The sequence below is a fragment of the Wyeomyia smithii genome, chromosome 2, assembly GCF_029784165.1.
Source record: "Wyeomyia smithii strain HCP4-BCI-WySm-NY-G18 chromosome 2, ASM2978416v1, whole genome shotgun sequence".
Lineage (NCBI taxonomy): Eukaryota > Metazoa > Arthropoda > Insecta > Diptera > Culicidae > Wyeomyia > Wyeomyia smithii.
In genome coordinates, this window is record NC_073695.1 from 231,556,465 (window position 1) to 232,131,159 (window position 574,695).

Genomic DNA, 574,695 nt, shown 5'->3' on the forward strand with positions numbered 1-574,695 from the left:
TGGAGAAAGACGAAGTCCTACGTTAAAACCGTTGCAATTTTTGGGCAAACGAGCGTCTCTTTTTCTGAACTTTCTTAACAATCATTAGTATTTATTATTATCAGTATTCGCAACGTTTATCGAGTAACGTAACATATCTTGCAGTTCACGTATTTGGTCGCTTCTTTAGTTATTTTGCGGTTGGGATACCCTTAAACCAAAATATTGGAAATTGTTCCGCCTACTTTACGCCTGTGGTGATAGCAGCCACCATATGTATATTTTTTTAACCTCAACGTATTTTTCGCAGTAATTTTTTCACAGACATCAAAATAATCTGAAACCGAAATCTTCTTTACAGATGGGAAACAATAGTGGACCGATGTTAGTTACTTCTCTCCTTATCTGTTCTTATAACATAAACTGTTACTATAATTGTTGCTGAGGGTTCGATAGTTGAAATGTTAAGTGCGTCGGTGCTATTTTCGGCTAAGCAGCTTCAAAAAAGTAGTTTTTTTATGCTGTTACTGATCAGTGACATCAATAAAATTTCCTCTGAAGATGTCTCAGATTAGTGATAAAACGTCGGTCAGTATAAATGAGAGTTGTTGTACTTTCATGTCTTTTGTGAGATTGTTTAGTCGAAAACACACCTAAAACAGATGATCTATAAGATTAGAAATCAGATATTTTTCTAAAAGCTTTTGCCAATAAATTTTGAATAACAACTGGGTAGATATAAAGCAGATTATAACGGCTGTATTATTTGGTGGCAGTATCGCAAAGCACCACAAAACTACACCCGAACGAACACCGAAAGGTCGTTAAATATGTAGCTGATACACTAGTTATAAAAAAAGTGTTTAATTACATCCGATAGAGTTCCGCAACAATACAATGAGTAACAATGCTATGTACCATTTGCTTTGGCAACAGAAAAAAAGTAAACAGTTAACAGTTTCATTCTGCACCATAAATATTTTGTTTTGTGTTTTGTTACCAATAAAAGAATTTTTTTAATTTCAATTTTAATCACGCTCTATTAAACAGCGGTGGAACACAATTCCGGTCAAACAAAATCATTGCGTCCACACAAAGTGAAAATCTGCTACCATAACGAGGAAAAATCACAAATTTTTTCCCCATTGAAATTTTCGCGTCTAAAAATTGAGCGTTATTGCGGCCATAATTTCATTTATTTGTCAGCGTTATGAATTCTGTATGAACCTTCGCTCGTTTGAAAGTATGCCGGGTTGGAGTGGGCACCCGATGTCGACATGAATTTCGTGTGAGATACTTTGCTTCTTAACGCGCGCTCTCGATATCGACAGCTGAAATTGGGTTCGTTTGCTTCTTGGCGTGTGTAAGCTCGTGATTTTAGCGCGTTTCACAATAAACTTAATGATAAATGTGTGTCAAAACGATGTATGGGATGATTATATTTATTCGTGATATGCTTGCCCTTTGTGATGCTATGGAACGACAAGTCACCAGATTCATTATTCATGGCTTCAGTTACCAACCATAGCGGAGAAATGAGACATTTAAGAAAACGACTGAACCGGGAGACATTGGTTGGTACCATCAGTATCATTTTGGCTTTTGCTCAGTTTAGCTTCAATCTAACCTAGTTCGGCACCGATCGACCTTCTTAGTTTCATCGTTGTCCAAGCACAGGAACCTTCTTTTCTGTCGTCATTCTCGGCAGCTGCAATTTATCACAGCTGACACTAAGCTGCCACACGTTAGAACTTTTGTCCCTGCTTTCACACCGCCCGTACGTGGGTCATCAGCTGTCAGCCATGGTAAAAATATCACTCCTCTATTAATACATGGCCAGAATTGCAGTCGACAGCACTTATTTCTGCCATCGTTGGTAGTGTCTATAGACCGTATCCCGGGGTGTGATAAGAACCCAATCATAATCGGGCATACTTGGGAATGTCACTACAAAACACTTTCCCTCCCGTTGTCAGCCCGGAAAGAGTTTGTAACCGAGTGGAAAAGCTGTCCTGAGCTGAGGATGGCTTGAAACAGATGAGGCAAACAGCTATCAGGCGAACCAATTGGCCTCTGGAGAGACGTTACAAACTATTTTCAGGTTTCTTCCGGTGGTGTTATGATTGGTTGTTAAAGCTGTGTCTCTTATCTTATTGATTGAAAAACAAGTTCAGTCGATCCACAGAAGGTAGAATCACAGATCGCAGAATTTTGAACGATGGAATCAAGGAAAGTAGAACCAAGACCTGCATAGGATCTAATGAGAAAACTCACTAGCAGGAGCTGCGAAAGGAAAAAATTCGCTTTAAGTATAACTCCCCGACATTTTAGTAATCGCGTGAGAGTTGAAGAGTGGAACTTTGAACACGATTGTCTCTCAGTGGGGTTTAAAAAAATACAGTACCGTGATTTGCCCTATGTGATTTCTCCTTTTTTCCTGCTTCCCTGGGAGACCCTCATAAACCCATTTTAAAGTTTTTTTTTAAATTGATAACTTATGATCCTATTACAGTCCAATTGTGCTATAACTAAAAGCAAATTGAATTCATGAATGATTTCGGTATGCAAAAACAAAGAAAAACCACAAAGAACCCTACCAAGAATAAGCATAACTTTGGTAGAAAGGAAAACTTTCCTAGCCAAGGTGGAGTACATTTCACCATTCACGTTACTTTTCTCGGTTAGTCTCTAGTAACTCTGAGAAAACACAACTGAGTAAGTTCCAAGTAACCTAACACACACAAACACACTCACGAACCACCTGTTTCTGCGTCGTGCGAGGGTGAGGAACTTTTCCGATCGGAAAAGTTTCAATCTTTATAACAATATGGAAATCATCTCGCCGTCGTACTACGTAGTGGGACGTGGGAAAGCAGAGTGGAAAAGTTTTCCCAACCCGTATTTGTCGATTTTGTTTCGCAATCGTTAGTCCGATTGCAATGGAAGGTCAACCCATAAATACGTAAGGGTAGCTGCTCTAGGAGCAATAATTCTGACTGTTGGACTACTTTTCTTCGGAGTATTGGCATAACGTTTTCAGCTAGAAAACTTATCATATGACAAGGTCGAATTTATGACTTTATTCTCCTCACTCACCCGACTTGGAAGATCGCCCGCATGAGCACTACCAGCATTGGAAGGATAAAATTGAAAGTGACTTTGTGTTTCCCCTAGGATAGTGATTATCCTTTGGGAGCGTGCCAGGATGGCGGCGACAATTTGTCTTGCTAGTGTCACATGTGTAGGGAAAACTTTCTGTCAACCCCCTTTCAAGGAAAGGAGGTGCCAATTCTATGTTCTGCTCGAATTAATTCACCAAAGTGGATATTTATATGTGCTGCTGCTACTGGAAATAACTGTCACACCCGTTCGATTGATGTGTTGAGCAAACATAACGTCAATCGATTATTTCCCCTCCATGGTTCTATTGTATTTTAATCGCAATAAAAAAGCTTTCATTGCCAGCACCGAAAGTTATGTTCGTGAACCTCTATCCACACAAAGAAATAATGGCCCTGAGACGATGGCTCGAAGAATCTTCAGACTCGCTTGGAGTAGCAAGTCGACCAGGATGATTTCCGGAAAACAATAGAAAAAGTAATTTCCTTCATTTTGTCTCTACTCCGAACGGGCAGATTTTCCATATGCCATGTAGCAGTATCTATACTGCAGGATGTCCTCTGGCTAGTCCGGAGAAGCAAGACAACACACAGGACACTTTTACAACTTTCCGTTATGAGAAACGAATTGCAAACCTAATGTACGGTGGAAGTAAATTCCGAACGAGAGAATGTAACAAACAGTATGGCAGTGCCTTCGTGCAGTTCTGGAATAAGTTAGTATTTTAGTGTACCGTAAATGTAACTAACTTTTTTTAATGTGGGTAACATTGATAGCACATAACTACCGATCAGATTTGTCTCTGGAGCGTCCTTCTCAAGACGACCCAGGAAATTTTCATTCAAATCTTGGGACCCCGGTAATATTTTCTGCTGTGAATTTTTTTTTGTTGTACCTGCATTCTAGTATAAAATCAATTAAAGAGTCATGTATTTTAAAAACACTTAGAAAAGCTATCAAAATTAGCCGCTTTTACGGTACACTTCTTCATTCGGAAAGTGCTATAGAACGTCATTTCCGAATGAATTCAAGAACGGGTATTTATGGGTCATTTTGGCAGCTTCCAAGCAACCATATTTGTCGAATGACGAAGTACATACACAAAACTATCCACTAGAGGCGGAACGGAGAAACGAATCGTTAAATGAAGAATAACACAACGGTTTGGTTTTCAATAACGGGTTGTGAATTGGATACAAAAAAAAAGAGAGGAAATGGATTGACATCTGTGCTGCATTAAGGGCTCCGTGTCGGTCAAGACGATAGAGTACTTCTTTTATGGTCAGTATATCTTCAGTTTATGGTTATATTCGAGAGCTTTTAGGTATATTGCACAATTTCCCCAGTTTGAGATGTGTGGCAAATTGAGAGGGAATGTAGTTTTTTATTTTGCACCGAAATGGAACGTTGAAAATAATTATAGTTTATCGTCAAAACATGAGATGTAGTTAATTTTTATAAACGTTTCGGTTGACTCGTTTTTATGAAAAAACTTAAAAAAGCCTTGATGGTTATCTGATCATGTAGAAGTAAGGAAAAAAGTTGAAATTTTCTAAAGTTGGTTCATTTCCCTGACATTGCGGATTGCCAACTGCAGACCAAGCGGAATTATTCTTCTTTTGTCATCTCAAGTAGCGCTAATTCCAATATGTTACTCCAATACAGCTGCCTCACTGTCACACGCATAATGCCAAATACGCAACAGACGATAATTCGATTTATCGGGAATAGAACTTCAACACGAGATGAACGGAAAGAAATTGCGATGTTACGTTGAATAAACGGCTTAATGTATGTTGAAAACTGTTTCGTGGGAAATTCGGTGGTCGTAAAAGTAAAAAAATCAGTGGACTGTAATTTTCACATCCGTACTCTACTACGATCTTTATTCAAGTGAAGCTCACGTTTTTCCCGCTTATTCTATTTTTGTCCAAACCGAAAACATCTTTCAAGAAAATCGAACTGTCAAAATTCATCGAAACAGGTCTGTGCTACACGGTTAATCATGAATAGTCAATATCAAATAATACACTGTTATCTGGTTTAACATTCTCCCCCCAGAGCCGGATGGCTCTACAATTAATCGCTCTTCAAGACTTCATCATCAATCGGCAACACGGCTATCTTCGTCGTCGCTCGTTCATAGGTTCCGCTGCTGGTTCGCACGGTCACTACGCGAACTATTCCGTCCTTGCCAGGATGCGTTTGAACAATGCACCCTAGCTTCCATGTCTGAGGTGGTATGTTGTCCTCTTTCAATACCACTAACAATCCATCGCGTAGCAAAGTGGATTCCTTGAACCACTTACCACGCTTCTGGAGCTCCGTCACGTATTCTGCGGACCAGCGACGGCAAAACGCTTGCTTTCTTCGCTGAATCAATTGGTAACGAGACAATGTCGACTCCTTCAAGTCACAATACAACAGCTCTGCAATCGCTGTTAACTCGCGCCCAAACAGAAAATGTCCTGGGCTTAAAGCCTGGTAGTCCTTAGGGTCATCACTCTGCTGAACGATTGGGCGCGAATTGAGAATTGCTTCTATCTGATACAGCAAAGTACACAACTCTTCATACGTAAAATGCGATTTATTTAATACTTTACTTAGATGATTCTTCACAGACTTGACTCCCGCTTCCCAGAGTCCTCCTTGATGCGGGGCCCGTGGTGGAATAAATTTCCAAGTAATACCACGCGACTGACAGAACTCCGAAATCTTGCTCTCTAGCATTTGCGACATTAACAAGGTCTTCAATTCTGTAAGCTGTCGCTCAGCCCCGACAAAGTTTGTGCCGTTATCTGACCTTATTTCCGCTACGTTGCCTCTGCGACTCACGAAACGATGCAGCGCTCCCAAAAATCCATCCGTAGATAGAGAGCCCACAAACGAAGACGCACACGAAGACCTTCTTCTGTGCTTTAAATCGTCCCTCTTTTCCGAAAAACGGCCCCGCGTAGTCTACACCGACTCGCGAGAACGGCTCCGCAGCCGTAACACGTACACTCGGTAAGTCACCCATATACTGTACGACGTCTCTCGGTTTAACGCGGAAACACTTAATACATTTTCTTAAAACTCGATTTATCGTGCGTTTCGCATTCACTGGCCAAAATTGTTGTCGAACCTTTGCAAGCAATCCATTTAACCCAACGTACAATTGCTCTCGGTGAATTGTTTCAATCACCAAATCAGTAAACAGATTTCTTTCCGGCAGGATTATGGGATGCTTTTGGTCCATGGGCAAGTCAGAATACCTAATCCGGCCCCCAACTCGGAGTAACTTCTCCTGTTTGTCGTACATTGGGTTAAGATTTCGGAGTTTCCCCTTCACAAGCTTACCCTTTTCAATATCTTTGATCTCTTCTTCGTACACTACATGCTGAACAATCTTGACCATTGCCAATAGCGAATCACGATGGTCGCGACCAGCTAGACTGCCACTTCTACGCACGACACATAAGCGCTTCGCTCTGCAATTATGAATGAACCTGACAACATACCCGAAAACTCTTTGCAATCCCCGGAAGTTACTGCAGTTCTGGATCAAATTATACAATCGACACTCTTGAGCCACTAAAGCTACTGTCTCTTCGGTATTATTCACATCATCACGTTCTTCTTTTTCTTCGAGGTGCTGTATCTCGACTTCTTCCTCCAAGGAACTCAGAAATACTGGCACGTTCCACCACAGTTCACTCTTCATAAGCTCTACTGGTTGGACGCCTCTAGATACGAGATCTGCAGGGTTGTCCTTCTTGCCTATATACAACCATTTAGCATCTGGAGTTAATTTCTGAATCTTCACTATTCGATTACACACAAATACCGGGAAATCAGAGTCCTTTTTTTTCAACCAACATAACACTATTTTTGAGTCAGACCTCAAAACTATATGGTTGAATTCTAGTTCTAAGGCTTCGCGCACTGTTTTCAACTGCTCAGCCAGCAAAGCTGCTGCACACAGCTCCAACCTTGGGATCGTCATTTCACATGGCGATGCTCCTTCATACTCCGGTCGTTTCAACTCCTTCAACGGCGCAACTCTAGATTTACCGCAGATCAGCTTGACGTCAACCATTCCGTTCACACTTATAAGATATATACAACATCCGTAAGCCCGTTGGGGGGCATCCGAAAAACCGTGCAACTCGAATGTAACAGGATCATCAATTACGACGCATTTCGGAATCCTCATGTTGTTGATTTCACATAATTCAGCCCTCAGCTTACACCAGACCTCATGTTCCGTGTTAGGGATTGCGTCGTTGTTGCATCACTAGCTTTGCAAGTACCACGATCGGACTTAAGATGCCAAGAGGGTCGAATAATTTCGCTATATCACTCAACACTTGACGCTTCGTAGCTGGACCTGAAATACGTGCTGTCTTCGCAACCCGGAGTAGAAAATCGTCATTCTTTGGATCCCATAAGAGTCCTAGTGTTTTAATTACTCCGTTTACGTTAATGTCTTCGAAAGAAATTTCCATCGCCCGGTTTTCTGCTGGTACTCCTTCCAAAATATTCAGATCGTTTGCACACCATTTGTGCAGTTTGAATTCACCTTTTTCCAGTAATCTTTAAAGATCCTTGCGAAGACTTTTCGCTTGCTTTAAAGTATTTGCACCCACGAGTGCATCATCAACGTAGAAGCACTTCAATACAGCATCACTTGCTTCTGGGAAGCTGCTCCGCTCATCATGGGCCAGCTGAATCAGAGGCCTAGTCGCTAAATATGCAGAAGGACCTATACCATACGTAACACGTAGTAATTCCCAATCCATCAGTGGCTGCGATCGTTCATCCCTCCACACACATCGTTGATATTTAGTGTGTGCGTCATTTATCTTCACTTGCTCGTACATACGCTGCGCATTAGTTGAAAAGACATATTTGTACAAACGGACTTTGTACGGTGGGTGCCTCCATTAACACGTCGTTCAAAGACAAATTTGTCGTAGTTTTAGCCGATGCGTCAAACACTACGCGCAGTTTTGTCGTCGAACTGTCGGGTTTCAATACACAGTGATGTGGCTAGTAGTAGGCTCCGTCAGTGGCCTTCTCGTCTTCTTTCAAAATCCTCGCGTGTCCGAGGCTAATGAACTCGTGAATGAAGTCCTTATATTTTTGCTTTGTATCAGGGTATTTCTCCAACCTAGCTTCCAAAGCTTTGAAACGCTTCTCGGCTTGGGTTCGTGAATCTTCGAGCTCACCTGCGTCCTTGCGAAACGGCAGCTTGATGACGTATCTTCCATCTTCTCCTCGGAAATACGTGGATATAAAATGACTTTCACATTCGTCACCTTCAAGTTGATCCTTTATTTGCTCGTCAATTATCCAAAAACGTTTCATTAGATCATTCAACTGTTCGTTATAATGATTACTAGATGGCAGTTTTGAACGCCCGTAACACTTCGAACATTACAAATAGGCCCGGAAACCAGCCACCCTGGACGGCTCTCTTGTAGTATCGGTAATTCAGTATACATTCGAATCTTGCCTACTTGCAGCAGATCGAAAAACACCTCTGCTCCCAACAGAATATCAATTCGACTGGGAGTAAAGCATTTTGGATCGGCCAATTGCAGCTCAGTAGGAATCGGCCAATTCTTAGAAATGAGCTTGAGGGAAGGCAGTGCACCAGTCACGCGAGGTACGACGAGATAGTCGATGTAAAACTCATAATCTGTCGTTTTTGATTTCTCTGTAGCATTAATTTTGAACTTTGCATTCATCTTTGTGCCATTTACTCCGACAACCGGCACGTTCGCACAACTCTTGGGAAGACTCAAAATATCACACATACTCTCGGAAATAAAATTCGCCATTGCTCCGGAATCGAGTAAGGCGCGGCAGTTGTGCTTCACGCCACCAGCACCAACCATTTCAACAATCGCGGTTGCCAGCAATACCTGTTTCGAGGCCACGATTGGAGTACTTGGAACTTCACATTTCGCTACCGTGCGTGGCTCTTCACTTCTCTTCGAACTGCCAGCAATTGCTTGGTCAGTTGTAGTTTTATGAGCTGCTTCTTCCGTGTTGTTTTCTTTGCTTTCCTTGTCCTTCGAATGCATCAGAGGGTGGTGTTTGCCTTTGCATTCGCACCACTTGCTACTATCACTCTTGCAATTAGTCGTACGATGCCCACGTTTCAAGCATAGAAAGCACAATCCTAGCTGCTTAGCCTTAGCATATCGGCTATTCACAGTCATTTTTTTTTGAACGTATCACAAATATCGATTGAATGTTCGTTGCTACATAAAGAACAACAATCCGTTCTCTGTATGGTGGCCGCATGCACCTTACTAATCGCGCTTGGAGTACCACTTCGTTGGTTCATTTGGTTCCTAGGCTTCGTTTGGTTTACAGATAACTCACATCTTTCTAGCATGTAACAACGTTCCCGAAGTAACGCTATTGTCTCAGTATACACAGGTAACTGCCCATGTTCTACAGTTGCTTCCCAAGCTCTTCGAGTATCGACGTCTAGTCTTGAAATAATCAAGTTCACAAGAATAGCCTTAGATAATTTGTCCTCCATCTTTAAATTGTGGAATGCGAGAGACTCTAGACGTTTTTCTACGACATCAAGTAAGGCTTTCAACTCTGCATGACTCTCCCTTACCATTGGTTTCAACGCCAACAACTGTGTGATATGGCCTTGCACCACCATGCGAAGATTTTCAAACTTTTTGCTTAATATTCTCCATGCTCCTTCATAATTGTTGTCGTTTAGTGTCTGTTGATCTATTGCGCCTTGCGCTTTCCCTACCAACGCTCTATCAAGATAATGCAGTTTGGTAGCAGGTGAATCTGCAGTACATTTAGCAACAATATCCTTGAATCTATCCTTAAATTTGTGCCAATTCACATAGCGGCCATCAAAAGTTGGTAGCAGCATTTGTTGTAAAAGAAGCGATGGCACAATTGGTGGTATTCGCTGTACGCCTTGTTGGTGAACAGGCTGTAACTCAACTAGCTCATGCTGTCTTTCGACATTTTTCTCCCGAGCATCCTCATGCGCTTGAATCATTTCGGCAAGAGAAATCCTGACGAACTCGTAAATTTCTTCGAAATCGATAAAACTCTTCTCAAAGTCAACTCGCTTTGTAGGGGCAACTCGCTTTGTAGGGCAGCGTTGTATTCATTATACGCAGCGGTCGCAGTTTCAACATATAGTTTTAGGCCATGATAGGAAAACTAACCATAGTCTTGGTTAGCAGCTTCAATTGCTCGTCGAATGCGTTCAACCTTACCTCTGGTTGCAACCAAACACTGCTCCAACGCAGCAACGGACTCCGCCATTTCGAGCTGTTGCTGGCGTGCTTGCTGTTCTTCCTTTTGTGCTCGCACGCTAGTCGTTAGTGGTGGGGCAGGATCACGAGTAACCTTGTCAGCTATTTCAGTTTTAGGAGTCACCACTACTCTGGGAGAGTGAACCACAGAAGAAGCGCGAGTGACAGCCACCGGCGTCGAAAACACTATCTTTCGTTTCGGGTTACCGGATCTTAACAACATATCACTATCACTACTTCTCCTGCTCTTTTTACTTGTTATCAGCAGACCGTACACTTTTAAACTACGCTCGACTCATCTCACTGAGCGCGTCGCTTCGATATGGCCTTTCAAAATGGCGATCGCGTAACACAGTATTGCGAAATTTGCTTCTGGCTCCCCCGTCACAGTATGTTGTCACCTACACGACGTTTATCAGCATCAATTTTTCACACGAAAACTTAAAAGTGCTTCCGGTACTTTGCCAACACTCTTTTTTCAATTGCCGTGCGTCAAAATTCCAATTTTCCAATCAACTTTCTTCTATACCACTTACCGGAATAAACCAGAAGCTAAAAGCACATTTTAGCTGCTAAACCTCGGTTTCACTCCACCGACACGCGATAAAAACTCATTTTGTTTAAAACACCAACTTATCCCGCGCGAAATTCACTATCCGGATCGATCGGACCAAATGTTTCGTGGGAAATTCGGTGGTCGTAAAAGTAAAAAAATCAGTGGACTGTAATTTTCACATCCGTACTCTACTAAGATCTTTATTCAAGAGAAGCTCACGTTTTTCCCGCTTATTCTCTTTTTGTCAAAACCGGAAACAGCTTTCAAGAAAATCAAGAAAATCGAACTGTCAAAATACATCGAAACAGGTCTGTGCTACACGGTTAATCATGAATAGTCAATATCAAATAATACACTGTTATATGGTTTAACAAAAACCTTGTGCCGTTTGTCTTAAATACCTACGAAGAGGACTAACGAAAAAAACCATGCGATGTAGCTGATGGAATGACGGAATGTAAACAATGGACGGACTGCGGATTGCACAATGTTTGTAGATGAACAGACGAACAACGTACGCGAAGTACATTAGTTTTTCGTTAATCGCCAACAAGCATATCTTTAAAATGACGATGAAACACCGGATTAAATCGCTGTTGTGACAACAGCAATGGCACTTATTAGCACCACAAGATCATTTATTTGAAGTTGTTAAGCAGAATTAGGTTTTGAAAGAGAAACTGTTTCTAAAATAATCTTCTTGGAGATGGAAGAAACGATAACACAATCCTGTGGCCCGCTAACCTGTTAGCACAGCGTGTAAAGTAATAATCTCAATTCTTGGTGATGGTAGCAGTGGAATGACACGAAATCTGAGTTAAAACGCTTGTATACCCATTAATTTTGTTTCCTCAACACAAACACTACTCAATATGGATATTTCCGGAATTGGGATGACACCCAGAAGGCCGGAAATCGAGTCCAGATGCAATTTTTGATCCAAGCTTTAAGCCAAAAATTGACAGGTACCATCCGACAACATAACACCAGACGCCATTCTGAAATCCACGCTACTTCCAGTTTTTTGGAAAACAGTCCGAAGAGATGTTACTGTGGTACGTTACCGGAAGGGTCACGTATAACTTCCCCAAGTCCCTGGTCGTTCCTCTGGGGACTAGCGGGGTGGGCTCTCACGACCTCTTTTGCCAAGGCTAGCTCGATCTCGAGGGAGAAACTCTCCTTCTCGAGGGCGGCTTTGTGACACCGATCAGGGATGCAGACGGCTCTATTAAAACCACTCTAAGTAAGGTTAAGTTTTTATTACTTACTATCTTACAATGTGTGGGTGTGTGTAGGGGGCCGGCCGGCTGCTGAATCTGCCTCGGATGATGACTCGGGATGCTTGTTCTGACGGGTGATCTACTTCGGGTGACTCGGGTGACTGGATGGGCTGAATCTATCGGGTGAACGGTGGGTGAAGTTCACTCGTTTGCTCTCGCCGCACAGCTACTGTGTTGCTTGTCGGTACTCTTGGGGGTGGAACGGCTGCTGCTTTCGGGGTAGGCTACGGTGGCTGTCGTTCCCGGGATATGCTGTTTTCGGGAAGGTAACGGTAGATGTTACTCGTGCACTACCATGTGGTTCCTTCGTCTTTCGATGATGCTGCCCACGTGTGGTTGGTTGCTGGTCCCCGTGGGAATTCCGGACAGTTAACGTGAGTCTGCCGTTCTATATCTGGCACCGCGTGCTATCCGCTTCTTTCGAGCCAATACTGAATGGGTCTAACTGCCGCTGGTAAGCGCAAGATGCGCTGTACTTTTTTTTTAATTTTTTTACTAATGCACAGGTTATATTCACAGGTTTTAACTTTACTATACTCGTCCGCTTGCTGGATTAGAATGGAGTGATCGAGCCTTCTCTCCTTTTAGTCGCTCCAGCCCTCCTCTCAAGCCAACTTTTCTTATTTCTCTTTACATTTTGTCCTCCCGTATTCTTTATCCCCTTTTTCCGGCAGATCTATACGGTGTAAGTGTTTTGTGTGAACCCTGATTCTAAGTGTTATGTTGGTACAATTTTCAATTTGACCGTTAGCCGCCAATCATTCTCTTAATCCTATTGTAATCTATTCTCCTAACTCTACTAACTTATTCATTTCTAAATTATTATTTATATCTTTAATTCTATATTCATTGTGGTGAATCGTTTACTCCGGTGTGAGGGGGGGAATTCTTTTAATAATTCTCCTTCCCCTGAATTATAGCACGTATCTCATGGTGATTCATCACGATCTCTAGTATGCCGTAATCTCTCTGCTTTGGCTCTGCACGCTCTTAGCAATGTTAATAGGGCAAAGTATTTGAACTGTAACAGAGATCGAAGGCTAAGAACCCAGGAACCAACCCTAGGTATTTTGAAATTTGTTTCTGGTGTCAATTAAATACCCTTAAATGGTCTAGTACCACCAAACATGCGTAATCTAAGAGCCATAACGATTCCCACAAACCAGAAATCAATCGAAATCCAAGATGGTGACTTTTGGTTTATAGAATATAGGCTAAAACAGCCAAATACCATCGAATATGGGTAATTCTGAAATCTGCAGGATACTAATTAATTCCAGATATAACTTTGGAATCCAATTTGGCGATAAAATCACCAAATACATTCAAAATATATACTATTTCCGCTTCGTTCTAAGAATATTGATGTTGTATTTGAAGTGATAAATGAAGCATGTGAAATGTGACGTATTATTTGAAAATGAGTTATGCTATAGAGACAGTGACAAAAAAAAAACGATTTTTAATAGTTAATAATATAATTCAATAAAAATAAAGAAAATGTTGTTTGGCAACTGCATTTTTCTATCCAGAAAGTCGCACAAGGACATGATGCTAGATAAAAGTCATTGTAATGTAGAAAAAACAGTTTTATGTCACATTTATGTCTCACAATTTTACTCGTCACTTAACCCAATTCCATACCACCCCAAGAGAAATAGATTTTTACACTCGCTTAGTGTTACTACACTATCTAATCCAATATGCAGTAAAACACACTGCCCTCTTCCCCTGCCATCAGTGAGAAAACTGCTTTGTCACGGATGGTGGAAAGCTCATTTACGATTGTGTCCTTCCGCCAGTGACAACCGGGTAAAGATCGGATCGGGATGCACCATGCAGCAAAGAACGCGCTATTACCCGAATTGACATCTGCTGTGCGGCAAACTATTAAACGCTACCACAGCAAGAGAATGGTTAAACTATTCTGCACTGGTTAGAATGAAAATCTGCTGACCGGGACGACGCTCGAATGGGGACAGAACCTTCATAAGGTTGAAGTGTGATTCGTTTTAATTTACATCCAATTCAGACTGAATTGAAGTTCCTTTGCGAGGAAGCAATCTTTAAATTCTTTAATTATTGTTGCTTCTTCTGGGTGTTTATTATTCCAACTGAGTTTCTTCAAATGCTCGCACTGAAAATCTAATAAACTTGTCACTAGTTCACTCGTGGATAATAGGATAAAAATTGAAAATAAAATTTATTTTGTATTTCATCTTACCCCAAGTGCTGGATTACCGTTTGCCACCGAACGGTAAACATTTGCCGGTCTCCACCAGAGACCGGCAGGCTTCAGCACCGTCGACCGGTCCGGTTTCGTTCGAAAAGACATGAAGCCAATTTTCAAACCACACATCAACTGGAGGGTACTGTTTTTCTTTTTTCTTCTCGGATCCGGTTTTAACGCACGGGAAGCGGCCTCTTTAGGCCTTCTCCCACATGAAACCGGGTGTATTGTGAATGCAAACAATAATTTTACGAACGCCGGTCTTTCGTCAATGCAAACAAGCGAGCCTCAAGCGAATTTTGGGTTGCGTATTGTGTATGCATTGATTGAAGGTTTAAAAATTCATGAGGTGACTCGCGCGCCTGGAAGAAGTAAAACTCCGGGGCCTCTCTTTTGGCTGCGCTTGTTTTTGTAGCGCTGTATGGTTTTATTTTTCGCTTTGTTATTTTTACTCGTGTTGTGAGTTATAAGCCTTGCTTATTTTCGGGTATCGAAGATTTATATCCAGATCAAACTTCGGCTGGAGTGTATTTGTATTCTGAGTTTTGTTCGATAATTTACCTTCAAATTGGATGAATTATTCATAATGCACTTACCTGTGTTCGTTGGAATGAATTATATGAAGCCAAGAACATGTAGAAAATCATTCTCTTCTGTAGCACAAAATAGATGGATTGAGAAAATCAATTGTCCTTTTTCTTATTTGAAAACCTGCAAATGTTCATGGTTTTTTTTTTTTTTCATTTTTATTCAATACTAGTTGAACGTTCCCGGCGATGCTCGGGATCAAAGGTTTTAAATTAAGGAATCATTTTTTATAATTCATTACTGCTTTAGCACAACTTACTTAAAAAATATTTCACATCTTATACGTTCTTCATCACTTTAAATACTTAAATATTTTGAGAACAGAACACACATAAACTGGAAGTCGCCATATCGGATTTCCAAACGACGTATGGAGTTCCACTTTCGAAATTATTGAAATGGTTGGCCAAATACCACTTTAGGTTATTTTTCTGAAGCCGGAAGCCGCCGTTTTGGAAAATTTTGTGTGGAGTCATCCCAGTTTCGAATATACCTATACTGGGTGATATTCGGGCTATTTGACAACCGTTTACAGTAAAACCTCTTTTTAGGAAATTAAACTAAGTAAGAAGAATTGAGCATGACCATTCATGCTTATTTCTCCTCTATGATGGAATCTAAAGAGATGCTTGTGATTTTTTTTTTCAAAACGAAAATGTTTGTTGGTGTCCAAGGAACACGTCTGAGAAAAAGTGAAGGTTTTCCGATAACTAACAATTGTGCTTTAATCCACAAAATTATGTAGAAAATAAAAAATGACTTTCTATGCTTAAGCCGCCTCTTAATCTATGTTCAAACCAATGAAATGGGACCTTTCCTCCAGCTAAATGTTCCAAGATCTAGTTTGGGTAAAGGTAAAAAAGTAAATCGAATCCCGTAATGTGTTATTATTCACAAATCTACGAATACATCAGAAACTTAAATTTTTTATGCTCGACTCGCACTGATTCAAAACATGGATTTTTCTGCAAAAAACATATTTGGAAATGTTAAAGAAACAACGAACATTTTATTGAAAGAAAAATCACATGTCATCGTTTTGATTTTTGATTTAGATGCGATTTGTGCTTATGCTTGAAAAGTCAAAGTTTTGCATGTATTATATGTTTTGCAAAAAAAAATCAAAGAGAGTATTTTAAGGTGTTTCTTTGTATGCAGAAAATCATCTTCGAAAATGCTTCGGACATACGTAGTTTTTTGAGTAATATGTCAACTTTTAGAAATAAGATAAGCGTTATTTTTTCTCAAATGTCTTTCCTAAACATTAACTAACATTTTATTGGAAAACAATCACATATCATAGCTTTGAATTTTGATTTGCAGACAAATTGAGCCTAAACATTCATGATTTTGCACGTTTTACCTAGTTTTGTGAATAATATCTACATTTTCAGTAATCAGATACCTAGCATTTCTTCTCAAATGTCATTCCTGAACATGAACGAACATTTCATTGAAAAAAATCACATGTCATCGCTTTGAATTATGATTTAGAGACAAATTAAGCCTAAAAATCCAGGTTTTGCATTTTTCACGTAGTTTTATTAAAATTATTTTAATTTCAAATGATCAGGTACTTATTATTTTCCCTTAATTTCATCTTTAAAAGAATCACAGATAATAGATTCGAATTTTGATTTAGAGGCAAATTCAGTATGAAAAGTCATGACTTCGCATGTTTCACGTAGTTTTGTGATTATTATCTCGAGTTTTAGTGATCAAGTACCTGTTATTTTTACTCGAATGTCTTTCTTGAACATCAACGAACTTTTTAATGAAAAAAAAAATTCACATGTCATCTCTTTGAGTTTTGATTTGGAGACGAATTGAGTATAAAAAGTCATAATTTTACATGTCTTACGTAGTTTTGTGAATTATATTTCAAGTTTTAGTAATAAGCTATTAATTATTTTTCCTCAAAGGTCTTTTCTGAACATTTACAAACATTTTAATGAAAAAACTATCCCATGTCATCGCTTTGAGTTTTAGTTTAGTGGTAAATTTAGCACAAAAAGTCACAATTTTGCATGTTTTACGTAGTTTTGTGAATAATATCTCAAGTTTTAGTAATGCGATACTAATTTTTTTCTCGAATGTCTTTCCTTAACATTACAAACATTTTATTGAATAAAGAATCACATGTCATTGCCCAACAAACAATTTTGTTGGATAACGGCTTGTTAAACTATAGTTCAACCGAAATCCACTGAATAATAGCTTATTAAGCTGTAAATCAACAAAATTGCTTGTTGGGTGCGTTGATTTTGATTTAGACGCAAATTCAGCTTAAAAAGTCATAATTTTGCTTTTTTTCAAGTAGTTTTGTGAATAATATCTCAAATTTTAGTAATCTTCCTTAAATGTCTTTCCTGAACATTAACAAATATTTTAATGAAGAAAGAATCACATGTCATCCCTTTGAATTTTGATTTAGAGGCAAATTTAGCTTGAAAAGTCATCATTTTGCATGTTTTACGTAGTTTTGTGAATAATATCTCAAGTTTTAGTAATCAGATACTAATTATTTTTCCTCAAATGTCTTTCCTGAACCTTAACAAACATTTTAATGAAAAAAGAATCACATGTCATCGCTTTGAATTTTGATTTAGAGGCAAATTCAGCTTGAAAAGTCATAGATTTACATGTTTTACGTAGTTTTGTGAACAATATCTCAAATTGTAGTAATGAGATACTAATGATTTTTCTCCAAATATCTTTCCTGAACATCAGCGAACATTTTCCAGTTAAAAAACCTTTATGTCACCGCTTGTTTTTCTGATTTAGAACGATTTTAAATGATAATGAATACTGTACACCACAGAGACGGAGGGAATAATATCAATAGGATCAAGCGTTACGTTTAATTCCATTTTTATATAGTAGATCAGGAAAAATTGTCATATTCAAAAATGAAATTCCTGCTTCCTCAAGAAACAGGAATTTTGCTGAGAGTATTTCCACTTAAGCTCAAGTTAGAAGCAAAATGAAAAGCCTAGATTCCACCGATGCAAAACTACGCTTAAAAAATAACCTTAAGTGGTAACCTTTTCGAACAGTAACTAGAGCATAGAATGTCGAAAAGGGATGTCGTCCTTCCTCTCAAGCTGATGCTTCAGCAATCTCCATCCCTCGAGCATCATCACCAACATTTCAATTGAAAAGCCATTTGCTTTGTTGGCCCGAATAATTCCAAAAGAACCTTTCGAAAGTTTAGTTCTGAAAAGCACTCCTCTGACCGTGGGAATTGAAATTTCATTGCACTTCAAAACGAAAAATACGTTACCCAATTCATAGCGAACATGCTCTCCATTGAAGCAGTCCAACTCGAACTCCTCACTAGAAAGGCAGTCAGTGACCAATTGAATCGGTCAATTCATTCAGGACAATTTCAACTCAACCGAAACGGGATACGGGATCGCGCGGAAGAAAAGCTTTTAGCAGAGCAGAAAAACCTGGACTTCCTTCGGGGCGTCGCGTCATTGTCCTGACCCGCTTGGATGTTTACGATGCAGCTAAAAAAACTCGAAAAAAAATTTCTTTATCACTTGTCTGTTTTTGCTCTGGTTCCAAGATAGCATCTTGTTTCGAATTCCAGCGAAACATTCCGCGTCTGCCATGAGCAAACTTTTGCTAAATCTAAGTAAAGGAATTGTTTGCGATTGTTTATTGTGAGTTGAACAATGCGAATTGCCTTTATTGGATTGTGTTCATAATGTACTCGGAAAACTTTTTCATCGTCTTAAATGATAGCACTAGAGAGCGGTCGCGTGTCGATTTTCATTGCTCTGCTACGGTGGCAAAATAAGGATTGTTCTTCGATTATCTAAGCTTGAAGTTTGTATAGAATTTACGATGCGAATATTAGCCCCAAATCCAAACAGACGTTGAATTATTCATACGCTCTTCGCAGCTTGACAGAGCAAATTAATCATCGCTGGTTGACCGGGTGTACTAATTTCCACGCTTGGCAATTTGTCGGTTGTAGAGTGGTAAAGGGTGTAAGGGTGGTTGCGGTTAGAGGGTCAATAAATCGTTCCAACCGTATCGGTGTGCCTACCGAGTGAACAGTACACAAGCTGTGGGGCTGCCAGAACTTTGCCCAGAGTGACTTTCCGGTGGTGGTTTTCGCACAAATAGTCGGGCAATCAAAACGATGACATTTCATGACAGTAATGGCCACCGTCAGCGGGGCAGCCTAGAGCGTGACAGAGTTAAACGCTTCCCAAATGCCGCTGGTTGTGATTGTTGGCAATTAATGCTGATTAGCTATTTCAAGTTTGCGGGGATGTTTGACAAATGTGGCAGTATTTTTTCTTGCTCATTTTTAATGTTTCATTTGAATAACTGTTATTTTTGTCTAACATGTTTTTGAGATTCCATAAGTTGCAGAAATTCAGTTACCTAATTTCAAACCCACTAGTTCACTTCCACAAAGTTCACTTTGAAAAGTTATTAAATAGTTCGAGTACGTGCAACGCCTTCAGTATAAACAAATTGAGTTGCATAAAAAAATATCATGAAAGGCACAGGCACAGCAACAAAACATTCCAGTTGTTACGAATGTCTTCTAGTTTAGTTATAGGTAATGTAAAAAAGCTCTTTCCTAATTTATTTGATTTTCCAACAGAGCACAAAGTTGTTGTGAATTGTGAATCGAATAGAATCCCCAATTAATAGAAAAGAGTAATCGGTTGCGTACATTTAAAATTGTACTATTTTTAAAATCAGTACTCTTGCAGCTTCATATTGTACAAAATTTTGTCGATTATCGTTCATGCTTTCACTTCATTTGCCCTAACTAAATTACAAAATGCTACAACTCCAAGCCCGATTTTTCACGGTTGAAGAGAAACGCAGCATAAATACGCAGGAATGAATACAGTTTATTTTACAGTTTACAGATTTTAAAAATCTGGATGTTGTTCAAAAATTGCTAAATGACCGACGGAAAATAGGCGAGAATTAAAAAAAATTATAACTTCACAATTTTTATTGAAAAGACTCATCATACTATTAACTGGCCCGGCCATGGCATATTCTGTTCTATAAGAATTTAATACAAAAATTTTTCGCGTTCTCAATGAGCGTGTAGGAGCATAAAAGTTGAGTTTCCCAAGCAAATTTCCCGAACTTATGCGTTGTGAAACTAAATCGGTGACAAAAGTTACCGAAGCAATTTCTCTTCTTTTTTCAAGCGTTTCTATATTAATAAGCATGCAACGCGATTCATAACAAGGGAGAGGAAATGAATTCCAACCCAGTTTTCTTAGTGCATATAACAAAAACTGTTTTTGTACGGACTCGATTCTATTGGAATGGACGTCTTGATAAGGCGACCAAACAACACTACAGTATTCTAAAATAGATCTAACATATGTAACAAAGAGAGTTTTTATAGTGTACCGGTCTACGAAATGATACCTGAACCTTTTTATAAAACTTTGCATACTGTTGGCTCTATTGATGATCGTATTGTAGTGATCAATGAATGTTAACTTAGAATCCATAATTACTCCTGTTAATTTAGAATCCATAATTATTCCTACATTTTTTTACATTGAGATCAAGAAGACTTTTTTTACACCAAATGTAGAAAATGTCAACCTCTTGTTGGAATTGTTGGATGACTGATTTGTGTTTTATTTCCATGTACAATTTCATGTAATCGGCATATATCAATACTTTGAGATGATTCAACACAAGGGTAACGTCATTAACAAATAAAATGAATAGCAAAGGGCCTAAATGGGAGCCTTGTGGAACTCCAGATGTCACTTTTACTGGTACAGAAAGGTGTTCCTTAAACCTGACCGTTTGTGTCCTATTTGTCAGATAAGATTCAATCCATTTATGCAGGCCTGACTCAAATCCCAGTTTTTTTAATTTGAACATAAGCATGGAAATATCTACTTTGTCAAAAACTTTACTAAAATCCGTGTATAGAGTTTCCACGAAGTTGCCTCTGTCCATAGATGCGAGAGAGGAATCTACAAATTCAAGTAAGTTGGTAAGCCGTAGAACTTCCTTTGTAAAAACCATGTTGGTTACACGTTATGCGGTTCTTTACCTGATTAAATATTTTTTGATTTATGATAGCTTCAAAAAGTTTGGGGATACACGATATTATTGCAATGCCACGATAATTTTTGATGTCAGATCTCTTACCTGACTTGAAAATCGGTATAAGTAAAGATTTTTTCCAGACTGATGGAAATTATCCGGACGTAAGGGATAAGTTGAAAAGCCAAAACAAGGGTTTTACGAAGGCAGAAGCAAGATTTTTCATAAGTGAGGGTGGAATTCCATCTGGACCTTTTGAAGCGTCCAGTTCTTTTAGTGTTGCGAGGATTTCTTGAACAGTTATTTGCTTAATAGATACATTATTCATTTGGTCATGCAAGTGCGACTTCGTCGCTATTTTGTACGCAAACTTGTTGCAGATTTGCTTTGAGTCAGTACTGGCAAAGTCTTCATATTGCATGCGAGATGGGAAGTTATTAGACTTCATTTTATCGTTTGCAAATTTAAAAAACTGTTTTTAGTCTGATTTAATGTTATTTTCCACCCTTGTGTTACAGAGTCCGCTTTGTCATTCGGGTGGTCGAGGGCTCTAACCTTAGTTAAATCAAACCATTCGATGAATTTGATAATGCCTTTGTGTATTGCGACTTTTACGCCAAATTGGACTACCCCGAAATACACGATTATCACAGTTGAATCATCGATACTAGCGTTATCGAAACGCTTGACAGAAATATTTAATTATATAGATAGAAAAAATCTCTATCACGACTGCTACCTTGGTAGGTTAATAATAAATCACTCCAGCAATGGTCAGTGCTTGATACCTATATATATTAATAAAGCATACTTGAAACCGTGAGGTCTGGTATCGATACAATGACAATCGAGAAAGTATCGATACTCAGTATCATCCAATCAATCATGTAACACTTAGTTTTGTTTTGATATTCAACCTAATTTTCAACTAAAGCTGCTCAAAAGTATATACTTAATGTTGCAAATGAAAAACAAAACGAACAATGAACCCAAAAAAACTGCCACTGCGCTACTGAGGAGTCAATTTGATAGAGCGAAATAATAAATTGGGCAATGGATGATTATCACAGAAGTCCAAATAGTCAAGGGGCAGTAAATTTATCTTAACAAAATAAGTTCCTCTTATACTGAAACTGCCCAAAACGACGTCCAACAAAACTTCTTCAGGGAATTATAACTGGCGAGGAAACAAGGCTCGGTATAGTAGAACAGTCAGCGTGTCACAAAAAGGGTTTAAATTTTGTATGTTCATCTTATTTTTAAAACCTTCTGATAACAAGGTTCGCCGGTGAGTTACGCATATTCAATTTCAACAGGGCCAGTGTGAAAATGTTCGATTATAGTACAAAAACAGCGCGTTGGATTGGTGTCATGCTCTTAGTGTTAGATTTCAACATTGTTATTTGTAATTTGTAATTTGTATCGATTAGTCACCATTTTGGATAAGCCCTTTTTTTTATTCTCGCTTATTTTCCGTCGGTCTATTTCCGCCACTGTTGTGGCCAATTACCGACGCCCAGGGAGGTGACTCCACACCCAGGTCCCTAACTCACGACCCGTTTATTAACGGACCGGCGCCAACGGCTTTACTTCCTCATGCGATGGAAGGCGTGATCCCAGAGATTTCTCGCCTCAGAAAATCTCCCGGTGTCGGCTAGGATTGAATCTAGACCAGTTGGGTTGGTTGTGAGTGGATCACGCCACCCACAACCATCGACACCTATGTCGGCGGTGGGATTCGAACCCAGGCGTCGAGCGTGGTTGGCGGAGACGTTACCAACCACACTAGGCCCCCGCTTTGGATAAGCCCTTTCGAAACAGCAGTCGCGAGTCTACATAAAGAACTGATATCATAAAAAGACCTTTCAATAAAACCCAAAATTAATCCACCTAGCGGTGAGACTCAGCCTTTCTCTTTCGAATATATAATTTGTTTGAATAGATTTGCATGAAACCTCCAATAATTAGAAAAAAAAAACACCTTAAAAATTTCTGCAGGAATTATTTTTCATTCTAAATAACGAATTTCTGGTAGCCAAAAGCATAACTATACCGAACATTTTGGAAGTAACATGAAATAAATATGTTTGAAATATATGATGCGATTTTTTTTTTGTTCCTGGTATAGTCGAAACGTCACTGTACTCATATAAAGGTCGGATTATATATCATTTTAGATTCAACTTTTTGTAGTAGGAAAATTTTCCCCGATTAACAACAGCCTAAACAGACCAAATATCATTCAATATAAAAATTACTGGAACAGTATGATACCCAGAGGCCAAAAATCAACTTCAGACGCCATTTTAAATTTTTGGATAGTAGCTCACAGTTTCATTACCCAATGTGACTTTTTCATGAACCGAGATAAAGCTTAGAGGCCGGGAATCAACTCCATACTTCATTATGAAATCCGATTTTGCGACTTCTGGTTTCTGCAGAACTACCTTAAATTACCAAATTCAATCCAATAAAGGTTTATTATTGATATTGTATCTGAAATAATAATTGAAGTATAAAATGTGAAGTTTGATTTGTAATCACGACCAATACCAGGAACGTTCAAATATGTAGTACAATATATTTTGATCGATCAATTTCGTTTGTTTTCATAACTTTTGAACCACGTATCGAATTGTTATGAAATTTGTTATTTGTACGTTTGAGAGACAGTCCGTAAATATGTTCAAATAAGTCGGGTAATCTTTGAGTTAATAGACTTTCGTTGTTTTCAGAATAAAATCCATATTGGTAGAAATATAAGTCCGATTATAATTAAATGAAATAGCAACCAAACCTTTCATTTGACACTGAGATTGTTGTTCAGCCATCGTTAATTTGATACCAATATTGTTTGAATCGGTTGTGTGGTTAGTGAGATAATGAAGTTTCGTGATTTTCATATTTCGATACATTACAGACAACGTCACAGTCCGATTGCAATGAAATTCAATAGAATGTTATTAGGCAGCTAGATCTTTTATTTGACACTAATTTTGTGAAAATCGGTTCAGCCATCTCTGAGTAAAATTTAAGTATTATAAGTGAGTGAGATTAAGTATTCTTCAGAATATCAGAATCTTTTCATTGCTAAATTTCACATTTTTAAACATAACAGGCATAGAAAGAGTCCGGTTGCAAAACAAATTTATTAAGTCTTATGGGGCAACTAGACCTTCCAATTGACACTGATTTTATGAAAATCGGTCCAGCCATCTCTGAGAAAGATGAGTAAGATTAAACAATCTCCAAAACACGTTTCTTCCCATAACTTTTGAACCACAACTTCAATCTTTATAAATTTCAAAAGTTAAAGGTACTTCAGGCAGCCCGTTCATTTGAAATCAATTTTGTTCAAATCGGTTGAGTAGTTTTCGAGATAATGATGTTTCATGATTTTTACATTTTGTGTGTGAAAAATTTTGTGAAAAGTGAATGAGAATAAAAATCTGCACACACACACACACACACACACACACACACACACACACACACACACACACACACACACACACACACACACACACATACAGAAAATACAGCTCGTCGAACTGAGTCGAGTGATATATGCCATTCGGCCCTTCGGAGGCTTTTTATACTTTCGGTTTGGAAGTGATTGCTATACCTTTCTAGGAGAAAGGCAAAAATACATATTGAAAAATTGGGCTTTTAAACACATTTGCGCGAAACGCTCCCCTCTCTACGGAATGGAAGGGAAGGGGTACTTGGCAGATTTTTTTGTACCTAACATTACCAGCTATCAAATACAGAAAACGGAATATGTTTATCGCATCTCGGTTATGCGTGAAATTTTTTTAAAGTACTGTTGGATAAATCGAACAACTGGGCCATAATGGGATAAACTCCATAGGCCATGACTGATACATTTCTAGGTATTGCCATAACTGTAACTCCTCCCCTATTGAGAAAATTAATTTTACCGGGCATTCTATGGAAAACTCCAAGTCCTACTTATAATGACTGACCGAAGGTATAGCATTAGGAACCTCTTCGGGGAATTGTGAATGTGACGCGGTGTTGGTAGGAGGAACGAGGTTTCGATAAGACTGCTTCCTCTTGACATAATTAGTTCCTCTTAGGATAAACTTGGCTAGAGAAGAACGTTAGGTGAGTCTCACTCCAGGGAATTGCAATTTGGTGATATTGATAGGACAGAAAGAGGCTCGGTATAGTAGAATAGTAAGCTTGAAAAGGAAGGGCAAAACCTCACACACAAGCACGGATATGAATGCTAAACGTATCACTTACTTCAATAGTGATACTGCCAATAATATAAAGTGCGGAGTACAGGAAACACCTGGGCAATATCACAATAGATCAACTTGTCTCTGGTCGCAGCGATGAGTCCATACAGAGAAAAAATGGAAAACTCCATGAAAATCCATTTGAATTCGCTGCTAGTATCGTTTCTTCGACAAAGTTGTTTCTTATAATTTTTTTTCCGGGTTAAAGCAATTTTGATCACGATTTCACAGCTTTGAAAACAGTGTGCAGTGCACGCTGATAATGCTGTAGTTAAAAAAAAGGCATTTAGTTCTCAACAAACACATCCTCTCGCTAACTGTAATCGCCTCCCAGTTGATCACTCGATTCTGTATTCTGCCCATCAGAATCGCTCCATTACTCAGGTAAAACTAAGCTTCAAGAATCAATGACGAATTTTCTATTTTTTAATTGTTCATAGAGGTTGCTTTGCTATGACCACGCTACCTAATTTCATGATGGGGCTTGGATATAGGGTGGGGACAACACGAGTCAAGAATTTTGCCACCCTGGAAAACAGATGCTCAGAAGGGTAAGGCTTTTCTCTACTGAAGTCCACATTGTAATTAATTGTAAGCCTGCAAGTAACCGCAATGCTTATACCACAATATATCTTACTAATGGTAGCAGTGGTCATAGACTCCTACAATGGAGAAGAAAAAAAAACGCAATGCCTAGAAATTTACTAGCTTTTACTGTTATCATTATTCAAAAAAGTCATTTGCCTACCATGATCGACACACAACTTTTAGAACAACGTGGTTTTTTTCGTAGATATTCTTAGAATTTTAACGACTTGGTTGAAATGCAATTTAGTTTATCAATAGTTCAAATGCGAACATTTCACAAATTGAAGCAAACATTTGAAATATGAAATTAGGGGTCATCGATTAATGATGTCACGCGTTTAGGGGGGAAGGGGGTTACGATTATTGTGACATTTTGTAACATATTGGAGAAGGGGGGGGGGGTTAGCTTAAGTGTGACATCACATTTTAACTAACAAAAAAAAATCACATACCTAACCACAGAGTTTAACTCAAAACTGTTTATGATATTTGCATCATTCATTTTTCTCTCAGTTGGTCTCGGGGTACGATGCTGGCCTAACAAGCCAGTCGTCGTAGGTTCGAGTCTTGACTCGAGAGAGACTGTTAGTGTCAGTAGGATCGTAGCGCTAGCCCCGCAATTGTCCTGTACTCAAAACAGTTGGCTGCGAAGTCTGTGTAGAATGAACAGAAGGTCAAGTTCCGAATCGGAATGTAGCACCAAGGTTTTGCTTTGCTTTTTGCATCATTCATTCATAGTTGTATGATTCCTGTTTTTGCTTAAGATTTGTTTGAGATAAAATAAATGACAATTTTTTTTCGTTAAAAAAGCATAATGTTCGTTAATTCTGTTTTACCATGCATGTTCGTTTATGAATGACAGCGCAATACCATTATTTTTTAGTCTTTCGAAAACTGTGACAAAACGTATATAAGAATGCTTGGCTATTGTAACATGTGCAGAAGATTTGGATTGCGAATTGATTGAATCAAAAATCAGCAATGATGCTGCAGTTACTGCCTCGGCTTTCTTTGTCATCGATATGCGACTCCATCAACGACATACTGAGACTAAGGATTAAACGCCATCTCTAGTTATTTCCTATAATCATCTTATCCTATTAGTTTCAGTTTTTCTTTCAGTAAAATCGTTCTTATTTAAAAAAATGCATTTTCAACAAATTTTTCAATTTTCAATCATTTATTACCAAAAAAGGGGAAAGGGGAGAATAGAAGAGAGAAGTTGTGACAGTTTGTGAAAAAGGCGAGGGGGGGGAGTTAATTTTTTCCAAATTTTGCGTGACATCATTAATTGATGGCCCTCAGTATATTTTACAGGAGAATTATCTATCCTAGATATTGTGTACAAAAAAGTTGTAACATTGATTGCAATATTTGATATTTTTCTATAAAAAAAATGCACAATTTGTATGAAAAAATCATTTATCTTTATTCCAAAAAAAATAATCGGTTTATTTGCAGACTCTAAGGCAGCAGTTTTGACCTTTTGCACCTCACGGCTGCCGACACAAAATAAGGTTGGATTTTTCGCACGTTTTGTCATGTAGTGAATGGAATGTCATTACGTTGCGTCTACCTTTTAGATGTCTGCGTTAGGGAAATAATCATATCGTAGGAAACTACTCAATTAAAACATTAGTGTTCGAAATACGTTCAAAAATTTATAGAAATCATTTACCTACCAAAATATTAATAACATTAAGCATATAGAGTAAGAAAGGGAATTTTCGATAGTAAATAGAAAGAATCTCAAAGGTTAGAAAAAACCTTCGAAGCTAATTTCTTGCATGATGCTTCTTCACATCTCATTTTACCCTACTGCAGAAAATAGTTTAATAGGTTAATCTCTGAGATTCTTTTTTAATCATCGCCGAAAATACCCTCCCTTACCTTATATCTTGGTGAATCATCAGAGCCTTCAACTAACGAACTTAAAGTAATGTTTTAAATCTTTAGAAAACAAAAGCGCAATCTAAAAGAGCCCAACTAAACTAAAAATTAATTTGAAATCACGGGTGCAGGCAAAAATAAAAATAAAAACATAGCACAACAAACATTTTAGTTTCCATACCACTGATGGTAATAACGACAAAAAACTGATTGTAAAAAGCGCCAATAGACAAAAATTAGTTTCATATTGTTATGAGGGCAATTCATAGAAGTGTGTGTTTTTCTCGAAATATTTCAAACTTCCCAGGGCACGCAACTGGTAACGACAGAGTGCGGTATTAACTTCAATTCGTTTCGTTTTACTCTTTTCTTCTGTTCGTACTCCCGTAGTTACTGTGCAGCCTTTGCAGGTTGCATTGTGCACGGAAAGCAGACCGATGTCTGATACTGAAATACAGAGGCGAAAAAAAAATACCTCACCCAAGGAAGAAGGCGGAATATCCCACTTTCCAGTCAGACTAGAAGGAACTTTTACTGCCTTACCAGGCAGTCGGGTTTCGCTTCTTCGTCGTCAAAAGCGCGTCTTTCCCGGCAGTTTGTTAGAAAGTAACTTTGGCTCTTGGTGAATTTCAATTTATATCGTTTCTTTCTAAATATAACCGAACGGCACGGAAGACGAACGAGTTTCTTCCATCTGCCCGCTGCATTGCATGTGCCTTCCGGCTGAAAAATAATTTATTGTGCCGTTTTCGTGCTTCTGCAAGATGAATAGCGGGAAGTGTGATTCTATAAAACATTATCTTCCCCCTGCTGGCAGGAAGACGCAGCGATGGTTGCGACTGGAAACTTAATTATTTAAATTGACTTTCGAAAATTGCAGCAATGAAAAGGTCACACTGAATGGAACTTACGTTCGCTTGCTTAATTTTAAGGGTTTCAGTTTGAAAAAGTAATCACAATACCGGACTAAGTAATTAATCGCCAAAAATGGTTCGCTGTCTGTCGCCCTTCAAATCCCGACACGCGAAACACGAGTAGGCAGTGGCAGCACATTAATAACACCACGCTAAGCCGTTAGCCAGCAAGTGGCAAATAAATTAAAAATATCGATTAAACATTGGCTGGATCAGAGGAACCGCTGACACCCACGTGAATCAACCGCTCCGAACGCCGATGGGTTCATCAGGAGGGCTCAGTCATTAGGTCAAGTCAATTACGGGGGGGATAATAAATATTTTAATAAAATTCCACTCAATTTCGCCCACCTTTGGATCACTGAGGGGTGCTTCTGGTTGAATGTTCACCAACGTAAACCATCGCTTCTCGTGTATCTTTCTGGGTTGTTCGAAACTGGTTAATCCAAACGAGGGCACTCTTGGCAACGGCGTCATTTCAGGTGTAGCTGAATAATTTGAGATTCCGCTCGAGAGAATGTTTGCATGGATTTACTGGCGAAAAAAAATAAAAAAAAACACTTCTCTGTCCCGAACGGGTTTTGTGCTTTTCCGAAAGTTGCAGAAAAACCCGAGTACCGCCTCAAGTAGCTGAAAATGAAATTGTTTCATAAATTCAATTAAAACTTATTTCTGGTACGGGTAGCAGGTTTTATCACGAAAAAAAAATACGAAAAAAAAAATACAAACAAACACAGGCCGCTTTGGAAAATTATCTGGAGTGAGGGGTAAAGTAAATTGTTACAGTTTACAAACTTTTGCGCTCTCGTGACCTGCCGGAATAAGGTTTTGCGGCCTTTTCCACGTTTGGCTAAGCACTCCCAGCTTAATAAGTGTCATTGAATGATGTAGAAGTGCGAGTCTATAATTCCTTTCAATGGATCGGCAGTGATAATGGCGTTTAATGACTATGTCTTGGGGAAAACTTTGAATATTTATTTAATTTTTCTTTATAAACAGGAAAAGGTAAAAATAATTTCAATTTTGTAGAATGGCTACCTATTATACAAAATTCTAATCCCGAAAATATGAAATCTACACATGAAAGGTGTTACTAAAACCAAACATTGCTTCTGACCTGCTAATTTAATCAATTTAACTCCTACTGTTCAACATTTCCACCAGTTGTGTCATCACCTCGACAGTGATGCGTCCCAGTAGGAGACTATTAATAACTTAATGGCTCGAAATGTCAACCCTAAATCGGACACCGCGCCGCTGGAATTATCCTTTTTTACGGTTTCGTGCAGTTTACTCAACCAACCACTACAAACAGGGTTAGTTGCACCGGTTGAGTAAAAATTTTCATGGCTGATGATTCTACTGCACCGTGAAAGCAGACGCCGACACGAAACACGGCAAATACGGACGGGGGCGGTTAAAATATGCTTCGAAGCTTTAAAATGGCAAGGCGTATCCGAGGCCAGAGCTGAGCTCGTGATGACAGAGAATTTTTCATGATTTATTACCACGCTATTTGCTATGGTTTATCAATCGCTTTTCGCCACGCGAATGAAAGTTGTGCATCACAAACGGGAATGGGTTTTTTCCGTTCTCGATTTCCCATAGCCGCGTTTGCATATCTCTATTACCAGCGCTCGAACAGTGGGTGATTTTAGAAGCATAATTTTTAAATGTACAGGCAGACAGCTTCACAGCAACGTCCCATTGTGTTTGAAAATACGTACGACTAAAGTAAAGCCATTTATCACAGCCGCATTTCTGCGGGTGGGAATTTTTATCGATGTTCCGCTGCCCCTAGATTCTCAGGCTACGAATATTCAATGCAGGCGATTATTTCGGGCGCAACAGCAGTACTGGAAGTGATAAATCTTCGTTTGAGCCAAACAATGGATGATTTGACATTGTGTTCGGCTATTATGACGGAAGTAAAGTGGATCGATCCAGCCCATCTCATAATAGCTCGTGTGCATCGTACACTCAAAGAAATCGACACGATATTATAAAGTGTTTTGCACTTGATTTCGCCCTACTGGTCAAAACATATAGAATTCATATGCAAAACACTTTAGAATTATTTATCATGCAACACCTCATTTTCAAAAGGAAAACACTTTCAATTCTCGTGTTATGACATATAAACATGAAGTGCCTGGATTTTGAATCTTAAATAAATGTTTACCGAGCTTCGAATGATTTTTATTCGATTTTAAAATGAAAACAGTTTTACATGAAGTGTTTGCAAATATTGTAATCTTTGTTTCATTTATAAAATTTAAAATTAAATTTTCACTATAACAATTAATCACCAAATATAAACATTAGTTCTCTGTTGTAGAAACCTGTAAAGCAAATAAAGAATTTAATTAATTTAATTTAATTAACTGATGTTTTAGTAAACAAATACTTGCCTCTAGCGTAGAGATGCTTTCTTCAGAATCTCTGTGATTTTGTCCTGAAAGAACGAAATAGAATTAGAATTCGATTCTTTCACGTGACGTAAATCACTTACCTTGCAAAAACTTACAGATGTTGTCCGGAAAATCGTCGAACTTTAAAACTGTATGACACTCTCTGACTCTCCATCTGTCGCCATACTTCTACTTTTCAACACAAACGGCACTTCATTTGACATATAAAAACAAAACAAATCAACTAAAAGTTTTTCGCACATGATAATCACTGTGATGAAACAGTGAGGCAGATTCAAGTGCAATCCACTTGAAAGGGATGTTGAAATCATGCGTAAATGAAGTGCGGCTAATGGATTTAAGTTGATGTGTGCGACAACTTGAAACGAAAGTGAAAAATGATTGAATTCGATAAAAAAATTTCTTCTAATAACAATGCGGAGTCATTTTCATTTCCAATTGATGAAACACTTGGATGGAGCGTGCGTAGTTTTTTCAGTGTACCGTTTATGCACAGTAGGGAATTGATTAAGCATAATTGAACATTCACGCTACCGGCCGGCTGGACAATAATGGGCATTTGATGAAAAGATTAAATCTATAATCCTATCGATAAGCGCCCTCCGTCCGCCTCTGTTCAGGAAAACTGTATGCATGGTTCAGACTCTTGATTGAAAAATAATTCGATGAAATAGAGAGAATCTCGGCTGCAATACAGAAGAACGACAGATATTTCACTCGTAATTAAGCTGAACAAACCCTAAACGATGCGACCAACTAGAACTTCATTATCCCACATTCAAGTAATTCATGTTAAATTTAGCCAAAATAAATTTACTAATAATTTATTTTCAATTTCATTCAACAGCACAACCGTTTGCCATTCAAAAGTCACCCTAACATGCCCACTGAACAGCCCATCATTGTTTTAGGACAATGGAAACATAATATCGTTACCCTTGTTTTACGTCAATGGCTGTAGGATTGATATCCTTACTCCCACCACTGTTTTGTGACCTAAGTTTTATTGTGTTTACATTTTTGGCCCTGCACGCTCATTATTTGTTACTCTAAAGTGAGTTAGATATGACCCATTTTTGAAAAAAGTGGAGGTACCCTAATTTGAGTACTTTTACGGTTACTCACTTCTGAGTAAGGGCGTCATACGTCAAAAACTGATTAGAATCTACTCTGTTTATGCAAACCAGGAATTAACGAAAATGAGTACAAGTTACCCTGTTTGCCCAAATTTGGAAATTTGATGATTTCTGGTTTTTGTAAATCTGACTCAATAAATAAAATAAATTCAGAACAATCAAAATCATAGATTTATTTTTTATCGAAACATCATAAAAGTTTTAAATCATTCACGTGTCTTTATATAATGCGGCAACCAACCGGTTCACAGTTGCCCGTGAACTGTGGCTCATGTTTTTGTACAGTACGCACACCAGAAAATCCGTCATCAACCGTCACCAAACACTGCGAAGGATTTAAATTGTATCGATTGCATGTATTGGGCACTGTACATCGATACAAATGTTTCCGTTGATTATCACGAATAAAAGCCCGACCTAGAACGGCATCGCAGGACACACAACATGCGGTTGTTCATTTTGAAGAGATGTTTTTTATGTTTTCAAATCCTCTGCAATAATGATGTTGGGCTGAAATTGTTATGGAATATTGTTACATGTTGTTTGTAATGTAATTGATTAGGAAATTATTGATTTGATGAAAGATCAAATACTTACTGCTAGCAAACGAATGAAAAGCGACAATTGTTCTTCGGAAACAGATAATATCGCTGTTGAAAGCTTTTGACATATACATATTCTCAGGGGTGATTAAACATCATGGATAATAACTCAAAACTGAGTAAACATGGTAGTTATGCAAATTTGGGTAAATGTTACTCAATTATCCAGTACCCGATAACTCACTTTTTGACATTTTGCATAAGAATACCAAACTGAGTAGATCCTAATCAAATTAGAGTTAAAATAAAGCAGCGTGTGCTGTGGGCATCCTGGTAGCATTGAGAGGTAAAGGGCATAAGACAAACAACTCAGAATGGAAAACTTTAGTTTGGTTTTCAATATGAAACACAAAAATAGTTTAGTTTACTTTTCCAAATCATTGCCATCCGAACGCATGGAGAACGCCTGATGATTGACAACCTCTATGGCGTTCTTAAAAACGTTACAAACGTTTACTCAGCCGATTTTTGATACTGTTTCACTTGAGCGTTTTTCTGAACGTTCCTTCAGAACACAATATTTCTTATTTAATATTTCCCATAAAAGTTGTTTGTTTTAGGGTATGTGAACAAGAACTGAACCTCTGGACCTCTGCTCTGGCTTCTGGACTCAGGTCTCGCGACATTTTCGTTCGGGTATTGGGTTATGTATTCAGAACTTTGAACATTGAATTTTAATATTTGACTTACGGTCGTCTCAGACTCTGGAGTCTGAACTCTAGATCACAAGCACTATACTCTGAACTGTAGATTCTAGATAGGTTCTGAATTATAGGCTCTCTACATTCATGCGTTAACTCTAGATTGTGGATTGAAAATTCTGAATTCTGGAGCCTCTGAGCCTCCGGTCTCTGAATTCTCTACTCTAGTTTATGGATTCAGAGCTCCGGACTTCGGACTCCACCTTAAACATTGTACTCTGAGCTCTGAAGCTGTATTTGGGATTATGAATTTTGGACTCAGGGTTATGGACAGGAGACTGTCGATTCTGGATACTGGAATCTGTACTCTGGACGTTGAACCAAACCAAACTTTAGTATTTGGACTCAGGTCCCTAGCCTTTGATCTTTCAACCCAAGAATTTGGACTCTGAATTCTAGAATCGAACCACTCAACTCTGCATAATGGGCTTTGCCCTTTCTTTACTATTCCGTTTTACACCCTCAATTTAAACTCTGGTCTCTGGAATCTAGACTTTGAACTCTGGACCCTGGACCCACGGAACTGAATTATATGCTTTGGGCGTTGATACCAGTCTTCGGTCATTAAGTTTATAACACTCGATGCAGAATTGAAGGCTGTAGACGTTGTGGACTTTGGATTCTAAACACTGCTTTCTGTAGTTTGAACGATAAATCAAGACTCTGGACTTGAACCTTTGGATTCTTGACCCGAGATGGTGATTTTTTATATTTTGGTTTATGGACTCAAAATTTCATTTTTCGGACTTTCAACTCTGAGTTCTGGGTTTTGTTCTTCAAACGCTGGGCACTGGTTCAAGAACCTGAACTTTTAAATTCTAAACTTTTAACATTAGATTTTGAACCATAGACTCAAAATCCTGAGCTCAGGACTCTTGATTTTGGACACTGTACTCCGGTAGCAAGTTATGAACTCAAGATACTCGATGCTAAACTAAGTGATCTTTGGTCTTTGATACCTTTTTGTGGTCTAATCTCTAATTCAAGCCTCTAGACAGAACTCTTTATTCTGCAATGTAGACTCCCAACTGCGAACTTTGAACATTGAACGTCGGACTAAGAGTTTTTTGGTACTGACACCTCTGGCCTTTGAATTCTGAACACTAAACTTCGGATTTTGTCCAGATTCTAAATTCCAAAGCCTTAGATGCTAAGTTCTGAATTCTTGGCTTTTATCTTTGAGATCTAGACTCTGGTTTCTGAAAACTGAACCCTAAATCTTGTACTCTAAGCTCTTTATCTGGACCCTATATTAGGGGCCATCTACATTCGTCGTGAATAGATAAGGGGGATTGTAAAATGAACACGATACATACATTTTTTTCAATTCAATCGGTAGATTGTTCGCGGAGGGTAGGACGACGTGGAATGTGGATAGCACCTAATGGATTTTAGACTATAGACTTTAGATTCTGAACATGAAACTTGCACTGACTTCAAATTCTGGACTCGATATGTTAGATACTGAACACTGAATTCTGGACTCTAGAGATACTGGTCTGTAGATTCTAAACTCTGAAATCTTAGCCTTTCAACTTGGAATTTTCGATTCTATTTTCTAGAGTCGGGACTGTAAGCTTTGGGCTTCTTATTTACTTATATTTGGACTCTACGCTGAAACTGAAACTTCTTGAATGCATATGTTGGGCCCTTAACTCCCGACTCTAGTATAGGGATTGTGGAATCTAAACTCCTAATTCTAACACTGGGCTCTGGATTCTAGATTCTGCTCACTATACTTTAGACTTTAGACACTAGACTCCGTTCTCCGGTTATGAATCCTTGACGCTAGTGTTTAGATAATGCAAACTTTGGACACTGCATTGGACTCTCAACCCTTGACTCTAGCCTTTGGACACATGACGCTGGATTCTAGATCCTAGACTAAAAAAACAAAGGACTCTGTATTAGGGATGTTGCGGATACTAGCATCCGCATCCGCATCCGTAAATGCGGAAAATTCGCATGAAAATTGACATCCGCATCCGCAGAATGTATAACGAATAATCATGAGGATAAAAAAAATAAAAATTTTGTAGCAAAATTTTTTTTGGTTTATTTGCTGCTCGCTTCAATACTGCCGTAATCTCGCAGACTGACGTAAGCGCCAAAGTGGCCGATTTGTCTTTTTTGCGATTAAACGATAGAACACACCAAACCGGACCTATAGCAAAAGAAATTTTATCAAAAGTACAAAAAATAGCGTCATTAATTCACGAAAACGCAATGAAGTAACCGCCATTTCTACTCATCGTGACGTAAATCCAACCCAACTTTGTTTGTGATGCTCTTATCGCATTCAACGACTCGCAAATTAAACCAAATTTGGCATGTAGATGCTTTTGGGAGCATGAAATATTCCTATGGTGGTACTACACCTCTCTCTTCTCTGCAAGAGAAGGGTTCTGTCCAAGTAAAACACATATTTGAAACAATTTTCCCGGAAAATAGCTTGAAATGATCGAAATGATGCCCAGGAGCCAAAAATTGCCCCAGAGACTAGGAATCAGAATGATACCCAGAGGCCAGAAATTATGCCTTTTTTAAATCTAAGATGACGACTTCTGCTCTCTGGAAAACATCCCAAAACTATCGAATACCACTCAATATGGATATTTTATTAAATGGGAATAGAAGCTTACAATTGACCCCAGAGAAGACCGTGTTAATCTCCGACCACGGATTCAGCCTAGCGGGGATGAAATCGAGGTAGTTGGCAATTGCGTGCACCTAGGCTAACTGGTGATTACCGAGAACGACATTAGCAGAGAAATTCTCCGAGGTCCTATGGCGGAAAATCGTGCCTTTTTTGGACCCCGGAGGACGCACTGCTCGAATAAAATTCGACGCGGAACGAAGTTGACTATCTACAAAATTTTGATCATACTGTAGCCCTCTAAGGCCACGAAGTTTGGTCCATGCTCGTGGACAACTAAAGCACACTTGCTTTTTGTACGAAGGAAGTGCAGATGTAAGATGGCCACGAATGCTGTTATATTCCAAACCAAATTCATTTCCAAATAAGTATTCTTGAAACGCGACTATTTGCCTGATTATGAAAAAAAAAATGTTGAGCGACTTGTCGCATACTACGATGGATGTACGTCAATCGGTTGTAGAAACAGTGAAATAAAAATCGCTGTTTCTACAACAAAATGACGTTGGTAACATAAATACAGTTAATAAACCTTTTGAAATTCGTCACCACTCATTATAAAAACGTTTTTGGAAAAAGCTTCGTACTGAAAGATTTACTCGCTGTCGCATACGTCAGTCTGCGAGATTTCGGCAGAATTGCTTTTGCACTGAATGGTATTTGTTATGCGAAATAAGCGAAATAAAACACCTGAGATGTTACGGATATCCGCACTCGCAATGGTGAATATTCGCATGCAAATTGGCATTCGCATCCACACCTGCATCCGTAATCACACATCTGCATCCACATACGCATCCGTAACATCCCTGCTCTACACTTTGTTCCTTTGATTCTAGATTCTGAGTTCCGTTCTTTGTACTTCAAACTCTAGAGCAAGACTCTAGACTCAAAAATTGGAATTCTTGGTTCTGGACTGTAGATTTTAAAAATTCAGTCCCCGCAATCTCATCTCTCGACTCTGACTTGTGACCCTGAACTAGACTCTGAAATGTGGACTTCAAACTTTGTACTGAGGACAAGAAGTCTTGACAATGAAAGCTGGATTCTACATTCTGAATTCTTGACTCTTAACTTTGATACCTAGACTCGGGTCTCTGAACATTGAACTCTCAATCTTGTACTCTAAACTTTTTTTTATGGATTATGGAATCTAGACTTTAGATTCTGAAAACTTGGAAACAGGGATCCTGGGCTTTGGGTTTTAGTTACTGAACACTGAAGTTTGGCATTTAAAATCCTGACCCTAACGCTTTAGACTGAGTAAACTTAAAACTTTGCATTTTCACAAATGTTGACTCCATATTGCGAACTTTTGACTGCGTACTTTGGGTCGTAAACTCTAGAATAGGGATTCTGGAATCTAAACTATTCATTATAAACTGTTGATCCTGGATTCTTGATTCTTGCCTCTAGATTTTGAGTACTAGACTACAGATACCGGTTATGCTGGTTCAAGCTACTTCACGCTGGGTCTAGAGTCTAGAGACTCTGTATTCTGGACTTTGAACGCTAGACTCCGGTCTCTGGTTATGAACATATGATGGCTTTCTCATTCCATGGCTCAAGAATATGTGAATTTTCGACTCTGAACTCTGTTTCAAACTCCAAGCTCTAAATAAAGACACTGGATTCAAAACTTCGGGATACCGGAATCTAGAGTCTAGATTTTGAACGTTCTATCTCCAGACTCTCATCTCTGGGGTCAGTATTGTAAGCTCCGTGCTATGTTTTTAGAATCTGATCTTTAACTTCAGACTTTAAACCCTGAATTTTTAATTCTGAACTCACTAGACTTCGAATAGCAATTATGAATTTGAAATACTATATTCTGGACTCTAGACTCTAGACTGTGTGGACATGTAACTCTGAACTCTGAAATCTTCGATCACTGAATCTGGACTTTGGATGATGCTAGATTTTGAAATTTGTACAGGACTCCAAACTCTGGACACTGCACACAGAACTAAAGATTCTGGAATCTGGACTTGAGCATCTAAATTTTTAACTCTAATTCGAGACTCTGGACTCAGGACTCTGGATTTTGGCTTTTAAGTTCTAAATTTAAGTCATTAGACTTGCGACTTAAGGCTTCAGTCACCGAACTATAAACTTTGAACCAGACTTCTGAACTTTGGACTCTGGAATTTATACTTTCAACTGTAGATTCTAAACTCTGGACCCTAGACTCCAGATTCTAGATTCTTGACGCTGTAAACCGCGCAGATTTCAAACTTAGATCTTTGAATTTTAGATTCTGTACTCTAAGCTGAGCATTTTGAGCATTGGACTTCGGACTGTTCCTCTACTTTAGACTTCAGACTCTGTATTCACTTTATTCTAAAATATAGGTTCTGAACTTTGTAATCTAGAGTTTTTTTTTCTTGACCCTCTGAACACTAAAATTTATATTCTGGACACTGTTCTTTGGACTCTAGGCGCAGTATTTCAGATACTAAACAGTGAACTTTAGACTCTGAACACAGAACTGTAGATTCTTGGTTCAGAATAACTGGGCTCTGGTCTTTAGAATGTAGGCTCCAATCTTTAGTTTCTGAACTCAGGACTCATACATTGAACTTTCAACCAAGGATTTTGGATTTTGGACCATAAAATCTAATTTTGGGACTTAGAATTTAGGGTGCTGCACTCTTAAAAATCTGGACCTGCATTCTGCACTCTAAACTCTCGACTCTAGACTCTGAATTCTGAAATCTGAACTTTTACCTCCAAACTCTGGTCTCAAAACCCTAGACTCCGAACACTAGACTCCGGTCTCCGGTTATAAACTCTTAGTACTTGACGCTAGGTTTTAGGCCGTTGATTTTGGGCTCTTAACACCGATCTTTGTACTGGTCTTTAAATAAATACTCTTAGAACTTAAGTTTTTGGGTTCTAGACTCTAAACTCTAGATTTCGGACTATAAACTTAGAACTGATTACTGGTTAGTTTTAAACTCTGACCTATACAATTTAGGCCCTGGACTCTGCAATCTAGACTTTGAACTATAGAAAAAATTCACATTGGACATCAGATTCCAGACTATTAGGACTCTTAGAATATTTGGACTCTGCATTCTGGACTGTTGATTCTGGATTCTAATCTCCAATCTTTGAACTCTAAATTCTTAATAAAGACTTAATAAAGACTCTGGATTCGGCACTATAAACTCTGGAGTCTAGTGTCTGGACTCTAGGTTTTGGACTGAGTACTTTAGTTTCCGGGTACTCATCCCTGGAGTCTGCATTCTGAACTCTGAACGCTTGACTCTGTATTTTGGATCCTGAGCTCAAGACCTAGCTTGTGCTTGAACGACCACACATTTTATAGATAGTGAAGTTGCACAATGAACCATGGCTAATTTGGGATTCATGTATCATCTTCAATGTACAACAATTCAGTAGTTTCCGCTTTGTATGAGATCGATAACGACACGGCAGTTTTCATAAGAACTCGTACTTTAGTGAATTTAAACGCGTTTTTCTCTAAATCTGTGCATGCTAGAATAAATCTTTCAGCATCTTTGGATTCAGAAGACGTTACTCTAGAAATATAGAGCTTAAAAATTGAATAGCCAAGTTGAAACCTACTGTGGGAGACTGAGAAAATCAGATTCCATGTAAATACGTACTTTAGTGAATTTAAACTCGTTTTTCTCAAAATATTTGCATGCTAAAATAAATATTTCATCGCGTATTGATTCAGGAGACCTTACTTCAAATATGTAGAGCTTAAAATTTGAAGAACGATTTTCTTATTTGATTTTTTATGAAAATACGTAGTTTTGTGATTTTGTACTGAAATGATTTAGAAACTCCAAAATTCACTTTTGCATACCATATTTTATCTACCTGACATGATTTGATACATGGAGCAATTGAGCAATTGAATTGAAGATTTCCAGTGTTTGCTCAATCTGTTTGAAAAATTAGAAAAAAAAAACAGACATATTTGCATCTCACGAAAACGGGTAGGGGTTCAGAGGGGTGGCATCTTCACCAAAACTTAGAGCAACTATTCCCCTTGAATAAAATTCCCAGTTTTCCGAAATCGACCGTTCCAGTGCTGAGAACGAGCATTTTCAAAATACAAGTTCCGTCGCGGGTCTTTACGGGTTAATGCACAACGGTCTCTATAGGAAGGCAACCCGGACGAACACATACGATTCGCATAGATTCTCTAGGATTCTTCACATTAGATTCGTGAGCGTCCTTGAAAAGGATTCCTGAAAAAAGAATCCTCAGGAATGCCCTGTATATGGCTTTAGGATTCTTGAATAATAATCGTGATTGGGAATCCTCTGGATCGTGTTTGCGATTCCTTTCACGATTCCGTCACCGTGCTAATCGGTATCCTGGGGATTCTTACTCAGGATTCTCTGCGTGTTAGTAAGGGAAGTCATGCGGGTGCGTCCAGGGAAGATTACGTAACGCATATTGGACAAACTTATGCTGAACTGATTCAATTCTAGAAATCCACAACTCTTCATAAGGCGACCATACACTCGGAGCGAATTCGAGAATAGATCTGACTAGAGAACAGTACAAAGCGCGTAGGCACAATGGATCGGTGAAATCGGCTGCGACTTTCGAAATAAAGCCCAGTTAGGGGTTGGCCTTCTCTATGATAGATGAATAGTGCATTTTGAAGGTCAGCTGGTGATCTAAGAGAACACCTAGATCTCTAATATGGTCGACACGATTCAGAACAATTCCGTCGATTGAATAGCTGAACAGAATGGGATTCTTCAAACGCCGATATGAGATAACATAGCATTTCGCTATACTATTTACAAGGTGGTTCAGTAGGCACCATTTAGTGAGGCTATCGAGCATATCTTGTAGAAGGTTACAGTCGTCTAGCTTACGGTTCGCGAGCTAAATTTTCAAATCATCCGCATAGATCAGCACACTCTCAATAAGGCAGTGAACTTTATAATAATAAATAAGTAATAATAATACCTTATTGGGACGATGCCTATGTTCAGCAAGTTGAAACCATTCAACCTAATAGTGGTACGACACCCTGATGAGGCTTACATCAAATAGGGGCCCGCCACAAAAGATCAAATCTGTGGTCGCAGTGGAAAATGTACCCAACAGGAAATAAAATAGATCAGCACACACCCGATTGGAACAAATCAAGGAGACATCGTTGAAGAACAGAGCGAATAAAATTGGCCCTAAATTGCTTTCTTGAGGAACACCACACTGCGGACTGAATGTTGTCGATTTAGCTGACCCTATCTTAACGTATGACTTTCGGTTAGTCAGGTAAGACTTAAACTAATCACAGAGTCTACCCGAGAAGGCGAGGCGTCGAAGCTTGGCATCCAATATTTCATGGTCCACCGTGTCGAAAGCAGCTTTGATGTCCGTATATATCGTGTCAATTTGGACACCACTGTCCATATTACTGATACAGAAGGAAGTGAACTCACACAGGTTGGACTCAACAGAACGCTTGGGAATGAATCCATGTTGAGATGGCGCGATATAGCATTTACATGCTTCGAGAATCACCTTGTTAAGAATGATCTTAAAACATTTCGATCCCGCAGACAGTGAAGTTATTCCACGATAGTCATTGACATCCGTTTTGTCTCCTTTTTTGTATACTGGCGTCATACACGAGCTCTTCCAGATTGTAGGGAATGTCCGACTTTGCAGTGAGAGATTGAAAATTGCTCGCAAGGGTTCTATCAGAATACCAGCGAATTTTTTTAGCACACATGATGGAATACCGTCTGGACCAGCAATAGGTTAAATCTTCAACTTCGCGAGAGCAGTCATTACCATCTCCGCACTTTTATTTAACACATCTATGTCGACAGCGTCTACGGGAACATAGCGAGTGGCGTTGCTAATATCACGATCGAAGAGGTGTCGAACGGTGTCGTTTCAAATTCCTCAATCGCGCGTTTGACCAAGGTTGTTTTTTGGGAGGTCTAAACGGAAGTACCACTTTTTTTTTTGTTCACACAACATTTATTTGACACGGCACAATACAAATTAATGTTTTAAGGAGCCAATTAAATCTAATGCCTTATGGTCTAAAATATCTCATAAGCTAAAGGCAAATTCTTTACCCTCGCTGCCGACTACGAGCTGCAAGTAAATCTAATACTAAAATTAACATGTTTTTTTTTTGTTTCGCTGTTAAATTGGCACCTTGATGCTCTTCAAGTAGCTATAAATAGTAGCATGTATGGCAAGTTTCGCTGAGCGAGAATATCACGAACTGGCAGGCACATAGGGCTGTATTCCTCGGGCCCTGAGGGTATCCAAAAGTAGAGATCTGGCGCCGCAGAATTCAGCACACACCCAAACCACGTGTTCAATGTCTTGATACCCCAATCCACAAACGCAATGATTACTGCTCGCCAGCCCAATACGCAAGAGATGTGCATCTAGTCCGTAGTGGTTGGACATAATCCGAGACATCATGCGAATGAAATCTCGTCCTACATCCAACCCCCGAAACCAAGGTTTGGTGGAAACCTTGGGGATGATGCTGTGTAGCCACCTCCCCAGTTCTACCTTATCCAACGAGGCCTGCCAGTTGACAAGTGTACTCTGACGTGAAAATTTTAAAAATTCATTGTAGGCAATCGGTCTGTTATAAATATCACCGTTTGTTGCGCCCACCTTAGCCAAAGTGTCCGCTTTCTCATTGCCTGGAATGGAACAATGAGAAGAGACCCACACTAAGGTAACCTGAGAAGATTTTTCGGATAAAGCACTCAGATGTTCCCGTATTTTCCCCAGGAAATACGGAGAGTGCCTTACATCCTTCATTGATCGGAGAGCCTCAATAGAACTGAGACTGAGACTGTGAAGATGAAGCAATGGTCCGTGGGCATTGTTTCAATAATCCCTAAGGTATACTGAATTGCAGCCAATTCTGCGACGTAAACAGAAGCAGGATTATCGAGCTTGTAGGAGGCGGTAAAATTATTGTTGAAGATACCGAAGCCAGTGGACCCGTTGAGAAGTGATCCATCAGTATCAAACGCATTGTCGCAGTTGATGTTTTTATATTTGTTATAAAATATTTTAGGGATCTGTTACACGCGTAAATGATCCGGGATTCCACGAGTTTCTTCCATCATGGATGTATCGAAAAACACAGTAGAAACAGAAGTATCTAATAAGTTGACACGATTGGAGGTGTATGAGGAAGGATTTATACTTTGAGACATGTGATTGAAATACACAGTCATGAAACGGGTTTGTGAATTAAGTTCAACTAGCCTATTGAAATTTTCAATTACCAAGGGGTTCAAAACCTCACATTTGATGAGAATACGTGTAGTCAGATCCCAAAAGCGGTCTTTTAATGGGAGAACGCCCGCCAAAACTTCCAAACTCATCGTATGGGTCGAATGCATGCAACCTAAGGCAATACGCAAACAACGATACTGCAATCGTTCCAGCTTGATTAAATGGGTGTTTGCAGCGGAGCGGAAGCAGAAACACCCGTACTCAAGCACCGACAATATCGTTGTTTGGTAAAGCCTTATGAGGTCTCCTGGGTGGGCGCCCCACCATGATCCAGTAATTGTCCGGAGAAAATTCACTCTTTGTTGACATTTTTTCATCAGATACCTCACGTGACAACCCCAGGTGCCTTTAGAGTCGAAACAGACACCAAGATATTTGTGTACCAAAACCTGAGAAATCGTTTTACCCATTAATTGTGTTTGTAGCTGAGCAGGTTCATGCTTCCTAGAAAAAACTACTATCTCAGTCTTCTCCGGAGAGAATTCGAAACCTAGCTGTAAAGCCCAAGCAGACAAATTGTCCAAGGTATCTTGCAATGGTCCTTGCAAATCGGCAGCTTTGGCTCCTGTAGCAGAGACCACGCTGTCGTCTGCAAGTTGTCTTATCGTGCATAAATTTGCCAGACATGCGTCAATGTCATTCACATGAAAATTGTAAAGAAGGGGGCTTAAGCATGAGCCCTGGGGAAGACCCATGTAGCTAATACGAAAAGTTGCCAAATCGCCATGCGTAAAATGCATATGCTTTTCGGACAACAAATTATGCAAAAAATTGTTCAAAATTGGTGAAAATCCTTGTCGGTGAAGTTTGCCCGAAAGAATGTCATTAGAAACGGAATCAAAAGCCCCCTTAATGTCCAAGAACACAGATGCCATTTGTTCTTTGCGAGCATAGGCTAGCTGAATATCTGTAGAAAGCAACACAAGACAGTCATTCGTTCCTTTGGCTCGGCGGAAGCCAAATTGAGTATCTGATAGTAGACCGTTTGATTCGACCCAATGGTCTAAACGACGGAGTATCATTTTTTCCATCAATTTCCGGATACAGGATAGCATTGCAATCGGCCTATAAGAGTTGTGATCAGAAGCTGGTTTTCCCGGTTTTTGGATGGCGATCACCTTCACTTGCTTCCAATCCTGCGGTACAAGGTTTTGCTCCAGGAACTTATTGAACAAGTTCAACAAGCGCCTCTTGGCATTGCCGGGTAGATTCTTCAACAAGTTGAATTTGATTCTATCTAACCCAGGCGCGTTATTGTTACAGGACAGGAGGGCAACTGAAATTTCTGCCATCGTAAAAGGTGATTCTATCGCATCGTGGCCCGGAGACGTATCGCGAACAAAGTTTTGCGCAGGAACAGAGTCCGGACATACTTTCCTGGCAAAATCAAATATCCACCGACTTGAAGACTCCTCGCTTTCGTTGACCGTTATACGATTTCGCATTCTTCGGGCTATGTTCCAAAGAGTGCTCATCGATGTCTCCCTCGACGTTTCGTTTACGAACCGGCGCCAATATCCACGTTTCTTTGCTCGGACCAAGCTTTTGAACTTGGTCTCAAGCTCCAAATACCGCTTAAAGTCGTCGGGTTGACCTTTCACCTAAAAGAAGGCCTTAAACGCGTCGGATTTTTCCGTGTAGACATCGGAGCACTCTTTGTCCCACCACGGAGTGGGAGGCCGTTCTTTGATCGTCACGCCAGGATATTTCTTCGTTTGGGCTTGCAACGCGGCGTCGAGAATCAAGCCCGCGAGGAGGTTGTATTCTTCAAGTGGTGGGTGATGTTGAATCGACTCGACAGCTTCTGATATCATTTCCTCGTATAATTTCCAATCGATATTCCGTGTGAGGTCATACGGAATATCAACTGCTCGCGTGCGAGTTGAACCATTATCAATTGAAATTTGAATAGGCAAATGATCGCTACCGTGGGGATCAAGGACTACCTTCCATATGCAATCCAACCGTAGCGATGTTGAACATAAAGATAAATCTAAAGCACTGGGGCGCGCTGGAGGTTTCGAAACGCGTGTCATATCCCCGTTGTTTAATATTGTCATGTCGAAGTCGTCGCAGAGGTTATAGATCAAAGAGGAACGGTTATCATTAGAAGGGGAACCCCAAGTCACGCCGTGAGAGTTAAAATCACCCAAAATCAAACGTGGCGAGGGAAGAAGTTCTATTAAATCAAAGAGCAGCCGTTGCCCAACCTGTGCTCTGGGAGGAATATATATTGAGGCAATACAAAGCTCTTCACCTTGTATTGTCATTTGACATGCGACAGCATCGACGCCTGGGACCGTGGGGAGGTTAATACGATAGAAGGAATAGCACTTCTTAATCCCTAGAAGTACTCCTCCGTAAGGGGTGTCTCGGTCGAGGCGAATTATATTAAAATCATGGAAGCTAAGATCTACATTTGAAGTGAGCCAAGTTTCACAGAGGGAAAATGCATCGCATTTATGCTTATTAATCAAAACTTTAAATGAATCAATTTTGGGGATGATACTTCTACAATTCCACTGTAAAATAGAGATAGAATCCTTCATCTCAGCCGATGAATTAGCCATCGAAGGATACGATCGCTGCAAGGAGGGGCCATTTAGCAGTCAACTGCTTCAAAAACGTTTTAACTGTTGGTAGAAATGCCAGCAGAAGACTTTTAAGAGGATCAGTTATGTTGAAATTTTCAAAAATCCAGTCCACAATATCTGAAAACTTCAGCAGTCCAGATTCTGGCAGAATCTTGGACGAAAAAGAAGGAACAGTTGGGTTTTTTGATGTTCCTGGAAGTACCGGAAACTCCTTACTTGAATACAATTTTGCCAATCCCGGAGGAGTTTACTTCGGATTTTCTACAGCACTTTTTTGTTTCTTAGTATCAGTCACTTCAGATGGAGACCTTCTCTGTCCTTTCCTAGGAAGTCTAGGGGAAGAGAGGTTTTTCCTCTTCCTAGACTTCCCGGATTCAACGAAAGAAGGTTCCCCAACTGAAGACAAGACCTCAAAAAGATTCGGGGAAACCAGTTTGGTAGCAGCGGCCTCTTTGAGCATTTCTGCGAAAGTGCGCTTAGAGCGCTCTTTCAGAGACCGCTTGATCTTTTCTTGGCGCTGTTTGTACGCGGGACATGCAGACAGCTCATGCGGAGTCTGCCCACAATAAAGGCACTTTTCAGCACCCTTATTACAGGCGTCATCCGCATGTTGCTCTCCGCACTTGCCACAACGTGCTTTATTGCCACAGTGGGAGGCCGTATGGCCCAACTGTTTGCACTTGAGGCAATTCATTACCCGCAACAAGCGCACGGGCAGACGCACCTTGTCCACGAGCACATAGCTCGGCAGAGCAGACCCGGCGAAAGTCACGCGAAAAGAGTCGGTAGGGGTGTAAGGTTTTACACCCTTGTCGAGCGATACTGAGTGTAATTGCTTACATTCAAGTATCTTGGCAGGTTCAAGGCTAGAATCCTTGAAAAGGCCTTTTCCAGCCTTCAACAGGTCCTCTACAGTCAGACTCGATTCGCTGACCACACCGTCAATCTCAACTACGCGAGCTGGAATGTACACGTGGTACTCCCGCGTGAAGAGCTCACAAGCAGCAATCTCGTTTGCTTGCTTGAGGTCGGACACCAAAACACGCAGCTTATTCGGGCGTACTTTGGTAATTTCAGTCACGGCTGTAAACCGTGCCAGATCTTTACATATTTGCATTGTGTTCAATGCTTTCACTTTCGGCCGGAAAAATACAGCCCCAATACCATATTTGCCCTCCGGATACTGCTTAAGCCGATGGGTAGCTTCCTGCGGGGTTCCATTCTTAACCCTTGGAACTTTGTATCCGGGAGGGCTAGGCGGTAGAACGAGCGGGTTTTCATCCCCGCGTTCGTCGTCCATGTTGGACGCGTAAGCCACACACGCAAAATGCCAATCAACAAATAATATTGTAGAAAAAAACCAAGAAAAAAACTACTTATCTTCTGCAGCCGCTCTCCACCGCAATCAACGCACGGGCGATGCCAATCTCCAGTCCTTCACACAAGAGTCCGGTAGCAAAAGCTGCAGCCGCTCCAGCCACACAGCAGCACCAGTACAACCAAACAACAGTACGCTGGGTACTGGATCTCTCGCAGTAGCGACACAACGTACAGTCTGTGGCGTACGGTAGCAATAGGCGATGATGCGTTCCTTTGTCTTCAATAGACGACGGCAACGAGCAGCAGTGCACACGCAATACAATGCAGGGTGACCTTGAAGGCGATTAACTGGTCGGCACTATCGAGATCGAAATGAAATTGTGACCGAACACGACAAGAGCACAACTCGGAATGAGGTACCACTTATGAAAAACAGTTATGCAATATGACAGTAAAAGCACTAACAGCATCATCAATATTCACGCTTGTGTATATGTCGGACCAATCCATTTGGGCAAGTAATCTATTAAGGGCATCGAAATCAGTTCTACGGAAATCCAGCTCGAATGTGACGACGTCGTCGTATTGAGCAGCACCAGGGGGACACTCGATGATTAACGAGAGAGCCGGATGATCGGAATCTAGCCGAACAACTGGTTCAGGAGCCTCTTCAGCTGTACTAATAGCAGTAACTGAATCGGAAGTTTAAATGAGGTCGAGAATTCGATTTCTGGAGTTGCGAACTGCATTTCGTTGACGTAAACGGCAAAACGACAAACCATCGAGTAATGTGCGACAAGCTGGTGTAAAATCCGATAGAAGTGGATCACCGAATAGGAAACCACCTGGAGCTGTATTCCATTCGACGCGAGGTTGGTTAAAGTCACCAAGGAGGATAATATCATCACGATCAGATCGGCTCGTGATTTCATCAACGGTAGCTAGATGCCGTCGAATATAGTCACAGTCTTTGCTACAGTCCGGTGGAATATACACAACACCGAGGAAAATAACCTTATCCTTGATAGTGATTTTCACCCATAAATTTTCGACAGTGTGTCCACTGGAGAGATTGACAGAGGCAGCATTGATGTCACTTGATACGGCTATAAAAACTCCACCACCACGTTGCCGAGAACTAAAAACGGAAAACATTGTAATCGTTACTGAATAATTGACCGGAGGCAATGCGGTCATCGAGCCATGTTTCAGTAAAAACGTACGCATCATACGAGAGCTCTGATGTACTTAGGAAAACTTCGGAACTTTTGGACTTTAGTCCACGGACATTTTGGTAGAAGATTCGGAAGAACTCAATGGTGGTGTATAGTTGGTCCATTGCCAAAGCAGCAGTGTTTAACACAGCGTCCGGGGCTTCGGGTTGAATTATACTAGATTGCAGTCCATCGGTTTCGATCGCATGGGTAGGACGTATAATGTTGTGCGTTGCGGGTCTTAATCTTTATAAACTCAAAACACTTTGAGTTTACATTAGAGAATATGAACTTTGGACTCTGCTGCTTTTACTGATGCTGAGCAAGCTTAAGCTGGACAGCTAAAGCCCTTAGTCTCCCTGGGACCGCCGTTAGGCATTACTTCAGGGAGAGAACTTTGGACTCTGAGTTTCAGTCTTTGCACTCTTGTCTCTTTACTCTTTATTCAGAATGAGCCTATTAAATATGATGCTGCAGCTTGTACCGGTTGAATTACGCTAGTCAACACAGGTTTTACCCTAGATCTCAAACAGAAAAAGAAAGATTGTAGCATATCAACAGTTTCAGTGAATTTTACTGCCTTTGGCCGCCTCAAAAGTACTTTAAAAAACAGCAGAGTAATTATTCGCAGGTTCGTCGTTACTTCGTTTGCTTAGCTTCAGAAGGGAAAACTTCAATGAACCCTCATAAGATTTGACACAGTTTGGAGGCGGCTAGTGCCATTAAAGTTTCTGAAAACGGTTGAAAAGCTATAAACTTCTATTTCATATTTCAGTTTTCTCATGAGTCACGGTAGGCATAGTCTCTGGTACAAAGTGTTCCGAATAGTTCAGAACCCACATTGAAGCGTCTTGAGCATCTTGAGAAAATTGAAAGTATTAAAGATTTCTGAAGAAAGACCGAAAATATCAAGTGTGCATCAGCGATGTTTTTAAAGTGATAAAATTTCCAAAAACTGAAATGATTTATTATGCCTCATTTTACGATTCCAACTATAAATATAGAATATAGCAGAGCATTACGTTGTTATCGAACATTCAAGAGGATACAATCACACAATCGATCTCGCATTAACAAGCAACTTTCTCGATTGTCTGCTCTATTTCAACTCCAGACAAACATTTGTTCGTCAATTCCTAAAACGACAATTTCATTGAATCACACCAAAGTCACCAACAACCTTGGCTCTGTAATCCGGAGAAAATTCCGACCATGTCATTCTCCGAACACGAAACGTTTCCCAGTACCATTTCCAGCATCACTCGTCAACGGTTATCGTTGCGGTCCTATCCCCCTTTCGAAAATCACGTAAATCCTCCTCCCCCGTAAGTGGCAACAAATCCCTATCTATCCGGCAGCATCGATGCCTCCCGTCAACGGAGGCACAATTTTATCTATTAAAACGATTTTGATGGGGAAAACTTTTTCCGAGCCTGTTTTTTCCGGGAAACATGATAGATTACCACCGGTTACGGGCGCGCGCGCATACTTGTGGTGACATCGATGCCAACAATCTATGATGACGGTGATGATGATCCGTGGGAAAACTTGCCACTCGATTGCCGCCAGCTGACAGCAAACCGGCGACGCGACGATTCGACGAAGGCTGACGGTAGATTGGGTCTGCTGTTTTTTTTTTCTCCGAAGCGAACTCTTAAATCGGTTTCAATCATAACAGTTAGTGGCGCACTGGAAGGCACTGGAAGATGATTTCCTGCGATGAATTAGATTAACAGCCTCTTGGCCTGGGGTGAATCACAGTCACAACCAGACACAGTCGCTTGTTTGATATTGAATAACAATTGAGTTTTTCTCAACTAGGAGAAGTTAACGTCAGCTTTAACATAAGAATGTCAGAAAGAAAGAAAGATATCTCCATTCAAATTCGTGGTATTAATATGTTGTTGGCTTAATCCTTACGGGTTTAGATGCAACGTTATCAATAAGACTCAATTTATTCTTCGAAAAAAAAAACTGCTATAATTGAAATTATTCCACCCAAGACAAATGACTAAGACGATCAACCGCTTCGTCCCTTGTATGATGTTGACAAGGGTGACAGCGAACGGAAAAAACGAAGGAAAACGAAAAAAAAAGTGGATAATAAAAATCCATCAGGCGCAACATTTAATTTGGTTAACATTTTTCTAATTATCTCGTAAAACAGGTTTCTCTCAACCGCAGGCTGTCAGGCCCTTTGGGTGCCTCGTCTAAAAGTAATTACCACCAGCGACGACCGAGGCAGTGCTGGAGCGATGAGGACATTAATGGCAGTGTGAGGCGAGAAAAAAAAACGCGAGTGCTTCAATTTAATGAAAGCTAAACAGAGCGCGATTTCTCGACAGGAAAGAAAAGTCGATGAAACACAATGTTGACAGTGCTGTTATTGGTTTGGTGGCGAAATTGGCACAATTTTTCCAGTGACGAAGCTGCTGCCCAAGTAATGTTGTGTCCTGTCCAGTGCAGTAATCCGGTAAAAGTGTATCGGGTGAAGAAAAAGTGTTTCGACAATCGGGACGGTTTCCTTGGTAGATGTAGTGTAGATGGTAGTGACAGTAGTGCAACCGTAGAGCAATAGATAGATCATAAAACGGACAGTGTGTGTGTGTGAGTGGGTTGGTGCAAACGGGAGCAACGAGCGGACGAAGTTGCCGCCAAATGTTGTCGGTTGTGCTCAGTACGGCCACGATAACAATGAACAGAGGCGAGCAGGAGAATCTCTTTCGGCAGTCACGAAATCTAAGGCTGCAGCAAGAGGAGAAACATCAGCTTCAGTTTCAGCAACAGCAGCAATATCTGAACAAACCACGTCACTTTTCGTACGGTAACATCCACCAGGTCAGTAATCTTCATATGCAAGCCTCTAACTCGCGATCGTTTGGCGATGATCGCGGCAGCGGTAGCCACCAGTTTGCGGGGGTTGCATGCGATGACCTGGTGCTTAGTGTGCTCAAATCTCCCGTCAAGGAGACAACAAATCTGCTCAGTAGTAGCAGTATCTGCGGTCAGATTATATCGGCAAGTCCGAGTGCCGGTAGCAATGGCTTGGGGACCGGGGCAAACACCGGAACGGGAACGGCGACCACGCAAACGCCGAGTCCCTGCGCCGGATATCAGGCTTTGCACGGTTCCGAGGATGAAATGATTGATGATATCGAGTCGGCAATGGAAACGACCGAGCTGAATGCCGTCAAAATGACGGCGGAACCGTCTTCCTCCCCACGGGCACTAAAGTTCCTGCGTCGATTTCGGACGGGTAAAATGGGTCGCTTCGAGCCGCACCATAGACGCGTTCCGACGCCCATCCGGCGTAAAAATCGTAGCCGCTCGAGGTCCCGTTCGAACGCGGACATTCTGGACGGAGTCACGACCGGCGATGATCCGTGCGACGTTCTGCCGGGGGACGATCCCTGTGACGACGGCGGTGAAGCACCCATCACGCAGAAAATCGGTGTTTCCGATCCGTACTATCCTATTGCACTGCCGATTGATCAAGCGTTCAAAGCCAAATATGTTTTCCATCACCGTCGAGGCAAAACGGTACAGGAGCGGTTCTATGTATTCCTGGAGCACCCGGTCGGTTGGCTGTGCTTTATATACCATTTCTCCGTGTAAGTATCCTTGTTTTAAAACATGTTAAATCACTCTCCCCATTTGCGTTCTGAAACAATGACACAGTCCCGTGCTAATGGCTTCCGACACGAAAAAGGTGGCAAAAGCAAATCAATTTTCTCCACCCCGTTTCAATTTACTGCACCGTGATTGGTCACGGCATGGCACCATTCGAGGCCAGTCTCTGCTGGCTGGGGCCAGCCAGAAACATGAATAAATAAGAAGCTGCCTCTTTCTGCGCGTCAAAATCAATCGGCCGTTTCCTGGCTGGCTCCCACAAACACACGGCGGCAAACATCAATATTGACAGTTTGCATCTAATGGTACACGAAAACACGATTGATCGTCGGTCGAGTGAGGGAAAGACGGGTAGGTTGAGGGGAAGTTTTCAATCATGTCAGAAATAACACGTTATACTTGCGGCCTTCGAAACAATGATGGCTGTTACAACTCAATCTGTCTGCCCGCAGGCGGGCGGGCGGGTGACCAGCAGCCCATGGATGTCAGCATTAATGGTTGCTCGATTCGATCGCTTGTTCTCGGCTATTTACAGCATTGCTCTTTACTACCCGGGGAGCCTTATGCTCTGGATGGATATGACAGGTAAATGGCTAGAGTAACGTGTATGCATTGCATTGGCTCTAAGGCTATCGTTTTTGAAATTTAATGCATCACAATGCACAGTGGTTCGTCCATAGGTCAAAAATAGAAATTTTTTTTTGTTTTCTGATTATTATTGTTTTAATGTATAAACGGTTTAGGTTTAGGTTATAAACCTGAGAATGCAGAAAAGTTGTTTTTGATGGCCTATTTTATGATCAGTCTACTTTTGAGCACGAGATAAGGGAAGGTGTTTGACACTTGCAAAATCAATTTAAACAGACGTGTTTTTTTACATTGAGTACATATCCGCTGTAGAACGAATTCAATTGCTTCATCTGTTTATTTTCATCATGAGCCGCCAGAAAACTGGTTTGTTTCGCTATGGCGGTGTTGTTTGGATAGGTATGTGCTAAACTGTATTCATAATTAGTCGTAAGATGGAACGTAGGTATACAGTCAGGGAGCAACACCCATACATAACTTCATGTAAACTTTTAAATGTGTTCCGCGCGAGATACTGTCACCAAATTACCACCAAACGAAAGATTTAGAACCTAAGGGCATCTTCAGCGGTGGTCTATTTTTTAAACAACTTTATACTAGATTTACACCAGCGAAACCTGAATAAAACCAGCTAATATAGACCAACTTTACGTTTTCCGCACCGGTGTTGTATATCTCGTTGTTTTAGAATCGCTGACATCTGTCACACTGTCAACAATACCATACCCTATGTTATCAGTTTATGAAACTTGTTATAATGAAAAGCACTCAATATATAACAAACGGAAATTGGATCTTTTTAACGCACATTAAACGATTACTTTGGCAAGACACTTTATATCCTCAAGACTTTATATATTTGACGGTTTAACCCAAGCGTCAGTGACATTTCTCAGGATGGATTGTTATGATCGAAAAATTTCTGCTACAAGTAGGGCTTCGGAGGATAGCGAAAATTATTTGATCGCGAAGATGCTCATCTTCCGTTTTCGTCTCATCAATCTTTCAAAATCTTGCAGTTCTCAAAACTTGGATTTGGTTTTGAGGATATTGAAACAAGTCCGCATTGTGAACGTTTTCAGTTCAGAGTCTTAGAGGAACATTTTTCTGGCCTCTTGAGGTCTCCAATTAAGGCGATTAACGAATGGCCAACATATTTGTCATCCTGGTGGCTGATGGTTGCAAACCAAGTAGTTAAACCTGCGGTTATGGTCTTCCAGAATTCCCCCTTTTGCTAGTCGGTTTCCTTGAAGCCAAAAACGACAAACCTGTTCTTTTTCTTCTTCAAAAAAACCACAAAAACATATTGTGAATTGTCATGAAAAATCTTTGTTTTGTTTATTTCCCAACACTCGCAAAACGTTTATATGGAAATAGCTAAAAATGAGTTATTCAATTAAAATATGACATTTGACCCACCTATTGGTAGCGTACAAAGGGTTTTAGAACGATCTATTTCTTGTTCCAAAAAGTGACAAATATAGACCAAAACGTATACCCGTTTCAAATTTTTTCAATTTAGATCTGGTATAAAACAAAATTTACACCACCGGTGCAGTAGTGAATTTGAGTTTGTTCCAAAAAAAAATAGAACAAAACAACGATTTGGACTACCGCTGAAGATGCCCTAAAAAAGATTTGTTAAAGGTTCCAGCTGCATATATTTGCATTAGTCGATGACAAGCGGTTAAAGATGGTTACTTTTCGTTTGAATTTTAGACTTTTTACATAGTTTCTTAGACGGATTGTGGTACATTCAGCTCAAATTTGCAAATTTGTTCATAAACATTTGTCTTCATTCGAATTTTGATATTTGATGTTGAAACACGAGTGGTTCCTGAACAAATATCAAATTTTTTCGAAGTTATTCCAGAAAAATAACGTAGGGTAGAGCGGGGCTAGTTGGTTACGGGGCAAGTTGGTCAATGAGAATATCTTCGAATCTACGTATCTAAAAAATCGTATTATATGGGTGATACGTAGTAGATAACCAGAGAAACTAAATGACAAAATGAAGTATTTGCTGCCAAATTGGCCATCAATTCTACTCGGTTTTCATGTTGAAATTTTTTGTCTAAACAAAGCTAGCCAAATTGAAATGAACATGGCTTAACGTATTATGAAAGTCATTTTCGTTAGTTTTAAGTTGTGTAAAGCAAACTTTCGCCAAAATTTTATTTTCATATATTTCGAGTAATTTACATATTTAATACATGAGGGGCTAGTTGGTCACATACTAGCGGGGCTGGTTGGTCATATGCACATCATAAATGAATGCAAGTAACCAAATGAATGCAATTCCAGGAACAGTGCATTTCGTGACACAAACTTAATCCAAGCGAAAACAGCGTTTGCTTTGTTTAGAAAAACCAATTATTTGAAGCGATAAACTATTTGGTAAAAGTTATCTCCATTTCATCGTCATTTTGATGAATATTTTTTTGTGCAATATAAATGCTTAGTCATTGATCTAAAATAACTATAACGTACACTAATGCATCGACAAATGCTTTCTATCTGATGAAAATTTCGGCGTAAGCAAGCTTTCAACGAAAAAAAAAGCTAATGTAGCTATAGTTTTGTGCTTGTGATTGCAGATGCAAATCTAGAACTTGGCCCCTGTTCTCAATTTAATCCTTATTGTTTTTGATTTAGTTCCCAACTAAACTATTAGGGAAATTTCAACATATACTTCTTGTCAGGTATGAAAGAGTAACACGATTTTTTTCATGCAATTTTGAGTTACTTCTCTGATGGTTTGGGATTTTGGAAAGCGAACGTATAAACAAAAAACCCGAATGCGGTTTGACCTCCGCTGAGATGCTACAGGCTGCCGCTAATGCAGTGAGGAATAAAAACTGAATTGTCCTTCCGAAATATGAACGATCAATTTACCCCACACCCTGACCAACTTACCCCAGCTGAGGGGCTAGTTGGCCAACTTGACATCCACTCAAAAAACATAGAATATCCGCAAAATCATAAACTATTCTGTACAGTTTATATTTTTTCTAGATGCTATAGACTTAACACAACATTTCCATGTAATGAGTTTTTGCCATAATGTTTCCTACAAAAAGTTACAGAACACTTTGACCAAAAATGACTAACTAGCCCCGCTCTACCCTAAAACAAGAATACTAAAACTTTAATCGCTTTGAGAGTTCACTTAACGAAACCAGATTGTGCTTAAATTTAGCATAAGGACTTTTTTCGAGAGAGAAAAACTTTTAAAAACTGCTGCATTTCGAAATTCAATGGTCAAACTTTTCCCTATATTCGATTAGCACCCTATTATGCATGTATAATAATGGCAATGCCAGAAAATTGAAACAAGTTGGGTGATGGCAGTCCCGGAAAGTATGTTTTAGTCGAAAAACACTTATTTCTGTCGATTTCAGTAGTTTTCAAGACCAATATTGCACAAAAATTATTTATGACCGCCCTCGCCATACAATTCGAACCACTGTGCAATGGTAGAGGCCTGGGAGGGAGAAAAGAATACTACACTCAAAACAGAGAACACGCACATGCGTCGTTTTCTGATAGCGTGTAACTATCTTCTTGCTGTAACGCATGCATGACTCAAACGAAGAATACTGAATGTGCAAATATTACAGACTAATTTTTCGAGTCTGTGTTTCCTTCAATGTGCCGTTGTATAAAAGTTTTTTCAAAGTTTCGAGTTCGACCGTGATGAAGTGTGTTCGAAATTGTAACCAAAGCCTTAAATCAGCAAGCACAAGTTTGATAATCAAAGTACGCTAGCATGATTACTACTTAAAGCTTATGAAATTTATTATTTTACGTAAAAACAAACCAAATTTTTTTGTAAAACGAATACAAAAACTGTTTGCGATGAATATTTTTTCGGGCAACGCGATACCTTTCAGTTGTAACAATACTCATCGCAAAAAAATGCTTATTTTTCCTTGGTTCAAATTGACAGTCAATGACAGCTCATTCTGGTTCATTTTGACACTCACACCGCTTCGTATCCGTTTCTCCCTCCCAGGTAGAGACTTCTCTTTCGACTGCGTTGATTTTAGTTAAAAGAAAAATAAATTGACTGAGCATTTTAGTTTACTGTCGTACAATACGTAATAAAATTGGCAAAAAATAGTCAACAAATTTTACTGACCTACTGGAACATCACCTATTTCAAATATCATAATTCATAAATTGTATAGAATCTGTTAGTTGTTTGCACCTAAAATACGCATGATTCCAGTGGTAATTTCGAACCACAAAACTCAAATAAAAAAAATTCATCCAAAACCAAGACTTGCATGTAATCAATATGAGCAAGAGCGCGCCAAATGACCTATGGTCGAATAACGAACATTTTTGATTTGAATGAAACTTTGCACACGTATTTGGCTTAGCAAACTGAGCATTTTTCACAGGTGGAGAGATTTTTTACACCCATGAGTTACATTCTAAAAGGGCGTATGCCTTTTGGCACAGGTTTTATTCGAAGCATTGTAGCCCAGAAACCGTTGGTTGTATAGAAAAACTGTCTGAGAATGAGTTGTAGGGAATTAAAAATGCACCATAAAAAAAATATACACTGTAAAAAAAAATTTTTTTTTGACCAAAAAAAATTAAAAATAAATATTAAATTTCAATTTAAAAAAAAAGAGTTGAATTTTTGTTTTGTTTTTTTTTTTTATAAGAAACTTGACATTAATACGCAACTTTTAAAAAAAAGTCCAGGGTGGAGAAATGAAAAACAATTTTTTTATGGTAGATTATTTTTTTTATGAAAATTCTAATTCAAAAATTTTTCAAAACATTTGTTCTCTGATGATTTTAAAAGATACGGAGAGTCATTTTGAATCAAAAAGCTCTTGGTAGTAAACATTCTAGAGGCATTGGTTTTCGAGTTATTTCTAATTTAAGCTCGAAAAATTATAATTATTTAGGAAAGTACACGTTTTTCTTAATTTGTCCATGGTTCTCCAGCGAAAACCTAACGTTTATTGGAATGCATGATCAAAAATATACAATTCATTCTTTGACAACAAAACGAAGAAAAGAGTTAATTGTTCTAAGTGATATGAATATATATAAGAATTAAATATTTATTTTCGAGTTATATTATCTTAGGAACATATTTTTTATGACATAGATACTTTACAGAACTAGTTTCACCTTATATTTTATATACATCATAAGTAAATGATTCGTCATCTTTTGGAAACAGCTTCGTTTGTATCTTATTTTCTGAAATCGGAACAAAAGAGTAATACTTTTGTGTGGCAGCTATTATTATAGATTTTTTGAAAATATTGCTCCATTCTGTTACTTCTTGTTCATATTCTTCATATGATACCCAACTAAATGACATTTTTGATGAATTTTTATAATTTTGCTGATTAGACCAATCATACAATTCTTTTGCGCTTGTAATGGGATGTTCATGTTCTTTAGCTGAACTTGCATTTCCTGCCATTCGTTTTAATATGCAACCAATTGCATCGCATAGGCCTTTACCATGAGAAGTCGCAAAAAAATGCCACTCTGCATCGACGTTATATTTTGTTTTGAACTTGCAAAGACTTGCAAAGTTTTTTCTATTTTTATTTTGTGAGGCAGCTCCATCAGACATTAATATCGCTTTTTTCATCTCTATTGTTGTTTTCAAAAAACTCATCAATTTGGCAATGAACGCCTGAACCGCAACAGTATCATGATGGAGTACTTCCGATATTATGAAAAAACTGATATTCTTAAGTGTTCCAGATTTGAATAGTAAACAACGAAGGGATGAATGGTGGCTTGACTATCATTCCAATAACTACACGAATCACAAATTGATAAGAACGTATTAAAATGAGCTTGACTGTTCAATATTTTTAATTTTGCAATAACGTTTTTTTTTAATTTGCGTAAGCTTGATGAGCACCGATGATCAGGAAAGGGTTTACAGCATTTGGGCTTGGTGTATTCCATTTTCACTTTATTCATCTTCACAAAATGCAAACTATTACTAACACATCTGGAGTAGTGCAATCGTATTTAAATACGGAAACAGATATTATAGGTAACCCAGTAGTTATTGGTTGCGTACTTTACAAACAGTTATTATTAGTAAACTAGTGATAGTGTTGCACGACAAACATATTTTTTGCCTTTCACTTAGAAAGGTATAGCAATCACTTGCAAAACCGAAGATATAAAAGTGCTCCAAAGGGCCGAATGGCATATATCACTCGACTCAGCTCGAAGAGCTGTGTGTGTGTATGTGTGTGTGTGTGTGTATGTGCAGATTTTTTTTCTCACTCACTTTTCTCAGAGATGGCTGGCCCGATTTCAATGAAATTAATTGCAAATGAAAGGTCTAGTTGCCCCATAAGACCCTATTGAATTTTATTGTAATCGGATTTTTAGTTTAGAGGTTATGTATCAAAATGTAAAAATCATGAAACATCATTATCTCTAAAACCACACAACTGATTTGAACGAAATTGGTTTTAAATAAATGGGCTACCTCAAAAACCCTTAACTTTATTCTTTATTCTTTATTTATACTTAATTTTATGAAGATTGAACTTGTGATTCAAAAGTTATGAAATGAAACGTGCTATGAAGAGTGTTTAATCTCACTCATGTTTCTCAGAGATGGCTGGACCGATTTTCATGAAATCATTGTCAAATGGAAGGTCTAGTTGCCCCATGAGACCCTATTGATTTGTTTTGCAATCGGACTATTACTTTGCCTGTTATGTTTAAAAATGTGAAATCCAGCTATGAAAAGGAACATATTCCGAAAACTACTTGAACTCACTCACTTTTCTCAGAGATGGCTGACCCGATTTCCACAAAATTAGGGTCAAATGAAAAGTCTAGCTGCCTCATAACACCCTATTGAATGTTACAGTAATCGAACAGGAACTTCGTCTGTAATGTACCGAAATGTGAAAATCACGAAACTTCATTATCTCAGAAACTACACAACCGAATAGATCAATATTATTATCAGATGAGCGAGCTAGTCAAGGGTTAACTGATGAATTATGATTGAACACGTGGTTTCAAAGTTTGACTGCCCTATACGTTCTCATTTCGTTTGATTATAATCGAACCTAAGCAACCGTTATGTATTACATTGTTAATAAAACAACGAAAGTCTATTATCTCAAAGATAACTGACTTATTTGAACATAACTAGTGTCATACGAACGAATCATCTCTCAAACTTACAAATAACAAACTTCATAACAATTTGATATGTGGCTCAAATGTTACAGAAAGAAAAGAAACTCAAAGACTATTTGAAGCTATACCTGCTTTGATCGATATGTGGCCTAAACATAATTTAAATGTGGTGTCGTACTATTTGAACGTTCCAAATACATTGATTCCTTGCGATGTGTTTAAAATCTACAAACGCACGACGAATCGGCCATAGGATATGATCAAAGTCAAATAACAATTGTTTGAAATGATTGGTGGTATTTGATAATTTTCAGCAGATTTCATATTGGGAGGTATTTAGTTATTTTCCAGAAACTAAAAATGGTCGTCTTTAAATTCAAAATGGTGTCCAGAGTCAATGTTTGGTTTCTATGCATCATCTCAAGACGGAAATATCCATATTGAGTATTATTCGTTCATTTTCGACTGTTTCCTTGAAGTTGCCATTGAGCAATTTAAAATGGTGCCTGCGGTCAATTGTTAGCTCATTGCATCATTCTGGTTCCAGAGATACTCATATTGGATGGTATTTGGTTATTTTAGGCTGTTTTTCACAAACCGGAAGTCGCCATCTTGGATTTTAAAATGGTATTTAAGATAATTTCTGGCCTCTGAGCGTCATTCTGGTTGAAGAAACACCCATCGATCATTTTCGACTGTTTCCCAGGAACCGAAAATCGCCAACCTAGAATCCAAAATGGGCCATCTTAGAATTCAAAATGGTATCTGTGGTCCATTTGAGCCCCTGTGTATCATTCTAGATCCGGATATTATTATATTGGGTGGAAATCGGCCATTTTTGGCTGTTTTCCAGAAACCGGATGTTGCCATCTTACAATCCAAAATGTTGCCTGAGGTCGATTATGGAACATATTTGTTACCACTAAAAACATTTACCTGCCAAATTTTGTTCCATTTGGTTGATTAGTTCTCGAGATGTGCACAAATTTGTGTTTCATCCAACTATTATGGACATATTAGTTACCCCTTAAAACATCCACATGCCAAATTCGGTTTCATTTGCTTGAGTTGTGCAGAAATTTATGTTTCATTTGTTTGGGACCCCTCCCTTCCAGAAGAGGGAGGGATCTCAAACTATCATAGGAACCTTTGTTGGTACCAAAAACCCCTACAAAAAAAATTCACGTCGATCGGTTCGGTAGTTTTCGGGCCTATATGGATCAGACAGACAGACTTGACTGCATTTTTATATGTTAAGATTACAAGATCAATATTTTAGAACCTAAAGAGTGAATATACATTTATTGGATTGAAGCGTTCATGTAAATCTATTTTTACAAATAAAAAATTGGACGAGAAAGGCTGGGCATGACCGCTAGGTGGATTAATTTAGGTTGTTTTTAAATTGAAAATTAATGTTTATTTTTAATTTTTTTTGGTCAAAAAAAATTTTTTTTTGTACAGTGTATATTTTTTTATGGTGCATTTTTAATTCTCTACAACGCATTTTCAGACAGTTTTTCTATACAACCAACGGTTTCTGGGCTACAATGCTTCGAATAAAACCCGTGCCAAAAGGCATACGCCCTTTTAGAATGTAATTCATGGATGTAAAAAATCTCTCCACCTGTGAAAAATGCTCAGTTTGCTAAGCCAAATACGTGTGCAAAGTTTCATTCAAATCGAAAATGGTCGATATTCGACCATCGGTCATTTCGCGCGATTTGTCTCTTGTCCTTACCTCACAGGTCAAAGCGAATAACTTGCTTCGGTTAATCGTCATCATGCAGTTGACGATAAATTTCAAATCGTCAAATGAAGCAAAATTCGCTCGAATCTGCTTTTTTCGTTACTGCCTTGAAGCCTCAGTTCTAGCAGTACAATCTGAACCAACGATACAAATACGCCGAAAAAGAAACGACGAAACAAAATGAACCGAGTGAAAGACGTTTGTTTTGTGCTTCGGGTTGAAGACGAAGTTGAGTTGCGTCATCGTCGCTTGACGATGCACTTATGAAGGTGAAGATTAAAGGGCCTGCACACAACACAGTGAGCAAGAGGAAAGAAAACAAGAATTACCACATCTTTGATTTTTACATGCTCAAGTCATTGATTTCAATTTCTTCACCGCTCTATTTTCATTAGATTTCATTTCAACGACATATCCAGCACAAAGCTTCTCCCTACCCTCACCCAGCGAATAGCAATACTGGCTCGTTCTTGTCTCGTTAAAAAATATAACTCTTCATTGAAAACAGTGGTGGCGCTGAAAAAGGCCGTTTAAATTTATGATGTGGTTCTGAAAAGAACCATTTGAGTAGCTGAAAGTCCAGTAGGGTCGTTTTTGGTTATTTTCTTCCTCCAAACCGATGATTATAGTTATGCACTACGAATAGAAAAGAGAATTGGTTTCTTTAAATGTAAAATTACAATTCTTACCTACATGTTGCTCAGATTTATCATTTGTTGTCACCGCTAGTGGTTTCAAGTGGAGCGAAACAGTTCAGAAACACGTTTGGGGTTCCATTTACTACATTTTAATATCACATCATGGTAGTCAAGTATTGCAAACGATTTACGTGAGGGTACGCAATAGCGGAAACATTTTCTAAAATACAGCAAATAGTCTTAGAGCGGGATTAGACCTCGAAAGAGTCGGCAGAAACCCTAGCCTTTAAAATGCCAGGTTTTGTTACTGAATAAGATTTTTGAACAATGATTTGTTGCAGCAGGTAACGAAAATAATTGATTGTGTTATACTTCCTTACAACCTTCACAAGATATTTGAACCCAGAACTGAACGTTTCAGCGCTCATATGCAGCCAGCTGTTGCAACCCAAAGGCATTTCCGTGCATTCGATGAGTTATATATACTTTGATGATCATCTATAAATCCTGCGTTTTGGGCTTTCCCGAGTTACGGTTGCGTTTATTATTCAAACATTTCAAGTTTATAAAACAATTTCATTTGTCTTACAACTATAACTTCTATTGCTGTCTATTTCAGGAAAAATGTGAGCTGAATTGAGTCCTAATATTTTTGATATCTATGTTTAATTGTTGAATTGTTGTTTTGCCTCTGGCCCGCGCCCGATATCTCATGGTCGGCGTTTGTAAAATAGAATGAGAGCATTAGATTAAGGAATACTGCGAACACTTCGACTTCGACTGGGTCCAGAAAACGACCAAGAGAATGTGAGAAAATATGTTTCAATAACAAACAAGTTTGCTAGTTTTAATATATATTACATATCGTAATGCTATCGGAGCAATTTTCATTTTCATTTCAACACCAAACATTTGTTCGTTTCCGTGATTTATAATTTAGTAAATAATTTGGGTTTGAATTTAGAAATTACAAATCGAAGATCACGTCAAGCTACCTGCGAATGATTCAACACATGCACATGCTAAAACATGCAGCTAAGAAAATGAAAGAAAAATCAAACAGGGCGAAGCTTACTAGTTGCCAATGAATGTGCGAGTATAAAAAGAAAAAAATCGTCCGCTCATTTTGAGCTAGACCTGTGCGCGTCGCAGCATTTCTGTTTGCAGTCGAAAGGCTACTTGTAGTAAACAAATTTGCTGTAGCGAAGGTATCTGCTGCAGCCCAGCACACAACTTTATCACGCAGTTCAGAATCAGTCTTTTTTCAAGACTTTTGAAAAATGTATAAGAATAGTTAATTTAATTTCATCCAACGAAGGATATTCATACTTTTTCGAAGCTGTATTTCAAATGGAATGGTTGTTTAAAATGTCTCGAAAGCGTAACAAAAAATCAATCACGACGTGGCATTCCAAGAATCAATTTTACATTTACATGCAATGTAAATGGTCGGTGCTTATATGAAATGCATATGTGAACGAAAGCAAGATTCGAGCTAGTGAAAATTGTTTTACACTCATCCAGCAGCTGATCAACTGCAGCCCTCTCGAGAAGAGATAATGGGTACACTGAAGTCAATCGCTTTTCCGTGCGTTCATTTCGATGTCCTTAGTTTAATGCATTTTGTGGGTTTTGCCTCGCAACACCGCCATGATTTGTGTCTACTCATGAAGTCTGTGCCAGGTATGCTCGCACGTGATTGGTTCATTGTAGGGGAAATTCGATCTTGAAAGTTTTTCTCTAATTTTCACTGTTGAACAATTATGTAATAATGATCACTGAAGTATCACAAAATGTCCATCATTTTATCAATCCAACGACATATTGATCATTGTAATCCATCATGTGGTTACACAATATGAAAGATTTCGACGATTCCGACGTTACACCTTGGTTTTTAGTTTTCTCAAAATGTATTTCGATATGATGCGGTTAGACGTAGTCCTACGTCAAAAACGAAGTATTGTGTTTGCTTGAGAATGAGGAAACTGGAGCCAAGACGGGGAGTGGATTAACGCATTGGATTTTGACGCAGGAGAGACAACTGATATAATTGAGTTTCCTGAAGGTTTGGACGATGCTGAGATCCATCCAGCGCATGTGTGGGCGAAAAATGAGTTTACCGTCAAAGTAATATTCATACTAATCTTTACTGATTTTAAAATGTTACTGTTTTGTCTCATTCTAGAATGTTATGTTATGTTTGCTTCTTCCAAACCATTGCTTCAATAAAAGCCTGTCATTCACTGCAGATGGTTTGTGTCGATGGTTGGAGTCGTCTGGTGGGAGGTTGTGATGTAGTATGCTGACGGATAAAAATCTATTTATGCTGGTAGAAAGATCTTACTAGGGGGGAGGAAAGGGGGGTCCCAAAAAGTCTTACGATGTCTTACAAGTGGGGAGGGGGCTTTTGAAAAAATGAAAAGATATGCTCACGTAATTATTGAAGGGGCCCCTAAAGTTCCGTTCCATTCGTGCGATGCGATGCGATTGAAAAATTCTCCGTTATTTGTCGCTGTTGTTAACAGGCAAAAAAAGACACTTAACGCCCTTTGGCTTCAAATCATGGCTTGGCAGGAAATTCCAAATACCGAAGTAAGCTGTTTCTGCGTGTGACATAGATCTTCATTGAACAATTCCTCCGATCCAGCGTTTTCGAAAGTTTTCAGGCTTCCTTCACGCAGATAGTCGTCAATGTTATAATTACCGTCCTAAAAGCAGCTCTAACATCAACTCTCTTTGACAGAATATTCTTTCACAATTGTTAACCAATATGCAAAATGAACACCAAGCGAGTGCAATAAGTTTTGTCATTGATCAAATAAGTTGATTCTACGTACCATTTATTTCACTGTAAAATCCGTAAAAAATTCTATGAAATAACGATGCGTAAATATTATGGATAAATGCTTAATGTTTCAGATAAACCAAACTTTCGATTACTCATCACAGTTCTTATTTTTTACCAAAAAAACGAAATTACCAATTGAAAAACAAAAAAATCGTTGGGTGCTCATAGTAGAAAATGCTTAACTTAGAACTATGCAACATTTAATTGACACGAAACAATACATTTTTGAGTTTCGGGAAAAAAGTTTTTTTCCTAAAACAAATGTAACAATCAATTTTCAAATAAACATAACATAACAAAACGAATACGATAGAACAAAAACTCAACATTGAGAAATAAAAAAAAGTCGGAGAGCGGAGAATAGAAAACGATTAAGAGCAGGGTTGATAAGAGTAAAAAATAAAAAAGGAATCATAATACTAGAACGTAGAAAACACCCTCCCTTCCAGCTGGTGTCGAGGTACGATGCTGACCTAACAATCCACCTGTCGTAGATTCGAGTCTCTGCTTTTGTGAAACAAACCATTCTTGGTGTAGTGAGTGATTTTGTTTAGTGATTAAAATAAAAAGTGTTCCACTAGTGACGAAAAAAACTTTGGTTGGCTGCTGAACGAGTCCCGTTGTAGCCGTATAGAAAAATGCGCGGATTTTGTTTGCTGAGGCAGGTGATTGAATTAAATGAGTTTTCGAGTGCGGATGCCCGACTATAATATCAAATTTATTGCTTTTAAGTGAGTTATTGAGGATTATACTTTATGAGGAATCTAAAGTGAACTAAGAAGAATCCATTACATGGATTAGCAGATTGGTTTAAGAAGAAAATATGCGTTTTTTCCTGTTTCCAATTGTGTTTTCATGTTTTATGGGATGAATATATGGGCTGAGACGAATAATAGAGCAGTTCCCCTATAAGTAAAGTAGAAATTTCGAACGAAACTATACGAGCCGCTGACGAAATATCTACTACCAGCTGCCATAACATAGGTTTTCCAGAGCTCTGATGCTGAAAAATCTGTGTCTAGGAAGGCAAAAATAATTATATAAATGTTTGATAGTTTTAAAGCACTCGTAATAAATCGATTTGGAGTTAACTAATTTGAAATGAATGTGGATCGTGCTCAAGACTCATGACTTCTATTGTGATCTCTTTGTACACAGAATTCACAAATAAATCGCCTAATGACATACATTTTATTAAAACAAAATATTTTTTTTTTAAATTATTCAATTTTAAATTTTGGAATTTAAATCGAATGTCGCGACTTAAACGACACTGTTGTCAGCTAATCTTTAAACAGCAGTTGAATGAACACTACACTTGAGTATCAATTTTGTGACGCTCGAGCGATTGTATCCTCATTAGCAATAAACAACTCCCGAGACCCATGTTTTTGCATATCTTTTGCGATCGGTAAATAAGAATAATAACTGCCCTACAGCTCTTCGACACTCCACGTTATGGGCACATTAAATTTTACCATCGACACGCTAATTACTCCTCAGAATAATCCCATTTCTAGTGGTGAGCTGTAGATAAAATAACCAACCCCAAGTTATTAAGTTTATTTGGTTTAGCCGTTTGTTTTACGATTAGTAAATTCGCCCAGGGCTCTGGTTTCACTATTCTATAATTTTCCACAGCATCCACAACTTTCGACTCTTTAGTTGATTGATTGAGAGCATATTAAATTAAGCTTTCGTCGTTCAAATTTCAATTTCTATCAATGATCCACATATTCTACATAATTTGTAATTAGTAGTAATTAGTAATTAGTAATAAGCAGAAAAATATTTTATATCTTTTCATCTTGTCATTACTCCTCAAGCAGTAACCTGTTGATCCATCTTCATACATTCACACTTCTAATGCTGTTTTATATTCTACCTCAATCAAAATTATTCCCCTGCTAAAATTAGACCAAGTTTGTCTGGAGGTGGAATGGGAAAACAAGGGACTGAATTATTCATGTGCTCTGATTTTTAGGTATTCAGTTTACAAGTTCACAAAGCCTATTTTTACTGTGGTTTATTGTGGCCGCATCTCCGTCGGCCTTCGTTTTGTGTCGTCAGCAAAATCCAATTATAAATTTCAATCTTAGGAGTTAAGCTTCGAGTCAAAAAGTATAAGGCCAAAAGTCCTTTCTAGGAAGCAGGATAAACCTGTGAATTCCGGAACAAACAATTTACTCCAACTCAAACTGCGGCTTTAATGTGACCGATAAACGTTGCTTAGAAATTCCTAATTTCTTCCCTTCAATTTAGCGTTAAACGAACAAGAAAACAAATCCGACCGGAAGGCATTCGTACGAAAACAGCTGCCACCCGGTAAGCGTGCCGGCGCGGAGGAAAAGAAGGAGGTTACTAATTCGCTCAGATTACAGTCATCATGAATGTCTTCCATCCTAACGCGGATTTGCCGTGCTTCGCTACCAAGCCCTCATTCATTATTTGAACGACCGGAAGTGGCTCGCGGCTGACAGACGAGATGCTAAATTTAAACCATCCTTCATGTGCAAAACAGCAGCAGTGAAGGTACCAGCGATATTAGCAAATCACATGCCCATGTGCGTGTGTACGTGTGTGTGCATGATCCCTCACCTATTAACTTATGCTTAACCATCATTTTCACCATCTTAAAGAGGAAGTTTATCCTCTAGGAATAAATCCTGCAGATTTTCCACTCCAGCGATATTCAATTTCCCGCGAGCTGCTCGGAAGCGTCCAAGTCGCGCTCAAGTGAGATCCGTGGCTCACAAGAAGATATGCGAGCAGGATTTCCGCACTGGTGCATGATGCACTGGTTTTGGGAAAACTTGTTGCGCTTCACGTTGGTTGCTGCACCAGGTGGGATATAGATTATTTAATGATCGAGACTGGTGTGCTTGAAGAAAGTAGTAATTATGGTATGCTAACAAGGTTAACAATTATGTATTTAGCAGTCTTCTGACAGATGAAACAAAATACGCACATTTTCAGTTTCATTTTTACAACTTTCCAATTTTAATAACGGAAGAAGTTACAGATTCAATTCGAATTCGAACAATTCATTTTTAAACTATTGTTTATCTTAGGATTTTCTGCTCTAGATGCAGAAACAATGATCTACAGATTCATCGAAGAGGTTGCATATTCCAATGCTACCAAAGCTGATTCTAGATTAACTTTATTTTAAAATCTAGCTAAATTTTAAAATTATTCTCAATACAAGTTTTAGATCTTTTCCAATTGGCTTTGTGATTGTTAGAAACAGTGCACATAGGGGCCAAAACTGATTCATGTTGTATAGAAAAAGTTGTTGGAAGATGACCAGAATCAAAATCAGTGTGTTTGATCAATTCATTACACACATGACTTTATTATGTTAGTAGGTACCAAATCGATCGTAGATGGATTTTATACAAAAGCGCGATGTTTAATTCGATGATGGTTTATAACTGCGACTTCACTGCCAGAACCTTGAATTCTATCGAATCTATGAACTACGTGATTGAATGTAAATTTCAGTTTCTCTTTGGTTCGAGAAAATTTTCTACAATATGCACTTTGTTGACTGTTGAAAAACTTAAAAACTCATTCTCATTAGTTATTCATTGGGGTTTTTGTCACCGTATAATTTTATTCTCTTTGGATGGTTGATAATTTTACCGAGAATAATGAACCATCCAAAGAGAATATCATTCTCATTAGCTTTCAATGACCGAGCCTTTAAACATTGATTCAAACATGGAATTTGCCTGCCGCATGACTTTCACAAGATCGAATATTGCCCATTGCAGAATTTACCACCATTACCTACTAAAACGTCAGCATATGAGTTTGTTAGGCGTGCAGGAATAGGACTAGAAACTGTAGACGAAACAATGGTCTAAAAAGTATTAGAGGAAGATTTGGATATTGAATATCGTTCACCTTGCCTTGCTTTAGCAATATCTATGCGATTGGAAAAAATGCTTTCCGTTATAGTAGACACAAAAAACCCTTATTTTCTTTCACTGGACATGCGTCCTTTTTGTGAAAAGTATTTCCACATATGTCTTAAACATATTGGACCCATGTGACAAAATTCATTGATCGATATGCTGTTTACCTCCACCAAATTTCCCATAGAGCTCCAACTGTAATCACATATTGTTCATAGCATGTGCTTTCTTTCTAAAATGTTTAAATTGTTAAACTAACAGCGGTTGAACTGAAATAAATATTTCACAAGGTTCGCCTTGTTTTCGCCTTGTGATTTTGAAAAGAACTTACTTAGGCAGGAGCTATGTCAAGTAATTCTGTCAATGTAGTTTTGATCTAAGGTTACTAATTCGCTCAGATTACAGTCATCATGAATGTCTTCCATCCTATCGCGGATTTGCCGTGCTTCGCTACCAAGCCCTCATTCATTATTTGAACGACCGGAAATGGCTCGCGGCTGACAGACGAAATGCTAAATTTAAACCATCCTTCATGTGCAAAACAGCAGCAGCGAAGGTACCAGCGATATTAGCAAATCACATGCCCATGTGCGTGTGTAAAAATGCTTTCCGTTATAGTAGTCACAAAAAAACCTTTATTTTCTTTCACTGGACATGCGTCCTTTTTGTGAAAAGTATTTCCACATATGTCTTAAACATATTGGACCCATGTGACAAAATTCATTGATCGATATGCTGTTTACCTCCACCAAATTTCCCATAGAGCTCCAACTGTAATCACATATTGTTCATAGCATGTGCTTTCTTTCTAAAATGTTTAAATTGTTAAACTAACAGCGGTTGAACTGAAATAAATATTTCACAAGGTTTCGCCTTGTGATTTTGAAAAGAACTTACTTAGGCAGGAGCTATGTCAAGTAATTCTGTCAATGTAGTTTTGATCTCATCAACGCAACGGTTTGATTCTTTGTGTGAATTGATATTAAATTTTACTCAAATAAAAATTTGGATAGGTTATTTTAAAATAGACTGATGTAAACTAACCTACAGGAAACCTACAGAAAATGCACTGTCAAAAACCATAACTTTGAAGGTTTCGATCAATCCACAGCTCGAAAATTAAAATTGGGATTATAATGAAAATCGGAATGTTAGTTTAGGTTTGAATTGATGATGAAACTGATACAATTATAGAAATTATGAATAGAAATAGGATTACGATTCGGGTGTTGCTGACGGATTTTACATTGGGGAGATTGGGATCGAAGTGAAATTGGAAATAGAATTGAAATTAATTAGATTAGAAAAATTGTGTGAAACTAAACTTTCGAGTGAAAATTTGTTGTACATTGATTCATTTTGGACTTGTAATCAATAGTTTTGGAACAATGTCAAGTTTCAACAACAACAAAAATCTGAATAGAAATTTTATTTCTTTCTTTAATCTACAAAGGGTATCCAACGTCTTCGGCAGTGGTTTTCTTTGGTAGGGTTTTGCATGAGACTGCTGCAAAAAATCTGCCAAAAAAAACCTCTACCGAGGACGTTCGACACCCTAAGGGGCCATCCACATACCACGTGGACAGATTTTTAACGATGTTGACCCCTCCCCCTCCGTGGACAACTGCCCATATAAATTCTTAAAAAATTGTATGGACCGTGGACATTAGCCAACCCCCCCCCCCCAAAGCTCCACGTGGTATGTGGATGGCCCCTAATAGAATAATCGCCCTTGTTGTGCCGCGATTCGGGGGTTGAATATGTCAGTAAAAATAAAATAAAAACTTGTTCACGTTACGCGTCACAATAATAGAATGTAGATCTTTATTCAACTTCGTTTATTGCACTCGGAAACTTATTTTTCGATATTGATACATAGCACTGTTGGGCGATGGCTGCCTTTATTGAATCGTTATCGTATGACTACTGACTTCTCTGCCTTAACATTACAAGTGTATCCTCGGAGTTGGCTCGGGATCAACTTATTTGTATCTGTGAGATGTAAGTTTAGATTGAGTATGAGGCATCCATCAACTGCAAATGCCTGAAACCTAGCTCAATTCTTTCTTCTATCCTATATTTATTCATCTCATCACTCTCATTGGCTTATTTCAACGACAAATCTCCCCAAACTTTCGAGGTAAATGATTTTACCTCTTTATTTAGTCTAGTTGTCGAAAGTTTCACTTAGAGTATGTATATGGGAAATTTTTACGATGAATTGGACAACCCTAAACCCTATACATGCATTTACGAAGACAACACTGGTGGACAAAACGGAAAAAGTGCATTCCAAAAGCTCAAACCGGAAATCCTAAATGGAAGATTTCAACCTTTCCTATAAGTTTCGGAGCCCCTAGCCATTACCAAAAGGCGTCAACTTACGTGAAAGTTCGCATAATAATTGTTCGCCAAGTTCGTCGCTTCTACGTCATGTTTACGACAAAACTCAATTAAGTCTCTAAAAACCCAAATTAATCCACCCAGCCTTGAAATACTCATTCCAAATAAGGAATTTCGGATAGCTAACAGCACAACTATACCGAACATTCAAAACCTAACATTCACACACATATAAGCATACATTAAAACATACCTATGCAATAGGGTGGGGAAAAGTGATCGATTTTCCAGAACCAAGTTTTTTTGATTCCTTCTGGGGTCCCGAACAACCCTAAACTTACCTGAAATCGATTGGTTTTGTCTCCGCTTGTCGCATTGCATTTCAAATTTGTATGAAAATTCATATGGGAAAATCTACTTTTTTACATTTACCTTTCTGTAGAGCTCAATAATGCTCTAATAATGCACTACATTATGTTAAAGTATAGTATTTTAGATGCTTAACTGCTTTGCAGAAGACACTGAAGAGCTAGAATGTCCCTAAGAAGAGCAAGGGCTCTTCAAAGTTGAGTATGTCGATTTAAATGCAGAAAATCTTGTTTTCTGCCAACATTACCAATGTAGGCGTAAACAGAATCGAAAACGTGTTTCAGATGTTACTTCTGATGGAAATCTGACTGACGCCGGTACACTGGCAGTGTTGGCAGAAAAAATGATTTGTAACATAAATTTAGACATACTCAACTGTGAACAGCTCTAGTATTTTTTTGGTACACCCTAGCTCTTTAGAGACTTCGGCCAAGTTGTTAGGCATCAAAAAACCTACCATTTAAAGTAATGAAACCCATGATTTGAGCCATTTTGAGCTCTTTAGAATGGAAAATGCAAAAAAGCTGGTTTTTCCATACAAATCTCGATATAAATTTAAAATGCAATGCGCCAAGCAGAGACAAAACCAATCGACTTCCAATAAATTCAGGATTGTTTGGGGCCCCAAATAGATAAAAAAAACTTGGTTCTGGCTTTCTGCTATTAAGTTTCGTTTTTTCCATGTAACGATTCCCCACCCTAATATGCAAATACCATGAAATAAATATGTTTCAAATACATCACGCGAAAAATCCAGATGACTTCTACTGGTTGCCGGAATACATCCTAAACTGGCCAAATTTTGCCTAATCTGGGTATTTCGGAGGCGAAGATGCCGACTTTCAGTTTCTGGAAAACAACTTAACCCTCTAGTGCTCAAATTAATTTTCAGATGGACTTCGAAAAAATCATTTTGAAACTTTATATACAATTTTTAAGGATCGATTTAAGCTTTTAAGACGTTCAGTTGAAGACCGTCTTAAGGTGGCACTGGGTACTAGAGGGTTAAGATGACCAAATATCATCCATTATGAGTATTGCGGACGCGTTACACCCAGAACCCAGGAATCAACTTAGGACGCCATTTTAAATTTTTAGATACATAGTAGCTTCCGGTTTCTGGGAAACAACCTCAAACATTACCCAATGTTTTTCAGGAACATTTTCCCGGGCTCGCAAGCCGGGAGTAAACTCCCTATTTCATTTAGAAACCCGATTTTGCAGCTTCCGGTTTTTGGAAAACATCCTTAAATTGTCAAATACAATACAATGAAGATGAGTGAGAAAAGAAAGTTGCACATACACACACATACACACACACACACACACACACACACACACACACACACATACATACATACATACAGAAAATACTCAGTTCATCGAAAGGGGTCGAGTGGTATATGACATTCGGCCCTTTGGAGCACTTTTATACTTTCGGTTTTGCAAGTGATTGCTATACCTTTCTAGGAGAAAGGCAAAAAGTTAATGGCAAGGGACACCAAAATTCACAGGAATGGTGGAATAGCTATAATCTTTCTTTTTTCAATGTGATACCTTAGAGTGCACCTGTGTTGACTAGCGTAATCATCAAAAAGTATACTTTTTGATTTAAATTAATTGCACCAATCATCAACCATAATTGAAGTGCAACCATTTTTCAATCTGGCAGAATTGAAAAAAAATGCTCTAAAATCTAACCTTAAATTAAAAAAAAATAAAACTTTGACTCCATTCTGTACTTTTTACCAGAATTTTTGTTACCACTTTAAGTTTCTTTGAAAAAAATATTAAGGAAAACAGCAAGCAACCAAGACATAACAATCAAACACACACGCACAACTGGCCAAATGGCTGAAAGCAAACTCGATGCTACAGATTTGGACAAAATTACTAACATGTCCGAACATGTTCAGTACTACTGTGCAGAACTGCGTTTCGTCGGTTGGTCCGTCCACTGTGGAATGCTGCGATCGAATGAGTCCACTACTGCTCTGCCGGTTGCTGGTTTAACCAGTTTCCAATAGGAGCCAACCAGAGATGCCGGATGTTTTTGAAGGTTGTCTGCAGCTGCTCAAAAAACCGGAAAAATATTCTTTGAATTTGAGAAAAAATCTATTCGTGATTCGAAAAGAAATGTGCAGGATAAAATCGGTAACCATCTGAACACATTTTGAGAAAGTCTACGCAAACATAAGGAGACTCTGACAAAAATCTGCAGGAACTATGAGAAAACTGCAAACATCTGTGAATCACAAAAAACTGCACTGTCAAATCTCCTGGAGTATTCCTGGAGTCAACCGTCATGACTGATGCGTCAGTCAGTCATCCAAAAATGCATTTGTTTTTGGAACATTGTTATTTTTAATTTCACAAAATAAAAAAAAATTGACATATTCATAAAAATGTTTAGTTTTCCATCATATAAAACCTAAATTAATCCACCTAGCGGTCACACTCAGCCTTTCTCATTCAAACTTATTATTTGTAAAAATAGATTTACATAAATGCTTAAATACAATAAATGTTTATCCACTCTTTGGGTTCTAAAATATTGATGTTGTAATTAAAGTATAAAATATGAAATTTGACGTAATGTTAGTACTTAAGAAATAGCGAAATAAAAGCAATGACTCTTAATTTCGAACAATTTAATCACGAGCGATGCCGTGAACGTTCAGATAGTACGATACCACATTTAAATCATGTTGAGGCCATATATATTGATCGAAGCAGGTAAAGTGTTGAATAGTCTTTGAATTTCTGTTCTTTCTAAAACTTTCAAACAGCTTATCAAATTGTTATGAAGTTTGTTATTTGTAAGTTTGAGAGATGACTCATTTGTATGACACTAGTTATGTTCAAATAAGTCGTGTAGTACTTGAGATAATAGACTTTCGTTGTTTTACAAATTAAAACATAACGCTTGCTTAAGCTTGATTACAATCAAATGAAAAGGTAACGTATGGGGCAGCCAACTTTGAAACCACGTGTTCAATCATAATTCATCAGTTAACCTTTAACTAGCCCGTTCATCTGATATCAATATTGTTCGAATCGGTTGTGTAGTTTCTAAGATAATGAAGTTTCGTGATTTTCACATTTCGATACATTACAGACGAAGTTACAGACCGATTACTGCAAAATTCAATAGGGTGTTATGAGGTAGGTAGACCTTTTATTTGATACTAATTCTGTGGAAATCGGGTCAACCATCTCTGAGAAATATGAGTGAGTCCAAGTAAGTTGTCTTGGAATATGTTTCTTTTCATAGCTGGATTTCACATTTTTAAACATAACAGGCAAAGTAATAATCCGTTTGAAAAAAAAATCATTAGGGTCTTATGGGGCAACAAGACCTTTCATATGACACTAATTTTATAAAAATCGGGCCAGCCATCTCTGAGAAACATGAGTGAGATTAAATAGTCTCCAGAACACGTTTCTTTCCATAACTCCTGAACCACATGTTCAATCTTCATAAAATTCAAAAGTTAAGGGTTTTTATGGTAGCCCGTTCATTTGAAACTAATTTTAATCAAATCAGATGTGTGGTTTCTGAGATATTGATGTTTCGTGATTTTTACACTTTGATACATACCTCTAAACTAGAAATCAGATTACAATAAAATTCAATAGGGTCTTATGGGGCAACTAGACCTTTCATTTGCAATTAATTCCATTAAAATCTGTTCGGTCAGACCATCTCTGTGAATAGTGAGTGCGAAAAAAGGTGCACATACACACGTACACACCCACACACAAACATATACACCTATACATGCTTATATGCAGAAAATGCTCGATTCGTCTAACTGAGTCGAGTAGTATATGACATTCGGCCATTTGGATCACTTTTCTACCTTTTAATTAGCCAGTGATCGTTAGGAGATAGTCAATATTTTTACTTTTGTTTTTTGATTTCACATTTTTATGAACAACGGACAAAGTTACAATCCGATTGCAATGAAATTCAATAGCAACCTATGGGGCAACTAGACCTTTCATTTGACACTAATTTTGTGAAAATCGGTTCAGCCATCTCTGAGAGAAATGAGTGAGAAAAAAAAGTTGCACATACATACACACACACACACACACACACACACACACACACACACACACACACACACACACACACACACACACACACACATACACACATACATACATACATACAGAAAATGCTCAGTTCGTCGAAAGAAGTCGAGTGGTATATGACATTCGGCCATTGGGACCACTTTTATACCTTTGGTTTTTCCAGTGATTGCTATACCTTTCTAGGAGAAAGGCAAAAATGCCAATGTGTCAGCCCCCGATAAGATAACAAGTTTCTTTTTTTGATGCACATTTTTGCCATAAATCTTACTGTGCAGTAATAATTCAATTCTCGACAGAATTTTTTTATATGTGTTTTGGAGGGATTTATCTTAAAATGATGCATATAATTTACGTATTTGCGATATTGATTGGGCTCTGTAAGTTAAATGACTGAATGCAATGCTGAACTAACTATGCGAAAGATTCAAAACTAACCCCATAAAAACAAAAAAATATACGGAAAAATGTGGGAACCGAACAGATTTTCAAAAATATACATAAAAAAGTTTTTAAGCTTGAAAAATAATTTTCTCAGAAATCACGATTGGGCAACCTGTAAACATTTTCTTAGAGAGAGGAAATGTTTTAGAAAAATAATATAATAACATTATCTTCCAATTTAGGGTTGACCGTCTTGATTTTTGGAACAACGGGTTTTTCGGGGCACCCTATTACATATGTTGCCGTAAGGTGTGATTCAACTTCATCGAAAAATATTACAAATAATAAAATTCTGTACATCATAAATTAAATTTAATTAGATTTATATTGAATATGAATTTAAAATGTGAATGAAAAATAAACCAAAATTGTAATTTGACTTAAAAATAAAGTTGGAATTTGAATGATGGATTGGCATTAGGATTGAGATTGGTATTGGTATTGGGGTTGGGATTGGGATTGAGATTGAGATTAAGATTGAAATTAAGGATTGCAATGGAGATTGAAAGGAAAATTGAGATTTGCATTTGGATTTAGATTAGGATAAGAATTGATACTTAGGTGTGCATTGGGATTTGAATTGGGATTAGGATTTGGTTTTGGTTCGGGCCTTGAATTGAAATTAAGCATGGGATTGGGTTTTAAATTAACATTAGATTGGGGCTGATATCTAGATATAGATTAGAATTAAGATTAGACTAGGAATTTAGATTGGAATTAAGATTTGGATTAGAATTGGAATTGCGATTTGATTTGGATTTCAGGTTGGGATTGGAAATGGGGTGAAATTTGGATTCGGATTTGAATTGAGACTGAAATTGAGATTAGGATTGGTAATTGGGATTAGGATTTAGATTAAGATTGAGACTAGGATTAGGATTGGAGTGAAAATTGAGATGAAGATCGAAATTTATATTTGAATTGAAACTAATATTTATACCTGGATTTAAAATGGAGTTTGAGATAGAGATAAGCGTGGTGGTTTCTATTAAAATTGGAAGTAGATTTGAGATTGCCATTATAAGTAGGTTTGGAATCCGGATTCATGCTGCGATTTTGATTAGGATTGAGTTTGGGATCGTATTTAAAATTGCAATTGAGACTGGGATAGGAATAAAGAATTAGATATTGATTGGAATTGGGATCATAATTTTAATTCGCGTTGGGAATTGAATTATGACCGGAATCCGGAATGAAAAAAGGACTGTAATTGTGACTAGAACTGGGACAGGAAGAAAAATAAGTATACACCCACCAAGGTTTGAACTGGACAGATTATCCATAGATAATTAATGAAATCACAATTAAAACCAGTCATTTACGTAATTAACGAACTGGTTTTATATCCAGTCCTAAAGTTCTTCAAAACTCTGTACTTGCTTCACATCGACAAAAAAATGTAAAAATCTTTTAAGGTCCAATCTATAAAACCAGCACACGGTTTTACCTTTAGCTAGACAACCCACTGCTACTTCATAATTTTTCTCTAAGCATATAAATAACATTTTTATTTCAACTATAAGAGAATTTATTTATTTCTAGACTCCGCGCGCGGGGCTCAAATCTCCAATTTGAGATAAGGATGGGAATTGAGATTTATACTAACGTTGGAATTGAAACTGGAATGAAAACTGAAATTGAAATACTATTGGATTTGAGTACAGATTGAAACTGAAATTTATATCAAAATTCTAATTTAAATTAAAAATGGAGTTGTAATAAGAATGAAAGCAGAATTGGAATAAGAATTTAGATTGGAAATAAAATTGAGGTCAAAATTTGGATTAGAATAGGAGTTGGGATTGGAATTCAGATAAATAATGAAATGTAGATTGAAATCAGTAATGAGATTGAGATTAAAATGATTTTGGGATTAGGTTATTCAATATTCCCGGGAATCGATTTCCCGGGAAACGGGAATGAAAATTCTCATTTCCCGGGAGTTTCCGAGAACCCGGGAATGGAAAAAAATCAAATAAAGTTCAAAATAAAAGTTAACAAAAAATCGGTTAAAATTTCATTACAAATTCGAATGAAGAACGAATTAAAAGAAAAACAAAAGATATTTAAGTTTACATCAGCAATTCGCGATCGATTTTTGCTGCAAATATTTGCTGAATCGGACGTTTCAAGGTCTTCATGTCGTTGAACAATCCCTTCAGACCAGTGGACAATTTTCTGTTAAGCCCAAATAATTTAATTTCCTTCTGTAAAACTTTGCTTAATCACCGCAGGTGTTTGATTTCCAGAATATTTTTTAATCATCAATTCCAGCTACATTTCATTAGAAACCTGAGTATCCAATGCTTTTAGTTTGTTGTAAAGAAAACTGAGTGTTCGGCAGGCATTAGACGATTTTTAAATTAGATTTGTAATATTTGATACGGACTTTTTTTCGGGGTAATATATATGCTATACTATTACACTATAGCAAATATTTGCTCAAAACTTTGTTTGCGTAAACGTAGCAAAGCCCTCATTTTGATAAAATATATTTGCTATGCCATGACGATGCGAGTTATTGTCCAAAAAAAAACTTCGTAGAAAATTTAGTTGTCGTTGGCAGAACAATAAAATTTTGGTCAATAAACAAAGAAAAAATACAGTTAGCTGTTCGTTCAGTTGTGAACTAACCAGCAGAGAACAACATTAGACTAGGCAAATATTTGCTTAAATTTTTAAACTATTGTACTATTGAAAATAGTCAAACCTTGTCAAAACGAAAATTTCGGCCTCTGATTGGTCGTTATATGATTGCTTCCCAAGCACGGTCGACAGAATCATAGACCTTGCCATTTGAAATGTACTATTTGGTCTATATAAGAGCCTGTTTCACCAGAAGCTGCTCTTTATAATTCTAGACTGCAACAACAGCAGTCCTCCCTTAACAGCAGCAGTAGCAGTGCAGCGGACAACGGCCACAGCCGTGGTATGGCAACGGATAGCGGAGCGCGTCTCAACATCGATAGCAGGACCAGGTGATGCAGGGCAGCGGATACCAATGGCAACGGAAGCGTCCACAACTGTAGCAAGGGGGATAGCGCAGCGGTTGACGTTGGTCTCAGCATCTATATAAATAGGGCCAGCTGATGCAGTGTAGCATTTGAGTGAAATGCTGTCTCTGAGCGATAGCAGGCAAACTAGCAAATGCATCCAATGAAAAGAACGTTCTGGAAAACTTCAGTGTTTATTTCCCCCAAGGAATACTTTATTCACACTGACAGTGATAACGCAAAGATGTTATCGCATCTTATCAAACAATGAATTAAACAACAAATTGTCCTTTTCAGGATGAAATAAAAACCTAATTGAAGAGTTAATATTTTCTCTTAAATCAATTAACACTTTCAAAAAATTTGGAACAGATACATATTTGGCTTCATCTCCGTGGCTCAGAACGTACTGAATTATCTTTTCCTTCAGTCATGAGCACAACATCCGAAAAGCTTTCATTATCAGCATAAAAATTAATTTTTCGCATAATCAAAATTCAAAAGTTATCCAGCCCAAATCATGACAAGCAACTATATTATTGAGAATGGTCAATCCTTGTTGAAGCGCGAAATTTGACTGATCTGATTAGTCGTTAATATGATTGCTTCCCAAGCACGGTCAACGGAATCATAGACCTTGTCATTTTAAATTTGCTATTTGTCTGTATAAGAGTAAGGATGGGAAATATCGACTGAAATGGCTATCGATAGTTATCGATGATTTCCTTCTATTATCGATAGGTTCTTCATCCCTATATAAGAACCTGTTTCAGTCGAAGCCACTCATAATAGTTCTAGACAGCGACAACAGCAGTCTTCCCTTAGCAGCAGCAGTAGCAGTGCAGTGGATACCAGGCGGACAGCGGCCACAGCTGTGGCATGGCAATGGATAGTGCACTAGTTGCAGAGGATCTCAGCATCGATAGCAGCTGGGCCAGCTGATGCAGGGACAGCGGATACCAATAGCATCGTATAACGGCCAAAACATTAGCATGGCTACGGATAGCGTAGCAGTTGTAGGGGGTTTAGCATCGATAGCAGCTGATGCAGTGAGGCACTTTAGTGAAATGCAGTCTCTGTGCGATAGCGGGCACTAGTAAATGCATTCAATGAAAAGTTGACTCATTTTGACAACACATGAGCCGTCTAGCTTTGAGTGTTAAATCAGCTTTTCACTGTTTATTTTATCACAAGGAATACTTTATTCGTCAGTGATAACGCCAAGATATGATCGATATCTCATTCGATATTGAATTGAACAACAAATTAAAAAATGACTGACACGCAAGCAGCCGGGTTTTCTTGTAAAAGTATTCTATTTCATCCTTGCGTTCGTGGCTTTGCACACAAACCTCCTGTGATTTTTTGACAAATAACATAGTGCAACAAAAATTGATTTTTTTTTCTGGCTTGGTTTCAATATATAATTTTTCTGTGTATTTTGATGCAAAACCAAATTTCCTTGAGTTTGAACATATTCCAACTTAAGAGGTAACAATGGCGCCATTTTGAATTTTTGGGAAATCGGAAATTTTCGATGTTTTTTCGACGCCATTTTGTTTTAAGATCAAATATCAAAATTCTAAGAGTTTGTCCATATATTAGCATCTTCTTACCCATCTTAAAAAAAAAACAGATCTTAAATCGGACAAAAACTGGGCTCAAAACGGTGAATCTACGAAACCGATTTTGGCATGTTTTTAGTATATTTCACAAAGCAAAATAATAACGAGTTAGTCAGAGCATTACCGATAATGCGTTAATATCTAAAAGTGGTAGTCAAATTATATCTTATATTGAGTACAAAAGTCCCAGAAATCGATTGGTTGGTGTCTGATCCACGTAAAATGTCAGCAACATACCAATTTTTCCCCGATTCGTGCTTTGATAGGGTATTTAGTTTTATTGCACTATTGTATAAAAAACTATAAGTTTTGCGATTTTTTTTTCTAGGTACTCGGGAATCCCGGGATCCCGGGAATCAAAATTTCTGTTCCCGGGAATCGGGAACCCCGGGAAATGGTATTTCCCGGGAAATCGTTCCCGGGATTGCAAACCCTAGTAAATATACAGATATACACAAACGCGACAAAAAGACAATGGCGATAATGACCAAAACAAAACAAACAAAACCTCTGGTATTACGCACACCATTGCAACTGCTCGGAAAGTGTTTTTTTTTCAGCTGCAAAGTGTATTCCGGGACGGTATAGTCCTGTCGTAAAAACGAACTCGACATAAGAATAATTCTCACGTAACTTTTGAAAATGACCTAAGTAATTTTGAGAGTCTCTTTGATCACTTTCTCTATGATTACTATGATTATGATTACTATGTTATTTTAGCATATTTCATAATACTCTTTGCATAGTAAGCTAGGGTCTGACGAAGTTTAAACAACCGATTTATTTTGGATGATATTTATTTTTGGAACCTTTCTATTTATTTATTGTTTTATTGAAGAATGTAACTGACGAAGTTTTTACGAACGGATCTGATTGTGTTGTAAAATTTTATTCATATTTTATATTAGATCTTTTTTTAATATGTAATGTAATAACAAAAACTACTGTGTTCGTCACGGTGGTGATGATGGATTTTTTCCTTCATGTTGCTTAAAAAAATAATAAAAAATAGCTCTTCACATTTCTACCGATGTTAATCAAGTAAACAGTGTTTAAAGAAGTTTATATCTGGAAGTAAAGTCAGTTCGTTTTTTTTTTGTATAACTAATTTAAATGTAACTACATTAATTACACTGTGCTACAGCGATTTAGAACTCCTAATGGGACCTAGTTTAGGTTGTAGGTCTTGCTGAGTGTAACATTCGCTCATACTAGGAATTTTCCAAACACCCTCAAAATCTGAAGTTATGGTCAAAATACGATTTTTTTGACTTCAGCGCCTAGAACTTTTTTTTACTCGTCATTTTCCGATTTTCAATATTTTAGCAGTTTTGGAAAGAAGTTGAATATATAACATTGGAACCTCTCATGATAACGATAGTTACATTCATCGCTTGATATGTGGCTGCGTATAACTAATAAAATAAATAAAGCCTGAAAAATCGATACCTTCTCTAAAGAACGGTCGGAAGCATTACTTCCCACCGCTATGCGGGGGGAACAATTTCCCATCTGTTAGCTATATACGCAACGTGTAAAACTGCAAAAATCATCATTTTTCATGCAACCCATCAACTCCCACCTAGAGCATCCACCATTCTTCCAGTTCATTTACACTTAACCTCACTTCACCTCGCACCGGATCGTAAAACTTAGGGCAAGACAAAACGCACGGTAGCAAATAGCATCATTTTTCTGAAAAAGAGGGTAAACTTATATGTGTGTGCCAGAAGAGAACAACGAAAACCATTGACGTTTATCTTCACAGCTATCACTCGTCAGGTTCTTTGTTATGTTTCGCACTTCCCCCTGACAACATCATCGTTCACAGTTCATCGATTTAACGCGCGAGAGTGTGTAAAAACGCTATAATTCTAGCTAGCCCCCGACTCCTCCTCCGACTGGCATTCCGGCTGGCTCGAAATCGGTTGGAATGTACACCTTCTGAACGAACTGTCAGATGTGAGGAATTGTTTTTAACGACTGCCTCGCACACCTTTTTACGAGCAGCATTCTCGTGTCGGTCTATTTCCGGCCTGAAGCTTCCGAATAACCTCCGCCAGTAGTATAAATCTTGAGAAACAAAGAAAGGGCTTTGTCTGGATTGGCGTAAACGCGTTAAGTCAGGGTTGTTTTTATTCATTGAATCACTGCATTCATGTTGTGTGATTCTTCTCTTCTCGGCACATACCACAAAAATAACAGCATTAGTGAAAGTATTTTCTATTTTCCTACAGCTGCCAATCGCTGGTAACATGCATAGAACATTTCTCTGTCATTCCAACCACTGGATTGACTATCAAGTTGCCGATGACGAGGACAGACAGCCAGTGGCGGGTGTCTTTGGGGTTGGCAGGCACACGAGTAATGGCACACGCATTACTGTCGCAAAGCTACTTATGTTGTCAGGCTGCTGCTTGGAAAAAAGCTGAACGCCGCCGTAGACGAACGTATTTGATGTCCGTTTGCTGTCGACTTCTAGATAGACTGGAAACGAGACTTGAGAAGGAAAGTTCATCCTAGAGAGGAACGAATATTTTGTGTGCTGGTTTTCGTGCGAAATTCATTTGGAATTTTGTCTGAAATGGACCAGCCTAGAGGGGGGAAATTGCATTGTTGTAAAACATTTACAATCAACGTAATTCAACAAATGCGGGAGATTTTAATACCTTGTGGTATTATATCAGACCGACAGATCTGGACTCTCGAGATTGATGCTTATGAAAATGACTTTTTTAATGACTTATAAAGAACACGTCAACGTAAAACCACATTTTAATGACGGAAACATTTAAAATGTAAAACAAATATTGAGTAGGTTCTACAAAAAGATGTCGAATAAGGTCGGTCGAGAAAATTGAAGAAAGAGCAGGAGAGAAATAATTTCCCAGTCGGAAAGATTTTGTACGAATATTAATATCCGTTCAAGCGTTTCTCTAGCTGTAACATTAAATTGCAATCATCAGTGATTGCTTTCAGATTGTTAAATGCGATTTTTCAGATAATTGCGATTTTATTTTCTTCAAAACAGGGTTGACAGTTGTAGCCATGCTAGCACGTAATAAAATTTGAAAATTTATTAAATCGTTAGCGTTAATATAACTAAACATAAAATTAAACTGCGGAAGATAACGGACATAATTTAGGTTTCCCAGAGTCGATTGAAGAGTAATTTTCGGCAAAAGGGACCGATTAACAACCCCTCGAAGCAGTGTGTCATGATACCGAAACAAACTGTAGTAAACCCTTTAGTCTAACAACTAAAAAGACTATCATCCCGTGTACCAATTTTGATGCAGGTGACTCTGTCCTGTCGGTCCGGTCCTCCGTCGAAAGCAATTCGTTATGCATGGTAGAGGACCGCTTGATGGCGTGTTTGGTGCTTTGTACCTTTACCTCTTTTTCAGTCGTGCTTCAGCACACCGTTATTGTGTAATCGAAATTCCTGCACGACCCCTTTTTCGGAAAACAATTCGGTATTCATTCTATTCGGTGGGGAATTGCTCAGCCAGTCGGGAAACAATGGCAGGGAAATCACAATCCAACTGCGCACGGAGGGAAGTTCCGTGCAGTTTACACTTGATATTGAAAGCGCTATGATATTTAAAGCTATTCCTAGAGTGCAGATGCTAAACGAAATGCTATTTCTACTACGTCGTTGCTTTGTTTCAACAATTTGTAATCGTACGGAATTCACAGTAGCGAAGGTTCATCAGTTATGTAGCAGTTGTGTGATGTGATGTGATTATTATCGTATTGTTTAGCACGTGGGGCGGTACAAGAGAGCATGTCACCCAAACATTTAGCATATCTACCGGTTCTTACTGCCGCACAAAGAACACAGATTATTTCATTACCGCAGAACTCGAGTAATAATAATTACGTATTTCCACCCAACCAGCAGCAAAATTTAATTTCCCGCCACCCAAATGGTGGTACATTTTTCCTACTCACCTCCTTCGGCAGGACAAAGAGACTAATTCTGACAAGAATAACGAGCAACTTGAAGCATAATAGATTACTTCATCGTAATTAGCCAGTTTGGTAATAGAATGCTTTGCTTGAGTTTCAGAGCGTCGAAGAAGGAAAAAACAATCCTAATTACTCGCTTATCGCATCGCTACCAAACCTCGAATCGGCTGCTGTTCGGAACGGAGCGATAAAGCTGTGTGTCTGTATGTGTGCTCATAAAAAATGTGCGAAATCATTCCTGTCTCATAATGAAATTAATACTAACCGCAGTTCCAAACAGCCGTCAAAACTTTGGTGGCTGACATTCAACAGGATCTGAGCCACTTCTCAGGGAGGGGGAAACAAGAAAAACACTGACTGTCAAACGCTTCTCTTGCGGATGGAATATCACAACTTCACCGGAGAGGTTGACTTTTCTCATGATTAAGCTCTGAGTGTTTGGGAAAATAATATGTTTACTTATGTTGTTACTTGTTGCGAGTTGAAGAACCCAATATTTGTCTAGGTATTTTTTCGAAAATTTTAACCACCGCACAATGTTAGGCAGACTGAAAAAACTTAACTCTGTAGGCAAAGTTTATACAAACAAGCCCGTGTTGAATTTCGGCGAAAAACTTTTCGCCCCACGCGAAGCGATGTTTATTTTGTTTTTTTTCCTAGACAATTCAGACTGAGCCGACACGTATCAAGCGCTGAATCATTCCGAGAACATTAGCAGTTGTTGTGTTCAGAATTTCAGGATACAGATATGCACGGTAATGCAATGTTAGTACGTTTCACCTTTTATTTGTGTAAAGCTATTGATGCGATTACGCCACGCTCATTCAGCAGCGTCAGTTTAAATTAGTTAAGCTACACAAGCGAAACTACCTGGGACTCCAAAATCCTTTTTCCCATGCTTTCGTCTGAGTGCCATTCCATCACACCGCCCCGGTACGAATCCATTACCTTAATGCAAGGTTAATGCGTACTCATTCATCAGCTTTCAATATTAGAGCGTACGATTCTGGCAAACTTCACATCCAAAGAACTTTCTCTTTCAGTGAATTTCACTTCAATCGACAATTGAGCTGGCGCTAGTAAGTTTTCTTTCTGTAATGATCGGGAAAATCAATTCACACCGTCTGCTGCAAGCTAAAAGTTTCTTAGAAACTCTGCCTGCGGCGGATTGGTGGAAATGAAAATACATAAAATAAGAGAACTTTTGCTTTGGCATTTCACGATACTGACTGGTTACAAAATGCTAATGAAAACTACATTTTATTTAATGAAAATTAAAAAACTATAAGGAAGTAATTTAAATCTAATTCCAATCGTATATTCGATCCCAATTCTAATCGCAATCTGAACTCCAGTTGAAAACTCAATTTAAATTCCAATAATAATTTCTTTCCCAAATCAAGTCACAGCCCGAACCCCAATTTCGTAACCAATCTAAATCCCAATTCCAATCCCTATCTTTATTCCAATTCCAATTTAAATTCTAATCTAAATTGGAGTCACTCTCAAATCTCATCCTTCATCCCAAACACAGTTCGAATTCCAATCTTAATTCTATTCCATTCCTGATAAAAATTCCCAGTCTCAAATCCCAAACTCAATTTTAATTTCCAGCCCTGTTTCAACCATTATCCGACAACCACAATTTCAATCCCAAAGTTAATTCCTCCCGATTTTTATTGACAACACAATCTCAATCTCACATTCAAGCCCAACTCTAATTTATACCAAATTTCATTTTCAATTCCAACACAAATCCCAGTTCAAATTCCAATCCTAACCCCAATTTCCATCGCATTGCGATTTCTAAAATCAATCCTATAATCCAGCCCTAATATCAATCTCTAACTCTCCGATTCGTATTTCATTCCAGATTTCATTCATAGTTTAATCCCCAAACCCCAATCAAAATTGTGATCTCAATTCCCATTACAGTCCAATTCTTAGTTCAAATCCCAATGTTAATTTCCATTTTAATTACGATTTCTATCTGAATCCTAAACAATATCGCAATATCAATTCAAACTCAATAAAAATCACAATTCCAGTTTTTATTAGGGTTTGCAATATTCCCGAGAATAAGTTTCCCGGGAAACGGGAATGAAAAATCTCATTTCCCGGGAATTCCCGGGAACCGGAAAAGGAAAAAATCCTTAGCAAAATTAAGATTTCAAATAAAGTTTATTTATAAAAAGTTTCAAACAATCGCTTACAATTTAATTATCAATTGAAGAAAAAAATTTATTCAAGTTCACTCCAGAAATTCATGAACAATCGTCTATCAATCGCCTCAGTTCCGCTGACAATTTTTCGTTAGGCCCAAATAATGTAGTTCCCTTTTGTAAAACTTTGCTTAAGATTGCTGAATCACCGCTGGAGTCTGATTTCTAAAATACTTCCAAATCACCGATTTCAGCTCTTGCTACATTTCATTAGAAACTGAAGAGTCCAATACTTTTAGTTTGTTGAGGAGTTTGTTGAAGCTGAGTGTTTGGCAGCCCGATTTTAGAGCATTTGAATGCCTTCGTAATTAATGCGAAATCGCGGCCACGACCCAAGTTACACTGACTGAGTTTTATTAATTTATTTATTTCTGATCGCATTGATTCACGGGTTTCAATTTTCTTTTATCAATTTAAAGCAAAGCAAAGCAAAGCCTTGGTGCTACATTCCAATTCGGAACTTGACCTTCTGTTTTTATTATACGGAAAATTTTCCGAGAAACACTTCAAATTTAAAATAAACTCAGCTACATTTGCCGAAAAATGAAAATTTAGTTTTAAAATAGAAAAATAATCTATCTGGCAACACTTCCGGTCAAAAATAATATTTTTTTCTGGATTCCTTGGTTTATTTTCAAAATTCACTCATCACTATTTTTCGGGTGTCTTACGGCTATAAACTATAAAATAAATTAATTACGAAATTTACAACTATTTTCGTAAAAATGTTATACCTCGAGATTGGCTCATATTACCTCGGGATGATAGTTGTTTCTTACGTGAAATTTTCCAAGGAACACGATTAAATTATTAAAATTAAAAAAAAATGGGTCATTTGCCAAAAAATGTAAATTTAATTTTCAAATACAAAAAAATCTATCTGGCAACACTTCCAGTCAAAAATTTTATTTTTTTTTTGGATTCCTTGGTTTATTTTGTTTAAAAATCATCTATCAGTATTTTGCGGACGTCCTACATCTATGAATTGTAAGAAAAAGAAAAACGGAATTTGAACAAAGATTACCTGACTCTGTCACAAAGAGGGGGGTCCCACAGAGCGGGGGGTGTTCCAATCGACACCAAAATTAGGATTTTTTCATAGTGAACCTAGATGAATAATTCCCCCAGCTTATAATTTTTTGATGAAGTTTGATGCGAAAATAAATTCCCCCGAGTTTGAACATATTTTAACTTAAGGGGCAACAATGGCTCCATTTTGAATTTTTGGGAAATTGGAAATTTTCGACGTTTTTTCGAAGCCATTTTGTTTTAAGCCAAATATCGAAATTCTAAGAGTTTATCTTAAATCGGACAAAAACTGAGCTCAAAACGGTGATTGGCATGGTTTTAGTATATTTCACAAAGCAAAATAATATTGAGTATATCTGAGCATTGATAGTGATGCGCCAATATCTAAAAGTGGTAGTCAAATTATATCTTATATTGAGTAAAAAACTCTCAGAAATTGATTGGTTGGTGTCTGATCTACGTAAAATGTCAGCAACATGTCGATTTTGCCCCAACTCCCCTACATTACTAAAATAGGTTTATTTTATTTTATGAATTGTTTCGCGATATCAGACATGCGATGCTCAGCGAGTTTGACGCGGTTGGCGTCCGATCTCACGCAAAACTCAAACTTGTCACTCATTTAAGCACTTTTGAATATAACTCTCAGTTAAAACGTATAGAAAAACTCAAACAAAAAACGTACACAACGAGAATGGCTGATCGACTAAACAAAGGAAAATTGTAAGTAAACACGTGCTGTAGAGGCGCTATAACGGTGGAGACTTGATGCAGCGACCTTTATACTTTAAATTTGAATCACTAATAACGATCATAGGTAACTTCTGTTAGTTTACAAGCCTCGAAATAAAGAGAAAAACGAGCATCGCCAAAATAAACGAAAAATGTTATTTTGAAGCATAAAAGTTGTTCGGTGAAAATTGGTTTAAACGAATTTTGAGCATATGTTTGTATGTATTAGGGTGGGGAATCGTTATATGGAAAAAACGAAATTTGATAGCAGAAAGCCAGAACCAACTTTTTTTTTGTTCTATTTGGGACCCCAAACAATCCTGAATTTATTGGAAGTCAATTGGTTTTGTCTCCGCTTGGCGCATTGCATTTTAAATTTATATGGAGATTTGTGTGGGAAAACTAACTTTTTTGCATTTTTCATTTCAAAGAGCTCAAAATGGCTCAAATCATAGGTTTCATGACTTCGAATGCTAGGTTTTTCGATGCCTAACAACTTAGCCGAAGACACTAAAGACCTAGGGTGTGCCAAAAAAATACCAGAGCTGTTCAAAGTTGAGTATGTCGAAATTTATGTTACAAATCATTTTTTCTGCCAACACTGCCAATGTACAGGCGTTAGTCAGATTTCCATCGGAAGTGACCTCTGAAACACGTTGTAGATTCTACCTACGCCTAGAATATTGACCTGAATTTGTTTGTTTGATCCAGCTGAGTGTGCAAACTCGTTACGACAGGTTATTTCTGATGGGAATCCTACTGGCGCCGGTACATTGGTAATGTTGGCAGAAAAGAAGATTTTCTGCATTTAAATCGACATACTCAACTTTGAACAGTTATAGCTCTTCTTAAGGACATCCTAGCTCTTTAGTGCCTTCTGCAAAGTTGTTAGTTGTCACATAATATAGTGCATTATTAGATCATTATTGAGCTCTCTAGAAAGGTAAATGCAAAAAAGTAGGTTTTCCCATATAAATTTTCATACAAATTTGAAATGCAATGCGCCAAGCGGAGACAAAACCAATCGACTTCCGATAAGTTTGGGATTGTTTGGGGCCCCAAAAGGAACCAAACCAAAGGGTGGGGTCAATGGGCAGGTGTACCATAAAAAATGCCTCCAGCAGCGTCTACTTTCACTTTTGAAACCTCCTGCCCTTTTTTGGCCGGAGCTCAGTCATTCGAACCCACCGGAACTACAGCCGGTTGAGAAATACTGGGCCAAAATGAAGCAGACGTTTCGAAAGGACGTGAAACTCGAGGATGATATGGAAATTAAGATTTCTGCACGAAAATATGTTGGTCCAAACGTTGTACAAGAATTGTGATCTCGTTCATTAGGAAATACCTCTACTTTGCTCCGGAAAAACACAACCCAAGGTCCCGTCGTTCCTTTTGGATGCAGCTTAACTCGATGGGTTTGCTTCCCCTTTTTTTTTTTTTTTTTTCATTGTTTACTTCATAATTTTGTTTCCGGGAGGATCATACAAGGGAATGAGCTGGATTCCTCTCCCGGAATCGGAAAAGCTATTCTCTTCATTTAAGGTTCCGTCACTTGTTTGTCGTAGTTCGAACACGAAAAATCCACCACGGCTCAAGCAATTAACCAATCATCAAACGGGAGCCGGTCGAATAATCAATTTCCAACTGTTTCGCGATCCACCTATGTGAAGGATTGGCCTAGTTTTCCACGACCATGTCCAGTATTTTTTGTCGACGCACTGAAAAAAATGCGCATATAAATATTTTACTGTATGAGATACCCTTCCAGCAGGTCTTGAGGTACGACGCTGGCCTAACAAGCCAGTCGTCGGATTTTCGAGTCCCGGCTCAAGAGAGACTATCAACGAAGACGTCACACCAATCAAACATACTGTTTTGACCCTAAAAATATTTGTAATCAATAATACCTTCCCGAAATAGCATTCTTCAATAGCTTCTCAAAAATGAGTCGTGTTACAAAAAATTGAAGAAAACTTAATGCAAAGTTTCAGCCAAATCAAAATTGACAATTTGAAAAAATATTGAAACCGAATATAGAAGGATTGTCGATATTATGCCATGGTTTCATTCGTGAATAATTTCACTAGGCAACGAGTTGACTCCTACTTCTCATCGTCAAAATTATTATTTTTTTGCTTATTTATTACAATTGCGCAATTGATGTTTGCTCCTAATTCGCCATAATCGTAAGCGAATCATTATCGATTTGGGCCCATAAACAATGATGAAAAATTCAAACAATAAAAATATTCTAACGAATATTTCGAAACGAAAACTTTACTTCATTCCACACGTCAGTACCTACAGATTGAATTTTCACAGTAGCATCGACGGAACCGAAATAGTGTTCCACATTTGGTGGAAAAATAGAAAACCGCATCGGCTACAAATGAACGAGCGCAAAGGGAAAATCAATAAAACATTAATTCACTGCCGCAAAACTACTACGTTACCTGTATCGGGTTACGATGGGCCCGGAAAAACCAGCGCTACCTTTGAACCGTACACAAAGGATGGATAAGAGGCGCAGCAAAAGCACCACTAGCACCACGTCATCATCGTCGGTTTATTTCAGTTGACTAAAAAAACTGAAAATTGACTCTGTCAGTGGAACGCTCGGGACCGGATTCGTGCTAACATGAGACTCCAAATCGATGCCAAACATGCGTTACAATTGCAAACTTATTCCTAGCTGTATTCGGTATCGAAAATAGATGATTTTGGTTCACTTTAGCTTTCCCATGGCGGGGATAAAATAATACGATATAATGCCACCTTCGAGTGCGACAAAAAGTTGATCTCGCTAAAGCTTCGCCCCGAAAAAAGCGAATGAAGTTTGGTTGACAATCTAAAACTACCGTCTATCTTGAACCCGCACAACAGGATGCAATCTCGGATGCTCTGCCGGAGACACTTGTCACTCGAATATGTCAACCTTAGGGTACCCCCAGTTCAGAGTTTGCAGAGTCCGTCTGTGTGTACTTATGTACAACCGACCGACGAGCGGAAAAGCCCATCGGTTATTGATTCCGACGGTGTCATATCCACGGTTAGATTCGCTTCAATCTTGGCAAAGCAGAAAGGCAAACATCCTGAAACCAATGGGAGCTAATATTTTCCAGAGCTCTACCACCCACAAACCGAAATAACAGGATGTTTGCTGGTAGTGCTGGCAACTGTTCTGCCCCATGCTGGGAACCGTGATATCTGCAGGAAAGTTTGACGTGAAGCGAACTCAAGGGATGATCGAAATAAAATGCTCTCCGGTAGATCCGAATCCGAGTACCATCACGACGCGCGCGGGTGGAAAGAGATTCGGTCTGTCTGAGGATAACAGGCCCGAGGCTAGTTGCTAGCTCCGGTTCGCACTGTGTTCGGTAACATCTGTTTGTTCCCGTAACCGTGGACAGCAGTTAGATGATACCACTTGGCAAGAAGAGTATAGTAGGACTGCGGTGATTGTAAATTTTGGTGTTTCTAAAGTAATACTCACTAACGAGTTATTATTTCACGCCGGTAGCCACATAAACATGTTCAATGCACATGTAATAGCACGACTGATGATGGAGTCCCATTTCGTTCTGCGTCATGTATACTACAGGGAACTTTTCAGTTTTATTCAAACCAGATGAAAAGCGAATAGCTTTTGTCAAGTGATTAAATTTCTAGTCATTACAAGGTGTGCAGGTGCGAGCTATGTTTTAATATCGGTTAAGTTTTCTTTGAAATATCTCAACCGAATAATGTAGCTGGGTACTAGTAATAAAAAGAATATCTCTTTATATTTATTCGACAACAGATGAAATTCTTACCCTCATGACAATTACTAAGCAAAACAACTAAATTAACTAAACTAAACTAAATTAATTTGATATCCAATCTTGCGTGGTACCCCAGGTACCAAGTGGTTTTGGTATTTCCTTTATACTGCTTTTTGAAGAATTCAATCAATTATACCAGTAACAAATTTTTCACATAGAATTTACCTCAATAATAAACAACTAGGTAAATTGCTTAAATTCCAGTTCGCTCTTCAATTCCGGTAAACTATGATTCAATAGAAACGTAACACCTTGCTAAACAATTGTCTATTTAAACCAAACGTAATGGTAGAACAAATAGAAGCTGCATCCATATTCAAACCAGAATCCATGCTGTTGGAGCTAAAGTAAGGGTTAGTGGATGGAGAGCAGTTATTTGTAATTACATTTCTAAATGTTCCTCTGCTTGGTAAAGGTTTATGCTGGCTTGTCAAACTAACTCTAGCGTGTTCCGGACGAATGATGGAAAGCAAAACTTTATCCACCACTAGCAAAGCAAGCATAACATAACCAGCAGGAAGCAACATACTTTACTTTCGGTATCGTCGGTACACGAACGAACGAGTAGAATTGGATCGTAATCCCTAAATTCAACAACATGACTGTCGAAGATGAAGAAGTGTATTAATAATGCACTTGATGATTGCTGCAAGAGTGGGCTTCGCCCGTTGCTCTGAATTATTACATGCTACTGCTGTGTTTGCAGGCTAAAAGGATATGCATTATAATCCTGCTCCATTTACTTTCGTAGCTCCGCAACGGAGAGATCAAACTGGGCGGCAAAAACACTGCACATTCAAAAGCGCGTCAATTGAAAGCATGATTGAAATTTCACTTAAAAGCATTTTATTTCGAGAAAATTTCATTCCAAATCGCATAATCCTTTTTATATTTCCTTTCGCTTTCTCGTTGCAGATTCATGCTCGTGCTGGTGTGTTTGATATTTAGCGTGCTGTCGACGATAGACGAGTACAGTAAGTTCGCGAACGAGACCTTATTCTGGATGGAGATCTGTCTGGTGGTGTTCTTCGGTGTGGAATACCTGGTGCGGCTGTGGTCCGCCGGCTGCCGGTCCAAGTATATGGGCTTCTGCGGCCGGCTGCGGTTCATTCGCAAGCCGATATGTATTATAGGTAAGCACCCTGATAGCTTCGAACAGAAAGCGGAAGAAATTATGAAAGCAGACGGGGTATTTGTATACTGGCGAGGTTTTAATTGAAGTTTAATTTTACGATCATTGCATTGGTTATCAGCGTTTCAGCGAAAAGTATAATTATATGCATTATGAAAATTTGTCCAATTATTAATTCGCATTTTGATCCGAATTATAATTTCATATAGCCGAATCGTATTGCTATCCTCTGTCTGGGGTAATGAATGAAAATCCTGCAAATAGTGATCCCTATCCCGAGCGCTTCCGCTCACTGCGGTGGAATTAAATTTGAACAAGCTAATTTAAAATGCATTACAGGAACCGAACGTACCGATCCGGCACACCGGTTATCATATACCCGGGAATAGGGCTGATTGCGAACATCACGAGAACACCACGTTAAAGTGTCGAGCTAGCGTAAAATTTCCACAGTCCTTTGGCTGCCGGCTAACCAGACGCGGAAATTAGTTTTCAAACGAGCGAATATTTCGGAACCTGCAGCGCATCTAATGATTTCGATAAAAAAAAAACTTACGTTTTGTTATGAAGTCTTATAATCTTATTCGAAAGATATTCACATTTCCTACACGCATATGAAATTAATATTAAATTTTGATATATAACCTTAGACTCGAACCTACGACGACCGGTTTGTTAGGCCAGCATCGTACCTCGAGAACATCTGGGAGGTCAAAAACATTGAATCGGTTATTTATGTGATTTTCAATGCTAGTTATTGATTTGTTTTTAGAATATCAAGATTTGTTTATAATCTTAAAGAATCAATATTTTGGCATTATTTTTGTTATTTTACCAACTATGTTAACTATTTGTGTGGTAGAGATCGACTGTAGGGGGTACCAATGATAGGGTTTCGGCTTAGCAGTCTTTAAACTCTATGTTTAGAACGAATTTGTTGTTATTCGTCCCAACGTTTCAACACTTGATGGTGCCTTCATCAGGGGAAAAATAATTGTATTGTTCCACGTCAGATGAGTTTCATAACTTGAACTATGGTTAGCAATTTTGAAAAACTTACGGTAGATGCTGAGTAACTTATACACTCAAAAAAATAAATCCTATTGGAAATTTTAAAAACTTAAGCATACATTTGTACTCCGACAACATATTAGTGCTGGGACTATCCGGATCAAAATTTCCGGATATCCGACCTCGGGTATCGGAAAAATATCCAAAATCCGGATCAATCGGATATCCGGATATTATCCGACAGGATATCCGGATTTTCGGATAGTCGGATATCCGGATATCCGGATATTGTATCCGAACATAGTTGAATGAGAATTATGTAAATAATTATTTACGAGGGGATGGGGGATTGTGGAAAAAGCCTTTTTTCGCGTTACATTTCATTCGAACGGGCCTAAAAGCTAGAAAAAAAAATCCGGATATCCGAATAGTATTCGTTTACACATCCGTGATTCGAGCTTCGGATAACCGGATCACGAATATATCCGGTTAAAAGTCCCAGCACTACAACATATACAAATTCACCCACCACCAAGTGTACAATGCTCCCTTTCCACCTCAAGTAAAAAAAATCACACACCGTCGCATATGTTGCACAAGTTACAAGTTTCTTCAATCTCCAATTCATTCGGTGTGCGTGTATTAGTTCGCTCGGAGTAGAGAAAAAATATGACAAGAGTTGCCAAGCATAGAGTATGGAAACGTTGATGATTTCAAAGACTTGAAATGCGTCTTGAAATAACATCACGATCTGTAAGCTGCGTTAGAGCAAAACAAAAACATTCGCTTTCTTGCAAGCTATCTAAAACACATACTCATTGGTTCATGGAAACTTATTTGGATCTGTTTGAAAATACAAAACTAGTGCCCATCCAGAACAATATTCGCAACTTCGGCAACTCTGGTCAGACAGTATTACATATTTCCATTTAGAGTAAACACTGGGGGACGGGACGAAAGTGTTTCTAATTAGACATTTGAGGTTGACGGTTGAGATTGTGATTATGTGTGGACGAAGGGGACAGAAATGAACCTGATCGTTGCATCAATACAAATGCAGTGAGTGAAGTCTTGGTAACACATGCATTGCACTGCTTGGCTGTATGTTCTCCTGCAGAAACACAAATAAGCGTGTGGCCGTCATAATTTTTGTTACTTTTTAATTATTACTCTTTGTGTATAATGCGCAGTCATAAGACACAATAAGTAATAAAATTTTGCCCTAAAGTAATAAAATGTTCCTCGTTTGCGTTGGGTGTAGTTATTTACATTACACGGAGAATATTTAATTACTTTTAAACAACATATTATTACTTTTTGTGTCTGCAAACCGTGCATTCGACAAAAAAGTAACAAAATAAATGCTGGTAAGCTTGTATGTGTTTTTGCTAAGGAAAATAATATCAAAAGCCACAACTCACGTGCAAGCAAGACTTCACTAGCTGCATTTGTGTTGATGTAACGATCAAGTTTATTTCTGTCCCCTTCATTCACACATATGCAGAATCTCTCCCGTAGCATCTCAACCCAAAATGTCTAAATGGAAACAACACTGTTTGGTTCTCTAACTCAATTCACTGTCATACCTTGTGACCAGAGTTGCCAAAGATACCAATGCTTCTAGAGTGGCACGAGTTTAGTGTTATAGTCGTTCAAGTAAACTAAATAGCCTAAGACCAATATATTCAAAACTGCACCCTTGAATAACTAAAGCACATTAAAAGCCAGCAACTTTTTAATTTTACAGAAAAAGTCAAAATAAATTATGATCGAAACTTTGCCTAAAAAACATTCAAAAATGCCTCTTAAGAATAATTTAAAATTTGTCCCAGAATATGAAAAAAATCGCTGAAAAAGCGGACGAAGCAAACTAGGCTTTCCTAATGAAGTTAAAACGCTTGACAACGCTTCTGAAATCCAGGAAAAATGAAGAAAATGATCTTAAATTTGGTTCGAATCAATTAAGCAATTTCAACGAGAGGAAGAAACCGAAAAAAAATTATTCAAATTCAGCCTAAAAGGGCAAAACAAAAATTTATTTCAAATCTAGCTAAGAGTTATTTCATATATGGATGAAACTGTGATGAAACATGTCTGAAGAACCTCTCCAAAATACGAAGAGGACAAAAATTCAATGATTTCAAATTTATCTCAAATATATCTGACTATGACTCTAAAACCAGAATATCTTTAGAATTTTTATCATACATATACCAATGTAATTTGTGACAATATTCCATTTTTTGTAAACTATACCATGTTCACGTGGATGTAATCATTACCCCCTCCTCCTCCCGCGGACAAGCGTGGACATATACGTTCTCGAGCTCGAGTTCCAAACAACTCGAAAACCGATGCATTTAGAATTATAATCAACAAAAACTTTTTGATTTTAAATAACTGTCTGAATCTTCTAAAATAATGATTTTACAAAAATTATGAAAAATGTTGAAATTTAAAATTTCACAACAAAATTAATTTGCCTTGAAAAATTGATTTTTATTTTTCCCACTTGGACTTTTTTTGAAGTTGCGTAATAACTTCAAGTTTCTTTAAAAAATATTCAACTCTTTTTCTTATTGAAATTTATTTGTATTTATTTTTAGTCAAAAACATTTTTTTTTACAGTGTATATTTTTTTATGAGGCATTCCTGGGAAAAACTCTTCTGAAGACCGAAAGGCGCTATATGCTTGTAGAAAAAGTTATTCACTTCAAACTGATGGAATGTCTGACTAACGGCTCAGCATTTAGTTTTTCCAGTAACACTGCTGCAGCATGCTGCTATTGTAAATTGCTTAAGGATGAGAGATAATTTCGCGTGAAAATAAGCTTGAAAGTGTGATTTTTGCTCATAGTATCTTCGGAGAAGCCACCAAGATAAAATTTTACGCGATATCATTTCTTATCACATGATTGAATTTGCAATTGTTGGAAATATTTAATGGTGAGCCGTTCGTCAGATATTCAATCAGTTTGTGGAAAATAATTTAATCTACAAGCATCGTAGCGCCTTCTAGTCTTCAGAAGTGTTTTTCCCAGGAAAATTTCCTACAAATATCATGTATCGACATATTTTTAGGAGCCAACTGGACATCTCTAGAGAATAAGTTTTGAAAAAGTGGATTTTCCCATATAAAATTGTATGGAAACTTTAAAAATCGGGCGCAAGAGTATAGTTTCACAGATCGATCTGAAAATTTACACAGTTGTTGTAAGATCTATAAGGAACACGAAAAGTGCATGGGAGCGAAAAAACACTATCGCTTTTTTTCCCCATATAATCGTGTCCCAGTCTACTAGGCATGCGCAGCGTGCATGATTGGTTCATTATATTCGCAAAAAATAATAATGACAACTGGCATGTTACAAATATGTCTATCATTTTATCTATCCAATTGCTATAGTATATAAATCTATCCAATATAAAACCAAACTGAGATTTATGGTGAACAAACCGCTTCGTCACGTTAGTGATTGTTTTGATGCGTGATATACATTTAGTTTTGTGAAAAGTTTGATTTTGTGCCGGATGATCGTTATTTGCGGAAAGTGTTCCTTTATTCATTTCATTCTGAGAAACGGAAGCGCATCGAGAGTTAAAAAAGTGTTCATAAATACTCGTAAATACTGCTCTAATTGAAACAACATATCGTGATTGATTCCGTCTCTTTAGAGACGATAATTTCGATGTTGACGACTTTCCATGTGAAAATAAAACGCTGAATTGTAGGCGATGCTGCAAAGGAGAAGAGAAACCATGCCAAATGCAAGAGCAGGTTACCTTGGTAATAGGAGTTACCCTACAGAACATATGCAAGCGATTGCATGCTTTGGGAATGTTTCAAAAACAAGAAACCTGGGTTCTTTATGATTTGAAGCCAAAATAAAACCACACTAGGGTCTGATCAAGTTAAATATTTAGGGCTAATTTATGATAAAAATCTTACTTTCAAGGAGCAAATTGAGAATATTCAAATAAAGTGCAATAAATATATAAAATGTTTGTATCCTCTTATCAACAGAAATTCTAGACTTTGTCTCAAAAATAAACTGTTAATTTACAAACAAATATCAAGACCAGCAATGTTTTATGCAGTCCCCATCTGGACAAGTTGTTGTACAACCCGAAAGAAGATGCTTCAAAGCATGCTTATCTTTTCTCCTCAGAAAATCTCTAGAGTGCAGGAGAACACACTTGCACTGCGGAAACAACTGCTCTCACACTAGAGAGCAAATCAACGCACATGCTAGAAGAGAACGACGGACGATTTCTGTATGGTGAGCTTCCAGAAAGCACCGCAGTGAAATCTGAAATCTCTCTCTTGCGAGACAATGAACTATCATGTACTTTCTCACACGTATGGACATCACGCACAATTATTACGCAGCAAAGCAGTCTGCGGTGCTTTTTACAGTTTGTTTCTTGAGCATGGGAAAAAAAGAAAAGGGATTGGGAGGAAAAAATAGACTGTGTTGCTCGTGCCGGTCGAGTTTACTCATATCGAATTCGTTTTCGCGGTGTAGCTACACGAGGACTAAACCTTTGCCCGGTAGGTTATTTTTCACTTTTCGGAGTACTCGCCAGAGGACACTGTGGTGTATTTCTGCGTATTCTCTGTAGAGTGATTCACCCATCTTGTTTCTATCAGATGTGGGGTGAGCTGTAAGTGTGTTTGTCTCTCTGTTAGTTGGTTGAGACACTTCGGAGTGGAGAAAGAAGCAGTATGGTGAAAGCATTGCTACACGGAAGTGGGCGGTGAATTTTTCTTCCGCTCTTTCCACATACTGAGAAGAATGACAAGCATGCTTCAAAGGATTCATAATAAACTTCTGAAAATGATATTGAAGCGTCCTCACTGGTTTAGTACGAATGAACTACACAGGCTTACTGATGTGGAAACATTAGAAAATATGTCAGACCAAATAATCAAAAAGTTTCGACGAAAATCGTTGCAATCGTCAAATACAACGATTAACTCACTTTATAGTACGTAAGATAGGTATAAGATTAGATTAAGGTTTAATTTGAAATTCATTTTTTTTTTACTTGACAAGTAGGTGTAAAATTTTCCAACTATTATATTCACTTAACTGCGGAACCAATTACAATCTTTTAATAAACTAAAATTTTAAATATACACCCAACACAAACGGGGAACATTTTATTACTTTGGTGCAACTTTTTATTACTTATCATATATTAGATCGCGCATTATACACAAAGAGTAACAACCAAAAAGTAACAAAAATTATGACGGCCACACGCTTGTATGTGTTTCTGCAGGAGAACATACAGCCAAGAGCCGCAATGCATGTGTTAGCAAAACTTCACTCGTTGCATTTGTATTGATGCAACGCGAAGGTTCATTTCCGTCCGCTCATTCACACATAATAAAAATCTCACCCGTCAACCTCTAATGTTTAATTAGAAACACCACTGTTTCGTTTCCCAGTGTTTACTTGAAATAAAAATATGCAATACCGTGGGCCCAGAGTTGTTGTTGTTCGGGATGGGCACGAGTTTTGTTCTTCAAACTTCAAACAGGCCCGAATGAGTTTCTATGAAGCACACTCATTGCGTGTTTTAGATAGCTTGCATAAAGACAAATGTTTGTGTTTTTCTCTGACGCAGTTTACAAATCGCGATGTGATTCCAAGACGCGTTTGAAGTCTTTGAAATCATCAACGTTTGCATACTGTATGACAGGAAAAAATGCTGCTTGGTAACTCTTGTCATATTATTTCTTCATCCCGTATGCGTACAACAACTAATACACGCACACCGGATGAATTGGAGATAGGAGGAACGGCTTGAGCTGTGATGAGGGTCTGTCTTACCGTGAGTTAATGTACAGCTCTAAGTAGTGCTGTACATTAACCTGCAGCAGGGGGAGTCGCCCTCGCAGCGCATGTATAACACATGCGACGGTGTTGTTATTTGACTGGAGATGGAAAGGGAGCATTTTTCGACAGAGTAAATTTTGCATGTGGTTGAAACGTCCATTATTAGTCGTACTCCCGTAACACGTCTTAAATATGTGACAGTTTGTGTTGTTACTTGACTGGACATGAACTTTATTACTTTTTAAGTAACAGATTTATTACCTAAAGAGTCATTTCACGTTATTGCTAATTATGTAATACGGAAAAATTTTGCGTGTATGTAATAGTGTTGATATGACACCGTTTGTGAAAGAACACACAATAAAATTCTGAATAAATATTAGTAAAAAAATAAATTAATCACAAAACATCCCCCTATTAACCCTCTAGTGCCCAGTGCCGCCTCTAGGCGGTCTTCAGTCGAACCTCTAAAAAGCTTCAATGAGAATTAAAAAAATGTTTATGAGGCTTAATAGTGATTTTTCCGAAGTCCGTCTAAAAATTAATTTGGGTACTAGAGGGTTAAAAAAACACACTGGGGAATGGAATCAACTTCAATTGATGCAATTATGTTAAGAGCCAGTTTGCGAGAAGCGCAACCGTAAACGTGGAGTAAAACGGACCATGAGAATGATATGTACAAAAACGTCCAAATACAAAAAAGTGCAATAATTACTGCTAGACTGGATGGATTTTTCTAAAAATTTGTGGTATAATTCTACAGTAAGAGTACTTTGTTTGATGGTTTTCATTGAAACTTAGTAAAAAAGTCAAGTAAAACTTGAGTCCTTTTTAGTCAATTTCCAAATGATGCATTTGGATTTGATATCAAATCAAAGCTCTTCAGTTGTTCTATGGATACTATCTGAACCTTTTCTGGGAAGAAAACAACACCCCGTAAATCATTAAGTATTTTCCAAGAGAAATAATTATTTTCGTCATGTAAATTTTTCTGTGACTTCTCTCATCTTGCCCTTAAGTTCGTATTTAACTAGAGTAATAATCTAAATTTTCAGTAAATCTATCAAGTCTAACCCGAGTTTTTGCAGTTTTGATGATTTTGACGGCATTTTTCGAAAAAAAATCTTCGATGAACGTTTCACCCCAAATGGCGTATCTTCTGGTAAAGTAGGTAGTTCTGGTAAGGTAGAGTGATCATCCAAATTTTCAGCAAAAACTATTACGTCTAGCAGGAAACTGGCTTATACATGACATTGAAGCTCTTGAGAATCTTTACAAAGCGCCACATTCAGATATTTTTTTAGCGATGTTGAAGAGAGTAGGATGACTCTGAAAATTGGCAATTTGCAAAAGAAAAATGCTTTTTTATTCGTCATGCTACCTTTTTGACATATATTGTGACCATGCGTTTTTAATTACTCTTAGTGTAGAATAATATCACAAATTTTTAGAAAAATCCATCAAGTCTAGCTTTTGGACATATCATTTTTAAAGGCCGTTTTACCCCACTTATTCTTAATGAAAAAAATTGAAAATTTGCAAAACTTCCTTTCTTCCTTGAATAGACAAACAAACACTGAAAATTTCAGCTCAATAGAAGAACATCAAAACAACGTCCTTCAGAAAGGTATTGCGGCTCTCGCGAACTGGCTCTCAAGCACTGCCCAAACAACGGTCGCAATACGAGAAGAGGCACCGATGATTCAAATATCAAACATGCAAATAACTTTTCTGGTAGTTTTTTGAGGAAACAGCGCGATAATTCTACTGTGTGTTGCTATTAATTGAAAACCCGTTAAATATAAATAATGAAACTTTTTTGAGCCTTTTAAGTTATTCTTAATTGAATTGCAATACTTATTAGGAATTAAATCTGGTTGAAACCCATCCCAAGAGAAAAATCTATACATGGCTGTGTCCAGAGCGCTTGAAGGCAATTAAAGACCCTCTAATCGATTTTGGGTAGAATTGATCTTGACAAAAATGTCAAAATCTTTATCCCTTTAAGTATATTAGTTCCATCAATGAGCAAATGGAAACTGTCTTCGCCGGCAGCTCGCTTTGTACATAACCCATTTTTTACCTCCCGAAAAGCATGTGCCTTTTTCACATAATGAGCAGCTGTGGTTGGAAGACGCTCAAAGTAATCATCATCAAAGTCCGATGAAACTTTTCGTCCACTCCCGCTGGCTCTCACCCAGCCAACCTTGCAAACTACCGCCAACAGTTGGATTAAAGTACGTATCGCTTTTGTTGCCTTGATGAGACACAATCACAATCCACGAAATGGCTGGACTTCCACAGCGAAAGGACAGAACTTGGTAATTACATAATAAAAACCTCTTCACTTTCACGGTCTTTAACGATTTCCGACCGAAACCACGTCTAATCGAAAGACACTAATGTCCTGGGCCGAGTTGGACAACAATGGCTACGACCGGTAGCTAAGTAGTAGTAGTAAGAAGGCACTCTTATTCAGCTACGCCTTTGGCGTATAATTATGCGTTTAACCTAACTCGGTTACCTAACACTTTCCATCAGATTACAATCAAGCTGTTTCACTGCGTTTGTGGTAACCCTATTAAGAGGAGAGAAAAAATCCAGTTACATCCGGCATTCGTCTTGTTAATTAATTTCACAGAACGCCGCTACCTTCAAACCATCCAATACCACCACTATTTGCATAATTTGTCGTGCTTTATCGCCACGGTGCTAGCTAAGTAAATTTCATTCAACCGCCCGCCGGTAATAGTATTAACAACAAAATGAATTTCTTCTTAAACCAAAGATCGGTTTAACAGACGCCCGAAGGCAATTGGAGATTTATGGGGTGTCAACCCCCAATCTTGATGCATAGTTGGCGGGCAAAATTTATTATATTAAGGTTCGCTGTAGGATTGGAAATTCATTCACATATTTCGCAAAAAAAATTTACTATTGATGTTTTATATTAGAATGTTCAATATATAGCTTCGAGACCTTACTTTTCTTCTTTTTTGTTCTGAAGAAAAGAAGTAATTAAAAATACTTGAGTTTCCAATAGCATTTCCAAAAAAAAAAAGATCATACACAAACTTTTCATCATTATACACAGACTCGCCATTCTGTAAAAATAAAATTGATTGCAATTAAAGCCTTTCGAAACGCCAGATCCCACGCTCAATTACAAATGTTCGTTGCATGAAGCATAGAAACAGTTGCGAGTTTGTAGACACGAAGCGCTCGACTCGAAGTACCCGCTTCTAAAACACGAGAACTAATTTCATTCGAAGGATGTGTAAAACGCTACATTGTAATGTTGTTTCCTGTTTCTGTTACAATGTTGACCGCGATAAAATAATCCATTGCGAGTTTAGTGGCGGTGAAATTGTCGGGTTCCCTGCTTCACTTACCACCCAAAATTACATTTAAATTTTACAACTGCTCAAGTTCATAGCTCTGCTGGGCAAAAGAGTGCGAACATGTAAAGAAAACCGTCATGGTCGGCGCACAAAATTGCGACTATGTTGGGAATGTAATTCGAGTATTTTCGCACTCCAGCAAACACATGCTTAACTTTAGTGACGACTCGTTCTGCTTATGATTTAAAGTCAATCTTTCCGACAACCACGAAACGAGGTAGCAAAATCCAATTTGAAGCACTTTGTCAGTCACGTCGTAATGCCACAAAAGTAGAGGAACTTGTTTGGCTGCAATAATGTTGTGCCTGCACAGAGCATAGGATACTTAGTCTGGGAAAGTCGTCGTTACAACAACGTAAGTCCCGTGTGATACAAGCCAAGGAAATCAAACGACGGTTTGCGGTGCGGAATATTTACATATGCTTTCCTAACTTTTTCCTCTACGGTTCGTAGTCGTAAAGAAAATTTCGTGTGCTCCCCCTATTTACTAACAACCCTCAGCTAGCAACCCAAAGTTTAAATATTTGATTCTGACTAGTCAACAATTGAGCACTTATCAGGGATCATCTGTTTGGCTTCCATCGAATGATAATATACCGGCTATCGGTGAACGATGAATTCGACGACGGTTCGATTTGGTTCTTCCCCCAAAGTCAATTCAGTAAACCGTCATCTGTTGATCGGTTTATATTAAGGGCGACAATAATCGTTTCAAAAGAAAACCAACTAAATTATTCAGAGAGTGGTTGGATGGGAGTCTGCCCCAGTTTGACACGGAAGGTGTGTGTGGAAATAGCTTTTGGATTGCTTTTGTTGAGTTATTTTCGCATACGGGCAAGCGGTATTTATTTGTCGAGTGATATTGCACCACCGATGCTAACTAATATTGATATGAATATATTTGTTTTTTTTTTTTTTTTGGTCGAAGCCCAACACAATGACTTCGTTCGCTGGGTGTTCATTCGACACTATTGCACTGTAACATATAAATCAAATATATTTTTTATCGTTTATTTACAATCTATCCAAAATGCTACTCACTCCGAAGAAGCATTTATACTGTATCAGAGCAGCTTCACCAGCTTTATTCTAAGTAGAATAAATTCTAAACAGACAGATATTTTCATTTCTACAAAAATTGCATAGGTAGAGAAGCATGAGCTCTGCAACATTTTTAGTTTTGGTTACATAATATTGAAATGTTGAAATTTTGCAAACCATAAATTAGAAATTTGAAAAAAAAAATACTTTTTCGATTAGTTTATCAGTATACAAATCCAATTTTCTTCGATGAGTCAAGTTTGCCATGGGCATTAGGGCGCCAATCATCGTATGGAAAAAAGTGACCAGAAAATTTCAAAAAAAAACCTATACAAAATGTTCACCTGCTCGAAAAAACACCCTGTGCAAAATTTCAGCTCAATCGGACTTAAAATGGGGTGGCGGGCAAAGCGATTGAAATTTGGCTTTTTTGAAAACCGAAAAATCACCCAAGGGGGGGGTACGTGAAATTTCGGTTTTCCAATTTTTTTTTTTTTGATGCCAAATGACTTGAAAATGCATGAAACTTCGAGAGTTGGTGTCATCTGAAAAAAGTTTTTTTTTTGCAAAAATTTACTCTCTGGGACTTGGTCGTTTTTTTAATTGTGGTAGGCGGAGTTCAAAATGTTTAGAATTTATCTTTTGAAATTGATCACTAGTCTCTCGAAATAGCTTGTATAATGATATACACTATAACTAGCATCGAATACATTATGTTTTATTAGGGTGGTTCATTTATTCGACATAGGGTGATTCATAATATTGTGTAAAAATGAGTATAAAATGGAAAAAATCACTTTTCACTGAATACCAATAGAAAAATTCTTGAAAATATAATATTTGTTATATCATTGACGTTAGGGTGACAATGTTGAATTGGAAAAATTATAAGTAAAATGGCAGAATATTACAAAACAAATTTACAAAATGTATCAAACTACTCTGTGCAAAAAAAATTATCTCAACCAAAATTAAGATTGTGTCTCGTGGAAAATGTTGAATGCCTTCATGTCATTTACAAAACCACACACGGGTGGTACATGGAATTTTAATATTTGGAAAATGTTTTCGATTCCAAGTGTCGTAAACTTTTGAATGAAACGGTGGAAACTGATGGAATATGTTATATTACTTTGTTTGAAAAATCTACTCTCTAAGACACTTGCACTCGTCTTTCGAATGTTGTACCAGACAATTTATTCGTTTTATTTACCACAATAATGTCCTTTGCCAACACTTGATTGAACACACAGTGCTCTGGTTTATCTAATCGGACAAAAGACTGTATCGATGTTATTCAGTGATAATGAGAGTATAGGGATCTCAATCAGATAGGCAACACAATTGACTCGTTCTTTCTGGGTTCGCGTCGTTTTGACAGTTCGACCATACATTTTCTGTCAAGTTCACATCATCAGAACGTGAACCGGTGTGCGGTGTGACATCTTCGGCAAAGTTGTAGATAATAGTTTTGTTTTTCAAAACAAATAAACACTCTAAAAACAAATTACTAATTAAAAAAAATAAAAGAAAGTAATAAATTAATTATCTAAAACAGCCCATTTAAAACAACTGATTTTTTTTATAAAAACTACGAAAGTTATCCTGAACAACGAAACCGGCCATGGAGAAATCAGAAAAAAAAGTTATATTTTTTAATTTTTTTTGGAGGAACGAAGTTATTATTTACAACTTTGCCAGATACAAAACAATATCGCACGCTAGCCTGGGTGGCTAATGCGGTCTCGATCAACTAGATTAGTTGAGAGAATTCGTTATCGGTATTGTTTTCGGCACATTTTGCATGTTGTAGGATAAGTACAACGATACACCGTGCCCCAGTGCTGAGTTGAGAAAATTTCCAGCTCGAAAAGATCCTCGACCTGATCGGGAATCGAACCCGATATCACAACCATGTGGGAGAGCTAGCCGACCGACATCGCTAACCACAGAACCACGGGACCACTAAAACTTTGCCAGATACACTATGCCAATCAGATAAACCGTTTTGACTGTAGAAATATTCTTGATTCCTCATAGAGTGCTCTATTGGAAATTAAAAATATGTCTACAGTCGAACGGCATAGTGTCTTCGGCAAAGTTGTAGATAATATTTTGTCCTTCCAAAAAAAAATTTGCCTTTTAAAAAAAATAATTGAAAATAATTTTTTATTTCAAAAAAATTTTTTTTTTTTCAAAAAATGATAACTTATTTTTCTTGATTTCTATATGATCGGACTGGTTTCATTGTTTTGGTAATCTTTTGTATGTTTTATAAAAAAAAATCAAGTTTTTAAAAAATGAGCCCTTTTGAATAATTAATTTTTAATCTTTTTTCTAACTTTTAAACGAATACGAATAAACAGGCTAGATCTGTTGAAGATCGTGCCCCGCATGTTAAAAGCCACACGTTTCTTAGCACCTCCAAGCGCAATTTTGAAAAGGAGGTAGGAAAGACTGTCACCTTTTCGAAGTCCCTCACGTGTTTCAAACGGCCTTAAAATCGACGGTGGAGTGTGGAGACTTGATATTCGCGACACTTTTGGCGGATCTGCCGCAGCGGAAGATTTGGTTCGTTGTTGGTCACCATCCTCAAACCCAGCTTGATAACTTTCCACAAACCTTCTTGTTAGCGGCAAGAGGTATCTTGATTCCGTAGCGGTGCCATCCTTTCCAGCAGATTTGTTGTTCTTGAGCTGCTTGATAACATCCTTAACTTCACTTATCGTGGGGGCAGTATGTCTCCCTCATCCGCTGGGATGACGAAATCGTTACTCCTATCGTCTTGGTCCTCTGCCTCTGCGCCATCCAGGTTTTTCACTGTGATGCTGCTTCTATCTGTCGCTCACTTCACGTTCATACGTCAAGATTCTTCAATATGTATCCCAACACATGCCTGGGATCATAGAACCTACAGGTATGCGTAGAACGATACAGCATACTCCAGCTCTCCTAGGCGGCGCTTCTCGTTCCGGGAAAGATGGTAGGCAGACTTTCTAACAGGTTCTTTGCGGCAGCATCAATGCCCGCACTGCATTCCACTCGTCTAACATCATCTAACACTCGTTGTTTAATCAGCTGTCACGCCGATTCCTCTCGACGAACCCAATAGCACCTTCCGCTGCGCTGTTAATGACCATGCAACGCTGCCTAAAGGCTTTGCACGTACTCAGTTACGACTTCGAGGAGTTTAAGTCGCTCCAGATTATATCGTGGTGGGTGACAGTAGAGAATGTTGTTAACAATCCAAAGTCTTTGACGCATTTTGACCTTCACGCGATGATGGTCAGAATCGATGTTTGCACCAAGCTAGGTTCAGACGTCGACAACATCCGAGAAGTGCCTTCAGTGAATCAAAACGTGATCGATTTATGTTTCCGTCTGTTGTGGTGATCTCCAGGTATACCAATATAGGAGGGTATGCTGGAAGTAGTACTACGTATGGCCATGTTCTAGAAGACGGTGAAGTCATTAAACTTCTCAATAACCGATCTTAATTCCTCCTCCTGCTCGACTTGAAATCTCCGATAACAATTTTGACGTCTTGTTGTCGCTCCAGCTGCACGCAAAAAGTGTTCTTATCGTCATAGTTACTTCCTAGATGAGGGCTGCGCACGTTAGTGATGCTTACGTTGAAGAAACGGCGTCTAATCCTCAACATTCACATTGTGTTGTTGTTGGTCTACCCCCAAACCACGCTCTTCTGCATTTTGTCAATCACAATGAAAACTGTACCCAGCTCGTGTGTAATGTTGCAGCTCTGGTGAATGATTTAACAATTTCTATACGTATGTACCGATACTCACTTCACTTCACTTCCAGTGGAACTCCTTCTGCGCTACAATGTCGAACTTGCGGACACTCAATAGGTCGTAAAGAGTGCGGGTACTTCCCAAAAAATTACGGAACTGGCAGTTCATGATGCCTGGGCCTGTGCCGATTGTTTCGGCCCGTCCTGTACTTTTTTTTTAAAGGGGGGATTTGTTAGTAGCTTAAGTATTTATGATAAATATTAGTAAATAATGAGTATGTGTGTCCAATCACAAATGGTGACTTCTCAACACTGTTAGAAATTTGTAATTTTAATTGTTAGGATTTGTTTGCTTTCGCAACTAGGACCTATCATTCTGAGGGATTTTAACCTACTTGTCAAGAAAGGAAAGTAAACTTACAACTAACTTAAATGCTAACTTATTGGCTATAAAGAAAGCTTATCGTAGCAATTGAGGATTGCGACGATTTTTGTCGAAAATTGTTAATAATCTTATTTGACATAGCTTCTAATGGTTCAACACCAGTAAGTCTATGTAATTCGAGTGTACCAAACCAAGGAGGACGCTTCAAAATCATTTTCAGAATTTTATTCTGAATCCTTTGGAGCGTTTTCTTCCTTGTTGAACAGCAACTTGACCAGATCGGTGCAGCATAAAGCATTGCTGGTCTAAAAATTTGTTTGTAAATCAAAAGTTTGTTCTTTAAACAAAGTTTAGAATTCCTGTTAATGAGAGGATATAAACATTTCGTAAATTTGATGCACTTGGCTTGTATACTCTCAATGTGCTCTTTGAAAATAAGTTTTTTATCATAAATTAGTCTCAAGTACTTAACCTTGTCAGACCAACCTAAAATAACCCCATTCATGTTGACAACGTGATTATTGTTTGGCTTGAGAAAAGAAGCCCTAGGCTTATGCGGAAAAATTATCATTTGAGTTTTAGAAGCATTGGGAGAGATTTTCCACTTTTGCAAGTAGAAAGAAAAAATATCTAAACTTTTCTGCAATCGACTGCATATGACACGAAGACTTTTTCCTTTTACGGAAATGCTTGTGTCATCGCAGAACAATGACTTTGTGCATCCTGGAGGCAAATCAGGAAGATCTGAAGTGAATATGTTGTACAGGACTGGACCCAGGACTGAACCTTGAGGTACACCTGCTCTGACAGGAAATCTATCAGATTTTGAATTCTGATAGACATCCTGCAGAGTTCGATCAGTAAGATAATTTTTTAAAATTTTGATACGGAAAATTGGAAAATTAAAAGTTTGCAATTTCGCAATCAAACCTTTATGCCAAACACTGTCGAATGCTTTTTCTATGTCTAAAAGAGCAGCTCCAGTGGAATAACCTTCTGATTTGTTAGCTCGTATCATATTAGTAACTCTGAGCAATTGATGAGTTGTGGAATGCCCATGGCGAAATCCAAACTGTTCATTTGCAAAAATTGAATTTTCGTTGATGTGTGACATCATTCTGTTAAGAATAATTCTCTCAAACAGTTTACTTATTGAAGAAAGCAAACTGATTGGTCGATAACTTGAAACTTCAGCTGGGTTCTTATCCGGTTTTTAAATTGGAGTAATTTTTGCATTTTTCCATAATTTGGGAAAATATGCAATTTTGAAGCAGCAATTGAAAATTTTCACTAAAAATTCCATTTTGCTCTCAGGGAGATGTTTGATTAGTATATTAAAGATTCCATCGTCACCAGGTGCTTTCATATTTTTGAAATTTTTAATACTTGATTTAATCTCATTCAAGTTAGTTTCAATTATTTCTGCAGGTAAAAAATTCTGGGAAGAAATTAAATCAAATTGACGTGTGACTTCATTTTCAATTGGACTCACAAAATTCAAATTTGAGTTATGAACACTCTCAAACTGCTGAGCAAGTCTTTGAACCTTTTGTTCATTGGATACAAGAAAATGTTCACCATCTTTTAAAACTGGAATAGGCTTTGAAGGTTTCTTAAGAATCTTCGACAGCTTCCAAAAAGGTTTTGAATATGGTTTCAATTTTTCAACTTTAGTCTCAAAATTTTGATTTCTCAGAAGAGTAAATCTATATTCAATCTCTTTCTGTAAATATTTATGAATAGTTTTAAAAACAGGGTCACGAGAACGTTGATTTTGACGTCTGCGGACATTTTTCAAACGAATTAGAAGTTGAGGATTTTCGTCAATTATTGGTGAATCAAATTTCACTTGAGCCTTTGAAACAGAATAATTCCTGACATCAACAATTGCACATTTTAATGCTTCCAAAGCGGAATCAATATTCCTTCGTTTTGCAAATCAAGCTCATTATTGAAATTTCTCTCAATATGAGTTTTGTATCTTTCCCAATTAGCCTTGTTATAATTAAAAACAGAGCTCATAGGGTTTAAAACTGATTCATGTGATAAAGAAAAAGTTATTGGAAGATGGTCAGAATCAAAGTCAGCATGTGTGATCAAATCAAATCAATGTCTTAAAGGCCAACATATCCAATGAAAATGATCAAATACTTCATTTGAGCATTTAATCTACGGTCGTTTATAGAAAATATTGTTCAGTGGGACTCTTATGCCTAGAATAACAGTCCCACTGTGAATTTCGCATCGTACCACCAACTCGTGCAAATGACGTTTCAGTTTGTTTGTTTTGTTTAAGTTGTGTATTGTGTGCGTAGACTTATTTCATTTGTCGGAAGATGCGCTCGAAACCGAGAATGAATGCGTTGGTCATGTTGCAAGTATGCAATTGGTGAGTTCAACGGATTTGATCTCATCAGCGCATCAGATTCCGTCGACGGCAAAAACCTGATTAATGGCAACCTACCAAGAAACAAAAAAAAGTTCACTGATAACAATTTTACACTGTACCAAAACCTTGTATTTCAAAAGTCTCCTCGAGAGATTACCGCAGAACGTAAGCAAGCATTGCTGTCAATGCTTCATACAGTTGTTCCAGCAAATAAATTGAGTTTCTACGAAAGTTTGCCTACAATGAAATGAAGTACCTTCGACTAATTAACTATAGAAGCAATTATCTTTGTTTCTTGGACTTTCAATGTGTTTTTGTTTAACATTTTTTCCGCTTTTATGATTGAATTTCCATAAAATATGTAGTTTGTTCGAAAGATAGCTATTGTATTTTAAAATAATGCCCTCCCCTTTTAGAAAGTAGACCTCCCTCCTCCCCTCCGCCATCTTTAAAAGTTTCCAACTTCTAGTTTTAGGTATTTCTGAACTCTACGCTTCGTAATAATGATACATAATTAACTAATTGTTGAGATTACTCTTGCGGTACAGTCATGCGTGGAAACTCAACAATGGGGACTTGGTATTTTTTGAAACATTTTCAGAACAACAAATTATTGTTGAAGTATTTTTCTGGAAATTTAAGTCAAAAAACAACGTTTGGTGATGGAAAGTAAAAATGACCAAAATGTAACATGTGACAATTATGCGTGGACCGGCAGTAAATCACATCATCATATTTCTAAGCTCTGATACGTTCTCATCAGAAAACAAACACACGTTTCAATTCGAAAAAATCCAACATCTCTTATAGGTAATGAAAGTTACCTATACTGCTTTCAAACAGTATTTTCACAAAAACAAGAAAATAAATATTGCAAACACAAAACACACGCGAATTTTAGACACAGTAATTACCAGACTCAAACACATTGCCTTTGACATTGGCAACAGCCACATTACTGTGAAAAAGTATAGAAATAGTATAGCAGCGCATGTATTTTTCTCACGTTTGCGGCAAGTGACATAACCAATTTCTCAGTACAGAGAGAAACAATGAGTAAAATTGTGCACGATCGTTTCTCTTTTATCGTTCGCCTCATTTCTCTTTGTGCTAGTGGTTTACCCAACGGCTACCAGCCGTTCTCTCAATATGAAAACGCGTTCATATCACTCTTTATGCACCTGAATTGAACAGATAACATCCCTGGTCGACAGTCCGGCTCGTTTTTTATCTCGATTTATTGTTGTAGACGACACTCCCAGCATGCTCGAGGAAGGTTGGGATTCCGCTTGAAACTGCTGGTCACTCTTTCCGTCGTTTTGCGTTGATACTGAAATACGTAAAGTGATTTCTGTTACAAAAAAAGTCACGGTTACCATAGCGCCACGTAGTGAGAAAATTCCAAAGCAGACAGATCTTTATCTGAAAATACTCAATCACTTGACCAACTTTGCTGAAGACATGATTGTTTTATATCCTAAGTTCCTCGACTTACAATTCATCTAACATGCACAGACTTGACATGTACCACTTTTGCTCTCAACGAAATGGTGATTATGTTAATTACCAAAAATTGTGTTGGCTATAACTTTGGTTTAGGTTACCAGATCTCGGTTTTTCTTGAATATTCTAGTACATTATTGCGTTCTGCATCAATTTATGCAAAAAACTTAAAAAGTGTAAAAGTGGCACATGTAGTGTTTAGTTTTTTAGACACGATAAAAATAATATGACAAATTTAAGTTGACCAATTTTTGCCTATAACTCCCTTCAATAGTTCTGAGAAGTCACCATTTATGATTGGTCACAAAAAATGATGATTTGAATATTATAAAATACCTAGGAAAAGTATGTAAATCTAAGTCTACAGAACGTTCAGATAAATTGGGTTTTTAATGGTCTCTGTAATTTTTTTCTCTTGCCTTCACAGCTGAATCGATACTGGTTTCTTAAAAATAGTAAAAATACATACACCCAACACAAACGGGGAACATTTTATTACTTTGCTGCAACTTTTTATTACTATTTGTGTATTAGACCGCGCATTATTCACAAAGAGTAATAACCAAAAAGTAACAAAAATTATGACGGCCACACTAGGGCGCCAATCATCGTATGGAAAAAAGTGACCAGAAAATTTCAAAAAAAAACCCTATACAAAATGTTCACCTGCTCGAAAAAACACACTGTGCAAAATTGCAAAAACGCATGAAACGTCGAGAATTGGTATCATCTGAAAAATTTTTTTTTTGAAAAAATTTAGTCTCTGGGACTCAATTGAAAAAACGACTAAGTCCCATCCATTTGTATTGATGCAACGATTAGGTTCATTTCTGTCCTCTTATTCACAGATAATAAGAATCTCACCCGTCAACCTCAAATGTCTAATTAGAAACACCACTGTTTCGTTCCCCAGTGTTTACTTGATATGAAAACATGCAGTACCGTGATTCCAGAGTTGCGAAAGTTGTTCGGGATGGGCACGAGTTTTGTATCTTCAAACAAGTCCGAATGAGTTTCTCTGAAGCACACTCATTGGGTGTTTTAGATAGTTTGCATATAGGCAAATTTTTGTGTTTTTCTCTGACGCAGTATACAAATCGTGATGTGATTCCAAGACGCATTGAAAGTCTTTGAAATCATCAACGTTCGCATACTGTATGACGGGACGTTTTTCTTTCTTTGATTTTATAATTTGAGGTGTTTCAATTGTTCTCAGATTCTGATTTGCAAATTCATTTATTTTCTGTTTTCCCGACTTTTTATCCTTCCAATTTTCTGTATATTTTTTCAAGTTTCGGTTTCCCAATTTTTCTGTTTTTAATATTCTGATTTTCTTAGTTTCCAGTTTTTCTACTGCGTCTGCAGGTTCTCGATTCCTCATATTTTTTATTTCTATTTAGCTGATAGTTATAGAGAGAAACTGATTATTTTGTAGTATGGTAATTGTATCATGTCTTGACTATTTCTTCAAGAAAATTTTATTATTTGCTACTTCTCAATAGTATTCAGTCTCGCACGACACTTGTTTTATTATCCATTTAAAAAAAAGTAACGCAATAATTTAATCTTTTAATTAATTTCAGTCACACAAACGAGTAGTGATATCACTTAAAGTGTTGAGGTATTTCATTATTCAAAACTGCACAACTTCCTTCCCGTTATCTAACATTATTCTGTCAAAGGAATATGTTATTTAGGGTTCAAATTCAACCTATAGTTTGCTGTAGATTTAATCTGTTTTCTTTACGACTGATAGAAACCTCCGTACCTTCAGTCACAGTGCATTTAACCTGCAACACACTGGGGCGAGAACACACTGTGAAAAGCTGGTTCCATTACTAATCTGCAATCAGTACGATCTAAATGTACTGCTGCAGGAGCACGGTATAACGCCAAGCTACGAGACCAAATAGATATGGAAGTGCCCAAAAGGATTCACTTTCGCTGCAAAACTACAAGTTCACCTTTGCTTTGCAAGAAAGCACATGAATAATTCATGACACGCTGCTGCTTTTTGGACAGTAGTCTAACCTGGTTCATGCCTGAAGGGGGGAATTTTCGGCCCCACGAGAGAGAGAGAGACCTTGTGGAAAATAAAACGCTTTGTTCAAAACGGCCACAAGCCCGGTGTTCTCATTTGCATTTCAATTGGGGTTTGGCGGGGAGTTGTTTCCGGTGCCGTTGCGGCCACTGCGACTGCTGCTGCTGCCGTCCGCTGTTGACCACTAACAAGCAAGCAGCAAGGCCAGGTCGGAGAAGACGGCCTGGTTAGCGCACCCACATGCGAACAGACCGTCTGTTTGGATATGTGTGGGTGGTTTCTGGTTCCTGGCTACTAGCGTGTGTTTTCAGGCGGTAGCGCATCGGTGGTTTGTTTATTGGGTCATTTCAGTGCACTTCATTTTTAATTCCTTCTCTACTGAGAAGCTCTGGTGTGGAAATTCAAATGGTGACATGCATCCTTGTTTCATGACAAATTTGATTTTTATGCAAATGCCAACTGCGAAAGGAAATTTAATAAAGGCAATTTAAATTTTTTAAATCAATTTTCCGCAAATATAATTTGTATAAACAAATAATTTACAAAAAGCAGTTCACCCATCATAACCAGAGTAAAGTATAAAAGTATGGCATACCGGATTGATGAAACAGCCGACCGTTCTATGTAGCACTGCTTCTATGGTTGAAATCAAGTCATTCTTGCTGGTCAATTTATTCGCAAAAATATACACCAATTTCCTCCTTCTGGGTTAATCCCGAGGAAGTCGCAAGCAAAGTTTCCCTTCAAATTCCAGCAGACCGACAAGTTTTCATTTTTATGGTGGCTAATGAAGCTCTCCTACAATTCAGCTCCACATTAGCTGGGGCCATTCTTCTTCCACTCGGTGGCCAAGTGTTTTAGACACGACAACCCTTCCCTTTCACCCTTCAGAAGGGAAACCGGATACCAAAATAAATGTATGTTGATTACAGCAGGTTCGCGTGACACGATCGAGCCTCGAAAAAGAAACCCGGAAAGTGATGCAAACGAGAGAGAGAAAGTTGCTTTGGAATAGTTTCTTTTCTACAGACAGGCGAATGGTTTATTTTTTTCGCTACCCCCGTGATTGCGAAAGCAAGACAAAAACTTTCACTAATTCGATGTGGAAAAAACTACCCAAATTGTTTTAAGCAAGTACTTTTGGCCTGATTTGTCAAATTTATTCAACCGTCTTCGAAGAGACGGTATTTTGTTTATGAATAATTTCGGGTTAATATTATTCGTGTCATATTTATAGCAGAGTGCTTTCAAGCACAGAGTAAAGTCTACAATAAAATGCAGCTAAACATAACACTCAAACTATATTTCTGGGTAACTATATGTAGATTTTGATGCTATTTTTTGTAAGTTTCCTCTATAACGGAAGTATTTTGAAAATTATTCGGTGATATCGTTAGTTTAAAAAATTGTTACTTGCTCAGAAAGTTTCGAATTTCGGTAAAAAGTGGGTAACAAGTTTTAAGCAATTCCGTCGATTGTTATCTTAATACTGGAGTAATCCCCGCAAAATTAATGACCGATGATATCAGATGATTTAACAGAATTAGTATATTGGGCTTTGCTGCAAGAAAAAAAACGCGGATAAGTGTTAACTTTCCGACCATTGCTCAAGTCCTATCTATATAAAAGCTGTCTCTATTTTTTTGTGTGAAGCTGAAATATTAGGAGAGATAATTGGAATTTTGTCCTGAGACTGAGGATTGCTTTTTTTTTTTTCATTTGAATCTTTGTATCATTTTTGATTTGATTGAGTTTTTATGAAATCAAGTATAAGTTTTGTTATGATTTTAATCGCAATCTGAAGCGTCTCTCATTAACCCTTCTTCGGCAAAACACCGATAATACTCTGTTCAATTTTATTAGAACGTTTTTTGCCTTTCTCCTAGAAAGGTATAGCAATCACTCGCAAAACCGAAAGTAAAAAAGTGTTCCAAAGGGCCGAATGGCATATAACACTCGACTCAGCTCGACGAGCAGAGCATTTTCTGTATGTGTGTGTTTGTGTGTGTGTGTGTGTGTGTGTGTGTGTGTGTGTGTGTGTGCTGTGTGTGTGTATATGTGTGTGTGTGTATGTGCAGATTTTTATTCTCACTCACTTTTCTCAGAGATGACTGGACCGATTTTCATGAAATTAATTGCAAATGAAAGGTCCTGTTGTCCCATAAGACCCTATTAAATTTCATTGTAATCGAATTTCTAGTTTAGAGGTTATGTATCAAAATGTAAAAATCATTAAACATTATTAAACATCATGATCTCGACAACTACACAACCGATTTGAACAAAATTGATTTCAAATGAAGGGGCTACCCGAAAAACCCTTAACTTTTGAATTTTATAAATATTGAACATATGGTTCAAATGTTATGAAAAGAAACGTTTTCTGAAGACTGTTCAATCTCACTCATGTTTCTCAGAGATGGCTGAACCGATTTTCATAAAATCAGTGTCAAACGGAAGGTCTAGTAGCCCCATAAGACCCAAATAATTTGTTTTGCAATCGGACTATTACTTTGCCTGTTCTGTTTAAAAATGTGAAAACCAGCTATGAAAAGGAACATATTCCGAAGACTACTTGGACTCACTCACTTTTCTCAGAGATGGCTGACCCGAATTCCACAAAATTAGTGTCAATTAATAAGTCTAGATGCCTCATAACACCCTATTGAATTGTTCTGTAATCGGACTGTAACTTCGTCTGTAATGTACCGAAATGTGAAAATCACGAAACTTCATAATCTCAGAAACTACACAACCGACTTGATCAATATTATTATCATCTGAGCGGGCTATTTAAGGGTTAACTGATGAAATCTGATTGAACACTTGGTTTCAAAGTTTGGCTGCCCTATACGTTCCCATTTCATTTGATTATAATCAAAATTAAGCCACCGTTATATATTAAATTGCTAATCAAACAACGAAAGTCTATTATCTCAAAGATTACATGACTTATTTGAACATAACTAGTGTCATACGAACGAGTCATCTCTCAAACTTACAAATAACAAACTTCATAACAATTTGATATGTGGCTCAAAAGTTATGGAAAGAAAAGAAATCCAATGACTATTAAGAACTATACTTGCTTTGATCGATATATGTGGCCTCAACATAATCTAAATGTGTTATCGTACTATTTGAACGTTCCGAATTCATTGATTCGTTGCGATGTGTTTAAAGTCTGCAAATGCACGACGAATCGGCCATAGGATATGATCAAAGTCAAAAGACAAATCGTTTGCAATGATTGGTTTTATCGAAATAACAACATCCTCGACTTTTGGCTTCTGTACATCGTCTTAATTCTGAATATATTCATATTGAGTGGTATTCGGTCATTTTTAGCAGATTTTCTGGCATCAATCTGACACCGGAAATACCCACATTGGAAGGTGTTTAGTTATTTTGGTTGTTTTCCAGAAACTAAAACTGGTCGTCTTTAAATTCAAAATGGTGTCCAGGGTCAATGTTTGGTTTCTATGCATCATCTCGATTACGGAAATATCCATATTGAGTATTATTCGGTCATTTTAGACTGTTTCCTAGAAGTTGCCATTTAGCAATTCAAAATGGTGCCTGAGGTCAATTGTTAGCTCATTGCATCATTCTACTTCCAGAGATACTCATATTGGATAGTATTTGGTTATTTAGGGCAGTTTTTCACAAACCGGAAGTCGCCATCTTGGATTTCAAAATGGTATTTAAGATAATTCCGGGCCTATGAGGGTCATTCTGGTTGAAAAAATACCCATATTGGGTGTTATTCGATCATTTTCGGCTGTTTCCCAGGAACCGCCAACTTAGAATCCGAAATGGGGTCTGTAGTCGTTTTCAGCTGCTGTGTATCATTCTAGACTCATACTCATGTTAGACGGAAATCGGCCATTTTTGGCTGTTTTCCAGAAACCGTAAGTTGCCATCCTACAATTCATAATGGTGTCTGAGGTCAATTTTTAGCTTCTTGCAACATTCTGGCTCTGGAGATACTCATATTGGGTGGTATTTGGTCACTTTGGACTGTTTTTCAGAAACCGAAAGTCGTCATTTTAGACTTTAAAATTGCCTGTGAAATCAATTTCTGTCATCTGGGCGTAATTCTGGTTCCAAAAACATTCATAATGAATGCTACTTGGTCATTTCCGGCTGTATACTAGACACCGGATGTCACCATCTTAAAATTCAAGATTGTGTCTGTGATCAATTTTTAGCTTCTGTGCATCTTTTTGGCTCCGGAGATACTCATATTTAATGGGAATCGTTCGTTTCAGGCTATTTTCCAGAAACCGGAAGTTGCCATCTTACAATTCAAAATGTTTTCTGAAGTCGATTTGTGGCTCCAGTGCATCATTACGATTCCGGAAATACCCATATTGGGTGGTATTTGGTCGTTTGCCGCTGTTTTTCCGAAACCGGAAGTCACCATTTTGGATTTCATAATGGCATTTGGGAACAATTTCTGGATTTTGAACGTCATACTGGTTGAAGAAACCCTCCCAGCTGGTCTCGAGGTACGATGCTGGCCTAACAAGCCAGTTGTCGTAGGTTCGAGTCTCGGCTCGGGAGAGACTGTTAGTGTTAGTAGGATCGTAGCGCTGGCCCCGCAATTGTCCTGTACACTTAACAGTTGGCTGCGAAGTCTGTGTATAATAAACAGAAGGTCGAGTTCCGAATCGGAATGTAGCACCAAGGCTTTGCTCTTTACTGGTTGAAGAAACACTCATATTGGGTGGTATTTGGTCATTTTCAGCTGTTTTTCAGAAATTGGAAGTCGCCATCTTACAATCTAAAATGTTGCTTGAGGTCGATTATGGAACATATTTGTTACCACTAAAACATTCACCTGCCAAATATGGTTCCATTTAGTTGATTAGTTCGCGAGATGTGCCGAAATTTGTGTTTCATTTGTATGGAACCCCTCCCTTCCAGAAAAGGGAGGGGCGTCCAACTATTTTAGACATATTTGTTACCCCTTAAAACATCCACATGCCGAATTCGGTTTCATTTGCTTAGTTTGTTCTTGATTTGCTCAGAAATTTAGGTTTCATTTGTATGGGACCCCACCCTCCCAGAAGAGGGAGGCGTCTCAAACTATCATATATTCAATATTTTAGAACCCAAAAAGTGAAAATACATTTATTGGATTGAAGCGTTCTTGTATATCTATTTTTACAAATAAAGGTTTGAATGAGAAGGCTGGGTCTGTCCGCTAAGTGGATTAATTTAGGTTTTTTTATATTTTCGTGAATTTCTGCAGCTAGTTTTGAGCTAAACGAAAATCATGTGAGAACTGAGATAGTTTGGATAACAAAGTCTCATATTTTTTTGAACAAACATAATTCTACCTTTACTTATGAGAAGTTCGAATGAAAAACATCGGTAGCTTAGAACAAACAACTTTGACGATGAAACCATATTGGCGATTTAACTCGCTGCAGAAATGGCTTATAGGACGATTTTGCGATTAACTACAAATGAAATGTCAAAAGCATAATACATTTAAAATAAATCATCTTTATCTAAAACGCGAAGATTTCATCCTATAGCTGAAGAGAGATTTTTAAGCGAGTATCATATGAAGACAAATTGTTTTTGTTTATTTGAGTATCGCTGAGGCGTCGTACACAAATTACGTAACGCTAAAGACCTAGATTTCAGACCCCCTTCCCCCCTATGTAACGATAAGTAACGTTCGATATGACTCCCCCCTAAAATTACGTAACGCTGGACAACCGGTCCCCCTCCTCCAAATTTGCAATTTTGAGCAAACATCACAGTTACGTAACAATCTCAACTACCCCCCTCCCCCCTATGTAACAATAAGTAACGCAGACTTAACCTCTCCCCCCCTTTATTCGTTACGTAATTTGTGTATGACGCCTTATACTCTTGATATCACATCAAACAGATTTCAAATAACTAAATTTTACTTCGAGATAAATCTTGTTGAATTTGGGGTAATTGACATTTTATGTGCATCAGACACTTGCCAATCGATTTTTGAGACTTTTTCCTCAATATTAAAAGCATTTCGACTACCACAAAAAATCAACAGATCTTATTACAAGTCTATTAGATTCAAAAAGTCACCAATTGTGATTGATGATTGAATGAGCTGATAATTCATTACACTGGTAAACACAGGTTTGGCCCTGGAGCTCAAACTGAAAAAAAAATAAAGATTTTAGATTTTTACTCTAACGCACTTTGATGCACATATGCATACACTAGGGGCTCCAAAATTCACAAAATTGGTTGAAAAGCAATAATCTTTTTGAGGCAACTATTTTTAACACTAGGGCCACATATTTTCTCTCTTGTCGTCTAAGTAGTAAATTACAAACTTTTTCTATGATTAATGAGATATGAAGAGTGAATCACAAAAAATTGTGCTTGTAATTTTCATCGATTTGAAAAAAAGGGAAACACCTTTGCATCCAATCCATTTCGCATCCAATGTTTGATTTTTTTTGCTGTGCATAAAAAAGCTCTTTACTTATTTTATAAATCAACTTGTAGAAAAATTGATAGTAGAATGATAGCAACTGTTGCCACATTCATATAAAAGTTGAAGGGTATGTGCTTGAGTGCACAAACGTAGGCTTGCCGTGGGACTATGGTAAGTGTAAAGATTCAATTCTGCCATAGCCATAGTATATAACACCAACCAAACGTACAAATACCATATATACCATTTCACAAAAAAAAAACACATACACCTGTCATGAACCACAGCATACAAATACCAATACCCACATGAACTACCCATAAATGCATAACAGTCCAATGTAATTTCTCATCACTTTTTGCTTAAACCTCAAAAACTTCTTCACATACCCGGTGCTCTCGAAAAATCGCAAGAATAAGCTTTTTGTTGCTAAACTGATTAGAAAAATATGAATTTTGGTCAGTCCCATGCTAAAAATAAAAAAATAAAATTATGGTCACTATCATAGAAATACCAATTGAAGTAGGGGAAATAGTGGCATAATGAGCACCCTAACTTGGTTGCTGATTCAAGCATTGAAAATTTTAAGCTGTCTTCAGTGCAAAACTTGAATTAACTATCTATAATTAAAGGTACACTATCCACAAATTGAAAAGTTTATCGTATAATGGTGAAAAACACAAATTAGATTCATGCATCAAAAACTAGCAATCAGTAGATGTGTGGGGCACAATGAGCACCCCACTGGGGCATAATGAGCACCCACGGGGTATAATGAGCACTCTTGTAGAACATATCTTGAAACTATGTAGAAGTACAACTAATGGGCCAACGTTTGTCGCGAGATGCCGTGATACTTGGCGACTTGTTTCGTAAATATTCCGTCGCGCCTTATGGCGGCAAATTCTGCCTGCAGTCTCTTTTTCTGACCGATTCTGTCTCCAAGATTTTCTAATATATGTTCGCACCATCACTGTAAACAAACACTGGCTATGGAAACAGACAAACTCACAAGTCTACTGAGATGAATTTCAGGTAAGTTTTTGTGACGAGGTGTGCTCAATACACCCCACCTAAAGGTGACCATTTCGCCCCTATCGAATTAGTTAAAGTTAACATGAGATTTTAACACTAATTATAACTTAAAATCAAAACTTCAATGATTGTGAAATTTGGGGTACGACCCATACGTCATATTAATGTGTCTACATACTTGATTGAGCCATTTAAACGACCGTAGAAGCTTATTTTGTAGTGCGCAATAATAATAATTTTTCCAACATCCGGGAACCAAGTTGGTTTATTCAATATATTTCCATATTTTAAACAGACAAATCATATTTTTTCTACATAAAGAGATACTGTAGTAATTACGGAAGAGTTCCACATTTCATATTGTATTACAAAATGCGAAGTTTCTCATAAAAGAGGGGTGCCCATTTCGCCCCGTGTGCTCATTATGCCCCTACTAATAGGAAAAATAATTAACTTGTTGCCTATACAAGTATTCAACCATAAATATATTTACCTGAGATAAATGCATTTTTTCAATCACATTTTATACACACATACACACATACATGTAATACACACACACGCTATACACACGAACACACACATACACACACTACTCACACACACACACACACTACTCACACACACACTCTACTCACACACACACACTACTCACACACACACACACACACACTACTCACACACTACTCACACACACTACTTACACACACACTACTCACACACACACACACTCACACAAACACTACTCACACGCACACGCTACTCAGAAACACCCACGCTACTCAGAAACACCCACGCTACTTACACACACACACAGTGACACACACACATAAAAACAAACACATACATACACACAGACACACACATACATACACACAGACACACACATACATACACACAGACACACACACACAAACACAGACACACACACACAAACACACACATACACACAGATACACACAGATACACACATACACACACGACACGCACATACACACGTACACACACGCACATACACACACACGTTACTTACACATACACATATATACACACACACATACACACATACGCACTCACATACACACATACACGCACACACCACTCACACACGCTATTCACACATACACACACACGCTATTCACACACCCACACAGACACACCCACACAGACACACCCACACGCTTCTCAGACACACACGCTTGATACATTATACCTACACTATCGGCAGCACCCAAACGGCTTTTAAGTGTTCCAATGGTCCCCACCCCAGTGCCGATCACGTTCAATTTTGGGCTGTATTCCACCAACGATACCTGAATTAGATTACCATTGGTGGGGTCCAGCTCAGATCGAAGGGAAGCCGAACTGTTCGCCCTGACGGTCGACCAGGGAATGATCCTCTCTCAACACGAATTGTCTTTTTATAGTGTCACTCATGTCGTTTTCGTTTTCGCGGTGTAGCTACACTCAAATGACACTTTTGACACCGTAAATGTTTTATTTGACTTTTCGGACTACCCTTTTTCTGTCTCGGACTACCCTTTTTCTGTCTCTGACTACCCTTTTTCTGTCCCTGACGACACCCGAAAAAAACAGAGTGTACTGTAGGAAGTTACCAACACATTCACACGTATGTGTCAAAACTGGTTTGTTTTGGTTCTCGTTCCACGTGGTAAAGTGTCAGGTAAATTTTTTTTTCAGCACATTTGCGAGAAGAACATATGAAATGGAAACGAGACAAAATGATGAATGGGATAATGACCAAAACAAATCTAATTGACAGCTACCCTATTATTACGCATACCTATGCAACGACACTGAAAATGTTTTATTTGAAGCTGCAAAGTATAGCCCAGAAAAAGTGTAGCTACACCGCGAAAACGAAAACGACATCAGTGTGGGAAACTTGGGTGATTGGGGGAAGAACCAATCATTTGGAAGCATCTCTGCTTTCTTTCTTCGTCGCTTACGTTGGGTGATGAATGCGATGCCATTTGCCTGGCATTGCTAGCCAATGACTGAATGCGTGAAATCATTTCGTCTATGTTTTTGAAGTCTGCGTTAGGAAAATATACCAATCGTATAAAAAATATATGTGGATATTTGACCTTCAAACTTTTCCGCAATTTTCACGGAGTAATAGGAAAATGATAAATAAAATTGTCATGCTATACAAATTTCGTATATTTCAGGTTTTCAACGGTATATTAACTATTGAAATCGGAACAGTTGTTTGAGCACTATTAGCATCTAAAATCTTCCATTCCGCCAACCAAAAACGTTACATGTTCAATCCAGTTTTCACAGAATGTACCTTAGTTTAGGGAAGAAAGACGTACACTCAAAATATTTTTCACATTATTGTTACGTGAAATTTCCTGTACTTATTCATTTTCTGTCATTTTGCATGATTTATGTGACAAACATAACATCTACGTGAAAATCACATGCATACTATCTTTTATCACGTAGTATCTACGTGAACTTGGCAACGTCAAACAGAATGTCATAAAAGAAGTATCGCGTGAACTCTCTATGTGAAAATACACAGGAATCAAAATGGCGAAGCTGTTGTCTAACTCAGTCTCTGACAATAAAATAGAATTTCTCGACGGCTTGCCAATAAGTAAGCTTTCGAAAAACCGTACGAATTTGACATCGAGCCTTGAGCTTACAGGTTTCACACAGATTTAGTTCAAAGGTCGAGGAGTTTCCTATACATAAACAGTTGCAGCTTACAATAGTTATCGCCGGCAAATGTCGTAATATTTGTCCGTTTTTATGTCGTTTGATTCATTTACGAATCGGCTATTTTGCATGGCCGTGCGATTTATCAAGCAACATATTTCTATAATTTCTAAAAACTATTTGCCATCTTTTAATAATTGGGGAAACAAAATTTGGAAATTTTACGTTGTATCAAACGTAGTAGCTAGCAGATAATCTAATGCTTTCCATTTTACCGGTAGTTGAATTCTACGTGAAATTAACATAAAATGCATATGTCTGCTGTATAAGATTCATAGGATGAATCAACTCACCAGATCATGATGAATCTACGTGAAAATGACATAGGAAAATATTCACATAACTTTTCCGGTAATTATGACGTGAAAATTATTTTGAGTGTAGTCTCACGTCAAAAAAATCGCGCTTAAACATAAATGGATCTGTGCTAGTAAAGTTACCTATTAAAAATAATTTACTATCTCCAATATATAACAATTTAGTAGCTTTCGCTTTGTATTGTACACTCAAAATATTTTTCACGTTATAATTACCGGAAAAGTTATGTGAATATTTTCATATTTAGGCCGTTACAAATTTTATTTTCATTTTATGTCACCCCCCTCCCCCCCTTCAAAAATCATGAATATTGGAAGGGGAAGAAAAAAAAAAGCTCAAACCGTTTTGTTCATTTTATTGGTTTTCCGACAGCATGAATGCTTTATTTAGCAACAAACAAGTCCAGTGACAGCGAGAGTGTCGTCAAAAGGCAAGCGGAATAATAATAATAATAATAATAATAATAATAATAATAATAATAATAATAATAGTAATAATAATAATAATAATAATAATAATAATAGTAAAGTGTTATTTTTTTATTTATTTGAGTGCAAGTTACAAACGTCATAACTTGCACACAAACTTTGATCAAAGATATTTCTTTTTTTTTTTCGTCTCGGTGTTATTTATTTTTTGCCACCCCTTTGCTAACCTTATAACCTTGGACATAAAAAGAATTCAAAATTTGTATCAGCCTTATTTATTTATTTACATATTTCCACTGTCATTCTCATGTAGATTGTACGTGATTGTCATTTGAGTTCATCATGAACTGGTGAGATGATTTATCCTGTGAATCTTATTCAGTAGACATATGCATTTCATGTGAGTTTCACGTAGAATTAAACTACCGGTTAGGTGAAAAGCATTTGGTTGTCTGATAGGTTCTACGTTTTATATAACATATAATTTTCAATCGTGGTTTCCCAAATTCTTGAGAGACTAGGAATAGTGCTTGATAAGTCGCACAGGCATGCAAAATCGCCAGTTCGTAAATGAATTAAACGATACACAAAATGGCAAAATGATATTGCGACATTCGCTGGCCATAATCACTGTTAGCTGCATCTGTTTATGTTCAGAAAATTCCTCGCAATTTGAACTGAATCTGTGTGAAATCTCGATGCCGGATTCTTATGGTTTTTCTAAAGCTCACTTATTGGGAAGTCATCGCGGAATTCCTTTCATGTTCAAAGGCAACATCAGACAACAGCTTCGCTATTTCGATTTCTGCGTATTTTCACACGGAGAGTTCACGCGATACTTCATTCTGTTTGACGTTGCCAAGTTGATGTAGACATAGTATGCATGTGATTTTTACGTAGATGTTATGTTTGTCACATAAATCATGCAAAAGGACAGAAAATGAAAAAGTATAGGAAATTTCACGTAACAATAACGTGAAAAATATTTTGAGTGTATCCAGCTTTTTACGCACCGTAATGGCGGTCGCTATAATCCGTGTTCGTGATATGCGATTTCTCTGCTTGCGTCAGATTTGCAGTTTCAGATAAATTGGCAACACAAATGTTGCCAGATATATTTTCCTTTTGATAGAATATATGAAGTGGGTAAGAATATATGAAGTGGGTAATTTATTACGAACTTTGCATTATAGCGTCCGCCATTATGGCGAGTAAAAAGCTGGATAGATCGATAACGTTGCCGGTTTCGTCCCAACGGTGGGTAAGAAAAGGAAGTACAAATGTCACATCTCAGACTTTTGACTAAGCCTGGTGTCGGGTCTAACCTTTTTTGGTGTGAGAGAAGGTCAAAGTGGAAGGTGGGAGGAACAATGAGAAAAAACCGATACGTAAAGGTTCCTCTGACATCCAACAGTCTGATACTACAATGATTTGAACTCATGACCATTCATTTCTCAAAATGAACTCTTGCCTTGAGGCCACAAATTCCCCTAGATATAATCAAAATTTCCTCTTGCTTACAAAGAGCCAAGTTGGCAGCCAAAGATTCAATTTTCAAAAATTTCCAAAAAAAAATATTTGTTCTTCAATTTTTTTGCAGCGCATATTTTTTGGAAGGGTCAAAATTATTATCTACAGGACACAATGTCGATCATATAAACCTGACAATCTCAAAATCTAAAACCTGAATTAATCTACCTAATGGTGCAGAAACCTTTGTTATTCTAACTATTACTTTATACATATTAGGCCAGTCAATTACAAATCGTATACCAACGTAAGTCCAATTTCAATAATGAATGAAATGAATTTAAAAGGTAGTTTTCAGAGAATTAACCAAAGACGATCATTGAATTAAAGCTTGATGTGGTTTTTGCAAATAATATGAATGTTATCACTGGAGTACATGAGTCTTATTTATTCGATCACGAACCAATTTTTAAATGCTGGCTAGAAGCATTTTTTGCCTTTCTCCTAGAAAGGTATAGCAATCCCAATGGCCGAATGTCATATACCACTCGACCCCTTTCGACGAACTGAGCATTTTCTGTATGTATGTATGTATGTATGTATGTGTGTATGTGTGTGTGTGTGTGTATGTATGTGCAACTTTTTTTTCTCACTCAATTTTCTCAGAGATGGCTGGACCGATTTTCATAAAATTGATTGCAAATGAAAGGTCTAGTTGCGCCATAGGTTGCTATTGAATTCCATTGTAATCGGATTATTAGTTTAGAGGTTATGAATCAAAATGTAAAAACCACGAAACATCAATATCTCAGAAACCACACAACCAATTTTAATAAAATTGGATTCAAATGATCGGGCTGTCTCCAGAACCCTTAACTTTGAATTTCGTAGTGATTAAACATATGGTTCAAAAGTTATGTAAAGAAAAGTTATCCTGAAGTTGTTAAAACTCACTCATTTTTCTCAGAGATGGCTGAACCGATTTTCACAAAATTAGTGTCAAATGAAAGGTCTAGTTGCCCCATAGGTTGCTATTGAACTTCATTGCAATCGGATTGTAACTTTGTCCGTTGTTCATGAAAATGTGAAAACACATAATGAAGTAAACATATTGACTTCCTCCTAACGATCACTGGCTTATTAAAAGGTAGAAAAGTGATCCAAAAGGCCGAATGTCATATACTACTCGACTCAGTTAGACGAATCAAGCATTTTCTGCATATAAGCATGTATAGGTGTATATGTTTGTGTGTGGGTTTGTACGTGTGTATATGCACCTTTTTTCGCACTCACTATTCTCAGAGATGGTCTGACCGAACAGATTTCAATGAAATTAATTGCAAATGAAAGGTCTAGTTGCCCTATAAGACCCTATTGAATTTTATTGTAATCTGATTTCTAGTTTAGAGGTTATGTATCAAAGTGTAAAAATCACGAAACATCAATATCTCAGAAACCACACCTCTGATTTGATAAAAATTAGTTTCAAACGAACGGGCTACCTTAAAAACCCTTAACTTTTGAATTTTATGAAGATTGAACATGTGGTTGAGAAGTTATGGAAAGAAACGTGTTCTGGAGACTATTTAATCTCACTCATGTTTCTCAGAGATGGCTGGCCCGATTTTTATAAAATTAGTGTCATATGAAAGGATTTTTATTACAAACGGATTATTACTTTGCCTGTTATGTTTAAAAATGTGAAATCCAGCTATGAAAAGAAACATATTCCAAGACAACTTACTTGGACTTACTCATATTTCTCAGAGATGGTTGACCCGATTTCCACAGAATTAGTATCAAATAAAAGGTCTACCCACCTCATAACACCCTATTGAATTTTGCAGTAATCGGACTGTAACTTCGTCTGTAATGTATCGAAATGTGAAAATCACGAAACTTCATTATCTTAGAAACTACACAACCGATTTGAACAATATTGATATCAGATGAACGGGCTAGTTAAGGGTTAACTGATGAATTATGATTGAACACGTGGTTCCAAAGTTTGGCTGCCCCATACGTTACCTTTTCATTTGATTGTAATCAAACTTAAGCAAGCGTTATGTTTTAATTTGTAAAACAATGAAAGTCTATTATCTCAAGTAATACACGACTTAGTTGAACATAACTAGTTTATACAAATGAGTCACCTCTCAAATTTACAAATAACAAACTTCATAACAATTTAATATGCTGTTTGAAAGTTTTAGAAAGAAAAGAAATTCAAAGACTATTCAACACTTTACCTGCTGCGATCAATATATATGGCCTCCACATGATTTAAATGTGGTATCGTACTATCTGAACGTTCCCGGCATCGCTCGTGATTAAATTGTTCGAAATTAACAGTCATTGCTTTTATTTCGCTAATTTTTTAGTACTAACATTACGTCAAATGTCATATTTTATATTTGAATTACAACATCAATATTTTTGAACCCAAAGAGTGGATAAACATTTATTGGATTTAAGCATTCATGTAAATCTATTTTTACAAATAATAAGTCTGACCGCTAGGTGGATTAATTTAGGTGTTTATTGCATGGTAATACATGTTTGAAATTATGGCACATTCCAGAAATACATAATTGTCGTTACAAACTAAGAGGCGCAGCAACGCGGGCTGGGTATCATCTATTTTATAGATAGAGAAAAAGGAGAAGAAGATTTTTCGCAAGAATTTCGCAAATCAACGTTATGCGATGAAACATTTACATTGGTCATGGTAATGATCTATCGTAGTAGTTTGTGCGAGGTAACCAGCGCAGTTATTAGCTAACGGGTGACAACTGAAATTTTGTTGCTCTCCAGTTGTTTTTGCACACCAAGGAACATGAAATCATACAGAAATCTTCGAAAGGACTGTTCTGAAGCAGATTCGTTGGATTTTCCACTCATTCAACCAATCGCCTTCTAACTTTCAGGTAGTAAAATAAAACAGGATATTTTATATATTTTTTGCCTTTCTCCTAGAAAGGTATAGCAATCACTTGCAAAACCGAAAGTAAAAAAGTGCTCCAAAGGGCCGAATGGCATATATCGCTCGACTCAGCTCGACGAGCTGAGCATTTTCTGTATGTGTGTGTGTATGTGCAGATTTTTATTCTCACTCACTTTTCTCAGAGATGGCTGGACCGATTTTCATGAAATTAATTGCAAATGAAAGGTCTCGTTGTCCCATAAGACCTTATTAAACTTCATTGTAATCTGATTTTTGGTTCAGAGGTTATGTATCAAAATGTAAAAATCATGAAACATCATTATCTCAAAAACTACACAACCGATTTGAACAAAATAAGTTTCAAGTGAACGGGCTACCTAAAATACCCTTAACTTTTGAATTTCATGAAGATTGAACTTGTAGTTCAAAAGTTATGACAAGAAACGTGGCTACTTAATCTCACTCATGTTTCTCAGAGATGACTGAACCGATTTTCATAAAATCAATGTCAAATGGAAGGTCTAGTTGCCCCATAAGACTCTATTGATTTGTTTTGTAATCAGACTATTACTTTGCCAATTATGTTTAAAAATGTGAAATCCAGCTATGAAAAGGAACATATTCCGAAGACTACTTGAACTCACTCACTTTTCTCAGAGATGGCTGACCCGATTTCCACAAAATTAGTGTCAAATGAAAGGTCTAGCTGCCTCATGACACCCTATTGAATTTTGCTGTTATCGAGCTGTAACTTCGTCTGTAATGTACCGGAATGTGGAAATCACGAAACTTCATTATCTCAGAAACTACACAACGGGTTTGATCAATATTTCTATCAGATAAGCGGGCTAGTTTAAGGTTAACTGATGAATTATGATTGAACACGTGGTTTCAAAGTTAGGCTGCCCTGTTTTCATTTGATTATAATCGAACTTAAGCAACCGTTATGTATTAAATTGTTAATAAAACAACGAAAGTCTATTATCTCAAAGATTACATGACTTATTTGAGCATAACTAGTGTCATACGAACGAGTCATCTCTCGAACTAGCTTCATTACAATTTGATGTGGCTCAAAAGTTATGGAAAGAAAAGAAATTAAAATATTTAAAACTACACCTGCTTTGATCGATATATGTGGCCTCAACATATTTTAAATGTGGTATAGTACTATTTGAACGTTCCAAATTCATTGATTCCTTGCGATGTGTTTAAAATCTGAAAATGCACGACGAATCGGTCATATGATATGATCAAAGTCGAATAACAAATCGTTTGAAATGATTGGTTTTATCGAAATGACAACATCCTCGACTTTTGGCTTCTGTACATCGCCTTAATTCTATATATATACTAGAATCACATGTTCCTGGGAAACAGCCGAAGATGATCGAATAACACCCAATACCGGAAGTCGCCATCTTAGAATTCAAAATGGTATCTGTGGTCGATTTCAGCTCCTGTGTATCATGCTAGATCCGGATGTTATATTGGGTGGAAATCGGCCATTTTTGGCTGATTTCCAGAAACCTTTGGGAATCATTTCAGTTCTGAAAATATCAGTTTTGGAAGGTATTTAGTGATTCTACAGTCATACACCTCAGAAACGAAGGGAACAATTTCAATATCAATACACCAACTGCGGTACGGAATTTCAAGATTACATTTAAAATAAAAAGTATAGTATAGATAGCAATTTTTGGCATATTGCCTGACACGTCAAAAATGTCTCATACGACCAATTGTAGATTAACAACTGCCAAAAGAGTACATATTGGAATGCTGATTAAATATATGTAAATGCATAGAATAACTTTAAAATAAAAGTGGCCATAAAGCATCATTAATCTCACTCAGCCAAAGTAAATAGAAATAGGATTCGATGTGTTTATTTCTGATACAAAAGAACAATTGCTTGCATCAATCACGGTACGAACGTGATTGAAAGTTTCTGATAAATATCCAACCAATTTATCATCAGCTTTCCTGTGAGACTCCATGTTAATCGGAACATTCTCCCTGTAACTAAACTGTGGTTTGATTGTTTATTCAACGAAATAAAAAATAAATTCGAGAGCAGCTCCATCTCCACTACCAGTCGAATAAATATACGAAAACGAATCCCATAATGCATAGCAAAATCCCGCTTACACATATATTTTTTGTATATTCTAATGGGCAGCCTCTTTAGTCGAACGCTTCGGAACCGACGAAGCGAAAGAAGCGTTTGCCTCGTATCCTCCCGGATCACTTCGCCAGAACATGACTACGGCTATCGGTGTGTGTTATTATACTAAGGGGATGCATAATGTGGAAAAATCTCCGCTCCTTCCGATCCCTTTAGCACAGAACAGAATCTCGAAAGCTTTCAAAACTTCCGCTTGCATTATTCAATAATGGTCGGTCATGCACTCTCATCTATCTATTTCTTTTCTTTCCATATCGTTCTTTTTTCCGCACATACACAGATTTAATAGTAGTAGTAGCATCAATGGTTGTGCTGTCAGTGGGCTCAAATGGACAAGTGTTCGCAACCAGTGCGATCCGGGGCATCCGATTTCTGCAGATTCTCCGGATGCTGCACGTGGATCGACAGGGCGGCACCTGGCGGCTGCTCGGCTCCGTTGTCTTCATTCATCGGCAGGTGAGCTGATAATCTATGTTTACTTTTCGTTAATTCCATTCTAACTTTATTCCTTTCGTCTTTATTTGCTTGCTGTGCTTTACAGGAATTGATAACGACGCTGTACATTGGTTTCCTGGGGCTAATATTTAGCTCCTACTTTGTGTTTCTGGCGGAGAAGGACATCACCAGTCCGGATGGACGACAACCGTTCGCCAGCTACGCGGATGCCCTCTGGTGGGGAGTCATAACGGTGACTACGATAGGCTACGGTGACACGGTGCCCCAGACGTGGATGGGCAAAATCGTGGCGTCGTGCTTCAGTGTGTTTGCAATCTCATTCTTCGCACTTCCGGCGGTAAGTTTCAGACGACGGGCTCTGCTCTCTCAATATCTGTTATTGTTTCCATCTCCCATCCTCTCTTTCTTTTCAGGGCATCCTCGGGTCTGGTTTCGCACTCAAAGTTCAACAGAAGCAACGCCAGAAGCACTTTAACCGCCAGATTCCGGCGGCAGCAATGCTGATACAGTGCCTCTGGCGCTGCTATGCCGCCGATAAGAGCTTCCACTCGGACGCGACCTGGCAGATATACGTCAAGTCCGACGATCAGAATGCCAACAGCTCAAACATCAGCGCCGCCCTACCCTCGCAGCTGGGCAAAGTGAGTGCGTTGATTAGCGGTGTACGTGTTTGTATGTTTTGTTGTAAAAAACCCCCACCCAACCCTCTCGCGTTTGGAAATTACAAATTTTCCAAACTAGATTTCCCCACTACCAAACAGAACCCCCAACCTTAGGATAATCATAGAGTTAGGAGAGCCCCCCCCCCCTTTTCCTGGACACGATAACACTCCTGCTCTGCAAACGCCCATGCTTGTGAGTTATTCAAACTTTTCCAATGTAAAAATCACTCCTGCTAACGACCAAAGTTCTTGCATGTTTTACCCGCTTCCAAACCGGCTCTGGTTTTCCAACCTTGCGTCCCGTTGCCGACGACACGACAGGGGACGAAATATTGGAGTTTCAGTAGCCGGCTAAGTGATGAATAGAGTTTTTTGATGGTAGCATGTTGTACTGTCGGTTGCTTGTTTGCTTTTTTGTGGTTGTTGTTGTTGCTGTAGATGTTATGTCTCCTGCATCTAAAAAGTGCAACTTTCCCGACGGTGGCACTGCATAGTCCTTGAATCACGCCAGAAGTATCAACGCAGGTGGAAGAGCGGTTAGTTCGAAGCAAATTCTATGTGTAAATCAGATATCCAAGATCAGATCATCAAGTTGTGGTTAGGTTGCTTGTTAGAGCAAAGTTTGAATAGTATTTGTAAAAAGCTTTACAAACTATTTGGATTACTAAAATGGGGACTGGTCTTGAAACTGATCGTAACATCACAACTCAACACTAAACAAAGCCAAAAGTCAAATTACCTGGATTGCCATGTCGTCCACCGGAAGGAGGCATTTTCCTCCCGTGCAACGGTTCGAATCACGGATAGGCTGTGCATTGCTTTGAAATTCCATTTCATTAGAGCAGATGAAAGTGCCTGCGTCCATCGTACTGCGATTCGGTGCGAGGGTCCTTCAGGCTTTACTGCACTTGCCGCAGCTATATGAAACGCGGCCCCATTCTGCCTGCCGATTACGATGTTGTGTGTTTTTTGCTTCCCACGCCAGTTGTCATGCTTTTTCGAAAACAAGCCGAAGAGGGGAGTGGAGCAGAACTTACGGCCATATGCAAAGCCGTACACAAATAGAACTCGAGCTCGTGCTGTGAGAGTTTGTTACCTTTCGGTCGACTAATGGAAACACAAACAGGTAAACCGAAATTTAATTGCAGCAATATGCCGTAGCAATTATCGTGTCAGTACGAGGAGAACTTGGCAAATTATGAGTTGATTGTTGCCGTTGAATTCTGCACGTGTGCCGAAATTTGAAACCGTAACAACGTTTGGGATTTATGCTCGTAATACTAAGAACAACTAATCTAATTATGATTTAGCTGGAAAATAATTATTTTCAGAATGTTACTGAAATTTCTTCACTACCTATCTTTTTCTATTTTCGTCCTATCAGTCTCAATTTCTCTGTCAGGAAATTTATCATATCAGCGAAACGTCACTCGGCGAATATCATTCATAAAAGCTGAAATGCATTCTTCGCTTCAATAGATACTAAAATTTAAACGTAACAAAAAATCAAGAATTTATCCAAGCACGCCTGTGAACCCAAGCAACAAATGAAACATATTAACCTTCATTGCATCCTAAAAAAAAACTTACGTTGTTTACCCTGGTGTGTGGTTTCCACACATACAACATTTTAATTTGTTTTGGACAAGGAACAACTTAATTTTGCCCCAAACTTAGTTTTTTCATTGAGTGCATACATACCTGAAGCTATAGGTACCAAATAATCCTGTTTCGAAAATCGAATGAGGTATGTATGTGTGCGGAAGTATGTGTATGTGTGTATATTTCATTCTTACGACCGTTATATCTCGATTTTCTCAGCATCGGCTGAACCGATTCGATAGTTCTTAGTCGCGTTCGAAAGAGCTAGTTATTTGACGAAGAATATCGTTTTGATCCGAAGGTTCATTCAGAAATGACGAGTTGGAGGGTAGATTTATATTCAAAAATATACTCAATATTAAATGATAATTTCCAAAGGTACGTTGAAAAAAAAAACAAAACTTGTGGAAACGCCTAGTACATTGCAGTAGTTTGGAGGTAACCAATTGAATGATATTATGCGTAGTGTACAAAAACAATCTTGAAAAATACATTTGGATTATCTCAGCAATGGATGTATTGATTTGATATCCTTGGCTGCAATTGGAAGAGCTTGAAGACCATTAGGTCATCATCGGACATTTGTTTGATCCGATGGTTCATGCAAAAGTTACAAAACAAAACGTTTTTACATGATATGAGACCAATTAAACATGCTATGATAGCAATTCAACAAAAAAAATCCTAACATCGGTTTGACCAAATGAAGCAATTTGGTGCTAGGAATGTTCGTAAGAATATTCTGTAATCTATGCTAAGCAAAGTAAGAAAAGCCTAGCGGGGGCCTAGTGTGGTTGGTAACGTCTCCGCCAACCACGCTCGACGCCTGGGTTCGAATCCCACCGCCGACATAGGTGTCGATGGTTGTGAGGTGGCGTGATCCACTCACAACCAACCCAACTGGTCTAGATTCAATCCTAACCGACACCGGGAGATTTTCTGAGGCAAAAAATCTCTGGGATCACGCTTTCCATCGCATGAGGAAGTAAAGTCGTTGGCGCCGGTCCGTTAATAAACGGGTCGTGAGTTAGGGTCCTGGGTGTGGAGTCGCCTCCCTGGGCGTCGGTGATTGGCCACAACAGTGGCGGAACTAGACCGACGGAAAATAAGCGAGAATAAAAAAAAAAAAAGTAAGCAAAGCCTTGGTGCTACATTCCGATTCGTTCATTATACACAGACTTCGCAGTCAAATGTTTAGTGTGAAGAACAATTGCGGGGCTAGCGCTACGATCCTACTAACACTAACAGTTTCTCTCGAGCCGAGACTCGAACCCACGACGACTGGCTTGTTAGACCATCCCGGGATATCCATTCTAAATTTATTTCAATATACCTAAAAGTGCGAGTATACTTGTATTGCAGTAGACATAAAACTGTGTAAATGTTGAACACTGCTCAAGCAGGCTGTGCGAACACTAAATAGGTACTTTTAGCATTAGCGTATTCGTAACCCATATGTGTGAAAATTTTCATACTGGGATGAAACAAATAAACACATACTTTTACACATGTCCCACGTAGCCTTTTGATTGATTTGATTTTGATGCGAATTACAAGAATGTACCTCTATACATTTCTAAAACACAGTCAAACCGTTGAAAAAAAACCAATTAGTTTATCAGTTCCCATGTAAATTGATCACCTCTTGTTACGTCATTTTTGAATGAACCTTCGGATCAAAACGATATTTTTAATCAACAAACTAGACTTTAAGCTCTTTCAAACGCGACTAAGAACTATCGAATCGGTTCAGCCGATGCTGAGAAAATCGAGATATATTGGTCGTAAGAATGAAAATAAACACACATACACATACTTCCGCACACACACACACACCTTATTCGATTTTTGAAACAGAATTAATTGGTACCTATAGTCTCAGGTATGAAAACACTCAATGAAAAAAATATGTTTGGGGCAAAATTAGGTTGTTTCTTGCTCAACATAAATTCGAATGTTGTACGTGTGGAAATCCACACACCAGGGTAAACAACGTAAGTTTTCAAATATCTCATCAACCAAAAATATTTTTCCCTTGGAGAAAATGTATTTTGTGTAAGATTGATGGTTTAGGAATTGTCAAGAAGTTTCATGAAAATCGATCGAGAAGTTTTCGAAAAAAAATCAAAACAAAATTCATTTGTGTGGTTTTCCACACAAGGGTTCAATGAAGGTTTAAAAAACAAATTGTGATCATTTGTTGCACTAGTGAAATTCCGAGGTTATAAGAAACATTTTTTGTTACTACGATGAAATTGTTAAGATAGAAGTAATGACTAAAGTTGCATCGCTGCTTCAAAAAACTTTACACTAACAACGTAATTCGCGAAGTTGGGTTTGTTGTTGAAACGTGTAAACGTCGTTTGAAAACCTAGCCTCCACTGAACAGATCTAGTGGGTGGAGCATATGCGAGATGCACAAAACAAACACACAACAATACTTCTAAAAGTTGCTGTCATGATCTCAAGCTATGTAACAGAAACTTTTGTTCGATCGTTCGCCTTATATTTATTTTTGAGATGAGGTTATTTACTGCGTTGTAACTTTTGGATCATAACTGAATTGATTTCCATCCGAATAATTTTGTTCAAAATCACGACGAAAAGACGAAATCGTGGACAAAAAATCAAGTTCAGGTTTAAAGTACCAAAAGACCTCACAAGGATTAACCATAACATGATCTACTGTTTAGTTCAGTCCTCGAAACCATGGATGACTTTGTTTAACTAGAAGTGCATGGAAACGCTTCCCAGGATAAATGTTGTAGATTCCAAATTGATAATAGTAGTAGGGAGCAATTCTCGCTGAAACTGTCCCACTGCTGACATGAGGTCTTTCAAAAAGGATATTTTTATGTCTAAATGATTGAAAGTAGCGAAAAATGGAGAAAACCACTTTGGTTAGTTCATATTGATGGACCCCTCGATTTGAAAAGTGACCAGAATGACAAGACCTCAATGCTCACCTAATATTTTGAATGTATCTTAAAGCATTTTTTCTCAGCTTTCCAATGGTGATGTCAAATTCAAATTCGGTGGTCGCGAACTTGCTCAAAAACACGTTTTTCTGGTGAAATCCAAGATGGCGGCGAGATCCAAGACAGCGGCCAATTTTTTTCTACTTCAAATGGAGGCTCTATCATTCCTCTTGAAAACGATGTGTTGGTTGAAGGGGGTTCAATGATAAATTCAAGAGAAATAAATCAATAATAAGGTCAAGAATTGCTCAAAAATCAATTTTTGTGAAAACCGTTTAACCGATTTGTGCCCGAGGGGTCCATCAATATGAACTAACCAATGTGGTTTTCTCAGTTTCTCGCTACTTTCAATCATTTAGACATAAAAATATCCTTTTTGAAAAACGGTTTCAGCGAGAATTGCTCTAGGGTGGTATCCAAGACACGACCGCATAGTTGACGTAGGACTACAATAATTTTACATTTTTCTTTTGAAGCTATGTTTGATTTGAGCTCGTTTTACTTTTGTAGTTTGCTTGATTTATTTTAACCAATTTAAACTCAACATCTTCCAAAAGGAAAGTATTTTGGTTCGGGTGGTAATATCAAGTATCTAGGTCGTCAGCCCAAATTCATCGAGCGACACTTCAAACGACTTGTCTAGTCTAGTCTAGTCAAGTCTACACTAACACAGCCAGTACATGAAAGGATCCTGGAAAATGATATCTATCTTTTTTAAAAAATGATTTCCATACATTTTTCTTGTCAACGGCCAGCCCTACTGTGTAGCGCAATATGATACAATATAATCTAAGAACGGGGACAATCCGTACCAACCGCTCCGTATGTAAGAAGTAATATACCTAATTCGTTGGGAGTGATAAAGCTAAGAAAGTACACTCCTCTGTTGACCAATCTCCTGGGATTGAACATAGGCATTTCCTCCTTATGCTCGGGTTTCGAAACCAAGGATATAGCGCCTTTACTCGCTCCAGCATTTAAAGAAAAATATAATGAAATATAAAAGGAACGCTCTCACCTATGTCATCCGGATCAGATTGGGAATAAGTTTAGGTGGTTGATTAGGCGGAAGTTTCACCGATCTCAACTTTTAACAAACACTTGAATTAAGCTGGCTCCTGCCTGCAGCTGAAATTCCAGCGCACTAAACTCGACACCATTACATAACATACACAGTTTTCTTCCTCTTCCCTGGTGCTGATAGACCAGAATTGTCACAGTTAGTTGCTTATTGGTCACTTGAAATCTGAATCCACAATTTCCGGGCTGATTTTTGCTTGACCAGCAACTTTACCTTTGATTTGATCCAGTTTTCGATTACAGTTTTCGATTGTCTTATTGAAGTTGGCTCACTTACCGATCACAAAGCGGCAAAGATGTCACACACACTTTTTTCAGTTACAAGCTCGTGGAAAAAATATCGATAACGAAGTACAGTTTTAGTAAAAAATGAATATTCATGAAAAATTTGAAATTGACATAGAATTTTATGAACATGTTAACATTCATGTTAAACATGTTAAACATGTTTATGTTCAGTATACAGAATCGATCAGAAAAAATTTGATCAGTTTCAAGATAGGTACCTAAGAACAACGAAGATACCATGTTTGAAAGTCATATGTCTGTTATCTTCGAAAATAAACTGAGCTAGAGTGATGCACAACATTAGCCTCAGCAATTATAGTTTGCATGGCGTTGTTCAATAACAAGTAAGGTTATGTAAAGTAATATTTTCTTGCAAATGCTAATTCAACAGCTCGTTTAACTACCTATTCAAAGATCTGTACGGAGCATTTTGGTTGTCTATTTTCTTTTTAATACCCTATTTTCTGTTATTTAAATAAATCTGAAAAGAGCAGAGCGTTGAGTTCAAAAATAACCAACGCATTTTGTTGTCCCCGGCGGCGCAGCGTTTTTTGCGGCACCCGAAAAATCATATTGAATTCTGATATTTGCTGCTATACGAAACAAGAAGAAGAAGTAGACAATTCAAACGGCGATTCGATTGTGTTCCACGCCCCACTGTGCGTCCACAGCGGCAATGTAGTTTTCACTTGGCTTGACTGCACAAAAATGAATATCGAGTTTTTCTGCACTGATAGACGACGAGTAACCAGCGCTCCGTTCATACATTGCTCGGTGCAGTACTGTTGCTTGTGCCATCATATTCTCCTTCAAGACATCAGTTTTATTAACATTAACATATTTATTAACAGCAGAACGTAATTCTGTAAAATGTCTGATAGTGGATGTGGTTACGAACTTTCCGAAAAAGCTTCACCTTCAAGACATCAAAATAGTCTAGGCTCATGAAAGCTAACATTTGTTGACCTATTGGGACGGGGAGATTCTGTCATTTTTTTTTTTTTTGCCACTGCTATACAAGATATCTCTGCAGGCAGTTGGTGTCTATTCATGAAGTCTGTGCCAGGCGTGCTCGCATATGATTGGTACATAGTTGGTGAAAATTCGACCCCGACACTTTTATTCAATTTTCACTGTTTAACAATGAAGTGATAATGAAAATTAATGAATCACAAAATTGTCCATTTTTTTTTTAAGGGGGGATTTGCTAGTAGCTTAAGTATTTATGATAAATATTAGTAAATAATGAGTATGTGTGTCCAATCACAAATGGTGACTTCTCAACACTGTTAGAAATTTGTAATTTTAATTGTTAGGATTTGTTTGCTTTCGCAATTAGGAGTTATCATTCGTAGGGATTTAAACCTACTTGTCAGGAAAGGGGAAGTAAACTTACAACTAACTTAATTGCTAACTTATTGGCTATAAAGAGAGCTTATGGTAGCAATTGAGGATTGCAACGATTTTTGTCGAAAATTGTTAATAATTTTATTTGACATAGCTTCTAATGGTTCAACACCAGTAAGTCTATGTAATTCGAGTGTACCAAACCAAGGAGGACGCTTCAAAATCATTTTCAGAATTTTATTCTGAATCCTTTGGAGCGTTTTCTTCCATGTTGAACAGCAACTTGACCAGATCGGTACAGCATAAAGCATTGCTGGTCTAAAAATTTGTTTGTAAATCAAAAGTTTGTTCTTTAAACAAAGTTTAGAATTCCTGTTAATGAGAGGATATAAACATTTCGTATATTTGATGCACTTGGCTTGAATACTCTCAATGTGCTCTTTGAAAATAAGTTTTGTATCGTAAATTAGTCTCAAGTACTTAACCTTGTCAGACCAACTTAAAATAACCCCATTCATCTTGACAACGTGATTATTGTTTGGCTTGAGGAAAGAAGCCCTAGGCTTATGCGGAAAAATTATCATTTGAGTTTTAGAAGCATTGGGAGAGATTTTCCACTTTTGCAAGTAGGAAGAAAAAATATCTAAACTTTTCTGCAATCGACTGCATATGACACGAAGACTTTTTCCTTTTACGGAAATGCTTGTGTCATCGCAGAACAATGACTTTGTGCATCTTGGAGGCAAATCAGGAAGATCTGAAGTGAATATGTTGTACAGGACTGGACCCAAGACACCTGCTCTGACAGGAAATCTATCAAATTTTGAATTCTGATAGACAACCTGCAGAGTTCGATCAGTAAGATAATTTTTTAAAGTTTTGATTTGGAAAATTGGAAAATTAAAAGTTTGCAATTTCGCAAACACTGTCGAATGCTTTTTCTATGTCTGAAAGAGCAGCTCCGGTTAAATAACCTTCAGATTTGTTAGCTCGTATCATATTAACTCTGAGCAATTGATGAGTAGTGGAATGCCCATGGCGAAATCCAAACTGTTCATCTGCAAAAATTGAATTTTCGTTATTGTGTGACATCATTCTGTTAAGAATAATTCTCTCAAACAGTTTACTTATTGAAGAAAGCAAACTGATTGGTCGATAATTGAAATTTGAGTAATTTTTGCATTTTTCCATAATTTGGGAAAATATGCAATTTTGAAGCAGCAATTGAAAATTTTCACTGAAAATTCCATTGTTCTCTCAGGGATATGTTTGATTGTTAAATTAAAGATTCCATCGTCACCAGGTGCCTTGATATTTTTGAAATTTTTAATAATTGATTTGATCTCATTCAAGTCAGTTTCAATTATTTCTGCAGGTAAAAAATTCTGGGAAGAAATTAAGTCAAATTGACTTGTGACTTCATTTTCAATTGGACTCACAACACATCTTGGTTTTAGTTTTCGCGGAATGTATCTCGATATAGTGCGGTTAGACGTAGTCCTACGTCAAAAAAAGTTCATACGAATACGCTTATGTAGCTCAGAGAAGGTCAAATAAGAAAATAGCCTCATATACCTAGTAATGGTTCAAAATTTCCGAAAACGCTGCTAATGCCTGAAGATTTTTCGAAACATAAGAAGACGAATGGAAAGGGCAGATGTCAGTTAATTTTTTTGCCCGAGTGATTTACGATCTTTTTAATGGTTTCAAAGTCTGAATTTTTTAAAAGTAATTTTCAATAGGTTTACTAAAAGGAGTCCAACAGATATACCAAACATAGGTACAACGGCACTTAAATAATCCTTTTCTCTCATTCAACTCACGTTTTCCACTTATCTCTTGCCGTAATCGATTGAATATCCATTCCGATTATCTCCGACATTTTCCCCGCTAACCTTTGCGCCTTTGGAATGATAAATCGCTAAATAATCAACTCTCACGTCACGGTACCGCACTTGGCGCGTGCAGTGCGAAAAAACCACATACACAAACACACACACAATCTGTCTCTCATCGAACGGCGGAAACGGGATTGAAGTACCCAAACGCAGCACCGCCACAGGCAGGTGATTGATTTCAGCTTATTGGGGCTTTATTGGTTTTTCGATGGCCGTGAAAAAAACGACAAGAGATTTGATACCGATGGCACGTTCATTCAACGCAACCCAAGCAGCTTGCCAGTAGTTATGAATGGAACGGCACAAAGCCGCCATAAGCAATTAATGGGATGCCCCAAAAGGCCAACAGTTCATGCTCCGAAATCCAGTTAGAGTGACCATGCTGTCGAACCGTCTTTATCGCGGCAGCACACCTGTCGAGCGGTTGGTCGGTCGGATGGTCTAGGAGTGACGTTTCATAGCTCATTAGGTAGCAGCAATAAGCCCCCAGGGTAATCAATCACTGCGCTGCCGGTGAAAGTTTTTAATAATTTACAGTCTGACTATAGTATACTGTTTAATTTACAATTTCAAATTTAATATAAACTTACTTTTTCAAACGGTGGTGCATAAAATAAGGAAAGCCTTGCGCTAATATTTTCAACTTTATGACATGATCACAAATCAGATAAGTTTAAATACGTTTACGAGTAGCTACGAGTAACTGAATTCTGATTCAACCGCAGATTAAAGGCCTGCAGACATATCAAACCTAATCTACAGTTTCAGTTACTGACAAGTTCAGCAAATAACATCAATTACAAGCTGAAGTTTGATTGAAATCTGATTCTAAAAGCCACAACAATAACAATAAACAATGGGAAAATTTTTCCAAGCATGCAACCCTACACGAGCTATAGCATCAATCGGATGTCTTTCACAAGCGGATGCTGTCGTACACCACACTTCATCAATCAGCTCATCGCGTCAATCTATCGTCACCGTTGAGTATCACTCTACATCTAATTAAATTGGATCACAAACAGCCACTGCATTAGTTTAAGGTCCATTCAGCGTCTGCAGTGTGCTTGCAGCTAAGGTTTCTAACAGCATAGGCGGGGATAATCCACTCTCAGGTCTTATTATCACCCCAACTAAATGTTCTATCAGTAGGGTAGTATTAAGCAGATCGAGTTAAACGAATCTACGTGACAGGAATTATCGGGTTCACCCTGCTGATTGCATCACCTGTGTTATCCATCTGACAGGATAAATTCATGAACAACGCTCTTCCCTATTGATAACGCTTTTATGGCTTGCATGTTCTCACGCTTATATTTCGTATATATAATCACGTATAGCTTGTTGTTTTTCCAGCATGTTAACTGTTTCGAGAGTTTCAGAAGATACTGCATGCAGCAGCACTGGCAGGATGGTGACTTTTTGCGAACGATGATTGACAGGTGACCCTTGAAGATCGAAATATACTCTCTGCAAAATGTCACCGTCTTCAGCCACGCCACAAGCTGTAAAGTAGCGTTTTTGCTCGAGAAAATGGCAAAACTCCTCCCCGTCCTCTTGCATCCAGTGGCTTATTAAATCGCCTTAAAGAGTGATCGAAAAACAAACTGTCTTCGTCGCTCTGACACTGTTTGCCTATCGAACGACAAACGAATAAACTCGAACGAACACGTTTAATCCTTTTGATACTCGCTTTAGCTTCAAAGAAAATGTCTTTGTTTTTTACTCTAAAATTTCGATTCGGTAGTTATTCTTCTAGAACATTTTTTTTTGATAAATTATATTCGAAGAATCCTAAGTAGACGAAATCCGCATTGGAAAGTTTGATGTGATCCCTTTTTGCTGATTTTCTCTGATCCGACTTGTGGCTGACTTTGTGGCAGTTACAAAAAAACTCATCAACAATTTAAGAATCAATGGTGACTAAGAAAATAAAAGTGCCAATCAACATTTCGAAAATGTCTTACAAAATTAAAGAAGCATGAAAAATGTAAGAAGGGTCAATATTATGGTCAAAATAAGATGACAAAAGCTTCAAAATTTTCGAAACAATGAAAAAGTCAAAAATTTTGACATTATACTTAATGATGAAGTTTTTTAATATTTTAAATATGCAAAAACTATAAAACCTACGAATGTAACAAACGACGAATAAAAACAAATAACTGGTCTAAAAACAATCAAGTTATGACAGAAAATAAAAAAAGAAAAAAATTAACCTCAATGACCAATATAAAATGACACAAATGACATCAACGAAAAAATAAGTTAACTATGACAAATTTGTTAAAATATCAATCCTAATAATAGAAACAAAAAATATAACTAAAACAAAAGCTAGTTATGTAACTAACAAAGAAAAAATGTTTATAATGAATATGATATGAATATGATAAATTATTCTAATATTTTTATATTTTATTGAAAATATTACAATATTCTAGCAAACTAACATAAATCAGAAAAGAAAAGTAGTAAACAGGAATCACAGAAATAACCAGAGCAACAAAAATTACAATGACTACAAATACTACTAAAAACTGCCAAAAAACGCACGTGATATAACAATGATAATGACAAAAAAATAATAGCGACAATGGCATAACTGATACAACAACAGAACTAGTTAAAATGAAAAAAAGAGACCAAGTTACAAAAAAAAAACGACAACAAAAATCTTAATAACAAAAATAGCATAAATAACACACAAAAACCGATAAAATTGACAATAAACAAATATATTACAGCTATGCCATAAAGGACAAAATCATTAAAATATAAGTAAAAATAGTAAAATTAAGAAAAAATACAATTAACAATTAACATAAGCGACGAAAAGAGTGAAAAGTACATAGATGACAAAAAGAATGAATATAGCAAAAATGTCAAAAACGACAAAATGATTCAAATGACAAAAAATAACACAAAAGAAAAAGAAAGCGAGTGAATCATCGAAAAAATCAAAAGAATGTCAGAAATATAAATAAAATATGACACATATGAAGAAATGAAAAACAATTGGTAACATTTAACAAAAATGTCAAATATAACAAAAAAATAAAAAAAAAGATACAAATATCGAACATGTCTGAAATATAAACTAGGTCAATAATTACCAAGAAGACATAAATGGAAAATAGCAAAAGAGACCAACCTAAAGAATATATAATATAGAAAAAATATGACAAAAATTACAGAAATGATAAAGATAACAAAAAATAGTAGGTATAGCCAGAGCTGCGATTAATCTAAGCAACATGCTGACTATGATGAGAGAGAAAATATCATCGCACTCATTTCTTTCTCTCATGAATAGCCAGCAACCATCACAGTAAGCGTGGAGATCCGACAAGTGATTCAATATCTTGTCTCTTTTGTTGCCATTTTCGGGTTCTCATTGTCAATCGGCGTGAATATACAGAGTTCACTCGGAAATATCACTGCAATGCAAATCAATGTGATTTTTGGAATATCAAAAATCGTTTCAGCAGCGTGATTATGTCAGAGCCAGCTTGAAGTTTGTTGCTATCTGGATTTTTTAAATTTGATCTGCTTTGCGGTCCGTGACGATCCCAACTCAAGATATGGCCACCAATGAACTAGGTTTATAATTTCAAACCAGTGGTTATAGGTGTCGCTTGATGGGCTGGCACAACAACCCCGAGTATTCGGAACACAACCGGAACAGGTCCGCATTTTTACATTTTTCAATGAGAGGCACGGTAGGATTTTAAGCACTTCTAAACACTGCTTTGATCATCGTTACCATGTTACTGAAACATATTCCGGCCATATATCCGAAACCAGTCGATTAACTCCGGCCATCCTCTTCGTTAAAAGAAAATATGAATGAAAACTAGGGGAAAGGCAAAACCGTTTCAAACCGAAATTGAACAGTTTCAAAGTTGAGCCGTGCCAAAATTTAACAGGATCTGTATATAAATATACATACCCATACATATTCAAAAGTTTTCTGTTTTGCCACCCGCGATTCATTTTTTGCCGCGAACTAACACTGTCTTTAGTTTAACCTACAACAAGCATGATATTAAAGAATCAAATTAATAAACTAATGCTGTCAAAAAACAAATAAAAATGTAATATTATTTTTCAGATATGAGATCATTTGAAAAATATTAATAAAATCCTTTTTATTACAATTGGTGTTATGAAGAAGCATATTCTCTACTGAGAATAAAAATGGATGATCATACAGATTCAAAATGTACCAAACTAAAATACGCTCAGTTACAAAACGAAGTAATAGTTGTTTATTGACAATGCTTTTAGTCGGTGTGCAGCCAAGCCGAACCGAGCGTCGAAAAACATTTACCGCCGCAATTGCTGTGTATAAGCTGTTACAGAGAATTTTTGTTATAATATCGTTATCAAATGCTCAAACGATTTCGTTACTTCATAACAGATAGATTATTACTTCTCATATCCACTGGGTGTCAATAACTCAATCTGAGAAAACGGCGCTTAGTTCAGTCTGATCGCACGCCGACATATATCAATATCATACATATCAATTGAAGAAAAATCATTGATTTTATGTTTGCTATCCTCATAACATCATGCTGTCAAAATGAACTTGATATTTCTGCTGGTTCAATCTCAGTACAGCCATACCCGAATGATCGAGAAAGATAGCAAGAAAAAAATGAGAGTGAGAGTTGACGCTAAGAGAATCATTGTAACATCGCAAACTCTTTTGTAATGAACCATGCTGTTGGCTGATTCTGGTGTTGCATCATTTTGGCGTAATGTCAGTAGTATGATATTGGCTTTCCGCAGCTCTGGGTATAGCAATAATAACAAAAAATAACTCATAAAACGAAAGTTATAAAAATAACCGATATAATGAATAATACTAAAATAGCAAAAACTCATGACTAATGACTAAGATGACAGAAATGATGAAAAAATATCAAAAACTGATAAAATTAATAAATATTGGAGAAATGACAAAAACGGTAAAAAAACGAAATAAGCAAATAATAATAATGATAAAAATAACAGAAATCACGAGAAGGATTAAAAAATAGAGATGACAAAAGAGAATAGGACAAGCAAAAATGTTTGAAATGACAAAAAACTAGTATGACCCAAATGTCCTAAATAGCTCAAGCACGGATATAAATTTCACTTGTCAGCATGTCACTTAGCCGTCATACATTATTCAGACAACGCTAAAAATCTAGATTCCTGACCCCTCCCGCCTTTGTAACAATAAGTAACGAAGAACAACCCCCTCCATTCTCCCCTTCATTCGTTACGTAATTTGTTTACGATGCCTTACTTCAATAGTGATACTGCCAGTAATATGAAGTGCGGTGTACGAAACAGTCTCAGGTCATAGTGGAGAGGCCATGCAAAGAAACAAAATTTCAGGCCATTTTTGGACAAAATAGCAAAGCAACATTAGGTGTAAAAAATTAGACATAAAAATTAAAAAAATGATGAAAGTTTAAAAAATAACGCCAATGAAACACATATGTCAACAGAAGATAAAACAACAAATATCCCAAGTAACATTTCAGGTCTTAGAGCGTGCAATTACAAAACAAGTTTCCAGAGATCTCAATTTAAAAAAAAAAATTAAAATAATTATATTAATATAAACTTAAAAAAAAACAACAATAGCAAAACTACAAAAACAGAATGACCGAAACAATGATAAACAATGAAATGAAACGGTCAAAAATACTAGAACAACAAATATTATAAAGGACAAAATGTATAAACTAGCCTTAAATAAAAATAAGCAAACATCCTACAATATCAAAATTGTTGAAGATATAAAATAAACTAGTTGACAAAAATGACCAAACTATGGCCAAAAATGTCAAAAATAAAATTAACAAAATGACATAAATGACATGAATGACCAGTATGTCGAAAATAGCAAAATAATAAATGCGAAAAAAACGCCCAAAATAAAAAAAATCGTCAAAAATGACAACAATGGTGAAAAAATCAAAAGAACCAAAATTGTCAAAATAAGAAAATGAAATTGTTGACAAAAAAGAATGGCAATAACGACAAAAATTAATCAGAAATTATCAAAATGTCAGAAATAGTGAAAATAAGAAAAATAACGTTAATAGACGAATTTATATTCTATAAAACGACAATATGATCAAAAAGAATGAAAATAGTAAAAATAAAATAATGATTTGACAAAAATCGATGGCAAAAAAATCAATAAAAATATAAAAATTTCAAAAATGACACAGGGTATCGGCTCTACTATCATCCGGTTTTACCGATTATCGTCCAGAGGGATGTCCTAGAGCATCAATTTCCAGCATGATGGTTCTTCACAATGCAGAGCATCTTCCCGTAAAAGATTAGCTCTCTATGACTTCATTAACCCCCCGGGCGATAATTGGACAAACCTGACCTGATATTAAAGCTGATACACTATATATGTAGAAAATTAAAAACAAAATGACAAAAAATGACAATTATATAAATATACAATACCCACAATATATATGGGAAAGCTTCAGTGAGTATTGCCACCAGGCTTTGGAAAAGTACTGCGGTGCGACACTATACTGACGACTGGGCTCTCTTTTTACTATAACAGCCTCATGAATAAGCTATTCTTGAGAGCTCACATACAGCTAAAGTTTACACAGACAACGAAAATGTCGCATGTATTTCGTTCGTTCGGACATGGCAGCCTAATTTGTTTATTTTGAGGTTGTCCGGTTGGTTTGGCTTACGATGTTGACAGCCTGCTGGTCGACCGTGGCTGTCATCGATGATATTGGAATGATGAATACGAAGCAAATCGTTTACTATATTTTTCTATTGTTGATACGTGAGGAAAAACGTGTTTCGGCTCACCTCGCCTTTATTATAGCATCGGCCACTTGAGCAAACCACCTGATAGCCCGCTCGGATTCATGCCGGAGGATGTGGGGCTGTAAAGGCTGTCATTAGCGACAGCTTGAAAGAATCAACAGATATAAGGAGATGGAAAATAACAAGCCGTTTGGCATTGCATGTGGGCGCTGTCGTTAATGGCCGTCGAGCTGTGTATCGAACGTATGAAAAGCAGGGAGAGCTGTGTGGGAGAGCCGAATTATTTTGAAATTGACTGTCACGGAAAGACAGTACTTTACAGAAGGCTAATTGTAGCACTCGGTTTAAATATTACAACATGCGAAAAAGTTTAGCCTCGTCTAAAATGAGCAGATTTCCGACAACCTAGAAAGTCGTGGCCTTCAACAAAGTTGTTCAGGCGGTCAAGGGCTTTTGCTGTATTGACAGATTGGGAATAAGACCACTAGTTTTGAGTGGTATAAAATGAATATATGTCTCGAAAATCTTACTTCTCACAGAGTTGCGATATTCAACAATTTCGTTCAAAAAGTTTTCACAATTTGTTTCGAAATTCAACCGCCACGTGCGATAGTGTGTTGAATATCTCATTAATCCAACCACTTTAAATGTTGTGGATTTCGCATAGTTGTTTAGAAGGTTAAATGGCTTTAGTTTGGGAGAAATAGTTGGGTTTGATACTTTTCAAACAAGTACCAGATTATTTTCTTCGATTGAAATCCGTACTCGACCCAAACATGAATCTTTTTTTTTTTCACCAAACCCAAACCCGATCTGAGTACAACCACTCAAAAAAAATGCGGTCTTCAACAAAGTTGTTAAAGAGGACGAGGGCATTTTGTTCATTTTGCAAGAATGCTTGAGAATAAGATCACTAGTTTTGAGTGTTATAAACAAAATTTATCTTGAGAATCCAACGACTTCTGGTTGGCCAATAGTTTAGTTCGGAGTTCTGTTACAACGTGGTGTTAGTGTGCTAGTATGCAAGTTTTCTGTGTTTTCTACGTACTCTATCACGCGAGGCCAACCGCTCAGGAAATTGCGGTCTTCAGCAAAGTTGTTCAGGAAGACGGGTGTTTTTGGTTTATTGACAGATTGGTTGGAAATAAAACCACCAGTTTCGATTGCTATGAACTAAATTTATTTCGAGAATCCAACTACTTAGAAAGGTGCAGTATTCAGTAAATTAGCTTTTAAAGCTTTAATTACACTGTTCAACACAGCTGTGCTCCAAAAGCTTAAACCGGGTAATAAAAGAAAGATTACAGATATTCACAGACTGTCTCAAGAAAAATCGATGTTGAAAAAGTCAAGGTGCTCAGCCCTAAATTGAAGGATAATGTTATTTATATCATTTTTGTAAAACATTTCGACTTTCTATAAAATAGGTTTCAAGTTGTCCAAACGTGATTTATGGAAAAAATGGCTTTTTCAAGCTTCAAAACCACTTTTTTGCAATTTTTGCAGCTCTGTTCGATTCCCAAATTTTCCATATATTTTTTTATTTTTGCGGGGTTGTTCTTGAATATTTTCATGGTTTAATTTAACATCGCATTCAGTTTTTGACTCACAGAGCCCATTGAGCATAGCAAAAAAGTGGATTTTTCCCATAATTTTTAGATAAAACCTTTCAAAACATATATAAAAAAAAATTTCAGTCAGAAACTGATTTTTTTACTGCAAAGCGGGATTCTAGACGAAAATTTATATAAAAAATGATCCTTGATATCTTATCAGGGGGCTGAGCTATTGGCATTTTAACATGTGATAGTAAACTATGCATTCTCACAAAAAAGCCACTGAAGCTCAATATCTCCATTGCATAGCGTTTTATTTTGCTGTTTTTGTGCGATTAATTGAATAGTGATTCAAATGTTGATTATAGCCATAACATGTGTGTTCTGAGAAGTTTCAGGATTTTTAAAAATTCATCTTTTGATGTAGAAAGATGGGTGATCAATCCACCAATGAGTGAGATAAAAAATTTACATTTCAATCAGATTGAGATAGACGCAAGGTGTCTTAACAAAATTTTAGGTTATCTCAAAACAAGAAACCTTTTCGAAAACATCATGCTTCTATCTCTCACATATTACAAGCAACATAACGTTTTATATGAGGAGTAGGATGTCCCAAAAAAATCTATGTCGATAAAGTCAAGGTGCGCAGCCCTAAATTTAAAAGATGAGGTTAATTATAGCATTTTTGTAGAACATTTCGACTTTCTAAAAAATTGTTTTCAGGTTGCCCAAACGTGATTTATGAAAAAATGACTTTTTTGGCTACAAACCCACTCTTTTGCACTTTTTTCAAATCTGTTCGATTCCTAAATTTTCCCATATATTTTTTTATTTTTGAGGAGTTGTTTCTGAATATTTTGCATGGTTCAGTTCAGCATTGCATTTAGTTCAGATAAAACCCTTCAAAACACAAATAAAAAAAATTTTTTGATCAAAAACTGAAATTTTCATTACAAAGCGGGATTTATGCCAAAAATTTACATGAGAAAAGATTCTTGATATCTTATCGGAGAGCTGAGATATTGGCATTTTTACATGTGATGGAAAACTATGCATTCTAACAAATATGTTGAATAACTGTTTTACTTTGGGAGATAAAATATAACAATGTTCAAAAATCAAATGCATTTTTGGACGGCTGACAACTTAGTAGAAGGTTCGAAAATTCGGAAAAATCTGCGAAAAAAGTTAGAACGAAAATTGTGGTCTTTAGTGCCCTCTAATAGAAAACTCAATGTTGCTCGTAATATGTAAGAGATAGAAACATGATGTCTTCGGTGAAGTTTCTTGTTTTGAGATAACCTAAAACTTTGTCGAAGACACCTTGTGTCTATCTTATTCTGATTAAAAAGTAAGTTTTTTATCTCACTCATTGGTGGATTGATCATCATTTTTCTACTTTAAAAGATGCATTTTTGAATATCCTGAAACTTCTCCGAACATACCTTATGGCTATAATCAACATTTGAATCACTATTTAGAAAATTATTCGCACAAATGGCAAAATAAAACACTGCGCAATAGAGATAATGAGCTTTAGTGGCATTTTTGTAAAAATGCATAGTTTTCCATCATATGCAAAAACGCCAATGTCTCAGCCCCCAGATAAGATATCAAGGATCTTTTTTCTTGCAAATTTTCGTATTGAATCCCGCAAATCAGTTCTTGATCAAAATTTTTTTTAGTATGTTTTTTGAAGGGTTTTATCTAAAAATAATGAGAAAAATTCACTTTTTTGTGATGTTCAATTGGCTCTATGAGTCAAATAATTGAAGGCGATGCTAAACTAAACCATGCAAAATATTCAAAAACAACCCTAAAAAAATAAAAAAAATTTATGGAAAAATTTAGGAATCAAACAGATTTGAAAAAAGTGCAAAAGAGTGGGTTTGTAGCTTCAAAGAGTCATTTTTTCATAAATCAGTTTTGGGCAACCTGAAAACAATTTTTTAGAAAGTCGAAATGTTTTACAAAAATGCTATAAATAACCTCATCTTTCAATTGAGGGTTGAACATTTTGACTTTTTCAATATTGATTTTTTTTGGGACAACCTAATGAGGAGGCACTAAAATCACAATTTTCGTTCTAACTTTTAACGCAGATTTTTCCGAATTTTTTAACCTTCTTCTAAGTTAATAGCCATCTTATAATGCATTTGTCTTTTGAATATTGTTAATTTTTTATCTCCCAAAACAAAACAGTTATTGGACATATTTGCAAAAATGCATAGTTTTTCATCACATGTAAAAATGCCAATATCTCAGCCCCCTGATAAGATATCAAGAATCACATTTAATGTAAATTTTCGCCTTCAATTTTCGCTTTGCAGTAATAATTTCATTTTCTTGATCAATTTTTTTTTCTCATTTGTGTTTTGAAGGGTTTTATCTAAAAATTATTGGAAAAATAATTTTTCTGTGATGTTGATTTGCTCTATGAGGTCAAATAACTGGATTTGATACTGAACTAAACCACGTAAAATATTCAAAAACAATTCGACAAAAATAAAAAGATATGGAAAAATGTGGGAATCGAACAAAATTGCAAAAAAAAAATACTAAAAGTGGTCTTTTAGCCTGAAAAAGTCATTTTTTCATATATCACAACCTGTGAACAGTTTTTTAAAAAATCTAAATGTTCTACAAAAATGCTATTATTAACATTATCTTTCAATTTAGGGCTGAGCACCTTGACTTTTTCAACATTGATTTTTTTTGGATACCCTAATTCAACCATTCCTATGAATTTTAGTGTCCCTAGTCACTGACTTTTTTTTCAGAGACCTAAATGAGTTTTTTCATAAATATTACCTTGAAGCGACGAACCCGGCGAGCAATTACTGTGCAAACTTTGGCGTAAGTTGACGCGTTTTGGCGATGGCTAGGGGCACTGAATCTCTCATAAGAACGGGTGAATAGCTTTATTATTTTTTTTTTTTCGTTTTAAGCTTTTGGAATGCACTTTTTTATTTTGTCGACCAGACTTTTTTGTGAAATCACGTTTTTCAACGATTGATTCACGATTTTTCATTTTTTCGACGTGATAACAAGTTAACAAGTAATAAGTGTTGATTTCAATTGTGTGATCAATATATAAATCTTCGATTCCTCCATTTGCTTGCATTACTGCTTCGCATAATTTAAAGATGTGTTGAGTACATTTTTCAAGCGTTTTTTCTGTGATGATTCCTCAAGTCTGTTGCAAGCACTATAATAAACTTTCAGGGTTTTGGGATAGAAAATTCTTCACCTGACTTCTCCTGAGCAGTGTTGCGAAATTTCGACACATAAAAAGCAGTTTTACTCTCACTCTCTTTAAACTGATATTGAGTGTCACCCGTGTCAATTAACAGTCAATAATCATGTCAGTGATATAAATGATATATCTTAATTAATATCGAAATTATTTGATCTGAGCCAATCCATTGCTTGAATTCAATGAAGCAGATAGGCATCTTCATCCTACACCGCATAAACATCGCTAGAGCAACATAGCGTGTGCGAAATCATAGAAATGCTGCCAGTTAGCATTACCACTGTCAACTGATTGGAGTTGAAAACAATTATCACTTTCAGCTCGTTCGTGTTGATACTGATATTCGTAGCTCTCAGTGTCAACAGAGAATCTATCACTGACAGTGAAAATTTGCAACCCTGCTCCTGAACTCATCCTAAAGCAACTCGATTAGATTCAAGTTTAGTGAGTTGGTCACTGTATGTTTATCACTTTTCTCGTGATCGTCCAAGTATCCACGATGAAGCTTCGAGGAGAGCAACTCCCAAGAAAATCTTTCCAGATCGTCGAAAACATGAGATAGCTGTTTATTCTTGATGCAATTTTCAAACTGAGTGTGAAGCTTTAAGCGATTCCAAGCATGGCGGATACTGTGAATCAAATATTTATAAAAGAATAAATAAATATCAAATATGACAAAAATGTGAGTTATGGCCAAAAAGTGGAAAAAAATATGGTAAAAATGACAAAAATAATAAAACTGCCGAAAATTCTGTTGCTAATTGAAATGAAAATGGTAAAAGTAACGAAATGAATATAAACGTTCAATATAACAGATATAACCAAAACTACGAAAATGACATATATAAAATTGACAGAAATGACAAAATAATTGCAACTTAAAAGTCATCATTTAGACAAGAATTAAAAAAATAACATATATGAAATTACAAAAATGACATAGAAAGGAAGGACAAAAACGTCGAAAATAAATAAAAAGGCCAAAATACACCAAAATGACAAAAAATTACATCAAAATCATAAAGAACAAATTATATTTAGAAAACAATTAAAATTGAAAGTTCTACTGGTTAATATAAAAGAGTATAGAAAAAGCAATAGAAATTGCGCAGAGTTTTCTATCTACTAAAAGTAAAAATTTGTATGTGACCGAGACCGGTAACACCTTCTCAAAATTCATTGAACATTGTAGGCATTAAGCAACTTCTCATATATTTTTTTCTGAAAAGTTATCTGTACTAACATTTGAAATGGGTTGATGTTTTTTATGAGTGATAATTGAATGAATTTTGAGGAATTGTCTGAACTTTCCTTTATTTTATTTCAGATAGACAATTCAGTACTATAGGGGATAAGGGTAATCTCTCTACAGGGTGACAAAAAAGTCCGGTCACACAGGAAAATCTCAATATTTCAAAGAATAAGAAGAAAATCTGAATCTGGCTTTCATAGCTTTATTCAGTAACTCATAAAGATACTTCACAGACGATATCTTGGAATTACACCACCTTTCTCTGATCGAACCAGCTTCAGACGTCTCGGAAAGTCGTCGCAAGCGGCGTGCACGTGCTCCATTGGCATCTCGTCCCAGATTTTCGTGATAACTCGCTTGAATTGCTCCAAATTTGTTATTTTATAGTCGTTCAACTTCGACATCATGTATTCCCACACGAAACAATCCAGTGGATTCAGATCCGGAGACGACGGAGGCCATTTATTCTTCGAAATGAAATCGGTCAAGTTTTCCTCACACCACGCCTGAACAACCTTTGCGGTGTGGGATGCGGCGCCATCTTGCTGGAAGCAGTAGTAATCGCCTTCAAACAATAGTTCAGCTTGAGGCAGAACATTTTTATTCAAAACCGTGTCCAGGTAGTACGCTGCGTTGATTTTGACCCCTTTATCGATAAAAGTAAGAGGCAGTCCTCTCTTGCAAAAGGCTCCCCAAACCATCGCTGACGTCTTATTTTGGAACCGGGAAACGTTCAGTTTATCCGCAGGAGCTCACACTCCAAACTCGATCATTTTGGCGATTGACTGTTTGCTTCAAAACGAACAGCTTCTCGTCCGAAAAAATAATCTCGTCATCTGCGCGCCAACCGAGCAACTCCCGCGACCGTTGGTACCTCTTGTCCTTTGTAGCTTTGGTAACCCCATGAATCAGCTGTTTTTTGTACGGTGTAAGTTTTAAATCCTTTAAGGTTCCTGGCCTTTAAATCCTTTAAGGTTAAGGTTCCTGGCCAGCTTCCGTGCAGATTGGGCGGGATTCCGGCGAATCCGGTTTCGTATAATCTTTTTCAGCCTTGGAGTTCTCACAGACCTTGGTCGTCCAGATCGTGCCTTGTCGTAGGTGCCTCCGGTCTCTAGGTACCGATTAAGGTCCGGTACACGAATTTCCGGTTGATTCCGAGCGGTTTTAGGTGTTTGAATATGTGTCCGGGTTTGTACCCTTTCACATATTCAGCGATAACAGCTGCTCTTAACTCTACCATGGCTCACAACTCAATGTAAACAAACTGCACAGAAACGAAACTCTGCCACTTTGGGCAGCAAAGTTAACCCTTTCATTTGACATATAGATGGCACCAGAGAGATGCAACGTGTAGGCTACAGGCGACCCCAAAAAAGTGTGACCGGACTTTTTAGTCACCGTGTAGAAGTAAGGGGTTGAGGTGACTAAGAAGTTTATTTTTTTTCGTGCATTATAGGAACTTTAAAATGAACTCAATGATTTTCAGACCATCGTTCTTGTTTGAAAATCGACGTTCAACGCCATTTTTAAATCCAACATATTGATTTACAGGATTGCTGAAAAAATGTGAAAACCTTTCAAAAACCCCTTTAATAATGATACTTACAGAACTAGGATAACGCTTAGAAACCGGATATCGGTGTCCTGTTAAAAAATCTATTATTATTGGTATTTTCGAAACCAGGTTGCCGTCCAGAAACCACGAGTCGACGTGCGATGGCGTTTTGAAATTAAGTGTGGCAACTACCAGCTCTGTAAAATTCGTAAAAATCTATTATATATTCCGCTTTTCAAAACAAGATGACGTTCTACGACCAAATGTCGATACCATTTTGAGTCCAATATTGCGACTCCCGGTTTCTTCAAAGCTGTGTGAATATGAAAATGTTAAATTATTTTCCAATATGGACATTTTGCGGGTTTAAATTGATGCTTTTCGGTGAAACTAAACAACCTTTTTCTTATTTCTTTACGTTTCGACCTACTTGATTTCTTTCGGCCATCTTCAGAAATAGTTCGCTGCCTTGCGTTAATCCATCACAGCGCGCAATTTAAATCGATTTAAATTGCGCGCTGTGATGGATTAACGCAAGGCAGCGAACTATTTCTGAAGATGGCCGAAAGAAATCAAGTAGGTCGAAACGTAAAGAAATAAGAAAAAGGTTGTTTAGTTTCACCGAAAAGCATCAATTTAAACCCGCAAAATAAAACAAACGGTGATGAAAACAAGATTCAAACAATATGGACATTTCTAGAACCGGAAATTGAAAAATACTAATTACCCATTACCAAATAAACGTTTCATTAAGAACAACATGAAACAACATAAGAGCTTCTGAAATTTTTATTAAAAAAAGTGAAAGTGTATTCGATCGTATGTATCATCATCGGTTCGCAATAGTTTGACTTATCACTACCAAACTTACAATATCAAGAGAATGGTTATAGGAGAGTAAACCAACGGTACACTGAAAAGCATTACACCTATTTCTTATTTCTTTCCTATTTCCAAAAGCTTTATCTGAAGAACTGTACGGTGGCAGACACATTTGAAATAAAAGACACAATGAAAAATAAAATCTAACTGAAAACTCTGCTTAAATAAAATAAAATGTCCGTGAAATATGAAACTTTACCGTCGAAATTTATTGCGGGAGGCTAAGAAATTAAAAACACAGTGTAAAAGTTTGGCTTTAACTACCTACATTATTATTCAAATGGTTAAATCAGAATTGAAAAACTAAGTTGTACTCAAAGCAACTCAAAGTTGCACAGATGACCATGCGCCCCCATTTACTCAAATGCTATGAAGCTCGCATAGTTTGAAGTAAATTGACAATCAGCACATAATTTCAAATCTTTTTAAGGGTGTACAAAAGTAACGTCCAATTAGCAGCAAGTGTATTTCAAAACTTAATCGTTCTGAATTTGACTGAAACAGGAAATGTTGAAAGTAGAAAACAACTTTAACCTACAAAAGAGATAACTGCTTCAACCCTCCCTAGTAAAACTTGTGCCGCACTTCTAGCCCACAACGAAACTCGACGGATATAGGTAAATCAGCAAAAAGTGGATACCAGGTAGATTCTTCTCACCGCATTTCAACCCATTTTCCTGTAACTTATTTCAATTTGTCAACTTTCCGGCCGAGAAACTTTCGAGCAACTTGTAGAAGTGTAACTTTTTCTTCAATACATTTCGCTTCGGGCAGTCTGCTAGCCCCAGCTCGGCATGACACCACCCGAATGACAGCAAAAAAAAGTACATTTTGTCCCATCCCATCGATTCCCATCTTGATCCCACGCAGCGAACAAGCCAGCAAGCCACACACAGCCCGCCCAGGAACGTTCTGAATGTTGTCCCGCTCTAGATGTGTATCAATGTTTGTTGTTTGTTGTGTATTTCGAAACATTCGGGTTCAGACCCTAATGGTACAGGTGGCGAGACGCGGTGCATCGGTGCTGAAGCGAAGGAAATCCCGAAACCGGATGGAGGTCCCGGGCCTGAAGAACGCTGCGTTGGCGTCGACGGTCGCAACCTCTGGACAGGGCAACTCCGGCGGTGCAGCATCGGCAACCCCCTCGGGAGTGGCAACCGGTGGTGGTGGTGGCAGCTGTAGTGGACCACCGGGGACTCCCGGGGTGGGCAGTGGTGGTGTCGGTGCCAGTACATCGGCAGCCGGCAGCGAAAATACTCTCGGGACGCCAATCACTCCCGCGGCCGAGTCGCACCTTTCCAAGAGCGAATCCGACGGTGACGTTGTGTTCTACATGGAGGAACCGAGGGCGGCAGGTAAGTACATCAACATATCTAGGTTAGAAGTTGATGATTGCTTTGCTGATTGCGCGTAACGTTGGTTGTGTCAATTTAAAATAATGTGTCCCTTCCCCCATATAAAAAGTCAAATCGATAAAAAAAACGATCATAATGATGACAGTTATATGTGAAGTACAAATTTCAACCACCTGGAAACCCATAAGATAAAAATAACACATTTTGTCAACATGGCAGTTTGTACCAGCTGCAGTCGAGAAGATAAACGAGTCTAACGAGCAACCTTGTATCCGCTTTAGTGCTTGAAGCCCACTGTCGGTTCGGGTTGAGTATCGAATATTTCATTCAGACGGAATGTCAACATACTCGACTGTTCAACAAACAAGTTAGCCTTATTCACCTGAAAATGTACAGCGACCGCACATCCTTCCGAGAAGTCACCGAAAGGTATTCCGATATCTTCCGGCATACTTTCCGAGGCAGAAAACGCAGATAAGCCAGGATATCTTCAACATGGGTAGACCCCTCGTTACTTTTGCGAAGACGATGAATATGAAAAACGGTGCCTCCAAACCGGGTGGATCAAACGTGAAGGTATGTGATACGGTGCTTGATGGTGCATGAGTTAGGAATGCTGGGAAAACCTTCATCAATGGAGATTTGATAAAATATTTACAGGCACTTGAGCGTTCACATGTCAAAGGGATGAAATATTTCTTTTGTGCCAGGATGACATCAATCAAAATAATGGAAAGAAACTTGTACGACTACACCTCAGGGAAAGGGAAAAAAAATGGTTCACAAATATAAAACAGCCAACCATCAAAACGGAGGTGGGATGGCTGTTGGAGTAAGGTGTTGCCTCAAACGGGTAGTAAATTGTGTGAGCTACCGAAGAACGGAAGGAACATAGTTTCCCTCACCTGCCACCTGGTAATCCTTGAACGGAGCGAATCGGAACGTGTCAAAGTTTTTGTTACTTACACCGGGAACAACGACCATTTCCGCCTCCCAATCGTTCCGGTTTTGGCCCCAACAATTTACTGCGCCACGCGATTCTAACAAAAAAAAATGAACTGGGCAACCAAAATCAGCGCTTGAAATCGAGCGTGCAACGATTTTTTCTTTTTTTTTTTGTTATTTCTCCTCATCTAAATATCGCACCTTTATTGGATGTTTGCACGAGCAGAAGTCAGCCGGATGTTAATTTATCAATGCAGCATTCGACTGGATTAGATAGGGTAAAAGACCGCCCCTGTTGGCTTCGGCGACAAAGCGTTCGTATTAGCGCAGATCACTGGCAGACGATAATTTTGAAACCCGAATGACTTGACACGATAGAAGAAAAAGCATCTTTTGTCATGTAAATTAGGCTCCTTTTAGAAAGTGAAATGAAAACGCACGATAGAAGCTTTGGTAATTTATACATGAATAATTAATTGTTTTTACCCTTACCTGCTGTTCGTTCTTGCATTCGGTGCTTTTAAGCAGGAATGATCTTTCTATACGAAATCGAATAATCGGTGATTCATGATTGACGACGTTGTCATTGATATTCATTGAATTTTAATGCTAACGAATCCAAGCATGATTTTTGCAGACTACACATCAGACAAATTATATTGCCCGATCAGCAATCATCAGTGAGTAAATAATCGCATACATATTTTGAAATGTTATGGAGAAATCGAAAAAGACCTGAACAATATTATCAGAATCCAAATTATGATTTTAAGCCAACCGACACAAATTTCCGCTTTCTTTCATATCCCTCAACACATTTTTTTTATTCTGCCGAAGAGTCCGATTACCGTTAACCATTTTACCGCCGGCATCAAATGAAACATTAGCTTCGAACGGCGCAACGAATCGACCGTCAACATCGCATCCATTAGCCCAGTTTCAGCAAAGCAATCAAATATTAATCGAATTACTTCCGCTCGCCCGACTTTGGTATCGTAAAATTAAAATATTTTCCGCTCATCACATAATTGCTTGTCCTTCTGTCCCACCTTCCCCCTCCGGGGTTCTAGGTACACCGTCCCGAACGAGGCGAAACGACCCGAATCGAGGTGCATTCGTGAGCCAAAACAGTTCCGTCACGGAGGCTCCCAGCGACGAAGTCGAAGCAGAGCCGGAACCAGATGACGAACCGGAACCAGCTCGGGTGACACAGTAAGTATTTTTTTGCCTTCACCTTACTCATAGTAGCTAATAGCAGAGGGGAAAGAAAAGGGTGAACGAAACTTTGTCGCTGCTTGCACTAGCTTTACGATATCAAAAGCCATCTGGAATTAGAAACTCGGATGAGTCCAGCCACAGAAGCACACACACACAGCCTTTGATCAGTGATGCGAAATTCGATTGGCAAACCTTCGTCACGGTGGTGGTCCATTGGGGCCACTTGCCATACTAACCGTTTGGCATAATGACCTATCCTTGTTACTTCCTTCCCGTTTTGCCTCTTTGCTTTCTTGCGTTTCCGTTTTCTTTTTCCGTTCCGAAACCTGGCCTATTCGCCATCCTGCTTGCCTTGCCGCCAAGAGCTCAGCGCAACTCGGAGGCATTCGCTGACACTTTCTCTGGGGAACTGACAGCAGACACTGATGATGTTTACAGAAGCTCGGTGGAACTGACGGATGCCGGCGGCTACGCCCAGAAGTTCAATGGCGCTCACGAATATTGTCTGGAGCCCATAACCGATTTCAGGTACAAACTATGTTTGCAAGGTGTAGTTTTGGATTAGATTTTTTTTTACTTTTTATCGACAAGCAAAAACCTCTCGCACTCGGAATGCTTGGCACGTTGGCCTACTCATGGGAGCGTATGGCACACCGGGGAAATTATGTTGATCCCTGTTTTTTGGAACGAAATGCGATGCGAAACATTAACCAGCACAAATGACGCCGCTTGTTTTTATCACTCATCAATTTTCTACCAATTTGGAATCATTCGATAACATCTTTTTTCGTCACTGCCGCTTGGTAATTTGATAGTCAACTTTACGATTCGAATTCGCTGAACTGTGACTGAACCATTTTATTAATTGCCTTGCAATTTTCATGTTTGCTTTTCAATTTAGCACAATTTTTTGTCACACGTTTGAGAGTTTCGATCTGCTGGTTCACAACGCAAGCAAAAAAACAATGCTAGCAACAATTGCATTAGCTAGCAACTTTTGCTGGAGCTGGGAGCACTTATTTGATAACTAGAATATGTATGAAAGCGAGTTTGTAATCGCTGGTTTTTGGTGGTATTTTATTGTTATTATATGGGTTACGATTGGTTGCCTACCGGATCTACTTCCTGTCACATTGAGAAAAAACCGTTTCAGTGACGCACACATTATAATTATTTTCTGTGATGAAAATATAAGCTACTAGGGGGAGGGACACGGTCAATACGCGAAATCAGGAATTTAGCCGACTTCCCTTACCTGGATTACATTGATCGACAAAAGCAAAAAAAAAGTTTTCCCTGAGAGATTATAAATTGTCAACCATTCCTGTGTATTTTGATGCCGTTAGTAAACACAGAACTGGTCAGAAGGCCCCATAGTTTGCTTGCCGGGTTCATCGCTTCAACATTACACTGGTCAACACAGTTACACTTCGAAATCTCAAACCGGAAAAAGTGAAAGGTTATAGCCATTCAACCATTCCTGTGAATTTTGGTGCCCTTAAATGAGTCTTCTCGTAAACATAACTTTGAAGCGACGAACTGAATTTTTAATTTTTTCTAGTTTGAGCTCCTGGGCAAAACCTGTGTTTACCAGTTTTATATCAAGCAATACGGTTTTTGTAAACAGTTGTACGAAATATAATGATGTGAATCGTAACTTTTGGACTAAAAAGTGTGGTGTTGCATCTGAGCTAGAGCTGTGCAAATTATTATTCTTGAAATTTGTGGTGGCTCTGAAAAGGACCGTTTTTATTATTTATGTAAACGAAAATGATAATAATATGCACGACATTTCAATTCGAATTCAACCAAAATTGGTTACATGCTGCTGAAATCCTCCATTCGTAGAACAAAGAAAGCAAGGGTAAAAAATAAACGGTGTAATAAAATTTCAGTTCGGCTGATGTTCGCGTCGAATTCGTTTTCGCGGTGTAACTACACTTTTCCGGACTACACTTTGCAGCTTAAAATAAAACATTTTCAGTGTAGTTGCATTGGTATGCGTAATAATAGGGATAGCTGTCGATTTGTTTTGTTTTGGTCATCATCGCCATCGTCATTTTGTCTCGTTTCCATTTCATATGTCCATCTTGCAATTGTGCAGAAAAAATATTCACAAACCAGTTTTAACACATACGTGTGAATGTGTTGATAATTCCCTACAGTACACTCTGCTTTTTTCGAGTGTAGTCCGGGACAGAAAAAGTGTAATCAGAGACAAAAAAGTGTAGTCCGGAAAGTGAAATAAAGCATGTAGAACAGGTGTCAAAAGTGTAGGCCGAGTGTATCTACACCGCGAAAACGAAAACGACTTAAGCATGATAAATTTATGTCTTAGACAAACCTTTGTTGATGTTTTCAAGACACCACATATGTTCGGAAAATGTTAGTAAAAATTTTATTTTTTTTTAAATCAGCCGTTGAGAGGAACATTTTCTAATAAATCAGCCGTTGACAGCAAAAAAACCCTACGGTCAGCCCCCTTCTCAGACCTTTGTGTGGATGTGGAAAAGGGGTATTTCAAAACCCTATCGTAGGTGAGGATGGTTCTGTACTCGACAAGACCTGACCTGCCTATCACTTCCATTTTTTTCTCGAAACGAACACCACCCCTAAACTCACCTCTAAACGCTGCAATTTACAGAGAAGGAATTTTACGCTACATTACACAGCTGTCGTTGGTGCGGATTTGGTGCACACATAGTTCATCTGTAGCAGTATCAGTCCTGTTATTTAATAGTCACGCCTTGTATTTTCCCGACATTCCTTTGCTGATGCTGAAGTGCTGATGTTGGACACCTTGTTTCCATGGAAAAATAGTATTTTTTTTGAAATTCCTTTGTTGAAATAAATGGCGGATACTTGACACCTAGTTTCCCACGGGAAAGGCGTAGTACAAAAACAACGTAACACTGAAAATGTAGATTGCAGACCCTCCAATTGATAACGTTGCCCCCCACAAAAATTTCAATTTTAGACAAACATCCCGGTTACACAACTGTCATCACTACCCCCACCCTCCTCTCTATGTAACAATGAGCAACGCAGAATCAACCCTCTTTTGAATGATTTCTAATTTACAGTTTCAAGCAAGTTTAATGATTCCTGCACACAAAAGTTGGAGTGTGCGTAACCAGATCATTTATGAGCGAAATTAGCGCATTTACTGATTAAAATTGGAACCAGTACAACGCATGTGCGTAGGGCATAACGCATTTGATGCTCTAGCGTATTTTGAATGTATTGCGCAGCTCCAAACCACTACACTTATAAAGCATCAGCCGATGTTCAGAAGGTTGGCATCGTTAAAACAATGCAACCAGCAATCAGTACTGATAAGTTGGGTACTGACTCCATTAAAGAAATTATTGTCTGCTCGATTTACCTTCATGAATCAGGTCATTTGAAAACATCATTCAATCATTAACAACAAACAAAAACATGAGATTTGTCCAAAACATTTTGCATTTAGGTATGACTCTGATTTTATTCACATGCATTCGGTTCTGCGTTACTGGCACCAGCGTCAATAACTTCCGCGGCAACAAGGCTCGCTATTGGCTGTTTCGGTTGCTGACGATTTTTAGGGATGCACGAGCCGTTGATACGCACCGGCTCGCGAAAATAAAGAACGGTTTTTTGAGCGCCTCGAAACTGATCGTTCGCCCGGAGCCGAAGTTTACCGAGACATTACGATTTTTGTGTATATCATACATATTCTGATTTTGATCTCTGTCAATGTATTCCTTGTACAACTTTTGCGTTATGCGTATCACGCATTGGTTGTGCAAAGTCAGAGCAAATTCTGTGCGAATTGAAAGGACACATTGGATGATTAAAGCTTGAACTTTTGCGTGTGGTAGGAACATATTCTAAAGAAAACTGAGTTCAACCCTGAAAATGCATTGAAGCATACCAAACATAACTCAAAGTTGACTTTTTCGATAGTCTAATCAAGTACCCCGGACCACGTTGACCACACCGATCGCACGATCCGAGTACCTTCCAAACCACTTCACCTAATCACTTAGAGCAAAAAGAAACAAATACTAGTTCTATGGATGTGAAATCATGTACCCCAGACAACGTTTACCTCAATCAGACACGATCCGGATTTACTCATATCCGAATTCGATTCCCATATCACATAGTGGCTCAAAATTTGAATAATAAGAACAGAGAAATGAGGCCAGGTTTTTTTTTTTCAATATGAATAAGCCTGTATGAATTTTATATTTATTTCATGTAATATCCTAACACCCTCCTCAGAAATATTGAAAAATGAAAAAAGTAACAAAATCAAAGCCGTTTTGTTATAAATACTTATTATTTATTTATTTTATTTATTTATTCAATAATTCATCCGACAACAGTCTTAATGAATATATATAAAGTATGTGGCTGGGAAAAGCCGCCTCGAAAGGCCACGAAGGAAACTTTCGAGCCGGCATAAAAACCCAGCATCTTTTAGGAATACAAGTGCAGTATAACATATATCATAAAATAAAATACATCAATGAACAATTCACAATACACAATAAGTTACTAAAAATTAAAATTTTCAAAGTATCGATTGAAGAGCAGAGCCATTTGGCGGATAGGCTCGTTCAGGCCGTAGTTTGTGCGATGCGCATTTGTATGCAATAAACGCTGGTCTCGTCGAGGTCGTAGAGGGCAATGCAACTGTAACAAAGCCAAGATAGTTGGACAATTATACCGGCCTGTCAAAATTTTGTGTGTCATTTTGGTAATTATTTCTTTGCGGCGCTGTTCGAGTGGTGTGATTCCAACTAACAAGCATAGGCTTTCATAGGGTGGCAGGTGATCGGGATCTCTCCATGGTAGTGTGCGACAGATTCTTTTAATAAAGGTTTTCTGAACGCGCTCAATTCGCTGAATCCAGAACTCGTAATGCGGGTTCCATATAGCGCACGCAGTTTCCAAAATTGAGCGAACCAAAGAGCAGTAAAGAGTCCGCAAGGTGCCATAATCAACGAACTCATTTCCGATTCTGAATATTAACCCAAGTTGACGATAAGCCTTAGAGATGATCATCGAAAAATGCTGCCTGAAAGTTAATTGCGTGTCCAACAGAACACCCAAATCAGTGACAATATCGGTACGTTGTAAACAAGTACCAGCAATGTTATAGTTGAACAATAGCGGCTGCTTTTTGCGCTGGAAACTAATCACAGAACATTTCGGAATGCTTAGCATCATATAATTGCGTTGGCACCAGTCATTAAATAAGTCAATCAACGATTGAAGCCTAAGGCAATCTTCAACAGTCTCGATGAGTTTGAAAAATTTTGTATCATCCGCATACAGTAAACGTGTGCCAGGTGGTAAAACTTTCGTAACGTCATTTATGAACAGCGAAAAGAGTAGAGGCCCAAGAATGCTACCCTGGGGTACACCAGAATTGTTACTAAACCAGGCGGATTGCGACTTGCCCAACTTAACAGCGATCTTACGATTACGTAGGTACGAGTCTACCCATTCCACCATTCCAATTGAAGTTCCAAGCTTGTCGCATTTGGCACAAAGTAGTCCATGATCAACGCGATCGAAAGCAGCTTTCAGGTCCGTGTAGACAGCATCGATCTGAAGGCCCCGGTCCATACCTCGAAGGCAAAATGAAGTGAACTCTAGTAAATTGGTGGATACAGATCTACCAGGGAAAAACCCATGCTGTGCAGTAGAGATGTAGTTCTTCACGCTGAACATCAGATGATGATGCATAATAGTTTCGAAAACCTTGGAGCAGGCACACAAACATGAGATACCACGATAATTTTCGACATTTCGTTTGTCACCTTTTTTATATACCGGAAACATTAACGACTCTTTCCATTTACCGGGAAATTGATGTTTTAGCAAGGAAAGATTGAAAATAGCAGCTAGCGGTGACTCTAAACTTCCGGCACATTTTTTCAGGAGTACAGCAGGAATTCCATCTGGTCCAGGGGAGTAGGACTGTTTTAGATCGCAGATGGCTTTGGAAACCTCCCCGATTGTGATCTCGAAGACTTCGGCATTGAAAACGTCGCTCGGCACAGAAGCCATTGCCGCGGGAATGTCGTTAGGTGAAGCGTGCTCCTTGTTGAAAACACTAGCGAAGTGCTCGGCAAACAAATCGCATTTACTGTTGTTAGTAGACGCTTCACTATTCAGCAGGAACACACTAGATGGTAATCCTTCTTCCTTACGCTTCGAGTTAACAAACCTCCAGAAGCTTTTCGGATTTAAGCTTAGGTTGCGTTCCGTTTTACGCACGAACATCGTGTACAGACTTTTATTCAGCGTTTTGTATGATCGACTAGCAGAAGTGAACCGTGTCCGATTGATAGGGTTTCTATTTTTTTGATATGCACGCAAAGCTGACTTACGAAGGCGGTTAAGTTTAATGAGATGTCTATTTCCCCAAATAGGCTTACGACGAGGACGAGCTTTGGGAATATGGCGATGTATAAGTTCCTGAATCAATTCAGTAAATTCAGACACGGCCTCATCCAAATCTGTACTCCGGTTGATAAAAGTCCAGTCGATACCTCTCAATTCTGATTCGATAGCATCATAGTTTCGCGCCGAAAATCAAAACTGGATGAATCAAATTCGTCTATGAATAGAGCCTCAACAGGTCTGTCGAAACTAACCATCAATGGTGGGTGATGTACGTCAATGTTACAGAGAGGGTCGGGTGCTGTAGTGACTGAACATGCTGATAAAGCATGCGAGTTTACGAAAATTAAATCGAGAAACCTGCCATTCTGATTGCAAACAGGATTAATCTGGTGCATGCACTGAAAAGCCATACCGTCCAATAAATGGGTGCTACCTGCATTTACGGATGAGCGCAAAGCATCAACGAAGAGATAATTTCCATCTGTGTGAATCGACCAGGATAAGCCGGCACGATTGTAGTCACCAAAAATAAGAACATCGTCGTTAATACAAGTAGAATTAACAGCTCTTTCCACTGAAGAAATATGCCGATCGATTATCTCGACTTCATTCCGCAAATTAGGAGGAATGTAAATAGCGCCGATTACAACGTTCAGTTTATCAGTTTTAATCGTTACCCAGAGCTGCTCAAGCGAATCATCCATAGCTTGAATTAACAATGCCGATGCCAAAGATCGTCGCACAGCGATAAGAACTCCTCCACCCCTTGCTTTGGTACTATTCATCAAGCATCGATCAGTCCGATACACGGTATAATCCATGCCGAATAATTGAGAAGAAGAAATATCTGAATCTAACCAGGTCTCAGTTAGAATGATGCAGTCGTAAAGCGAGCTGGAAGCTTCCAAAGCAAAATCTGTTACTTTGCTGCGTAGACCGTGCACGTTCTGATAGTAGCAGAGTAGAGATGAAAGAATAGTGTCGCACGGTGTATCGCATTGCTGCCGACCAAATCGCCTGCCGCTATTGTCCGAAAATAAAACAGTACTGGCTGTCTGCTGCTTGCCAACGTCGTCTAGTGGTAGAGTTTGCAGTAAAGGGGGAGCAGTAGCAGGCGTCGAGTGAGGCATAATTTCGCACTGGACAGTGCGGTTGGTCATAGAGCTATGGGGAACAAATTGTGCATAAATTTTTTGAAAATCATGAAATTGCAAAGACTTAACTGGGCTGGGGGCCAGTGGGCCCCCAAGCTCCCTCGGAGGTTGAGAAATCAATTCGATGGTGTCAAATGAGGATTTATTGCGGGCTGTGAGATTAACGTGCGTGGAAACTTCGACGATCTCGGCTTCCAAAAATCCACAGATGAATTGCGTTCCTCAAACAGTCGAAAATAAATTCCCTCCGGCCAGTTAGCAGCATCGAGGGCAACATCTTTCAGTTGCAAGTCGATACCGACTTTAAAGGAAACGAATGCAAATGATTTTATATCGGCATCTTTCTTAATGAGCTTTCTGACAACTGGTTGTGCACCTGGAACGCATTCTCGAACAAGAGCAGAGATTTCATCCTCAGAAACGTGTGGAGCAATGCGCGAAAGGTAGATCCAACATTTTGCAGCAGGTTGCGGAACGGTTTCAACCAATTTAGGGAAGTTTTCAATAGACTTAGTACCACTAACCAAGTCAGCAAATCCTCTTGAGTTTTTAGGAGTCAAATTCGGTGAAATTATTCTCGGACGCTTAGAGCTGCGACTGGCCGTTGAAAAAGCAGGTGTATTGGTAGCAAGGAGCTTTTCAGATATTGACCCAATGACGGCATTGATCTGACCAAGTTCAGCTCTCACTTCGTTCATGCATACGGTAATTGAATCAGCGAATGATGATGTCACGTCAACCGCAGTTTCCGACGATTTTCGCTCCTTTAGATTCTGAACGGAACTCAGGCATTCAGTACAAAACCAAAGCAAGTTGGATTGACCATTAACAAAATCTAAATTCGATCTGGCCCATCCAAAGCATTTCATGTGAGCAACGCACTCGCATAAATAACATTTAATCAAATTCAGATTGGCAATGGGTTGTGAGCATTCGTAGCAATTTTTGTCTAACATAGCGGTAGCTTTTTGTCTCTCTGAAGGCATAAATTAAGGCGTTTTAGTAGACGGCACGAGATTTTAAGATTTGGCGTATACGGCCCTTCCAGCTAGCAAAAAGGCGACGACGTTTGCAGTAATGACTTCCAGATGTCGCTTCAGCAGCAAAAAGAAATGCACGTAGCAGATGAAGCGGAGACAGGTTCAGATTCAACCGAAAATATCAGTAATATACAACGGCTGAATTCACACGATTAGCTGGTAGAAACACTAAGAATCCACTAAATTCACAACGATAGATATCGCGATAGGCGGCACAGTCACTTTCAAGGTATTTTATAACGTAATCAGGTGAAAAATGCGAAATAAAACACGAACTCAAAAATAGTCACTCAATCGTTACACAGGCAAGGTTATATTATATTCTTTTTTTTTCTTTTCGTTGTTATTATTGTTTTTCAAAATCATCATTTTCTTTATTGAGTTTTAAAATGACCGTTTAAACTTAAACTTTTCAGTACACATGTTGATGCTATTCATTAAAATTTGAAACAATATTTCGCTCTTCGTAGAATGGAATTTGATATTGAATATTTCTCGTAAAGTTCGGATGGAGGTATATTCTTGTCATTGATAGGTATAAATTGTTTATTTTTAACTAGTTTTGTATAGATTATTTACGAATTTATCAAAAAAAAAAAACAATATTCTGTACAGAAACAAGACCATTTTCACAAGGTTCAACCGCAGACAGATGTCCAAACTGAGTTCCAAACTTGTGTAATGTTTTTTGTAGTAGCAATTCGTAACCAGATAGCGCTACCAGTGATGCCAGCCTCGTACACCAGCGCAAAAAATGTATTGTAGCGATAAGGTTACCAGGCGGCACTGGTGTACAAGTGATTTATAACGCAATTCTCTTTGAAAATTTACACAGAATTTTCGATCAATGTTGTTCTTGCTTGGACGTCTGTCTGTGGTTCAACTAATACCGTGGCTACAAATCTTGAAACCTGTTACAAAGTTTCTATAGGTAACTCATAACTTTGTTCCGCAGAAAAGATCATTTTCTTCAGCTTCATTTTCTCTCGCTCCCATCCCACTACACTGGGGTCTTTTTTTACGCGGTTGGTTGTCCGCGTTGAAAAAATCCGCGTATAAAAAAACCGCGTAATTTAAAAAAATCGCGTGAAAAAAACTCCATTCAATAGCAAGATCCGATTAAAAATAATGGCACGTAAGTAAATATAAACTTGAAAAATGATATAAAAATGGTAATGAAACACACAAAATGAGTTTATAGTGCTTCTAAAATGAAAATTCATTGAAGAACATGACAATAACTTTTTTATAATAATTTTGCCACATGTTTAAGCTTTCGTTCCTTAAACGGAAGTAAATCGCAACGACCCTGACTCGTATCGTTGCACAATTATTGATGTATTTTTGTTCCTTCTTCCCGAATCAACGGAAATTGCCTATTTTTTTATAATAACAGCAAATATATTAAAAATATGCAGTATTTGGTATAATAAAACAGAATATCTTATTGTCGTGAACCATACGATTGATTTTTACTTTATTGGATTTACTTATTCTAAACTTATTTAATACCGCGTAAAAATAATCTTAGAAATCGCGTAAAAATAATCCGCGTTATTTAAAAAAACCGCATAAAAATAATCCGCGTTATTGTAAAAAATCGCGTAAAAAAAGACGCGTATAAAAAAACCGCAAAAAAAAACCCGCGTAAAATAAGACCTCAGTGTATAGGATTTCAGGCGGACAAAAATCGGAAAAGTGACTGTCGCCGATCTATTTTTCTTTATTTTTTATAGAATTAAGACACTTCAACTAAGAAAAGTTCCAAATTTCAGCACTGTAGCAGGTACTGTAGCTGAGATATCGAGATATGAAAATGAAAAATGGTAAAAAATGCATTTTTTGGAAAAAAATAAAACCATTAAAAAGTTTTTTTTTGACCATGATAACAGAATAACTATTGAGTGTATTATATTGATGGTTATTGATTGGAATTACAAAAAAATGTGTGGTTATGTTGTTTTATGGGTGAAAGAAAGAAGATAAAGCATAACAAAAAGAAGACAATGAGAAAAAAATTTTTTTTTTCAAATTTGTTAGTCAGCATCTTTTTTCTCCCAGGAGCTCCCGGGTTGGGTCCTTGTTTTTTCACAAGTTCCAGGTGTCTACAAACAAATTCAAAAGGTCCTTGTTTATTTTTAAGGTTTGAGAATCTACTAACAAGTTCTGAAGAGTTTTCCTGGATTTTTGGTCTCTCTAGGAAATACAAAAAATCAAAAATATTGTCACCTTATTTTAAGACATATGAACCAGACATATGAAAAAAGTGATGAGTCATTTTTTTTTTGCTGGTGACCAATCTCTTCAATTTTAAGCAAAATTGGAACACTTTAAATTTTTTTGTCTTCGAATCGCTGTGTATACATCTTCTACCATATCTCCGGAACGCTTGACCGATGTTCACCAAACTTGGCATACATGTTCCTTACATATAAGAGATACTCACATGCATAGGGGGGAAGGGGACATAAAAAGGGGGGGAAGGGGATGAATTCCGAATAAGTCAGTTTCAGATTTTTGTACAAAAAATACACACCTCTATCAAAATTTGACCGTGATACAGTCACAAATGATCTTAAGCAACTTGTTTTGATCATAATAAGAAGAAAAACCTCCTAAACCACGTTGTGTCATATTTTTTTACACGAATCCGCTAAGCGTAGCGTAATTTATTGGCGCCCCCAGAACTAATGTACTATCGTGAGAGGTAGACAAGGTAATCAGTATACTGTTTCAAAGCACCATTTTAATAAAACAAATTGTTTTCCTTATATAGAATATTATTTTCATTAAACACATTTTTGGGATAGGCCCCACTTGAAACAACAGTCCTGAGTCAACATGAAGAATTGATAACACAAAAAGACCTCATTATAGAAAAGAAACAAACAGTAAAACTGGAAATGATCATTCAGAATCGTTTTGCGGAGTAGCGTGGGCTGCCTCATTTGGCTTCGAAAACAATTTCTGATCGACAATTTCATGTTTACTGTACATTTTTTATCGATCAAAAAAATTAAAACTCGACCGTTCTGAGTCTCCACTTTCCGAAGCTCGATTAAGATTAAATTCTTAAGGTATTGAGTAGGTGTGGTCCCCGTGGCTCTGTGGTTACCCTTACTAACACGCAGAGAATCCTGAGTAAGAATCCCCAAGATACCGATTCACACAGTGACGGAATCGTGAAGGAATCGCAAACACGATCCGGATGATTCCCACTCACGATTCTTATTCAAGAATCCTAGAGCCATATACAGGGCATTCCTGAGGATTTTTTTTTTTCAGGAATCCTTTTCAAGGACGCTTACGAATCCAATGTAAGGAATCCTAGAGAATCTATGCGAATCGTATGTGTTCGTCCGGGTAGCGATGTCGATCGGCTAGTTGTTTTTTTGTTTATTGGGTTGACATCAGTGATAGAAATGAGACGAATATGATCAAATTGTCATTTTATACTTGAAAACTTGAACCCTTACTTACTTACTTACTTACTTACTTACTTACTTACTTACTTACTTACTTACTTACTTACTTACTTACTTACTTACTTACTTACTTAGATGGCCGTACGTCCTAAGACATGGCCTGCATAACGTGGTTCCGGCAATTTACTCGGTCCATGGCTGCCTCCTCCAGTTCCGTGGGCACCCGGTACTCTGCAGATCGTGCTCCATCTGATCCACCCATCTCGCTCGTTGCGCCCCTCGCCTTCTCGTTCCCGCCGGATTTGAAGCGAACACCAATTTTGCAGGGTAGCAATCCGGCATTCTAGCTACATTCCCTGCCCAGCGTATCCCTCCAGTTTTAGCCACTTTCTGAATACTGGGTTCACCGTAGAGGCGCGCAAGCTCGTGGTTCATCCTACGCCTCCACACTCCGTTCTCCTGCACACCGCCAAAGATGGTTCTTAGCACCCGACGTTCAAAAACTCCGAGTGCTCGCAAGTCCTCCTCGAGCATTGTCCACGTCTCATGCCCGTAGAGAACGGCCGGTCTTATTAGCGTTTTGTACAGGATACACTTGGTGCGAAGACTCAGATTTTGCGACCGTAGTTTTTTATGGAGCCCATAGTAGGCACTACTTCCACTGATATCGGCTGGTATCGTTGTTCTCAGTTACCAGAGAGCCGAGGTACACAAACTCGTCGACTACCTCGAACTCATCCCCGTCGATTGTTACCGTATTGCCTAGGCGTGCCCTGTCGTGCTCGGACCCACCTGCAAGCATAAACTTATTTTTTGACGTATTAATCTTCAGTCCGATGCTATCTGCTTCACGTTTCAGTCGGGTATACTGGTCTGCCACCGTCTCAAATTTTCTGCCGACAATATCCACGTCATCCACAAAGCAAATAAATTGATCTGATCTGTTGAAAATCGTACCCCGCATGTCAACCTTAAACAATAAGCAGGAGAGACCATCACCTTGTCGGAGCCCCCTGTGAGACTCGAATGGGTCCGACGTTCCACCCGAAATTCTCACACAACACTTCATATCCTCCATCGTAGCCTTAATCAGTCTTGTCAGTTTCCCCGGGAAGCCGTTTTCGTCGAGAATTTTCCATAGCTCTTGTCGGTTTATTGTATCGTACGCGGCTTTAAAATCGACGAAAAGATGGTGTGTAGGGACTCTAAACTCACGGCGCTTTTGGAGGATCTGCCGCAGTGTAAAGATTTGGTCAGTTGTAGACCGTCCTTCCATGAAGCCGGCCTGGTAGCTTCCTACAAACCTGCTGGCTAATGGTGACAGACTTTGGAAGATGTCCTGGGAAAACACTTTGTAGGCGGCATTCAGGACTGTGATCGCTCGATAGTTCTCACAGTCTAGTTTGTCGCCTTTCTTGTATATGGGGCAGATAACCCCTTCTTTACACTCCTCCGGTAGCTGTTCTGTTTCCCAGATCTCGGCGATCAGCCGATGCAGCGAGCTAGCCAGTTTTTCGGGGCCCATCTTAATAAGCTCAGCTCCGATGCCGTCTTTTTCGGCCGCTTTGTTGTTCTTGAGCTGCCGGATCGCATCCTTAACTTCGCTTATTGTTGGGGGTGGCACATCTTCGTCGTTCGTTGCACCGACCACGTCTTCTCCGTTCCTGTTGTGGTTTCCTGCTTGCACGCCATTCAGGTGTTCATCGTAGTGCTGCTTCACCTTTCGATCACCTCACGATCATCCGTCAAAATGCCTCCATTCTTATTCCTACACATTTCGGCTCGTGGGAAAAAGCCCCTGCGGGATGCGTTGAGTTTTTGGTAGAACTTTCGTGTTTCGTGTGTGCGGTGCAGCTGCTCGAGTTCTTCACATTCCTCCTCTTCCTGGCGGCGCTTTATTTTCCTTGAAGAGTTGGACTCGCTGCCTCCGTTTCAGTCTATATCGCTCCACATTCTGACGGGTGGCTCTACGCAACATTGTTGCCCGCGCTGCGTTCTTCTCGTCCAAAATCTGCCGACCATCGTTTACTCGATCTGCCGAAAACTTGAACCCTGTTGATCTATATTCAAATGCTGGTTTGGTGTATTGGTCAATCGGGGAAAACAGATGCATGATCGGACTACAAACAGCTCTAAGAAGCGAGCAACTCGCGTCGCTCGTTGTGTTTTCTCTCCATACGTGGTGCGTTGCAAAGGTAAAAACGATAGCAACAGGAGAATAATGCACCTAATATTGATCAAATATGATGCGGTATGGTGAAGGGAAGTACAGCTAAAGGAACACTTGATGCGATTTTTTCATCGCTGGTAGATATATGACTACATCATTGAGTAATACCGAAATTAAATTGTCGGCAGGCCACCTGTGGTTTTCCAGCGCAAAACAATCGAGAAAAGAAGTTAATATTCAAAAGTGGTTGCAGTACTTTCCGTTTTTTCGAAACTAGTCGTGGGTGCTCAACTAGAGGAGGAGAGGGGAATCTGATTTAAGGTGATCACTGATCTGAATATGAGGATAATTTTCGAAGCCACTTCTGTGACGCAATACTGTTATATTACACGGGAAGCTCTAGGACCACTTTTGAATATGGACAACTTTCACATCAGGTCACGATGATTGACGCCCCTCATTAGAATGTGTACAGTCATTCCCGATCAGAAAGAAAAAAAAACAAAAAATGTGACTGAAGCTATTAGTTTGTTATGAGAAAATACTTCCAGTTTTTGTTTTCAATATGATCCCGTTAGATGTTAAAAAAAATTATAACAAAAATGATTCTACTGGTATCAAACCCATATCAAACTTTGTTACTAACGTATCAGCTTTCTACCAATATAAGTTAGCATATAGAACAGTATAATAATAACCATTGCATTGTTCGAAACAACAGCTTACGATAGGAACGAAATATTTGTGAGACATGTTTTATAACAACTTCATTCAATTCAACTTTGTGATCAAAAGCATATGAAAAAAACAAAATTGTATCAAAATATGTTATTTGTAATTTTACAGTTATGCTTTTCTTATCGGGTTTCCGGTAGATTCTTTTAGGTTTTTTTCTGTTTCTCGTCAATTCCCTTATCCTTGGTATTTTCTTCGGTCATTCAAAGTTTGCGATTCAGCACAGCCCAATAGGTTTCGATCGGACCGAGTTCAGGACAATGACACAAAAACCGTGTAATTCATGTAAATTTGGCGGGCACTCATTTTAACAATTTTCCTCTAACGTTTGCAATACTAATCGTTTCATGGCCCTCTGGAAGAAACTTTACACAACATCAGATTTTTTTACCAAGTCCCACAAGCTGCGTAGCCGCAAGGTTACAGAGTCCGCTTTGTCAAGCGGATGGTCACGGGTTCGAATCTTAGTAGAATCAGGCCATCCGATGTCAAAAAGGACTTAAGCATGCGTTTATTCTCAGGCTCCTCACCAGTTACCCTTTCTTTACGCCGAAATCTACAAATACCTTTGCGTGACTTCCTCTTAACAAAAAATAAATCCCTCTTATCAATAAAACTGGCCAGAAGGACGCACGACGAAACTTCTCCAGGGAATTATAATTGGTGATATTTGGCAAGTGGAACGAGTATCGGTATAGTAGAACAGTAAGCGTGTAAGGAGAGTAGCACATTACACACAAGCACTGATGGACAATAATAATAAGCATGCCACTTCTCAATAGAGGTATTGCTATTAACAAAAGTGCGGGATACAGCAGACACCCGGGCATATCTCACAATAGATCTACGATTCTGGTCGCAGTGAGGAAGCCCATACAGGAAAAAAAGTCTTACCTAAAAATGTTCGAATTTCGTTCGAAATGAACGCCGGCTCTTAGTTTTCTGTGTGTTTTTACCGGTTTTTTGTTCAGCTTTTGGCTTGAGGTCCACTGTCAATCGTTCCTGGGGTCTTAAGAAGAGATGGTTGAATAATGTATACATATTTTTGTTTTCTCATGTCACGCTGCGACAACACAAAAGTTTTAATGAGAGAAAAAAAATTCTTTTGCGACCGGTCGAGCTTAAGCTTGACGACCATACATTTCGTAGTTGCTTCTCCGTGACCGATCTGAGCTAGTGAAGTTGCACAGAGAACCATGTGCATGGCAACTTGGGATTAGTTTACCATCTTCAATGTACAACAATTCAGTTGCTTCCGCTTTGTATAGATCGATAACGACGCCGGCGACGTCCTTACGATCGTTAGGGTGTGGAAGGACATTTTAAGGGAGGAGTTGTAGCAGTCGTAGTTGTCGGAAACCGAGTTTACCTCTACATCTCCACGACTGCGACAAAAAGGAGGGGTTACGTCGCCGTGGTTAGTGACGGTATCGAATGATATTGCGCGCGAAGCTAATTCATTACGGAGGCGAACGATGAGTGTCTTTTTGTCAAACCCCGCGAATCTACGCAAGCGGCGAGCGCGAAAAGCGTTCACTGCTTGTAGCTTACAAGTGTTTGAGTATTTGTTTATTATCATTCCCGAGTACCATAGAAATAAAACAAACGCATTAAGGTAGACGCTCTCGGCAAAAGTTATACATTGGGTAGTCTTTAGATTATTCTCGGTATTTATCGAAGGAACGACACCTACTCCGATTTAAACAGACAAATCGAGAACATCGAGATTTACAAAATCCTTTTGCGACCGGTTCGCTTATTTTATCTCGACAGAAATCTCACTAGAAACTGCAAAACTTAGCGGATGCATGAAAGACACTCTGGAGAGCAACTGGCCAAAGTTTGGTAGTTTCGGTCAAGTATTATAAAAGTTACGCAAGTTTGAAAGTGTATCGGTTCACCCTTTATTAGACTTTGCACGGTACCACCGTCTCAGTAGATTAATTGGATGAAACACCATGCTGGAGATTAGCAGATTGTGGTTGTCCCGTCTGAATGTGATATATTTGTTCAAATCTAAGTCACATCTTCCAGTTCGCTTTTTTGGCACAAGCCAGTCAACGTAGATTCAAGACTCGGCTCGGGAGAGACTGTTAGTGTCAGTAGGATTGTAGCGCTAGCCCCGCAATTGGCTGCGAAGTCTGTGTATATTAAACAGAAGGTCGCATTCCGAATCGGAATGTAGCACCAAGGCTTTGCTTTTGCTTTGAAGGACTTGAATGTTGACGGGTAAAAAGTCGTTGTATAGAAATTTGTTCGAAAAACAAAATCACATAAATTACACCCATAGTAAAGTTGAATGGTATAGGAGCCAGAAACGGCCGACTTTGTGTTTTCAAAGGTGGCCATTTTAAGTATCTGCACCGTTTTACCTTTAAATACGGGTTATAGTTCGTGACGGGCTCCACTGACTTAATTGAATGCAATTATTCATCAGTATTTTCATGAATTCTGGAATTTGTTTCACCATTCCGATTTTATGCTGTAATGCGAAACAAACCAACAGTTTTGTTCCGTTTGTTTTTAAAAAGTGTCTCAAATACCTACCAATAAAACACAAAATATACATTTTCAACATACATTACCGAGAAAATCGAGAAGCTGTTTGAATCTAAATTTTGTTTTCGGATATTCTCCACATATTACCAACATGCATCTGTGAAACCAACGATTTATTGTACAATCTAGTCCTAGCAAGAAGTGTACACATGCTCCTGACCCGCAACGGTTTTCAACTTTTTTTGTCTCTATCTTTTAATTTTTTTATTTCTTTCACTACTTCTAACTATTTCTTCTTCTCAAAACATGATTATTCTTAGATAAATTTTCTCGTTCTCACAATTTTCCTTTACTCACTAATACGTTTAAAATTCCGTCTTATGCCTACGGCTTATAGTGAAGTGATTGTCCAGCAACGCAGTTCCCGATCGCCGATGGGGATGGAACCCCAGAGCCGGCGTTCGAAGAAAATTTTTTTTTTCTAAAACAAACACTAAACATTCCTTCCTTTTCCCGCACACAGGTTAACGGAGGCACATCGGAACGCCATCCGGGCAATCCGGAAGATCAAATACTTCGTCGCGCGGCGAAAGTTCCAGCAGGCCCGCAAACCGTACGACGTCCGGGACGTGATCGAGCAGTACTCGCAGGGCCACCTGAACATGATGGTTCGCATCAAGGAGCTCCAGCGCCGGCTGGATCAGACCCTGGGCAAACCGGGCAGCTATCTGGCCGGGATAGACCGGGTCGGTAACATCAAACCGATGACCGTCGGAGCGCGGCTGTACCGCGTCGAACAGCAACTATCTGTGATGGATAAGAAATTAGATCAATTAACCCACGCCATTAACTCAATGACCATGCAGCAGAAGATGATATTACCCCCAATGCAACCGTCTATGTTCCACGCTCCGCCGCAGACCCAGCAGCAGCAGCACCTGCAGCAGATGGCGGTCCTCGGTTGTCTGCCCCCGCTGCAGTTACCCCCGGCACCCTCGCAAGCGAACTCACCAACGCCGACCAAGTGCATCGAAGACGATGTGTAATATTGGATTTAAGCTTTCATCCATAGTTTAGTGCTAGAGCAAAAAAACCTTAGAAGTCTTTTTACCTTCAAATACTAACTTTAAGCATCGTTAAGCAGTTACCCTTAGAACAATGACGGCTAGTCGAGAGAATAATAAGTGAGGGGAGAAAAAGTAGTAGTCTTTAATACAACAGCCAGATAACTTGGAAGTGATTTTTATAAACAAATTCAACTCTAAACTGAGAAGCAAATAAGTAAGAATCTGTAGTGAAAGCGAAGACAAAAAAATGCATTTAATAACAAAGCTACATAAGTATATGAACAATACAAAACCAGAGGAAAAACAAACAAAAACTTTTAGATAAGCGAACTGAAACTAAAGATTGAATAGCACAAGATCGAACCAAAACCACACTAGTTTACTGAAGCTTGACTTGCGAAACTCTTCACTTGAAAAAAAGGAATGAGAGGATGACACACAGAGAAAACGCGCGAGAAAGAGAGGATAAGAGAGTAAAAAAACTGGCAAATCTCATTCATCAATCAGCCTACCATGCCACCATACATAATTATATTGTACATTGTCGATCATACGAACAAGAGAAATTTCAAAATGGCCTACCGAAAGCGCAGCGAATTCAGAAACCCATTTGCTGGGAATACGATGTTCGGTTAGGTTTTTGTTTGCAGCGGCTCTCGTTTTAGTTGTTCGGTTTGTTTTTTGTACTAGGCAAGTTATTTAGTGAAAATCTCTATGCAGTAGGTGATGCATTCGCAATTGTGACTGATGGATCGTATGTATGTGTTGGATTTGCTGGTTGAGATGTTTTGGGGGTTTTCGAAGAGAACTTGCAAGGTTTGGTAATCGTTCGAAGAATTCCTGAAGGACCATCGAAATGACGTTGTTTCTTTCAAAGTGTTAGGCATTTCGCAGTCAACATTGTTTGAAAAATAGTTAATAAACAATGTTATCCTTCAGAGTATTTCTTCCTGGAAATTTTAGACACAAATCTTTATTTTTCGGATAAGTAGCTTTCAAGCTAATTTTTTATTTAATAAATCATAATCTCAACTCTAAAAACAGCTTTTTAAAAAGCGGCTTGTGATGAAAATATCTATGATAAATGTTTATTGCTTTTTTTAACTGGCAATTAAGCTGCTCTAAACACCCCCAAAACCTCTGGCATGACCCGACCGATCCTAAGTTGACAACCGTCGAAAGAAAATAACACCTTCAAAACTCATTAGGATTAAATTTGGTAATTCAAATTGTACTTAAACCAACAACCAGTTAATCCAGTCGATCCTTTAAAATTTTCTAAAAGCAATAAAAATCTGAAAGTGAACTGTATGTGTGTGTGCTAATGTGCTGTACGCAAATTTAGTGAGTGTAGTGATTGTTATCTTCGGAATGTTTTATCCGTTTCGCCGCCGAAGCAAAATTCCTGCCTCCCATAGAAAGCGTCCGGATGGCCATTAGAATGTGGAATCTGTTTTTGTACTATATGATACAAGAAAAAAGCAAAAAAGTTTTCATATTCTTGCGGTCATCCGATGGGGCGCCCTGCAACGAAGGGAAGGTGGCTCTTCGAACTCTCATTTCATTTTTATTCCTTCGTTATTTAAGTATACTAAACGGAGAAAAAAAGGAAAAACGCGGTACGCACAATGAGTTTTTTTCTTTTTCGATCTGTAACTTTTTATTTTTCGCTTGTTAGTAAATGACGAAATGCAGAAACTATTTTAACGTTATTTGTTAAACAAAAAACCGTTAGTTAACGAAAGCTATTCAAGTTTCGTAGATTTACACCAAAAACCTATATTTCACTTAAGTGTTAACTACTCGAACGTTGCCGAATCGTTTTAAGGTAATAATGAAAAGTACTTACTGTGATCACTCAAAACCGTGTAGAAACTCCATCTCTAGTGGATGTTGCGTGCAGTTTCTATTCACCGATCGAATGCAACGCAGAAAGTGGGATCGAAATGCTGATGTAAATATTGACCCAACTCAACCACTTTATTCGATTCCATATTCGATAATATTGTTTGTAGAGAGAAGTTGTACATTTTCTTAACTGACTTAGACAGGTTATAATTCGAGCCTCCATATCGATTTTTGCGAGTATAAATAGCATGTAAGGACTATTTTCGTAAAAGAGAACTTGAAACAAAAACTGTCGCTGAAGCTGGAAACAAAGAATAAAAAAACAGAACGTTAGTATTACTGCGTAGAGTAAGTTGGTCATAAACATACTTACAATAACAAAAAACATAGTAAATGAAGATATAAAAGCTTAAGGGTCCAATCCTGTTTGCCTCTACCGTTCGAAGAATGATCTGATGAAATATAAAAAATAATTTTTAAAACAGTTACTCCATCTTTCCGAGCACGATAATGTTTATGATCAGAGTTTTTCGCTTATACCTACCTTGTAAATAGCCTTTTTCCAAACGTACCCTGTCGGCAGTAGATTCAAACTTTGACCAAAGTAGGTTCATATTTAACTAAATTTGCACCCAGAAAGATTAAACTAGTTCCTTCAATCTCTACAAATAAATATGTACAACCAACAAACAAAACAAGAAATAGACCAACAAAACCAGTTCAGAATTCACATATCCTTCCCCTATACAGTCTCATGCAACAGTTGGGAGCCAATGAAACTACAAGTAATACAATAGCATCTTTGAATCTATCTTCTTCGTCTTTTTCTTCCCTCTTCTGCCCTTAAACAAAACAAAACAAAAACAACTTTTACAACACACAAATCCAAAGGTTTCCGACCGGACCACATATAGCCCCTCATCTCCCGTCATCGCTGAAAACCGGACCGTAAAGGCTCCATGATACAGAACAGAACAGAAACCGTAGACCGTATTGTAGAAGCAACAAATAAGCAAGTTAGCAGATAGAAACTCACTATTTTCGAAACAACGTCTAGGTACTGTACTTCAATACTATACCGTAGGGGCCTCTACTTTTAACAAAACAAAATAAACTATCGAACGAAAGATAATGGTTCAAGAAAAAAAAAACATAATTGAACTAAAAAAAAACCCGTAACCGATCTTCATGCTTGCTGGAAATCATTATCTCAAGGATGATTCCGTTGGATACCGAATTGGTCACACGACGAATTTCAAGTACCTAGTTTTTCATTATTGTTGCCGAACTAGTAAAACTATCTCGAAAAAAGATCTGATGAATCTATACGCTTTAAGACGCTATCATTTACAAATGAAATCCTCATTAATCAGAATAAAAAGAAGCAATCCCAAATGAGATCTTTGAGTGACATGAATTAAATGAGACTCTATGTTGGTTATTTTCGACGAGATTCAGAAAATGAAACGAACAGAGCAAACAGACTTTTTTAGCAGCTCTTCTTTATACATAAACTTTCAACTGAACTAATCCAAAAGATTGTAAAATGCCATGCACATAAAATTGGTTTACCAGATACTCGACGCAAATTGCGCCTTCTGTAAGGCAAGTAATCGCCTTATCGGAAGAAAATAAAGCATGAAAAGAATAGAACAGACTATTTTCCGTTATATTCTCTTGATACTTGAAATCGTTCAACAACAAACGAATCAAAAGATTCGCTGGCGATGTCGATGTCGCGAATCAATGTGATGCATACGATAGCTGGGAGTATCAAAAGCAAGATAAGAGATGCTAGATCTGCAGAAATAGTAGGGGTCTTCACATCGAGCTCGTATACGAATACCCAGCCGTAAACTGTGTATCTTCCATTACTCGTCAATGGAGGTGAGTATTTTTACGGCTGGGTATTTGTATACGAGCTCGACATGAATTCCCATAGTGTATTTCAATGAAAATACGGATCTGTAGACAAAATATTTCTGCAGCATTCAACACAATTTCTGTAGAGTTACACGTTTTTTTTTAAATGAAACCCAACTTTAAAAAAAAAATTCATCGATTTTGGAGAGTGGCATAATGCAGCTTGGCAGTCTGAGAAGATACCGATTTTTGCATGCCTATAGTAATGTTTAAGACATATCTTGGCACAGAAGGGTATATTCCCTATTACCAGGCTTGTTAACTCCGGAACCAATATTGTTTTACACCATAAACAAAGCTCAGCTTCTTTCGTTACACGAAGATCTAGAGACGGCAGGCAAAGCATGGCTTTCAAAGCTGCCACTGGTGTAGTGCGAATGGGGCTGGTAAAGGAGAGACAGGCCAGTCTTAATTCAAAAATTCATGTTTTTTTGATGTTCATACATTACATGTATGAAAGAATTGGTTAGTCCTTTTGCGGCTTCCTTATCACATACTGCATCAGATTTTGACAGTCGATTTATCGACCTTCTTAGCTGCTACATGCCAGTTCACCTTGAATTGCTGCTCGCTCCCGAAGACTTTTTTTTGTCTTCCGTAAGTTTCGCTTTACGATGGCCCAATACTGTTCGATCGGGCGAAACCATGGACTGATGGGAGAGTTCTTATCCTCAGCCACGCATTTGACGTTGTTGGTCGCATACAACTGCAGAGCCTCTTTGCCGTAGTGACATGAGGCCAAAACAGCACGGAACTCGTGTGAAAGAATCATCATTGGAGGCTCTCGGTGACGTAAACTTGCTGGTTGTTCTCTTTACACAGCATATCGCCTGCCAATCCAGACATTCCTTTGCGAATTTCAACAATTTATTGTTTTTAAATATTCCTGCTACCCTGCCTCTTCCCGTCGCCGTGTAGAATTGTTGTCCCGGAAGCTGGTTAAAGTTGGTCTTGACGTATGTCTCGTCATCCATAACGATACAGTCGAATTTGGTCAACATCGTCGTGTACAACTTCCGTGTCCACGTTTTAGCCGATTTGTTTTGCTTTTCTTCGCGGTTTGATGTGGTGTGGGACACTCCGACTTTATCAGCCACATCCCGGATCGATGAGTTTGGATTTCTTGTGTATGTTCTCTTCACCGCTTTGGTTGTCTGTTCGACCGTCGGAATGCGGTTTCCTTTACTTCCAGGCTTCCGAGTAGTGGTTTACCTTTCCCCAAACACTCTAATCACTTAAGACACCGTCGATTGAGCTAAATCGAGCTTTTTCGCTAAAAGATATGCGACAAAAGCGGAAATTCTTGGTGCGCGTGCAAACTTTTTAAACGCCTTTCTCTTGCGTGGAGGCCATTTCGAACACTCAAGAGCGTACGCCGAAAGCAAAGTAGGCACTTTCTACGCAAATAGGGGTTTAAATTTTTTTTTAATTATCGATTATGGGAATAATGCTGAAGTTAAGCACTTATTGGTCGTTCCACCCTTTATCCAGTGCGTATATTCCTAATACTTCAGCGACTTTTCACCAGACTTCTTCCGTTCTCTTGATTTTTGCCCAAATTTCCTTTTCTACCTGCCAAACCTCTTGAAGAACTAGACTTTCTCTCACACAGAGTGAGTAATTATCCACATTTAGGCGAAAAGTATTTCAGTCGCAGAGTTCCTTTTCACTCTTCATCATCACGTGTTAGGGATAAACAATTATTTGCTCTCTCAGTTTAAGAGGGAGTAGTTTTCGCTAGCTTCTCCTTTACTAGAAGAAAAGTTGGCCAAATATCAAAACAAATAGGTTCACATTGAAGCCACATCCTAACCGTTTTCGAATTTAATATTATAGAAAGATTCGCAACTCACTATGGGTGCGTATTCTGCAGAAAGTTCGGTTTTATACTGTTTTTGTCGCACCCCAGAGCGATGAGAACGGTAACGCAATGCTCAGTTGGTCGCCTAGCAATTTATTTCATTTTTCTTGCGTGCGCGGATGAGCAATTTACAAGAGTTTCACTGGATTTCTGCTCTGTCAAATTAGGAGCGTTTTTTCGTCAGAGAAACTATTACTCTGCGCTCTCACTACAGCAGATGGTGTGCGCGTTCCAATGCCATGAAGAGCAATTTCCGTCGATTTACCAAGTTGGTAACCGTACTTACTTACTTCAGCAACTCGTCGTAAATCTAGACGTCTCGACACCCACAGATCCGCTTCAACTTGGTCAAGCCATCGAGCCATATTCCAGGTGCCGGTGGGGTCCTTGTAGAGAACCGATTTTACCGCACGGTCGTCCGGCATCCTCGCGACATACCCGGTCCACCGTAGCCTCCCGACCTTCGTCAGGTTTACAATAGGAATCTCTCCAAATACGAATACACCACTCTCCGCTTTAGGTTTGTACACCTCCAAATATTGTCCGCAACACATTCCGTTTAAATACGGCCAGTGTGCGTATGTCCTTTGTGAGCAGTGTCACGGTTTCGAGTCCATAGAGAACCACGGGTCTAATTAGGGTTTTGTACATCGCACAATGGTCGGAAAATTAAGATTTACGGCCAAAATTATTTTCTCGTTGTCAGATTGTTTGTTTTCTAATGTAGATAATTTTGTCATATGAGAAAGTATTGTAATGACAAGGGGCTGTCCATAAACCACGTGAATTTAAGCATATCTAATTTTTTTTTTCAAAACCAATGAAAAAACTCGTCACTGTATACAAACGAATGATTATACTAATTTTACGAATTCTCAATGTGTTCTGGACCAAATTGGTGTGATATACGAAAAATTTCATTAATAAATCACCCAAAAATTCAAGATATATAGGAAAAATGAATAACTTTTAATCGCCTTTTTTCTACAAAAACGCAAATTTTCCGCAAACTTTTAACCTTGGTTCTTAAAGGGCACAAACAGGGCTCTCAGGCACACTATCAGGAGCTGTGCTTACACGTGCTTACATTTGATGTTTTTGGAGGTCATAATTAAGAAAATTCCGAATATTTTCTACGTGGCCTGCGGCAGACTCTGCAAGGTTAAAATCAAATTCTCTTTCGGTTTTAGGAAGCTAATGTAATAAGCTCTTAAGGTGAAACCTCATTGAATCCAAAAATGGCCGACTTCGAGTCACCACTTCGAATTTTCGAAAGCACAAGACTCGGAAATAGTTAATGCGTTCCCTGTGAAAATGCTATTTTATGTTTGCTGTGGTGAAGCAAACATAAAATAGAATTTTCAAATGGAACGCATTGAGTATTCTCGTATGAGTATTCTGCTGAAAATTCGAAGTGGTGACTCAAAGTCGGCCATTTTTGGATTCAATGAGGTTTCACCTTGTGTGCAAACATACCATAACAGGTTATGTTGGATTTTATATATTCCAAAATATTCTGAAGAATTGTCTTCCCTCATTTTTGAAAGAGGTAACTTTGGTGGCGTTTTTCGACATTAACCGATTTATTTATCAAGATTTCATTGATAAATTATGAAAACATAGATCAAAAACTACAAAATCATGTGCCCCAAACTTCCCAATTATGAAATTCGCATTTTGGTATTTTGGCCACTCCTCTATATGGAGACGGTCTTATGTGCATCGTCAGTTTCGTGCGGCGGCGTATGCTCCTGGCGCGTCCTGTGAAGGGCAAAGTAGGCTCGATTTTCCAGCTTGAATATGGCGTTAGACCTCCTTACTTGTGTTATTGTCAGCGCTTACCAGTGATCTCAAGTATACGAACTCCTCTACCACTTCGAGTTCGTCGCCGTCCATGATCTCCGTCCGTGGGAGGCGAATGTTGGTTTCATCCAGGTCGTCTGTGAAGCCTATGAGTTGACTACCTTTGACTACTCTTTCTCCCAAATCCTAGAGATTACCCAGTGGAGTGCCGTTGCAAGTGCCTCTTTTACATGTTTAAAGAGTTCTTCCGGCAGCCTGTCCTTGCCGGCGGCTCTGTTGTTCTTGAGTGACCCAATTTCCCCTTTGATCTTCAGGATATCGGGAAGTGCGACACTACTGTCGTTTGTAGGCACTCCAAGGATAACTTCCCTTCCGCCTCCTTCCGTTGCTCCGCTGTTGAGATGCTCATCGAAGAACTGCTGCCACCTGTCAAACACCCCGCGATTGTGATCAGGTTTTTCTCCACGTCTCTACACATATCTGGACTCGGTGTCTAGCCTTTACGGGATTGGTCCACCTTCTCAAAAAACTTGCGCGTATCGTTAGCCCGAAACAATTGCTCCAGCTCTTCACGATCTATATCGATCTCTGTCCTCGCGCATAGTTCTAGGCAGCTTGAGGGCTGGTTAACTTCCGGATGTTTGGCCGGAGGGGGCGGTTCTGATGTGTTTGAAATACCGTGGAAAGTTTTGAACGCACATGTACTGCTACTAGGTGGTGACCTGAGTCGATATTCGCACCCCGGAGGAAGCGTATGTTTGTAAAGGGTGAGAAAAATCGGCCATCAATGAGAACGTGATCAATTTGATTTGTTGTTCGGTAGGCAGGTGATCTCCAGGTGGCTTTGTGGATATCTTTGCGTGGAAAGAAAGTGCTTCTAATCACTAGGCCTCGGGAAGCTGCGAAGCCTTTGTCGTTCAGGTCAGCGTGTAGGCTGTGAGGCCCTAGCATCGGTCTATACATCGCTTCCCTACCAATCTGTGCGTTCATATCACCGATGACGACCTTGATGTCCCGTAATGAGCAGCCGTCGTATGTTGCCTCCAACTGCGCGTAGAACGATTCCTTCTCGTTGTCAGGGAGGTAGTGCGGGCAGTGGACGTTGATAATGCTGTAGTTGAAGAAACGACCTTTAGTCATCAACAGACACATCCTCTCGTTGATCGCCTTGCAATTGATCACGTAATCCTGCTTTATGCCCATAACACAAAACCCCGTTGGTTGCTTCACCGATCTGGGAGAACTGGGCCTTGCCTCCACGGACTTTCCACACTTTCCCACCTTTGCAACAGATCTCCTACAGAGTCACGATGCCGAACTTGCGAGATTATAGCTGCTCAAGCAGCACCCTGTGCCCACAAAATATGCAGTTCCAGGTACCGAGTTTTCACTCGTGGTCCGTGTTTTGTTGTTTTGTTGTGTTTTTTGTCCATGCTGAATGTTCCGAGTCATATTTTCTTGATTGTTCATAGTGTAATTGTTTAGGTTGGTTGCCTTACTTGGGCCACGCTACCGAGTCTCGTAATAGGGCTGCCATCTTGGGTATAGCGTTTGAGACAACACGCTCCTTGATGCAGCCGCCCGCTCCAGGTCAGACGCTGTTATGAGCTGCCACTAGCCTGGGAAACAGACGCTCAAAAAGGCTGGGTTTTCCTCCTAGGAGGTCAACCCACATCCCCCTTTTCTGTCAGTATACGGGTTGGTTACCATGAAGACTATTCCATAACAACCAAATTTATATTCTTAATGAAAATAATGTTCTGGCATTAAACTCGCAATGATGGAGGATAAAACTGGAAACAAAACGTTAATTTAATGGCTTGAGTTGCTTTAGATATTCAAATTAAGCCAAAATTGCATCCTCATGAAGATAAGAGAATATGAAGAGAAGAGAGTAGCACAACTTTCCACTGTTGTGTGGATATTCGTCTCGAATGAAGTGGAACAGCACGATGTCAAAAATAGAAAAAAACAGAAACTTTTTTTCCTGAAGAAAAGTATATTTTAGGACGTCAAAGCTCCCGTAAGATCTGATTCCGGTATTCAACCATCACCTTTCCATGTAAATATCACCTCTTTCTTCGTACTAAGTTAGAATCAAACCTTGTCCTGTCAGATTATAATTTAATTTCACGACAGCAAACAATCGGTTTGCGTCAAAAGTACGTTCCTACTATTTTAAGTAGCAAAGAAACAAATCATCATTAATGGCTAGCATAATTGCAACAGCACCGAAACACAAATTTAATTCGAAACTTTCTGTTACTCCATGTCTTGAAGACATAGTTTTTTTGGTGTTCGACAGCTTCTAGAATAATACCAGCCATTTAATTATCGGTTTAATCTATTTGCAATAAGCGACATTGTAAATATACGTACGAAGAATAAACAAAAAACACACACACAGCAAATAAACTGGTATAAAAAAACACACTTACACGGGTTTCTATACTATATATACTATATATAGCGGAAAGCGTTCGAAGCAGAGGGGGAACAGTTCTTGAAAACTGCTTAACAATGTAAATTTGCAAATGAAAAGAAAGGAAATCAATATCAATCAATAGAGAAGAAGGCAAGTGAGTGCACTAAACCGAACTACTACATACACAGAAAAACCGAATGAAATAAGCTTTATCGAGCAAATAGTGAGTAAACCGAACCGAATCAGCAACTAAGTATTTGGCGTTACGTTTGACTATTTTATCGAATCGGACAGTAACGATGCGGAGAATCAAATTACAGTTGGAATTTATACAAAATCTCGTTAAAAAATAAGAGATAATTATAATCCAATCCACACAGAGACATTTTACGACCTTGGTGACAGTTAGAGAAAGCAGAACGAACATAGAGCAAATACCGATGGAAGACAAAGCGCATATTATTACAATTAACGTTAATTAATTAATACCCAATCACAGGAGGATGAATTATCAGTAATTATCGTAAGTCTAATCGTACATTTATATTCAATCTAATTTCACTTTTCAATTTTAAACGATCCAAAGATGAGAATACCAAAACAAGCTAAGCAAAACAAAACAGCAAAGAAAAAAAATTAAAACAAAGAGAAATAAACTAATTCTTTTCTGAGCTGCTGTAGAGTTTTATTTGATAGAGTACTGATGACACTTCTCTCATTGCACAAATAAGGTTTCCTTCACGTTCAATTCAGAATTTCTTTTACCCAAACGGTTTGTTTCTATTTCGCAGAATACTCGTTGTTGACAGATTTTATTTTTGAATATAATTGATGGAAATTATCCCACGCACATCCCTGAAAACCGATGGCATGTCCTTGCCAGCCTAGCAAACTGTTCTCGCCGTCTTCGAGGCAGTTGTCCCCGTGCAGTTCATGGTTTAGTGTGTTTTTTTGTTTCTAGTATTAAATTGTGAGCTCTAGTTTCATTTACAGCTGCAGTGTGCAGCCAAACCGAAATGATTTCGTTTTTTCATGAAAGGTAGGTTATCCATTTTCTCACCCACTGATGTTATTAACTCAATTTTTTTTTTAAATGGTGCATGATTCGGTCTTGTAGCACGCCGACCAATTGACGCAAAAATTAGGCTCTGTTGCTGCGAAATGACACCAAACACTCGCCCACTTGCATCATACAGCTTTTGTTTGTACTGGAGAGAGTACGCCAAAGTCCAGATACTTTTTGCGTGACTTATTTTACTTTTATGCCGATAGATCATAGAGGTCCTAAGACTAATTAAGAATATACCCCCATAAAACTTGGTTGGGCTGCTCCTCTCCAGTTGACCCGTACACCCGCTGTTCAGATATCCTCGTCGACAGCACACGCGTGCGAAGTCTGTCTCGAGGCCGTCGCTTTTATCCGGGTCTCTGCTGAATATCATTATTGCCGGCTTAGCAATATCAGCGTGTTTGTAAACTTCGCACAGCTCGTGATTCATGCGTCTGCGTGAGGCCCTTCATTTTCTTGTTTGCGACCGAATATTGATCGCAGGATTCTACGCTCAAAGACCCCAAACGCTCGGCAATCGACCTCCTTCCACGTTTACAATTCATGTTCGTAGTTCGCCACTTGAAGGATCAGTGTAATGTAGAGCGCACATTTCCTACGGATCTATAAGTTGCGGGACCTAAACTAGCTACGTAATCCATAAAAAACCCGCTCTCTACCAGCCACTAGAAGTATTCTTGGTGAGTCGCAGCTTCTCTTCTAAAAGCTGTAAAGACCTCCTTCGAAGCTCTACGATGAACACCGATGTCGATGTCGCTCGCAAAGCTTTGAAGCATGTGAGACTTTCTTGATGATAAAGCCGTTCATCTGGACACCAGCCCTTTGTTTTTATACCGATTTTTCCGATTTGCATTATTTTCTGGATTGTTCGTAGTAGATTTGTTCTAGCATTTCGCCGTACTACGGCTGCGATGTCTAGTCTCGCGACAGAGCCGCCTCCTCCCAATACCGCGTCACAATCACAATTCTTTGGAGAGATGCTGGGTTCTTTCAACAATCGCAGAATATCTCCTGTAAACGCTACGCGTTTCGTTCTTCGTATTTTGCGTACTGACGATACAATTGGATCTGAGTGGATTGGATGTGAGTTAATTGCCCAAATACGTTATAAAATCGCAATTGTTTACCGAGAACACTTCCTTGCACGATGCTCTCGAAAATTGTTAATATCTTTATTACGGCACTCTTGAGCTTCTTCAGATAGTGCTCCAATTGGCACAATCGAGTCCTTAATTATATCGGGCCCGTGAATAAGTAAACGATAAGGCATCTTATACCACCAGTATACTTCTACATAAAGTGTTGCAGTTTCAATACAGTATTGTTGAAACTTTTTTGCATCTTTCCTAAAACCTGATGAAATGACTGATATGATGTTTGAAAATTTCTCAACTACTTTTCGTCTCAATCCCGTAATAGCTGCTGTCAAGGATGGCTTCTGAAAAAAACCTTCTCTCCGTGTTTCCATAGAAGAACCAGAGCCACGCTTAGGAACATCTATTATCAATCCCAACTGATTCTTTTGCGACGCTTTCATTTCCGTGGGGTTGCCTTGCATTCAATACACCTAACAGATAATAATGTTTAAACAAATAAGTAAAGACATGTAAATAAACATCACACTACCGAAAACAGCAATGCAGAGGGATAGTCCAAACTAAAACATTTCCTTGTTAGGGATTTTCTTAAGTGTATTTTTTAAATCGTTGAGTTCCTTGAGAAATGCACCACATACAAAGCATGATAACTCACATGATAACTCAGACAAAGTACTACACACTTTGCCATCCACCATGCTGCATATCAAGGTGTGTGTGATGTTAATTTCCATTGAAGCGGAATTCTGCAAATGTATCTTACACAAATGAGCGGTTTGGGTGTGAGGGTGTGCTTCTGTCTCATTTTTATCCATAAAGACTTGGAAAAATTTCCTCCAACGTAAAAGCATAATGCTTCCTCTTCCGGTTAGCTTTCGATCCCGTTTGGTAAGTGACAAATTCTGTGCATTCCATGCTGATCTAATGCGTTTTGATCGTGTTGCAGAGGATTGCATGGCTTCCGCAAGAAGCTTGGTAGAATTTTCCTTGTGCTCACTACAAGCATTCATTTGAGCAGCGAATGACGGTTCAGCAGCAGTCTTTCCCTGTCTGAGATCAGCAACCCGCCTTCTCTTGCTCCGATCAGTCAGTCTATCAGAACCTTTTTTTTCTGAGGATAACGTGGTTCATATAATACATTTTTCGCAAGCCAAGCTTCATTGCGATCTACGAACACAGCAAAAGTCCGCTTGGAAAACAGCCATTTTTGTTGCAGATTGTAACATAACCTTACGATAACCTGCTTTGGCTTTGAATCTAATATATCGTAACATTTCCACTTCGCACTCGCGAATCTGACTTGAACCAGACGTCAAACAACTTGGATTTCCTAAAGTTACACATTTCAACATTTCGCTTAAATTTCCAAGCACTTGTCAAATCAACAAACGTCCATGGCTTACTTATTTACGGGCACCGATTGTCCGATTTAAAAAAAAAGCTAATTAAAAAATAATCACATTCCAAAAAAGTTGCAACTTAATTTCCGAAAAATTACTATTAATCCCCTTTGATTCCAGTACGATATATATACACAATTGGAGGGGATAAAATAAAATTAAACTGGAAGTATCTGCTAATAGCTGCCTTTCCGCAAGATATGTTCTCTTGAAAATTGTGTCAAAAAATTGCAAAAACAGACAAAACTCCTCAACATTAAGAGATAGCGATACACTTTCTTCTAACAAAAATGTGACAACTAATCTTAGTTCGAAGTTTGTAAATTGAACCCTTGAACAACGGCAAAATTAAGATAAGAGCGTTATCACGCAAAAACACATTTTAAGGGGGTGCTTTACTTTTATACCTTATAAATTTATTAGGTTAAGAGATAGAATTTTCCAATGCTCTACAAACTTGCTCGAAATAGCTAGTTCTACAATGTGTAGGAAGAAAGTTACCTAGTTTATCAAGAAATTGAAAAGTTAATTATTTCATTTTGGCGTACACCCCCCTTAAACAAAAAATTTTACCATCCCAATAAAGTACTCATAAAACTGAGAAACTTTCGCTAAAACCATGTGTTTCGTCACAAACACCAATGTCCTACTATTTTTGATTTCGTCCCACTGTGCGCTGGTGACAGAGGGACAGGCCCATCGCTGAGCTTTGTTAAGTTTGCATGGGCTGTCCCTTCATTCACCACCACACGACAGCAGCGCAAGTAATTCTTGGTCGTGTGGTTTCAAGCCCCAGGTTTTACTGAAAAGTGTGCTGCAGGCCCATATTGCCGTTGTAGCAGGAAAATGGTCGTTGGAGTACCGCATTATAGCTGTTCCCAAGTTCTTCGAAGCCATTTCCGTGAGTAAAAACCTTTGCTGATTAGTCACTCAATTCCGGAATTCGAATTCGCCATTTGTACCTGCTGAATTCGTATGTCGTTACCTTTAGGCCAAAGTCAGCGTAGCCGGGCCAAATGGTGTCTGACATCTTCGTATGGGTCATGCGAGTCAACAAGCACTGAACAACCTTGCGAAACACGAGATAGATGACCACTGGTTTTGTAAAGAAGCTGAATTCGATTGTACTCTACGATAGGGGTGGGCGAAACGGTTTTTTTGCAAGAGCGGCTCTGAACCGCTCACTCACGGTTCTGAACCGACTCATATGAACGGCTCATGGTTCACAATGATTCACGAGCTTTGGCAGTTCGTGTTGTCTCGGTAAAGTTCGGGTTCGAGCGAACCAAACAGTTCCAGTGCGCTCAAAGAACCGTGGTTCTTTTTCGTGAGCCGCTCGTTCTTCGCTCTTTTTTTAGAACCGGTTCATGTGAACGGCTCGTGAGCCGTTCGTCCATCCCTACTCTGCGATACATGTCGAGCCAGTGCCGAATCCAGAATACGTCGCCATGTCACTTGGCCGTGGGATGCTATCCCCCAGTCACTTCGCGAGCATCCTCGTCTACCCCGCAGTCGACGGCTTCTATCGGGATTTTGCTAAATATAGTAAAGCAGGCAATGTATGTAGTTTGCGAGAATGCGAAAATGAACGGAAATAGAAGGTGTGACTTTACTCTTAGAAAAAATTTCCCTCGTCCAGACGGGACTCGAACCCGCAATCTCCGTTGTCTCCATAAGTTTGTTCTTTGCAGGAGACTAGCCAAAGCAACAAACTTAAGTAATGTAATAAACATCCTTATGTAATTCTACGTCAACCTTGCGGACGTGGCTTTGCACACTCGTATTATTGACTTGTATTATCTACATATTATTTACATACTCTCCTAGCTGGTCTCAAGGTACGATGCTAGCCTAACAAGCCAGTCGTCGTAGGTTCGAGTCTCGGCTCATGAGAGACTGTTAGTGTCAGTAGGATCGTAGCGCTAGCCCCGCAATTGTGTTGTACACTTAACAGTTGGCTGCGAAGTCTGTGTAAGAAGTATGAACTCAGTGGCAAATGGAAGTAACATCAACTTACAAAAGAACTCTCGTAATTGTAATTGTAATTGTAATTCATCGGACCACACCCTGGCAGACAAGCGTCCGCCCATCTACATTTACATGCTAGGTTAGGACCTACAAGCCTATCCGTTATCTCAAGATTTTCAGGTGACTGGAGATATGCGCTAGACCGTATAGCGCATCGGTTTCTTCCACTAGTAGGCGCAGGCTTTTAACCCGTCCCGCTAGTTTAAGATGCTTTACTTAGAGGATAGGAGAAGGCAGAAAGTGAAAGGATAGAAGAGATATATTTAATTTGCTAAAATGGAATGACAAATTGGATAATTTATTATGTTATCAATCATATAAATATATGATTCATGTATATATATTTATATAGATTGCTAGGTTCATTTATATATTTCAACTTACTTCTTATGCTTATGTTGTTCATCATGGAGTTTTTTTTTTTCATATATGGACATCATGGAGTTTGCAAGAGAGACATTTTACTCACTTTGTTTGGATTGTCTGATGCAGGAAGTAGGTGTCATTCTGAGTCGCTCGCGTCATCATAACCTTCGAAGTTGCCGTATGAGTCTTCTTCATCAGGAAAGCTGACGAAATCGGAATCGTAGTCTCCTTCCATTTGTTCTTCTTCGATTCTCGTTTTCATTCTGTCTGCGAAAGCTTGAAACCTTCCTCTATCCTCAGCCAGCTCCCTGAGATAGCTTTCCGAAAGATCGGTGCATTGTGTATCGTGTTTCAGACAGGTTTCCCAGTTGTGACAAGGGCGTCCTAGTTTTTGAGGTCCAGAGATTTTATAATCTTCAGTCAGCTTCAGTATCTCGCTTTCCCCCATTCTAAGCAGGTGAGCCCAGTAGAAAAGCCGTCCAATTCCATAGGGCGTTCGGCGCTGTGTCTCGAAGCTGAATATAGACCAAGTACGATCTTTTGTTCTATGTCGCGTAGCCGATCTCGATTGTGCTTTGATAGTGTTGACACTCTCAAAGCGTACAGCACAATTGGACTCATCACTGCATGGGAAATCCGGAGTGATGTTTCCCATCTAAGTCGGCAGGTTTTCACGAAGCCCGCTACAGCTTGGTACGCTCGAAGCGCTTTTAGAACCCGATCGGATACTGTTTCCCGTCTGTTTAGTGAGCTGGTGATATATGCTCCTAAATATCTCAGCTTGGATACCACTCGCAGCTCAAAGTTTCCAAAACGTTCACTTCTTGGAGCGTCAAGGTTTTGCGTTCGTGATGGGTCCCGGATCAAAACTTCAGTTTTGGTGACATTGAGTTCTAGTCCAAACTCCTTCAGGCAAGGGCCGATGAGATTGAGTAGTCTTGGAATCTGTGCAGGGTCTGTAACGATTGATAATATATCGTCTGCGTACACTCGCAGGCATGGTAATTTTATTCGCTGCGTCTGGCCTAGTTGTAATTCCGGCATCAGTTGTTTTAGTCGTTGGTGTGCTTGGTCAAGAAGGTACACAAATAATTTTGGTGACAGTGGGCATCCTTGCTTTATTCCTGTTACTTTATTGTGTTTCAGTTCTTTGCCAGAACCACTGGAGCGAGGTACGTTCGGTGAGACATGCGGATACGATTCTGTTTATCAAGTATGGGGGCACGCCCAACCTCGATAATGTCTCTGGCACCACGCGTAGATCGATGGTATCGAATGCTTGCCGTAGGTCCAGCGAAACGATATACGTGGTTCTACCTTTGCGCCATCGCTCGTCCAGCATTTGGCGTACGATGAATATTTGGTCCTCGGCGCTCCTGTTGTTGTGATACGCAAACTGGTAGTTGTCAACGTCTCCAAGATATATTTCAAGCTGTTCCAGCAGGAATCTGGCGTATATCTTATAAATAACGGAACAGAAGGTGATGCGTCTATACTCGTCTGCGTTTTTGGGTCGAGGGTTTTTGGGAATAGGTATTTGGAAAGTCTCTAACAGCCGAGGAGGCACTTCATTTTGTTGCCATATTTGCTTCAAAATTTCATGGATGCGTCGATGTAGACTTTCGGGCCCATATCTCAGTAACTCCGGGCGTACCGCGTCCACACCCGTAGCTGTGCCGTTACGTAGGGTTAAGCTGAGGCGTTCTACGTCATGCCACGTTGGGCCTGAGTTAATTGGGGGTGGAGTCGGCTCTGGAAGCAATACCACTTCCTTTTGACTTGCGCTGGATTGTAGTTTCTCCTCCCACCTTTGGATTGGGATATACGTTGATGCACCTTGCGTGATTTTGCGGCGATGACGTTTTAAGTAACGAAATGTTAAACGGAGTCTTTCTAAAACTGGAAAGTTTTCTATGTTTTCGAAGAACAACTTAACTTTTTCTTCCTGGTGGTTTCCGTACGCTTTGCTTTTCCTTTTTCGAGCATCTCGGTACTTTCTTTTGAGTTCTGCATCGTTTCTGTTCGCTAGCAGCTCACGTTGAGCCTTTTCTATGTCGCGACCGCATTTTCTTCTTCTGGGAGTTGATGGGGACGTGGATCCATTCAGCGTGGTTGACGCAGTGTCTAATATGGCAGTTATGGTAGACTCGATAAGCTGGTTTGTGCTGCCTACAGTGCCGTCATTTTGGATATCTAATTTCCTGGTAAGTTCTTTAGAGTAGCGTTCTTTTGCTGCAGGATCGGTTGTCAGAAGAGAGACTCGGGAGTTCGGTTGTCCAATTTTTCCGGCCCTTCCATCCTTGGTGTTAACGTTGAATTCGCTTTCTGTGGCACGAGGGGTTTCCGTTCTTGCATTCGGTTGATGATGACGTACCGTCAGTAGCAGCATGCGGTGGTCAGAGAACCCTGCTGTTCCTTCCACCGCTTTGCACTTTGGCCGCTGGAAACGAGGTATGATTGGCATAACCACATGATCGATCTGTGATTGGTTTGTGCCTCGACTCCATGTGCGCAGGACACTATGGCATGGCCCAAACGAACTGCAAAGTTTATAGTTGTAGGCCTGGAGGATGTCTTTGAGTCCATCCCCGTTTGCGTTACTTCAGGGATGATACAAGAGTTTGCCGACATTTGGTCGTTCAGCTGGTAGCAGGTCACGATCGGAGGAATTCGTGTATTACACTGTATTCGGGGTCAGCTTGTCCTCTTGACGATCTCGCGTAAACAGAGATTATTATAAGTTGTTCACCAAAAATTGGTAGAAATATGGCGCATGAGTTGTCAGATATCCGTTGGAATTTGTATCTTGGCACCAAATCTCGTTGAATCGCGATAGCTGTTCCTCCGCCCATTCTGTTGTTGTTGCCTGGCTTGTTGACATTACCACAGGTACGATGTGGTTTTAATTGTGCAGGTCGCTAATCGCGTTTCATGTAAATTTGCTATCGCAACTCTGTTATTACGCAGAGTCTGATCAACTAGCTCTCTGTCGCTTTCTTGAGAGCATCCGGAGACGTTCCAAGTCGCTATCGTGATGGTTTCCGACACACCAACTGCACATGCTGTTGTGCTCTGAATGTCACTATGTTGTGTCACTTCGTGTGTGTCTGTTGCTGCTGGCCCTCGGCGTTCGGTTAGTAAAACCGGGTGTTGGGTTATGGCGACGTTTGACTCTCGGAGGTTCGTCGTTTTCAATCAATCTTATTACGCTGTCGTAATGATTGTAAGCACCGTATTCGTTGGATCTGTGAACTATGCTCAGGTCTTGTTGGTTTCGCACTCCGGGTTCTCCTATTGTTGTCATGCTTGCGTTTTCTGAGTACACTCTAATGTTATACTCGAAAATGGCAGCCACCGCTCTGATACTCTCTTCTCCGCCCCAGAATCCAGGTGTTGCGAGGTTGCGCATGTAGTGTTTGATGAGTTGGGCTGCTCACATGGTGCCGTGTTGCTCTTCGAGTTCCCCTGCCTTCGAGCGATAATATTCTACAACTAGTGCTCGGAGACTGCGGGCGTGAAGTTGTTGAGCTCTGTTGCCGGGAGTGATTGCCATATTTGGTGTGCTAGCGATGAGAACAGGCAGTTTCCATCGCCAGGGATTGTGCAGACCACCAGCGTTCCTTCTCGCACATTAACCATTTGTGTTTCCATTTCGTTTCATCTCTGTTAGCTATTATTGTTTCGCTTCTAGCTACTAACTTAGAATATTAGAATAGGTTTAGTAAAGTTAAAAATTAAAAAGGTTATATTGGAAACTGTTGAGTATGACATGTCGTACGGTCTCGCCCTCCGGATGTCCCGGTTGACAACCCGACCACACAGTCACGCCCATCTTTTTAGCGCCAGCCGGGGGGGACTTGGTCCAGTACCCATTGCCTTCCTTATCTCTATTCCTCTCACCTTTTCGCAACATTGTGATAAAATGGGCGGAATATATTTTAATATGAGATAATTATTGCAGACGACTTTCACTTGTGACAGATCGACAGGTAATCGGTGGGAGACCACCTGGCTCCTCATAGCATCATGCTTAGAGGCGGGCCGGAAGAGTTGATGAGCTTTCCCCCCCCCCCCCCTCAATTTACAAAACAACTCACGTCATCCGAAAAAACTCAATGCACGAAGAAACATGAAATCGCGATCCTTTATTCACAGTTTTACAACAATTAGTTTGGATTTGCTACTAAGTTTCACGTTCCCTCCAATGGCGACATTCTTCACTAAGGCAAACAATCACGTTTTGCGGACCGAGTCTGATTCAATTTTGGGAACTGCAGTATCGGTTAGGTTTTGCGTCTCTGTTTTCTACTAAAAGCATAGTGAGTTTTAATGAGTGAGTTTTGATACAAACTACTTGTACTATCAGACCAATAAGGTGAATTAAAATTAACAGTATACAATCTCGGCTGCTACGGAAATCAATCGGGTAAAAAAAATCCGGAAATGCATCGACTAAAATTAACTTTGGTACAAAGTGAAAGCGATAGACGCAAATGCATTTAAATAATGATAATGCTGATGGATGACAGACATTTTCCCCCGTTTCCGCTCCCAGGGAGCACCAAGATGTCAACCCTAAATGCTTCACTTTCAATGAAGATTCAATTTTTCTACTTAAAAATAACCCCGCCATTCCGTTCTAGTAAAGTCGTTTTAGCTGCTCGTAGGTGATGAAGAAGATAATGTTCCAGGGACCCATTCGCACCCACGTCGGTATAAAACCCTTGTACAGTGCCCGAAAACCTTCGTTCCGAACAGTTTGAATAGCACAGTCTACGCTGCCGGTATAGATTCTGCGGCTGGGAGATGCGATCGCAGCAGCAGTACCAGCAACACCGGGACCACCTCCGCCACCGACACCGCTTCCACCTCCGGGTCCTAGATTTTGTACCTGCAGCTGAACACGCCGTTGATTCATAAGACGAGTCTAAAATGGAACCTTCCGTCCTTTATACGAACTAATGCAAGTTTGAACCATAAATACATACCCTAATCACATCAATCGGAGTCGAAGCAATGGCACTTCCTAAGCTCGCAATAAAACTAGATCTGGAAGGAATAAGGCTCGATTCATCATAGACCATAACACCGATTTTAAGCCGACTTACATAAAATGATTAGCCACCTGATCGCCAAAGGTCTCCATCAAGTGCAGTTTACAAAAGTCGTAAACTGGCAGTTCTACTGCCGCTATCACAGCCGCTCGTTGTGCCGTCGGGCCAACCCCCTACGGAACAGATAATATGTTTACACTTGTAAAGTAACGATAATCCAACTTACCCGCCACAACCCTCGCACGCCCTCGTGCACATAAATCTCCTTGAAGCACCTCGCCAGACCGGCGTTATTTGTTCCCTTCCCGTGCACCTGCATCCGTACCTTCAGCACATCCGTCGGGTTGGCAATGGCACTGGAAACGGCTCCTGCCACCGTCGCACAAGCAGCGTTGCACCAGACATTCTCGTTGCCGGACTTATCCAGTAGCCAACCCTTCTCGGTGGCAATCTTTTTCAGCGTGTAGTAAGTGCCGAATTTGATCGTTCCGTACGTCGCCTGTCGCAAAACGGCCGGCCAAATGCTGCAAAACATTGATCAAACAAACAAAACTGGTAAATAATTCGTCAGCGTTCCACTTGCTTAGACACCCACCCCGAGTACAGCGCCTTCATCCCTTCCTGTTTGGAAATCTTCACGAATGCATCCGTCATGCCTCGGTATTTGAGCTCCGCAAAAGATTGGTCAATTTTCTGACCTTGAACTTGCAGTCGCGTCTTGGTTGTATCGATGGGGAACGTTCCTGTTGACGTAACAAAACAAAAAAGAACAAAATCAAACAAATATCCATCCCTCCAGGCGGATTTGATTGCATAAGCAGTAAGTTTCCTACGCGTGTACCTCATATAAGGTAATAAACAATAAAAACAAACACGCAAATTGTTTGCTACCAGAACAGATAACGATCAGTGGACTCTTACCAAACTCTGCGGTTATCGATGCAACACCGCCGTAAACAAATGGACGCCAATCGCTGATTTCACCCATTGTTCCGAAGCAATTGGCGTTGCACAAACGAAATAACTGACACCGTATCTAATAAGCCAGTCTTTTTTTGAGATAAACACGACTTTTCGGTGCCCCACTCAATACTGGCACTATCAGCTTATTTCCACTGTTTTTCAGCCTGTTCCAGTGCAAATCAACGAGACTCTGAAGGGACGATGCTTTCCCGTGCACTGAAGGTCGACCGCTGCTTTGCTTTGAAACCCTTTTGTGTTTCGGTCGGTGCTTCGGCGGCGACTGACGTTTCGTTCATTGAATATCAATAAACGTGATTCACTTCCTTCGCCATGCTTAGCTACACGCTCGTGAAAAATAACTAAAAACACACGTGAAATCTACCTTTTTCGTTCTTGAGTAAAGTAATGAAAAAATTCATTTTCATTGGGCATGCAGAGTTTGGGGAGAAAAGCTCGATCAATTTGTGTCGTTACAATGCAAGCAAGCTGAAAACTTAAAAGTGTCCATATAATTCTTTCAATCATTGTTCATTAATTTAAACAGAAGTCGAACGGTAATCTGCCTATTATTTCTTTCACAACCTCAAGTATTCAAAGATTCACAGGCTTTAGGTTTGAAGTTTTCAAACACACATCTAAAACAGTTTTACTTTTTATTCAACACTACTGAATTAACACACAGTTTGCCATAATTCTACGAAAGGTAAAACAATATAAAAGAGCAAGATTTACTCAAAAAGGAAACAGTGCGTTAAAACTTTATGGCGAATTTGGTGTTTCCTCTAATCCACCGCGCTTTGTCTTGTCGCTTGCCAGCGCTCATTCGACGGGTTGTGGGCTTCAAAATTTCCATCAATCATTTATTTTTGCTTAATATACTGTAGGCTCTAAAAGCTCTTCAAGTACGATATCCATCTCTCTTTCTCTCGGATTAATTGCCTCTCTTCTCTAGATATACAAAACTGAAATCAACTAGCTAAACGTAAGGCTTAAATCAGAATAATAACTAACATATTTTCCTCTATCACAGTGAATGTGGTTCATTAAATAACTTACATTTAATTTCAATGGTAGAACTTTTTAGTGCGTTCAATACGTAAAGATTTCTCAAATTTCGAGATAAGTACCCTTGCTGTACGAACACTCTGGATTTTTGTAGATCAAAACATGGACTAATTCTTTTTTTTTTTTGTTTTTCAACTAAAATGATATTTACAGCGAAAATCTTTGCCAGTAAACGTTCAGTGTTCAAATCGCGCTAATTAATTCAAACTATTGTTCTGGTTTCGGTTAACGTCCACTAAGAATATTAGAAACTTGTAACTCACAGTACGTATTTAGTAGATTTTAAATACTAATTCTATTGATAGATTTGTTAAGGGAAACTACTTTTACAGCTATAAAGGTTGGTTTGTTTGTTCAGACATGTGTGTGGGTACACTACTATATGCATGATCCACAATGCAAAAGGCTTATATCGGTTATATACACTGTACTGCTGCCTATTCGGCTAGATAGTGGGAGAGTTAGAAATCCTCAAACAGTTGCATTTCCATCTTGTCCAGTGAACGTGCCGATTTCCAGTCCGTTTCCGGGTAATCGTCGAAGTTGCTGGTGTCACCCTCGTTCACGAACTTGGGCACTAGTGGGGGCTAGAAAAGAAGAAAAATTTTTTTTTGGTAATTACGTAGCAGCTGGATATTAGTAACTATTCTGTATTTGTTGTAGAACTACACGGTGACTAAAAAGTCCGGTCACACTTTCATGGGGTCGCCTGTAGCCTACACGTTGCATCTCTCTGGTGCCATCTATATGTCAAATGAAAGGGTTAACTTTGCTGCCCAAAGTGGCAGAGTTTCGTTTCTGTGCAGTTTGTTTACATTGAGTTGTGAGCCATGGCAGAGTTAAGAGCAGCTGTTATCGCTGAATATGTGAAAGGGTACAAACCCGGACATATATTAAAACACCTAAAACCGCTCGGAATCAACCGGAAATTCGTGTACCGGACCATAAATCGGTACCTAGAGACCGGAGGCACCGAGGACAAGGCACGATCTGGACGACCAAGGTCTGTGAGAACTCCAAGGCTGAAAAAGATTATACGAGACCGGATTCGCCGAAATCCCGCCCAATCTGCACGGAAGCTGGCCAGGAACCTTAAAATGAACCGAGAATCAATCCGCCTGCCTCTGCGCAAGGATTTAAAACTTACACCGTACAAAAGAACAGCTACAAAGGACAAGAGGTACCAACGGTGGCGAGAGTTGCTCGGTTGGCGCGCAGATGACGAGATTATTTTTTCCGACGAGAAGCTGTTCGTTTTGGAGCAAACAGTCAATCGCCAAAATGATCGAGTTTTGAGTGTGAGCCTCCAGCAAGCTCCTGCGGACAAGCTGAACGTTCCCCGGTTCCAAAATAAGACGTCAGTGATCGTTTGGGGAGCCATTTGCAAGAGAGGTAAACTGCCTCTTATTTTTATCGATAAAGGGGTCAAAATCAACGCAGCGTATAACCTGGTCACGGTTTTGGATAAAAATGTTCTGCCTCAAGCTGAACTATTGTTTGAAGACGATTACTACTGCCTCCAGCAAGATGGCGCCCCATCCCACACCGCAAAGGTTGTTCAGGCGTGGTATGACGAAAACTTAACCGATTTCATTTCGAAGAATAAATGGCCTCCGTCGTCTCCGGATCTGAATCCACTGGATTATTTCGTGTGGGGATACATGATGTCGAAGCTGAACGACAATAAAATAACAAATTTGGAGCAATTCAAGCGAGTTATCACGAAAATCTGGGACGAGATGCCCATGGAGCAAGTGCGCGCCGCTTGCGACAACTTTCCGAGACGTCTGAAGCTGGTTCGATCAAAGAAAGGTGGTGTTATTCCGAGATATCGTCTGTGAAGTATCTTTATGAGTTACTGAAAAAGCTATGAAAACCAAATTCAGATTTTCTTCTTATTCATTGAAATATTGAGATTTTCCTGTGTGACCGGACTTTTTTGTCACTGGTTCGTACATTATTTTCGAATGTCTGTTTTGTAAAGTTCTTGACAAAAGCAAAACGTAACTTTGAAAAGTTTGAATTTTATTGGAATTTAAATGTGATATTTCAATAAATTGAAAAATCTATATTGCTTTCATATTTTTCCTGTATGGTTTCATCACTGCGACCAGAAAGGTTGATTTATTTTGATTTTGCCCGGATGCCTGCTGCACTTCTATTATTAACAAAACCTCTATTGAGAATAAGTGATATGCAGCATATGCCATATGCTTATTATTTATCCGAGCTTGTGTGTACGTTTTTCAACGCTTGCTATTACACTAACTGTTCTACTATGGCAAAACCTCGTTGTTCCTGCCAAATTTCGCCAATTCTAATTACCTGGAGAAATTTCAACTATGTGTAAACGTCTGATCAGTTTCAGCAAAAGAGGAACTTATTTTGCCAAGAGTTAGTTACAGTATTATAAAGTTCAACGAGAAGAATGGGTACGTAGAGAGCTTGAGAATAAACCCATACCTACGTCCTTTAACATCTAATGGTCCTGATTCTATTAAGTTTTAAACCCAACCAACAAATTTTCAATAAAATCATGGTTCAGATAAGAGCCTGACAACCGACTTGCTTATACCATCCGTCCTGATTTAGCAGGACATGTCCTGATTTCGGAGTTCTATTTGGGCGTCCGGATTAATTTTTTATATTTTAACATTTGTCCTGATTTTCTTGAGATATTTAATATTGTTGTGTGGTAATGAGCAGAATTTTTGAAAATTGCTCAATAAGTGTTTTCGATTCCAGGTCGCAACGCTCACTGCGATCGAATTTTTTTTCATTCGTTGAATCTCAGCAGAGTAATAAGAAGAATCTTTCACGCGTTGACCGTTACCATTAAGCATCTGGCATTTGTTGAATTAAGTTGAAACAGTTTACGTTTGTTGAATTTTTGAAATATCTACTAATGCGTAACAATTTAAAATGGTTTGATGAAAGTGACTCGTCAGAGATACACGCAGCTTTTTTACTATGTGTTTTTCTACACAGATTTACGAATTATTTTTTCACGCGGATTTTTAAATTGAAGGATTTTTTAATTACCGCGTCTTTCTATGAGGTGCATATCAACGCGTAAAAAACAAAATAAAAAACTAATTTACTCAATGTACAGTAAATAAAAGAGTTTAATATTGTATGTTAAAAGGTAAATCACATATTACGTGTTATATTTGCTCATACACCCAAGAATAGAATGGCTAAGTCAAATTTGTGCCGAGAAAAGGTGTCCTGATTTCTAATTTCGACCAAATGGTATCCCTAGACTTGTTAAAAGCGCCGCTCCGAGCCGCTCGGTGACATCGCCAAATTATTGGCACCCAGCAAAATGAGCGTATTATTTTTCCATGTGACAATTGTAGCAAGCACCAACTCAGTACAAGTGCTAAAGAAGCTACGTATGCAGTGCGGTAACCTTATTATTGGTGCTTATTACGGGAGTCACTTCACGGTGAAATATATTTCACTCTCACGCTCACTTCACTTTTTTAGACCTATTCCCGATTCCACCTCAAGTGAGATGACAAAAATCACCTCCGTGTAGCGAGATTGACAGTTTAGTGAAATTGAGAATAGGACAAGTGAAATGAGATCGTTTCCCAGCTCAAAAATCTCCAAGTCCCAGAAAGTCGGTTTTTCCCGTTTTTTTAGTTAACACCAGATCTTGACGTGTTCTGCATTTCTAAGACATTCGGTATCAAAAAAAAATGTTTTTTTCGGGATCGAAAATTTCCTGAACTAGTTTGCATTTTTTTCATCGGGCAAAAAAATGAAAATTTGACCGCTTTCAGGCACGGATCAAATTCTGATTCGTTTCGTTATTGAAGAATAAATCCAATATTTACCAAAAGCTCACAAATCAATCAACTTTAAGACTTATTGCATCTTCGTGGAATCATTTCACCGTTCAAAATGGTCGTGAAATAATTCCACGCGAAACGTCGCTTCTTCCGTTCTCACTTCACTGATATGACACTCATAATAACCCAGATTCCGCGGCAGATGTCACTTTGCGACGTTTTTCTCACTTACGTGAGTCCCGTAATAGGATTTTGTTAACTTGACTCTGATTTTACCGTGAAGTGACTCCCGTAATAAGCACCATTATCACCGGGAGGCACTTTGAACCTTTGTTTTTGTTTTGACCCGTCTACGCATGGTCCATCACGTCTAATTTGATTGAGCTTTGATGTTTGCTGTGCTACGTGTGGATTGATGGATCGGGATAAAGAAAAATCAGAGTACTTCAAAAAGATGGAGACTCCACAAAGCAAAAATGGGCTAGCAAAATTCAGTAAAGACACTAACAAAAAGATATTCGCTGTGTGGTGCTGTTCTTTATTTGTTGCGTACCGAATCGTCGAACAAAGCATCCAGCTCGAACACATGCTACTTTTTTGTCTCCGCTTCTAGTGCAGTGCGTGCTTTGCCAAGTCTGCCTGACAAAGTCATTTTCAATAGACAGGTTATAATGACGCTGTGTGTGATCCGTCGCTCACAATAGAAAAACATTTCTTTCACTTTCGAACACTTTGTGAGTCAAATAAAAACTAATCGAGGTCTCTTGCTTTGATTTTGACAGTTGAAGGGCTTGAAAAGTAAAGAAATTTCGCGTATTTTTTTAATTCGACCAATCTAACATTCGCATCGAACTGAGAAAATCAACTTTGAAGGTTTTCACTCAACATTTTGAAACCTATTTAAAAACGAAACAATATTTAAATGAATGCTAGAAGTATGTATTTATAGAAATACAACATTGTTGACTAATGTTTTACATTACTGTGTTGAAGACTCTTATTTTGTTTGAAAATGAATAAGTTTTTAGCAAAAAATGTAGTATGCAACACTTTGTTTCAGCCAAACGTAAACACGCCCTTTTCATAAGTCATAATGTCAGCAGGCGTTTGACATACACGCTCCCTAAAATGAATTCAAAAATGATTAGAAAACAATTCATTTCCATAAAAAGTGGAACAACACGAAAATTGAGTAACTCTGTTGGTATTCAAAATTGAGTAACCCATAGTATTCGGGTTATTCGCGTTGAAAGAGATTTCGAAGGCTGTTCGCACCTACGTGAACTCTCATATGCAATTGTCAAAATGTGCGTGATGACAAAAGCAAAAATATTTCCTTCCTTCTTTTTCGCACGCAAAAACCAAACAAGTATCAGCAACACCGTCAACGCGAATAGGCAAATACTGTGTATTTATTTTTCAGAATGATGTATACAATTGAACTCATTTTTTGTGTTTAATAAAACTCATTTAGTTCTTAAAAAATATCAGTTTATGTGTACAAAATTATCCATTTATTGAATTTAAAACTACTCAGTTTTAAAATTAAAACCTACACAGATTTAAATTTTGAAACTATCAAATTTTTGAATAGAAAAATATTCATTTTTGAATTTAAAACTAACCATTTTCAGAATTTGAAAGTACTCAGTTTATGAATTGAAAACCACTCAGTTTTAAATGCGATGTTAGCGTAGAGAGGGAGATTTGTGCCGGTAACAGTCAGAACAAAACAAAACTTAGGTTACATTCTATCTGAACGGTGTCTAATTATATTTATTTTTTAAGTATATTTTGCTCTTTTTTTGTGATGCATAACCACTTGATATTTTACTCTCCCACAATCTTCCTGATGACACGAACAACCTGAAAACTCTTGGTTCTTTAGAATGAATAATGAAAAAAGTTTATATGTGTACCTTAAAGTTTTTTAAAATGTCCGTGACCACCTTCCTAGCGATTCTCATTTTTTGGAATCACTCAAACAGCCACAAGAACAGATAACACGGCCGCAAAGGCTAAATAATGGCGCACAAATGTTGAATCATGGTGCCGCCTTTTCACTCGTGTCAAATAATGGTTTCGTTTTTTCATGCTTGGTACTCAAAATTGAGTTATAGTGGTAAATTCAATAATGGGTTATTCTAGATTAATCTAAAATCAGTGTAAAAATTACACAGAATCACCAAATGCGGTATTCATTTTTTGACGTTTCCATGCAACTTATGAAATTGAATTAAAATTAATTCATTCGCCGTGTTACTTTTCACGAGCGTGTAACGTAGAGTCATGTCATCCAAGGTAACACTGCGAACACTGGTAGCACTCCAAGTATAGATGACAGTTCTACAAGGTATGCTACATTTTTGTCTATCCACGCACACAAACAAATATCGTTATGAAAAATTTCGCGTTTTGTATGGAATTCGGAACATTTTTGGAAATTTCTCGTTTTATGTTAATGTATATTTGTTTTTTTTTTAGTTGGAGAGTGAATCTCCAGTTGAAAAACACTAGAAATTGATATTAATTTAGATTTAGTGTGAAAAATTGCGACAATATGTCGAAATAAAATACATAAAAATGCTATATTTCTAATAGTTGGAGCATTATCTTAGTCATTGTCATAGCTCATGACTTTTGTTACTGTATGAAACATAAGCGACTCTATTTAGAAGCGCTATTAGAGTACAAGAAAAAAAACAAAAAGTGCAAGAAGGTATGATGAAAAACAGCATATTTTACCTAAACCCCAGCATGTTTATGTATTTCTCACAAATAAAACATGTTTCAACATCATTTCTATAACTTTTCAGGAAAGTATGTTTTATAAGTTTAGTTTAAAATGCATAATCATTTCAAATTTCAAACCAAATTCTGAAAAAGTTCATAACGCTCACTAATACTATTGTATTGACGTGAATAGCATACCTTGCACACCAAAATTTCCCTTTATGGTTCAGCAAAAGATATTGCTGAAAGTGTATCAGCAAATCACTTGTTTACTGAATCACAGCATTTTTTTTCAAAAGTTTACTGTAATTCAGTTCTACAATTTACTGAATTTCGTTCAGTATTTTTAATTTTGCTGTAAACCAGTATTTCATTGATAAATTTACTGAAAACCAGTAATCGATTCAGTGATTCGCGAAAATACAGCAAATCGATTTGCTGAACAGAAAACAGTGAATTAATGTTTGCTGGAATCCAGCAAAAGAATTGATATGTCAAAATATCTTACGTCAAGCTGTCATTAGTAAAACGCGCCAAATCGTTGTGCAGCTGGTACGGGATCATCGCTAAGCTCCTGATAGCGGATATGGGACCATAGCTAAGTCACTGCTGGGCTAGATGAACTCAAAGGTTGAAATTATAATCATACATCTCTAGTTCAACAGTAATTTGGCTATGATCCGATGGTCGGATGGAAGCTGGCAGGGCCGGCGTCACATTATTTTCCCGAGTGGGTAGTAAGCAATGGAGGCGGATAATTCTGAGTGGGTAAGTACCCACAGAGACATTTTCCGAGTGGGTACTACTACCCACACTACCCACATGAACCGCCGGCCCTGGAAGCTGGTGCCTGAGGGAAACATGGTTCCCTTGAACTAACTGGTTAACCAGTAAATTGATTTATGCTTTGCTGAATGTACAGCAAATTGTCATAGCTGACAACCAGCATGTTGCATTTTGTTTTACTGAACATGCAGCAAACAATCTGTCACTTTTATGCAATTGAGCATTACTGAATAATCAGCAAATTTCATTTTGCTGAACAGATTGCTGGAAACACAGCACACCAAAAATCAGCAAAATTTCGCTGGTTTCCAGCAATGAAAATTTGCTGTGTGTAGAACTGTCATCTATACTTGTGGTAGCACTGAACATATTTTCTCTTTTCTCCGCACGAGTTTAGTAGATTGTTTGATCGATTGGAATGGACACTGACAGATATTTTTTGTTCCAATGTTGACAGTGTCGCCACTCTGTATACAGGCACTCTAGCGTAACGGTATGCTGTGTGCTGGTGCGTTATAACCGTCAAAATGTTGTGTGAAATTCGTGAGATTGAAAATCGTTAGTTATAAACGTCATTTTGTTTGCGTCGTTTAGTGTCTTTAAAATTCACTTGCGTCGAGTAAAACATAAACAAAATCCAAGTGGTGGTGTTTTCCGCGTCAGTTTCGTCGTTTATGAGAGCGTGTCTGAGATATCAATAGACCATCGAACGGTGACGTCACGCACCTGAGTTTGACAGCTACTGGTAACATTGTTTACCTTCGGGTGATGCAGTTTTGTTCTTAATTACAGCAGATCATTTCAATCGTGATCAAAATGCCCTTTGAATGTTGTGCTGCATTTCCACTACGCGCGCGATTGATCCATTAGAAAAAAAACAAAATTTCAAGAACGTAAACAAAGTTACCACTAACTGTCAGAAAAGTGAGGTTAAAGAGATTCGGTGAGATAGTCTATTCATTTCGCAAATGTGTCGGTTTGCTGGCAAAAGGGTGTAAGTAGAAAAGTGTAAGCAGGATAGTTCGGTCGTTATGTCACAATTGTTTAAAAGTTTCGAAAAGTTAGTTTTCGCAAATTTGAGCAAGTAAACGTATTCATCACAGGTTGCATAATAGCATAACTTCGAAACCTCGTTTGTTAACATTTTTCAACTTACACGGATAGAAAAATTACGCGAGAAATGATTAAGGTACAACTGAACTGTCGGTAACCGCAAGTCAGTTCCATCTGTAATTTTGTCAATTTTGAGTTAGCATCGTACTTTGGTCTATTATTGAGTGTGTTTTTAGATGTACCGATAAAAAATAGTGGTTTGTTCAACAAAAGTGGAAATCAATACCAATGCGAATTGTCCCATTATGAAAAGTAATCGCAAGTCAGTCGCATTGAAAAAATAAAATGGATGGGAAGTGGAGAAGAGAAGTTCGATATGACCGTTTATATGAAAATAAGTTATCTAGTAACAATTTTCAATTACAGCAACTGTTCGCTAACTGGGCGACGAGCACTTCCCAGTTATTGAAATCAGCTCGCTAACTGGGATATCATCTCAACGCCGAGGGGGAGTTCGATGGATAACGCTGCTTCGCGACAACTTCATAAAAGGCTTTCGTTCTCAAGTTGATCACAAAATAGAGAAGCCACAACTACAAACTTATCTCTCAAAAAAAGCTTCCAAACTTTGGTAGCGAGTACATTTATCAGCTATATTATTGTTTTTGTATTTTAAATATGCTCGATTAGAAAAACTTTAATTTTTCAGTTTTCGTTCCCAATCCACATGCCCCCCGTTCGTTTAGATATTTGACGTTTGTTGTCTTTTTAATTGGGAATCCTCCCAGTTAGCGAGCGCCCAGTTAAAAAGAAGCCCAGTTAAAGCGTGCCCAGTTAGCGAATAGTTACTGTACTGGGATTATTTTTTCGTTTGAAATGGTGATGAATTTATGTGCAGCAATTTTCTGTTAATACGAGTTCAAGTCCATTTTTTTTCTTGGTTCGCTTCTTCATGGATCTATCCGGAAAATCTTCAGTACCGAAAAAAACTTCCATCAGAATCCAGGAAATCGTTCCACGATATCACCTAAGGTGGTGCTCGAACCTCAAACGAATTTTAATCACCTTGACATTTCTTGTCGGATGAACCAACTGCGGTCCCGGCTGCAGTTTCTTCGTCCGAAACCTTTCCGGATGAGCTTTCATCCGTTCCGTACATCATGAGATTTTTCAACACCGACATTTTTTAAAACTGTTCTCATGAACATACACTGCCGAACTGCGAAGAATTGGCGGATTTTCACGGCAACGAATACTTTTATAGAGTTTTTTGTGGAACACCCCTCCTTAAAATCAGTTTTTTCTCTATAAATTTTCTGTGATTATCAAAACAATAAATTTTACAAAGTCTAGAGGAAAGCTTAGTTGAATGCATAAATTTTCAGATCATTTTGCATTGTTTTAACCATTACAGACGAAATTATAGACAAAAAACTAATTTTAAGAAAGGGTGTTCCACAAAAAAACTCTATTTTGTCGTGTTCAAATAGGACATCGCAGTATTCAGCAATTGTTTTTCTTTTAAAATTTTCCACAACTTTGCTGAAAGAAGCAATCCGGTATATTGCAAATTAGAAAAAATATTTTGAAGACATTGAGTACATAACATCAATTTTTCATAGTCAAATCTAGAACGATCACGATTTTTCGAATTTAGACCACTGTGCACTGTGGGATTTTCAAATAAATCTTTCCACCAATTGTAAATGTCTTGAATATAATACTTGAAATGTGTAGAAACTATTTCGGAAGTTGTTTCATAAAATTGTGGTTGAAAAACGTGCTTTACATTGAGTATTTTGTCGTTTTAATATCACTTTTTTGTACTTTACGACCTTCAAAATGGCATTACTCAAAAATGTACGTTGATTTTGAAATTTTGACCTGAGATTCTGGACGTCATAACGAATCGAATGGTGTACTCAAATTTTTTGGTGCATTTTTTTATAATAACGGACTGTGGGAGCACCGTGGGGTCTTACAGAGCGGAGGGTATTTCAATTGACACGAGAATTGGATTTTTACAAATTGAACCTGGATGGATAATTCCCCCAAATTTGAGCTAAAGTCGTGTGAACAACCCATGCACCAAAATATATGCTGAAATGTTGTCTAAAATGTGTCAAAAGCTGTGAAAAATTTGCAGAAATTTTGAACCATTTGTAATAATAATAAATCAAAGATATTATAAATATGTATCTGAAATGTTTCAAAAATACGTGAAAAATAATCATATCAGAAATGTCTCGAAAATTTACTGAAAATCTTTCGGAAATGTATAAACATGATTGAAAACGTGAAATTCATTAAAAGAATGTAAAAATGTTGAAAAAATGTAAAACGTGTGAAATGAGCAAGGATCTTCAACAATTTGTACCATCAAACCATGTGATTAAAGACACATACAGTTCACGCACATTTTCAATAATAATAAATCAAAATTCTTAGAAATGATTGAAGTGAAAGAAACAGAGATTTCACTCTAAAAAGTAAAATGATTCTTATTATTATTTCAAACAAAAACATTAAAATGACCATTACACTTTTTGCAGCCTACGAAGTTTGCTGCTGATGTTCCAATCAATCTCATTTCAATGGAAATAGTTGTTTCTATTCGAAAATTATGTTACCCAATTAGCGACCAAAATCAGTTCGACCATAGTTTCATGCCGTACCGAGAAAAGCTTACCTTCAGCTGTCTCTTGATTACGATATCCCAGTCGAGATGCTTAAACCATCGGTGCCGCTTAATGTCATCTGCTCCGTTCTAAAATAAAAAAAAAACTCATGATTTAAATCATTCAACCGAGCGGACACACAGTAAACGCTCACCTTCATATTGCCCAACCGTTTGGTTCGGTCCAGCACCAGCAGCTTTTTGATCAAGTCCTTCGCGATCGGCTCGATGTGCCGGGACCACTCGATTTTGCCGCTGAGAATTTTCTCGTAAATTCCAAACGGATTGTCATCGTAGAAAGGTGGATAACCGACGAGCATCTCGTAGATCAGAACACCTACAAAAGACGGGCAGAGGAAATTAAGAACCGTCAGCTTGCTCAGTTTTACGTATCACGGCTACAGTTATTAATCAATTACACATTCGGGGGAAGCATTTTAACTACTTGGCCGAAATGGTGCCAGTGCAAAAATAGTAGATTAGTATCTCACAGAGTACGCGAATGGAACACTCTCCACTCGTGTTATGACTGGTGGAATTGAACAGGTTAGTGCAGATCACGGAAGCTGCAAAATCTGTGAATTAATGTATGCTCATATCGTGCGCATCGGCGGGTGTCATCTAAAGTTCGGGTACATAAATCATCGTCGGTAGTAGGACTTTTCCCACTCATTGTTGGCACGCTCCCGGGCGGCCGCCACATTCCAAAGACTTAAACCAAGATTAGAGCTGCGAGCACCTTTCGGCGTAACAACAAATGAGAAAGATTTATCGCCCACTTTGTTACCAACCTAAGGCCCACCAGTCGACCGCTTTGTTGTGTCCCTTGGATTGGATGATCTCCGGTGCTAGGTACTCGGGTGTTCCGCACAGCGTCCAGGTGCGGTCCTTCAGTTTTTTGGCAAATCCGAAATCGGTGATTTTTAGGTGTCCGTCCCGATCTAGCAGCAGATTTTCCGGCTTCAGATCCCGGTACACGACGGACAACGTGTGCAGGTATTCCAGGGCCAGTACGATTTCGCACGCGTAAAAGTTTGCGGTAGCGTTGTCGAATCGTCCGGCATTCCGCAGGTAGGAAAATAGCTCGCCTCCACTGACGTACTCGAAAAGCATGTACAGGCAACAGTCGTCCTTGGTGTGCCACCGCCTGAAATTGAGAAAGGAAAACAAACCATCAAATTCTGGATGAAATTGTTGGTGATCGTTAACGGAAAGAAAGGCTTCGTTCTAAAAATCCGGCTGAGAACAAACGGATGCTCAAAAATATAAAAAAATTTCAAAAAATTTAATGAATTGGGCAATCAAACCCCATCCCGTCGGGATACGGTATATTTTTCCAAATCTGTATCATATTTCCAGTTAGCTTATTTTTCGCTTCCCCTGCAGTACACATTGTCTGCTTAATGAACTTGTCAATCAAATTTTATTAGGTCACATAATGTTTGCTCTATTTGGAGAAACTGCAGGTAACACATACAAGGCCAATGTTATAAGAGTATTTTTTCATTTATTAAATAAAAATAAAAAAAACTTAAAAAATCATCTACATCAAAAATTTATATCGCTATTTCTCAGATATTAATAATATACAACAGTGCTGTATCCGTTAGTATTCTATTATAACGTAGAAAAACTCAACTCAGGTGTTGACGCTCGATCAAACATATCGTGGTTGAGTGTATACGAGTCTGAGAGGTCAAATACTTTACTTGTATCCGAAATCATGCATGGAAACCGCTCACATTGACTTGCTTTTGCGAATGTTTTGCATTCGAATACGAGTGTTCACGTTGTTGCTATGCTACGATGCAATTCGAGAACATAAGAATTTGAATGCAATAGGAGTTCTGCTGGTTACATAACTAATCAAGTGGAGTTCTTTTTCCAGATTATATCCTCCAAAATAAAAGGTTGCATGGGTGTGTAAAATGAAAATTTAAAACCGAAACATATTATAAAATTTGTTCAATTTCAAATGCCTAAGTCTCGGCTAGTTTTCAACGGATTACCTTCATTCTTTTAGCAATCGCTTGGAACATTAGCTACGCGTCTACCAAACTGCAGAAAATTGTAACTGTACGATTGAAAAATGTCGAGTCTTATTTTGAAAACAGATTGCGACTATAGACACTATATATATATATATATATATATAGACCTGCGGACTAAATTGCAGCGAGCCAAAACAGCTGTCAAACGTGCGAGCCAAAATGAACATAACGAAAAATTTGTATCAAACAAATAACAAGAATATAAAAAACCAGCAATTCCAGTGCTGCTGTCATTCACTACGCAGGACTATATTTATCGTCGGTTTCGTGCAATACTGGCACAACTCAAAAATCATAGTTTCGAGAAAAACGCGTTTGAAAATTTGCGTCGGAAATCTGTTTTTCGATTTTCAAGAAAACTTTGAAGGTTAAGATTACCAATCCTCATTTGAGACTTTTGGGTCTATTATGCACATATTATGAGCACGTTGTCCAAGTTAAAGCTCTATTTTTACTTACTTTATGGAGAAATTTCGATTTGTGCAGCAAAGACACTTCTACTCATAACTCTGAATTTTTTGGGAATTTTTATAATTACGACCAATTGCATCAGATTACGCATATTTTTGCATCGAAGCATACGCAACAGTCGGCTGCATCGATATTGTTCGAAATAACCTGCTTGGTGCCTCCGACAGGTTAGTTTCATGTCTTAGTCATACCTGTATAACCGATCACTTCGTGTAAAATTGGGACTGGGGTACATCCTTCAAATTAACAAACCGAGCTGAAATACACTTGGTTTGTTAACTTGAAGGATGTACCCCTAGAAAGTAACTTGTGACCGTTGCTGTTTACAATAGTTTCAAATGACGTCGATATTTTGCTTGGTAATGGGTCTAAACTTATGACCCATAACTATATTTCATCATGGAGTGCATAGAAGATTGTCCTCGGTTGCAGAAGTTACTGGCTATATTTATAGAATGGTGCCATCGTAATGAACTAATTGTCAGCATTCCTAAATTATCAGTGCGTCTTGAACTGTCCTACAGATCAGACGTTTTTTCGGTTGCTTGTGGACTGGTCTTTGACTGCCTATAGCTTCAAAGTTTGTGTTTTGTCAGTGTGTCTTTTAAAGACTACCTGAAAGTTATTTCCCATCAGTCTTTCTCAAGACTACCTACTTTTGAATTTAACATTTGTTTCAACTTTTTTCGTATCACCTGAAATGGCTGGACGGAAAAAGAAACCTCGCATCGCTGCGGGGAGGAAAAGAGAGGCATCTCTTTCTGACACATCGAGTGTCTGTAGTGACAATCCTTTTGATATTTTGCCTGAGCAAGAAGCTGGTGAAATGGAAGTTACCAATAATGAAACTATACAAAATATAAAATCTTTAAAAAAGGAGAAAGTTCCACCTATTGTGGTAACTATTTCTTCTGAATTTATTATATTCAAAAAGGAACTTTCAACGTTTGTTTCTGACGTTAAAGTTACCTATCAAATTGGCCGTAGAGGTGAATGCCGCTTATTAGCCGACTCAGTAAAGGGTCGTGATCGTCTTGTTCAGTATTTAACTGACAAGATGTACAAATTTTTTACATATGACACCAAGAACGCCAAGCCGTTCAAGGTTGTCTTGAAAGGTCTCACCAACGATCAAACCGTTGATGAGATCAAACTTACTTTAACAGAATTACTTGGCATAGCCCCTACCCAAGTAATTCTAATGAAACAAAAATCACGAGGCGAAAACAGTCAGAGAACTGGAATTTCCCTTGTTAATTATTTAATTCATTTTAACCGCAATGAGGTTAACAACTTAAAATTTTTTGAAAAAGCACATGCTTTGTATAATGTGCGTGTAAAGTGGGAAACTTATAGGAAGTATGGCGGAGGTGAAAAGCATATCACCCAATGCCGTACTTGCCAACGTTATGGCCATGGTTCCAAATTCTGTAACATGGACCAAAAATGTCTTAATTGTGGAGACTCTTCTCACAAAAAGGACACATGTCCTGTGAAAGAGAGTAAAAATTTTCGCTGTGCGAATTGTAACGGCAACCATATGTCAAATTTTTATCAATGCCCAGTCCGTTTAGCAATTGTTAAGGCAAGGCAAGGTAAACAAAATTCAATTTCTCAATTAAAAACCAACTTCAAAACAAAATTCTCCAAGCGTACCAGTGACGCATAGTTTACCTACTCCTTTGCATACCCGTTTAACTTATGCACAGGTTACAGGTAGTTCGAACATTATACCGCCTAGTGTTGGTAGTTCGAGAATGACCGTTAATATGGGTAAGCAAAACACGCTAGAAAATAATTGTACACCTATTACTCCAGCTAATATTGCTGCCGAAAATATTTTTTCTAATGTCAACTGCCTGGGGCCTATTACGGCAGGTAAACTTTCTTTTTTGCAACAGGCAATGTTCGATCTTATGAACGCCATGTTGCAGGCAAAATCAATGTTTGAAGCCATTCAAATAGGCACAAATTTTACTATTAAAATTGTTTCTAATTTAAAATTTAGCAATGATTTTAAATAAAACAATTAAAATATTAAATTGGAATGCTCGCTCATTGAAGGCCAATGAGAATGAGCTTTTTAATTTTTTAACAGTAAATAATGTGCATATTGCAATTATTACTGAAACATTTTTGAAACCTAACATAAAATTAAAATATGATCCCAATTACGTGGTTCATAGATATGATAGGATTCAGGGTTCCGGCGGTGGAGTTGCAATTGTTATTCATCGCCGAATCAAACATCGTGCTCTTCCCCATCTTGAGACGAAAGTTATTGAAACTTTGGGAATTGAAGTTCAAACTGAACTTGGGATTTTATTTATTGCCGCAGGATATTTACCATTTCAATGCACACGCGAGCTCAAAAATTATTTTAAAAATGATTTACAAAAACTCACCAGAAATCGTTCGAAATTTTTCATAATCGGCGATTTTAACGCTAAACATTGTTCATGGAATAATTCTCAAAGTAATTCCAATGGCAAAATTTTATTCAATGATTGTTCTTCAGGATACTATTCTATTTTGTCTCCGAATAGTCCTACATGCTTTTCTTCTGTAAGAAACCCTTCAACAATTGATTTGGTGCTGACAGATCAAAGTCATGTATGTAGTGATTTGATCACACATGCTGACTTTGATTCTGACCATCTTCCAATAACTTTTTCTTTATCACATGAATCAGTTTTAAACCCTATGAGCTCTGTTTTTAATTATAACAAAGCTAATTGGGAAAGATACAAAAATTATATTGAGAGAAATTTCAATAATGAGCTTGATTTGCAAAACGAAGTGAATATTGATTCCGCTTTGGAAGCATTAAAATGTGCAATTGTTGATGCCAGGAATTATTCTGTTCCAAAGGCTCAAGTGAAATTTGATTCACCAATAATTGACGAAAATCTTCAACTTCTAATTCGTTTGAAAAATGTCCGCAGACGTCAATATCAACGTTCTCGTGACCCTGTTTTTAAAACTAATTATAAAGATTTACAGAAAGAGATTAAACATAGATTTACTCTTCTGAGAAATCAAAATTTTGAGACTAAAGTTGAAAAATTGAAACCATATTCAAAACCATTTTGGAAGCTGTCGAAGATTCTTAAGAAACCTTCAAAGCCTATTCCAGTTTTAAAAGATGGTGAACGTTTTCTTGTATCCAATGACCAAAAGGCTCAAAGACTTGCTCAGCAGTTTGAAAGTGTTCATAACTCAAATTTGAATTTTGTGAGTCCAATTGAAAATGAAGTCACACGTCAATTTGATTTAATTTCTTCCCAGAATTTTTTACCTGCAGAAATAATTGAAACTAACTTCAATGAGATTAAATCAATTATTAAAAATTTCAAAAATATGAAAGCACCTGGTGACGATGGAATCTTTAATATACTAATCAAACATCTCCCTGAGAGCACAATGGATTTTTTAGTGAAAATTTTCAATTGCTGCTTCAAAATTGCATATTTTCCCAAATTATGGAAAAATGCAAAAATTACTCCCATTTTAAAACCGGATAAGAACCCAGCTGAAGTTTCAAGTTATCGACCAATCAGTTTGCTTTCTTCAATGAATAAACTGTTTGAGAGAGTTATTCTTAACAGAATGATGTCACACATCAACGAAAATTCAATTTTTGCAAATGAACAGTTTGGATTTCGCCATGGGCATTCCACAACTCATCAATTGCTCAGAGTTACTAATATGATACGAGCTAACAAATCTGAAGGTTATTCCACTGGAGCTGCTCTTTTAGACATAGAAAAAGCATTCGACAGTGTTTGGCATAAAGGTTTGATTGCGAAATTGCAAACTTTTAATTTTCCAATTTTCCTAATCAAAATTTTAAAAAATTATCTTACTGATCGAACTCTGCAGGTTGTCTATCAGAATTCAAAATCTGATAGATTTCCTGTCAGAGCAGGTGTGCCTCAAGGTTCAGTCTTGGGTCCAGTCCTGTACAACATATTCATTTCAGATCTTCCGGATTTGCCTCCAGGATGCACAAAGTCATTGTTCTGCGATGACACAAGCATTTCCGTAAAAGGAAAAAGTCTTCGTGTCATATGCAGTCGATTGCAGAAAAGTTTAGATATTTTTTCTTCCTACTTGCAAAAGTGGAAAATCTCTCCCAATGCTTCTAAAACTCAAATGATAATTTTTCCGCATAAGCCTAGGGCTTCTTTCCTCAAGCCAAACAATAATCACGTTGTCAAGATGAATGGGGTTATTTTAAGTTGGTCCGACAAGGTTAAGTACTTGGGACTAATTTATGATAAAAAACTTATTTTCAAAGAGCACATTGAGAGTATACAAGCCAAGTGCATCAAATATACGAGATGTTTATATCCTCTCATTAACAGGAATTCTAAACTTTGTTTAAAGAACAAACTTTTGATTTACAAACAAATTTTTAGACCAGAAATGCTTTATGCTGTACCGATCTGGTCAAGTTGCTGTTCAACAAGGAAGAAAACGCTCCAAAGGATTCAGAATAAAATTCTGAAAATGATTTTGAAGCGTCCTCCTTGGTTTGGTACACTCGAATTACATAGACTTACTGGTGTTGAACCATTAGAAGCTATGTCAAATAAAATTATTAACAATTTTCGACAAAAATCGTTGCAATCCTCAATTGCTACGATAAGCTCTCTTTATAGCCAATAAGTTAGCAATTAAGTTAGTTGTAAGTTTACTTCCCCTTTTCTGACAAGTAGGTTTAAATCCTTACGAATGATAAGTCCTAATTGCGAAAGCAAACAAATCCTAACAATTAAAATTACAAATTTCTAACAGTGTTGAGAAGTCACCATTTGTGATTGGACACACATACTCATTATTTACTAATATTTATCATAAATACTTAAGCTACTAACAAATCCCCCCTTAAAAAAAAAAAAAAAAAAAAAAAAATTCCTAAATTATCTGTAATGACGCTTCATAGGAATTAGCAGCCTATAATGTTTAACTATCACATCGATGGAATCGTGCTCAACAGGGGTGTAGAAATGAATGAATCAGTTGGGGTTTATAAACAACATAACCATAGATTTCTGTAACCTGTATTGCTCAAAAGTTCTATACTGCTCTTCAGTGCGACCTATCATAGAGAGTGCTTCACTAGTTTGTCTTTTATATCAACTGGCCTGGAGTCTACGAACCGAAAAAGTTTGTCCGTATTGCTTTGAAAAACTTGCCAAGGCATAACACCCTAGCTCGTCGACGAAAGATACAGATACAGTAGGCAATATTTATCGCTGAGCTTCTGAGCAATAAAGTATATTGTCCCAGATTGCTATCATTACTTGATATTTGTGTCCTATTTCGTACACTACAGACTTTTAATCTTCTTAAACACCATGCCGAATTTTCAAAAGCCGGGTATGAGCAGCTTAAAAGTTTGGGCCGAAGACAAGCTATCAGCGGAGTGATTAGACGGAACTCAGCCTATAAAAAGAGCCACCGACTCGATGGCTGTAAAAATCGAGCAATACCACTTCTGAATTCTAGTTATTAGATTAAAGATTCCGCATTCTGTTTCATAGACTGAGGCAGTGGCAGGGAGTTTAGGCGATCTACAATGGACCAAATGTTTACCTTGCGTCAAATCCTTGACAAGTTCAGATAAATAACCTGCAAAATCGGCATCTGTTTATGGATTTCAAAGCGGCATACGATACAGTTAAGCGCAACGAGTTATGTCAGATTATGCTGAAACACGTTTTTCCAACAAAACTGATTAAGCTGATTCGTGCCATCCTTAACGGTTTTTCATCATGTTCCAGAATAGCGGGAGTAATTTCAAACCCATTCTTGACGATGGATGGTCTAAATGAAGTGACGGTTCTAAAACCTGTTGTTCATCATTGCCTTAGAGCGTGCAGTACGGAGAGCTGGCGTGCAAAGAAGCGGTACTATTATATCGAAGCCTCATGTGGGTGGTCATATGAACCGAACTCAAATGTTATTTCGAAAATGTAAATTTAAATGTGTATTCTTAGTCATTGTTTTTCGATTCTTAATCGAATTTCAACTCAGGTCCTTATAGGGTAAAACTACCTTGGATAGACCACGTCCAGAATACTTCCATCAGGAAACAGCGTTGCAAAGCGGGGGTGAAACAAAACATTCCTCCTCCTTCCTGCTTGAGAACGAAACATATACTACGCTAGTCAAGTGTGTGCACACGGTTTCGAGATACTCTTTATTCTTGATGCATTCCCCTGAGTATCAACAAGCCCGCACTGACTCACAGAAATTCGTTTGTATTGCTACTCAGCGACTGTAAAAGAGTACGCGAGCTCATGCTTGCGAGTAGGAGTACTCGACTAAAACTGCTCGACTAGGAGGAGTGCTTGAAAAACTATGCTCGAAAACGAAAATACCTTCTTCCCGGTTTTGCTTCATGCACCGACAGCCGACAGTGGGGTAACGTGTAGGGTATCGGACTGTTTCGTTAAACTTTTTAACAGCTGTTTAATGCAAAACCAGCCGAAGCTAACCGCTGCCGAAGTAGTCCGATTTTTTGACCCTCTGCAACCATCGCAAAGCATCTTGAAACAATTGTCTTCGGCTGGTCGTTCTCGTGAGTTGGGGAGTAGGTACACACACGATGAGAGTAGACGGGAGTGTGTGCATATGATCCCGGGAGTAAATGCGAGCAAGAAAGAAAGCGAGAAAGAACGAGAAATAGCTTGAATGGAGAATTCTCTACTGTGTGATAGCGGCAGCAACGAGAACCTCACATGAGGTGTTGCAAGCTGCTTACGAGCGAGACTTACAACACTATCGGGAAACACTATATCCTGCTAATCACTAAAAACATTTGTTGAGTTTATGGTAAGAGAATGAACATTTTTCGTCAAAATGGTCCACTGAAGGAATTGGTTCATCCAAAGTAGTTATACATACCTAGAAAAAAAACTATTTCCAAACAACTTTCATGTTTTGAGTTGCCGTTAGCAGCTCAGAATAGAGTCGCTTATTGGTGGTAGTGTGGTGTGGACCCTTCTTGACCATGGAACTAATGCAATTGGTAACGACTTTCGTTCCATCGGATACTGCATGCTAGGCTATGGCGGTTTGTACTATCCGGGAACGCTACTAATACAACAAACAGCCTCAAGTGTTTCTACGTAAACCTTGCGATTATGGTTTTACACACTTCTGATTTTCTACTTTCGTAATTTCTGATTTTCAATTTTGGTAATTTTTCGTAACTTGAATGCAAAAATCCAATGCAAGAATAGGATAGTACGGTTCCAAATAAACAGCATACAAATTACTCGAATGAGTTTTCAACTTCCCTTTCAAATAAAAAATATGCGACACCCAGCGGCGAGCACTTGTACTAGTATGACAACATGTTTTATAATATCTTCTATAGAGTTCTCCAGGTGCGTTTGTATTAGTGCGATGTTTTCGATTTATTTTTTGTTTGCTGTAAGAATTTTTTGTCACCTGTAAGAACTGTCATCTGAAAGAGAGCATAAAAAACTACCGAGTTTGATTCACACTCTCACAAATTTCAATATACAGTGTAAGGCGGGCCGTGTCGTAGTGTTTGTGTGTTTTCGCTTGGAGAACTCTATTACATGTTCGCAGCAGAAGTAAACAGTTCTAGCAAGACGCACTGATTCTTGTGAAAAACTGGAAACAGATGCGACATAATACAGGACCAGTTGTTTGGTTTTACTACTTTTGGAAAAAACTAGCTGTTACTCTATTTGATACAGATCCTAGTTAGTATTTATAGCCCTATTTAGAGTTCCAAGCGAAGTGAAAATCTCATACAAAATGTTCATTTTTTCACGCTCGTGAAAAATGCAACCTGAAAAATTTCACTTCGCTTGGAACTGTAAACAAATTCGATCCAGCGAAATCGAAGGTTGTGGATCTCATCTTCTTCACTTGAGTTTATTTTTTTCACGCATGCAAACGCTAGTGAAAAAAGCAGTAGTAAGCGAAAACTTGCGTGCGTTTCTATTTAGTCAGTTACAGCCAATTTTCACTTCGCTCGGAGTGTAATTCGTGAATTTCGCTTCACTTGAACTGTAAACTGCAGGCTGGTGAAATACCTGCGTGTTCCACAAACGGGTTTTCACGACAGATTTCGCAAGCGAAAATTTACGCTTTTTCACTTGTCAAATTTTTCACTTCGCTTGGAGCTGTAAACTATGCTTATCATGTAAACAATAGACTTATAATATTTTAATTCGTGAATTTTGGACACAATATGGAAATATGGGCCGCTCCTTTCACTTGAAAAACACAAATGGTAAAATGCAAAACAAGACAAAAGTGAACGAGAAATAACGGTATTCCTGGAAAGATCGAAAATATTTGTTTTTAATGAACTTCATGATTCAAAACAGGTATCGACTGAACACCCGCGGAAAACTCAAATCAAACGAGTTTCTAATAAAAATCTGATTTGGCCTGCAAAAAAAATCAAAGACAATCTGAACATGTTTGTCAATTTCCGAACAATCTCGATAGACGGCTTGTGGAGCAGGGAGTCGGCGGTAAAAGTCTCAGTATGGCTCTTGTACCCACACAGAAATATCTTCTAGCGAGGTTGGAGTTTGCTGAGGATTGGGTACCCAAGTAACAATTCTATAGCTACTTGGTTTTCTAACGGTTTTATCACAACAATGAATATTACCAACGGTTTTATGGCGGTTAAACCCGTTGCCAAAAATAGCAAGTCGTAAAGAACACTGATAGCTGTCAATAAAACTCTAATAAAACTTACAATAAAACCGGCAAGAGTCAATACGATTTTGCTTTATTATTGGTTTTATTATTACTATCTATTGCCCCATAAAACCACTCCAGCTTGCTGTCATATAACATAGAAAACAAGTTTTATTGCGGTCATTCAAAATCTAAAAAACTACTAGTTGGCTATGGAAAATATCTAATAAAATTGTAACAAGTGCTAGTGTGATTCTGTCGCAGTCTTCGTAAGAGGTGTGTAAAATACTTTTGAGCATCTTGCAGCGCATTTGTGAACATTGATGACGTAGAACTCCAAAAATCTAATAAAGTAACACGGCAAACTTAGTATTAGTACTTTGTACTGTTCGGTAGTTTTTTTTATTTTATCGCTAGTTTGTCTTGTTTCGGTGGAAAATAATTTCCTATGTCGTTAAATTATGCGTCCTTAAAAATAAGGTAGGGGCAAGACACTATTAACATATTTCGAAATATATTCAATATTCAGTTAAACTAACTATGTATCGTTGCATTTTTCGTGCACATCTCTATTTATATCAAAGCTCGTTGATTCCTCATTATCGTCGGTGTGATGTCAGATTTCTTATAAAAATAAAGTTATCTAGGCTCCAGGGATTTACCATATTTTTCTCTAATAGAACAGGCATCCAACCTTTGCCGCACCTTACAACATATATATCATTGAACTAGGCTTGTTGCGGCTACGATTGATACCAACTAATTACCAACCGCACCATATTGATATTTTTGAAACTTTTTATGATCTTGAAACGAATATCGAATCGTCGTCTGACTAACAAATAAATTGAACATCCAAAGTTGATTTTGATCTATCTCTGAACACGACTAGATATTTTATGAAAAACTGAGCTGAAACAATCCAATTCATTTTTGCTTACAATGAAATCATTTTTGTTAGCCCGTACTATTTTGGTGGCGCATAAATTTTAAGCGCCTATGTTCTCAAAATGCACGACAAAATTTCATGCGCATGTGCTTGAGAGCTACAAAACCTACCAAAAACCCCTTTTTATTCCTTATCCCTCTACAATACCACCATCAAATAAAATCGATTGCACGATGATAACCAACACAGGTGAAACATTTCTCCAGCGACGAGAGATTTCCTTATTTAAAAAAGTGGCGTGATGTTCTGGTGTGTGTGCAGGAACGGCACAACAAATCAACTTATTACGGTTGCTGTCAAGCAATGAAAAGTTGAATTGAACTTATTGTGGCAAGTAGCAGAGCGAAATAATGTAACCAAACTTATTGCGCTCTTAAAGAGGTAATGCCAGCTGCTTATAGTATGCGGTACTCTTTCCATGTGGTTTTAAAGCAGTTTTATTGCCATTCTTATAATTGCTTCAATAAGCTTGGCAAGGGTGAGCCACCTGGCTGTAAAGCAAACTTATAGCGGTTATCAGAAGGTTCTGATAGTATTTCTAGTTTTAACAGCAGTTTTGCGAAATTGGTCATGAAAACCGCTAAAAGAATGCAATACGACTTAAATTGTTACTTGGATAGGCCCAAAAACAGCAAGAAATGGTGAAATGGGCTGTGGTTTGAAGATCAACTTGATTGGTTCTGATGGAGCAAGCTTGGTACAACGTCTGATTGGTTGCGCCTTCAAACAAAACAAAAGTACACGACAAAAATGTTCCAACACGGAAACACCCTAAAAATGGGCATTTATGCAAGATAACTACCCTAAAACCGAACTGTGAAGAAATGGTTTGCTGATCACAAGATCGACGTCATGGAGCTCCCACTTCAGTCACCAGCTTAATTCGGTCGAGAATTTGTGACAGATCGTAACAAAATCATCAATTTTTTTTGACGCGTTATTGTGGTACCTACTTAAGTATACTAAAAGAGCTTTTTTTGATAAATCGTCGTTTTTAAACTGAAATATATATTTTATTTCGTCATTAAAGACACATGAGAGCAAGATCGCGCCAAATGACCTATGGTCGAATATCGACCATTTTTGATTTGAATGAAACTTTGCACACGTATTTGGCTTAGCAAACTGAGCATTTTTCACAGATGGAGAGATTTTTTACACCCATGAGTTACATTCTAAAAGGGCGTATGCCTTTTGGCATAGGTTTAATTCGAAGCATTGTAGCCCAGAAACCGTTGGTTGTATGGAAAAACTGTCTGAGAATGAGTTGTAGGGAATTAAAAATGCACCATGAAAAATATACACTGTACAAAAAAAAATTTTTTGACCAAAAAAAAATTAAAAATAAACATTAAATTTCAATTTAAAAAAAAAAGAGTTGAATTTTTTTTTTAAAGAAACTTGACGTTAATACGCAGTTTTTTAAAAAAAGTCCAGGATGGAGAAATGAAAAATAACTTTTTTATGGCAGATCAATTTTTTTATGTAAATTCTAATTTAAACATTTTTCAAAATATTTGTATTCTGATGATTTTAAAAGATGCAGAGAGTCATTTTGAATCAAAAAGCTCTTGGTAGTAAACATTCTAAAGGCATCGGTTTTCGAGTTATTTTTAATTTAAGCTCAAAATATTATTAATATTTCGGAAAATACACGTTTTTCTTTATTTGTCCATGGTTCTCCAGCAAAAAACATACGTTCATTGGAATGCTTGATCAAAAATATACAATTCATTCTTTGAAAACAAAACGGTTGGATAAATAACTCAAGCGCTAAACCTTAGCCTACCTACACGTTCCCCCTTGCCGAATGTTTTATAAAAAAATATGTTTGTCGTGCAACACTACCTACTTGTTTACTAATAATAACTGTTTGTTAAGTACGCCACCAATAACTACTGGATTACCTATAATAACTGTTTTCGTATATAAATACGATCGCACTACTCGAGATGTGTTAGTAACAGTTTGCATTTTGTGAAGATGAATAAGGTGAAAATGGAATACACCAAGCCCAAATGCTGTAAGCCCTTTCCTGATCATCGGTGCTCATCAAGGTTACGCAAATTAAACGCAAACGTTATTGCAAAATTGAAAATATTGAACAGTCAAGCTCATTTTAATACGTCTTTATCAAGTTGTGATTCGTGTAGTTATTGGAATGATAGTCAAGCCACCATTTATCCCTTCGTTGTTTACTGTTCAGAATCTGGAACACTTAAAAATATCAGCTTCATCATAATATCGGAAGTACTCCATCATGATACTGTTGCGGTTCAGGTGTTCATTGCCAAATTAATGAGTTTTTTGAAAACAACAATAGAGTTGAAAAAAGCGATATTAATGTCTGATGGAGCTGCCTCACAATTTAAAAATAGAAAAAACTTTGCAAGTCTTTGCAAGTTCAAAACAAAATATGTATAACGTCGATGCAGAGTGGCATTTTTTTGCGACTTCTCATGGTAAAGGCCCATGCGATGCAATTGGTGGCATAATAAAACGAATGGCAGGAAATGCAAGTTTAGCTAAAGAACATGAACATCCCATTACAAGCGCAAAAGAATTATATGATTGGTCTAATCAGAAAAGTAATAAAAATTCATCAAAAATGTCATTTAGTTGGGTATCATATGAAGAATATGAACAAGGAGTAACAGAATGGAGCAATATTTTAAAAAAATCTATAATAATAGCTGCCACACAAAAGAATTACTCTTTCGTTCCGATTTCAGAAAATAAGATACAAACGAAGCTGTTTTCAAAAGATGACGAATCATTTACTTATGATGTATAGAAAAAAAAATGGGGTGAAACTAGTTCTGTTAAGTATCTATGTCATAAAAAAATATTTTCCTAAGATAATAAAACTCGAAAATAAATATTTGTTTCTTATATATATTTATATCACTTAGAACATTTAACTCTTTTGTTGAGAACCGTTCGCCCAATCGTTTTGTTGTCAAAGAATGAATTGTATATTTTTGATCAAGCATTCCAATGAACGTATGGTTTTTGCTGGAGAGCCATGGACAAATTAAGAAAAACGTGTATTTTCCTCAATAATTATAATTTTTCGAGCATAAATTAGAAATAACTCGAAAACCAATGCCTTCAGAATGTTCACTATCAAGAGCTTCTCGATTTAAAATGACTCTCTGCATCTTTTAAAATCATCAGAATACAAATATTTTGAAAAATGTTTGAATTAGAATTTTCATGGAAATATTAATCTGCCATAAAAAAATTCTTTTTAATTTCTACATCCGGGACTTTTTTTTAAAAGTTGCGTATTAACGTCAAGTTTCTTAAAAAAAAATAAAAAAATATTCAACTCTTTTTTTTTAATTGAAATTTAATGTTTATTTTTAATTTTTTTTGGTCAAAAAAATTTTTTTTTGTACAGTGGATATTCGCTACAACTCATTCTCAGACAGTTTTTCTATACAACCAACGGTTTCTGGGCTACGATGCTTCGAATAAAACCTATGCCAAAAGACAGACGCCCTTCTAGAATGTAACTCATGGGTGTAAAAAATCTCTCCACCTGTGAAAAATGTTCAGTTTGCTAAGCCAAATACGTGTGCAAAGTTTCATTCAAATCAAAAATGGTCGATTAAATTTTCGCGTATTTCCAGGCGATTTGAAATGATTTTGCTCATGAAAGACTATTGATGGATTGAAACACTTGAATCGGGTATTTTTTCTCTAAGTTTCGCCACTTTTTTTCTTTTGTGTAGTGGTCTTTTTGTTTTGTCCGACCCTGTAAGCTTTTTGAATTCGAAATTCAGAAATGCTGTAGATGCACAATAGGTTTTTTTTTTGCAATTTTTCAGTCACTCTGAGAAAAATGTTCCTGACTTTTCAGTTTTTCTTTCATCCATTTCCAAAAATGCTTCATTGGATTACATTTCTATTTAACGTTTCAAAAGAATCACAACAAATATTTCACAGAAATTTTATTAGTTATTTCAAACAGACTTTTCCAGGAAAATTACCAAGCCTAAAATGCTATATTTCTTTATCGGATCACAAAATAATCGAAATCATCGTGAAACGAGAAAAAATTAATAAACAAATGACAAACGAAATCAGTTTTAGTTAAGCCAACTAACCAAAATATAAATATTTCGCCATCCGTAATACGAAATCAGAGACAAAAAAAACAATGACATGCATGCATACAACAATGTACTACTCGCCAGTCATGTTGCCATATTTCAAAACAAAAATAATGTGTTGAAAGAATTTCAAAACAACAAATAAACACAATGAAACAGAAAATTGTAATTAAGTGTGGATTGTTTCAAGAAAAACATTTTTTTCGGTGACACAAATTGTTCATTGCACCCCTGGTATGAATATCGGTAATAACCAGTCACCTGAAAATTTGACGGAAAGCATAAAAAACTCTGGCTTGAAAAATGTGCTTTTTGCCAAATGGAACATTCAGTACTTCCCAGGCTCTACTCAACAGACACCTCCACCACTACCAACCTTCTGATGAAGACGCACGGTGCACTTACATGTTGACGATGAACGGATGATCGATTTCCTGCAGAATGTTCTTCTCATTCTTGACGTGTTCAATCTGTTTCAATCGGATGACGTCGGCCATGGCTAGGATCTTCATCGCCCAGTACTTATCGGTTAGCCGGTCCCGGCAGAGGCAAACGCGCCCGAATGTTCCAGTACCTGTGGAAGACACAGAGAGAGAAAAACCTTTTAGAACGAATGACAACTTGATATTCTCAACCGATTGCTATCGTAAACACGAATCGTTAATTAATTTGTTGTCATTCCAACCTCGAGAATGGCGTCTTGTTCCCAAGCTTGTCGTATAATTGAGTGCGAATCAATTTACCAGCGATACTTATCAATTTTTTAGATTGATTAGGGATAGCGTGCGCCCGCTGCGATGTCCGCATTCGATGCGCCAGGGAGGAAGTGGCGGAATAGTGGAGAACCTCACTTAGATGGAATTTTCTATCGTGTCACCTGTCACGGAACAATGAACATGAACGACCCGGATAAGGGTACTCAGCTTTTATGTTATTATTGGACGACTAACTGGAGGAAGGTGAGATGGTCGAAGCACGGCTCGCCTTCCGGTACGCCAAGGAGAATTACTCAAGTTATTCTTCTGATGGATAATAACTAAAGACGACTACGACTTTTTTTGCAGCATGCAATGGGCTGCAACGTTCAATGAGGCTAAGCTGGGTCGAAGTAAAACAGGACAAGGACTTTGGCACATTGGCGTGCTTAGGAATTTTTGTTAGAACATGACTTCTCCCCTTATGAATTTTTGAACTTAAAAACATGCGTTTCATTATGATTCTGTATTTTCAATTAATGCTAATCCTCAAAACCCCTCCCCACGGTTATAATGTTGTCAGACATGTTGTGATAGGAGAGTTATTTATACTCAAGTCGATATTTTCTAGAGATGCTGTGCACTCCACTTCATTCAGCACGTGGTATTATTACAGAATATTAGCTAATAATGCGGGCCTTAGTGCTTCATCACTGTTATGATGTTGGAAACGTGCCTTTTCTCTCAATTAACAACTACATTTGATATATTGTAAACAAGAATCGATGCAGCTTATTATTGTTTGTTGGCATGTAATAGAACCAATTGAGCTAATTGCCCGCATGTAAATTGATTCCAATAAATGCATGTAAACAACCGCGAGAATGACAATTTGATTTGTCTTGTTAGCCTGCGTTCATATTTCACAACCGCTGACCGAACTCTACAACAATCAAAACTAATTGGAGTGATACATAGTGCATTCATACACGCGAGAAAGTGTAAGACAAGAGTTGAACATTTTAACCTAATTGGGCTCCGGTTTCTGTTCTGTTAGTATCTCCGCTCGAGAAAGTTCTCCCCACCTACCATGGGCAATTAGGAAAAGATAACCACACGCAAGGTTCAAGGTTTCTGGGTAGCAACAATTACGCCGCAATATAGGACGGGGGCTGTCTTCAGGGATGATTGATTGCTTGTAAAAATCAGCCCAAAATAAAGGCTGAGTTAGAATAGGTTCAGGCAGTAGAACTGAGTAGAATGTAGGATTTTGGAATGTTGAAAATGATCCGCAATCAGGGGGGGGGGGGGGGTGTTATCATAATAAATCATTTTTATGATATTCGGTTTTGATGACTGCCTGAAAACCAGGCCGAAATCCAACAGCGGAGAATAGATTGCAGCAAAATTATTCCAGTTTTCTTTACTGATGTCGAAGTGATTATTGTGAAAATATTTTAATTTTTTTATAAACTCTAATAACAAATTACCCGTTAAAAAGCAGCACAACAGCCAAAAGGCAATTTATTTTTAGTAATGCAAAGGATATAAGACACTTGGAAAGCGACCTATGCGGAGCTGGTCGATCCTGGTAAATTCCAAAAGGGCGGATCTCATGGCAAGTGGAAATGACTCAACAACTATCAAAGTGGAAAACCTGGAAGACGCGTGCTTCTTTTCACTATTAGCTGATCGTCTACTCATGAGTCAACTAAAACCGAAAATTAAATGGGAATAAGTAGCAAGTTTTACCCCCGTTCAATTCATATTCTCAACAATTTGTTTGTCAAAATAAAACGCTATAACGCTAAAACAACAAGCGACAATTGCCATTGATGCGTTGCTGTTCTTATTTTTCTATCTCTACTGCTATACGACATTGGACTTGCAAAATGAATTGAGATCGTTTTAGACTTCGACCGTGAAGCTTGCCAAGTTTATACCGCTATCAACAATGACGATGCACTCACCGCAAGCATTGAACGGTAACAAGACTGTCGACAGCAGAAGGAGGCGTGCCAGGTTCAGTCTAGTCTCGAAACACGCGACCGTCAGTTCCCTGAGTTCGTCCTGCTCTGTGTGAAATTCTATCACTCTGCAATACTAACTGTTACAGTAGTTCACTCATCCAAAACCTGCCAGATTGCTACAGAGAGTGCCAGACAGCAAAATGCAGTTTGTTTGATGTCATACGCTTTCTGGCAGCGAGCGAAGTGCAGCAGCAAACAGTAGAAGCCGTGTTTGACATCTGCGTGATGGCGACGATGATGGCGCGGCTATTTTGCACCTTCGTCGAGAGATGACACAGTGGGCGGAGGGGAAGATGGGGAGTCGGATGATTGAGGTACAGAAACAAATAGACGGAACGATTTCTTCAAACAGCTTGAGATAGAGAGAGGAGCAGTGATTCAATATTGACGATCTTCTTCTGTAATAAGTAGAGCTGCAGCCTCCGCCGCAGCCGCAGCCGCCGACTGCCAAATCACGAGCCGGTTTACGAGCGGCTAATGGTAATGTGTTTCTGTTGCTAATGGCTTCGCAAACATTGAGTAACTGAGTGCTTCTGTGAAAATCAAGGAAATCGTTCCGGGTTGGTTCAGTGATCCAGGTCAGCATCGCCGCCGCTCCGTTCTGAAATGCTTTCCATGTGAGTAAGCCTAGAGAAGTACCCCTTTGAGCATGAAAGCCAAGACAATCACCGAAATGGAATACTTCTGCTCGATACACGCTTAGTGCTTCTTCAAACTATTTTCATGGTTGGTTGGGCAAAATGTCAGCATCATCGGTTGGAAAAATAACGTCTTAATTCGATACACCTCGACCTTAAACTCTGCTGCAAGCAATCGAATTGTCGAAGCACAAATGAAATCTTTACGAGCCATGAAAGAGCTGTGTGTATAATCGACGGACGACGCCTGCCCAAGTGGACCGTCCCGAGGCGCTCGTACACACTAATTGCGTCAAGAAGACTTACGCGGTGCGGTAAACAAACCGAATCGCAATTGTTTATGTCCCAAAGTCATGGTCGATTCACAGGCCAACGCGGGCGGGGACGTTGCCGATTGTTTAAACACTCGGTAGCCGAAATCAACGGTTGTGTCGACGAAGATTTAAGAGATTTATTATTTGAGATGATTCAATTTTATTATATTTAATGTGAAACCGATCACCAATAAAATCAGGTTTAATATTGTTTAGGCTGATTAGTAAACAATTTCGGTTTTGGACAATGTTTGAGTTAGGTAGAAATTTGACCTTCGTATTTCGTTTAGCGACAAGGATCATTCTCGAAGGAAGCCCCCAGCCATAACTTCAGCTCAATCGCGCCCAGAAGCGGCCAAAATTTCACTCTCTCGATCGTTGAACTTTTTTTCTTCCTTTGAAAAAAAAATCGACCTTCCGGGACAAGAATTCCTTGAGCTGGAGCCAAAGGGTATCGAATCTCGCTTAACGATTAAGCTCTAAACAAATGAACTTAATCAGTCCTCGGTAAGTGACATCATGAAACGGTCAAACCGATACAAAAAACAGATAATAGTTTATGGAATGTTCAATATCAAGATTTCTCCTTTTGATGCCAAACGTCCCAGAAACTCATAAAACGTCGAGACCTGGTGGTACCTATAAAAGATCCTCCTCGAAAAAGTCGACCTTCTGAAACTTTTTCGACCTTCTGAAACCCTTTATTTTATCAACATATTGTGGACCACTCGTCAGATTATCTCCATTTTTCTTGACATAAAGCGGAAGTCATAAATGTTTATGATGCAGATTGGCTGGATAAGATGTTTCCCAACGGAAGTTTTCTGGAAATCCCCCAAGTTTTCGTGAATCTGGCGGGGTGTCCACTATAGGAAAGGGACCTACTATAGGTTAAATAATTTACCCTTCTTTCCAAACCGACTTCTTGAGAACTTTTATTTCCTTGTTGGGGACATTATACCACTGCGACCAGTACTTAGATCTATTGTGGTGTGTCCTCTTTTGCTTTAAGCCTTTTTTGTACAGACAACTAGGGTATTTGTTCCATTATTCATCTCATTGAGGCGATATTCGTGAAGAATGCACGGATTACAAAACCAAATTTTCACGGCATTTACACAGCAAATGATGAGCACTTTCATTCTCTGTCCAACAAAAGCGAAAATTGTCATTTTCGAGCCTTCCTATTAGCTTCAGATGATATTTACTCGGACAGTGACCAGTGATCAGTACAGTATAAGTACTAAGATGCAACATAAACACATTACCATAGATTTCAGCTTGGAAAACCGTAGGTCATTTGCCTATCGCCACTGAACAACTTACTCCAAGGCCTAAAATGCCAGCCCCTACTTGATTTCCCACGGCTCGAAGTCAGTGTTAAAAAATTTAGAGCCATCTCGAATGTTGGGCCCTTTACATTCCCATTCATTACGACTTGGTTCAAAAACACCAAATGGTTGAATCATACTTTTTTCCATAAAATATTCATTTTCAGTATTGGAGGATTTATACAAAACTTCTTAAGAATACGTGGGTGACCAATTAGATCTCCTTCGAAAAGATCTTTTGTGCGACAGAGTACAATTGCACTTTTAACCGCATCTAGTCGAATAGTTTGGGATGAGGGCAAAAGGTTTAGAAGAGCATCCAGTGCTTTGGAAGGAGTAGTACTCATTGGAATTTTAGGTAGACATTTGAAAAGCCATGAAAAGTGATTATCTTGATCTTTGTTAAGGAGAGTAGCTGGGTTTTGTTTAAAAATTTCCAAACTTTCTGCGACATTTAATTTCTAAGGGGATGTTACGAATCGAATTAGACTAATATTGTCGGTAGTCATAGGGTGATTTTCATGAAAAATATGTTCGCTATTTTGGATCTGAAATGGTGATTTATTCCCTTTTCCGAGTCTTTATGAGTTCTGAAGTATGTTCCTTAAACCGGATGTTTAAATTTCTTTTGGTTTGGCCAATGTAAACCTTATCACAATGTGGGCATGCAACTTCATAAACACCTGCCCTATATAATTTGTCAATAGTGTCTTTAGTAGAACCCGATCTTGTTTTCAGTCCCATAATTTACCTACTTAGCTATAAAATTTAACGGGTTCGCTATTTCCTCAGCAGGCCTTCTAAGCACTGAAGAAGGCGCTTTGTAAGCGTTGAAATGCGTATTTGCAAGTGATAAGTGAAAAGATATAGAATTAAAAAGTGAAGTGAAATAAAAGTGTAATGTAAAAGGATTTTTGCAGAAGTATTGGATAAATTCCGTCAACTCCTGGAGACTTGAATGGTGCAAATGAGTCAATAGCCCATTCTACTCTAGAAACTGTGGAAATTTTGTTGCTTAGACTTTCAGCTTCATTTTTGGATAATTTTGGTCCAATAGGTGTGTCATTTAGTCTAGTTCAAGTATTTTCGATACTAGAATTGCTATCCAATATTGAAGTGTTTGTTATTGAGTTGGAAGTAGGGAAAGAACCAGGAAAGTGAACTTGCATCATCACATTCAAAGTTTCCTCTGTCCCTGAAGTAAAAGTTCCATAATTTTTCTTGAGGGATCCGAGGCCATTAGAATGAGTTTTGGAGAGAACTCTCTGAAGCCTACTGATGACTGGTATGCTATCAATTTCTTCACAATTGAACCTCCAGTCTTTTCGTTTGGATCTTCTTATCTCTTTATTATATTCAGTTAAGACCATTATGTTTTCAGACCAGTTTGATTTTGCTTCAGCACGATTGAACAGTTTTCTAGTTTTCCTTCGATGATGCTCCAATCGTTTGTTCTACCAAGAAACGTCCTATAGGTTTCGTTCAGTAAACTATTTGCTGCGTACTCGAATAAAATATGGCTGTGGTCAGATAGCGAAATTTCCTCTGAGATATGCTTTTATGAATTAGCCCTAGGAACAAATCTTCCACGGTTAACAGAAATTCGGATACCCACAGAGAAAAAATTAACCTATAGGGAACACTTTTCCTATAGTGGACCACCCGAAGGATTTTCAGAAAACTTCCACCAGTAAACATCTTATCAAGACAATCCGCATCACAGACATTTATAAATTCTGATTTAGGGTAAATTAACCTATAATAGTGGACCCATTTCCTATAGTGGACCACCCACCAGAATAACTTAATTTTTGCGAAAACTCGAAGGATTTTCAGGAAACTTCCATCAGGAAACATCTTGTCAAGCCAATCTGCATCACAAACATTTATAAATTTTGATTTATGTTAATAGCAAATGAGTGAATCTGACGGGTGGTCCACTATAGGTTAATTTACCGTATGTTAAGAGAAATCGAGTTAATCTGGTAGGTGGTCCACTATAGGTCAATGAAATAAAAGAGTCCATTATAGGTTAATTTACCCTAACTCATTGATTTCCCATTCACGACGAACTGTATTACAATTAAGGGTTATAGGGTAAATTAACCTATAGTGGACCACTTTCCTATAGTGGGCCCCTCGTCAGATTAGCTCAATTTCTCTAGATATAGGTAAAACGGAATTTTTAGATTTTCCTCATGATTCTGATACAGATTGTTGACAGAGGATGTTTCCCGATGGAAATCCAGGGTTCAGTATAGAGCAGTTCCACAAAAAATGTCCCAGCATTAAAATTTTATTTTGTCCTTTTTTATCTGACTGAAACTTTGCACAGACGTTTCTGTAGGCAAAAGATGGCATGTTGTGCTATTGGTTCTTTTTTTTTTTTTTGAAACACGACTCATTTTTGAGAAGCTTTACAAATATATTATTATGGGAAGGTATTGCTGATTGCAAATATTTTCAGAGCCTAAACGATTTGTTTAATCGGTCTGACGGTTTCGGCAAAGTTGTAGATAATAATTATGTCTTTCGTAAAAGAATTCTAATTCGAACGAAGAATTCTTCGTTCTGACTCTAAAAATATTTTTATTTTTAGATTAAAAACATTTTTACAGCTGAAACGGTTTATTTGACTGGAATAGTGTCTTTGAAAAAGTTGTTGATAATAATTTTTTCCTTCCAAAGAAAATATGCCCTTCGGAAAAAAATTTAAAAAAAAATTTCAACAAATCCTCACTTTTTTCTTTATTTCTCTATGATCGGACAGTTTCCAATGTTTAGGTAATCTTTGGCAGTTTTTATAAAAAAATATCCGATTTTTGAAAAATGAGCCTTTTTAGATAATTAGTTCTAATTTTTTTTGCATTTTTTTTTTCATAAAATATATTTTTTTCAGAGTGTATATTTTTTTTGAAATTTGAAATTAGTATCTACAACTTCGCCGAAGACACCGATCAAACAAACCGTTTTGGCTCTGAAAATATTTATAATCATTATTACCTTCCCAAAATAGCACTTTTCAATAGCTTCCCAGAAATGAATCGTGTTCCAAAAAATTAAACAAATATAGCACAAAACGGCATATTTTGCCCATAGAAACATCTATGCAAAATTTCAGCCAGATTAAAAATTGTCGATAAATTTGGTTGTCGGTTTTTTTCGTGGAATTGCTCTATAAGTTAATTTACCCTTTTTATAGATCCACTGGATCCACCACCAGTGTCTGCTGTCCGCACAAGCTTCAAAAATTCTTTACACTCAGGTGTCAGTTAATTGTACAAAAAATTTAAAGCACTGTTCGATAAATCACACAACTGGTTCATAAAGTGTTGAATAGACAGTCCACCTGAACAATGATGTCGAAACCGAAATATTTACCGTAAAAAGTGATGAGTAAAAGAGATAGAATTAAAAAGGATAGAAAACAATTAAATAGAATTTGCTGTTTCATATATATTAAAAAATTTCAAATTATTAAAAAAATTATTATTCAAATTATTAGTGGAAGATCGGCCAAAGTAATGGATGAGAAAGGACTCCGTTTATCTTGTTGAAATCATGTTTCAAGCTCAGTTGTTTGTAATAGAATAAATGTTTGTAGAAAATGTTGATTCCATTAATTCAAAAACGACATGTCGATAGAAGGTATAGTTTTTGGTCAGATAAAACAGAAATGTTCCTTAGCAACAACTCGACCCCAACGCGGTTTTTTTGTAGGGTTTTTCGAATTAACGCAGTTTATTTTACGAGGTACGTATTCCCAGCGAAAAAAAACCTGACTGTAAACGAAACAACGAGAGGGGGCGCCAAAATAAGTTTTCGCCTACAGCTCAAATCAGTCTTCGTCCGCCCCTGGGTAAATAATGTCCTAGAACGAGAGCATCTTCCCATCTCTCTGCAAAAGCTTAGTTCTCTATGACTTCTGGGGGAAATAAGGGAGAATCGTTGCTTTGTTTTTTTTTATCCAGCTTCGTCCTAATCATGAAGTAGTCCTGACTTCATTAACTTCCCGAACGATTATAGGACAAACCTGACGAAACCCTATAAAGGGTGTTACGGTCAAAAATAGGCCAACTTCGTATAAAAAAAAACTGAACACCTCCCATTTTGAAGAAGTGTGTAAAGTATTATGTCTTATGTTTGATTTTGACATTTGCTCTTCAGTTATGAAAATTTCGTCGATGCAAGAGAAGCAACGCATCCAAAATATTGCTCGCGCATCGCTAAAATCCGAACTACTCGCACGCCAAGTTGACAAAATTGTTGAATGTGGCCAAATCAACCGTCACCAACGTGATAAAAGTGTTTGAAGAACATTTTGCGACTGCCAGGAAGACAGGATCGGGGGATTCGAAATCCGAAGTTCGCAAAATCGACGAAAAGAGTGGCCAGCAATTTCGAGAGTAATTCCAACCTTTCCATCCGAGATGTCGCGAGCGAACTGCTAATGTGTCGTCTGTAACCGTGTATCGAGCTAAAAAACGAGCCGGACTGTCGACTTACAAAAAGGTGGTAACTACAAATTGTGACGATAAGGAAAACAAGTGGGCCAGACAACGATCGCGAGAGCTGTATGTATGATTAAACTTACGCCAAGGAAGACTTTAAACAGCTTCCTGGACAGGAATAATTTACGATAACTGGAAAAGGAAAGGTGGCAGAAATTTTCAAACACATTAATAAGCTGTCGAAGTTTACACAGAAATATCTCGTATGGCAGCACATCTGCTCCTGTGGCTTGACAAGCAACTTTTTCATCGCGAAAGGGTCCTCCAATCAGGAAATTTATGTGCAGAAGTGCCTGAAAAAACGTCTGTTACCTTTCTTCATACAACACAGTTTTTCCGTTCTGATTTGGCCGGGTTAGCCAGAATACGCAAATCAATTCTCAGTTAGCTATTCTCTAATTGAAAATGGCATCTGGATCAACTCCCGGTTTTTGGTCATAACTCATGTCTCAATTTCCGAACTGGGTAGTATTTTGCCATTTTACTCTGCTCTCCAGAAACTGGAAATCGCCATCTTAGATTCAAAAATGACGTTCATAGTTGAATTAAAACATCTAAGTCTCATCAAGTTTCTGAAAAACCCCTTATTAGGTGTTATTTGGCCTTTTTGGCTGTTTTCTAAAATCGAAAATCGCCGTCTTGAATTTCAAAATGGCATTTGGAGTTGATTTTCAGCTTCCGAGAATTATCTCGTCTCCAAAAAATATATATTGGGTGACTTTGGAGCCTGTTTTCCAGAAACCAGCAGTAGTCTGGAAATGCTTATTGGCATATGAACATTATGCTGATTCTGTAAGTACCCATATTAAATAATATTTGACTATTTTGGGCTGGTTTCCAGAATCCTTGAGTCGCCATCTTGAATTTTGCGTTGACATCTACAGTTGATTTTTGGCTTCAGTGTATCATCCCGTTCCTGGAAATACCTTAATTCTATTAAGAAGGTTGTTATCAATTTTCCCAAATATCTCGGGTGATGATTTCGGCATACCTGTTTGCCTTGAGCTTGTCAATGGTCTTAGGCCTTCTTTTCAAAAAATGCCTCAAAAAGAAGATCTGTGTGAACGAAAAATTTCTAATTACGACTTGGTTTCAATGTTAGTCCGGTTGTTTTAGTCTGAAACGATTCATGGCCAAAATTGATCTCGTTTGTTATTACCCGTCTGCCGCTAAACGGGTAAATTACTCTTTACCTAGCACCGCAGTATCTTCATCTAATCTGGTAGTAAATTTACCTTCCAGAAAAGTTTAATTTTTACATCTCACTTCCCAACCCAGACCGAAACTGGCTTGACCGGTTCAAAAGCAATCTTTCACAGTACATACAGCAAAGCGTATAATGGTAACATTTACACCCTGTTATTTCATTGTTTTTTATTACATGCCCGCTCGTTCGCGCAGTGGACTAATCTCCCACATCGCCGCGTAAATCCACATCCGCTTGGTCTAGTTTCTCAGTCCGAATGTCGGTTGTTTCGAGGCCTCGCAGCCGTTCTGCGATATCAGCAGTAGCGCGATTAAATTAACGCCAAGCCGTTCTGCCGAGCGTGCGGAAGTGATTTATAGATAATGACCCGGATTCTCAGCAGTTTTTTCGTCTTCTTTTCTCTGTGCGAAAATCTTCACCCACGATATGATATCTTGTTACAGCTGTAGATAAAAATATTTTATTCAAAATTAAGGGGTACTGCTCCGTTGTATTCTTTCTGATACTTTTGAACCATAACAATTGCATGGAAAATCTACTGTTAGAGTTAATTTCTAGAAAAAAAATGGTAAATTAGGTTCGGTTTACGATCTGGAGCAAGATTTTGGGGCGTGATACCAGACTAAGAACGAGAGCACACATTCGTCGTTGTTTTCAAAACAACCCGATTGTACGCTTTGTCACACACTCTGGGACGGAATTAAGGCGAATATAAAATGACGTAAAAAATCTACCGCACTACAATCGGTCACGAGTACATCCACCAATGGTTCATAAATTACCGGGAGGAACGAAAAAGCTGTTCAGGTCATAACAATTAAAGCACAAATTTAACGAAAATGCTTGGCACGTCTGTCTATATCACGCATTCGCTTGTCGTCTCCGCAATACTTGCAAACGAGCTACAAAGTGAGACTTAATCTGCCTTTCGTCTTATTCTGATACTTCCGAGCAATCGTTGTTGTCGCCAATTTACCACTAAATTATAGTCAAGCCCAGGTATGCGGTATAAATCCGTTGGTCATGCAAATAATTACTGTAAAAATCTTATCGTATACGATGAGAAATTAAAGGTTTCTTATCTTATTGGCAAATAAATAAAGTTGTTTTGTTATTTGTTACCAATCCTGTAACACTTAGATAACCTAGTTCCGTATAAAATTAGCATGGAATTCGTTGTATGATGAACGGCTGTCTCCTTCCTTATGATTCTAGGTTTAGCACTATGTCATGATCAAGCGTTTTAAAATTTGGACGTCACAGTTAGAGGGTAGAATCGAATACAATGCTGGACTTGTAGCTGATATTGGAACGAAAAATCTCCGGTGTTCAGAATCGTGTCGAAATATTGAGAAATTTATTCTCTAGAGCATCGGTTCCCAACTGCAGGTTCACAGCTGGCGAGGAGGCCGCGAAGGCCTTGGTCTAGAGGGCTTATCCTGATTCTGACGCAGAAAGGTACCACTGAATCGTAAAAATGAGGTTGCAACAGTACGTGTCTTACGTCTACAAAAAGCGACGAGCATCTAAAAAGACTCAAGCAAAACAAGTTTTCCTCACAAATCATCACAATCACAAATCAACACATCTGATATAACCTTCGTCTTAAAAATCTAGTGTTAGCGAAGAAAGGGAGGCAAAGAAGGTAAACCCCTTGACACTTCCAGTTCTATATCGGTTACTAGAATCAATAACACAATGCAACAAAAACTTACTGTTTTTCTGCTTTGGCTTCTATGTATGATTTTTTGATGCAAAAACAAATTGCCCCGAGTTTGGACAAATTTCACTTTAAAGGGCAACAACGTAGCAGTTTCGAATTTTCGAGAAATCAGAAATTTTCGATGTTTTTTCGACGTCATTTTGTTTTAAGGCCAAATATCAAAAATCTATGGGTATGTCCACATAATAGCATTTTCCTACCCATTTAAAAATAAGGATTTAAAATCGCACAAAAAATGAGCTCAAAACCGGTGATTCAACGAAAACAGTTTTGGGATGGTTTAATATATTTCACTAAGCAAAATAGTATCAAGTATGTTCAGTATTATCCCATCGTTATTATTTGTCCAATTTACCGTCAAATTTTACTATTTTTTCTAAAGCAAAACTTTCGGCCGCTCGACTAAATCGAGAGGTAAACCTATGATTACTTTTTTTTAGGAAAAAATCAAATTTTGTCAGTGAACTTCACAAAAAAGAGCGATTAGTTAAATATAAGTGTTGAGATGAATATAAGAGCGGTTCTCCTAGTTGCCCTTAAAGGGAGGAGTTTTTTTTAATCATTCTTGCGTACTAAGGTGCCCCTAGTAAATGCAAAAGTAGGTGAAAAGGTCAGAGAGTAATTGCTCGCCAGGTTCGTCACTTCTATGTTTGCTCACGAGAAGTCATTTAAGTCTCTGGAAAGGTTATTATTACCAGGGTCACCAAAATTAACAAGAATTAATAATCTTTCTATGGGAACTATTTTGAGCTTTGGAGTAAAATTTTCCAAACACCCCCCTAAAATTTGAATTTATGGTCAAAATGCCGGTATTTTGACCTCAGCGCATGAAAATTATTTTAATTCATTTGTTTTTCAACCAATTTTGAATGTTTTAGCCGTTTTGGAAAGGGGAAAAATAGATTTTTCAGGTTTGTACTAACTTCATTAAAATATGTTGAGTTATTCGAGCGTAAATCTAATTTTTCAAACCCCTCCACGCAAATTTTCAACTTCACTTGAATTTGTCAGTTATTTTTGCAAGAAAAGTACTACAAGTACACTAGCAGTTTGAAACTATATTCAATTATGATATAAAATAGAAGCAAATTGGCTGATAAATCGCTGAGTAACATGTTTTTCAAGGAAATCAAAATTTGTGACTTTCATCGAACAATAATATTTGGGCTGTTTATTCCACGGTGCTACAAATAGAAGAAAATGCAACAACTTCTGATGCCACCTAGTGTAGATTGTAACAAATTATAGAGCATTTAAAGTACAGTTTTATAAAAATGTGTGAAAATTTGTTCTTAAATAAAAAAAAAACATAATATATTTAAATTTTTTAAAAACTATAAACTATAGATTTATCTATACATTTTGAAAGCCCCATTTTGTGACGAAATATGACGTGAGGAAGAGGGGGGGGGGGCTAAGCCAAGCTACGTAGCGAATATGAAACTAAGAAAACTACTGCGATGGGGGGGGGGGGGTAAAAAAAAAGCTACGTTATTTATGGATGTGCCCTTTCCAAAACGATTTATATATAAAGAATCGATGGGAAAATGACAGAGTTGAAAATAAACATATGAACCAAGGTCCAAAGGCGGAGTTTTGAAAATAACTTCAAATTTTAAGGGTATTTGAAAAACTTCAAGTTTGGGTGTAAGTAACGCACGACTAGAGCTACAACCTACACTTGGTCACATCAGAAGTACTACTACTACATTTTTTCCATTTATAGAGAGAAAAATTATGATTTTCTTAAGAAACAGCGAAATATGTGTACTTCTAGTACTTTTATTACAAATACTACAAGGTATACAGCCTTAGGGTTGTATGAAATGGTGACGTGGGACTTAACACTGTAATTAGGGGATTTTTTGTTACAAAATATACAGAGTCTGCAGACAGAATCAATGTGTTTGCTCAGCGACTGTACGTATTTTTATTTTCAGCCTCCCCTGGAAATCAATTTTCGAATTATTTTCAACAACACACGAAAGAATATCATTTATATTTGGCGATATTATGCCTGTAGTATTTTTTTTGTGCAATCAACATCTATTTGACAAGGCACAAGCGTATCGTGCTTGTTGAAGAAGAACCAAAAATTTCGTAAGGCGTCAAATTCAGAAATAACTCTATATCCTCAAAAACCAAATCCCAAAATACTTACGTTATAATAATGAATGGTTTTGTCTTATTTAACTCTGATTAAATCAAATCTATAATATGGATCTTACTTTCAAAATAATATGGTAGCCACTAAGAAGATATGTTAAACAAAATTATTACCAAGTTCCAGCAAAAAATCGTAGCAATCAACAACTCCATTTTTGTTTTTTGCATGACATTTTTGTTCATTTGACTACAACTACATTCGCTGTATTACGAAGACAGCTAATATACGTTTATTATGGTAAAGCTTAGAATAATAATATATCTTCTAACAATTTTGAAATGTCAAAAGAGATTCTGAATGAATCTTAGTAATAATCCGAAAATTCACAAGCATTCGTAGGCTCTTACTCTTCTATAAATGTGTATATTTGTGAATTTACTCTTCCGATACTATCCGGTCACGATTATTTAGTGAATATAGAAGATAAAATTAAATAAAGATCCGTTGCAAAATCTTACAATTCTTGTTGAGTAAATTATGGTTATCATATTTATCAGATAAACTTTCAATCACCATCAACAGCAGCATTGCAGTTTTTCCTCGATTGCACACGAATAGAAATGTACGAACAAAAGTGTATCACTGCAATACGAATAGTACCGCTGCAGTACAAATAGTACCGCTACAGTACGAATCGAATAATAGCGCTGCAGTACGAATAGAAGTGTACCACTGAAATGTGCGAATAGAAAAGTACCGCTGCAATCATAGACGACAAGAGACCTGCGGGTCTTACTCCACTGGTACTGTTGCTTTTACCGGCATGTTTTCTTTCAAGACATCAGTTTTTATTAGGTTCTGAAAGCAGGTATAAAAATTGTTAAAGGATGGGGATTGTTTCAAACTTTTCGGGAAACTTTTACCTTCGAGACATCATATTAATCTAAGCTCATGGAAGCAAAAACAAATTGACCTATTGGGACGAGGAGACTCTGTCAATTTTTATTTCGATATTGATACAGAAAATATCACAGGGAACGGATAGTGTCCATTCACGTCGTCTGTGCTAGGAATGCTCGCATGTAATTGGTTCAATGTTCGCGTAAATTTGTTATTGAAACTTTTTATCAATTTTACCGCTTAGCAATGAAATTAGAGTGGTAACTAGCATATTACAAAATTGTTATACATTTTATCTATCCAACAACATATTGGTTATTGTTATCCATCATATGGTTATGCTGTTATTAACGTTTGAAATCTGACGCAACATTTGCCAGTTTCATTTCAATTTTTACAGAATGCATCCCAGTATAGTGAACAAAGACGCAGTCCTACGTCAAAATGACAAAAATTACAACTGACAAATCTCAAGTGAAGTTGGAAATTTTCGTGGAAAAGTTTAAAAAATTAGATTTACACTCGAATAACTCACTTATTTTAATGAAGTTAGTACAAACCTGTATATGTTTTGAAAACTCAATTTTTTTCCTTTCCAAAAACTCTATTTTTTTCCTTTCCAAAACGGCTAAAAAATTTAAAATCGGTTGGAAAACAAATGAGTTAAAAATAATTTTCATGCGCTGAGGTGGAAAAACATTTTGACCATAATTTCCAATTTAAGGGGTGTTTGAAAAATTTTTAGTATGAGCGAAAGTTGCACTCGACTAAACTTACAACCTTCACTGTGTCACTTCAAAAGTTCTTGCATTTTGTTTATTCGTAGCACCGTCCTTTTCTCTCGGTAGTTGACCGCTTTGCTGTCAGAATCCTTTTTTAAGAAAAAAAAAGTTGGTCGAAAGCCCGCGATGGATGGTTTTCCGGAGGGTCTCAAATGAAAGGTTAAAAGCTATACTTCCAAATGCCCATTTTTTTAAAATAAAGTTGTTCTTTTTACACGCCGTGCTACCAGTGTAATTTTTGTGGTAAAATAGATGCATAGTTTGAGTGGTAAATAAGCTTCTGTTCTCATGTTTTGTAATACAAAAAAAACGTAACGTTTGTGCGGTAATAAAGTTGGTTGGATATCAGGTAAAAATTCAATCTGTGAAAAAGTGTTCGCCAAACATAATGATATGAACAGTCAAAAAGCCACTAGAAACTAAAATTTAAAAAAAAATAATTTGTGTCAATTAATTAGGTGTAAAAATTTATTTAAGGTTCTAAGTAAAAATTTAATATCTTTGATATGTTCAAAATTTTATCCGCAAAAAAATTGTGAAATTCCGAAACGCTTGCAAAATAATTTTGAGTGAAATTTTGAGGAAGGTGAGATTTTGAGGAGCCATTTTACTAGAAGCAAATAACGGAGTCTAAATAAGCAAAGGGATTTCTCAGAGAACATACATCAAATTACATTGAATTGAAAATGTGTTATTGACCGGAATATAAAGATTGCAATACCCAGTTACTAAATAGACACAAAAATTAAATAAGTAATCAAGTCGCAGGAAATTTTCGCTTTCTTTGAAACAAAAGAAGGAAAATAATATTTTAATAATTCAAAGGATGCCTTTAAAAAAAAATCGGATTTGAAAAAAACATTGTTGTTTATTTCATTGTTTATATGTATTGGTATTATCAGTTGCATATTTGATTTTATTACCCATCATAAGGTTGGAATAGCTTCATCGAGTATTGCAACACCACAAAAAGATTAGCATCACCCAACATAGGTAGATTAATGTTACCATATCTCGTGATTCCATTACTTTGAGATTTGAGATCTTAAGCAGAGTCGTTCGAAACAACAAGGGCTCTCAGTTGGTAAAAACTTTGGTTCGAAATTCGGCCGCAACGCGACGCTTTTCGAATTTCGAATTAAATTTATATCGTCTCGAATTAGAAAGCTGCGGTCTTCAGGAAAGTTGTTCATGAGGTGAGGGGTTTTTAGTTTACTGATAGTTTGTTTGGCAAGAAGATCACTAAGTGGTGCTAGTACGCGTTTAGTTTTGTGTTCAGCACCTTAGTGGTTTAAATTTCTCTAAACAAAATAAGACATTTTTCGCGCTTAGTAATAATAATAATGATAATAAGATGAAAAAAAAATTCTACAAATAAATAATAGCACAGACAGCTACAGTCAATAACACCCGAGCCAGAGATTGTCTATACAATGACAACAATATAAAGAGAAGTGAGCGAGAGAATTGTTGTTCATATTGAATTCGTGACAAAAAGCAAGAGATAAAGCACATCGTATGAAACTTCGGTAGCGGCTACTGTCGCGTAGTATTTCATTCCACAGCGGTAACTACAAAAATCTTGCTGCTGTCGTGTAAATACAGTAGCGTACCAGTACATTTCCCCACCCTGCTTGCAGCAGACCGCAGCTTTGTAGGAAGTAAGAACGATTCAAGATTCAAATACAAAAAATAGTATGCACACTAGCGCCACATATTGATAGGATTTTACTCTGAACCGTTCACCACCCAAAGGCTTTAGCCTTCTAAACAACTGAAGACCGTAACTTTTTTGGAAGTCGGTATCATTTTCAACGTGGCTTGCACTCATTTGCAAGAAAGCAAATGTTGTACTAGAAGCAAGGCTGATAAAAATCATTTTCACTGCCGGAATTCTGTTAAAATTACAGCCAATCTATCCAATAAACACAGCGTCCACACTAGAGTTTCATCATAACATGACCCCGATGAAATAATTCACGCGCATCGTCCCGGCCACGCTATAAGATCTTCTGAAATTCCAGCCAAATGATTTTCACTGTCTCTTTGGTAAAGCAAACATGCAGTTATCAACGTGACGCTTGCTGTCGTTTTCAAATGAAACGGGTAAATTTCTTTCGTGGCAGTATTTTCATTATACATCACTAGTCGCAGCTCTACACAGGTGGAAATATTTATAACATCATTTTTTGTGTTAGTTTTTGCTCAGTGTATCTGCCAATTTCAATGGTTTATTATCTCACTAACACTAGTATACTCAGCCTAATAATGGAAACATTTTGAGTTATAACTGTGTTTGTAAGCATGGAATACTTGTTTTGTGTCTTAAAAGATGGAATTAATTATAACGCCATCATGTTAGTTTCTTAGTTCAGTTCGCTAGTATGTGTCTGACTTCAACATTATTCAAAACAACTGTCAGCCAGGGCAACTGAAGGTTATAAGATATTGTTTAAAGCATACGTACTTCAAAATAATTTGCAATTTTCCAGATTTTTGAGGACCATGCTACAGGGAACGGTTTTGACGAAAACGAGCCGAGTAAAATCGAAGTTTGAAATGAAGAAGGGTTGTCTACACCCGAGGTTACTCATAGACTTGATGTGAGTAGGAATGTCGTATAAAATTATGCCAACTTGGCGCTCGAACTTATCATACAGAAAAACAATCGCTATAACACTTCTCGCGTCATACAAAAAAACCGCTTGAAATTCTTCGAGAAATACCAATTCTGAAATTCAAAATAGTCTACAGAGGTTTCCAGTGATAAAAAGGTCCATTCTTGATGATTCCGATGTTTTAGGAGACGAGAGAACCTCGCAACTTCAGAAGAGGTGCCGTGATTGTTTGGAATGGCATTACTAACACTAGAAAAACTGCAATATATTTATATAAAGCAGAATGAATTCCGAAACTGGGTATGGCCAAAAGAAGCTTTGATCCATTTCACGGAAAAAGTTATGAACGAAAATTCAGCAATTATTTTAGACAGCTGGTAACACCAAAAAAATTCTAGAAGCCCAAAATTTTTCAATAATGGGTTGGCCAAGGCGGCTTCAAGAGGTTATACAGAATAAAGGCAAACAACATATTACTAATCATCTTCTGAGTTTTATCGCAAATTGATTAGAGTTTTTTTTCGAAATGGTGTTATATTTATTTCCACCTGGAAATAATGGAACGATCCAACACTTCATGTATAGACTTAATGTTCAAATGATCAGCTGGCACAAAATAGTAGGTAATCTTACATAGATTATAGAAATACAACATCAAAAATACTTGTTTAAGAATTTAATAAAAAGCAATACATATTATAGGCTGCGTTATAAATGTATTTCCACCAGTGTACAGTACACACACCGAGCTTACAACGTTACAGTACACACAATGAAACTCGGAGTAAAAAATTTTCAAAAAATTTGAACAGTGAAACAGTGCGGCAGTGGATCTGCAGCTGTGGCAAAAAAAGGTTTTCATCACCGGATCAACAATGAATGGCCAGGTGTGCAAGGAACAGTGCCTGGAGAAGCGTATTTTACTGTTCATCCAATCACATGACGGTCCGGTGAAGTTCTGACCTGACTTGGCCAGCTGCCACTACAGCCGAGAAGTCATGGATTGGTACAAGGAGAATGGAATTGATATCATCGAAATAGTTATAAACTTGCCAAATTGCCCAGATTGTCGTCCAATTGAAAAATATTAGGCGACAATCAAGAGCAAGTTGAACAAGAGTAGTAAAACGATAGAAAACAGCTGGTTTGGATAGATGGTGGAAAAAATGTCGGATCGAGTTGACAGTTCCACTGTGCAAAAGATAATGGGCGGTATAAAACGAAAAGTGTGTGAATTCATCCGAAATTCAGACGAAATATTTTTTCTTTTTCCTTTAAAGGTCAATAAATTTGCTACAAAATAATATCTCTACTTGTTATTTTGACGAAGATGTGTCCCATTTTGTGCGACCAAATATTAAATGGATCATGCTTTGAAGTCCCTGACGGCGAAATTATGTGCTCAATAACTTATTAATCAAACTTATTTGACGAAGATTATAAACGATAGCACTAACGTCCTTCCAGGAATGGCCTTCTATCCATACTGCAATAGCCTATAAGCAACATCTGAATATTTCAGGACGAACAGATTGATGAAATTTTCAAAAAAAATATCTTAATTAATTATCCTACCAGAAAGTGATTAAGAAGTATGTTCAAACTCTTATGACGCTTCTTCCCGTTCCATACCGACTAAAATCACTCTCTTGAGATTACACTTCCCGGACTCTACCAGGTCCGATGTCGGTCACCACATTCCACTAATGACCGACTAATTTTACGCACGCTTTCGATCAACAAGTGCTCGATTGTTATTCGCAAAGAGTTGTTCCCTATTCAGTAACACGCACTCTTACTAATAAACGCACTTCTGCTATCATCAAAACCAATCAACCTTGTTGAATCAGCCCCAGCAATTCGATTCCCCAAACCGGAAAGCAGCGAAAATAAAATTATCAATATTGACCCTCTTACCGTCTCCCAACCCACCACCGAAATACTCCGCACTCAATCAAGCCGACCGGACGAGAGTGCCATTGAGTCGATATACCCAAGTGGGAAAATAATTGAAGTAAAACCCGACCACCATCCTGCGCCACCCATCGAAAATCGACGGTGTGAACGAAATTCCATTCACGATGATTGATATGTGTGCTCCGAGTGATGCTGAGCTGAGAGTATCAATAGCGCTCGCTTCGGACTTGTTGAAGCGCCCCTATCGCTACAGCGCGGCGGTGGCGGCACTGAAGCACTAATTGAATAGTGAAGTCCGCGTACAAATGGTAGCCGCCGGCTTCAATCTGATCTGATTCGGTGTGTGGCCACCTGTTGGCTACTCCCCAAGATATGCTATCACCACTTGAAAGCACGTGATTGTCATGCGAGTCGTTTCCGATTGATTTCTGGTAGAAGATTGAGAAAACTTTGTTACCCCGCACCGCATCGGATCATCACACATCGCAAAGGTAAACGTCATTCGAGTTTTTATTTTTCATTCTAACCGCTAGCTGATCAGCTGGCGGCTGGCTCGAAGTTGTCTGAAGCAAACGAAGGTCAGTTTTAAAAATAACTTTTTATTGTGGAACTTGCGTGGTGAAGATGAACTGCTCTCGTACTTCGCAGCGTACCGTTGGAAAATAGGTTGGATAGGACACTGAAGTGATTTCGTGGTGCGAGACAAATCTGTTCGATAACTGGACAGAGGATGCGAGACTTTCAATGATTGTGATTTGCAGGGGGAGAAAAATCAGTTGGTTTTTAACATGTTTCCTCAACAAATAACGATAAAACAGATTGAAATTGGATTTTGAAGTGCCATGTCGCACTTTTAATCTGTATCAATGCGTAATGTTTACTATCGAAATATTTCAGTGCTTGGTTTGTTTTTCTGTCTTTTGCAAATATACCAATTTATCGTTGAAATATTTCCCAAAGGAACACCTGCAAAATTGGCACATTGGTAGCCAGTTTGGGCTACCGGACGACGCGTTCTTGACAGCAGCCGGGTCCGGCAAGTCGGACCGAGCCGCAGACCATCAAATTTGTTGACTTTCCGATACAACAATAATCCCGACAAGCATCAAACGCGAATATGAGCACGCCTAACGCCGCAATTGTTGTTATGAGTTCGATGTTTGCCGGAGTGTATGCTAAATTTAGATTCTACGCTTTCGTGCTGCAGAGCAGAACGGGGTAAAACAGCTCTCCAACGTTAACAATCGGGATGGAGGGAGACTTTCTTAGAGAAAAACCTCTTTAACCCCCGCGGGGGATACTAATTCGAAACCAGCGCAGAGCGCAAAGTCAGACTAAAATGGATTGTTATGAAGTCGCTTGACCATTTGTTAGCAATAATGTATGGAGTGTAGAAGCATCCGTCGGCGGTCGGTTACAAGGCACCGCTAACAGCTGTGTCCTGCTTGATCTCTCTAGAGCAGGATGTTGAGTTTATCCGTCATGGCGTGAAAAATGGGCTGGAATTATTGGAAACAAATGGACTCGGAAAACTGTGTTGCTATGCTGCACAGAAGGAACAAAAGTTTTTTCGAGACTCGTTAGTGGTTTGTTAAATTAATTGTCAATTTGTAAATCACTATCTTATTTGGTGGTGCACGATATGAGACCACAAGTTTCTGTTACATTCGACAAAATGTGACGAAGCGTCAGGCTATAAATTCCACCTTTCGGTCTTTGTCAGGTGTGGAAACATCCATTGCTGATTGGTTAAGCCAACAGCTGGACGTTTATCATACTTGCAAAAAACCGCTGGGGGTACGTGGCAAATGAGCCGCTTTGATGGCATTCGATTTATATACCATAGCTGCAGAGCCGGATTTATGGGGGGGCCCAGGGGGCCCGGGCCCCGGGCCCCCACATTTTTAGGGCCCCCACAAATCGACAAAAAGATTTTTCTTTTTAAAAATGAGATTTAATCAAAAGTTCGATTTACAGTAAGAAAATTTTAACAGACCACAATCACAACTACATCCATAAGAGTTCACCTTGGATTCTCTTGGAATGACACACATTAACACACCATTTGAATCGAACCAGCGCGCATTAAACGCCTAGAGTTAAAGTTTAGCCGACTGTCACTAAAAGCGCCAATCGAACTGTCAAAACTCGTTCCAATCGAACATCAGCAATGTTAAAACTATGATGAAAAAACTGTTGACTGTTTGATTGGAACTTTTCAGTGACAGTCGGCCAAACTTTAACTCTAGAGCTTTAGCGCGCATGGGAGGTAAAGCAAAGAAAGAAAATAATCCACAAGTTTTTTAATGCATTGCTTTTGCTTACTTGTCCGAATCAGGGATACCAGATGTGCTTTTCAAAATGCAGATTTTCTGAGCTCGTGTGCATATTTTATTGACCTGCAGATGTGTGTAGTTTTTTCCTAGTTTCTATTATTGTCAGAGTTGTCTTATATTTGCGCCGTCTTTCTCAAATTGTGTGCAAATTTTTGCCTGTGTTTCGCATTTTTTTTCAAATTGCGGTAGTTTTTTTTCAGGTATCAAGAAAAAAACTTGAAGACGAAACATATTAAAAATAGGTTGCGTGCGACTGTGAAGAATGAAAGGCAGTCAAACTTAGCATTATTAAGTTTCGAGTACGAGTATACTGAAGAAGATGAATGTTGATTATTTAATTAATAAGTTTTCTGCAAAAAAACTCGTAAAGCATAGTTTACAGTTCCAAGCGAAGTGAAAAATTTGACAAGTGAAAAAGCGTAAATTTTCGCTTGCGAAATCTGTCGCGAAAACCCGTTTGTGGAACACGCAGGTATTTCACCACCCTGCAGTTTACAGTTTAAGTGGAGTGAAACTCACGAGTTTACATTCCGAGCGAAGTGAAAATTGGCTGCAACTGACAGAATAGAAACGCACGCAAGTTTTCGCTTGCTGCTCCTTTTTTCCCTAGCGCTTGCATGCGTGAAAGAAATAAACCCAAGTGAAAAAGATGAGATCCACAACCTTCGATTTCGCTGGATCGAATTTGTTTACAGTTCCAAGCGAAGTGAAATTTTTTGCAGGTTGCATTTTTCACGAGCGTGAAAACATGAACATGTTGTATGAGATTTTCACTTATAGAGCTTAAGAAAAAATTCTAACAAATTTTTGGTAATTTTTCAATAGCAAATAAATGCTTTTAACTCGTACGATGAAAAACAGTTTTGTTTTAATTTGGGCCCCCCACTATAACTGGGCCCCGGGCCCCCACAATCGTAAATCCGGCCCTGCATAGCTGTTTCGTCCGTACGGTTAATAAATTCGAAAGAAAAGAGTTTTTATTGATTTCACAGTCATATTTTTGGTCGCTACATGTCTTTAGTCATCCATTTTGAGTCACCGGTTGATTGATCGCTAACGAACGTTTTGTTAACGATAAGTTCTCATTTTTGTCTGAGTCACTAGTATTTACTGGTAGCAATATTATGCATAGCTGTACGTCCCAAAAGGAGAAGGCAAAAATTGATTAGAGAGTTGGGGACTAATACAGCAATTTGGTAGATATTTATTATTAACTACATTATAGAAAAAGTCTATATGATGTCATGCGGTAATGGTGCGCGAAAAGTTGAATCACAATGCGATTATCGCCAGCATAATGTTTCACCAATAAATCGATATCTTCTCATACTATGTCAGTAAAAGCTACAACAAAATCTGGCGGTAGAAACTACTTTGGCAAGCAAACCTCTTTTTGATTAGAAGCGTCTCTTGGCCTGATAGCTGATTTATAATATTTATAATAAATTGTTTTTTTTTTTTTTTTGACGTGAAACTACCTTTTTCGGCATGCTTCTAAAGAAGGGTGTAAAATGGAAGTTTGAAATTGGAACATGCAAAAATTTGCGTTCATTTTCAAATGCTCATAGCTCGATAAGTTTCCAGTGAATTTCCTTCGTTTTTGCAGCAATCAATTGGATAATTAGTTACGTATGCATCAAATTTCCAAACATTGAAACCGAATACGTAAGACGTGTGCAAAACGGCTTGATAAAGAAGCCGAAGTGATTTTGGTCCTCAGTTAACGAGGAGCGTTATCAGAGTGGATTACGATCTAGTTAAAAGTTCACTGATTCTTGGAAAAAATCATATATTCTCCCACTCCACAAAAAAGTAGATAAATGCAGCATTACTAATTACCACAGCATTACGACTCTGCGTGCCGGGTTAAAGTCTGACAGTGATTCTTGTGGGTGACCTTCTATTGAGTAAAGCAACAAGCAACACGTATGGGGTAGAACATACGCTCGATTAACCCAAACCTGTTTCAATTCTGCTCACTTTGCATTACAAAAAGTGGAAAAAGCTCTAGTTGACACGAATTTCAAGGCTGCTTTTGATCGCATTATTGATGCTTATTACGGGAGTCACTTCACGGTGAAATCAGAGTGAAGTGAATAAATAGGACTTTATTCACGTACGGGAATCACGTAAATGTGGACAACATCGCAAAGTGACATCTGCTGTGAAATCTGCGTTATTATGAGCCTCATACCACTGAAGTGAAAACGGAATAAGCGACTTTTCGCGTGGAATTATTTCACAAACATTTTGAACGGTGAAATGATTCCACGATAATGGAATAAGTCTTGAAAATTGGTTGATTTGTGATCTAATGGTAAAAATTGGATTTATTTCTCAGTAAAGAAACGAATCCGAATTCGATCCGTGCCTCAAAGCGGCCAAAGCTTTCGACCGATAAAAAAATGTTGCCAAATGTCCTAGAAATGTAGAAAACGTCAAGATCTGGTGTTATCTGAAAAACGGAACAAAATCGACTTTCTGGGACTAGGAAATTCTTGAGCTGGAACATTCTCAATTTCACTTCACTGTCAATTTCACTTCAAGGAGGTAATTTTTGTCACCTTACTTGAAGTGGAATCGGGAATAGGTCTCAAAAAGTGAAGTGAGCGTGAGAGTGAAAAATATTTTTCACCGTGAAGTGACTCCCGCAATAAGCACCATTGTTACGAAAGCTAAACCGACTTGGTGTTTCTGACGGTTTTGTTCATTGGCTACATACTTACTTGACAAATAGCTGCCTCTCAGTAAAGATTGGCTCCACTAAATCTAGTACCTTCTGCAATCAGTCTGGAGTTTCACAAGGAAGCAACTTAGGGCCGTTACTTTTGCTAATCTTTTTTAACGATGTTTGTTTTGTAATTCCACCTAAATTTGAATTATTATTTGCGGACGATTTAAAAATATTTCTTGGTGTGCGGGGTTTAGAAGTTTGCAAGCAATTTCGAAGTAGGGTGTCCCGAAACAAAATCGATGTTGCAAAAATCAAGGTGTAAATAAGTAAACTTTGTCCATAATTATTAGATAAAACCCTTCAAAACAAATATAAAAAAATTACGGTTAAGTACTGAAATTTTTACTGCAAATCGGGATTTATGATAACACAGTGCAACAAAAATTGACTTTTTTTTCTGCCTTGGTTTCTATATATAATTTTTTTGTGTATTTTTATGCAAAACTAAATTTCCCCGAGTTTGAACATATTTCAACTTAAGGGGCAACAATGGCGCCATTTTGAATTTTTGAGAAACCGGTAATTTTTGATGTTTTTTCGACGCCATTTTGTTTTGAGGCCTAATATCAAAGTTCTAAGAGTTTCTCCACATATTAGCATTTTTTACCCATCTTTCGAAAAAAACAGATCTCAAATCGGACAATAACTGAGCTCAAAACGATGATTCTACGAAACCGGGTTTGGCATAGTTTTAGTATATTTCACAAAGCGAAATAATATCGATTATTTCTGAGCATTAATGGTAATTCGCTAATATCTTAAAGTGTTAGTCAAATTGTATCTTATTTTGAGTAAAAAAGTCTCAGAAATCGAATGGTAGGTGTCTGATCTACGTAAATGTCAGCAGATAAACCTATTTTTGTATTGTAGGGGAATTGGGGCAAAATCGACAACGTCTATGTGCCTCTAAGAGAGCTCTATCGGTCCGGCTCGACAAAATGTCCACAAGAAATCATTTTTGTACATCCGTGTTACGAAACTGAGAAAATCTGTGGGAACTGAAAATAAAGGCGGAGCTTATCAAAAGATCGCTCTGAGCCAGAATTAATGAGATGTATTTTTCGTACAAAAGTATTTCGACATACGAAATAAAATTTTTCGAACGTTGTAGAGTGGTATAACTGGAAATAATTAAGTCACTCCTCTTTTCCCAGTTATACCATTCCACAACATTCGAAAAATTTGTTATGTCAGAGCGGATATCGCGCGCTATTTTTCGTACATTACGTCAGTTGAATTCAATACTGGCACAATTCAAAATTCATAGTTTCGAGTGAAACGCGTTTGAAAATTTGCGTCAAAAGATACTTTTTTCATTTTCGTAAAAATCCCAATTTTAAATTGCCCATTTCGATTGAACTTGTTTGGATCTATCATGTGCATTTAATAAGCAAGTTATGAGAATTGTAACCTTATTTTTCTGTCTTTTTAGGGATAATTAAGATTTGTGCAATAAAGGACTTATATTTCTGGAATTTTGTGAATTTTGAAACGTGTCTTTGTGAGATTAAACTTCATAATATTCGGCATCGTTTGCCATTAATAACTCAAAACTGCAAAATTTCGAGTTGTGTCAGTATTTGATACAACTGACGATTAGTATTAAGACATAAGAAATAAAATTTTACGAACGTTGTATAATGGTATAACTTGGAATAATTAGGTCACACCTCATCTCCCAGTTATACCATTCCACAACGTTCGAAAAATTTGTTATATCAGAGCGGATATCGAGCGCTATCTGACCATGAAGCATTTATGCGATAATTAAATGAAAATTGCAATTGCAGCAACCGACCTTTTCCAAGGCTACTAAATGTGTTTGGAAGAGCATAATGAATAGTTATTACTAAACTGCAACTGTGGTTTGATGCTGCTGCAAATGCACAGCAGTGTGATGTTTATCACGATTTGTTGATGGTGCGATTCAATCCGATTTTAAACAGAAAAGTTCGGCACGTTCTGCTCACGGTGCTGAGACTGTTTTAGAAAATTCACAACACTTTTTAAGCCAGGATGTAACGTCTTAGAGAAGACGGTTATAGTTTGACATCACAGCAGAATTTCGACCGCTTCACACCATTGAATTGATTAACCCTAATCGAGTGTATTCCCAAAGCTGTTGCAAAAAAAATATTGACATAAGACAGGCTGTCGTAATTCCCAAGTATGATGACAGTTCTACAAGGTATGCTATTCACGTCGATGCATTAGTATTAGTGATCGTTATGAACTTCTTCCAATTTTGTATGAAATTTGAAATGATTTTGCATTTTAAACTAAACTTATGAAACATACTTTCCTGAAAAGTTATAGAAATGATGTTGAAACATGTTTTATTTGTGGGGAATACATAAACATGCTGCGGTTTAGGTAAAATATGCTGTTTTTCATCAATTTGCCGGTAACCTTTTTGCACTTTTCGTTTTTTTCTTGTACTCTAATAGCGCTTCTAAATAGAGTCGCTTATGTTTCATACAGTAAAAAAAGCCATGAGCTATGACAATGACTAAGATTATGCTCCAACTATTAGAAATAAAGCATTTTTATATATTTTATTTCGACATATTGTCGCAACTTTTCACACTAAATCTAAATTAATATCAATTTCTAGTGTGTTTCAACTGAAGATTCACTTTCCAACTAAAAAAAACCAGATATAAAACAACATAAAACGAGAAATTTCCAAAAATGTTTGAATTCCATACAAAACGCGAAATTTTTCGTAACGAGATTTGTTTGTGTGCGTGGATAGACAAAAATGTAGCATACCTTGTAGAACTGTCATCATACTTGGGTCGTAATTCTACGTTAACTTGCGGTCGTATATTATAAACAACCTCTTCCACTTTTGTTAAATTTATGAAGTTACATGCTGGGCTGGAGCTAACCAAGCATGAGCTTTATGGATTTAATGTTAAACAATTTTTAAATTTGAAATTTTCGCTTGAACCGTTCTGGTCTCCAATTTCAGATAGTTTCGTTAAGTTTGCTTTTTGCTTAGATAGGAAAATTTTACCCAATTCGCTAAATTAAATGATTGTCTTGGTAGTACAGCTACGAACAAAGGTTTGATTCGAATAAAGGTTTGATTCTACTATGTATGAAATGACAACGAATAAATAAGAGAGATCCATTCTTCTAGTATGTGTCATTATTTATAACGTTTTAACGTCTCAACGTTAAGAAATGCACTGTTAGATAAAATTGCAGCAAATACTGGAGTTGCAATTCCCTTTACTATTTGTTTTTAATTGGAATATAAGAATACCGTAGGTCAACGTCATGCGGTCGTGTCTTGAATACCACCCTCCTACTTTTTAATGTAAATTCGCGTCAGGAGCTTCGCTTTGCAGTAAACGTTTTAGTTCTTGAAGAAAAATTTTTTTATGTGTTTAACTAAAAATTTATGAAATATTATTTTTTGTGATGTTTAGTAGGCTCTGTGAATAAAAAAAACTGAATGCGTTGCTTAACTAAACCATGCAAAATATTCGAAAATAATTCTGCAAAAAAAATGAAACCGGAAAAATGTGGGAATCGAACAGAATTATTAAAAATGCGAAAAAGTGTTTTTGACGTAGAACTACGTCTCTCAGGAAGTTCGGCTACATAGTCGCACATCTGTTCAACTCAAGAACCAAAAACGAGACAAAATCTCGCATTTTACGCATTTTATACTCAAAATTTTATTACACTTATACCATTCATACCTGCTCATGATGAAGAACTATTTTGGTCTCTTTTGTCCTCATACAAAAGGTAAAAAGACTGTGCGACCTTCGCCGCTCTTTCGTCGAGAAAATTCTTTGTTCTCTCCGGTACTGGTATAACATCGAGAGTGCCTTTCTATGATAATCGTACAGTACCACGCGCATACGTGCAAGGTTTTTTTGTACATATATTTTTTAGTGAATTTTATTGTGGCCCGAGTTGAAAACCGAATAACTTGAATAACGACAATCGTTTTTTTTTTTCTTCACTGTACCTAATGTCGCAAGCAGTACTGTGTCTCGCGCGTCTGATATGCATTACTCGCCATAACAGGTATAATAAACGGTTCGCGAAAAAAAATTATTGTCGATAATCAAAAAACGCGGTTTCCAACTCTTATCAAAATATTGAAGTAATTCTACTAACTGGTCAAAACGGTTTCGATAGTCGCGCGATGTACGATCCAAGAAAATTTGTTAAGCAATGTTTGAACGGTTTAAAATTATTTGGTTAAATTTTTTTTATCAATGTTGATTGTGAATTGTTACTGAAAAATCTCTTGAATGCGGTTCTATCTTAACTTGATTTCGATAAATCTAAAATCAGTCTTTGAAGCAAAATAAGAATAGATTTGTATGCATGTACAAACTATTGGAGCGAACTGTTTGAACGATGCACTGTGAAATCAATGTAGGATAGAACAGCAAAAAACGAATGTGAAATCGTGGGCTAGGATTTACAGCAGAGTTTCGTTCGAAGTTGCATATCTGTTATGTGATACACGGCAACATAGGGATGTAAAATGCAAATCTAGAACCGGGAAAAGTGAATATGTCCAGTATGTCCAATTTCAAATGCTAATAAATCAGTTAGTTTTTGATGGATTTCCTTCGTTCTTGCAGCAATAGATTGGAGAATCTTCTAAGATTCTTTCCAAATGCAGAAAATTGTGATCGTATTATCCAAACTATTGTACTATTGAAAATTGTCAAACCTTGTCAAAACGAAAAATTCGACCTCTGGTTGGTCGTTATATGATTGCTTCCCAAACACGGTCGATAGTTGGATCCCTGTATTGAAATTGTGCCCCTGTATATGTTGCCGTAAGACGTATTCTACGTCAAAAATTGGGAGTGGAGCTGGATTAAAAGTTCACTTCCACTACTCTAGAATTATATCGAAAGCAACTCAAAGTTCATAATAGACATGGCCAATGTCTTTTGTCACCCGTACTGTTGCAAGCACTCTACTTCCCATTAGTACGCTACATTCTTGACACGGCCTTTGTTGCATGGAGACCTCATTTACAAATTCGGAAATCCAGAATAGAAGATTCATCAGATACGCCCTAAGACATCTTCCTTGGTTCAACAGACAGATGCAACCTGTTGAATATCGCCACTCTGAACAAAAATAGAAACGCTTCAAAAGCTTCTATCGATGTTGAATCAAACGCCGGGATCAGATTTCAGAGATCTCAAGATTTTTTAGAATGAAATTCGTAGTTTATCAGCAGTAAATAGCACTCCGGTTCTTGATAGAAGATTCATGATAACTGTAGTACTAAGATGTGAAAAACTCATTTTTACTACCTTAAATAAAAATATGTGGTCGTCCTTAAAAGTACGGTTAGTTTCAGTTTTCACAAGACTGGGGACATAACTGTATGTCAACGGTGCATCCCACACGCAAGGGAGATCCAAAATCTAGCGCTAAAGAAGATACTCTGTTGGTCCATCCGCTATGGAAGGCATCGGGATATTCGAAATTGCCGCCTGCCGTAGCTGTGCTTGCTGCTGGTCCATCCAATTCGCAATATATCAACCTCTTACAACAGTGACGCTACTTCTGTTACCCGCTGCTACTTATTCAGAACCGTCCTAGTGGCCAATACTAGTAAACTGAGCGGTTTAAGCAGAAGCAAGTTTTAATATATTCCAAAGAGTGCATTCCCGGTTAACGACCATGTTGAACGATCAATCAGACCAATAGAAATCTACGTTTCGAAAGTGTTTGTATAACTAAGGCTTGACAATTTTCGAGGTTTGGTTATTTCATTAGGCTGCAGTTGGGTATTTTTTTTTCTCTGTGTGGACTCATCACTGCGACCAGAGACATTTTGATCTATTGTGATATTACCCAGGTGTTTTCTGTACTCCGCACTTCATATTATTGGCAGTATTACTATTGAAGTGAATGATACGCTTTTTTTTATTTATATCCGTGCTTGTGTGTGAGAATTTACCCTTTCATTTCAAGTTAACTGCTCTACTATACCGAGCCTCTTTTCTATCCTACCAATATAGCCAAATTACAATTCCTGAACTGAGGCTACACCTAACGTTCCTCTCTGGCCAGGTTTATTCTAAGAGGGACTTATTATGTTAAGAGGAAGGAGTCTTATCGAAACCTCGTTCCTCGTGCCAATATCGCCAATTACAATTCCCTGTAGAGGGTAAATATTTCTGAAATCAGTTTTATTATAAGAAGGACTTATTTTGTCAATAGGAAGGAGTTTTATCGAACCTCGTTCCTCCTACCAACACCGCGTCACAATCACAATTCCCTGAAGAGGCACTCAATGCTTCACCTCTGGTCAAGTTTATTATAAGTAGGACTTATATTTTTGTCAAGAGGAAGGAGTCTTATCGAACCTCGTTCCTCCAGGCAAGACCGCGTCATAATTACAATTCCCTGAAGAGAACTATTATACGTTACTCAGAACAGTTTTATTATAAGAGGGACTTTTTTGTGAGGATGAAAGTTAGCAAGGGTACTATAGAATTCAGCTTGAAGGAAGGGTATGCAGTAGAGAGCCTGAGAATGAACCCATGTTAAAGTCCTTTGACAACCAAATGGCCTGATTCTACTAAGATTCGAACCCACGACCACTCGCTTATCAAAGCGGACTCTGTAACCTTGCGGCTACGAAGCTCTCCCAGTTGGGTATTGCATCTTGCAGAAGGAGAAGTAAAATCAGTTCATGCTGAGACATGGAGATGAATTCGAATTTACAACCGTCTTTGTTGATATGTTCTAACATTTCGAATGAAATGTCACAAATGAACGATGAATTAATGAACGATATTGATTCTTCAATAAAATATTCAAATTTTCCTCGAAAGGACAATAATATCGGATATGATGCTAATCACATCTCTCTTCTATCTCCGACAGTGGGAATGACGTCATACCGCATAGAGGCAGTTTTTTTTACTAAACTAGGTAGTGCCGCTACACTTACCGCTGACGCTACTGTCACTACCACCGCTGGTACCGACTGCAGTACTCCGCTGCAACCACCGCTGCTGGTATCCGCAGCCGCTGCACTCGTTACTTGATAAGAATCGTGCTAGTGGCCATCCACTAGTAAACTGATTGTTTGAGTAGAAGCAGTCTCTTATATAGCCTGAATTGTACACTATTGAATAACTAGTTGTAATATACTGTCGACCGTGCCTCGGAAAGCAAGCATCAAGCGACCAGTCAGAGGTCCAATCGGTGTTTTAACAAGAATTGACAATTTTCAATAGTACAATAGTTCGAATAATCAAACTACAATTCTCTGCATTTTAGCGGGTTCCAAAATAGTTTTCCAACCGATTGAGCCGTACCGCTAAATAATTTTCGATAGTTTTTTTCCTCATGCATCTCATTGGCGACCTATTGTACATTTCGAACGTCTGCCTGATTCATTGGTAAAACTAAGGCAATCAAGAACTCAATATGGAGTGAGGGGAAGTGTAGACTTCCCATGCCTTATGATGCACCTAAAACTATTCTGCATGTATAATTTGGTTGGTACTTCTTAAAAATTCTTTGTTGTTGTTAGCTCAAAAAAGAATTGAAAATTAAATATAACAGGCACAGATGGTGTAAACCATTTCCTAAAAAAGATTCGTCAAAATTTCGCGAAGGTCAAACAAATATTCATTGACTGTCGAATTCGGCTAGATACGTCTTCAACAATTTGTGATTCATGTTGATTATAGTATAACAGAGTAAAAGTCAGGAAAATTGACCTTTATATCGATGAACATTGACACAATCTTCTTATTTAGTTTTGTATTCCGCGTTTTACATACTTGGTAATATCACGATCAAAAGTCAGTGGCATACTTATCAATTATTTTATCCATGCTGGCGTGTATTTTTAGATTCCAAAGTGAAAGAAGGATTAATGGGAAGTATGAGATGGGAAAAAAAACCCGTGTATAACTCTTTTGAACTCCGATCGATGCGCATATATTCTTCAAGTGATTATTAAGTTTATTTCGAGTGAAAAGCTCTCCCAGCTGGTCCCGAGATACGATTCTGACCTAACAAGCCAGTCGTAGATTCGTGGCGCCAGCCCCGCAATTTTTCTGTACACTAAACAGTTGGAAGCTCTGTGTATAACAAACAGAAGGTCGAGTTCCAAATCGGAATGTAGCACCAAGGCTTTGCTTTGATTTAGAGTGAAAATTAAACAGATTTATCGCGTTTATCCTCAGAGGCAAGTTAAGGGTTAATTTCACTGATAGATTCACCATTTCACCATTTGATGCTTGACGGTTGAAAAGCGTATTAAACACGGGGTAAGTAGAAGTTCAACGCTTCTTATAAAAATAATTGAATCAATTCGATTCTCATCATAACTATAATCATATTTATATAGGTTTCAGACTAGAGATTTATTCAATAGAACACAGAAATTTACATCTAAACATCAACTATTTCATTTCTATGGATAATAACATAAACAAAACGACCACGGTTTATTAATGAAAAAAATTAAACTAATTAAAAATTCCAAAGGAACTTTTTTGAACAGTCAACCGGAATATCCTTTTCATCATGGATTATTAGTTCCGCTCGTCCACTCGTAATCCACTAATGGCTTGTTTCCCAGCCGTCACTATGCAGCACAAGAAATAACAAAGCGCTGGGAATATCGATAAAAACACTCCCACCCTCCAGCATATTTCACATTTTCCGTTTTTTGTTTGTGGCAAGAGATGTTCTTTATTGACGATGTCAGTTCTCGCCAAACATGTGAAAAGGGCCCATGTGGCCCATTTTCTCGTTTTTTGATCAATACAAGCGAAATCTGCTCTTACCAATAAGATTTATTGATAAAAGAATTTACTCTTAATCAAACAATCTTATTTGTACGAGTAGATTAAGCTTGTATGCATTGAAAAACGTGAAATTGTGGCTTGTTTACATATGGCACTTGGGCCCTTTTCACATGTTCAGCGAGAGTTTTTAAATAGCATTCGCTGATTTGAGTCCACATTTGATTGTTCAGATCGTCTGAGCATACTGCCTTTTCCATGCAGCGAATGAATCTAGTTGACCAATCGGTTTCATCGCCGTTTCGTCGCTCATAGTCGGTTATCGAGGCGATGAAATTTTCACTTGCGTCACTGATCCTGTTACCGTACAGCTTGTTTTTTTTTGCATTCCGTGAAATTTTCACGTGCCACGGGTCTGCCCAAGTAACAATCCTAATGCGATTTAGTTTTATTTATATTTTATGGTAGTTTTATCAAAACATTACTGAATATAACGACTTTTATCACAAGGTTTTTTAGGAACTTGTGGTTTTTATTTATCAGCAATTTCCAAGAGTAATTAACGAACACTTGAAGAGTCCTCCATAAAACTCCTTCATCAATAAGTCTAATGAACCTGAGGAGCGGTTTTTAAACCTACTTAATATCCCTTTTAAAATACCTATGAGAAACTTCCATAAAACTTCATGAGAGTTTTACGATAGTTTTATGATACTTATCTTTAAGATGAATCTATCTTGAAAATGTGCCCAAAATTTTATCTTAAACCCATTTTGTCTCATGAAAGAGAAAACATTTGTGAAAGAAAAGAATCTAAAATAAACAAACATTTTTCAGCTCATTCAAGCTAACTCCTTAAGTCAAGTCAAGTCAAGTCAAGCTACATCATATTAAATCAAATCATTTAAGCGTGTATACTTTTGTTGAGAACAAGCATCAAAAATGATATTCATGCCCCTGCTTCATGCATTATGTTGCATTTCTTAATTTTGCCCATTCATGTTTAAGGCCCTAGCTCTTAACCGATTCGAGAAATTAAAAACATGTAAAAGGAACAAGAAATTTAAGCAATTAACCATGGGCTTGGATGCAGCAATCATTCCTATGAGTATTTCTTCCGGTGTCACCACCATTTGCTTGTAAACGTTGTTGAAATCCTTCACTACATTATTATCGCTTGTGAGCTTTGATAGCTTGCGTTTCTTTGGAGGTGGCACTGGATAGTCTTTCACTTCAGTATCAGGCCAAATCTCCATCCGTTCGAGCTCATAACAGCTTGATGCTTGACTGTAAACAAACAGCTGTCAAACGGGAGAGAGAGCTATCCCAGATAAAATTTGTTTGTCTTGAAAAGTTCAAACAAGTTTTATTCAAGCGCAAGTATTCTTCTTCGAGAATGCAATAAGTAAATGCCAGCTTATCGAGATACTAAAAAAATCTTATTAGTCTTGCACAAGAAGTTCTAGTTAGAACCCGCCTTATTAGAGATTAATATAAAACCATCAACAAATATGGCGAACAGACTGTGTTTGACTCCATCAAAATAATGGCCATTTGTAATTAAACGGTAATAAAAGACCGTGAGTCTCAATGCTACTAATAATTCTGGCAGTTTAGCAGTGAATGTTGACCATGATGAACACAAAGTTTAATAAAATTTTCCATAGTCCAGCAAACCGGAACTTAACGAAAATTCCGAGGTTTTTCGTATTTTCTAAATAAATTATTTATTTGGCAGTAATATCATGGCGCGTTGAAAATTACAACCTTTTTTGACACATAACACGTAAAAACTGAACTCGGCAATTAAAAATTCTCATATATGAACTTGAAAAAACGTGAAGATTTACCTACCTATTTTATTTAACGACTACGCTGACATTCATTTTGGAGAAGGAGTAGATCGATGGAGTTTGTTTCATAAATTGCTCTATGTAAATGATAAATTAATTCTGTTCCAAGCGAAATAAGCTAGAAAGAAGAGTTGCGAACCTGATTCATAAAACTCTCGAAATTTGTTACAGTTTTTTCATGGTTGTGAACAACTCCTGAACGTCATCATGAGTACATATCGATAAAAATATAGAGTTTTAAGCAAACTTTAGGAACTATTCTTGAGAACCTTCTCTAGCATGGGCCTTCTTGGTCTTATGGGGATTTTATGGCTGATTTGTTGCAGTTTGTGAGAATAATAAGATTTATACACTGTTTAAAAGGACAAGCAATCAATATTATTATTGATATTGTTACTTGGGTGCTGTCGAAACTGGTCAAGTTTTGGAAAAAATCACGTTCGCACCTATCAAATGATGATTTCCCAAGATCGTAAGAAAGTGTTATTGAAGGAGCGAACTCCAGACCACTGATGAAATAGCCCTTCTGGTTCGAATGATTCTTCAATTTTTCTAATGCACACTTACAATCTTCAAGACAGTTGTTGGTATTAAAAGTTCGTTCCTGACAACATTTTCCTTCATCCAAATATCCTGAAATTTTCCGGAAAAGTGAATAATTTTTGAACCAGCGTGAACGGTACAGTGTACAATCATCGTGACGGTTTTTTAGTTTTCAGACATCTCGGGAAATAATAGGATTGAAGCAATCGCTACAATCGATCTGAGAGAAATCCAGGGCTCCATGTTTTTGTGACTAAATCAGCCACCGGTCGTCTCGAAACTAAATGAAAACATTGTCTAGTATACATTTCTGCCAGCTACCAGTATTACGTATTGGTAAGAACATTAAAAAACCATCAGGAAGGCATATTATTGTTGCACTATTGACTCATTTGATTAGCGCGCTGGATTTCGACCTTTCGTGTCGTGTCACCTATGTCTTAGAAAATGACTTTGTTCCATGATCGAATTTGTTTCATAAAGGTTCAATGGCGCATGTAATTTGTAAGTAAACACTGTATTACAAAATGTATTTCCAAAATCACTTAGAGATAGGCTTTGGTATTTTTACACAATATTCTCTGACACTAAACCTAACGATTGCAATGAAAAACCGATTTTTAAGGAGATGAGAAGAAGATTTACACAAGAGCGAACTCCATTTGTTTTAATTAGTTATACTATAAAAAAAATGAACCGAAAAAACGGAATCATCGCCCATCTGCTACGTATGACCACCAACTAATTACTTTTGGTTTCGCACCGTCGAAACGGGTGTTCTGTTCTACACATCCATTTGGCAGCCTTAGCATCTCTGCGTTCGCACATCGGCCATTCCTCTGACATGTGTACCATATTCAACATGGGTCCGTGAATACTGAATCCTGAAAACAATTTCCAGTACACAGAAGTCGAGAAAATTATTCCTTTTACATAGTATAATTTTCATAATGACACCACTAGAACATCAACCGCTAGGCAGGGGGCTGGTTTTTCCAACGCGTTATGAGCTGTTTGTTTTGATACAGCTAACCTTCGGTTAAATATTTTCATTTCACCGGTAATTGAAAATAAATATCACTTTACGACTTTTACCCTGCGCTGCCTGCAACGAAACTGTGGATCGTCATTTTGTTTTACACCGGTGTGCTACGAATTTAAGACTAGGTGGCTGCCATGCGGTAAAACTTTATGAAGCGGAGGGTTTGGTTGTTGTTGTTCTACATTAGAGAGTATATTCTTGAAAGTAGACTAAATTGGATGAGTTTTTCACCTTTAGCACTGTAACGCAATCATTTCCACCTTTGCTTTGGGATTAACTTTGACCGGCAATTCGGGGCCCTCCATATAGCATAGTGGGGCGGTACTATACAAACGCTGGGTAGACAAAAATGCCTTAATATTGAGGCAATTTGAGTTTCTGTATACAAAACGACTACTGTTGTTCAAGGGATCTTTCTCATCATTTTCACTATTTCACTTTGGTTCGTCTGAAGCTGCTACTGTTATTATTATTACTTTTTCAGAAAAATTTTTCAATAGCATTTCTCTTTCTCTTTCACAGAATCAAAGTTAAATCAAAGTTCCCCACTGTCCACCGGTTGAAACCAACTTGAGACGTAATGCAATTGTTGCAGTACAATTGCAGTAGCAGTGAAATTGGGTTGAAAAGAATCGAAAGAGGCTTCGTGACAACCCAACTGGTGTAGCGGTGGAATACATTTCAAGCTAAAGGAAACACCACATGGATTTACCAACAATAAGGCTAATCTATTATGACAACAAAATTCTGTCTGATTGTCTGCTGACAATCTAAAAGAACACTACGGCAATCGCAAATCTGTCCTGTACGTTTGAGTTATGATAGAAAAACATCCCGACCTAACGCCTGTCAGGTGAGAAAAGAAAGACAGAAAAAAAAACAAAATCTTTCTCTTAAAAGACAATCCTTTCAACCGTGAGCCGGATCCGCCCGCTACGGTTGATAAAAAACGTACACAAATCAACGCTTTTCGGCTGAGCATCTCACGGTATGGATGTGGCCCGTCACCCAACTAATGCCGACCCTCATTAGCCACTGTCAGGCGGGCGGTTAATGTCCAATGACGACTGGCCATCAACAGCTGCAACCCGTAGCCGCGCCTGCTGCATGTCCGAGAAGCGCGAGCGAGGCAATCGGGCGTTTTAATTTATCTTGACGCTATCGCCTTGCGAATTTGCGAGCTGCGGACGGAACATAAATACGTGTACAGTCCGTAAGAGATCCCAGAAGCAGTCAGCAGAGTGTCGGTTGTTGGAAGGAAATTATTGGATGCCCCGTATGATCTCTTAATCGGCCGCTTGGCTTTCCTTTCCGTGACGAAGCGCTGTCAGGTGCGGACTCGAGAATGACGCCTCGGACGTCAGTCCGTTACGAAAATGTTCTACTTTTGGCGTTGCCTCGAAGTTGGCTAATTTAAAACCGTTCCATTGAAGCTTGAACTGAATCGCCCGCGTCCTGCAATTAGCACGAATCGGAAGCAAAATATGATATCGTAAAAAAGCGCCGAAGCGAGGCAACCGAATTGGTGGCCTGATGTTTGTCCCGATCGCCGACATTAGGCAGTATCATCGTTTTCGGAGTGTCAACGCGATTAGCGGCTAGTAAATTAATGAACGTTCGCTCAATTTATGTGCCAGTAAACATGTCTTTACTTAATTGTAATCGATTATACCGCTTTTTGCCAAATTTTTTCCTCATCGGACGAAGACGAGGAGTAGCAAGAAAAAAACATTATAGGAAACGATTTGATAACTCACAACGTTCTTCAATATTTGGAATAAATTAAGAGTTTTCACGCCTGCTAAATGTTTGAATATTTACCATGAATGGATTCAATTTTGTTCGAAAATTTTCTGGTCAGTTGTTCTTTATTCGAGAGGTTTTGTTTTACATAGCTTCTAATGTTTCGAATTTCTGCTAATGAACAGTTCCTCAAAAAATGTCTCAGTTTTGATAATTTTTTTTTCAAATTATTATTTTTGCTTTGGCTGAAACTTTGCATAGACGTTTCTATTGGCAAAAGATACCATTTTGTACTATTGGTTTATTTTTTTGGAACACGACTCATTTTTGAGAAGCTGTTGAAAAAATGCTATTTTGGGAAGGTATTGACGATCATAAATACTTTTTGGGCCAAAACGGTTTGATTGGTAACACGTCTTTGGAAAAGTTGTAGATGTAGATAATACTGTCTTTCTGAAAAAATATACACTCAAAAAAAAATATTTATTTAAAAAAAGGTAAAAGAAAAACAAAAAATTAATAAGCTTATTTTAAAAAAAAACTATTTTTTTTATAAAAACTACAGAAGATCACCTAAACAATGCAACCGGTTAGATCATGGAGAAACCAAGGAAAATGAGTTATGCTTTTTTGAAAAAAAGAAATTTTTTTTTTTATGGGATAAATTTTTATGGGAGGACATTATTATCTACAACAAATCGGTTTGACTGTAAAAATATTTTCATTTACCCATAGAGCACTCTATGAGTTGCAAATTAAAAATATTTCTACAGCCGAAACGGTTTGTTTGATTGGCATAGTGTCTTCGGCAAAGTTGTAGATAACAAATTTGTCCTTCAGAAAAAAATGCCTTTCGAGGATCTAAACATCTTATATGTTTAATACACTTTGCTTGTATACTTTCTAAGGGCTATTTTTGTTTGTTGATTTTTGCTTGTTAATTTTTGACGTAGAACTATGTCTTACAGCAACACTATAGAGGTGCAAATTGAAAACCCAAAAACATCGAGAGTATCACAAAACAGGTCCAGTTTCAAGTACTACTTAAAACTCAGTCAGGTTGCAACGTATTTCCTTCATTCTTGCAGCAATCGATTGGAAGTTTAGATATGCATCCACCAAAATGCGGAAAACTTTGATTTTGTTATGCTAACTATTGTACTGTTGAAAATGTAGAGTAGGCTGTCCCAAAAAAAATCGATGTTGAAAAAGTCAAGGTGCTCAGCCCTAAATTGAGAGATAATGTTATTTATAGCATTTTTGTAGAACATTTCGACTTTCTAAAAAATCGTTTTCAGGTTGCCCAAACGTGATTTATGAAAAAATGACTTTTTCAAGCTACAAAACCACGCTTTTGCACTTTTTTCAAATGTATTCGATTCCTAAATTTTTCCATATATTTTTTTATTTTTGTGCGATTGTTTTTGAATATTTTGCATGGTTTGGTTCAGCATTGCATTTAATTATTTGACTCACAGAGCCCATTGAACATTACAAAAAAGTGAAATTTTCTCATAACTCTAAGATAAAACCCTCCAAAACACATATAAAACATTTTTGTGATCAAGAACTGAAATTTTTACTGCAAAGCAGGATTCAAGACGAAAATTTACATGAAAAAAGATCCTTGATATCTTATCGGGGGGCTGAAATATTGGCGTTTTTACATGTGATGGAAAACTATGCATTTTATCAAAAATGCCACTCAAGCTCAATATCTCCATTGCACAGTGTTTTATTTTCCCGCTTGTGCGTATAATTTCCTAAATAGTGATTATAGCCATAAGATATGTTTGAAGAAGTTTTAGGATATCTAAAAACGCATCTTTAAATGTAGAAAGATGGGTGATCAATTCACCTATGAGTGAGATAAAAAATTTACTTTTTAATCAGAATAAGATAGATGCAGGGTGTCTTCGACAAAGTTTTAGGTTATCTTAAAACAAGAAACTTTACCGAAGACATCATGCTTCTACCTCTTACATATTACGAGTAACATTAAGTGTTCTATTAGAAGGTACTGAAAATCACAATTTCCGTTCTAACTTTTTTCGCAGATTTCTCAGAATTTTCAAACTTTCTACTAAATTATCAGCCAACCAAAAATGCATTTGTTTTCTGAACATTGTTATATTTTATCTCCTGAATAAAACAGTTATATAACATATTTGTTAAAATGCATAGTTTTCCATCACATAGAAAAATGCCAATATCTCAGCTCCCCGATAAGATATCAAGTATCTTTTTTCATGTAAACTTTTGTCGTAAGTCACGCTTTGCAATGAAAATTCCAGTTCTTGATTAAAAAATTTTCTTATTTGTGTTTTGAAGGATTTTATCTTAAAATTATGAGAGAAAAAAAATTTTTGTGATGTTTAATGGGCTCTGGGAGTCAAAAAACTAAATGCAATGTTGAACTGAACCATGCAAAATCTTCAAAAACAACCCCACAAAAATAAAAAATATATGGAAAAATTTAGGAATCGAACAGAATTCAAAAAAATGTAAAAGAGTGGGTTTATAGCTCAAAAAAGTCATTTTTTCATAAATCACGTTTGGGTAACCTGAAAATTTTTTTTATTAAGTCGAAATGTTCTACAAAAATGCTATAAATAACATTATCTTTCAATTTAGGGCTGAGCACCTTGACTTTTTCAACATCGATTTTTTTTTGGGACACCATAATGTGGAGCTTTTTGAACGCATATTTCAACCAAAGCAAAAAAGGCCAAATATCTAGCGAAACTACCAATACGAATTTAAACCAAACTAAACAACCAATCGCTGCCTTTCCTGCCCAACACAGCCGACACTCAAGTATACACAAGATTTGACTACTTGTGTACTATTTTACGACAACTATTTTCTGTATCATTTCCTAGTCTACGAGGCTACTCCTCCACCAAAAGTTTCTGTCGAAAACCTGGTATGAAAGGTAGCAAACAGAAATTTCACCTTCATTTCCATTCCTAACACGATATCATATGGACGGTAAGGTCTGGTTGTTGCAAAGAATGTAAAGTTCATCGTCTGCAGCGCAAAGGAAATGCATAAACGCATTGGAGTTGAATAATCCAGCTGTTATGTAATATTTAGCAGCTGCTAAAGTGCTGAAAATGCTGCGAGAATCATCCCACGCTTAATGCAAATGGAAATCAGCAAGGAATCAAACAAATTTGTGGCACACCAATGACACTTTCCAGAGCCCCAAAATCATTTACCTTAAATAGTTATTATTTTCCTGCTAGAAGTTATTTTTGAAAGAATCTTGTTTTTCAAATGCGTAAAATTACACGCAGGACTGCAGCAAGGCTATCTTAATATGCATTTGTCAAATGACACATAATTTTAGAATTTCCTTATTTCAGATTGAATCGCGTTGTCACTAATGCAACCGTCTATCTAGCAGCTTTGATGGAATTGTTGTATACTGTAGTCTGAAATTATTTCGTACCATCCGTAGTAGCCTTTCATGAGCAGAACGGGTAATATCTGTCTACCTTCATCCACCCAAAGTGCCAATTATTCAATTTGTTACGTTACCTAAAAATATCGAAAAAGGGCTTAAATATTTAAGTTGTCAGTACAAACTACCTTGGCGAGTCAGTTTATTTCGAATATCTACTAAGTGAAAGCGCTATTATGAATTGGAATTTGTCGCTATTTTGAATAGACTGTCGTGATTCTGCGTCGATCTTGCCGGTGTGTCTCATATACAACCACTTCAATTATTAAACTTTATTTAAAAACAAACACGGCTTAGATTAACAAACCGTACAGGTTCAATATTATTTTCTTTTTTTGGAGAATTTCAATTGTTTTGTTTCTCATTTTTCATTCTGATCCAGCCATTGTTAAGTTAACTTTTTCTAATGCAGGTCGGACTCGATAACCCGGAGTGTCGGAAAAATTTTTACTTCGAATAAAAAAATTTTCCGGATGATTAACCAATGTTTTATTACAAATTTGCCTTTAACGAATGAATTATTTTCTTTCGTTATGTCACTGGTATGATGCAGTGACGTAACCAGAAATCATTTCTTTAAAAAAGGGGGTAATTCTCGAGAAAGAAAACAAATTGTCACTGATTGGTTTCACTTAACTCGAGCATGTCCCAAACATGCCAGAAAGGACAAAAATGGTAACATATGTGCTGAATGGGAAATTTCAAAATAAATATTGGAAACATCGAGTCTAAATTTCCGGATACTCGAATCCCGGATAATCGAGTCCGACCTGTATTAAGAAAAAAAAAAATCTTCAAGAGTGAGCTTTTAGAGATAATTATTTTTTTATTAATTTTTCCCTTTAAATTGTTTTTTCGCGGGGTACATTTTTGTCGGTTACACAAAATTATTAATTGCAACTTTACCGAGAATGTCACATTGATCAAATCAACCGTTCTGGCTCTAAACATATTTTTACACAAACCTTTTTCGTAAATTAGTCGTGATTAAATAAAAATACTTATAGCACAAAATAACACTTTTAACCCATAAGTCTCAGTCTAAGTCTCAGGTAAATAAAAAATGACAATTGAAAGACATTACAATTGAAATATTTTTTTCAAAATTTCACTACCGTGGCTGAATTCCGAGTACACGTTTCTTCGAAGAGAATTTCTTCGCTTCGAAGACATTTCTGCTCGGAGTTCACCCACTGGAATAGCCTTCGAATGTTTTTTGAGTATTGATATTGACGCCTGCCAACATTTCTCAAACGAATAAGAATCTATAGATTTTCGGCAATTGTTGGTGAATCAAATTTTATTCGAACCTTTGGAGCAAAACAATTTTAATAATAACGCATTCCAATGTTTCCAAAGCTGAATCAATATTTATTTCATGTCGCGAATCGAACCCATTATCAAAATTATTCTCAATATGAGTTAAATATTTCTCGCGATTAACTTTATGAAAATTAAACACAAGGCTGATAGGGTTTTATACTGATTCATATGGAACGGAAAAAGTTATGGAAAGATGATCGTAATTGCAATCAGCATGTTTGATCACTTTTTCTCTCTGTATGGAATTATCACTGTGATCAAAACATTTCATATATTGTGATATTCCCCAGGTATTTTCTGTACTGCGCATCTCATAATATTGACAGTATCACTATTGAGAGTAAGAGATATGCTCATGCTCAACAAACTTTTTTTTGTAAATTATTTATTTTGTCAAGAAAAAGGAGTCTTATCGATATTTCCTTTATGCTGTTAGATTCCTTCATTGCTGTTACTCACGGCAACCGAACTCTAATGATCAAAATGCAATAGGTTATGGGCCCAGCACGCTCCTACTGAATTTTTGGCGGTGGAAAGAGAGAACCGACTAGCACAGAAATTTACTGTTCGAGCTTACCTCAAATTTAAAAAAATTAGGATTACCCCAGAATCGAATTAAAACCAGATGAATCCTGAGTGAGAATTTTCAGGATACCTATAACTCGGTTCGATTTTGGGGTGTCAATTCAATTCAGTTGGCCCCGTGCCGAATGCTAGCTTCACAAGTGTTATTTTGAAACATGATGTTCAACAAACTTGCAGTCCTTAAGCAATGCTACAAGTTTGTCGAGGGAAGCAATACTCTAACTCTGATGCCTAAAGTGTGAGAGCTCATATTTGGTGGGATATTCAGCCCATATTCGCGGTGAATATCATAATATTCACTGCGAATATTGACTGAATATGGCCTCTCTTGCTCAAGGCATAAGAGTTAGAGCATTGCACTATTCGAAAAACTTGTAATACTACTCAGGGACTACAAATTGGTCATACATTCTCTCAATTCTGCTTGTGGAGCGAGCTATCGACACCTGGAAAAAAGCACCCTGAAATTGAATATGCAACCTTGGAATCACGAAGCAAATCATTTCTGCGATACGGACAGAATCCGTTCGAATCTCATATAGGAAACCTTCTCAGTAATTCCTCAATCACACGAAACTTTGGATGCAGTCGAAGTCTGCAAAGATAACGGCATTCACATGCTCACGATTCCACCGCATCGCTCCCTCCGCTAACAACCCCTGAAAGTGAGAGTGTGTTTTCACCGTTCAAGCACTCAATTACCGTGCTGTGCTACGGTTATGTCAGGATTCATAAAAAGGTTCAGCTCAATTTTATAGACCCCTATACAATCAGGACACTTTATGTATCGTATGTAAGATTTATTCTCGAATATTGTAGTGTAGTGAATCAGGAAGCTTGATTGGAGCTCTTTGATATTCCCATCATACGAATCGCGGTACATGCTGATCAACATTGAAACGCTTGTAAACGAGAAAAAAATCGGTAAGATCTCTTTTATCAACGAAATAATCTAATAACTTGAACTTTGATGTACCCTCACGCATGCCTAGAACTAGACGTTGGTTTCAAGTGGTTCCTCAACGAACAATGTATGCCACTAATGGACCTATGAACACACATTGACATAACTATATCTAGGGCAGCAATAAGACAAGTTTCGACTAGAAGACAAAATTAATAATTTAATCATTTACGTAATTCAAAACTGTAGGGGTACCTGATTCACGAAAACAAATAAGTATGAACTAGCAATCATCCCGATAAGCCGTTGAGTATTTTCGATATTCCGGCTATCATTGACAGCGCCCTAGAAAAGAGTGCCGCCGAGCGGAATGTCAAAGCCGGGTTCCGAGTAACAGGAATTTGGCCCTTCAACCCGAATTTATTCACCGACCTTGACTATGCTCCATCAACGGTGACATCGGGTTCCCTTGCTGACGAAATAGTAACGAGCTCACTGTTAGACATTCTGCACACAAGTTGACCAATCCTGTGGGAGTTCCTTGAACAAATTTCTTCTAATTAAGAGAAACATCACAGATCACAGATTTTTATATGCTTCAATTATTCAAAAACATGTTAAGGACATGGCCGGGGATAGGTCTTTTACCCTAAAGCATCAAGCCGAAGTTGCTTCAACTTCTTAGAATGCGAACGGAGCTTCTTTGAACTTGCGAACCGTGCTATAAATTCCAACAATTAACACCAACGAGGACAGGCTCCTGGTCATGACTGACGTCCCGGTTAGAATAAATTCATACATATCCGGACAAACACAAAGTTTTCGCATAAATGGAAGAACGAGTAACTGTCCAGGCGTGTAGATGGATTTCTTACAAAAAAAGAACTATTCGGGACTTAAATAAAAATTTGATGTGTTGCTGACATTTTACGTGAATCTGACGTCTACCAATCGATTTCCGAGACTTTTTTACTCAATATAGGACATAATTTAGTGTAGTAGAAATATTCTCACACACACTGAAACTGCAATTTAGCAACTTTGTTCCGTTGTTTCGCACACGGCCGAAACCTGTATGGTCCAATCGACGACTTCGAGAGTTAAGACGACAAAGAGCAGGTGCACTTCGCAACTACGTTAGACGACGAAACGCTATGACTAAGCTATCCTTCACTACTGCTAGCAAACAGTATAAAATTTACAACCGTTTTCTTTACTCTCAACACGTGTTACGCACCCAATCACAACTCAAACGAAATCCAAAACGTTTTTGGTCATTTGTTAACAGTAAGCGGAAAGAAAGTGGACTCCCCAACAGCATGTTTCTTGGAAATGACAGTGCGGAATCACTTGACGGTATTGGCTCTTTATTTAAGAAACATTTCTCGAGCGTATTTAGTTCGACTTCTGCAAATACGTCTCAAATACAGAGCGCCCTTCGCGACGTTCCTCATAACGTAGTAAATCTGAGTAATTTGAGTTTTACTAACGAAGATGTTCTCAAAGCCACAGAGAAACTGAAACCTTCTTCTTCAGCTGGGCCTGACGGTATTCCAGCCATTGTTTTGAAAAGATGTGCCATCGCGCTCAGTGTTCCGTTAAGAATGATTTTCAATAAATCGTTTTTACAAGGGGTATTTCCTAATTGCTGGAAAAAGTCGGCTATGTTTCCAGTCTACAAAAAAGGCAACAAACACGATGTGGTGAACTACAGGGGAATAACGTCTCTATCCGCTAGATCAAAATTATTTGAGATTTTAGTCGGCAACGTTTTATTCCGTGAATTCAAGCCATACATTTCAACAGCCCAACATGGCTTCTACCCCGGTAGATCGACCACGACTAACTTACTGGAGTTTACGTCACACTGTATCAAAAACATAGAGAACGGGATGCAAGTGGATACCATCTATACAGATCTAAAGGCAGCGTTTGACCGTGTTGATCACAACATTCTGTTGGCTAAAATCGAACGCCTTGGTGCATCACACCATTTTACTAAGTGGTTAAAATCGTACCTCGTAGATCGCACACTGTACATTAAATTAGGCAACACCGAGTCAGATAGCTTCGTTAACCTGTCGGGTGTCCCTCAAGGGAGCAACCTTGGACCATTGCTTTTCAATCTTTTTTTCAACGATGTTTGTTACGTCATTCTACATGGCTGTAAATTAATTTATGCTGATGATCTAAAACTGTTTCGCATCATTCGATCTATAGCTGACTGCAAAGAATTGCAAAAATATCTTGATGCATTCGTTGATTGGTGTAACCGTAATTTTCTGACAATCAGTGTTTCTAAATGCTCCGTAATTTCTTTCACACGAAAAATTAAACCACTACCTTGGAACTATAGTATATGTGGAGAAACCCTCGAGAGAGTATCGGTAATGAAAGATTTAGGTGTACTGCTTGACTCCCAGCTGTCCTTCAAGCACCACTATTCTCATATCATTGCACAAGCAAACAGAAATCTCGGCTTCATGATGAGAATCGCCAAAGAGTTTACTGATCCTTTTTGTCTGCTATCGCTATACGTCTCACTAGTTCGCTCTGTTTTGGAAACATCTGCTATCATATGGAGCCCTTACACTGACATCTGGGCCAACCGGATTGAATCAGTACAGGTCAGGTTTCTGCGTTACGCTCTAAGATCACTTCCATGGCGTGATCCTGCCCAATTACCACCATATGCTAACCGATGCCGTCTACTTGGCATTGACACACTAGCAAAAAGAAGAGACGTGTCCAGGGCTGTATTCGTGGGAAAACTACTAAGTGGCGAAATTGACGCTCCAAACATTTTGGCTCAAATCAACGTGAATGTTCCCTATCGAAACCTAAGATTGCGAAACTTTCTGCGTCTCCCATTTCATCGTACAGAATATGGCCAAAACGAACCCATCAGGGCGATATGTGACGTCTTCAACAATGTATTTTACTTATTTGACTTCAACGTTTCTAGTATTACTTTTAAAAATAGACTCAAGCGAATGTTGTAATTTGTTAGCCTTAGGGTAAATTTGTTTCTTTGCTAGTTAAGTGATTTCATGTGTCATATTTTACAATAGTATATTTATTTGTTGTTAGACTTAGTTTCAAAAATGTTAATGTTCAATCAAAAGATGGTGGGGTTTTTACGCGCATTTGAGCTTTTCTTAAGGAATTTCTCGAATGGGCTTTTCCCCACCCAACCCACTTCATTAAGACCAAAAAGGTCAGATGATATGAATAAATAAATACAAATACAAATAATTTTACTACCACTTCTAGATATTGGCGCATTACCATTAATGCTCAGACATACTCGATATTATTTTGCTTTGTGAAATATACGGAATTGGGTGAGCGACAAACGAGGACGTTTCTTTCCGTTTCTTCGAGAGGAAGAAAATAAAGTGCCTATTTTACATCAAAAGTTCAAAATTAACTTTCACACCCTTTTGAATTGTGTATCTTCATTGATTAAAAGCAGGATTCTATACAATATATTTTTCAGCATCAACTAAAGAAAAATAGATAATAGATTTGCTGTAGTTTGCTCATAACAAACTTCGGTATGAACAAATCAAAAATGAAAGCAAATATTCGCTCGGTAGTGAATTGATTAGCAAAGAACGACAAAAGACGAAGCGATTATTTACTTAATTTTTTCTTTTGCAAATACAACCGCAAACATATTTTTGCAAATAATTGAAGCAAATGTTTCTCTATTAGACGGGCAAACAAATCTAGTCTGTTATTTCACGCAAATATTTGCCTCGTGTATAGCCCGCTTAAGACCTAAAATAATGTTTTTTTTTTGTTCATACAACATTTATTTGACACGGCACAATACAATGCCTAAAATAATGTTATTATCAAAACTGCTATTCCAATCACTTAACGTCGTTCTGATACGTTTCGCACGATAAAATTTTAAGCGATTAATTTCTATAGCTCTTAGAAATTTGATAAATTAGATATTCTCGATACTCTCTTGGACTTTCGATTGTCCTCGGAAAGTGGTCTGTTCAATCAAAGAGTACATTGTCCTCTGATGTTTTTAGGCTATTTGTAGCGCGCTTACACCAGGTACATTCACGCTTGAATTGTAATTACGTCGTAGTCGGATTCACATTCTGTAAACATACGTCGATAAACCACGCAAAAATTGGAAGCCACCACTTTTTCCTACGGTAGTTGATTCGCACAGGAGCTACATTTTGGTCAATAGTACTCAGATATGCAAAGGTCATTTTTACTACTTCAATTGTCCTTCAACACAAAAGAGAGATCTTGAATCTAGCGCTGTAGAAGGTGCATTATTAAAGGCAGCGAGATATGCGAAATCGCTGTCTTGCTGCTGGTCGATCCAGTTCACAGTAAATCAACCTCTTGTAACAGTGATTGGATAGCACTGCTGCTATCCGCTACCCAATACTTCTTAATCAGGACCGTCGCAGTGGCCAGTCACTAGTAAACTGATTGGTTTGAGCAGAAGTAGGATTTTATGTGGTACAAAGAAAACATCCCGGTTAACTTGGAAAAATATTATGTAGGCCGTGTTGGGAAAGCGAACATTTAACGACCAATCAGATGATTTTTTTTTTTTAATTATAGACGCTTTAACCTTAAGGGTCATTCGCGTCTTACAATCAGATGAATAGAAATCTGCGTTTCAACAAAGTCTAACCGTTTTCAACTGTACAGTAGGTATTTGTGCACAAATAAAGCTTGATAATTTTGAAGGCTTGATTAGTTTGTCCCCAAAAGCACCATTAATGATTTATTTTCTATCGGATATGATAACACAGTGAAAAGATGTTTTCAAACTGGAAATTTGACGGCTGATAGGTTTTCATTGCTAATTCCCCCCTTTGTGTGTTACCAAAATACGGCAGCTTTTCGCTGGAGGAACCATCCAATGTTACCACCGCTGATGCTGCCGCTACAAAGGTAGTCTTTTACAAGAGAAAGTAGTGCCGCGGCACCTACCGCACAAAGGCAACTTTTTACCATAGGAAGTATAAAAATATTTATCGATATTTACTGGGTTCTGAGTGTCTCGACCGAGTACAGCCCATCTGTGACCTGGGAGTCATAATTGATTCAAAACTCAAATTCAACGAACACATTGGAATCATCACGGCAAAAGCATTTTCTGTGTTGGGATTCATTCGCCGCCATACCTCCAATTTTACTAATATTTATGCTCTCAAAATTCTATATTGCTCGTTAGTGCGCAGTATTCTGGAGTACGCCTCTCCTGTTTGGTTCCCGTTCCAAATGACACAGGATTTTAATTTTTTTTAAGAGCGGATACAAGAAAAGTTCTTACGATTTGCTTTACGCGGTCTCCCGTGGAACGATCCGAATAATCTCCCGCCCTACACCGATCGATGCCAACTTATTCAATTACAGCCCTTGTCAAATAGGCGCCTCAATCAGCAGAGAATGTTCATCTTCGACCTAATCAACGGAACCATCGACTGTCCTGCCCTACTTGAACAAGTTCACTTCAATGCATCCTCCCGACGATTCCGTAGCATATCATTGCTAGTTATTCCTCACCGCCGGACCTGCTATGATTATCATAACTCACTAGACGCGTGCCTCCGTGCATTTAACGACATTGGTGATATGTTCGATTTTATGTTGTCAAGAACCGTTTTTTCAAATAGCTTTAGGAATAGTTAAAATTTATGTATAGGTTATTCAGTCTGTATGACTTGTTCAAAGACGTAGAATAAAATAAAATAAAATAAAATAAAATAAAAATAAAAATAAAATTAAATTAAATAGTGTCGCTGCACCTACAGCTGACACTGCAACCACTACCGCTTTTGGTACTTTCGATACAGCCACCGCAGCTGGTATCCACTACCACTTCCGCTACTGCTACTCGCTGCCGCTACACACTACTACTTAGTCAGGACCGTCCTAGTAATCATTCACTAAAGAACGGATTAGTTTGAGCAGAAGTAGACTCTTATATAGCCCAAATAGTGAGAAAATTTTTTGAAAACCAAAGCAGATAGAGAGTTGAAGTCAAAGAATGAACTATAGAGCAGTCAAAACGTTCAATTTGCGCTAAAACAAACAGTAACGTTAATAACGATTTTTGACGTAGGACTACGTCTTTGTTTTCTATGCCAGATTACATTCTGTAAAATTGAAAATGAAACTGGCAAATATTGCGCCAGATTTCAAACGATTATAGCAAGCGAACGACTGATTGCATCTTAGTCATTTATGTGTCGGTGGATAGATAAAATGTGTGACAATTGTTTAATGTAATGTTTAAAATTGTTGCTTTACTGCTTAATGGTGAAAATAGGTGAAAAGTTCCAAGGTTAAGCTTTCCCGAACATTTCCCTCGCTATTGTCTTGCTTCCCGACAACAATAATATGGACGGAATAAACTCCACTGCCTACATATTCTGGCTCAAAAAGTGTGCGTGGCCACGCCTTCAACGCACAAATCTACGCTCAACTCGATACAACAGACTGCGTGTAGAAAATTAAGCTTCATTCTTGTTCGTCACACGGCAGCGAGTGGAGTATGGCTGTTAGAGGTACGCGACATTAGGAAACAAGAGTTGCATACGAGTCAACTTTCAGGCACTGCGGAACACCTTACCTTTATTTTGCATACGACAGCAGCTGGTACCATTGTATGCTGCAGGCAGACCAGGGCATAAACCTCATTTTAAGAAATTTCACTGCTAAAATGGGTGATTTTCCGGTTCAATTGTTCCTTTGTACCCAGTCGAACACTGTTATCGGTCCAATATCGATAACGCAGATTAGTTAATCTTGAACCAGGGTAATTTTCACAGCAGAAAAGCACAAATTTTCTTCTGGTGCCCATGAGAATAACTCAGTAGTATTGAAGGTGTTTTGTTTCGTTTCTCTTTCTCGAGTCTGCGTTGCTCCGCCTTCGTTGCAAAAATCTACGCTCAACTCGATACAAAAGACTGTGTGTAGAAAATTCAACTTCATTCTTGTTGTTAACACAATAGCAAGTGGGGCCCTTTTACCTATGTTGGATACACGGTGTATAACAGGCATAGAGAAATATGTTAAACAAAAGTTAAAATGAATATTCAGATTTGTCCTACGTCATCATTTCATAAAACCCCTTGGAATATATACGTTGCAGTATTTGTGAGAAAACATCAAAATACGTTCAAAACAGCACAACTGTTGAACATTTTTGCTTCCGAATATTAATTTTTACATTCATTCAGACATGTGGAAGCTGTATCTAGTAGTAAACTTTGTCAACCTTTAAATGAAACTAATAGAATTGATCTAAGTGATATACACACAAAGCTAGAGCCGCTTTATGGTAGTATCCAAGTAACTTCAAAGTTGTATAACTTCGAGTAGATAAACGTTAGAGCATATGCGTAGAGGAGTTCCTTTCATCAAATATGGCCCTCTATCAGCCCTTAAAATACTCCAAACAAGGAACCAATCACCCTGTATATGTTGCAGTAAGACGTAATTCTACGTCAAAAATGATTTACCGATGAACAATGATCGAAAAATGGAGATTTGCGGCCAACATTATTTTGTTGGTGTCAGATTGTTGGTTTTCTACCGTAGATGATTGTGACATATGCGAAAAGTTTTGCAATGACAATGGGCTGTCTATAAACTACGTAACCCGAGTAAATGAAATGATTATACTTAGGCTTGTTTTTTCTTCACTACGCAAACAGCTACTCTCACACTGCTGAGCAAAGCAACGTTCGTGTGTATCTGAGGTACTCGCAAAAAAAGACCTCTGTGGAATCTGAAGTATTTTTCCAGAGAGATTTCTTTTCCTGTTGGGTACATTTTCCACTGCGACCAGAGATTTGATCTTTTGTGGCGGGACCCTATTTGATGTAAGCCTCATCAGGGTGTCGTACCACTATTAGATTGAATGGTTTCCACTTGCTGAATATAGGCATCGTCCCAATAAAATATTATTGAACGGATAAAGTTCACTGCCTTATTGGGAGAAGCCATCCAGATATCTAATGGTTGTATTAAGTGTTTATCAAAGAATTGCTTCCTCTTTTGAAAGAGTGCTTCACAGTCACATAATAAATGTTCCGAGGTGTTTTTATCTAGGTTACAAAAGCGACAGGCATCATTTTGCAATTCACCTATCTGTTTAAAGTAATATTCACTTGGGCAGTGTCCCGTTACAAGGCCACTGAAGGTACATAAGTTTTTTTTTTTTTTTTTTGAGATACTGAGCAATCGCTGGGTTACTGTTTTTTGGGGTGCAATAACAACACAACAGATATCACTGCAGTGCTTTTACTGTATATCGCCTAAGTAAATATTAAATAAGGAAAAAAACTAGGTAGGAAAGTGTATTGCGTTTTTTGGTTTGCATCTCGAAAATGGAAAAAAATGAAACCAACCGCCCTTTGCGCATGTTTGCTCTTCAAATTCTATCGAATTGATCTCAGCATTGTACTCCGCGGCGTTGTTCTGTGTATTCTCTCTAAAGTGATTCAATACTCTCATTTCGCTCAGCTATGGTGTAAGCAGCAAGCGTGTTAGTTTCTCTGCGAGCAACAGAGACACAGCACAAAACTGAAAGAAAAATGTAATGCTGAAAATTGCCACACGCAGCTCTCATGCTGGAAAAGAAGTAAACGATGAATAATCATTCTGCTCTTTTCACATTTTGAGGAAAAGATCAAGAATGATTATAGTAATTGTACGTTTCCTTAATAAGTTTTGGAACAAATTACTATTATAAACGAAACGGGTTTCAACCGCTTATTTCACCCGATGAGGTGCAGAAGATTGTAACTCGCTGTTTGGATACATCCTTGCCGTTGGAAGTGATTCGTTTGGCACCCAAAAGAAAAGATGTTTCGAACATGTCGTTCGTGTCATACAAAATTGGTCTGGACATTTCTAAAAAAGGTTACCTCGGAGGCGTTTTTCAATTTGAACCGTTTTATGTATCAAGATTTCGTTCAGAAATAATGAAAATATAGATCAAAATATGAAATTCGCATTTTGGTAATTTTGGTCACTCCAACTTCGGGAAGCTACTGCGTCCACGTACAAAACTAAACAAATTTGATGTGATTTTCCCTGTGAAGTGGCATCTATTGATGGTAATGAAGGTGTAACTAAATTATGGAAACATCATTTTATTTTAAGTCGAAAACTGTTCGATTGGTGAAAAGATTCTACTATCAAAAGTTTATTTTGTTCCGAAAAGTTGAGATGCGAGCTTTATAAATAAAATATTCTTAGTGTAGTGATTAGTATTGTTGAATATTGATTGTGGAGACTGGTTCACTAGTAAACGAAAAACTTTGATCAGTTGTGTGGAGCAGAACGACGAATCAGTTCGCTAAGGTGAAAGGTTCAGACTATTGAATTATTGAGTGTTAATTTCCGTATATTGTATCCAATTTAGAGTTTTCTTTTTCTAGATTTCAATGTTCCATGAAATAAATATAATAGCTACGATAAATATAGAAACAAATCTCCTAAATTTGATTCAATTCATCTTACTTCCAAAGCAACAGTCAGTAGTCCTTCAAATAAACTTCGCGTTTTGTTGCGCAGTTAAATGGCCCGACAACTCATACACCCGCAAAACTAGCGTGACAAACCGTGTCACCCGGCATATCCCAGTGTCACCTGTAAACGTGAGTCGCGAAAGGTACAAAGCGGTAGTTAGCTAATCTTAGATGTGCCACTTCGATAGGGAATGCGGTGTTCTTCTTTGTGTTCATAATATCGAGCTATACGAGGGTTGGTCCTTTTATAAGGGACCCTCGCTCTATTATTTGTTTAGATTAAATGAGAACTGTACAAATGTTACATATGCTATCAAGAAAGAAATTGCCGAACAATGCAATAATATTCCCAAGAGTTTTGATTTTTTCTCGTAACACGAAATGTTATTTATGTCAGGTACAAATGTTCAATGCAATTTACATCCATTTTACGGGTTTGAAGTTTTGCCAAATAGTGTGGGTTGTTAATGTCACACTTTGCAGATGCACATCGTTTCTAGCAAATGCCATCCATGTTTTATGTTAATAGTCGTGTTAATCAAAATCAGCAGTCACAATGTGACAGTTTGGTGAATAAAATATCGAAACTAAAATAACCCTCCACTACTCACTAGTCGTACTTTTTATGTGCACTTGCGCTTCTAAGAAATTTATTCCTGTTTACGTACGTGTCTATAATTTTATTTCCGTCAACTAACGTTGCATGTATGTATGCTAATGCGTCGGTCGCGTTTCTGCTGGTCATATTTTTCCCGGTCTTTCAACCCACTTTATGAAGAGCCTGCGGCTCCAAAATGGTCGCAAACAGAGGATTACCTCCCCTGTACTCATGGTGTGTAAATGGTGCCAACGAAAGGGTCATTGGTCGATACCGAATCGTCACTGCATATGAATCTAAAATGTCAACCTTATATTAGAAGACCGTCGCCGGTGTACCGTTTTGGTGCCCTCAGTTTTGTGTATTTTTGTTCCGGCTTTGCTTCGACGTCGAACAGAGGAAAAAAAGTCGACTGAAGAGGTTGGCAATTAAGGGAACCAAAACACAGGCGATGGAGCCCCTGCTCCATTATGCATACCTGCAATGGAATAGTAAATATGCATACGTGAACGACCAGCCGAATGGAAATTCAACGAAAATGCGCTCCACTCGTTGCACACACAGCATTTGCATTTGGCTCAGGATATGCATTCATGTCGTTTGTCGGTTGTCGCCGCAGTTTAACCGGAGTTGCACTCAAGTATTGATCGTGTGACTATTTTGTTTAGAACAACAAAAACCCTTTACTAACAGCGTTGTTTAGGTAAAACAAGACTTTATGAAAGATAATTTTATGTTTATACCTCATGAGCATTTTTCAAATTTTCTCATTTATCTAAATCAAAAACAGTTTAACATATAATGTTCGGTATCAGTTTTGTGATGACTTTGAATGAACAAAAACTATTAACGACGCCACTGAGCAGCAGTAGTCGCGTAGAATTAACTCCCCTAATGATGGAGAAAAATGCGTGTTAGTAGTAAAAAAAAAAACACACCAACAACCATAGTTAGTGGTTGGTACTAGTGAATTTTAGAAATGCAGCCGACCTGCGGAAATTTTCCGCCCAGCTCTGGTTCCATTATCTAACCAACAGACACGCAAGCCCAAACCGTTTGGTTTTCGCACGGCTTACCAGAATTTCAATTAAACGGAAAAATAAACACCACTGCTGCGTGTATACGTTTTTTCTAGCGCCCATGCAAATTGATTATGGTTTTACTATCAATCGCCATAACGCCCATCAAAATTGTACACATAGTGAAAAGTCAAAGATTGGCAGATATCCAACTGTTTACTTATGATTTTTTTTTAAATAAATTGTTAAAATCATTGGGTTGATGCATTAACTTAACCAGAACCATCTTGAACATCCGAACAAATGTTTGGAAAATCTTCTGCATATTACAGCAGAGCCACTGCGAAAATTGTGTACCCCAAATCGCATCTGGAAGGAGAGAAAAAAAATACTCTACATTTCCCGCACTATTTACATTATCTTTATTAGCATCGCAAATGGATCTGATGATGATGATGATGATCGTCGGGTACAGACGGTCGCCAATAATTTGAGCGGCAATCAAATGATTCGCCTGCACTAAGATAATATCCGGCTGCTTGTTGATATTTTCTTCAGTTACACACAAATCCTGGTTGAGTTGTGCGTTGGTGCATTTGTCAGATGGCGTGCTAAACTGCGAATTTGTCACTTCGCCAATTATGTCGGGGTTAATTCAAATGTAAATATTTTTTGTTGTTAAATCAGTGTTTATTTTGCGGTTTTGCGCGCCATTGATTATGTAGTCGGATGAATCGTGACCGCAGCTAAAAATACCGCCAAGGTCTTAGTTTATGATTGTTTTTTAACGGTTCGTTTTTTGATAAAATAAACCGTGATGACCACAAAAATTAAAATAAAATGAGCAATGAATAATTGTGAATAGTTCAAATTCCGTTGAATTGCTTACAAGACAATCATTTTCAGTATCAGTGGCAATTAGTTACCGAAACGAACGGTTGCCACCTTTTGCCGACAATTGTTTTGACAGACAAAGCATCAGAGCACACGGGGTAATCCGATTTGCTTCCGCTCTGTTCGATGGCATTAACTTTATTGCCGACACTGTTCTAACAGGTCGCAGAATGGGGTGTAAACCAGGGCTGAAACACCTTCGCACGGTCAGTTCCGCTCCAACTAGTCTGCCAGCCGAGCGAACCGTTTTTCTTACTTCATTAGTTTTTTTATTGCTTTCCCCAGTTCTACCATCATGCCAATCCCAACGCCGATTAAACCATCCAAGGGGCCACTCATTAAATAGACTAGACTTAGATTGTAAAAAATAGAGTGCAATTTTTCAATTGATTAGCGCGCTTGCTTGGTAGTGGTTTTAGTGCACTTGGTGATCTTTTGGACCAAAACCAATGTGAACTCAGAGCTCAGTGTTATTAATTGGACATTTTCTGTTGCACGAGCAGCCGAGCAACCGTGACAGTTTATTGCAGAATAGACAAAACAAGAACAAATTTGGAACCGGCTTTCGATATTAATGACATTGGATGGTTAGCTTTTTCGCGGTCGAAAGAAAAATTTGTTTTCGAGATTATTTTTTTTTGCATGACTGCTCCCACAATCAGTCATCCTTGCCATTCGCGAATGAAAGAATGAAAAGATTTCAAGCGAGAAAAATTAATAAAACTTTGAATTTAGCTTAAAATATGCAGGCGCAGCAAAAAACAAAACAAAAATGGTAGAAAAGTTATACGGGTGTTCAATAAAAAATATAAATGGCTGAAAGTTGGGTGAGAAGACGAAACAGCGAAAAATTCGTAGGAAAAACTTGAACTGATGGTTTCAGATTTATTTTTAAAGTTTGCTACAATACTGTATTCTTTAAATTTGTTTCAATAGTAACCTTTCCAATTTTAATATTTACTAACTCTTGTTTCAGAAATTTTCAAGAGTAAACTATATTCATGTACCTAAGGTAGGATTCTGCATAAGATGGCTGCAGAAAACCTGCCGAACAAAACCACTGCCGAAGCCGTTCGCTACCCTACCTAACTTATGTTCAATGCCTCCATTTAGAATTAAAGATAAGGTATTACGCTAAATTAATTATTACTATACGCAAAAGTTGGAGTGTGCGTAACCAGATCATTTATGAGCGAAATTAGCGCATTTACTGATTAAACTGGAACCAGTACAACACATGTGCGTTGGGCATAACGCATTTGATGCTCTAGCGTATTTTGAATGTATTGCGCAGCTCCAAACCACTACACTTAAAAAGCATCAGCCGATGTTCAGAAGGTTGGCATCGTTAAAACAGTGCAACCAGCAATCAATACTGTTAAGTTGGGTACTGACTCCATTGAAGAAATTATTGTCTGATCGATTCACCTTCATGAATCAGGTCATTTGAAAACATCATTCAATCATTAACAATAAACAAAAACGGCATTCTGTGCCGAACACGCATCAGTACTGGACGTGTTTGGTGATCGGTCCGATAGAGTATAAAACAAAAGACGTGTGAACAAGTGTTGGCATTGTTTGCCTGGTCGAGTGAAATAAATCCGGGTTCAAGGTCGTTCCTTTGTGCAACTGTTTCGCATCGTGACTGCCAGCTGGTGCGTAAGCCGATTTGGCTGCTGGCTGGATTGTGCTACAGCAGTGGACGAGACACAAACGAGGAAAAAGAAGAAGCCATCAGTGTCAGCGAGTCGTATCGCTGTGTAGAGTGATCTCACACCTGGCTCGCTGCTGGTGGCTGTTTGGTGCTGCTGTATTGGTGCTGCTGGCTGTAACGGCTACTACTTCGAACGATCGGACAACCAACCTTACTGGAAGGGAGAAATAAAAAGGTACGTGTTCTTGTCAGCGCTAGTGCGCTAAACATAGCGCGATGGATGTAGATCCCTCGCCTCCCGCGCCACCATCCCCGAACCCCTCTGACCCTGACCCTTCTGTTACCCCCTCCCCTGTTCATTCTTCAGTCCCCCCTCGCCCCAGGCTTTACCCAGACGGAGCCCAGGGCAGCTATACTGTTTATTTTCGGCCAAAGGCAGGACCGAAATCGAAAAAGTTGAACCTCTTGCAGATTTCTAAAGACCTGACGAAGGAGTACAAGGGCGTGACCGAAATTTCCAAGGTCCGGCCTAACAAGCTCCGTGTCGTGGTCGGTAACCTGAAAGAGGCCAACGATATAGCTTGCTCTGAGCTCTTCACACGCGAGTATCGCGTTTACATACCCGCACGAGACGTGGAGATCGACGGTGTCATAACCGATTCGAGTCTGTCCGTCGAGTGTATACTGCAAAGTGCCAAAGGGTGCTTTAAGAACAAAACGTGTCCCGAAGTAAAGGTGCTCGACTGCAAGCAATTGCGGTCAGCATCGATCATCGGTGGCAAAACAGTATACACTCCGTCAGACTCGTTTCGAGTTACGTTCGCCGGGTCTGCACTACCAAGCCACGTCTCGATCCACCGGGTTCGTCTCCCTGTGAGGCTCTACGTGCCCCGCGTCATGAACTGCCTGAATTGCAAGCAGTTAGGCCATACAGCCGCCTACTGCTGCAATAAGGCACGTTGTGGCAAGTGTGGGGAGTCTCATGCGGAAGATTCTTGCAGTGTTAACGCTGAAAAGTGTATTCACTGCGGAGAAAATCTGCATGAGCTCTCGACATGTGCGGTGTACATGCAGCGCAGGGATAAAATAAAACGGTCTCTCAAAGAGCGTTCAAAGCGTTCCTACGCTGACATGCTGAAGAAGACCGTTACCACTTCTCCCGTTACTTCGAACCCCTTCGATCTGTTGCCCTCTGAGGAAACCGATTCTGACGATTCACCAGCGGGAGCATCTTACGCCAATCCTGGGGAGTCTAGAAAGAGGAAAAGTGTTTCCTCTCCTAAACTTCCCAGAAAAGGTCCTAAGATTTCTCAAAGTGAAATGAAGGTTACAAACAAACCAAACAGTGCTGCGGAAAAACCGAAGCAAACTCCTCCTGGGCTGGCAAATTTAAAGTCCCAGAAGGAGTTCCCAGCACTGCCAGGAACATCTAAAACCCCAGTTGCTCCTTTTACACTCCCAGTTGATGAAACAAACTCTGGATTAGTGAAATTTTCTGACATTGTGGACTGGATTTTTGAAACTTTCAATGTACCCGATCCAATTAAAATTTTTCTTACAGCATTCCTCCCAACAGTTAGATCATTTTTGAAGCAGTTGACTGCCCAATGGCCTCTCCTTGCAGCGATTGTATCCTTCGATGCCTAATTCAACTGCGTATATGAAGGATTCTATCTCTGTCTTACAGTGGAATTGTAGAAGTATTTTACCAAAAATTGATTCGTTTAAAGTTTTGATAAATAAAAACAAATGCGATGCATTTTCCCTCTGTGAAACTTGGCTTACTTCAAATATTGATCTCAACTTCCATGATTTTAATATTATTCGCCTTGATCGAGACACCCCATATGGAGGAGTACTTTTAGGGATTAAAAAGTGCTATTCTTTCTATCGTATTAACCTCCCCTCGATTCCAGGCATCGAAGTTGTCGCATGTCAAATGACAATACAAGGTAAAGAGCTTTGTATTGCCTCAATATATATTCCCCCCAGAGCACAGGTTGGGCAACGGCTGCTCTTTGATTTAATAGAACTTCTTCCCTCGCCACGTTTGATTTTGGGAGACTTCAACTCTCATGGCGTGGCTTGGGGTTCCCCATACAATGATAACCGCTCCTCTTTAATCTATAACCTTTGCGATGACTTCGACATGACTATTTTAAACAACGGTGAAATGACACGTATCCCGAAACCTCCAGCGCGCCCAAGCGCTTTGGATCTATCCTTATGTTCGACGTCGCTACGGTTGGATTGCACATGGAAGGTAATCCTCGATCCTCACGGTAGCGACCATCTGCCTATCCTTATTTCAATTACTAACGGGTCAACTCGCATGCGACCAATTGACATTCCGTATGACCTCACACGAAATGTCGATTGGAAGTTATACGAGGAAATGATTTCAAAAGCGGTCGAGTCGATTCAACATCATTCACCACTTGAAGAATACAACCTCCTCGCGGGCTTGATTCTCGACGCCGCGTTGCAAGCCCAAACGAAGAAATATCCCGGCGTAACGATCAAAGAACGGCCTCCCACTCCGTGGTGGGACCAAGAGTGCTCCGATGTCTACACGCAAAGATCCGACGCGTTTAAGGCCTACCAGACGGGAGGTATACCTGGCGACTATTTACGGTATTCGGAGCTTGATACCAAGCTTAAAAGCTTGGCTAAAGCAAAGAAACGTGGATATTGGCGTCGGTTCGTGAACGAGACGTCAAGGGAGACATCGATGAGCACTCTTTGGAACACAGCCCGAAGAATGCGGAATCGCGTAACGGTCAACGAAAGCGAGGAGTCTTCAAGTAGGTGGATATTTGATTTTGCCAGGAAAGTATGTCCGGACTCTGTTCCTGAGCAAAATATTGTTCGCGATGCGTCTCCGGGCCACGACGCGATAGAATCACCTTTTACGATGGCAGAACTTTCAGTTGCCCTCCTGTCCTGTAACAATAACGCGCCTGGATTAGATAGAATCAAATTCAACTTGTTGAAGAATCTACCCGGCAATGCCAAGAGGCGCTTGTTGAACTTGTTCAATAAGTTCCTGGAGCAAAACATTGTACCGCAGGATTGGAGGCAAGTGAAGGTGATCGCCATCCAAAAACCAGGGAAACCAGCTTCTAATCACAACTCTTATAGGCCGATTGCAATGCTATCCTGTATCCGGAAATTGATGGAAAAAATGATACTCCGTCGTTTAGACCACTGGGTCGAATCAAATGGTCTACTATCAGAAACTCAATTTGGCTTCCGCCGTGCCAAAGGGACGAATGATTGTCTTGCGTTGCTTTCAACAGATATTCAGCTGGCGTATGCTCGTAAAGAACAAATGGCGTCTGCGTTCTTGGACATTAAGGGGGCTTTTGATTCCGTTTCTATTGTCATTCTTTCGGGTAAACTTCACCGACAAGGATTTTCTCCAATTTTGAACAATTTTTTGCACAACTTGTTGTCCGAAAAGCACATGCATTTTACGCATGGCGATTTGGCAACTTTTCGCATTAGCTACATGGGTCTTCCCCAGGGCTCATGTTTAAGCCCCCTTCTTTACAACTTTTATGTAAATGACATCGACGAATGTCTGGCAAATTCATGCACGATAAGACAACTTGCAGACGACAGTGTAATCTCTGTTACAGGAGCCAAAGCTGCCGATTTGCAAGGACCATTGCAAGATACCTTGGACAATTTGTCTGCTTGGGCTTTACAGCTAGGTATCGAATTCTCTCCGGAGAAGACTGAGATAGTAGTTTTTTCTAGGAAGCATGAACCTGCTCAGCTTCAAACACAATTAATGGGTAAAACGATTTCTCAGGTTTTGGTACACAAATATCTTGGTGTCTGGTTCGACTCTAAAGGCACCTGGGGTTGTCACGTGAGGTATCTGATGAAAAAATGTCAACAAAGAGTGAATTTTCTTCGTACAATAACCGGACAATGGTGGGGAGCCCATCCAGGAGACCTTATAAGGCTTTACCAAACAACGATATTGTCTGTTATTGAATACGGGTGTTTCTGCTTCCGCTCCGCAGCAAACACACATTTGATCAAACTGGAGCGAATACAATATCGTTGTTTGCGTATCGCCTTAGGTTGCATGCAGTCGACCCATACGATGAGTTTGGAGGTTTTAGCTGGAGTACTACCATTGAAAAACCGCTTCTGGAGCCTGTCTTCTCGTATTCTAATCAAATGTGAGGTCTTGAACCGTCCCGTGATTGAAAATTTTGAAAGGTTAATCGAACTTAATTCTCAAACCCGTTTTATGACATTGTATTTCAATCACATGTCCCAAAATATTAACCCTTCTTCGAATATTCCAAATCGTGTCGACTTATCAAATACTTCTGATTCTACTGTGTTTTTCGATACATCCATGATAGAAGAAACTCGTGGAATCCCGGATCATTTACGCGTGCAGCAGATCCCTAAAATTTTTTCCAATAAATATCGAAACATCAACTGCGACAATATGTACTACACTGACGGATCACTTCTTGATGGGTCCACTGGCTTCGGTATCTTCAATAACAATTTAACCGTCTCCCATAAGCTCGATAATCCTGCTTCTGTTTACGCCGCAGAATTAGCTGCAATTCAGTACACCCTAGGGATTATCGAAAAAATGCCCACGGACCATTATTTCATCTTTACGGACAGTCTCAGTTCCATTGAGGCTCTCCGATCGATGAAAGATGTTAAGCACTCTCCGTATTTCCTGGGGAAAATACGGGAACATCTGAGTGCTTTATCCGAAAAATCTACTCAGATTACCTTAGCGTGGGTCCCTTCTCACTGCTCGATACCGGGTAATGAGAAAGCGGACTCTTTGGCTAAGGTGGGCGCAACAAACGGTGATATTTATGAAAGACCAATTGCCTTTAATGAATTTTTCGCACTTGTACGTCAGAATACGATCATCAGTTGGCAAAATGCTTGGACCAGAGGGGAATTGGGAAGGTGGTTACATTCCATAATCCCCAAAGTATCGACGAACCCGTGGTTCAAGGGGTTGGATGTAGGTCGGGATTTCATTTGCGTGATGTCCCGGCTTATGTCCAATCACTATAGATTTGACGCGCTCCTCCGTCGTGTTGGGCTCGGGGAAAGTGGTATCTGTGCCTGTGGTGAAGGTTATCACGACATAGAGCATGTGGTTTGGTCATGCCCTGTACACCGTGACGCCAGGTCTAAATTAATAGCTTCCCTGCAGGCCGAGGGTAGACAGCCGGCTGTTCCTGTTCGTGATGTCTTGGCGAGCCGTGACCTATCCTACATGTCCCTTATATACGTTTTCCTGAAATCCATCCACGCCCCAGTCTAGTCCCGTTCCCCTCCGTCTACACCCAACAAAACGACAAGAACACGTTTGAACCTTAAGCACAAAACCAGCAACCAGACCCCGCACAACAGAACCAGGACCCAAGGACTACGAGCCTCTGTCCCAACTCACGACATCGTGGCTCAGCAGAACGAATCCATACATGCCATTCGACGATTATCAGACGACCATTGAACAACAAAACACTGATTGGAAATCCCATGCTAGTTTTAAGTTAGACTTAATTTCAGCTCGTAGTCGGCAGCGAGGATAAAAAATTTGCTTTAGTTTTTAAGTCATCAGATATAATTGGCGCCGTTAAACATTAAATTGTATTTGTGCCGTGTCAAATAAATGTTATGTGAAGAAAAAAAAAAAAAAAAATAAACAAAAACATGAGATTAGTCCAAAACATGTTGCATTTAATTATGACTCTGGTTTCATTCACATGCATTCGGTTCTGCGTTACTGGTACCAGCGTCAATAACTTCCGCGGTAACAAGGTTCGCTATTGGCTGTTTCGGTTGCTGACGATTTTTAGGGATGTACGAGCCGTTGATACGCACCGGCTTGCGAAAGTAAAGACCGGTTTTTCGAGCGCCTCGAAACTGATAGTTCGCCCGAAGCCGAAAATTACCGAGACATTACGATTTTTGTGTATATGATACATATTCTGATATTGATCTCTGTCAATGTATTCCTTGCACAACTTTTGCGTTATGCATATCACGCATTGGTTGTGCGAAGTCAGAGCGAATTCTGTGCGAATTGAAAGAACACATTGGATGATTAAAGCTTGAACTTTTGCGTGTACATGTACTAAAAAGTTTTTGGACTGACAGATTTGGCATTGTGAATCAAACATTTTTAGAATTGTACAAAAAAAAACTAGAATTGCTGTTAAAATTTCACGACATGGTATCAATCTCCAAATTACTTCTGTTATTTTTGTTACCAAGAAAAAAATGAATTTCGTGTTTCGATTAAGCATTGCTCACTGATGCAAGAAATATTGTTCAAGCGAAATAATGTCCTAATGAGTGTAACGAAGCCTTTATTTTAAATGATTCAACGGTAAAGTATTGATTAGCTCATTATCATCGTGACCATACCTCTACAACCGATTCGTACCGCTCAGAAAGACCGTATGAGATAGCTACACCGGAAACCATTAAGAAAATTTTAGAGCTCAAAATTTTTGAGATGGGGGAGTTTTCCAGCTCTGAATTTTTTAGTCGCAGAAAGTCGATATTTTTAGATAACATCTCAACATTTTATGCATTTTGAAATCATTTGATAAAAAAAAAATTTCGATGTCGAAATTTTCAAGAACTGCTGCCTGTGCATTTTTTTCAATCGGCCAAAAATTGATGCATGAGGATTTTTTCCGAGAAGACGAAACTTTTCAGCCTTTTTTTAAACGAAATTCGGAGAGAAATTTACACATTAAGAACCTGTGCGCGCGATGTGTACCGCGTTGATTAAACAGAGCAACGTATCAAACTTTCTATAAACAATCTGGCATGGATGACGCGCGATAGGAAGGAATTTTACAGCGATTCGTGATGAAGCATGGAGTCACCACCACACTCCTGAGTCCAATTGGCAGTCATGGTGAAGTGACTTTTGCCTAATGAAAGTCGTCCGAAGCATCCAAAAACGCAACAAACAGCCGGTGGGATTCTCAGGACACAATATTCATGGATTTCTTTAAATATGGTAAAACTATCAATAAACAATATTATTATAAATTATTGAATCGACAGAACGCAGATGGTTTGGAAAAAAGTGCTCTTTCACCAAGACAACGCTCTCACTCATTCTCAGGGCTGACTTAACGTTTCACCGGAAGATGTCGAGCAAAAAAAAGGTCTTCACTCTGTCTTCACATCTACCCCAGGACTAGGGGGCTCCTCGAATCGGAAGTCCCGAGGCACTTGTCCCCCTCGCTCCCCCCCCTTAACTCCAGGCCTGCTGATTCTTCTCACGATACGATTGATAAATTGGAGGAATTGCGCCAGAAACTGGTTCCCCACCATCCATATTCGCAAGATGTAGTGCCGAACAACTTTTTTTCTGAATTGGTATGTAAGAGATTCACTCAAATGAAGAGGTAAAGTGAAAAACAATCGACTATTTTAAAGAACTTGACGCACAGGATCTTCAAAGCTAGATCCGAAATGTTAGAGGACCGCTAGACCATTACTACTAGGCCAAATATTTTTCAGCCTGTATAGTATGCATTAAAAGTTAGTTGAATAACAAAATATAATTAAAAAAAAACAGAAACATTTTTTTCCTGTTTTCACGTTCACATTTCCGTTCCTCTAACTTTGCTGGGACAAAAAATTTATACAATTTATTAAAGTTCAGGCAACTCAACTGAAGAGTAGAATCGTATTTTCCTGCAGGCTCAAGGCATTTCAACTTTCAAAAAAAAATTGCTTCAATAGTTCTGCAGCTACAAATAACAACCACTACTTTCGCAGGGACGTTTCTGCCAAATGTCCCTTAGACACACAAAAAAACAGTTCAACAAAATCTGACGTGTACCGCAAGGAAGTAACCTTGAACCATTACTCTTTTTACTGTTTCCATTCTTCTAATAGTTAAACCTAGTTTTCTCATGATCCCACGCGAAATTTTAGATGAAATTTGAAAGCAAATTTGAAATGTTTTTTATTGTTACATAGGATGTTGTAATGGAGTCTAAATTTAGATTTGTAACGCTAGGTATTTTGTCATTAATATGTCATTGTTTATAATGGGAGATCAAACAAAAAAGCAAAGTCTTGGTGCTACATTCCGAATCGAAACTCGACCTTCTGTTTATTATATATTCGCAGATGATGATGATGATGATAATGATGGTCCCACCTCATACCCCTACTTCGGTTAGAGCTGGTCGATTTATCTAAGAAAGATATTATTTAAAGACATACAATGTAACCAGTAGGCAAACAAATAACGGACTGGTTATTAATACAGGCATAGTAACCCTTCAAAAGAATACCAATAATTTGAAAATTAAAAAAAAACGATTTTCCAATAACATCATTGATCCAAGGCTCATCCGAAACGTTTCCAACCCGAAAATTATCTGGATTTGGTTAGGAATCGAACCTAACATTAAGGAGCTTTAACTAATCAGAATTGGTTCTGGATAACGATCCAAAACTACGAGAGAGATCCTATGATACTATGGTTCTCGATAACGAGCTTTACAGTCACAGGCAAACCCAAGCCTTTTCAGTTTTTTCTCCCAACCCTTTGTCCTAAATCGTGAAAACAGATAAACATTAAAAATCTTGATGAAAATATATATAATATTACAAACCAAAAAGCAACTTATCAACCCGATATGCCTTTTGTTTCAATTTCAGGGGTTTAACCCTGATGTACTCAGTATCCAGATTGTCTATGTCAGTCTACGCGCGCGTGGCTCAAACATGTGTAGTCAACTCATTTTTTTTAACTATACTATTTAATATTATTAGCTATATTCAAACAACAATCCATCATCATCAATGAACATAATAACTTAGTGTACCAGATAAATTTTGAAAAAAAAACATAAATATTACAATCTTCTTTATTAATTCACAAAAAATTCGTTGAAATCTGTCAACAAAACTGATTTTATTTGTGAAATACAAAGCCATTTAAACTCCGCCATTGTTGCTGCACGTTTCACTTGTCTGGGCATCGAATTGAAAAAGTTAATTCCTTCGTACAACAGCGTCTTCCGCGTTTCCAGTGTTGTACCTATGAAAATCACTTCCCCTATCAATTCGATCACACAAATATCGAGGCAGCATATTATTAAAAATTTTATAAAGGAACACCATTGTTAAAAAATATACTCGTTGCTTCACAGAAAGCCATTGCAACGCGTTCAGCATGAAACTCGAGGAAGTGTATCTATTACATCTAAATATTAATCGCATTACTTTATTTTGTAACCGCTGTAATCTCAATATTTGTGTATTATTTGCAAGGAATAAGATGGATGAGCAAAAGTCTATATGTGGTGAAATGATTGACTTATACAACAAAATTTTACTACTAAGAGTCGATTCATTTTTTAAACGGCACAGAGTACCGTATTTTTTAGCCATTTTTCTGATGACGTTGTCAATGTGAGACTTGAAAGTTAACTTGTCATCAATGATTACTCCAAGATATTTTAACTCATTCACGCGATCAATCGTCTCACCATTAATTGCAATATTTACGTCTGGTCTGGAGTTGGCCGAAGAAATAATCAAACATTTAGTTTTGCTAATGTTTAGCTTAAGTTGTTTAAAATTTAACCAATTCGCCAGATAATGTAAATCTTGGTTTAAAAGTGTTTCAACATCATTTGGATTTTTAGCCGCAATGAACAAAACAGTGTCGTCGGCAAATAAATTTACATCACAAAACCGTAAAACTCGCTTCATGTCATTAATATAAATTATAAACAAAATGGGCCCTAAAACACTTCCTTGCGGTAAACCCAGTGTATTAGCAATGGAAACTGATTCAGAATCATGAAAAAGGAGTCTTCTGAGTTCTAGCACACAAATAGCATAAAGCTAATTGTGCAACTCAAATCATCCGCCAGAACTGATAATAAACCGGAGATGGCTAAGTAGAGGGTGGCATGAATTATATGCACAATCGCATTACTTATCAAGGTGAGTCATGGAGTAAGATACTCTTTCCTAATGAAAAAAGTATCTTCTACCTCTTGATTACGTCAACCTAGCGAGTTGTGGTCCACAAAAAAGTTTTTCAGGATGTCAAGAACTTGTGGTCGGTGAACAGTGTGATTCGGAAGTCAGCCGTAACGCAGCGCTAGTTTTAAAGACACCTAGAGTCCGGGTACTACTCCAGACCTCATTGTGAAATTCAATATGGTAACTTCCGGTGTAAGACCTAGCTAGCGTGAATTTAATTAACTGAAAAAAGCAAGGATTTAATTCATGATGACATTAAATTAGCATCTTCTGATCATCAAATCTCCATATCATATCTTTATTCTTCCAGCCAATTATCCAATTCAATGTCAATGCTTCTAGCCATTTTCCTATGCGTTCGATGTTTCACTACAGAATTTCAAAAGTGAATTAACAATCAAAAGTGAATTTTTTGTAATACCTACTCGTCATCAATACTTGATGATAAGCTCATTCCTGAAAAAACTTTGTCCACCTTCCAACGCAATTTTCACAAACAAACACGTTTACTTGTATGTGCCTCCCCAAAATCTTATGATAAGTAACAATACCATGTTTTGTTCCGATAGTCAACAGACCGCAAGAAATTTTTTATTGCTTCTGCAACATTTTAGCTCACCTACCAACGCCACTAATGATCCGTAATGGGTTACACTTTTTTCACACCATTATCCGAGACGGCCAGTAATTAAACGGTTACGCCAAATAATGAAGAAAACGTTTGCACATTACTTATTTTTCCACGCGATATGCCGACCGGTAAATAATCTACATAACATTTGCATATATCCACAAGAGACCATTTCCCAGCCCAGCGGCGAAGAAGTTGACCCACCAGAAGAGCGACTGCTGCTGTGTTTTATTCACTTGTTGTGCGGTGCGTGAGAAGTACTGAAGCAAGTAGTGATTGATAAACAGCAGGGCCGAAGGGGGTAAATGCTACATTTGATGAAACCGATAATAAAATAGATTATGCTCAACAGGGCGGAAAACTACTACAGATTACCTGTGGTTCTTCTGCTGGAAGTGTTCAAAAGATTGCCGACAAAAATGATGGTATGGCTCACCTGGAAAGGAAAGAAATTCAAAATTAATAAAAAATTAAATCATGCTTGTAAGTAATAGGCAGCCCGATCGTTAGTAGATAGTTTCATCAGCTTTGTTTGGTCGATTGCATTTTTCCCGCAATGAGGGAGATTTATGTGCGAAAAAAAATAGACGCGCCGCTGCTCGTTCGCCCGTCCGACGCGTTCCACGAGCAATGCGAAAGTTTGAAACATTTTTGATTTCTACAGCGCTATGCCGCGCCATTGCTGAGATAAAACCGAAAGCGGAATTCTTTCGGTTGCTATCGCAACGGCCTTGCAGCGTATGTCGAGATGAAATTAGTCGTGTGCAACATAATAGCTTAACACAGTAGTTCTACAATCTGCTGCAACGTGTTGTGAACGACTGTGAAATAATTGCGATAAATCATAATTATTTCTTTTTCCGATTTTGAAGTTTGCCTACATCCACTAAAATGTAGTGAAAACAAACACTACACATTCTTTGTTTGGTAGGACAAAAACCTCAATGTCAGCATGCAACACTTTGCAACAATGAAAGTGTCCTCTCACTTGGCCCATAACCTAGTGAATACACGCGAAAAGCCACAACCGAACAAACGATCGCGGTTAAACTGAACATCGAGAAAAAATACGTGACAATCAGCCATCATCATTATCATTATCGCTGGCAAGTGCACTGAACGTCACACACGCACACCTTTCTTCTGTGAAGCTGTCTCCGTTCCGCCGGGAGACCATAAATTGTGCAGTAAATTCAACTGAAAAAGAAATTAACCTTTTTTCCAGTTGTACGTTTTTGCTGCCGTTAAACGCCCGCTCGTTCGCTCTCATTCGCTTCATCTTCCCATGCTGTTCACATTCGGAAAGCGCAAGACAAGTCAATTTCGTCATATAAATACAACTGTAGAAGTGCCAAATAAATGTTTCATTTAATCCTATGTTTATGATTTAATTTAGCAAACCTCTATCCGCCCATCCGATCGTAACCACGTGAAAGTATAGGAAGGAGACAATTTGTGGATTTCAGAAAAACCGACTGACAGGTGATTATACGATAAAATGATATTAACTGCTATTAAACCGAGCCATCGGCCACGCTCGAGGAAGCTTCGAGCACAACTTCGAGCGACAACACCGATGATTGCACCCGCGCCGCGACAGTCGTCAGTCAGCGTCGACAACGGCTTCATTCGAAAGGCGAGATTAATTCATACCTGATCGCATGGTATCGAAGAAATCGCAACGAGTAAAAGTGCGCGAGGTTTTATTGCCCGGCTTGACGAAGACGACGACGACGACGGGAACCGCTGCGGGATAGCAACTTATGAGAAGACAATTTTTCAAGTTTATGATCAACGATCGTGTAATTTCACCCCCCGCACTGTGTTGTTGGCTTACAGTCCGTACAACTACCAGCTGGATTTCGAGCTTCGCACAACGGGCAGGGGTTGTTTTTGTGACCCATTAAAATTACGTACATGGGTCGTTTCAATAATAAAATATTCACTAGAATCGTCATCAAAATTTTATTTCGATTTTGATAAAATATCATTAAGTGTGCTTTCTAAATTAATCTTTCACGCAAACAATGTAAATAATTTTGCTAATATAAATACAGAATATACTGTGTATCAGTGTTCTTGAGTCTCACTCTCAACAATTTCAAAAAAAAATTAAATTATTTCAAATAGGTTTGCCTTAGTACTTAAAATTTACGATGAAAAATGAATTTTATTTAAAAAAAATTAGACCAGACCATTCTCCATGCTATACCGATTTGATCAAGCTGTTTTTTACCAATAACAAAAAATTATTATGATGCCTAAATCTTTAGAAGAGTATACAAAATACGAATGTAATAATAACTAAATTTCTTTTTAACGTCGGTGGACTTTCAATAAATTTCGAAAAAATGGGTATCTCAGCTCATAATTTAATAATTTACAATAGTGAAGATTATAATTCATCTTGATAATTTGCATTTAATTTCTGTAACCACTCACCCGCTCTCACTGTACGACTCCAACTCTTTTTTGTCGGTCTGTCATCTATTATAACAGCTCACAGTCAGCAGAGGAACATAGTTGCAATTTACAATCGGCACACCGCATTATTGGAATTGACGCTTGCCGAAGACGATTAGCGCGAATAAAAACAAACCCTCGGTGTGTGTAATGACGAAGAAATGGCTATCGACGCAGCTTCACTTCGTGAAGTATTGTTATTGTCCGGGTACAAGACCGTCAATATGCTTTGAAAGTAGGGTAGGGATCATATTCTAAGCAGCTTTAGGAACCGCCTGTGTATTCAGACGAAATGAGTTGAGTGAAATGTGTTGGGTGAAATTCATACAGCAGTATATCCATCTGTTCTTTATCGTTTTCTTCGTCAGAACTTGTTTTCAGATTGTAAAACTAAGTTAGCAAACTTTAAGAATAATCAATTAAAGTAATCAATCGAGGGACACTATTCCAATCACCCCGAACCTATTTTAAGCAGTTTCCATCTGTTTTGCTGGCGTTTTTTTTTTCAGCACCCGAAGTGGCTCCTGAATGGCTGCAATATAGCTCGATTTGTTTCGAATGATCTTTGTTCACAGATTTCTTTGTGATTAACGGTATTTCTTACATTCGTAAGACAGCTAGACAATCAAAGTTTTCGTTTCCATCATTGAAATTGTCGATATTGATCGATATGCAGGAGTTTTAGGCCTGTTTTCTTCGACTGATTAAAATAGGCGCTACTGCTTAAGCCGTTCCTTACCCTATAAGAGAAAAAAAACTACCACTGCCAACCATACCTACTGTGAAACCTGATCGCTGTCAGCTTATCGATGCATTCGCTCCTCTATCGGAGGCATGTCAGCCGCCAACTGCGCGCGAGTTCAAAACAATCCGCCAGCCTCAACACCGTCACTGCGTGTCACTCAAAATATGTATACCTCTTAAAGTAGGTAGGTGTACGCGTACGCACGGTCAATTGCCGTTATCGCGTCTTGGCTTGGCCGGCTTGACCACAATGCTGTCAAAGAAAGACGCACGGGACGCGACCAAAACAAAAACTCGCATAAAGACACACACTCTAACCTACCTGGTGGAAAAAGTAGTCTTTTGTCGCGGGGAAAAGTGGTCTGTCCCGTTTGCGATTTGTTTGTTTTTCGCAGCTGCAACGGAACGCGTCACTGCGGCTGTTTGAAGATTCCAAATGGTTAATTTTTTTTTCAGTGCGTATCTTCTAGTAACTGCTACTATGGGAGTAATCAAAGATTATCTAAGAAAACTTGAAAGAGTTGTTGGATTTGTCAAACGTATTGATCAAATTAATTTTTATTGCTTAAACATACTTTGCGATTATTATAAAAATTAAACAATTAACTTCATAAAAATTAAACGACCGGTGTATAAAAATTCAAATCAATGTTTGCGCACTATTCACTTTTTGACTAGTTTTCCTACATCATAAACATATAAAAACTTCAAATAGAAACAAAATTAAAGTTTGACAAATGTATTTTACTATATTTTTCATAACAATACGAGAATAAACAGCTGCTGCTATATACCTATAACGAATATTTCATGAAAGATCATTGTAACGGGTGAAAATTTAAAATTCTGGTTTTTTTTTCTACTGTTGTCAAAACTTTTTCACCGAAGAAAATTAAAAAATCCCATAGAACTCTTCATCAATAGAAACAAAATTTTAGTCAAACATTCGTTCTGGTGTACATCTTGATTGATAGCTAAACCACTAGGCCTTAACGATGATTTAGACAAGAAGACTCTGGCCGGTCCACCATTACCTTTCTGGCGGATAATTTTTGAGGTTTGTAGGAAATTACACAGGGATCTTTTTTTTACGCGGTTGGTTGTACCGCGTTGAAAAAATCCGCGTATAAAATAACCGCGTAATTTTAAAAAAATCGCGTAAAAAAACTCCATTCAATAATAAGATCCGATTAAAAATAATGGCACGTAAGTAAATATACACTTGAAAAATGGTAAAAATGGTAACGAAACACACAAAATGTGTTTATAGTGCTTCTAAAATGAAAATTCATTGAAGAACATAACAATAACTTTTTATAATAATTTTGCCACATGTTTAAGCTTTCGTTCCTTAATCGGAAGCTAATCGCAACGACCCTGACTCGTATCGTTATACAATTATTAATGTAGTTTTGTTCCTTCTTCTCGAATCATCGGAAATTGCCTATTTTTTGATAATAATATATTAAAAATATGCATTATTCAGATTAATAAAAAAAAAATATATTATTGTCATGAACCATACGATTGATTTTATCTTTATTGGATTTACTTCTACTAAACTTATTTGAAACCGCGTAAAATAATCTTCTAAATCGCGTGAAAATAATCCGCGTTATTTCAAAAAACCGCGTAAAAATAATCCGCGTTATTGTAAAACAACGCGTGAAAAAAGTCGCGTATAAAAAACCGCATACAAATAACCCGCGTAAAAAAGACCCCAGTGTATACACATTTTTGCAATATTCAACAGCCAAAAATTGAAAAATTGAAAAAAATCGTTATAGCTCTTCAAGCCAAACTAGACAATAAATTACATTTGAAAACTATAAAGGACTTTATTAGTATTGAGATTACGAGTATAAAATAATATAATAGTATAAGTATAATTGTCAGAAACTGAAAGAGGACACTGAACAAAAATGCTAGAATTATTACCAACAATGTTTTAAACTTTACATTACACTTTTAATGTACTTCACATTTGAATTCTATCACTTTTCACTTATCACCTGCAAAGTTAATGCAAGTGATAGAATTGAAAAGTGAAAATTGCAAATGAAAAGTGATAGAATTGAAAAGTGAAGAAGATTAAAAGTGTAATGTAAAATGTATAGATTCAATCAACAACTCGAACACAAATTGATAATGTTTCAAACGGAGGAAATATCAAAAACCATCAATTACTAGTACATAAGAATCAGGAACTCGAAATCGTCGCAAAGTCGCTGAGAAAATTGCTGATTAGGGATCGAGAAACTCGTTGGGATTCCCAGTCCCAAAAGACAATAATTTAAAAAAAATTGAATGGTTGAAAAAATAAAAGAATGTTTCACGAGTCAATAATTAAAATTTAGAAAATTTTGAAAATATTATTTTAGGTGTAATAGTATAATGATACCAAATATCGAAAAAATGAAAATTTTCCATTCAATTCTTTTATTAACTTCAAAACTGAATATTATTTTTTTCCGTCCGCTGATACGTATGTCGAACTACGACTCGTAGTCTTCATCTGTGGACTGGATTGGGCTTATGCACTGATGAAGACTACAAGTCGTAGGTCCGAAACACGTATCTGCGGACGGAACAATATAATTCTTATCTTTAAAGTTGATAGTAGAAAACTTATACATAATTTGTTTCAGCACGAAAAAAATGTATTAAAAGTGATTGGATAAAATTTCCAAATCTCAGTACAGGTTGGACTCGATTAGCCGTACGTAGCCAGTATTTCCATCATCAAACTATAATTTGACGCGCTCACGTTGGGAGTCGTGCACAAATTACGTAACACATGAAGGGGCGGAGGGTGGTTAAGTTGGCGTTACCTATTGTTACATATGGAGAAGGAAAGTAGCTGGGACAGTTACGTAACTGTGACATTTTCTACAAAAAAATATGAAAATTAAAAATGTTCGAATGGAAACAGGTTGTTTAGTGTAACGTAATTTTTGAGGAGGGGGAGAGGTAGTAATATTAAATAAAGGAAGAGGGGTTTGAAATCTAGATTTTTAGCGTTACGTTATATGTGCATGACGCCTTACTCACTCTCAATAGGAGTTGCGTTGAAGTAGTAGGGATGTGAGTGCGGAAGAATATTGAAGAATGTGAATATGAGAGAACAACGTGAAGGATGAACCGCTTACCGTGCATACCGTGACGATCCAGAATGGTTCATAAATCGAGTTTATGGGGAAATTTAGATCTAGAAATCAATAGCAATATTCTAGAGAAAAACTTTCTTCAGCGCGGTTGTTACATACGATGAGACGCCTAATTCATTATTACCAAAAAATGAGGTGACCAGCGTTCTCCATTAATTATAAGTTAACCTTTCTTATCTTTGCAGATAGAGATAAAGATTGTCCTACAATGTTGTAACTCCGTTAATTTTAGGCAATTTTGACAAAAAAAGTTTTTTTCTTTTTTCGAAAATAACCGATTGAAAAAAAACACCTTTCTCCAAGGAAGGTACAGCAATCACTGGTAAAACCAAAAGTATTAAAGTGCTTCAAAGGGTGTAATGTCATATGTCACTCGGCTCAGTTCGACGAACTGAGCATTTTCTGTATGTGTGTATGTGTGTGCATGTATGTATTCCCCAATCTCACTCATGGCTGGACCGATTTTCACGGAATTAGTTGCAAAAAAAGGTCTAGTTGCCTCAAAACACTCTATTGAATTTTTTTTTAATAAGGCGACATCCATAAATAAAGAAACTCGAAGAACCCAAATTTTGATTTTCCCATTCCATTTGATTTTAATCGCACTATTACTTCAACCGCTATGTATTAAATTGTAAAAACAACGGAACTCTATTATCTTAAAAATTACACGACTTGTTCATTAAAGTTTGTGCAGCTGGGGAAGCGAAAAATAAGCGCACTGAAAATAAGAAACAGAGTTGAAAACATGTGCCACATCCAGACGGGACTTGAACCCGCAATCTCCCCGTCTCCGGCATGTTGTTTTGAAGTTCTGATAAATAATTAATTATTTAGTGTTATAGATAGGTATAACAGCAACCAGAGCAATATGGTTTTCTGGCCAATACTCTGAAAAAGCAAATGTATTAATGATCCCACGATGACAATAAAATTGAAAAATAAACTTGAATTAAAGAGATGAACATGAAACTGAAAGAATAATTTACCTCATTTGCTTCAACAAAACTCGAAATTTTATAGTCTTTTATCAACCGTCATATCGATAATGTCTTTCACCTTGTTTGATGCTTGTCTTGAAACTTAGTGAAAAGACTAGAGCTTCGTAGCCGCAAGGTTACAGAGTCCGTTTTGATAAGCGAGTGGTCGTAGGTCCGAATCTTAGTAGAATCAGGTCATTTGGTTGTCAAAGGACTTTAACATGGGTTCATTCTCAGGCTCTCTACTACATACCCTTCCTTCAAGCTGAATTCTAAAGTACCCTTGCTGACTTTCATCCTAACAAAAAAGTCCCTCTTATAATAAAACTGTTCTGAGTAACGTATAATAGTTCTTTTAAGAGAATTGTAATTATGACGCGGTCTTGGCTGGAGGAACGAGGTTTCGATAAGACTCCTTCCTCTTGACAAAAATATAAATCCTACTTATAATAAAACTGACCAGAGGTGAAGCATTGAGTGCCTCTTCAGGGGATTGTCATTGTGACGCGGTGTTGGTAGGAGGAGCGAGGTTCGATAAGACTGCTTTTGACAAAATAAGTCCTTGTTATAATAAAACTGATTTCAGAAATATTTACCTTCTACAGGGAACTGTAATTGGCGATATTTGCACGAGGAACGAGGAACGAGGTTTCGATAAGACTCCTTCCTCTTAACATAATAAGTCCCTCTTAGAATAAACGTGGCCAGAGAGGAACGTTAGGTGTAGCCTCAGTTCAGGGAATTGTATTTTGGCTATATTGGTAGGATAGAAAAGAGGCTCGGCGGTATAGTAGAGCAGTAAACTTGAAATGAAAGGATAAACTCTCACACACAAGCACGGATATAAAATAGAAAAGCGTATCATTCACTTCAATAGTGATACTGCCAATAATATGAAGTGCGGAGTACAGAAAACACTCGGGCAATATCACACTAGATCAAAATGTCTCTGGTCGCAGTGATGAGTCCACACAGAGAAAAAAAAAAAGTGAAAAAGTCAAGAAAAACTTTTGTTCTTTTTAGTCAGTTTCCCAATGGTGCATCTGATTTTGATATCAAATAACAGTTCCTTAGTTGTTTCATAAAATGCTACATTCGGGTTCTGAACCTTTTTCTGCAGAGAAAACAGCACCCCGAAATTTTTTTTGTCATGTAAATTTATTTATCATTTTTGCCACCTTGCCCTTAAAGTTCATATTAAGTTAGAGTAAAAATCTAAATTTTCAGCAAATCTATCAAGTTCTTGTAGTTCTAGTGATTTTGGGCATTTTGGTAAAAAATCTCATCCCCCCCCCCAATTTTCACCCCACATGGTGTATCTTCTGGTAAGGTAAGCAGTTTTGGTAAAGAACAGTGATTATTCAAATTTTCAGCAAAATTTATCAAGTCCAACTGGGAATATTGTGATTCTAATGGTTTTAACGGTTTTTGAAAAAAAAACCTTTAAGGGTCGTTTTACCCCATTTGACATGAAAATGTAGCTCATGAGTAGCTCTACAGAACGCTATATTCAGTTTTTTTTTTTCTAGCAAAAAGTAGAGAGCTCCTGAAAATTGACAATTTTTGAAAAAGAATGCATTACATTTTTTTTCTTCATATATGATGCATTACATTGTGACCATGCGTTTTGAAGTACTGTTAGTGTTGAATAACAACGCAAGTTTTTAGAAACATCCATCAAGTCTAGCAGAAGTTATTGCATATTTTGCGACTCGGACGTTTTTGAACATATCATCTTTAAGAGCTGTTTTACCCCACTTACCCTTGATAAAAAAATTTGAAATTTTGCAGATCTTCCTACCTTGAGTAGACAACTGTGGACTTCGAGCATAAAAGTGACGATATGGAAGGAGTGTTAGAATGTAATCTTTGCTTTTCAGTGACCGAGTATACCTCAGCACCCCAGTTAGTGGGGTGAGTTTTTATTCAGGATACACTTTGGGGCCATCCACATTCCAACGTGAAAAGATTTTTGACCATTTTAACAATCCAGTCCACAATATCAGATATTCTGGCTGAATCTTGGACGAAAACACCCCAGATGGTCTCGAGTTCGATGCTGGCCTGACAAGCTCAGCAAGTTCGAGTCTCGGCTCCGAAGAGACTGTTAGTGTCAGTGTCAGTAGGATCGTAGCGCTAGCCCCGCAATTGTCCTGTACACTAAACAGTCGGCTGTGAAGTTTGTGTATAAATAAACAGAAGGTCAAGTTCCGAATTGAAACGTAGCACCAAGGCTTTGCTTTTTGCTTGGAGGAAAAAAAACAGTTGAGTAATTTGATGTTCCTGGAAGTGCTGAACACTCCTTGCGGGAATTCAGGTTAGCCAATCACGGAGGAGTTCACTTCGAATTTTCAATAGCACTTTTTGTTTGGAAATTTTTGCCATTTCAGATGGCATTCTAGGAAGTTTAGGAGAAGAGAGGCTTTTTCTCTTCCCAGACTTCCCGGGTTCAGAAAAAGAAGGTACTACAATATAATGATAAGATTCAGGCTCATCACAAAACCTCAAAAAGGTTCGGGGAAGCCAGTTTGGTGACAGCGGCCTCTTTGAGCATTTCTGCGAAAGTGCACTAAGAGACCGCTTGATTTTGTCTTGGCGCTGTTTGTAGATAGGGCATGCGGACAGCTCATGCGGAGTCTGTTCGCAATAGAGACACTCCTCAGCACCTTTATTGCGTTCTTTATTGCCGCAGTAGGTATCTGATTGGCTTATGTTTCTACACCCTTGTCGAGCGATACTGAATGCAATTGCTTGCAATCCAGTTTCTTTACCGACTGAAGGCCGGACTCCTTAAAATGGCCTGCCTTCGGTAGATCTTCGACGGAATACTCGAATCGGTGACCACGCCGTCGACCTCCACTGTGCGAGCTGGAATATACACGTGGTACTCCAGTGTGAACAGCTCACAAACAGCAATGTTGTTTGCTTGCTTAAGGTATGACACGAACAAAAAGTTTTTTGAGGCGCACGTTGGTAATGTCGCTCACGACTGAAAACCGTACCAGATCTCTACAAATTTGCATTTTATTCAATGCTTTTGCACTGGGCCGAAAGTACACAATCCAGGGTCCGGAATATCTTTCCAAGTACAGTTTTGCCCGATTATATCTGTCCAGCTCGAACAGGGAAGCTAAAGGGATTTCCCCTCCCAGTTCAACAATTCCCAGAAAGTTGATTTTGTTCTGAAAACTGTTTTTCGAGATGACTCCAGATCTCGACGTTTGATGCATTTCCTCAACAATTGGCATCATTTTTCTCATATATTTTATTGGCGCAAAGCTCGAAAATCTTCAAAGTCAAGTTTTCCGAAAAAATTTTTTTCGAGATAACATCTCGTCGTTTCATGCATTTCTGAGACATTTGGCATACAAAAATTGTTCATTGTCGACAACTTCATGAACTTACTACCAGTTGTTTTTCATCGCTTTTTTTCGTGAAACTTTAACCGCTTTGAGGCACGTGTCCCCAAAGTCCAATTGAGCTGAAGTTTTGCATGGATTCCCGAGTAGACGAAACTATTGAGCACTACTCCTATGCGTTTTTCGAAGGCCGAATTTTTTCATGCAACACATTGCCCTAGCGAACCAATAAAAGCACTAGACCGAAATCCCAATATTTCAATCCACACTGCGGCATCTACTCCTACAATGTCGGTGTAGTGGTAAGATAGGGCGCCGAATATATTTTACTGGGTATCTGTTCGAATGTCAACATATCACAAATTTGAAGCAAAAACTTGTATTTGTAGAGCTTCGTAGCCGCAAGGTTACAAAGTCCGATTTGACAAGCGGGCTGTGATAGGTTCGAATCATAGTGGAACTAAGCCATTCGTTGGCAAAAGGACTTGAAGTATGGGTTTATTCTCAGGCTCTTCCAAACAAAATTTCCCCCCCGACTTAATAGCTAGAGCTTCGATAACATCATAAATTATAGCACGTTATAGAATGTTAGAGTGATAGCTTGCAGCAGGATATGATATCGTCGATAAGGAAGGAAGTAGGAAGTTAAAAAAACTACTGGTCGCAGTGGGGTCCACATAAAAAAATAACTTGCATTTATCTTAGGGACCATCCACATTTCACATGGACAGCTTGAGGAGGAGGGATAAAAGGTGTCCACGGTCCATACAAAAATTCTAGAAATAATATGGGCAGGTGTCCACAAAGGAGAAGAGGGTGAGGACAAAATCGTTTAAAATCTGTCCACGTGGAAAGTGAATTGCCCCTCACTGTATCCATCAAATTCGTCGCAAGTGTCAAATATACTATTATTGATTGAAAAAAAAATATTCGAGTGCCACTACTGCATTCAGTAATTACGCTCACGAAACACACTAGTTTTAGTCAAAACGAAAACTGGTAAGAAAACAACTAAAATGCGTGCTACAAGAGTATGTATAAGCGAAAATAGTATATTTTTCCAACATTTCTTCACCGGGATGAAGTGTTGATACTAAACACTTTGTTTCCCGTGGGAGAAACAAAAACGGCTACATGGCAGCAAAATAAGTCGCCAATAGAAGCTAGAAAATGACGGGGAGAGAAAAACAGAAAAGAGAATTGTCTCATAGGATTTCAGTTTCAGTGTGTTGTGTATGTTATGTATGTTATGTATGAAAGACTCGCTTCTGCGTTATTTTCTTCGATTATTTCCTACGCTTATACGGGGACTTATGTATTACACGACCCTATGAAAGGTCTTAACAATAATTCAGCCTTTTGGAATCGGACTTCCGGAAGGCTTTCCTTAAAACGATCAAAGTTTCACTTTTTTGACCGATAAAAAAGCATAAAATATATCGAGTTTTTTTAAACTAAACATCTAAACCGTTAGGCGCTCGGCAATTTTAACACCTACCAAAATAAAATGCTTCTAACATTTTCAATTTTTGAACGATTTTGGATCTTGACTCGTTAAAAGATTGAAAATTTATCTTTTTCCTACGGGATCAAAAGAGCCGGTAATCCCCATATGGCTCCCGTAAATCCGGATCATGTTCAAGATCGGGAATCTGCTCCGGAATGGCTATGACGGATACAATTCCTGGAGTGATTTCATGAATTTTGATACCGGTTGTATTGACATGTGTACAAATTCGTCTCACCGGAACATGGTCCCGAATATCTGGATTCACAGAATCCAGATGTAGTCCCAGGCTCCTGTCAGTCTCGGCTGCTGAAATAAGACAAATTTTCCAACTTTTCACGGGTCAAGATCCAAAATCGGCCAAGGATTGAAAAAATTAGAATAATTTTATTTGGTATCCGGGTATACAGCCGAGCATTAATGGGGTAAAAAATTCAAAGCTCCCTCTTTTAAATCAATAGCATCCAGAAACAGGCCATCTATGAAATTTAACATTACCATCGAAAGTCATAACATGATTAGGTACATTTATTGAAAAAGTGATGAAAATTTATCATTGTGAATAACATTTTACATGTAAGGTAAACAAACAAAGGTCATGGTTTCAAAAATTCCACCAGTGTAAAATTAAATAAATTACTGCCCAAGGCCAACCAATCAAATTTCCTTCCGCGTTTGAGGGAAACATAAAACCGACCATCATGAACACCCAAATTGTCACCCTGCACAAAGTGTTCAACTGGCAGAAGGAAACCAAGACCAAATTCAATACAAATCCAACCGCCCGTATAATTCAAGTTCGCCACCGATTAACTCTCGACCAGACAGCAGGGAACCAGATGCTGCCGGGTTTGGTTATAAGCAAGACCGCTCTTATTTGATTTCGATACATTTTCTTGTCGCGACCGGCTGAAAACACCAAACAAACCAAAACCGGACACCTCTTCTGCGTAATACCTGGGCGGTAAAAGGCGACCGCCGCCTATCACTGTCTCCGATGGTGGGAGGTACTAAAAACGAAAAGCGAAAAAAAACACACGCAAAGCAACACACCCCGCCGTGGGACCCCCTCCCTCTTCTTGTATGATAATTAAGTAACAACACAGCTGAAGTCGGCGCAAATGAAAGCACGTGTGAGAAAAGGAGGTGCAGCATGCAAACGATAGTAATTAACTTGCGTCACGCTGCTGCCGGTGCTGCGCGATGGAACCGACCGAATGCATCGATACCGGTGAGGATGTTTCTTTTTTGCTTTTTGCATGTCTGATGATGGGATCGGATGAAACCCGATAGGAGAATGTTTGCTGGGTGGTGAAACGTTATGCCTCTTCGGGAAACCCACACGGAGGCGGCTGTCTTTTACAGACGTCTTAGGCGTGGAATGTTGTAATTGCCGGTAATGAAGTCCAGAGGTAAATTGATAGAACTGAGGGATTCTACGCCAATTCATCTGGAAGTTGGCAGACAGTCAGAACAAGGAGCAGGTAATGACGCTGCTTTAAAGTGTACAGGCAAACGGTCTTTCTCAAGACCAAAAAATTTTTTTGTAACTTCATTGACGAGCTTGTGTGAAATCCCTCCACTGTAAAAAAGGTTGTATCTAGAAATAATTCAAATTATTCGCATGCTCAATTTGACAAAAATACACCACTAAGTACGCTCCAAGCGTTGAATAAATCATAAATCATTCATGTTTCTCACTGCTATACAGCATCACGAAAAGTCGAAAAATGACCAACAAAAACGCGAAAAAATAAAGTATGGTCTCGAAAGACGTGACTAGAGGAACAGTTACCGCAACAACGGAATCTGCAACGAGGTAGTTGAACATCACGGTAAAATATATGCAATTCTTGAGTCAAAACGAGTAGTCTCTTGCCTCAACTCGTTCGCTTCATCAATAATCACGAATCGTCGTCGGGCCGCTCGTAAGTACCCCTTTTTTTCGCTAATAAGCTGAGGTTGAGTGTTTTTACCCAGAGAGCGCGAGGAAAGTGTTGTTGGGCTGAAAACGAAAGCACTAAAAGTTGATTGATACTAAGCGGCTCAGTTTGACCCGCTTGATGCCTTCGTGTGCCAATGCCACACTACTGGCGGTCAAAAGAAATTTAGGACTTTAGCATGCCGGAGGGTACTTTCGAAGTCGCTCTGTGCGGTACCGTATTTTGTATTTTAAGCTGGGAAAGCAATTGAGATGTTTTTTTTACTGGTTCGTGGTGCATTCATCGCTTAAACTTTGCCTGAGATGGCCTTCAAACTCGCGACGAAAATTTAAAAATGTACACCAATTTCACCTGCGCAAATTGCAAACCGACTCACACCATCTGAACGTATAGCTATTATGGTAATGAACAATTTCATTAAAGCCCTTTGAAGTTAATTAGCCAGATTTCCGAACTAGAAACTTCCAAAACAGTCGGGCTGTTGGCAACGGTGTTAATTAGTTGGGATTAGATGCTGTTGGAAAAGTAATTAACGGGCACCAAAAGGTTCATAGTGCAGAATTAGAAATTAATTGACGTTGAAGGATTACTCAAAGGTTCTGATTATAAAATGGAAACGAAATATTACGGATTGAAGTTTTCAATTTATTATGTTACCGTTGCTGTTGTTTCGAGAAGGTAAAAACAGGAAAAACAAACTTCAATTGCGCAGTTTGAACTGTACCCGATCTGGAAAAAGCGATGAACATTACTGATAAACAGATCTAAACATAGCGTTTATCAATTATCAATAATTACCCATAATTTGTGTTGCGTAGCAGCTGGGCCGGTTGGGTACTGTATGGGCATTGCCCCGTGTTGGGATGGATATCGGTATCTTTTTCACCCAACTGTTTTTTTCTCTATCTCTTTGTGGCTGGTGTCGTGGTAATTATCAGTTTTGTCACCCCAAAACTGTTTAGATTGCGAGATATTTTTCATGTTCAGTTTTGGAATTATTACCGGTTATTAACATTCCGTAACAAAAGACGAACGAACTTGATGCTCACTGAAGCATTTGCAAGTGCTCCGCGGCGTTTTTAAAAAAAAGGTAAACTAATCGCAAAAACAGATTTTTCCTGTTATCTTTTCACATCGGTGCACAGTGGTACGAGAGCTCAAAAACGTGAACTTAATTCATATGCTCTTCAAATAATGGTTTTATTGACATACTATCTTCCGAAGATATTTAGCATATAAAAAAACTCAAATCATGAAAAAAAGTTTTAGTTCGAAACCCAACCGCTAGTGGCGCTGCAAAATCCAACTTTTCAGTCTAACATTTTAGAGAAATGGTTTCTTCAGCAAAGTTATAGATAAAGTTCTTACAAAAAACTTTGCCGAAGACACTTTTTTTCTAACACTTCTTGTTTTGGATATATAACGTTTAATATTAAACTTGTCTTTAAAATTAGTTTTCTTCAAATATACAAAAAACTGTAACATTCAGAAGGTAATAATGTTTGGCATATATTTGTATATCATCGAAACACACAACTTTGTAAAAAACACAAAAAATATAGCTTCCATACAAACCGAGTTATTGCCAAAAATGTTAGAGGTTTTTTAGCTATATTGACCTTAACCGAACTTGGCAGATCCACAGCTTGTACATTAGAGTGGCCATTTTTGGAATGGCCGTTTTAGAAACTATCGATCTTAACGAGCACCGGGCTGAAAAAGTTTTCTTTTGACTATCAGAATATGCCACGAAAATTTGAAGTAGATAGGAGTTTATTTAATTTAGGATAAGAGCTTCTGGTTGGTATACAGTTTGGTATGGAATTCAACCACTACGTGACGCTAGCGTATATGTAGTTTTGAGTATTTCAAACTAAACTTATCTCAAAAATTGTCCAACAGGGCAAAAGTCACATCTAACTGGGACGACTACAGAACGTCCCTCACTAAGTACAACGCCGAGATACGCAAGGCTAAACGGAAATTCAGAGTTAGTTTTTGTGAAAGAATCCAAACTTCGCCGGAAGCTACGCGGTTCCAAAAGGCGATGTCCAAAGACCATACATACCGGTTTAGGACAAGTAAGGAAAGAGGACGGATGCCTCACTGTCACTACCAAGGAAACGTTGGAGGTTCTCATGAACACCCACTTTCCCGGATCGACAGAGACTGAAGAACTGAATTGTGATGAGTCGCAGCGGGACAACTTGAGACATATGGCGTCTCGGGAGTCCATCCTGCTGGCCCGCCGACTGTTCACGGAAGCTTCAATAGGTTGGGCTCTAAGCTCACTCGACTTTATGAAGTCTCCAGGTCCAGACGGCATACGACCCATCTTTCTACAAAAATCGGCCACAGCTATCATGTCCGAACTCATAAACCTCTTCAGAGCCAGCTTTATCCTAGGCCATATTCCGAATAACTGGCTGAAGGTGAAGGTAGTGTTTATCCCCAAAGTTGGAAGAAAGGATAAAACCCTACCTAAGACTTTCAGACCCATAAGTCTGACTTCATCACTCCTCAAGTTGATGGAGATAATAATGGATAAATATATCCGTGATGAGTTTCTTAAAGACTCCCCACTGAATAGGAACTAACATGCCTATCAAAGGGGCAAGTCAACAGAAACTGCTCTTCACAGCTTAGTGACGTTGATTGAAAAGTCCCTTAGTTATCAGGAGACGGCGCTATATGCCTTTCTTGATATTGAAGAGGCCTTCGATAACACGTCCTTTGCATCCATTAATACGGCTCTCTCCAATAAGGGAATCGATCACACTTCACATGGATACACGCAATGCTCTCTAGCAGAGTGATCACCGCAACCTTGGGAGATTCGTCTGTAACAATGTCAGTGATCAAGGGATGCCCGCAAGGAGGAGTTCTCTCGCCCTTGCTATGGTCACTAGTTGTCGACGCACTTCTCAACAAGCTTTCACAGCTTGGATACGAGGTCATTGGATACGCTGATGACATCGTCCTCATCGTCAGAGGTAAAGATGACGCAACTCTGTCGAGCCGAATGCAAGCAGCTCTGGATGCCACCACGTTATGGTGTCTACAGAAGGGTCTGAACATAAACCCCTTAAAAACAGTCCTAATTCCTGGGCTTCAGCAATGAAGTCACCTCGGAATTATTCTGGATAAAAAACTGAATTGGTCTGCACAACTGGATCATACCGCTAAGAAAGCGATCTGGGCCTGCAGAACTCTGTTCGGTAAGACCTGGGGACTGAAACCACTCTGGTCTTACAAGACCATTGCCCGACCAAGAATCACCTATGCTGCCCTTGTGTGGTGGCCCAAGGTGAACAAAAAGACTGCGCAAGCCAAACTCAAAAAAGTTCAAAGACTTGCATGTCTTTCGGTTACCAGCGCTATGCGAACAACTCCAACTGCAGCCATGGAAGCAATGCTCTGCCTACTGCCTCTACATCTTCATGTGAAAAAGAAAGCAGTGCTTGGTGCTCTAAGGTTGCAAAGGAGGAAAACTATACTCGAATCCGCTATCAGAAGCGAACTACTAACTTGGGAAAGGCTAGAAATAGCATTCTAAAGGCAACAAGTACAGGGTTGTAGACAAGCTAAAAGGTTAATCTATTCGAACCCCGGAACCGCCCGAAAGTTACTTAGTCTAGATCGTAATGAACTACGGATAATCACGGGACTCCTTACCGGACACTGTCCCGCTTTTTATCATTTAAAGAAAATCGGTGTAGTGCTCAACGACACCTGCCGATTCTGCAAATCTGAACCAGAGAGTTCAGAGCATTTGCTTTGCTCTTGCGGAGCTCTTGCTTCCTCTAGGTACAACTTCTTAGGAAGTTACCTTTTAACTCCATACCAAGTATGGAGCTCTAATTCCAAGCAAGTCATTAGATTCATCAACTATGTTGTACCTAATTGGGGTACAGGCTTACAACAAAACAGCTCTACTCCATCAATGAGTACGAGCAATCCGTAACCTGTGCACAGAAATCGGGGCCAGCCACAAAAGACAATTAGTAAGACTGTCGCAGTGGCATTTCAGTACCCAGTGCCCTTCAGACATACATTAGTATCTCAAGAATCCAATTTTAAGGTTGCTGCGGTCTTCATGAAACTTGTTCAGAAGGTCATGGGCTTCTGGTTCATGGATATCTTGGTCAAAAATAAGACCACTACGTGGTGATAGCCTGAGCTTAGTTTCCAGTGTTTCTAACTGAATTTATCTAGAGAGTCAATCTACTAAAACCGCAATTAAACGATTGATATTTCTACAAAGAAATTGGGCAATTGAAATGTTTTTTAGTTGACATTACCAACGCTGGAGAACCGCGATGATAATAATCGCGGTAAAAGTTAAGGTCAATATACATAGAATTTTGTGACACTCTGTATAACTTTGATACAGACCGCAGCTTTCTCGAAGGTTAGAAACGTGAGATATGTTAAGGTCAAAATAGGACAAATTTTTTGCTCACTAGCGCCACATAGCAGTGGAATTATGCACTGAACTGTTCACTATCCATAACATCTGAACCTTCTGAACAGGTTTGTTGAAGACCACAACTTTCTAGGTCGTATGGAACACTGAATATCGACCTACTCCAGGTGATGCTGAACTTTTTGGAGAGTGCTGCAATATTTCGTACTCAGAGAATCGATTTCGAACTTATGGCGGGTACCGTTCATTATTATTTGAGTTTTAGTTTTTGATTTTTTTTGGTTTGGTTATTATTTATTATCACTATCCTGATTGGTATTTTTTGTTAGTTGAAATATTTATTTTGTTTTTTTTTTTTCATTTCTTGAATTTTTTAATCCAAGTTTTATTTTGTGTTTCGCGTTTCTACATTTGATTACTTTGTTTTCCGCTTTTCTAACTTATTTTTTTCAAGTTCCATGTTTTGTTTGGTGTTAATAGGGGTTTACATATTGCTTCTAAAGTTTGAAATGTATAGTTTGAAGTTTTGATTTCAAAAAGCAATTTGGGTTTGAAATTGGTGTTTCGGAGTTTGAATTCTAGATCCAAAATTCAAAGTTCTTATCTAGAGGTTTTAAAGCTTAAGTGTTTTGGATGATTCTGATACTATTATACACTGTTAACTGTTATAATGTTCCTGCCATTTTTATTTTTCAACCTTAATTGTATTTGTAATTATTGCGGTAGTGCTAACGTAAGAGCTTCACAATACAATACTGATAGAACGGACACGTAAACGTAAACGGGACCAGACAACAACACTTATTGCTCTTACTTAATATTAGGTTAAATTCTGAAATTTACCTTTTAGCGTCGACCGGTTTCGAGCATTATCATGCTCATCTACAGGACGAGGCCCGATGTCCAACTGATAACAAGATGTGCTGCTGCAGCTTCAAAGACTCAGAGAGATGCGGGACTCTGAGTTCTCTTCCTAGCTAGGCTAAAGAGAGACGATATGATTGGTGACTCATCTTCATTCATTAGAGGTTTCTCCGCATTAGCAATGAGCATTGATTCCCATGCATTCAACAGCGATCAATTGTACATTTGTTGGTATTTGATTATTTTTAATGCTCGTAGGTTTGTCGTAGTAATATTCCTTATTTCTGTTTTACTAGTAGGTGTTTTTCCATGTTTTTAATAATACTATTTTTAGGGTTTTTCCTCTTCAACTATTAAACTGATTCCATTCCGTTATTCTATTCTTTTAAGTTTTTACCCATTTTCCTTTGGTTTCCGTTCATACGTTCTCTAAGCCTCGATAATTTTTTTATCTTTTAATTGTCCTTTTTGTTTATTATCTATAGTTTTTTTATATTTCTATTTCATTGTCTCAAGTTTTCCTTTATCAAGTTTTATGTTTTTTTTCTAAATGTGCAAGTTGTGTTACAGTTTCATACAAATAATATTTCGTGCTTATCAGATTGTATCATTTTCTTTTGTTTGTTTCTCAACTTTTTTGTTTATTTGATTTATACTATAGAATTTTATGTGAAAAGTAAAAATTCAGTTGTTTTTCGATTTAGTCTCACTCTATGTTTCTGTTCTATTTACTGCCCAATTTTGCCAATACGCCCTCCGTTGAGGTAATACTCAGAAAACATTGCAAATGACGCTACTCTCGTAGCACTCGATCAAAATCAATTTAAAGCCGATTGCAAATCCAATCAGCAAGCTATCGGTAGAAACCAATAAAAATAGTTTCTCGGTATCGACGATTCCCACGACAGCAACGGGTTTGATTCAGGAAGCTCGGCTGTCATCGCATTGCCGATCCAGTCTATAATGTGACCGGACAGAGACGCATGCATGCAAATCGCAAACCAAAATAAAACGTGCAGCAATTGGCAATCGGGCTGATTGTGTTCGATGTACCGTGCTGTGGTGGGCCTTTGATCATCTCTCTTTCTATTTATTGCAAAAAATTTGCAATTTGTTTATTTGTCAACAAATTATATTACCCACAACTCAGCAAAAGAAAGCTTGCCACGTGAGAAAAGATAAAACACAAGGCCCTACGAGATAAATAATCACCAATCTGAGTAATATATTTACAGTTTTTTTATTGATCTAATGATTGACGTTTTCCTGTGATGCACCTCAATACCGTAGACGTCATAAATCGGCGGAGAATGGGGAAATTTTACTGCGAGATAAGAAAGAAAAACCTTGCACAAAACATCACCCCAGTCGACATCGTTTTCACCGTTCGCTCGCTGCGGTCATTGACGAGTCACGAGACATTGAGAAAATACGCTGAACCACCACCTTCTGGGTGACTGCTTTCTCCACCGCAACCCAAGCCGGGCGCGGACGCAGCTAATAAAAATTAATAGCAATAAATTTATAAACCAGAACCGATCATCATCGTTTCAGCATCAGCTTCGGTTACCGCGAGAGTCTGTCTGGCTCTGACGATACAAAAAATCTTCCCATGACCTAGGAAAACATGACGGTTTGACCTCGACGCTGATCACAGATCGCCTCCCGATGCACAAAGCCAAACAGACTGGGCCGGATCGGGCAGCTCTTTACACAACAATCGTTTACCAGGCTGTCGATCCAGGTTTATCGGTTGGCACTGCAGGAGCTAAAATTAAATGTACTGTCAGAGTTCGAGTACGAGGCGGATCAGTAGGAAAACGACGTTTGGCGCTAGAACACCTCTTGTTTTTTTTTTATGGCAGAGGTGTTCGGTTGTTGGTGGTATATTTTACGGTTGTAAGACATTGCTTAACCCTTTCCCGCTCATGGTGACTCTAAAGCACCAAGAATTATAATTATCATAACTCGACATAAAATAGTTTGTTGTGTTTACGATTGTTCCATAAACCTTTATATGCTGCCTCAGAGCATCACTGGGTATTTTCTTCAAAATACTACAGATGATAGTAATTTTAGTTAGTCTACAGAGTGTTCAGCTTGAATTTTCTCGTGAAGCTATAAATTTTAATTATAAACCTTGTGAGCGGAAGAGGGTTAAATTGTCTTTTGACGAACTGCGGAGATGTCATTTCAAAGAAGTAGGACAAACAATTATTATGGGGGAACGCAAATCGTTTGAAATTTATGAGCCGAATTACGGTGAAGCGCTTTTACTACAGTGGTTAAAGTAGAACAGTTCAGGCGACTTACTTCTGTTTTTGGTTCTTGAACTTACATTCTAAATTACTTAAAAATGAATACATTCGGGAAGCTAATCCCTATAAACTTTTGATTGTAAATAAATCTTTTAACATCATTAGAATTCAATTGTTTCAAACGTTGAAATTTAACTCTAAAACCTAACTTTGTATAGAGTCTCCATAAAAGATATTTTTTTAAATAAAGTTTACATCAATTTACATCTATAGGAGCGAGGAAAATATGCATGGCTAGAAAGAAATGTCAATAAGTAATGCAAAACCACACAGAATGTATAAAGAAAATATATGTCTCTTCTTCATTTCCGTAATTCGAATTTGCTTAATTTAGAAATAAACTAAAACTGTAAAACAAAAAAATTACTCGGCGAAATACAAACATCGGCCGGCTGCTCAGTGTACGGAAGTGCAACCGGCAAGCAAACGCATTAAAACTGTCAACAGCACATGCGTTCGTACTTCCCTTCTCCGTTCCCTCGTGTTTTCCACAAAATGCGAGTTTATTGCCTTTGACCAGTTCAACCGTGGCCAGAGTTTGTAAGCCGGCCCGGTCTAGCGGAGACGTCTGGCATGAACAGGTTATGCGCACACTCCTCCTCTATCCCCAGCAGCCCCCTTCTGGGCTGGGACAAATCTTGTGCAAGTCTTTGTATTATCATCGAGAAAAATATCAGCGTCACCAGCCGTAGGCTCGGCAGCCCAAAAAGGCAAGGAAATAAAGAGAAATTACTTAACGCAACGCAATACCTGCGGCGCTGGTAACGGGGATGCATCGATGGACCGGCAGCACCACCAAGACCAACCATGCGAGTTTGCCTGTGCGAAATTCAATTTCACTTTCGATGCTCCCTCTGAGAGCTGCGGAGCTGTTGGGTAAAACGCACTGTTATGTCGTGTCACTCTACTTATTTTAATTGACCGAGGCTGTTCAACACCACTCGACTAGATGGAGATTTACTGTGGTTATTTTTATGGCCGGTTGATTTTGAGTAACCGCATGTAGCATAACACTCGCGAACAAGTTTGATCTCCGGGAGGTTTATAGCTTCGCAACAATGTCATGATCACATCATGTTCAATGAAAACTGTTCGTGACTATTTGTTGCGAACAGCAGTCGATCGATTGATGACGAATGGCGTTTTTTTGTTCCCGTCCGTTTTAGGAGTGTTTTTCTCGATGATGAATCTTCGAGGAGTATGAATATCCAGAAGCATGAATAATCACCAATGAGAGATGCAACATGAGAAATGTCATCCAAGCCGTTGGCAACACGCTACAAATTTTTGGACTAAGAATGGAATGTTTTGAATTTTTATAAAAAAAATTACATTCGCCATCCTTAAAGTCGTAAAATCAAATTGGGCACATTTAAATACATAATCGAACTGCTAATTTATAGTGAATTCGCGTCTGCAAAACAGCAGAAAAATAATTTTGTCTGCGGTCACACAGACTCCAGCGCAAGGCTGTCAAAAATGTCACTTTGAATTGGAATTTTTAACTGGATAAAGATAAATGAGTATTGCTACAGTTTAGAAAACAGAATATTTTCCAAGGTGTTTTCTGAATGGTGCCAGAAAGTTTTTGTCCTAGTTCACTTTTCAGTTTTCATTATCGTTGAACTGCAGTAAGTAAAAGTACTTAACATCAAAAATGTAAATTTCATTATTTTACGCTAAATAAATTTTGTGAAAATTATATTAATCGAAAATTTTAAGAATTTATTATAGTTTAAAACTTATCAGAAATACCACATTTTCCAAAGAAGACCGCAAATAAATAATTCCCGGAAACTCTTAAAATATGTCTGTCAATAAACTTTCTCAACACTAACGTCTAGAAGCGCTGAAAAGCGTAGATGCTCGAAAAGTACCTGTACATGACGAAATATCCTCCGTATTACTTTACAATGATTTAACGCTAACGTAAGAACTAGCACAATAATCGCGAACACAGACGGAACACGACGAGTGATCAGACAAGACACTTATTGCTCTTACAGATATAAAAGGATAATATAATAATTACCTTTCGTCTACCGGTTTCGGGCTACATATTGCCCATCGACAGGACGAGATCCCATGTCCAACTGGTTAAAATTCTCGTACGTTATATCGCACGCGTCGAAGAGAGTGAGCTGGAGATTACTTTCTCCCCGTTGTCAAGTTGAAGAGAATTGAGTTGATCGGTGCATCGTCGTCGTTCATCAATGGTTGTTTGGCCGTCGCAATGTACATTGACTCCCAAGCATTGAGGAGACCAGTTTTATTGATGCTTTTGATCAGACCCGCCTTATCCCAATCGATCTCGTGTTGGTTACTCACTGTATGTGTTGCTACACTGGATTCACTCGTTTTGTTCATTTCTACTGCTCTTCTATGCTCTTTAAGCCGCACTTTAACTTTTCTTCGTGTTTGCCCGATATATACCGCGTCGCAGTCTTTGCACGGTATTTTATAAATTCCAGCTTGTTCGTCTTGTGGAACTTTGTCCTTCAGGTTAACCAGAACACATACAGTGAGTAACCAACACGAGATCGATTGGGATAAGGCGGGTCTGATCAAAAGCATCAATAAAACTGGTCTCCTCAATGCTTGGGAGTCAATGTACATTGCGACGGCCAAACAACCATTGATGAACGACGACGATGCACCGATCAACTCAATTCTCTTCAACTTGACAACGGGGAGAAAGTAATCTCCAGCTCACTCTCTTCGACGCGTGCGATATAACGTACGAGAATTTTAACCAGTTGGACATGGGATCTCGTCCTGTCGATGGGCAATATGTAGCCCGAAACCGGTAGACGAAAGGTAATTATTATATTATCCTTTTATATCTGTAAGAGCAATAAGTGTCTTGTCTGATCACTCGTCGTGTTCCGTCTGTGTTCGCGATTATCCTCCGTATTCTTGAAGAATTTTTCTAAAGAACTTTTTGTTTGTTGTGGAATTAGACTACTGATGTCATTATTTGGAACTTTCGTTGTATATCACCCTTACTATACGTGCTATTAAGGATAACGAATAACCCACTATTGATCGAGAGATGACCGGTTGCCTCGACACGCTCCCAGTAAGGTATAATGTGCTAGCAGACCAAATTTCACTAGGTTGTAAGCAACCCTTGTTGAGAAATTTGATTCTATTCATGTATAATCCACCACAGCTGCAGAGCAGATGTTCCGAGGCTTCGCTTTCCATGCTACAAAAGCGACAGGTGTCATCCTCAACTTGTCCAATGTTCTTAAGATGGTACTTACTCGGAAAGTGCCCGGATATTAGTTCTGTGTAGATACGCCCACTTATTGAGCTCCAATGGCTTTCCTTGTAATTTTTGCTTTTGGCACTACCCTGTTGGCTGTTCAAGTTCCGTTTTTATTGTACAACTAGCTGATACCCGGCCCGCGTTGCTGTGCCCCTTAGCCTATAACGAAAATTATATATCTCTCAAATGTGCCATAATTTCAATCATATAATAACATTACCATGCAGTAAAAACGCGTTTGAATTTACATTTCTTCACATGCACATAAAGAGAACATTGAAAACCTCAATTATTATGTGGTATAAACCATTATGTGTTTTTATTTGTAATAGAATTTTTCGGAAATTCTGGCATATTTGTTTGGTCAGGGATTAATTAGGCATTGTCTAAATTTTTAATCAAGCAGCACGTGAGGAAGGATTAAGGTGCCAGATGTAAACAAATAGAAATCGATTTTTTCGATTCAAGATAATTTAAGAATTGTTTTTGTTTTACAATTAAAAAAGGTATCCAGTCATTTTAATAACTACCTTCACCTATTTATGTTGGGTGGTAAATAACTATATCTAACATTATAATATAAACTTTTTTCAGATTCAGCTAAATCACAAGTATCCGTTAAAGTCATTTATTTTAATTTGAATGAGGTATTATGAGGTAATGTTGTTTGCCAAGCCACGACCGCAAATTTGACGTAAGGCTGTTTGTTACATGGCTTGCATTATTGCATGTAAGAACGATTGCAAGGGATATATTCGAAGTAAACTGCTTTTTTCCAATAATTCTATCATTCAAAGAATAAGATTTTTAATTAAATTAAATTTATTTCTGATATTTACACGATTACGATGGATTATCTTGTATCAATATGTTTATTTCAATAACTTCCACTAATCATTTATGGCTGTTATCCAGAAATCGGAAATCACCATCTTGGATTTGAAAAGGGCGCCAGGATTTGATTTCCGATCGCTGGGTATCATAGCGATTCCAAAATGATTTTTTTTTTTTGCTATTTTCGACGCTGCAATTCCAGATTTTAAGTTGCCAGTTCGGATCGAAAAATGTCGTCAGGGGTCGATTTTTGGAATATGTCACTTGGTCTCTTGGCACCATTTCGATTGGGTTGTATTCGGTCATTATAGATTGTTTTTCGGGAGCCAGAAGTAGTCATCGTGGATTTCAAAATGGTCTATTGAGTCGATGTTCAGCCACTGGCTATTATTTTAATTTTGGGTGGTATTTGGTCATTTTTGGACACCGGAAGCCATGATCCTTGATTTAAAAATAGTATCTAGAGTTTATTTCAGGTCTCTGGGAATTATCTCGATCCCTAAAGTTCCCATGTTGGAAGGTATCCGGTCATTTCCGGCTGTTCATTGTAAACTGGAGATCGACTCTATGAATTTCAACATGGTGTCTGTAGTCGTTCCGGTCTGTGGGTATTATTATAGTTCCATGACAAACCATAATAGTCGGTGTTTGATAATTTTCTAGAAACGGATGTCGCCATCTTGGGCTTCAAAATGGCGTCTAGATTTGATTTCCAGTCCAGGTACTGTCCTGGTTTAAGAAATATTTATATTGGGTAGTATTGGACCATTTTGGAACGTTCTCCAGAAACCGAGGAATGTCATCGTGACAACTTGGGTCGATTTCCGGCCTCTAGATATTACCTCGGTTTGCAAAAGTGCCTCATTGGTCTTCTTTCAGTTCTAATTGGTCGAAAATTAAGTTCAAAACATGTCTCGACATTTCTAATAGTTCAATAGTTCCCGTCATAACATTACAATTTTGCCGCATATTGATGGAGGTGTGAGTAATTTCCCAATCCATTGTTGCGAATACGAAAATAATCTGTTGGAAACCAACATCATGAAACACCTTGCAATTGAATTAAATAATGAAAAAAATTACGATCTCTACTTTGCAATACAAAGAATTCAAATAGATGAATTATCAGACGATACGAAAATGAAAATGGAGGTTGTTGCATTTACCCCCCCCCCTCCTCTTTAACTACACCACAGGGATACAGAAAATTCAATATCACGGGGTTCGTATTTGTACAGAATAACACATATTTGGTGTTTAGAAGTATTCATGATTGGCGTTTAGAATTTACAATGAACAAATTTGTAGTTGCTACCACCTCATATCCGCTTTTTCCCTTCCTGTATGAGATAGACAAAATTTAAAGTTTATGAAACAACGACAACAACAACAACAAAGGGATATAACAAAGTCTCAGATGACCACGTCTCATATTCGATACCACCTGTATATAAATTTTCACGATGTGCATTTCAATAATTTACAAATTATAAAATTAGTTCATCCCATCCCCCTCTGATTACGCCACTGGGATACAAAAAATTAATGTTATAGAAACACACCCACCAATCGGCACGGTAAGCAAGTTAGGTGTTGAGGAGCTTGCATATAGTTAAATTACCCCCCCCCCCCTTACCCCGCTAATGGAATATATGAAATTCAAAGTCGTTGAAATACAACAGCTACCATAGACTCTAATACCAATCATCAACCAACCATCAAAATCATCAAAGGTTAAACTCGTTTCTACGTTGTCAAACTTGCCCCTTACCATAATGACAATTTCATCTGCGAAATCTACGACTTCGAAACCTTTGTCTACTAAGCTTCTGAAAAGATCATCCACAGCTAAAGACAATACAGGGGCGAGGGTACTCCCTCTTAAGGGCATCATTTCGTGGTTCTTACAGTTATGGATGAGCCCCCTAGCTCTGAAGAGATTTCTCTCTATGCGAGCATAGTGTGAATCTATGCATGTGTTAAACATCCTCTTCTTCATCGCGTTCTCCATGGAAGTGTAGGTCGTGTTATCGGAAGCACCTTCAATATCCAAGAAATAGCATAATGCAATTTTTTTTTTTGCTGACAGAGATCTTCCAATTTTATCTACCAGCTACCAGACCTTACTCGTAGCCTTCTCAATATGACTTCGTCAAACGTGAAATTCCTTGAAACTTCGAGTTTCAAATCAATTTTCAAGCAAAAAAATAATCATGTCACTGACTGAGCATAACTCTTTAACCCTCTAGTGCTCAAGCCCGCCTTAAAACAAGCTTCGGTAAAATTACTGTATTTCTTTATGACCATTTTTTAAGTGTCAATTAAAGATTTTTAGTGATTTTACTGTAGCCCGTCTAAAAGCGGACTTGGGCACTAGAGGGTTAAAGGTTACTAAATATCCTCGAATCTTCTGCCATTTGTAATCTCTACTCTTAACGCTATGGAATATGGCGGTCACGTAAATGCCCTTTACTCTTACTAGTCACGTTTAAGGTGCAACAAAGTTCTATGTTTCCTTCTTGTTGTCTATGCATTCGCCGAGACGCAATTATAATTAGATTATTCGAACTATTGTACTATTTAAAATTGTCAAGCCTCGTTGGGACGTAGATTTCAATCTCTGATTTGTCGCTTAATGCTTGCTTTTTTTAACACAGTAGACAGAATATCATAACTAATCAACCGTGAATGCACTTTTTAGGCTATGCAAGAGCCTGCTTCTGTTCAAACCAATCATTTCACAAGTGGTTGGTGGGAAGAACGGTCCAAACTTTGTGGCAGCTGGAGGCATCTGCTGGTGGCAATAGCGGTAGCGCAAGCAACAGACTCCAGTCTGCTTTCGGTTCAAACAAATTGTTATATTAGTAGATGGTGGGACACTGACGGTCACTTCCTCCAGTGAGTGATTTGTTTTGGCAACAACACATGCTTTCTGGATCCTAGCAATCAATATCTACCAGCCGTCTAATTTTTAGAGTGGTTCTCACACTTTCTACTGTGTTGTATGAATTTATGTCCGAATTTAAAATTCAACAACAATTATACTTTAAAAGGTAAGCAAATAAATTTGGCGCTAGAATTAAAAGTGAAATGTTATTTAAATCTGCATGCACTCTGACTGTTGAAACTTGTTTAGTTTTTGTTTCATTTCTATTAAGTAATATCGTATTGGTATGTGCAAATTAAATTTAGAAATATTCTTTTAAAATGGCAAACGAAGAAAACTTACAATACTGCCAATGAAAGACCAGCTTATTCCAATTTGTTAGAAAATTTTTCCAGTTCATAAAAAAAATTGTCTGAGTACCATAATTTGTTCCAAAATACCAGAAGGGTTGGGTGCAAAGCCACGACCGCAAATTGACGTAAAACTACCCAAAGCGGTACTTGAATTGTTGCATGTTGTATGGATAATAATCAGGAACAATACCTTTTATCCAACACTGGGAGGATGCCCGAAAGCCGGAAATCGTCCGCAGATGTTGTTTGAAATCCACAGGGCAACTCCCGATCTGGGAAACAGCCAGAAATGACCAAATCCTTACCTTATACAAGTTGTTCCGAATTCGAAATAATATTCATAAACCGAAAATCGACTCTAGTTGCCATTTTGATTTTTTTCAGGGCCACACATAACATCAAATATTCACTTATTTTGTGGTGGATAAAAATTACACTGGTGTGCCCTAGAGCTCAAACTAGGTAAATAATGCAAACTTATAGCTTTTTAACCAACAGCGATACAACAATATCGCAAAGAAATGTTTGAATACCTTTCAAAAATAAAGTTTTTTCACACGGATTTCAGAATTTACGTGTTTTTTTCACACGGGTTTTTACGTGTTGCGTATCTCCCGCGTGGAAAAAGACATTAGTGTATTACTATCCACAATTTTGAAGGCGCTTTACAGATTCAAACCTTTCTGGCTATAAAATTAATTGGCTCAGTAAATTTTATTCACATAGCAGAATAAAGATCTTTGTACTAACGGAAAATATAAATTGAAGAGCATTGCCGATTGCCTAGAAATAATAATAAAAATATCTTCAGTGCCAAAAGGATTTGTTTGAACTGTGTAGTGTCTTCAGCAAAGTTGCATTTGTTCGTTCAATATACACTGCAAAGAAAATTTTTTTGGAAAATTTGTCCTTTTTTTTCATTTCTTTCATACACGCGCGAAGCCAGAACAAAATTGTGCGTTTTTAGCGCAATTGTTGATGTAGTTTGGAACCAGTACAATGATTGCGCGTTAGGCATAACACAAATCATGCTCAAGCGTTTTTTCAATATATTTGGTAGCTGCAAACTGCTACACTTTAAAAAATTTCTACTGGTTTTAATATCATCAGGCTGATTTGTACTGGTATTGATGATGTTTTTCAGAAGGATGCTCTCGTTGAAACAGTGCAAGCAGCAATCAATGCTGATAACTTGGGTGCTGACTAGGTTAACGAAAATATTAACTAATCGGTTCACTTTCATAAATCCGGTCATTTAGAAACATCATTGAAACATTAATAATTAAAAAAAACATTAAGTTTGTTCAAAACATTTTGCATTCAACTATGACTCTGGTTTTCTTCATATGCATATGATTCCACGTTACTGGAACCAGCGTCACTAAGTTGTGTGGGAAAACATGGATTGCTGAAGATTGTTTTGGCTGCAGAGTATTATTATGGATGAGCAAGCAGTATTGCGAAATTTCGACACTGCAAAATGAAAATGATACAACAGCAGTTTCACTTTCACTCTCTTCAAACTGACATTAAGTATAACCCTAGTCAATTATCAGTGTAAACCATGTCAGTGACATAGATGATATGTCCTAATTAATACCGAAATTATTAGATCTAGACCAATCCATTGCATGAAGTCAATGAAGTAGGTAGGTATCTTAATTTTCCACCGCATAAACATCGCTAAAGTAACATAGCGTGTGCGAAATTACAGTAATGCTGCCAGTCAGCACTATCACTGTCAACTGATTGGAGCTGAAAGTAATTATCACTGTCAGCTCGTTCATGTTGAATGTGATATTCGCAGATTTCTGTTTCAACTAAGAATCTATCACTGACAGTGAAAATTTGCAACACTGTAAGCAAGTCGTTCATATGAACCGGCGCACGAAAATGAAGCACGATTTTTCGAGCGCCCTGAAATGATCGTTCTCCCGAAACTGAAGTTTACCGAAACATCACGATTCTCGTGTATATGATATATATATATATATATATATATATATATATATATATATATATATATATATATATATATATATATATATATATATATATATATATATATATATATATATATATATATATATACATATATATATATATATATATATATATATATATATATATATATATATATATATATATATTCTGATTCCAATCTATGGTATTCTATGGTATTCGCAGTACAACTGTTACGTTATGCATTTTACACATTTATTGTGCGATTTTAGTGCAAAATTTGTGCGAATAGGGAAGACACATTAATTGTACAAGACTTGAACTTTTGCGTGTAGTTTGAGTCAATATTTCACATTGTGTAGTTTTCGTAGAAAAAAATAGTTTTTTTAAAGTGAGTTTTTTTAATGATATTTTTATGTTTTTATGTTTTTTTTTTAATTCTGTCCTTGTCTTACGGTGCATATTTTCTCTGGAAGGATAAAATTACTGTCTACAATTTTGCCAACTTTAGGTTTGAACTTCTTCATAGATTAGGAATAGAAGTATTGTAGACTTTTGCTTGAAAAACAAAAGTGAAATAAAATTGCATAAAAATCTCTTGTTGATTATTTCCATCCTTTAACCCATTACGCTTGTCGATAGAAGCGAAAAAAATTGACCGAAAAAGATTATAACTTGTCAACAATCCCTGTGAACTTTAGTGCAAGCTGAAGTGCGTCAAAAAGCCCTCAAAGCAATTGCTCGCCGAGTTCGTCGCATCTCCGTTTACTTACGCGTTTCCCGGTCATTTTAGTTTCTTAAATAGTCATCTTTAACAAGGGCACCAATATTCACAGGAATTGTTGAAAAACTATAATCTGTCTTTTTTTGTCCAGTCCAAGCTCTAGAGAAAAACCTATGTTTAACGAAATAGCAAGAAACGAGACCGTTTGTTGTCTCTTCGCAAAGTGACGCGAAAGCTTAAGCAGAATGCATCGGATTTTGTTCATTTTGTTCAAAGCCCGTGTGAAGGGGAACCAAGCAACAATTAATGAAGTAAAAAAAATATACATCGAACTTTTTTTCCAATATTCGGGAATCGAACCCGACATCACAACCGTGTGGGAGAGCTAACCACAGAACCACGGGGACCAGTATCGCTCATAAAGCACGAATTGTAAAATAACGGCTGGCAACCACAATTTTGTAATTTTTTCAGGCTATCTACAATTTTAAAAGGGAAAATCTTTCGGATTCGACTGTGTATAATTTCTTGCGAACCTCAACGACACAATTCGCCAGGAAGGTAGTGGAAGACCAAAGTAGTGGACAAAAAGGACTTCGTTCTCCTTGTCTATATCATGGTTCAAATCCAGTGCTATCAATCAAGAATGTTTGGAAAGAATAGATTTTTTCCGAATATTCATTAGATAACAGCTCTCTCCTCACGAGGCTATTTTTCCCCAAGCGCAACCGATCGGAGCAGAAAGCTTCGCTCAAAGGCTCAATGATTCTCCAGCAATAGCACACAAAAAATAGAATCCTTCGTTAAATCTTAACAAACCGCGAAAAATAGTACACTTTCAAAATCAACTCTCAAAAATCATCATTGGGAAGCCCCAGATTTCGCAGTTGTGTCCACTTCCTTTCGGTTTGTTTGTAATAACTTACAAAAAAAAACTGATTTACACAGACGACATGTTACTCGTCACATAAATCAGCAATTCTAGTGACACAGAATTCCACGAAGAATTCAATCTATTTTACACTTGGTGCATCTAAAACCTAGTCTAACTCAAACCGAAAAATGTTACGTAATATCGTTTAACCGAAAAATTGAAACAAATGCAAGATTGTTAAGAATTCAAGAGTAATTCGAGACACATAACTAACTTTTGCAGAATATTATAATTCTGTTGTTAGTAGTGCTGGGACTTTTAACCGGATATATTCGTGATCCGGTTATCCAAAGCTCGGATAACGGATGTGTAAACGGATATTATTCGGATGTCCGGGTATCCGGATACGGATAATCGAATAGTCGAATATCCGAATATACTATCCGGATATCCGGATTTTTTTCTGTCTTTTAGTCCCGTTCGCATGAAATGTAACGCGAAAAATGGCTTTTTCCACAATCTCCCATCCCCTCGTTAGTAATTATTTACATAATTCTCCTGAAACTATGTTCGGATACATTATCCGTATATCCGACTATCCGAAAATCCGGATATCCTGTCAGATAATATCCGGGTATCCGGTTGATCCGGATTTTGGATATTTGTCGGATATCCGAGGTCGGATATCCGGATATTTTAATCCGGATAGTCCCAGCACTAGTTGATAGCCGAGCAAACAGTTTGCTGAGTTTTATTAGGCGGTTCAGCAACAATTTTCTAGATCCATTTATTAGAAAACTGTTATATATTACACATGCATAACTCTTGTGCAACATGGAAATCTATTATAGAACCCTTATGCACATAGGAAAGACTTTTTTTTTTAAATTCGCTTTGCAACGTAAAGTGGACTGCATTTCCTCCTCCATCAAAAGAAGCACGATTCATACCCATGCATCTCGGGAATACAAACTGTTTTTATCAGCACATTACCGTTTTCCACCTTTTTTTATCTCAGTTTTTCCCATTTTTACAATTTTGAATCTTTGTTTTTTTAATATTCCTTCAAAATGTTCATATAAAGCATTGCAATAAAATTTTTCGAAATGTCAAATAATTTTCTAAGCTGCCAGGAATTTGTTAATATTACTGATATTATTTTGTACTTTCCTGGCAGCCTCGCGCAATTGAAAAGGACCTTCTCTATCGCAACCTGAAAAAAATCGCTATTGCAAGTTGAGGCCATAAGAGTTATGAGTCCCGAGCCCTGAAAAAAACTGGTCAGCCTAATCACTCTGTAAGCACTTAAGAGCAAGATCGTGCCAAATGACCTATGGTCGAATATCGACCATTTTTGATTTGAATGAAACTTTGCACACGTATTTGGCTTAGCAAACTGAGCATTTTTCACAGATGGAGAGATTTTTTACACCCATGAGTTACATTCTAAAAGGGCGTATGCCTATTGGCATAGCTTTTATTCGAAGCATTGTAGCCCAGAAACCGTTGGTTGTATAGAAAAACTGTCTGAGAATGAGTTGTAGGGAATTGAAAATGCACCATAAAAAAAAATATACACTGTACAAAATTAAATATTTTTGACCAAAAAAAATTAAAAATAAACATTAAATTTCAATTTAAAATAAAAATAGTTGATTTTTTTTCTATTTTTTTTTTAAGAAACTTGACGTTAATACGCAACTTAAAAAAAAAGTCCAGGATGGAGAAATGAAAAATATTTTTTTATGGTAGATTAATTTTTTTATAAAAATTCTAATTTAAACATTTTTCAAAATATTTGTATTCTGATGATTTTAAAAGATGCAGAGAGTCATTTTGAATCAAAAAGCTCTTGGTAGTAAACATTCTAAAGGCATCGGTTTTCGAGTTATTTTTAATTTAAGCTCGAAAAATTATAATTATTTCGGAAAATACACGTTTTTCTTAATTTGTCCATAGTTCTCCAGCAAAAACCATGCATTGATTGGAATGCTTGATCAAAAATATACAATTCATTCTTTGACAACAAAACGATTGGACTTTTTTTTAAAAGTTGCGTATTAACGTCAAGTTTCTTTAAAAAGAAACAAAAAAAATTCAACTCTTTTTTTTTAATTGAAATTTAATGTTTATTTTTAATTTTGTTTTGGTCAAAAATATTTTTTTTGTACAGTGTATATTTTTTTATGGTGCATTTTTAATTCCCTACAACTCATTCTCGGACAGTTTTTCTATACAACCAACGGTTTCTGGGCTACAATGCTTCGAATAAAACCTATGCCAAAAGGCATACGCCCTTTTAGAATGTAACTCATGGGTGTAAAAAATCTCTCCACCTGTGACAAATGCTCAGTTTGCTAAGCCAAATACGTGTGCAAAGTTTCATTCAAATCAAAAATGGTCGATTAAATTTTCGCGTATTTCCAGGCGATTTGAAATGATTTTGCTCTTAAGGAAAGCCGCAAATTTATAACACTATTCTCCATCAATGACATTTTTTTGAATCGCAAAAGTTCCATTCCACCGACTTTGCGTTTATGCAAAATATCAAACAAATTTTTACTACAAGCACTAGAAGTCTTTGAAGAAAGAAATCTCTCTTTCTCCACGTAACGATGCGTGGTACTTTTTTTTTCGCCCTGCCATTCAAACAAAAGATTTACAGACAAGGCTAATTTGAGCAAAATTTACTCGAAAATTGAATCTTTTTTTTTTTTCAATATTGGTTTATATCGTATTGAGTGATTTTTACTGATTTCAAATTCTACATTTTAACGCGAAGTGTTAAAAAATATTTTGTTAGATAAACTGCTTTCCTGAAAAATGCCCATCTTATAACGTATGGACGGAAAACTTAGAGTTTTTAACTAAATTGATTTTAATGTAAAAAATTAAATAGCTATATTTTTTGTTGAAGCTCAAACAGTTTTTAAACTGCATTCTTTTAATTTTCATTTTGTAATTCTTGAGTAAACAAAGGCATGTATGCAGAGTTTTTTACTTAGATATCACTAAGATCACATATTTCCACAGAATTTTGAAAGCATTTCGCCAACTCCAGAGACTCGTTCGGATGACACCCCTCCAACGCGGGTTGACAGTGTTTTGATTTGTTTAATTGATCTGAGGTAATCCAGTCCAATTCTGGAGAGGTCTTTAAACCGACCGACGTTGCTTGTGAAAATAGATTCGCCAACCGTGGCATTTTCTAGACATCATGCGAAAATGCCGCCCGAAGCAGGCTAAAAATAATCCACCCGAGAAGATAAACATCACACCTCGCACGTCAAGCTTTGTCATAAAGTCACTTGATAAGGCCGAACAGATGCGCCCTCCAGAGCGTATTGCGTGGCAGAGTGCTGCCGGGAGGAAGTTTACCGTTTTGTTTTTGCACCGGGGCGTGAAATGAATCTGGAAGAACACTTCTCGTGAAGTGTAGTAGGTACTTCGCAGAGCAGAGCAACCAAAGGCCTAAATATGTCCAGACTAGGGCAGAAAAAATATCGTTTAATTAGTACCCAATTAAAATGGTAAGATGCCGTACAGAAAAGAAGGGATCGGCAAAACGAGGATTCGCGCTTGAACATGACCGGTGCGCAGCTGTGAAATCAAGCCGTTTTGAGGTGTGATTTCCGTTGCGCACTTGGAGCCGAATATTGAAATATTAATTAAATAATTTTCAAAACTCAGACTAAGCCATCGATTTAATAGAAGATTACGCTAATAACGGTTTGGTTCTACTGGACTGGAATCCAAAGAGCAGCTGACGCGAAGTGAATCTGTTTTGCACTCGGGAAAGTGATGATGTAGTCTACGGAGCAAATACTTCATCACCATAGTTGCGATGACGATGGAGGAAAAAATACTAACAACAAATGTTCTTCCTGTGATCGACAATTTTACCGGAAATGGTTGGTCAAATTTAGCCCACTGCGTAGAGTGTTAATTAACGCTTACAGGATGTGTGTAATAAATTTGAGGGGTTTATTATATTTGTGAAAAATTACTTTTGGGCATTTGTCTGTCCCATTACACATGGTTCCAGCCGATATTGTGTTAAATAACATGTGAAGAATTTTCTCTCCAGTATATCGATGTCTAACTTGTACGAACGATTGTCATAATCACTGTTTCGACGGGTTCTCCTACTGTAACTGCCAACTGCACGCTTGAAACGCAATCGTCGAAAAAAAGTGGCTATTAAAAGATACATCAATCAATCAGTCCATCAACGGGGTCAGTTTTCTATTCGAGACGAGAAAATGGACACACGAAAAAGCGAAATTCACACAAAGACGGGAGGAAACGAAAGATTAGAGCAAAACAAACGCTACCGCGGCAAAACCCACATGCGCATGGTCGCGGCTTTCCTGGCGTGCGCCGGAATGGTTCGAAAAGAGTTTAATTTTTAATTTTTTTTGGGCGGCTCCGCTCGTCCCGCTTCCACTAATTTAACGATTGTAAAATAAGTTTCCACAGTCACAGTCAGTTTCAAAGGTGCTTAGTGACAGTCTGCCGGATTTAGGTGACTTCCGAAATGATTCGCCGCAGGGTGTCACAAGTTTCATTGCCTTTACCTTTTACGCTCAGCAGCTTGAACGACGGTCGTGAGAAGTTGGTATTATTTCTGTTAAACCATTTAGACATAATGCAACCGGACTGAATTTATTTGATATAACTATCTAGCATTAACAGATGTTTCTTTAAGAGCAGTTTCACGCGTAATATCAAATATTTCTTATATTGTGACAAAATTATGTCAAAAAATAGTTCCTACAAAATATTACTAACCAATATCCACTATCACACGTTCTTTGTAATTATTCAAATATTTAATAATAACAAAAACAGCAAATATTTTATTCAAATTTTATGAGCTTGAAAAAATCAAACACAAATATACAAACGTATTATCACACAATCAAATTCAATCAAATTGAACTAACAAAAAAGCCCATTAATCGCGTTCGACCCAATGTCCAGCCGAAAGCGAGGGTTTACTTTCAGTTTCGTTTATTGTTCGTCCACGATTGTTCGAACGAACGAACGAACAATTCGAACATAAGGTTTTGATGTTACTCATGTCGCACGACTTCTTCATTGTTATTTTATTTTTTTGTAGTATTTTGTCGATTCGTTTCATCTTCATTATCTCCACGAAGTAGCGTGGCGGTCAGAAGAAATTTGTTTGAAGCGCGCATATTGTGAAAGTGTCGGTCAGCAGCGGTACAACAAGCCCCGTTTTTTTTTGCGTGCGTTTATATTTTTTGTTATTTTTATGCTGCTCTCCCTACGGACCGGTTTTCCCGGTGAATAATGCCCGCAGGGTCTCCCCATCGCTCGTAACGATAATCGTCATGTTGGGGTTATGTAAACGTTGCCGGTTAATGATTGCCGGTCGGTGATCTGCCGCCGCTCGCCAAATGGAGGGAAGTTGAATTAAAAAAAGCAGGCAAAAATAAGGTGCGATTATGATGGATGAACAACACTATTGGAAATCCATGCAGAAGTATTTAAGATATTGGCTCAGTTCCGGGGCTAACGGCGGTGATGGATAGATTGAAATAGTAATTAATTTGATAGTTTTCCTAATAACATCGACACTTCGTGTATGGATTGGAAACAATATATTACTCACGCTGTTTGTCATGACCGACAGAATCTCAACTATAAATCTGGAATCATAGTTCATGGTTTTAAAATTCTCCACTGCAGGAGTGATTTTTTAACATAAAAACCAAATTTAACTTTCTATCTATGAAACCCCCAATACTTCGTGTTATCTGGATCCTTTGTTATCTGGATCCCTTATCGGGTTAGTTATACCATGCATAAACACAGTATTACCGAGTTGTGGAGAACATCAAACTACTGCGTATCTGTAACGGATTTTGATCACAGTTGCTATTTGATATAAATCATTCACTAACTTCTTCCGAATATGTCTTGCAAAAGGCGAGTTAATGCAATTGTAAATTTTATTCAGTTATAGCATAAATACTGCACTGACATAATATCGTCCGGTTTTAGAGGGTCACCTCGCTTCGCGATGTAGTTATAGACCAATGTTGTAAGTGGCTCTGCTTTTTTTTTCCTGTTTGTCATTTATGCAGTTTTGCAAGACGCGATGGGGAGACCCTGCACAATACGAATATGCGAAACATAAATCTCATTTCGCTTTGTTTTACAGGAATTCTACTAATTGCGTCTCGCTTTGTGATGTTTTTTCGTAACCCATGTTGTAAGTGTCTCCGTCTTTTTATCATTTCCCTAGTTTCGCAAGACGCAATCTGTGCATCATCATGATTACGGAAATACCCATATTGGGTGGTATTTGATCACTGTTGGCTGTTTTCCAGCCTCCCCTCCTTCCAAAGTAGGAAGGGGCGTCAAATCATCATAGAAACATTTTACGCCCTCAAAAACCTTCACGCCATGCTTCAACGCCACGCTCTTCACTTCTATATTCTTCGACGCTACGCTTCACTGTGCAGGAATGCAATATGCCACAACTACTCTCCTCCAAAGCGATTTGGCGGTAGCACAACTACATTATACCTGGTTACGTACAAGTTGGATGTTCCAGGTCTTACAACAGGCTCCTCCTCTTCTTCGATTGGTTCATCCACTGACCCGTCGTTCGTTTCAATGCCCGTGTTACCATTGAGCTGTGTTGCTCGCGTCTTTTTCATAGTCGTCAAAAGTATACTTCAATAACTGGTATCTCCTTCGCTTGATAATTCCTAGCTCATCCGAAACACACTCATACAGTACAGCATCAATTTTCTTAATTATCTTTGCTCGTACCCATAAAGGTTTATTTGGATTACGGGCATAAACCGTTTCTCCTAAAACAAAAATGAAATTCTTCTTCTTAACGTTGAGATCTTCAACTCTCTCACGGTGTCGTCTCTCAAAATTAGCCTTGAGCTTGTCAAACCGGATTCGCATCTCCCTACCGAACATTAGCTTGTATGGGCTCTCTCCGGTTGTAGCATGATGAGTGGTACGATACATCTCCAGGAATGAGTTCAGTTGCCACGTAACTGACTTTCGGTTGAATCTGATGATAACTTCTTTAATGCATTTTTCACAGTTTTACCGCATTTTCAGCAGCACCATTGGAACAGGGACTATATGGCGCTGTTGTCAAATGCTTGATACCTTGGTTCGTGCAGAAAATTCTGAACTCCTTTGATGAAAACGCAGTTCCGTTAGCGGATACCAGTATTCCATAACTCCGAATCTACTTGCAAACTCCGCAATTTTCTCGAAAGTTTCCTCCGAAGTCAACGAACGTACTGCTTACGTCTCGATCCACTTACTGTAGCTATCGACCAACACAAAATATTCAGCTCCACGGAACGAAAAATGATTTACATGTACACGATCGCAAGGTGCGCTAGTAAGACGCCAGGGAGATATTGGATCGCTTCGCTCAGGTCGGTTCTTGATACACAGATCGCACTTTTTGCCAATGTCCTCAATCTCTTTATACAGTGAAGGCTACCAAAAATATGATCTGGCCAAAAACTTCATCTTCACTATTCCAAGATGGACCGAATGAAGCTCGTTCAACAAAAGTTTTCTCAGTTTGGCAGGAACCACAATGCGGTAACTCCACAACAAAACTCCTTCTTCAACGCTTAATTCATCTCGTTTACGATGGAAAACTTTCAATTCTTCCTCTTGAATAGTTTGCGGCCAACCAGAATTAACATATTCAACAACACGGCTCAGCAATCTGTCGCGACGACTTTCAACAACAATTTGCTTTCGTTCGACTAATGACCGAGTTTCAGTTTCGATGAAATTTAGGAAACTTGCGGATTCATCTTCGTCCTCTTTACCGTCTTTGCTTTCAATAGGATATTGTGACAAGAAATCTGCTGGAATGTTCTGGATTCCTTTCACGTGATGTATTTCGTAGTCACAATTCGACAAGAAAACCGCCCATCTCTGCAAACGCCCAGACGCCGTTTCTGGTACACCCTTAGAGTTGAACAGACTGGTCAAAGGTTTGTGGTCTGTCATAAGCTTAAAATGTCGGCCATGCAGATAATTTTTGAATTTGTTAGCTCCATAATAAATGGTCAAAGCTACTTTATCAATCACCGAGTATCCATCTTCATGTTTCTTAAACGCCCTTGAAGTAAATGAAATGGGTCGCTCAGTTTTGTCAGGATACTCGTGCACAATAACAGCACCAATGCCTTCATTGGATGCGTCACAGTAGAGTTTTATTGGTAATTTCGGATCATAATGAGCCAAAAGTGTATATTCCGAAGTTAGTTTCTTCGCCGCCTCGAAAGCCTTCTGCCGATTGTCTGTCCATGAAAATTTCGTGTTGTCCTTCAAAAGCTCGTACATCGGCTTCAAACAATGCGCCAAACTTGGACAAAACTTGGCATAATAGTTTGCTAGACCGACGAACGCTCGAATTTCCTTAACACCTTTCGGGCGTTTGACATCCATTATTGCTTTAACCTTCTCTGGATCTTTGTGTAAACCATTCTGATCAATTATGTGACCAAGATAGCTCACTTCTTGCTTTAAAACTCGCATTTTTGTTTGTTGAATAAGAATCCAGCCTTCTGAAGACGTGTTAATACTTTACTCAGGTTTTCCAAGTGCTCTGTCACGGTTGCACTCGAAACTAGAATATCGTCTAGGTAGATGATCGTAGTAATACACGTTCTTCAGATCAAGTTTCGAAAAATATTTTCCATCCTGCAGCGCCACAAAAATCTCGCCAATAACCGGGCATGGATGACGATTGTCCACCAGGAACAGATTGACAGTGATACGATAGTCTGCACACAGTCTCAATGATGAATCCTTCTTAAGAACAGGAACTAACGGTGTGCCCCATTCGGCTTCTGATGATGGCGCCACAGAAATAATGCCCAATTCTTCTAGCCGGTTCAATTCCGCTTCCACTTTCCCCTTGAATGCGAATGGAACTTTTCTGGGCAGTCAAAACTTCGGAACTGTTTCATCCTTTAAAGACAGATGCACCTTGCTATGTTTGAAACAACTCAATTCACCTTTGAAGACTGCAGCGTATCTGTTCAATAACTGCTCCAACTGAATTTTGTAATCAGGCTCCTTTTCCGAAACATGACAAAAGTCAATTTTCAAATTCCAACGGCTCATTGTCTGCCGCTCTAACAACGGTTGTTTAATTCCTTCGACCACGTAAACTTTTTCCTTGGATACGTAATTTTTGTATCTCAACTCAGCCATGAATGTGCCAACTGCGCTGAATCCGGATCCGTTATAGCAAACAAACTCCTCTTCTGCATCAGTGTTCAACGTTAGTGAAGAAAACATCTGATCGTATAGATTCTTTAAAATAGCGTTAATTGGGCTACTAGTATCGACTTCGAAACGAATAGGCCTTCCATCAACATGAATACGCACCATAACTGGTGGGAGCACATCGAGTTTGTTAATTTCAAGATGACTAACCCTCGTACTCCGTTTCTGACCTAGCGGTTTCTGTTTGCTCTTGGAAGACTTTGTTACCTTCGTGGGACACACATTTGCTAAGTGTCCTTTTTTGTTACACAGCTTGCATATATAACTTTTGTATTGGCATTTCCGGAAATCATGATCACCTCTTCCGCAGGTAAAGCACTTCGAGTCACTCTTCTGTTTCTTCTCCGCTTCCGGATGTATCTTATGTACCTTCAAAACGCCGCACTGTTGGAGAGTTGATTCTTTTTTAAGCGCGATGTTTTGTAAATTCTCGAATGTAGCAGTTGTATTCTCTTCACAAACTCGTTCAAAAATTGGTCCACGTCGAAGACCAACTACGAACAGATTCCATAATCAATTCTGCTTCACCTTGCCGGGCTTCAAAAAACCGTGCTCGCTCTCGGAACACAATCAGCGTCGGGGTAAACCGCTGCTTCAGCAATTCGCAGATCTCGTCAAACATGTATAGTACATGAAAATTAAAGTAGAAGGCGTGTTCCGTACATAGATGTGTGATGATCTCAATTGGTAACCCTACGATTGTCCCAATTACAATGCATTGTAATGACCGACCAGGTAACTCATTCTCGACACATCGAAAAAGTGAAATACGACCTTGTGAAACAGCTTCCATGACAGTACCCGATGAAGAGCCTGTCGTGAAGATCGAGACCAGTGAACTAACGGTTTAATTACCCTGACCTTGATCCAGACGATGTCGATACCAGTTTCATTTGCCTGGACAGGTCAAACACGACAAATGAAAGTTCTACGCAGCGATAGTGTCGCTTGGACTACGTGCGAAATGGTTCCATTCCACCATCGCGAAATGTAACGTTTCTGCTAACAATGACCGGTTAACTAGTCTGCTCTCTTGCTTAGTGATCAGAAGTCAAGTGTTCTACTGTCTGAAATGAGTTGTTTGGGTGATGACGGTTGTACGGACACGGTGTTTTCGAATTTGTGGCTACGCATTTCGCCCAGTACCGTCCGCTCGATCATCGCTTTGATGCCAATCGCCACACTCGAAGGACAAGCGGAAGTTACCGAAAAAATAATGAAGACACCGCGCGATGAAATCTTCGATCTCTAGCTTTGCGCAACGTATTGAAGCTCTGACCCACCGTTTCGATGAAGTTCTTCACAAAATTGTCGACGACGAGGACATTCTGCAAGTCGTCAAACATTCCGTTTGCCTGGAAGACGCGATGCGACGTTCAAATGGAACTCGCCATTAGATTTGCTGGTTCCACTATCGCTCGTTAGTGTGAAAAGCAAAAGGTGAGAGCCCTAACGTTTCATGTATTTTTTTACGGCGGAAAGATGCCGTCTACTCTCATCCCGAAAGAAAACCTAAATACCGGGTCTCTGGACGAACCCAAAATAAATCAACATCAAATCATCACCATTGATAGGCCTGTATTCTCTCGTCCTCCAGGTCTGCCGAACGATAAGCTCAATGAAGTGGAAGTGGAGTACAGGTATCTGCCAACCTTCCAAAAGTTCTTGGACCAGCCCTCTTCACATGGTCAATAAGTAAAATCAATAAGAAAACTGCCGTTACAACGCTGTTTGGATTATTCGAATTTAGGTTCATGACATTCGGACTCCGGAATGCAGGGCAATCGCTGCAGAGGCATCTCCACGACATTTTAGACGATTTTGACTTCGTGTTCGAGCGGCTGAGTAAGAACGAACTCATCGTCAATGCTAGTAAGTGTCTAATCGGTAAACCCGAGATTATATTCCTTGGCCACCTGATCGTGTAGGTATGGTACCAAACCTACACGCAGCAAAGTTAAGGCCATCACTAATTTTCCACGGCTAGTGGTAGTGAAACAGATGAAGCGGTTCCTGATGACAAACAAATTTTTCCGCCGTTTCAATCCGCGCGCCGCAGTAAACCAACAAGTTCTCCAGTCGATGGTTCAAGGCAACGTTCGAAACGACAAAACATCTTTAAGTGGGACGATATTACGTAAGAAAGACTATCAAACCCTCACGTGCTTCTCCCGTAAGCTGAGCGGTAGCAAGCAAAGAGCCAGCACCTAGGATCGAGAGTTGTTTTCATACTCGAGGCTCGATAATTGCTCGCGAGTTCTGCACGGAAACGCGTGTTGTCTAACGATGATCGACAAGTCTACGCGATGACCCGAAGTGAACCCGATTTCCAACATGACCGCAGTCACAGTCGCGCGAGTTTTCTGCAACTTGTTCGTTGGAGCTCCAAAAAATGTTACTACGGACCTTGGAAGGCAGTTCGAGTCGTACTCCTCGGAATGAAAACCGTCCTCAAGAAAGACATACAAGCATTCGCCACAGGAGTAACCTATGTAACCATCCTACGACTTCCCGGAGAATTCTTTGCTAAAACTACCAGCAAGACTTTAGTAACAGAATTCGTCATTGAACTAAAACAGCAAATGGTGATTCTCCGCCCAACTCCAAAAAACAACCTCGCCAAGCCATCGGTATTCCTGTAAAAGAAAACGAGAACCTGCAGCCACGTTTTGGCGAAGATCGGCGCCGTGAAATCACCACTAACGCAACCATACCATACTTCATCGGAAGAAGAAAATTTTCATCGTCGACATTAATGGCAAACAACAACCAATCTCCGTCGATCACCTGAAAGCGCAGGCTTCATCGAAGCCGATGAACAACCACCGAAACAACCGGATACCATCGAACCTCCAGCGTACCGAACCTGCTCTAGCCGCCGTGCACGAATCCCTCAAAGATATTGGAAAAATTGAGAGGAGGGGGGGGGGAAAGCACAGTGACGATCTCCATTGGTAACCCTACCGATTAGTCCCGTTTTAATCACCGACAAGATTACTTAGCTTATTCTCCACACCAAAAATGCCCGGAACCCTCAAACGATCTCATGATCTTACAACAATCGACAGATACCCGCACACTCACACCATCTCATGTACGTATTAGGTATGTAAAATATATTCATTATTACACTATCTACCAACGAGAGCACACGCGTTGTTTCAATCGTACGCAGTAACCGAAAGATCTCCAGAAATGCTTGTAGATCCAAGATGACGGCCTCCGGTTTTGCCGAAAGATGGTGAAAATTGGATTAAATTAAATCTGCCTAGAAAACCGGAAATCAATGTAAGATCAATGAAATTTAAGATGTTTCCAGAAAGTTTACGTCCGAAGTCATCTTCGGAAAGCTGAATAAAATTAAAGAAAATGCTTAAATAATCCCCAATATTTAAGTATTTCCGGAATGAACATGATGCCAATCAAATAGAAAATTGATGTTAGGCGCAATTTTCAAAGCCAGTTAGCGACTTACAGGTTTTGCGAAACTATGCAAAAGTGAGTAAAATATTTTAATACTCCCCAAAATTGATATATTTGGAGTCAGGACTATGCCCAGAAACTGAAAATCGGTATCCGATGACGGTTTCCGGTTACTGTAAATTGTGGAAAACTAAAGATAATATTCCAATACTTTCCTATATCAGTGTCTCCAGAACCGGGATGACACTTGTAACCGAGAATTGAAGTTCGACTCTGTTCTTAACTTTAAGATAACGACTTCCAGTTTACAGGAAGCCAAAAATACTAAAATATGGGAATTTTGATACGCAGACTGTCAGCTAAAATCTGTAGAATAATATCTAAAAGATTGATAGAGGTGTTGCAGATAAATTTCAAACACCATTCGATCTTTTAAGAAGAAATTTGTTATTCAAGTAAATCAACAGCTCCGGTATTCGGCGTCTCGAGTGTTTCTGTGGATCATAATTAACCTATTATTAATACTTAAATCAGTTACTAGTGCATTTTTTTAAATAGAAGTGCAACTTTATTTCGAGAAACAAATCGCTTGAGAATGGCTCAGTGGGTAACTCCTAATACCGAAGCAAGCTGTTCCTGCGTTTGGCATGGATCCTCATCGAGCAATTATTCAAATTCAATGTCTTCGAATAGATTTAGCCTTTTCTTCACACGGACAATCACGCATTCGTAAGTCTCTCAACCTAAAACCTCAACCTAAAAGTATTGTAAAAATGACTGGAATGACATATTACAGTCGAATCTCTTTATAGCGACATCGCATGGGACTGTCGTTATAGCGAAATGTCGCAATAATACGAAGAATGTTTGCATATGTAGAACAGAAGGTACCGTTGAGAATGTATGCCGACTGTACTATCGTCGCAATAAAGAATGACAAGTATTAGTTTTGGTATGCCGTTATAGAGGAAGGTCGTGATAGCGAAATGTCGCAATAAAACGAAGAATTTTAGTATGAAACAGAAGGGACTGTTGAGAATGTCGCTACAGCGAGATTTGTCACTATAAAAAGTGTCGTTATAGAGGGTTTCGACTGTATAACAAACGAACTCATTTCTTATGTCAGATTAATGTCATTCACCTAAGATGATGTTAGGCCTTTCTTATGATCACATTTTTTTTAAATCGACGATTTTATTTTTTCAAAAATATGTAACTTTCAAGCAGTTGGACCGATTTCAGATCCTTCAAAGGCAAATTGAAAATAACAAATGAACCTTTTGGCAAAAAAAATCGAATTCTACAAGTACGGAAAATTCCCCATAGGCTGATTTTCATTCGATCGTTACGAACTGTTTTACAAGATTGTATGGTACATATGAGTTTTGAAACACTTCCTTTTATCTTCCCGCAATATGTTCTGAACTTAGTTTAAAAGTTGGCAAATATTGAAATTTGACAAAATTACCTTTAATTCCTTCTATAAAAATCGACGGAATTACAGGTATTTGAAGTTAGACCAAAAACTATGATTTTCGAACATGCAATCCTCGAAATTGCATGAAACAGCAACATTCAAAATGCTACCGACAATCGGTATCTCAGCCAATTCTAACGGAATTTTATGGAAAATATTTTTCAAAGTGAAAGAAGCCTTGGAAAAATGCAAAACATTGCATTGACATGAAACTTCAACAGCAGAATTACCGTCTTTAAAGCGACGGAACTAATTATGACACGTTGTTCCACTTAGAGCAGCATGTCCGCAAACTTCTTGTCACTCTCGATGCGCTCCAGCTGCCGTTTTCTTTGGATGAAATGTGTAAAGTAACACTTCACGTTACTGTAAACTTTAAACAACTAAAAGTACCTATATGATGCCACGATAAAACCACTAACGTGTTAAATCTGTTAGTTCACTATCTGTCTCAGCTTGGCCTAAATCGACCAGCACTTACTGCTGGCGCCATCTGTTGACAAACAGTAAGAGCTAAGTGGCGCACCTTATACAAAACGAAAAGTCGATCAAAAACATCTCAACGCAGAGAGGATTTTCTAAAATTTACTATATAAAAGTAAAAACACCTTTGAGTATATGTGTAATCTATCATGCCTCCGAAACGATTGGACTGATATCTACCAAACTTTTCGTATGTGTTCCGTGTCATAACGGCGTATTTGTTCATAAAAATTTTTTGAATTCAATTTAGTTAAATTATTCCTGAATTTGTAGGACTTTTTAAAACCAAGTATTTAATTTGCATCTCAAACTTAACCCAATATAAGTTTTTTTGGTTAACAAAAGAGCATTTTGAGTCTTGTTCCAATTTCGTTAGGGGCCATCCACATACCACGTGAACAGCTTTGGGGGGGGGAGGGTTATGTGTAATGTCCACGGTCCATACAAATTTTTTAGAATTTGTATAAGAAGTTGTCCACGGGGGGAGGGAGGGGGGTCACAACCGTTCAAAATCTGTCCACATCGTATGTGGATGGCCCCTTAGGAGATATTGTGCGACACGATGTCTACTCGCAGCTGCTCTAATAAACACGTTTTCACAGCTTCGTTTGAAAACCATCGCTTCTGTATGCAACATGTGAAGTCTATCAACATTGCAAAGGTGTCAAAACCGTTTATATGTTATCCTCTCGGTCGCCCGCTTCGAAACGAAACGGTACGTCAGCATTAATTCACCTAGTGTTAGAGAGTTCAAGCCTGTGGAAAAAAAACTAAGGCTTTGAAGTTCTTGAATCCGTTCTCTTGCCGAAAGATAAATGGTAGTGACATCTCCTCGGAATAACGCTCAAAATTAATTGAAATAGAAAGATGTTCCTGAACTAGAATGGATTAACAGATTTAAACCTCACACTGTTCCACACTCAGTTTACCTATGCACAAAGCTGACCAGCTCTCCGCTCGATGATGCAACGAGGAGTAGTGATTTGTTTTCTCACCCACGGGGGACTTCGATTGCAAGGACTGCGGCATGCAGTGTCAGCCGGAGAGCTCCAGCAGCGGTGTCGTCTACACAGAGAACATATAGTGTTGCGATCTTACGATACACACACTGCCGGTTATTGCGATGTTAAAAATAACCTTCGGTGTGCGTCCGATTCCACCGGATTACTCCAACATCAAGGCGAAAGTCATCATCGACATCGCCAGCATCGGTTAAGGCAGCCGCAGCTGCACCAGCGCTGACATCGAGAAAGTGCGAGTGATATTTTTGGCAACATGAGACATTACATGTCATGTAAAAGGTAGGAAGAAGAGGGAGGGATTTAAAGTGGAATAACTAGGTTGACTCCCACTTGAGAAGGTAAAATTTTCGATAAATATTATGCTACCGTCATTCGGAATAATTGCTTACTGAGCACGTCTTTTCAAGAAATAATAACAAATATATGGTCACCCTAGATATTACCATTGGTGGGCGGCTCCGAAGCCAGTTCTACTAACCGAAATGAAGATCTTCTAGTGTAGTGATTATCCGCTGAAAAGTTTTCGCGTCAGGGCTTAAGTAAATCTTCAGCCCTGATGTGTTAGACGCTCAAGGCTGCCCTACTCACGCACTACGGATTAAGGTACGAAGTAGTAAACCGAATTTATAGGTGATTACAGTCCGATAGAATTAGTAGGTTTACTTTTCTAGCGCAAGTACTCACTCGAAATACTTTCCACGCCGGTAAACGGGTAATCCCTAGATGAAAAACCGACAACAGATGCGAACAACTCTTCGTTTAGGTTGTGGAAAATTTTCAACATCATCGACCTCTAAGAAAACCGATACACCCAACGCAAACGGGGAATATTTTATTACTTTTGGGCAATTTTTTATTTCTTTTTGTGTCTTATGACTGCGCATTATACACAAAGAGTAACAAACAAAAAGTAATAAAAATTATGACGGCCACACGCTTGTATGTGTTTCTGCAGGAGAACATACAGCCAAGCACCGCAATGCATGTGTTGGCAAGACTTCACTCGCTGCATTTGTATTGATGCAACGATCTGGTTCATTTTTGTCTCCCTTCATCCACACATAATCAGAATCTCAACCGTCAACCTCAAATGTCCAATTAGAAACACTTTCGTTTCGTCCCCCAGTGTTTACTTGAAATGGAAATATGTAATACTGTCTCACCAGAGTTGCCGAAGTTGCGAATATTGTTCTGGATGGGCACGAGTTTTTTATATTCAAACAGGTCCAAATGAGTTTCCATGAACCAATGATTATGTGCTGTAAATAGCTTGCAAGAAAGCGAATGTTTTTATTTTTCTCTAACGCAGTTTACAGATCGTGATGTCATTTTAAGGCGCATTTCAAGTCTTTGAAATCATCAACGTTTGCATACTGTATGACGGGGAAAATGTTGCTTGGCAGCTCTTGTCATATTTTTTCGCTACTCCGTATGCATACAACAAACGAACTAATACACGGCCACCGGATGAATTGGAGATTGAAAAAACTTGTAACATGTGCAACTTATGCGACGGTGTGTGATTTTTTTTGACTTGAGGTGGAAAGGGAGCATTTTTCGACAGAAAAAACGTTGCATGTGGTTGAAACGACCATTATTAGATAGTCGTACTCTCATAACACGTGCTAAATATATGACAGTATGTGTTGTTACTTGACTGGGGAAGAATTTTGTTGCTTTTTAAGTAATGGATTTGTTACCTAAAAGGTAATTTTGCGCTATTGCTTCTAAAGTAATAAGGAAAAGTTTTGCGTGTAGCTATGATTCACAGCCGACGGCGACCGAAAGTTTACTGTAAACACAGCACACCCACCTGATCCGTAAACCGGAAAAGAATCTCTCACCCAATGATAGCCTTGCACTCAGTCGAACGATGTTTTTCCCTGCTCCACAAGTTTGACCTTTCCCATGTACAGGGATGAAGCCGAGCTGGTTAGATGTAAACATCTTCCTTAAAATAAAACAAAAACTTCATCCCCGTGCTTTACTCAACCAGAGCAAAATGGATAAAAATACCACACCTGAGTTCGATCTCCAGACACGTGCTTCAAGGATGGAATCGTTAAAATCCAAGCAGGGAAGCAAACTACGTTGTATGTATTATTTATTATGACGCTGATCAGTCTGCAATCGAAAAAAGCGCGGCCTCAACATCGGATACCTACTGGCGGAAGTCGGTTTCGGAACGCAGCCAAACTCTCTCCCGATTCTCGGTAGTACGTACATCTTGCAACAGATGTCCCACGTTCCGATGGCGTGTACTGAGTAAACTAATTAGAAAGTATAAAATATCTTTCCGGGGAAAAACGGTTACAATCATAAATTTGACTTTGACGTCTGTCTAGGATCTAGCGATGCGCTTGCACCACCCAGACAGCAGATGTGCCCTTCTGCTGCAACTGCGGTTAATAGTGTAAGCAATCGAATTAACCCAACGGCTGCCAGCATGCACGAGGATATTTTATTACATTACTTTACGTCCATCAACTGCAACGACCCCGCGGGCGGATAATATCTCATTTTTATGACGGCCTCAGTCCTTAGAAGTAAACTGTTTACGTGATAAAAAGTACTAAACGAAACTTACCTATTGTTTTCAATATTTGAAAATCATCCAGATCGTACTCCTTCGGTTGTTTACAACGAACTCCGCCGATATTATTGTTCTTATCAGAAGTATCGTCAGACTCATCGTCACTAGTGTCACTGTCACGAGTATCGTCATCAGTGGAAGCGTTTCGAGTGTATCGGCCATTTCTGGGACCGGTAGTAGTTTTGCACTGTCCTTTGGCAACGGCGTTATCGTCTTCGTCGTTGTCGTCGTCGTCGTCACCGTCGTCGCCACCGTGTCCGTCGTCCTCCGAGGTGCCGTCCGAGTCGTCGTTGTCCTTGTCTGAGCCGGATTTGGATTTGCGTTCCTCCTCTTCCTCGTCTTCGTCGTCGTCTTCCGGTTGAATCACTCTGAAAGTAAAATTGAAAGATGGTTTTAAAAGTCTAACAGGGCAGTATTTTCAAAAATAAAAATAAGTCAATGAAGTAGTTAGAACAATTAAAGAGCTTCCAGAACAACAACTGAAAGCTCATCGTCAGGAATGTTATTCGATCTAAAATTCTTACTGAAAAGAATTGAATAATTAAAATTAGAATTGAAATTGAAATTATCCTAAAAATTTAAAAAAAACATGACATATATCGGATGATAACAATCATGTAGAATACTTGTTTTATAATTCATTTCATTAAGCTGACTTTTGCAAATAATACACGGATTAAACGCCAGAATTCCACGAGATCATTAAAAAAATTAATAAAATAAGCTTACTTATTCTTATGAAATCGACCAGCAATGGAAGCGAGTAAACTAGGCGGACTTATCAGTTACTTTGTAAAACAAACCATTTTTCACAACGCTCCCATATTCATCTTTACCACTTAAATCACTGCTCCCACGTTCATCTCTTGATGCTACAACATCCATCATATTGTTAATGGTTTCGTTACCTAGGTTACCGACGTACAACGTCGTAACGTAATCAAACAACTACATACAGTGCTAACACCACTTGTTGGTTGCTGTACAAAATTAATGAGTTTTGGTTTTGATGTATACTGTTAAGCAATTATCATTACTCTTAAGAAGAGGTTAAGTTATTTATAGGAATAAAAAATTATGCACAGAGCGTCTCATAATATTATGTTTCAACATGATTTTTTCGAGTAAGTAAAAACTGGTTTGGCAACCTATGGTAAACTAAGACACATCCTTTTAATGGATTAGTAGCCTGTTTACGTCATGAAAAGAAGTCAGTTTTCACGTTTAGAAAATATACAAACTGTACGGACGCAAACTGTTTTCAAAAATAGGAGATAAATTACCAGTTTTTTTTATTTTATATCAATATGCAATTAAAATTGATCTTTAAGAATCAGAGAACAATCTTCCTCTGTCGAACAACCAAGTTTTCTTTCAGTATTGAATTTCTTTTTATTCGATCTTGTCTGCTTTGTTCCACAACTACTCTCTACCTCTCTTTCTTCAAGTATCTATTTTTATCTGTTTATATTTTTTTCTTTTCATCAAATACATACAAAATCGATGTTAAATTAGTCCAGGTGATCGTGTTGTAAGATATTGTTATTTCAATAAAAATACGAGCATTTCTTTTCATATGGCACAAAAACAAATGCCAATTTGACAACCTTCCGATAAGGTATCGAGGATATTGTTCATGTGAATTTATCACATAAACATAAAGGCTTTGATCTAAAAATAAGAAATAAAAAACACTTTCTGCGATGTTTAATGGGCTCTGTGAGTCAAATAACTTAATACAGAACTGAACTAAACCATGCAAAATATTGAAAGATAACCTCACAAAAATAAAAAAAAATCCAAAAAAAAAGTAGAAATTGAACAAAATCGCTAACAGTCCTCAAAAGTGTTTTAGCTAAAAAATGTAATTTTTTCATAAATCACGTTTTCACGTTGTAATCCATTTTTTTGAAAGTCGATGTTTTTTGCAAAAATACTATAGGGTCAGTATACGTGAAACGTGGCCATCCACATACCACGTGGACAGATTTTCAACGATTTTGACCCCCCCCTCCCCCTGGGCTTTCAAAGTTGGTGCCGCAACGCTTTTTCAAGCGAGAAGCGAGTGAGCAGTACTACTATCGACAATCCCAGTTTCAGTTATATGCAAAAATACTGTAAATAAAAAATTACCCAACTTAATAATGAAGACAGTATACTTTATGCCCCTAACAACTCGCAAGCCTGCCTACACATTTTACTAAAAAATAATGCAAAATTTAGTTAGGGGACAACCGTACGAAACGCATCGGCAGAGTAAGATCGCCCGTGCTATTACTTTTAGTCATTATGGTGCACTTTTTGGTATGAGAACAGAAAAAAACTGGGTTTAGGAGCATTTTTCGCTTGAAAATGCGTTGCGACACCAACTTTAAAAGCCCTTATCTTTTGATCAAAAAATAACACCACCGCGAAATTTCAGGGAAGTTTCGAAATTTTGTCAAAAGTACTTATGATTTTTTTTTAGATTTTTTAGTGCCTTATAATATAGATTTTCAACATATTGTTTTAAATAGTTACTATTTATTCTCCAAAAAAATATTTTCGTAAACAACAACTTAGGATGCATCTGCTGTGAAAATTTCATCAAATTCAAAATTAAACATCGCGATTTTTAGTGATCCGTTTCACGAATTCTGACATTATCATTCAATTTGGGGTTGAGCACTTTGACTTTTTCAACATGGTTTTATTTTAGGACGCTTTAGAGAATACTCTTTTTTCCCAAAATGTAATGTCTTTCTTCAATATTTTATTTTTAATATGTTATCACTGTCTAATTTTTTCTTTATCTAATACATTGCAACTTTTCAAAAATTTGAATATATCGCATTCGAATTATATTATATTTTTCTATTTTCCCTATTTTATCGTCGGTCTATTTTCGCCACTGTTGTTGTGCCATTTACCGGCGCCCAGGAACGTGACTCCACTCAGGACCCGTTGATCAACGGACCGGCGTCAACGACTTTACTTACTCATGCGATGGAAGGCCTGATCCCAGAGCTATTTCGGCTCAGAAAATCTCATGGTACCGGCTAGGATTAAATCTAGATAACGAAGGTAAATTTGTTTAAATAGCCTAAGTATTTTTTCAGTAAACATCCCGCCGTTAAAAAGTACACCCTATAGTCATATTTTGTCCCAACAATTTTTTTCTTTCATGTCCAATTCCAGTGATTATTCTCTTTCAACTCTATTTTCTATTATTTTATTGGTAAACCTGAAGAGAAGCGTTGCTTTTGGATCGTCATTTACCGATGACACGGGATGATTCTAGTTCTCTTGTTATTCTCCGCTCCGCATAGTAGCACACACTTATATTCACACTCACAGCCATATGTAATGGCCGAATGGCTGAGAGCAGTTGGTCCGCCTCCCGTGGAACGCTGCGACCGAATGAGTCACCTGATCAGCCTTGCTGCGCTAAAATCAGTTGCTGCTCTGCCACCTGTGGGTCGAGTCAGTTTCTAGTAAAAATCAACCGTCCCGAAGTCGTACAAGAGCTCAAATATTGGATTTATTGACATACGATTTTCAGAAGAATTTTAGTATGTAAAACCTCAAAGAATGACAACTATATTTTTCGAACTAAATTTCTATTTTTACCAACGAATTTTACCCGTTAACACACAAGTTCAGTAAGCAGACAGTGTGTGCAGTAAGGAAAGCGAAAAATAAGCGAACTGGAAATATGATACAGATTTGGAAAAGTATACCGCATCCCGACGGGACATGAACCCGCAATCTCCCTGTCTCCGGCATGGTGTTTTGACAAATTAAAATACGGGGGACGGTGGTACTGTTCCACAATCTATATCGTATCACATTCCACTGCCGACTTATTCTATTGCTTATCCCTAACTACACACACTGCTGTGCAAGCGACCCGTGGGGTTGCGGTATATTTTTCCAAATCTGTATCATATTTCCAGTTCGCTTATTTTTCGCTTTCCCTACTGCACATACTGTCTGCTAGTGGCGCTGCAAAATCGAACATTTCAGTCTTACACTTTAGTGAAATGAGTCTTCAGCATAGATGTCACAAAAAAATTTGCTGAAAACTTTTTAATTTTTATTTCTCTTGTTTTGGAGATACACCGATTCATATAAGCCAAGTTAAGAAAATTCGATTTTTCTGAATAGCTAAAAATCTGTAGCATTCAAAAGGCAACAAGTTATTGCAAAAAGTGCTGAAGTTATTGCAAAATGTCTATTTCAAGTAGTAGATGCGGAGTTGACGATGGAAAAATGTACCAACTGGGGAAATAGTTATTGCGAAATTTACGAAAAATATAGTCCAGCAGGGGGGACCCGAACCCACAACACCCCTATATTTTTCGAAAATTTCTAATTAACTATTTCGCCAGTTAGTACAATTTTTAATCGTCAACTCCACATTTACTACTTGAAATAGAAATGAAAATAGCTTGACTTGCATTATACCCGATCAGTCAAAAATATCAGGATTATATCAAATCTTGATATTTTGTTACAAACTTTTTGTATCAACTTGTGTTCTAAACAAGGTCTCGTTAAAAGTTAAAATATCAAAATTCCTATCACAATTATTTACTGATTATTACAAGCAAGTTTTGTAAGGTTTTTGGCAGAAAAGATCAGAATAAGATAGAATGTACGATATTTTGTCAATTGAATAGCAAATTTCGTTATAAATATGCTTTGAAAATACACATTTTCGAACATTCAAGTGTATGATAACAGAGTTTGATATAGTTCTGTACTTTTTATCATTCTGGCATAAGAATATTACAGGCTTTGTTATTCTATCACATATATATTTTTGTTACCCGTTTGTTATAATCATTTGATCGGGTAGTCGTTGAAAATAAGGAAGGTAATTATTGCAAAATGTTCTAGAAATTGATTTCAAACGTGACTTTTTGTTATCCAAATACTGATTCTATTAACATAGAGGAACTTCTCCATTATTCATCTCATTAAGCCGATATTCACGAAGAATGCACGGATTACACACGAAATTTTCACGAAATCATTGAACAAATAAACTAAATATGCTTACGTGCTCTTATGGAATCGTTTAGCATTGTATATTTAGTAAAATTAGCTAGATTTATCCTGAATTTTGTAAAACAAACCATTTTTCACAGCGCTTCCATATCCATCTCATAAGTTGAATCACTGCTCAATTATTCATCTCACGGCGCCCCCATATTCATCACACTGTTAATCGTGAATGAATGACATTATCATGAATAAACGTGGCCACAGCCCGTCACAGTAGGATACCCAGATATCCGCTGTAGTTGTTTACGTGCAAAATTGGTAACCTAGGTAACCACAACAGTGCTGTAGATTTATGTCAATTATGTCGAAAAAATTCAACATTTTCAGTAGAATTTTTTCGTATTAACAGAAACTGATTTGGCAAACTTTTGATTTTCTTCAACGCAATGAAAACAGATGAAAATATATACAGTTAAAATTTAGGATTTATAGATATTCATCTCATATATTTCTGCTAATTCAAGCTTGTTTTAGGAAATTTAAGGTGAACATTTCAAAGATTAAAGTATTCTTAGTGTAGTGAGTGATTATGTTTAGTGATTAAAATAAAAAGTGGTCAGCTAGTGATGAAAAAAACTTTGGTTGGCTGCTGAACGAGTCCCGTTTCAGCGGTATAGAACAATACGCGGATTTTGTTTTCTGAGGTAGGTGATTGAATTAAATGAGTTTTCGAGTACAGTACTATAATATTAAATTTAAAGCTTTTAAGTAGATTTTTGAGGATTATACTTTATGGGGAATCTAAAGTGAACTAAGAAGAATCCATTCCATGGATTAGCAAATTGGTTTAAAAATAAAATATGTGTTTTTTCCTGTTTTCAATTGTGTTTTCATGTTTTATGAGATGAATATATGGGCTGAAATGAATAATGGAGTAGTTCCCCTACCATCTCCAGTTTTAATTTGGAATTGCGCCGCTAAGGGCGCTTTAAAATCTAACTTTTCAGTCTTGCACTTTAGAGCAATGATGTCTTCAGGCAAGTTTTAGGTAATATTATCTCAGAAAACTTTGTCAGAGACACTTTTCTGCTAACTTCTTTTTATTTTGGAGATATAACATTTTATATTAGACAAGTCCCAAAAATTCGATTATTTTAAATATCTAAAGAACTGTAGTAATCAGAAGTTAATAATATTCAGAATATATTTGTATATCATCCACACACTCATCTAGTAAAAGACGCAAAACAGATAGCTTCTATAAAGATTAAGTTGTAGCCAAAAAATATGAAAAAATATGGCTTTTTGGATTACATGTCAGGCAATGAAAATACTAGCAGGGACAATGTTTTAATCAATTTCGTAGTGTAAAAGTAATTCATCCCATGCAGAAATAGTAATTCATCCCATGCAGGTTCCGTCTGCTAGTTTTTTTTAATGCGATCTGAGGATGTACAGAAAATGATATTTATTCAACATTTTTTGTGAATAACTAAAGCTATCTTTTTTGTCCCTTATTCAAATTTGTGCGTTTCGATGATGCGCAAATATATGCTAAACATGATTGCATTCTGACTGTTACAGTTCTTTTTTATATTAAGGATGAATCTGAAACGAAACAGTGTATCTCCAAACTAAGAGAAATTAGAAAAAAAGCCTAAGAAACAGTTTTTGCAATAACATAATCAACAACTTTGCTGAAGACTTCATTTCTCTAAAGAGTAAGACTGAAAAGTTAGACTTTCCAACGCCCCTAGCGGCAGGGATACAAACTAAAATTTATTTGTTCGTTGAGAGGTCGACTGTAGAGGTATTTTAAATCGCTGTATCGCGCCTAACGAAGCCATGTATCGATCATTGCTTTACATCCCCAAGCTCACTGATCGACTCATCAAATCCTTCCGAAGACAATTCCCCAATTTGACCATCGCCACCAGAATCAATTCCACCGTTAGCAAATTCCATAGTTACGTAAAGGACCCTATAAACAAATTCGACAACTCAAATATTATTTATAAATTACCATGCAATGACTGCAGCAACTGCTACATCGGAATGACCACGAACAAATTGAAAACCAGATTATCCGGACACACATCGCATGTAAACAAGCTGGCCAAAATTTTGGAAGCGAACACCGACACAAACACACAAAACAACGAACTAAGAGAGCTAAGAGAAAAGACAGCATTAAACGAACATTGTATCAACACCAAACACAGTTTCAATTTCGACAAGACCCACATACTAGATAGAGCCCCGAACTCACACCATCTGCAATTTTTGGAGATGTGTCATATCTATTGCACACCCAACACAGTAAACAGACGAGTTGACATTGACAACCTCAACACAGCCTATGCCGGCATATTACACAAACTAAACCACACAGAATCAAACAATATACCAGATAGCTCAAGCTCAATAGAACCAGAATTACTGCCATACTTATCCGACACTGAAATCCGACATCTTTACCCGCCACTTAGTGTACTATATGTGATAAGGTTTGAAATTGTTTGTGACCGCTAATACCGACAACTGTTTATAATTGTAACTTTGTTTTTCGTTATGTTTAGTGATGTTCCGATTATGACCAACTAAATGTGTAAATGATAACTAGTTTAGTGAACAAACAACTTGACATAGTTCGACCAAAATTATTGTGAGTTTCTAGATGTTTAAAATATTTTTGTCTATTTTTAAATACAATTCTTTTTACCAGTTTCCCTTGAAAAAGACGCAAACCAAGCGTTGAAACGTCGGGACAAATTAAAACCGTGTCGTTCTAAATTTATTTAAAGACTGCTAAGCCGTAATCACAGCGATTTAAAACTAAAATTTATTGTAATTCTTTGATGCTTTTTATGTACCAAATATCTTCTGAAAAAAGTATGTCAATAGAATTAGCATTTGGAGAGTAAACGAAAAAAGTTCACGAATTTGAGCTCTCGTAGAGTGCGTCCTCTGCAGTTATCGGCTACACAATGAAAACTCAAAACTGAATTTCAGCATGCTAGCTTTCATACGTTACTACTAAGAAATAAACTTTCAGGTAGGCGTGTCTTTGTGGACAAGAGCGGGTAAATCGGTTTTAAAGTTAAATCGTTTGTATACTTTAGCGTCAGCTGTGCTGGAAAAGAAGGCCTTGTTTAAGCTCTCGACGACGCAATATCTAGGGAATATGGCGGGTGAGCATTTGAGCGTTTCTATATAAGTTTTAATGACTGGCACTATGAAGCCGATCATTGTAATGTAGTAAAATCACTTGTTTATGCCTCTGCTGGTATTGTGGCAGTTCTTAGCGCATTGCACGACTCGATCGCATCAATTGAAGTCGGCACCGTTCCCCAGTGATGAGTTTGTTCGGTTGCAACAGCTTATAATAAATAACACCGACCTGGTCCCACAAAGCACTTCAAAGAGTATATATTCGGCGAAGCCGACAACGTAGGACGTAAGCTGGGTAGTCCACATGACTATTTTCCAGATTGCTGTAATAAATCCATCAGCCGTCACGTTCTGATGAGGAAAACTTTTTCCGCAGGAGCAGTTGTTCACAGACGAAAAAGCGACGCTCGGTATTACTTGGGTTTAAATCATGTGGAACCTAAGTTCCACGCTTTTGAACCTTTCCCAAAGCATGCGATCTCTTTTACATGGCTCGTCGGGTAACTCCCAATACCGAAGCAAGTTTTTCCTGCGTTTGGCATGGAGCAATTCCTCCAATTCAGCATCTTCGAAGGATTTCGGGAGATTGAAATCACCGTCTTGAAAGCGACCAAAGATGACTAGAACAAGATACCTGACGTCCAGTGGTTCTGTGATTAGCGATGTCACACGGTTGTGATGTCGGGTTCGATTCCCGATCAGGTCGAGGATCTTTTCGAGCTGGAATTTTCTCCGGCTCAGCACTGGGGCACGGTGTTCTGCTGTAATTATCCTAAAACATGCAAAATGTGCCAAGAACAATATCGATAACGAATTCTCTCAACTAATATAGTTGATCGAGACCGCTATTAGCCCTCCAGGCTAGCGTGTGATATTGTTTTGTTCCGTGTTGCCAACGACATCTTTACAACAGTGCTGCCAACTGAAGACGCATAAAATTGTGGTTGTTAGCAAAATCGATTTATCGTGCTAATCCGCCCGATGAAAATGAAAACTAGATGGCAACACCGTATAAGGATATTGGAAATTAGTTGGCCGCACCGTGCAAGGATATTGAAAATTAAATGGCAGGGCCATATACTTTAGTCGCCGTTTTATTTGATTGAAATCAGAAAAGTAACACTTCCCGCATAGTAACTATTATTTGACACAAAATCAGACATTTTCACCCCCCAAAATGTATTTTTTTTGTTGGGGTTATAGATTAACGTTGTCCAACGATGTGAACTTTGGTGGTACAAAAAAAAAAAACAATTATTTGAGATGATCAAAAAATAATTATTTAAATTGATCACTTCGGTTCATGTAGATTTTTCCCAAAAAGAGTATATATTTAAAGTGAGTTCTGGTATGTGCCCAAGAAAACCCTATGGCTATAGTGAAATTTCTATCGTTTATTTGATGAAATAAATTCGAGATTTATATAAAGTACAATGAGATAAATCGAAGTGGAGTTGTGCACCCATGAAATTCCGTTCAATTTTCGATATGTACATAATGATGATTACTGAACTGACAAATATCAATCACAGCTTCTTGGGGAATGAAAATAACGACATTTCAAATTTATTTATTATAGCTCTCATTTGATCATCATTCAGTAGAGTTCAATTCGATTAGCTGCACAAGGTCTAAAATTAGCTCTGGTAATAAAATTTTGTAATGCCTTGGGGAATCATCAGTATTGCGTTAATCGTGAGTAATAATCATTGTTAAAACAATTTTTTGAGCTTTATTCTTTTTCACAATTTTACGTGATTTACCATGGAAAGAGACCATGAATTGATATCAAAGAAATTGTTTTTTTAATTTTTGTTCTAAATGATTATTATGGTTTTTCATTCTTCAATAAATGTTTTCAATTCATATTTTTTCATATGACTGAAGGGCTTTGGGCCAATGCGATTGGAGTTTTTTGTAACTGGCTCCGACTGCTGTTGAAGATGCTCGAACTCATTGATACACAGTAAAAAAAATTTACATTTCTTTAAATGCACATAAATGGAGCATTAGAAACCATGTAATATTCCGTGTGGCATTATATTCAGATGCAATGTAAATAAATATATTGTTAATTTGCATGCATATTTATATTCAAAGCTTTAAGTTTACATCACTTAACGTACAAATTTACATGGTTTAAAACGGTTCTGTATTGTGCATTATTAACGGCGTGAAATTGTATATGTTTTTCACTTTATGTGCTAGAAACTGCTATGTGCATTCGTTTGTATTAGCTGTAAACTTCATTTTTTGGTACTGTGTACAGTTTAGCAAAAGTGGCCATAAAATCAGTGACTTTTCTGAGCCCATACCAGGTATGGAGTTAACAGCTAACTTAACCTCCATGAAGCAAGAGTCCAAATCAGATTCATCCATGGTTGAATCGATACCAATAGCTTATTGAAATTATGCAAACTTTCAATATGCTACTATACCTTTCTTCGTATTGAAAGCGTATTTCATAAGTACTATCTTTCCAATTTTTGCCTTTCTCCTAGAAGGGTATAGCAATCACTGGAAAAACCAAAGGTACAAAAGTGGTCCCAATGGCCGAATGGCATATACCACTCGACCACTTTCGACGAACTGAGCATTTTCTGTATGTATGTATGAATGTGTGTATGTGTGTATGTGTGTGTGTATGTGCAACTTTTTTTTCTCACTCACTTTTCTCAGAGATGGCTAAACCGATTTTCATACAATTAATTGCAAATGAAAGGTCTAGTTGCGCCATAGGTTGCTATTGAATTTCATTGTAATCGGATTTTTAGTTTAGAGGTTATGTAACAAAATGTAAAAATCACGAAACATCAATATCTCAGAAACCACATAACCGATTTCAATAAAACGGGTTTCAAATGATCGGGCTGTCTCCAGGACCCTTAACTTTTAAATTTCGTTATGATTGAACATATGGTTAAAAAGTTATGTAAAGAAAAGTTAACCTGAGATTGTTTAAACTCACTCATTTTTCTCAGAGATGGCTGAACCGATTCCCACAAAATTAGTGTCAAATGAAAGGTCTAGTTGCCCCGTAGGTTGCTATTGAATTTCATTGCAATCGGATTGTAACTTTGTCCGTTGTTCATAAAAATGTGAAATCAAGAAATAAAAGTTAAAATATTGACTATCTCCTAACGCTCACTGGCTAATTAAAAGGTAGAAAAGGGATCCAAATGGCCGAATGTCATATACTACTCGACTCAGTTCGACGAATCGAGCATTTTCTGCATATATGCATGTATAAGTGTATATGTTTGTGTGTGGGTGTGTACGTGTGTATGTGCACCTTTTTTTCGCACTCACTTTACTCAGAGATGGTCTGACCGATTCTTTCTATCTTGGTGTCAAATTAAAGATCTATTTGCCGCTTAGGTTGCTATTGAATTTCATTGTAATCAAACTTTTAGTTTTGGCGCTGCGTCAGAACGTGAAAAACGCTCTTATATCTCAGAAGCTATGAACATAGTTGAATTGAAAATAATGGGCTTTTAAACTCTTAAACAATGAATTTCATAATGTTTAAACATGTGGTTTGAAAGTTATAGAAAACAACGTAACCCGCAGGCTGTTTAAAACTATAGCTACGATCGAAATATGTGGCCTCAATATCATTTAAATTTGATATAGTACTATTTTAATGTTTACGGCCTTGCTCGGGATTGAAGTTGAAATTAAAAGTCATATCTATCATTTCACTTTTTACCTTTCTCCTAGAAAGATATAGTAATCACTGCAAAAATTAAAGGTATAAAAGTGCTCAAAAGGACCGAATGTCGTAAATCATTCGACTCAGTTCGACGAGCTGAGCATTTTCTGCATGTGTGTATGTGTGTATGTGTATGTGTGTGTGACGCTCTCCCAATCTCACTCGATTTTCTCAGAGATGGCTGAACCTATCTCAATGAAATGAATCGCAAATGAAAGGTTTAGTTGCCCAATAAGACCCTATTAAATTTTATTGTAATCTGATTTCTAGAGGTTATGTATCGAAATGTAAAAATCACGAAACATCAATATCTCGGAAACTACACAACCGATTTGAACAAAATCGGTTTCAGATGAACAAGCTGCTTAAAAAACCCTTAACTTTTGAGTTTCATGAAGATTGAACGTGTGGTTCAGAAGTTATTCAAAGTAACGTGTTCTGCAGACTATTTAATCTCACTCATGTTTCTCAGAGATGGCTGAACCGATTTTCACAAAATCAGTGTCATATGGAAGGTCTTGTTGCCCCATAAGACCCCAACGTTTTTTTTTTTTTTTTTTTTGCAAACGGATTATTACTTTGCCTGTTATGTTTCAAAATGTGAAATCCAGCTATGAAAAGAAACATATTCCGAAAACTTCTTGGACTCACTAATTTTTCTCAGAGATGGTTGACCCGATTTCCACAGAATTTGTATCAAATGAAAGGTCTAGCTGCCTCATAACACCCTATTTAATTTTGCTGTAGTCGGACTGTAACTTCGTCTGTAATGTATCGAAATGTGAAAATCACGAAACTTCATTATCTTAGAAACTACACAACCGATTTGAACAATATTCATTTCAGATTAACGGGCTGGTTAAGGGTTAACTAATGAATTATGAATTATGAAGACTATTCAACAATATACCTGCTTTGATCAATATGGCCTCAACATGATTTAAATATGGTATCGTACTATCTGAACGTTCCCGGTATCGCTCGTGATTAAATTGTTCGAAATTAAGAGCCATTTCATTTATTTCGCTATTTCTCCAGCACTAACATTACATTGAATTTCATATTTTATACTTTAAGAACAACATCAATATTTTAGAACCCAAAGAGTGAATATACCTTTATTGGATTTAGGCATTCATGTAAATCTATTTTTACAAATAATAAGTTTGAATGAGAAAGGCTTAGTCTAACCGCTAGGTGGATTAATATAGGTTTTTAAAGATTTAAACAAATTTGCTCACATCATGTTTTAGACAATTCTGATTTTTCCAACGCTCTAGAAAAACTCGCGATTTTTCCAATCGAAAATTTCGAAAATAATTCAAAAACCACCCTGAACTCAGTCATGAAGTGACGTCTTCCAACTGCTGCCGGTACACACGTATGAGAAAATTGATTTGTATTGATTATGTTTGTAGTCTTGGCAAAAGGCCCAACAATCAGGAAAGATCTTCTCAACTAACTGGAAACATCCGAGTAATGTTCACTCTCAAAAATAACTGACGTACAAACCAAGCTGCGAATCAAGCAGGAAATTCAACTTACCTGAACCTTCTCTTGTCGTCCTCCTCCTCCTCTTCCTCTTCTTCAGCACTAAAGTCCGACTCCAGCGGATCAGTAGATCCGCCCGAATTGGTACTGTGGGCCGACGATGTGTCGTTAAGACTTAGTTTCTTCAGTGAACTGTTACAATTTGTGCCACTGTTGGTGATTGTTGCCGTCGCTGTTACCGGAGTTGTATCACTACGGATGCGCAGGGTATAGCTTGTCAACATTGGCGACGAAGACATCTTCCTGTCTAAAAACCGACCGACGGAATCCGATATTGCAATTACTGATACTCAGCCGAAACTGTTCACTGCAACCCACAATGGTTGATAGCAACAATTCTTTTTTCTTTTTCTTCACAATAACTTCTACCCGAAAGGGTCCGGGTTACTCTAGTTCAAAAACCTCCCGAACGCTATTTCCCTCTCGGAAACGCCTGTCTATCGGTACGCGGTACGCGATGGCAACCGTCGGGAAAGAAAACTTTTTATACCACTCTGACGATATTCTTTTGCCTTTTCCGAGCAATTTTGGCACATCAACAACTCACCACCCGACCTGACCGCCTGTACAGAAGCTGACCCCGCTCTTGCTGACGATGCGCAGTGTAAAATTTTCCTTCACCTCCGTCGCTGCGGCTAGCCCGCCACCAATCTTCGCCAATCGAAGACCTCTCACTGGCTGCCACTGCTGCTGCTAGTACTAGTAGCCGAAATGAAATGAAAACCACTGCAAAGAGATGTGAGCAAGAGGAAAATTCGTGTCATTATCTGCTGCGATGGCAAGTAAGACGCAAAATAAAGCCCGCGTGAGGTGTGCGAGAGCGACGCAGAAAATCAATAAATCACTTAAATTAAGACGCTGATTGCTTTCGATAATTTTGTTGAATCTTGACCGTTACACTTTCGTTCGGTCCCGGGGCGCCTCGACGGCGCACATCGTCGACCATTCGGGTGTTGCTTTCCCATCAGTCGACGATGATGATGCCGGAGGTTGTTCTGATAAGAGTGGCGGGCTGATTTCGGGTTTGTTTGAGTAGAACATATTAAATTGAGTGTATTATATCTAAATGGGAGCATTGATCGATTCTGGGAATGAGAATCAAAGGAAAGCTTTTTCACAGCTCTGCAGATGCTTCTAGTTTGATACTAGGAATTTTCGACTTCGAGTGGTGTTTACGTTTGGCACCATAACAAGTAGTAAATGTTCAATCTCGGACATTCGGTGTTGATATTTTTGATCTCAATTTAAATAAATAATAATAAATAAAATCACAAGGTTTATTCTGAAATATACCGACATGCAAAATTTCGAGCATTAATCAATTATGGCGTTCTACTAATCGCACATGTTATAGTCGCAATGGTCTAACGAATACACTAGCTAGCTTAAAGCGAATTCGCCAGATTTTCGAAAGGTTTCACTAACACAAAAACAAACACGCAAAACGATACTACTATCAACGATCATTTTGTTATTTTTATCGTATGAGAACTGCTGAAAAGTAATAATAATAAAAAGATGTAGACACCCCCGTTTGTCTAGTTTATCTTACAGTCAATCATCAGGACCATACCCTAATCACTCACATGGCGATGTTAATAGACGTAATTTGTTTTCCCAGTGTCACCGAGGGTAAGGCTATTATTAAATCGTGATTTTAGACGGATGAAACCAACATTTTTAATCTCAACATTTAGGGTTTTCATTTTGTTTGTTAACTCTAGAAGCTTAATGTTTTTAATTTTAATATTTTCGCACTTGTATTACATATTTCTATGGGCCATTCATTTTATTCGAAAATATAAATACTGTGTATACCTGAATCAAGCTCTAAATCATGAACAACGTTATTTTTTGATGCTTTTCTGGTGGATTTGTGATTTTGTAGTTATATTTTTTCGGCTTATGCGCTATTCAGAAATTGTCAGTTGTATGTTTTATAGTCCCTTTCCTAGCGAACATGCTAGTGATGATTTCGTAAATTTAATCAAAAAGAGAGAGATTGACATTCGCTCATCATCGACGTTTAGGTCCTTTCATGGGACTATCAGCGGCAAAAATTACTCAATACGTGTTCTTATGTAAGTCCAATTGTAACGAAAAATATTCAATAAATTGTAGGCCCTGATGATGGACTCATAAAAGAACCGAAACGTCAGTGATGGGCGAATAGCAATCAACGTATTTCATTGAACTGGAAGCCGAAAACCTAAACCCCTCTACTAAACATCAATTCCAGTCGAGAATAACTTCAGTTTGAATTAAAAAAAAGTGTAAATAAAATTATTGACTTGATACGTCTTATCAATTTGTGATTCGTGTTGAGTACATTTCTTAAGCAAGTAAAAGTCTCAAAATCTGAGTTTGATATCGATGAACATCAACACAATTCCAGCATGGAGCCTCAATGTTTAGTACCATCTGTTAGAACAATCGCATCATCCTTTCCGTAGAAACGTGCTTAACAATAATGTTCAAGATCAAATGTTTCGCCAATATTTATGTTATAACCTGAACACAAATATTAAAGAAAAATTCACTAATAATAATAATTTCAATAATTAAAAATATCTCGATTTTGAAGTTGCGCAGTAGACGTGTGAAAATTTTTATCATTCACAAATGAAGCCACCGCCAATTCTATACGCAATGCTTTTATGCTTATGGGTATGCAACGTGCTTCATATCATGGAAGAGGAAATGATGTCCTACTTTACGATTTCATTCTTTCTTCGTGTGTAGTTGTAGAGAGCGACCATACGTGGCTACAGAATTCCAGTGTTGATCTCAGCCGAGCAAACACGTTTTCATATAATTCCAGACATTCCATATTTCCATATTTTCACGAAGATTTCCAGAACAAAGTTGTTGTTAAGCCTAGCATACTATTTGAATTTTGAATTATTGTGACTAATAAAATGTAGTTTTGAGTCTGAGATTGCTATGTCTCCAACTCTTTCGCAGTTTCTAAGTCACGAAATTGCGTAACGCAGTTGATCTTTTCAACATTGTTTTCTACGATTTTGAGGTTCTATGAAATAGTATGTCCAAATACCATTTCATTAGGAACCAGAAAGATGCGTAAAACCCAGGAATCAGCTTTAGACTCCATTTTGAAGTGCAAGATGGCGATGATTTGTAAAAAACAGGTTAATATGGTCAACTACCACTTAAGTCACACCTTCTATTCCCGTTCATTTTCGCCTCGCGAAACTACATACATTGCCCGCTTTATCAAGCTTAAAATGTTAGTCATATGCCAAATAGAAATTAGTTCGTAAAAAAACACCAAATAGTTATATTCCAAGACTGGCATGAAGTCCAGAGACCTGCATTATGAGACCAGATAAATGAGCATTGAAGTTTAAGAAATGGTTCTAATTTTTTAAACCAAAATGAGTTCCAATAGATTTAAATTCCACATTACACAAAATTTGTTTTTTAAGAAATTAAATGCTTTTCTCAACAAGAAAAACATGGTTTAAAATAAGTTTCATTTATTTCAAAAATGAGTTCCAATAGATTTAAATTCCACATTACACAAAATTTGTTTCTTAAGAAATTAAATGCTTTTCTCAACAATAAAAACATGGTTAAAAGATGAAGTCCTAAATGTGTGCCTTGAGGGACACTAAAAATTGCTTGAATTGGTGAATATGAAATTTTAAACATGTTAGACATTAGATACAGCCAAGATCACTTCCAACATTAACAATTTGGAATCACACTGGTCGACAAAAGAAAAAAAAATGCTTCTACGTTTGCTACGGTAAAACTCGTTTAAGTCTCTGAAAAACTCATCTTTGGCAGAGGGACCAAAATTGACAGGAATGGTTAAAAAGCTATAATCTTTCATTTTTTTCCAATATGAGTTCTAGGGCAAAACCTGTGTTTTACAGTGTAATAATTTAAGCCAATTTAGCAGTTTTTCACCATTTAATGAGTTGCCCACATCCCCTATTGCATGTATTGAATAGTTTATAAATTCAACTAAATTGGTCGATGCGATTCGGTTTTAAATTAAAAAAAAAATTTTTTCATTGTCAATTGCGTCGAAAAAATTAGAAAACCGGTGTCCGATAGTTACGGGAAAGCATGTAACATTTTTTTTTTAAATAAAGGAAATTAAATTCAAAAATAGTCAGCGATCTGATTCACTACATATTATTGTGTTTATATGAGGAAAAGGTTCTCAAAAATGACATATTTCTTTGTCTACTGGAGCGAATATTAAAACTTCTGTTGGTTGTCCAATATAAATGTGAGCCGGAATGTTTTAAACACATGCCCTAAGCAGTTTCACTATAGCTTAGTAACTGGAACCCACTTAAGTTTTTATCTGATTGAAGTATGCCAGAATTTTATAAATATGTACGAAAATGATATGTAAAAGTAATATGACATTCAAAAACTACTTTTCTCAAATCTTTTGTCACCGGGGACAGTGCAGTAAAAAAAAATCTTTGTTAATTTCGTTTTTTCGTTTCTTTTCATGAAAGATAACTTGAATAGTTCCTTTATGATATCCTGCCAACCAAGCAATTTTAATTTGCTAAGAGAGCTGATTTGTAACAGCAATTACATTTAAAAATTATTATGAGAGTAAATAAAAGACCAAAATTAAATTTAAATTTTAGAGCGCACTGTTCAAGGTTTCTGAAAATTTATCAAGGCCATCTCGGCTTACAATAACAGAATACAAAAAATACACCACTTACCTACTTAGCGGTCTGGTTCAAACATTATTTTCATTTCATTTCAAAAGTTTGCAACGAGAATCTCACATAGTGACGGTAAAAGTGGATTTCACATGGACGCTCCCTTCATATATTTTTAAAATTTTCATTAGAGTGTGAAATAGTCATCTTTCAACTCACTTCGTATTTTAATAAACATTGTCACCTTTAACAAAAAACGGGGGATTAGCAGAGATTAGTTTCCCGACTGTGAGGACATTTACTCTCATTTTGTTACCAGGCTTATGTACTTTTAGAAGGCTCTTTATGCTAGTAAGAAAGGGTTTGACGAAGGTTTTTAATGCATTCTTAAAAATGGGTTGAAACTCTTTAATTTTCTTTTCTAAATGTTTTATAAAATCGGTAGGTTTCTAGTGATGTACCTACTTAATGTTAAAACTAATAAACGAAATGGACTTCAATACGACTGATAAATAAAGATTTCGCACTAGAGCTTAAACTAAAGAAAACAATAGAAAGATTATGCCTTTTCAACCATTTTTGTGAATGTTGGTGCCACTAGCAAAGATTTGCCAAGTCTCGGTAAATTACTGCAGGTGACGGCACCACTGAGTGCTCGGTTAACGTTGGCTTAAAGGTAAACTAAACTTGCCGGGTCTCGGTAATTTATTGCCGAGAACGGTACCACTGACTGCTTGGTTGAAAAGTAAATGACAGCTGTCATTTTTGTTCGTAAACCGCGGTTTATCTAACTGAAATTTCGGCACAAAATATCCAAAATCTCGGTAGTGATAGCTCGGTAATATTTTGTGCTGAAATTTCAGTTAGATTGAACCGAGATTTACGAAAAAAAAGTGACAGCTGTCAATTATATTTCAACCGAGCAGTCAGTGGTACCGTTCTCGGCAATAAATTACCGAGACCCGGCAAAAAGTTTTAAGTGTGTAGTTTAGTTTACCTTTAAGCCAACGTGGAAGCAACGACGTTGGCTTAAAGCTTAAATCCAGTGAGCACATACTGGGCGGCCTTTTAACGTACTTCTGCATACAGGAGCTCCAAAATTTACAGTAATGGCTGAAAAGCTATAATCTTTCTGGGCAGGTTATTTGGGTGTTAGGGAAATTTTTTACTTCGCTTTTGTCGACCAGCGTGATCATATCTTTGTATTACACTAGCTATTATCATTTCTGCAGTTTTCGAAGTTTGAGTCAAAACGGTAATATAATAAAAATGTCTACGTGTGTAACCGTGAATACGTTTTTAAGCATTCAGTTATTAAATTATTATTTAATTCCTGCAATGTGGTTTAAAGATTATCAATGATTATAAGTATTCTATTTTAAAGCTTTGCACCTATAAGGCGTCGTACACAACTTACGTAACACTGAAAGACCAAGTTTACCTCTGCATCTCCACGACTGCGACGGAGAGGAAAGGTTTGTGTCACCGTGGTTAGTGACGAAATCGAACAACGTTGCGCGTAAAGGTAACTTATTACGAAGACGAACGATGACAAACGATGATCTTTCTTGTCAAAAACCTCGAGCCTAGGCGATCGACGACGACGCCAGGACCATTCATCATCAGAAGCAGTGAGGTCCACGGACAGACGCGATTCTTCGAAAAGTATACATTACGCAGTCATTAGATTAATCATTAGAGTGGGGAAAAATGATCGAATTTCCAGAACCATGTTTTTTGGTTTCTTTTGGGGCCCCAAACAACTCTAAACTTACCGGAAGTCGACTGGTTTTGTCTCCGCTTGGCGCATTGCATTTCAAATTTGTATGGAAATTTTTATGGGAAAACCTACTTTTTTGCATTTACCTTTCTAGAGAGCTCAATAATACTCTAATAATGCACTACATTATGTTAAAGTATAATATTCTAGATGCCTAACAACTTTGCCGAAGACACTGAAGAGCTAGGATGTCCATAAGAGGAGATATAGCTGTTCAAAGTTGAGTATGTCGATTTAAATGCAGAAAATCTTGTTTTCTGCCAACATTACCAATGTACCGATGTCAGCAGGATTCCCATCAGAAGTAACCTGTCGTAACGAGTTTATACACTCAGCTGGATCAAGCAAACAAATTTAGGTCAACATTCCAGGCGTAGGTAGAATCTACAACATGTTTCAGAGGTCACTTCTGATGGAAATCTGACTGACGCCGGTACACTGGCAGTGTTGGCAGAAAAAATGATTTGCAACATAAATTTCGACATACTCAACTTTGAATAGCTCTAGTATTTTTTCGAGACACCCTAGCTCTTTAGTGTCTTTGGCCAAGTTGTTAGGCATCAAAAAACCTACCATTTGAAGTCATGAAACCTTTGGTTTGAGCCCAAAGAGCTCAATTTAGAATGGAAAATGCAAAAAAGTTGGATTTTCCATACAAATATCCCTTTAAATTTGAAATGCAATGCGCCAAGCGGAGACAAAACCAATCGACTTCCGATAAATTTAGGATTGTTAGGGGCCCCAAAAAGAACAAAAAAAACTTGGTTCTGGCCTTTTGCTATCAAGTTCGTTTTTTCCATATAACGATTCCCCACCCTATTAATCATGATACTTATAGATTGAACGAAACATACTCTGATTTGCGATGCACTTATACAAAAGCAATGCGCGAGCAATCTCCGGCTAAATATTCAGACCGAGACCGATTTTTTCCAGCATCTGCATTTGCACGGCATTTATGTCGATGCTTTCTTATTTGTCGATGCCAGTCATAATTGGGAGCAGGCATGCCAATGGTACAGTCTTTTTTTTACTGTCTTCTAAGGATGTGTTTGCTGTTGCTATTTGTTCGTGATACCTATTCGCGCTGGCAGTCCGAGAATCACATTGAGAACGTATTGGCAATAGAGCATCACAAAAGGAAACGAAAAATGTACTCCGTGTGTCGAATCGGCATTATTTGGAGGATGGCTTTGGGGTTGTGAATGTAGAAAAGTGAAGAAGTTGTTTTTTTATACAGACGTTCGTGTCCGCACTACACAAACAGTGCGTTTCGGTAAAAGCCCGAATCCACCGGGGACATTCTCCCTTCTTTTTTCATTTGCCTATGATGGATGTCGTCTGACGGCTTGTCAATAGGCTGTGGGAAGAGGAAGAGCAAGGACTGCTCGGCAACTCACCGACAGCCTTCGTGCAAAAAAAAGCAAACTCGGCAATAGAGCGGCAATAGAGCGGCTGTGCACTGAAGGATGTGTGTATCGCATACCGAATGTTATATGCAACCATACATGCTATCGTGGACACGGGAAAAAGGTGAACAGCAAAAAAAAGCATTCGTGTATGGGGAACTAGACGGCAACGTTATAGTCGCGATATATATTATCTCTCGGTTGTCTTAATTTTGCTAATACCAACACTGTCATAGAGGTACGCTCTCAGATGTCATCAAAAAACTGTCATCGCACGGTACATTTTTTCTCTTGATTGGGAGATAACATCTTATTATGATTTTTATTTATTATATATTATTTTTAAAATGATAAAAAATATTATAAATGACAATAATGCATATGAAACAAAACAGAGTTCTAAGTTTCGCTCGCTCTCAGGGTTTGACCAATCGGTTTCCAGTCTTCTACAAAGTTTCTTGGTATAGTTAGGTCTTCATTTTGGATGTTTGAATTAGTTCGGAATTTAACCGCAAAGGTGGCGTTGCGATGCCAACTTCTTTCTCTTACACGCTAGAGCTTTGCGGTATTCGACAAAGTTGTAGATCTCAAAATTCCATGAAACTTTACACAGTATACAAAGTTTCTAACTCTTCAAGTTTCAGAGATCTACGAGTTTTTATAAATTTTGTCGGAATTTCACGTTTCATTGTGATAATTCTATGAGTTCACTTTGAATTAATTTCTTACAAGTTTTTTATCGATAGAAATTGAATAAATACGTCGTTTTCGCCCGAGTACAGAAGTTTTTGAAGTACTTAAGTGAAAATATTACACAAAATTTGAAAAAAATACATAATTTTGTGAAGTAGATATCTCAGCGGGTAGCAAGTATTAGCAAACCATGATTTTTTCTAAAAATTGTCCATCAAAAAATCTTCATTTTCTGAATTTTTGAAAGAGGTGTTTTTTGGTGTTTTTGTGACATTTCAGTTTGAATATAACCATTAGGGTGCCAGCCAAAATGGTCATCTCCCTGTCATTTTAGCAAAAAAAATTATTCAGATGACACCTATTATCGACGTTTCATGCGTTTTTAAGTCATTTGGCATCAAAAAAAAAAATTCGAAAACCGAAATTTCATGAACCCCCCCCCCCCCTTGGGTGATTTTTCGGTTTCAAAAAAGCCAAACTTCAATCGCTTTGCGCCACCCCATTTTAAGTCCGATTGAGCTGAAATTTTGCACAGGGTGTTTTTTCGAGCAGGTGAACATTTTGTATAGGGTTTTTTTTTTATTTTCTGGTCACTTTTTTCATACGATGATTGGCGCCCCAATAACCATAGGTTTCATGTAAAAATACAATTGCTATGTATTTACTGGCTGGAATGCACGGTCCAGTACTCTGATACTCTAACCAACCTACTTGCAGTCTTCAGCAAAGTTTCTCAGTGTAATAAGAACTTAAACTTGACGCTTAGTTTATTTCGCGATTTGCCGCAGAGATGGCGCTTCTACCACCTTTTTTATTTTTTATTCATACACGCTAGAGCTCTGCAGTTTTCGCCAAACTTTTAGATTAGAAAATTTTATGTAACTTCGTAGAAGAAACAAAATTTCTGTCTCTTAAATTTTTTTGGAGATTTACGAGTTTTTGAAGAATTTGTTTGAGTTTCACGTTTTTTGTAATAGTTTTGTGATTCGAAACATTAAAATCACTGAAGAATATGCAATTTTATGAATCAGCATACGTTTTCGGTTTAAGGGGTTATATACCTTTTTAGTTTTCAAAAAACTGGAAAATTTTTTATTACATTATCTTCAAATACAACATCTTAAGAACATTTCCACAAATTTTCATAAAGATCTGAGCAAAAGGAAGAAAGTTAGAGCGATTTGCAATGCGCCTCGCTACGGTCGCATCAGGTAAACTTGAAACTTTACACGCGATTATTTCGGAATAGTTTTTTCCGGAAAATGACTTTGCGGTGATCCTGATTGCGGGGAAACTACTGAACCGATTTCCTTCATATTTTTTTTTAAATTTTCGTTATAAAATTCGCCGGTCCTTGAACGATAGCTTTTTGAAACATACAGTTACATTTTGCCGCAAAAAAATTTTAATGCAGTTTTTTGCGCTCAAAACGTGCATTTTTTGGGAAAAACGTTCCCGTTTGCACTGAGAACAAAATTCTCATAAAAGCGATCGTTCAAGGACCCGGCACACTTCTAAACTAATGAAATAATATGAGTTTTTTGATTTCGGTTGACCCGCTGAGTCTCTATCAGGATCACCGCAAGCCTCTGCAAAAAAATGACGTTTAGGGGAAACGGCCATTACTCCAGTAATAATTGGTATATCTCAAAATCAAACGTATTTTCTTGTTGTTGATGAACTGTACTTTCAGAAAAATACCACTTTGATGCAATGAAAATGGTGCTATGCACTTAAAAATAAATTCAAACTTCCCTCATTTTTCTCGGCCAAAAAGGTATATAACCCCTTAAGTAGACGTCGAGTTTTCATCAGTAAAGCTAGGCTTATTGAGAGTAGATCCGTTGCTATTGGAGTTGGCTACGAAACAAACAAAGTAACATTTAATCCAATAGCAACGGGTCTACTCTCAAAATTTTTTTTCAAATTTTGTGTAACATTTTCACTTAAGTACTTCAAAAACTTCTGTACTCGGAAGAAAACGACGTATTTATTCAATTTCTATCGATAAAAAATTTGTGAGAAATTATTTCGAGTGAACTCATAAAATTACCACAATAAAACGTGAAATTCAGACAAAATTTATAAAAACTCGTAGATCTCTGAAACTTGAAGAGTTAAAAATTTTGTATATTCTGTAAAGTTTCATGAAATTTAGAGCTCTACAACTTTGTCGAAAACCGCAAAGCTCTAGCGTATAAGAGAAAGAAGTTGGCATCGCAACGCCACATTTGCGGCTAAATTCTGAACTAATTCAAACATCCAAAATGAAGACCTAACTATACCAAGAAACTTTGTAGAAGACTGGAAACCGATTGATCAAACTCTGAGAGCGCTATTAATTTCGTTCCGCTAGATTCCATTTCTGGCCCAGTGTGCATTGTCTTCTACAGCTCAGATCATGGCTGGATATCAATGTTAATTTTTATATCAGTTTTATACTGAATAACGTTCTCGTCACACAGAGCGACCTAAAAATTATAGATGTATATTACCTACCAGTTTTAGCAATTATTGTAATAATTTATTAATAAACAACCAGTGGTGAAAAATCTGCCATGGGTAAGAATAATATACCCTCTCCAGTCAGTGATATTATGTGTGTAACCCATTTGTTTACTTGTGTTATCGGCTGTGTTTGTTTTGTTTCACCACTGTTCGCGATATACTTTCTGCGAGTTCACATACAACTACATACACAAATTGTAAAATAGATAGTCACTTCGAAACGACATCAATCTATCATGCATTCAAAAATTTTAGGAAAAGTAAATAAAGAGAAATAATAAATCGATATCGTGCTTCGGTTCAATTAAACGAAACGATGCACCTTTTCTGTGAAATTTTCATCCACAACACACATTTACTGATTCTCAACTCCATATCTATCCGCGATATCAGCACTCATTCCGTATTCAAATCATCATAAACATCAGATTTTGCAGATGTCAGGAAAATAATGAAAGAAAGTTAAAGGTGTTGAAGTAAATCACGGTATCTGCATTATCGATAATGGAGATCGATTGTAATAATCGAAACGATAAATATCACGATATTTCCTTTTCGAATACAGCCATAATAGTATGTGCAAAAGACATTATTTGTGAGGAGTTCGATAGTGTGTTTTTCAGTAACTAAAGGATGCAGTCAGATGCGAATGCATATATAAATATCAGAATTTAATTTAGAAAATGCCGTTATATCAGCTTAATGTCCACCATTATCTAATGACAGCGTTGTCAGTACTCTGTGAGGATAACACGTTTTAGGGTGTAGGAACCAAAGCGAAACGATCGAATATGACGAACAAAAATAAGCTCTTTCACAAAGACAACGCTCCCGCTCATTCTGTTCCCGATACCACCAATAAATTAAAAAAACTGCGCTATAAACTGATTCCCTACGCTGCGTTATCACCGAGCGTCTTTTCTCTGTTTTCTCGTGTTGAAAATGTGTTTCTTTGGCAAGCGATTTCACTCGATTGAAAAGATAGCGTTAAAAACAAATAACTGACCCTGTTCGTCAGTGCTATTTCCAACTTAATAAAACTACTGTTCTGTAGACTTTTCAGTCGACACATTCCCCGCAGATAAAAAACACAATCTAGAAAATTTATCATTTTCTGCTCTAAACTGCAAAAGGCGTACGTGCAGCTGTCGTCCATAGGTTACCCTCGAACGACCGATGATGACCATCGGAGTGCACTGAGCTTACGGTCAACTTGTACCGGCTGCACATAAATAAACATAGTAACATCAAAAGGCATCTGGTTCTTCGTTGGAAGCACAGCAGTTGGAGCAAAAAAAAAATAATTAATCCACCTAGCGGTCAGACCCAGCCTTTCTCATTCAAACTTATATCAAATTGTTATTAAGTTTGTTATTTGTAAGCTTGAGAGATGACTCGTTCGTATGACACTTTTTATGTTCAAATAAGTCATGTAATCTTTAAGATAATAGAATTTCGTTGTTTTATTAACAATTTAATACATAACGGTTGCTTAGTTCGATTATAATCAAATAAAATGGGAACGTATAGGGCAGCCAAACTTTGAAACCACGTGTTCAATCATAATTCATCAGTTAACCCTTAACTAGCCCGATCAAACACTATTGATCAAATCGGTTGTGTACTTTCTGAGATAATGAACTTTCGTGATTTTCACAATTCGGTACATTACAGACGAAGTTACAGTTCGATTACAGTAAAATTCAATAGGGTGTTATGAGTCAGCTAGACCTTCCATTTGACACTTATTTCGTGAAAATCGGTTCAGCCATCTCTGACAAAAGTGAGTGAGTTTATGTATTCTTCGGAATATGTTTCTTTTCATAGCTAGATTTCACATTTCTAAACATAACAGGCAAAGTAATAGTCCGATTGCAAAAAAATCCATAGAGTCTTATGGGGTAACTAGACCTTTAATATAACACTGATTTTGTGGAAATTGCTTCAGCCATCTCTGAGAAACATGAGTGAAATTAAACAGTCTTCAGAAGACGTTTCTTTTAATAACTTTTGAACCACATATTCAATCTATATAAAATTCAAAAGTTAAGGGTTTTTAAGATAGCCCGTTCATTTGATACCAATTTTATTGAAATCGGTTGTGTGGTTTCTGAGATATTGATGTTTCGTGATTTTTACAATTTTAAACATAACCTCTAAAATAAAAATCCAATTACAATGAAATTTGATAGGGTCTTATGGGGCAACTAGAACTTTCATTTGCATATAATTTCATTAAAATCGGTCCAGCCATCTCTGGGGAAAGTAAGTGAAAATAAAAATCTGCACACACACACACACACTTTTCACAATTTTTGAACCACGTGTTTAATCACTATAAAATTCATCAATTAACCTATAACTAGCCCGTTCATTTGATACCAATATTGTTCAAATCGGTTGTGTACTTTTTGAGATAATGAAGTTTCGTGATTTTCATATTTTGATACATTACAGACAAAGTAACAGACTGATTACATTGAAATTCAATAGGGTGTTATGAGGCAGCTAGACCTTTCATTTGACACTAATTTCGAGGAAATCGGTTCAGCCATCTCTGAGAAAAGTGAGTGAGTTTAAGTAGTCTTCGGAATATCTTTCTTTTCAAAACTGGATTTCACATTTTTAAACATAACAGGCAAAGTAATAGTCCAATTGCAAAATAAATCAATCGGGTCTTATGGGTTTATTAGACTTTTCAAATGACACCGATTCTGTGGAAATCGGTTCAGCCATCTCTGAGAAAAATGAGTGAGATTAAACACTCTCCAGAACACGTTTCTTTGAATAACTTCTGAACCACACGTTCAATCATCATGAAACTCAAAATTTAAGGGTTTTTAAGCAGCTTGTTCATTTAAAACCAATTTTGTTCAAATCGGTTGAGTAGTTTCTGAGATAATGATGTTTCGTGATTTTCACATTTTTAAACATAACCTCTAAACTAAAAATCCGATTGCAATGAAATTCAATAGGGTCTTATGTGGTAACTAGACCTCTCATTTGCAATTAATTTCATGAAGATCGGTCCAGCCATCTCTGATAAAATCGAGTGAGATTGGGAGAGCGTTACACACACACACACACATAGGCACACACACACATACAGAAAATGCTCAGCTCGTCAAACTAAGTCGATTGATATTCGAGATTCGACCCTTTGGAGCACTTTTATACCTTTGGTTTTTCCAGTGATTGCTATACCTTTCTAGGAGAAAGGCAAAAAGTCGATGACAAACAACACTAGTGGCGACTGAAGCCAGTAACAACAAGTGGGTGGTGTTTGTGTCTCTATATTTTACTCACCCTCGCCGTCGGAGTTTTTTATTGTAAGTCCTGGTCAGGATTGAGTTAGAAAAGAGTTATAATTATTCAGTTGATTCACCGCAACCGATTCAATCTAGTGTAATGGGATAGTATAAACAAGTGATTAACAGGTCAATAAAGTTTTACTAGTGATGAGTTATTGCGAAACCAAAGCTACCAAAAAAACAGTGACGCAGATCTTTTGGAAGGTTCCAGCGAATTTTCTATCTGTTGAAAATATGCATTTTTGATTTTACCGGCAGCGTAGGCGGCAGCAGAATCCACGAGTACGACGTGCCTCAAGTGTAAACCACTCGCGGGTGTTCGCCTTAATCACGTTCTTCACACTCAAGTGCACTTTTTTCCGTTCATTCGCATCGAGATGAAACGACCTTCCCCAATGCATTTTACACTTCCAGATCCAGCGTATTGGAAAGATTTCACATACGTTTTTCCGACCTACGGAGAATGTTAGCAGCAGGGATCAGGATGATGAGAAACATTGAAAACCTCAGAGCACACATAAAAAATATTATCTAACACATAAGAGGTTCTATGAAAAACAAACACTACCTTTAAATCGTCTTCCTGCATTAGCTTCCGATCATCTGTACGTTGCCCCACATTTTGTGCATGTAGTTATTTTTAGTTCCAATACCGATTCGAACTGGAAACACGAAAATAGAAATTGTAGTACAAGTCTGATCTTGTACTCAAAAAAAAAAACAAAAAACTAATCGAAAGAGGCATTAACTTATAAATCGAGCCAGATCGAATCGGTTCACTCAACGGCAACCGCTGCAGGATAAAGCTTGCATATGCTTTGCTCTGATTTGAACTCGCACGAGCGATTTGCCAGTTTCGAATAAACAACCACCCCGCGGCAAGAGGGCGGCACGTTTCGCTGGGTCGAATTTCCCAAGCAAGCGCGAACGAAAAACATTACACTTCGGTTAAAGTCTAGACTCACTCTACATCCGATTGGATATGGTTTTACCCGGCGGCAGTAGAAAAAAAATCCAAATCTGTATACATAATTTCACCTCGTGCTAGCCAGGCCTAAATCGCCATCAAACACACCTGCGTCGATTACCCGCACGTGGCGGCTGCTGCTGCTGTCGAAAGGAATGGACAACGAAGATGATTCAGCATTGCGAATGGGTGCTGTAAACCCTACTCGAGCAGTGCTGTAAACCCCTGTTAGTGGAAGTGTGAAGCATGTTTTGCTCACTGAAGGTTTAACAGCAGCAGCAACAAAATCTACAAATAAAAAACCGAACAACAACAACCTACATATCAGAGAATGTAAGAATTAATTAAAACTTTTTAATGAACTAGATGTGTGAGTTGTATTGCACAACCTTTATCTGTTTCTCCCTCTCTATCTTGCTCTAGCTGTCTATCTTGCCCTCGAGGGTAAACAAATTACGTCGAATGTTCAGCCGCTTTCGGAGCATTCCGTGAAATTGAGCAATGATCTCCCGGTTCAACAGATGGCTTCCGAGAGCAAAAAAGGGGGCCCGTTAGCCATCATGGCAAACTGGAACCGCTAATGCTGTTGCGCCGCCCATCAACCAGAACCACGTTAGCGAAATCGACGAAACTCGGAAAATTGGCCAATAATTGGAGGAAAATGAGTGTGGCTCAGTTCCGGAGTTTTCGACGGGGGAAAATTGGAGGGTACGCCAATAACTGGTAATTTCGTTTGGCGAGTGGGGATTACCTTATTATTGGAATTTGATATTCTTTTGATAGCTTCTTGGCAGAACAGTATAATCGACAGAGGGTGAAAAAATGAAATAACCTCTACGAAATGCATAAAAGACTAATCAGTAAAGCAACATTTCGAAATCAAACAAAATCTTTGTGTTTGTTGTTGTTCTGGCACTGATTTATGAAAATGGTATAGACAGATAAAAGCTAACAAACAAGATGAGTAATCACTATATTCGCTATCACCCAACGGTACTGTACAATTCACACATTTTCCTGTCAAAACTCGCACAGAACCAGTAAGCTCAGATTATTTATCCAATTTATTGCAGCTCATCAGAGTTATTTACTCACCAATGATTTGTCATTGCTGAGACACATTCGTTATTCAGGTTTAAAATTTAATCAAAAGTTGCCGCAATATCACTTAATATTCCAACTTTTGCGTCTATGTTTTAAAGGTATGTCTGCGTTTGATCCTCGCTCGTTCCGATATCCATCTTAAGTTGCTTGGTCTAGTCACGAATATAGGCAAAACTGTTTTCAGACATAATACACGACTTCCTGGTCACTTGGACCACACTTTCGACCACTCTACCAAGATGTCTTATAGGGAGCACTTTTCGCCTATCTTCAGTTTCACGTTTTCCGGAAGAATTTTAGTCCCTTTCGTGATTAGGTTGAAGGTTACTCGCTTTTCGGTATACCAGAAGTGCGAAACTTTCTTTTATAAATCCAACTTGAGTGACATCTTCAAAACCGCCTTGTCAACTTATCGAAGTGATTTGGGTTACTTTTTGGAAACACGGTAGAAAAAACTTGCAACTCTTTACGTGTAACAACATAACGTAAATAAACATTAACGACTATATAAGATTTTAATTTTGTAAGAACTTACAAATGAATTTATAGACAAAAAACACATATTTTAAGGCACAGCTAATGAACATTGGCCCTTATTCATTATTTTAAACCTATATACTAGTTAAACGTTTCCGGCGATATTCGGGAATAAAAGTTGGAAAATTAAAAGTCATTTTTTTATATTTCATTGCCGCACAACAAAAGACACACTACAGAAATATTTCACCTCTGATACTTTTATTATCATTTTAAATTCAACATCACTATTCTAAAGTTTTCCTAAAATCCATCAATGTCACACTCTAGTCCCATTCCCTTTCGCCCACATCCAACAAAACGGCAAAAACACACATAGACTGCGGATTTGTAACCAGCAAATTTGACAGGGCTCGAGGAATACAAACCTTCCACGATTTCCTGGCTCAGTGAAACATCAAGACACCCAGTAAACAACGAAAAAGCAATTAAAAAAATATGTAAGTTTTAATTCTAGAATTAATTTTAGCTCGTAGCCGGCAGCGAGGATGAAAAATTTGCTTTTAGTTTTTAAGATACCTTGAAAATCAGGACACTAGCTTAAAATGGCGTCGGTCAGCAGTTTTTCGGTCAAATAAATGTTGTGAACAAAAAAAAATTATTTTTCGAAAAACGCACAGAGCGGAAATACTCATATTAGATTATATTTTGGGATTTTGGGTTGTTTTACATAAACTGGAAGTCGCCATTTCGGATTTCGAAATGACGTCTGGAGTTCGACTTTCGAAAGTATTGAAATTATCATTGGCCAAATACTACTCTAGGCTATTTCCTTGACACCGGAGTCGCCATCTTGGAATTCGAAGTCGGCCTTTGGATTGATTTCTGGTCCCTGAACATAATTCTTAAACATAATTTCCTGAAAATAATTCTGAAAATACTAGGATTGGATGGTATTTGATCACCTTGGGCTGTTCACCAGAAACCGGAAAGAACCATCACAGAATTGAAAATGGCGGCTGGAGTTGATTGCCGGAACCCGAAAATCAATCCGATTCCGTAGATCAGCGGTTCTCAACCTGGGGTACGCGTACCCCTGGGGGTACTCGAAAGCCTTCAGGGGGTAGGCGAAAGAAAAATTAGTAATGGCAGACAAAGCAATTTATCATGTATGTCATGTAAAACAAACATAGTGTGTATATTTCACCGAGAAAGATCAACCATCCAAAGAGAATAAAGCAATTTATCTTTATAATAATTCATTTATTGTTCAAACTTGCTCTTAAAACATGTCTGTAGCAATCAAACAAGCCATCAGAAACATAAACAAGACTACAGCAACATTATCTACCACTCTACGACAGCGGTTCTCAACCTTTTTTGACCGCGTACCCCTTGGTGATATTTTCCTAATCAATTGTACAACTTGGTATGTTCTCGTGGAGTGGCAGAGAGTAGTGGTAGATAATGTTGTGGTAGTCTTGTTTATGTTTCTGATGGCTTGTTTGATTGCTACAGTCATGTTTTAAGAGCAATTTTGAACAACAAATGAATTATTATAAAGATAAATTGCTTCGTCCGCCATTACTGATTTTTCTTTCGCGTACCCCCTGAAGGCTTTCGAGTACCCCCAGGGGTACGCGTACCCCAGGTTGAGAACCGCTGCTCTATGATATGAAAAAATATTTGGAAAATTGATTTCATAAACTAGAGAATTTTTTTCTCTATTCAACAAGAAATCGATGACTAAAACCTGTTCGATGGTAACAAAGTAGTAAGCATTTGAAATTTCTTATCCTGCCGTTTCACTCTATTCTCGATACTTCGGAATGGCACTCTATTGAAGTAAGACGTACTCTACGTCAAAAAATGCAACCCGTATTTAATGTTGTTCAAAATTTGAATTTTAAATAAAAAAATATATTCTAACTAACTAAACTAACGACGACGACAAGCGCATATTTCCTAAATGTACATAATTTCAAACACATAATAACTACTATGTTATGAGGCTGTACGTATTCTGCTCAAAAATCAGGTTTCCCGAAATCTCTCTCCTCTACCCACGCTCATGAGATAGATAACAGCCATCACTCCACAAATAGGTGAAATAGGTCCAAACTCGGAGAAATTTGCTCTTGCATCAAAATACTTGAAAAAATCATATATAGAAGCCAAAGCAGAAAAAAAAGGAAATTTTTGTTGCGTTGTGTAACCCTCGTAGATAAATCTGCATGGCGATCAGAATTGAAGATTTCAAATTTCGCAAGAGAAGTAATTCACTCCCCACCATTAGCAACGCCAATGAAGTAAAGCAGCACTGATATTCTAGAAACATGTCCGACACTCGAAAACGCCTGTGTATAAATTTCCATAATGAACTTTTGATAGTTTACAAACAATTGAGTTTACAACTACAACTTCCTCCTTTCCTGAATACGCCACTGAGTTACAGAAGAATCAATGTCACAACAAGCTTGAGAACTCACGCACACCTTGTTCATGCATATGCCGCAAGAGAAGACCGTTCAAGCAGTTTTATTAACCCGACAAAATATGTTGCCTTTCAGCTGTTACGAAACAGCCAAATGTGGATGTCTGGTTGATCATTCAACGCAGGCTTTGCTGCGAAGCCGCTGTCGACTTCGCCTTGTACCAACAATCAACTTTTGGTTATTAAAAAAGAATCAAACCAATTAGGTAATCATCCAATAAAAAAATACAGGTTTTCGAGTTGGTACTTCCTCAGAAGTACCAACTCGAAAACCTGTGAACAACTTGTTGAACAAGAAAGCGGAAGATATGCAGAAGGATGATTTTCTTTGTGTGAAGCACAATTTTCCTATCTTTTTTTGCCTTTCTCCTAGAAAGGTATAGCAATCACTGGAAAAGCCAAAGGTATAAAAGTGGTCCCAATGGCCGAATGTCATATACCACTCGACCCCTTTCGACGAACTGAGCATTTTCTTTATGTATGTGTGTATGTGTGTGTGTGTATATGCAACTTTTATTTCTCACTCACTTTTCTCAGAGATGGCTGGACCGATTTTCATAAAATTAATTGCAAATGAAAGGTCTAGTTGCACCATAGGTTGCTATTGAATTTCATTGTTATCAAACTTTTAGTTTTGGCGCTGCTTCAGAATGTGAAAATCGCTCTTATATCTCAGAAGCTATGAACATAGTTGACTTCAAATTAATGGGCTTTTAAACCCTTAAACAATGAACTTCATAATGTTTAAACATGTGTTCTGAAAGTTATAGAAAGAAACGTAACCCGTAGACTGTTTAAAACTACAGCTACGATCAAAACATGTGGCCTCAACATCATTTAAACTTGATATTGTACTATTTTAATGTTTACGGCCTTGCTCGGGATTGAAGTTGAAATTAAAAGTCATTTCTATCATTTCACTTTTTGCCTTTCTCCTTGAAAGATATAGCAATCACTGCAAAAATTAAAGGTATAAAAGTGCTCAAAAGGGCCGAATGTCGTATACCACTCGACTCAGTTCGACGAGCTGAGCATTTTCGGTATGTGTGTGTGAGTGTAACGCTCTCCCAGCTCACTCGATTTTCTCATAGATGGCTGGACCGATTTCAATGAAATCAATTGCAAATGAAAGGTTTAGTTGCCCTATACACTATTGAATTTTATTGTAATCTGATTTCTAGTTTAGAGATTATGTATCAAAATGTAGAAATCACGAAACATCAATATCTCAGAAACTACCCAACCGATTTGAACAAAATTGGTTTCAAACGAACGGGCTACCTAAAAAACCCTTAACTTTTGAATTTTATGAAGATTGAACATGCTGTTCAAAAGTTATGGAAAGAAACGTGTTCTGAAGACAATTTAATCTCACTCATGTTTCTCAAATCTGACTGGACCGATTTTTATAAAATCAGTGTCATATGGAAAGTATTGTTGCCCCATAAAACCCTGTTGATTTTTTTTTGCAAACGGATTATTACTTATTACTTTGCCAAGTTCGGTTCAACCATTCAAAAGATACATTAACGAACAATTCGGAGATAGCCACATCAGAAGTCTCGGGTGAAAATGGCGTCGGACACCGGTTTTCAGTTTCTGGACATAATCTGGGTTGTAAAAAATATTAATATTGGGGAGTATTCAACACAAATTGTTAGTTTCATATCACGTCTTCAAGAAAGTTGCAGTAATGTATTCAAAAATAGCGTTTGATATCGTATTTGGTCCTTAGACATTCTAATTCCGAAAATATCCATATGACAGGGTATATAATAGGTTTTCGTAAATTTTCTGAAAGCCGCCATCTTAAATTTCAACATTTCGTTGAATGCCAATTTACGGCTTTAGATATGGCTCTGGTTCCGAAAATATTCGATAATTTTCTTTAATTTTACCTAGTTTTCGAGAAGCCGGAAGTCATCAACTTGAATTAAAAAATTACGTTGAACATCGGTATTTGGCCTTAGGATATCTTAGGAACCCAATTTTGAAAAAAAAATCCATATTGCATCTGATCCGATTTTCGCAGAGTTTCAGAAACCAGAAATCGCCATTTTATATTTCAAAACAAAACGTTCATTCTACAATTTCATACGGCTCCTAGAAACTAAAAGTCGCAAACGATTTAGAAATGGTGTCGAACATCATGTTTTAGTCTCTGGACTTCAACTTCCGGTATTTAGACATGACAGAGGGCCTGAAAATCATGTCGTTCTAATGAATTATATTAATGCTAGCTAAACATTTAAAAAAGTCCTATCTGCTTTCATCGTCTTTCCGGAGCGTCTTTTTATTTTGGTAATTGGGCAGCTTTAGTAACTCTCCCAAGCGTGGTTTTCGTTCAGAAGGCTAGAGTGATCCCTCCGCTATCAATTTGTGCAAATAACGTGTCATAAAAAGTGTTTAATAAGTTGTGGTGATTGAATGAAAGTGATCGATCGAAAAATCGATCGAAGCGGATAGGTCCTTTTGAAATGTTTCTCTAGAATTGCTAAATGTAAATGCTGCCTATTTTTCAACATCTTTTAGAAGAATTTCAATATTTTTGATCTGTTAACGATATTTTAGTTGATTTCAAAATACTATTTAAAAAGCATATATTTTTTGCCTCAGGAAAGAGGAGTTTAACTCCTGACTGTAACTCTTCTAGCTCTAAGAATGCAAAAGGGAACCAGACACAATATAATGATAATAATACAATTGATAGTTTTTTCTACACCCTATTAATTCTGGTCTGACGGATGCGACATAAAACTCTTCCTATTAGCCCTATATGTAGGCCTGAGCCCTGTAACTTCCACTTCGAATCAGAATCAGATGCTGATCTGATTTGATCGGAATCGCTATTATAGTTTTTATCAAACAGAACTCAGTACATATACTAACTCTGACTAGATTGCTCCTGATTAAAATGTAGATTTTTTTGTATTTTGCTCTAGTTTGTAGTTTGTCGAAACGCTGTGTACAAGCAATATTTTTAAATTGAAAGGCACGGTTGAACTGGTTAGAAACACAATTTCATTTTTCTCATTTTAGTCGTTTAGGTTAGAATTTTTTTAATTCATGTTTTACTTTGATTGTAATAAGTTCACGTAAATTTATCGTTCTTACGTACATCCCTCAAACGAAATATCTCATCAGCTGTCTTAGCCTGGACGTAAATTTACTTTTCCCCCGGTGCGCAACAGCGTTTTTCACCATCTGTCGGTACCAATCGCGTAAAACTCTCTTCCTAATTGGTACAAACAAGTTAGCTGAAATGATAAATCTTTCCGGCTTAATCCTTTGAGACCACTCTGAATACACAAACAATTCCCGAAAACGCAACAAGTCACGAGGATTGCGTTTGTGAGATTCGCATCGCAGCCGGAGCACCTGTGATATGACACTCTTCCGGCGCGATTAAGATGACGAGTCACAAACCGCCACCGGGGATGTACCAATTTATCAGGGATTTGTTAGACGTGGGCTTAAGCTACATTTGACGACAACAAGCGAGAAAAAGGAAGCAATCTTTTTGGAAGCACTCTACACACCAGGATTAGTATGTCCAATGCGTATGACTCCAGCTGCTCCACTTAAGACGGAAAGGTGTGAAACAAGCCTCCCCAAGCCCTAACAGGATCGGTCAACAAAAGGTGTGTTGACGCAAATGGTATGCTTTCGATGATGCGAGTAACGCAAGCAGGTTGTTTTTGCCATGCTCCGCTGACCGGATCATCTTGCAAATTGATTTATAAAATGCATGCTGTTTTTTTATAAGATTGATATTTGTTAAAAAAATCAATAGCTAAGGATGAATAGCCCAAGGTTGGTCGCTCCAGCCTTTGTAGTATCGAACCATGACGAATTGGTGGAGGTTAAATCAAATTCAAATATATTACACGGCAACGGGAAAAAATCTTAGCCGAATCGCATGACTCTTAAATGTGCCTGACGTGTGATCCGAGAAGAAAAATCTGATTGTATCCAGATAAATCAACATTATAGCACCTCTGACTGCAGTCAAGCTCAGAGTAAGGTTTTACGATTTAGTTTCAAAGACACACAGCAAATCGTTGGAAAATTTGGCGCTGTGGCGCTAATTAACTTCGTTTCACTGCTGCAGCAGTTTAACTGCTACATCCATGACAAAAAAAAAGCTGTGAATTTCTCGCATCGCTGGGTTAATAAGAAAATATATCTCGAGCGTGATAACAAATGATTAGTACAAGGTCGACAATCAATAATAAATTTCTGCCTCTTTTTTCTCACTATATTGGGAAGAAAGTAGGCGGGTTTTGGCCATAATATGTCATGTATAAAAGAAATGCATAGTTACAAAACAGTTTGCTGAATAAAACCAATCGTTTATACTGAAGGATCAACATATCTTTTTTTTTTTAATATTTGAGGGTGTAGTTTTTCACATCTTGTAGCGTTATTCTTTGGCAGAAATGTGGTATAACATTTTCTTCTACATTTGATCATCAAAATTGAAAGTTGTTGGAAATAAGTAAAACAAAACAAAATAAAAAATTAAAACTTCTTAAACATTGAACTATTAATAATAGTTCTGAAGTTGTTTTATTGAAGAATTTTTTTTCTCAGTATATATTTTCCTTCAACATTGCGATTTTAAAATCTACAACACTATTTCAATCAAACACACCATTTTTACCATATTCTATTTTTAATATTATTTTGAGAACGCAAACTGAATTGGTGAAAAAATATTATAAAATTAGGGTAATCTCAGTACCTATATTCATCTCATCACGCCTTTTTGATCAATTTATCGTCAAATTTTATCATATTTTCAACGTAAAACTTTCAACTACTTGACAAAATCGAGAAGCAAATAGATTTGCTTTCAAAAAATTGTAGAAATTTAACGGTATATTGAGATGAATAATGGAGCGATTACCCTACATCTCTATCAAAATCAAACATTCAGATTATTCAACTTGCTGATTGATCTGAATCAAAGTAAGTAATATGAAATGTTTAAATTTTCGAAAAAACGAGCACCCCCAGCAATAAAAATAATCAAAATAATGTTTGAAGTTGCGGTTTCAGGCAAAAAAGTTTATTTCTTTCCTAATTTATATAATTGTGACTATCATCAAATGTTAACCACTTAGTCATGAATCAAGATGTTCTCATGACATTTGTCTAAAATATAAGGATACAAACTAAACTCACCCAGAATTACACTGCCAGAACGCTGCTCAGCAACGCAAATGTCAACCGTCTGGCGGCAGCAAATTTAAAAAAAAGGAAGCACGGTACACTTTTTCACCAGCAACAAATTCCACCTGTTCTACCGTGCTCTAAATCCGTGCATCCAAAATGCTAACGATCACTCTTTATAATTGCTACCGAGCTCAGCTTGATCTCCACCCGCCTGCGTTCCTTCGCCTTAATTATCTGCGGTGTCCCCTTTTATTCCACACCAGCACTGCCCTACAATGTATTGGAATCTACGTTCTATTTCACACCACGGACTTCAGCAACAATTTCCCGCCCACCAGGATTCACCGGGCGCGATCCGATCGGCCGAATCGTCCAAACTCCAAAACTTCAAACGGTCGCTGGCCAAATTCTCACGGTTTACCACCCGATCAATCACACACCGAACAAGAATATTAGCAGCAGCGAAAATAATAACAACCCGGCACGGGCAGATATAAAAAAATATATTTCAAAATTTTCCACTTTTTCCCGATCCACTTGGCTGACGTTGAAAAATATAATCGAATAAAGTCCAACCGACCAAAAAAAAATCTTCCAATGCAACTCGTCTTCCGAAATCTGAACCCTCAACCTGTCTGCTTCTACACGCGCGAGCAAGCAACGAAAATCACACTGAACAACGCGAACGTTCGAAACGAACTGACGGTTGACTGTTCAATGAAATAAGTCGAGACTCGCTCGAGTCTGAACGGAGCAGCAACGCGTTCACAGCTCTACCGGCAACCCGAACGAAAACAGATCCGAACGCATGGAAGCGCGCGCAATCCGATATCAGCTGATCGCTAGTAGGCGACGTGAAACGGGCAAGCGTGCATCAGGTGTAACAAACAACAACCGTTCGAACATACGTGCGAGAGAAAACCGGTACCACGAATTTCTTTGCCGTTATCAGGCGCGGCTGCTTCGAAATTGTAAACAGAGAATATTTCTGTGAGAGAGCACGAGCAGCGCAGTACAGTGGTGCCGATTTTTGTCAGTTATATGTACAGAGTCTCAAAGAAAGTAAATTAACCCTTAGTTGAACACAAGAGTTTAATTTGAGCCTAAAAGTGGCTTTGGACAGCTAAGTAAAAATGAGTTACAGAATCAGTGATTTATAGAAAAAAGTTAAAGGCTATTTTAAATCGCTGTGATTACGGCTTAGCAGTCTTTAAATAAATTTAGAACGACACGGTTTTAATTCGTCCCGACGTTTCAACGCTTGGTTTGCGTCTTTTTCAAGGGAAACTGGTAAAAAAGAAGACAAACATATTTTAAACATTTAGAAACTCACAATAATTTTGGTCGAACCATGTCAAGTTGTTTGTTCACTAAACTAGTTGTCATTTACACATATAGTTGGTCATAATCAGTAACATCACTAAACATAACGAAAAACAAAGTTACAATTATAAACAGTTGTCGGTATTGGCAGTCACAAACAATTTCAAACCTTATCACATATAGTACACTAAGTGGCGGGTAAATGTCGGATTTCAGTGTCGGATAAGTATGGCAGTTATTCTGCTTCTATTGAGCTTGAGCTATCTGGCATATTGTTTGATTCTGTGTGGTTTAGTTTGTGTAATATGCCGGCATAGGCTGTGTTGAGGTTGTCTATGTCAACTCGTCTGTTTACTGTGTTGGGTGTGCAATAGATATGACACATCTCCAAAAATGGCAGATGGTGTGAGTTCGGGGCTCTATCTAGTATGTGAGTCTTGTCGAAATTGAAACTGTGTTTGGTGTTGATACAATGTTCGATTAATGCTGTCTTTTCTCTTAGCTCTCTTAGTTCGTTGTTTTGTGTGTTTGTGTCGGTGTTCGCTTCCAAAATTTTGGCCAGCTTGTTTACATGCGATGTGTGTCCGGATAATCTGGTTTTCAATTTGTTCGTGGTCATTCCGATGTAGCAGTTGCTGCAGTCATTGCATGGTATTTTATAAATAATGTTTGAGTTGTCGAATTTGTTTATAGGGTCCTTTACGTAACTATGGAATTTGCTAACGGTGGAATTGATTCTGGTGGCGATGGTCAAATTGGGGAATTGTCTTCGGAAAGATTTGATGAGTCGATCAGTGAGCTTGGGGATGTAAAGCAATGATCGATACATGGCTTCGTTAGGCTGTTGATCCGGTGCAGTTGTTGTTGGTTCGCTGTTAGTGTTAAGGTGAGCTGTGGTATGCTGTTGGTGGCTGGTGGCTGCTGGTCGACAGGTGATGATGGTTCAGTTGGGTGGCTGTTGTTGGTTGGTGGCTCCAAGACGATAGGTGGTGATGGTTCAGTTTGGCGCGATGTTGGAACGTGTAACGCTGAGTCTGATGTATGAACGAACTGTGTTGGGTGGGCCTTGCGGTGTTTTCCGTGGTACTCGTTAATGAGTCTGGATACTAGAGTTGCCGGGTAGCAGTTTGATTTCAGTTGTTGGTGAATGATACTGCTAGTGTTGTGGGTGGTTAGTGACTTCACTCGATGAATGAAGTTATTGGCGACGTTAATTTTGTGCTTGTACTGATGAAATGAGTAGAAGTTAAGCATTCTTCCCGACGCAATGGGCTTGCAGTACCAATCGGTCGTGATAGATTGGTTTTCATTTCGAGTAACCATCATATCAAGAAAAGGAAGTTTCCGATCCTGTTCGATCTCGATGGTGAATTGAAGGCGTTGTTCCTGGCGGTTAAAAACCTCTAACACTGTTTCAATACAATTTTTTGGTATTGCAAGGAACAGGTCGTCAACATATTTACGTAAGAAAGGGACGTCAAAAGGTAATTCTGCAAGCGCTCTTGTTATGATGTCTTCTAGTACTATGTCTGCCAAAACGGGGGACAAGGGGCTCCCCATAGCTGTACCATAGATTTGAAAATAAAATTTGCTGTCGTACCTGAAATAGCTGGCTTCCATGCAAAATTGGACAATTTCCAAGAAGAGGCTAAGTGTTATGTTGGTTTTTACTTTTTTCCATCGTTCGGTGATAGACGTGATGACCTGCTGTCTGGGAACGTTGGTGAATAGTGAGACTACGTCCAGGGAAACCATTATGTAGTTCTCTGGGAGAATGATTGTTTTTAACTCTTTGCATAATTCAAAGGAACTGAAAGTGTTGTAGCGGCTGGTGAGCGAAGTGCTTAGGATGTTGGCGATGTATTTGCATAACTTGTAGGTGGGGGCTGAGTAGTTGGGTACCACTGGACGAAGAGGAAGGTTGTTCTTGTGCGCTTTCGGCTGTCTGTATATTCTGGGGCAGGTAGAGTTGTAAGTTTTAAGACTTTTAGCTGTTTTCTGGTCTATGAGTTTCAGGTTGAGGAGTTGAGTAGCAAAATTGTTGTTCTTTTGTTGCAATCCACTAGTGGGGTCTCTTGGCACTTTGCGGTATGTTTGTTCATCTTCAACAAGAGTGCGCATTTTGTCTTGGTAGTCTTTGGTGTACATTATTACGGTACGATTTCCTTTGTCGGATGACAGTATCAAAATCTCGGGATGCGCTTTTAGGAAATTGCCAGTGACTTTTTGAGCCGTTGAGCACCATCTACCAAGTGGTTCTAAGGCGTCAACTTGGGATCCAAAGCCATGAATGAAGTTTAGTATGATGTTGGTGGCTTGACATCGGGTGGTGTCCTGTATCCGTTTATCTTGGTGTGATTGGATAATGTTTTCCACGTCGCACATAACGTGAAATAGTGGTATATGTGACAGTTTAGTGACAGGAAAGGCAAATTTTGGACCGAGACTTAATAGAGTTATAGTTTCGGCGGGTATCTGTAGGCTGGTTGCATTCGTAATCGCTTTTTCATTCACTTGCATGTCTGTCGGCGGAGCGTGCATGGAAGCGTATATGTTTCTCAATTTGCTGGATGTTACCTTGTTTCTAAGGCATAGAGTGTTTTGGAAAGCGATGGTTTGAGTGTCAAAATACTGTGAGGCTGCTTCTTCTCCTATCATCGTGGTGAGGGTTTCCCGGGAGTGCTGGATGGAACGTTTCAGGGAGGTGATTTGGTGGTACGTCTGTCTGATTTCATCATTCAGAACTGCTTTTTTGAACTTAATGATGATGGTGTTTATTTTGTTCAAAAATGGTCCATTGTGCACTAGCATTTCATGTACACATTTGAAATTTCTGGTTCTGATTCTTTTGATTCTGTGTGGTTTAGTTTGTGTGTTTGTGTAGGCCGGCATATTACACAAACTAAACCACACAGAATCAAACAATATGCCAGATAGCTCAAGCTCAATAGAAGCAGAATAACTGCCATACTTATCCGACACTGAAATCCGACATTTACCCGCCACTTAGTGTACTATATGTGATAAGGTTTGAAATTGTTTGTGACTGCCAATACCGACAACTGTTTATAATTGTAACTTTGTTTTTCGTTATGTTTAGTGATGTTACTGATTATGACCAACTATATGTGTAAATGACAACTAGTTTAGTGAACAAACAACTTGACATAGTTCGACCAAAATTATTGTGAGTTTCTAAATGTTTAAAATATGTTTGTCTATTTTTAAATACAATTCTTTTTTACCAGTTTCCCTTGAAAAAGACGCAAACCAAGCGTTGAAACGTCGGGACGAATTAAAACCGTGTCGTTCTAAATTTATTTAAAGACTGCTAAGCCGTAATCACAGCGATTTAAAATACCTCTACAGTCGACCTCTCAACGAACAAGTTAAAGGCTATGTGCTTGAGTGCACAAACGTAGGCTTGACGTGGGACATTTGTGGGTGTAAAGATTTAAATCTGCCATAGCCATAGTATATAACACACACTAAACGTACAAATACCAAACACAACAATCCATGAACACTTCACAAAAAACACATACACCTGTCATAAACCATAGCATACAAACTAATAGGAAAAATAATTAACTTGTTGCCTATAAAAGTATTCTGTCATGAATAAATTTACCTCGGATGAATGCATTTTTGCACACACATACACGTTATACACACACTACTCACAAGCACTCGCTCCTCAGACACACCCACGCTACTTACACACACATACACGCCACTTACATACACACGCCACTTACACACATACAAACACACACGTCGCTCACACATACATATACGTCACACACACACATTCACACACACACACAAACACACAAACATTGACACACACACAAACTTTGACACACACACACACAAACTTTGACACACACACAAACATTGACACACACACATTCACACACACGTCACTCACACACACATTCACACACACACATCACTCACACACACATTCACACAAACACACAAACATTGACACACACACAAACAAACATTGACACACACACAAATATTGACACACACACAAACATTGACACACACACAAACATCGACACACAAACATTGACACACACACACAAACATCGACACACAAACATTGACACACACACAAACATCGACACACACACAAACATTGACACACACACAAACATTTACACACACACACAAACATTGACACACACACACACACACAAACATTGACACACACACATTAACACACATACACAGTCACACACACACACACATTCACACACACATTCACACACACATTCACACACACTCACACATACACATTCACACACACACATTCACACACACACATACACATTCACCCTTACACACATTCACACACACACACACATACACACTACCCTTACACACACACACATACACATTCACCCTTACACACATTCACTTACACACATTCACACACACACACATACACACACATACACACACATACACATACATACACACACATACACACACATACACACACATACACACACATACACACACATACGCACCCACATACACACACACATACACACACATATACACACGCTAACGCTACTCAGACACACACTTGGTATGCGACACACTATACCTACACAAATTACTATCGGCAGCATCCAAACAACTTCCAAGTCTTCCAATGGTCCCTTCCAACGGCTTCCAATGGTCCCCAGTGCCGATCACGTCCAGTTTCGGGCTGTATTCCAACAACGATATCTGAATTAGATTACCACTGGTGGGGTCCAACTCAGATCGAAGGGAAGCCGAACTGTTCGCTTTGACGGTCGACCAGGGAATGAGCTTCTCTCAAGCTCAACACGAAATGTCCTTTTATAGTGTCACTCAGTATGGGGAACTTGGGTGATTGGGGGAAGAACCAATGTATTTGGGTTGTTAAACTTATCTGCAATCAATCAATTAAACATCACGTTAAAGACACTAGCGTACAAAATGCCGATAAATAATCGTTTCTAGTTTTCCACAAACTGGAAGTCTTCATCTCGAGCTTCAAAATGGTATCCCGATCAGAAAGGCAAAACAAAAATGTAACAGAAGCTGTTAGTTTGTTATGGGAAAAATCTTTCAGGTTGTGTTTTCAATGTGATGTTAGGAGCTAAAATAACAGAAATAATTCTGCTAGTATCAAACCCATATCAAAGTTTGTTACTAAAGTATCAGGTTTCTAACAGAATAAGATAGTAAATAGAACAGTATTTTAACAACCATTGTTAGAAATAACAGGTTTTGATAGAGACAAACAATTTGTTAGACTTGGTTCAGAACTACTTTATTTAAGGATTTGTTGTTATAACTCCTTTAGAACCAATTTTGTTATCAAAATCAGATGGAAAAATACAAAATTGTATCAAAACATGTTATTTGTATCTTATGTTGACAGGATTTTGTATTTTTTTAGTTATGTTCTTCCGATCGGGATCGTACACCAACTTTTGGTTTCAAGGCGTTATGTCGCTACTGGAAATATTAGTAAGTTTTTCGAACTAAATTTCTATTTTAACAACGGCTTTTTCCCTTTAACACGCAAGTTCATTGAGCAGACAGTATATGAAGTAGATAGAACGAAAAATAAGCGAACTGGAAATATGATACAGATTTGGAAAAATATACCGCATCCCGACGGGACTTGAACCCGCAATCTCCCTGTCTCCGGCATGGTGTTTTGACCAATTAAACTACGGGGGACGGTGCTACTGTTCCACAATCTATATCGTATCACATTCCGCTGCCGACTTATTTTATTGCTCATCCCTAACTACACACACTGCTGTGCAGGCGTTATTTATAGACTGAAAGGATTGTCTCATCACACACAGAAGAGTCAGCTGAGGCTGATAACTCTCATAGACCTGTGAATAAGTGAATAAGTGAATAGAATAAGTCGGCAGCGGAAAGTGATACGATATAGATTGTGGAACAGTATCCCCGTCCCCCGTAGTTTAATTGGTCAAAACACCATGCCGGAGACAGGGAGATTGCGGGTTCAAGTCCCGTCGGGATGCGGTGTATTTTTCCAAATCTGTATCAAATTTCCAGTTCGCTTATTTTTCGTTCTCTCTACTTCATATACTGTCTGCTTAATGAACTATTAGTAAGTGTTTAAATATTTTCACTAGCTCTTCACAGCCTCCAGACCCCAGATGATGCCATTTTGGATTTCAAAATAGCATAGGATTTTCAGTTTCTGGGAACAGTGCGGGTGTGCGAAATATCTATGTTGGGGAGTATTTGTACTCTTTTTTTAGTTTTACACAGTTTTGCAGGAACCATAAGTCTTCTATTGGATTTCAGTAGAGCATTAAACATCTTTTTGCTGTTGCTTAGCTTTATTCCAGTTCTATAAATACTGGTGACAAAAAAGAGTCTATGCGAGATTTCGAATAATTCAGTACAATTTTGAAAAATTAAATATTCCGTGAAACTGCTTATTCACCTTACTAAACAGTCCTAAGCTGGCTGTGGCCTTTGCTGTACGTTAAAGTCTTCCCCACTACACTCGGTTCATGGCTGCAGTTCGGCAGCTTCGCAGTCTGCGTAGAGTCTGTAAGTCGTCTTCACCAGTATTACTTCAGCTTTTACACTGGTTCTCCGCTGATCCATGAACAAAGTGTTGTAGATCTCACACGAAATTTAACGCTATTCTAATTGGTTGTGAGACCGGAGCAGATTCTTTTCAACCGAAAAATCGAACATTAGTTCCATAAACTGCAAAAAAGTGGACCTGCGAAAAGAACTACCAGAAAATGGTTAATTTGGGATTATTTCACTATTCTCATTGTACAACAATTCAATAGCTCATGCTTTATTAAGATCGAAAACGACACCGGCTACATCCCTACACCCAACAGAAACGAGGAAGGGTTTGTTACTTCATAGCAACACTTTATTACTTTTTGTGTTCTATGACCCCGCATCATACGCAAAGTGTAATAAACAAAAAGTAAGTAAATAAACAAAAATATATTACGGCTACACGCTTATATATGTTTCTACCGGCGAACATACAACCAAGAACCGCAATGTATATGTATCGAGGCTTCACTCGCTGCATTTGTATTGATGCAACGATCAGGTTCGTTCCTGTCCTTTTTATTCCCACGTAATCAGAATCTCAACCGTCAATCTCAAATGTCTAATTAGAAACCCTTTCGTTTCGTTTCACAGTGTTAACTTGAAATAGAAATATGTAATACCATGTGATCAGAGTTGCGGGATTTGCGAATGTTGTTCTAGATGGGCACGAGTTTTGTATCTTCAAACAGGTCCAAGTGAGTTTCCATGAACCAATGAGTGTGTGTTTTAGATAGCTTGCAAGAAAGCGAATGTTTGTGTTTTTCTCTAACGCAGATTACAGATTTGAAGTGTTTGAAATCATCAACGTTTGCATACTGTATGACGGGAAAAATGCTGCTTGGCAACTCTTGTCATATTTTTTCTCCACTCCGTATGCCGTGCTTTGTATGCCTATAACCAGCGAGCTTATACATGCACACTGGATGAATTGAAGATAGAAGAAACTAGTAACATGTGCAACATATGCGATGTTGTGTGATTTTTCTTGACTGGAGATGGAAAAGAAGCATTTTCCGACAGAGAAAACTTACCATGTGGTTGAAGCGACCATTATTAGATAGTCGTACTCCCGTAACACGTGCAAAATATATGACAGTATGTGTTGTTACTAGACTGGGAAAAAACTTCATTGCCTTTCAAGTAACAGATTTGTTACCTAAAGGGTAATTTTGCGCCATTGCTTTTAAAGTAATACGGAAAAGATTTGCGTGGATAGTCAGTTAAGGAAGGAAAGGAGGGAGTGCTACAATCATTGTTATCAGAGACCGAGTTTATATCTGCATCTCTAACGACTGTGACGGAAAGGAAGGCTCATTTTGTCACCGTAATTAATGCCTATTTTATATACTTTTACCTTCTTTCTTTATATGCTTATAGACTCTATCTGCCTTTCTTTACCGCGCCTCGGTAGCTACGCTGTCAAGTACCGGTGTTTAAAGACCAAAAAGACCAAAAGACGTCGTATTGATGAATTGTTCAATAATATTGCATTAAAAGAGCCTGCATTTGGTACCGTAAAATGGGGTATTATTGATCAGCGAGGTGACATTGATCAGTTTCACCCTTCTCATGAATAGTTAAAATAACACTGCTCCGTGATTACTTTTGCTAAATTTCATTATAACATCTAAGTCTTGTGTCATTCGAGGTCTGAACAGTTTTGTATTGGTTGAAATTTTTTATTGTTTTGATGACCAAATTTTAAAATTAATTTGGCCGTTATATTTCTTACTCTCACTAAGTGCCACAAAAGCACTTCATACTAGTCGAATATTGAACATTTCATATTCATTGACATGTTTTCTAAATTCGTTATTTATTTTCTCAATCAACTAAAAATAAATTTATTCAAATTTATTACATTTATAGTTAATTAATTTATATTTGTTAAGAAAGTCCAGTTTTATGCTCTAGCCAAGACAACATCCTGTCTTGGCTAGAGCATAGAACGTAAGAGGCTAGAAATGGCCTATTGATACTTCCGTTGTTGAAAAGGCCTTGCATATATGATCAACATACGTTTTCTGAACACAAACATTTCACGATTGTTGACTTACAAAATACTTCTGGCTACTTTCGCGACCAACGTTTATGTTTTTTATCATCGGAAGGTAAAGTTACATATGGCATAAAAATGCCTCGCAGTCTATCCTCCGAAGTGAGAGCAGTCAAGGAGAATGTGATGTCAATCCGGGAAGCGTCTCTAAACATGTTATCAAAGCTTCAAAACTATTCGAAATTGAAACTGATCAAACAACAATATCGCACGCTTAGCCTTGGGGCTAATAGCCGTCTCGATCAACTAGATTAGTTGAGAGAATTCGTTATCGATATTGTTTTTGGCATATTTTGCATGTGTAGGATAAGTACAACGATACACCGTGCCCCAGTGCTGAGTCGAGAGAATTCCCAGCTCGAAAAGTTCCTCGACTCGATCGGGAATCGAAACTGATATCACAACCGTGTGGGAGAGCTAGCCGACCGACATCGCTAACCACAGAGCCACTGAAACTGATCAATGTTATAAATGAGGAAAATTGAAACAAGGACGAAAAAAAATGTTTTTAATGTACAAGATTTCGAAGGGCTTTAAAGACTAACTTCTCAAGTTTTAAGGATGCCAGTACTGGTTCTTAAAATATGAAACCAGTAATTTCAGTTGTAAAATATATAAAAACTCACGAAAAAGTGAAAAAAAGGGGTAATGTTACCCCGTTTTACGGTACTAATTTATCAAGCTGTTCGAACGAAAATCAGGGATATGCACTGACAGCGGCACAAACGTTAGCCCTGTATATTGATTAAAATGTCTCTGAAAGAAAGTAGAGTAGAGAAAATGGCACCAACATCGATTTCTGCAACCAAGACCTTTGCTGAAGTAAATTTACAAGATATCCTTAATTTTACCTCGACTAGAATTTTGAATAACGTTTCACTGAAAACAACTACTCCAGTCAAACTTGTCTGTAAGTTGGGTTTTCACGGTAGCTCTGATCATAGTACCTACGACTACGAGCAAATGTTTACGGAAGCGGGAAATTCAAATGAGAGTTTCTTGCTAATACCACCAGTTATAAATATAGCTTTGGTCGAATCCCCGAGCAATTTCAACCTGCTTCTGCTGTTAAAAACTAACAAAATGATGTCTTGAAAGTAAACATGCTGTAAAAGGCAACAGTACCGTATAGTACAGGTGAAGCAGAGCGCCGCTGATCTATCATTTGCAGCGGTACATGATTTCTAATTATTCACGCCAAAATAATAAACAATGTTTTGGGAAAAGGTAATTTAAATCATAATCTTAAAACGGAACAGGAGAAAAATAAGTCCGCTCATAAGTTGGTTAGTTTTCAACGGATTTTCTTCATTCTTGCTGCAATTGATCGGAAAATCATCTATGCATATGCCCAAATGCAGAAAATTGTAATTTTATTATTCGAACTATTGTACTATTGAATATTATCAAACCTTGTTAAAACGCAAATATCGACCTCTGATTACTCGCTTAATGCTTGCTTTGCCTAAGACAGTCGACAGAATATTAAACCTAGCTAACCGGGAATGCATTTTTTGGTCTATTAGAGATCCTGCTTGTGCTCAAACCAATCATTTTGTTAGTGGTTGGTGAAAGCAGTGACCCCAATCCGCACAAGAGTCACAAATAAAGTAGGACTTTTTCCTTACAATTGTCCCCCGAACGTTTTGAAAATAATATGGAATTCGTTTTTGTAATTGAGTAACCATTACTTTTTATAGAAAAACTTGTGTTTATTTTCTTACAAAAGACACTAAACCTATGATCAAAAACAAATATTTCTTTTATTTTGTTTCCGTGATCATTGAACTACAATTTATTTATTTTTCACTAAAAAGTCACAGACGAAATCATCTCACTTGTAAAACAAATGGCTTTTTGTCTTAGAATAGTCATCAAGAAATTAAGAGGTACATTCAAATTTTTCTGACAAATGCAGTGACTTTTTATAGAAATAGTTTCCCCAGTTAGTCACTGTGACTTTTGTAAGAAAATATTTGACAAAAGTTTTGTTTAATAGAGTTCGTGACCTTTTGAAAAAACTTATAAGTTATTAACATTGTCACAGTGATTTTGGTAATCATCTCTTTTGGTTTAAATAAAAATCAGAAAAAGTAAACATCGTGCTTTGACCAACAAATGTTGCTATATAATCACCGTGAATTTTGTAAGGAAACATGTGCCAAATGTTGTTATTGAAGAATATGTGATTTTTCTGAAAGTTCCGCGAGATTTTAGTAACTATCCTTTTTTAACCAAGTAACAAAAAAAATAGTTCAATTTAATAAGGTTACATATTCCCTGAAACTAACATTCGATTGGGATTGTCTCAGATAAGTCCCCGTATAAGTTGATCTTTATTGAAGAATCAAGAAATGATCACCAAGAATATTTGGTGACGAACACCTGAAGTTTGTTGGCTCACTAAAATTGGGGAAATACTTGCTAGAAGCGGCGAAAGTAGTCCATTATAAAATTAAACCATAATATGATTTAGACATTTTCCCTGAAAACTTCCATGTACTTCGTAGCAAGATTACAACAGGAGTCACTTATTAACAGACATTTGCCTTAAAAGATCAACAAAATTATTTTTTCATGTTTCTGAAATATTAAAAATTTTACAAATACTATCTAAAACCTATTTTTTTTTTTGAGGCGCGTGAAAATTTTAAGGGGTAGGCGATATACTTTCTCCATGAAAATAGGATTGCATTTGTAAATAGCTCTTGGCATTCATCGAAATTTTCACTTGTTCTATGTTATTACTTATAGAAAAACTTCTATGTTATTACTTATAGAAAAACTTACACACACACTCAATCATTTCTAAATTTCATCGACGAAATAAAAAAACACTAAAATAGCAATGTTCGTGAGTTGGTCACGAATAGTATGTTTTATTTTAGAACTTTGTCACGAAAAATATTCATGAAATGTGTTGATAAAAATATGTCTCGCGGTGACAATTTAAAAAAAAATAGAAATGTTTCTAGTTTTTCCTATGAATATCACCAAGTTAAAAATATGTAAATGTAGTAAATTTCTAACAAACCACTTTGTGACAATTACTAAAAGTTGTGACAATTACTAAGTTTGCCTTTTCGACGCTTTTTCAGCATTCCAACATATTCTTCATACGAATATGAATCTTCTCTTAAAGGTCACCAACATGTCATTTGCGCGGACTGGGACGATAACGATAGCTGCAGCTGTAGCAGCATTCAAAATAAGTTTGTCTGAGTACTATAACTTGTTCAAAAAGAGATCAAAATTTTCAGCTAATTATGAAACGCTTTTCTCGAGTCATGCCGCTGTATGAAATACTGGCGATTTAATCCACTACTACTTGTTACTAAATGCCCAAATAAAATAGACAAAAATGACCAATTACCAGCTTGTATGAGTATTGCCTATTGTAAATCTACTCCAGTGGCCATAATAAATCTTTTCAAGGCTATCACATTATTTCCAGAGAGTTGTTTAAGTAGTGTTGCATTGCAGTTATTAAAAGTGATCTAAGATTGTCTATCGTAATCTTAGCATCTATCTAATTGAACTAGAGAAACTACCCTAAGAATAAAACCTAACAGATAACGTTTCAAGCGACACAGAAGCAAAATCTTACAATTCCCAAAATAAACTTCATTTTGAGTGTTTTTCTGAAGATTTCAATTTACGAACATAATCTAAAACAGTCATGTGATAAAAACGTGCTACGATAAAATTGAATGAATTCTACTAAGACCCTTTATTTGAACTCACAAACCAAAAAAAAAACAAAAGAAATATCAATGAATCTGGCAACACACCCGTAGGGCTGCGGGAGAATAATGAAGAGAAATGCGACTGTCTGAGCCAAAAAAGCACTCCTCAACCGGTTCAAAGCATCGTATTGTAAAGCTTTACAAGCTTGGCGTAAAAGCTTCAGCGCGGGCGTAATGTAACTTTATTTCATTAACTTTAATAAATGTGATCAACTTATCTGTAAAACTGTATATCAATGTACCTAATTTGTACTGAAGACGTTCTTTGGTTAGAGATTATAATGCTAATTTACTGCCCATAACCGCATAATTGTAACATTTGCAAAATTGGTTGTTCGAGCAAATGACACTTTTATATTTTGACCTTAAATGCATTGTTCCCAATATACTCGCGCAAATAGACAGTCCACCTAAACTTAGTGTCATGAAGAAAGCACTACTTTACACTTTGAAGTTACCAATGAAGCATAAATAAATATTCGGATTTATTTTGTTAGATTAATCAATTTATTGGGTTCGAAAAAAGTTGCAACAAATTTAAGTATACAAATAACTGGAATGAATGTTCCTGGTTGCAAAAGTGGTTGCAGTATTAATTAATTCGTAATTATTATTTTATTATTAATTCGTATTAAAATTTCAAACCATCGAGAATTCGAGTGAACGATTATAAATTAGTGCAACAATCGCCCGATAAAGTATGGCGAATCGTGTAACTGTTGTATCGAATCAATCCAATCCATCAGGAGATTCTAAATGGAACCGATAGCTTCTGGCTACGTATTTAAATAGAATTCCCACAGGTTAGATTCAACAGAGAAAGTATTTGTGACAGCATGAAAGTGACTTTTGCAGTTTTAATCGCTTCGTGCGCCATTTGGAGCATCCAAGCTCATGTAAGTGAGAGACGCAAAAGCAGCCTTACATGAAAATAAGAAAAAAATAAAAGAAGTAATATTTTTTTCAGGGCGCCAATGAAAAAAATCAAACTCGCAAGGTTAGTTCTATTTTCTTTGCTTCATTTTTCATCAACGTATAATTTTGTTTATTCTTGAAGACCTTTTCCATCGATTCGTGTTTAGGAATGTGTCTTAAAACGTTTCACACATTTTTATTTTCAGCAGCACCGTCCTAGTCATTCGCAGACGGCTCTTGAATCTACTGGTCCACTGATCAATGTTGGTATATTACATTATTTTTTTAAAAACTACTTTCACACTTGCAAAAAGCATTGCCCTGAACTATGGTTATTCTTCGTTTACAGGTACTTCTATACAGGCCAGATCAAGGAGCGGAGGTTAGTGTTACTTTTTTCCTTTTAGTTTTTGAATTGAAAAAAAAAGCGATCCAAATATTGAAATAATTTAATTTAATTTATATCTTGTTCTATTGTCAGAAAAAGCTCAAACCCCCTGGACCTATAGAGAGGCCTTTCGATGAGTTGGTATGCTTTTTTTATTCTCCCATGAATAATATTTATAGGATATTGTCAGAAATAATTTGCATTTGCCGAAGAATTGGGTTGTTTAGCTTTTTACGGATTTCCGATTTTTATATATCAGCTAAAAGAGTATAATTTTCTGAGCAAAACGTGTTTTTTTCCCAAATTTTATATCATTGTCCTTCGATTTTTAAATGAACAATAAAAATCGCTCCAAAACGCCACAATGACAGTTGGTATATGGGCGAACTGCCATTGTAGCGATTTAGAGCAGTTTAAATTCGTGATTTAAAAATTGAAGGACAACGATAAAAAATTTTTGAAAATCACGTTTTGCTTAGAAAATGCAGCTCTTTCAGAAGATATAAAAACCTAATATAGCTAAACAACTCAATTGACCAGAAACCGACTGAGTCAGTATTTTATTCATTTTCTGAAATTCGAATTTAAAAACGTGAAAACGAAATTACTTGGTGAATCAGAGAATAGGAATTGTTCACGAAATTTTTTTTTTAAATATTGCCCTATTTTTTCTATTTACAGGTATTAATTGATGATCTGGTCAGTATTATTTTCATACGTTCATAAATACTACTCATTAGATTCTACCCAAAATATTCATATTTCGGGCCCAGCAATGAGCAATCAAAGTTACTCGTTGAAAATCAGATGAGAGAGTACTACTCGAGAATTTATTCAAGCGTGCTCTAAGTTTTGTACTGTTTTTTTTTTTTTTTTTTTTTTTTTCAATTTGCAGATGCCGAATAGTTGGGAAGATGACAACTTGGTCAGTATTTTTTTTATTTTTCCATGTGTACTTATTAGATTCTTACCGATAAAATCAAATTTCGAAAGTAAGAGATCTCGTATCTTGGCTGAAAAAATTACACTAACACTAAGATTGTGCTAAACGATAAATTTTTCCAATTTCAAGAAGGTCAAATCGAAACGCCTTCGATTGATTCTTATTTGTTCTGAGGCCAAAACCTGATGACCCTAAAACCTGCCCGGTAGGGATCATTTGCGCATAAAACAATAATGATGAATGATCAACACATGTAACAAACAAACTAGTTTTTTTAATTTCGATCAAAGTCAAATAATGGTGGAAAGTTTTAGCTGTATAAGTTCATTAGATTTCTGCATTAATTGACAAAAAATAAAACCCTTCGAATTTATTATCTTTTTCATCTCTACAGATTGCGGATTACGAGGTATATGATATAGGTAGGTATAGGTATATGGATGGTATATACATTTTTGTTTAAACCCATAAGTCGAAAACTGTATAATAAATAATTTCTTTCAGGTCACAAAATGGACCCGAAGGACTGGAAAGCGGCAGATGATGCAATAATTAAATATTATTGCACCCATTCAACAAACGGAAAATGTAATATTATTTTGTAATCTGTGGGAAACGGCAAAGTCTTGTGAGGGATAACGAAATATGCGTCTATGCGTCGGCCAATCGTAAACTAAAGATACCGTACAATTTTTGGAACAAAATTTCCGTTACCAGTAAGATGTTTTTAAAAGTTCCTCCACGAAGACAGCGACATTTAGAAAGATTAAATTGTTGCACAATAATTTCAGAAAATAAACCAGAATTTGTGTATATAATTGATTAATGAATAATTGAAAATAAAGAGATCTGCTCTTGATATTTATGAACTTTGCCTAATCTCATCAACTGTTCAACTGAAATCATCAATAATTTACTGTAACAGTTGACTGTAAAATTAGCAATTACCCTTCCATTAGTAGTCTTGCCAGTTTTCATTCATTCACGCCCCAAAGCTCGGCTTCCGTCTAATTCCTCAACTAATCGAACCGGAACCAATCGCAACGAGTTGGTGTGAAATTATGCAGGATTTTACCTTCTGTTTGACTATTTAAAAGGTGGCAGGTAAGTCCACAGCCGCATTTCTCCAGTCAGTTTTAACTTCTAAACGTAAACACACAGAAAACAAAAATAAAACAAAACAATGACAGCAGTGTTGCGTGTATTTTTGATTGTGCTCGTGTTTGTTTGCGGCTTATTAGCTCAGGTCAGTTGCGAAAAGCGGAAAAGCAGAAATCAACTTCAATTATAATTTTTGTGCCACTGAAACACAGGATCTAGTAACAGATTTGGCAAAGCAATCCGATGACGTCACCAGCAGTCCTCCGGCTAAGCGATCCGTGGATGCTCTAGGAATTATGAAGAAACGATCGGCCGATCCTCGACAATTCCCAGCAATGGTTCATGCTTTGGTAAGTTAAGTGAACATTTTTCGTACATTGCTTCCTAAAATTTCACCGAATTGGTGTGAGTTTTTAACGAATGCCTGAATCGTCGGTTTTTTGGTAGAATGAAGTAACCCGTAAAGACCCGGGACAGAACTTGTTTTTTGAAAATGCTCATTCTCAGCACTGGAATGGCCTATTTGGGAAAACTTGGAATTTTGTTCAAGGGAAATAGTAGCTCTAAGTTTTGGTTAAGGTACCACCCCTCTGGATCCCTCCTCATTTTTGTGAGACGCAAATATGTCTGTGTTTTTTTCTAATTTTGCAAACAGATTGAGCAAACACTGGGAATTTTCATACGTATCAATTGTTCCATGTATCAAATCATGTCAGGTGGATGAAATATGGTATGTAAGAGTGAATTTTTGAGTTTCCAAACAATTTTAGTACAAAATCACAAATCAACGTATTTTTTTTTTAAATTTCAAACAACAAAACCGTTTTTCAAATTCTAAGCTCTACATTTTTGCGGTAGATCTCCTGAATCCATACGCGATGAAATATTTATTTTAGCATGCAAATGTTTTGAGAAATACCAGTTTGAATTCACCAAAGTACGTATTTGATTTTTTATGTAAATACGTAGTTTTGTGATTTTGTACTGAAATAATTTAGAAACTCCAAAATTCACTCTTACATACCATATTTCATCTACCTGACATAATTTGATACAAGGAGCAATTGATACGTATGAAAATTCCCAGTGTTTGCTTAATCTGTTTACAAAATAAGAAAAAAAACACAGACATATTTGCGTCTCACGAAAACGGGGAGGGGTCCAGAGGGGTGGCACCTTTACCAAAACTTAGAGCTACTATTCCCCTTGAATAAAATTCCAAGTTTTCCCAAATCGGCCGTTCCAGTGCTGAGAACGAGCATTTTCAAAAAACAAGTTCTGTCCCGGGTTTTTACGGGGTAATATGTGAAAGAGTTTGGAACATGAATAGATATAAAGCAGTTTGCAATTTTCATCCGATTTCAGCACCAAAAGATTCAACTTTGATATAACATCAGTGGTGCGCCGAAAGAATTTTCTCATTATCCAGTTTTCCAGTTTTCTCATATATGTTAGAAATTGTATAAATGTTTGAACATAATCTCACGATTATTAGTTCTAAGTTCATAAAATTACTTCCACACACCGTTTTTATAGTTTTGGGTTTTATGGTGATATATTTTTATTTAATAATTTACATAATCTGACAGTTGTTTTAATGAATTGAAAGTTAAAAAGAACTTAGCCTAGCAATTTTCTGTTTAAATATGTGCGCTGGTTCGCCAAAGTTAAAAACTTGTTCAAAAAACTTGTTGTAAAAATTATCGGTGATTGAGCCCAGTGAAATATGATCACTTCACAATTTGCTGTGCTCAGTGTCAAGGCATTTAGTTTACACCACGTCACAAAGCAGTTCAGTAGCGACTGTAAACGGTAGCAATCCTCGATATTACGAATTTTTAAAAAAAAATTAAATCATCGGCGTGAACAAGTCTGCAGCCTATTCCTAGGGCACTAGCAGCGTCGTTGAAAAAAATTATGAAAAGTATCGGCCCGAGATTACTGCCCTGCGGTCCACCAGATTTGTTCGTAAAGGAAACTGAGACAACAGAACCCAGCTTAACTTGCAACGTTCTATCACACAAAATGCTGATCAGAGGAAATGTAATTTTTCGTGCAGTTTAGAACAACAGTGCTAACAATAATTTCGAACATTTTGGATGGCGCACATAAATTAGTTATTCCACGATAGTTCCGTATATTTCGACCCTTTTCAAAAATTAGTCGAGATTGAAAAAATATTCTTAGCACAAAATGACATCTTAAGCCTATAGGAAAATTAGACTGGTTAGCGGTTGGGGTCATGCCGAACTTCAAAAACCGGCCATGTGACAAAATAACCTTTCAGCTCAACCGAACATGATTTAGGGGTGTTTCAAAGCGTTTAGAGTTGTGTTTTTTTACCCTAGAAAATCTACCTAGGGAGAGAACAAGAAATTGGGAAAACCGAATTTTTCATTTCGATGCCGAATGACCTAAATATGCATAAAACTTAAAGATTCGGTGTTCTCTCGAGAAAAAAAAAATTAGACGACAGTTGACCTTCTGAGACATAATCATTTGTTGGGCAACCGAAGGGCATAATATGAAACACTTTAGAATTGGTTTCAGGGCCGGATTAAGACGGCGGGGGGGCTGGAGCAATCTTGTTCGTGAGGCCCTCTTTTCTTAAAACATTTAGAGGTATCGTTCTGGAAGGTGACGAGCAAAAAAAAAGGTCGCCTCAGGACTAGGGTGGGGGGGAGCTTGAATCGGAAGGCCCGGGGCAATAAAAGCTGCTGCTTCCATCCGCTGTCGCTACTGCTAAGTGGGGACTACTCTGCTGGTACCCGGATAACTGTCCCATAATGAAAAACAACATGTTGAGAAAACGGCGATTTAATATTATCTGTGAATTTTCGGATTTCCAGCTATTACATCCAGAACCAATGACCATAACAGTTTCATGGCACCACAAGTTTATTGTTGAGAACAACAAAACATGGATGGAATTGGTTTTACGTTATAAAACTTGAAAAAAGACAAAATAGGACAAAATATGCGGGTACATTTCAAAAGTACTCGCATATTTTGTCCCATCACATATAAATTCAACCAGCAACCGGCAGTATCATTGGCAACGTAAATTATACTACAGAAAAACAACATTAGTCTAGTTCATTAAATGACATACTTCAATATGCCTAAAATTATCCGATTTACACTAATTTGGAGCAGAATTATATGTTTGCAGTTTGTACCACTATGCAGTGGGACTGTAATGCGGGTACTTTCAATATGGGACAAAAAATTTCAATATGGGTTTCCTACTAAGATAGTTTTTTAATTCAATAACAATAAATTTAGTTTTAATTGTTTTTGAGACCACTCTAGCTAAAAAGAAATGAACCACTCTAATGAAAATATAGGTTAAAATGCCTAAGGCGACATCCATAAATTGCATAAGGCAAGAACCCCGTAACGCCAACACCTACCTCCCCATGAAAATTACGTTACGCTGTAGAAGAATTTGATAAAAATGCTCGTGTTTGGAGAGTCTCTCCAGAGATTTTTTGTTACGTAAAGCTGATCTTACCTCCACCCCTCCCCTATGTAAAAAATCGTCACGTCCAAGGATACCCCGCTCCCCCTATGGGGGTTACGTAATTTATGGATGCCGCCTAAGAACCATTGAAATAATGTACATGTGGTTTGGAGCGAGTTGTGAGTCATTTTAAAAGCCAATTCTAAAGTAATAAAAAAAACTTTCTGTTGCCCAAAAAACGAAGTTCCAGAAGATTAACTGTCGGCAAAAAAAAAATGTTTTTTGGGATTACACCATTTCCAAGTTATTTGTAAAAAAAAAATCGATTCACCATGGTAAATTTTCGTGGGTCAAAAAATTACAACTTTGAGCGCTTCGAGGCACCTGAATCATGTCCGATTTAGCTGAAATTTGGCATGGGTATTTTTTCTGGGTCAATAAACAAAGTGTACATGGTCGGTTCGATGATGATTTTTTCCATACAGTCATTGTCAAATCTCTGCAAAGTTAGAGTCAAATCAAAAATATGAATTGAAAAATACATCAGAATTGAGGCTTTTTTATAAAATTGCTTTATGGTTGTCCAGCGGCTCTGTGGTTAGCAATGTCGGTCGGCTATCTCTTCCACACGGCTGTGATATTCGAGTTTGATTCCCGATCGAGTCGAGGATCTTTTCGAGCTGGAAATTTTCTCGACTCAGCACTGGGGCACGGTGTATCGTTGTACTTATCCTACACATGCTATTAGCCCCAAGGATAAGCGTGCGATATTGTTTTCATATGCACGGAAAACAAAATCTACCCAACCAGAGGGTACAAACTACCTGAAATGATATGCACCTTATAAAACTTACGTTTTGGGTAGTTTTGCAATGCTATCGCTGAGTCATTTCAACTTAATTTATTTTGGACAGGCTTTTACTCAATGATGGTGTTTTGTCAAAAAGTCAACATTGAGTAGTTTGAACCCAATATTGGATGAAAAACAAACTGGTTGAAAATTCATAACCCGCGTGATGAAATTGATTTCGCGAAAGTGGCAGAGATTTCTTTGATATTGGTAGTTTTGGTTTTAAATTGGTGATGTTAAGTGAAGAACGTGCTGTTGTGCTTCTGTTTTTAAATAATAGCCGCAAATTAAGAAAAAGATTGAAATTGCATTGTGAGAATGGAGCTATGAACGGATGCACTTAAAAGGGAAATTAGGTGAGCAAGTTTGAGATAGATTTTATACATTTTTATACATGATCCGCTTTTTTTAACTAATCAATCGAATGAAATTAACTGAAATCTACCCAAGGCATAGTTTAAAAGGTTGAACTAAACCTTGGGTATTTTTGACGTATTATTACTCTTAGTACTATATACCTTCTATTGAACTAATCTACAACTACTCAAAATTGGTTTCCTGCACGAAACAACGCTGTTGAGTGAAATCGACATGAAAATGGGAACTTTTCGTTTTCCGTGTGCACAAACACGTAGAATAATACCATATCTGTAAAAATTTTGTTATTGTAGTGTCTTTGACGCAAACTTACGTTTTAATCAGAGCTTATCAAACAAGCATACTTAAATGTGTAATAATACACTTATATAAGACAGGCTGTCGTGATTTTACGCTATTCGTGCAGTCGTGTCTAATACACAACTTCATTCATCTCTATGTCATAGCCGCGGCACAACTGTTGATCAGTTTACAAGCCTTTTTAAATCTTGCGCTGCTTTCTCACAATATTGATGTGCTTTCGCACCATCCTTTGAAATGCGCAATTGTAACAGGGCGCAGGGGTTATCCATATCAGGAGGGGAGGAAGTTAAATCACATCGTATCAGGAGGGGAGGAAGTTAAAAAAATAGTGACGATTTTGTGAAGTGAAGGAGTGGAAGAGAAGCGGGGATCTGAAGTTGTGCGACGTCACATAGAGGATATTTGGAAATAAAAAGTTGATTTTAAAAATTGTTTAGTTTACCTTTCCGTTTATTCACAACTAGTTTCAAGGATCTTTCATATTATATTTATTGCCTCTTGTTCAAAAAAACTTTGAGGAACAGAGTTGGTGCTATTCGGGAATTGAATTTTGCATCGCAGTACCAAGGTGAAATTTTAAACGGGAGTTTTCGACCATTTTAAAACGTCTCGTTTTTTACCATTTTGTATCGTTCTACGAAAGTTTCTAAACTGTCAGAAATTTGTTGGAGTTTTTGAATACATCGTGTGTCTTTCTGGCAAAACCGTACCACTTCCTTTCGTAAACGGTATGCGGACTGACGAAAAGTCAGGGTTGCAAGTTGAGACCATGAGAGTTATGCTAATTGTTACGCAAAATACCGATCTTTCACGTGACAAATTCCACGAGCGAGTCACTCTCCTGACCAATTTTGATACTACAGATGGCGAGTCGGCTGGATTTTGGACGAGTAGCTCGTCTTCAAAAATGCTCCACTCGTTCGTGCTCGAAAGTGCTTAGCTGTCACTAGCCAAGTTTCATTCGCGTTCCCTAATATCAATGGAATATAGAATCGTTCGGAGATGTTTCAAGTCTCAAGTTTAAAGGACTTCTCCTTTGTTAATAGTGATGACGTGGAACTCCAAAAACATTGTGAAAAAAATATATTCGGTAGATTTTTGAAAGATTTTTTCACAAATTTTGAAAAGTTTATGCTTTTCAGGGCCGTTAGACTATTAGGAGTACCGTTTCGAATGGCATTAGCTCATTGACCGAGATCAACGTCATAATCGCAAAGCTCGTGATTTTGGCCTATTTTTCGCTACTAATACAGACAAATGTCTTCGTCTTCCTCACATGTAAATACCTCATTGCCCTGATACAATATTTCTCGCGTAATTTTTCAAAGGGACCTAAGTAACATAAATATTAAACGGGACACAAACACTTATGGTTCTTACAATGTAAAAATTACCTTTTTTACCGACCGGTTTCGGGTAAGCTGTTACCCATCTACGGGGCGATGTCCAACTAATTAGTAGGAGAGAGTTACAATTTCAGTTTGGTGAGGTGGAAGAGAGGCGATAGTATGGGAGCATCATCTTCGTTCATAAGCGGCTGTTCCGATGTCATGATATGCATCGACTCCCATGCATTAAGTTGCGACGATTTTCTAATATTTTTCAAAATTTTCGCGTTGTCCCAATCGACATTGTGTTGGAGGGAAATAGCATGACTTGCCACACTTGATTCGTTGGCTCGTTTGTTGGCTACAGCTTTCTTATGCTCGTTTAAACGAACTTTGAACTTGCGCCGTGTTTGGCCAATGTACACAGCTGAACAATCCTGGCATTCAATTTTGTAGATTCCAGACTTCTCATTGGGCGGAATTTTATCTTTCGCGTTACACAAAAGATCACAAAAAAAAACCTAAGTAACAATGACAGATTCTCTCCTCTCTCACATTGTTTCGTTAATTACGTCGTCCTTATATATATTTTCTAAGCTTTCTTCCCCTTAATCGAGAGATAGTAATACTGTCTTGCTTACTATGCATTGAGTGTTATGAAATATGGAAAAAATAACATATTTTTTGATCAAAGAGAAAGTAAACAATGAGAGTCTCTCAATGTTAGATAGGTCGCTTTGGAAAATTACGCGAGATTTGACTCTCCTTGTCGGTGACTGGAGACATGACGAGTTGCTCGCTTTGTCTTCTGTAATAGGGCCAATTATTCCTAAAATCACACTCTGCAGCGCAGAATTTTTGCATCTGCTCAGAAAAATGAGGCAGACATCAAAGCATTAGAGCAGGGCTGTGTGTGTTGCACATAATCTAAAAATTAGCTGAAATTTGAAAGTTTTCAAAATTTTGGCCCGCAGCTGTGGTGGATTGTGAAATTTGGACCGCGTGTCATAAAGGTTGGACAGGCCTGCATTAGAGCATTGCAATCAATAAATGTTTTACTTTGGTTGATGGAAATGTTTAAAACTAAATCTTTCAAAATGTTTTATGGGTGGGAGGGGTACCCGTAACGTAACGTACTTCTCATTATCAATGTTATAAAAATCGTGATTAAATTTTTGTGTGACGTACCCTTCGTATAAGAAGTTTAATAATCAAAATATTTTTGATAGTTTTTAACCCGGTAAGTTATATAAAGTGTCCCTTTGCAAAGCGATTTCAAACAAGATTAACTCTCTTCTCCTTTCTTCTCCGATTGCAGCCTCACCGCGCACAAAAACCGAAAAAGGCAAAAAACGCTCACAGACCGAAGGGGAATCGATTCAACACCAGACGGCTGCCGAAACAATAGAAAACCAAGCTGTAGGGAAGTTTGCAGCAGCAATTTGACAGAGCATAACTATTGAAGAAAGTTTTGACAAAGAATTGTTAAACATTATTGTCTGTTTGTCAAATGATAACATATCCAATAAACGCAATTTTAGCAAATAAAATTGTAGTTTGTAGTTTTGTATTAACTCGAACAAGCCATCCTTGCGAAAATGCGACTATATGAATATTCTTGATTTACTTAGAGATAATACACTTTTGTACCATGCATGATATTTCAGTTTTTCATTTATTCGTATTTTTTTCGTTGTCTAGAATTTGGACCAACAATCTTACGAAAATGCTCCGTATATAGCAAGAATAGTGCAAAAGGTAACAGATTAAAAAAAAACTACAAAACCTGCTCAAGTTTTACACATTTCAGCAACCCGGAAACATCTATCCTGAACCACCATTTTTGGTAGCGAAACGCCACGCCAGCCCATCCAAAAGACATTCAATGGTAAATAGACAGAGAATAATGAAAACCCAAAAGTTTAACAAATTGCTTGTTTACTATTCTTAGCGTCTACACAAGCGATCTCCCGCGGAAAAATTTAATACCCTTCTTGATGGGCTTAATTCGACGGTGAATCAGATGAATTGATGTTTTTAACCAGGTGGCATGGACTATTGGATGTAAAACTTTTCAATTCTTCAATATTGATCGGCACAATAGAACGTTTGATAGACGTGATTTTCTCAATGACCATTGAGAATATTGTAGACTTAATTTTTGTCAAGAGAAAATTTAGATAAGAGTAAAATACAGCGTAACGTTTGGTCGTGAATATAATTTTTTTTTCACCTCATTTTCATTCTTTGGAAAATTTCGATTGAGTATAAATAAACATTATTATAGGGAGTATTTTTTTTCCCGTCCGAATGCCGTAATAGTAATTACCTGGGGGGGAGAAACGAGTACTACACTCAAAACCGAGAACACGGACATGCGTCGTTTCTTGATAGCGTGTAGCAATCTTCTTGCTGTAACGCATGCATGACTCAACCGAAGTTTTTATTAACATCAGTATTGCTGAATGTGCAAATTTGTCTGTAAAACATAAATTTTTCGAGTCTGTGTTTTTTTTTTTCAATTTGCCGTTGTATGAAAATTTCTTCAGAGTTTTGAGTTTAAATATATTTGCGCAGACATTCTGAAAATGTGCACGAGAGCGTAACCTGTGAGGCAGGATTTTCAGGGTTTCATGCAGTTTCAAAAATTGACAAAACTTTATCTCACTATTTTGTGAAACGAGAATCAACATTCGGCCGTGATGAATTGTGTTTAAAATAGTAACCAAAGCCTTAAATCCAGAAAAAAACTAAGCCTAATAACCGAAGTTCGCTAACATGATTATTCCTTAAAGCTTATGAAATTTATTATTTTACATTAAAATAAACCAAAATCTTTTGTAAAACGACAATGAATACAAAAACTGTTTGCGATGAATTTTTTTTCAGGCAACGCGATTCCGTTCAGTTATAACAATACTCCTTACAAAAATAACGCTATTTTTCTCTTGGGTCAAATTGACAGTCAGTGACAGCTCATTCTGGTTCATTTTGACACTCACACAGCTTCGTATCCGTTTCTCCCTCCCAGGTAATTACTATAGACCGAACTGCCTTTGGAGAAATTTAGAACGATTCGGTTACAACAACCTAAATGAAAAAATAATAACCCAACCTCTCCTGCACGAGCGGAATGGCGATCCTCGGCTACGCAAGAGAAAGAAATTATGATCTAACATAAAGTGCCGTGCGAGTGAAATTTCCAAGAGCAGCGTGCCGCTCTGAAACCAGCAGGTTCTCCAGCTTGGGACCTCTTCGAGGCCAGTTAGTTTCACTCCAGATCCCGTCCGCGTCAAACGTTCGATCGTGTGTTCACCGCGCGCGGCCTTCTGAATAGTTCCCCACAACAACAAAAGCAACAGCTCGAGTTCCGAATTTCTCACGCCCCAACTTCGAGTTTCGAGAGTACCAAACAACGGCGGTTCTGTCCAGCTAGATGAAGCGATAATGAGCAATAACTGCTACTATCAGATCATAATTGTGGCGGTGGCGATCGGCGGCAACATCCTCAGCTGGCCCACGGCGGAAGCCGTTCGTTATGTTCCAAAATGGAAGAAACAGGTTGGAAGAAAGTTTTACAAGTTTGCTATTGCATTCGTCTTACTCATCCACCCGCGCTCCGTGTGTTGATTTCTTCTATTGGAAACCTTACCTTGCCCTCATCAAACAAGCAATCGTTTTTTTATTTGTCGATCAGTTTCACCTTTCACGTGCACGCGAGTTTGTTTGTAATTATCGATCGTCGGTAGTGTTGTTCGGTTTGGGAGGTGAAATTTTTTGTGTAGTTTCCAAAGCGATTGCGGTGATCGTTTTATTATTGTTTCATATTCGTTTGACCCCAGACCAATCGTGAGTGCAAAACTCCGTTATGATTATTGTTCCTTAGGGTGACCCCTTGTAGTGTATCTGAAGGGATTCCGGGTAGACCAGTATAATTAATATGATTAATATGATAAAAGTTCCTTTTGAAACCCAGATCAAATCGAAGCAGTACGAAGCAATTAAGATTAATTTCCAGTCACACTACTTCTTAAGACCCTTTCCCGTGAGCTCTCAAGTGCACGGCAACAGAAGCAGAAAAAAGGCAATAAAAAGAAAGCATAACCGCCGGCCGTCGCTCGCCAGTTCGTGGACGCATTTAAAAAGATCAGCGCCTTTGGGCAGTAGCCTTTCAAGATCGTCTCTGGCTGGGATGTGAATGGAAAATTTCCGGTCTTAGAAGCTAACACGAAGTTCAACGCCCGGTGAAGAACGGCAAAGACGGACGCCAACAACTGCCCGGGAAATCATTTCCCGCATGAGCGTTGATCATACGTGTACCTACCTATGTGCGACGCGGTATTAGAAAGGTTAAATTCAGCAAATCAGTGTACTGTTATATTACCCGTTCCTGCCTATCTGGGTCTCCGTCGTTTATTGATCTGCTTTGACTCTCGGCATGTCGGTTGTTTTCTGGAGAGAAAAAATATACAAATGTTGTACGCGCAGGTGTAGTCAGTAAAAGTTGCTAATTTTTTATTCCACTGTCGTGTCCTTTGCTGACGGTCACTTAGCCAACTTGGGCCTATTTCTTCTCAGCTGTTGGATATGACTCAACTGGAAAGCTTATTGTGTTGGGGTTTGTGAATATGTTGTGGCGGCATTGTTTACCTGTTTAATTATTCACCCAACGAACGAGTTTGTAACGAATGTTTCGAATGTACATAATCTCTTTACTGCTTGGTTTTCTCTTATTTGTGTAGTATAAGCCGCAAAGAAAAGTGTCAATGTTTTTGCAATTAATTGTGTTTGTTGGCATCATTAGTGAATGATTTGAAATGATTGGGAGCTGCTAGCAATTCTGGAAGTTCACGAATAACGAATGATAATTTTTAGCTACACATCTCATTTTCAACTTTTGCATAAGTAATAAGTCCCGAAATTTTTCAGAAAATTTTCAACGGTAGGTAGGTACTTCACACATGGACGTCTTTTGTTTCTTTCATAAAGTTCCTGTCTAAAATTAAGAGGAAATTGTGTAGAAAAACCAGTTTTGCACTGTAAACTTTTGCGATGATCAGAAAAGTTTTCTCACAACTGTGTAGAATGACGATATTCTGTGATGGCATTTCATAGCATTTAGTACCCGACAACACTCAATTAAGATAAAATTCTTTACTTACTTTTACTTTGTTGGCTAACGGACCGTTCACCGGTCTAGGGCCGAACGAATTAGAGATGTCCAGCTTCTTCTGTCTTGGGCAGCCGTTCTCCAGTCTCCTCGTACGTCAGCAGATCGTGCATCTTCTTCCACCTCGCACATCCACTGCGTGCGAGGTCTACCACGAAGTCGATGGTCTCATTCTGGTTCTCTACTGAAGATAGTTCTAGCGGCTCTCTCGTCAGGCATTCTGGCTACATGTCCACCCTACTGAAGCATGCCCCGCTGAATTACCTTCACTATATCAGCATGTTTGTATACCTAATACAACTCGTGATTCACGCGTCTGCGCCACACTCCATCTTCCAGTTTATTGCCAAGTATCGATCACAGAACTTTACGCTTAAAAACTCCGAGCACTCGTCGATCAGCTTCCTTCAGCGTCCATGCTTCAGGTCCGGGGTCACCAGGAGTATCAGCGTCCTATACAGCGCTAGTTTTGTGCGAGTTTGCAAACTACGGGACCTGAGCTGGTTACGTAGTCCGTAAAAGGCCTTGTTCGCAGCTGCAACTCGTCGTTTCACTTCATGGCTCGTATCTTTGTCACATGTCACAAGCGTACCAAGATAAACGAATTCGTCAACCACTTCGAATCGTTCCCCATCTATCTCCACCTCAGCATTAACACCACGGGAACTCCCACGCTCCCTACCAGCTACCATGTACTTCGGCAGAGTTAATGACAAGTCCCAATCTCGCTGCTTCCCTCTTAAAAGGTACGAAGGCCTCCTCCACGGCCCTACGATTGATACCGATGATATCGATATCGTCCGCAAAACCAAGAAGCATTTGAGAATACGTGATGATCGTACCGTTTCTTTCCACGTTGGCGCTTCGTACTGCACCTTCAAGGGCGATGCCGCCTTGAAATCCACAGGTTATCCACGGGTTATACTCGCGGAGCTTATCGAGGATCTGTCGCAGGGTGAAGATTGGATCCGTCGTGAAACGCCCCTGTCGGAAACCAGCCTGGTACTCACCAACAAAGGATTCCGTTAACGGTCGCAATCTGAAGAACAGGATACGGGAGAGCACTTTATATGCGGAGTTAAGCAACGTAATGCCTTAATAGTTGCAACAATCCAATCGATGACCCTTCTTATAGATAGGGCATGAGGCCTTCCAGCCAGTCGTTCGGCATTTGTTCATCCGCCCAGATCCTTAGTATTATCTGATGGATCGCATAGTACAGCCGCTCGTTTCCCGCTTTTAGAAGTTCGGCCGGGATACCGTCCTTCCCAGCGGCCTTGCCGTTTTTCAGCTCGCTAATCGCCTTTTTCACCTCCTCCTGTGTTGGTGGCTCCACAGCTTGTTCGTCACTCATAATCTTCATCCTGTGCCTGCTCTGCTCATTCAGCTCCTCACCGTTCAATAGCGTCCTTCCACCTGGCTGCAACCGTCGGTTTATCAGTAAGCTGGTTGCCGTCCTTGTCAATACACATGACCGGCACAGTGGAATTCCTGCTTCCTGTTGACTGTTCTATAGAAGCTCCACAAGTCGTTCTGAGCATAGCTGTCCTCTGTGCTGGCGAGCATCTGCTCCTCGTACTCGCGCTTCTTCCGACGCACAGAGAAGTAACTCAAGTAAAAACCTTCCCAAAATTATCATTGCTGTTATTTAGTAATATTTTGGGAAACATTCAAGTGAGGAGTGGAATTGGCTGGTTCGAGTATTGTATCAAAGAGTAACTCTAGAAATTACACACACAACTTTATGTTTACATTTACATAGCCTATGTGTCTTCATTAATGTTAGTGAGCAGTGCGTCTTGAACTGTCCTACAGATCAGACGTTTTTTCGGTTGCTTGTGGACTGGTCTTTGACTGCCTATAGCTTCAAAGTTTGTGTTTTGTCAGTGTGTCTTTTAAAGATTACCTGAAAGTTATTTCCCATCAGTCTTTCTCAAGACTACCTACTTTTGAATTTAACATTTGTTTTAACTTTTTTCGTATCACCTGAAATGGCTGGACGGAAAAAGAAACCTCGCATCGCTGCGGGGAGGAAAAGAGAGGCATCTCTTTCTGACACATCGAGTGTCTGTAGTGACAATCCTTTTGATATTTTGCCTGAGCAAGAAGCTGGTGAAATGGAAGTTATTAATAATGAAACTATACAAAATATAAAATCTTTAAAAAAGGAGAAAGTTCCACCTATTGTGGTAACTATTTCTTCTGAATTTAATATATTCAAAAAGGAACTTTCAACGTTTGTTTCTGACGTTAAAGTTACCTATCAAATTGGCCGTAGAGGTGAATGCCGCTTATTAGCCGACTCAGTAAAGGGTCGTGATCGTCTTGTTCAGTATTTAACTGACAAGATGTACAAATTTTTTACATATGACACCAAGAACACCAAGCCGTTCAAGGTTGTCTTGAAAGGTCTCACCAACGATCAAACCGTTGATGAGATCAAACTTACTTTAACAGAATTACTTGGCATAGCCCCTACCCAAGTAATTCTAATGAAACAAAAATCACGAGGCGGAAACAGTCAGAGAACTGGAATTTCCCTTGTTAATTATTTAATTCATTTTAACCGCAATGAGGTTAACAACTTAAAATTTTTTGAAAAAGCACATGCTTTGTATAATGTGCGTGTAAAGTGGGAAATTTATAGGAAGTATGGCGGAGGTGAAAAGCATATCACCCAATGCCGTACTTGCCAACGTTATGGCCATGGTTCCAAATTCTGTAACATGGACCAAAAATGTCTTAATTGTGGAGACTCTTCTCACAAAAAGGACACATGTCCTGTGAAAGAGAGTAAAAATTTTCGCTGTGCGAATTGTAACGGCAACCATATGTCAAATTTTTATCAATGCCCAGTCCGTTTAGCAATTGTTAAGGCAAGGCAAGGTAAACAAAATTCAATTTCTCAATTAAAACAAACTTCAAAACAAAATTCTCCAAGCGTACCAGTGACGCATAGTTTACCTACTCCTTTGCATATCCGTTTAACTTATGCACAGGTTACAGGTAGTTCGAACATTATACCGCCTAGTGTTGGTAGTTCGAAAATGACCGTTAATATGGGTTAGCAAAACAGGCTAGAAAATAATTGTACACCTATCACTCCAGCTAATATTGCTGCCGAAATTATTTTTTCTAATGTCAACTGCCTGGGGCCTATTACGGCAGGTAAACTTTCTTTTTTGCAACAGGCAATGTTCGATCTTATGAACGCCATGTTGCAGGCAAAATCAATGTTTGAAGCCATTCAAATAGGCACAAATTTTATCATTAAAATTGTTTCTAATTTAAAATTTAGCAATGATTTTAAATAAAACAATTAAAATATTAAATTGGAATTCTCGCTCATTGAAGGCCAATGAGAATGAGCTTTTTAACTTTTTAACAGTAAATAATGTGCATATTGCAATTATTACTAAAACATTTTTGAAACCTAACATAAAATTAAAATATGATCCCAATTACGTGGTTCATAGATATGATAGGATTCAGGGTTCCGGCGGTGGAGTTGCAATTGTTATTCATCGCCGAATCAAACATCGTGCTCTTCCCCATCTTGAGACGAAAGTTATTGAAACTTTGGGAATTGAAGTTCAAACTGAACTTGGGATTTTATTTATTGCCGCAGCATATTTACCATTTCAATGCACACGCGAGCTCAAAAATTATTTTAAAGGTGATTTACAAAAACTCACTAGAAATCGTTCGAAATTTTTCATAATCGGCGATTTTAACGCTAAACATCGTTCATGGAATAATTCTCAAAGTAATTCCAATGGCAAAATTTTATTCAACGATTGTTCTTCAGGATACTATTCTATTTTGTCTCCGAATAGTCCTACATGCTTTTCTTCTGTAAGAAACCCTTCAACAATTGATTTGGTGCTTACAGATCAAAGTCATGTATGAAGTGATTTGATCACACATGCTGACTTTGATTCTGATCATCTTCCAATAACTTTTTCTTTATCACATGAATCAGTTTTAAACCCTATGAGCTCTGTTTTTAATTATAACAAGGCTAATCGGGAAAGATACAAAACTCATATTGAGAGAAATTTCAATAATGAGCTTGATTTGCAAAACGAAGGAAAAGAATATTGATTCCGCTTTGGAAGCATTAAAATGTGCAATTGTTGATGCCAGGAATTATTCTGTTCCAAAGGCTCAAGTGAAATTTGATTCACCAATAATTGACGAAAATCTTCAACTTCTAATTCGTTTGAAAAATGTCCGCAGACGTCAATATCAACGTTCTCGTGACCCTGTTTTTAAAACTATTTATAAAGATTTACAGAAAGAGATTAAACATAGATTTACTCTTCTGAGAAATCAAAATTTTGAGACTAAAGTTGAAAAATTGAAACCATATTCAAAACCATTTTGGAAGCTGTCGAAGATTCTTAAGAAACCTTCAAAGCCTATTCCAGTTTCAAAAGATGGTGAACGTTTTCTTGTATCCAATGAACAAAAGGCTCAAAGACTTGCTCAGCAGTTTGAGAGTGTTCATAACTCAAATTTGAATTTTGTGAGTCCAATTGAAAATGAAGTCACACGTCAATTTGATTTAATTTCTTCCCAGAATTTTTTACCTGCAGAAATAATTGAAACTAACTTGAATGAGATTAAATCAATTATTAAAAATTTCAAAAATATGAAAGCACCTGGTGACGATGGAATCTTTAATATTCTAATCAAACATCTCCCTGAGAGCACAATGGAATTTTTAGTAAAAATTTTCAATTGCTGCTTCAAAATTGCATATTTTCCCAAATTATGGAAAAATGCAAAAATTACTCCCATTTTAAAACCGGATAAGAACCCAGCTGAAGTTTCAAGTTATCGACCAATCAGTTTGCTTTCTTCAATAAGTAAACTGTTTGAGAGAATTATTCTTAACAGAATGATGTCACACATCAACGAAAATTCAATTTTTGCAAATGAACAGTTTGGATTTCGCCATGGGCATTCCACAACTCATCAATTGCTCAGAGTTACTAATATGATACGAGCTAACAAATCTGAAGGTTATTCCACTGGAGCTGCTCTTTTAGACATAGAAAAAGCATTCGACAGTGTTTGGCGTAAAGGTTTGATTGCGAAATTGCAAACTTTTAATTTTCCAATTTTCCTAATCGAAATTTTAAAAAATTATCTTACTGATCGAACTCTGCAGGTTGTCTATCAGAATTCAAAATCTGATAGATTTCCTGTCAGAGCAGGTGTACCTCAAGGTTCAGTCTTGGGTCCAGTCCTGTACAACATATTCACTTCAGATCTTCCTGATTTGCCTCCAGGATGCACAAAGTCATTGTTCTGCGATGACACAAGCATTTCCGTAAAAGGAAAAAGTCTTCGTGTCATATGCAGTCGATTGCAGAAAAGTTTAGATATTTTTTCTTCCTACTTGCAAAAGTGGAAAATCTCTCCCAATGCTTCTAAAACTCAAATGATAATTTTTCCGCATAAGCCTAGGGCTTCTTTCCTCAAGCCAAACAATAATCACGTTGTCAAGATGAATGGGGTTATTTTAAGTTGGTCCGACAAGGTTAAGTACTTGGGACTAATTTATGATAAAAAACTTATTTTCAAAGAGCACATTGAGAGTATACAAGCCAAGTGCATCAAATATACGAGATGTTTATATCCTCTCATTAACAGGAATTTTAAACTTTGTTTAAAGAACAAACTTTTGATTTACAAACAAATTTTCAGACCAGCAATGCTTTATGCTGTACCGATCTGGTGAAGTTGCTGTTCAACAAGGAAGAAAACGCTTCAAAGGATTCAGAATAAAATTCTGAAAATGATTTTGAAGCGTCCTCCTTGGTTTGGTACACTCGAATTACATAGACTTACTGGTGTTGAACCATTAGAAGCTATGTCAAATAAAATTATTAACAATTTTCGACAAAAATCGTTGCAATCCTCAATTGCTACGATAAGCTCTCTTTATAGCCAATAAGTTAGCAATTAAGTTAGTTGTAAGTTTACTTCCCCTTTCCTGACAAGTAGGTTTAAATCCCTACGAATGATAAGTCCTAATTGCGAAAGCAAACAAATCCTAACAATTAAAATTACAAATTTCTAACAGTGTTGAGAAGTCACCATTTGTGATTGGACACACATACTCATTATTTACTAATATTTATCATAAATACTTAAGCTACTAACAAATCCCCCCTTTAAAAAAAAAAAATGTTAGTGAGCAGATGAAGTAATATGCTCGTATAATTTTCTTTACGCAAAAAGGGTAGCGAAACAAATCAAAGAATTTACCAGAAAAAATGATTGAGCAAAATATCTTCATTTTGAATTTTCAATTTTAAGCTCACCAATTATACGATGCCTCGTGGAACCTACGTAGTTTGGAAAAAGCCTTTCGTACGGAGTGTTATTAATCCGGATTATTGATTCTGTGCATCAAGATGATTTCAAGTTCACTTGAATTAGTTGAAAATCATTCACTAAACTATTCTCATTTAATCTTTGTTGAGCTGAAACTCTGTTTTAAGGATGTTTTTCATTTCCCATGTACGCGTGAACACTTAACGTCAAAATTTGTCATAATCAACATTTTTCAAACGGGTCGCAAACTTCAATCCGGACGTTACCGGATGAGATATTTGCATTTGTGTTCGTGTTCGAATTTGTGTTCGTGATGTTATGAACTTCCATTCCCCCGATGATTATATGATCGGATTCCGCGAGATTTGATAACTTTTTTAATATTGAAAACGCTCGAAAATACGTAAAAATCACTAATTTCGAAAACTTCTTAACGGAGAAACTATAATTTTTAATTTCGGAATTTCTATCAACCGGTTTATCAGCATTGAACATAAAGAACTCAATTGCAGCAAAATATTGATCATTTGTCATTTTTTTGACCTCTGGCACAACTTGTTACTATAAATGGTTCGATTCCCAAAAAAATGCTTGAAAATTTGTCAATGTTTACAGCGCTCCCAGCATATGATAATACCTTTTAACGTTAATCGAGTGATGGCATTTTGTGAAGCATTTATATGAGCTGCAGAAAAAAAAATATAGCGGCACCAAGAAGCGACAAAAAACTTTTTTCTTATTTTGGCCAGCTTTTTGTTCTAGTACCCTCTGTGCGACGGTGCGTTTCACAGTCATCCTAAGACGAAGCAGAAGAAAACAGTCGTTTGATGACGGCAAATGCCCAGTGCATTCCAGACTCAATCCAATGTCCGCGAGCAAAATTTGCAACAGCAGTCGTATACAGTCAGGTTTTTTATACGCGGTTTTTTACGAGGTTTTTTACGTGGATTTTTGAATTAACGTGTTTTTTTACGCGGATTTTTGAATTAACGCGGTTTTTTTACGAGGTACGTATCCCCCGCGTAGAAAAAAAAAACCTGACTGTATAGTTATATCACAGACTAACAGACATAACACGTCGAACAAATTTTAGTACTTTACGTTAGTAACACTAGCACCATCTGCTGTCGTGTTCGCACTGCGTCATGTATTTCGACATCAGCGCAGCGTTACAGCATGTGTCAAATCGGGAACTACAAAATATGTATGAGATTGCATGACAGCACCCCAGACGACGTTTTCGCGCGATGACTGTTATTCGATTGAAAATTTGATATGAACGTTTTTTTGTGGCGATGGAGCTAGGTTCCAGTGTTACATCTGTTAATCTGTGGTTATATATAGTTCGATCGCGGCAAAAAAAACGACTTACTTACCAATCAGACGAGAGCCGTGGTGTCTCGTGCTGTATTAAGAATTTGTCGCCATGTTGCTCGGTTTTGGGCTGTGTTTCGCCAGTTCCCCAGGCGTCTCATCACCCGCAAGTCTCCTTCGATCTGGTCGAGCCATCGGTTTACCTACAAACGGCCGAAACACGAACGGCCGAATCACAAACGGCCGAATTTCAAACGGCCGAAATAACAAACGGCCGAATCTATCAAACGGCCGAACCACGAAAGGCCGAATCATTCGAAAGGCCAAAAAATCATTGATAATTAATGTTGATTCAAATGAAACCCGAAATTATCCACCTAGCGGTGAAACCCAGCCTCTTTCATTCGAATTTATTATATGTTAAAACAGATTCACACGATTTCTATAATTTCGGGTGAAATTCTTTTTCACTCTAAGTAACAAATTTTTGGTAGCCAACAGCACAACTATACCGAACATTCAAAACTTTACATTCACACACATATGAACTTATATTAACACATACACACAAAAATAACAATAAATAAGAAATTGATCTTGGTATAATCGAAACGTCACTGTACTTATTTATAGGTCAGAATCGATTATATAGACTCGATTATATATGGACTATTATGGATTATATATGGACTATTATGTATCATTTTAGGTTCGATTATTTATAGAAGGAATTTTTTTCTTTATTTTAAATATGGCTTATCTAGAGCTGAAATGTTGTAAGAAAACGTCCATAAAATACGTAATGCTTGAGGACAATTTTGGCTATTTGATTCGATAAAGTATTACCACCCAGGCGAAAAATTCTGAGAATTTATACAAAAAAGATGGTTTCGAAAATATTTATTTTGTTTCCTTGTTCATTGTTTCCGTTCTCTAATTGTTCCATAGAATGAAAAAAAATTGAAAATTGATTTTGTTAAAAATTCAATGCAAAACACTCGTGGCCTTCGGCCAACTCGATTGTCCGGGGCGCGCGCTGTCCTTACTCGCTACCGCTCGTTCGGACGTAAACTAGGGGATCGCCCCTATGCTTCAGTAATCCGGGCAATCCAGTAGATCAGTTGTTTGCATGCGAGAGGCCGCCGCTTCCGACGGCGGCCCTCTCGGCCATCGGACACCGCGGCGGCTTAGGGCCGCCTTGGTTCCTTGCCCTCGATTATGCGGCAGAGACGCATTGATATCTTTTGCAAACAGAATGTTCAATGAAAAAACTAGTTATTTTACACATTTAAGGCAAGTTTTCAATGTTTTATTCATTGTTTGATGTTTCTTTAAAAGTATGCAGTATGAAATAGCTGTAACATAAAAAATGACAAATTAAAATAAAATTCGGCCTTTCGTGATTCGGCCGATCGAAATTTCGGCCTTTCGTTAGTATTGGTATAATTCGGCCGTTTGAAACTCAGCCGTTTGAGATTCGGCCGTTTGTGTTTCGGCCGTTTGGAGCTATCCCGAGCCATCGTGCACGCTGCGCCCCTCTATTTCTGGTGCCGGCAGGGTTGCTGGAGAGAAGTGAATTCACAGGGTTGCCGTCCGGCATCCTTACGACATGGCCGGCCCACCGCAACCTATTAACTTTCGCCAGGTGTGCAATGGGATTCTCTCCAAGCAGCGCGTGTAGTTCGTGGTTCATACGCCCTCGCCATTCTCCGTCGTCCGTCTGTACTCCACCGTAGATAGTCCGTAGCACCTTCCGTTCAAAAACTCCAAGAGCGTTAAGGTCCTCCGCGAGAAGCGTTGTTGTCTCGATCCCGTAGAGGACTACCGGTCTTATCAGGGTTTTGTACAGTGTCAACTTCGTGCGTCGTCGCACTCGATTCGATCGAAGTGTCTTCCGAAGTGAAAAGTAGGCACGATTTCCTGCCTAGATGCGTCTCTGGATCTCTTTGCTGGTGTTATTGTCGGCGGTCACCAGTGACCCCAAATACACGAACTCATCGACCACCTCAAGCTCATCACTGTCTACAGAGACTCGAGTTGGGAGGCTGATGTTGTTCTCCTCGGAGCCTCTCGCTCGCATGTATTTTGTTTTCGACGCATTTATCCGCAGTCCGATTCGTCCAGCTTCGGCTTTCAGTCGGGCATAAGTTTCCTCCGCCGTCGCAAAGTTACGTGATATGATGTCGAAGTCATCTGCGAAAATTGTGCCCCTCGTGTCGATGCCCGCCCTCCGGATCAAACCCTCAAGGGCAATGTTAAACAGCAAACAGGAAAGTCCATCACCTTGTCTCAACCCTCTGCGCGATTCAAAGGGACTCGAGAGTGTCCCTGAAACACGCACGTAGCACATCACTTGCGCCATGGTGGCTCTGATCAATCGAGTCAGTTTATCCGGAAATCCATAGCTGTTCTCGATCGACTGTATCATAAGCCGCCGTGAAGTCAATGAAGATGTGATGTGTGGGCACGTTGTACTCGCGACATTTCTGTAAGATCTGTCGGATTGAGAAGATCTGGTCCGTGGTGGCACGGGCTCCCATGAAAACCCGCCTGGTACTGACCCACGAACCTCCTGGTTAAAGGTGATAGACGACGGAACAGGATCTGTGAGAGTGTTTTGTAGGCGGCATTGATAAGCGAGATACCGTGGTAGTTGCGGCACTCCAGCTTGTCGCCCTTCTTGTAGATGGGACAGATGACTCCCTCCATCCACTCGTCTGGCAGTTTTTCCTCCTCCCAAATCCTCGGAATGACCCAGTGCAGCGCTCTAGCCAGCGCCTCTCTTCCATGTTTCAAGAGCTCGCTCGGCAGTCCGTCTTTGCCTGCGGCTTTATTGTTTTGAAGTAGAATACTTCTCTCAGGAAGTTCGGCTACATAGGGATGTGAAATGAAAATCTAAAACCGAAAAAAGTGAAAAATATGTCCAATTTCAAATGCTAATAAATCGGTTAGTATTCGATGGATTTCCTTCGTTCTTGCAGCAATAGATTGGAAAATCTTCTAAGATTCTTCCCAAAATAAGATAATTGTAATTTTATTATTCACACTATTGTACTATTGAAGCCGCTCATAGGGACGAATGACCGTTTGGGAATAAAGTCCCTTAAAAAGAAATCAATCAATCAAGAAGCCGCCCATAATAGTTCTAGACAGCGACAACAGAAGTCGTCCTTCCTTAGCAGCAGCACTAGCCCTGTGGTTGGTCACCGAGTCTCAGGAGCAGCGCGGTTCTTCTCAGCGTGTGTCGTCAGACTGCCATTATTCCCCCCGTGTTGGGGCAGCATAAAGATTGCCATTAGGAAATCAAATTTTGAACATCAAAATGCCTTTTTCAAGGCGAATAAACAAGTCATTGAAAGTTAATAATTTTTGACAACGCAAGCAAGCGTTCTGTGTTGGATCCTAGCAATTTAAATCTGTCGCGCCCGTCTGATTTACTGAATGTGAAATAGCTTCCACAGTGCATGTTGTCCGTGTATCTTAATTCCCCCACTGTTAGAGCAGCTCAAAGGTTGCGATCAGCAACCGATTTTGAACCACAGCAGATATAAGCACTCAGCAGTAACAGAGGATAGCAGTGGGTTGCGCCTGTGGCTGCCTTCAAATCAAACAAATCACTTGCCCTGTGGTTGGTCACCACGTCTCAGGCCTCTGCCAGGCTAAACACCAACGCGAGCGATCGGGCGAAATTTTTGCCGTACATCAGCCGGCACTTCCTCTAATGGAAAAGTTGGATCATTTTGTTCAGAAGAATTTTACTGTCGGTAATATTACAGAGATGCGATTGCATTATATCCGATATGGAATTGAACAATTGTTCTTTTGAGGACAAATATTGTACTGAAATCATCCAAACGATGATTTTATTGAAAATTTGTTCGACGTGTTATGTCTGTTAGTCTGTGGTCGTGTCTAATTTTCAATGTGAAAACACCTTTCTATTGAGTTGGCCGTGCGCATTAGGCCTCTGCCAGGCTAAACGCGAAAAGCGGCGCGAACCGATTCGCCCGGCCGAACGTTAATGTACAGCAGTAAGTAGAGCTGTACATTAACCTACGGCCGGGTGAATAGAATAGAATTCCTAACTACGATGCCGTTCCTGAATGCGAAACCACTATTTTCCTGCTATCGGAGCATCCTTGCCGGTTGAGGGTTTCGGCCTTCCTCCGGTGAAGCTCTGCCTTATTTCGGCAACTACACAAGCATTCTGGATTTTGGCAATCAAAACTTCTGCTGGCTATCTGATTTTCAGTGTGAAAACAGCCTTTAACTTTGTTATCAGAGTGCCTGATTACGATTTGGTAGTATTGTTTGAATTAAATGTTTACAAAGTTTTACAATATTCCTCTTTCTCCCATTCAATAAAACAGGTAATACGATGCCTTCGTCATACGCAAGTTCACCACTCCCGCTATCGGCGTAACACAAAGATGCAATCAGCGTCATATCCGATTTATTTTTTCAACAACAAACTGTCCTTTTTAGGACAACCAAACAAATGAATTGAAGATTTAAAATTTTCTCGTTCTGAGCTTTCACCAAAAGTTAATTATCTTAGTTTGAATTCACATGTACATATACTCTGACTGTTGAAACTTGTTTGCGCCGCAAAGGGTTTGTACTTTTCCTGTTCAGTGAGGTCGTATTTATATGTGCAAACTGAAATTGAGTAGTACTTCAACTTCATTTGCACAGAATTTTCAATACTGCCAATGAGCGGTCAACATTTATTTACTAGAAAAAATGACTGGCACGCAAGCAGCCGGGTTAACTCTCTTGTAAAAGTATTCTACTTCAACCTTGCGGTCGTGGCTTTGCACACAACCCTCCTGTGATTTTTGACGTTGACTAACGTCTATATCGAAGTTGGGCCCCTGAGTTTGAAAATCTAGTAATTCAACCAGGGAAAACCAGGGAAAAGTGGTCAGGTTTTGAGCGCTTATTTTGCAGTCATCTACAATCAGGTTTTCGAGGTTTTGGCATCAATCGATCAGAAATTCTTTTACGGTTAAATTTATGTAACAAAAACAAACTATTTTTTGAGATACACTTTTGAAAAATTGGTAATCAATATCGATTGCCTAAATCACACCGCGCAGCCAATCACTACCTCTCTTTCCAAGCACAGTCGACACTAACGGATACAATCGATCTGACTTTGTTGTTATTGTTGTTGTCACTTTCTGTTTTCGATGTTTATGCTGCTGCTAGCGGAAAAACCTTGCAAATATGCATCTTTTTGTTGGTGTTAATTTTACGACAGCGGCCGGCGCCCCATCATTTTAATTCCAAAACCGCACCAGTGACATGCGGACGCTAGGTGATAGCAGCTGAAAGGAGGAAAGACAAAAGAGTACCGGTCATCTCGTGCCGGTTTCACCCGTAATGCTGGTGGCTTTCAGTAGTAAATGGCTACTGCAAAACACTTAAATGGCTGGAATCCTGGACGGACTAACCAGAAAGCAACAATATAATCGGCAACTGGCACCTTTTGGTGCCTCGAAATTTTGTTACAGAAGCGGCTAAATGAATTTTCTGTTTTACCAAATGCTGTTGCTAGCGGAAAAAACCTTGCAAAAATGCATGTTTGCGTTGGTGCTAATATTACGACAGCGGCCGGCGCAGCTTTCAAGAAACATTTGTCTCTACCATTTCATCATCTATGTAGCCCCTCCTTCTTTCTAATTATCTGACGAAGCCTTGGTATAAAACGTATCGTTCGAACATTTCACCCCATCAGTTTCATTACTAAACCGTACCGGTTACATACGGACGCTATCTTGAAAGAATTCTGGACGGACTAACCAAAAACAAGGATATATTCGGCAACTGGCCTCTTTTGGTGCCTCGAAATTGTGTAATAGAAGCGGCTAATTGAATTTTCTGTTTTACAAAATGCTGCTGCTGGCGGATAAAACCTTGCAAATATGCATCTTTTTGTTGGTGTTAATTTTATGACAGCGGCCGGGGCGCTCATTCGCCCGGCCGAACGTTAATGTACAGCAGTAAGTAGAGCTGTACATTAACCTACGGCCGGGTGAATAGAATAGAATTCCTAACTACGATGCCGTTCCTGAATGCGAAACCACTATTTTCCTGCTATCGGAGCATCCTTGCCGGTTGAGGGTTTCGGCCTTCCTCCGGTGAAGCTCTGCCTTATTTCGGCAACTACACAAGCATTCTGGATTTTGGCAATCAAAACTTCTGCTGGCTGTCTGATTTTCAGTGTGAAAACAGCCTTTAACTTTGTTATCAGAGTGCCTGATTGCGATTTGGTAGTATTGTTTGAATTAAATGTTTACAAAGTTTTACAATATTCCTCTTTCTCCCATTCAATAAAACAGGTAATACGATGCCTTCGTCATACGCAAGTTCACCACTCCCGCTATCGGCGAAACACAAAGATGCAATCAGCGTCATATCCGATTTATTTTTTCAACAACAAACTGTCCTTTTTAGGACAACCAAACAAATGAATTGAAGATTTAAAATTTTCTCGTTCTGAGCTTTCACCAAAAGTTAATTATCTTAGTTTGAATTCACATGTACATATACTCTGACTGTTGAAACTTGTTTGCGCCGCAAAGGGTTTGTACTTTTCCTGTTCAGTGAGGTCGTATTTATATGTGCAAACTGAAATTGAGTAGTACTTCAACTTCATTTGCACAGAATTTTCAATACTGCCAATGAGCGGTCAACATTTATTTACTAGAAAAAATGACTGGCACGCAAGCAGCCGGGTTAACTCTCTTGTAAAAGTATTCTACTTCAACCTTGCGGTCGTGGCTTTGCACACAACCCTCCTGTGATTTTTGACGTTGACTAACGTCTATATCGAAGTTGGGCCCCTGAGTTTGAAAATCTAGTAATTCAACCAGGGAAAACCAGGGAAAAGTGGTCAGGTTTTGAGCGCTTATTTTGCAGTCATCTACAATCAGGTTTTCGAGGTTTTGGCATCAATCGATCAGAAATTCTTTTACGGTTAAATTTATGTAACAAAAACAAACTATTTTTTGAGATACACTTTTGAAAAATTGGTAATCAATATCGATTGCCTAAATCACACCGCGCAGCCAATCACTACCTCTCTTTCCAAGCACAGTCGACACTAACGGATACAATCGATCTGACTTTGTTGTTATTGTTGTTGTCACTTTCTGTTTTCGATGTTTATGCTGCTGCTAGCGGAAAAACCTTGCAAATATGCATCTTTTTGTTGGTGTTAATTTTACGACAGCGGCCGGCGCCCCATCATTTTAATTCCAAAACCACACCAGTGACATGTGGATGCTAGGTGTTAGCAGCTGAAAGGAGGAAAGACAAAAGAGTACCGGTCATCTCGTGCCGGTTTCACCCGTTATGCTGATGGCTGTTGGTAATAAATGGCACTGCAAAATACTAAAATGGCTGGAATTCTGGACGGACTACCAGTAAACGAGAATAATCGGCAACTGGTACCTTTTGGTTCCTCAAAGTTTTATAATAGAAGCGGTTAACTGAATTTTCTGATTTACAAAATGCTGTTGCTAGCGGAAAAAACCTTGCATAAATGCATGTTTGTGCTGGTGTTAATATTACGACAGCGGTCGGCGCAGCTTTCAAGAAAAATTTTTCCTTACCATTCCATCATATACTTAGTTCCTCCTTCTTTCTAATTATCTGACGAAGCCTTGGTATAAAACGTACCGTTCGAACATTTCACCCCATCAGTTTCATTACTAAACCGTACCGGTTACATACGGACGCTAGGTGTTAGCTGAAAGGAGGAAAGACAAAATAGTACCGGTCATCTCGTACCGGTTTCACCCGTAATGCTGGTGGCTGTTAGTAGTACATGGATACTGCAAAATACTAAAATGGCTGGAGTTCTGGACGGACTAACCAGTAAACAAAAATAATCGGCAACTGTCACGTTCTGGTGCCTCGAAGTTTTGTAGAAGAAGCGTTGCAATTTCCTTTACTATTTGTTTTAATGGAATATAAGAATACGGTAGTCAACGTCATGCGGTCGTGTCTTGAGTACCACCCTCCTACTATTTCAGCTTCCCGATCTCACGAAGAACTTCGTGAATATCGGGGGCTGGTACTCGGTCATCCGCTGCAGGTGCTCCTAGGTCAGTTCTTGCTCCGCTTCTGTTTACTGTTTCGTCATTCAGGTGTCCATCGAAGTACTCCTTCCACCTGTCGACCACCTCGCTGGCTTCCGTGAGAAGGTTCCCATCCGCGTCGTTGCACATGTCGGCTTGCGGCACATAGCCTCTGCGGGACTGGTTTACCTTCTCATAAAATTTCTGCGTTTCACTGGCACGGTATAGTTGCTCCAGCTCCTCATGCTCACGATCCTCTTGCTGGCGCTTCTTTCGTCTGAGAATCGTGGTCATGTCGTTCCGTGCCCGTTTGTAATTGGCCTTGTTCTCTCTCGTTGACGTTGACCTCGCAAAAGAAACGAACGACATGGTTTTTGTAGCACCGGTCTGAAGCAGTTACATGAAATGCCCATGGGCGTAGCCAGAATTTCGAAATGGAGGGGGGGGTATCAAGTTCTTAGAAATTTTAGAGGTTAAAAACTGGAATTTTGGAAGAGAGAAATAAATACTAGTGTTTAGTGGTTGTTACATCAAGGCAACCAGTTAAAAGTTGTCCTTGACATCAGACTGGAAAATTTGATCATTCTATGTCCAACCTCGAATATAAAGAGATGTAAAAATTCTTTAGTTCATTTAAACCTTTGGACATATAATTTTGGCGACGAAGATCTCAAGTACCCGCGAACGTGGCAGAAGATAGAGTTGATCAGCAGCCGCAACCGGGAATCCGAGATATGATGGCGGCCCAGCAGCAGCAGCCTCAGTATCAAACCCCGGAGCTGATTTTGGAGTCCCTCTCATCGAACATCACCGTGTTTGTCTTCGACTAAGAAAACGGAGTTACGTTCGGACGGTGGTTTAACAGCTACCAGGACCTCTTCGAGAACGATGCAGGCCAGCTGAACGATGCGGCGAAGGTACGTCTACTTCTCCGGAAGCTAGACACCCATTCGCACAGCCGCTATTTCAACTACATCCTGTCAAAGCTTCCCAAGGACGTAAAGTTTGAAGACAGAGTCAAGATTCTCAACAAAATCTTCAGGCATCAAACGTCAACGTTCCGGAAGCGGTTCATGTGTCTTTTCACGATTGTTGTTAACCATCTGCCGATGAAAACTCAGCAAGCAGAGAGCACTCAACCGCTTCCAAGTTCTTACGGTCTGCCAAACTTCCGACTCTCCAACACAATTGTCAACTTCGTAAAAAAATTACGCAACTTTCGGTTTTGCGCTTGAACTCTTCGAACGACATGCGTATTACATTAGTGAGATGCGACAAGGACAACGCGTAGGCAGGCGCACTATCTTCACCGAACCGTGTATCCAGTGACTCAGTGAGGTTACAAGGGAATCAAGGTAAGGAATTGTCATAGCTCGGTTCCAATACTCCAAGCTAGTTGCTGCAGGCAGATTTGCCGATACTTTTGCCGCTGCAATGTTCTTGGTAGATTAACTGAAAAACCTGTGAAATTCCACGCAACATAGGGCAAGCATTTCAATCAATAATTTTCGATCTGGCTCATACTTTACACAGATGTTTCTATGGGCGAAAGATGTCGTTTTGTGCTGTTAGGGTTATTAAAAACAAAATTCTGCACCATGTAAAAACCTGAAGGGAGGAGGGGGGGGGTAATGCTAATAATGAGTAAGCTGTTGTGACTGCTGTACTCCTATAGCGAATTTCTTCATTCACAGAGCCCACCTGGGGCTACCTGGCATCTCTTTCTTGCATCGTAAATCACGATATCGCTTCTCTATTTCTGCGTAGTTTTCCACTGACTCCGTGGAATAGAAATTCACTATTATTCTAGAAATTCTAGAAAAAGTATTCGATGCCAAAAGACCTAATCTTTCTGAGCTGCGAGTATATGGTATGAAGGTTGTCTTGTCCTAATAGTCAGTAGGCAGAAGTGGGGTGCGAAATCCGAGCCAGAAATTTTGGAGTTTCGAGTCTATGTTTCGAGGACCATGGATCGGGTTAGTCAGCCGAGATGTCATTTTTCTGAGCGAGGAAGCAGATACACCGATTCGGAAAGAGCCGAGTTGAGCGAGTAGTGATAGTGATAGCATTATGCACAATTCCTCCTGCAGGCGATAGTTTCACCGTCTGAGGGTTACCGGCGAATCCGCATCTTTAATATCCTTAAAATCAAACGTGTCATCCATCAAAGATTATGATTCATGTATTGACCCATCTGAATTGTACTCTCCGCACAAGCAATATGCCTCAACAAATATGTTTCAAACTTAATACAGAACGGATTCAAAAGTAGAAATAAGCTTACACTATTTACACTATCTACCTCCGACGTTGAGCAGCGGTATGCCGTTCTTATGTTTCACGCAAAACCGTATTCACTCTTTGCGCACTTTTAGATCTTTTGGTAATTGATATAGGTGATGACAACAAGAGGATCCTCGCAATGTGGTCAGGCGCAGCGACAGGGAGCATACACTTCTAACAAGTATACCGATTATGAGATGAGAAAATTACATGGAACAACCCGAGGAATTTGTGAAAAAGAAGGATGCCAAGATTTATGCGAAATTGCGGCGAATGGACCAGAAACGCTGCAGCTTCCATTTCATCTCATTCAGGTGTTCTTCAATCAGCCTAGAAAGGCGGATAGATCAAAGGACGGGAGGATTACAAGCACCAGCAGTCATGCTGGATCAACAGCGTTTCATCGATAACGAGCTACCTCGGAGGAAGCGCAATGGATGGCGGCGGGAATGATCTTACGTAACCTGGAAGGACAAAGCAGTTTAAACTGGTTTACTTGAAGCAAAACGACAGAGCATTCGAAGAATTCAATGATGCAGATTAGAACAATGACCTGGATTCTGCGATAATCTAAGGATATTGGATATTGATTTGCGACACCATTTTGAAAAAGAACAGGTGGAGCTTAAAGGTAATGGGCTGCAATACGTAGAATCTAAGCAGCAGAAGGCGGATGTTGTGATGAAGACGATTACTGAACAGAAGTTTTTTGTTTTTTGATAAACCCTCAGTTTACTCTAATGGTTGCTACAAACCACACATGTTTCTCTTTATTCCCAGGCCTGTGAGCTACCTTCCGCACAGAACGAGTACTCGCATTACGTGTGCGACGACAATGGCGACGTCAAGTGCTTACCCGGATGGACCGGGGATCTGTGCGACGTACCAATTTGCAAGAAAGGATGCGATCCTCTGAACGGATACTGCAAGCGACCGAATGAGTGTCGCTGCAAGCTTGGATTCTACGGGGATAACTGCAATCGTTGCATTCCACTGCCCGGCTGTCAGCATGGCGGTTGTCAAATGTCCTTTGAATGCGTTTGCCATAAAGGCTGGGATGGAATCTTCTGTTCTGAACGTAAGTATTGTTGTGAAATACTTCCTGATTGGGTTATTAATTACCTACTTTCATCGAATGTATTCAGCAATCTGTCGAGAAGACTGTCATCCATCCCGTGGATACTGTGAAAAACCGGGCGAATGTCGCTGCCGTTTGGGATGGTCAGGCCCCACCTGTCGGGCCTGTCAAGTCCTACCTGGATGCCAACACGGCACGTGTACGAAACCACTAGAATGCAAATGTCTGCCTGGCTGGACCGGAATTCTATGTCAAACGCGTAAGTGTCCAGTAAGTTTGCATTTGGTTTAGACTCTATTCTATGTACTATTTATTACAGCAATTTGCGCTAACAACTGTAGCCGTGACCATGGTTACTGTCGCCGTCCCGGCGAGTGTCGTTGTCGTGTTGGCTGGATGGGAGATGAATGCAGCAAGTGCCATCCCTACCCTGGCTGTAAGAACGGCGACTGCCGCAGACCCTGGGAATGCAACTGCAAGCCGGGTTGGGGAGGAATGCTTTGCGACGAAGAGTTAAATTATTGTGAAAAGAATCCCAACACTTGCCAGAACGGCGGAAAATGTACTTCTATGATAAAGGACGATGGTTTCTATCGATGCGAATGCCCATCTGGTTATAAGGGAATGCGCTGCGAAATTTTGCCGCCATCGATGATGGTCAGTTCGACAAGCACAACGGTGGCTACTACGAGTACTACCGAAATGGCCGACAGTCCGGAGGAGCAAGAACACGAACAAATGACCAGCTTGAGGCTACAGATCGGGAATGTAACGACGCAATTTCCCGACGATGATGACTTGAGCGATGAGTTCAGCGCTGAAGACGTTGATAACGAAGCCTAAATGATGAATCAAAATTTCTCTAACACGAAAGAGCATTTACTTATTTATTATTTATGAAACATATTTATTAAACAAAACAATTAAGCTGCTAGACCAGTAAACTACTTGCTATTCCTTCGGAAGACTTTCCAACAAGTCCACGACCATTTTATTGCTTTCCAAAATATCAGTCTTCTTATCAGTTTTTTGAGATTTAAACGACCTTACCTTAGAGTGGCCAAAGTTGAAATTCTTTGTGCATTTGGGAGCGACTGCTGTGTCCGCATCCATCGCTTGCTCAACTTCCATTTCAATCGAAGTCGACTCGGTTGGAGAAGATTGTTGTTTAGATTTGCTCTTTTGCGGCGGAATCTGCTTATCGAACCGAAAGTTATGAGGGAATTTATGCTCCTTAATACAGTGGTCACGTCGTTCCGCCGGATTCGTACTTCGCTGAGAGCACTCTTCTAAGAAACAGGCATACTAAAACGGTTTATAAAAATGTTACTTTAATTTTTTTAGACTGTGCAATAATAAGCCTACCATCGGATGTTTGCCCGTTTGAACCTGTGCCGCAAAATAGGAGTCGTGTGTTTCCGATAGATGCAAATCAAGGAGGTGACTGCTCGGAAGCGTTTTCCTGCACTCTCCACAGGAGTACCTATGCTGTGCGTTGTAGTGGGCTTCATAGTCCTGCACCGAGAAAGAACTGTACTGGCAGTTCGGAACATTACATACTATTGCCCTGGTTTTATCAATAAACATTAACAATTTTTCTCAGGAAAATTCTAACAAAACTACTTACGGTTCTTCCGAAGGATCACAACTCCTCACGTCCACATCGCTCAGCACACCAAGTCGGACGAATTTTTTAAGGTAGTAATTACCTTCACAGAAAAACTCATCGTTTTTCTCCCGGTAACCGGTTCCGTAACGATTAAGTAGTTCCTTAACGGCTTTTGCCGGTGTGAAGCTCGCCATTATCAATGCAATAATTTGCGCTTTTGGTATGGTTTGTTTTGTTTTTGCGCCTCCCGTTTCTATTTTGTCCTTTTGTCGATATAAAAATATCGATATATTTTTCGATGTCAATAAGCTAAATCTAGCAGACGCTAGAGGTCTCTTCTTGAGCTACCAACCAGAGTCTATGTGTATATAGAGTCGCGCGAAGAGAAAATCTATCGTTTCGGCAACACAGTTTCTGTGCCGTTTGTTGCCAAGAACTATACAGTTCTGTTTTTCACCATGCCTAAGCGAATATCATTTTTTGAAATTCTTCACAAGGTACACAGTTTTGGAAGATTACACCGGTAATGTTTTGTTAAATTTGAGTGAACCAGTGTACAGGTTTAATGTTGGATTGAAATGTGTAGGTGAAACTTCGGAAAAACACATATTCTTTATTACGCTCAATTACAACACTTTTCATTCACTTCTAACATTATCACCTTGTTTATTTACATTGCTCGATTGGTACCCTCGTTTGACACTGATTTGGTTCCTTTGGTTTCATCTTTGCGGGACTCTTATTATAAACATAGACTCTGCTACCAACAAGATTCCGCACTGGGGTGTTCAAGTAAATTTTTCTATAGCTTATATGCCAGCCGGAATTCAGTAACAAATACTTTACATACCCGAAAAAAAAAAATTGACGATGTATTTTGCGGTGAGAACAGTAAACGGACAATGTATTTTATTGTAACGAGAAAAATCATGGTATTACGACTGTAAGCTTGCAAACGATTTTTGCCATTACCATGTTTTAACAACGTTTTTCGTTGTTGCATCTACCACCGACAATATTTTTACCATAGAAAACATTGTCAGTGTCTTCTAAATGTATGGGGAAAATGCCTGAAAAAATGCTATTAAGGTACATAACAAGACCCCTTTTTCATGGTGAAAATGACAAAAACAATATTTGATGTAAAATTGATGTATTTACAATGAAAAACGTAGTTAAATTATGGTAAGTATAACTATGTAAAATTACAGCAACTATTAAGGTTTTTTTGATGTTATTTTTTCGGGTAACATAATTTCAAACGTGCATTTTAACTGAGCACAGAAGCCGCTTTTATTAAATTTTCGGTAGCGAAACAGAATTCAATATCTTACACACTTAATTCATCTCGGCAAACTTCCCAACAGCTAATGGAGCTCGGCGAAATTTTTAACAAATTTCAGCAATCTATTTCGATGAATATTCAGCAAATATATCGATCTACCGTAAACCAGCAGATATTAAATTTCATTTGCCGAAGCTCTCAAACATTCTGCCGAAAACTTGTAGAACATTTCGCTGAGTTTATCAGCTGTTGAGTTCTCGGCAATAAAATCTAAGTGTGTACTTTATTTCGAACCTACGTAATGATAGAGCAAAGCTAGGAGCAAAGGCATGATGAATTTTTTTTTCTCCCCTTATGAGTAAATCTTAAAAAAAATTATAATAATACATTTATTATGGTAAAGATTAGCTAATAATAAAGATAATGTTGGAAGGTCGTTTGGCTTCCGTCAGAACGAACAATTATGGTAACACATTGACGGGTTTTATAATCAGGTACAAAAAAAACGTCTTCATTTTAACCCTCTAATGCTCAAGTTAATTTCTAGACGGGCTTCGGTAAAATCACTATAACTTTATAAACACATTATAAACACTTAAGTATTTATTGAAGCTATTTAGTGGTTTGACTGACGCCCGCCAAATGGCGGCATCGGGCACTAGAGGGTTGATGCCTAAACGATGGTTCATGTATCTTATTGTTGTTAACAAACTAATGATAGATTGTGTTCTTGAGAAAGTTCCGGTGAATCAGGAGAGAAAAGTGAGTGTTTGTAATATCAGAAAATGCTCAAAACGATGTCTACAGAAAAATTCAAAACCATAAAAACCACTATTTGAAATGTTTTTCACCATAAGGGTTGCCACCCTATATGGATATCTAGCCCGGAGATTTTCAAAGTAGTAAGGGGTTGCATTGACATGCTTGTTCTGATTTATTTCCACCAGATCGGTAGAACTTGAAAAAAAATTGTCCAAATTTATGACTTATGCAGTTTCCAGAGCGAGTTGAAAATAATTTCGCCGGTTTAGAGAAATTTCACTTTCCCCCGGAAATCACCTCCCAGACCCGGAAAAAACTCACGTTCACCCGGAGACCCAGAGTTCACCTCCCAAACTCGGAGACTTCGGGTGAAACTCGGAGAGGTGGCAACCCTATTCACCATTGCGTCCTCTAGAAAACTTTTTTGTTTTGCTTGTAAAGTTATTGTCGTTCCTCGAGTTAGCTTCGCTAGAATTTTGTACTTAAAAATGTTTTATTAATTAATTTTCCTGACAGTGGATCTCACACTTCAGTTTCGCCCAAAAACTATCGATGGGGCGCAGCTAAAGGACGCTGCACCTCCTCCAACGATTGCTTCGAGTAGTGGACTGACGGCAGGTACAACGTTCTCGCCCTTATGGTAATTCTTGATGAATGACGCAACTTCTGGAAGGCATTTCTTACTATAAATTTCCCCGTTCACGGTCAGTCCGGAGCGAAAGAAGAGCCGCTTTGACATCCCCTTCTCGCTGATTGTCAGCCACAGCAGCAACCTCTTGGGGTACTTGGTGTGTCAAAAGAACTTCACCTCGGAGCTCCCGGAGCTCACTTCCACCGTGGAGGGAGTAAAATACGAAGTGCCCTGCCAATCGTTGCCTCGATATTGTAGATGCCGAAACGGGCGTATCTCCAATCCACAAAGTGTAACACGAGATCCGTTTTAGACGCGGCGGGGTACCGTTCTTTGAACGCGCACACTTCTGAATGAAGTAGTTTCACTGTTTTCGCCATCGCCACGAGTTCGAGTTTTTTTTTTCTGCTGACTCATGGGTTGATGCTGCATGGTTTGTTTCGTTAGTGCGTTTTAAGGTAACCCCATGAAAAATCGACAATTTTCGTGCTCTTTTTGATGCAAACGTTAAAGCTCAATAGTTTTGTCTCCTTGAAAAAAGTCTCCATCCAAAATTTAAACTCAATCGGGTTTTTAAAAAAAATTTAAACTCAATTTGCCCACTGTTGGGTGAGACGAACAGTGAAAAAATCGATGGTGGAAAATCGGAATAAATTTTCTTCACCATTTTTTCTTGATTATAGCATTAGGGGTAAACAGGGTAAGACCGCCCAGCGGGGTAAGACCGCCCACCGTGATTTTACTACCAAGTTATATACTGCCGCTCATAGCAAGTCCGTCCCATTTGCGTTTTGGTGCTGACGAGAAAACATCAATTGAAAATCGTAACGCTTTAGGTGAAATTTTGCACTCAAATGCTTTTTCAATCAAGACCATCAACAGAATTTAGTACTGCAATGACAATCTAACACTTTTGCATCATAAAACTTGTAAAAGACCAACATTTGATTAAAATATGTTGAAAATCATAAGCTGGGACTCACATGCGATTACTTTTACGGTACGTAGCCAGAATGATAGCAAGTCAGTCCCATAGCCAGCTACGACCGTTGATGAAAAACAAACTACTGCAAATCGATGGCGGTGTAATGCCTGAGTTTGGAATGAATCCATCGCTAGTCAATTCATAAATAACCTTCTCTCGTGCTTCATTAAACAAGTTTTTTGTGAGAAGCATAACACAATGTACCAAGTGGGCTGATCAAAATAAAATTATATTTTGTTTTAACATTTGATACTACTGATAAATTCAAAATCAGTTTAGGTGAAGGAACTTGTTCTAAATTTTCCTGAGAGCGGTCACACGTTCGTGACGGCGGACAACTTCCACGTAGCAGTGGAAGCAAATATGAAAGAACACCTATGGCTTAGGAAAATGTTAGCTTCGTTAAAAAACAGCTGAGTAGCGCACCGAAGTATTTGATATGACTGACAAATTCTTCAAAACGAAACTCACGACAATCATTGAACAATTCTTAACCACGTCTTTACATAAAATACGGATGAAACACGAAAAGTAGTATTTACTAAAGAATACTTTAACTAACAATACAGTGACACACCTAAAGCGTTCACTGTCAACAAACAACAGCTGAAAGAAGCTACTGGTGGAAACTTTATCTTGAAGAAAACATTGTACTATCAGCTAGAGCCACACGATGTAGAACGCGTAAAATTCAATAAAACCTCCTATCGAATATCACTTGGTACATCCAATTCTAAACCTGAATACCATAAGTTGTGGTAAATATCACATTTTTCATAATCATTATTGGCTGTTGCGTTAAATTGTGAAGATTTTTTCAATGGGACCGACTTGCGATCACTTTTGCTATGGGACAAACCGACTTGCTATTTTTTTTCATAGTTCCTCAGAACGAAGTATTCAAAAATATTTGTTTTATCGAAAGTAGATATAAAAAGAAATTGATTCCATGAATAAACTCAAAATTGATGAAAATGCAATTGGGACGGACTTGCCATGAGCGGCAGTATAATAATTGAAAAAATTTTTTAACATGTCTATTACAGTATAATTACATAACATTTTGCACCCCTTTCTTTTTTGATAGTGCGCGAAAAGTCACAGAAATAATTAAAAACAACCTTTCGGCTGTCAGCCAGTCAACGCGCTATTGTTTTGCGGCAACGGGACTTAAGGTTTTTCTGTCTAAAAATCTATTGTTTTATTCGTGAATATACGTTTAACCGCTTGCCTGAATCTGTCTTCTTCCGGAAATATCGAAGGCCGTTACAAGATTACTCTTGTAATTTTGACTACTTTTTCGATGGAATATGAAAATGTTCCACTTGGGGTAAAGTCGCCCACTATACATGGGGTAAAACCGCCACGTATACAAGTGCTTGTTGTTTTACTTCAAGACCCAAATGCCTCAACAGTACAAAGGGAATATTTACAAGATCAGTAAAGTAATTTCAAGCCACATAAGACATCAATGTTAATCGACTATTTCCGATTTGGTAGAAGCTTTTCTAGAATTTTTTTTAACGCGACTAATTTTTGAAAAAAGATAACTTGTGTAAAAATGGTATTAATGAACAAAAAAAAATTTAGAGCCAGGACGGTTTGTTTGATCGATATGACTTCTCCGGCAGAGTTGAAAATAGCAGTTTTTTACTTCCGAAAAAAGAATACACTGTAAACAAAATTAAAGAAAAGATATAAAAATAGAATTAAATTTTTTTTCTTAATTTATTTTAAAAAAATGATGTTTCTGCCTGCAGAATCTACAAAAGGTAAGCTAAAATTTAATGATTATTTGATCATGGAGTAATAGAAATATTTATAGCTCAAATTTTGTAAAGATTTTTTCTTGGGCGTCGTTGGTAATTTTGCCATAAAAACCATAAAAAAATTGAAATATGAACAAAAAATCAATAATTATTATTATTACTCTATACATAATAAGTCCTCAAAAATATCATACAGACAGGTATAATGAGTTTGTATTTTTAGCTTAAAGACAGGTTTATTATAAATTTAATATCTTGAAAAACCCCAATTCTGAATAATCTATGTATTTTGACAACAACAAAGAGTTACCTAAACATTGATTTGAACTTGGATAATCAAAAAACAAAAAAAGTTAAAACTTTCACATTTTCACAGTGTAGGTATATTTTATCAAAAAAGAAAAAAACCATCCACAACTTTGTCAAAGACACTATACGGATAAAATCAACCCAACTTGGCCCTAAAAATATTTGTTATTCTCAAAAAATGGTGGGCGATCTTACCCCGCTGGTGGGCGGGCTTACCCCGCATGAAAAAGATCTGCACATTTTCAATGAATTTTTAAAATTGAAAAAAAAGCTGGAAAATAAACAAAAAATTCTCAGTTCATATTTTTTAAATGCGGGTATTGAATAGAAGAACCTCTTAGCGAAGAAAAAATGAATTGCTTAAGGGGGCGGTCTTACCCCGCTTACCCCTACAAGCCTGTGTCGTTAAAATCGCGTTAGAGGATAATCAGAATTTAGGTCCGGTCCATAATGTGTTTAAAACGCTAGAGAAAATCTTTAACAACGGTTAAACTGCCATCCTACGCATAGTTGTCCCATGTTACTTTTTCGATTTATATTTTCATCACCAAAGAGTATATTTTTATGTATATTTTTGAAAACCTTTTAAAAATACATTGTTTGTTATTGAGAATAACATTGTTGTTGTTTATTGGGAGCTCCGTCGCCGCAAGTTACAGAGTCCGATTTGGTATGCGGGTTCTCGTGGGTTCGATTCTTAGTAGAATCAGGCCATTTGGTTGTCAAAGGACTTTAGCATGGGTTTATTCTCCCCACCACATACCCTACCTTCAATCTGAATTCTACAACTGTTGACTCTCCTTCTAATAAGTCCCTATTATAATAGAACTGATGTGAGTAACGGATGAAAGTTCTCTCCAGGGAATTGTAATTAGGCGATATTGAGGATGGACAGAGGCTCGGTATAGTAGTGTAGTAAGTTTGAAACGGAAAGGTAAAACTTACACACAAGAACGGATATGAATGATAAGCATATCATTTACTTCAATAGTGAAACTGCCAACGTGCGGAGTACAGAAGGGTCTACCTGGGCAATATCACAATAGATCTAATATCTGGTCGCAGTGATGAGTCCACACAGAAAAAAATATTGTTTGTATATTTTACACATATTTGTTCCACTAGGTATTTTCTATCCAAATTCACCGGACTGAATTAATTTCCATATTCACTATTTGAGAACTGCTACGGAACATTGAAGACTTTTCCTTACCATGTTTGAATGCATTTCGGATTTCAAAAATTCGGTACCGAAAACCACTGACATTTGATTGCGACACGTTCATGTCTTTGTAAGGGATATTTAAACATTGTGGGCTGATTTTTCATCTGAATGCATTACTTTTCTGTACATAAGAGGATAAACGGACAAAATGCGTGATCACTTTCCAGAAAAATTAAACTGCCTTGTATCCCCAGTACGAACTTTGTATTGGGAAACGTCGAATGCACGTGGTGGGACTGATATGCGTAGAAGTTACCTACTGGGTGGAGGATTTCTCGGATTAATGGTCCCAGTGGGAATTTTTACGAAAAAGAGTGTTAAATCGAAAAACATTCAACTAGATTGATTTAAAACAGTAATTTGCAAGGCAAATTGGTTAGACACCCATAATTGCAAGTTATCATTTGAATCTGCTTTACTGAAATTGAAATTTACCGGCTTAGCGCTCTAACCTCTATTCATTACCAAATGACGCATGCTGGAAATGTTGCCTAACTATAGGCGTAATATTTTCAATGATGGCGATGAACATTTCCACTAAACTGTAAATGAGACGCTCGATGCTTTTGGTTGTAGAATGGAATTTTGTTTGTTTTGCGGTTATTATGTTTATGTTCGGTTTATTTTACGCCAATTTAACATTCAAGTTTCCTTGACTATCACACGCAAGAGGCTTAGTCCATGGAATTTTTTGCCTAATATCACTCTACTAATTGAATCGAAACATTGGTAATTTCTCTACATCATTGAGGATAAAGGATATTATTTCACAGAATGCTAATGCATGTTACTTAAGTGAAATAGCTTGTAAGACGTTTTACGGGATGCTTTTATTGTCATGACTAATCCAGAAAAATGTTCCGAACACACCGCGCCAGAAGGTCTCAACAGTAGACCACAGCACTGAATCATCGCCACCAGGGGAGATCGATCGTCTGCTGGCAAGCAATCCCGAGCGGTATAAATGTCTAACGAAACGGCTAATTAAGTACATCCTGTGTCCCACCTTTCGTGGTGCGATCGAACAAGCGCGAACGATCGGAAATCTCGAAATAAATTATCGCATCATTTTCAAGTGAATAGGACACCTACGGCAGCACTAGGCACCAGAACATGATCGCTTGTCAGTACGACGACGACGACGTTGCGGTGGCACTACGAGGCGTACAGGCACAACAACGATCAGCCTCGACTCGACTCGAAAATATGATTCATCTAAGAACCAGCGCGAACGAGTAATTTCTTTTCGTCTCCTCTACGCTTTCTGATGGTCGATAGGACAAACGAATTGATACCGTCTGGAAGCAAACCGCAGGAGTATATGGGACCTTTTTACGACTGAGTACGATCGGAACCATCGTGTGTCGGATTCGTTGTTACTTATGGCACGTGTCCATCGTGGGGCTGCCTTTGTTTTGATTATAATCATTATTACGATAGTCTTCTGGATTGTGGACGCTTTCCTAGACGTGATGTTTTCTTTTATGGGACCTTGTAATGAGATATATGTGGTGGATTCCCGTTTCGTACGATCGGACAGCCAGGCTGACTCATTGCTGCTTCTTGTTCCGTTAGCCTAGAATGTTGATTCAATTAGCTGGTTTAGATCGTAGATTGTAGTTTGGATCGTCAGCTGTTGACTGTTGTTCAGCAGGTTTGTACATAATTACTCTGATTTCACCATAATTCAATAATTCGCAAGATTGTTTGTATAAATAACAGTCTCAACATTTTTTTCAACCTCGAACACTTTGGAACAGTTTGGTAGACTTTGTTCTCTTAATTTTCTTCTGAAGTATTTTTATTTCTCTTATTTTTTAGATGAGTTTTCCGTTTTCAACTTTATGTGAAGTCATTTGAATATAGGAGCTAATATAGCCTTTGGGTATATGGCTATGAATATGATTGCTAGTTAATAAAATAAATTTAAAAAATGAAATTAAGTTCAATTTGATATGTTTGATATGAGCGATGCTGAATCAGAAACCCGCACAATTTTGATAGCCCACATGTTGAGGCAATCGTTAAAGTACTTGGGCTTTCATGTACAACAGAAATAAAACCAACATTTATCCTCATCCCCTAATGAACTGCTAGAATTTCCCATCCGATCGAATTTAGGTAGGGTGGGATGAAAATATATTCTCCGGGTGTTCACGTGTGTGCCACGAGGGTACACTCTAGAAACCTATAAAAATAAGTACGCAGGAAAAATACTTTTTAATTACATCTTAGAATTTCCTTTAAAATCAGCAAAACACCGACCGGATCGACGGTACCAAAAACCTGTTCGAGAGCTGCGCACACACCTTCGCGACTCAGCCGGCCGGCTCTGCAACGGCAACCGATTTAGTAAACAACTCGGGTCCGCATGTCTACAAATCAAAATAAAAAAAAAAAACGAAACGAAGCGAAAAAAAACAGCGTCAGAGTATTGCGCTGAAGAACTTTTTAAAAAATCACACCCGTGTCGGTCACCGGCCACTACGCCACAGCTGCGGGGCAATAGATGGCCATTACTCTGGCATCCAGCGAAAGAATCTTTGTCATTCAGCCGATAATGTTCACATCATGTTGTGCATCGGCAAATAGGAATTTTTAACTGGCTGGCATATAATGTGTGTAATTTAAATTGTTAATGAAATTCACTTGAGACACGCTTCGCCTTACTAATCAACTCAGCACCGGCCAGAGTGCGCACAAGACACCGAGGCTTCAACCGACAGGTATTCTTAGCTTCTTAGCTCTAGAACAGGATGTGGCCGTGGGCCGTTGTCATCGTCGTCGTCGTCGTCTTCGACGGTTCGATGCTGATGGGTTCTCTTCATACAACAACAATCCGTTGGCTGTTTGTTTATTCTGGAGATGATGATGATACTACAAATGCTAAATCGAAAGGTGAGTTGACGGTTTGTCGGATCTTATGCACCTACCGAAACGAACAACTGGTAAAGAGAAGAAAAATAACCGATATTTTCCAGTGCTCTCTCCCCACACACTCTCGCTATTCCCACAATATAAATCATCACCCTCGGCTGAAACAATGTACCCGCAGAAACAATATTTAGTCAAAAAAAAAAAACACCGAAACAACGTTCAAAACCTCCCCGTCAATCCAATTAGGAGCGATTACCGGTGAGGGGTGTTAATAATCCACTCAACCTTCCTCTTGTTGTACGCGTCACCCCTGCCTGATTGCCTACCGCCAGCAATTGATGACCCAAAAGCGAACCAAATCGGTGCGTGTGACCCCTATCTGCCGGTATGCTGTTGCAATCGTGTTCCCTAGTGGTGTGCGATAGCAAAATTGTAACTATTTTAGGCTTCCGCCTCGGTTTTCAGAGTTAGCTTGTTCTTTTTTTTTTTTTTTTTTTTTTGAATTCAGACCTACAGACCTAAAAAAATCCGCCGAATTTCGGCATTATTTTTGCCGCGATTTAGACAGCCGAGTGATCACCAACCATCTCGGATGAATCTATTTTGACAAGAATCTCGGGAAACCAGTATTTGACAGATGTCATTTGATGCCGAGAATCTCGGTACCCATTTGACTGCGCTTTCGGCAAATCTAACCGAGAGACGGCAAATTAGTAAAACGACCTTTCGGTTATATAAGCTAAATGTTTCGGCACAGTCAAGAAGCGATTTTTCAGCGGAATCCAATCGCAGAGAATAATTTTCAGTAGTTTTCTTTCGAAAGATAAATTAAAGATCGAATAGCTCGATGAGTTTATGTCGAATTCGTGTTTACGGCAAGACTATACCGTCCCGGACAACACTTTGCAGCTGAAAAAAGAAACACTTTCCGAGCAGTTGCAATGGTGTGCGTAATACCAGAGCTAGCTGTCACTTTGTTTTGTTTTAGTCATTATCGCCTTTGTCTTTTTGTCGCGTTTGTGCTACTGTACGGATTCGGACGAAGATGATTCCAAACGCCTCAAAAGTTCCTCCATTTTGCAAATGTTTTGATAAAATAAAATCCTACCTGAAGTTTGACACGCGAAGAACGATAATCAAAGCAAACCGATTTTGACAATTTTTTTTTTGATTTTGACATATACGTGTTAATGTGTTGGTGTCTTGAAAACTGCACTCTGTTTCTTTCGCGGACTGTCCAGGACAGAAAAAGGGTAGTCCGGGATAGTCCGAAAAATGAAAAAAAAAAAACAGTGATAGGACAAAGTGTAGTCCGCGGGGTAGCTACACCGCAAAAACGAAAACAACATTAGTAAGTACTGAAATTCATTCATTTTAAATATTGATGTTTACTGAATATTCAAAAGTCTCACGTCCTCCTCTGGCAGTTTCTGTCACACCGCGTCCATTTTACTTTGAGGTTTTTTTTCTGCTTGGTGCTTGTTTGCACCCGAGGGCATGATTTTAAACTTCCTCGGGTTCCTGTCTTTTCGCAGGAATCTGTACTACACTTTTTAAACATCTGTAGTTCGCGCAAATTTTAGACAAAACTTTAATCTGCTTCTTGTGTGCTCGTATGTAACACGTTTGCACAAATTTGCACAAAGAACAATGGCGGTCAACTCGCTCATGAGAATGAAAGCTGTGTTGCTGAAACTCGGCAGCGAGCAAAATTCTTGCCGAGATATCAGTAATGTTTCTGCTGACATATCTAAGATATTCAGCAAAATATTTTAAAAATTTTAATTAGTATTCCAGCAAAAAAACCCAACTTCAGGGTAACATTAATTTCAACAAACATTTACCGAATCACATTTGATTCATGGGACACATTTGTTGACATTATTTGTTTATACCACCCTAGTGCATCCTTAGAGTAATGGCAGGAAGCAATATCGGGCCAAAAGATTGGAGGATTGTTATGCTCCTTAACCATGGGTAACAACCTTTTCTGCAAACACTCTTTCACGTAAATTTTACCATTCATTGTGTCATTCGTAATGAATGGACGAGATATTTTCCCACATTCACAAATGGCCTGCCAAACCATAACCTTCTTGCCGAATTTTTCGGTGTAAATGGCTTCCACTGGTCCAGGGACATCCTTTCCCTTCAGTGATGTATAAAATTACGGTCCTGACAGAGTCTTATAGTCCAGTTTTATGTAGGTTTCGTCATCCATGATAACCTACCACATTTTTTTGGTCAGAAGTTTGTCATAAAGCTTCCGAGCTCTCGGTTTCACAGATTCAGCTTGTTTTGGATTTCGTTTTGGCTGCTTCTGCTTCCGACGGGTCTGCAGACCCATTCTTCCCTTGGCACGCATAACGTTACTCGCCGAGGTTCCAAGCTTTCTCGCCACATCTCGTACTGATACTGAAGGATGCCGCTTGTAGTATTCCTTAACCTTTTTGTCCATTGTGGGATCAACAGGCCCGGGTTTCCTACCACGTCTTGGGGCATCAGTAAATGTGCACTCTTCACAATACTTCCGCAATGCGGTTTGAACTGCTCCGACACTTATACCCTCTTCTCTGGCTAATTTTCTTATAGGAAGACCACTCACGGTGCCCCATTTGTGCACAATTCGCTTTCTTTGCTCGGGAGAAAGGCCACGCATTTTCAAAATTTCGCACTAAATGTTAGAAAAAATGACAGCATCTGTTTCTTTTGGATGTAAACAACAGAACGCAGCCAACGTTTGGTTGAATACTGCACGTTATTTGAAATGACGGTTGATCGTAAGTGTATTTATAATTATCGGAACGGTCTATACGAGATTTTTTTACGCGAATTTTTGAATTACCGCGTTTTTTTACGCGGATTTTTGAATTACCGCGTTTTTTTTACGCGGATTTTTGAATTAACGCGGATTTTTGAATTAACGCGGTTTTTTTACGCGATACCGCACTAATTCAAAAAAAAATTCACGAATTTCCGAATTAACGTGGGTTTGGAACCAGAAACGTTTAAGTGTTTATCTAGTAAAAGACTTAATCCAAAAAATACTCTCCGCCCACCGAAAGATCCGGAATGACCGTCAAAGAGGACAATTTGAAATACTGGTTCTAGAGCGTCTCGGGTTATTTTCTAAAGCCCTTCTTGCTGGACTACTTTACGCGGATTTTTAAAAAACGTGTTTTTTACGCGGATTTTTGAATTAGCGCGGTTTTTTACGCGAATTTTCGAATAAACGCGGGTTTTTTAAGCGGGTTTTTTTACGAGGTACGTATCCTCCGCATGAAAAAAAACCTGACTCGTCAAACTATTCCACTCGTCAAAAAGTTAAGTTGAAAAGTCTCAATATGAATTACCAAACTTCGGCAACACTGTTTTTTTTTTTTTTTGAATTCATTAAAACACGCAGGAAACTGGAAAAATTCCTTTCTAAATCATACGATATTGATGACGTGATACTTACTCAAGGCCATCAGCTCAGTGGCAATCTCAAAAGTACAGGGTGCGGCATAAATAAATGCGAAAGTTTTCTGTGTTTCTCTCAAATATTATTTGAAGTACTTTTAGGCAATCACATCAACAATTTCGAATTTATTTTTCTGTATAGGGTCCTATCGAGGAAATTTACAAGATGTGTCATCCATTTTTAGCAATGACATCCTCGAGACGACGCCGGAAGCTAGAACACGCCTTTTCAACGTAGTCTTCCGGCATCGACCGCCACATGCGCACTATGTTAGACTTTAGGGTGCTCCAATGTTTTGCAAGTTCTTGCTTCAAATCGAATTCTCCACCAGGTTAAGATCCGGGCTGCCAGAGGGTCACAAATCTTTCGGTCAAAACTTCCAATTTTCGATCAGCCAGTGTTGGGTCGGATTGGGCGTTTGACATGGCGCACAGTGCGTTGAACATATGGAAAGCTTGGACAAAAGTCGAAATCCTTCGTGTAAGGCTTTATTTCAGCATAATTTCTATTTAAACGACTTTTTTATGAAAAATACTATACAAAAGACCAAAACTTGATTTATCTCCTAGGGTAAGTGAACCAATTATGGTACTAGTGAAAAATTTAAATGTGTGATATAGTTTGATGATTATGGACTAGAGAGTTTGAACAGTATTACAGTATTAGTATTACCAAACTGCTATCATTGTGTTGATTCGATCGATTTTTTTTCTGTATGAACTTCCTCACTGCGACCAGAATCGTTGACCTATTGTGAGACATGTCCCTGTGTCTGCTGTATCCCGCAATTCTATTTTTAGCAATACCGCTATTGAGAAGTGGCATGCTTATTATTATTTTTTATCAGTGCTTGTGTGTAATGTGATACTCTTTCTTCTACACGCTTACTGTTTCTCCTATACCGAGCCCCGTTCCTCCTGCCAAATATCACCAATGATAATTCCCTGGAAAAATTTCGTCGTGCGTCCTTCTGGCCAGTTTTATCGATAAAAGGCACCAATTTTTTTTAAGAGGAAGTCACGCAAAGGTGTTGTAGATTTCAGCGTAAAGGAAGGGTAACTAGTGGGGAGCCTGAGAATAAACCCATGCTTAAAGCCCTTTTTGACATCGAATGGCCTGATTCTACTAAGATTCGGACCCACGACCATTCGCTTGACAAAGCGGACTCTGTAACCTTGCGGCTACGCAGCACCCTGTAGATTCACAACTGGCTCACTGGCTTTAGAAGCATCTTCCAATCCAAATACCATCGTTGTCGAGAAAACTGCAACATTTTTACTGCCAATTGATTGCTGATGCCACTTCTCAAATAAGGTTTTGTATGTCTGGCGCGCAAGTTGATCTACAAAAATGTAAAAAAGTCTAAAATTCGCACAAATTAGCAGTTGAAGTTAATGTCTATTGTTTCTTTGCCTTTCATAGTAACTTTCAGCATAAATCTCAGATTGGTAAAATTTGGTAGATTTTTTCACGACTTGTTTGAAAATTTTGATATTTTCCAGTTTTTTTTGTGAATAACTTTATGTTTATCAACTGATTCACGATGTTTCTCAATAACAATCACTCTAAATTGTATATAAATGGATTATACAGACCATTTTTCATGTAATCCATGCCAAGTTTCGATTAGAAGTCACTTAGTTTTTGTGTATCAGAGAGAAAGCGTCATGCACCAATATCAGTCTTTTGAAACACGTGCTTTTTCACTCGCTAACCTTTGTTTCTGTTTCCACTCACTACGCGTGTTAGAGACGTCAGAAACTTGCACAAATACACTCATACGATGGTAGAAGGTTGCACTAACATAAAAACATAGTTTGAAATGACGAAAAAAATCATCAAACTTTCGACTTTCGTCTATGGGTCAATGCACTGTGTGGCGCTCCATTCTGTTGTAGAACAACGTATTGATACGCAGAGAAGATGGCCTTCACTCAAGGAAGCGCTCAGTCCTTCAAAATACAGATATAAACTTCGATATTGATTTGATTTTAACATTAATAAAAACAGGCGGCAGTTCCATTACACCAGCCGGGTGCCTGGTATGGAACTAAGACTTTACTTTCCCAGGAACAGGGACTTAATTTTCTTCGGTGAAACGACCCGGTCTGTACGGCTGTTGGATACAGCATAGATGCTGAACAACTTTACCTCGGAGAACAGGATTATATTTTTTTTCCTTTTGCAGCAAAGAAAGTAATTTCTTGTAGTTCTTTTATCTACTCCGTGGTCAAGTAGCGTTTCACTCTAGCTCTGGAAAATGCGTGCAAGTCTTCTTTGATGATACTTCGCATAAATTTCTCAGAAATGTTGGTATTCTTAGCAAGTTTCCTTATAGAACGTACCGGGTCGCAAGAAATCTTTACACGGACTTATTTGATCAAGATTTGCATACCTGCAAGCCGAGGACGTCCACGTTCCGGCTTTTGCTGCTTAGAATCATCCTGTAGAGACGCTGTAGAGAACTGTGACCAAATGAAATCCAACGGCCTCGGCAATTTCTTTCCGCGTCTTTTGAGCGAACAGTAAACTCGTAATCACTTCGTTGGCGTACATTTTTATTCATTGCAAGATAAACCGATTTCGTCGTTCTGTTGCAGCACTTAAAAGTAAATTCAAACAAATACACTGTCCAACAAAACAGGTCATTAGATACACAAACTAACCCAATACTAACATTTGAACATTTTCGCATTTTTTTCTGCCGCATACTGAACTGCGTAATTGGAGGAAATTGGGGGATTAGATAGATACTTGTTGATAATAAATCTATCTTTTATATGTGACAATAGGCGATGTCTCATGCATTTAAAGCCTTAGTTATTTAAAAACTGCAATACACAGATACACCAAATTATTAAAAATTCTTTTTATATAACACTTAACCAATAACTAGAAAAATCTAAAAAAAAAGCACAAATGCTGAAAGAAAAGATAGTGTTTAATTAACTTTCATTTTTTCGATGCTCTGCGAATATTCAAAATAATGATAAAAACGCACAGAAAACCAACTCGATTTGAAATTTTATAAAATTTTGATTTTGGAATGTCTCTGACTAACCATTCCATTGAAGCACTCTGCTCGTGGAATGCACGTGAAAGCTCTATTGCCTTGTTCGTCCATTCGTCAGTAGACGACGCTGAGAGTAAACCTGTTTTGTCAGTGATTTTTTCTCGTGTTGAGTGTGTGCTTCAAAAACAAACAAGATTTTGAGAAAAAATGTTGCTTGAAGCCTGTATTACACTCTTTGTCTAATGGTCAAATATTTGACCTTCTGACAAAATGGTCAAATTTATTTGACATCATGGTTGTTGTTTGCCCGTGTTTGCCCCATGTTAAAATTTGAGAGTGACAAACAATTATCTTTGACCAAATTTTCAAAAAATGACAAATATTTGACGCTTTGTCAAAGAGTGTAATACAGGCTTAACTCATAACGGTTTGCTGAATATCTTCTCCACTACTCCGGTTAATAACAAAGCTTGAGGAGATGAGCTTCAATTATTGAAACTTTACGTAGAGGTAGAACAGCACTTGGTTTGTTGGTTGATGAACATTTGGGTAAAATAAGTTTAGAGTGTAAAGTTGAGAGGTTATCAAAATGGATTCCCAGGAAAACGCGCTTAGACGAAAAATTATGGGCGCGCTCGTGTAAAATCCAGTCCATTTCCACAGCTGAATCGCGAAACAGTTCGGAGTCAACTTTTTGCCCGTGTCCCGTGTGGTAAAATCGTTCAAGGAGACCCAAACGACCTACTGGTGAGCCGGCAGCGGAAAAAAGCAAAAACGAACGTTGCCGTGAAGGCAAGGAAAGTGAGGGATTACTGCAAGCGCAATCCGAAGCTTTTGATTCGGGACGTGGCCCGTAAAGTCAATTCTTCAGTCTGATTTGTTCTTCAGATAATGAAATGGGCAGGATTTCATGTCTTCAAGGTAAGAAAGGCACCTAACCGGACCGATAAACATAGGGATACCATCTGGTCGAAGTTAGAAATCAGGACACCTTTTCTGGGCACAAATTTGACTAAGTCATTCTATTCTCCGAAGTATGAGCAATTATAACACGTAATATTTGATTTACTTAGTAAATAAAACCCGTTAATAAAATAATCCGCGTATAAAAACGCGTAATTTGAAAATCCTTCGATTTAAAAATCCACGTGAAAAAACCGTTAATTCGAAAATCCGTATAGAAATATACCTTGTGAAAAATCTGAGTGTATCTCTGACGATCCACTTTCATCGAACCACTTTGAAATACTACGCATTAGTAAATACTTTAAAGAATCAACACACGTAAACTGTTTCAACTTGAACTTAACGAATTCCAGATGATTGATGGTAACGGTCAATGCGTTAGAGATTCTTTTTATTACTCTAGTGAGATTCAACCAATGAAAAATTTCGATCGCAGTGAGCGTTGCGACCTGGAATCGAAAACACTTATTGAGCAATTCTGAAAAATTCTGCTTATTGCCACACAACAAAGTCAAAAATCTCAAGAAAATCAGGACAATGCTAAAATATAAACAATAAATCAGGACGTTCAAACAGGACTTCAAAATCAGGACATGTCCTGCTAAATCAGGACGGATGGTATCCCTAGATAAACAAAGTACGGTGAACAAATCCTGCACCATGGAGTAATACACGACGAGACGTACATTGTATTCCTGGCCTAAACTTTTTTGTGGGTAAGCCCCGCCTGAATGTTCCGGAGAAGAAATTTGTCAAGAAGTACTTATTGTAACTGGAGATCTGTGGGTGCGGTAAGTTCAGTAATCTGTAAATAACGACCAGCATCATCTACAGCCAAATATATGAAAAGAATACATCTGAAAACGTGTGCTGCCCTTCTCCCGGACCCACGAATGTGATTTTCTGTTTGGGCCGGATCGTTCTGTTACGCGAAACCGACGATGAGAAGCCAACGATATCGGTTTAGTACCGAAGGAAGCTAATCTGCCAAGCTCTCCAGAACTTTGCCCAGTAGGAAAAATCTAGAAGATTAGGAAGGACAAGGTCCGGGAAGGTCTACAAAAACGACCAGGATTTGAAGAAATAGTGGATGAAAATGTGTTAGAAAGATGGCGCAAGTGTTGCGCAGGTTTTGATGGGTTGCGTCAAGTCCAAGCTCCGGGCGCTTAGCATAGGAGAGTAGGTTGAATAAACCAACTTTTTGCTGAACCGCGAATATCTGATCCGTGAATCCCGCCTGGTAGTGCCCCGCGAACTGTTTCGCAAATGGTGATAGTCGACGGCAGAGTATTTAGGAGAGTACCTACCTTGAAGGCGGCATTCAGCAGAGTGATTGCCCAATAATTGCAGCACTCCAGCTTGTCGCCCTTATTGTAGATGGGAAACACAATACCATCCATCCACTAATCCGGTAATCGTTCTTCCTCCCAAATCTTGACAATAAGTCAAGGTTTCTCCACCGTAGCCAGTGTTTCTCCGCCGTATTTCAACAGCTCGCTGAGAAGTTGGTCCATATCAGCAGCTTTTTTTTTCGGCCGACCAATCTCCTCCTCCACCCTTTAGAAGATCGGGGGCTGAAATCCTGTTGTCTTCTGCTCGTGCACCAACGTTCAGATGCTCATCGAAGTGCTGCTTCCACCTTCCGATCACCTCATGCTTGTTCGTAAGGAGGTTGCCGTCCAAGTTCCTGCACATTTCAGCTTTTGGCACCTAGCCTTTACGGGAGCTGTTTAGCTTTTAGTAGAACTTCCGAGTGTCATTAGCTTGGTACAGCTCTTCCATCACTACGCGATCTCGTTCCTCTTGTTGGAGCTTCTTCCTTTGGATCGGTCGGTATCGTTCCACGTTCGCTCTCATACGGTGTTGCAGCATCCTAGCCCGTGCTGCGTTCTTCTCTTCGACTATTTATTTGTTTGTTTATTGTCCAGTAGCGTAAGATTATACATCTTTTGTTTGCATTCGCCGTCGAACCAGTCATTACTATGATACGCAACCCTCACACTGCGATAGGTGCGAACATTGATGATGTCGAAGCAGAACTGCCCGTCGATAAAACGTGGTCGATTCAATTCTGTTGTTGGATGGGTGATCTCTAGGTGGATTTGTGGATATCTTTGTGTGGAAAGACGGACTACCACAGCCACGGGAGCCCGCAAAGTTTACGCACCGATGACCCTTATCATTAGACACGGCATGCTGGTTATCTGACCTGATTACCGGTCTGTACATAGCCTCCCGTCCTACCTTAGCATTCATGAGCTGCGTAGCCGCAAGGTTACAGAGTCCGCTTTGTCAAGCAAATGTTCGTAGGTTCGAATCTTAGTAGAATCAGGCCATTTCATGTCAAAACTGGACTTGAAGTATGGGTTCATTCTCAGGCTCCCCGGACGAACACAAACGATTCGCATAGATTCTCTAGGATTCCTCACATTGGATTCGTGAGCGTCCTTGAAAAGGATTCCTGAAAAAGAATCCTCAGGAGTGCCCTGTATATGGCTCTAGGATTCTTTGATAAGAATCGTGAGTGGGAATCCTCCGGATCGTGTTTGTGATTCCTTTCACGATTCCGTCACCGAGTTATAGGTATCCTGGGGATGGATTCTTTGCGTGTTAGTAAGGGTCCCCACCACTTACCCTTCCTTTACGCTGAAATCTATAACACCTTTGCGTGACTTTCTCTTAACAATACATAAAAAAAACAATATCGCACGCTTAGCCTTGGGGCTAGTAGCGGTCTCGATCAACTAGACTAGTTGAGAGAATTCGTTATCGATATTGTTTTTGGCACATTTTGCATGTGTAGGATAAGTACAACGATACACCGTGCCCCAGTGCTGAGTCGAGAAAATTTCCAGCTCGAAAAGATCCTCGACTCGATTGGGAATCGAACCCGATATCACAACCGTGTGGGAGAGCTAGCCGACAGACATCGCTAACCACAGAACCACGGGGACCACATGACATTAACAATACATAAGTCCCTCTTATTTATGAAACTGACCAGAAGGACGCACTACGTAACTTCTCCAGGGAAATATAATTGGTGATATTTGGCAAGAGGAACGAGCATCGGTATAGTAGAACAGTGAGCGGGTGAAAGAAAAAGGTTCACATTACACACAAACACCGATAAACAATAATAATAATAAGCATGCCACGTCTCAATAGCGGTATTGCTAATAATAGAAGTGCGGGATACAGCAGACACCCGGGCATATCTCACAATAGATCTACGATTCTGGTTACAGTGAGGAAGTCAATACAGAAAAAAATGACCCTAATGTCGATTTTCATGTCCCGTCACGGCTATCGTAGACCTGCTCCAGCTGCGCGTAAAATGTTCCCTTCTCATCGTCGGGTCTTCTTTCATATGGGTAGTGTACGTTGATGATGTTGAATTTGAAGAACCGTCCCTTTTTCTTCAACTTGCACATTCTTGCGTTGATCGGTTGCCACCCCATCACGCGTTGGTGCATCTTGTCCAGTTCTATGAAGCCGGTTCACAGTTCGCTGGTGGTGCCACAATTCTGGTTGAAAGTAACCGTCCGATGCCCGCTTTTCCATACCTTCTGTCCTGTCCAACAAAGTCCCCCCTGGACCCCCTGTCTCACCCAGGAGCAACGTGTCAGCTCTGTTCAGAGTCCTACGCTGACACCAGGACGTTGATCAACCGCTCCTAACATGAAGATCAGACGCTGTTTTGAGCCGCACAATTTTGGTGAACAGCCGCCCAGGTTGGCGAAGCATTTCCTCTACCGCCGAAATATGGTTTACGCACCAATGATCGCATCGCACCTTCTCACTGAGCTATTTTCGGATGACAACATTTTCCATAAAGCATCAACCAGTTGTGTCCATGTGTTAAACGGGCAGTCTAGTGTAATCATATGCGCGTAGAGGTGTGAGGGCCAGAGCTATGTCTGACGCTTCTTCCAGGTTGTCAACTAACCATTTGAAGCCAACATCTAAATCAAACGATATTAATCAAAACGGAGTCTGAACTCCAGGTTAAGAGGGCCGATTACCGTCCTCGTGCCAAGGTGGGACTCTAAATAGTGTCGTGCACGATGGCCCTCTGGCGAGACAGGGGGTTGGTGCACAGGCTTTACAATCCGTCACCGTAAAATATTCATACAATAATACAAACAAATATACAAAGAAATTCGGACTGGAACAGTTATTATAGTAATAGGCGAGATGCGCAAACGGGTGATTGATGGATGGCCAATCAGCCCACGAATGTTCAGGTTGAGAATCAAGGGCCGGTTAATGAGCTTCGTAAACGTGCCTCCAGCACAACCTTCTACACAAGTACACCTGGAGGTCATCAAATTAGACAAACACACAGATCGACCACGTTCTGATTGATTATCGGCACTTCTCAGACACCATCGACGTGAGATCCTTTAGGAGCGCTAAGCTCTACCAGAAACTCACCGCATCCCGCAAAGGCCGAAATGTGCCGGGATGAAGATGGTAATATTCTGATGGACAATCGCGAGGTGATCGAGTCAACACTTCGACGAACACCTGAACGACGCCCAGGCAGAGAACCATGGCGGCGGAGAGAGCGATCCGCAAGCGACGTGCTAACCCCAACGATATGCGAAAAGCTGACCATCTGTTGCACCGACTGATTGCGAGAATTTGGGATACAGAATAACTACCAGAGGAGTGAAAGAATGGGTTTATCTATCCCATCTATAAGAAAGACGACGGAACTATCGTGCGATCACTTCAACCATACTTTACCATACGGCAGATCCTCCAGAAACACCGTGAATACATAATCCCCACGCACCGCCTATTCTAAGACTTCAAAGCCGCGTATGACGCTATCGACCAAAAAGACCTACGGAAGGTCATGGACGAAAACGGCTTTCCGGGGAAGCTGATTAGACTGATTAAGGCTATGATGGATGGGACGCAGTGCTGCGCGCGGGTTTCGAGTGGATTGCCGTGGATCAACATGCGGGACACGACTTTTAACAAAGGTACTAAGGACGATTATTGATGGCCTGCAGGAGAACGGAATATGGAGGCAGATGATGAACCATGAGGTCGCGCAACTCTACGGGGAACCCAGTATTGAAATGCCTGAAAACTCTTGGATGCTGGTTGCCTGAAAACTCTTTGCCTCAAATCCAGCAGGAAAAGACGACGAACGAAGCAGCGGGTAAGAAGAGTAGACCAGGGAGAGCAAGATCTGGCGGACAGTACACGGTGTCCCAGGGATTCGAGAGCGGCAGCCAATAACCGAGTGAATTTGAAAAACAATGTTGATTAGGCCATGTCATTATGACAGAATGCCAAATAAAGAAATAATGTACATAAAGACTGGGACTACGGCAAAACATATAAAACATATAAAGAAGAAAAGCTTCAAAAACGTCTGCTGCTCTTTGTCCGGTCCCACGAATGTGACAATCAGTTTTGGCCAAAAAAGTATATAAATTCTTAAAAGAAGGTTGCTTTAAGAATTTCAGAAGGTTGCTTTTCAAGTTTATTTTCAACTTGATTGCCGAACATCCCACTGCTCGGGAGCTGCCACCAGATTTTCCGTGCCAAATTGCCCTCTCAAGGCCCTACGATCGACCACCACTAGAAAATGAAATGTTCCCCTCAAAACGACAACGAAGGGGAAAACTATCTCATAAGCTGTTTTCATTACCGTCAGCCGTGTTTGTCAAACTCTGTTTTCTTTGTTGGCGGTTGAAAATACGGTGCGCAATCAACAAATAATCCAATTGATCACTCCTGCCGGGTGACTTTCGACCGGAGAAAAGGGGGAAAAGATCACGCACTATTTCCAGATTTCTCCCCCTGCCTGCTAGAAACCGCTCTACTACACACGTTGCGCACCAGGGTGAAAACTATATTCTCACCGCGTGATTCATTGAAAAATTCTCTTCCCGCTGCACGCACGGCTGGAGGGCATCAACACTTGAGTGCGGTGATGATGGTGGCGCTGGTGTGGTGGTGGTGACGGCAAAAAGTCTGCCAACACGCAAAGGGAAATTCTTGCAACTCTAGTAACTTCCTCATCATCAACGGACAACAACAACAACAACAACGGCATACAGTTGACTGTGGGAGCTTCACGTGTGGAAGGAAAGTACTGTCATCGAGTTCACCGAGGGAGGTCACTTTAATAATTACGACAGTAACGTACAGAACAGAACTGGGATGCCCGCATATTATCATCGTAAATCTATTAGGGTGTCAATCAAAAGAACTACAATAGCTTACGGGGTGGAATATTTCATGAAGACTATGATTTCATTCATTTGATGAACAATCAAGCGAATTTTATATTCATAGTTGAAACTTAAACAATGAAAAAAGACCAAGTTGTAAGCGAAAACACTTCTCACCAGATGGCGACTCAGCCAGTTTTCCTACCGGTAATCTAAAACGAAGCGAAAACACAACCTTTCATTATGGCCTGATTATTTGGCAGCTACTGTTGCGAGGCTCTTGCCACCAGAAACTTCACAACTTCCGTAGACCGTATGGCGTTTGTGGCTTCCTTCCACAGGAGATGGTATGCAGTTCAGCGTTCGCCAATCCTTTGTCCGCATCTCCTTCTTATAGGTAGCAAAACTAATTGCGGCTACGATTAAGTTTGGAACTTTTTGGCAGAAACACCGTCCATTGTGCGATACAATCCGGACGTCACGAACGTTAACTCTAAATGTTTACGTTTCCGAACTCAAGAAAAGAACATTTAATTAAGGACCACTCGTTTCGAGTCTTGTATGCCGCAGGCATCTTTAAATGGTTAATGGTCGTCTCTACAGGTTGTGGCAGAAATTTAATTGAAATCCAGAGGACTCTCTGGCATCGGAATTGTTGTCTTACGATTCGGTTTTCAAACAAAAGTACTATCATTAGTTATGCTATAGCAGATCTTTACTCGAACTGTGGTACAATTACAGTGCACGTGAGTGGCAGAACAACATGTTGCAAGTCAGCTTTTGAGGATCCGAAATACGGTGCGAATGTTTCAGGTAGGTGATTATTTATCTGGTGTTTTGACAACTACATCAATTATTGAGAGAATGATTGCAATTCGAAAATACAGTACTTCCGATCGGTTGTTGTTTTAAGAAAAACAATACAAAGAGTATTAAAATTAAATATGTATCAAAAGAACTAAATAATATAAACAAGAAAAAAGAAATCTCCAAAACCGACAAAACAACACGACAAAAGCTGGCATTCATTTATGCAAGTTTACCACCAAATATGCTGCATCACAATTGTAATTTCTCAAACACTAAAGCTGATAGAAATTTGGTGTCAAATAAAAGAAACTGTAGAGTAGTTCTAGAGGTTTGATTTGAGCTAAGCAATAAAGTTATTTTTTTTTTTGACATAACATAGGAATACGATTGAAACAGTGCTACTTCATTTATGCTTCCAAAATGTTATTTTAAATAACAGTTTGGAGAGGTAAAGGTTATATCTTTATCTAATATAAAATTTTCTTAGCTTTCAAACAATTACTCCAAATGGGGTATGCATTTGGTGTTAGACACACTTGGGGAAGAGTAATCAAGACACTTAAAAGTTGAATAATTTAGAATAGATTAACGTTAGGGCTCAATCAGCCCCTGAAATATTTACAACAAGGAACCGAATACATTACATATAGGAATATATAAAAAGCAACAAATATTTAAAATAGAAGAAACCAAAAAATAAGGAGGAAGAATATTCAAATGAATATGGAAAACAATATACAGGTTGGGCTCGATTATATATGATTGAATTATGTATAATTTTAGACACGATTATGTATTGGAAATTCTTTTTTTCAATTTCAAATATAACTTATCTAAAGCTAATATGTCGTAGAGGAGCATCCATAAAATACGTAACGCTCGATGTGAAGGAAAGGGGCTATCTGACAACGCGTTGCAATCCATACAGAAAATTTTGAAGATCTATTCAGAAGGAGAGGAAGTCGAGAATATTTACTATTTTACTACGAAATTCATAGACAATTTTTAATTGATTTGGTAATTTAAAATAAAAAAAATTAAAATGTTTTGAATAAATCAAATGAAAATTCAAAAAATATAATATTTCCTGCCTTCAGGAGAATGAGTCAAAAATAACATTCTTATTTATTCGAAAACAACAAAACCTTTTCATCAAATAAACAAACAAAAATTTTGGTTTGATATACAGGGCCTGTTCGATTTTGGCACGTTTTGTATTTGGCACGGTTCGCTTTTGGCACTGTTCGATTTGAACATGTGCCAAAAATGAACGGTTTTATTTTATCATAAATTTTTTATTTTCTCATCTTTCCTTCAACCAATTTGAGTTTGGCAACCACCGAAGAAGATTACGATGGTCATACATGTTACTGAAGAGGATCGTCGGAATCGTTTAGCAAGTTCCGGATATATGGCTTAAACATGTTGCGGTAATATAATGACTATGAGAAAGCAGTGCCAAGAATCTTACCATTACCACTATGTGGCTTGAAAACTCATCCATTAGTGGTCATATTAGGTGTTTAGGTCGCCATACATGCGGACATGTACCGGTTGTGTTTCGGATATTCTCGGGGCGGCTATTTTATTATAGAACCTAACTCATCAAGCGACACCCAAAGACTTGGAACTTAAAGTATAGTCAATTTGTAACCATAATAGGGCATTGGACATCACTAGCCTCATTTGCATGTAAACCCCTTCACCCATAAAAGTTGTTTTTGAATTCAATCTTTCGTTTTTTCCCCCAGGGCATCATAATTCATAATAAACAATGTAGAATATTTTAATTGATGATAAACAATGTTATATTCAGAAATGTTTCGTCAAAAAATTATTCATTTAAGCACAACTGCAGCGCAACACTGCGAATTTTTCGGAGGTGGAGAATATCGGCTATCTCCAAATGTTTGTCCTCAGGCCATTCGATCACTCGGGCCAGTTCTTGTGCGACTTGCTGCGTTCGGGTCAATGCTGGATCTGGAGGTACGATGCTCTTCAAAATTAAATCTTCTTCATCGTGTTCAGCCACGGCATTCACGTCATTTCCTTCTTCATCTGTGTCGCCGGAGCTTTTGTCGTCCTTATTGAATACCAGAGCGATAATTTCAGCGTCTGAGTATTCAACAACACATATTTCTTCTTCGGGATATTTCTTTATTTCATTTATCTCGATGTTCATCTGAGGATTAAACAAAATACGCAAAGGGACGCTGTCTTCGTGCAGCAGGTTCGTTCCAACTATCCAGCCTATATTGTTCCAAGATCGTTGAATCACTGTTTCGGAGACATCCATCCATGCTTCATGCAGCCAAAAAGAAACGTCCTTAAGGTTGATTTTTTTTAATACGTTGTTCGAAGTCAGGCTCATTAGCGATTTCAAGGTGTAATTTGTCGCGGTAGTTTGTCTTAATAATTGGAATGACCTGCTGGTCCATGGGCTGTAACAACGGAGTCACGTTTGGTGGCAAAAACTTTACCTCAATCAAGCCGTCATCCGAAATCAGCTCGTGTTGAAAATGATGTGCCGTACAATTGTCAAGAAGGAAACGGCCTTTGTTTCAATTCCCGCTCTATTGGAAAAATCTCGTACATTTGGTACGAAAGACTCGTGAAACCACTTCTGAAATATTTCTTTAGCGTGAACCAGAGTATACCCGAGGAGAGCCTTATAAAAAAGAGACGATTCTTCGCCATTATAAACCTGTTGCGCGGTCAAATTTCGCTCTTGCAAGTAAGACAAGAAATTCAGTTTGAAGGGTTCCACGCTGGCAGCATCACTAGACAATTTCTCCCCTGAAACCTTCAGGCGCCGAATACCAAAACGAGTCTTAAAGTTTCGCATCCATGTCTCACTGAATTTAAAATCTGCAGGAATATTAAACTCTTTTGCGAAACCCCTGGCCTTTGCACGAATCAAATTGTTTGTAATGATTTGATGTTTATCACGCATTTGAATAAACCAATAAAATAAGGCATGCTCTAACAGGTGATATTTACCGAGAGTAGCGTACTTCACTTTAGAACTTTTGAACCCACGACTGGATGACGCTTGCACTAGCTTGCCTTTTTGAAGCTCAATCTTCCGAATGGTAGCACGGTTTATTCCATAGTCTTTCGCAATTGCTATTTTGGTTCCAGGATTATTCTCCAATTTTTTAATAATTTCCATTTTTTGCATCAGCGTTAAGCTCTTGCGCTTCGATTCCTCAACAGCCACCTTAACCATCTGTCGAAATTTACGATTTAATTAGGTCAATATTATGTACACAATGAACGCTAATTTACCTTTGTCCCGGAAAACAGCGTTTGTAAACAATGCCGAATGAAAAATGAGAGCCTTTGAAAGGAAGTCGATCCGATTGATGCTGACACAAACACTTGCATGAATGAATATTGTCTTCGTGTTTACGCACACTACTTCAAAAGTGTTTGCGTCGCAATGGCAATGGAATTAATATAGATACGATAGAAGTGGTTTAACTGTGCTATTGAAATTGAGGTAGTGTGTAGTTACGGCTAATGCAAAAGTAATAACTCTCTCATATAAAAAGGGTCACGCGGAAGACGAAACATATTTTTTGTAACATTTAGTCACAACCCCTTGGAAGGTTACGTATTTTTGCCAACATTTTACAGCCAGGTGGTTGTGCGGAGGTGTTTAGTCGTACCGTTTTGGTTGCACCTAAGTATATACGCTTTCTCTTTCATTTAATCATTTATAAATGTTGGCAGGGGGAGCAGTGGACTGTTACATACTATGTAAACCTTTAATGATCCCCTACGACCTATAATTACTTAAAAAATGAAAAAAAAAATCCAAAAAAAAACGGTCGTTTCTGGCACTGTTCAGTTTTGGCAACACAAAATATTCTGGCGTGTTGCCAAAATCGATCCGGGCCTGTATATATATTGAAAAAAACTGGAGACTATATATAATCAAGTCCGAGCTGTATTGAAAGTCGAGCAACAGCAAAAAATAATAAAAAGAAAAGAAAAAAAAAACAGAAAGATGGAAAAAAAGTAATTTTAAACATTTAAAAAACTATTTAGTAAAATGAACAAATTAAAAAAAAAACACAAAGTGAGAAAGGAAACAATAAGCAAATAGAGAATTGTTTCTCTATTTGCTTATATTTAATCATCAGTAAAACGAACAAAAATACAAAAAATGAAAATAATTTAGATAAAAAAAAGTTAAAATAAGAACAACAAGAAATAATTTTGAAATAATATCTTTGAAACAGAATGAAGAAAGAGAGGAAAAAAAAAACAAAATAAAAAATAGGAACATAAAAAAAGTAGAAAGCGAATTGAACAAAATAAAATAATGAATGAAAAGTAATAAAATAAAGAAAAGAATAAGCAAAGATTGAGTAGGAATTTAAAAATTGAATTTAAAAGATACATGAACAATTGATTTTTACAAATTATGAAAACTTTGTCTTGGTGCTACGTTCCGATTCGGAACTCGACCTTCTGTTTAGCATACACAGACTTCGCAGCCAACTGTTATATGTACAGGACAATTGCGGGGCGAGCGCTACGATCCTACTCGAACCTACGACGAAATTATGAAATTTTAAAAGAAATGAAAACAAGTAAATAAATGAAAAATAAAAAGGAGTGAAATTAAAAAGAAAATTAACCGAAAGCGACGTAAAAGAATTGATAAGCAATTGAAAAAAGGAAATTTAAAACAGATGAATAAAGAATTGGAAAGGTAATTTTAAATTCTGCAGAAAAAAGCGAAAATTAGAACTAAAGAAAAAAAAAACAAATAATAGTAGGTAATTAAGAAGATCTAAAATTTCAAAAGAAAAATTAAAAACAGTAAGAATATGAAACTGAAATTGTTCTTTTTTTTTGTTTTGTTTATAACAAACCAAAATATAACAAACCGGAAAAAAACAGACACTAGACAAGAGTGTTGTAGAAATACAATAGTATAATAGAGAACCTAAAACTCAACAGTATAGAAAGAAAACAGAGAGAAACAAAAAAAAATTTGGAATCTCAAAATATAGCATGAATTATAAAATAAAATAAAAGTTATTTCTTCAATTTCAACACAACATTACAAAAAATCGTTTCCAGATGGTTTCGAGGTACGATGCTGGCCTAACAAGCCAGTCGTCGTAGGTTCGAGTCTTGGCTCGGGAGAGACTGTTAGTGTCAGTAGGATCGTAGCGCTAGCCCCGCAATTGTCCTGTACACCAAATTGTCGGATGCGAAGTCTGTGTATAAATAAACAGAAGGTCAAGTTCCGAAACGGAATGTAGCACCAAGGCTTTGCCTTATTACAAAAACCGAAATTTAGTAAAATATGAGAAGAAAAAAAATCAAAACCATTGTTTTTATGACGTCAGATAAACAAGAAAATGGAAGAATATTGAAATAAAATTTAAAAAAAACAGGAGGATAAAAGAGGAACACCAGACAAAAAATACCAAGAAACGATTGGATGATTTAAAGACACAAATTTGGAAAACAAAACATAAAAACAAAATCACAGAAAATAAGAATATAAGAAAAATAAAAAGATGGATATTTAAACAGAAAAAGAAGAAAAGGAAACATAGTTAAAAAAAACATGAAATGAAGCTACCATAAGACAAGTAAAATAGAAGAATTAAAAACTAGAAACAAATACAGATACAAACAGAAATGATAGAAAGCAGAAAAAAGAAATAAAATAATTGAAGATAATTTTAAATAAAGCATAAAAACCGGAGGTATAATAAAAATAGGAAATCAGCCATTAATAACAACAGAAAATAAGAAAACAGTACAATATGAAACCAAAAATAATCCATAAAAAACTACGGTCGCAAAATCTGAGTCTTCGCACCAAATGTATCCTGTACAAAACGCTAATAAGACCGGTCGTTCTCTACGGGCATGAGACGTGGACAATGCTCAAAGAGGACTTGTGAGCACTCAGAGTTTGTGAACGTCGGGTGCTAAGAACACAAACATAAATTTGAAAATAGAAAAATTTACTGTAAAATTATAAAAATAATTGCTACATAAAATTAGAAATAGGGATAGAATATTATCAAAGAAAAAGTAAACAACTAGAAAACAAAATAATACAGCTGATCGGTTATTCAAGAGAGTGAATAAACGTTACAGCAACGCTTTTTATGAGCTTCTGAAAAAGTAGTGTCTTTCCGTGACAGCAAACTTTAAACTAATTCTGCTCTCATTGTATTGCACAGTTCTCCTAGCTTCCCATATGTTCGGTAAACAGCACGACAGCCACTGACGATAGCGCACACATGCAATGCCAAACGGGCTGTTTATTTTCATCTCCTTATGTCTGTTGATTCCACCAAGCTGTCGCTAATGATAGCCTTTTTAGCACGACTTCCTTCGGTACAAATTCGAGCGTCAAAGAGTCAAATGATTACGATTCACGAGAGTAAGACTGATGCTATAAAAAAGAGACGGCGCGAAAAACGTTTTTTTCTTATATCAACAATGGAAAAATATATGAAACGGTTTGCTTCGTATTCATCATGGCATCGGCCTAAGAACAGTAGCACCGCATTTTTTTCCCGATGCCTTGGTTAGAATAACGTATGCATTAGAAAAATGGACAAAAATTGCCGATTTTTCATGGGTTTGCAGAAGTCAGCAGAAAAAAAACTGACAGCTATATCTGTTGAACTCTAACCATGATGACAGAAACAGGGAAGCTACTCCGTTCAGATGTGTTCGTTGAAATAGCGGGAACCTCGCCGCGTCGAAAACGGACATTGTGCGGCACTTAGTGGACGATAATACGCCCGTTCCGGCATCTACAACGCATAAAAAACAATCAGAGTATCGAAAGAAAGCCCAATTCCGGAAGTTCCAAAGGATGCTGAAGAGGTAGACCGAGAGAAAGTGTGGCTATATCGCTGCGTGCGATTCACCGGGAGGTCGGTGCAACCGGCTGAAGAATGAAAAATAACCTGGCGAGCATGAGCATACATGTCATAAAACGGTAGTCCCGGCTATTGTTCTCGGAGCTGCAGACAACGACTCAGCTGCAGCGGTTGTAAAAGATGGTCAAGTCGATTTTCACGGCGACGTGGCGGTGCACAGTGGTCGGAAAGGACTGAAATCAGGGCAAAATTAATAACTTCTCAGGGTTGCCTCCTAGATGAACCATGTCTTCTCGAAAGTTGATCGTGAAACCATTGGTCAACTTTTGGTAATGGCTATGTAGTTCAAAATTTCACCGCTAGGGCGGCGCTGTCACTAACTTCTCAAGGAAGCAAAATAGCAGGATAATGTCTAAAGGAAGTTTGTAGAGAATAGTATTTTGAGAAACTCTTCCTTGGATATGAAGTTAGTACCTGATGTATTTTTTGAGAAATTTAGCAAATAATCTCAAAAATCTTGATGTACGGCTACTTATAGCATGTTGAAGAAGAAAACCCCGGAAAATCTCGAACTTCACGATCCAGGTATATTAAACAAAGTTAAGGTATGCGTAACGGCTATCAACATTTAGGTGGTTTGAGTTTTAATTTTATGAGTGGCGTTCTAAGCTCACATTGCTTGTAAAAAATGTCCGCTTGCGTGTCGCACGCTCGTTTTTGTTTTGAAGTAGAATACTTCTCTCAGGAAGTTCGGCTACATAGGGATGTGAAATGAAAATCTAAAACCGAAAAAAGTGAGAAATATGTCCAATTTCAAATGTTAATAAATCGGTTAGTTTTCGATGGATTTTCTTCGTTTTTGCAGTAATCGATTAGAAAATCCTCTAACACTCCTACCAAATGCAGGAAATTGCAATTCTATTATTCTAACTATTGTACTATTGAAAATTCTTAAACCTTGTCAAAACACAAAATTCGACCTCTGATTGGTCGTTATACGATTGCTTTTCCAAGCACGGTCGACAGAGTTATGGACCTAGTAAATTGGGAATGCATTATTTAGCCTATATAAGAGCCTTCATCAGATATTAAACAGACATTTCATCAGATATTAAATTGAACAACTAGAATTTGAAGAACAAAACTGAATATTTGAAGAGTTAATATTTTCTCGTTTTGCGCTATAATCCAAAGTTAATTTTCTTCATTTACATGCATACTCTGACTATGATTACGTGTTTGCGTCGCTTAGTGTTTGGCTACGGTTATGCAGAACGCAAATGATGGCGCGATGCGATTCGGCAAGACGAAATGTGTTGAAATGTATAGCTCTACTACGCCTAAAAAGAGCTGTACATTTCACCACGGTAAGGCGAATCACATCGCGTTGTCATTCGCGTTCTGCATAGCTGTAGCCTTTGATTCGTTCCAGTTCAATGATGTCGTATTTAATGTGCATATTACAATTCGGCAGCACTTTAACTGCTCATTTGCGCAAAATTTTAAAAATATTCAATAAACTTCATTCAAAATATCAAACAAAGAGAAATTACAATACTGCCAATGAACGGTCAACGTTTCTTTACTAGAAAAAATGACTGACACGCAAGCAGCCGGGTTATCTTTCTTGTAAAAGTATTCTACTTCAACCTTGCGGTCGTGGCTTTGCGTACAACCTTCCTGTGATTTTTTAATATTGTGAACGTTTCGGCGAAAATTGCCCAGAAAACTTTTTTGTTCCTGTCTCTATGAACACGAGGGAACATTATAGTCTTTGAATGAGTGCGGGTATCGGCGGGGATACCATTTAAAACTCTAAAAAAGGATAACTGAAGTTGTAAGAATGCTATAGTAAGGCCATATAATCAATTTGACACTATTGTAACATTCATAACTACTTCTGCATTCTGTAATAAACCACCTGAGTAAACAACGTGAAAAAAGAGAATTCGTGAGTGCACAAGAAGCCAACTTTCTCAACTAAGTTAAATGTATGACAACATTAATAATCCCAACATTCTGATGATTTTCCACTAGCCTAAACTCTGAAGAAATGATTCCCGAATAGGGCTTGCTCGATGCATTAAGATAAAAAATTGACTTTTTTCCGACTTTATGCAGTTCCAGACCACTGTGCGGTGGTGCAGAACGACTAAACCTATCTCACCCTGGATGGCAACGACTGGCAGGGCGCTTCGTATTTTATTTCCGTCACGAATAAAGTGAGCTCCGAGGGAACCTTACCCAAAAAGGTGCTGCTGTGGCTGACAATCAGCGAGAAGGGAATGTCAAAGTCGCTCTTCTTTAGCTCCAGACTGATCGGGAACGGCGAAATTTATAGTTCGAAGTGCCTGCTGAAAGTTGCGTCGTTCATCATGAAATACCGTGAGGGAGAAGACGCGGTGTTCTGGCTGGATCTTACGTTGGCCCACTACTCGGAGCGATCGTTGGAGGAGGTAGAACGGCTGAATACCAATCTGGTACTCAAGTCGGCGAACCCACCCAACGTTCCCAAGCTACATCCCATTGATTTTTTTTTGGAAAACCTGAAGCGTAAGATCTACTACAACAATTTGACGCGAAAACTGTGGAGGAATTAATAAATAAAATGAAGGAATAACTTAAATGGCTAGACTACTCGCAATGGCGTAGAAGTGTTTTTCAAATGAGCTAATATAATAACCTTTTAGAAAATTTTTATCAAACTCAATTATGTGTCTTAGTTTTTTTTAACACCATCCGAAAAAGTCCATTTTTCAATGCCAATTTATAAAAGGATTCCAAAAGGATCCAATTGCGTGTTGGGAGTAACGCTAAACAGTAGAGCTGCTCATCTGAAGATTACGATCTGCATATTTTTCGAACGCAATATTTTGCAGAGTTTAGGTTTGTGCGAATTAATTGAACACTATATTGTGTTTTTCGATTTGTCTACCATTTTTTTCTCCATTTCCTCAAATGTGATCTTGAATGCAAATATGTAGAAATTTGTATGTTTTATGTAGAAGGGGGAGCTACGTAGCCGAAAGGTTACAGGATCCGCTTTGTCAAGCGAATGATCGTGAGTTCGAATCTTTAGCATGGGTTTATTCTCGGACACCTCCCCCCCCACCATTTACCCTTCCTTTACGCTGAAATCTATAATACCTTTGCGTGACTTCCTCTTATCAAAAATAAGTCCCTCTTATCAATAATCCTGGCCAGAAGGACGCACGACGAAACTTCTCCAGGGAATTGTAGAACAGTAAGCGTGAAAAAGAAAGGGTAAAACCGCTTACACACAAGCACTGATAAAATAATAATAAGCATGGCACTTCTCTATAGCGGCATTGCTAATAATAGAAGTGCAGGATTTAGCAGACACCCGGATATATCTTACAAAAAGTCATACAGAAAAAATGTAGCAATTTTTATGTGTGTATGATTCTTTCAAGTAAACCATACCTATTTATGCGCGGCCCCAACAGCCTTCCTTTGGTTTATTGGTTTGAATCGGACCCACATCGTGTAGTAAAATATTCTACATTTAATTGGAGTAAACGGAACACACCTGTACAAGGCCCCAAAAGCATTCTATTATCTCTTGGATTATTCTGGTCTAAAATCAAGAAATTGAAGATTTTTATGCTCTATTGGAATAACCACACAAAATCTCCTTCCAGAGACTTCACCTGTTGATTGAAATGTAAAATGAAAATATAAATTCGCTTAATTACGTTGTAAGAGAGTTAAATGGAATAATTGTGTCATTTTAATTTCAGTTATGTGAAATGTGACTTTACTTTTATTTAAGGCACACGAAAAAATCTAGCAAAGCGTATTAAATGATAAGAATTGCCGTTTTGGTGTGACAGTTACCAGTGATTTCGTTGAATATAGGCTCTCTAACCCGATGCCGATATTGATCCTTTCAAAATGTTTCGAATCGCCAAAACTTGTACGATGAGAAACGTCGGTCACTCCCAGTTTCATTCAGTTACCTAATTTTTTGTGCAATATTACTAATCATGATCAATCACGGAGGTGCAATCATTAATATGTGCAGTCAGTCTAAGCTAAGCTGTTTAAATTAATCGTTTTTCAGTTTGCTGCTTTACAATTACATACGGCGAATTACTCGCTGTTTTGTTAGCGACAGCAAGGTTGATAGTATACTAATTAGTTTATTTTCAGGTTTCCTGCAAGTAAGTATTCTAACTATTCATCACTGATCGCTTTTTTTTTATTTTAACTTACAGGTCCTGAAGGTCGCAGATAATGGTTTCGAATAAATCTTACATTAAATATCCTAATCAATCTTAATTGGAAGATTTCACATCCCTCCGATCGCTCAACTATATGCGCTAAACCAATTTTCTGCGATTCTAACGTCTATAAGCGTCACTCATCGCGGGGGTCTTTCATTCTTTATCGAACTCCAGTGTTCAGCTGCGATAACAACAGCAAAATAGACACTTGAAGGTTTGAAAGTGAATAGTTTAACAGTAAGAGATTGACACATAGAATACATTCAAATTTAGCGCTTACACTACAGTTATATCTCACGAGCAGAAAATATTTTGACCGACATATTCAGACAGCTTGACGCGAAAACAACGTCTAAAATATTATTAAAAGCGATTCGAACCTCAAAACCAGAATCAAAAATAAAAATAATGTTTAGGTAAAGTTACCTGCTAATATCTGAACAATTAAAAATTATTTCAAACCTTATAACGAAATAAATTACTATAAGTTGACAATGATTTGATGAGTGAATAGAAGCCAACCCGCAAATTCAAAATTCATGATACAGGCCGAACTCGATTATCCGAAGTATCAAAAATATTTTCAGTTCAGATAATCGAGATTTGGGATAATCGAATCGCAGAAAAAATATTCATATTTGCGATTAACGAACATAAAATATATACAAATATTTTTTTTTTACTTTACTTGTATGATGCAGTGGCGTAGCCAGAAATTATTTTTGAGGCGAAAAGGTGTAAAATCTTGAAAAGCAAAAGTAATAAATTGGACATTGATTATTTTCACTTATCTCGAACATGTTTCAAACATGCTGGAAGTAACATAAATGGCAACAAATATACCAGATGGTAAAGGTAAAAACAAACACCAAAAAAAAAAATCGGAATATCGTGTCTAAAATTCCGAATAATCGAGTCTAGGGATAATCGAGTCCAATCTGTACCTTATTAGCAATAAAAGAGATACAACGGTTAGTCATGAGCTTTATCTGTAAGTACCGAGCTGTTGGATTTTAACCAGATGTTTATGATAAAACTGCACAGGTTATTCGAACGGCGAACGGTGACCATGCTCCACTCTAAGCATGCTGATTAAGATAGTATCAATTTTTGTTACCAACTTGCTACCAACGCACAAACCAATTAGTGCCTATAACCTGAATAGTTCAAAGCCTCCAGCAAACGAATAGAAACAAGTCTCGCAATTACCATTACCCCAGCAATCATTCAGGATTAGATTGATTAAGGATAGAGCGCAAAAGAAGAAATGTTCGAAAAAAAAAAATACATTATCCGCAGCACATATGCAAGAGCCTTACAGCCAGCAGCGGGTGTTCAAAGCGGGGTTATGGGAAAATTCAAACTTTAGCACCGGTTTGTCACTGCGACAACGAAAAATGCATCTAGGCCAACCTCTGCTGGCTAGAACACCCGTTCGGTTCAGTAACACTGCTAATACGTAAGAATTACTTCGTACCCGTTGTCCGCTTTCCACCATCATCTTCGTCATAGACCGACGAAGGTTAAATGCGGAGTCTCCCGCTCCGTCGTCTTCCCTCTTGTTCTTCAGATGCACTGCTGGGCTATGCTATGCATGAATCAACCGACCCGTCATCGGAATAGTGCGCCAAACGCTTTCGGGATTTGGATTTCATGAAAACGAAAATGTTGCACATGTTTTTGGTTCTCACGCAGTCTATCTCCGGCTCAAAAGCAACACAACAATATCGTGTCTCTCTGCCCACACACTCTCCGATGCTGTCGGCTTAGAACTGTCTTTATGCAGTCAACATCTTGCTAGAGACCTCTAACAAGCGACTCATAATAATGAGTATTTACCGTCGGGTGGGATTACTTTGTTCGCAGATGTTTTAAACTATTCTCTTGGACCGTAATAGTAAAGCACATCCAACTGACAGTATCGCTATCATGATCGTCCCTAAGGGGAAGACAAGCTCAGCTAGGGGCTGTTTTCAGGCAGCAGTGCAATGCTATGCGGGGGTAGAGGAAAAATAGCACCGAAAGCATTTTCTGGTGAACACGTGTTTCCTGCCCCTAGCGAGCAGCTCTCGATGGGAGTGTTGTGTATGGCAATTTATGGGCGGAAAGAATTCTGCCACCGCTTGAGCCCTTAAGCGCGAAATGAAAAATAAGAAGCAAGAAAAAAAAATACAGTTGCATTGTCAAGCAGAACTGCGTAAATCGTGTCCCGCGCTGACTTTTCTAGCCGCGGGGCAGTTTGTAAATTATTGAACATGTCGCGCATACCTACAGTTGGTGGTTTGATTCTGTAGAGCAACAAAGCGGCGCGATCTGTGCCCAATAAGCTAATAGATTGGCAGGAATTTTGTTTCCGAGTTCCGGAAAGGACAGTACATCATAACCATGTAGAAGGGGTTTGTTTTGAGGGTTCGAACGCTTTTAACGAACCAAAAATTCAGTCAAGCTTTGTCAATAATTACTGCTGTGACAGTCGCTGACGTGCAGGTTTTTTGGATTGTGTATATTGATTGAAGCAAACTGTAATTATTAAATTTAATCGACCATTTTTGATTTGAATGAAACTTTGCACACGTATTTGGCTTTGCAAACTGAGCATTTTTCACAGGTGGAGAGATTTTTTACACCCATGAGTGACATTCTAAAAGGGCGTATGCCTTTTGGCATGGGTTTTATTAGAAGGATTGTAGCTCAGAAACCGTTGGTTGTATAGAAAAACTGTCTGAGAATGAGTTGTAGGGAATTAAAAATGCACCATAAAAAAATATACACTGTACAAAAAAAATTTAAAAAAAAAACATTAAAATTCAATTTAAAAAAAGAGTTGAAATTTTTTTTATTTTTTTTTTTTAAGAAACTTGACGTTAATACGCAACTTTTAAAAAAAAGTCCAGGATGGAGAAATGAAAAATATTTTTTTTTTATGGTAGATTAATTTTTTTATGAAAATTCTAATTCAAACATTTTTCAAAATATTTGTATTCTGATGATTTTAAAAGATGCGGAGAGTCATTTTGAATCAAAAAGCTCTTGGTAGTAAACATTCTAAAGGCATTGGTTTTCGAGTTATTTCTAATTCAAGCTCGGAAAATTATAATTATTTAGGAAAATACACGTTTTTCTTAATTTGTCCATGGTTCTTCAACAAAAACCATACGTTTATTGGAATGCTTGATCAAAAATATACAATTCATTCTTTGACAACAAAACGATTGGGCGAACGGTTCTCAAGAAAAGAGTTGAATGTTCTAAGTGATATAAATATATATAAGAATCAAATATTTTTTTTTCGAGTTTTATTATCTTAGGAACATATTTTTTATGACATAGATACTTTACAGAACTACTTTCACCTTATATTTTATATACATTATAAGTAATTCATCTTTTGATAACAGCTTCGTTTGTATCTTATTTTCTGAAATCGGAACAAAAGAGTAATACTTTTGAGTGGCAGCTATTATTGTAGATTTTTTGAAAATATTGCTCCATTCTGTTACTCCTTGTTTATATTCTTCATATGATACCCAACTAACTGACATTTTTGATGAATTCTTATTACTTTTCTGATTAGACCAATCATACAATTCTTTTGCGCTTGTAATGGGATTTTCATGCTCTTTAGCTAAACTTGCATTTCCTGCCATTCGTTTTAATATGCCACCAATTGCATCGCATGGGCCTTTACCATGAGAAGTCGCAAAAAATGCCACTCTGCATCGATGTTATATTTTGTTTTGAACTTGCAAAGTTTTTTCTATTTTTATATTGTGAGGCAGCTCCATCAGATATTATATCGCTTTTTTCAACTGTATTGTTGTTTTCAAAAAACTCATTAATTTGGCAATGAACACCTGAACCGCAACAGTATCATGATGGAGTACATCCGATATTATGATGAAGCTGATATTCTTAAGTGTTCCAGATTCTGAATAGTAAACAACGAAGGGATGAATGGTGGCTTGACTATCATTCCAATAACTACACGAATCACAAATTGATAAAGACGTATTAAAATGAGCTTGACTGTTCAATATTTTTAATTTTGCAATAACGTTTTCGTTTAATTTGCGTAAGCTTGATATCAGGAAAGGGTTTACAGCATTTGGGCTTGGTGTATTCCATTTTCACTTTATTCATCTTCACATAATGCAAACTGTTACTAACACATCTGGAGTAGTGCAATCGTATTTATATACGAAAACAGATATTATAGGTAACCCAGTAGTTATTGGTTGCGTACTTTACAAACAGTTATTATTAGTAAACAAGTAGGTAGTGTTGCACGACAATCATATTTTGACGTAGGACTACGTCTTTGTTTTCTATACTAGATTACACTTTGTGAAATCGAAAATGAAACTGGCAAATGTTGCGTCAGATTTCAAACGATTATAGCGAGCGAACGACTTAATGCATCTTAGTCATTTATATGTCGGTGGATAGATAAAATGTGTAACAATTGTTTGATATAATGTTCAACATTTTTGCTTTACTGCTTAATGGTGGAAAAAGGTGAAAAGTTCCAAGGTCAAGCTTTCCCATATATTTCCCTCGTTATTGGCTTGCTTCCCGAGCACAGATAACAAAAACATGGACGAAATAAATTCTACTGCCTACATATTTTGACTCAACAAAGTGTTTTGGTTTGTTCCTCTTTCTCTATGCTCTTTATCTACGCTGAACTCGATACAAAAGACTGCGTGTAGAAAATTCAGCTTCAGTCTAGTTTGTTACACAACGGCGAGTGGAGTATAGCTGTTAGAGGTACGCGACATTGAGAAACGAGAGCTGCATACGAGTCAACTTCATGGCAGTGCGGAGCATGTTACCTTTATTTTTCATACGGCAGCAACAGTTACCATCGTACGCTGCAGGATATTTTGCTGGCACAGCTACTGGAGGGCACAGCGGTGAGCAAATTTTATGCGCGGCCAACAAAGTATTCATTACTACCGGTGGTGGTGCGATCATCAGCGCTCTATAGCACACATTTCGAGCTGAAGATTATGGAATCGGTTCTTGTTACAGCTAAAGATGCTTGAAGATGAGAGTTATGAGAATTTTTGCAACTACTACTAGTGTAAAATTTTCTTGTATTCATGCATCGTTAGTTTTACAAAAACGACCATTAAATATAAACGGTAGTGTTGCCTATGAACAGTTTATCGCAGCATAGAATGTATACATTTAGTCCTACGTCACCATTTCATACAACCTCTAGGGCTGTAAACCTTGTAGTATTTTATAAAACATTCGGCAATATTTTCAAAAAATCTATAATAATAGCTGCCACACAAAAGTATTACTCTTTTGTTCCGATTTCAGAAAATAAGATACAAACGAAGCTGTTATCAAAAGATGAATTACTTATAATGTATATAAAATATAAGGTGAAAGCAGTTCTGTAAAGTATCTATGTCATAAAAAAATATGTTCCTAAGATAATAAAACTCGAAAAAAAAAAAAATATTTGATTCTTATATATATTTATATCACTTAGAACCTTTAACTCTTTTCTTGAGAACCGTTCGCCCAATCGCCCAATGTTGTCAAAGAATGAATTGTATATTTTTGATCAAGCATTCCAATGAACGTATGGGTTTTGCTGAAGAACCATGGACAAATTAAGAAAAACGTGTATTTTCCTAAATAATTATAATTTTTCGAGCTTAAATTAGAAATAACTCGAAAACCAATGCCTTTAAAATGTTTACTACCAAGAGCTTTTTGATTCAAAATGACTCTCCGCATCTTTTAAAATCATCAGAGAACAAATATTTTGAAAAATGTTTGAATTAGAATTTTCATAAAAAAATTAATCTACCATAAAAAAAATATTTTTCATTTCTCCATCCTGGACTTTTTTTAAAAGTTGCGTATTAACGTCAAGTTTCTTAAAAAAAAAATAAAAAAAAAATCAGCTCTCTTTTTTAAATTGAAATTTAATGTTTTTTTTAATTTTTTTTGGTCAAAAAAAATTTTTTTTGTACAGTGTATATTTTTTTATGGTGCATTTTTAATTCCCTACAACTCAGACAGTTTTTCTATACAACCAACGGTTTCTGAGCCACAATGCTTCGAATAAAACCTATGCCAAAAGGCATACGCCCTTTTAGAATGTAACTCATGCGTGTAAAAAATCTCTCCACCTGTGAAAAATGCTCAGTTTGCTAAGCCAAATACGTGTGCAAAGTTTCATTCAAATCAAAAATGGTCGATTAAATTTTCGCGTATTTCCAGGCGATTAGAAATGATTTTGCTCTATAAGAAAATAACAAAACAATAACAATCGAAAATTATTAAAATAGAAACAGTTGCCAATTCAAAAATAAATAGTAGTTAAAATTTGACTGAGCACCAAAAGTTCAGAACACTTTTGCAGTCGATTGTAGAAAAGTTTAGAAATTTTTGATGTGGGACTACGTCTTCGTTTTCTATACTGGTATGCATTCTGCAAAATTGTAAATGAAACTGGCAAAGGTTGCGTCAGATTTCAAACGATAACAACAGCATAACCACATGATGGATAACAATAACCAAATTGTTGTTGGATAGATAAAATGTTGAGCTAGTGATCGTTATTTTCCCATTGCAAAGCGGTAAAAATCGATAAAAAGTGTCAAGGACGAATTTACGCGAACAATAAACCAATCACATGCAAGCATTCCTAGCACAGACGACATGAATAAACACCAACCATTCCCTGTGATATTCTCTGCATCAATATAAAAAAATTGAAAGTTTCCTCTTCCCAACAGGTCGATTCATGTTTGCTTCCATGAACCTAGACTAATTTGATGTCTCGAAGGTAAAGGTTTTTCGAAAAGTTTGAAACATCCCCTTTTCTTGAACAATTTCTAAACCTGCTGTTAGAGCATAATAGAGAATGATGAATTGAAAGTAAACATGAGTATATATGGGGAGCAGAGCGCCGATATTTTCTCGTCGTCTATCATTACAGCGGGAACGACTTTTATTCGTATGCAATCAAAACTGCATGGCTGCTACTGATGGTGATTGAAAGTTTATCTAACGAATATGATTACCATAACAACCATGAATTACTCAACATGAATTGACAATTTTTGCAACGGTTATAAGTTATTTTCATTTATTTTTTATCTTCAAAATTCACTAAATAATCGTGACCGACATAATATCGAACGAGTAAGTACCTAAAAATAGTTATTTATAGAAGAGTATGAGCCGACGAGTGCTTATGAATTTTTTGACTATTTACCAAGATCCATTCAGAATCTTTTTTTTTTTTTTACATTTCAACATTGTTAGGTATTTTTGTATTTTAACTTTACAAATAAAATAATGTACTAATTTTAGCTGTCTTCGTAATAGTGAATGTAATTGTTGGCAAATAAAATAAACTTGTGAAGCAAAAAAACAAAAATGTATTTTTTTAAACTTTAACTTCGTTGTAATTGTTAAATGTTGTTTGCACACAAAAACACTACAGGCACAATATCGCCAAGTGTGAATGAAGTTCTTTCGAGTGTAATTTAATATATTTCTGAAGAAGTGAAGAGGAGGCTGAGAATTAATATACGCAAATCACTGAACAAACGAATCTATTGTGTCTGTAATTACAGTAATTACTTGTTCAGTCCCACGTCACCATTTTATACAACCCTAGGGCTGTATTCCTTGTAGTATTATTCGATTAACCTTGGTTTGAAAAATTGTTTTTCCATTTAATATCTGCGATATGCTCCCGCAAAAATTAACGATATGAGGGTGAAATTTCTCATCGATGCTGAAACGAATGAGGAAGAGATCGTAATCTCACCCTCTCCCCCCTCCAGTTCTCTTCTTTCCTCCCCTGAATCTGGTCCAGTGTCGAAGGTACCAGAGGTAAGGGTAAAAGCTTACCCAGATGTCGTTAGCGGTCCCTACGTTGTTTTCTTCCGGCCCATAAAGAAGCCATTAAATATCATCCAAATTGGCAAGTACCTAGCGAAACAGTAACGAAAACTACAAAGGTGGGACCGAACGAACTGCGAGTTGTCGTGAGTAGCTTGAAGCAAGCAAGAGCAATTGCTAGCTACGAGCTTTTCACGAGTGTACAATAAGCCACGAAAATTTGGATTTGATCGGAGTTTATTTAATGGACCCAAAAAGCGCTTATATTCTAGAATTCGATTTACACTGAATTCTGTTTTTACGCGACTTTTTTTACGTGATTTAATTTTACACGATTTTTTTACGCGATTTTCTCGAAATTACGCGATATGGGAAATATTGTATATGAGCCAAGATGTAACACACACACAAATATACACACACATACACATACATACACACATACACACACACTTACCACATAGCGAAAGATTTTGTAACGACGCGATCTTTTTTTACGCGATTTGCTCCAAATTACGCGATTTTTACAAAATTACGCGACTAACAGATCATTCACACAATACACAACGCACTTGGAACAGGGAAGGGTTATTCAGCGAAGCGTTCCACTGCGCCAGGCCCCATGCATGCATTGCGGATTCAAATTTATCCCAGAAATTGCCAAAATTCCGCGCTACGTCTTATGTGAATGTCCTTAATGATATGCTTTTAGAATAAAAAGTATTTCGACGCGAAACATACAACTATTTTAAGGGACAAAGGTAAAAAACTGTAAAAAGAAATACAAAAAACAGCAATTATTATGAGAATCTTTTTTTTTTAATATACGTGTAAGCCTATTAAATGAATTAATGAGCTTAATTTTGAAGTAAAAAAGGAACTCTTTCTTTGTTGCAAAAATGGTTATTCTAGTATACGGGGTGTATACTAGAATAACCATTTTTGCAGGGGTTGCCAAGGATGTAGAAATCGACAGTGTGGTTACCGAGCGGTATCTCACTGTCGATGACAATTTGCGCGATTATTTTATGGCGTGAGCTGTTTCAAGGACCCTATGATGCGAAATGTAAAGATACTGGATTGCGAGCAACTGCATTCAGTATTCATCAATTCCTCCCTTCGGATTTCTTCCGGGTAACATTCGCCGGATCCGCATTGCCGAGCTACGTTCTTTTAGACAACAGTGAAATTGCAGAAGTATCATTCCGAAATTCGATCTATTTTTACATTTGATAAACACATACAATTGTGATGCGGTTGCGGTCTGTAAGACTTTTCTTTATTCAAAGGATCAACTCAATTTCCACGATTTCAACATAATTCGTTGAGGTCTTGACTCACACGGTGGACGTATAGTTTTTGAGATTAAAAAGTGCTATTCTTTCTTCAGAATCGACCTCCCAGTTAGCAAATCGACCTCCCAGAGTTAGCAAACTTTAACAATAATCGGTTAAAGTTATTAATCGAGGAACAATCACCCCGAACCTATTTTAAACAGTTTCCATCTGTTTTGCAGGCGTTTTTTTTTCAGCACCCGAAGTGGCTCCTGCAATACAGGTCGATTTGTTTCAATTGCTGTTTGTTCACAGATTTATTCGTGATTAACGGTATTTCTTATATTCGTAAGCCAGCTAGACAACCAATGTTTTCGTTTCCATGATTGAAATTGTCGATATTGATCAAAATTTAGGAGTTTGAGGCCAGTTTTCTTCGACTGATTAAAATAGGCGCCACAGCTTACCCTAGTTCCTTACCCTAGTTAAAATCCAAATTGTAAGTCCCCTCCTCTCATCTTAAATCCACACTAGCTTGTAGTCGGCCACGAGAGAATAAAAATTTGCCTCTCTCTTTTCCCTGCTAATATAAAATTTAAAAAAATGCACTTGGCTCAGTGAAACATAAATTGTATCGTGCCGTGTCAAATAAACTATTTAAAATCAACATTTCTTTTCTTCAATGTCTATTTTCCACTACAACGAGGACTCCCCAAAATCGTTGGTTTCCGTGCAACTACAGAGCACTTACTTCTTCACCTGGCAAATTGTCCGATCAGCGGACATTCCGCGATGACATGACGTTTCGTCGCCATTCGGACAGGTTCCAGCTGAGCAAAACAGCAACCGCGCAGCAAAACCCACCGGCCGCAAGTCACGACTTCAGGAAATCTAACAACAACCACTACCGTGTTAGGTGTATGAAACGTGAATCTACCGCCGTCGCAACACTGGACCGCGTATCCTCCCAGTATCAGTATGCATGCACGTACCGCAGCCTCCGCACAATGCGCCGTTAGTTAATCTGTTAGTAGGTGTCGGACCGGTCGTCGCTATAATATCACGTTGGATGTTTTGCTTTGTTCTTAGCTTCAGCTGGTTTGAGGTGGCCAGCGGAGAGTGGTATTTCAGTTGTATGGAAGAAATTGAAAGTTCTGGCCTGACTGGCGGGCGATGTAGAACTTCGTCTCGGTTTGCTCGGGGACGCGGGAAAGAGTACGAAGGTTGACGAGATTTCAATCTGCCAACACGAACCGTGACAGGTTCCGACGCGACGCGACACAGTGATCGCGGTGAAGTGGCCACTCGGCTGTGCCGATTGGAATTCCGCTGATAGCAGTTGAGTGCCTCCCATTATTGGTTGTTTCCTCCTCGTGTAGATCGATCCGGGCATAGACCAATAGACGTAACAGTAACTTCACATCAGATGGCGATGTCACCTTGGGTGAAAATTCGTTAGAACACAAATCTATTCGCCGTGTCGGTTCTGTTTTAAAATTCATCGCACGCTGTACTTTCCGATTACATTCTTGTCAAAATGCTTTTTTGGCTTCTTCACCTCCTCTTTGGATGGACTCCTACTTGAAACAAGTTGTTTTGAATTGTAAATACAATGTTTTCGTTGTGGCTGGTAGAACATTTTGGTACTATCATCGTGTTTGGTTTTGTTTATGAGAGAATTCTTTCGCATTTATTTTTATTTGTGATAGTGACGCTTTGTTCAATTTTAATTGAATTGATAACCCTAACCCTGCCTGGTTTATTTTACAGGAATGTGAAAATGTGTTGATGCATAGTGCATTTGTTTGTTAGTTTTGTAAGCCTGACTTTTTTATTTCGTTTTAATATACAAAATAAGTACCTCTTTATAAAATTTCGTTTCGGAAATTGCACAGTTATTACATACGTATATCAAATCAAAGAAGCCTAAAAAGTATAAGAGCTTTATCACTTTTCCACTATAAACTCCTCATGCTTGTCGCAGTTTTCCTCCCTTCCTGGGGGGTACTCGATCGGCATTTAAACAGAGCCGTCAAGCAGCCGGAGCTGAACGAAATTGATGGGCCCATTGATAGACAATTGCCATGGTCCAAATTGAAACACGTTAAATGCGGTAGTGAAATTAATAGTACGACACAAAGAGCCAGTTTACTTTGTGCTTTTTCCACACTTGTCTCCGGTGGTAAACCGGCGGTAAAGCACGTTAAAAGCACGCGTGGTTTGCCACGGCAGTCACTCCAACTGGGTGCTCGCACGGTAGGTAACATGGGACAACGACAAGACAACAAAAGGCAACAATTGTTCCGCGAGAAGCGAAGGTCTGCTGAGCGCATTGCGGCGCATCCGCGTCATTATCGTCTTCGGTACCGTCATCGGTGCAGTACCATCTACGGCTACGCAGTCAATGATCCGCTTGTTCAACAATTGCTCAGCTGGAGGCTGCCCATGCTCATCTTGTATGCATTTCTCATTGCGAGCGAGCGGGTGAAAATGAATATTCTATAGATTTCGCGCTAGCTTGGCGCGAGATGATTGACCGACGCAGGTTAGAGGTGACAAAGAAACGCTGCCGCGTAAGAATAAGCGGCTAATGAACCCGGAATAGGGTCGATGTTGGTTGGAACGCGGGTAATGTACTGAGTAGCCGTGGGTGGGAGTTTTGTTTAAGGGGTTAGTGAGTAATTACAATACTTCTCACTAAGTGAAAATTCATGCATACATCTGTCTTATTTTTCATTCATAAACATGCTCCGTTTTTTTAAAAAAAATACACAAATTTCAACGGTGTAATTTTAATAATTTTCAACTGTCTCATTCTTGCATTTTTATACAACCATTTTTTAGTATTCGCCACCTGTATAAATTTTGTGCTTCATATCCTGAACGAAAATTTGCGCAGCGTACAATTCTGAAATTATGAATTTGAGCGCTCTTATCATTTGAACAATTTTCTACTTGTTAACGATTTGTTAATAGTAGTTCAAAAAGTTGTTCAGTGCCATAATTTTGTTTTTGATTCTGATTACTACCGCAAAGCTTTAAAGAAATTTTAAATTAAGTTTCGGTCATTATTTCAGGTATTAAATAATATTAAATAACGACATCCATAAATTACGTAACGCACAAACCCAATTTTTGGACTCCCATCCCCCCATATGTAACGAAACGTCCCACGGTGCTCCCACAGACCGTTATTATAACAAAAATGCACCAAAGAATCTGAGAACACCATTCGATTCGTTATGACGTCCAGAATGTCTGGTACATGGTACATTTTTGAGTAATGCCCTATTGAAGGTTGTAAAGTGCAAAAAGGGATATAAAAACGACGAAATACTTATTGTAAAGCACGTTTTTCAACCACCATTTTATGAAACAACTTCCAAAATAGTTTCTACACATTCCAAGGGTTATATTTCAAGACAATAACAATTGGTGAAAAGATTTATTTGAAAATCTCACAGTGCACAGTGGTCTAAACTCGAAAAATCGTGATCGTCCTAGATTTGACTGTGAAAAATTGATTTTATGTACTCAATGTCTTCAGCAAAACTGTTTCATAGAACAAGGTCTTACTTTTGGCGTTTTTAGTTTTTCGATCAATCCACCTAACAGTTAGAAAAAAAAATTTTTTTCTAATTTTCAATATACCAGATTGCTTTCTTCAGCAAAGTTGTGGAAAATTTAAAAAAAAAACAATTGCTGAATACTGCGATGTCCTATCTGTACGTTGGACACGACAAAATAGAGTTTTTTGTGGAACACCCCTCCTTAAAATCAGGTTTTTGTCTATAACTCTTTCTATGATTGTCAAAACAATAAATTTTTTAAAGTCTTGAAAGAATTTTGGTTGAATGAATAAAATCTTAGAACATTTTGCATTGTTTTGACCATTACAGACAAAATTATAGACAAAAAACTGATTTTAAGAAGGAGTGTTCCACAAAAAACTCTATTTTGTCGTGTCCAACGTACAGATAGGACATCGCAGTATTCAGCAATTGTTTTTCTTTTAAAATTTCCCATAACTTTGCTGAAGGAAGCAATCTGGTATATTGAAAATTAGAAAAAATATTTTTTTTATTCAACTGTTAGGTGGATTGATCGAAAAATTAAAAACGCCAAAAGTAAGACCTTGTTCTATGAAACAGTTTTGCTGAAGACATTGAGTACATAAAATCAATTTTTCACAGTCAAATCTAGGACGATCACGATTTTTCGAGTTCAGACCACTGTGCACTGTGGGATTTTAAAATAATTTTTTCCACCAAATGTTATTGTCTTGAAATATAACCCTTGGAATGTGTAGAAACCATTTCGGAAGGTATTTCATAAAATGATGGTTGAAAAACGTGCTTTACAATAAGTATTTCGTCGTTTTTATATCACTTTTTTGTACTTTACAACCTTTAAAAGAACATTACTCAAATGTACCGTACGATGATTTTGAAATTTTGACCAGACATTCTGGACGTCATAACGAATCGAATGGTGTTCTCAGATTCTTTGGTGCATTTTTTTTTTATAATAACGGTCTGTGGGAGCACCGTGCGTCCAACACCTATGTTGAAATATCAATTTCTTTTAGGATAATTATCGTAGAAGAAATTGATAGTTCAATAATTCCCCTCATTTTTGAAATTGCAGGCTCGCAGTTATCCTCTCGAACGTAGTCCTTGGCAACGGCTTAGTGAGAATGTCCGCAAGTTGATCTTCACTCCTAATGTACTGGAGCTCCCTTGGCTCTTCAGCAATCCGAATACAAGGAATGTTATCCTCAAAAGTCGTGAAAGGACATGAATCAATTCCTATCTCATGTATTAAACTTGATAACCAAATTCCTTCTTTTGCCCCATTACATAGGGAAATCAGTTCAGCCTCTGTTGAAGAAAGACTTACTGAAGGTTGTCTCTTCGTGTACCAAATTTCCATAAACTAAGAAAAGGTTTCCAGGTCTTCGTAATTATTTCCATAGTCGACATCCGCATATCCTTCCAATGCTCTTACCTTATCATGATAACTATTGAAAACATATAGATCCTTTGTACCTTACAAATATCAAAGAATTCTCTTCAATCTATTCCAGTGCTCCTCTGATGCATAACTTTGGAACTTGCTCAGGATACTCACAGCTGCGCTGATATCAGGACGAGACATTGATGCTAAATACTGCAAACACCCCAATAAAGCTTTATACAGCTCCTCCGCTCTATTGCTTTCTGATGCTTCCCATTTTACATTTGCATCCATGGGTGTTGCAACTGGGTTGCAATCATGCATACAAAATCGATATAGAACTTTATCAGCATAATTCTTTAGAGAAATCTTCATTTCTTGTTTCTCTAAGTTTCTGTCGATTTCTAATCCCTGATAAATCTTGACTTCTCCTAAATCTTTCATTTGAAATCTCTTCGATAACTCTTGCTTTATCTAATTGACTCTAGCAATATCATCAGAAACAATAATGATGTCATCCACATAAAGTACAACATACAATATGAAGTCTTTAAGTATGTAAACACAGAAATCACTAGACAGCTTAGAAAACCCCAGCTTTATCATGACTTCGTCAAAGCATAGGTTCCAACTTCTCCCAGCCTGTTTGAATCCATACAGACTTCTATTCAAACGACAAATTGGACTATTCCCATCTTCATCACATGGCAATTTCATGTAAACTTCTTCTTCTAAATTCCCATTAAGAAAAGCTGTCTAAAAGGCTGTTTAATCTGGTGAACCAGCATATTTCTCACAACGGCTATAGACAGAATAGTTGAGAGCAACCTTTACCAACTAACCTTGCCTTATATCGTCTTGTGGATTCTCCATCTTTGATTCCAAATACCTATATGGAATTAATTGGTCTAAAACCAGTTGGAATGCTATTTACCAAACTCCATGTATTATTCTCTTCTAGTGCTGCCAATTCTTCCTAAATTGTAGCTTTCCATTTAGGCCAGTCATCCTTTTTCATTAATTCAGGAATAGTTTGGGGAATATCTTCAATAAAACTTACAGCTGAGAATGCACTATTTACATTATCAGACTTTAACTCTTGTTGTATCTGTTTTTCTTGAATCCTCTTACTACGACGTACGATCGGCTCTGAATTTCCCGCAGCGTCGTCTTTTATTCCATGCTCGGATTCCTCTTCGTCACCTTCTTCGCTAGCGTCTGAAACATCAGCCGATTCATCTGAATCATCAACTGAACTAGTATCCGAAACCTCAGATTCCTTTACGCCTGAAGGCGCGAAATTTTGATATAGGTCTTCAACCTCGCTACCAGAATCTTGCGTATCCCGAAAAACAGATTGGCTTTCATCGAAAACCACATCTCTTGAGATGATTATCCTTCCAGACTTTTCATCCCGAAGACGATACTTCTATCGTCCAACTTCTTACGTCTTCCTTTTGGTACCTGCCCATAGGCTAAGCATCCAAAGATTCGTAAACAACTCAGTTTTGGTTTCGCACCAAACCACATCTCAAAAAGTGTCTTCAACTCCTTTAATTTTCGAGTAGGGGACCGATTGGTCCCATAAGCAGACACAAAAACTGCTTCACCCCACAATTTCTTGAGAAAATTGTTTTCATTTAACATCGCTCTCGTTTTATCTAAAAGAGTGCGATTCATTCTCTCACTCACCCCATTTTGTTGTGGAGTATATGTACAGGTTGGAATCATTTAAATTCCTCTCCTGACACAGAATTTCTGGAATTCATTCCCATAATTTTCTCCACTCCTCCTTCTCCTTATCTGAAACAAACTTTGAGATTTGGGAATTAAATTGAGCCGAAAACCATAGTTTCTCATTTTTGTAGCGTACCAGATACACTACGATAAAATTCGTGAAATCAATGAAAACAACAAAATATCTACATCCGTCATATGTTTCATCACTCATTGGGCCACATACATCAGAATGTATGATTTCTAATGGTCTGGTCCCAGGCGGGGGCCTAGCGTGGTTGGTAACGTCTTCGCCAACCACGCTCAACGCCTGGGTTCGAATCCCACCGCCGACATAGGTGTCGATGGTTGTGAGGTGGCGTGATCCACTCACAACCAACCCAACTGGTCTAGATTCAATCCTAGCCGACGCCTTCCATCGCATGAGAAAGTGAAGCCGTTGGCGCCGGTCCGTTAATAAACGGGTCGTGAGTTAGGGTCCTGGGTGTGGAGTCGCCTCCCTGGGCGTCGGTGATTGGCCACAACAATGGCGGAGCTAGACCGACGGAAAATAAGCGAGAATAAAAAAAAAATAATGGTCTGGTTGATCGGACACTATTGCTTTTTCATGGTGTTCTTGTGTGTTTGCCAACAACACAAGAATGGTATAAACTCTGCTTCCCCTGAATATGTGATTGTTTTCCTACATGTAAACTATCAACCATTCGCTGAGAAGACAGTTTTGCTATATTTTTAGAGCTAGCCTCTTGTGCCAAAGCTGAAGCGGACTATCGACCTTACTCAACCATCAAATTGAGAACGAAAAGACCTCCGACTTTCATCGAAACATCACACGACACACGCTTACCAGCGGAGACGAGTCTAGAAACGGATAGGAGATTGTATTGCAAGTTCGGAATAAAAAGTACATTATACAATTTATATCTGTTCATTTTCTCCGGCTTCACAGCAATACTTTTTAATTTTACTACTCCTCTCTTCCTACCTACTAGCACTTCACCGTCTTTGGCTGTTAATACCACAACAGGGTCCACAGCCCAGCAGTCCTTCATGACCGCATCGTCACCAACCATGTGATCACTCGCCCCCGATTCCACTATCAGGGGGATCACCTTGCTGGTCGACGCTACTGGCTCCGCGACCCGTTTGGGTCCAACGACCAATCCGCGCTCAACCGTAAACTTTTCTCGTCGATATCCAGCTGGGACAGTTCCCTTCACTGGACTCGACGAGCTGGTTGTTGCCCGGTTGCGTTCTGATGGGACTTCTTCCCTCTCAGTCACGCTCACCAAAGCAACATTTGCTGAACCCCTGTTCGGCAGGCGATAGCATTTCGCCCTGGTGTGGCCTACCTTGCCACATTCGAAGCACGTCCGGGTCTCCTTCCTCTTCTTCTCTTCCCTGCCTTTCTCGGCGTCCAGGAAGAGGCTTCAAATGTCAGCCAACGACATTTGGGCCAGATCAACCTGACGCATCACGGCGATGGCATCCAGGATAGTAGTATGCTTTTCCAGGATGGCGACTAGCAGGGTATTCAACTTCTCACTTGCCCTCTCAATCTGGGCAATGAACAACTCCATGAGCCTTCTGTCCGCAGGTTGTACAATTTGCGCCGAATGTTGAACAGCGCAAGTCGTCCATGCCGTAACTAGACGGAGTCTAGGCGGTCCAAAATATGTTCAGCGTAGACGCACTCCATCACGTGCGCCATGGCGTCGTTGTCCAACGATAACCAGTACACGTTGACGACCTCATCGTCCTCTTTTAGCCGCTGCTGGTGTTTGGCTGCGTTTAGAGCAGCTTCCTCCGGTGAAGCGGCTATACGGTTGTCGCCGCAGTCCTCAATCGGCGGAATCCTGTCCAAGCAGTGTAGAAGGCCCCGCTGCTTCAGGTAATGCGTCACCCGCACCTTCCAGAAGGGATAGTCCTTCCCGACAGCTTCCTTGAAGGTGGGAATCATTCCCAATTGTTCGTCTTCCTTGATAGTTGTAGAGGTTGCGCTGGCCATTTCCACTATTTTCTTTACAATCTTAGTATCTGAAATAGATTAAGTATTTAATCAGATAACCCTGCGGGCTACTGGTGCCTTCAAGCGAAGATCTCGTTTTAGGTCTACGCCAAGACCAAAAACAAACACCAAGATCTAGTAGTACAAGTACCGCCTAGACTTGCACTTAGTGGTACATACTACCACCTGAGTATCAAAAAAGGACTATGTGCCTAGAACTCTAGCAGAACTATGTTCCTGGGCCCATAACCTGTTGAATCGACTTAGGGTAGGGAACACATTCTAAGCAGCTTTAGGAACCGCTTGTGTATTGAGACGAAATACTCGAAATGCGTTGGGTGAAATTCAAACAGAAGTATATCAATCTGTTCTCTCGCTTTTTCTCTGTCAGAACTTGTTTTCAGATTGTGAAACTCAGCTAGCAAACTTTAACAATAATCAATTAAAGTTACACATCAAGGGACACGATTCCAATCATTCCGAACCTATGTTAAGCAGTTTCCATCTATTTTGCGGGCGTTTCTTTTTTTAGTAGCTCCTGAATGGCTGCAATATAGGTCGGTTTGTTTCAAATGATGTTCACAGATTTCTTTGTGAATAATGGTATTTCTTGTATTAGTAAGACAGCTAGACAATCAAAGTTTTCGTTTCCATCATTCAAATTGTCGATATTGATCAAAATTCAGGTGTTTGAAGCCTGTTTTCTTCTACTGATTAAAATAGGCGCCACTGCTTAAGTAATAATTCCTTTTAATTTTGTCAGATTTAACAGGTTTTTGGCCCAGGAACATAGTTCTGCTAGAGTTATAGGCACATAGTACTTTTTTGATACTCAGGTGGTAATATGTACCACTGAGAGCAAGTTTAAGCGGTACTTTTACTACTTGATTTTGCTGTTTGTTTTAGGTCTTGGCGTAGACCTAAAACGAGGTCTTCGCCGAAAGGCACCAGTAGCCCGCAGGGTTATCTGGTTAAATACTTAATCTATTTTCAGATACTAAGATTATAATGAAATAAATTACTTTTGGAATTTGACAAAACTGAAAGGTATTATTACTATTTGGTATGTCGATTCAACAATCTACGCCCCCCCCCCTAAAATATTACGTAACACTGTAGAAGAATTTTCCTGGTAAAAATGCTCGTTTTTAGAGAGTCTCTCCAGAGTTTTTGTGTTACGTAACGCTGATCTTACCTCTCCCCCTATGTAACAAATGGTAACGCTCAAGGATACCCCCTCTCCCCCCTATGAGCGTTACGTAACTTATGGATGCCGCCTTTCACGGAAATTCTTGGACGATATTTTCGGAACAATTTCTACTTGGGTGTTTTTCAAATTTGGAAAACAGCCAGATTTTTTTTCCAACAGTTCTGTCCAAATATTTTTTTTTTTGTATTTACCGCCGTAATATTGCTGCATGTATTGATGATTGTGATTGATCATCTTGCCTTGCATTGAAAGGATCAGATCGTTCATTTAATGGAAAATATCAGCCAAATAAGCTTACCTGACGAGTCACTGATTATCATTAAAATTTACTCACCAATGCCAAATTATCGTCGCTGGTTACAGCCTCAATTCAAACAAGCGGGACAACGTCTTTTCACAAGACAACCAGCGTACTTCAGTATGAAGCAGTAACGTAGAATTCTGACTTGCCATCTTTCCACACAACGCTTCGAATAATCTTGTATTTTTCTTCTAACTATTCTACTGCCTTATCATCAATCATGATACAATATAAACGACCCCTTTGAATGCAAGGTTCAGGTGAATTTTTAGCGGCCAAAGTTTCACTTTTTCGACCAAGGGTAAAAAAATGCACAGGTTCACGAAATTGTCGAAATCTATTTTTTATGCCAGATATCTTGAAAATGCATGAAACGCCGAGGTCTGGTGTTATCTAGCGAACATTTTCTTTTCTGAAAATTACCGACTTTAAGTGACTTTCGAGCTGAGACTGAGATTTGAATGAATAAATATGGCTGACACCAAATTTAAATGTGTCATTCCTTTTTGAAGCATTTGGTATAAAAAATTGGGATTACGAACATTTCATGTACGAGTTTTTTCTCAATGATTTAACTCTCTCTCTCTCTCTCTTTCTTTCTCTACCATTGTTACCGTTGTTACCCAAGAGCACATCAGGTTTGGATACAAAAAGCCTTTAGAAATATATTCCAATGCGACTCAAAATGCATAAATATATTCTTGGACTATTAACTGATGGTTTAAGAGTATTTTTGTACATTTTGAGCAGGATGTGTAAATATTTCAAATGGTTTTTTGTTTTCAAACTTGTTGTGCTCTAGAGTTCCCATGACAGAGAGAGGGTTAAGAATGCAAGTGCTCTGCCAAATATTTCGGTTTGAAAAAGTGTTCCGCCGAGCAGAAGAGCTGGGACACTGCGGAGCACTTTCAAAAGCTTCACGGAGCACCATTTGGGAACCCCTGCAACAGATCATCAGATATGCAGGCCAGAAAGTACACGCGAAATTCGCAGCAAACATTGCTTTTCGAGCGGTCGAAAAAGTTGACGGTCAAACTTTTAAATCCGGATTCGGGAACCAAATTCAGTTCGCAAATTGTTTGAATAATGAATTATGAAGAAAATTTCAAGTTATTTTATAGAATTGCAAAAATTCTTATCCTAAAACTGAAGGATGATGGTAAGAGTTATATAAGATACTTGTTTTAAATCAAAGAATATAAATAGCTTTCCTATTGTTTTTTTCACTTTTTAAAACTCTAAACGTTTATTTATTTCATCTCCAAACTCACACACGCCCAATCAAAAAGACAGAATTCTCGCCGCCCAGTGGTTGCGGAAGTTTGCTGGCTGCCAATCGGAAACTGATTCGGAGCTACGAAATCATTACATGACCCTGTTGCTGATGACTCTTCAGCAGCAACGAATTGTTGGTCCATTCAAGGCACCCCCGACAGCGGGAAACAAACTGGAACCATTTGCGGAAGACTTTCAGCCGTCGGATATTCAGCAGCTGATCAACGAGGAGCTGCAGAAAAAACCACCTCCACCCCTGACTCAGTACGCTCTTTCCGGGGACTCGATGCATACCGAGTTTGCTGTTACGCAGGAAATTCCGAACTTTGGGGTACATTTCTACTATGTATACTCGCTGCATTCCATCGACGAATTCCAGCAAACTCATCGGTCACTGATTCCGCGTCCCTTAATGGGACCAACCAGCTCGGTTTTGCGTAATCTCAACAGTGGCGTTGAACAGTTTCTGCGCACAGAGAAAAAGAGAGTAAAGGTCGCGGTCGACAAAACTGGTAAAAAGACAATACAAATTCAAGATGAACACTTTGCCGGATTCTCGGACGGTGCGAGAAAAACTCGAGGAATGTCCAAGCGATTGCAAAAACGTCTTGGTGTGACACTTCCGCCTCCTGAACCGATTGCTGCTGATACCTATGAAGAGCATTCACCGAGACGTCCTGCAGGTGATGGCTCAGTAGCGGGAGCGGTAGCAGCCGGTGCCGCATCAGCGGCAGCAACTGCGACACCTGGTGCTGCTAAGAAACCGAAAACCCCCACAAAATCTGGCATTATAAGACCTGGTGCAACTCGAGGCAAAATTGCACGAAAACCAGCTCAAACTGCTCCTCAACTTGCAGTGCCTGAACCACAAGTTATACCCGTTAGTTCCCCTCTACGCTTCACGCGACATCCTGCTGCGCCGCCAACTCCACCGCTTTTTGTTTACGGTGTACCCACCGAAGGCCACGTTTACGAGCAAGAAGACTTCGATGTTCCTGCCACTGAAAAGTTCGGCTTTTCTAGGGCCAAACTCCTCAAACAAAAATGTACCTATACACATTTTCTTATAATTCTTGAAATGTTATTTTCAAAAACCCTCTTTTCAGGGTCGCCCTCCAAGCAACCCGAACGAGTCCAGATGCTGGACATCCTCGAACAACATCCAATCACGGAGCAAATCAAACAGATCGAGGCCGAGGCAAGACCACGTATACCGACGCCAGAGATAGTTGAAGAAGTTCGCGAAACGAAACGACGTTCGCAGCTGTTGAAGAGTGTTGCCGATCCGAAAACGCGTGGGCTAATGGAAAAGTTCTATGCTGTGAAGTCTGCCAAACCTCGAAAACTGGATTTTTCCGAACGAGAAGACACACTACCTGCACCAGCTGCCGCCAATCAATCAATATTGCTTCTCGATGACACCGATGAGTTTTTGGAACAAGAAGCAATGGATTATTACGATCAATTTGCCGACAGTCAATACATGTGGCCTGAAATAACGCAAGATATATCCATGATGCCAGGGCCATCGTCGACTAGAATTGATATAGGTAGAGAGGAAGAACAAGTTTTTGACTTGCAGGAAGAAGTTCAGGAACACTTCCAAGACGGTGCCTTGCAGGACGAATTCCTTTCCGATGTTGGTATTGAGTTTGCAGATGAGCCAGACTATGATGATAGCCCCCTTCCGGTCCCGTATCAATCTCCTGCCAGGTCACCAATGGATGCAGCCAGACATCTAGAGCAAGCACGAGCAGCCTATCACGATGTTGCTAGAGATATTCACCCTAGGACACCTACTCCTAAGAAACCACCTCGAAGAATGACCCCCAAAGATGCGTCAGATCGCCTAGTGGACATCAGTGGTGAAGCAATTTACGTCAGCCCCACATCACCGAGGACGCAAAAGCACATGATGGATTTGCTCACCGGTGAGACGCCAACCAAGATGAAATTACTCATGGAAAAAATCGCCGATCAGGTAGTAATACACAAGGAACTAGTCACTGGCATAAAACCCAAATCGCCATCGATGGAACGATTACTAATTCAATTCGAAGACTCCATCGAAACACTGGAGAATGTCAGAAGTTGTTTAGAGGAGAGTGTCAAAGAAACAACACCAGTTAGACAAGCAACCCCGCAGCCTACAGAAATTGATCTCGATAGAGGTGCTGAAGCACTTGAAAATTTGAAATCTCGCTTACAGCAATTGCGTGAAGCTAGACAGGTTAAACCTCAAACACCTCCGGGAACACCGTTAGCAGAAGCTTCACCACGAACAACAAGACCGTCACCGACTGCAGAACTTCCATCTACAGCTTCTGCCACAGAGGAGGAGGTTAGACAAGTTGAGGAAGCAATTCCGTTTAGTCCTATTGGTTTGCAACTTGTTGATGTATCGGACCTACTGGCAAAAGCTATGGATGGTGCTCAATTACTGCAAGATGTGGCAGAATCTGTACCCGAGCCAATTGTTCAAGAAGCTGTAAACCAAAGCATACAATCTGCAGCCGCTTTAAGCGAAATATCTGACCGGTTAAAGGATCTGACAACAATATGGGAACAAACTGCCATCGCGCTGGATGATTCCTCACTAGGACTGATTGAAGATGAAGAATTGGAAGATATTTTCAGTCATGAGAAAACGTTGGACAGTATGGTAGAAAGTCTGAATCAATCGGTAAAAGAAGTGATTGCCGAGAGTGGAGACGCGGGGTCGCCTGCAGTTCAACAACTGCAAACCACACTGCGAGATTTCCAGCAAGCCTTACAGGAGATTAGTGTGAAAGGGTCGCTGCTCGAAGATAGCTTACCAGTTGAGGAGCTCTTCGATGATGCTATAGAAGAGTTGGAACGATCAGTGCAACTAGAAAAAGCAGCGATAATGAACGTTCCTGAGACGATGGAGAATCAGGAAGTTTTGGAAAAAAGTAGAGCTGCAACAGAGGGCCTTGGCGAGATACTCGACCAATTGGTCGCTGTTGCACCATCATCTCCCACCCGAGCTCCTCGTGTTGATCCACAAAGACAAGCTGACATCGAAGCTCGATTGAAAACGCTTCGCATTGCTTCTCGTCCACCAGTAGAACAAGACATACTCGTCGATTTTTACGAAGATGAGCCAGTGGAAATGCCAGAACTTGAACCATTTAAAATCGATTTTTCGTATGAAGAAGGAGAGGAAGGAATTTTAGCTGACGAGGAAATGACGATGGATGATCTTCTAATGGAAGACACTGATGCTGCCGCGGCAGCATTCTTTTCAAGACGCATACGGCGGCCTCCACCATTTTCACCTTCCCTTTTGCGAAGAACATATACTCCAAGAGGACGTCATTCTGAAAAGCGGATTAAGATTCAAGATCAGATTCAGTCTGAAATGGCAAACCTGCTCAGTAAAGCACAAGAACAACAAATGGCGCTTTTGGATGCAAGCCTAACGATTAACGATAATGCAACAGATGCAAGTGCTGTCGCCGCAAGCCAGCGTGTTACCCAGTCGATCTTAAAATCGCAAGCCACGATGTCCGATGTGATTTCACAGGTTCAACAGTCACCGCCCGATACGGGCTTCGACTGGATGGGTCCGATGGCTTCTCACGCCTTACCGAAAAAGCCTGGTTCGAGAGCACCAATCAAAGCTGGAGTCAAACAACCACAAGCAGCACCGTCAGCCAGAACAAAGGTCCCTTCTAGAACATCTGTCAGGCCAACACCAGGTACTAAACCAGCACCAGTAAGGCGCTCCACAGCTTCTTCTACTCCAGCCGTGCAAAGAAGACCAGCTACGAGAGAAACGTTAGCTCCACCACCGGGTGTCAAAGTTCCCAAACCAAGGGCTGGTTCTGCCACCCCCGTGCCAGTGAAGCGACCTCCACCAGGTACTAGTGGTGTTGTACCTACATCCGTTCGGGCAACGCTTCCACGACCGACATCTGCTGCGAGTACTAGTCGAAGACGGTAGTTTTTTGTCGGTGAGATCTCAAAATTTATATGTGATTTATTTATATATTTTTTAAATCAATACATGAACCGATTATATTATAAATATATTTAGCTATATTTTAATTTTTTTATATGAAGAATATATATAAAATTTCAACATTGTTTGCACTTCCGCTCCGATTTTGAAAACCTATTGAAGCGTCCTGATTTATTTTTCATGATCTAATATTTGTCCTGATTCTCATTCAATTATTTGTTCTTTTTCATTACCTATTGACTAAAATGTTACCCTCTTTCGACCAAATTTCTGCACATCTCGAGAAGTAGTCAAATAGGCATTTTAGTGTTGGAAATCATAGAATGAAACTTTCTATTTCACAGTAAATCACGAATAACTTAAGATCAAGTTATTTTAGAGCCATGCAGTCTTTGGCAAAGTTTTGCCCCATGAAATTTCCATATTTTGACGGTAATCAGTTGGCAATAGCATTCGGCTTGATACCCACTTTTGTTGATTGAATGAATATAAAATGAAATAGAAAGATTTTTTTTTTCCAGGAAAATAAATTGACAATTAACAAACCGAAACAATTTTTCCCTCGTATTTTGGGCCCTGAGGAACCTGCAAAACATATAAAAGGATTAGGTTTCATAAACAAATTAAATAACTAGACACGTATTTTGGTTTTAGAATAAGAAAAAAAGGATTTTTTTTTTCAAAAAAGTCATCGGGGCCAGTTGAAAACATCATTTTCTAGAGCTGCCTCCGAAGAAAAGTTTGTTCGTAACACCATTTGCTAACATATGAAGGGTGAGTCCCCAGGATTCCAGACTTGATGCAATTTTGGGAAGCCCTAATGTCCATGCATTCGCTTCTCTGCTTTCGCTGCGATGGATTTACACATACTAACTAGAACAATACTGCATTCTGTGCAGACGGTACGGCTTGTGTATTTGCCGCCGGTGCTTAATTAACGAAAGCCATCCAGCTGCTGGAGCAAATTCTCCGCGCCGCCGCGCGCTGGTTAGCCCTAACACTGGTTCAGCCTGTTGCTATGGGTGTAAGCTTACCCAGATGCCGCCCTTAAAGCCATTAAACATTATACAAAACGCCAAAGACCTGGAAAAACAGTTTTCAGATGGTCGATTTGTTGTGAATAACTTGAAGCAAGCAAACGCAATTGCTAGCTACGAGCTCTTCACGAGACAGTATCGCATGTACATCTCTGCCAAAAATGTAGAAATCGACAGTGTGGTTACCGAGGGGAATCTCACTTTCGATGATATTTTGCGTTATGGGGTTGGCTGTTTTAAGAACCCCGGGATGCAAAATGGAAAGATATTGGATTGCAAGCAATTGAATTCGGTATCCATCGAAGAAGGGAACAACACTGGACAATACTGAGGTACACGCAATAGTTGGACTGTGCGTAACCACATCAATACTGCGTCTTTCTAGAGCATCTTTTGTACTGTTTCAGAACCAGTACAACGAATGTGTGTTGTTTATAACGCATTTGGTGCTCTAGCGAATGTTCAATGTATTGGACGGCTCGAAATCATAACACTTTTGAAGCATTAACCGGTGATAGAATTGCCATGATGATTTGTATTGGTATTGGTAATATTTTCCAGAATGCTGCTATCGTTAAAACAGTGCGAGCAGTAATCAATACTGATGATTTTGGTACTGACTAGGTTAATGCAAATATGAACTGATCGATTCACTATCATGAATCTGGTCATTTAAAAACATCATCGAATCAATAACAATTAAAAAGACATTGGATTTGTTCAAAACATTTTGCATTCAACGACGACTCGGGTTTTATTCAAATGCATTCGGTTCCACGTTACTGGCACCAGCGTCAGTAAATTCCGTTGCAACAAGGCTCGCTATTGGCTGTTTCGGTTGCCAACAGTGATTAGGGATGCACGAGCCTTTGATACGCACCGACTCGCGAAAGTTACCAGCGGTTTTTCGAGCGCCCCGAAACTGAGCGTTTGCCCAAAACCGAAGTCTACCGAAACATCACGATTTTGTGTGTACTATACACATTCTGATTTCGATCTCTGTCAATGTATTCATTACGCAACTGTTGCGTTATCCTTTCGATACATTTGTTGTGCAAAGCCAGAGCATTTAATGTGCGTTTTAAGAGGACACATCGGATGATGTAAGCTTGAACTTTTGCGTGTTGATTCGCTGGGCTGCTTATTTGGGGTAAAAATGAAGTCAAGTGGTTACTCAGGTACCTTTGTGTGTTTTGACGTAATGTGATGATATTTTATCTGGCCAAACACATACTTGTCATCGGTATGATGTTTTGTAAGAAATGGAATCATAATCTTGTCATTCCTTCTGGAATACATTCTGGTTGATAGGAAAAGATCCTTTTCTGTCAACTACTCTGGCCGGTCTTCCACTACCTTCCTGGCGGATTAATTTTAAGGTTTGCAGGAAATCATACGAAACCGTAAGATTTTCGCTTTTACCGTGAACTTCTTGTCAAGATTGTTGTGCAGTTCATAACGACCTGTGCAATGCGCTTGCGAAAAGCTCCTTGTTTCGACGCCATTGTGAACAAAACTGGGTATGCATAAACAAAACAAAAAATAACTGGCATGAAGAGGAGAGAGAAAGAGAGCAAAAAAGACCAAGACTTGGTGCTACATTCTGATTCGGAACTTGACCTTCTGTTCATTATACACAGACTTCGCAGCCAACTGTTTAGTGTACAGGATAGATGCGGGGCTAGCGCTACGATCCTACTGATACTAAGGGGCCATCCACATACCACGTGGAAAGTTTTTTAACGATTTTAATACCCCCCTCCCCCCCCCCCGTGGACAACTGCCTATATAAATTCTAAAAATTTTGTATGGATCGTGGACCCCTCCCCAAAGTTGTCCACGTAGTATGTGGCCCCTAACAGTTTCTCCCGAGCCGAGACTCGAACCTATGACGACTGGCATGTAAAGCCAGCATCGTACCTCGAGATCAATTGGAAGGATAGAAAGAGAAAACTTTCATTCAAATACTCTCGTTTCTCCCTGAGCGTAGTTTTTTTTAATAGGGGGATTTGTTAGTAGCTTAAGTATCTATACATATAAAAATGCAGCTCTGTCTGTCTGTCTGTTCCATATAGGCTTGAAAACTACTGAACCGATCGGCGTAAAATTTTGTATATAGGGGTTTTAGGGGTCGAGAAAGGTGACTAAGATAGTTTGAGACCCCTCCCTCTTTTGGAAGGGACTCCCTCTTACAAATGAAACACAAACTCATCCACATCTCGAAAACTAACCAAGCAAATGGAACCAAATTTGGCAGGTGGATGTTTTTAAGGGTTACAAATATATCCATAATGGTTTGACACCCCTCTCTTTACTAAAAGGGAGGGGTCCCATACAAATGAAACACAAATGCACATCTCGAGAACTAACCAAGCAAATGAAACCAAATTTGACTGGTGAATGTTTTAAGGGGTAACAAAATCATTCATAATGGTTTGACACCCCTCCCTCTTCTGGAAGGGAGGGGTCTCATACAAATGAAACACAAATTCATGCACATCTCGAAAATTAACCAAGTAAATGGAACAAAATTGGGCATGTGGATGTTTTTAGTGGTATCAAATATATCTATAACAGTTTGACGCCCCTCCCTCTATTAAGGGAGGGGTCCCATACAAAAGAAACACAAATTTCGCACAGCTCGAGAACCAATCCACCAAATAGGACCAAATTTGGCATGTAAATGTGTTTAGAGGTAACAAATACAGTTAGGTCGCTTTTTACGCGGTTTTTTTACGCGGGTTGCTTTTCTCCATTACTCAAAAACGGTACAAGATATCGACCTCATTTCAATCACGTTTTCCGTTTTAGGCCACGAGTGATCATATATCAGTTTTCAAAAAAATTCACAATTTTTGGTGTAAATACTCAAAATTTAAAATATTGAATTTTGGTCTCTAGATTGGCCACTATCATATTCAAACGAGGTTTCAACGTTTTAGGACGGTTCTCTTTGTTATATTTGCAACCCAAAAAAGTCGTTTTTGACGCTGGCCCATACAAATTTGGAACGCATCCCCCGCGTAAAAAACGACCTTAGTGTATGTCCATAATGGTTCGAAACCCCTTCCTCTTATGTGTGGGAGGGGTTCCAAACAAATGAAACACAAATTTCTGCACTTCTCGAGAACTAACCAAATAAATGGAACCAAATTCGGCAGGTGAATATTTTTAAGGGTAACAAAGATGTCTATAATGTTTCGACACCACTTCTTCTTCTGAAAGGAGGGGCTCCACACAAATTTCTGCACATCTCGAGAAATAATCAAGCAAATGGGACCAAATTTGATATGTTGAGGTTTCTGAGAGCAAGAAAAAATTTCGACTCCAGGCGCCATTGTTAAATTTAAGATGGAAACTTCCGGTTTCTATCCGGAAAATGTCTCCAAATATCATTTTGAAATCCAAGATGGCGGCTTCCAGTTTCTGGAAAACAGCGGGATATGACCACCCAATATGGGTATTCCCTAAAATCGTGATGATGCATTGAAACCACAAATCGAGAAGAATGACGCTCAGAGGCCAGAAATTGTCTCCAAATGCCATTTTGAAATCCGAGATGGCGACTTCCGGTTTCTGAAAAACAGCGGCAAATTACCAAAAACGGGTATTTCCGGGATTCTTATGTTGCACTCAAGCCACAAATTGACCTCAGACAACATTTTGAATTGTTAGACTCCCGGTGACTGAATAAAAGACGGAAATGACCAAATACAGTCATACCTCGATATAAGGCAACTTTATTTTTATTTTCGTTACGTTATATCGAGTTACGTTGTATCGAAGCAAAAAAAAAATTTAATTTATGCAAGAATGTTAATGGTTGCTCAAATATTCGCGAAAACCCATTTTCCAGCACCTATCAGTATTTTTAAACCTTTCTTATGCCCATTTAGAAATATTTTCAGGAGCAAAAAAAATTTTTTCAATTGATACACAGGTTACTCAAAGATGCGTGAAAACATATTTCCCAGCACCTGTCAGTAATTTTAAATGATTCTTATGCCCATTTAGAGAAAAATTTTTATCAAGCAGAAAAAAAATTATTCTAATTGATGCAATACTGTGAATTGTTACTGAAGGATGCGTGAAAACCCATTTTCCATCATATTAGTATTTTTAAACCTTTTCTATGCCCATTTAGGATAATTTTCGCATTAGTTTCATTAATTTTAAAACTTACTTCAAACACTTTTTTGAAGCAATTTATACCCCGAAAACAGTTGCTGTATCATTTATTTTCAATTTCAATACATTTTCAAAGTTACGTTATATCGAGGTAAAAGTTACGTTATATCGAGTTATTTTATATCGAGGTTGCCTTATATCGAGGTATGACTGTACCACCTAATATGGGTGTTTCTTTAACCAGAATGACGCTCAGAGGCTAGAAATCGTCTCTATATGCCATTTTTCCATCCAATATGAGATGCTCCGATACCAGAATGATACACAAGAGCTAGAATCGACCACAGACATCATTTTGAATTCAACGACGGTGACTTCCGGTTTCTGGAAAACAGCCGAAAATGAGTAAATAACACCTATTATGGGTGTTTCTTTTACCAGAATGATGCATGAAGTTAAAAATTGACCTCAGACACCGTTTTGAATTGTAAGATGGCAACTTCTGTGACACAGCCGAATACTACTACATATGAATATTTCTGTAATCGAAATAATGTATAGAAGCCAAGCATTGATTCTGGACACCATCTTGAATTCGAAGATGACCACCTTCAGTTTCTGAAAAACAACGAAAATAACTGAAAACCACCCAATATGAGTATCTCCGAAATAGAGGTGATGTAATAAAGGCAAAAGACGAGGATGTTGTCATTCCGATAAAACCAATAATTTCAAACGATATAAACAAATCGCAAGAAATCAATGAATATGAATGTTGAAAACTATTAAATTAAACACAAAAATAGGCGGGACGAAGTTTGCCGGGTCAGCTAGTTCATGATAAATATTTGTAAATAATGAGTATGTGTGTCCAATCACAAATGGTGACTTCTCAACACTGTTAGTAGTTTGTAATTTTAATTGTTAGGATTTGTTTGCTTTCGCAATTAGGACCTATCATTCGTAGGGATTTAAACCTACTTGTCAATAAAGGAAAGTAAACTTACAACCAGGTAACTTAAATGCTAACTTTTTGGCTATAAAAAGAGCTCTTCGTAGCAATTGAGGATTGCAACGATTTTTGTCGAAAATTGGTAATAATTTTATTTGACATAGCTTCTAATGGTTCAACACCAGTAAGTCTATGTAATTCGAGTGTACCAAACCAAGGAGGACGCTTCAAAATCATTTCCAGAATTTTATTTTGAATCCTTTGGAGCGTTTTCTTCCTTGTTGAACAGCAACTTGACCAGATCGGTACAGCATAAAGCATTGCTGGTCTAAAAATTTGATTGTAAATCAAAAGTTTGTTCTTTAAACAAAGTTTAGAATTCCTGTTAATGAGAGGATATAAACATCTCGTATGTTTGATGCACTTGGCTTGTATACTCTCAATGTGCTCTTTGAAAATAAGTTTTTCTCTGAGCGTAGTTATTGTGGAGTAAGAGAACCTCTATAAGATTCCAAATATTTAGTTGTCACTCGTTATGCCAAAATCAGGACGGGATACAATCAGGTGATAGTTAATATAACAAAGGTTTCTGCACCTCTAGGTGGATTAACTCTGGTTTGCTCTTTCATTGTTACACCCATTTCACAATCTATATAATCTTCCTCTCACCACCTTTCATGATCAATTAACATCTTGATTTTGATGACCACGAAAGGCCACGGGGGGGTACCAGATCTCGACGATTCATGCGTTTCTAAGACATTCGTCATAAAAAAAATCGATTTCGACAATTTCTTGAACTACTACCTTTTTTTCATCGGTCAAAAAGTTGAACATTGAGTCACGCGTTCCCAAAGTCCGATTAGGCTGAAATTTTGAGAACAATAAATCGATTTAATTCAATATCATTCTCGGTACAAGGAATTCTTTACGATAGAGTATATTGACTTTAAATTAAAGGGGCAAACGTTCAAAGCCGAGCTCAACGGTTTCATGGTTTACAGCCAACCGGTAAATTGAAAATATCAAGATCATATCGATGCACTCTGACATTTATTAATGTTTTCAGAATTTTCGTCCATAAACAGCATTAGATCAAGTCTTATAAAATACCATATCTATGAAATGTCCAATCTTCAACTTCATCCCTAGCTGGAACTTTTATTGAACCGATAAAATTTATTTATGAAAACTGCCTCGTCTGTGAATGGTTCGCCAGGAAATCTAACTTACAAATTGCTCCAAAGTAACAAATGGAGAAACATAAAACAGAACTTGCTTGCGTTCCGTGTGAATCCACGAGGTGTGTACCGTAATTTCGCAAAACAAAACGGAACCGGACTCCGGGACCCAGTCGAATTGGCTGCGCCAGCAATCAGACCAAACGCGCGCTGCTCGGTTAGTTGCACTGGCAAATTAAGCTCGGTACAGCGGTCCCGGCTTGTTAGAATTTCAATGGTTCGTTGAAAACAAAAGTCGTCTTGGGTTTTTTTTATTATTGCCTGGAATAAACTACCAAACAGGTTAGTTTAGATTAGATTGCCATAAAATGTTCAACTTCATGTGTGTGTGCAAGAGAGAGACAGTCAAACGGCATGTATAAACTTTTTATACACAAACTTCCAGCACAGAATCAACCGGTTAGTGGGTCGTCGTGAGCGGCGGGACCGGGGACACAAACACGGCGCTCCGAGTCCGAGGTGGAGGGGATAAGAGAAAGAACCGCAGCATTTTGTATGCGGATAACGATCGTCATGAATTTCCAGAGAATCGGAACGCCTGGACCCGCATAAATGATAGAACGAGCGAGAAACTGGCTCGCAAGATTTTAAAAAACACAAGAGCCAGAACCGTCGCCCTCCCTTCCCGATAAATAAAACCCGAAAAAAGCTGGAGCGTAACGACCGCAAGCGAAATCAAAACAACACTCCGCATAAAACTGGCCTCGTAGCTAATCTGAGCATGAACGTGCCGAGTGTGGTTTGGCTGAGCAAAAAAACCTATTGTTGAATATTCTCTTATCGGTTGTACGTCCCCACTTGGAGGCTACCCGAGCCGGGCACGATATCGCAACCAATCCCTTCAGCATAAGGCAAACTGCGCCGCCGCCGCCGCCACTGGACGGAAATGCGAGGGTCAGGAGAGGGTCAAAATCGCAAACGGCAGCAAAATTATTATAAAAATTTAAATGGAACGAGAAAAAGCGACCTTCCAGACAGTTTGGACGCAGACCATAACCGTTTTGGTCGGCTTCGAAGTGCAGTGATGCCAGTTCCCTGTCACCAATGCGCAATTGTAAAGGATGATTTTCGCCTAAAGAGCAGGAAACATTGCTTGCGTCGAATCGAGTTGTTCCGAGAAAATGGACCAGGACAAACAAAATAAAAGACAGAATCAGCACAATCGATGTGCGGAACAAGCTTCATTGTTTCAATTCGACCGGCAACGCAATCGAACGAAAAGTTTTCGTCAAACGAACCGTTCGAGAATCACACAAAAAATCGGTTTTAAATATTCAACAGCGAACCGTAATTCTGAGAATTTATTTCGGCAAATTATTTTAATAGTTACTTACCCCGGATCGAATTTCAGCGGGGTTCGTTTCGGTTTCTATTTTCGGGACGAGTTTGCAACGCTGCGCATTTATGCTTCTTGGGCAAACGGCTTAATTATTTGTGTACCAGGCAGCAATCGCTCCACAGCTCAGCATCCGACAGCATCGGTTTTAATTGGCGCAGCAGAGGGTCGACGGGTCGTTTCTATGTCGGCATGGGGTCGCTCCGAAACTATGTGGTCGTTTCATCAAAACAATAATTAATAGTTTTTATCACTGGAAAACTATGTTAACATGTCCGATTTATCATTAGAGCAAAAACTGAGGCGGGCAAATTAAGCGAAATTTGAGGCTTCTAAGATTCGTTGTCCATTAGCTCTTCTGAACAAATATCTTAAGTAACGCTTCTTTATGTGCTGATGTTCATATGATACTATGATTAAAGCGAATGGTAGCTGTTTTATTTATAGTATCAGAGAGTTAGAAAAAAAAAACAGAATAAAATGACAGATGGAAAAATTTCAAAGTTCTTCTGATATGAAAAAGGGCAGGATGTTTTACATCAAACATGTTATTGGCAAGAGAATCTACAGAACTGATAAAATATACACTAAAGTCGCTTTTTACGCGGGGGATACGTGCCACGTAAAAAAAACGCGTAAATTCCGGAATCCGCGTAAAAAAATGCGTAAAAAGCGACCTTAGTGTACTTATCACTGACAGCTGCCGATTACCATTGGAGCCAGTTCTTATCAAGTTCCCAAGGAAACGCTCGCTGTTTTTTTTTTAAATAAAACTGCAGCTTAATTTTGAAAAAATGCTTGCTTATGAATCATTTAAATTATAGTCCACCATTAGCTACAATTTGTCCCATCTTTCTGGCAGAGCTCGAATACCGTTACGAATAAAATGTTCGTCTATAGAGGCTATCCATCAGGCCATTTTTTATGTCTTCATATGAGTAGAACTGCTGAATGGCGGAATATCCGGGGAATATGGCAAGTGAGGTAGGACTTCTCATTTGAGCGTTTCTATGTAAGTTTTAACGACTTTGGCAATATGAGGCCAAGCGTTGTCATGCAGCATAATTACTTTTTTCGTGTCTTTTTCCTTATTGTGACCTGCTTTTCACTCAGTGCTCCACTTAATCTTATCAATTGAAGTCGATGCCGTTCACAGTGATAGTTTCGTTCGAATCTAACAAAGGCTCTACATTTTCGAAACAATGAAATATTCAGTTTCGCGGTGTCATTTCGATTCGAACAGTTTCATTTTCACTTGATTACTTTCGACTACTGTCGTCGAATCACTTCTTTCATTCTTTCCCGTCTGTTGTTCATCGGATCACTTATGACTATTTCAATTGACGGAGAGAGTGACGGAGAGAGAGTCTTTCGTTTCCTTCAGCGTCTCAATTGAAATGAGCACCGCATCGCGTCTTTTGATGATAGTTCTCTAATACCGCAAGCCGTAGTTAGAGCAAGCCCACCAGTGGCTAAATTGAAGTTTCCAAAGCTAGTTGGGCAACTCCCACCATAACGCGGCAACCGCACCAGGCGTTGCTATGTTGGTTGGGGAAATAGCAATCCGCACCTCGGGTAGTAGCGAGTTATTAAATTTGGTAACGCGATAGCAACGAGCCGCATCGTTGCTATTTGATGAATAATGTCAAACTGTTGTTTGTTTTGTTGTGGTTGATAGTAAATGTTCGTAACAATATTATGGAAATAATGAGTGTTTCGAACATAATTGGTCGGCCCCAGAAGACGAAGCGCTTTGTCTTGGTTAAACACATCGTAGGACGCAAGTAACGACGTGAACCAGTGAGCCGCTTCATTTTAATTTCCATTGTGCTGAAATTTGGCACAGGGTGTTTTTTTCGGACGGGTAAACATTTATAGTTTTTTTTTTTTTTTAATTCGAGATGACCATTTTGATTGGCACTCTAGGGTAGATCTGCTTAATATAGACCACTTCCTTTAGTGGACCACCTGAACTTCTGACACCAAATGACACATTATAAATACACTTATTTTGATTTATGCTTTGACAATTTCAATAATGTTTCTCATTAGAAATATCGCAACAGACGTTTACTATAATATACTTCATTAAAGCTGCAAAAAATGTCTTTTAAAAACAGCTACCTGGTTTGCCATGGTTCGTTACCGTTTTCATAGGAAATGGCTTCACCAAAAACTGTACTGACATCACACTTTCCGAGCGAAAATTATCAAATTTTCGATGAACGGGTAGGATAATAGTGTCTTCAAAAGATGAGCAATAAAATTTACTAAAAAAACGCTTAAAATATTGAAAAAAATTGTGGCCTAATTAAGGGTGGAAATAATACAGTTTTCCTTATTTCGGCATGCTTCATTTCAAACAAGAGCTATCATCGAAATAACGCCGCGAATCATAGTTACCATAGTTACCATAAATTTGTTATGATCGTGTTATTGTATGAAATCGCTGCTAAAATGGGAAAACGTCGGAAACTGGTTAAAAGTATACTGAAGCAGCTGTTACTGAGTGTCTTCAAGTAATAAAAAGTGGTGTTCCGACTAGAGAAGCTTACAGGCGCTCCAATGTTCCACGATCCACCGTAATGTTCCGTTCAAGCAGCAAGTGGTCAAGAAAACCACGAAAAGGTAAACAAACTGCATTGACTGCCGCGGAAGAGGATTCAATTGCTGGCTGGATAACGCGGATGGCACGTAAAGGATTTCCTATTACAAAAGAACGGGTGCAGTCTACAGTTGATCCAGATCTAGAACTCTCAGTGCGTAAGCCAGAGTTAGTTTAATCAGCGGCAGTTACGGTTAAAGAGATGTATTATTTAGACCTGGCCCAAATTAGGAAATTGTTGTGGTCCAAATAAGGAAACGGTGGCCCATTAAAAGGAAACTGAAACGATGATTTATTTCTTTTATTATAAGAAAATAGAGGTATTATCTAGTTGTTTTTCATGCAGAAAAGATGATAAACATGTTACTTCATGTTTATACATAATGAAATACTTATTTTAGTTTAGATATTTACACTTTTTCTTGCAAAATTTGCAGCTACGCTACTAAGTGGTCCATTAAAGGCAGTTATACCTTAATCTACACGAAGCATAAAGCTCAAGTCTTCACAAGATTGGTCAACCATGTCATTATTTCAATAAACCTGGAAGGTTTGAGCGAATTGCTCGGGAGTATTACCGACCATTGCTGCTGACTCTTTTGAAGGCATGTTAGTCTCAATTTTCCCGTTGCGTCCGGTTGTTGAATAATAAGACATTTTTCGCATCTACAGCTGTTTTAATTTTCGAAAACATCGTAAGAAGAATTCAAAGGCGGCGTCGGAATTGGTCATCGGTATAGACCGGTGTTTCCGAAAAAATAACATTGTTAAAACGCTGGATGGTAATTTCCTCAGCATAGCGGTCAATATTTTACTGTTTTCCAGGCTGATAGCCACTCCGAATCTGTCCAAAAATCCTTTTCATACTCGCGTTTAGAAACATTTGTTCCGCGAAATCATTTTCTTCGTCACTAGAATCAATCAAATACTCGAAAACAGTTTCCGCGTTTTTTTTGGCTGCAAATTTGCAAATATTAATAGCAAATTGTAGGAATCGAAGCAGCACAAAGTACAAAATACAATTAATGACAGTTCGCCAATTTTTAGTATAATAGTTATTGAAGGCAACGTTGTGGAACGCGGGTCTAACGCAATTACTTTAATTAAACATACAAGGATAAAAAAATCCATGCACGCACAAACGAAGAAACCTGCAACTGAATTGTGTTATCGATAATTTGGGAAAACGCAAACAAAGTTAAAACAGAGTTGCTTGAAATAAAGAGGACATTTTATGAAGCAGAAATTACGCAGGTCATTCCGGAAACAATTGACGGACAGATAAATTGGTCAGGCGTGGTACACAAATTACATAACGTTAAAAATCAATCCTCCTCCCCCCTATGTAACGATAGGTAACGTTCGATATGACTCCCCCCTAAAACTACGTAACGCTGCACTGCCTGACCCCCCTCCGAAATTTTTAATTTCGAGCCAACATCACAGTTACGTAACTGCCTCTACTACCACCCCTCTCCCCTACGTAATAATAATTAACACAATATCAACCCACCTCCCCCCCCCCTCCATGCGTTACGTAATTTGTGTACGACGCCTTATTATTATTGCGCAGAACTTCTGGGAAATACGACACACACAAACATTTTGCGAACGCTAGCTAGTGACGGTCTTAAGGAATTGGCAACTGCCGGCGGTAAAAAGAAATAGATGAATTGGTAATCCCCAATAGCAACGACCGGTGTGAACATCGGTTGCTATCTAAAATAGCAACGGCCAGCGTTGGGAAAATAGCAACTCAAATAGCAACCCACTGGTGCGCTTGCTCTTAGAACGGCAATGGTATCCAATAAACACGTCACGCAAGTTCCGATAAATATTTCCCCCCTCTTTTCTATATATGCGTGAAGTACTGTATGGAGGCCTCCTGTCCTCGTCAGTGCTCATTGTCATTTTCAATTGAGAATCATCATGTGACAGTGAAGGTGATAATCTCCGCTTTCAATTGAGAAGCATTTGTATCAATTTCAAGCCCTTCAGTTGTCAAAATCAAAGCAATAGCTTTCGACTGGATTTCATGTGACTCACGAAGTGCTCGAAAATGATTTCAATTGAAAGCGACGGGTCAGAGCGTCACTATAACCTGATAATTATCAATTGAAACTGACTTTGTCAGGCTCTGATTCTAACAGCTCTTGACATGGCACTAACATGGTCCCACCAAATATAGGGGAGAACTGTACAAAACGCACCAGTTGTGCATTTACGTAATTTAAAGCCTCTCTAATCATTTTAAGGCTACATTAAACAATTGCAGGATATAAATAATGTATGTTTTTGACAAAGCTCATTCTAACAAACTCAGTTTGAATGTTATTATTAATGCAATTAACATTGCTACAAAACAAGCTCGTGGACAATACGCCGCAACAAAAGGCCAATATGGTCCAATGCAAAAGGTTGATATGTCCCTAGCAGATATCAACACGCGAAGCGAAAAGCGCTTAAAGTCTCAGAAGAAAAATCTAGAAGCTATGGAATATACCCTCAGTTGCCAAACAATCTTCTGCAGCCCTTCATAGTACAATTTATGCCATTTTTAATTTCGATCGTTTCAAGGTAAAGGTTGATGAAAGTTAGTGAAATAAATGGAAATATTCATAGTATTATGAATTCCGAAATACTAAGAGTTAGAGAAACTTTTTCGTAATATCTGCAAGTCAGTTAACCATTAAAGCTTAAATAAAATTTATGAATAATTATATGTTGAACAGAGACACAGACAATTTCACAGTTTTTCACGTATTTTAAAAACGAAGAAATTTATTATTTATTTAAGCCACATATGTGGTATGAGTATTTTAGTAATTTAATAGAATTAGCTATTTTACCTACAGTTTAATGTTCACAGCGTGTATATTCGGCTGAGCCTACGAAGAAGATGCATGAGTCTGGTTGCTGTAATGAATCCATTTTTCATCACACGTCACGTCGCGATGAAGAAAATCCTTCCTTTTTTGCCGCTAGAGCCAACTGCTCACAGGCGAAAAATCTACGCTCAACGTCCCTTGTCTTTAAATAATAAATAATCCAAGTTTCTTGTTTTAGAATTGTTTTCAAAGTATGTGATCGCTTGGAAATGGTTTTGACGATAACTCCCAAAACCGGAGTAAGGTGTTCCTGCGTTAAGCATGAAACCCTTATCGAACAATCCCTCCAATTCAGCGTCTTCTAACGTGTTTTACCTTTCTTCACGCGGACAGTCGGCAACATCGAAATCACCGTCTTCAAAGCGACGGAACCAATCATGGCTCGTTAGTTCACTCGGAGCTACATTTTTGTAAACATTTTTAAACTCTCGATGCGCGTCAGATGCCGTTTTCTTTGAACTGAAGAAGAAAGGTAACACTTGCACCTGCAAATGACGATTCTTTGGCACAAAAACAGACATTTTCACACGACTAAAAGTATATGACGCCACAAGAAAATCACGAACGTGTCAGAGCAGTTGATTTACCATATGTCTCACCTTGATTCATAACGTTTTAGAGACCGTTTCCTTGCAAATATTCTGGAAATTCGCAAAAATCAAACATCAAACATTTTTTATTTGCATGAAACTTTAAATACGTGTTTGGCTAGGCAAACTGAGCATTTTTCACAGGTATAGAAACTTTTCAGGCTCAAGACAAAATATCTAGAAAAGCGAGTGCATTTTGGCATGACTTTTAATCAAAGAAATGTAACTCAAAAAACAATTGGTTGTATTTGTATTTGGTATAACTCATCTGACAAATAAAGTCTTAATGAATAAAATAATCTAAAGTATCACAGATGTACGCCTATTAGCGACTCATCCAGTTGTCTCATTGAAGTCAAAGTGCTCTTCCAAAGCCGTGAACGTCCGTTCGACTCCAGAAAATCTATCAAGGGTGAAGTACTTCAAATTGGGCAATCGAAATATTTGTTGTACATGAAACCTGTTTGAGAACGAATAACAGGGAACTAATAGTGCATTGCCAAATAAAAATTGTTTGCAGATTTGCCGTGGCACAGCAGTAATGGAAAAATATCGATCAGATATGTTAAAAAAAAACAACCAAAACTTTCCGAAAAAACTCTAAAAATATTTAAGAATGACAAAAATTTCTTAGAAAGAATGAAAAATCTCGAAAAAGGGTAAAAAATGGCACAAAAAATGAATATCACAATAACAAATGTCAAACAAAATAACAAAAAGTAGCAAATGTCTAAAGAAGGCAAAGCCCAGAAAAAGATCACAACTATGAGGTAAAAGGTGAAAAAATGTCATTAAAATGTCAAAACAAGGATGAAAAAAATAAAAATTTCACGAAAGTTAAAAATGTTACAAACGTCAAAAAGGCTACAAATTATGGACAGGACAAAACATGAAACAAAACTTCAGAAACGATCGAATTGTGAGCACAGGCCCAATATGGGTAAAATGCCAAGAAAATCAAAAATGTGAGAAAAAATAAAGCCAAAATGTCAAAACGGAAAACAAAAAAAAAATGATAACGAAGGTAAAAAATTTCAAAAATAGGGGAAAGTGTCTAAATGTAAAAAGGCAACATCTTAAAACTCAAATGACAAAGGAACGAAAGAATGGAAATATGACAAAAATGTTGAAAATCAAAAAAATTTAAGTGAGAAATGTTTGAAAACAAAACAAACAAAAATATCTCGAAAAAGCGAAAAAAATTCATGAAAATTCAGATACCTTAACATGGATCGAGAATCTCGGAAAACATAAATATCAAAATGAAGTTGGTCGTTTTCATTGCCTTAAAGAAAAAACAACCTGCTCCGTAAACGCAGAAGCGAGAATGATGGAAATCTATATCTATAAATCTATCACGGTGCTCCCACAGACCGTTATTATAAAAAAATACACCAAAGAATCTGAGTATGCCATTCGATTCGTTATGACGTCCAGAATCTCTGGTTAAAATTTCAAAATCATCGTACTGATTTTAAGGAGGGGTGTTTCACAAAAAACTCTACTTGTCGTGTTCAACGTACAGATAGGACATCGCAGTATTCAGCAATTGTTTTTCTTTTAAAATTTTCCACAACATTACTGAAGGAAGCAATCCGGTATATTGAAAGTTAGAAAAAATATTTTCTTTATCTTACTGTTAGGTGGATTGATCGAAAAACCAGAAACGCCAAAAGTAAGGCCTTGTTCTATGAAACAATTTTGCTGAAGACATTGAGTACATAAAATCAATTTTTCATAGTTAAACCACAGAGAACAGACATTCATGTTCATTTAAAGAAATTTGAAAGTCGTGTGTAAAAATTTGAATCCAAATACATTAATACACTAACGACATCTGTCTTGTGGTGCTGTTGTTGTTTAAGTTTATCTGTATTTTTATGCATTTGTTGGGTATCTTACATGTTATTACAAAGTTCAAGTGATTTACATTACTGTTTACATCTTTGGTGCGTGAGTTTTGGTTACTGTTTTGCTATCCTTTTTAATTACAGAGAATTTTAATCCAAAGTTGACCACTTTGGTGGCGTTTGTTTGAAAAGGAAACTACTTAAGACTACTATTTACAGCTTAAATCTAACTTAACCTACTATATACAAGCCGCTTATTAGAGCGTATTCTGAGTGCTGACATTTATGTACAAATTTAGTTTTGGTTTCTGTAATTTTGGCATCTACTCTTGGAGTAGCTGCTTCTTGGTGGAGGTCTGTGATTCTGGTATCATAGGGACAATCGAGAATCATCCGCAATATTCTGTTTTGTGCCACCTGGATTTTGTTCCTGTGAGTTTGTGCACATGACTCCCACACCGGAGCTGTGTAAAAGACCGCGGGGGCAATTATTTGTTTGTAGACTGCCAGTTTGTTTGTTCTTGAGAGGCGAGATCTGCGACAAATTAGCGGGTATAGTGACCGAACCAAAGCTGAGCACTTAACCAGTGTCCTCTCCACATGCGATCGGAAAAGAAGTTTGTCTGTCTTGTGGTGCCCCAGTTGCACTGCATAAATATCGCTGTATCGATATTTTATCGATATTTGTGCTTGGTTTTTAAGCGGCACGAGCGCCACATAGCGGGAGCATTACCACTTACTGTTAAATGACGGTTGCAAGTTTTTACACATCTTTTGAAAATAAGATGAACGTCTGTTCTCTGTGGTTAAATCTAGAACGATCACGATTCTTCGAATTTACCCCACTGTGCACTGTGGGATTTTCAAATAAATCTTTCCACCAATTGTAAATATCTTGAAATATAATACTTGGAATATGTAGAAACTATTTTGGAAGTTGTTTAATAAAATTATGGTTGAAAACGTTCTTTACATTGAGTATTTCGTCGTTTTAATATCACTTTTTTGTACTTTACGACCTTTAAAAAGGAATTACTCAAAAATGTACCGTACGATGATTTTGGAATTTTGACCAGAGATTCTGGACGTCATAACGAATCGAATGGCGTACTCAGATTCTTTGGTGCATTTTTTTTATAATAACGGTCTGTGAGAGCACAGTGTTTATATCTATAAATGCGAATGTCTGTCTGTCTGTCTGTCTGTCTGTTCCCTATAGACTCGAAAACTACTGGACCGATAACCGTGAAAATTTGTATCTAGAGATTTTCGAGTACGGGGAGTTATCCTAAAATATCAGTTTTGCTCTATCTCATAAGCGTAGGCAAGGGGGGGGGGTGAATTTGTGGTTCATGAACGAGAAAAGTTCCTCCCCGATAACCGTGCAAGTTTATATTAAGATGTGTCTGAGATGTAGTCTTGCGACGTTACTGTGTCAAGTTAGAACTTCGTGTACCTCAGGGGCGTTGCAAGGATGAGGGAGGGGGGTGAACAATGATTGATGATTTGATGATTTCAAAACTGCAGAAACGATCAGCATTAAATTCGGTATTAGAGCCTATGGTTGCCGTTATATTTCAACGACTTTGAAATTCATATATTCCATTGGCGTGGCAAGGGGGAGGGGGGTAAATTAACTATTTGTAAGCTCCTCAACACCTAACTTGCTCACCATGCCAATTCCGATTGGTGAGTGTGTTTCTATAACATTGATTTTTCTGTTTTCCAGTGGCGTATTAAGAGGGGGACGCCATTTTGAAATCAAAGATGGCGACATCCAGTTTCAGAAAATTATCGCACACCGACTATTATGGTTTGTCATGGAACCAAAATTATACCTAAAGACCGAAACGGTACAATCACCATTTTGATATTCATAGAATCGATCTCCAGTTTACAAAAAACAGTCGGAAATGACCGAATAACCGAGATAATGCCCAGAGACCTGAAATCAACTCTAGATTTTTGAATCCAAGATGGTGACTCCTGGTTTCCGAAAATGACCAAATACCACCCAGAACGGGCGTTTCTGTAATCGAGATGATGCACATAGACCAAAAATCGTCCACATACGCGATTTTGAAATTTTTGTAATTCGAGGTTGTAATTTCCGGTTGCTGGAAAATAGCTAAAAATAGTCATTCCATAGCCGAGATGATGTCCAAACACCGGAATTCAAATCCAGACGCTATTTGGAAATACAAGATGGCGACTTCCGGTTATTGAAAATGACCAAATATAGGTATTTCTGTAATCAAAAAGATACGCATAGCCCATAAATCGTCCCAGACGCCATTTTAAAGTTTCAAGTTGCAACTTCCGGTAGTTGAAAAACAGTTAAAATTGTGATTACTTAACCATCCCAGACACCGGAAATCATATGCATACGCTATTTAGATATACAAGCCGCCATGGCTTCGGGTTATCAAAAATGACCAATTACCACACAGCATGGTTATTTATGGAATCAAAATAATAGCCAGTGGCCGAACATCGACTCCATAGACCATTTTGAAATCCACGATTACTTCTTCCGAACATAACCCAATATGGGTATTTATGGAATCGGAATGATGCCAAGACATGAGAAATCAACTCAAGACGCTTTTTTAAAATCCAAGATGGTGACTTCCGGTTTCCAGAAATCGAAATGATGCACATATGCCAAAATTCCACCCCTGACGACATTTTCCAATCCGAAGTGGCAACTTAAAATCTGGAATTGTAACGTCGAATTGCTGGAAAATAGCCAAAAATGATCATTCCGGAATCGCAATTATACTCGGAGATCAGAAATCAAATCCAGGCGCCTTTTTCAAATTCAAAATTGCGATATCCGGTTTCCGAAAAGTACCGAATACTTCGGTGGTATTTATTGGTTGTTTTTGACGCCAAATCCGAGATGGCAATTTCTGGTTTCTGGATAACAGCCAAAAATGGTTAGTGGAAATTATTGACTTAAACATATTGATACAAGATAATCCATCGTAATCTTATCGACTAACATTCACAGAAATATTGAAAAGGGGCAGTTTACTTCGAATTTATCCCTTGCGATCGTTCTTACATGCAATAATGCAAGCCATGTAACAAAAAGCCTTATGTAGTTACACGTAAAATTTGCGGTCGTGGCTTTGCAATCAACATTACGAGATAAAGACTGGAACGCACAAAAATTGGTCGGCAAAGAAATCGTTTCTTTCAGTCAAAATTCGAAATACAAAAATCTTCCTATTTTTATTTTGGTAGCTCAACTCACATGTTTAAACGAAAAAATGTTCGTTTATTATTTTGGTTTGCCAAATCCAAACTGCCGTCCCATCCGCTTAACCCCTTTCATTAAATTTTGTACAGTGGTCTTATCGACCTTTTTCGACGCCAAACGCCAGTTAGATTTATTCCGCTGCTCGTTTTCGATGGATTTATTAGTTTTTTGAATATTCCGTTTGACCAAGTCTCAATACTGTTCGATAGAGCGGAAATCTGGGCTGTTAGGAGGGTTCTGGTCTCAGGGTACCACAACCACGTTGCTCGCATCGAACCACTCGATCGCCTTTTTCCCATAGTTGCAGCTTGCCAAGTCCGACCAGAACAGCACAAGCCTGTTATGTTGCTTTAGGAATGGTAGCAGCCGATTTTCCAGGCACTCCTGGACGTAGAACTCTTGATTGATGGTTTCGTACTGATGGAAATGCCGCTTTTTAGACCACACGTGCATATGGCCTGCCAGACGAGGTATTTTTTCGGGAACTTCGATAGTTTGATAGTTTTGAAAACTTAGGCCACCATCCCTTTTCATAGTACGGTATAAAATTCCTGTCCCGGAAGCTGCTTGAAATGAACCTTCACATAAGTTGCGACACCCACGGTCGCACTTTGTAAGCAGATTACAGTTTTCCGGACCACCGCTTTGCCGAGGTGTTTTGTTCGTAATCTGGGTTCGCCACCTTCATCGTCTTAAACGTCGACAACCCGGCTCGTTTCTTGGCTCGCTGCACATAAGTATGGGAGATAATGAGCTTGCCAGTGACGTATTTGATGGAGAGGTTAGGATTCCGCTTATAATTCGCTACCACCTTCTTCATCGTCGCTGCCACGTCCAATTTACGATTGCCGCCGTTTCCAGGCTTCCTGGCGGACGACAGACGCTCCTCGGACGTTTCTAAAATATATGTTACGGTCGATTTGGCCACATCCAGCAATTTTGCCAATTTGGCGTGCGAGAACGTCGGATTCTCTTGCTGCGCGAGCAAAATTTTGACACGCTGTTCCTCTTGCTTGGACGCTATTTTGAAAACTGGAGAGAAACCGGTGAAAACTCATTTTAGCAACCATTGTATACACACTCAACTTCCAAATGCAACATTTCATGTTTTTTTAATGCATTTTTAACAGACATGCACCAATTTGAAGTCGACCAATTTTTGCGCGTTCCAGTCTTTATTACATCATTCAAATTAAAATCAACGACTTTTACGGATACTATTGATTTACCTGAATCTGAAATATAGGCCTGCTGCCTGATTAAAAATTAAGACAATGCGGAATCTATCCCTGGCCAAACAAATATGCAGAATTTCCGAAAAATTTTATTTCAAATGAAAACACATAATGGTTTCTACCACATAAGGGTTTGGTTTTCAATGTTCTCTTTATGTGTATGTAAAGAAATGTAAATTTAAACGAGCTTTTTACTGCATGGTAATGTTTCGGTAATGGCCAATGTTGTCTGTATTCAAAAATATGTCTATTGGATGGTTCCTGATGAGAAATCCTAAAGATAAAGGTGTCTCATGCTATATTTTGACGCAGAAATGTTAATTCTCCCACTACGAGTTCTTTTGGGGCTTCAGGTTGTTTCGACCAATGTGACCAATGAAGCCTATATTCAAAAATATATCTTTTGTAAGATTCCTGATTAAATGTTCGAAGATAGAGGTGTCGCACGCTATCTTTGATGCAAAAATGTAAATGTCCCCTACTACAGGTTCCTCTGAGGACTTCCGGACGAAAAATAGCCATTTCTCGATTAGTTCTTGGCCGAATCCGCTTCAGAAATGGTTTTGTCATCTATGCCAATATGGTGCAAATAACTATTTTTATCAGGTAACCAAATCCATTCAAAAATTAGCAGGTTTGACATACCTACCGGATCTCAGGAATATATTCTGCTTCCGGAGACCTAGGTCACATTTGTAGTCAGAAAATGAAACTTTAAAAGTTTTCCAGTTTAATGGTGTTCGAATTATTCAAATCGAATAACATTTGGCAAAGCTACAGCATTTCAAATTTCATCAAAATTTTTCCCGTCCTACTTATTTTGACTATCCCCTGTATGTTTGAAGTTGTGGCATATTTGAGAGATATAGAATTGTCGTCATAGGCTAAGAGGCGCAGCAACGCGGACCGGGTATCAGCTAGTGTTAAATATACAACGTTCAATGAGATGCGAGAGAAATCTCAAAATGAGCCCTTACGTAAAGATATATCCACATAGCGTTGTTCACAAGTTCAGTGCATTTTAGCGTTTTTCTACTTTGATTTTGAGTGGAAAAATTTCAACTTTATAGGAACAGTACTTTTAATTCATCTTAATTTACAACTCAATCTTGGATATAATTAAAATGCAGAAACCTTGGATATAATTAAAATGCAGAAACCTTAACTATTTAGATGTCTCGAAGGTAAAGCATTTCTGAAAAGTTGGTGACTGCTCCCATTAGTATACGAAGAACGTCAAATTTTCAAAACCGATTATGTACATTTTGTTTATTGGCCCAAAAAAATCACCTGTGCATAGCACCATTTTCATTGCATCAAAGAGGTGTTTTTCTAAAGTACAGTTTATCAACAATAAGAAAATACGTTTGATTTTGAGATATACCAATTATTACTGGAGTAATGGCCGTTTCCCCGAAACGCTATATTTTTGCAGAGGCTTGCGGTGATCCTGATAGAGACTCAGCGGATCAACCGAAATCAAAAAACTCATTAGTTCAGAAGTGTGCCGGGTCCTTGAACGATCGCTTTTATGAGTATTTTGTTTTCAGCGCAAACGGGAACGTTTTTCCCAAAAAATGCACGTTTTGATCGCAAAAAATTGCATTAAAATTTTTTTTGCGGCAAAATGTAACTGTATGTTTCAAAAAGCTATCGTTCAAGGACCGGAGAATTTTATAACGAAAATTTAAAAAAAAAAAGATGAAGCAAATCGGTTCAGTAGTTTTCCCGCAATCAGGATCACGGCAAAGTCATTTTCCGGAAAAAAACTATTCCGAGATAATCACGTGTAAAGTTTCCAGTTCAGCTTATGCGGCCGTGGCGTGGCGCGTTGCAAATCGCTCTAACTTTCTTCTTATTGCTCAGATCGTTATGAAAATTTGTGGAAATGCTCTCAAGATGTTGTATTTGAAGATAATGTAATAAAAAAATTTCCGGTTTTTTGAAAGCTAGAAAGGTATATAACCCCTTAAATTGCAAAATGGCGTCTGAAGTTGTTATCGGTTTCCGTTATACTCTACTAAATTTTTTGGAAATAAATATTGAAATTCAGTCCGCAAATATATATTTCGACTGCGACGTACAGTCTTCCTCAGTGCTTATGTGGACTGGTACCAGTCCACATAAGCACTGAGGAAGACTGTACGTCGCAGTCGAAATATATATTTGCGGACTGAATTTCAATATTTATTTCCAAAAAATTTAGTAGAGTATAACGGAAACCGATAACTATTTCTTTGATTGATATCAATCACTCTGCTAAGACGCTCGTTATAGATTTTCTAGGTCTGAAGTTGATTTCCGGTCTCTGGGTATAATCCCGATTTCAGAGATATCCATATTCGATGGTATTCGGCCAATTTTGTTTCTTTTCAGTAGAGAAGCTACTGGATCTTTTGGTGCTAAAATTATCGAAATCGGATGAAAATTGTCAACGTTACAAGAATTTCAATTTGTGAGTAGCCGGGTACCCCGTCGGGCATGAAAGTGGTAAAAAAATTCAACCCCCCCATCTTAGTTACTATACAAAAACTAATATTATCAAAAGTTGCCTTTTAATCAACTTGGAAATGTCACAGAGTCCTACCACTTTTGATTGCAGTGAAAAATGGAATTTTGTCTCATGAAATCTAAAAAGGTACTCGAGTACCCCGTCGAGCACATAACGGTTAATTAATCGCAAAAAACGGTAAAATGAAGCACTGTGCAATGGAAATATTGAGCTTTAGTGGTATTTCGTAAAAATACTTAGTTTTGCCAATCTCAGCTCCCCGGTGAGATATAAAAAATCTTTTTATGTGATTTTTCGTCATAAATACTGCTTTGCTGTAAAAGTTTCAGTTTATGACTGAACTTTTTTTATGTGCTTTGAGGGGTTTTATTTTGAAATGCGATTTAAAAAATTTTTTGGGAAGTCGAAATGTTACACAAAAATACTATAAATAACAGTATCTTTCAATTGAGGGTTGAGCACTTTTATTTTGCACCATCGATTTTTTGGGACACCCTGACGTGTAGTCAGTCCAGTCCAGTCCGAAAAAAATGATTACTGATGTTAGTGCTATGTTTATTAAACGATTGGCAAAGCCAAACTCAAAGTGATAAATCCAAAATTGGTCAGTATTGTGGACGTTAAATTACCAATTAACATTAATTTAAGCTATAAATCTAGCGGTTTTCAAGCAAACATCAAACAAGCGAGAATCGCCAAATCAAACATTACTCATCTCACAAGTTTGTCTTCAGAGATCTATTCAAGGTACAGCTATAAAAGACTCGTTAATAATAATAACATACTTAAAGAGCTTTGAATATTTACGATTAGTTATAGAAACCGAGATGTATTTATTCCAATCAAGCACGACAAAGAAATCAAAACTCAGCAAGGACGAAACTGGTCCTCGAAACTGAATTAATCGTTGTTTTACAACATGTTATTTTATAACGTTTGTACCAACGATGGCAGTAAATTCCGTCTAAGCAACGGAACTGTGTTATTTTGAAATGATGTTTAACCCCAGGGAGAGAGAGAGAGAGTAATCGTTATGAATAAAACATCGTCATTATCATAGCTCCGTCTTTTTTTTTTTTTTTTGTCTCTCCATTCAAGCAACTCTGCTGCTGATAGGCAGGACTATCAATCAAGCACTCGAGAGTAACTCGATCCGCTGCTGCCGCGCGTCATCGCAGTTGCTTCTAATCTGCTAAACAACGCGCGCAGACCCGACCCGACCAGGGCTGACTTTTTTATCAGCGATAGCCCGTAGACCTCGCGGAGACCTCTTTCCTCACGCCTGCATCGGCTGACCAGGTTTCGGTTGGTAGGAATCGCGTCACGGCGGCAGGGATTTATTGACATTTGTAGAACCAAACAAAGATTAGAAAGCGCATCGTGGTTTAGGAGGGTTTAGGGCTAGAATTGACACCCGGCTGTTTACTAACAAGTCAGTGCACGTTCTAGATTGGCGTTTTGTCAGCCCGATTAGATCAGAATTAATCGGGCTTGTTATCACCAACGGGTGAGGCTTGAATAGGATCAAGCGCGCATGCAGGAGGTCAACATCTCTATCATGTAACATGATAGTTAACGGTTGTTTTTGCCTATTGCTATAACAATCTGCTGGAGGAGAGAATCATTCGGGCCAGTGGTGGGCTGAATTTTTTCAAATGTTGTACTGAAGCCATTCCCAAAACCTTTCTATTGTTTTCCTGTATGCAATTCGACGCAAAAATTGTGAATTATAGTATACAATTAATGAATGAGTAGTATTCAGAACTTGACAATACATGTTCGAAGAAATAAAAAATATCCTTTAATATATGATGAGTAACATTGAAGATCAAAAAATAAAATGTACAGAGTGATCGAGATTTCGATTTAAATAATAAAAACTCTACAAATCAACTGGCGTTGACAATTATGATCCACACATATAAGCAAATCCGTTCTGAAAAGACAAGAAAATAAACTTAGTGTTTTTTTATCTAATCTCAAACAAAATCCTCCTAAATAACCATAGTTATGCAAACTATAACATCAATTCTATACACCATTTGTCAAGTCAAGTTCACAGAATAATTCCTCTAAAAATAATCCCATTTAAGTCACTGTCTAATCGTTGTATATGTTTACACAACCTTCTAATGGATATTTTATTACGGCTTAGTGCCACTAAACAATCTTATTTAGCACCATACAACCTTCCACATGTCAAGAGGAACGAAATTCAAGACAACATCATCATCATCAACAACCGAATTCCTTCTGTTTCCCATATTGTTGTACACTTGACTAAGCGTCTTGGGCGCAGACCGCGCCGACTGACGGAAAATGACAAACTTCGTCCATATGTGCGCGCTCATAGTGAATTCCCACTGGAACCGACACTGACACAGGAGACGCATTCTTAGTCAAACCAACCGATTCATCTTTGCAGGAGGGGGTTTCGCGTTTACTTCCAACGGACCCCAGGAAAACCCTATAAAAACCAATAAGCGTAAAAGCATTTGTTGAAAAATTTTCCTTCCACAAGGGTGTTGTGCCGCTGAGTAGTGTTTATTTGCCTCTAGTTATCACACGCATACCCGGGTTTAAGTTTGGTGATAAATTAACTTGTTTCGAGAATTGGTCGTCCCATTAATCGTACCAGTTATGAGCGAGTTAAATTCTTGAAACATCAAATGCATGGGGGAGATATTTGGTTCAATGCATCTTAAAGTGACTCAACAATAAGCTTCTTTCAGTACACATTACAAATACCAAGATTGCTTCAAATTAAACTGTGCAAAAATTATCGTTGGTTATTTTCACAACCAATTAGAAAAGTTTTCAATCTACTGCCGTCATTTCGCGTTCGGGTTAAAAATAGCCCTTTGGGAAACAAATCCAGCGCTGCAGCTCCTTGCAATGGCAGCTCCATCATCCATCTCAAGTTCAGGGCGAACATTTGACTCATTCGAAATGCCACTCTAAGTGAGTGCAACCGACTTGGACGATGTAATGCATTCCGTCAGCACACCAGGGGGAAGAACACCACTTGGCTCGAGATGATTAACAATAAATATGCCGGGTGCTCTTTTTTACGTTTTTATGGCGAAACTGTGAACTGCGAACGTCTTTCCTGCAAGCACATGTGCGAAATTTTCGAAGGGGCGCTGAGTGTGCTCGCAAAATGAACAACAAGTCACTTCCGGTTGGGAAGATGATCGAAGGCAACTTACGTACGGATCGGTCGGAAGGGTCGTAGCGAACAAAAAACCGCTTTTGCCTGAAATTTCCTCAGAAGTGCTGCAGCAGCGCTAGGGATCCGACCCGAGTCGATGCAAATCACTGCTTTACATAATTTTCTCTGTATGTACCTTGTATCGCTTTTTTCTTTATCAAGCTGAGCCAGGGCTGACCGATTGACCCCGAAGGGCAAAATCTGGGCTCAAAGGTTGAGGAAAAAAAAGAACGATTCCAGATAAGGACGTCAAGATTATAGAAAGGATCAAGACCCGGACAGGGTAAGAGAAGAGAAAAAAAAGCAGAACGAACGGAATGGTAATAAAATTTTAGGGCCCTTTTCCGTTTTTATGTTGCTGCTGTTGCCTTTATCTAACAATCTCGCCTCCCGTAGCCGTGATTCGTGCCGGTTCTGGCAGACGAAATAATGGGCTTTTTTGTTTTAGTCCTGCGTGGTGTTGCTTCGAAAATTTATGATCGTACAGTTTCGTATTGTGTTGTTGTGTGTTTTTTTTTTCACTCCGAGCTCAGTCCCATCCGTAAATAATACGATCCACAGGCGTAATTTGCAATTTCCGTGGCGTCAGACTCGTGCTGTTTTTTGTGAAGGTTTTTTATTTTGGAGAAAAAGATCAAGGACTTCGTATGTACTACGAGAATGAATTGGATTGATGTGGAAACGTGGAAGCTGCTATTATTATCATCATTTTATTTGCCTCATTTGAGTCGATATTACGAGCGTCTAACGTTATAATCACTACTGTTGTGTGATGTTGATTTTGGCTATAGAGTGATTCCATAATAACAGTAAACATAAGGAATTGTGAAACTTTACACATGTTTTACACATAAATTGATATTAACATATAACAGATATGAAGACAGCAGCTTGATTTTGATAACATCTTTTAATACCTCAAACACCCATAAAAATGGTTGCGAATAATTCCTCAATAGCAGCCACTTATGCCATTGAGAACAACATAACTGAAGAATTTTAAAACCAGACTATATGCAAAATGTTAATTCCCACGCAAGTAGATAAGATGATATTTAGTGGCTCCTAATCTCTAAGCTATCAGTTGCACAGTTTTGTACTAACACAATGTAGGTGGATGAGATTTTTTTTATTGTTAAAATGTTAACTTTGCATTCTAATATTTCCAATATTTCAGTCATCGCTTTTATATCAAGCTTATATTTTGTTTACTCGTCAAACTCAAAATACCATCAATTTGACACTAAAAATCTTATCAACCTAGTTGCATACAACTCTAGTTACCGGGTGAGGTTTGCGTTGTTACATCACTTTTTTTTCTCTTCACTGCTTCACTGCTATGTCTGATAACATATTAATCCAGCGTTCTGAACAAACATCATTTCAGTGAAAGTTGCTTTAGCTGAACCATTACCAACATTAAAATTCAATCAAGAAAATCGACGAAAGCAAATATGATCTTTTGAAATTTCTGTTCCCACATAAGTTCCCACATAATTTTAAAAACATCACATTGCAAGTAGATTTCTTTTATTCGGGAGACTTTTAACATCCCGGTATTTATTAGTACGTAACGTTCAAGGAAACAAAACAGCATTTTTAGTTGATTTTTTTTATGCATTCTCGAACATCATGGCGTTTATGTTAAGTTTGTAAAATCATTTCAACATAAATATTGGATAAATTGTCTGTTTCATTAGAAGAATCGAAGAAAAATTAATTCAGTTTGTTTTATCCCAGTATTTTACATATCGTCATAATCATAACTTACATCCGTACACTGAAAATCCCTAGAGTTGAGTTATGTTCAACATTACCATACATTCAACACGCTGAGCATCACGATAGAGTACCATCCATTCGCCACGTTGACTTTTTGGAGGAAGAAAAATCCGGCCAATGTCTACACTTTTGCAACAATTTTTTAAGAATTTTTATGATCTTAAATCTGTAAAGCGATAGAGCATTCAAACAACTAATATTAAGGCTACGAGAAAACTTCCAAAGTGAATTTGTTACGTAGTTCATGGACAACCCATAAACTAAGTACAAAAACTAGAAGTAGAAGTAGATCGAACATTTTTCAAAAGATCACAAATTTATCATAGTTTTTGGGACAGCTAGGAACATTTCGAAAATTTCCGTTGTTCCGGATTAATCGACGAGAACCGTGGGGTAAGTACCCTTTCAGAGACACAGACTAGATTTAAAATGGTAGCGAAACTTTGCTTGCGATATATCAAACTTTAATTTTTGACGTAGAATACGTCTTACGGCAACATATACAGGGACCCAACTTCAATACAGGGATCCAATTTCAAAACCGAAAACATCGAGAGCGTCACGAAAATTGTCCAATTTCAAACGTTTTAAACTCAGTGAGTTTCCAACCGATTTCTGTCATTTTTGCAGCAATCGATTGGAAAATCATTTGAGCATCCGTTCAAATGCAGCAAATTGTAATCCGATTGTTCAAACTATTGTACTATTGAAAATTGTTGAACATTGTCGAATCACAAATGTCGACTTCTGATTGGTCACTTGCTGCCTTTCCCTAAAAAGGACGATAGAATGGACCTAGTTAGCCGGGAATGCACCCTTTGGGCTATATAAGAGCTTGTTTCTCCTCAAGCAAATCAGTTTTCTAGCAGCAGGCAGTAGCAGCAGACATCAACACCGATGGCAGTAGGCGAAGGCAGCGTGGATCAGCAGCGGGCAACAGCGGCGGTGGTAGTGGTTAGCTGCAGTTCCTACCTCTTTCAGTTCGGCTTCCCTTCGATCTGAGTTGGACCCCACCAGCGGTAATTCAATTCAGATATCGTTGGGTGAATACAACCCGAAATTGAAACAGACGCCCCGCCAGGTGGTTTGAGGGGCCACCATCATTCAGCGTATGTATAAATAGGGTGTGTGCTATATCTAGATAAACATTTTAAAAGATCCTATCTGCTTTTATCGCTTTTCCGGAGCGTCTTTTTGTTTTGATAATGGTTCAGCTTTAGTAACTTTCCCGAGCGTGGTTTTGTTTCAGAAGGCTAGGGTGATCCCTCCACTATCAACTCGTGCAAATAACGTGGCATAAAAAGTGTTTAGTAAGTTGTGGTGATGAATGAAAGTGATCGATCAAAAAGTCGATCAAAGCAGATAGGACCTTTCGAAATGTTTCTCTAGATATAGCGTGTGTGGCTAGCGTGCGTGGTTTACTATGTAGCGTGTGTGGCTTGCTATATAGCTGTATAGCGTGTGTGTATGTTTATAGCGTGTATGCATGTCTGTAGCGCGTGTGTGCATGTTTATAGCGTATGTGGCACGCTATATAGGTGCGTGGTTTGCTATATAGCGTGTGCATGTCTATAGCGTGTGTGGCTTGCTATATAGCGTGTGTGGCTAGTAGTATAGCGATCAATATTTTTATATATAACTGCAAATAAATAACCTCATGTTGGATTTAATTATCACTGTAAATCATTCAGAACGAAAAAGAAAATTTGCCATGTTGAGAAAAATTATTCAGTTGTAAATAAATGGCATTAACCAACACAATTAACCTTTTTTGACTTCAACTAAGCCTCAAAGTTTATCTGAAGAATTTTTGAGCTAGTGAGCCTGAATCACAAAATTTTTCGCTCAAGTCTTACTATTTGCAGCAATCAATTGTAAAATTATCTACGCTATCGTAAAATGCAGAAAATTGTTATTTAAACTGTTATACTATAGATGGGGAATGCACTATTTGCCCTCGTCTATAGCCTCTTCGTAGCCACTGCCTAAATTAAGATATCTTTGTGCAACTTGATACGACAGATAGCCTCAAAACAATTCAATTTCATTCTTGTTTTGGATACGACAGCAAGTGAAACCGCACATTAGACTGGGACACAGTTGTATGGGAAAAAAGCGTTGGTGTAATATTTTCGCTCCAATGCACTTTTCGTGTTCCTTATGGGTCCTGTAACAACTGTGTAACTTTTCAGATCGATCGGTGGAACCCCTGATTTGCGCCCGATTTTTATAGTTTCCATACGATTTTATATGAGAAAATCCACTTTTTCAAAACTTATCCTCTAGAAATTTCCAGTTGGCTCCTAAAAATATACCAAAACATGATGTTTGTAGGAAATTTTCCTGGGAATAATTCTTCTGAAGACTGTAAGGCGCTACATAATTTGTAGAAAAAGTTATTCACCATTGCATTGGAGCTAGTACTTATTTTTTGTCCCACCCTACTGCACATAGCTTCTACTGTTGTTCATTGTCGTTACCGGTGTCGGCATCTGGAGAAGAGAAACCATTTAATTAATAAACACCAATTGAGTGTATTCCCAAACTTATTCCAAGAATACATTGACATAAAACAGGCTGTCGTATTCTACGTTAACTCTGCGGTCGTGTCTTATAAACAACCTCTTCAACTTTTTGCAAAACAACACTATTGGCGATCGGTATTTGGCCACTTAGACGACTTGTGGCCGTTCCTGTCCAAGTTCTTACTAATGCCGCAAGCTAGGTTTCGAAACCATTCCCGGAACTCGGTCAGTAGTGTGCCCATTTAAAGTTTGATATGTCGCAATCAAGGTTTCGCAAAAGTTTTTAATCTAGCCTAGAGACACAGGCTTGGTACTTACCCCACGGTTCCCCTCCATAAATACACAACAACGAAAATTTTCGAAATGTCCCAAAAACTATATGAATTCGTGATCTTTTGAACAAGGTTTGATCAAATTTGTTTAGATCTTGCGGAATGTCAGGTAAAAGAATTTTCAAATTTTCAGCTCTGGAGGGGTCAGGTACGCAAAGTGTTTAAAAATCACCGAGTTCAATCGTCCGCAGATACATATTACGGTTATTATCTATAACCTACATCAGTCCCCATTGTCAAAACCTTGCCAGTTTTCAATATTTAATTCCGTTTTACTAAGACGCTCAGTGAGAAATCTATTTATAAATTATAATCAATAAGAAGTTCACTGAAATCGAATTAGTTCTTCTCTAATTCTATAATAATATACTTAATGACTGTCATGATCAAAGGGGAATATTAGAAAAAAAAATAGAAATTAAGAAACGGTGAGCGAAAGAAGAGAAGAAGAAGAAATAGAAAGAGAATAAAACAAAGAAGAATAAATAGAAAAAGTTGAAGAAAGAGGCCGAAAATAAAGAATTAGAAAGAGACAAAAAAGAGAGGGATGAAACAAAGGAGAAACACAGAGAAGCAGATGAAAAGAGAGACAGGAAAGTAAAAGAGAAAGAGAAGGAGGGAGAGATCATTTCGCATGAAAGGCTCCAACTATGTTCGAAAAACACGAAACCCGCTTTTCAAAAATCTGAACTGTTTTCTTCGAAAACTACACAATGTTGGCTAAACATTGATAGTTTTGAAAATTAAAGTAAATTTTATTTTGTTTATTTTTTACAGTGTATAATTTATATAAAATTATTTTCTACAACTTTGCCGAATTCGCTGAGGACACTCTACCAATCAACCAAACCGATTAGGCGCTAACATTTTTTTCTCATTCATAGGTACTCGGCTCAGAAAATACTCCCTACATTAAATTCCACGCTAGCACAAAAAACCTTGCGCTGACATATGAATTGAATTTACTAAGCCGAGTGCCTAATAATAATAAAAATATTTTTAGATCCAAAACGGTTTGAATGAATGTCTCCGACAAAATTTTAGATAATAATTTTGTCCTTCAAAAAAATATGCACTGCCGTGCAAAATTCTTTAGGCACTCAACTTTTTTCAAGCAATAAGAACATACATACTAAAAATATTTGATAAAAAACTTCTTTTTTTTCTTCATATATCCTTCTTTTTTTTTCTTCATCTAAAACCTTTTGAATATGAAATATCAAGTTATGTAATAAGCTTTACATATTTTGTCTGCTAATGCGCGTATTTGTCTGTCAATGTTAAATATCATTTTAGACTCCTATATACTGAAAGGATATGTGTACTGAGTTCAACAGTATCGAAACAAGATATACTTTCAACTGCTTACAACTGATCGTAACCATGTTTCCCCCATTTTTAGTGCGACTAGAAATATTTCGCCCCATCAACTGAATTTCGAATTTTTCGTGAGTGTTAAAATTACGGAGCAGTACTTTCTACAAAGTGAAGATACATTCCAGAATAAAAACAAGTTAAGATACAGTACCAGAAAAAAAAGCCTTCACACGTCAATTTCTACCGCGCAATAGATGCTTTAATTCACTCTCTGATGGCCTTTCTTCTAAGGACAACTGCCCCATTATTAATCTCATTAAGCCGATATTCACGAAGAATGCACGGATTAAACACCAAATTTTCACAAAATCATTGAACAAATAAGCTAAATATGCTAACGTACTCTTATGGAATCGTTTTGCATTGTATATTTAGTAAAATTAGCTAAATTTATCCTGAATTTTGTAAAACAAACCATTTTTCACAAGGCTTTCATATCCATCACAAAACTTGAATCACTGCTCAATTATTCATATCACAATGCCCCTATATTCATCTCACTGTTAATCATGAATGAATCACATTATCATGAATAAACGTAGCCGCAGCCCGTCGTAGTAGGTTACCTAGATATCCGCTGCAGTTGTTTATGTGAATAATTGGTAATCTAGGTAACCACAACAGTGCTGTAGATTTATGTCAATTATGTCGGAATAATTCAACATTTTCAGTATGATTTTTTCGTATTAACAGAAACTGATTTGGCAACTCTTGATTTTCTTCAACGCAGTGAAAACTGATGATAATACATACAGTTGAAATTTAGTGCAGTGTTCCACGCTTGAAAATTGAAATTTGTGAAATTTCTAATGCCGGCAAAACTGTTGCGCGTGTGTGTGAGAGCTTGCTCTGTGCGTCGACTTTGCAGTGATGCGAGCGAAGAGAATGACAATATTTATTTGGAGAGCGAAGAGAATAGCTTTGCGTTGCTCTGTGATGTTGGCTAGGTGTTGGCCGGCGTTAGTTTCGCTAACATAAACCTTGTCAAAACGATAGAGTGCCGTACTGCATCAAATTTAGAACACTTAAGCTATGATGTGACTTCTTGCACTAAAAAATCAACGGAAAATGAACTTTTCCATCGATCTGGAAGATTTAGCATGTAGATTATTTTATTGTTGTTGCATTGAGGTGCTATTTATATAGGTTTAAACACGTTTCGTATATGAAAACAAGGAGAATTTAGAAATCGGCTTTGATTCAAACTCCGACCACTTCAACGTAATCGCTAAGAAATAGATAGGCAACCCGTTTGAATTTAGGGTTGCTGATATTTTATCGATATTTGATATTATCGATATTTGTCCCTCACGATATCGATATTCTTGACCGATATTGCCGCATTTGATATTATCGATATTTCGATATTGGGACTCGATATTGCTGTCCGATTTTCTCGGTTGCCATCAGGGGAGTGCTGCCGTCGAAATTTTGCCTACCAATCATAAACTCATCATGGCATCAAAATTAAATTTAAAATGCTTACACGCAATATAAGATATTCATTGAAACATGCACATTATACTGAAACAAACGTTAAGGCTTGGTTTCTCCATTGATAAATATATTTATTCGAAAATAGGTCAATAGCAATTAAAGGACGTTTACTCTATTTCAGCTATTTTAGGGCAAATCAACTAAAAAGTATAGGTACCAGAATTGTTGGTACTAGAATCTATAAGTGATGGAAAATGTAAGCAGTTCGACAGAAATATGGTTGGCATATCTCCATTTTTATTGACAGCATGCTTAGAACGAATTTCCAGAAATTTGGGTGTGGAACTTCTCGGGGCAATAACCACCACATTAAACCGATCAAATGATTCAGTAACGAATCGGTGTTACATAAGCGATAACATGAATGTTCAGGTAGGATGCTTCAGTAACTGGCTGGTGATTAGTCAATGGATCAGTGACGATTAGGAGACGCAGCTCACGAAACGTCGGTTTAATCGGATTGGAAAATGCACCTTGCGTAAAGCGATCAGCAATCGGCCCGCTGTCGTAACGGACGAGATGAAATAGCAAACACTTCGCCGGAATATTCAATATTGTCCTTTCACAAAAAAATTAGAATGCAGGGTATTTTCAAGAAAAAGAAGAAGCAACACCCGCAACTGACAGACATCTCAAACACTGGTAAAAATGTGCTGTAAAAAATAGCACTCGATACACGTTCAACTGGGGATAATGATATGTTCATAATTGAAATACAAAAATATCCGAATAAGTTTTATTCTCTACACCTCATTAGTTAATTATGGTCTATTTGTTTGTTTCTTAGGTTTTCGTTTGTCTTGATCGAGCAAAGAATATCATATTCATCATCAAAGGCATGTACGATTTATTGCCATCAGTGATGGGCACCATTTCGCCTATTTTTAGATCGGTTAGCGAATATGATACGACAACATCGGGTACGGGTTTGTTAAAGTTCGCATGCTTTTGGCGATTTGATGTATTTATCACAACAAAGCCATGATATATAAAATAAAAGTCGTGGCACAACTATGTCTATAAAGCTCAATTTTGAAGATGCAGGAGACAGACATAGAATCGATGCGCTGTACACTTTTGCGGTACTGGAAAACATTTAGTTATCTCAGGAAACAAATTCAAATTATTTTAGAATGTACACGTTTATTCTTGCCGATTGCGAAGGGCGGTGTTTCTTGCAGGCAGCTGACATCGCGCGATGATTTAAGGAATAACATTTCAACGTACGTGTAAATGAGATAGCATATCAGCGCCACTTTTAAACATTTACAAAGCTAAGCTAAGCTAAGCTTTTTTTTTAAATAAATAAATTGGTTCAAGCGCATAACTCTGTGCAACATATATTATGCTTCTCTCGTTGCGCTCACACTGCTGTGTAAACAAACCTTCAAAAACATAAATGAGACTAGCGCCACTGTCTTTCACGGCAGCTTCAGGAAACAAGGCCGATGTCACCGGGTTGCTGAAAGCCAAACAAAAAATATACACCAAAGTCGCTTTTTACGCGGCGGTTACGTGTCGCGTAAAAAAAAACCGCGTAAAAAAACTCGTAAATTCCGGAATCCGTGTAAAAAAATGTAAATAAACGCTTAAATTCCGGAATCCGCAAAAAAAACCGCGTAAATTCCGAAATCCGCGTAAATTCCGGAATCCACGTAAAAAAACGCGTAAATTCCGAAATCCGCGTAAAAAGCGTCCTTAGTGCATAAGGAAAAATATCGATAAAATATCGATATTGGAGCGCAATATCGATTTCAATATTGATACTGCTTTCAATATCGATAAAGCTGATATCGATATTCTATTTTTAATATCGACAACCCTAGTTTGAATACTGACTGTCACTTTTTTCAACGCCTGCTGATTCCCCGGAAGTGACCCTACAGTAAAGAGCTATACATCACAGGGTTAAGGACGTTCCAAGGAACGAAATGGTATATGGGTCATTCCATGTCAAGTGTCCGAGGAAATGCATTGACCATCTCCGATTTCGACCAAAATTTGTGAGTCGATGTATTTCGAGCCGGAACTTATAAGTACAACGTGTTGTACCGATTGGTGGACCCATCGGCCAATGGGACTGCCTCCACTTTTTGCGAATTTAGCAAAACACCTTTTTTTATTTTGTGAATATCTCGGGACCCTGTAGAGCTACAGGTGATATTGACATATCATTTTGAAGGGATTTAGCTGTAGAATCGAACTACGTGATCAATTTTTTTCTGCAGTGTTGCCAACATTGCATTTTTTTCGATTCAAAACTTAATTTGCAATTTCCCCAAAATACCCCCCCCCCTTCGATTTTGATTTTGACCACGCCAATGTTTTTAGCAGACGATTTTACATAGGAATCACTTATCAGAAAAAACAAAATGTAGCGTTCCAGAGATACAGCATTTTCAAAATTGCAAGATATTGGATTTCGTTCGGAGATTTGTTTAAACATGTGGTCTTGAATGTAAATATGCAAAATTATGAAATGAAATCTGAAATCAGCATTTTTCCACGTTATGAACAATGCCACAAGTTGGTTTCAAAATTCGAATTATGAACAAAAGTCTACATTTAACAAAAAACAGTTTGAATTTAAATACGAAAAGGGTAGCCAAAACTCTCCTGTTACCTTTCGTGAAAATGATTCTAGAACGGGATTTTTTGCGTTACATCATTAACGGATGCTCCTCTAAGGTACATCTCTTCGATTACACAAACGCCTGCTAGGATACCATTGAGATTGCAACAATTTATGTAGAAGCGCTTTCGTGCGTAGACAAAATCCAAAATCTTGCAATTTTAAAAATGCTGTATCTCTGGAACGCTTCATTTTGTTTTTTGCTGATAAGTGATTCCTATGTAAAATCGTCTGCTAAACACATTAGCGTGGTCAGAATCAAAATCGAAGGGGGGGTATTTTGAGGAAATTGCAAATTAAGTTTTGAATCGAAAAAAAAAGCAATGTTGGAAACACTGCAGAAAAAAATTGATCACGTAGTTCGATTTTACATCTAAAACCCTTCAAAATGATATGTCAATATCACCTGTAGCTCTTCAGGGTCCCGAGATATTCACAAAATAAAAAAGGTGTTTTGCTAAATTCGCAAAAAACGGAGGCAGTCCCATTGGTCGAGGGGTCCACCAATCGGTACAACACTTTGTACTTATAAGTTCCGGCTCGAAATACATCGACTCACAAATTTTGGTCGAAATCGGAGATGGTCGATGCATTTCCTCGGACACTTGACAAGGAATGACCCATATAGTATTCATTCTTATCATTACACTAGCTATTATAATCCGATGTTTATTATGGAGTGTTCTAAGTTTGAGTCTGTTCGAAGTTTGAATCAAAACGGTACTATCAATAAAATGACAAAGCACCGCTAATTTGTTTTGTGGAGCATGACGCGAGCTTGAAACTGCATACAGCTTGTTGCTCTTACTGTCTTTGTGTTGGTGAAAGCGAGGGAAGGCTGCTCCAGTGTTCCTGTCTTTTATTTTTGGTGGCTTCGATTTCTACTATGTCGTGGAGAGAGTTTGGTTCCGGTGCGTCGTTGGATTGCTGCTGTCTGGGGAATGGAGAATGGATGGCGAATGTGAGGTTCTGTAAATGGTGAGCCGCTTCATGGAGTTCCGCTTATATGTTCTATCATCCCAATTGCTGTATACGGCAGACACGGCCGTGCGGTAATTTGCTAAGCAGTGAAGATGATGTCGTACAGAGGGGCTCGAAAGGCGCCCCACTTGACCTGTGTCTCTATTTTTCTTGACATCTCTGTTTTTTGCTCCTTATTTCCAATATCGAAGAGGTAACAGTTAATAGGAAAAACCCCAAATTAATCCACCTAGCGGTGAGACCCAGCCATTCTTATTCAAAATTATTATTTGTTTAAATAGATTTACACGAACACTTCAATTTTCAGAAATACTACAAGGTAACAGCCCTAGGGTTGTATGAAATGGTGACGTGGGACTAAACACTGTAATTAGGGGATTTTTTGTTAAAAAAAATACAGAGTCTGCAGACAGAATCAAGGTGTTTGCTCAGCGACTGTACGTATTTTTATTTTCAGCCTCCCCTGGAAATCAATATATTCAACAACACTCGAAAGAATATCGTATATATTTGGCAATATTAGTATTAGCCTGTAGTATTTTTTTGTGCAAACAACATGTATTTGACAAGGCACAAGCATATCATTCATGTTGAAAAAGCCCCAAGAATTTCTCGTCTTGCGTCAAAGTCAGAATTAACTCTATATCCTCTAAAACCAAATCCAATAATACTTACGTTATTATAATGAAAAGTTTTGTCTTATTTAACTCTGATTAAATCAAATCTATAATATGGTTCTTACTTTCAAAATAATATAGAAGCCCTTACAATGGTTCATTAATTGGCAAAGATAAGCAGATATGTCTAACAAAATTATTAACAATTTCCAGCAAAAACCGTAACAATCAACAATTCCATTTTTGTTTTTTGCTTGACATTTTTTTTTTTTCATTTAACTACAACTACATTCGCTGTATTACGAAGACTGCTAATATACATACGTTTATTATGGTAAAGCTTTGAATAATAATATATCATCTAACAATTTTGAAATGTAAAAAGAGATTCTAATGAATCTTAGTAAATAAACCAAAAATTCTATAAATGTGTATATGTGGAATTTACTCTTTCGATACTAACCGGACACGATTATTCAGTGAATATCGAAGATAAAATTGAATAAATATCCGTTGCAAAAATTTACAATTCTTGTTGAATAGTTTATGGTAATCATATTTATGAGATATACTTTCAATCGCCATCAACAGCAGTGCAGTTTTTCCTCGATTGCACACGAATAGAAATGTACGAACAAAAGTGTACCACTGCAATACGAATAGTACTGCTGCAGTATGAATAGAAGTGTACCGCTGAAATGTACGAATAGAAGAGTACCGCTGCAATCATAGACGACGAGAGACCTGCGGTTCTTTACTCCACTGGTACTGTTGCTTTTACCGGCATGTTTTCTTTCAAGACATCAGTTTTTATTAAGTTTTGAAAGCAGGCTTAGAAATTGTTCAAGAATGAGGATTGGTTCAAACTTTTCGGAAAACTTTTACCTTCGAGACATCATTTTAGTCTAAGCTCATGGAAGTAAAAATAAATTGACCTATTGGAACGTGCAGACTCTGTCAATTTGTGTATCGAAATGGATACAGAGAATAACACGGGGATCGGATGGTGTCCATTTACGTCGTCTGTGCTAGGAATGCTCGCATGTAATTGGTTCATTGTTCGCGTAAGTTTCCTTGTTACTTTTTATCAATTTTCACCGTTGAGCAGTGAAAAAATAATGATAACTAGCGTGTTATAAATTTGTTACACATTTTATCTATCCAACAACATATTGGTTATTGTTATCCATCATGTGGTTATTCTGTTCTTAACGTTTGCAATCTGACGCAACATTTGCCAGTTTCATTTCCAATTTTACAGAATGCATCCCAGTATAGTAAACAAAGACGTAGTCCCACGTCAAAAAAAATACAGTTTTGTCGAAGTCACCAATGCCGCAATAAAAACTGTTTTTCCCATATATAATATTTTGTTCATCAGCCACATGTTTAGATAGGCCTTTTTGAAACACACATCATTTCTTGCACTTTATTTCTTTTTTCTTATGTTATTTTAATTTTTAAGATTCTTCATCATAAGTTCTATCAGGAGAATAAAATGTTTTTTCGTTTGTATTGTTGTTTTTTTCATAATTTTTTTATAATTAATATTTTCCGCAATCATTTTTAAAGTTATTTTTCTTTTCCTTTTTCATCTGTTATTCCACTACTGTTATTTTATTTTTTTCTCTTATTTCTTATTTTGATTGTCATCCTTCATTTTTAATAATATCATTTTCATTTCCAATGAGATGCGACGAGCGATCGTTTGATCTGTTTACTGTTCCTGTACTTCTTTTTCACAAGTATGTTTGTATTTTTTTTTCTTACGTTTATATTTTTCTCCAATTCTTTTTTTTTTTTTTCATTTTCGTGTTTCATCTCCACTCCTGTTATTTAGTTTTTCTCTCGCATTTCGTTCTATTTTTTCCATTTTCCTTTCCATTTTGATTATTTTTTTTTTCTAATATTGAGCCTGCCAGGGATAAAGCGGCATAAAATCGTAGCAGGAAGATTACAAACATATGACAATACTTTTCTATACTATAACTTAATACAAACAAACAATTATAACTAGGGACAGTGGTAAATCGCGATTTCGCGGAAGCCACGAATTTCGCGAAATCCCGCATAGACCGCGAAATTTACAAAAACCCGCGAAATGCCGCGAAAGTAATGAAAAACCGCAGCATTCTATGTCAATCCTGCAACCTAACCTGCGAAATTGCTGAAAACCAGCGACACGGACAAAACTGAAGAATCATGGGCACCTTGATGGCAACTTTTTCTCCTTTTCCCGGCAACAATTCCTGGATATTTTATAGATATGGAACATAGCGTGAGCCAGTGTAATCTAAATAAAACTAGCCTGCTGACACAAAAACATGACTTGATACTGTATTAGGGTGGTCGGTATTACCGATTTTTTGAAAAACCGGTATTTCGGTATTCATAAAAATAAAAACCGGTAAAACCGGTATTTTTATTTTTTTCGGACTAATACAAACCGGTGGGGAGCTCCGTAGCCGCAAGGTTGCAGAGTCCGCTTTGGTAAGCGGGTGGTCGTGGGTTCGAATCTTAGTAGAATCAGGCCATTTGGTTGTCAAAGGACTTTAAGCATGGGTTTATTCTCAGGCTCCCCACCACGTACCCTTCCTTCAATCTGGATTCTACAGTTCCCCTGTTGACTCTCCTTCTCATAAAAATAAGTCCCTATTATAATAAAACTGGTGTGAGTAACATATGAAAGTTCTCTCCAGGAAATTGTAACTAGGCGATATTGTTAGGATGGACAGAGGCTCGGTATAGTAGAGCAGTAAGCTTGAAACGGAAAGGTAATAATTACACAAAACACTGATATGAATGATAAGCGTATCACTTGCTTCAATAGTATTACTGCCAATATGAAGTGCGGAGTACAGAAAACACCTGGGCAATATCACAATAGATCTAAGCTCTGGTCGCAGTGATAAGTCCACACAGGAAAAAAAACCGGTGGTGACTCGCGGACTTTAAACCTACTTTTCCAAATACAAAATTCTTAAAATCATACCTTGAGGAAGTAATGATGATTGTCCGCGAAAAAACGAAAGTCATTCTCTCTGTACTATTTAAAAATAAAACTGAAAAATAATTAAAGATATAGGGTGTCGAACGTCTCCGGCAGTGGTTTTCTTCGGCCGGTTTTCTGCCGCAGTCTTATGCAAAAACCTGCCGAAGTAAAATTGCCGAAGACGTTATTTACACTAATTTGGATTTGAAATTTATTTTTTTGCTTAGCGTCTCAGGTTGCATCTATGTATGGACGTGTCGCTGCATAATTATGTTTTTGCATTTATAAGTACCTATGCTTCATTACGGTCCAAAAATAACATGCAGATTTTTATTTCTATTTTCATTCACATCGCAAAACTTAGTTTCAAAGTTCTTAGAAAAACAATATTTGAAACTGTTGAGAAGAGTATATGAATGAAGAAAAAACAAAAAAATAAAAAAATGACGATCAGACCAGAATTTACTTTTTACGAATCCAAAGGAATCGAAGGTAAATACTTCTATATTCTGTTCGATGCTCTTTAAACAGTTCGTACAAATTATATATTATTAAAATTATTTTATTAATTGCAGCTCCTGATGGAGAAACGAAAAATGTGGCATATGCACAAGTTTGTAATTGAAATAGAAATAAATATTTGAAATGAGAGGTCAAAAATATATAAAAATATAGGAAATTACAGAAAAAGCGGAAATTTTAAAACGAGCAAATCCAGGAACATTCAGTTGCTAATAAAAGCCCGCTGCCGAATAGCTGTTACAGCTATTCAAATATCTCATTTTCTCAAGGAACAGTAATTTTTAGGATGAAATTCTTTATTGGTTGATAATTTCATCCTGTAAACACTTTGTATCAACAAAAAAAAATCCTAATCCAAATTTATATATATTTAAAAAAAACTATTTTTTTAGTTTTACTTTTAAATAGCACAAAATGAATATGACTTATGTTTTTTCGCTGACATGATTGTGATTACTGCCTAGTTTAATTTTCATAATTTGTAGTTACACTGGTAGGTTCAAAACCAACGAGTTGCCTCTGTGACTATGAGTGTGTAAAGAGATTTATCTGTTCTACTAAAAAATAAATGTTTTGCTTTATTAATATGAAGTTTTTTGACATATTATCGATACACATAAACACATCGTCTGAATCCATGCAGAACAAGCAAAAAGATAACAAAAATTGTTAAATAGGTAAGGGTAAATTAATATTCAATGTTGCTTCTGTCTAAATGTATTTATTATATACATCTTCATGTGATTTGTAACGCCTACCTAAAAGGGGAGCATTGATTGGCCTTTCAATGATTTTGATGATTTTTTTAAATTTGAAGAAAATGCCGAAAATACCGGTATTTTCGCCTCTCCAATACCGGTATTTCGGTATTGAAAAAAATTATAACTAACCAGTGAACAATAGAGCAGCGGTTCTCAACCTGGGGTACGCGTACCCCTGGGGGTACTCGAAAGCCCTCAGGGGGTACGCGAAAGAAAAAACAGTAATGGCGGACAAAGCAATTTTTCTCTAAATTACTTCGTTTGTTTTTCAATCTTGCTCTTAAAACATGACTGCAGCAATCAAACAAACCATAGCTTTATTTGAAAACCTAAACAAGACTACCACAACATGATCTAACACTACTCTCTCCCACTCTGCGAAAACATTCCAAGCCAGGGGATACAACCGATATGAAAAATATCGCCAAGGGGTACGCGAACAAAAAAAAGGTTGAGAACCGCTGCAATAGAGGGTTCTCAAGGTACCAGGATCATCAAATTCCTTGCCAATTCTCATAACTGCACCAGGTTGATTTTTTCTTCGGTAAAAGCTGATTACAGTACACTCAGGGATACTAATCGACATATGTGAGGGGGGCACCAATCGGCGAAAAAGTCATTAAGCTCTTGAAGTCTAGTGCAATTATCAAGGAAAATGGTAGAAATCCTAAAATACTGCCTTGGGGTACTTCGCAGTTGCTACGGAACCAGCTAGATTGCGACGTACCCAGTTTTGCGACCACGAAGATACGAATTAATTCATGATACCATCTCAGTTGAAGCACCTAGTTTATCGCATTTAGCACATGTAATATTCCTTGATCGATGCGATTGAATGCAGCTTTTAAGTCTGTATAGATCGCATCAACTTGAAACTCTTTTAACTCTTCCTTACTGCTTTACTTGTTTCTCTTCCCATTCATAACTTCTTTCCTTACATATCTTTCCGATATTGTTTCCATTTCTAATCTTTCGCATCGTCTGCTTTTTATTATGATTTACATCACTGGTCAGTTTCATGTCATATCTCAGCCGTATCATTACTCTTCCTATTTTTCTATTTTACTATTCTTCTAAAAATGTTATCGGATATCATTTTGCAGTGTGCCAGTTAAAATTACTGAACCATACTGGCAGCTTTGTGTGAATTGCAGCATTATAACGTCAGCTGATCATACCATGTAAACACAAAAAAATTCTTTCGAGTGATGCGCAGCTATGAAATGAGTTGTGTTTTAAGCTGTTCTGCTCTAATTTTCTTGGTTTTGGGAATTACAACTGATTTATTCGAAAACTACAACAACTCGAAAACAACAACACCCAAAAACTCTTATGTAATTAGTTCTGCCGAGAATCTGCTAGCGATTGTCATGGAAATCAAACCAGTTGAAGAACTCATTTTAGGGCAAAAGTACCCGGACGAACACATACGATTCACATAGATTCTCTAGGATTCCTCACATTGGATTCGTGAGCGTCCTTGAAAAAGATTCCTGAAAAAAGAATCCTCAGGAATGCCCTGTATATGGCTCTAGGATTCTTGAATTAGAATCCTGAGTGGGAATCCTCCGGATCGTGTTTGCGATTCCTTTCACGATTCCGTCACCGAGTTAAAGGTATCCTGGGGATTCTTACTCAGGATTCTCTGCGTGTTAGTAAGGGTATACAAAAACCGCGGTTTGTACACAAACTACCTGAGAATAACTAGTGATACAAAAGAGATAAAAAAATTGTTCCAACCCAATCTGGGCAATTTAATTTAATATAAAGTTTCACCGAATCCTAAGCAGCTCCTTTCAATCCCCTGGTTAGTGTCCGTTTAAATTTGATATCCACTAAAAAGCCCGCAAATAATATTGAAATAAATTATGGCATTTATTTGGAGACGACTTTTGGCATCTGAGCGAAGATCACTTAACGAAACCCGATCGCGATCCCGACTGCATCTCGAGGAAAGTCTTAGCAACTGTTGTTTTTGAACACATAACAAAAACCGAAGAATAACGTGCTGTGGTTCGGTTCAAAAGGAAAAAAAAGAACAGAAACAGAGAAACTGGTTTTCTGGTTCCGCAGCAGATCCTGTCCGCCAGTCGGGGCAGACCAAAGTCCCGATAGTCCGGACGGAAAGCTTGAAGTTAATTGATTGTTATATATTTATCGATCTTTCTCCTGCCCTCCATGCACCGTCCTTTATAATGTTGATTTTTTTTCTGTTGGTTAAATTTTGACTAATGAAGCAGTAACTATAAGCTTGATGGAATGTTAAAAAAAAACTTCACGGTGTATTTAAAACTGATTTAATGAAATATTACAGGTTATTATATTATACTAGTGCATAATTGTAATTCGTCTTGATTTGAAGAGGCCATTTTTGAGCCTGCGCAGTTTTGCACGGGCCACAACCTGTGAAACTCTAACCCAATCGGATGGTAAATTCGAATTCGAAATTCCCCTAATGGTTTAGAGTTTCCTGCAAGGAATCACGGCTAGGGTTTCCCCTCTCCACAGCATGGAAGAAGATGCGAACACGTGTTACGACGACGGCAAAGTTGAGTAATTTTCATGGGACGCAGCAAAGACGCAAAAAAGGAAGAAACCTCTAACAGCCCCGGGAGATTATTGGTAGCGCGAGTTGTCCCCTGCTGCGCTGTGAGACCGCTTCCCAATTTATGGTTGCGTAGAAGGAGAGGAGAATCCCTTCCTACTTCGAAAGGCGTAAGATGGACTCACACACCAGGAGAGAGGATGATGGCGTGCCAGCAGAGTGTGTGGAGAAAGGGCTGAAATTACGAGGTGCCAGTGATTAGTGAGCATGTGCGAGAAAAACAGGATCGAAACTACCGCCTTTGCCCGTCGTTCTTCTTGCTATGGGGTAGGACTGGGGGGAGAACCGAGCGGATAATGGAAACTCGTTGTTCGACTTTTCTCTGGGTGTTTCAGTGCGGCAGAGAAAAAGAAGACGGTCATGGGAAAATTCCTTTACGTGTGCAAGCTGAGCATTCATGCTGGATGCGTTTCGTGAAATTAGTTCGAAATTTTGGTTGTTATCCTATTTTCAGATTTTGGGGGAAAACAATTAATTTGATCTTGGTGTACCGTGTGAAGAAAAAAATGATGACTGTTAGGTTGTTCTCTCATTCATTCAGGATAACATACGAATTAAACATGTTTGATTAATTATGATTTTGGTCTATGGAGAACTCATGCATGCTGTATTATTTAAAACATTGTCGAATGTCGAATCGGTAATATTCAAGTAAAATTACATGTAACGGGAAAAAGAGAATGAAAAAGTAAAGCGAAACTGACAAAGTGACGTTGAGAAAAAGGAAACAAATATGAAAATATAAAAATTAACATGAAAACATTGTTAATGTAAAACAGCATACGTAAAATAATGAAGTGGAATGGGTAAAAATTAATCACGAAAAAAAACAAGATTGTAGAACAGAAATCGTAGAATGAAGAAGGAATGAAAAAAATGGAACAACAAAAACTCAACTCAAAGACATTAGTCAGATAAAACAAGAAAGAAATTGAAAATAGAATATTTAATCATCAATCAGGAATTCAAAAAACATCAGAAAATTGGAAAGAAAATAGAAATGTTAATATTTGATAAACGATTTGTTAGAATTAGACTAGTAAAGGGAAATGAATAATCATTGTTTTTACAACGATATGAAATGAGAATACTATAAAGAGAAGGATAAAACAAGAAGTAACATTAAAAAATGAAAACCGAAGTCTATTTTGGCTTCGAAATGTGTTAAAAGTCAACAGACACGAAATATACAGCAAGTACACAAAAAAAAGAAAAGCAAGCAAGAAAAACGGCAAAAATACTTAAAAATATTAAGGCGAAATAACTAAATTTGAACAAGGTATGAACGAGATAGTAAAACAAAAATGAAAAATTAGAGAGGAAACGAGAGGAGAAAATAGGTTTTTAAGGTAAATGGAACAAAAATCACCTGAAAAAATAGTCAAACGAAACAAAAAACAAAATGGAAAAGAAATCTCGTATTACTATTCCCAAAAAGAAAATAGAAATAAATATAAATAACTATGAAGGATAATCAAACTAGAAATATTAAAAAGTGAAGTAAAATAACTCAACAATTTCACTCTTAAGAAAATGTGAGTAAGGAAATATTAAAATAGTTATAGACAACAACAAATAAAATTTATAAAAGAATCCCATATAAAAACGAAAGGAGAAGAGAGCAATATAAATGCCTTGGTTTCAATATAAATTACTCTTTTTATATTGAAAATTGAAAGGATTGCAAAGGATTGATTTTCGAAAGAGAACATTCGCGACGCGTGACGTAAATTAGATTCATTAGTCGTCAGTTATAAGTGTGGAAAAAATAATGAAAAAAACTGTATGCTACATAAAACAAATCCTTCCGCATGCAGCCTGTAATTGAGCTCACATTTTACAGCTTTCTTCAATCAGTCTACCCATGCCATCGCACTGACGCCGCCGTGATCTCTATCTTGGCCCCTATCAGCCAATTATGTTTTCCGGAAGAAAAGATAAAACCAGTTAAGGCTGTGCCATTCATATCGATTGGGTAACCACGCACGAAGGTACGTACCGTGGCCAAGCCTTTCCACAATTGCGAGCCGCCCCGTGTTTAGTAACACCCTTTCCGATGCAAATTCCACCCTTCCTCCCCCTCAGCTTACCCACTAGCAATCAACAAGTCGTGCGGTTGTTTGCCATCAACCAGCAACAACGACGACGCGACGCTGCCGCGATATAATCGGTTTGATCGCGCGGATAAAATACGAAAATTAATGGAAAACCAGTCTTAATCACACATCGTCAACCGGTATATACCAAAGGGATTGGAGGGCAAGTGTTTAATCTGGTGGACCACTTTCCCGCTTGCTATACGCTCAGACCCCACAAGTCTTACCCTAACCGAGCAGAGTATAAATAGAAGCCACACGATAGCGGAAGAAGTCTGCTGGTATGCGTGGATAAATTTCCACTACCGTAAGTGTCATTAAGTAGATTGATTTATGCTTACGAACTACGCCAGATTTCGTCTCGCCGCTGCGCTTCCTCTAGTGTGACAACTTTTATGATTTCGATTCCCCCCCGGTGGCCCCGCGATGCTGACACCATGCGCGGTATAAATTGCTTTGCAATAAAGGGTTGTAAAACGGAAAGTGAGAAGTGAAACACTTGGCGCCACTCGGCACCCCCCGGAGTGGAGAGGTACCCAACCAAACTAGTTCCCCCTCGTCGGGAGGGAAGGGAGATGGTAGGCAGATTGGTGTTTGTGAATTGTTGTTTAATCTGCTCGCTGTAGGTTTTGCTCGGTAGCTGTTGTAACCACAGCAACATTTACTGCGTCATCAGTAAACCGGTTACTGTGAGCGGTTGCAATTGACGTAATAAACCTATCAATAGATAGCATCTAAAACGGTACGCTTGTTCGAAACCTAATAATCATATGTTATGGCTGGTTCAGTTACTGAAATAATGTATACTAAACGATTGACTGCTACCATTTTCGTTGCACATCGACAGTGCAAGCGCGGCGTATCGCTGAACAAGCTGTTCACTAACATAGTTCACAAATAACATACATTTTATGGTATGCGAATGAGTATTGTACAATAATACAGAGCAGGATCGAATCCAATGTGTGTTAGCCTCGGGCCATATTCAGCATTCATTCATTAACGGGGCACACAACAATGAAGCAATTGCATTGCAGGCAAATTTTGAGCTTACATATTTTTACGTGTTACCAAAACATCATTTTACGTCATTCTTGATTACAGTAGATAGCACAGTGTGACATCGTGCAACCAGAATTAGTCATTCGTCGAAATCAACCCATCGTTGTTCGATAATTTCGATGTTCCATATCAGAAACTAGATCGATCTCAAATACTGATATTTTTTTTTAAAATAACCTAACGTTTGGTAAGGTTTTTAAACATTTTAAATTATTCGAGGTAGATGTTTTGTTTTAAATATTCATGCTCTACTTTAGTAAGTAGGGGAACTGCTCCATTATTCATCTCAGCCACAATTGAAAACAGGAAAAAAAGCATTTTTTCTTTTTAAACCGATCTGCTAATCCATGGAATGGATTCTTCTCGGTTCACTTTAGATTCCTCATAAAGTATAATCTTCAAAAACTCACTTGAAAGCACTAAATTTGATATTATAGTCAAGCATCTGCACTCGAAAATTCACTCAATACAATCACCTACCTCAGAAAACAAAATCCGCGCATTGTTCTATACGGCTACAACGGGACTCGTTCAGCAGCCAACCAAAGTTTTTTTCATCACTAGCGGACCACTTTTTATTTTAATCACTAAACAAAATCACTCACCACACCAAAAATACTTTAATCTTTGAAATGTTCACCTCAAATTTCCTAAAACAAGCTTGAATTAGCAGAAATATATGAGATGAATTTCTACAATTCCTGAATTTCAACTGTATGTATTTTCATCTGCTTTCAGTGCGTTGAAGAAAATCAATAGTTGCCAAATCAGTTTGTGTTAATACGAAAAAATCACACTGAAAATATTGAATTATTCCGACATAATTGATATAAATCTACAGCACTGTAGTGGTTACCTAGGTTACCTATTTTGCACGTAAACAACTGCAGCGTATATCTAGCTAACTACTACGACGGGCTGCGGCTACGTTCATTCATTATAATGTGATTCATTAACAGTGTGTTGAATATGGGGGCATTGTTAGATGAATAATTGAGCATTGATCAAAGTTTTGAGATGGATATGAAAGCGTTGCGAAAAATTGTTAGTTTTATAAAATTCAGGATAAATCTAGCTGATTTTACTAAATATACAATGCTAAACGATTTCATGAGAGTACGTAAGCATATTTAGCTTATTTGTTCAATGATTTCGTAAAAATTTGGTGTTTAATCCGTGCATTCTTCGTGAATATCGGCTTAATGAGATGAATAAAGGAGCAGTTCCCCTAGTCGAATCTGTTCAATTCATGTTTAAGCGTAACTTGTTTACAGTGTATCTCGTCAGTTTATTTGAGAAAAACACTATTGATCTCTTGAATTTGATGTTAAAAAAAAGCTACCTTTATAAATAACATGTTGATTTAGAAGATGACAGCCTGGCTCGTATTTAATTCGATGCGGGGCTGTAGACAACACTTCCAGCTTGCTTGCAACATCGCGGCTGCTCTTTTTGTTCTTTTTGAGGCCTCCAGATTGCGACTCACACTGTTATTACATTGGTTATGTGAACAGTTGATTTGACCACATTCAAAAATTTCACGTGCGAGTAGTTCAGATTTTTGCGCTGCGCGAGCAAAATTTTGACCCATCAATCCTTGCTCTGATGCCATTTTCACAATTGAAGAGCAAATATCAAAATCAAACGTTAGGCATCAGGGACATGGTACATGTTTTTTAATACACGATGAAATAGTGTAAATTGGAAAATTGGATAACTACATTAATTTTTAGTGGAATAATTAATTATTAATTTCGGGAGGAAATTTTAGAAAATTTCCTCAAATTTTGGATCTTGATAAATCAGAAACCAAAATCTTCGTTTATAATATGGTCGGCGTGCGACCAGACCGAACCAAGCGCCAAAAACTTTATTTCGAGTAATCGGCGATCAAAGTTTAACCACCCCGTATGTTTCTTGCAAACTGCTGCAAAGAAAATTTGTTATAATACCATTATAAACTGTTCAAATGATTTCGTTTTATCATGAAAGATAGATTATCAAATTTAACATCCACTGGTGTTAAGAACTCAATTTTTAAAAAAATGGCGCTTGGTTCGGTCTGGTCTCACGCCGACCATATATGACAAATCTTTGCTAAAACATTTCCTTTAGAGTTGATAGCGCAAAGGGCCCCATATATAAAGGTTTGGTGCGAATATAATAAAGAGGTACCCCCGAACAAGCTGTAGGAATCAGTTGGGGCCGGGAGATGCGTTGTGGGCTCTACACAATCTCCCCTAACGACTACTAAAAGGCGAGTCGACGCTGCCATAAGCTTCTTAGCCCTAAAACTGGTGCGCCTGTTCTTCAGGAGGAGCGACCCAAACAGCGTATGTACTCCAGAGGAGCGCCTGAAGTAAGAAATGCGGTGTCTCGTCAGCTACACCCTAGACGGCAGTCCCGTCATGAGACTAGCTATCGCCACCCTTGTGAGGTGACTTGGCAAAAACACTTTACTGCGAATATTCAAGACGAAAAAAAGGAAAGAAAAGTTGAAACCCATACCCCCTCCCCACCTAGTTATTGACATTGGTGCAACATTTTGTTTTCAATAACTCTAATACCGTCTGCCGGAGTGAGATTGTGCCAAGAAAGGACACTTTTTTGTTCCTTAGCTTGTAATGCACTCATTTAAGCAATGAGTTTGATCCAAATCACGTCAATGCACACTTAAATGTTAAGTTAACGACTGCCGAAAATATGGTCAAGTTACAATGAACTATAATTTTGCTAAAATTGAATGAAATTGGGCCTAATCTCACCCCTTCTATGGGGTGAGATTGTGCCAAAGAAAAAATTTTGAATTTAATACCAGTTTATTGAGCAGTAGTGTATCTACGAATAATTCACATGAATAACATGATAAAACAGTAAGTATAGAGACGACCAAAAACAACATAGACTATTAAGGGACTGTAGGGGGTTGACCAGAAATTACGTTTCATATGAATTATAGAAAAATGTATGACTGGATCAAATCAATATCTTGAGTAACCAGTTATGAGAACGTGGCTCATGGACAGTCTCTAAACACATAGTGGCGTCTCCAGGTAGCTTAGAAAGGGAAAACGTTAGGACATAAAGCCTGAGAAGACTTTTCGTTTCAATTATTATGTGTCATTGACCACTGTATATTCCATTGGAGATTTCAAAACCGTTGGAAAAGTACCCACAACCCTCCTTCCTCGCTGAAAAAGTCAACAGTTAATATAGAATAGGTGTACAAAATTTTGTGACATTCCATAAGTAATATTAGTCATAAGTAATATTAGTGGCACAATCTCACCCCAAAAGGGCTCGAAAAGTGTACAGTTTGGAAAAACATTTTTTTCTGAGCCATCACAGGTGCAATGCATAACATACAAACATTTCCCGTTTTGGCTCAATCTCACCCCCGTGGCTTAATCTCATCCCGGCAGACGGTAGCTCAAAACGACATCTTTAGCCCATAGAAACATCTGTGTAAAGTATGAACCAGATCAAAAATAATTGATTAAAATGCTTGCCCAATGGTGCGTGGAGATGCACAGGTTTTTCAGTTGATCCACCAAGGACATTGCAGCGGCAAAAGTACCGGGCAAATCCGCCTGCATCAACTAGCTTGGAGTATTGGAACCGAGCTGTGACAATTTCTTACCTTGATTCTCTTGCAACGTCACTGGAAACACGCGTTGTCCTTGCTGCAACCCGCTAACATAATACGCATGTCGTTGGAAGAGTTCGAGCGCAAAACCGAAAGTTTCATAATATTTTACAAAGTTGACAATTTTGTTGGAGAGGTGGAAGTTTTGTATCAACATTGCAGCAGCATGAGAGCAGACCGTAAAACTTGGAAGAGCTGGATCTTATAAACCTACTAGCCGAAAGCCCGTTCAGCACATTACGTCGGGTGAAAACCTGGCTGAGGTCAACAATGGTTGAACAGCAGTTGAGTGCTCTCTGCTTGCTGAGTGTTCATCGTCAGATGGTTAACAACAATCGTGAAAAAACACATGAACCGCTTCCGGAACGTTAACGTCTTACCTTACCAGTCAGCTCCAGGCCGAAGTGTCCCTTGCTGTTCGAAGAAGTCGTCTCCATTCAACTCGGTCTATGGCTGCAGATCGCCAGCCGTGTCGTCTGCGGAGGTACCGCAGGTCGTCTTCCACTTGATCGAGCCACCTTGCTCGCTGCGCGCCCCGTCGCCTTGTTCCAGTCGGGTTGTTATCAAGAACCATTTTCACCGGGTTGTCGTCCGACATCCTAACGACATGCCCAGCCCACCGTAGTCTCCCGATTTTCGCCGTTTGAACGATGAGTGGTTCTCCCAGCAGCTGATGCAACTCGTGGTTCATCCGCCTCCGCCATGATCCATCTTCCATCTGCACTCCGCCACAGATGGTACGCAACACCTTTCGTTCGAAAACCCCAAGGGCGCGTTGCTCCTCTACGAGCATAGTCCAGGTTTCGTGGCCGTAGAGGACTACCGGTCTGATCCGTGTTTTGTAGATGGTTAACTTCGTGCGGCGGCGGATTTTATTCGAGCGGAGTGTCCTCCGGAATCCAAGTAGGCACGATTTCCTGCCATAAGGCGTCGACTGAAACCTCTCTCTCTCATGTACTTGGTCTTCGATGCGTTTATGGCCAGTCCAATTCGTCCAGCTTCAGCCTTCAGTCTGATGTACGTCTCCGTCATCTTTTCAAGGGTTCGTGCTACAATATCAATGTCATCGGCGAAGCCAAAGAGCTAAACAGACCTTCTAAAAATCGTGCCACTCGTGTCGATACCAGCCTTACGTATCACACCTTCCAAAGCGATGTTGAATAGCAAGCACGATAATCCATCACCTTGCCGTAACCCTCTTCGAGATTCGAAGGGACTCGAGAGTGTCCCCTAAACTCGAACTACGCACATCACCCGATCCATCGTCGACTTGACCAACCGTCTCGAACGATTGTGTCGTATGCCGATTTAAAATCGATGAACAAGTGATGTGTGGGCACGTTATACTCACGGCAGTTCTGTAGGACCTGCCGTACCGCGAATATTTGGTCCGTGGTGGCGCGGGCACCCATAAATCCCGCTTGGTATTGCCCCACGAATTCCCTTGCAAACAGTGATAGTCGACGGCACAGAATTTGAGAGAGTACCTTGTAGGCGGCGTTCAGCAACGTGATTGCGTGGTAGTTGCAGCAATCCAACTTGTCGCCTTTTTTGTAGATGGGGCACACTGTACCCTCCATCCACTCCTCCGGTACTACCTCCTCCTCCCAAATCTTGGCAATAACCCAGTGTAGCGCCTTAGCCAGTGATTCACCACCGTGTTTTAACAGCTCGCTGGGGAGTTGGTCAGCTCCAGCGGCTTTATTGTTTTTCAGCCGGCCGATCTTCTCTCTAACCTCCTGGAGGTCATGGGCTGGGATTCTGTCGTCATCTGCGCGTACACCGAGATCTACTACCACTCCGTCGTCGTCCTCTGCTACATCGCCATTAAGGTGCTCATCGTAGTACTGCTTCCACCTGTCAATCACCTCACACTTGTTCGTGAGAAGGTTGCCGCCCAGGTCCCTGCACATGTCGGCTTGTGGCACATAGCCTTTGCGGGAACAGTTCAGCTTCTCGTAGAACTTTCGTGTGTCATTCGCACGGTACAGTTTCTCCATCGCCTCGCGATCTCGATCTTCCTCCTGGCGCTTCTTCTTCCGTAAGACCGAGTTTTGCCTGTTCCGTGCGCGTCAATAGCGCTCCACGTTCACCCTTGTTTGATGTTGCAGCATTCTCGCTCGTGCTGAATTCTTCTCTTCCACTAACTGTTTGCACTCGTCGTCAAACCAGTCGTTTCTCCTGTTCGGAGCCATAGTACCAAGCGCCGCTACAGCAGTACTACCTATGGCTGATCGAATGTCCCTCCAGCCATCTTCAAGAGTAGCTGCGCCAAGCTGCTCTTCCGTTGGTAATGCTGCTTCCAGCTGCTGCGCGTACTCCCGTGCAACCTCGGCGTCCTGTAGTTGCCCGATTTTTGGTCGCGGTGGGCGACTTTGACGCGTGTTTCGCACCGTCGAAAGTTTTGAGCGCATGCATACTGCAACAAGGTAATGGTCCGAATCAATATTCGCATTGCGGTAGGTGCGAACGTTGATGACGTCAGAGAAGAATTTACCATCGATTAGGACGTGGTCGATTTGGTTCTCCACTTGTAAGTCAGGTGATCTCCAGGTGGCTTTGTGGATGTTTTTGCGGGGGAAGAAGGTACTTCTGACTACCATACCGCGGGAGGCTGCAAAGTTCACACATCGTTGGCCGTTATCATTTGATGCGGCGTGCAGGCTATTCGGCCCTATCACCGGTCTGTACATTGCCTCCCGTCCTATCTGAGCGTTCATATCACCGATGACGATCTTAACGTCCCGTTGCGGAGAGCTATCATACACCTGCTCTAGCTGCGCATAGAACGCTTCTTTCTCATCGTCGGCTCTTCCTTAGTGTGGACAGTGCACGTTGATAATGCTGTAGTTGAAGAGCCGGCCCTTAATTCTCAACTTACACATCGTCGCACTGATCGGCTGCCACCCGATCACGCGTTGGCGCATCCTACCCAGCACTATAAAGCCCGTCCCAAGTTCGTTGGTAGTGCCACAGCTCTGATAAAAGGTAGCCTCTCGATGTCCGCTTTTCCATACCTTCTGTCCCGACCAGCAAAGTTCCTGCAGTGCTACGATTTCGAAGTTGCGTGGATTTAGTTCATCATATATGATCTTGTCGCAGCCGTGAAAGCCTAACGATCTGCAGTTCTATGTACCGAGTTTCCAATCGTAGTCCTTATATCGTCGCCTAGGTCTGTGCCGATTGTTCCGATCCGTATTAACTTTTTCGATATTTGCAACATTTGGTGTTTTTCGGGGCGGCTTGTTGGAACCCCCTGTCCCGCCGGAGAGCCATCGTGTCAGCTCTGATTTGAGCCGCACAATCTTGGAGAACAGACGCTCAGAACGTTAACGTTTGATGCCCGAAGATTTTATTGAGAATCTTGACTGTATCTTCAAACTTCACGTCCTTGGGAAGCTTCAGCAGGATGTAGTTGAGATAGCGGCTGTGCGAATGGGTGGACGTACTTTCGCCGCATCGTTCAGCTGTCCTGCATCGTTCTTGAAGAGGTCCTGGTAGCGGTTAAACCAGCGTCCGAACGAAACTCCGTTTTCTTCAAAGAAGACAAACTCGGTGATGTTCCATGAGAGGGACTCCAAAATCTGTTCCGCGGTTTGATACTGAGGATGCTGCTGCTGAGCCGCCATCTGCCGTAAAAGTTGGGCCATCTTGAGAATCATATGTTGTTTTCCCGGTTGCGGCTGCTAATCAACTCTATCTTCTGCCATGCTAGTGAATTCTCAAGATCCTCGTCGCCAAAATGATATGTCCAAAGGTTTAAATGAACTAAAGAGTTTTTACTGAAAAACATCTATTTATATTCGAGGTTGGACAAAGAATAATCAAATTTTCCACTCTGATGTCAAGGACAACTTTTCACTGGTTGCTTTGATGTAACAATCACTAAACACTAGTATTTATTTCTATTTTTCAAAATACCATTTTTTTACTTCTAAAATTTTGATGAACTTGATTCGAAATTCTGGATGGTCTGCCGGGTGAGCTCTGCGAACATGGTGAAGAAACACTTGCTAAAGCACTGCACTGGGTCATTTTCAAGATCTAGGAAGAGTAAAAGCCGCTAAAAGAGTAGATGGAGGAAGTTTATAAGAAGGGCGAGTGCTGCAACTATAGTGGCATTACGCTCAGCAACGCTGCTTATAAAATACTCTCCTAAGTTCCAACGTCAAACACCTTTAACTAGGACTCGAACATACGGCGACTGGGTTGTTAGGACAACATCGTGCATCGAGATCAGCTAGGATGTGAAGCACTCTCCGTATTTCCTGCGGAAAAAACGGGAACATCTGAGTGCTTTATCCGCACAATCAAGCTCCATTCCGAGCAATGATAGGCCTGGCTCTCTGGCTAAGGTGGGCTCAATATATCGAAGGTATTTACTAAAGACCCATTGCTTACAATGAACGAGGAATTGGGGCGGTGGCTACGCTCAATCATCAACGAAACCGTAACTCGGGGGTTGGATGTAGGTCGAGACTTCATTCCTGTGATGTATTGGGCGTATTGGGCTCACGGATAGCGATCTTAGCGTTTGTGGATTGGGATACCATGACATTGAGCATATTGTTTGGGTATGCACTGAATACTGTGGCGCCAGATCCCAACTTTTGGACTCCCTCAGGGCCCCAACGTCCCAATGTCCCGGTGCGTGACAACCTGAGTAGGCGTGACATACTGTACATGCAGCTTCTTAACGGATTCCTGAAACCCATCAAAGTTCCAATTTAATGGTCTCTTTCTCATTCTTATCTGAAAATCACACACTACTAATAAAAACCGCCAAAAATAAATGCCTCTTTCCTTTGTCTTTCTGATCTAATTTTAATAAAAATTGTGTATAGTTCAGTTAAACAGCTATATTACCGAAATCGAAAAATCAAATCTAATTAAGATAAGATATATCTAGTTATCAATCTGTAACAAAATGAGATTATTTAGTCCCTAGAACTTAACTTAAATAGTTGTCGCTGGATTTTTTTCAGGCTATGTATAGAGTTGATCTGCTGTGAACCTAACGTCAAACGTAATTACACTGAACGGAATAGTCGAACCTTTGTTAGATGATTTAATATTCAGAAGTATCATACGGGTGAAATTCCAAAAATCATATGAAATACTCGATGCACTGATGATTTGCGTTTATATTTTGAGTGACATTTGCTGATAATTCACAGCATGAATTCAAGCGCATCTGTGAAAAAAAATCATCCATGGCAGCATTATTAAGGAAATCATAGACAAACACGAACTGTTTTGCGATTCAGTTTCACACCGTTTAACTTTCGAAATGATGTTCCATAATTATGGAAAAGATCTTTCCCATAGTTAATTACAATCATGCTATATTCAACTGTTCAGTGTTTAGTGTTTGGTGTAAATTCGGTTCATGTACTGTACAGAGCACTACGCGACCAGAAAGTCTGCTCTTGGATCAGTTCTGGCGTTTTATTTCGATAACGCTCTCTGTTTTCCTTTTACTTTACAGTTAAGTTCGATTTCAGCAAAGTTTATTGCGTGACCGTCAACGATGCGTGTGAAATATTTCACCAGCGAATAACAGCTCGTTTTTTTCCTGTATGAAACTATATCTAATCTATTATTAGCAATACTATTATTAGGAAGTGGCATGCTTATTTTTATTTTATCCGTGCTTATGTGTAATGTGATTTCACCCTTCCTTTCACACGCTATCTACTCTACTTTACCGGGCCTTATTTCTCCTGCCAAATAAATATCCCTGGAGAAATTTCGTCGTGCGTCCTTCTTGGCCAGTTTGATTGATAAGAGAGAGTTGTTTTTGTTTAGAGAAAGTCACACAAAATAATAGAATTTAGCGCAAAGGTACGGTAAGTGGTGGGGGAGCCTAAGATTAATCCCATGCTAAAATCCTTTTTGACATGGAATGATCAGATTCTACTATGATTCGAATCCATGACCTTGACTTGACTTGACAAAGTGGACTCTGTAACCTAGTGGCTAGCAACTCTCCGACAGCACACTTCTGTAATGTCATAAATTGGAATATTTTACTCACTGTTGTCCCTAATCTTTCTTATTTTGTACAATAAATTAAAACTCATATGATGTTCGACGTTATAATACATATCTGTAATACTAATCCGTGCTTTTTTCGGATTGAAATAAGATAATTTATTGTGCGAATTGTTGTTTTAATTTTAAATTAACAGAATTTTGTTACATTTTCGCCTGTATCTTGACATTATATTTTATTTTATTTAGCCTTTCAAATATCGTCAAACTTTAAATCAAGTTTGTCTACCATTCGTTCTACTTTTGTTGTATTGCACAGAATAGAATCAGTCAAATTGAAGATAATTATTGTATAATCTTTTTCTTTACAGAGCTTATTTTGTTTACTATACTATGGTGATTGTAAATATTTATATAATATTCTATTTGTATTAGTTTAGTTTATAAACAAAAAATTTACAAATTCCAAAGGGTTGAAAAATTTTATTAAAGCGAAATTAAAAAAATAGACGCAAAATAAAGGTTCTATTGAATTTATCGAAAATGTAAAGATGACCGTTCATTAACTAAAACATACAAACACTATTCTTTGCTCGGCAACTGCTTTGTTGATTTGTAAGGTTAATCATCAACGATTTTATTTTCAATTTTTTAAGTATTCGATCAGCTGATGAAACTATCTGGCATTAGAAAAATAATAATAATTGTGTTTATTATTTTTTATTGATTAAATACTAAATGACTTTCAACGCAAGACTAGAAACAAATCAGCGACTGTTGACTCCCCAACCCGCGTAAGCTGCGCGCTATTTCGCGATCTGCTCTCCTCTGTTCACGACGAAAGTCAATCAGGCGAGAAAGGATCCCGAAAGCGCACTTTTGCAGGCACACAAGCTGAGGAAGGACTGGTTTTCAGATGTGTTATTTTTTCCAAAAAAAAAATACACGAGGAAGCAAAAAACGGAGAAATAATAATGCAGTGCAGCAAGCAGAAAACCGTTGACGACGCTCGCTGCCTGCTGCTGGTGACTACCAGTTGTAGTAGCAAAAGGCGACCTGAATCCCGAAAACCATTCCAGAACCCGACCAGAACAGAAGTGTATGTTGAGGCAGAGGCAGAGAGAGAGAAATAAACGGAGAGATAGAGAGAGAGATGCGTGGGAAATTGAACATGTGCAAGATATTACGGTTTCAGAATTTCTCGATGGCAAAACGTGCAACAGGAAAAACATAATGCGTTGAAATTGAGTACCGTAGAATGGGGTTAAAGGAGATTTTTTTTCTATTAGTGATGCTTCAACTAGTTGTCAATGCGGTGAACTAGAAAATTCTTTAATTTTATTTGAGAAGCATTTTCGTTTCTTTATACTACATTTCAGTCAATGAATGAGATTCTAGTTGCAACTGCTTCAAGACGCTCCAGTTATCGGTACGGGTTTGTTTGGTTGTTTTGTACGAAATTGTGCACAGGGATCCGGCCATCCTGCTGATACGGTTGGGTCTCTCATTCGCCTCAACTATGATGAGGAGGATGATGATAGTGATTCACACTGCTGGTTGCCTTTATGCTGCTGTGTCCCAATTCAACGATCGATGTTATAGAATGTACCGGGGTTGGCTTTTTGTTTCGGTTCGGGTTTTTTTCTTTTTTGCTGTTTTGTTACCGAGTCGTCCCATTTACCAGTGCAAAGCAATTAACTTAAAATTGTCATATTTACTGGGAATTTCATAACGAACTGCTGCACTAGGTCAGCATGAGTAGCAGCGGTTGCGGATTGGGGAAGCAATCAACCGGTTTCTGTTTTGCAAATATGCCTCAACTATAAACCTCGAGGACGATGATACACGATTACTCACATCGGTCAGTTGGCCTCGACCGCGAAGATTTTCTCGTACGTTTTGTTTTATTGATCAGACAAACAATAACGTCCATTTGTACCGCGAAGATCTCAATCACTACGCGTGCAGAAATGGAGAAAAAAAGTAGATAAAAAACAAGGCGTCGTTGACCATCTTTGACTAAAGCTTCGCTGCGGTTAAGTTTAAGGTGAGGTTTAACGCTAGACGGATCTTCATCAAACAGGATCACTTTCAAGGTCCGAACGAATCCGTGGTCACGCTTCTCTCTTTCATGCTCTGCGCGAAATGTCGCAATAATGTTGAATTTATGGCATTTTCGACTGAACCCGCCAAGCAGCGCCATTTGTGACGCCGAGAGGTGTTACTCCGAAAGTGGTCATAAATCGATTTTTACGTCACCGCGGACCGGTCCCTGCCGGCGGCACCAAAGCAGAGGTGAGATTCAATTAGGCTTAGTCTTCGGTTGATCACCGCGAATCGCTAGCCCGAAAGCTAGCAAAGGGGGTTCGTGTCGTTATGTTTGCCACACAGCGCACAAGTCTCCGGAATCGATCGGCGTCGGGTTCTAATGGAAATGTGCGGTTTCAGCGCAAGAGGCGTCATTCATAATTCATGGGACTCTTTGAGGCAGGAAAAGATTGTATACATTTATACACGGAATACAAATCGGTCCGACAGATAGACGGTTCTCTTTTTTTTTTAATGCTTTCCACGCTGTCTTCTGTCGGCGAGACGCGCCGAATAGCAGCAACATGTGGCTGTCATTAGGAGAACAGTTCTACATAATGAAACCTGACGGAATTTTTGCTCACAGGAACAGCGCGCAAACAGGCGTGAGAATTAAACCTCTGGGGCGTAAAAAAATTTCGTCCTAGTTTGTTAAGCTTCAATGTTTTATTGCGTAAGAATAGAGAAAAGCTTAGATCGAAATGACTCAAACTGGAATGAACTTAAAGCAAATAAAATTTCGGTTTATATGTCTAGAATTTTTTTTACAATTTTTTTATCATATCAAGTTATTAACGATTTATGTTTCCACTCAGTCTTTTTATTGCAATTTAGTACCACACATGTTTCGTTTTCCAGCAATTTCACAATAGATTGGCATTTCTTTTTCATTTCATTATGATTAGACAACCACCACTATCTCGCAAACATTTTTTAGTTTTCATCAAAAAAAAAACATTGTTTGAATGAGCTTTTTGAGATAGTCAATTTTAATTATTTTTTTAACATTTTTAATAAATAATTTCTGACAGTTTTTGCTCTTTCTGGAAAGCGAAAAAGTGGTAGACATACATTGGAAACAACATTTTTAAGTGTTGTTTACGGTAAATAGGGTAGAGCTGCCACAGACTCGATTGCAGCAAATTTAGAGGTTTAACACTCCTCGATTCTGCGTAATTTTGTCTCGCCACTTGTTCCACAGGCTGAGACCACAACGAACTGAATGCTTGTTACGCGTCAAATCCACAACAAGTGCGTGCAAAACAACTTACAGGCTCATTGTTGTCTTCAAAGCAGCGTACGATTCAGTAAAGCATCAGAACAGTGTTTGAAAATCCGGGCCCACTCTTGAGGTATTTGTTAAAATTCAGTTTAAATTTTAATTCGAACAGTTTCGCCTGACTTAATACGCAATCCACTCTAACAGAAATTGTAAGCGATCTTTAAGAGTAGTCACTTTAAACGGTAACTGACTTAGATTATCTGTTTATGGCGAAATTATCCCGCCCCCCCCCCCCCCTACCAGCAGCTCCGAATCACAAGAGCCTGGTCCTGTTAAAAATATTTCACATCGCATCATGGAATCGCCAATTAGCATACGGCTGCCAATCGTTATTAGCTCTTGGTGATGGCTGCGCAAAAAGTCACATTGAACCGTTCACACCGCGCTACGACCGGCCGGCCGCTGCCGGTCCGCCCCGTGAACTTCAACATCCCTCCCGGTGCCCGAGGTCCGTCCGGCCGAGAATTCGTGTGTAATCATTGCCATCGCGCGAATGGATCGTAAACTGACACGTATGGCGGCCGAGAGTGGCAGCCACTGCAAAGGTCGTCCACTGCTGGCCACGGCTCGGAACTGGCTGCCTGGGTGTTAATTGAATTATGTAAATTCTCCTACGCCGTTGTAGCAGAGCCCCGCTTACGGGTCGTTGGTTCATTTGAAAAACCAAGCAAATAAAAAGGTGCACACACCATCTGCAGGATCGTCCCTGCCTTTGCGTTCATCTTACGAACTTGCGTTGCTACTGCCGAGTATCCAAGCCGAAGCGATAGGTGTTAACTAAAGCGATCATCAATTGGTTTGCGATACCAAAATACACTCCGGCTGAGGGCGCAAATATTTGTCTTCGTTCGACCATTGAGGGTGGTTATTTTCCACTGTCGCAATCGCGATTCTCGATTCTTGCTGGTGCACGAAGGTTTAACATCTTCGCTAACAACGCGGGGGAAGCACATTATTATTAGGTTTTTTTTTCGTTCGACCTGAGCTGCATTGATTCACTGCGAGAGAATTCTTGGTGATGGTCTTGAAGCACCTCCGCTGAGGTGCAAGTTGAAAGGGCAAATGAAACGGGTTTTTCTTCTTTTTTTTTTAATGGAAAACCTTAATAGTTGCGTACGCTATTGGAGGGCACTGCAAGGAGCCTATAATGGATCGTTCGTTCGATGTAGCGATGATCTTCTTCCAACAGGGGGAATCAAAATTAAAAGGAAGCCAACCCTCTGGGATTTGTGTTCTGCCGGGATCACGGTTCACTGTTACCGAGAGAACGAAGTGAAAAGATGCGGGATGGAAGGATAATAGGTTTTTTTTTCTTTCGTTAGGGATTCTTTTTAAACTACAACAAATCAATCTCATTTACTGATAGACTTTTTCTTTCCCTTTACAATGTGTTTTCAGGAATCGGAGCCCTGGTAACGAGGGGATGACCGTACACCTGCAGCTGCATTTGCCGAAGGGAAGAGAAGAATTGAGAAAGAACCTGAGATGCGCAAACCGTTGTTCCTTGAGTCATTATGGTTTGCTGCGTACACCACTTTCGAGGCAGGGGAGAAAACGAGTCTAAAGGAGATTTGTCAAAAATTTAAACAGGGGGTTGAAAGGTCGAGCTGAAATCAGGTTAATGCGTAGGATGCGATTGTGTGATTTTAGGTTTTAGGGCTTCGGAGCTGTTCGAAACATATGGCCTCAACAAAATTTAAATTTGGTATTGTGCTATTCGTACGTTCCCGGTATTGCTCGTGATTGAAGCACGAATATTTTACTAATAATTAATAATTTTTTTAACTGCATGGCAAGCAGGGTTGATAATTGTTGACACTCTTGAGTGAAAGTGAAAAAAAGCATTCATAAACGTTATTTTTTTACAATCCTTTCAGAGTTCTCCCTTCCCGCTTCTTGCATGGAAGTGAACTGACAAAACACCTCATTACATTTCATGCGATGAAAGCAAGACAACAAAATCAGTTTATCAGTTAACGAAGATTGTCAAGGCATCGGTCAGTGACAGTGAAAAAGTGTTTCGGTGAGGTTAATTTGGTTGAGTGGACTATTTGTTTTTCTTTTTCGCTTTGAAGTGAAGATCATTTGGTTGGATTTGTCGTCAAATTTTATTCCGTAATCGTGAACGATGTGTGCGATCTATTTCATCTGAGTATAACAGCACGTTACAAGGACGAAAATCTAGTGTATCTGAAAGAGTGCTGCGATCATTGGAAGTGAAAATTGAAAATGATTGGCTGTAATTTTCGAAGAATTTTGCTGGGGAAAATGACTTTTATCAGCACTGATGGCAAGTGCTCCAAAGGGCCAAATGGCATATATCACTCGACTCAGTGCGACGAGCTGACTATTTTCTGTATGTATGTATGTATGTGTGTCCGTGTGTGTGTGTGTGTGTGTGTGTGTATGTGCAGATTTTTATTTTCACTCACTTTTCTCAGAGATGGCTGAACCGATTTTAATGAAATTATATGCAAATGAAAGTTCTAGTTGCCCCATAAGACCCAATTTAATTTCATTGTAATTGGATTTTTATTTTAGAGGTTATGTTTAAAAATGTAAAAATCACGAAACATTAATATCTCAGAAACCACCCTACCGATTTTAATAAAATTGGTATCAAATGAACAGGCTATCTTAAAACCCTTAACTTTTGAAAAGGTTCAAAAGTTTTGAAAAGAAACGTCGTCTGAAGACTGTTTAATTTCACTCATGTTTCTCAGAGATGGCTGGATTGATTCCCACAAAATCAGTGTCATATGAAAGGTAAGACTCTATTGATTTGTTTTGCAATCGGACTATTACTTTGCCTGTTATGTTTGAAAATGTGGAATCTAGCTATGAAAAGAAACATATTCCGAAGAATACATAAACTCACTTACTTTTCTCATAAATGGCTGAACCGATTTTCACAAAATTAGTGTCAAATGAAAGGTCAAGCTGACTCATAACACCCTATTGAATTTTACTGTAATCGAACTGTAACTTCGTCTGTAATGTACCGAATTGTGAAAATCACGAAACTTCATTATCTCAGAAAGTACACAACCGATTTTATGAATAGTATTATCAGATGAACGGACTAGTTAAGGGTTAACTGATGAATTATGATTCAACACGTGGTTTCAATGTTTGGCTGCTCTATACGTTCCCTTTTTATTTGATTGTAATCAAACTTAAGCAACAGTTATGTATTAAATTGTTAAAACAACGGTAGTCTATTATCTCAAGTTTAAAACGACTTATTTGAACATAACTAGTGTCATACAAACGAGTCATCTCTCAAACTAACAAATAACAAACTTCATAACAATTTGACATGCATAACAATAACAATTTGATTATATATGGCCTCAACATGATTTGAATGTGGTATCGTACTATTTGAACGTTCCTGGTATCGCTCGTGATTAAATTGTTGGAAATTAAGAGTCATTTCTTTTATTTCGCTATTTCTTGAGCATTTACATTACGTCAAAAAGTGAATACACATTTATTGGATTGAAGTAAATCTATTTTTACAAATAATAGATTTGAATGAGAAAGGCTGGGTCTGACCGCTAGGCTGATTAATTTAGGTTTTACGATAGAAATCAGCTTAAATTTATCTTGACTTCAATCGAGAGATTAGAATGTAACGTACCCGATTCTATTTGTAAAAGAGCAGACAGCTAGTAGTCGAAGGAGAATTATGATGAATATAATCTGTATACTAATGACTTTTTAATTTTTTATTTAGCATACTTACTTGTTGTTCCTTTATTACAAGACGATTAAACAGTTTTATGGAGTTATACTCAAACACTGCATTTGCTCAAATTGTCATTTTGATTGCGCTGTTTAAGTGAAACGTTCCATAGCAAACGACCGAAACTAAAATAATTGGATCTTCTCTGCCTTGGCTGATAATAGACAAGACAATAATTAGCTTATTAACTGCTGCGCCCTGCCGGTTCGATTTACGAATGCTCGGTAGTGCACCTTAATCTCTGACTAAAGCAATACTAAAAACTATTATACAGCGCCGTTTGATTCTGCAAATAGTACAATAGTATAATAATATTAGAATTAATAATTTATGAAAACATAGAAAATAAACTTTATTAAAAGAAACAGGTAAGAATAAAATGGAACGAACAAATTATAAATACCAAATTTTATTACCCCTTTTTACACGGGTGATAAGTGTCGAATTTTGGAATTTACATGCCTTTTCATACGTTTCATTACACATCACATCAAATCACGCAAATTCCAAAGTTCGTGTAAATACTGAAAACTTCATTTTCAATGATGTATATTACAATTGTACCTTATATCGAATCATGAAACATTTTCAACACTAGGGCTTCAAATACTTTGTTTTGCTGTCGTTTGTCTACGTATAGTATTTTATGGAAATAGAATCCAACTATAAGTGTGAACCAACTCGTTTTAAGTATAATTTGAATCACACACTGAAAATTTATTTTAGTTTGCAATGCAGCATAATGTAAATAGTACGAAAAATTAGTAAGCCTACGCAATAACATATACATTATACGGTTTCAATAATAACCGAACTCAAAAATTTCGTTCAAGTAAATACTCGTGCTTTCGGTTTTTTGTTCGTTGTTATCCACGTTCGTACGAAAGTACATTCGTGAATTGTACAAATTATGCGCATTGTTGTAATTCTATTCGATAACTTGCAATAAGAATGTTCTATACAATCAACAAAAGTGCTGTACAATCTACGAATTCCATGTTTACGAAACGTGCGTGCAAAGAATAACGAAAAAATATTTTCAATGCATAGTTTTTGTTTTTTTCTTTTTAGGAGATCTTTAGCCGCGTGTGATAGTTTGTTTCCAAAAAGTATGTCGTATAGAAAAAAAGCAAAGAAATCAAGCCGTTATGTTATTATTACTAATTTTTTTTTCAACACTCATTTCATACAAATTTTTATTGAAACTATTTCTTTTTTTCTTCTCATTGTTATTTATTTTTTGGTCCGATGTATGAGAACTATGAATATCTGCTTACGGGTTGAGAACTTTTTCAATAATTTCCTCGTCCTTCAGGATTTCGGAATCTGCATTTTCTTCATTGCATTTCAAAATGACCGTTTGAATTGACTTTTCTTTACATATGAGGATGGCATAAAATCGCACTTTGCACGCTGGTTTAAAACATGAAAAACGTGATCGTCAACATTTTTAGTATAAAAATGCCATTCTAGTGCTATAGTGTATTCGACAAAGTTTTTGTATATCTTAAGGGGAATTCTTGATGCAAATAGATTGAGATTGAGATGAAAATCTATTTTTTTTTTCATTACTTGTCAAATCAGAGTGAAGTCTTTAGCAAAGTTGTAGGTAATCAAATGTATAAAAGTTTTGCTGAAGACGCTTTCATTCTTTCTCTTGAAAATTGACCACATACAGGTAGCTTTATACACACATTCTTAAACTGTTTGAAAATCAAAAAATACCAACCAATATTTTTCGGGTGTGATTTCAGAGGCCTACTATACTCTGAATATTTTTCATATTTGAGAAATACATTATTCTGCCTAGACTTGGCATTTCTCTGCACCAGGTGTACCCGTCGACTCGCACGAGGAGCAGCCTACTCGATTCGTGCGAAGAGAATTTTCTTCGCACGCCGTGAACACGCATTAGTTCGCAGGTGCACGTGTGTTATTTCTCGAGTACACGGCGGGTGCACCGTGTAGATGAATGAAACCAAACGGGAAAACTAATAACCTACGCTATGTCTCTTTTATATTGGAAAAAAATGGTTTAGTCACACATGTTGAGTAGTTGATTTTTGTGCGATAATGACTAGGAAACAAAAGTATTACAGAGATTTTACGCCGCAAAAAATGCCTACGGACCATTATTTCATCTTTATGGACAGTCTCAGTTCTATTCAGGCTGTTCATCGATGAAAATTTCAAAGCACCCTCCGTACGGGAACATCAGAATGTTTTATCTGAAAAATTTTCTCAGATTACCTTAGTGTGGATGCCTTTTCATTGTTCCATTCCGGGCAATAAGAAGGTGGACAGTTTGACTTAGGTGGGCTCAACAAACGATGATATTTATGATAGATCAATTGCCTACAATGAGTTTTTACAATTTTCTCGACAGAGTACGCCTTTAAACTGGCAGATCTCTTCCTTCCACTACGGGTTATACATCTACTGCAAATTGTGCACACGGATAGTAATCATTGCGTTTGTGGATGGAACCATCATGACAATGAGTACGCGGTTTTGGTGATGCTGAACTCCGTGGCACCAGATCGTTACTTTTGGGTACCCTCAGGATCTCAGAAATACAAACCTATGCTTCAGTTTGTGGTTTCCTGGATCAAGGGAACAAGACATGAATAATGCCGGTTTATGAGTTCCGTAAACCGGGGTAAGATTTTGCCAGTGTGGGGTGAGATTGTGTCATACAAACCCATTGTTTGTCAGCCATCTCATGGCGATCACAAGACCCAAATTTCTTAAATAAGTTTCCTCTAATATTTGAACAAGAAAGACTAGTCTTCTGATCCGCAATAGATGGCTGCCAAGTCACGGGTTGTATGCACAATCACACCCCCACTGGCACAATCTGATCTTTGTGGTAAGGTCTCCTGCATTTTTGAGCCGTGGCCGCGATCGCGGCTGACGGTACTTGAAAAGCAACAGAGTGCTCATCAAACCACAAGTCGAACCGCTGATTGAATAGAACATGCTAGTTTTAGTTTAGACTTAGTTTTAATTCGTTTCGCCTGTATCAGATATCCTAGAAATAAGATTTATCTGGTTGAAATTTTGAAAAAAAAAAGGTTGGGAATGAGTAGCAATTAGGAATATTCACTATTGTTCCAGTTTCCAGTGGACCATACGTGCTTACCCCTTCGTTACTGTCACTTTTTTATCTTTACCATCAAATTGTCACACTGATCTGAGGATCCATGAAAAGGACATCTTGAACAAATAAAGGAAGCCAAGGACTGGCAAAGAGAAGCTGCGGTCGTTTGCAAAAGGCTATAAAAAGCTGCAAAACTAGAGTGGCTAATTAGAGCTCAAGTATCCATTTTTAATATTTAAATTTATTGTCATACACCAGCTCAACATGGTATGCCCGATGCGCAATGGTCAGGCAATCTCCGAAATCATTTTGCTACTGTCGGCTTGCCTCGTCAGGCAGAAAAAATGCTTGAGATATTCATGTGTTCTTCTCTTTGAATACTGGGAAAAATTACCTTGGCTTTGAAAACCAATCACACTAGCCATGGCAATGATATGACGGACGCCGCATGCCATCGTTCGGCTTTGAGGCGCAAAACTTCGGTTTCAGGTGTAAAACTTCGGCTTTCTCTTTTGCTGATGTGTAACCGATTCGTTTTTCCCGTGCAGAATGAATAGGAGTGAGCAGTTGCTTGTCAGGTGTAGCGTAAATTAATTGCGCGCGCGGAGTCCTTTGATTCCCGCGTAGTGCAAATGTAAAATACACCTTGCTCTTCGGTCGCCCGGAGGAGAAAACCAAGTCTGATTCTGCCGAACATATCTTAAGCATAGGTATTTCCAACTTTTTCATAGGTTTTGTGACGTTTTTGATAAAAAGGCACTTTTTCAAATCAAGTTTTTTTGCTTCTGCTTAGCTAAACCCTAAGCAGTGCGGATCAGCTGCTCCGTTCCCATCCATGTTAAACCAAGCTTTATCATGTTTTTTCAGCAACCTTAACATTTTCGGACGGGTTTTCAAACTTCCGCTAAGTGTAACGTATTTTATGGACACTCCCTAAATGATCAATAGTAACCAGAGACTTTGACAAGATAATCAGTATATTGTTTATAGAAGTTACCATACCAATTTCGGAGTTATTTTTGACATAATAAAAATATGTACCTTATATCGAGGTAAAATGTACCTTATATAGAATGAGACTATATCGTTATAACGAGGATTCCTCATATCGAAGTTCGCCTGTATATAGTTTCGAAATAAAAATTAAAACCAGAGTAAAAAATGGTAGAGATGGAGATGATTGATTGGTAGTAGATGCTAATGAACAAGGGCTGATATTAAGCTACTGGAAACGGCGAGGTACAGCACAGTTAGTGTTCGAAATAAAATTTATATTGAACCAGTCATATCAGAGACAGTATTGTTGTTTATTAAATATTGATCAATTGTTAGTTTGATGTGTTTTCTCAACAAAATTTTGAAGCAGTTCATGTTGCTAGCAGATTTACACACTTGCAGTAAAGCGTTATGGTTCTTAAAACCATTATCGTAGGATAAATATGTATAAAACGCCCCCTCGGGGCATAAGGCCCCAGTCCATTTATTCGGAAACACACAAAAAATAAGACATGAGACTATTGGGAATCCGTAGCGGGTCATAGGACCAATCTTCTGTGCAAGTTTGACAATTGTCATTAACGGCAAAAAATAAACGAAAATCAATTTTGATTTGAGCTGCTTCACCCAACGCAAACGGGGAATATTTTATTACTTTTGGGCAATTTTTTATTACTTTTTGTGTCTTATGACTGCGCATTATACACAAAAAGTAACAAACAAAAAGTAATAAAAATTATGACGGCCACACGCTTGTATGTGTTTCTGCAGGAGAACATGCAGCCAAGCACCGCGATGCATGTGTTAGCAAGACTTCACTCGCTGCATTTGTAATGATGCAACGATCTGGTTCATTTTTGTCCCCTTCATCCACACATAATTAGAATCTCAACCGTCAACCTCAAATGTCCAATTAGAAACACTTTCGTTTCGTCCCCCAGTGTTTACTTGAAATGGAAATATGTAATACTGTCTGACCAGAGTTGCCGAAGTTGCGAATATTGTTCTGGATTGGCACGAGTTTTGTATATTCAAACAGGTCTAAATGAGTTTCCATGAACCAATGATTATGTGCTGTAAATAGCTTGCAAGAAAGCGAATGTTTTTATTTTTCTCTAACGCAGTTTACAGATCGTGATGTCATTTTAAGGCGCATTTCAAGTCTTTGAAAACATCAACGTTTGCATACTGTATGACGGGGAAAATGTTGCTTGGCAGCTCTTGTCATATTTTTTTGCTACTCCGTATGCATACAACGAGCGAACTAATACACGCCCACCGGATGAATTGGAGATTGAAAAAACTTGTAACATGAGCAACTTATGCGACGGTGTGTGATTTTTTTTGACTTGAGGTGGAAAGGGAGCATTTTTCGACAGAAAAAACGTTGCATGTGGTTGAAACGACCATTATTAGATAGTCGTACTCTCATAACACGTGCTAAATATATGACAGTATGTGTTGTTACTTGACTGGGGAAGAATTTTATTGCTTGTTAAGTAATGGATTTGTTACCTAAAAGGTAATTTTGCGCTATTGCTTCTAAAGTAAAAAGTAAAAGTTTTGCGTGTTTAGATCTAATTTCTTGTAGCGTTTTCGTAACGTTTTTTCACTAATGTATAAATTTTATTACCTGGTTTTTGTACTTATATATCTCGAATGAACCTATAAGCAGCTATGTCTAGTGTAGAAACGATAAAAATTGTATAATTTACTTAAATATTCAATGCTTTCTGCTACATTATAGCTCCCGGGCAATATGCCCCACCGCTAGCCCGGCTGATTTGTTCATTGCCTTAGCGTTTGCTTCTGAGACTTCAAGCGCTATTTCACTTCGCATGCTGAGCTGGCATATGAAGCTACTGCATGGGGCATATTATACTGCATCTGGGGCGTTTTGCCCCGGTAGATTGGAAAGCTTGCATATTTGTCATATTTTTGAGTAAAATTACAAAACAAAATAATAGCAGTGCATTACCAACTAAATAGTGTATCCAACTGTATGAAAGATTTGTTGTTTATGATGAACATAGCTATAATATTGACGACATTATGAATAAACAATGAAAGAATTTGATACTCTGCATGCCTATCATGTGGCACTTTGCATCATATTAATAACAAGTTTCATCGAAGCCAGGATCACATTGACCACACCGGAGCACTGGCAAAAGTTTTCATTTTCTATATTTTTACAACTTCAGAGTGAATTGCTTAGAGAAAACTGTGACTGCGTTAACTCAGTTAATATTAATTCCAAACTACTAGCTCGATTGTCAATAAAACTTTTGAACACTTAAGAATGGGGCTCGGGATGCATATTACCGAACCATTGCGGTTCAATCTCCTGCAAATTCAGCCGAAAAACAATGAAACCCATAATTCAGAAACACTACCGATATTTCGAATACTTTGTGCCAACATTTTAGTTTGGTTTTATCGAGATTTACGGAAAATGTAACAGCTGCCGTTTTTTAACCGATTGGTACCATTCTCGGCAGCAAATTACCGAGATTTGGCAGTAAATTCAAAGTACGAGGATTGCAAGATCGCGTTCATTGTATCGTTGCAGAGTCAATCAAAAAGTTTTGGTCTTTTCAAACCATCTAGAAAATCTGTACTTTTTCTCGAAATCTGAAATCCGAGAAAATCTGTACATTTTCAGATAAATCTGTACAGTTGGCAACAGTGCTCAAACCATGTTGGGCTTACCCCACTCACTGGGTAACGGTGTTACCCCGACAGCACACATTTTTTTTTAAAAGAGTATTTTTACTAATTTATCGCTTCAATTTACCTCAGATCGAATTCCTGTGATTGCTAACAATACAGGCAAGAAATTGTAGAGCAACGAAGAATTGTTTTAGTCTTTTCAAATGAATAAAAGCTTAAGTTCCACTTACGAAAAATAACATCCGTTTACGCATCAGCTGCAGTAGCGTGTGTTTTGTCTATTATATTAAATACCAACACTTCACATATTCCAAAACACAATTAATAAGCGTTTTCTAGTAAAATCTTAGGAGTAGAACTGTTGGAGACCAGAAAGGTTGAAACAGTCTTTAGACAATGGTTTTGAATGACCTGAAGTTCACGTAGATTCGATTTGCAGGCAGAGCCACAAATAGGCACCAAAAATTGCAACCTGGAGGGGATTAACAATATGTATAACTCAAACAACCATTTTAGCGGAATAATCGAAGTAACTTTCCGTAAACCTCCAGATGTGGATGGACCAACTCAAAGTAGAATCAAGTGTGAGTGTGTGAAGCGGTGTATGAGGTGTAATCAGTCTCCGTAGCGAGTAGAAGATTTAGTACTATAATTTCAATTTCGGAACACAATAGAGTGAACATTCAATGTTGTATCCTCTGCCAAAATGTTTCGGTATTTCTATAAGCCCCAACATTTACAATATGATTAATGAATATTGAAAACAACAAAGGACCTACGTTACTTCCTTGAGAAGCTCCAATGTCAATCGGACGTAGAATACTACAAACACTGGCAGGGTCGGATTTAGGTGCTGAGGGGTCCGGGGCAGGTATTTTCGTGGGGCCCTTTTTTTTTGAAATAATAGAGATGAGAAAATTTTGAATTTTTTCGCTGGAAGGTGACGAGCAAAAAAAAGGTCTGCACTCTGCCTTCACGTCTGGCCCAGGACTAGGGGGGGTATCGAAAGGCCCGGGGCATTTGCCCCTTAGTCCCCCTCAAATCTGGGCCTGGAAACTGGTTACAAACTGTTTACTGTTTAATTGATAGAAGTGATAAGATTAGTCAATCTCCTGTCCAGAAATGTTTTCATCGAACTATATCAGGGTGCATCCTGCGGACATAGCAACGAACGTGTGGCGTCGGAATGAAAGATTTTAAACGACAATCTATCTAAACATATTTAAATGCAGGTCTGTCCTCTAGTTACTGTATAATTTTAGAAAAGCACGTATACCTGTCTGTCTGTCTGTCTGCCTGCCTGCCTGCCTGCCTGCCTGCCTGCCTGCCTGCCTGCCTGCCTGCCTGCCTGCCTGCCTGCCTGTCTGTCTGTCTGTCTGTCTGTCTGTCTGTCTGTCTGTCTGTCTGTCTGTCTGTCTGTCTGTCTGTCTGTCTGTCTGTCTGTCTGTCTGTCTGTCTGTCTGTCTGTCTGTCTGTCTGTCTGTCTGTCTGTCTGTCTGTCTGTCTGTCTGTCTGTCTGTCTGTCTGTCTGTCTGTCTGTCTGTCTGTCTGTCTGTCTGTCTGTCTGTCTGTCTGTCTGTCTGTCTGTCTGTCTGTCTGTCTGTCTGTCTGTCTGTCTGTCTGTCTGTCTGTCTGTCTGTCTGTCTGTCTGTCTGTCTGTCTGTCTGTCTGTCTGTCTGTCTGTCTGTCTGTCTGTCTGTCTGTCTGTCTGTCTGTCTGTCTGTCTGTCTGTCTGTCTGTCTGTCTGTCTGTCTGTCTGTCTGTCTGTCTGTCTGTCTGTCTGTCTGTCTGTCTGTCTGTCTGTCTGTCTGTCTGTCTGTCTGTCTGTCTGTCTGTCTGTCTGTCTGTCTGTCTGTCTGTCTGTCTGTCTGTCTGTCTGTCTGTCTGTCTGTCTGTCTGTCTGTCTGTCTGTCTGTCTGTCTGTCTGTCTGTCTGTCTGTCTGTCTGTCTGTCTGTCTGTCTGTCTGTCTGTCTGTCTGTCTGTCTGTCTGTCTGTCTGTCTGTCTGTCTGTCTGTCTGTCTGTCTGTCTGTCTGTCTGTCTGTCTGTCTGTCTGTCTGTCTGTCTGTCTGTCTGTCTGTCTGTCTGTCTGTCTGTCTGTCTGTCTGTCTGTCTGTCTGTCTGTCTGTCTGTCTGTCTGTCTGTCTGTCTGTCTGTCTGTCTGTCTGTCTGTCTGTCTGTCTGTCTGTCTGTCTGTCTGTCTGTCTGTCTGTCTGTCTGTCTGTCTGTCTGTCTGTCTGTCTGTCTGTCTGTCTGTCTGTCTGTCTGTCTGTCTGTCTGTCTGTCTGTCTGTCTGTCTGTCTGTCTGTCTGTCTGTCTGTCTGTCTGTCTGTCTGTCTGTCTGTCTGTCTGTCTGTCTGTCTGTCTGTCTGTCTGTCTGTCTGTCTGTCTGTCTGTCTGTCTGTCTGTCTGTCTGTCTGTCTGTCTGTCTGTCTGTCTGTCTGTCTGTCTGTCTGTCTGTCTGTCTGTCTGTCTGTCTGTCTGTCTGTCTGTCTGTCTGTCTGTCTGTCTGTCTGTCTGATCCATATAAGCTCTGAAACTACTGAACCGATCGGCGTGAAATTTTGTGTATAGGGATTTCAAGGGCCGGGAAAGGTTACTAAGATATATCGAGACCCCTCCCTCTTCTGGAAACACAAATTTCTGCACATCTGTAAAACTAACCAAATAAATGGAACTTTATTTGGCAAGTGAATGTTTTTAGGGGTAACAAATATGTCAATAATAGTTTGACACCCCTCCTTCTTCTGGAAAGCAGAGTTTTTCCACAAAGAAACACAAACTTCTGCACATCTTGAGAGATAATCAAATGAATGAAACCAAATTCGATATGTAGAGATTTTTGAGAGTAAGAAAAAAAAATCGTGTCGGATTCTCCGTCTTCTGGAAGAGAGAGCTCATACAAATGA

At 38.3% G+C, this 574,695-nt stretch overlaps 10 protein-coding genes across 12 annotated transcripts; 5 read left to right on the forward strand and 5 right to left on the reverse strand.

Moving 5' to 3' along the window:
• Window positions 1–51,055: 51,055 nt before the first annotated feature.
• Window positions 51,056–191,141, forward strand: LOC129724489 (potassium voltage-gated channel subfamily KQT member 1-like). Its single transcript, XM_055679436.1, has 8 exons — window positions 51,056–52,312; window positions 93,803–94,020; window positions 133,247–133,422; window positions 133,508–133,759; window positions 133,836–134,063; window positions 159,583–159,952; window positions 161,968–162,109; window positions 180,067–191,141. Exons 1-8 carry the CDS (start codon window positions 51,360–51,362, stop codon window positions 180,587–180,589), a joined length of 2,862 nt encoding a protein of 953 aa, XP_055535411.1. The 5' UTR covers window positions 51,056–51,359; the 3' UTR covers window positions 180,590–191,141.
• A 5,425-nt stretch (window positions 191,142–196,566) lies between these two features.
• On the reverse strand, window positions 196,567–199,983 carry LOC129720457 (uncharacterized). The gene is made up of 4 exons (XM_055671945.1): window positions 199,868–199,983; window positions 197,663–199,030; window positions 197,128–197,592; window positions 196,567–197,053 (listed from the first exon to the last, which is right to left on the reverse strand). The coding sequence occupies exons 1-4, from the start codon at window positions 199,981–199,983 to the stop codon at window positions 196,567–196,569; spliced, it is 2,436 nt and encodes an 811-aa protein (XP_055527920.1).
• Window positions 199,984–200,554: 571 nt separating this feature from the next.
• LOC129724492 (mitochondrial uncoupling protein Bmcp) lies at window positions 200,555–202,716 on the reverse strand. Its single transcript, XM_055679441.1, has 6 exons — window positions 202,406–202,716; window positions 202,080–202,227; window positions 201,711–202,008; window positions 201,539–201,657; window positions 201,419–201,479; window positions 200,555–201,357 (listed from the first exon to the last, which is right to left on the reverse strand). The coding sequence occupies exons 1-6, from the start codon at window positions 202,470–202,472 to the stop codon at window positions 201,070–201,072; spliced, it is 981 nt and encodes a 326-aa protein (XP_055535416.1). The 5' UTR covers window positions 202,473–202,716; the 3' UTR covers window positions 200,555–201,069.
• A 367-nt stretch (window positions 202,717–203,083) lies between these two features.
• Window positions 203,084–391,001, reverse strand: LOC129724490 (cAMP-dependent protein kinase catalytic subunit PRKX). Its single transcript, XM_055679437.1, has 8 exons — window positions 390,300–391,001; window positions 365,706–366,437; window positions 352,283–352,656; window positions 231,253–231,421; window positions 215,350–215,705; window positions 214,714–214,895; window positions 214,571–214,648; window positions 203,084–204,099 (listed from the first exon to the last, which is right to left on the reverse strand). Exons 2-8 carry the CDS (start codon window positions 365,948–365,950, stop codon window positions 203,974–203,976), a joined length of 1,530 nt encoding a protein of 509 aa, XP_055535412.1. The 5' UTR covers window positions 365,951–366,437; window positions 390,300–391,001; the 3' UTR covers window positions 203,084–203,973.
• A 1,362-nt stretch (window positions 391,002–392,363) lies between these two features.
• LOC129720458 (uncharacterized) lies at window positions 392,364–394,271 on the reverse strand. Its single transcript, XM_055671946.1, has one exon. The coding sequence runs from the start codon at window positions 394,269–394,271 to the stop codon at window positions 392,364–392,366; it is 1,908 nt and encodes a 635-aa protein (XP_055527921.1).
• Window positions 394,272–404,836: 10,565 nt separating this feature from the next.
• Window positions 404,837–407,147, forward strand: LOC129723236 (uncharacterized). 2 transcript variants are annotated; one of them, XM_055677323.1, is made up of 9 exons: window positions 404,837–404,932; window positions 405,004–405,033; window positions 405,158–405,214; window positions 405,301–405,333; window positions 405,433–405,480; window positions 406,021–406,038; window positions 406,235–406,264; window positions 406,677–406,704; window positions 406,787–407,147. In XM_055677323.1, exons 1-9 carry the CDS (start codon window positions 404,873–404,875, stop codon window positions 406,885–406,887), a joined length of 405 nt encoding a protein of 134 aa, XP_055533298.1. In that variant the 5' UTR covers window positions 404,837–404,872; the 3' UTR covers window positions 406,888–407,147. The 2 variants fall into 2 exon arrangements, with proteins under 2 accessions (XP_055533298.1, XP_055533299.1); XM_055677324.1 differs by having other exon boundaries at window positions 404,840–404,932; window positions 405,161–405,214.
• Window positions 407,148–407,406: 259 nt separating this feature from the next.
• LOC129725576 (uncharacterized) lies at window positions 407,407–415,989 on the forward strand. The gene is made up of 5 exons (XM_055681577.1): window positions 407,407–407,528; window positions 407,596–407,733; window positions 415,407–415,463; window positions 415,516–415,593; window positions 415,657–415,989. Exons 1-5 carry the CDS (start codon window positions 407,466–407,468, stop codon window positions 415,735–415,737), a joined length of 417 nt encoding a protein of 138 aa, XP_055537552.1. The 5' UTR covers window positions 407,407–407,465; the 3' UTR covers window positions 415,738–415,989.
• A 990-nt stretch (window positions 415,990–416,979) lies between these two features.
• LOC129725064 (delta-like protein 1) lies at window positions 416,980–438,963 on the forward strand. The gene is made up of 4 exons (XM_055680467.1): window positions 416,980–417,266; window positions 437,688–437,985; window positions 438,053–438,244; window positions 438,305–438,963. The coding sequence occupies exons 1-4, from the start codon at window positions 417,153–417,155 to the stop codon at window positions 438,826–438,828; spliced, it is 1,128 nt and encodes a 375-aa protein (XP_055536442.1). The 5' UTR covers window positions 416,980–417,152; the 3' UTR covers window positions 438,829–438,963.
• On the reverse strand, window positions 438,892–439,860 carry LOC129725065 (protein lethal(2)k10201). The gene is made up of 3 exons (XM_055680468.1): window positions 439,613–439,860; window positions 439,351–439,552; window positions 438,892–439,290 (listed from the first exon to the last, which is right to left on the reverse strand). The coding sequence occupies exons 1-3, from the start codon at window positions 439,786–439,788 to the stop codon at window positions 438,937–438,939; spliced, it is 732 nt and encodes a 243-aa protein (XP_055536443.1). The 5' UTR covers window positions 439,789–439,860; the 3' UTR covers window positions 438,892–438,936.
• Window positions 439,861–495,372: 55,512 nt separating this feature from the next.
• On the forward strand, window positions 495,373–499,678 carry LOC129722893 (uncharacterized). 2 transcript variants are annotated; one of them, XM_055676725.1, is made up of 3 exons: window positions 495,373–495,528; window positions 495,659–496,690; window positions 496,751–499,678. In XM_055676725.1, exons 1-3 carry the CDS (start codon window positions 495,456–495,458, stop codon window positions 499,609–499,611), a joined length of 3,966 nt encoding a protein of 1,321 aa, XP_055532700.1. In that variant the 5' UTR covers window positions 495,373–495,455; the 3' UTR covers window positions 499,612–499,678. The 2 variants fall into 2 exon arrangements, with proteins under 2 accessions (XP_055532700.1, XP_055532701.1); XM_055676726.1 differs by having other exon boundaries at window positions 495,391–495,528; window positions 495,663–496,690.
• The last annotated feature ends 75,017 nt before the right edge of the window (window positions 499,679–574,695 follow it).

Coding starts and splice junctions, on each gene's coding strand:
- LOC129724490 (XM_055679437.1), bottom strand. CDS start 365,950: ATGTCTTCGTCGCCAATGTTGACAAGCTATACCCTGCGCATCCGTAGT. Junction 352,657..365,705: donor GACGACAAGAGAAGGTTCAG/GTAAGTTGAATT, acceptor TTTTACTTTCAG/AGTGATTCAACCGGAAGACG. Junction 215,706..231,252: donor CATCCGTTCATCGTCAACAT/GTAAGTGCACCG, acceptor TCTCAATTTCAG/GCGGTGGCACACCAAGGACG.
- LOC129720457 (XM_055671945.1), bottom strand. CDS start 199,983: ATGGCAATCACTCCCGGCAACAGAGCTCAACAACTTCACGCCCGCAGT. Junction 199,031..199,867: donor GAAGAGCAACACGGCACCAT/GTGAGCAGCCCA, acceptor TCATCCCTGAAG/TAACGCAAACGGGGATGGAC. Junction 197,593..197,662: donor GTGCCAGAGACATTATCGAG/GTTGGGCGTGCC, acceptor ACCTCGCTCCAG/TGGTTCTGGCAAAGAACTGA.
- LOC129722893 (XM_055676725.1), top strand. CDS start 495,456: ATGAATTATGAAGAAAATTTCAAGTTATTTTATAGAATTGCAAAAATT. Junction 495,529..495,658: donor CCTAAAACTGAAGGATGATG/GTAAGAGTTATA, acceptor CCAATCAAAAAG/ACAGAATTCTCGCCGCCCAG. Junction 496,691..496,750: donor CAAACTCCTCAAACAAAAAT/GTACCTATACAC, acceptor CCCTCTTTTCAG/GGTCGCCCTCCAAGCAACCC.
- LOC129725065 (XM_055680468.1), bottom strand. CDS start 439,788: ATGGCGAGCTTCACACCGGCAAAAGCCGTTAAGGAACTACTTAATCGT. Junction 439,553..439,612: donor TGTGATCCTTCGGAAGAACC/GTAAGTAGTTTT, acceptor TGATAAAACCAG/GGCAATAGTATGTAATGTTC. Junction 439,291..439,350: donor AAACGGGCAAACATCCGATG/GTAGGCTTATTA, acceptor AAACCGTTTTAG/TATGCCTGTTTCTTAGAAGA.
- LOC129720458 (XM_055671946.1), bottom strand. CDS start 394,271: ATGATAGGAGAAGAAGCAGCCTCACAGTATTTTGACACTCAAACCATC.
- LOC129723236 (XM_055677323.1), top strand. CDS start 404,873: ATGAAAGTGACTTTTGCAGTTTTAATCGCTTCGTGCGCCATTTGGAGC. Junction 404,933..405,003: donor TTTGGAGCATCCAAGCTCAT/GTAAGTGAGAGA, acceptor TATTTTTTTCAG/GGCGCCAATGAAAAAAATCA. Junction 405,334..405,432: donor GGCCAGATCAAGGAGCGGAG/GTTAGTGTTACT, acceptor TTCTATTGTCAG/AAAAAGCTCAAACCCCCTGG.
- LOC129725064 (XM_055680467.1), top strand. CDS start 417,153: ATGAGCAATAACTGCTACTATCAGATCATAATTGTGGCGGTGGCGATC. Junction 417,267..437,687: donor TTCCAAAATGGAAGAAACAG/GTTGGAAGAAAG, acceptor CTTTATTCCCAG/GCCTGTGAGCTACCTTCCGC. Junction 437,986..438,052: donor TGGAATCTTCTGTTCTGAAC/GTAAGTATTGTT, acceptor GAATGTATTCAG/CAATCTGTCGAGAAGACTGT.
- LOC129725576 (XM_055681577.1), top strand. CDS start 407,466: ATGACAGCAGTGTTGCGTGTATTTTTGATTGTGCTCGTGTTTGTTTGC. Junction 407,734..415,406: donor CAGCAATGGTTCATGCTTTG/GTAAGTTAAGTG, acceptor TTCGTTGTCTAG/AATTTGGACCAACAATCTTA. Junction 415,464..415,515: donor TAGCAAGAATAGTGCAAAAG/GTAACAGATTAA, acceptor TACACATTTCAG/CAACCCGGAAACATCTATCC.
- LOC129724489 (XM_055679436.1), top strand. CDS start 51,360: ATGTTGTCGGTTGTGCTCAGTACGGCCACGATAACAATGAACAGAGGC. Junction 52,313..93,802: donor TTTATATACCATTTCTCCGT/GTAAGTATCCTT, acceptor TTCTCGTTGCAG/ATTCATGCTCGTGCTGGTGT. Junction 133,760..133,835: donor CATTCTTCGCACTTCCGGCG/GTAAGTTTCAGA, acceptor CTTTCTTTTCAG/GGCATCCTCGGGTCTGGTTT.
- LOC129724492 (XM_055679441.1), bottom strand. CDS start 202,472: ATGGGTGAAATCAGCGATTGGCGTCCATTTGTTTACGGCGGTGTTGCA. Junction 202,228..202,405: donor ATCGATAACCGCAGAGTTTG/GTAAGAGTCCAC, acceptor TTACGTCAACAG/GAACGTTCCCCATCGATACA. Junction 201,480..201,538: donor CAGGTGGCTAATCATTTTAT/GTAAGTCGGCTT, acceptor TATTCCTTCCAG/ATCTAGTTTTATTGCGAGCT.